This window comes from Biomphalaria glabrata, chromosome 6 (assembly GCF_947242115.1).
Source record: "Biomphalaria glabrata chromosome 6, xgBioGlab47.1, whole genome shotgun sequence".
Classification (NCBI taxonomy): domain Eukaryota; kingdom Metazoa; phylum Mollusca; class Gastropoda; family Planorbidae; genus Biomphalaria; species Biomphalaria glabrata.
In genome coordinates, this window is record NC_074716.1 from 48,445,738 (window position 1) to 49,022,453 (window position 576,716).

The 576,716-nt window shown below is 36.6% G+C and overlaps 17 protein-coding genes and 2 long non-coding RNA genes across 54 annotated transcripts; 8 read left to right on the top strand and 11 right to left on the bottom strand.

Annotated features, from left to right (window-relative positions):
* Positions 1–1,642: 1,642 nt before the first annotated feature.
* On the bottom strand, positions 1,643–39,115 carry LOC106067666 (F-box/WD repeat-containing protein 7-like). Of its 5 annotated transcripts, none has more exons than XM_056033853.1 (16): positions 39,088–39,115; positions 38,335–38,645; positions 28,115–28,285; positions 25,942–26,075; positions 22,646–22,784; positions 19,557–19,595; positions 15,869–15,950; positions 14,536–14,618; positions 13,432–13,530; positions 11,544–11,734; positions 9,701–9,887; positions 8,796–8,909; positions 8,076–8,198; positions 6,103–6,281; positions 4,592–4,693; positions 1,643–3,997 (listed from the first exon to the last, which is right to left on the bottom strand). In XM_056033853.1, the coding sequence occupies exons 2-16, from the start codon at positions 38,578–38,580 to the stop codon at positions 3,856–3,858; spliced, it is 2,031 nt and encodes a 676-aa protein (XP_055889828.1). In that variant the 5' UTR covers positions 38,581–38,645; positions 39,088–39,115; the 3' UTR covers positions 1,643–3,855. The 5 variants fall into 5 exon arrangements, with proteins under 5 accessions (XP_055889828.1, XP_055889830.1, XP_055889826.1 ...); XM_056033855.1 differs by having other exon boundaries at positions 38,335–38,567; positions 38,931–39,114; XM_056033851.1 differs by having other exon boundaries at positions 38,931–39,114.
* A 4,108-nt stretch (positions 39,116–43,223) lies between these two features.
* LOC106073568 (actin-related protein 6-like) lies at positions 43,224–57,094 on the top strand. The gene is made up of 12 exons (XM_013234174.2): positions 43,224–43,396; positions 49,052–49,169; positions 49,271–49,339; positions 49,523–49,646; positions 50,366–50,510; positions 50,907–50,963; positions 52,525–52,623; positions 53,446–53,563; positions 54,008–54,131; positions 55,379–55,454; positions 56,041–56,103; positions 56,961–57,094. The coding sequence occupies exons 1-12, from the start codon at positions 43,326–43,328 to the stop codon at positions 57,091–57,093; spliced, it is 1,197 nt and encodes a 398-aa protein (XP_013089628.2). The 5' UTR covers positions 43,224–43,325; the 3' UTR covers position 57,094.
* Positions 57,095–78,175: 21,081 nt separating this feature from the next.
* LOC106056430 (receptor-type tyrosine-protein phosphatase eta-like) lies at positions 78,176–153,662 on the top strand. 12 transcript variants are annotated; one of them, XM_056031529.1, is made up of 40 exons: positions 78,176–78,304; positions 78,984–79,167; positions 86,991–87,126; positions 87,260–87,388; positions 90,523–90,804; positions 90,938–91,087; positions 93,672–93,956; positions 94,091–94,240; positions 102,232–102,510; positions 102,630–102,782; positions 106,724–106,993; positions 108,182–108,319; positions 112,962–113,234; positions 113,388–113,519; positions 114,051–114,323; positions 114,479–114,610; positions 115,139–115,411; positions 117,199–117,474; positions 117,596–117,762; positions 119,941–120,055; positions 126,984–127,142; positions 127,451–127,618; positions 129,662–129,792; positions 130,187–130,291; positions 130,502–130,571; positions 132,229–132,402; positions 133,842–133,961; positions 134,503–134,605; positions 137,179–137,246; positions 139,615–139,735; positions 139,961–140,020; positions 140,560–140,641; positions 141,118–141,214; positions 142,252–142,331; positions 142,570–142,704; positions 143,115–143,240; positions 144,487–144,638; positions 145,754–145,898; positions 147,507–147,708; positions 148,558–153,662. In XM_056031529.1, the coding sequence occupies exons 2-40, from the start codon at positions 79,090–79,092 to the stop codon at positions 148,614–148,616; spliced, it is 6,048 nt and encodes a 2,015-aa protein (XP_055887504.1). In that variant the 5' UTR covers positions 78,176–78,304; positions 78,984–79,089; the 3' UTR covers positions 148,617–153,662. The 12 variants fall into 12 exon arrangements, with proteins under 12 accessions (XP_055887504.1, XP_055887502.1, XP_055887500.1 ...); XM_056031527.1 differs by having other exon boundaries at positions 78,212–78,304; positions 78,921–79,167; XM_056031525.1 differs by having other exon boundaries at positions 78,235–78,425; positions 78,921–79,167.
* On the top strand, positions 95,926–101,217 carry LOC129926601 (uncharacterized). Its single transcript, XR_008778304.1, has 2 exons — positions 95,926–97,080; positions 100,413–101,217. It is a non-coding gene; the product is annotated as an uncharacterized LOC129926601 (long non-coding RNA).
* Positions 153,663–160,211: 6,549 nt separating the features above from the next.
* Positions 160,212–180,142, top strand: LOC106056429 (mucin-2-like). 3 transcript variants are annotated; one of them, XM_056033615.1, is made up of 14 exons: positions 160,212–160,348; positions 163,114–163,207; positions 164,831–166,696; positions 166,935–167,064; positions 167,316–167,375; positions 169,443–169,524; positions 170,499–170,595; positions 171,694–171,773; positions 172,484–172,618; positions 173,678–173,803; positions 174,595–174,743; positions 176,391–176,535; positions 177,829–178,015; positions 178,463–180,142. In XM_056033615.1, exons 1-14 carry the CDS (start codon positions 160,301–160,303, stop codon positions 178,501–178,503), a joined length of 3,240 nt encoding a protein of 1,079 aa, XP_055889590.1. In that variant the 5' UTR covers positions 160,212–160,300; the 3' UTR covers positions 178,504–180,142. The 3 variants fall into 3 exon arrangements, 2 of the variants coding, with proteins under 2 accessions (XP_055889590.1, XP_055889591.1); XM_056033616.1 differs by having other exon boundaries at positions 166,938–167,064; XR_008778652.1 differs by lacking the exons at positions 177,829–178,015; positions 178,463–180,142 and having other exon boundaries at positions 174,653–174,743; positions 176,391–176,435.
* A 1,228-nt stretch (positions 180,143–181,370) lies between these two features.
* Positions 181,371–197,342, bottom strand: LOC106056418 (sphingomyelin phosphodiesterase 2-like). Of its 7 annotated transcripts, none has more exons than XM_056033226.1 (12): positions 197,227–197,309; positions 195,962–196,123; positions 194,493–194,530; positions 192,055–192,157; positions 190,960–191,036; positions 189,166–189,355; positions 188,989–189,071; positions 187,471–187,591; positions 186,398–186,533; positions 185,574–185,690; positions 185,241–185,362; positions 181,371–183,903 (listed from the first exon to the last, which is right to left on the bottom strand). In XM_056033226.1, exons 3-12 carry the CDS (start codon positions 194,528–194,530, stop codon positions 183,679–183,681), a joined length of 1,212 nt encoding a protein of 403 aa, XP_055889201.1. In that variant the 5' UTR covers positions 195,962–196,123; positions 197,227–197,309; the 3' UTR covers positions 181,371–183,678. The 7 variants fall into 7 exon arrangements, with proteins under 7 accessions (XP_055889201.1, XP_055889202.1, XP_055889203.1 ...); XM_056033227.1 differs by having other exon boundaries at positions 195,962–196,009; positions 197,227–197,267; XM_056033228.1 differs by lacking the exon at positions 195,962–196,123 and having other exon boundaries at positions 197,247–197,342.
* Positions 197,343–197,801: 459 nt separating this feature from the next.
* On the top strand, positions 197,802–223,145 carry LOC106056428 (DDB1- and CUL4-associated factor 6-like). Its single transcript, XM_056032356.1, has 17 exons — positions 197,802–197,959; positions 203,212–203,273; positions 203,800–203,892; positions 204,469–204,546; positions 205,407–205,511; positions 206,486–206,599; positions 207,176–207,314; positions 208,161–208,345; positions 209,445–209,640; positions 211,251–211,370; positions 212,670–214,922; positions 215,784–215,910; positions 217,794–217,950; positions 218,663–218,819; positions 220,671–220,759; positions 220,871–220,976; positions 221,604–223,145. Exons 1-17 carry the CDS (start codon positions 197,890–197,892, stop codon positions 221,648–221,650), a joined length of 4,098 nt encoding a protein of 1,365 aa, XP_055888331.1. The 5' UTR covers positions 197,802–197,889; the 3' UTR covers positions 221,651–223,145.
* An 804-nt stretch (positions 223,146–223,949) lies between these two features.
* On the bottom strand, positions 223,950–238,377 carry LOC106056425 (beta-1,4-galactosyltransferase 1-like). Of its 2 annotated transcripts, none has more exons than XM_013213163.2 (8): positions 238,128–238,377; positions 236,497–236,723; positions 235,791–236,023; positions 234,475–234,662; positions 233,802–233,924; positions 232,917–233,012; positions 230,222–230,413; positions 223,950–229,801 (listed from the first exon to the last, which is right to left on the bottom strand). In XM_013213163.2, exons 2-8 carry the CDS (start codon positions 236,699–236,701, stop codon positions 229,777–229,779), a joined length of 1,062 nt encoding a protein of 353 aa, XP_013068617.1. In that variant the 5' UTR covers positions 236,702–236,723; positions 238,128–238,377; the 3' UTR covers positions 223,950–229,776. The 2 variants fall into 2 exon arrangements, with proteins under 2 accessions (XP_013068617.1, XP_055888332.1); XM_056032357.1 differs by having other exon boundaries at positions 238,097–238,377.
* Positions 238,378–241,499: 3,122 nt separating this feature from the next.
* Positions 241,500–254,803, bottom strand: LOC106056427 (uncharacterized). Of its 2 annotated transcripts, none has more exons than XR_008778284.1 (6): positions 254,750–254,803; positions 252,178–252,377; positions 250,913–251,034; positions 247,656–247,826; positions 244,570–244,656; positions 241,500–241,664 (listed from the first exon to the last, which is right to left on the bottom strand). It is a non-coding gene; the product is annotated as an uncharacterized LOC106056427 (long non-coding RNA). The 2 variants fall into 2 exon arrangements; XR_008778285.1 differs by having other exon boundaries at positions 247,656–247,859.
* Positions 254,804–254,891: 88 nt separating this feature from the next.
* LOC106056426 (uncharacterized) lies at positions 254,892–261,932 on the top strand. Its single transcript, XM_013213164.2, has 4 exons — positions 254,892–255,029; positions 257,092–257,262; positions 259,783–259,869; positions 261,774–261,932. The coding sequence occupies exons 1-4, from the start codon at positions 254,981–254,983 to the stop codon at positions 261,869–261,871; spliced, it is 405 nt and encodes a 134-aa protein (XP_013068618.2). The 5' UTR covers positions 254,892–254,980; the 3' UTR covers positions 261,872–261,932.
* A 5,467-nt stretch (positions 261,933–267,399) lies between these two features.
* Positions 267,400–303,113, bottom strand: LOC129926944 (uncharacterized). 2 transcript variants are annotated; one of them, XM_056033686.1, is made up of 5 exons: positions 302,935–303,113; positions 290,400–290,542; positions 278,582–278,752; positions 270,663–270,749; positions 267,400–267,553 (listed from the first exon to the last, which is right to left on the bottom strand). In XM_056033686.1, the coding sequence occupies exons 2-5, from the start codon at positions 290,440–290,442 to the stop codon at positions 267,453–267,455; spliced, it is 402 nt and encodes a 133-aa protein (XP_055889661.1). In that variant the 5' UTR covers positions 290,443–290,542; positions 302,935–303,113; the 3' UTR covers positions 267,400–267,452. The 2 variants fall into 2 exon arrangements, with proteins under 2 accessions (XP_055889661.1, XP_055889660.1); XM_056033685.1 differs by lacking the exon at positions 302,935–303,113 and adding an exon at positions 291,581–291,733.
* Positions 292,631–299,620, bottom strand: LOC129926885 (uncharacterized). Its single transcript, XM_056033360.1, has 3 exons — positions 298,866–299,620; positions 294,090–298,140; positions 292,631–293,362 (listed from the first exon to the last, which is right to left on the bottom strand). Exon 2 carries the CDS (start codon positions 297,248–297,250, stop codon positions 294,908–294,910), a length of 2,343 nt encoding a protein of 780 aa, XP_055889335.1. The 5' UTR covers positions 297,251–298,140; positions 298,866–299,620; the 3' UTR covers positions 292,631–293,362; positions 294,090–294,907.
* A 6,543-nt stretch (positions 303,114–309,656) lies between the features above and the next one.
* Positions 309,657–335,673, bottom strand: LOC129926750 (39S ribosomal protein L23, mitochondrial-like). The gene is made up of 5 exons (XM_056032527.1): positions 335,516–335,673; positions 334,583–334,732; positions 334,152–334,234; positions 310,995–311,071; positions 309,657–310,002 (listed from the first exon to the last, which is right to left on the bottom strand). The coding sequence occupies exons 1-5, from the start codon at positions 335,551–335,553 to the stop codon at positions 309,844–309,846; spliced, it is 507 nt and encodes a 168-aa protein (XP_055888502.1). The 5' UTR covers positions 335,554–335,673; the 3' UTR covers positions 309,657–309,843.
* On the top strand, positions 312,129–331,643 carry LOC106056424 (uncharacterized). 5 transcript variants are annotated; one of them, XM_056032526.1, is made up of 8 exons: positions 312,129–312,258; positions 322,106–322,442; positions 323,245–323,443; positions 325,183–325,337; positions 325,969–326,125; positions 328,647–328,841; positions 329,726–329,836; positions 329,926–331,643. In XM_056032526.1, the coding sequence occupies exons 2-8, from the start codon at positions 322,138–322,140 to the stop codon at positions 330,907–330,909; spliced, it is 2,106 nt and encodes a 701-aa protein (XP_055888501.1). In that variant the 5' UTR covers positions 312,129–312,258; positions 322,106–322,137; the 3' UTR covers positions 330,910–331,643. The 5 variants fall into 5 exon arrangements, with proteins under 5 accessions (XP_055888501.1, XP_055888498.1, XP_055888499.1 ...); XM_056032523.1 differs by lacking the exon at positions 312,129–312,258 and adding an exon at positions 313,975–314,225; XM_056032524.1 differs by lacking the exon at positions 312,129–312,258 and adding an exon at positions 313,975–314,225 and having other exon boundaries at positions 322,109–322,442.
* A 259-nt stretch (positions 335,674–335,932) lies between the features above and the next one.
* Positions 335,933–359,566, top strand: LOC106056421 (uncharacterized). Of its 3 annotated transcripts, none has more exons than XM_013213158.2 (7): positions 335,933–336,085; positions 339,155–339,800; positions 343,208–343,756; positions 344,246–344,383; positions 344,987–345,057; positions 346,005–346,253; positions 349,614–359,566. In XM_013213158.2, exons 1-7 carry the CDS (start codon positions 336,047–336,049, stop codon positions 349,656–349,658), a joined length of 1,737 nt encoding a protein of 578 aa, XP_013068612.2. In that variant the 5' UTR covers positions 335,933–336,046; the 3' UTR covers positions 349,659–359,566. The 3 variants fall into 3 exon arrangements, with proteins under 3 accessions (XP_013068612.2, XP_055889169.1, XP_055889170.1); XM_056033194.1 differs by lacking the exon at positions 335,933–336,085 and adding an exon at positions 336,737–336,867; XM_056033195.1 differs by lacking the exon at positions 335,933–336,085 and adding an exon at positions 336,737–336,867 and having other exon boundaries at positions 343,250–343,756.
* A 708-nt stretch (positions 359,567–360,274) lies between these two features.
* Positions 360,275–381,233, bottom strand: LOC106056420 (uncharacterized). The gene is made up of 10 exons (XM_056033548.1): positions 381,046–381,233; positions 378,692–378,892; positions 377,591–377,764; positions 371,300–371,443; positions 369,569–369,684; positions 368,821–369,040; positions 367,455–367,730; positions 365,767–366,474; positions 365,107–365,181; positions 360,275–363,909 (listed from the first exon to the last, which is right to left on the bottom strand). Exons 2-9 carry the CDS (start codon positions 378,750–378,752, stop codon positions 365,153–365,155), a joined length of 1,728 nt encoding a protein of 575 aa, XP_055889523.1. The 5' UTR covers positions 378,753–378,892; positions 381,046–381,233; the 3' UTR covers positions 360,275–363,909; positions 365,107–365,152.
* Positions 381,234–382,586: 1,353 nt separating this feature from the next.
* Positions 382,587–401,663, bottom strand: LOC129926977 (uncharacterized). 2 transcript variants are annotated; one of them, XM_056033916.1, is made up of 3 exons: positions 401,539–401,663; positions 395,594–396,960; positions 382,587–384,191 (listed from the first exon to the last, which is right to left on the bottom strand). In XM_056033916.1, the coding sequence occupies exons 2-3, from the start codon at positions 396,823–396,825 to the stop codon at positions 383,999–384,001; spliced, it is 1,425 nt and encodes a 474-aa protein (XP_055889891.1). In that variant the 5' UTR covers positions 396,826–396,960; positions 401,539–401,663; the 3' UTR covers positions 382,587–383,998. The 2 variants fall into 2 exon arrangements, with proteins under 2 accessions (XP_055889891.1, XP_055889890.1); XM_056033915.1 differs by lacking the exon at positions 401,539–401,663 and adding an exon at positions 398,165–398,505.
* A 9,197-nt stretch (positions 401,664–410,860) lies between these two features.
* On the bottom strand, positions 410,861–434,947 carry LOC106056436 (uncharacterized). 3 transcript variants are annotated; one of them, XM_056032694.1, is made up of 11 exons: positions 434,605–434,947; positions 431,202–431,289; positions 429,853–429,971; positions 427,281–427,491; positions 422,323–422,590; positions 420,037–420,128; positions 419,390–419,482; positions 418,060–418,164; positions 416,346–416,460; positions 415,407–415,492; positions 410,861–414,387 (listed from the first exon to the last, which is right to left on the bottom strand). In XM_056032694.1, the coding sequence occupies exons 2-11, from the start codon at positions 431,263–431,265 to the stop codon at positions 414,197–414,199; spliced, it is 1,344 nt and encodes a 447-aa protein (XP_055888669.1). In that variant the 5' UTR covers positions 431,266–431,289; positions 434,605–434,947; the 3' UTR covers positions 410,861–414,196. The 3 variants fall into 3 exon arrangements, with proteins under 3 accessions (XP_055888669.1, XP_013068628.2, XP_013068631.2); XM_013213174.2 differs by having other exon boundaries at positions 434,507–434,947; XM_013213177.2 differs by having other exon boundaries at positions 434,494–434,947.
* A 14,107-nt stretch (positions 434,948–449,054) lies between these two features.
* LOC106056435 (uncharacterized) lies at positions 449,055–556,112 on the bottom strand. The gene is made up of 6 exons (XM_056033700.1): positions 555,663–556,112; positions 539,647–539,919; positions 490,332–490,373; positions 456,410–456,522; positions 452,405–452,554; positions 449,055–449,275 (listed from the first exon to the last, which is right to left on the bottom strand). The coding sequence occupies exons 2-6, from the start codon at positions 539,729–539,731 to the stop codon at positions 449,231–449,233; spliced, it is 435 nt and encodes a 144-aa protein (XP_055889675.1). The 5' UTR covers positions 539,732–539,919; positions 555,663–556,112; the 3' UTR covers positions 449,055–449,230.
* Between the last annotated feature and the right edge of the window lie 20,604 nt (positions 556,113–576,716).

Below are 576,716 nucleotides of genomic sequence, written 5' to 3' on the forward strand. Positions count from 1 at the left end.
TGTTTCTAAAACGTCTATAAACTTTTCATAATAATAGATGCACTTTCAGTTATGGGTTTTTTTTACACTTCAATTATATCAAGACATGTCGTTAATATGGTCACAAAGTGTCAATTATTCTGCTTTTAGTAAAACAATCTGTGCAATATATCCTTCCATCTTTTTACAGTCAACTTCTGACATTACATCATCGTCTTTAGTTATCTCGATTCAAACTTAGTTACGTTTCAAATCTGCGGAATTTACATTAATTGCATGTGAGATTCTTGTAACATATTATGCCTGAAGAATGTCGTCCTTTTTTCTTCTTCATCGTTCTCATTGTTATGTTGGAGTGTTCAGATGACTAGACCAATACACGAGATGAACTGCGCAGTGGTTTCCAAATCACGGAGCTCTCCATATAGTTTTCTTTCTATAGGGGTGTTTTGGGGCCAATGTCTTATACGGGCCTCTTGGTAAAGAGAGCAGTTTTGGAGGACGTGGTCGACATTTTCTGGTGATACTCCACATGGGCAGATTTCACTTGTGTAACTAAAGAGGCCAATTATTGATGCACAGCTGCGGTCACAGGTTGGACATCTGTAATCACCAGGCGCCGTTGCATTTTCACCCTTCTTTCCGCTGCTGTTGTGTATGGCACCTGCAATCCGAGACCCTTGCTTTATGATCTTTCTCTCCAAGTGGACTTATCCAGCGTTACCTTTTCCCACCTGCTAGTGTCGACGTGGTCGGCATTCTCTGGTGATACTCCACATGGGCAGATTTCACTGGCTCCAATTTTGAGCTTGCGGTACATGTGTTGTCGCATTTTGTTGTGTCCGGTCATTTGATAAACAGTAATTATTGGTAGGCATCTTGTATTCGGTTGCTAGCTAGCTACTTCCTTAATTTCTATAAAACAGATTCGATAAAAATATTTTCTATATCTATACAGCTGGTATACAGTTGAAAGTAAGCTTTCACCTTTTGTGTGTGATATAAAGTATGATGTAAAGTTTTGGCAATTTGATAGAATTTAATTTTTAAAAAATATGTTTAGGTGACACTTAAAAATAAAATGTACACAGCTGTATTTATTAATTATGAATAACATGTTCCAATGTTTACCCATTAATTGCTAGTTATTGCAAATTGCATTTTATTTTCACTTGGGTGTCACCCCCTAAAGGGTGTTACCCGGTGTTGACCGCACCCCCCTAGTGACGCCACTGGTAGCTAGCTATACCACCGACTCCTTTTCTTGTTTCTTTTTGGTAAATATTCCCATCGATCTTTATCGATATCTACCTATGTACCTTTTTTGTGACCATACAACTTACGACCTAATTTGAATCAACAATGGTTATCACGTGACAAGTTTTTTTTCAGTTGTTTTTGTTTTTTCAATGGTCACAACGTGGCCGATCGCTTTCGTGAATTCCCACCTAACATGCAGCAACATTCAGCTAATTCGTTAGTAGTTTCCTCTGTGGCGTAGCTAGGGTGGGGGAAAGAGGGTGGTACCCTAACAAAATAGCGCGGACAAAAAAGCGCCGACAAAATAGCGCGAACAAAATATCGCAGAAAAAAAAAATATTTTAGTCATTTTGCAAGAAATACTTTACATATCGTAAAATATGAACAGAGCCAATATTTTTGTTTCGTTTTATTGTTAACATTATTTCTTCGTCATTTTGCAGGAAACACTTTTAGATATCTTAAAACATAAATATGCAAACAGTAAGGAAAAAAATTATCATAAGTTAAATTGAATAATTTCAAAATATATCAATTATTTACATTCCAAAAGTGTACTTTGAAAACAGGCAAGGAGCAGCAGAAGGATCCATGTGTTGAACTATTGAAACCTTCTCCCGTCTCAAATCCTTTCACTTAAACACAAACAAACAACAAGCTAAATATAAAACAAACTTTAATTTAAAAAAAAAGTATTGCTTATATTGAGTGACATTGCATTCATTATTTTCAATCAATCATGCAATCACACATCTGGGAGAATGCTTCCGTCCTCTAAAAAAAAAAAAGTCCGATCGAGTCGTAAATCGAACTCTAGCCTCCAAGATGTCAGGCCAACGTGTTTTGCCACTGAGCTATCCAAGTACTTCTAAAAATTAATTTAAAATTTTTAACGAAGGGCCTAATTTTCTACATTATTTTGATTATTGTCACGAGTCGTCCGTCGCCGATTTAGTGCATTTTCCATATAAAACAAACTGATATAAGTACAACGTTTGGTTAATTTTTGTTGATTCGTGTGTTGTTATTGACACTGAATAATTGTGCAAAGTTTCAACTTCATCCGAGAATGAGAAGTAGGAGAAATAACGTGTTAATGATTTTGACCAGAAAGACGCAGTCACTTGATATAAAATTCGATTTAAAAAACAAAACAACTTAAAAAGCTGTTTTTCAATTAATTAACAAAAAACAACAACTTATGGTACAACGAAAAGTAATATTTGACAAAGATATAGAATTATAGACAGTCGCATACTGAAAACCGAGCTAGGTTAGGATGACCTAGCCCTGGCTTACGTAGTAATATCTATTATAAGCATGGTCAAGAGGCCAAGTGCGCTTGAACCTGGCTTGGCTTGGCTACCTAGAAGGGGGCTCGAGGTTCGACACACGACTCGGGAAGAGTTGTGTTTACTGAGCGCCTTGAGGCAGCACGGAAAGCCAACTCCTAGATACCCCCTCACCTCCCCCCCCCCCCCAACTGGTCCACAAATGAGATTGGACCAAAAGCGCTCTGAGCATGCTATAAGCATGAAAGTAGCGCTATATATTTTTTTAAAAAGCGGTGCCCGGCATTATCAACATTCTTGTCAGCCAAGTATTCCCGTCCTCAAAGTCCTGTATCCGAATATGGCTTACTAATGTTTGAAATGACGACCTCGCCTGTAGGTGTCGTCAGATCGGGGGTCGCCATTCCTGTTTGATGGTCGATGTGTTGATAAATGTAGATGTGGACGCGAGTTAGAAAATACAATCAACAACAGAACAGTTAGTAGATAAACTGAATAACTCCTGCTGGTAACTGCAAAACAATTTATTGAATAAAAAGGGCCACAGTCTACGTCATCTATTTACAGGGGCGGACTGGGTGTTAAATCGGCCCAGGCATTTCTATACATTCGGCCCACAAATTGTATATCATATGATGGACATCCATTTCTAGGTCCACCTGTCCTCAAAATCATTCTGTTAAGTTTGATAATGTATTGATAACTAAACGCATAATGCAATGGTATTTTCAAAAGAAATATAGTAGGCCTTATTCCTTAATTTGCTTTATAATCGCTTAAAGGGTGGGCCCTTAAAGGATGAAGCCTACTAGTAGCACTGTCTACGGATGTAGACTATTACATTATTTCGGAAAATGTGTTAGATTTAATTTAGCGTTACACTGTTGAGTCTGTAAAAGGTTTCTTTTTTAAACACGACGCTCAGAAGGCTTTTTATAAGAGAATTATATAAACTTTGTACAATTTAATGCGTTATATAGTGGCATTCATGAGACCCTTCAAGTGACCCTAACGGCACATTAAGGTATCGGCCCACCGGGCATTTGCCCGAATGCCCATATAGCCAGTTCGCCCCTGTCTATTTAGCTCGGTCGTCCTTGTCCGTTGATTCTATATTTCTGTTCTTATTTTTTTTTTATGATTCGTCACGTCACTACGGAGAAACCCAATTAAACCCAAACTTCTACGCGTCTTTCTATTGTGTCATTACAATACATACACTTCGATGAAATCGTTTAAATTGACAACACTTAACATGACTGAATACAAAGCAAGATAGATGGTACAACCATGGCATGGAACTATACTAAGAAAGACACTGTTGTCAACTTTGATAGTCAATGCCAACGTTAAAATTCCACACTCTGACAGTTTTATCGGATGAAGCAGAAGCGAGATACACTTCGTCTACGAAAATTGAATTGATGGCTTGTTGGTGGCCAGACAATGTCTGGAGACTTTGGTCCCTGGAAAACAAATACAAAGAATAAGTGATAATAAAAGTTATCAAGTTCAATTCGTCTTTCTGTACTATCTCCCAATAGACAGTCCTAACCCTAACTCATGCCATCACGTGCACAAACGTTTTACCAGACAGACTGACAGACATAGTGAGTTGATATAAGCGTTTGTGGTTTCATTGAGGAGCCACTAGCCTTATTTAAAGGCCACATTGTATACTAAAGAGGCAGACTATTATATATTAATCCAAGACAATTTTCAATTAGATCTTTGTTTTGAAACCTATCTATTAACTCTATTTAATCCAAAATTACTGCGTGCTTGTTTATCTAAAAGTATTGCTTCTAAAGTAGTTTCTCAACATTTTTTTAAGTCTAACGGTCTCTTCCATTTTCATCATTTCTTCGTCTTAATAAACCATAAGTTACTGCCAGACCTATTTAAGTTGCGCTATAGATTTAAATACGTTTGAGTGAAACTAGTGTAAAAGTATATTTTGTATCTATAGTTATATTGTATTTTTAGTACACAAATCGTGAGACAAATTTCCTCATGGATAATAAAGATTATTATTATTATTATTATACCATATCACTTACTCAGTTAAAGACCAGTATTTAATGAGTCCATCTTGACCAGCGCTGACCAAGTAACCTTCTCCATTGTCTGCATCAGTAATTATCAATTTCACACTTTCCACTCTAGAAAATGCCAACAGCGAGACTTTAATGAATTATGTAACATGCCTATAAAATATGTCAATATATTATGTTTATGTTAGTCACCTGTTAGTGTATTAAATTTATTCACGAGGTGGGCTTTGAGAAGAGATATTTTTAGTATCTGGAGCCCGAATTCAAATGGATCTAAATGTTAATGGTAACGCTGTGAAAAAAGAAATTAAATGTGTTTTGGCGGTGTCATAATTGTTCATTTTTAATTGTAGTGTTGTTTTACGCCTTCAGGCGAAAGCTTGGTGGAATAGGAATAAATTGCTCCGCCTGCCTACAAAAGTCAATGTCTACCAAGAAGTAATTCTCTTCTATGTGGATCTAAAACATTTTAAACGCTTTCACCAAAGATGCTTGCGCTCAATCATGAACATACGGTGGCAGACCGCACTACAGCGATGTTCTTTGCGAACGCCGGTATGCACAGTGTAGAGTACTATGGAGGGACTTGTTATGGCCTGATAGCTACGCTGGGTAGGGCACGTATGGATGAAGAACGTATGACAAAAAGCAGTTGTTGTTTTTTTGTGAGCTAAAAGGTGGTCGACGTAACAGAGGTGCCCCACGGAAACGCTTTAAAGATCAGCTTAGGCGCCAACTTGCTTTAACTGACATAGAAGAGAGCACCTGGCTGCAGAACGAGACAGCTGGAGGTTACTTACAAAAGATACGGTATACACATATAAGTCCAAAAGAAAATCCGCTGACAGACGTAAACGGCGAAAAGAAAATCTAAATCGACCACTGGTGAACAAAGGACGTTTTTGATTGTATGAAGTTTTAATGCAGAAAAAAAAACACTATAAAATTATTTTATTTGCTTACTTCAATAATATTTTTTTTTAAATACTCGTTACCACAATGCCAGAAAAGTTATTGCATAAATAACGGAATACTAAAATCACTCTAAGCAGAGACAGTGAATGGAAGACTACATAAAAGAATGGACGGGCTTGTCATTGATGGAGATTCTATCCAAGCCGAAATACAGAGGGGAACGGAGAAAGATGATTAACGGATCCTGTGTGGCGCCCCAACGGTCCAACAGACTAAAAGATAGGTGAAGATGAATGTGATAGTCGCTTTAATGTAATCCGCAAGGAAAAGACTAGGTTATACTAACCAACCATACGCCCGGAGTTTTGGAACTTTAGCTTACCTATTTATGACTGAACTGTTTTGATAACCTTTCAAAAAACATTTAATATTTCATGATTGGAAAATGAATAAACCAATTATCATAGAGAACAATAAAACATGGTTTGGAACTTTCGAAAAAAAAGATAAGTTTAGAGACACAAAGGGTTAACTTAAAAGGGATATTTGCGAAATGAATACAGTGAAGCAATTATTTACTTAGTGGTCCAAGGGGAACTCACCTCTGTCTGTGCTCATCAAATGTTCGGACAACCTTACTTCCCTTGTAGAGACAGATGGTCAAGTCATAGGCGCAGACGAAATAGCCCTGACTGTAACTGATGGTCATGATACTGTTGTTCGGACTCACCCAGACACATTTTATAGGCTGACCAGAGTTCTTGTCCCATAGTCGTACAGTCTATAAGAAAAACACAAAGAACATATTTTTCAAAAATATTTTTTTAATAATAAAAAAAAAGCTACTATAAAGAGTAATTGTATCAATTAATTTGGATCAATCATAGAATTAAATTTGTAATAGATGTAGACTAACAATATTAAATCTGTACGAATAGAAATATTTGTACCAATTATTTTCGTTTAGTGCAATAACATGCTTTTAGCTTTCTCAATGGGCTATTATCCTTTCATTTGTCTGGACCAGATGGGAAAGGGATGGGGAAGAAAGAAGAGTGCATAACAGCGCATCACAGTGCATCCCGTAGTATCACTATATTGAAAAGCTCATCACATTAACTTAACATATTCTGGACATTTCATTGCAATATGGACATTTGCTTGCAATATAATATACATTTCATTGCAAGATTATGGATATTTGTTTGCAATATAATATACATTTGAATACAAGATTATGGATATTTATGGCTACCATCTCCTGAAGAGCTTTTTCAAGAAAGATTTGATTTGATTTGATTTTGATTTTAGGCACATCGGCACAATTTAGGCCATGTCGTGCCTGCAGTCCCTTAAGGACTACTCTCTCTCTCTAAACAACAAGGGCCAGATTCATTAAAATCAAGGTCTATTCACAGTTAAAATAGTAAAGGTAGTAAAAATTTAATTATTTGGTAAAAATCTAATGTAAATAGTACATGTTCACAAATTCATAAATCAGATCTTCGTAGATAGCCCCACTTCCCGGATAAAGCCCAGTACCTTCCCAGGGATATGTGCAAATAGTGTTTTTAAATTAGGGGCTCTAAAATATTTCTCCCTGACATCCTGGTATTTGGGGCAATCAACGAGGATATGTTCCACGGTGAGGTGAGAGTCACAGTACTCACTAAGTGGGGGCTCCTCTCTCTTCAGCACAAGGGAGTGCGTGATGTAGGTGTGGCCAATCCTAAGTCTGGACATGGTCGTGCTACCACGCCTTGTCAGACCCTTAGATGTGGGCCGCCACCTGACATCCGCCACAATCTGCCTGCACCCATTAAACCACTGTTACATCAGATCAACGTGGTCGTCTCCTTTCCATTAGGGCTAAAACTCAAAGATTTTAAAACTCCTTTACCCCACTTTCGGTCAGAGTGTTACAAGATCATCTGTCGTCATCAAGAAGTACATAGAAGTCAAACTAATAAAGCGCTGGTTGTGAATGTGTGTGTGTTTCGTGAGTGAATGTTGTTCGAATTATTCATCCATACTGTTTTTGTAAAGTAGTTACGCTGAGGTTGTCAATTGTAGTCAATCTGAATTTACATTCCATTGGATCTATAAAATTATCTTATCTCTTATCAGATGTCTTATCTTATTTGTGTGCAAGATTCTGCACGTGTTGCATAGAAAAAAATTATTATTTTTTCATTGTTTCCTATGCCTTATGAACCCAATACGTAATGAGCTTCGTTTTAATATCCTACACGTTTTTAATAATTACTTCAGCAAACGACCATGATCTTTCCCGCAATTGTCTTCCCAAAAAAGTCATTCCACTTAAGAATAATTTCCATATATTTTAAGAATAAGATCACCATGGAATGTGGAAACCAGCACAACTGAGAAATAAATTAAGCATGGTAGGAGTCGGCAGGAATATTAACACATGATAGAATATAATACCTGCTAGACTTTTCGTAGTCGATCTGGTCTCAGAGCACCATCGATACCTTTGCGCATTAACATGGTTTAACATTTTTTGTCTTGAGTGAACTTATTTCTATCTAAATATATTGTAATAAAATGATACCTTATCACCGGCAGCAGTCACTATGACCTGGCAGTCCTCGGACATGTCCACACTGAAGACAGCAGCAGAGTGGCCACTTAGTGTATGAACGAGTAAAGTTCGACCTACATCCCACAACTTGGCCTGATAAAAAAAATCTTAATGTTATCATTTTTTATTGTATCAGATATTAATCTAATATATATTCCTAAAGCCCTAAGTTATATCGACACTTGCTTCTGGATAGATCAGCTGCGTTGAGAGGGGAACTGCTGTGTAGAAGAGACCAATCGTCATAGAAGGCCTAAGCACTGACATGCAACGTCACAACATGTGTGCATTTTAGACCAATAGCTTGTTCTTCGTCATAGGCCTGCACGACGCGGCAACGAGATAGTGGTCTCCACAGCCCACAGGTTGCAACGTCGCAGGTCAGTGGTGAGGCCTTCTATGACATAGGGTCTGGGTGTAGGTAACATCCATCCGACCATACCTAATTCCCAGGAATTCTTCTCATTTTCATGAAATTATCCATGGTTTATTCGCGACTGAAAGAGGTCATGCTGTGTTGCCAGCAATATTAGTCATCTTTCCCTAGATTATATTAGAAACGAATTTTAAACTGGTGAACTAAGGAATATAATATCTTCTTGTAAAATGTTTTGTTTTACATGTTTTGGATGTTCCTTCAGAGTTAAAAATAATTTACTTTCTAATCCAATTTACTGACATAGTCCTCACCATTTTGTCTTGGGATCCAGATACCATCACAGTCCCGCGTAATTTGAGACACAGGACTTGATTCTTATGTCCGAAGAACGTTCGAGTGGTCTGTCCAGTCCTGAGATTCCACATCTGAAAACATTCAGAATCACACCTATTGATAGTTTAGATACATGATTATACATTTTCATTACAATTCATCCTATTGAAATTACAAAGCCCATCATGGGTCAAAGTGGAAGCTAGAAAGTGGACGAGACACTTGGTGGACACGGATTTCGAAAACGGCTCTAACAATTAAAAGAAAAAAAAAGGTTGTGTACAAATCTTTGGAGAAAAAAATTACTTCATAATTTGCCGCACAGTGAAAACTCTGAATTAACCTTTATTTTTTTCAAAATATAATCTTTTAAAAATTAAATATGGCTTGCATGCGTTTTCAGCTGGTATAACCGCAACCAACTCAAATGTTTCTTTAAAGCCAAGAAAGAGTTTAATAAACATGAACTATCGGCGCACCGTATTAAGAGTGAATTACTAGCCGTAATTAGCTGGATTGTCAATGGAAAACCTTGATTGTGCAAAACTCACTGGAAAGACCTCGTAATAAATAGTAATTTCTAGCAGGACCGGACTTAGATAACTGGATGTCCTAGGAAAAGTGCAAGCGGAGGCCCTCGGCGGTTGCGTAGTTTGCCTATGACTAAGGCCGGCCCTGTTACAATACATAAATGGAATGAGAGAGTATGGAGAAGTATTACATTAAATAGAAGACATTGGTTTAAAAAAAAACAAACTAAAATGTGTTTTTTGATGTTTCTTTTTCCTCCTTGTATCATGCTCATAATTTAACAGTTTACACTGCAAGGCAAATTACGTAATTGTCTCCCTTTTCTATTGATCTATTTTGAGGAGTTGCTTACCCTGATTGTGGTATCAAACGAACCACTGAGGAGAAGATGTTTGGTGAAGAACTGGACACACCAGACTCCTTTGCTGTGGCCGGTCAACGTCTGCTCCATAACTCCGGTGTGGATGTCCCAAATAATGATGGTCTGGTCAGCGGAGCCGGTGGCGACTTTGTCTCCGTAACATGTCACACACTGGACACTACGCCAGAAGTAGAGGGATAAATTTATTAACGTATAATTTTCGTTCTCAATCTTATCTTATCTTATAATATAGATTGCAGACGTTACTTAAAAATGAATTACGTCAATGTCAATCTAGTCTTGCATGTCAATCAAGGATTTAAACTCTGCTAAGGCGTTTGTTTCCCTGGCTGATTCAGGCAACCCTCCCATTCTCTAACGACAATAGGGAAGAAGGTGCACTTGTACGAATTTGTGCGAAGTGTGCCTCTATCTTTGTGTCTTTCTGAATATTTTATTAGGTTTTGTTTTTCGTTGTAAATTATGGTTCAGTGTTTTATGTATTATAGCTACTTTACTTTTCATTCTGTTGTCTGTCTCTAATATTAGAGATTTTACTAAAGGTGTTACTCTAATCAAATCGAAATATTCGTTTGTTATGAATCTCACTGCTCTATTTAGTGTAAGTTCTAGAAATAATTCGGTTTACACCTGACTATTTCGGTACTTGAAGCCGAATATTTAAAAAAGGCAAACGCTTTGATTATTTAATTTAAAACATAATATTATCACTTTATTTTATAAGATGTAATAGCAGATGTTATTGAGGGAATTGGGAGAGGGCCATATGAGTCCCAGACACGCGTACACGGGACCGTATTTATCACTGCAACAACTCCAATGGAGCCAAGTCTCTGCCGCTACATTATGCAGCATGAAAGCAAGTTTCGAAAAGCCGGATAGCACCCCCCGACGGGCCGGATAGAGCCCGCGAGCGATGGTTTCAGTATCACCGCTTTAAATTTTAAATAGAAAGGAAACCTCTCGCAGTAACCCCCCCCCCTTACCCATTGTTATGGCATGAAAGGAATTAGTTATTAGTTTCATAGAAAGGAAATATTGTGTCTTAGAGACCAATGACGCGACTAGTAAAAACAAGACTCGGATTTTTAGAAAGAATAACGGAACATAAACGGAGTACTTTTTGACGGCTTTAGAGAGAGGCAGTTCTTATGAGCGTAGAGATTTCGCTTGACGACATTCGACGGTTCTCTTCTATATTGTTAAACTTATTCAACATTCACAACCAGCGTCGACTAACTTATATTATTAGCCTTTCGACTGTGTTATTGGATTTCGTTATTGGAGTGTTATCTCCGTTTGACTTATATGCAGCGCGGAAGCGCCTAATATCATACATAACAAACGAATATTCACATTTGACTAGAGTAACACCTTTAGTAAAATCACTAAATTTAGAAAGCCTTCAGGACAGAAGGCTCAAAAGTAAAGTAGCAATTATACATAAAACACTGAACCATAATCTTCAAATACAAAAACAAAATTTAATAAAATACTCTGAAAGACACAAAGATAAAGGTACATTCCTCGTTCCCTATGCTAGGACAAATATGTACAAATACTCCTTCTTCCCTAGTGCTATTAGAGCATGGAATGGGTTGCCTGAGCTAGCCAGGAAAACCAGTGACTTGGCAGAATTTAAGTTATAATATGCATGACTGAATGCATGACGCGTAGGACGTAATCATCTTCTTTTTTGAAGTAACGTCTGTATTGTATAAGATAAGATAAGATGTCGTAACAAGCAACAATAAGAGATAGGGCCGGAGCGTAGAACGGAGGGACAATAGACGCAACAAAAAGTTCCAACTACCTTTGTGTATGACCGACCAGTTCCAGAGATTGATAGCGAGCGTTGTTCCAGTTATATCTCAAGTGGCAGTTGTCTCTGTAGACTAGCTTCCAGTTCGGTTTGGAGGGGATAGGAACATGTATGGTCACTTCCTGGCATTTGGCCTTCCAGAGGGTGTTACTGCTAGCTAGGCTGTGCCAGCGTTTGCTTACCTGTGTCGATAGAAACGGACAATAAGAATTGAAACTTCTGAAAGATTGAGTTTTGAAATGAAATTTTAAAAAGTCCATCAAACCTTAGTTTTTGAAACGGGATTGAAAATCTGAGCAGGAGAAATTCGAAACTTTTTATTAATAGCTCCCTCTATGTTTCTATCTTTCTCTCTTTCTTTTTTCTCTCTCTCTCCCTTTCTCTCCATCTCTCTCCCTCTCTCCCCCACCCTCTATCTCTTCCTCTCTATCTCCATAGCTCTCCCTTTCTCTTCTTCTCTGCTCTATCTCCCCTCTCTTTCTCTCTCTCTCCCTCTTCGTCTCTCTCTCCCTTTCTCTCTTTCTCTCCCACTCTCTCCATCTCTCTCCCTCTCTCCCCCACCCTCTATCTCTTCCTCTCTATCTCCATAGCTCTCCCTTTCTCTTCTTCTCTGCTCTATCTCCCCTCTCTTTCTCTCTCTCTCCCTCTTCGTCTCTCTCTCCCTTTCTCTCTTTCTCTCCCACTCTCTCCATCTCTCTCCCTCTCTCCCCCACCCTCTATCTCTTCCTCTCTATCTCCATAGCTCTCCCTTTCTCTTCTTCTCTGCTCTATCTCCCCTCTCTTTCTCTCTCTCTCCCTCTTCGTCTCTCTCTCCCTTTCTCTCTTTCTCTCCCACTCTCTCCATCTCTCTCCCTCTTCTTCTCTCTCTCCCTCTCTCTTAATTTTACATCCATTTCTTCATCATTCTCTCAATGTCACTCTCTTTCAATACTTCTTTATTCCTTTCTGTCCTCTCCTTCTTTCCCTCATTCTCCTACTCTCTTCTCTCTCACTTTGTTTTTGTTTTGTTCTGTCTCTTTCCTTCTCTTAGTTTTCCTTCCCCTATTCATTACGTATTTCCTTTTGGACATTTTTTTCTCCACATTTTAGTTTGACTACTCTCACATTCTTTCTCTTCTTTAGGCGCCATTTTCCGGATTTGTGGTTCGAAAAGATTTTTTCCGACGACCTGATGTCTGACAGGTTGTGCGGTATGCGCGCTGGACTGTCGTTCGGACTCCTCGATGGTCCCGGGTTCATATCCTGCCCGCTCCATCACCCGTCGTCCTGCGGGAATTTTGGACTAGGAAGGAAATTATCTTCAACTCTAAAGGAACATCCGAAACATGTAAAACATTTTACAAGCATGTTTTACAAACCTGGCGTGGTCCGGCAGCCTTTTACCCCAAGTCCTGTCTGAATGTTCCACGACGGCAGCATCCATTACTACAATTAGGCCTACTACGATTACTACAATTGGCTCGTGCCATATACGTAGCGCGCAGCCTCTGTATCCAGACAGCTCCTTATCAGCAGCCTAAGACTATTCTGTAACTGTCACACAAAAACCGTGAAAGGGTCGCCAATCCCGCTGCCCAGTGCTTATGACAACGCCATGTGGAAGTTGCGGAACTGCATGGCGGACTTGTTGGTCTGGGTTGCAGGGTCTCTATTCCATCCTCACACGAGCGAGAGAAAAAAAAAAGCTCGCCCTGGATTGCCCACAGAGGTCTGGTTCACTACCCGTCATCGGCCTTTATAGTTCCAGTACTCGACGTTTACACGAGGGCGCTACATTGAAGCTACAGGAGTTGAAATCTTCCCGAGAAGTAGTAGTACCAGATATTACTATAAATGTGTATGTAATCTTCTATTCAGCTTATAATGTTTTGCATCTCACCTTGCAGGCAATAAGCAGTTGACGAACACTCAAGTGGGACAAAATTTTGAGAGCCAGTTTCCTTGGAAGTAGACCGACTAAGTCTTTTTGCTGCTTGAACTGTGAACAAAGAAGGGTGGGGGGGGGGGTAAAGGAAATAAAGCGTGTACATATTTTTATAAGAGAAGTGTTGAGACAATATGTTAAATGTGTATGGACCAAGTGTAAATAATAAATATAATTATCTTTATCATCAATTGCAAATGAGTGTACAAGAAGTGATGGTTCAGGGAGTGATGGATCAGAGAGTATAAAGGAAGTGATGGTTCAGAGAGTATAAAGGAAGTGATGGTTCAGAGAGTATTAAGGAAGTAATGGTCCAGAGAGTATTAAGGAAGTAATGGTTCAGAGAGTATTAGAATGTAAAGAAAGTGATGGTTCAGATAGTATAAAGGAAGTGAAGGATCAGAGAGTATAAAGGAAGTGATGGTTCAGAAAGTATAAAGGAAATGATGGTTCAGAGAGTATAAAGGAAGTGATGGTTTAGAAAATATAAAGGTAGTGATGGGTCAGAGAGTATACAAGAAATGATGGTTTAGAGTTTAGAGCGTATACGGGAAGTTATAGTTAAGAGACTATTTAGGGAGTAATCTAATGCATGCTTGTCTAAAACTCAACTGTTTGGCTAATACAACGAATCTGTCGATTACAGAGGTTTAAGTATAGGCCTACAGTTTTGTTTTGCAAGTTAGAAACATAGTCATGTATTTGGAATATTCAAGACAGACTATGTAATGTTAAGGACGCTAATTCAAAATGTACTGTTGCCAACTAAATGAAAAACAAATTAACTATAAAAGAACTTAGACAATTTGATTCAGTGGTGCTAAAATATGAATAATAAAATTATCATACAACTTTTAAAAAACAAAGCTTATCAACACCGAATAAATAAATTTAAAAAAAGCTAGCAGTATATAGTAATTTTTACGCCGTAGTTACAAATTTCTCACATTACTTCAGCAGTGTCTACGGTGGTTTACATGTTTTTTAGTTGCCCATAAGACTTAAGATTCAAGAAAGAAATAAAATGTCTAAAATATAAAAAAAACACGACAAACTTACAGACAGATATTTAGAGACAAAGTAAATTTGGCGTGGGTCTAGTGACAGAATCAGTTGCTCGAGAAATTCATTCCTTTTACTATCTGTGGATACAAGTCATTCATGTTACATTTCATTAACATCAAGAAATTACAAAGTGTAACTGAATGATACAATGAATGTAGACTAGATCTAGTCTTAATTAACATCTTGACCTTTATAAACTACATGGAAGATTGGATGAAAAAGATGCTCTTGTCTTGTATTTCAAAGACCAGTGTGTGGGGACGAACGTATGCCAAGGCTGAAGGTTGTCTGCCTTACACACACACACTCACACACACAATCTATTAGCCAGTAGCCACACAGCAAGTTAAACAATAAAGACAAGTGACCAACTGACAAATGAACAAGCAAAATTATACAAATACTTTTTTAAAAAAAACGTATCTTAGGGGAAGAACTCCACACTTACAATTTCATCTCTCAATAATATAGAAGTTATTTCCTTCATTCAATATCAAGGAAAATAATTAATTATTAATAACTACTTGACTAACAGGTCATTTTCTATGTATTAATTTCTTGTTAGGTTTAATTTTTTAAAAAAAGTTTACAGTTTTAACTTGAGCCGAGAATGGGTGATGGATAAATAGCGTGAATAATTACATAAGGAGACAAAACGCCACATATTTAGCCATATCTCTAAATACTGTATTATAATAAATAATTTTCAAGTTTCAACTTGATCCAAAATAGGAAACAAATTACTTAGCTGTAACTCTATTAAAGAACGAAACATTTGATTAAAATAGGATAAGCCCCTTTTTTCACAGTTGGGCTGCGCAGGCCACGGGAAATACTGCATTCCTCACTGATCTTCGGACTCGAAGACAAGCTTTATTATTAGTATTATTATATTGGATAGGAATACGTCAGCCGAACGGATAAACCCATTTTCATACTCTTCTTTTATTTTCGTGGCAAAATATTTTTAAAATGTGAAGGGGACATACTCCATGTTTGACATGGATCTAAATTCAATCCAGTAGAGCAGTAATACCGGCTAGTTTTAACATATAAGCAATTTTTAAAAACTATAGATCAGCGGTTCTCAACCTTTTATGCTCGGCGACCCCTTTTTACAATCCCCCATTCTGCCTCGACCCCCCACCCACCCACACACACACACACACACAGCAATAGAAGAATAGACAATAACAATCCATATTTTCGATGGTCTTAGGCGACCCCTGGCAAATCGTCAATCGACCCCCAAGGGGTTCGCGATCCACAGATTGAGAACCCCTGCTATAGATGCACCATTAAACAATGAGACCCTGTTATTACGTACCAGTCCATCTGTGCCTGTAACAGTTGAGTAGCTCTTTAGCTTCTGTGGGTAGATTTAATACCGACACGGTAACTGTATCACTCTGTTAATGGGACGTAGATTCATGTCATTACTTTTCTCCAATAGATACACATACATACTCTCAATATTCAACAAGTCTACTATCGTTGAAAAATCCATAAAGTTTGTTTCATAAGCTTTGCTTGCCTTAGTATTTACAACGTGCCAATGGTATATATCTTTATTGTGCTTAATTAAAAATTGTTTTTTTTCGTTAAGGGTTACCCGTGACCACTTGGGCCTCTGAGGGTTAATTAAACTCTATTAATGGCACGTAGATTCATGTAACTATTTTTTACCAATAGATACATATACATACTCTCAATATTCAACAAGTCTATTATTGTCGAAAAATCCATAACATTTGTTTTTAACAAAATGATTTATAAGTTTTGTTTGTCTTTGTATTTACAATGTCTGATTGGTATATGTCTTTATTGTGCTTAATTAAAAGTTGTTTTTTTCGTTAAGGGTTACCCGTGACCACTTGGGCCTCTGAGGGTTGATTAAATTTAAAATACGTGCCGGGCACAAATAAAGTTATTGCTATTTAGAATTGGACTAATGAAACTTGTTATTAGTATATTGCGTTAGTTTGCCTTTATGTCATGGCGGTGTGAGCGTGCGTGCGTGCTTGTGTGTGTTTATGAATTAGTAATTAATGTGCGTTTAATTGGTGTCTATCGAAGTGGTTGTGTTTCGTGGATGTGTAAAGATACAGTGGCTTAACAAACATGGCGCCAAGGGGTGCATTGCGCCCGAGCTCACAACCAATAGGGGCCCGATTGGCATCTGTAATTGGAAAAAATGTGTTGGCTTTAAGAGTTTAAATGTTTCAAATTATTGCATTACTCCAGTCATCGACATCTATTTTATTTAAATTATTTCGCTGGTGTCCGAGGATAATCTAATTACTATAGTATGAAATTTAAAGGAGTTAAATACCCCTTTCATACCTTATGGTCTTAAGGCAGATGATGTAACATACTATTAAAGGAAGGTAACTCTTTAATTGTCAGTACAAATTTTCATTACTTTATAATGTTATATTTTTTTTTAAACAACAATAATAATAATAACAATTTGTTAGCAATGTTAAAGTGCTATATTAGATAAAATTATGTATGTTTTTTGTATTAATTAATTGTTTTTACTTTCTTTAATTCCAAGGTATAAATTAACTTATTAAAATACACTAATTAATAGTATGAGTACAAAGTTTCATAAAATCATATTCACTTTTACTATATATCGAATTTAATTACAATGAATAATTATGCAATAGGAAACACTGACCCGATTATGACTGTGAGAAATAACATGAACTAAAATTGTACCAGACAGCCAGAGTGAGTTGATGAAAGCTTTGTAATAAATGTTTATGTTAAAACAATTGTTCTTATTATCTCCAGACATAAGTCCTTGGAGATCACAAACGACTTTCTACTGAGAAGGCTATACAACGATCTTACTAAAGGTGCTTCATAACCTTTTGTTTCCTATGACGTTGGTGTGAAACGTTCAGTCATAATAATTGCACTGTGGGAAGCCTGTAGGTTCCTACACACTGACGACTAATACACATTCAGAATATCAGAAGATGCATCTTGTGACTCGGAATCCTTGCAAGCTACATGCTTGGCCAAGGACCTTTCAAATGGCTCAAGGTTTGAGGACAAGTCACATGCTTGGCCAAGGACCTTTCAAATGACTCGAGTTAAGGACAAGTCACATGCTTGGCCAAGGACCATTCAAATGACTCGAGGTTTGAGGACGTAGTTCTCGTTTACACCATGAAGAAATTGTGAACTTTGTGTGTTGTCTTGTGTGCTGTTTTCTTGGAAATGTATTCTCAATTTAAATCCAACAAAGTTAATTTCTAGATCCACCCAGTTCAATAAGTGAATTTCTAGATCCACCAAGTTCACTAATTGAATTTCTAGATCCACCAAGTTCACTAAGTGAATTTCTAGATCCACCAAGTTCACTAAGTGAATTTCTAGATCCACCAAGTTCACTAATTGAATTTCTAGATCCACCAAGTTCACTAAGTGAATTTCTAGATCCACCCAGTTCAATACGTTAATTTCTAGATCCACCAAGTTCACTAATTGAATTTCTAGATCCCCCAAGTTCACTAATTGAATTTCTAGATTCCCAAGTTCAATAAGTGAATTTCTAGATCCACCCAGTTCAATAAGTGAATTTCTAGATCCACCCAGTTCAATAAGTGAGTTTCTAGATCCACCCAGTTCAATAAGTTAATTTCTAGATCCACCAAGTTCACTAATTGAATTTCTAGATCCCCAAGTTCAATAAGTGAATTTCTAGATCCACCAATTTTAATAAGTGAGTTTCTAGATCCCCAAGTTCACTAAGTGAGTTTCTAGATCCCCAAGTTCACTAAGTGAATTTCTAGATCCACCAAGTTCAATAAGTGAGTTTCTAGATCCACCCAGCTCAATAAGTGAATTTCTAGATCCACCAAGTTCAATAAGTGAGTTTCTAGATCCACCAAATTCAATAAGTGAGTTTCTAGATCCACCAAATTCACTAAGTGAATTTCTAGATCCACCAAGTTCCATAAGTGAGTTTCTAGATCCACCCAGTTCAATAAGTGAATTTCTATCTTCTTCGCGTTGTTAAAGTATTCCTTGACTTGGACCCACAGGTACCCTACTACGCCACTATATGGACATTGAAATGGACTAGACTTATGAGTGTGGAAACATACGGGTCTATGTGAATTATATCTGTATGGAAGCAAGTCTGGCTGTGTTTGAACCTTTTAAATCCTTGTTACAGAAAGTAATGACCAAACAAGAAAAACTTTTTAAAATAATTTTTAAAAATCACAAAGCTTCTACGAATTGTATTAATTAGTTTGGATAAGTCATGTAATTAAATTTGTAACAGATCTAAACCAACAACAACAATTTTGTGCCATTAATAATATTTTTACCAATTGATTTTGTTTAGTTCTATTTTAATGGTTTTAGCTTTCTCAGTATGGTATGATCCTATCACCTGGACCAGTTGGGAAAATGGGAGGTGGAGAGAAAGGTATACCTGGTGGATTTTACCGTAATTGGTTTAAAAAAACCTATACAAAAATGGGGGTGGGTGGGAACGCCCTGAATTCAAACATGTGGCTTACGTCTCCTCGGGCCGACGTGCTAACCACTCTTCTAGTGAGGTACTTATGACTAAAGAAGATTGTATAGTTATATATTTCTTTTCCTTGTTCGAGATACCAAACAAAATAATTACCGAATTGGCTTTTTTTTTTTAATGGATTCTTGTGTTGTCAGGTAAAAGAAATAATTGTGCAAAATTTCAGCTTGATTCGAGATTGGGTGTCGGGGAATTAACTTGTACAAGCTTTTTACCAGATAAAAAGAGTGAGTGGATATAAGCTTTCTAAAAATACTCAGAAATGGATTACAGCATTGATTTTCGAATGCTTTAGATACCTAGGCCTACCTGCAGTGCTAACATATCTATCTATTCACCATAGCTCCCTTTTTTTTTTATTTTGTAGTAATTTAAGGTGGCCTATGTTCCAATATCTAGTCTAGGTCTAATATTTAGAATAATATAATTTTAATTTTTAACATCATTTATTTACCATGGAAACATTTGTATCATTCATGCTGTCCGTTTTCTTCTGCAAGAAAAAATTAAAACATCCATTTGAGATTTTATTTTTTATAGACTAGATCTTACTCTAAATGTAGATCTTTTACAGCAGTGTTTCCAAAACTGTTTTCGGCGGAACAATCCGCGAAACCCGAGTGTTCTGCGAGGCCTGACAAGGTATTCCACAAAATACTTGAATAATTATCTAGTAGGCCTACTCATGAGTTGATAAATAAGTAAATACAGAAAAAAATTCAATTTGATTTTATTAGCTCTTCGCGGTAACGGAAATAGGCCTATTTTTATACCAATATAACTATGAACTTTGAACTGACCTATATTCTGACTACATTGAAACAAAGATCAACCATTAAATGATCTCTGGTCGAGTTTGTCTGAAGAGTTCCAGAATATTTATAAACAAGCCATCGTTGTTGTACTTCAGTTTCCTAGAGCCTATTTGAGTCACTCGCATGCCAGATGAAAGAAGCCCTAAAGACATCCTAGACGCTGAGCTCGCAGAGAGAGACTAACCTACAGAGATGTCTTCAAGCGAGACATGAGAGCCACGGGCATCGACCAAAGTATGTGGCAGGAGATAGTCCAAGACCGGACAGCATGGAGGCAGACTGTACGTGCTGGTGCGAACTTCGCCAAGTGCAAAAGAAACGAAGCTGCATCAGTCAAGAGGAGGAAGAAGAAAGCTGCCCTGTCAGCTAGCCCTAGGACAGATGCATTTACATGCACGAAAGTGGCAAACTCTGCCGCTCCAGAAATGGCTTTAATCAGTCGCTCCTGATTTTGCCCCGTCTCAAGACGAAACCAAAGCCAGTGACTCACCTGGGTGCACCCATTGTCTTCCGAGACAGAAGGAGCCATATATATATTTAAGTGCGTCAGGATTTTCTAATTAGGTTGCAGCAAAGTCAAAGTCTACAAACACCTCACCAGATTTTAGAATTTATCTTAACAATATCGCGCCTTCTAACAAAAAGTTATGATCTTAAAGTACACAATGTTATCAAAGTTAATCATCAACCTAATTTTTTCATACCATTTTTTGTATGTTTTTTCTTACATACCTATTAATTTACTTGAAAATACATAATAAAGTTAAATTTTAGAACCCTTTTTTTTAATATTAACTATACATACAAATATATGGGAATAAAATCCATTCTAATAAATAAGCAAAGAAAAGAGGCCTAACGCCCAAGGATTCCTAAGATGACAAAGCTAATATAGAATAATGCAAATTCTGAGGTTTCCTAAAAAAAGAAAAAAAAAAAGTGTTCAACTAAATTCTCCAATTATACGAAGTGTTCTGTTATAGAAAAAGTTTAGGAAACACTATGTTACAGTCCTTGACTAGAGTGCAAGACAATTGAGTTTTTAAATGGTAAACGATTTTAAATGGTAAATGTGCGTTTGACTTAAACGGACCCAATTTCTCTTTCCCAGCAAATCTCTTTTGAAAATAATGTGCGTTTCACTGTGTTTTATGGGAGCATGGTGACTGAGCGGCGAATCGCTTGGCTTCCGAGCCGAGAGGTCCTGGGTTCGAATCTCGGCGAAACTTGAATTTTTAATATTGGGATTCTTATGACGCCCTTGAGTCCACCCAACACAAATGGGATACCTTACTTAAGTAATTGGGGAAAAGTAAAGACGGTTGGGCGTTGTGCTGGCAACAAGACACCCTCTTTTACCTTCGACCATAGAAACATGACCGTCATCTTCCCTATATATCACAAACTCTGAAAGGGTTTTTTTTTTTTTTTTACTATGTTTTAGAGATGTACATAAGTTATCAGTTGTTACGACAATCGTCCGACACTACAACAACCAGTGTGTGTTTGACTTAAACGCCTCTCATAAAAGCTGACTTATTAGTTCAGAAGAAAACGACATGTTTGTTTGTTTGTTTCCAAATATTTCGGAAGGTCCTTAAAATTTGAAGATTTTTACATCCTAGCCATCGAATCACAGTCAAGAACGCTAAGCACGCATCTGGGCAGCCGTAGAAGGGTGAGCAATTGGATGGTTGAAAATAAGCTCAAGATGAACGAAGATAAGACAGAAATAATTAAGATTGGCACTCGGAACAACGTCTCGAAAGTTGAAAGCACAGATTCTCTTTTTATTACGAACTGCCAGCTTCCTTATGTCCATGTAGTGCGAAAACTTGGAGTTTTCTTCGACTCAACACTATCTTTCGACCCACACATAAGTCAGCTCTGCAAGGGTCTTTATCTGCAGCTGCGTAGATTAGGCCAGATCCGACCATATTTAACAACGGAATCAACAAAAACGCTAGCTGTGGCATTCATACTCTCCCGCCTTGACTACTGTAACGCCGTGCTAGCAGGTATACCTGATGACAAAATAGCCAAACTGCAACGTATACAGAAAAACGCCGCACGAATAGTACTTAGAAAAACAAGACAAGATTCTGCTACTACAATCTTGCGCATGCTCCATTGGCTTCCCGTGAAAGCGAGAATCGATTACAAGGTCGCCACACTTTGTCATCAGTGTATATATAACAATAAGATGCCCCTGTACATTAGAGAACTGATTACTCCATATGTCCCCCAGAGAGCCCTACGCTCAATGGACTCAACGCTTTTAGTGGTGCCACGTTTCTCCCTCAAAAGCTAAGGTCTGCGGGCTTTTTCAGTGCACGGACCAAAGGTTTGGAACTCACTCCCCATTGATCTCAGACAGACAACATGCTATACCACTTTTAAGAACATTAAGACCTATTTGTTTAAAACTTTTTTAGATTAGTTTTTTATTTTCACTGTCGTGTTTGTGTTAGTAATTTTATTACAGCGCCTTGAGCCTACATTTTGTTTGTTAACAGCGCTTTATAAATAAAATTATTATTATTATTATTAGAATCGAATTTATTTATGACGTAGATAGGCCTTATCCTGTACAACAATAAGGTCCGCATAAAATACATTTATGAAACATATTATTGTGAACATCTGTGGGGTACAAATAGAATCGAATGTATTTATGAAATAGATTATTCTGTTTAAAGATTAGCTTTTGAATTTGTGCATATCTTACGTTTCGTGGCGTTCGATCAAGAGAGAGAGTTGAAGAAAAGTTGGAAGACATTTTGTTTGAACTGAGTGAATCGTCTGTTTCCGTGTTGTGACCACGTGACTTTTTAGCTTCATGATTGAAATAATCAAAGCCTATGTACCTAGTCAAAACAAGAAAAAAAAAGTGATTTGGTTAACAATTAACTAAAATAATGTTGATAAGTTATAATGTCATAAGTTAGAATATGATTATAAAGCCTAAATGAATTTATATATTTTACTAGATCTTTAAGAGTCGTGACTATTTGTCGCAGTGGCATAGCTAGGAATTTGGCATCATTTTTGGGTCAGGGTGGGTTGATCTGTTTAGGGGCTCCTGCATTTTGCGTAATATTTAATATTTAATTTAAAAAACAATTTCGAACACTCATTTGGTGGCCTGGGGGGGGATTCTCAAATTGCCCCCCTCTTCCCCCACCCTAGCTGGGTTCTCCACGTTGGTGGCTTCCATAATTAAAAGTGCATTATGGGCTCAATGTTTGGCCATGATATGTAGATCAAGATCTTTAGATAGGAGGCTATAGCGCGTTTACAAGTCAACACTCTGGCTGGCGAAAAAAAAAGATGAGCTCTTCAACACTGTAAAGAGACGAAAGCTGATGTTAGAGACACATGTACAAAATCAAGGGTCATGCCTGCTATTTTTGAAATGGACACCCCAGAGACAGTCAATAATGGTCAAACCACACAGCCAGAGAACGTGAGCGATACAAATGTGCAACAGGAACAGACTAACACTACCAATCCGCCGCCAGTAATAACTCGATATGGTAGGCAAGTTCGGCCACCAGTACGTTACCCTGACGCAGATAATTAGATACATGTATATATTTTTATTATTATGCAATTTGTATATAATTAATGTCTATTTGTAAACCTAGACTCTTGTTTAATTTAATTTGGCAAAAGGCAGAGTTGGCATCTAATACCGTGAACACTTGACTGCCACTTAGTCGACTAGCTATTTCTTCTATAGTAGGTAATTGGTAGTGTTCTCTTTGAATGGTTTTGTTGAGGTCTCTAGGGTCTAGACAAATCCTTAATCCGCCTCCTTTCTTTTCAACAATAACAAGTGAGTTGACCCATGCAGTGGGATGATCTACTTTTTCAATGACACCCTCATCTTCCATTCTTCTCAATTCATTTTTTAATTCCTCACGTAGTGCCGCTGGGACTTTCCTTGCTGTGTGTACAACAGGTTTAGTGTTGGAATTGACCTTTATAGTATATTCCTCTTCCATGCAGCCTAAGCCAGTAAATACATCTGCGTAGCCTGAGAGTGTATCGTCCTCGATAAAGTCAACTCTTCTGATTAAATTCATTTGTTGGCAGCCTGGTAGACCCATAATTGGCTTTGAATGTGTCTCCACAATTTGAAATTCTATTATGGCTGTCTTACTTTTAACAGTACATTTAATGTGTGCTTTGCCAACAACCTTCAATCTTTCTCCACTGTAAGTAGTAAGTCTGGATGTTGATTTGAGAAGTTTCTTTCTTTTTAATTGTTTGAAGATTCTGTATGGGAGAATATTGAATATTGCTCCAGTATCCAACGTGAATGTGACTTGTTTGTTTTCAACAGTAATGAGTGAGTTCCATTCGTTGCTTAGACTATGGGAGTCAATACTGCCGATGAAAAATGTTTCCTCAACGGAGTCATCTCGACCTTCTGACTTCACTATACTTACAGGCTTTGATCTGACGAGAAATGACCTTTTTTATGACATTTGTGACAGGTTTCCCCATATGCTGGGCACTGACGTGGTCTGTGTTCCTTGTCACAATAGCTACAACTCACATTTCCTTTTGTTCTTTTAAAGCTATTGGTAGCTGAATTCACAACTTGTACCCCACTTTCTTCATTCATGAGCTTAAGCTGCCATTCAGTTGCCTCAGCTGCCCGACATATATTTTCTGCCTAGTTAAGGTCTAGATCTGGTTCTCTCAAAAGTCTTGCTCGTGTGTTCTCATTCCTTATGCCACCAACTATCCTATCCTTTATTAGGGAATCTTTAAGCAAATCAAACTCACATGTCTTTGCCTTGAGTTTGATGTCAGTGACAAAGTTGTCAAATGACTCTCCTTCATGTTGAGAACGCTGGAAAAAAAAACATGTCTTTCAATGGTAACATTATTTCTTGGTAGACAGTACTTCTCGAACTTATTAAGAATGCAGTGAAGTGTATGGAAGGACTTGCTAATCTCACATTCATTACATTCATTATCCGTCCATTGGAAAGTGTTATAGACTTGCACTGCTTCTTGGCCGATCCCATGCAATAATGTCATAGACTGTACTTCTCTGCTTTTTGTATCCAGTCCACTTGCTATCGAATATATCTGAAAGGATTGTTTGAACCTTTTCCAATTTTCTGCTACGTTGCCATTTAATTCCAGCGGTTGTGGCGGGTGGAGTGTCGGTCCATCTGTCACCATGTAATAGACTAAAACAACACGAGCTTCAATAAACACAATGATTTTATTAGTCTATCTTTTATGCTCTTTACTCCAGCCACTTGTTCTCTAAAACTGACTTCCTTTTACACACAGTCCTGACACGCTGCTGTTCACTCAAGCATGTACACTCAAGGTCCACTGGTCATTTCATACACAGGCACAAGCCATGCAAAACACATACACTTACTATCACAGAGCCCCTCACAGAGCCCGCTCACATCTCTCTCCCTTATCGTCCTCCCAAACAATTCTATATTTAGGGTCAACACATATTGGAGCCCGGGGTTTCTCCCAAAAGACAGACAGATACCCTAGTTAACAACAAGACGCCATTAATACGCATTAATATACAGAATAGATTCAGATGTGGTAGCAATGAAACTGTTAAACAACAAAAATGGAGTTTGAAGCTTTTCAATACTGAAACAAATTACGAATAAACATGACAAGTGACATGTAATAGCAGCACCGAGTAAGTAAAGTTATTGAGACAAATAGGACACGAAAATACGGCGAAACATAGATAAGGACTCGAACCACGGACCTCGACCCTGCCCCATCCCAGCGACCTGGTACCAATGCAACATCTACTTAGACCATCCGGATCTAAAAAAAAAAAAAAGATTTAGTAACTTACTAGCAACTAGTGTATGTCACATGTCATGTTTATTTCTTCTTCCAAACCTTTCTGGGTTTTTTTTTTTTTTTTTTTTTATTTCTGCCGTCTGCATCCCTGGCCTTCAAATGGTTTAACTCATTTTCTAAATGCGGGAACTTATAATTACAAAAAAATTAACTCACTTTTTCTTTGGCGGGAAGAAGTTATTGTGTAACAAGGGAGGGAACTTCACCCTGGCCACGTCTTCATCTTGTTGGATGTATGCGCTGTCCACGCGGTAAAATGACCGCAGTTTTTTCACTTCGCGTAGCCTTTTCTGTTGGACAAAAAGAAAAAAAAATCATTTACCTGACGTGTGGATAATCACTTATCAGCGGAAGAATCTTTGTGCTTAGGCTGAATAGTTAAAATATTTATTGAAAGAACTTAATGTAGGTCACAAAAGTATCATGCTCTAATTCGGGGAAATAAATCCGATGGATTTGGCAGACGACAAAGGCACAGGCCTAGACTTAACAGAATATGCAAGAAAATGTGAAATCTTTACATAAAGCAGGACAAAGAGTGGGCCTACAGAAAAAAAAAAAAAAACGAAAAACAAAAGTACTTGAAGTAAACAAACACAATGAAGACATAGAACTGGATTCTCAGACCATCCAGCGGTTCTCAACCTTTTAAGCTCGGCGACCCCTTTTTACTATCCCCCGCTCTGCCGCGAACTCCCCCCCCCCCCCAATACATACACAGCAATAGAAGAATACACAAAATATAATCCATATTTTCGATGGTCTTAGGCGACCCCTGACAAATCGTCAATCGACCCCTCAAGGAGTCGCGACCCACAGGTTGAGAGCCCCTGCCCGGCATAGACCAAGTAGATAGTTTTATATAGGCACTACCTTGAGAGAGTAGTCATCGTGTCAAGGGAAACAGATAAAGACATTAAACGTCGAATAAATCTAGACATTTACCCACCTAAAACAAAGCTGGATATCTCACACTTAAGAATACTAAAGTGAGGATCTTAAACTCTAATATCAAGGCAGTCAACTCAAATGTCAAGGCAGTCAACTCTAATATTAAGACAGTCAATTTTAATGTCAAGACATTCAACTCTAATATCAAGAAAGTCAACTTTAATGTCAAGACAGTCAACTCGAATGTCAAGACATTCAACTCTGACATTCAACTCTAATGTCAAGACAGTCAACTCTAATGTCAAGACAGTCAACTCTAATGTCAAGACAGTCAACTCGAATGTCAAGACATTCAACTCTGACATTCAACTCTAATGTCAAGACAGTCAACTCTAATGTCAAGACAGTCAACTCTAATGTCAAGACAGTCAACTCTAATGTCGAGACAGTCAACTCTAATGTCGAGACAGTCTGAAACATGGAGAACAACTAAAAACTACTTTTAACAATTAATAGAAAAAGAATACTTTTTAAATCCAAAGCTTATCTTAGAGAAAATAACCGCTAATTACAACCATTTATATTAAAATTACAGGTTTTAGCTCCCTTTCTGCTCTATAAAACAAAATTAATTAATTAGTACTAAATGATTAACTAATTGGTTAATTTTTAGATTGATTCGTGTATTGTTATCGAGTTATTATCGACTATGAATAATTATGTAAAATTTATCTTGATCCGAGAATGGGAAGTGGGAGAAAAAACATGTCAAAACACGGCAATGGGTAGTAAGTAGCATTTTTAACTAACTGTTTAATTTTTTTGGATTGATTCATGTCTTGTCAGGTTCAATAAATAATTATGCAAAGTTTTAACTTGGTTCGAGACAGGGAAATGGGAGAAAAAAAAACATGTTTAAATTTTTTACCTGACAGACAGCGTGAAATGATACAAGCCTTGTGAAAAGTATATGACTTTCACCAACAGATGTTTGAGAAATCTGTTGAAAATACAGTGGCAGAAAAAAAGAAGAAAACATCAAACTCACACAGATCGGTGGACAGAGAAATATTGTGGTGCATAAGTTAGAAACTAAAGATGGATTGGTTAAGTTCTAAGAAACAAAGATTGAAACCCACCCCCACCACCTACCGCACAAGAAGCAGAAGGAAAAAAAAAAAGAGGAAGCGGATAGTACAAGTAAGAAATGGGAAGCCATTAAAAGGCTAGCGAGTGACTTATTTTTACTGGGGCCCTATGTTCAATGAGGAACACAAAGGAATACAGCAGAAAATGAACTGTTAAAGGAACTGTCAATCCAATTTGTGTCACTATTCAAAGAAAAACAACCTGGAAAATGATTTAGAAACACGGCTTAAGTAGCAATACTTCAATAGTCTGTGGACCATGCTAATGGCGTAGATATCTAAGCTCAAACCTTGATGTGTCTAGTGATGTGTGTACTAATGGGAGAGAACTCGATCTCAGGGAACCGTGTACGCATTGTGTACATGAAGTCTCTGTGCACTGATGGCTGTAGAACTGTGTACAAAAACTGGATCTGTACAGTGGAGCTGTGACGAAGGAGTTCTTCCAGGAAACAACATTTCTGGGAAAAAACAAAAATGATTTTTTTTTAAATTCATTCCCACATACAGGGGCGGATTTAAGAGTGTGGAGGCCCCGGGGCAGGATTTTTTTTTTTGAGGCCTCTACAATTTCACGAAAGCTTGAATAAAGATCCACCTATAAATGAAAGCATGCAATATTTTAGAAGAAAGAAATAGAGTTATTGTAGATTTAAATTAATTTTTTAAAATTTAATACCCATAGTTTAGTTTTAAAAAGTGTATATTTTTGAATTTGTGGAGAGTAATGCCGATGTTAGATGCACTGTCGTGAATCTGGAGCTGTATTTATTTATTCCGAGCATGCTAAAAGCGTAGGCCTACACTTCTTAACCACCTTTTTTTTTTGCCAGGCAATAAATGCGAAAATAAATGTAAAAAAAATAAAATTTTCTGACTCGTCAAAATTACGAAAAACATGCATATATGTAACCCTGCCGGACCAAGAAAAACAAAGGACGTTTGGGCCACGGGGCCTTCATCAGCTACAAAACAAACAAAAAATAACAATTAACACAAAATAGTCTTAAGTTAACTTATCTGTCCGATGATGAGAGGCCCAAATTGATATTAACCTACCACCCTCCGCCAGCCCTCCCTTAAATCCGCCCCTGTCCACATACACCAGGAAAGCACCTTTATCTTGATACAAAAAAAAGCAACAAATAAAATTACATGTTGATATGTTTAAATAATGTTTCCTTCTCCCATTCCCCCCTCCCCTCGAAAAAAGAAAAAAAAATCCACCTGGCACCAGGTGCGCGCATAACGGCCCCTTCCCTTGTCTCTGTGACGCTATTGACGTTGTGACCTGATTGATCTCATTAGGATACAATCACGTGACAATATCTTGTATCCAGCCATGCGCAACTCACGGCACAAATATCACGTCACTGTGTTCTCCAGACAAGTTTAACTCATTACTTACAAAAGGACCTGCGAAACGTTGGCTAAACAAAGTCTTTACTTGTTTTGCGTGCGATAATTAGATTCGTTTTTTCTCTTTTATTCTCTTCAGCAAGCAATGCTGAAACCAAAAAGCCTTTGTCGTTTCTGAACTGTGCTAGTAGTTAGAGAAATAGTTCACGTGTTTGATACCAACAAGTAGCGTAATGACTTAAAGCCAACAAGTACTGGAGTGACTTAAAGCCAACAAGTACTAAAGTGACTTAAGAGTTAAAACCTACAAGTAGGCCCTATTTGAGTGACTTAAGAGTTAAAGCCTACAAGTACTGGAGTGACTTAAGAGTTAAATCCTACAAGTACTGGGGTGACTTAAGAGTTAAATCCTACATGTACTGGGGTGACTTAAGAGTTAAAGCCTACAAGTACTGGGGTGACTTAAGAGTTAAATCCTACAAGTACTGGGGTGACTTAAGAGTTAAATCCTACAAGTACTGGGGTGACTTAAGAGTTAAAGCCTACAAGTACTGGAGTGACTTAAGAGTTAAAGCCTACAAGTACTGGGGTGACTTAAGAGTTAAATCCTACATGTACTGGGGTGACTTAAGAGTTAAAGCCTACAAGTACTGGGGTGACTTAAGAGTTAAATCCTACAAGTACTGGGGTGACTTAAGAGTTAAATCCTACAAGTACTGGGGTGACTCAAGAGTTAAAGCCTACAAGTACTGGAGTGACTTAAGAGTTAAAGCCTACAAGTACTAAAGTGACTTAAGAGTTAAAGCCTACAAGTACTGGGGTGACTTAAGAGTTAAATCCTACATGTACTGGGGTGACTTAAGAGTTAAAGCCTACAAGTACTGGAGTGACTTAAGAGTTAAAGCCTACAAGTACTGGGGTGACTTAAGAGTTAAAGCCTACAAGTACTGGGGTGACTTAAGAGTTAAATCCTACAAGTACTGGGGTGACTTAAGAGTTAAAGCCTACAAGTACTGGAGTGACTTAAGAGTTAAAGCCTACAAGTACTGGAGTGACTTAAGAGTTAAAGCCTACAAGTACTGGGGTGACTTAAGAGTTAAATCCTACATGTACTGGAGTGACTTAAGAGTTAAAGCCTACAAGTACTGGAGTGACTTAAGAGTTAAAGCCTACAAGTACTGGAGTGACTTAAGAGTTAAAGCCTACAAATACTGGAGTGACTTAAGAGTTAAAGCATACAAGTACTGGGGAGACTTAAGAGTTAAAGCCTACAAGTACTGGGGTGACTTAAGAGTTAAAGCCTACAAATACTGGAGTGACTTAAGAATTAAAGCCTACAAGTACTGGAGTGACTTAAGAGTTAAAGCCTACAAATATTGGAGTGACTTAAGAGTTAAAGCCTACAAATACTGGAGTGACTTAAGAGTTAAAGCCTAACCGTTCTTAACATTTAATTTAGGACAAAGTTGTTAAGTTACTAGCCCCCGAATTCGACCTATTTAAGTCAATGCGTTATATATACCCATTGTTTGCTGAGATAGACCCCGATTAGAGATAAGATTGGACTAATGGTCCAGTAAAGTCTTGACATGAAACTACTTTATTTCTTATCGCGCCATGGAAGTCTGATCTAAGTTTTAAGTTTATGAGATGCATAACTGTTTCATCTGCAGAAAAATATGAGCGACATCCTATTAGTATATTGATACTAAACGACCACAAATACTCTTCTATAGTTTCAAACACAAATTTGACTTTCCCAGCCTCATTTGCGACCACGTGATTTTGTCTATCATATGTTATTTTATCTTATCTTATTATATCTTATCTTATAGATTACAGAAGCTACTTCGAAAGAGAAGATAAGGACTTCCAACACATTTTATGTGTCAATGTAGTCATGCATGTTGATCAGTGACTTAAACTCTGCCAAGTCGTTGGTTCTCCTGGCTGTTTCAGGCAACCCATTCCATTCTCTAATGGTACTAGGAAAAGAAGGAGCACTTGTACAAATTTGTCCTGAAATGATTGGTTTAAAAGTTGTGTGACACCTTGAGGGCCTTGACCCTTTTCCTTTTGATGTGCACATCCACATATGGAACGGTTGTGTCCCTTTGGGAAGTGGATAGACGCAAACTCATTTCTTGATATGTTTTCTGAAATTGATCTGTAATAAGGTGGGATATTTCTCCAGGCTGCACCGGCCGCCTCGATAGCCACATGACCTTTTCCCCTAGATGGAGTCGTATGCCCGCGCTTAGAAGGTAAAACAACGTGGACACTGTCCATACGACCTGCATCTCTTGTCACTGTAGTGGCTGTACGTTACTGGACCTACTTCTTCTCCACTCCCTTTTTGTGCCTGGTTCTACACCAGGTGTTGTCGTATGGCTGCAGGTCTTTAAGGTACAAGAAACGGATCTTAATCGGCCAACGAGTGGCCTTTGACATTTATTCCATTCTGTGCCAAAGTCACCACATATCAATAAACTATCATTAACTTTTTTTTTATAGAAATATTAAAATATAAAAAACAACATCAGTCTGAGTCTATTAACGTTTTTTTAAAAAACTTAACTCTTTCTTTCCGTAATTATTTACCACGTTCTGGTGGAATCAACGTTGGTATCGTCCGTTAGGAGAGAAAGAGTTAAACTTTTTTTGTTTCTGAAACTCATGACCGATTGATTAATTAATAAAATATATCCCATTTGAGAGATTATGTGCGTGATAGACATTGATAGTGCGTGTGTGCAAGTGGTGTCTTCGGATTTAGTATCCAAGCTTATGATTAATTATCATGTAAACACCTGGTAATCGGGCCTATACGAGTCGAACACCTGAACCAGCACAGAGTGGTTCGTTTCTCAGGATTTAGCATTTTATGTCTATTCAAATTATTAAGTGACTTGGCAGAGTTTAAGTCTGATTAACATGCATGACTAGATTGACCTAGGGACAAGCGTAGGACGTAATTATCTTCTTATTTTTGAAGTAACATCTGTATTTTATAAGATAAGATAAAGTGTGTTTTTTTATGCCATGATATTTTAGTCCATTGTTATTTGATCCTCAATAAGAATTTTGCCTAGCTTATTTAAAAGAAAATAAATGTTATGATACTACAGTTCAGTGACCACATCATTATGTCACGACTCTATACTAAGTAGATATTTAATTTGATTTACATGTTTCGGATGTTCTCTTCAGAGCTGAAGATAACCTTGACATTTTTCTCCAATAATTTTGCAAAAAAATATAGTAATAATAATAATAATTTGCTGTTAAGAAATATATGATTTAGATAAATAATGAGATTTGGCTTGCATTATTCACACAGAAAAATCTGGTCTTTTTTTAATAATACAAATGAAGATCGCATATAGTCTGATCGATATAATAAATAAGTCTATGGTCAGATCAATAAAATCTTCCTCTCATATAAGATTAAACTCTTTTCAATGTTTGCTTACTTAAAAATACGTTCATAACTGATATATCGATGCAAATGTTTTATAATATACTAGGAAGTGATTTACAATGAAAACATGGAATGAAAGATACGAAACAACTTTTTAAAATACTTTTCATTTAACTGCATTATGTCACTCAGCAATCGACCTGTTAATGTCTATGTCATTGTGGTCTAGTACAGTGGTTCCCAAAGTACGGACATCGGGCCATATCCTGCCCGTTTCGCGCTACTATCCATCTTGGTGGATCTAAAATGTGGAGATAGCTTGCTACTGCTAACATAGAAACATTACAAAAATTATCAAATGAAAAAAAAAAAAGAAATTGCTTGGCGTATCTAGGGTGGGGGAGGGAGGAGAAGAATTTGAAAATCCCCCAGGGCCCCCACTTGAGGGTGGGCACTAAATGAGTAGGGTTTTTCTTACATTAAATATTAAATATTACGCACAATGTAGGGGCCCCCAACGAGGCCAAGTCCCCCCCCCGGGCCCCCAAATGATGGCAAATTCCTAGCTACACCACTGCCCTGGATCAACTAATAAAAAAATATATACAGATTTGGCCCCCCTCATTCAATATTTTTAACCACCTAGCAACTAGGTATAAACCTAGTATAAAAAAAGCTAGAGTGTTAGCTGCTGAAACACTATGCAGTGTGAATCAACATCCTAAGGACTAAAAGGGGTACTTTTAGATACACTATGAAGCCATAGATACTCTTTTTCACTGAACATGATACTTTTTTTTTTGACGATGCGGCTGGCGACATGATGAGTGTTAATAAAAAAAAGGTGAACAACCTAAATTCAAACTCGAGGACTAAAGCCGCATCAGCCTCCTCAAGCGAACACACTAACCACTGTCCCATGGAAGTGCTTATGAAAATAGAAGGTTACTATAGTTACCTGTTGTTAGTTTCAAACTTTTCTCTTTACAAAGTATGAAGGGAACTAATTCAAACTTATAATGACGACATCAGTCAAGTACAATTTATTTCCCTTATTCGAGAAGCAAACAAATAATAAATTACCAATTGTTAATTAACTAATTGCTTTTTTTTTATATTCTTTTACTGTCAGGTAAAAGATAAAAGTGTGCAAAAGTTCAGCTTTATTTGAGATTGGGTGTCGGAGAAATAACGTGTACAAACTTTTACCCGACAGACAGACAGAGTGAGTTGATGTAAGCTTTGTAAACTTTTTAATGGCCCCAGACCAAAAAAAGGTTGGACACCTCTGCATAATGTCTTCATATCACGCGCGACTTACGTTTCTCAACATAGACTTTAAATCGAAACCTATTAAATATTGGAATATCGATTAGGTTGATATATATGTCACCTCTAAAGCCGCGCTTATTCACCTCTCGCCTTTTAAAAGCCGTATTTTGCTTGACACGAAAGATTCCAACTAATCAAAGCTGACAAAAAAAAGTGTCTGAAGTCTGAGCTAATGAAAACATTGGTAATGTTTGGGGTTTTCTATGGAATGTATTGGTTCAGGGATTAAGTTTCTTTGTCGTTGCTAATCTCCTAAATCCAGTGCACTTCATCGTTTGCGTAAGTGCTGATAGAAAACTGGGAGATAGGATACATATAGGTTTTATGAAGTGGTGACATAAATGTGTACGAGGAAAAGAAATAACATGTAAATGAAAAAAAAATGAAAGAAAAAAAAAAGAAAAGAGAAGAGAAGAAAAGAAAGAGAAAAAAAAAGAAAGAAAGAAAGTAAAAAAATTAAAAAGAAACGAAAATAAAGAAAAGAAAAGAAAGAAATAAAACAAAGAAAGAAGAAAGAGAAGAAAAGAAAGAGAGAAAGAAAGAAAAAAAAAAAAAGAGGGAAAGAAAGAAAGAAACGAAAAGAATAGAGAAGAAAGAGCGAATAAAAACAAATAAAGAAAGAAACAAAAAGAAAGAAAATAAAAGAAAAAAAGAAAGAAAAAAAGAAAGAAAGAAAGAAAAAAGAAAGAAAAGAAAAAAAAGAAAAGAAAAGAGAAGAGAAGAAAAGAAAGAGAAAAAAAAGAAAGAAAGTAAAAAAATTCAAAAGAAACGAAAATAAAGAAAAGAAAAGAAAGAAATAAAACAAAGAAAGAAGGAAGAGAAGAAAAGAAAGAGAGAAAGAAAAAAAAAAAAAAAAGAGGGAAAGAAAGAAAGAAACGAAAAGAATAGAGAAGAAAGAGCGAATAAAAACAAATAAAGAAAGAAACAAAAAGAAACAAAATAAAAGAAAAAAGAAAGAAAAAAAGAAAGAAAGAAAGAAAAAAGAAAGAAAAGAAAAAAAAGACAAGAAAGTAAGAATAAAAGAAAGAAAGAAGAAAAGAATGTAAGAATTAAAAAAAGAAAAGAAAGAAAAGAAAAGAAAGTAAGAATGAAAAAAAGAAAAGAAAGAAAGAACAAAAAAAGAAAAGTAAGAAATAAAGAAAGAATGAAAGTAAAAATGAAAGAAAGAAAGAAAAAAAAGTAAGAATGAAAGAAAGAAAGAAAAGAGAAGAAAGAAAGAAAAGAAAGTAAGAATGAAAGAAAGAAAGAAAAGAAAAGAGAAGAAAGAAAGAAAAGAAAGTAAAAATGAAAGAAAGAAAGAAAAGAGAAGAAAGAAAGAAAAGAAAGTAAAAATGAAAGAAAGAAAAGAAATTAAGAATGAAAGAAAGAAAAGAAAGAAAAGAAAAGAAAGAAAGTAAGAAGAGTGAAAAATGAAAGAAAGTCAAAGGAATTTAAAAACAAGAGAAGGGAACACTTGAAGTGAGAAAGTTTACGAAAGAAGGAAACACGCTAAGAAGAAATAAAGGAACACTTTAAAGGAATTGAAGAACGTAATGAGGAATAAAATAGGGAAAGAAAAAGGGAAAGAGTTTCAATGACAAATGAGTGAAAGACAGTAGTAAGGATACTAAGGAATGGGAGCAAGTCAGGAATGAAAGAATGAATAACATTTTTAAAAAAAGGAAAAGAATGAAAAATACATTTTAAAAATACAGAGAAAAGGTTTTCTTCAAAGCTTACATCAACTCACTCCGCTCATCCGGTACACATTTTAAACATGGTATTTCTCCCACTTCCCATTCTCGGATCAAGTTGGAAACTTTGCACAATTATTCATTGTCGATGACAACACAAGAATAAAAAATAAAATCCAGTTAGTTCATTGATAAGTGTTAATAAATTGATTTGTTTGGTATATAAAGGAAAAAGAAATGTTAACAGTATTATGATATTATGACTCTGAATGTATAATGTGTTCTTCTCTCTAGGTAAGCTACGTATTTTTATATTTAGCTAGTTAAAAATTGTTGGAGGCGCGGTGGCTGAGCGGTAAAGCGTTTGGCTTCCGAACCGGGCTCCCGGGTTCGAATCCTGGTGAAGACTGGGATTTTAATTTCGGGACCTTTGGGCGCCTCTGAGTCCACCCAGCTCTAATGGGTACCTGACATTAGTTGGGGAAAAGTTAAAGGCGGTTGGTCGTTGTACTGGCCACATGACACCCTCATTAACCGTAGGCCTTTGAAACAGATGACTTTTACATCATCTGCCCCATAGACCACAAGGTCTGAAAGGGGAACTTTTTTTGTTGTTAAAAATTGTAGTATTTCGACAAAATAATAGAATCAAAGTGAATAAGAGTCAAATGTGATTATTATATAATTATAACTGGTACTGCAATCAAGTAAAAAAACAACAACATAGGCCCTATCGGTCTACACATACAAAATACACACAGAGAGAAAAAATGGCATAATAAATAGAAAATCATTTAACAGCAGTGTTTTTGTGTTGAAACCTCTGGGTTCAAAATAAAAGATGCTCTATATTTTATTCCTTTTTTTCCCCGCAATAATTATGACGTAATATTTTTTGAGTTGTGTATCATTGGAGATTTTCACGATGACCTAAATAGTGTCAAAGACGCCAAACTGAACTTTTGTTTGTTTTTACATGTTTCGGATGTTCCTCCAGAGTTGAAGACACTCTACTTCCTAATCCAAACTTCCCGCAGGACGTCGGGGGGGGGGGGGGATGAACCGATTCGATATTGGACCGATATTAGAACCGAACGACACTCCTGCAGCCACCGTGTTCACTGGTTGCCAACTAAATCAAAAAGAATTGAGCAAAAATGTGAACACTATCTCAAAGTGTGGCAGTTGATCTTCGTATCAAATCTCTTTTGTTACCTCTAGTTAGCTGCCCATTTCTTTCTAAATAAATTTTGAGGTCAAAGTCTAACGCTTTCTTCATGTTGAAAAAAAAAATATTCTGTGCTTCAAACGTTTGATTCTGTGGTGTTAACAAAGTGGAAAAAAAAAGTCAAATACTTTAAATAGCTTTTCAATAGGCTTCCTTTATTTTGTACGCCGGATGCACCAAAAAGTTCTTTAATTATATTTTTTTTTCGCCATGTATAAAAATCTCCAATTGAATAGCTGTTGATTAGATATAATAACGCTCGGACTTTGAAACTAGACAGACACAGCAGGAACAGTAAAACTTTGTTTCATTTATAAACTATGCTCGGTGTTGTATTTTATGTAGGCCTATTTAAACTTGCTGTACAGCCCAACTAGCTTAGCAGTCCAGATATCTCTAGATAACAATATGGAAGAAATACGAAGTGGATCTGTGAAAATCTAAAACATAAGGATTTCCACATGAATCCCTTTCAACAGTACACTTTGTGAATTCGAGATAATGTATAAAACCCCTTAAATCGGAGAGAGTAAAATCTAGACTCTAGACAAAACTCTATTTTGGCTCGAACAGTTGGGCCTACTGGGAAAGCGCTGTGGAAAGCCCTTGTGACCAATTTTTGTAGAGAAAGCTTGCCGCCCTATGCGCCTTCTTGAGTGGTATGCTCTTCTAACTGTTGTCATTTCAAACCCTGCCCGCTGCCATTCAGGAACTTTAGGTTAAGACGTAAAAATATTTATTGTTGAAGAAACGTCCGAAACTTATAAACATGCAAAATATAATTTTAAAAAGGGCTTATCTAAGGGGAAGAGCTCCACATTTACAGCCTTATATCTCAATACAGTACCATAAGATTTTATTCCCCCTTTCGATATCAAACGAAATTAATTAATTAACAACAGTTTAATTAATTAACTGGTTAATTTTCATTGTATTGATTTATGTTTTGTTAGAAACAATAAATAAATGTGCAAAGTTTCAACTTGATCCGAGGTAGGGAAGTGGGAGAAATAAAGTGTTCGAAATTGGTACCAGACAGACAAACAGACAGAATGAGTTGATGTAAGCTTTGTAAACAAACAAACAAATGTTCACACATAGCCTACTTCTCATAAATATAAGCTTATACGTCTATTTACCGTGTTATTATAAACTTTAGCTTGGTAACCTGATAGCAAAGATTTTTTGGTTACAACTGTGTTAAACCATACTAACTACATGGAGATCCTTATGGCTGAGCTTGGTCTCAGACAAAAGGCCAAGACAATACCCTTCAAAAACACTGGTGGGGCCACTAAGGGATGGTTTAAAGACAAATGGGACCCGTTTAGGGGATGAATCAGTCCAAAATGGGGTGAGTCTGGGCGTAATAATGAAGCCCAGATAAACCCATCGTGGGGCCAGTAAAGACAAACCTTGAGGGGCTTAAAAGGGATGAACACATAGATTTCTATGGCCAGTGCCTAGCTCACATCTTCCTTTCATTATTTAACATACCTGTTGGTGTGACCATTGGCGGAGACAGTGGGAGAGGTGCTCCATTTGCCGTTTAAACTCCACCCCGCTGGATGACGGCTGCCCTCTCCCTGTCCTACTGTCTGCTACATCAAGACTGGACAATCTCGAGCTGAATTCATCCTTTGTTCTTTTGAAGGCGCTAGAGGTCAAGTGGGGAATGACTTCTCCCTTTAAATGTTTGCGCACCAAAGTGTGGTGACTCACAAGAAACTCTATCCCGTTCATTGTTTTTTAATAAACGAAACAGCTTAACTCAAAAAAAAGTGTCTGCTCACATGTGATAAAAATCACTAATATAAATTTAACAAAGATTTAATAGATCTATGATGTATTTTTTATGAGAATTTTCGATTCGGTGACATGCATAGACTACAGTTTAGTACAAAAATATATATAAATCTTATCTTATATAATACAGACGTTACTTCAAAAAAAAAAGATGATGATTATAATACATCCTACGCGTCATGCATAGACAACTAAAGTGACAATAATCTAAATTTGACTTATTTTAGTAGACTACTTTGTCTTATAGGAATTATAAATTGTTCGCTAAATTATATTATTAGACCTACTATTATAAGAAAACAGGAATCCAAAAAGAAGAAGAAATACACATCATAGCAAAACTTGTACAAAATAAAATGAATAAGTTCGTATTGGACTAGACTACTAATCTAGATCTATTGCTAAGTTAATCAACAGAGATTCATAAATCTAAAAGCATTTTACTTTTCTAAGCGGCTTATCTACAGATCCAGGTCTACAGCCTGTAATATATAGGCCTACGTCTAGAATAGAATAATAGGTATGTTTACGGTTGAATAGTTCGGGTCGATAACCAGGCAACAAAGCACTTACCCATAGAAATAGTTGATTTGTTGTTTTTTTAGTTCAGTGTATGTCGAAAAATTTAAAGATATTTAATTAATTTTTTTTTTTTTTTAATTTAGAATCTAGATCTAAAATGTGTGTAGATTTTATAATAAAAACTGTATTTTTCCAGGTAATCCTGTAGATGAGCGCCCTGCGTCATTTTCACGACATTCTTTGTTGTCAATGCTTGATCAGCAACTTAACTAGATTTGTTTTTTTGGCGGAAGGAGGCGTGTCATTTCGAGTATCGTTGTCGTTGGTGTCTACGAAGTTGTCTTGATGTTTTGAGTGTGTGTGTATATCGCTGTCGTTGGGGTCTACGAAGTTGTCTTGATGTTTTGAGTGTGTGTGTGTACATCGCTGTCGTTGGTGTCTACGAAGTTGTCTTGATGTTTTGAGTGTGTGTGTATATCGCTGTCGTTGGGGTCTACGAAGTTGTCTTGATGTTTTGTGTGTGTGTGTATCGCTGTCGTTGGGGTCTACGAAGTTGTCTTGATGTTTTGAGTGTGTGTGTGTATCGCTGTCGTTGGGGTCTACGAAGTTGTCTTGATGTTTTGAGTGTGTGTGTATCGCTGTCGTTGGGGTCTACGAAGTTGTCTTGATGTTTTGTGTGTGTGTGTGTATCGCTGTCGTTGGGGTCTACGAAGTTGTCTTGATGTTTTGAGTGTGTGTGTATCGCTGTCGTTGGGGTCTACGAAGTTGTCTTGATGTTTTGTGTGTGTGTGTATCGCTGTCGTTGGGGTCTACGAAGTTGTCTTGATGTTTTGAGTGTGTGTGTATCGCTGTCGTCTGGGGTCTACGAAGTTGTCTTGATGTTTTGTGTGTGTGTGTATTGCTGTCGTTGGGGTCTACGAAGTTGTCTTGATGTTTTGTGTGTGTGTATCGCTGTCGTTGGGGTCTACGAAGTTGTCTTGATGTTTTGAGTGTGTGTGTGTATCGCTGTCATTGGGGTCTACGAAATTGTCTTGATGTTTTGAGTGTGTGTGTATATCGCTGTCGTTGGGGTCTACGAAGTTGTCTTGATGTTTTGAGTGTGTGTGTATCGCTGTCGTTGGGGTCTACGAAGTTGTCTTGATGTTTTGTGTGTGTGTGTGTGTATCGCTGTCGTTGGGGTCTACGAAGTTGTCTTGATGTTTTGAGTGTGTGTGTATCGCTGTCGTCTGGGGTCTACGAAGTTGTCTTGATGTATTACTACAGAATGACTGTAAACCCCATTATTTATGTTTTCTATATTAGCATAAGCAGCCCATCCATCAGATACTATGTGCGTTCCAGGCAAAATGTGTTGTGTTATAGCTTGTGTTAATGTTTCTGCAGTGCGATCAGGCACTTCGACTAAAAAACATTTTTTAGATAAAGTCTTTCAACACCTCCAAACACCCAGTGGCCTTCTCTCCTCTGACCTCCTATGGTATTTACGATGAAAGTATTTTGTCTCATCAATCTCAACAACAATTGGATCTCCATTTTCGTCGATGCCACCAATTTCTGAAAGTCCGTGTCTTTCTATCTAGTTTTCACATTCGCCTCTGCAAAAATTGCACCAGTCTATAATAGTTTTGCAAGAAATATTTGTTTGTTTGTAAAAAAAATTTGTTTGTAAAATGTTTGACATGTTTCGGATGTTCCTTCGGAGTTGAAGATAGTTTACTTCCTAGTCCAAACCTCCCGCAGGACGACGGGGGATGGGAGAGAGCAGGGTTTGAACCCTCGACCGTCGATAAATCCGAACGACAGCCCAGCGCGCAAACCGCACGACCAGGCAGCCATCCTGTCTGCTTCATGGATAATGTTAAACTGAGGCATGTCATAACACCAACAGTAAATCAACTGTTCAAGTGCTATGTGACTACCACTGAAGAACGAATCGTCTCGAACTGATTTTCGAAAAGCACATCCTCGGCATGACCAACGGAAGCCGTCGATTCCTTGGGCATAGGCGACCAATTTTGCTGGCTGATGACAAATGATACAGTCGTATGTATTTCTAATCAATCGACGTTTGGCTAACCAGGCCAGGCAGTTTTCTTTTGTATTAATTGCTGCTGATAATCTTGTGAAAGTCCTTCTCTCCTCTTTTATCTGCTGATCAGTCATGATTTGATCTAAATTTACTATTTGAGTACGTCTTACAGCCATTTCTGTATTGTGCACTTATATAATGTGTTACCTTAAAACTTTTAACTTTTATGAGATCACAAGCACAAAGCAGATCGTAAAGAAGTACAAAATAACTATGCCAAACAACTGTTTAAAAAAAATGTTGTTTGAATTCTAGAGTGCCGTAGTATGTTAAGATGGTTGCGAGTCTCTCTTATATAGATTCGACTTTTTTTTTTTTGGGGGGGGGGGGAGGGGTTTGACTGGTGGGGGAAGAATGTTAATTTCAGAAAATTCATATTCACACATTTATCTAAATGCCGAAGGATATCAACCGTCAGTGTAGATTTAGTGTATAGAATTGTCCCCTATCGTATGACTACGTAACCAAACCAAGGTACAACTTTGTCCACTATTTTCGATTCTTTTCTTACGGGCTAGTGTTTCCTACCTGCAGGTTAGCGGTAGTAACGTTTCTATTTTGTTGCTCATCCTTAGGAGCGGTAAACAATTAAAACGTAACAATAGGGATGAACAAGGTAGCTTATTATGTGATACCCGTATGCCACGTTTACAACATTAGAGCCGGTGGAATATTTATTTGGGGCTGTGCGAGGGGAGATAAATAAACTTGGTCAAGTTAGGTGGACAAGTTTATAACTGACAATCTTGAATCAATAATGCATTACTTTCGGAAATTCCCGAACGCGATATATTAATATAGTAGAGTCACTATTGCGGAGCGCAGGCATGTTTGCGGATCAGCGCGTCAAAATTAGTTAAAATTTACTTTATTTTGACATTTTCTGCTAAACTACTGTAACGGTAACGCGCATAGTCAATTTCTCTACATTTCCAATATAAGGGTTTTCCTTTCACAGCAGAAAATTAATTTTGACTCCAGGTTAAAGTTGACAGGTGTGGAATCGTCCATTATTTGCACGTACCAGGAGAACCGCATAGGTCAGGGCTTAAGGCTTTTTAAAAATGATAATGACACATCACCTGCATGATACACATATTTTTAGGTTTATAAATGGATGTGGAAAAACTTCATGTCGTAGCCATCTACCATGAATTTAATTTTTAAAAAAATTGGGAGGTGTTAACCCAGTTTTTACCTTTTTAAAGATAGTCATAATTGTGGAACACTATAGATGTCATTTATTTGACCTGCGCATTTAGCTTAATATTTACATAGTGATTTATAGATTATCTGAATTTAAATATAAGTTTGTATTAGTAAACATAAATTTAAAAACATTTAGACAATAATATTACATATAATATATAATTTATGATTACCAGACGTCCAGCAAAAAGAGGACAAATCATAGGCTAATATCAAATAATATCATATAGGCCTATATAATATTAATATAACAAAAAAGAATTAAAGAATAGTGGAAAATAAAATCTTGTAAGGAAAATCAGGGTAGTGTGACGTCAATTAAATTAAAGAGGTAAAGAATAAAAAGTGGAATAAAAGTGACAATGTGTTGTCTTAAGCTTTAATAAAATAAGATTAATGTAAAGGATAAGGTGTTCAATTATTATATAAGACTAATAAATATATGCTTTATATAGGCTTTGTTCCGACATTTTTACCGTGTTCCGCAATTGTGACTTCTTAAAAAATCCTGTTCCGTAATTGTGACTGACCATACCTCAGTCGATTTGAATGTAAAATTTAAATATCTGTTGAAAAACTAAACAATACGTCTATTTTTATCGGAAAATGGAAGGGCAATGCCTAGAAACTTTTAGTTTTTCCATAGGTCTAACCATTACGGAGCAAAAAATTGAAAACTAAAAGTAGCTGCAAACTGTTCCGCAATAGTGACTCTACTCTAGGTTATTCCCCCTTTTGATAATCATTATGGTACTGAAAAACTAGGGTCCTTCGATGGGAAGTTTTACCACATAGATTACTATTTTTGTTTACTTCTTTTAGCAACATGCCGTAATTTAAACTGTTTCCTTTGACAACAAAGATGGCGACTCTCATACTAGACAATGGTGCGGGAACAGCCAAAGTAGGATTTTCAACTGATTCAGAACCTAAGTAAGCTTCTAGATCTATATGTTACTACTTTGAGTTAGCATAGATCGAAATCTAGTTCTATATTACTCCAGAACTTTCTAAATCTATAGCGTTATTTCGTTAATGATAATGTAAATGTTAAACTTAATGTCTAATGACTAATGTAATAAATGTACTATGAAGAGGAGCTAGAACTAGAACTTCAACTTTGAACTTATAAAATAATAGATCTATATTATTATTATCTTATTAAATTATTTAAATCTAGTCATACTCATAGTCTTAGTCATAGAATCCAATTTCTTCTTCTTCATCGTTCTCATTGTTATGTTGGAGTGTTCATATGACTAGACCAATACATGAGATGAACTGCGCAGTGGTTTCCAAATCAGGGAGCTCTCCATATAGTTTTCTTTCTATTGGGGTGATTTGGGGCCAATGTCTTATACGGGCCTCTTGGTAGAGAGAGCAGTTTTGGAGGACGTGGTCGGCATTTTCTGGTGATACTCCACATGGGCAGATTTCACTGGTTCCAATTTTGAGCTTCCGGAACATGTGTTGTCGCATTCTGTTGTGTCCGGTCCTGAGTCGAAAGATTAGACGCTGGTCTTGTCGGGATAGCTTATAGTAAGCATCATCTTTCTTGTGATTTGGATGGGAGCTCGTCCATTTCTCATTTATTTTATCTACAATTAATTTCTTCATTTCTTCTGGATAGAGAGCAGAGTTTACTTGTGAGTTTGTTCTCCCACTCTTGGCGAGTGTGTCAGCCTTCTCATTTCCTGCTAGTTGTATGTGAGCTGGTATCCATTGAATGACAGTTTTTTTGCTGTTGTGGTTGAGCTTTGTGAGTGCTGTTCTGAGGTTTTTAATATAAGGGGAATCAGAGTTTTGCAGGCTTTGGAGGGTTGTTTTTGCGTCTGTTAGAAAGACAATCTGACTGTGAGGGGAACTTGGATGATTTGCTAGCATGGTAGCAGCTAGTGCTAGTGCTTCCCTTTCTGCTCTGTGACTGTCAGAGAGCTCTCCAGTTGCAAAGGATTTTTCTAGTTTTCCTCCATCTGGCCATTCGATAAGTATTCCAGCTCCTCCATTTGTGGTGGCTTTATGGGATGAGCCATCCGTGTAAACTCTGATCCACTGATTGCTAGGGTAATTGGTATGTAGAAAACAGTTCACTATTTCCTTGAGCTCTGTTGGTCTGTAATCAGATTTTCTTTTTATGTTTTCAATATGGTCCCTTATAGTAGGAAGAGGGCTTTCGTCCCAGGGTGGAGATTCATTATAGTGTATCGAGGATTCCAGAGTAATTTTTTCAAGTTGGTGTTTCTTTTTTAGGTTTAGAGATTCCTGTATGAAATTGGTCCTTTTGAGACGGTTTTTTGTGCCAGTTTTGTGGATTTTTGTTCTGAGTGGGTGCCTCTCCAAGGTTTCCAATTTTGTGAATTGGGAAAGGATTTTTATTTCTCTTCTTTCATCCAGAGAGATCAGGGCAGCGGTTTCCTCCATAGCTCTTATGGGTGTTGTTTTGATTGCTCCTGTCATTATCCTTAGACCAATATTTTGAACCTTGTCTATTTTTCTAAGGTTGGTTTGGGCTGCTGAGCCCCATGCTGTGGCACCATATTCTAGTACAGGTCTTACATAACTGGTATAGGTCTTTTTCAGGATGTTGTGATTTGCTCCCCAATCTGTGCCAGCTAATTTTTTCAAGAGGGATAGTCTCTGGATGCCTTTACTCTGTGTTTTATCTATTTGGTTTTTCCAGGTTAGTCTCGGGTCATAGGTGACTCCAAGATAAGTAGGGCTGTCATTTTTTTCTAAAGCTTCCTTATCTAATGTTAATTTTATTGTTTGTTGTTTTGTTGACAGTGAGAATATGGTATATGTTGTCTTTTTTGTGTTAATGGACATGCCCCAGTCTTTGGACCAATTATTGAGTTTATCAAGAGCATCTTGTAATCGAAATTTCGATGTTCCTACATATTCTTCTGTGCTAATTAAGGCAAGGTCATCTGCATACATGCTGCTCTTAACTTTTTTGGGTAGGTTTTGATTTAGATCGTTTATGAATATTAGGAAAAGTGTTGGGGATAGGACTCCTCCTTGGGGGACACCATTTTTTATACCCACTGTGTGGCTTCTTTGTCCTTGCATGCAAACTAAGGCTTTTCTATTATTTAGGTATTCCTTTATCCAGTTGTACATTCTGTGGGATATGTGATGCTGGATTAGCTTGAGCAAGAGACCTTGTTCCCAGACTTTGTCAAATGCTTTTTCTAAGTCAACCCACACAATTGTTGTTGGTTTCTTTTCTTGAAAGCCGTCTTCTATTTCTTGTGTGATGAAGGCAATTTGATCTTCTGTTGATCTGCCTTTTCTAAAGCCAGCCTGGGCTTCAGTGAGTAGGTTATTTGACTCAAGGATCCATGTCAGCCTTCTGTTTATCACTCTTTCCATCAGTTTGCAGGTACAGCTAGTGAGGCTGATGGGACGGTAGCTATCCAGTTTATTTCTTGGCTTGCCGTGCTTTAGTATAGGGATCATAATGGCTTTTTTCCAGATGTTTGGAATTCTGCCAGATTTCCAGCTAGCATTGAATAATTGTAGCAGTTTTCTTTTGGCTTGAGGACCCAAGTGAAGAAGCATGTCATTTGATATTTTGTCTGGGCCCGGGGCTTGTTTTGGTTTGAGGGCTTTTAGGGATTCATCTAGTTCCTTCATTTTAAGATTAGTGGTCATTCCCAAGGAGTAAGCTGGATTGTTTTCTTTAAATTTATCCTGGATTTCTGAGTTTACATCTTTATTTCTACTTTCATTAATTTGTATTTGTCCTACGCTTTGGAAAAACTTAATGAATTCATTTGCTGCTTCTTGGCCTTTCAGGGGTTTGTTGTCCTTTTCTATTACTATAGGAGTTGTTCTGTTTTCTTCCTGGTTGAGACATTTGGCTATACGCCAGAGTTTGTGGCCATCTCTATCTACGTTTAGTTGTTCTGTTTTTTCATGCCAACTTTTCCTCATGGCGGAAAGGTAATTTTTCCTGAAAACTGCGTTAGCTGCTTTTAGATTTATGTTATTTTCTATACAAGGGTTATTTTCTACTGTGTTTCTGGCTTCAATAGTGGCATTGTGGAGTTGTTGAAGGTGATCAGACCAGTTGGGGATATAATATTTTCTTGCTCCTCTAGGAATTGATTCCTTAGCTGCTAGGAGTATTGCTTTGGAGAAAGCTGAGAATGACTTATTAACCTGATTTGTTTTGCAGTTTATTGAAGTTGTATATAGGTCTGTGAGCTTTGAGAATAGGTGCCAGTTGGCTTTTTTGTAGTTCCATCTGGGGATGGTGGAGTTTTCTGATATTTTGAAGGAGGTATCGATACTGATCAATATGGGTCTGTGGTCGCTGGTGGCTAGCTGGTCTGCAACTTCTCTAGTGCACTTTTTGGATAAGTTGTCTGTTGCAAAGGCTAGATCTGGAGTGGTTGATGTTAGCCAGGCTCTTGAAAAAAAGGTTGGTTTGTCCTCAGGTTTATTTAGCAAGATAAGTCTGTTCTCTGCTTGCCATTCTTCAATTTCTTCTCCCCTGGCATTTAGGTCTGGGTATCCCCAGCTCTGAGAGTGACTATTCATATCTCCTAAGATTAGACAGTCTTCTTGGTCAGGTATTTGAATGTGGTCAATCTCTATTTCCTTGTCTGGTGGGAAGTAGCAGTTAAATAGATTAATATTTCCATCTGGGAGAATTAGCTTAGTTCCCATTATTTCTGATTCTGAGGAGTTGGGCATAATTATGTCTGTGGTAGGGATATCATTTTTAATGAGGGTGAGGATTCCTCCTTTGGGTCTGATTTCTCTATCTTGTCTGATGCAGGTGTAGCCTCTAATGGAGAAACGAAGATTACTGTTCAAATGAGTTTCTTGGATGCAAGCTACATCAATTTCTTTCTCATGCAGAAATATTTTTAGAGCTTCTTTTTTCTTTTGGATGCCCTCTGCGTTCCATTGTAAGATTTTTAGACTTTTGGTCTTGGAGTGTTGGCCAGTAGTATTTACTTTCTTGTCCCTGCTCCTGGCTCCACAGGCAGAGATAGAAGAACCACCAGCTCGCTTGTGTGGGCTCCTTCGAGGCGGAGAGCCCGGCCCCCTACCTGCGCGGCGGGATTCCACAGGCAGGACGCCACATCTATTAGAATCGTTACTGAACTCCAACATAGATGAGGTTGCGTGTCAATGTGTTATGCGCCAGGAGGCCCATTGACTCCGACTTCAGCCTGCTTTTCTTTCTGGGTGTGCTCCCATAGCCTTTGATCAACCAAGATCATCTGCAAGGCAGCAGGTGTTTATTTTCGGAGTTTTCTCTCCTAGATGAACTGCTATCCCTAGCTAACGGGTTTCATCTACCCGGGTTTAGAGTTAGAGCGCCCTATACTCGCTTTTTGCAATCATTTCCCTGGATTTCTGAGATGTTTTTAGTAAATATTCTAACCACTGGAATACTTCACCTCATCCTCCATGACTGCAAACCAGTTGGTCCGCGGCTGTTTATTTGCTATTCACAGCTAACCCTTATATCTAAGGGTCTTTCCCCTATCCGCCACCTGGGGACGCGCTTGGTAGAAGGTGGTAGCTCCCCCAAGATAGAATCCAATAAATACAGACGTTACTTCAAAAAAGAAGATATTACTGTTGATTACGTCCTACACGTCATGACCGATGCATTCAGTCATGGATATTAACCAATGACAATGACTTAAATGTCTTAAATTCTGCCAAGGGCCAAGTCACTGGTTTTCCTGGCTAGCTCAGGCAACCCATTCCTAGACTAGATGCTAAATCGTTGGTTTTCAAATTTTCATGCCTGATTCAAGCAACACATTCCATTCTCTAGTAATGATATGGCAAGAGGGAAGAAGGAGCACTTAAGAATTTGTTCTTAGTGTATGGAATAAGAAATGTGCCTCTAAACTAAACCTCTATCTTTGTGACCATAATACGGATCATCATAATATCATCAGACATTATTTATATCTAGATTCTAGATCTATATTCTATATATATTAGACTATATCTAGATTTAGTAGTCATCATCTAGATTTAGATCCACTACACCTATTTTTTTTCTTTTTTATTATTTATTAGCATTAATAATGGAAAAGTAAATAGAGAGCTTATTAATAATCTCAATTCTTAAATACTCTAAATATTACAATTAATTACCATATTTTAATGTCATATATGCTCAGAAGTTCTGAGAATACATACATAGCTATTGCTCTATTACTTTATTCTTTAAAAAAAAAAAAAGTAAAGTTCAGACTTTGTGATCTGTGGGTAGATGATGTAGGTCATCTGTTTCGGTGGCCCACAGTTAATAAGGGTGTCTTGCAGCCAGAACATTGACTAATCGTCTTTTCTTTTTTTCAAACTAATGCTAGGTACCCATTAGAGCTGGGTAGAGTCAAAGGCACCATAAAGATCCCGAAAGTAAAAATCCCAGTCTTCATCAGGTTTTGAACCTGGGACACCCGTTTAGAAGACAAACGCTTAACCACTCTCCTCTATTCTACTTAGAAGATATTTTTGTAGGTCTTGAAATGCAATTCTTTTATCAAAGAAAAATTATTTTAATATTGTGAATATATACGAGTCTTAAGTTATTAAGTTTTGTTTCAGAATTATACCCAACTGTGTGACAAAAGCCAAAAATGTCAGAACACGAATATTCATTGGAGACCAAATTGAAGAATGCAAAGACCTGTCAAGCCTATATTATTTGCTGCCATTTCAGAAGGTCAACACACAATTATCAGTTGTTAGTCTTAGTTTCAAAAAGCCTAAATATATATAATAAGGTTGTACTTTTTTTTTATTATCTTGTTATTTATTTTGCAGGGTTTCCTTGTTAACTGGGAAATAGAAAAACAAGTTTGGGATCATATGTTTAGCAAAGATGTCTGTCAGGTGAGATGATTACAATTTTTATTTATTTCTACACTATTAGTTTAATAAATACATTTTCACACTTTTTCTTTATTTGTGCAGAATATTAAATAAGAAAAATTTATGTGAATTTTTTTTCTATAAAGTTTCAAAAATGCTGTATGTAATAAAATCTTAAGTATTTTCAACCCTCTTGTTTTCCAGGTTGATTTCAATGAGACGGCGCTGCTAGTGACGGAACCTTTCTTTAATTTTCCTTCCATTGGTGAATCCATTAACGAAGTCATCTTTGAAGAATACCAGTTCCAGGCCTTACACAGAACTCAAGGTAAAGTCCAGGAGTGTTAATTAATTTTATTCACATTAATAAATTTTTTTTAAATTTTATATTATATATATATTATATATATAGCATTTTTCAAGACATGTTATGCTCAAATGAAATACAAAATAATTGTAACAGTATATTTGTAAGAGCAAAATCAGTTATTCTATAGATTAACTCTAGAAAAATATGTTAATGTGCAGGAAATTGTTTCATTTTTCACATTACTTACATAATGTGCAAATTACCTAGATAAATTGTAGCTCATTAAAGTTTTAAAAAAATCATACACTTGTTACTGCTAAAGTACAGAAATCAGTTTTTCTAGGATTTCAGCAAAGCTTACATTGGGTTACTTTGAACATTAATAAAGATATTATGATCTTACTGAATATGTCCCATTAATTTTGATATAACAAGGTTTGTCTATATTTAATTAGCAGTTATAAACTAATACTTCCATATTCTTATTTCATAACATAGCTAATGGAAGACTTTAAACCTAATGTAGAGTTTCCCTTTTTTTTTTTAAATTCACTTATTTACTCAACTTCAGGTTTATCGTGAACAATTAAAAGTGTAATTGAAATTACTTCAAGAAAAAAAAATTCTCTGTATTATATTTTAGTAACTCCAGAATATTCTATATATCATCAATTATGTTATGTGTTTTTAGATAATGTTTCATAAAACATTGCTTTGTTTTCTTCTTTTTTTTTTAGCACCCACACTTTCATGTTACAAACATCAAACAGATAAAGTCACAAGTGGCAGTCTCTTTGGGACCTTGGTTGTTGACTCTGGCTATTCCTTCTCACATATTGTTCCATTTTATAAAAACAAACCTCTCAAAGAAGCCATTATACGGTGAGTTAACTGTCTGATGTGCACAAACCCTAAAGTAGTAAGTTCTTTCTTAACAGCACAGAGAAATTTTCTTTGATTAAACTTTTTTTTTTCATTGCTGGTGAACTTGACATCACAGGTAGTTTACTGACAATTGCTACAGCCTACTTTAAGCTCTTAAAGTAAAAGAGTGCACAAGATAATGTCTAGATAAACTGAATTTATTGGTGGAGCTTGAAGACTTTAAATTACTGCATTGCAAGTCAAAGTCCAGGCTTACAGTTTCTTTTCAAGTAGCTTTCAGTATATAAAAATGTATTTATAACAGGTTCAAGATAAAATTCTTTGAAAAAATGACATATTGAAGAAATTTGCCTCTTTTTAAGTCTCTTATAGATATTATTTTTGTTTCCTCAGTGTAAATGTTGGGGGCAAAGTTTTAACAAATCATCTCAAAGAAGTTATATCATACAGGTAAATTCAGCTTTCATTCTCTTGTCTAGATAAAATATACAAAGGTTATAGATTACTCACCACTGCAGATAGGGATTTCTAATTAGTTTTAATAAAACAGAAGCTTGACCTTCTCACTGCCCAGAATTATGTGTGGAAAAACATGCTTTGAAATCTCTTTTGTATTTTGCATTGCACTATTAAATGGGACTCTTGGAGACGTCTGCCAGGTCATGGGATATGTGATCTAGACTGTCATCAATGGTCATGGATTTGAACCCTGCCTGCAGCCATCGCCCACCATCCTGTGGGAGGGTTTGAGTTAGGGTGTAAAAATGTTCAATTTTAAAGGAACATTGGAAACATGTCAAACAAAACAAGTCAAATTTAGTGTCCTGTGCCATTTTTTGTGGATATCATAAAATCATCTTAATCTATCCCTTAGTCCATTGGGGCATCACACAAGATCTGTATACCGTCTTTCTCCATTCCTCTCTGTCCTTTGCCTTGGATAGAATTTCATTCAATGACAGGCCATCATAAAATAAATTAGTTAGAATATAAAGGTTGTGATTGATATGATTCTATTTACAAATCATTGCACTCATCTTATCTTAAACTATAAAATATTGACGTTACTTCAAAAAAGATTATTACTTCCTACCCGTGTTCCTAGCTCAATCTAGTCATGCATGATAACCACTGATTTAAATTCTGCCAAGTCATTGGTTTTCCTGGCTGGCTCAGGCAAATTGTCCTAGCTTATGGAATGAGAAATGTGCCTTTATCTTTGTGTCTTTCTGAGTATTTTATTAAATTTTGTATTTGTTTTATGTATAATTGCTACTTTACTTATAAGTCTTCTATTCTGAAGGCTTTCTAAATTTAGTGATTTTACTAAAGGTGTTATTCTAGTCAAATGTGAATATTCATTTGTTATTTCACTGCTCTATTTTGTGTCTGTTCCAGTTTCTTAATGTTTTCTTGAGTTGAGGGGTGTGATAGTAAGTGTATGTGTTTTGCGTGGCTGGTAGTGCAGTGTGTGTGTGCCTGTGTATGAAATGACCAGTGGACCTTGAGTGTACATGCTTGAGTGAACAGCAGTGTGTCAGGGACTGTGTATAAAAGGAAGTCAGAGTATAGAGAACAAGTGGCTGGAGTAAAGAGCATAAATGACGAATAAAATCATTGTGTTTATTGAAGCTCGTGTTGTTTTAGTGGGTCTTTTACAAGGGATCCCAAACAGAGGATGCATATTCTATAAATGGCCTAGCCAAGGTTATCAGTGATATCACTAAGTGATAGGGCTAGTAAAAAGACATGCAATCTTCATATACTGCCACAAACATTGTCTATTGAACTTTATATAGTTTGTTTTTGTAAAATGTTTGACATGTTTCGGATGTTCCTTCAGAGTTGAAGATAATTACTTCCTAGTCCAAACCTCCCGCAGGACGACGGGGGATGGGAGCGGGTTCGGGACCATCGATAAATCTGAACGACAGTCCAGCGTGCAAACCGCACGACCAGGCAGCCATCCTATGTTTATGTAGTTTTTCTCTCGGAATGCTTTTCTTCTCAGACAGCTGATGGTTATGGATGAGACCTATGTCATCAACCAAATGAAGGAAGATGTTTGCTATGTATCCACACAGTTTAAAAAAGATATTAGTATAGCCAGGTAAGACATTTTCATTAAGAAAGAAAGACACAAAAAGATTTACTCCTGCAAGGGTGAACAACTATATAGAAAATATAATGAACATGCTTTAAGGTAATCCTGTCGGTCCAAATTTAAAACAAGATATCCATAAGCTTCTTTAGTATTAATTATTTGTCTTTTTCCTTTTTGTTTTGTAGCTGATGAAGGCCTAATAGCCCAAATGTCCTAGTTTTTGCTTGGTCCATTGGGGTTACCTATATCTATGTTTATTGTATTGTCATTAACAAGGGAATACAAAATGAGACCAATCACTCCAAAGATTTTGAAGCCACTATATTATTGTATAACTTATTGGGCAGAATGACTTTATTTACCACTAATGAAAATGTTTAAAAACAAGTTTGACAAATCTCCATTTTATCACTTGCTAAATTTCCATTTATGAGCATTTTGATCAGGAGAAAGTGTTTATGAAATTAAATGTATGAGAGAGAAAGGAGGTTTTCTGTAATTATAGCAGGAGACTGATAGAAAATAAGCAAGGTGAGAGAGGAAAAGTAGAAGGAGAAAGATTCTTCTTCTTTTAGCCAGCTTTTCGCTGCTGAGCTGTAAGCTTTTTGGCAGACTGTACCAAGGAAAAATAGCAAGCTGTTATTTCTCAGTGGTTCATCACTCCCATACAGAGTGTTGGTTATGAGAAAGGTTCAGAGAGAGAGAGGGAGAATTAATGTTCACTATATTAATTGTCAACTTCAATTATTTCTTTAAGCTGATTTGCTGAGGTGGCACATATAAAAAAAAAAGAATAAAAGTCAAATCTGTCCTTTCAATCCCCTGTAGGTTAAAGTACCCAGAAAATACAATCAGTCGCGACTACATACTTCCAGACTATACACATATTAAAAGAGGTTATGTGCGCGCGCCAGAAGACTCAGGCAAGGCAAAGGGAGATGAGCAGGTTAGCTAAACAAATTTTATCTCTTTAAATGGAATTTTACCCTCTATAATGTGTGGTAATGGCCCTTGAAATGGTATCTATGCTTTCTAAAGCATATAAAAGGAGACTCTGGTTTCTGAACAAAAAAAGAAATCACATAAATATTATTAGTTGATTTTAATCAAATGTCTAACATTACTTTCAATTAACCCTGTGGACATTTTTAAAACATTAGCTGGAAATGAATACTTAAGTTCAGGTTTAATTTTTAAAAAAGGAAATATATAATCATACATTTTGAGAACAAACAGATAGTAAGATAAATAGTGTGATCTAACTTATGTGAAATTTAACATTGACTGATATGCTCTTTTTGTTTTCATCAAATCAATTATAATGTTATAAATATTCATGTTGAGTTTCTTTTGAGATCGAAACATTTTATTTACCTTTCAATTTTTGCAGATGATCAGAATGAACAATGAAAGATTTGCCATCCCAGAACTGTTGTTTTATCCATCTGATGTTGGCATTCAGGAGATGGGACTCTCAGAGAGTATCATGCATTGTATGACGCTAGTCGACAAAGGTTGGTCTTGAATTGAGTAAAGGGGTTGGGAATATTTCATCCACAGGCTTCATCTGAGGTGCCTTGAATGGCATTGAGAAATAGTTCTTAAATCTTTCAAGGCTTCTTTAAAAAGATGAAAATGATAGCTTGCTAGAGAAAATCTTTACAGTTGTATTACTGAATTTATCTTCATCTCATATTGATTAGACACTGCCTTTCAGCCCTACGGTTTTTAAACTAAAAACATTTTCATTACATCATGACTTCTGCTATTATTGTTTGAAAACTTGGTTAGAGGAGAGGTCTGATCTAGATATAAAATTTTTTCTAGACATTAAATTTTTTTTTCTAGATATTTAATTTTATCTAGATATTTAATTTTATCTAGATAATTAATTTTATCTAGTTGTTTAGTTTTATATATACTGAAAGTAAAACTTGTTGTTGACTTAATTATGTAGCTTTATTATTACTTTTCTTTTGCTCATCTTTCACTGTGATCTCCTGTGTGGGGAGGGGGTATCTAGGAGATAGTTTCTGTACAACTTTTAAGTAATCAACAGACCCAACTAAGCTCAAGATTTAAACTCCTCCCACCTGAAAGTTAGCCATTTGGCTTATGTATCTTTAGCCATACATTGTTCAATGTTTTTAATGATCTATTATTTATTTCTTCTTTCTGTGATCTGTTATTTATATCTACCTTCAGTGATCTGTTACATTGTTTTACAAAGTTTATATCAACTCACTCTGTCTGGTAAAAAGTTTGTATATATTATTTCTCCCACACCCAATCTTGGATTAAGCTGAAATTGTGCACAATTATTTCTTTTACCTTACAACACAAGAGTCAATAAAAACATTAACCAATTAGTTAACTATTGGTAATTAGTTATTTTGTTTGGTATCTTGAACAAGGGAAGAAATTGTACTTGACAGATATGTTGGTATAAGTTGAATCAGTCCCCTTGAGGACTCTTGAGCCCTGAGTGAACATTTTTTTATGCATTTAAAAAAAACGATCATGTAAATCTTCTTCCTTCCCCCTTTCACAACTGGTCCAGACAGGTGATAGACCATAGTGCATTTAGAAAGCTAAACAAAAACAATTGGTAAAAATATTGCTAATTGCACAGATTTATTATGTCTAAGTCGATTTTTACATATAATTACATGATTGATCCAAACTAATTTATACAATTACACTTAATATAAGATTTTTTTAATTTTTTAATTTTAATTTGTTTTTCTTGTGTTATCTTCAGAACTAGTCCCACACCTACTGAATAACATTGTACTCACTGGGGGCAATGCTCTTTTACCAGGATTCCAAGACAGAGTGTAAGTTTCTCTCTTAGTCATAAACAATACCATTAATAATCTTTTATCCGTGAGGATTTTTTTTTTTTATTGTGCATTACATATAACATTATAGGACCAAACAATTCATATTATATCACACAAAATATATGTTAATACCACAGTCTCTCTGAAACATTACATGAGAAATTTACTACAATTAGTTACATTTTGTATAATGATTTTATTGCCAAAGGAACAAAAGAGTGCTTGTTATTGTGATTGGTTGAATTCCTGAGTCAGAGAGTGTTTTTAATGCTTTAAAGAATTATAGCTTTCTTAGCATGGCATCATTAGGAAACCTTTTTCAATCAGATTCACATTTGTATGCATCTACTTTGAACTTGTGTCTTCAGCATTGTGTGTAATTGTGGAGTACAAACTACTGAATGTAGACCTATAGTATCAGAATACAGAATAAAATAATTTTCAAAGAATGAATGATTCCTTTCCTGCTCAGTTTTCTAAGCAAAGGTTACATGGCTGTTCTAATTACTTTGTATTTTTAACAGTTATTAAAAATAATAAAAAACACTTTCACACAATGTATCTATTCTACTGTTGATAGATTCCAAGATGTCAGAAGTATGGCAAGTGATGATTATGATGTTGGCATTTCAACACCTTCAAAGTAAGTTTAATATATAAACTACAGCAATTATGGCATTAGCTAAATCTAGCTTAACCATTTCCTTTTGACTAGGGTTGCACCGCATAGTAGCCCCAGCTCTGGTCGAATATCCGGCCATTTTTCACTATTTGACCATATTCTGCTCCAGCAGGATAGTTGTCCTGATAGTTAAATGTACACTTTAGTATCAACCTGTCTAAATGTGCTTGTCTTTCTCCCCCCTCACCCCTATTTGTTTAGTCCATCACATTGAGTTTATAGATAGGTGAACACATTAAGACAACATATTGATTCGGTCTTGAAGTCACATCTTATGAGGAAACTTGAGTTTTTTAATGGAAATAAATCTCAATTAGGGGGCTGGATTACACGACACACCCCTACTTGCATGACCTTTTTTACACAAACTACGAGTACATAACCATATTTCATTAATGATGGTAATTGAACTAAATATTACTAATTGAACTGATATAACTAGTTGAAATAAGTTAAAACTAAAAATAAAGTAGTAGATAATCACCAAGTTAAAAAAAAAAGGTTAACTAGTAGGCCACCATGTGAATTAAAAAAAAAAAAAAAAGCAAAGTGTTCACTAAATACTCAGAATTTGTTCTGTTAAGTAAAAAATTTGGGAAAACATTAGGTTGAAGATTCACATCCCCCCCAAAAAAGTTGAGTTTGTGATATAATTAAAGAGATAGAGGTGCTAATTGAAAAAGTGATTTGTTACACTTAACATGGGCTTGGGTACACAGTAAAGGACTGTTGTTAAAAATCTATTTTAAAATTTTAATTGATATTAAATATTTTAAAGTCTGCCTCCTACTAATTTGAACATGTATTTTTATTTCCAGTCCACTGACCTATGCCTGGCAGAGTGGATGTGATCTGGCCCTGGATCCAATTTTCCCATCAATGTGTGTTTCAAGGCATGACTATGAAGAACACGGCCATGTAGCTTGTATCAATAAATTTAATGTGTCTTGAATGAGTTGCTTTGCTTGTTAATTCATACACACTTTAGCCCAAAAGAAAATCCATTGCTGATAACAGACGCAGACGGCAAAAAGATTATCTTATCTAAATCGACCACCGATGTTCAATCATAGGTCTGCGCTGGATGTTGCTTAATATGTAGGTCCTAGCTGGGGCTTGGATTGCCACTTGGAATACTGTACTCTTCAATAATCTTCAGATTTGAAGAAAAGCCTTATTATTTATTATTAAAATGTCTAAAACATATGTGTAAATATCAGCCCTGATATTGTGATTGTGGTTTAATGTAATTATGGCGAGGTTGGGGTAAAATGCCTCAATGTGGTTATAGCCCAGGAATCAACGCAATTAAGTAAACCTGCCCCAGTGAATCATGCTGTATGTGTATAAAGGCCCAGGATTTGATTCTTTTGTGTGATAATAGATGCTATTTTGTGTTTATCTCATTTTGAGATGACAGGTCTGTACAACGTGGCAACTAGCTATTGGTCTAAACAATGCCCACAGGTTGTGACATTGCAGGTCAGTGTTGAGGCCTTCTATAATGAATGGTCTTGCCCCACCGGTTCATTCTGAGCCCACCCACATGGCATTTGTCCAAATACCTATATAGCCATTCCACACCTGAGCCTAGATGTAATCAGCTAAATTACTAATTACTAGAAGTTGGTGTATTCAAATACATCATAAGGTCTCATTTAACAAGAGATGAAAGATCACTAAAAGATATTTTTAAAAGCCTAGTTTGTAACTAGCATCCTCTGATTACATTTTGGAAAATCTGGAAGAGTAGCATTCTTTTTTAAGTAAAATTCAAAACTGTACTCTACACTCCTATCACCTTCACATTTCCCTTAGTCTGTTGGAGGACCACACAAGATCTGTCGACCGTTTATATATATATATATACATACATACAAGAATTGCTCGCTTAAGAGTACAAGATTATTATTCATACCAGCGAGTCTTCCTCATAACCGACTTGTGTTAATGTTTTCATTCTTAAACAAAAGGTTACATTGTGCTATTCGAATTAGCGCTTTTCTTTAATTAGCATTTACATATTAAACTAATATATTAACATAAGTAAATAAAAGTATAATCTAAAAAAGCGTATTACGTATAGTTTGTAAAATCATAAACGTTTACACGTGCAAAAACTAAAGACGATAGCTACCCTCCGATTACATCAGCAGGGTAAAAATGTAAACATAGAAAAAGGGTATTCTCGAACACGAAAAATATAGGCATGGTGCGCACAGTTGGCAGTCCTGTATTTATATAGTCTATGACCTAGATATGTGAAGTGGTCTACCACATTAAGGGGCTGTCCGTTTACAGTGATCCTTGGGGCTGAGTATGTTTCATTCTGGAACATGACTTCTGTTTTCACGAGGTTTAGAGATAGACCGAAAGAGGCGGCAGCGTATGCAAATTCGTTGACCGCGTTCTGGAGGTCATGTTTATTGTGAGCTAGCAGGGCGCAATCATCGGCGTAGAGAAGCTCCGTTATGACCATCTCCTTTGTTCTTGTATGGGATAGTAGACGCCTGAGATTGATCACATTGCTGTCAGAACGAAACCGGATGTAGATGCCTTCATGCAATCGCTGCCTCATTTGATCCAGCATTACGCCAAAGAAGACAGCGAATAGAGTAGGGGCAAGTACACAGCCCTGCTTCACGCCATTTTCTATTGGGAAGGGATAGAAAGGGCACCATTGTGTCTGATCTGGCCTCTTTGTCCCACGTGAAACTGCTTGAGAATGGATAAGAACGTAGGTGGGCATCCCAGCCTACCCAAAATCCTCCACAAACCATCGCGACTGACCGTGTCGAAAACCTTGGTGAGGTCCACAAAAGCAGCGTATAGGTTTAGGTTCTGCTCTTTGCATTTTTCTTGTAGTTGTCGCAGAACAAATATCATGTCAGATGTACCTTTATCGGCTCTGAAGCCACATTGGCTTTCAGATAAGACCTCGTCCACTAAAGACTAGTTTAGTCGGTCGAGTAACACTCGAGCAAAGATCTTTCCTACTACTGACAAAAGTGTAATGCCTCGATAGTTGGAGCAGTTAGACTTGTCACCCTTTTTGTATAGGAATATGATTACGGAATCTCGAAGTTCAGGTGGGACCACCCACTTCTACCAGCATAGAGCGAACAAGTCTGTTAGTCTCTCTGTCAAGGCGACACCACCCATTTTAAATATTTCAGCGGGAAGTCTATCAGAGCCAGGTGCCTTGTGTTTTTTGAGTTTAGATATTGCTACTTCTTCCGTAATAAGCTTTTAATATTAGTGTGTTTAAAAAAACAGGCCTTGGAACTCCAGTGTGTTGTCCCTTTAATTTTCTTTGAACGACCATGTCTTCGTGCTCTCCTTAAGAGCAGCTCTAAAGATAATCTAAGAATTAGGCTAATGCTGTTTAACAGCGAGTCTTAACCGACCCTCCACAGTCGTTATCTCATGATATGAGTTATCTCGCATTGCCTGCCAAAGTGTTTGTTGCACTTATGCGAGCTGATTATTCATTGGCATGAAATTAAATTATTTTCAAAAATAGATGTAAGATGGTATTATTATTAGTTAGACCTGCGCCAAGCAGAATCTGGGGCAACGCTAAGGACGTCGGTGTTCACTATTGCTGAAATACGACTAACTATGTAAGTCTTTTCGCAATTATGCAGTGATTCGTGCACTTTCGGATCCAGGGGAGGGGAAGCTAGGGGCGATAGCCCCCCCCCCCCCCCACACACACACACTCGCCGACCCCCCCCCCCGGTACAAATTTTAGTAAAGAAATCACACAATTTGTATACGAATTTATTAGTTATGTTAATAATATTTTTAATTATTTATATTTCAACCAGTTTTTAGATTACTTCGCCCCCCCCCCCCTTTATATGTTGGCCGATTTGATGGGGTGGGGAGGTGGCAATGGCATCAATCCCGCCCGATTGGGTGGGGGGGGGCGAATACATCTACTGCCCTTCCCATCTAAACCCTCTGACGAAGGGCGGGCGGTCCTACTTTAATGGAGTAATCATAGTTTGTGAACAAAATTAGTTGAATTACTATATCATTTTTATAATATGTCGCTACCCTTCTGATATCTTGGCCGATTTGGTGAGGTGTGTGGGGTGATTGCTTCCACTGCCCTCCCCGCTCTAGCCCTCTGAGTGGGGTGGGGGCGGTCCTACTTTTATGGAGAAATCATAGTTTGTGAACAAAATTTGTTGAATATCTATATAATATAAGCTACATATTGATATTTGAACCCAATTGTATATTATTTCGTACCTCTAATCTCAAATCATTAGTAAATATAAAATGAAAAAGGGTTGTACCAGGTGGGAGGGGCGATACATGCAATCGCCTTCCCCCCATAGGACAAACCAATAGGCCTACTTTTTCTTTTGTATATTATTAGGAAATTACAAAATTAAAAAAAAAAGTCACTTTTATAATTTATATATGCTATAAATTAAATTCTCATATCGAGTCGCCCCATCCCTATTCTTTAATGCCAAATGCAATAATTAGCAGAAATTATAAAAAGTAGCGAGGCTTAATCGTTTTCACTTAACTGCCCCCTCCCCTTTCCAGACGAAAACATGACGTTTTAAAACAGAATAGTCAAATATGGCGCCAGAGTTTATCTAATTTCACATGACTTTATCATATTTAAGAAAGACTTTGAGAAAAAAAAGATTTAGACCCGTACCCGTACGGCGTACCGGTACTTTTTCAAAGTGGGGAAAAAAGATTATTACTTTTCTTGAAACGGAAGGAGATTGGAGAGATACGAATAGGCAGGAATGGGGGGATGTTTGTTACAATATTGATTTCGTTGTTGTAGTCATAGACATAGTAGATGTCGCTTTGTCATTGAACTCAGGTCTTTTGCTTCTAAAGTTTGAGTGGAACACTTGAAGCGGCGTTATCCTTTCCTTTCACTAAGGTACATAGGCTTACTAAATTTGTGAATGAGTGAGACAGACAGAGAGAGACAGAAAGAGAGGCAGAGAGAGAGAGAGAGAGAAAGCGTAAGATGGCTGAATTAATAGGTAGATATTTTATTACCTATTAAGTGATATCTCAGGGGGGTGTCTAGGAATTTTCCATAATTTGGGGGCCATGGGGCTTGACCTCTTTGGAAGCTCCAGCATTTTGCGTAATATTTAATGTAAAAAAACCCACTAATTTGGGGGCCCCCCTTAAGTGAGGGCCCGGAAGGGATTTTCAAATTTTCCCCCCACCCTAGCTACGCCACTGAAGTATATCATAAAATGTGTATTATAATCTTAAAAGCTAAATAACTTACGTATGCCATAACCGATTAGAGAAATGGATTTCTTGACAACCCCAAGCAATCTTTTTATTAAAAATTTAGGGATTTCCACAAAAATCCTGACTCGAGAACTCCACTTACTTAAATCCGACCCTCCATATATTTCATTTTTGTTGTTTAAGGAACAAAAAAATTTAAAAAAGCGGCTAAGAGAGACACTGCCTGAGTTTATAGTTACTACAATCTTGACAGCACGACCACGATGACACGATCATATAGCCGTGATAAAGGCACATTCCTCGTTCCATATGCTAAGACAAATTTGTACAAGTGCTCCTTCTTCCCAAGTAGGCCTACTATTAAAGCATGGAATGGATTGCCTGAGTTAGCCAGGAAAACTATAGTGACTTGGCAGAATTTAGGTCATTGGTTAATATGCATGACTAAAGGCATGACGCGTAGGAAGTATGCATATTCTTTTTTTGAAGTGACGTCTGTATTTTAAGATAAGATCACTCTTAATAGTATCTGCTAAGTGTTTGCTAGACTTTTTAATAAGTAGCCTATTTGTCCCAGCACGGCATGAGAAAAACAGTGGATAGAGACTACTATGAAATTTAAGTAAACAGCGAAAATAAAAACAATATTTTAAAAGAAGGAAAGCTTCAAGTTTACAGTCATTTATCTCAATACTTAAGAGCTATTTTCATTTTTCGATATCAAGCAAAATTAATTAATTTTTTTAAAAAGCTTTTGTTCGGGACATTAAGTAATTGTGAAAAAGTTCAACTTGATCAGAGAATGGGAAGTGGGAGATATAACGTGAGTTGATTGAAGCTTTGTAAAAAAAAAAAAGTGCCTGTGACTTCTGCTCTAGAATAAAAGCGAAGGAGTGGAGAATGACCCAATCTTTTGCGCCATCCGATCATTGAAAGTTCCAACACGCGTGTCACAACCGCATCAACGCAAAACAACAAAATAAATCTATGGGAAATTAATTTTGGAGGGACCGCATAGCACGTGTTGAGTTTGGCCCACAGGTCATTGGTTGGGCATCGCTTAAATAAATAAAGCATATAATTGTAAAAGTACTTAGGTTTATTTGGAAACGTTTAAGTGGGTTAACTTTCATTATTTATTTTAAAAGTGAATTGCGTCAACCTACAACAGCTGAATGTCCACGCGTCATCGTGAGCTGACACTTGTAAGGCATATTTTTAAAAAAGCATGATTTCTAGATGTGCTCCGTTGAAGCTAAGTGTGTCTGTCATAACAAATGTTTTCAAGTGGATTGGGTAATGAAATAAATTGTTCATTTACCAGAGGAGTTGTAGTATACAGATAAGAGTAAAAGTAAAGTGCCCCTTTCAGAAGCTTTGTAAAAAAAAGTGCCTGTGACATCTATAGTGCTTGCGATCTATAGGGCAGATGATGCAAAGGTCACCTGTTTCTGTGGCCCACGGTTAACGAAAGTGTCATGCCGCCAGCACAATGACCAACCGCCTTTTCTTTTCCTCAACTAATGTCAGGTACCCATCAGAACTGGGTGGACTCAGAGGCGTTCAAAAAATCCTTAAATAAAAAATCCGTCTTCATCAGGATTTGAATCCGGGACCCCCGTTTGAAAGTCAAGCGCTTTACCCCTCAGCCACCACGCCTCCAAGTATAGATAGATGGCTGTACGAAAAAGATCAACTATGGTAACACAGGGTATAGCTTAGGGCCTCTACTTGCTTGGGGCCCCTCTCTAAATGGTTTCATGAAGATTTTCAATCATTTAAAAAAAAAAGGAAAATGTCTTAATAATGTTGATTACGGCATTTCTCAAATAGCTCAGCGCCTTAATACGTCTAAATCCGGTTCTGAATGCACTGGTTTAGCATAGACAGTGGCGTCTGAGCCATATTCAGCACCAGATGGATCGGTTACACCAGGTGATGGATCGAATACACCACATGATTGGTCGGATACACAAAGTGATGGTCGGATACACCAAGGGTCGGATACACCACTGTAACACCACGTGATAGTCGGATACACAAAGTCATGTGCCGAACTTTTTTCAAATATGGTCTACAGAACCACGAAGGTCACTGCAAGGCGCGGATTTCATTGTTACATTTCAGCCACATTATCACACTTTATAATCATCCCAATGCCCATCTCGTTGTCAAATCAATAAGATAGACTATTGATAGAAGGTACAGAAGACGATTCTTTGATTCGTATTGCTGTACATCATTTGTAATTTCTTGGCCTGTGTTGCGTATTTCTTGAAATCAGCGTTTATTAGACTAAATAAAACGTTATAACAGAGTTTGAAATGACACGCTCATATTTAAGAAAGAACCATTGACAAATAAAGTGAAAGATGGCGGCCAGGAGATAAGTTATCAGCGGCAAGATCATAAGTATTCTAGTCGTTCTCATCTCTCAATAGATTTCCACTACTTCCACCCCACCTTGGACTTTGATGATAAGTTATGAGCGCAGAGTGGCATAATCATAACTATTCAAATCGTTCTTCTATCTCTAAAACAATTTCCCTACTTCCACCCCACTTTGCCTTTGCTTTGATCATTACATCACGCAATATGCGCAGGATACTATTGACATCTCTACAACAAACAGAAATAATGTAACTAAATACAAACTCCGCATTTAAACGTGTCTACATATTGAAATATATTCTCAACAAGTATGAAGAGAGTAATGGGAACACTATAAACACTATTAGAACATGTCAAAAATATATAAAAATATTCTAAATAAACATATTTATATATTAGATGAAATGAAGGCTTAAAAGCAAAGTCTTAACATCACAATTAAACAATGACTAAGAAAACATTTTTAATTGGGGATGAAGTGACCAAGGATGAAATGACCGGGGATAAAATGACAGGTCACCATTTGGCGCCTCTGAGTCCACCCAGCTCTAACGAGTACCTGGCATTAGTTGGGGAAAAGTAAAGGCGGGTGGTCGTCGTGGTTGACCATATGACACCCTCCTTAACCGTAGGCCACAGAAACAGATGATCTTATATATAGCACTACTTTCATGCTTATAGCATGCTCAGAGCGCTTTGGTCCAATCTCATTTGTAGACCAGTGGGGGGAGGGGGTATCTAGGAGTTGGTTTTCCGTGCTGCCTTTAGAATCACAAGTTGCCAAAGCTTTAAAACAAATCCAGCCAGTAAGATCATTTGTTTATTAAGTTGTCTTGACACTATCATGATGCCACACTTGATTTAGTCTGGTAACCAATCTACATTTCCGACTAAAAAATGCCTTTTCCATTGGGGCTTAGCATCTGCGGCTTTTCTATTCACTGTGTGCAGGAATTTCGAGGAACCGGATGTCACCGAGTCACGTGTCGGATGTCCCCGAGATGACCCACAGGGCGTAGTTTGGACAGTAATTGACTTAAATTAAGAAATGATAACAATTCTTTTAAAATAAATGGTAAGATATCAGTACATTCAGTCAAGTTAAAAAAAAACATTACAAAAAACACTTCACATTTACAGCCGTATTTCTCAATGCTGTAAGATGTGTTTCCCTTTTCGCTTTCAAACAAAATTTTATATATATATATATATATATAAAGCTTTTTTGTTTTTTTTACATCATCCCATATGCTTAATCATATATAGACTAATATCCAATCAAAAACGTTCTTTGATCGTAATCAGGAACAAGAAAAACATTTAAAAAAAAATAACACAGCTTTTACGAAATAATTAATTTATATGCCAAATTGAATGCTCTAGTGGTACTACATGACAATCACCTTTACCATTGTCCCCAGGGTAAGGAAAGGGTCATTGGTTATTGAGTTAGACCCACATATCAAAAGTGTGTGGGGACCTGGTTGCAGGCCTACTACTATTTGGAAATAAAAATTACTTCACTAAAAGATAGCAAAATAAGTGAACAACACACGAATAAAGTTTCATTATAATAGTTATCACTAAATCAGTAAGAAACACATTTTAGATAGTAACTCTGTGACTCGTAGTTTGTTTCTTGAACAGAATCACAGCTTGAGCATCACGCCTAACTGCTTGCACGTCTGCACTATACAGTCGCCCTACCAGGGACTAGAGAAACCTGTTCAGATCTCAAGTCTCTTGTATCGTTGAAATTCTATGACATTTGTACTTCTACTATCGACGAACTAGGCCCTGGAAACGTTGCAGAAGTATTTCAACTTATCCAGGAAGTAATTTAACTAAATTAAAAGCAAATACTTTAAAAAAAACAACAAGCGCACACAGATACACACATCTACAAATACATGCACACTTTAAAAAAAAACACCCTAAGCTTATCTAAAAATCCACATTTACAGACATTTATCTCAATACTGTAACATTTATTTCCCTTTCACATATCAATCAAAATTAATTAATTACCATTATTTAATTAACAGATCTTTTTTTTTATAAATATAGCTTAATGTTTTGTTATTAATAATAATAATTGTGCAAAGTTTCAACTTGATCTGATAATGGGACGAGGGAGAAGCAACGTGTTCAAAGTGTGTCCCAGGCAAACAGACAGAGTGAGTTGATATAAGCATTGTCAAACAAAAAAAAGACACTTTAATACTATTTAAATATAGTTTACATATAACTGAATCAAGTTTTAAGCACGAACCGTTTACTTTTTTTAAAAAATAAGGTTATTGTTTAGACGCTTTAATTGTTTCTTCTTCCCTAGAGCTTCAGCGTGGAATGGGTTGCCTGGAAAACCAATAAAGTAAATTTCCCCTTTTAGACCTATGAGGCTGATGAGGTCTAGGTCATCTTTTTGTGGGATGTCGGGTGGCCAGTAAAACGACTAACCGCCTTTGCCTTTCCACAACTAATGTCAGTTACCTTTTACATTTGGGTGAACTCAGAGGCGCCCTAAAGATCGCGAAATTTTAAATATCAGTCCCCCAGGCTTCGAACTCGGGGCACCTCGGTTCAGAATCCAAGCGCTTTTCAACTCAGCCACCGCGCTTCTCTTACGACATAGTAGTGTTGTCTGTAATTAATATGCACAACTACAAAACGTAGGTTGTAATTCTCTTCCCTTAAGTAGGGAATTTTTTTTTTAATTCAGTAGAAGAGATTATATTGCCAACAACACATAAGACAATTGCGCAAGTTCTCGGTTTACACAGCAATCAAGGCTAAACTTGTTCAGAAACTGTCCAAACTTGATGATCACTTGGTTGTCCAATGTCCTCTGCTCTAATAAATTATTCACTAGTAGAGATTGCACTGCCAATTAGTGAGAATATAAGGATAACATATTTCAAAATATCCAAGTAAGTAGAGGAATGGGCTGATCGTGAATAAATTCATTAATTTGAAAATAATAAAATGTTTTCTGTACTTCTGCATGAAGGAATCATGTTGAAACTAAATTAGGGGCCTACCTGTTGTTAGTAGGCTACAAAGTCGCGGCAGAAAGAGTAAAAAGTTAATTTGAAATTGAATATACAGTTTCATTACATGCAAAAAAAAAACAACAACAACAAAACCCGATCATTTCTTTTCTCAGAAAATGGGGAATATAGTGAAAAAGAAAAACTTCCTGCACGTTTTAAAGTAAAGTAAATCACTTAAGTAAAAACTACTTACACTTTCATTTTACCACTTTATGCGATCAACATTTTGACGACAGCAAGTATTTTTATTTCTCAGTGCGGCCATAACTTCAAACTCCCAGGCAGAAGGAAACGCGGAATGAAAAGTTTCGCGAGTTGCGGAACAAATAATTTTTAAAAAGCCTTTCCCCTGTTTCTGCTTGACCCTAAAAAAACGTAAATATTTTCGAAAGCATTGAATTGAAATAAATTATCTAATTCTTAATTTCAGCCAACTGCAGTTTTGAAAGAGATTCGTTTAGATGCACAAATCTGTAGCATGACGATTTTGATTAGACTCTATATTAAGGATTTACTTGTAAGACAAACTATTCATTTTGATGTTTATGTACATTTTAAATTTTCAAACTTAAGGAGTAAAGAGTTCACATATTTAAAAGTAAAAGTTGTTGATTGAGGCATGTGTTGTCATCAAACTATCTATATATATATATATATAATTCTCTTCTTCGCTCAAGAGTTTGGGCGAGAAGAAGAAGTAAAGGAAAGATCACTCTCTTATTTCTGGTTTAATTTAATAATTTAAACACCTTGAATTAGCGAGGGTTCTATGAAAGTGCGGGGCCCACTGCGGTCACATAGGTTGCAGTGGCCTAAGGCCGCCCCCTCAAAATAGCTGCGTATGCTACGCCGTCGGTTGACTAGTAATGAATATGTGTGCAACGTTTCAACTTGATCTGAGAATGGCAAGCATGAGAAACAACGTGTACAAGATTCCACCAAGAAAGAAAGACAGACGGAGTGAGATAACTCTGTGTGGCATTTTACGTCTCGGAGGCGCAGTGGCTGGGCGGTAAAGCGCTTGACTTTCGAACCGGAGTCCAGGTTCGAATCCTGGTGAAGACTGTCGTGCGCGCGTGAAGTTTTCTTTGAATTTAATAGTTGTGCTTGAGCGTACAGGAAGTAGTGTAGTGGGTGTGTTTTGTTGTCGAGAATAGTGTGTATGTGTGTGGTTACGTCATTCTTAGTTCCCGCAAGAGAGAGAGAGAGAGCTTCTTTTGTGAGCTGGGTAGCTGGTTTTGTTGGTTCCCCGTTATAAGTGTACGTAAGTACATAGTTGTATTAAGTAGGCTAATCTGTCGGTACGGGTGTCGATATTGAAAAGTTCTTTGTTGTAGCGGCATCGCTAGATCTAGGTTTTCTTCTCGTTTCAGGGTGCTAGGCTTTGGGCTATGGGAAAGTGTGTCGCCTTTCCGCCCTAGGAGTCGTGACGTAACTATTGTTGTTGAGGTGTAGAGAGTTGAGGTTCTGTAGGGCGCCGAGATGGAGTGTGAGCGTGAAAGGTGTGTTATTGAACTTATTAGTATGTTACTGGACTAATTATTACCAAATGCTAACATCAATGATAGTGATGTAGGCCTACATGTGTAAATATGTTGTTAACTTACAATTAAGTATTATTAAATATTGTTCATGTTGACAACTGTTGTTATTCACTAAATGTTCAGTTGAATAGTTTTACTCAATGTTCGTAGTTCACATGCTATTACCTTTAGGTTCTTACGTAACACTGTTCAGGCAGGGGATACGGGACCATAATATTATACCCTAACTAAACTATTATTCCACCCTGACAAAGACTGGAATTTTTAATTTCGGGATCTTCGGGCTCCTGAGTCCACCCAGATCTTGATACGCACTGTTTTTATCCCCTATATCAATGATTCTCAAAATGTGGTCCGGGGTCATTCTCTAAAAGTCATTTTATTCAATAAAATAATTTTAATAATAATCAACTCGCCCCTCATTACATTTTTATTTGTCCATTACGTACAATTCTCTCGATCGCTCCACGTGGCGTGAAGCTGTGTGTGTCGGAGTCACGAGTTATGAAGCAAGAGGAGTGGCCAGCGTGAAAGAGCGCCAAACCAACAAAAAGCTGAGAGAAGAATTAGGCCTATCTGCAACTGACCAAACTTATCCATGCCACGTATGCGGCCGGCTTTTTAAAGCGAGGATTGGACTTTGCAGTCATCTTTGAGTCCATAGGATAGGAGAAATGTGCTCATCTCCGAGTCCACAAGATAGGAGAAATGTGCTCATCTTTGAGTCCATAAGATAGGAGAAATATGCTCATCTTTGAGTCCACAGGATAAGAGAAATGTGCTCATCTTTGAGTCCACAGGATAGGAGAAATGTGCTCATCTTTGAGTCCACAAGATAGGAGAAATGTGCTCATCTTTGAGTCCACAGGATAGGAGAAATGTGCTCATCTCCGAGTCCACAAGATAGGAGAAATGTGCTCATCTTTGAGTCCATAAGATAGGAGAAATATGCTCATCTTTGAGTCCACAGGATAAGAGAAATGTGCTCATCTTTGAGTCGACAGGATAGGAGAAATGTGCTCATCTCCGAGTCCATAGGATAGGAGAAATGTGCTCATCTTTGAGTCCACAAGATAGGAGAAATGTGCTCATCTTTGAGTCCACAGGATAGGAGAAATGTGCTCATCTCCGAGTCCACAAGATAGGAGAAATGTGCTCATCTTTGAGTCCACAGGATAAGAGAAATGTGCTCATCTTTGAGTCCACAGGATAGGAGAAATGTGCTCATCTCCGAGTCCATAGGATAGGAGAAATGTGCTCATCTTTGAGTCCACAAGATAGGAGAAATGTGCTCATCTTTGAGTCCACAGGATAGGAGAAATGTGCTCATCTCCGAGTCCACAGGATAGGAGAAATGTGCTCATCTTTGAGTCCACAGGATAGGAGAAATGTGCTCATCTCCGAGTCCACAGGATAGGAGAAATGTGCTCATCTTTGAGTCCACAGGATAGGAGAAATGTGCTCATCTTCGAGTCCATAGAATATGTGAAAAGAGCTCATCTTCGACTTCGGAGACCACTGCTACAATGCTACAATGCTATGTTGATGCAAACGGAAAAATGTGAGACATTCTTCATTTGGATATTCCCGACTATGTGCTGAAACCATTTGCGTGTGGATAAACTCAGATCCGCAATCACACATGAATACTTACTAATACAGAAAGAACTAATTGAAAGATGCACAAACGAGGAACGTAAACCAAGGATTGTTCAAGGGTACTACACATTCGGGTTACGAAAATATATTCTAATTTTATATCCTGCATCATGAGCCATTGTACCGAAGTTGTTGACAGCTTTCAAATCTTCTTATTTGGTACAACGTGGATTCATTGCCGAATGGAAATATGAACCTCATCACAAATAAAAAGAAACCGTCTAGAAATGTTTGCTCGTGGAGATTTGCGGTTGCTATTTATACAAATTAAGCCGGACTGAAATATTTTCATAAAATTTCATAAACATCGTCCAAGTTTTTTTTTTTTTTTTTTTTTACAATTTTTTTGTTAAACAAAATTATAATCACAATAAACACTCCTTCAACAAATTGTTTTTCTCTGTTTATTTTACATTTGTATCTGATCTACATTTATGTAGTTTTTATTGTCACATAGGAGTCTGTCGGCAATAGATAAGGCTCACCGGGTAAAAAAAAAAAAGTTTGATGATTTCTGCTTTACATGGTCACTCCGTTGAAATTTGAATCGCCTTCGTGATGAAAGAAAAAGATTTTTTTTGTAAATTAAATCTCATTTTCTTTGTATGTTGTAAAAAAAAAAATATTTAATATGCTATTTTATTTTGAAATAGTGTATTTGTGGTAGACGTACTGTCGTAAACCTGGAGCTGCTACACGCGTACACTTCTTAATCACGACATTTTTGCCAGCTGTAAAATAATACGAAAACAAATGTTAGACACACAAACAAAAAGCTAATACGTTTCTGACTTGTCGAAATTCGGATATATTGTTATCTCTTTTGTGGAGGCCCCTTTCTTGTGGAAACCCCTGGGCTGTCACCCCGCTTTGCTTTTCCTTAAACCCGGCATTGCCTTTACTACTACCTTACATTTGCTGTAAGACTTATTATTTTCACATCCTCTTGAATTACCTTTCGAACCAGTGTGATTTTTAGTGTTCGGTTCAAAGATTTTATTGTCAACATGTGTCAAGTTGCCAGAAATGTTGCAGAGATGTTGCAAGCATTATAACTGTCAATTGTTAGACAAGGTTTGAGCATATAGCAAGCATTATAACTGTCAATTGTAAGACAAGGTTTTGAGTATATAGCAAGCATTATAACTGTCAATTGTAAGACAAGGTTTGAGTATATAGCAAGCATTATAACTGTCAATTGTAAGACAAGGTTTTGAGTATATAGCAAGCATTATAACTGTCAATTGTAAGACAAGGTTTGAGTATATAGCAAGCATTATAACTGTCAATTGTAAGACAAGGTTTGAGCATATAGCAAGCATTATAACTGTCAATTGTAAGACAAGGTTTGAGTATATAGCAAGCATTATAACTGTCAATTGTAAGACAAGGTTTGAGCATATAGCAAGCATTATAACTGTCAATTGTAAGACAAGGTTTGAGTATATAACAAGCATTATAACTGTCAATTGTAAGACAAGGTTTGAGTATATAGACTTCACCTCGTTGTTTTTCACAGGATACAATACCTCGGGTGTGTGTTGTAGTGGGAGGGGAGGGGGAGATGAAAGCTACCCATTAGAATGTATTTTGTAACACCATGCTTTGATTGTCACTTCCTTGTCACTCCCAACATTGTTCGTCTGCTAAAAGGTGTGACCTGGCCAGTAAGAAGGTGTGACTTTTGATTAACTTTAGAGCGTCTTTAGTGTTTTGTACTTGCATGCCTACCTAGTACAAAGCTTATATGAACACACTCCGTCTCTCTGTCTGGACGGATTCTTTTACATTTTTTTTCTCCCACTTCCCATTCTCTGATGAAGTTGAAATTTTTCCACAGTTATTTATTGTTAATGACAACACATGGATCAATAAAAAGAATGAACTAATTAGTTAATCCATCAGTGGTAATTAATTGATTTTGTTTAACGCAGAAAGTGGGAGATAAACGTCGTAACATTGAGAGGTGTGGCATTGATTGAACGGTGCTCTCCCTTCACTCAATATAAGATGTTTTAAATTTTGTTTATGTACATTTCGCTATTTTTACTTTCCTTGTTTTGTATATATTGTAATTGCATTACTCGACGTGGGTATAAAGCAATACTTAGCAGTGAAAAAAATTCAACACCCCAAATAAAACTGTTATTAAAACATATCACTTGAATGAAAAACCATAGACTATATGGTAGTACTATTAGCTTCTTACGGAGAATACACTAACTCATTCTGTCTGTTTGTCTGGTAAAAAGTTTTAAACGATATTACTTCCACACCCACTCTTGGATCAAGATGAATTTTTTCTCAATTATTTCTTTTACCTGACAGCAAAAAGAAAAAAATTAACCAAGTATTTAACTACTTAATTGATAATTAATTATTTTGTTTGGTATCTTGAAAAGGGGAAAGATATCGTACCTGGCAGATGTGGTAGAATAAGTTGAATTTTTTAATGCGTTTAAAAATCGATAGATACCCCCTTCTTTCCTCCATTTTCACAATAGGTCTAGACAAGTGATAGGATTATAGCACATTGACAAAAGCTAAACGCTAAACAAAAAAAAAATAAAAAAAATTGGTAAAATATTTATATAAAAGATTTATTTATATGTCTAGGTCAATCATACATTTAATTACATGACCAATCCAACCTAATTGATACAATTACACTTAATATAAGCTTTATCTTTTAAATATTTTTTTGTTTTTGTTTTTCTTGTTGTTTTGTTTAAATATAATACAAAGCTTCATGTTTGGCCCGGCTCTGTTAAGATTGTTAATGGAAGTAAGAGGAAGTGAGTCTGGCGTCGCATGGGCATGGTTGGGTGAGTCGCGTGACCGCTTGAAGTCAGAATGTCAAGTGCATGACTAGTGCAAACTACTGATCAAAAAGTTGTTGGTTTTTTTTTTATTGGGGGGGGGGGGGAAGGGGGAAGAAAAATCTCGATGGTCGTGTACTGTGTTCACCACTTCCTGCATTGCTGCTAGGTGGAGCTGTTGTGGGGAAGTCTAAGAGATGTGCCCTCGTCGGGACTTTCCGTTACTTTGCTAAATTGAATTCTCCATTCTCTCTCAAAAATAATTGTGTACCTAGTGGATAGCGCAACCACTATTATAGAACCGTATGAACAATTTACGAACCACTAAAAATAAGCCTCTTTACAGATCTGCTAAGCAAATGTATTTAATGTTTAAATATTAGCCCCTGCTCCCCCTCCCCACATACGCACCGAGACCACACAACTCGTGACGTCAGATCTGTGACGTGGCAACAAGCTATTGGTCTAAGCTGCCCACAAGTTGTGACGTCGCAGGTCAGTGTTGAGGCCTTCGATTAGTTTCGCCCCCCCACACACACACACACAAACACACCGCCTAGTAAAAAAAATAATTAAAGTTACCCTTTTCAGATCTTGCAATCTATAGAGCAGATTTAGTTAAGGTCATCTGTTTCTTTGGCCAACGATTAGCGAGCAGTGTGTCACGTGGGCAGCACAACGACCAACCGCCTCTACTTTCCCCAACTAAAGTCAGGTACCCATTTTCACCGAGATTCGAACCCAGGACTCCAGGCTTGGAAGCCAAGCGCAGTCACCGCGTCCCCTACACGCAGCCTCGCTGTATTAGATTTTAGCATGGTGACCATGTTACGACATTAACGATTGGCTGATGTTTTAGTTCGTTAAATGTTACAATGTTTTAGTTTTACATTTTGAAATTAAAATGTAAAGTTTCCGGTGCTTTTTCTTTGTTTTTTTGTTTACTAATTTGTAATATTGAACATTTTCCGTAATGCCTGTTAATTGTTTCTACAATAATGCTTTTTTAAAAATACATTTATTATTAGTATTATTATAGCTTTTAAATAGCGCTACTTTCATGCTTATAGCATGCTCAGAGCGCTTTTGGTCCAAGCTCATTTGTGGACCGGTGGGGGGGAGGGGGTACCTAGGAGTTGGTTTTCCGTGCTGCCTTTAGGCGCTCAGTAAACGCAACTCTGCCCGAGTCGGGTGTCGAACCTCGAGCCCCCTTCTAGGTAGCCAAGCGCACTTGGCCTCTCGACCACGCTTCCCACATTTTCAAAAATATCGTTAAGCAGATTTTTTTCCTCTTTTTTTTTTCATTCTCACTATCTTCTTAACCATAAAGTATCAAATCGCTATTCCAGTGACACCTGATTTTTAATTCAGGACATTAAGGTTTTTACGAATCCACCCCTCTTTACATACTCTAATGGATATTCGCCATTAGTTTAGAGTATAAAATTTCTTTCTTTATTGTCCTGGCCACAATACATCATCCTAAACAATTAGCGTAAACAAAAAATTAGATTGCATTGTCAGGCCCATTGAGCGCTTGTCTTAAAAAGAATCTTACAGTTAAGACCTAATCAATTTGAAATAATAAAATTTAAAAAAAAATACAGTTAAGAGCTAATCAGTTTTAAATAATATAATCTTAATAAATGTAATATTTAAAGCTCTAGCGTCAATCTGGCAAGTACAAACCGACTATTCCAGCTCCTGTAGCATCAAATTGGCACATCGGTGGAAACGTCTAATAGAGAATATTAGAGAAACCTAGATATGCCAATAAGGGGTAGCGAACAAGGCCTCCATGGGGCTATCCTGAGCGATTTTCTTTTTATTCTCGCTCGAGGTGAGGATGGAACAGGGAACCAAGTCCAACATGTTTACCAAGCCGTTCCACAAGTTGCCGTCATCAATATTCCGCAGCTGGAGTGGCGGTCCTTGAACGGCATTGTCACGGTTACAAAACATGAATATGAAGAAATTCCCACGGTTCCCACAGGGGAGCGACATAATATAAAATTTATATATTAATTCAATTAATTTTGTTCACAAACTATGATTTCTCCATAAAAGTAGGACCGCCCCAGCCCCACTCAAAGGTTTTAAGTGGGAACGGCTGTAGAGGTATTCGCTCCTTCCCCACAATCGGCCAACAGAAGAACGACATAACATAAAGATCGGTTAAAATACCAATAACAAGTTTTAATCATATAGATATTCAATTGATTCTGTTAGCAAGCTGTGATTTCTACATATAAATTGGACCGCCTCCCCAAGTTTAAGGGAGGGGGGCGAGATTAATACCATCGCCCCCTCCCGACCCCACCATATCGGCCAACATACTAGAGAGGGGACGAAATACTAAAAATAGGTTGAAATATAAATAATTAGTATATATTATTAACATAAGTAATTAATTCGTATACAAATTGTGTGATTTCTTTACTTAAATTCGTCCCTGGGGGGGGGGGGGGGGTCGGCCGAGAAGGGGGGGGGCGATCGCCACTACAGCCCCCCCCCCCCCCTGGATCCGCCAGTGTGGTAGGCCTAACACAAATTTAAAATCGGTCCCCGTTGTGATCCACTTAAGCAGGTAAAAAGGCAGATTTCAATATTTTTAGAAAGAATATCAGAAACTATGGACTACAAACTACTTTTACCAATGTCAATACAAAAAGAAAAGACATGCGTGTGTAGAAAGTGTATTGTTAGTCCGACCGGCGCCTTCGACATAGGTCACGGTCCGACTAGCTTCATGACACCGCATGATAAGGCGATTTATTAAAGTTATTATAATTACATTTTAATACGTATTCAATGAGCTGATAGTTATGAAGATCATGGGCGTAGCCCCCCAAAAAAATGAAAATCCCCCCCCCCCCCGGCAGTGGGGGTGTCGGAGTTTAGTGACTGATTGCTTTAATGTTAATGTGAAACGGATTGCGCTGGGCCTATTCTGGGTAGGGATAAGGATAATAAGTGAAAATTAAGATTTTGTATATAAAAAATAAATTCGTCTTTGCATTTTATACATTCTTAACTAAGTAGGCCTACAAAATCACGATCAAATTAACATTACTTTACGTGTAGCGAAGTCATACTAGATCATCAAAATTCTGTTTCCTACATAGATCACGCTCAATAGCAAGAATCGCCACATTATTCAATCTCTCTTCTTGAATTGTTGACCTTAAGTAATTATTGATTAGTTTAAGACGCGAGAAACTTCTTTCACAAGATGCCACAGTTACAGTTCAAATCTCAGCTGCAATGAGTAAATTGCAGTGTTCACAATTCTGTTGAAACATTTTATCCTGTAGCCATCTTCAGCTTTTCGATGTGTGAAGTTTTCCACCGATTTATCACACTGCCTTTTGCTTTGACTTTTGGCTGGAAAGATTGCAACAACATCCATGTTTCCAGCCAACTTCTTTTGGCTGTCACAAGAAGAAACAACAGGAAGAAACTTAAAACGTTCATACACAACCACAAGCTATTTCATATTAACCCTTATCTGAGAGATAACATCTGCTCATTGTGACTTATGTCTGGAGTAGGCCTAAAATCCAATATCACTTCATTTTTTGATATCTCGAATGATAGAATTCACAACAGCATCAGCTACTACAGTAATAAGTTCGTTTTGAATCTTCTTTCCCAGGTAACGATCATGAATTTCTGCATAGGTAACACGTTGAAGTTGTTCCCCCATTAAGGGATCAAACTTTGCGAGTAATTCTACTAGACCAGAAAATTCCCATTACTTAATGGCTCTTTAAGTCTTTCAATGGTCCCTCTAAAAGCTAAATTGCGCTTCGCTAGAAATTGTACAATTGCAACTAGTCCAACGTATAGTTTCAGACTAAAGCATCTCCTGCTGTACTTTGACAATGCCTGTTTTTTTTTTTTACTTAGTCTTGCTCCAGCTTCACAGCAACTGGTCATGGCGTCTAAATGTTCTTGTGATTTTTCATGCTATGCTAGCCTTGTTGTACAGCTTTGCCACTGGTCAAATCCTTCCTTTAGGCCTCAAAAGGAACTTTTTTGTTTTTCCAGTAGATGACAGTAGAAGCAATAGATCTTGTCTGCTGACACAGAATATATCAGCCAAGGACGCAAAACACTTTCACCATTATTCAGGTTTGGTTAGCAATGCACTTAAGAGAAATGTCTACCATCCTTATTTTTCGGAAAACTCTCCAAAGTAGGCTAATCTCAGATGGACCTTTTTGTAATAAATAGTTAATACAAGATCTTTCCTTTTTTTCTAGACACATGGCAGCTAGGATAATCCAGATTTCTCAATGAATCGACCACATTTAGCTCATTATCTTAAACTACATGTTGTCAGTTATTACATTATTGCCTTCAGTTCTTACGACACGTTGATCAGTTGTTAGTGCTACATCATTTTCTTCACCACTGCAGTTTTTGCATTCTTCATAGAATCTGTTTCAGCTGTCTCACTAGAATGTTCTCATTTTCGGGTTTTGATCGTTTTAAAAACGTATTCTAGTTATAGTTCTATTGGAACTTCCTTTCGATTAAAATTCGTACTATTATTATATTTTTATTTAAATATGAAAGCTGACAATGCTTTTTTTTTTTATTCGCGTAAGATTTGTTTTTTCCATGTAACAACTTTGTCTAATTTTCAGATTTTAAAAATAATTTCCACGACTTTTTCGTATATATTGCATCATTGTGCAATTACAGATATAGCCTACTTAGCGCGGGGCCTATGAAAGCGCGGGGCCCACTGGCCTTATATATTAGCACAAGTAAAACTACTACATCCCGCCCACTCCTTTATGTTTCCTGGAGCTATTGCTTGCAGATTTACTTTATGAATGGAGATCAGCCAAGCGGCTTGCAGGAAAACAGCTAGATCAGTGTAGAAAATATTTCAAAAAAAAAAAAATGGTATTCAGGACCCGAATTTCCCTTAGTTGCTGGCATATTTTATGTCTTGGCAACTTATTGTTTATGTGACATTATTATTTTGATTTTTTTTTTAATTTAAATATTTTGTAGCCTTCTGCCTATTTAAGTTTGGTCAAGAACTCGCTGTAATCTTGCATGCAATGTAGATCCAGACCCTAAATTTAATGTTGATAATGGGGATTTATAGAAGTTGGGTCACATTTGATTGTGAATTAATAAATGGATTTTTAAAGTTATTTGATTATTTTTAATCTTCTGAGCTATTATCATGTGAACATTTTGCTGTTTAGAACAGATAATAATTATTAAGTCACAATGTAATTATATATATATTTAGTGTTAAGATGGTAGAGGACACGCCCAAAGTGTGACCCATTAAAGATTTAGAAATTAGATCTATCTTTTTTGTCGCAGTCTACCTGACTAACCAGGAAGGGAGTCTACTCTGAACTACACACAACAAATGTCTTTAACAAGGAAGCTAAAACTAGATCAAGACTAGATAATAGTAATATGTCTAGAATAGATCGAAGTGAAATGTGTACCAAACATTCGTAACTGTGCCCTTTATTAGCTCATATACTGTTTCTAATATGGATTTAAGCTGTTTATTTTCGCATCTAGATCAAGTACAGATAATATGAATAATATTTTTACAATGTTCCAATTCCATAAAATCTTTTTTTTTTTACTGTGACCTAGTGACTTACTAGACTGTAGTCACCTATTGTCTAGTCTTAATAAGAAGTTAACTAGTTAAGTCTAGCTAGAGTGACTAATGTAGTCAGTCAGTCTAATGTATTGTGATTATGACATTACAATAACATAACAACTAGAGTCTACTAGATGTTTCAAGCTAGATCTAGAGATCTATCACTATCAAATCTATCTATTAAAGTTGTAGTTGTAGTCTTACTTAGCTAAATTAAAGATTGAGATCTAGACAATATTGAATGTAGACACTAAGACAGATCTAGTCAATTTAGACTAGATATACATAGATCTATATATAGTTAATTATAATTTTGAGTATATTAGAATTAGATGATTATACTTGTAGACCTATCTAGCTAGACCCAATAAAATAATAAATATAATTTACATTCTATCCCTAAACTGTGAAGTTGTTGAAGGCTGGTCAGTTATAAAGTAAAGCTTTTAGTCTCTTCTAAAAACTCTAAACCTAGGTTAGTAGAGCAGAGAGGTAGATTCTTGTAAAAGGACCATGCCAAAAAGTTAAAGACCTCATCGCAAACTGTGAAGTGGATTTATTCTAGATATTATATATCTAGCATGGCTTTGACTTCAGCTGCATTGACAACTTTGTCAGTGTTCATCTTGTTGACAGTTTTGTCGTTGAATCAGATTCAGGTAAATCAAGACTATTAAATTATAATTATATCTAAAAATTATATGTTTTATTTATTTAATTTGCATTTAAATAGTCTTTAGAATAGATTTCATTTTAAGCATTGATTTTGTAATAAAAAAAACTTGAGGCTAGATGGACCAGTCTAGATTTGGCTTAGATAAGAATAAGGGTAAACATAGATATGTGATTGACATGAAATTGAAAGCTAGACAAAAAGACCAGTGTAGATATCATGTCTGTATAAACTGTATTATAACAAATATAAATTTAGATCTACACTTAATTATTTTAACTAAATTAAAATTATTCTATATAATGATATATTTCTTAATAACTTTAAATATTTAGTGGCGTCACTAGGATGGGTTTCAACTGTTGTGGTTTATAATCTTTTTTCATCACTGTTTTTTATGTGTAATCTTCATCTTTTTTCATTATTGTTGATTTAGAAATCTTCATCTTTTTACAAAGCTTAATATCAACTCACTTTTGTCTGTCTGTCTGGTAAAAAATTGTACACATTATTTCTACGACGCCCAATCTTGAATCAAGCTGAAATTTTGAACAATTATTTCTTTAACCTGACAACGCAAGAATCATTAAAATAATTAACCAATTAGTTAATTAACTACTGGTAATTAATTATTATGTTTGGTATAAGGGAGTGCTGTGGCTGAGTTGTTAAGCCCCTTTCTTCCATACCTTGGGACCTAGGTTCAAATTTTGCTGAAGACTTTGGATATTTAGGGTGCCCCTGAGTCCACTCAATGGGTTTAGTTGACTTAAGTTGGAGAAACTAAAGGCAGTTGGTCATTTTATTGGCCACATGACACCCTGCTCATTAACTCTTGGCCAAAAGAAACAGATGACCTTAACATCATCTGCCCTATAGATCACAAGGTCTGAAAGGGGATTTTTAACTTTTTAAAAAAAAAATCTGCCTTAGCTATTTTTGTTGAGCCACATTTAGGCTTTTCTCAATTTTGCAGTATGACTTCCATGTCTCACACGCATATGTTGCTGTTGGATATGATGATTGTGTTATCAATACATAACAATAATAAACAGAACATAACCATACCATCTTCTACATTTATAAGCACCTCACTAGTAGAGATGGATTAGAATGTCTGCTTGAGGAGATGAAAGCTATAACAGTCAAAATTCAGGTCATTCCTCCCTTTTTTTTGTTTGTTTTTGTAAATGCTTTTAAAAACCAATTACTGTAACATTCTCCCAGATACCCCTTTCTTTTTACCCCTCCCAATTTTCCCAACTGGTCCAGATAAGTGATAGGATTATACAGTGGCGTAGCTAGGTATTTGGGGGCCTGGGGTGATAGACTTTTTTGGGGGCCCTAGCATTGTGAAATTCAACATCATGACATGAGATAATGTACTGAAAAATATATAACCCTACATTCAAATAGGTTCAGTATATGAGTAAAATTAACAAGAAATAATCATAGACTCCTTTAATGAATAATACTGTTGTTTATTGGCGAAATAATGCACAAGTGACAAATCTCAATTCACATCGCTTTAAGTCGTGCTTTCTGTGCATCTATAACATCATCTACTTTGATAGTATTTGATATTGTTTAGTATTTGTGGCTCCACTGACATTAAACCCATGCTGAGCCTTTCTTGCGTCATTTTGCTCCTGAGATAGTTTTTGATTAGCTTGACCTTTGGCAATGATCTCTCACGTTACGCAATGGAAGTGGCCTGAGTTGGCAGTATTTGAATGGATGTTGCAAGGTTTTAGCACAAATCATTACCATGTGAAGCCAGCTTCCTCAATATGTCTATTGGTGATTGTGGCACTGGTTTGTTGATAAAAATGCTCGTGCATCAATGACACCATTGAACAGGCCTATAGATATTTCATCAAACAGGAAAAAGTAACAAAGTTTTTCATCAGTGTATCATCATCCTTAGACTCCAAAAAGTGTCATGGTTCAAGAAGAAACCCAAAGGTGTCCACATGGTTTTCCAGCCTTTGGAATCTGTCCTTCATCTCCATATGAAGTCTGTCGAGCACTTCTGTCGCAACACGTTTTAATTGCAGTTCTATTGACAGTACTATATCAAAACTCAACTCCCCATCAAGTCTTTTCTTTCTTCTGGTTGTTTTTGATTACAGAAACTTCATAGCATTCACTACCTTCTTTTGCTCTTTCGATGGATTGGGTGATCAGTTTTGTCAGTTTCTCATCATAAAGTAAAAAGCATGAAAGGGTTTTAATTTCTTCAGCAGCTTCCCGTATGTGTTGTCCAGACTTTTGTATTTTTTTCTGAACTATATTCATTTTGCGCAGGAGATTTGATCAGAATTCTAGATAAGCAAACAAATTCATAATTTTCCTCTGCATGAAGAAGATTCTGTGCAGTGCTTCTAGTATCCATTCTTTTAGTTGTTGATTCAGAAAGTTTCTCCAAAAGATTGATGATTTTGTTGAGCTGCAAGGAAACTGCCAACGTAGCTTCTTCTCTTGCGGACCACCTTATATTGCTCCCCTTTTTTAAACTCCCGGCTCCAGCTTCTTTCAGTTTTGCCCATCTCTGGGGTGAATACGAGAACAATTCATGCACAGTTCCCAAAAAAAGGAAAAGAGAATTGCTGGATCTATTTCAGCAGAATGAAGAGAATGAGAGAGTGATTATCACAATTCAGAAATGTTGCCTTTGGATTGATGTCTAAGAGATAGGGTGCCACTCATTGTGGCTGTATTATCATAGGTTTGACCTCTGCACAGATCAAAGTCCACTCCAATGTCTTTAAGAGTTTTCAGAGCAAGTTCTTCATAATGTTGTCCATCAGGTTTTAAAATTTCAAAGTAACCAATGAATGACTCTTTTATTTTGAAATTATCAACATCCAAGTAACGAACTATTAGGGATACTTGTTCTTGGTGAGAAACATCTGGGGGGAATCAAGCATCAGAGATAAGTAACACACTTGCTTGACTTTCCTAACAATTGATTCCCTAACTTTATTGCCCATCAAGTTTATGAACTCATTTTGAATTTCTGGTGACAAATAATGTGTATTCCCATATTCGATTCTATGTAAGTTGCGTTTCGTAACTTCATCAAATTCTGCAAGAAATTTCAAAGATGCTAGGAAGTTGGGTGAATTCAGTTTTTCGTTGTGACAATGTAAACTTGAGTTTGTTTTTGCTAAGTAATAAATAGCTGCTGCTACATGCTTCAGAATATCTCTCCAAGACTGCTGATTTTTCAAAATTTGTGCATGAAACATATGTGACAGCTCATCTTGTCAGTCTTAAGTTTATCTTCTTGTAGCTTCAACTTCAAAAAAGCGTGTCTGTAGTGGACTCCTTCTTCATGTTCTTTCAGTCTCTCTGGTTTCTTCTATTTGGTAACCAACTCCTGGTTTGTTCAATGCACTAGATGTCTTTTCTGATGCCTCAGAAAACAGTACACATGCAAAACAAAATAGACATCCCAAGTGTGGAGAGAAGAGGAGCCAAAATCGATTGCAAATTTCTCCTGTTAGAAGCTTTCTAGTGAACCATGATGTCAAACTTCATGATTTATTTTGGGTAAACTCTACTGGAAACAATACCATTCATCTTTGTTTTGGAAAAATAAGCTACCCTTTAACAGAATTTTGTTCGCAGTTCCTCAGGTAAAATTCGAGGCTGGATATATCCAAAGTCTTAATACTTAATTACAACTTCTTCCACTTCTGGAGAAAGTGATTTTGGAAGACCTTCACTTAACTCATCATCTGCATCACTTACTTCAGATGCTTTCTCTGACTGTGGTAAAAGGGTATTTCCCTGGAGTTTCTTCAACACTGCTTCTCTCTTCAAGAGACTTCTTCGACTGCTGTATCTTTGTATGAATCATCTGAATAGTGATACTTTTCTTCAACACATTCTCTTTTGTTTTCAGTGCTCTTATCAGGTTTCTTGTTTAGTGATAAGGATGATGAAATAAATTACCCCATATATACCAAGTTACTTCCTGAGAGTAAGATGGCACTAATAATATTTAATTTATTTAAAAACAAATTTTGGACACTCATTTGGGGGACCCCTCTCAAGTTGGGGCCCGGGGGATCTTCAAATTCTCCCCCCTCCTCCCCCACCGTAGCTACACCACTGGGATTATAGTGTGTTGAGAAAGCTACAAGCATGAAATAGCACTAAACAAAAAAATTGGTAACAATATTTCTAATCACACAGATATATTGTTGTTGGTCTAGATCAGTGGTCTTCTACCTTTTTTGGCCTTCTGCCTCGTTTTCATATTTTTTCTTTTAAACAATCTGCTAGCGCGTCTCAGAAAATTTCTAATAAAGAAGTGTGAGAAGGCAAATTTGAATAAAATGCTAATCAATAACAGATTGTTAATTTTATAACTGTAATACAAAAACTATGTCAAATAACCTGCATTGCTTACACGTAAAAATTAATATCATTTTCATGATTTTGTTTCAAATTCTTTGCATAGTCCATTTTTAATTTTTTGAAAATTAGGGCCAACTATTTTTAGGTTAAATTGTAAATTTAGTTGTTTTTTTTTATATAAATATTATTATTCTTGCTAAAATGAAATTAAGCTAATGTGAACCTTGTGTCTCCAGCAGTCTGACAATATTAGAAAGGTCAAGCTTTAAATTAGCGAAAGTTAGGCGAAGTTGTTTTCTAGTGACAACATCCAGTCTATTTCTTTGCTTACTCAGTTTGTTACGCACTAAATCCAGTTTAACCATGTATGTTGATGGAAAAGCAAAAGATAATTCCATTTTCGATGACAATTTTACAGGAACTTTTAGCTGCAGCCTATCTCTGTTGTGCCTCCCATTCCTTTTTACAGTAAACTTTTTTTTTTCCCTGCAACTCAATCTGAACATCAGTAACAGGTGTTTAAAAATTGTCATTTATATTTAAATTTATTGCATCCTAGAAGCAAATCGCCATTTCTTCATAGAGCATTGTTATGTGAATCGCATATACCTCGATGTCATTAGGCAGTACTTTACTTGTCAAAAATAAGTTATGTTAGATTGTAAAGCCCTTTAAAATAGATTTAATATCTCAATAAAAGAGAAAATGATTTAATCAAAGAAAGTCAATTTCTTTCCTTGCAGTCAGAGCTTGGTTTCATTCATTAGCATTAGATGCCTACCATGTCAAACAAATATTTTTTTTTTAGCCTGCTTTAAGTCATTGCCAACTGATGACTGTTCCTGTTTCTCAAAAAAATTCCAAAATTGTATGAGAGATCTTAACAAAATGAGCAATACAACTCCCTTTCGAAATCCAACGAACTTCAGTTCACAATAAGAGTTTAACATGTTGTCATAATAAGACTCAAATAGGAATGAAATTGTGGGCTAAAATTTTTAACAAGTTGTTGCCTGTGTATCACAATTCACAAGGTTAATAGTGGGTAGATCTGGATTTTCTTTATTCTATATTTCTAATGAAGCCTTTGTAGCAGCCAACCACTGATGGTGCCCCAAATGTCGCAATAACTACACAATTTTGAAATAATAATTCGTCAATAACCAAAAAAAGTTCTATTTGTGTCACAGATTAGTTCTTAACAATTTTAATTTTTTGTTTTAATCAACTTTGAAACAACATCATATGACTTAATTAACAAAATTTTTTTTTAGCAAAAAAAAAAGAAGCTATGCAATTTTCGAAGGGGCCACTACAGCTTTGCCGTTATTTAGCATTTACATATACAGATATCTAGATAAAATAAATTACAATGCTTTGTGATTCTTTAGATCAACAGCCCCTAAATTCTTGAAGTGTTAGTTGGTTTACTGAAGTGTTTTTTTTTCCCCATTGTCTCTTTCATCAATTGTGTTTAGAATCTGCCTAAACTATTCAGTCCGATTTTTAAGTAATATACTGTTTTTACAACGCTTATATTACCAAATCACTCAGTATCTTTCTTGTATGGTTGCATCTTTTTTTTATTTTTCCTGTATGTTTATATTATTGCAATCAATTTTCCCTAAGTTACTGTTCTCATATACATATTATGACAGCTGGAATCCCATTCTTTTCTTGTTTGTCATCTATTATTCTTGGAAACATGGCAATTGTTTCAGTTATTATCAAATTTATTATTTGTGTTGGCGAATCTTGAAAACTCTTGTGAACAATCTGACAGTAAAGCCTATTTGGGAAAGTAGGATCAAGAGTGTTAAATCTGTTTGTCTTCAAATAGCAACAGGGTACCATGCATCACTACAAGGCATTTGTGGAAGGGGCAGAAAATGCCAATGATCCAAAGGCAACTGGAATGGTGAACAAAGTCTATAAAAAAATTCAATTTAGTTACTTTACTTATCTGATGTGGTACATTTTATTGCAGATGAATACTGTCAGCAAATTGATGCATTCGAAAGAGATGCATTTCGACACTGCACTGGAATGTATATCAAGTGTAACTGAGTTAATGAAAAAATACAAAGAAAATGTAATTAAATCCGCTCAAATTTTAGCCAGAAAATTGGCACAAAAATTAGAAATTGAACCAGAAAAAAATAAATTTCCAGCTGCCACAACCTTTGGATGATGGAAAGTGTATGTAGCTCAATGCTGAAAGCATAGATGAATAAGGGATGAATGATGACAGCTCCAAAAAAAAAATATTGGATGGATATGCAGCAGTTTTGTCATTGAATGCACGTTTTGAGCAAAGGGAACATAACTTAATCTTTAATATTTATGGATTTCTGTACAAGAAAAAATATTGCAGTATTTGACCAAAACTTTGATGAAATTTTGTGCGGATTTTAATATTGTGCTAGTTGATGTAAATATTGCAAATATTTTTCAACATTTTTCAAGACACAGTTTCATCTTCTCTTGATATTTTATGTTTTATTAATAATCATGGTTTAAATAATGCTGTTTCAAATGTTTGTATAGCCCTTTGTATACCATAGACTATTCTGATCACTGTTGCATTGGGTGAAAGTAGTTTTTCCAAGTTGAAATTAATTTTAAAATATTTGAGAACAACTGTGATACAGGAACACCTGAACAGTCTGACATTGATATCTATCAAATGAGATATCATTTAATCTTGGGATAGTTCTTAATTAAACTTGTGACTTTTCTGCTATCAAAAGACGTTGAGTTGATATTTGTTGAAGGTTTAAGTTATGCTTGAAGATGTTAGCCCTGTGCACAACCATCTGGGGAGGGGGGAACTCTGTCAAGCTTTTTGGATAATTAACTTTACTTTCAGGTAAGGGGCCCTACCCTTTGTTGACCTCTGAACTTTTTGTGAGCCAGCAGGTATTGATTGTGATTCACTTTGGGTATAATTTCCCTGGTACCCATCATATCAAGAGGATTTTCCAATATTTTCCATTGGTGATGGGAGATCACCAATACCACACAAAAAGTTAATGTTTCAGATAAAAATAAGAAGACATAAAAAATATGTAGGCTTGTTGTAATACAATTGTATGCACACCTTTTCATTTTAACAAATGTAGGAGAAAATTGTTTAGAGCAAATTTACAAAAAACTTTTCCTCTTCTTCTTCTTCTTTATGTTGCTGAGTTCTTTTGCAGTCCTTGCCAAGTAACGAAACATTTTTTTTTTTTTTTTTTTTTTTTTTTCAGCACTGTCAACAGAGTTGGTTATGTTGGGCTGTAGTGGTAATAGGGTCATTTTAAGAGGATATGATTCACAGTTTTTTAAGGGCGGTTGGCCACTGTCTACTGAGGGATAGGTGTGTGTGGGATTTATTCCGTTAAGGCGTCACATAACTTTAAATTCTCTGCTCAAATAGACTTTTTTTTTTAAAATTAGGTTTGTAATGCTTCATCACTGTCAGACTCAAGCTGTACTACTGCAGCAAATTGTGGCAGTGGGACTAATTTAGCATGTGTTAATAACACATGTTCTTGTGAAAGTGGTTTTAAGGAAGATAATTTAACTTGTAAAAGTAAGTATGTACATACTTTTTCTGTTGTTTAATTATCTCACAATTGCTTTTTTTTTGTTTTAATTTGAAGACTCAATTATTAACATTTTCAATTTGTTTTTTTTTAATAAAGACTTTTTTTTTTTGGCAACAGAGTTCCCATATGGTGATCATTGTAATCAAAGTACAATTTGTGAAGATAAACTTATATGCAATGGTAGTCCATCAAAATGTCTTTGCAACGTGACGTCAGAATTTTTTTGGCAAAATGGATGCCAGCCACGTATGTACATTTTACTAATTTTTCTCCTCGTTTTATAGGCATATATTTTATTAAAAAAAAAATGTTATTTAAATTTAAAATCTAAATTAAAAACATGTTCAATATTAATTATACTTTATAGCAAAATTGATTTATTTTCTATCAGAATAACAAAGATTTAAAATAAAGAGATAAAATGAAATATACAAGAACATTGAAAATTAAACATTTTTATTTTTTTTTTATTTATTGCATTGCAGTTTTAATGCTTACAGGTTAATTTTAATAGGAAAATTATTTTCTTAAAGATATCAATGTTACATTTATGCAAATTAGTACACATGTAAAAAAATAATTATATAAATTTTTTAGATGTTTATTGTGTGCTGTTAGTTAGAGCAGCTTTCTATGGTTTATCATTTCCTTTTTTTTTTTTTTTGTTGAGATAAGTTTTTCGCAGCTTTGCCTTGCTATGCAATAATCTCAATTGTTAGTATTTGTATTTTTCTCATGTGGGGAGACTTAAAAAAAAAGCCCCCTTTTCATTTTTTGTTTGTTTGCTAAATTATGTAGTTTATAGGAGAACTAAATTGGCACATAAGGATATTGTATGGCCAATTTAGAGACCAAATAACTTAATCCATTTGGTGCCTGAGAGACCTACACATCGAAAGTTGACTGAAATTTTCATTAGGTCTAGTTTAGTTAAAAAAAAATAATATAACATACTTTTATAGTAAAATTTAAAATTATGAAGTATAATTTTATTATAGTTGAAATTCATGGTTTGTGAATTTCTTTTTTATTCTCTATAATGCTTCATTTCTCTGTATTTGCTACTAACCTTAACACATGAATACTAAATAAATACATTAGTCATGTATTAATTAACTTCTATTTTCTTTTAAATGATGATACATATATCATAAATAAAGTCATTGAAAACATCATTGAAAAATCTAAGACTTTGATCATTCAATATAGTGAATTAGAACAGTTCAGTACTGTATTAATTATGATATTATTATTACGATTAGATATTAATTATATCTCTCAGTTTATCAAGTATACATTTTTTCATTTCTTCTCATTGACTGTCAAATACAAGATCTCATTTTTTTCAAATAGAACTTGTTGATACTGTTTTGACACCAAAGTTATTTTACTTCCAACAAAAGTTATTATAGCTGTTACATTAAAATTTGATATGGAAAATTAAGGAATAGACCTTGAGATTGTTTAACTTTTACATAATTTACATAGTACCCACTAATTATATAAAGTCATTCTATTTATTTATTAATATATTAATTAATATAATATTAACTCATTAATGATTCATATGAGATCATGACACATGATTCACGCCAACTGATTTAATAATTGGTTCATCGGACTAATGGTTCATGACAAATGAATCACAGGACATTAAAATATTGTTATTATCTTGCTCACAGATAAAATTTGTTTGCATTGCAAGTATTTAACAGCAACCAGCAGGGAAAATGTCAACTTCTTTTTCTTTGTATTATTATTATTTTGTATGCACCCATATTAGTTGATATTGTTGTAAACGCAGGCTATGTAATCAATATCTGACTTATAAGTGGGCTATAAACAAGGGGTATTGATGGATACCGTCACCACTTTCTTCATCGATCCATTAGTCTGTTGGACTGTTGAAATACCATACTGCCAACTGTCTTTCTCTATTCCTTTTTTTTTTTTGTCCTGGACTAGAATCTCTTTCAGTGACTGTTCCATCCATTCTTTGATGTCTTCCCATCACTTTTTCTAACTACCTCTTCTTCTGTTCCCTGTAAGTCTTTGCAAGCTCTGAGGAGTTCATAATATGGCCACACAGTTTTAGTTTGTGATTTATTTTTTTTTTTACAGTTGTCAGCAGGACACTGTGGGGACCATTGTGATCCTAATTCAGATATCCCCACTTGTAGTAATAGTTACACATAAAGTCGAAACTTTGGAGTAAAAATTTAAAAAAAGTTTCTAAAAGTAATTACATCAGTAAAAATAATTTGAAATTGAAAACTGGTTTGATAATCTTAAGCTGTATGTGAATATTAGTAAGCTTGATTACTTAGCTCATTGTACACACACACATAGAATCCCACTCACAGCACAGTTATATTTACAAGTAAATTTGTTACTGTATTATTTCTATCATTCTATTTTATACCCATTATCCCTAAGCCTCTTGATTTTTTTTTTTTACTCCCAGTGCTATTGAATCCCTCCATTCCTCTAATTTTTTCCTTGTTTACTTTTTTTAATCTCTTATACTTTAAAGTGAGTAAAATTGTGTAATTCATGCTCTATCCTTTGTGATGCTTAAAGCTCATGCTGGGAGTTACCATTCTCTATCCAAATTTATCCAATTTTATTTTCCAACTGCTACAATAGGATTATGCTTCACTGTGATATTTGTACTCATTCACCAATTTGGTGCAGAGGAATTATTCTGAATATAAAGTTTGGTAAAACTACATTAGTCATGGCTGTGTTCCTTATTGTCTGATGCTGTACAAGTTATGTTAAACTGTTGCACAGCTGGTTGGATTGAACCTTTACCCCACCAAAAAAATATGATGTATAGTTATAACTTAGAGATAACCATTAACCATTGCTTCTGCTATAAATAAAACCCCATAAATTTAAGAAAAAAAATTCAGTATTAACAAAGGCTACCAACATTTACCTTCTATGTCATCACTCTGTTTGTATCTTAACATCTGTAAAAAGCAATAGCACTGTGCTACACAATTTTTTAACCATAATAATTAAAGATATGCAACTTGGGGTGGGACTGAAACTCAAACAATGCCTCATAAACAAATTAGTACCTAACTTTAATTTTTTTAATCTACCTTGCCTTAAAACCATTTGCTAGAAAGAATGATTGTGATTGTCTCTGTTATGAATCATAATTCGTTAAGTTATTTACAACTATATGAAATACAATATATGAAGAACTAAGACAGTGGTATTTAGTCCTAAAGAAACTTCTTGAATGTTAATGTAAACTTTACTTTGCTTTATTTACAATTGATTCAGTGATGGTGTTGAGAAGTAAAAAGAGCAATGGTACAGTCTAATATGTGTATCATAATGTAAAGAGATTTCTTAATGAATTTCAGTTGTCAAAATAGCTGTACCAATTCAGGACATCTCAGTTTCTACAAGCACCAGCATTACTTTAAATTGGAAGCTTTTGCAAGACTATGATGGTGTCACTTTTTTTATTCAAACTGACAATGGTGTTAACATACCAGCTCTTAGCACAGGAGGTAGTTCAGGAGCTACCATATCAAACCTCATACCTGGATCAAAGTACAATTTTACAATACTCTCTGTACCTCCAGTAGACAATTATACTACTTACAATAATGCTTCTGTTGCATATGATGGTATTTGGACAAGTAAGTCTTTTTAGGAAAACTTAATAAGATCAAAGTACTTTAAATAACCAACTTCTGGATTTACAATCAGTAAAAGTTGTGTATTTGAGGAATACATAGTTATGTCATCAGAAAAACAACAATTACCTTCCAGGTGCTGTTTATGGAAATGTCTGCAAAGCAGAAAATAATTTACCTGAATGTGTTGCTGGACTGACTTGTGGAGTATCTTCTCTTTCAAATAATTTAAACGCATTATGTTTGTGTAATGAGAGTCAATTTTGGTCATCTGGTTGTATAGAAAGTGAGTAACTTGACATATATGATACAAATATTAATAACGTAGAAGATATTTAAAGAAATGGACAGCTTTCTTTCCAAATCGAAAGTCATATTATCTTTAAAAAAAATTACTGCAATAGCGTTGGCTTTAATTTTAAAATTACAGTAAAAAAGAAAAGGCTTTACAAATTCTAAAATTAAAAATGGAAAATAGTAAATAAATCATTAACTTTTTTGCATATAGTTTTTTTTTTTTTTTTAAGTCCCCATCGTCAACAACATATTAGAAATGTGAAAGGAAATTTCAAATAAGATCTTTTAGCACATCTTGATGTGTCCTGACATCCATAACATCATTTGCAAAAACTTCACTACACTTTTGAGCCATAGTACTTATTAAAGTGGTGCAACTTGGGCTTAGACTAACTCTCACAGAAGAATTAAGACTGGTTTTTAGTCCTAAAGAAACTTTTTGAATGTTGATGTAAACCAGTGGTTCCCAGAGTGGTCTGTACAGACTCCCAGGTGTCTGTTGCATCATTCAGAGGTGTTTGTAATTTTTTAAATTTATTTGGGGAACCTTGAACAATGTCAGAGGGTCCGAGCAAAGGTTAATATAGAATAATAAGATTGTTATCCGTGGTGCTGTTTATGGCTAGTTAACACAATTATGTATTTCTAAACAGTAGTTCAAGTGTCAAAGTGAGATGACGATGAGTGGCATGCTTCTTATAACATTGATTTTATTGATTGCAAAGTTCGGGAAGTCATACACTAACTTATTTTACCAGCTGTAAGTGAGATGATATGCACAGTGCTGCTCAAATCAGCTTTCGACATTATAAAAATTATTCTACTGAACATTACAAAGAAGGATTAATGAAATGGCATAGTGGATTGAAAAATCTTTATGTACTTATAAACATCTGAAGTTATTTCTATACAGCTTGACATGTCTACTTTACCAGGAAACGGTGCTTTACTTTTAACTTAAGTAAGGTTTGTACAAGAAGACGAATTTTGCCAAGAATCATTATATGCTAAGTGTTTGGAAATCGATACGAATGGTGAAATGTTATTAACTGAACTGAAAAGATTTTCTTCGTAAAAGCTACACCCTTAAAGATGTTGAAGCTTTCTCGCAAATTTATAATAAGCTGAATGTATATTCAATATATTTAGTAAAAAAAAAGTCTTAGGTGAATGTTTGCAAGGATCTCTAAACAATATCATTAGGGCAGGCTAATAAAAATCAATATAAATGCCTTCAAAAAGAGATTAAACATTGTTTGAAGAATGATGAGCACTATAATCTTTTCCTACTTCACTCAAAATTATGTTGGCCATGTAAGGGCATGTTTTAATCTGTTTTATGCCTTCTTTCATTCAGTGTTAAATATCTGGATAGCCAAGACATTTATTTGCATCACAACTCAAATAATAATGTAACCTATCTTACAGATTTATTTGCCAAATGTAAAATTAAACAAATTTAAAATTACAAGGTGACCAGTTCAATGTTAATCAAAAGATATCTGCATTTGTTGCAAAACTTTGTCTGTACAAGCAAAACATGGGAAGAAGTAAATGCTTTAAGTTTCCAGATCTTTAAAAATTGCAGAATAGCGATGAAGATTTACTTGCTTACTCAATACTGTCAACACATAACGATACCTCATGCAGACCTGAACCAAAGATTTCAAGACCTGAAAGGCTGTTGAACTCTTGGGTGGACAAAATCAGATCACAGACAAAATTTAGTTCTTACTAATACAGCCTATTGAAATATCTGCAAATAAGGAACTTAAAACCAATGTTTGAACAAGAATATCACAAATTATGGTTACAAAGTCATCCCCATTTTATATACTTCATTATGGTATATTGTACAAAAGTTGTTGGCTGATTTCCCATCTTTTTGTTTAGTAGAAAATGGATTCAGTACCATAGGGATAGCCAGTTGTTGCTTACTGTTGTGGCTCTTCCGCTGTGTCGAATACAACCAATGAAATAAACAGGAGGTAACCTTCAAACTAAATCAGTAACACCGGCGAAATACCAAACAATCAATGTAGGTAGTCAACGCTTGTGTTGAAATAACAAACACTTTTAATACTCAAACCGGAACTGTCGGATGTCCTCTATTACTAGCCGTCTATATTATTCTTCTTATTCTCACTGTCGTAATGAAGATCGTCTTGTTGATAGCGTACAAATATCTATCACGTCATTTTGTCACTTTCCCCTTATTCCCGAAACAAATACCTAATTCCTAATCATGTCATAACACTTACAAACTTTGAGCTGAATGTAAAAAATAATTAAATCTCATCACTTCATCTTATTTACATTTTACTTTCGGCAATACTTCTTTAAGAAAAAGTGTTTTTTTTATTGTTACCCATTTAGGTAAAAAAAAATTTTACTTGGAGGCCCATGGGCAAGTTTGACTATAAAATGTGTCCATGTGTTTAAAAAATTTGGGAACCACTGATGTTAACTGACATTCAATTGTTTTGATTGGATTCAGTGATGGTGTTGAGAAGTAAAAAGAGCAATGGTACAGTCTAATATGTGTATCATAATGATTTCTCAATGAATTTCAGTTGTGAAAATAGCTGTACTCATTCAGAACATCTTAGTTTCTACAACAACCACCAGCATTACTTTAAATTGGAAGCTTTTGCAAGACTATGATGGTGTCACTTTTTTTATTCAAACTGACCATGGTGTGAACATACCAGCTCTTAGCACAGGAGGTAGTTCAGGAGCTACCATATCAAACCTCATACCTGGATCAAAGTACAATTTTACAATACTCTCTGTACCTCCAGTAGACAATTATACTACTTACAATAATGCTTCTGTTGCATATGATGGTATTTGGACAAGTAAGTTTTTTTTAGGAAAACTTAATAAGATCAAAGTACTTTAAATAACTAACTTCTGGATTTACAATCAGTAAAAGTTATGTATTTGAGGAATACATAGTTATGTCATCAGAAAAACAACAATTACCTTCCAGGTGCTGTTTATGGAAATGTCTGCAAAGCAGAAAATATTTTACCTGAATGTGTTGCTGGACTGACTTGCCGAGTAACTTCTCTTTCAAATAATTTAAAGGCATTATGTTTGTGTAATGAGAGTCAATTTTGGTCATCTGGTTGTATACAAAGTGAGTAATTTGACATGAATTGTACAGTAATTATATGTCCAATACATTTGTAACTGAAATGCAGCAGCGTATTTATTGCTGGATTAATATTGTATGCATGGGCTTCAATTTCAAAATTAATATATCCAAAAATAAACATTTTGCAAATACTGAAAAACAAAACAAAAATTGCATCAACATATGTTTATATATATGTGTGTGTGTGTGTGTTTATTATCCCAGAGAAAATTAGTCTTACAATTTTGCATTATACATAACCTTAAAAGCAAGCGAATCAAAACTTATCACAACAAATGTTCCATTGAAACCACTGTATCTCAAACATTACAAGTGAAGTTTACATCAGAAAGTCCAATTCTTTTTTTATTGATTTTAGTTACCAAAGGAACACAAATCTTTTGTTTTTTGTGATCATTGTCTTGTAACTCCATTGTGTTGGTAAATGTTAAAACCCTGACCCAAAGAATTTTTTTTTATGTAGAAAATATTTTTTCTTAACAATGTTTTTCTGAAATAGGTGTCTAAAGGATGGTTTGTTAAGTTGGCTATGACCTTTCTAGAAGCATTTAGGATTTATGAAGTTTATTTTTGATATTCAGATTGCCATACTGTGATGTTGAAACTTAAAAATATTAGATGTGAGCATGGTAAAACAGCGACAGGGGTGCATCTTATCTCCCTTCCTTTTCCTCCTAGCCATCGACTACATAATGAGGAGAGCAGTGAACCAGACTGCCTTTAATATTTCATGGCATGAACAACTCTGATTGACAGACTTGGACTTTGCTGATGATGTTGCACTACTCGGGGCTACAAATAAATGCATTCAAGAAATGACGGAGAGCCTAGACAAGAGAGGTACCCAAAATTGGCCTCTGCATAAACTTGGATAAGACTAAAATTATGCGAGTGGGATATAAGGCAAAGGGTGTCCCCGTCAGACTTGGCGAGTCAAAGCTTGAAGAGCTGGACAAGTTTATGTACCTTGGCAGCATCATAACAAATGATGGAGATGCTTACCATGATGTAGCGTGCCGAATAGGAAAGGCAGGGAGCATTTTCCAAAGGCTGCAGCCTATTTGGACTAGCCAAGCCATTGGACTTGAGACAAAAATACACCTTCTCAACACAATCGTCATTCTAACTGCTACATATGCATGTGAGACGTGGAAGTCATCTGTCAAAATTGAGAAAAGACTAAATGTGGCTCAACAGAGATGGCTGAGACGGATTTTGGGAGTCAGTTACACAGATCGGGTTTCAAACAAGGAAATCCTATGCCGAACTGGGAGTCGAACACTTAGTAAGGTTGTGACTGAGCGTCGCATGAGGTTTGCGGGACATGTTCTACGTCAAAATGAATTACGCACACCAAGAGTTGCGATAACATGGAAGCCAAAATGAGGAAAGCGCAAACAGGGACATCCTCGTATTACTTGGCGACATACCTTCATGGAGGACCTCAGAACAGTGGACACCAGGTGGGAGGAGGCTTCAGACGTTGCCAGTGACAGATCTTTATGGAGACAGCTTGCCGCCCAATGCGCCGAACGACGCGGGAGGACCTAAGTCAAGTCTAAGAACTATTTCAATGCTCTCCCCAGCTACTGAAACTAATTTTCTTTCTTCTACTTTCGGAAATTATGATTTCTGTCTTTGTTTTTTTTTTTTTTTTTTTTTTTTTATATATATTTTTGTATTTGAATAAGGAACTGGACTTAACTGACTTAAATTTCATTTCTGTGATTCAAATCATCTTGATTTCAGTATTCAATCTGGCTAGCTTCAATTTATCGGTGTTCACACATTCATGAATTATAAATTGCTTGCTTGTAATATCTGGTTTCTTTAGTGTTTTTGGAATATCTGTTGTTGTTTTTTTTGTATTATTGGAATATCTGGTTTATTTAGTGTTTTTGGAATATCTGTTGTTTTTTTTTTTGTATTATTGGAATATCTGGTTTATTTAGTGTTTTTGGAATATCTGGTTTCTTTAGTGTTTTGGAATATCTGGTTTCTTTAGTGTTTTTGGAATATCTGGTTTCTCTATTGCTTTTGGAATATCTGGTTTTTCTATTGCTTTTGGAATATCAGGTTTCTTTAGTGATTCTGGAATATCAGGTTTTTAAAGTATTTTTTAATTGTCTAGTTTCTTCTTTGTTTTTTTTTTGAATATCTGGTTTCCTGAGTGTTTTTGGCTTTTGGCATATCTGGTTTCTTGAGTTTTTTTGTTTGTTTGTTTGGAATATCTGTTTTCTTGGTTTTCTTTTCTTGAGTTGTTTTTTTCTTGAGTGGTATTTAGTATATCTTATTTCTTACGTGTTTATTTTTTTTACCGGTATCTGGTTTCTTTGTTGTAAAGTAATCTACAGTAAAGAAAAAAATTATCCCTTTATTAATTATTCTTAAATAATGTGTGTATGCAACAAGAATATAGACTCTGCATGTTTAGTTATAATGATAAACATGAAGACAATTCATCATTCATTGAACACTTTGAGTTAAACTTAATGAAAAAACAGGTTACCTTCAAACTCATCGGTGGACTTTCTATTTAGTGCTTACACATTGTGTTGTTTTGAAACTGTTTCTTTGTATATGTATACAATATGCATGCACAATTTACACACACTGCACTACACACTTATTTCTAAAAACTTAAGTGGTTAAGTAGTTGCACCTTAAGTATTCATTTATTTATTTTTTTAAATTTTAAATTACATTTGTCCAATATGAAAGCTTTATATTTATTATTATTAAGTATATATTTGACAAAAGATAAAACTTTTTTTTATTATGCCTTCTGGTACAGTATTTTTTTATATTATTAAATAGTAAAGGTCATCTGTCTCGTGTGGAGTTTTTGATCTCCCATTGAGCGCCTCCCCAGGTGGCGGATAGGGGAATGCCCTCCAGATATGGTGGGTACCGGGGAAATAAAATACCCGGGGTGGACCAAAATCAAACCTGCTGCCTTGCAGGAAGTGGAGGGATCCACAAAGGCTAGGGCACCTTACCCGAAAATAAAGGCAGCTATCCAGAGAGCTGAAAGGGGCAGCCCCCCAGATGGTTATGCACAGGGCTAACAACTCTGTCATATAAAAAATACTGTTACGAAAGCTAATACACACAAGAAAACCCGGACAGATCTCAACGGAAAACGACCTAGGCCTGGAAAAGGACATGATTTTTGTTTTGCGACATGGAACGTGCTAAGCCTTTATAGAGCAGGTGCGCTAGCCCAACTTACTGAAATGTTAAAGAAATATAGGATACCCCTTGCAGCCCTACAGGAAATCAGGTGGAAAGACTCGGACATTCTCAGAACCAAGGAGTATACTATATTTTATAGTGGTGGAAGCACTAACAACTTAGGTACAGGTTTTGCTGTTAAAAAGGAAATGGTAGGCAATGTCATTGGATTTAAACCTGTAAGTGATAGACTCTGCTCACTACGTTTGAAAGGAAAATTCTTCAACATATCATTTATCAATGTTCATGCCCCTACTGAAGATGCAGATGATAACACAAAAGAAGCCTTCTATGATGGACTGGAAAGAATTTATGATGAAGCGCCAAAGCATGACATCAAAATAGTCCTAGGAGATTTCAATGCAAAAATTGGAAAGGAACCAGCATTCAGACCAATAATTGGCAAAGAAAGTTTACATGAAGAGACCAACAATAATGGCATAAGATTAGTGGATTTTGCATCAGGAAAAGGAATGTCTATCAGCAGCACAAAATTCCAACATAAGAATATTCACAAGGTAACCTGGATCTCACCTGATGGCAACACCCAGAATCAAATAGATCATATACTCATAGATAAGAGACATGGATCAGACATACTAGATGTAAGAAGTTTCAGAGGAGCTAATGCTGACTCAGACCACCTACTAGTAAAAGCTAAACTTAGACAAAGAATAAGTACCATACACAATTACCAAAGAAAGAGAGCACAGCAATATGATAGTCAAAAACTCACAAAGGATCCACTTGTTGCAGAAACTTATAGAATGGCACTCCAAACACAACTGACAACATTAGAAAAGGACTGCGAAAATAACATAAATGAGCATTGGGAAATAATAAAGCATGCTATCAAAAGAACAGCAGAAGAGGTAGTTGGATTTAAACAAAAGAACGAGAAAATAGGGTGGTATGATGATGAATGCAGACAAACTATAGAAGAGAAGAACAATGCCCGAATGATAATGCTACAGAGAGAAACCAGGAACACTAGACAGCAATACAATGAAGCAAGAAGAAGGGCCACAAAAGTTGTAAGAAAGAAAAAACGGGAATGGGAAAAGTCCAAGATCACTAAAATTGAGGAACTAGCAAAGGAGGGAGACATGAGAGGAATGTATATGAAAATTAAAGATGAAAAGAACGGATTTCAAGCTAGATCACACATGTGTGAGAACAAAGATGGTCAGCTTATTACAGAAAACAGCAGGGTCATTGAGAGATGGGCTGAATACTTTGAGGAGATCCTAAATACCACTGAAGATGGAGACAATGGAGAATATGAACTGCCGCATGGGGGACAAGATCCCTTAGTGAACCCTCCAACACTCATTGAAACATCAGAAATAATTAGGACCATGAAGAATCACAAAGCACCAGGAGAGGACCAAATCACAGCAGAACTAATTAAATATGGAGGGAAAGACTTACATTCCCAAATACACAGACTAATATCAAGAATTTGGGAAGAAGAAGTAATACCAACAGAATGGGAAACGGCTCTTATAACCCCAATACACAAAAAAGGATCCAAGTTAAAGTGCTGTAATTACAGAGGAATCTCTCTACTAAATGTGACTTATAAGATACTGTCTAGGCTTATAACTAAGAGACTTGGAAAATATTCAGAAGAAATCTTAGGTGACTACCAATGTGGTTTCAGACCCAACAAATCCACAACCGACCACATCTTCACACTAAGATGTATACTAGAAAAATGCCATGAATACAACATACCAATCCACCAACTCTTTATAGACTATAAAATGGCTTATGACAGTATCAGAAGGAAATACCTATATGACACACTACAGGATTTTGGAATACCCAATAAGCTGACAAGACTTATACATATGACATTAAACAACTCAAAAAGCAAAGTCATAATACAAGGAGAACACTCACGGGAATTTAGGATTAAACGAGGATTAAGACAAGGAGACGCACTTTCCTGCATGCTTTTCAACTTAACACTGGAGAGGGTTATAAGAAATATACACATAAACACAAGGGGAACTATTACTAACTACTTCAGGAGTGAAAACATGGGTCCACAACCAACAGGGACGATATACAGCCAACCTCTACAATACCTTGCTTATGCCGATGACATTGCCTTATTGGGTAAAGAAACCTCTGACATCGCTAGAGCCTTCATACAACTAGAAGAAGCATCTCGACCAGCAGGACTTGAGGTCAATGACAGTAAAACCAAGTACATCACAATGACAAGAGACAATCAAACAGAGGGACAAAATATCAAAATCAAAGACCACGAATTTGAAAACGTCCAAACTTTCAAATATCTAGGAAGTACTATTAATTTCAAAAATGACCTAGTAACAGAAATAAAGGAAAGAATAGCAGCAGGCAACAGGGCATTTTATAGCACCCACCATCTACTTAAGAGCAAAATGATTTCAAGTAAAACCAAGAAAATAATATACAAAACTATAATAAGACCAGCAGCAATGTATGGAAGTGAGACCTGGACACTGACAAAGACATCTGAAAATTTACTTAACACTTGGGAAAGAAAAATCCTTAGGAAAATCTATGGTGCCATACAGGATGAAACAGGGTGGAGGACACGCACTAACCATGAGTTATATCAATTATATGAAGACCCACCAATAGTGAACGAAATAAAAAAGAACAGACTACATTGGGCAGGTCACCTTGAAAGAATGTCAGACAACAGAGGGGCGAAAATCGTATACAGGCAAAAACCAAAAGGCAGGCGACTCAAAGGCAGACCCCGAATGCGATGGATAGATGACGTGGAAGCAGATCTGAAGCAGCTTGGGGTTAGGGCGTGGAGACGAAAGGCCCAGGAGAGATCTGAATGGAAGGATGTGTTAATGCAGGCCAGAGCCCTCCATGGGCTGTAGCGCCACTGGGATGGATGGATGGATGAAAGGTCATCTGTTTCTGCTAAGGAAAGAATCATGTGGCCAGCACAACAACTAACCGCCTTTACTTTTCCCCAAATAATGTCAGGTACTCATTAGAGCTTGGAGGACTCATAGGCACCCCAAGATCCAGAAATTTAAAATCCCAGTTTTCTTCAGAATTCAAATCTTGGAACCCCAGTATGGAAGCAAAGTGCTTTACCGCTGAGCCACCTTGCCTTCCATACTATTTAATACTGGTGCCTTAAAATCTAGTTTTTAAAATACTTTGTGCATAAAAAATATTTTGAATATTTATTTTAAAAAAATAATGCTATGCTTTTTGGTCAATGTTAAAAATAGATTTTTAATAGCTTTTCCCTAAGGATATTTAGATGTACCAGTATTTGATTTAATTAAAAGAACTACTGGTACCCAAAGCAATTTTTCTCCCTTGGACCACAGCAACCAAAATTATAGTTTTCAATGCCTATGCAGTGCATTCAATGCTTAATGACAATGTGAGTTGGTCAACATACATTATCATAAGCATAGACTAGGTCAACTAGGAAGTTTAGGAAATTGACTATACACTACTGGCATTAAGAACATAAAGAAGACTAGACTGCCTCAGACATTAGACATTTCAGATGCATAATAGGTGGAAGAATTTCAAAGGAAATCCTTTCTGCTGAACTTTCGGACAGAAACTTACGCAAGGCATATCCAACACTATCTGTGGAACCTACACATATCAAAATATATGTTAGAAAATTTACTATTATCAGACTGCACAGAGACAGATTCTTCAAGTGGGCATGATCTTTGCAGAAATTTAAAAGTATAAAAGCAGCCTATGGAGAAACCAAGCTGCCCTGTCAGATAACCTTAGGATTGAACTATTCTCATGTATAAAATACCAGTATCTTCCTCTCAAGAATTAACCTGTTTAGTCACAGCTTATTCTGGCCCTAATTAAGAAACAGTAAAACAAGGGATTACTTTGGGGGCATCCATTGTTTTTCGGACATAGAATAAAAATTGGCACATTTGATTAGTGTTGTTAATTAGGTATAAAAGAGCACACACACACAAACACACATTTTTTGGTCACAGAGAGCTTACAAATATACTACTTAGAGTACTTCTGCACAAAATATTTTAATACTTAATTACAAGCATTCTTTAATTTTTCCTGTTTTTTTTGTCACAAATATATTTTGAACTTAAAGAAAACTTACCTCTTAATAAAAACTTCCTTATATCTTCATTATCTGTTTATCACTTGTGAATTCTTTTATATTATACATCAGTTAGTTGAATTATGTAGCACCAACCTGTTTCTAAAATTTTACATTTCTTTTCTTCTCATCTTGTAGCACCTTATAATATTCAAAGTCTAGAACTTCTTGATAGATGTCTTCCTTGCATTCTGATTTTTTTAGTGTGAAAAAATCTGTCTTTACATTATATAATACTTTCATTTCTATATTCTATTATGCATTCTAATTAGGTTAATGTTTGCAATGTTCTTATATTATTTATTTATTCATGGAACCTTTAAAGACATTTTAAGTGTAATGTAGTTTTTATAAGTCATCTTTTAATCTTCAATGCTAAAATACAACTGTTTTAACAACTTATAGTCTTATTGATACACATTTCAATGCATCTTAACAATCTTTGTTTTTTTTTTACACTTAAGTTGACAAATAATGATTTTACCGAAAAAAACACACTTGAAAACATGATGTAAGCAGTATTTCTTTTTCCCACCTGCCAGCATAACTGTGTCCATTTGTAAACTCATTGAATGTTTCAGCTAAACAATTTCTTTTTACATTGCAGTTGACAAATTAGCTGTGTCTATTCAGAAACAATTAGTCAAAATGGAAACAAACAAAATTATCTTAAAGTGGAATGTTGATACCAATTATAGCAGTAATGTGAAGTATAAAATCTTAAGTGTGGAAGGCACTGTAGACTCGCCTGTAAATAGTACTGGAGGTTCCATATCAGGACTTACACCCGGAAAAAAGTACAACTTCACTGTTGTCTCGACACCTCCAGATGATTCATATACTACATACAACAATTGGATGGTTCAAACAGACAATTTTTGGACTTGTAAGTCTGTCTAAAGAAATTGATAAAATATTATTTATCCTACTATTGGACTTAAAAAAAAACATTCATTAAAAGTTCTGAGCATAAAGGCAATACTAATGTTTCAAGAATTTCTCCAGATGCTGTTTATGGAAATGAGTGCCTATCAGATAGTTTTTCACCACAATGTGCTCTTGATTTGAATTGTACCTTGTCCAACTCAGTTCCTGCTAGAAAATTGTGTTTGTGTAATGATACTCAGTTTCGTTCATCTGATTCTCATTGTCTGGAGAGTGAGTAGTTTGGTTTTGTTTTGTATATTCATTTACACTGGACTGCACATGGCAACTTTTTGTTTTGGTTTACTATATATTTGAACCATTTGTATTTTTTTTTTGTTTGTAAAAACAGCCTTGAATCTTTGAAATAAACAGCTCAAAAGATTTAAGGTATAAAAATAAAACCTTTATTTTCAATATGACCCACTGTTAAGTTAAAGTTTGCTGGTTATCATTTGCTTTCAGATGATTATTAATTTTTTTTTTTTTTTAGTTTTGTGGCAAATCTCTGCATTTAGATAAAAAAAAATGCCTGATTAGTACAAAAATTTTTCAAAGTGTACAAGTAAAGAGAATGCACTACATAAACACTATATCATAGCGTAACTCCATTACCAGTACAAGTAAAGGTTAAACTAGAGGAATGAAAGAACAAAAGTATGGCATTAGACCAAACTCTGTACTTTTGTGTCTAGCAATTGTCTGCTTTGTAACTTGAATTATATTATTGGTCTTCACAAAAAAACCTGATCATCCTTCTCAATTTTAGTTTTTACAAAGGGAAAACTTATGCTAATTTTTTACATGCTTTTGCTTTTGATTGGGTGAGGGGGTGGGGATTACGTATATTGTAACGAATCTCACTATCCAGGCTCTCTGCAAACTGCACTACACACCACCAACTTAAAGAACTTGACAACTCAGGGCTTCAGAGTAACGTAACACTTTCATAGTCAAATAAATCTGAGCCAATACTGTACAATTGGCTATGCGTAACACTGGCTGTACAAATATTTCTACTTATCAACCGTACTGACGTATCAACTCTTGCACTGGCCTCTTCGTCTCATTCCGGGCTTGCACTGGGTTCAACAGTTCAGGACTGACTTCACACACTGGGTTCGTCATGTCGGACTCGGACCAAGATCAAGAAGCCGTTCCTCTTGACTGTACTTGACAGTAATTCGCACTGAACCATCATAATGCTCCGTACAGAACCACGCCGCTGAACCACACTGAACTGTGCTGTAGTCGACCGGACTGTATTGAACTGGGCTGTAGGGAACCGTGTTCTGAACTGTCTTGACTGCAACACCTCCGCTCTTTATATAGGGTCCCTAATGGCCTTCTAGAACTGGACAGAACGTCGCTCGACCATTCTGGGTGGTCAGATGACTACATCCCTCGTGATGCTCCTGAGCTCTGTTCACGACGCCGATCCTTCCTGAACCGGTATGTTGACACTTGTCTCAGCTGACCATCGTAACTCATCATGGTTGACTGCTCGTCTAGCGCTGGCCTGGGGCGATTTGCGTTGACTGACTACACACACACCACTACCCCCATCTGTGCCACCACCAGGTTTATTACAATATATTTATATATATATAATATATATTTGTTTGCATACAATTTGTATTGCTATATAACAGTTGTTGATCTAAATATTTTGTTCTATTCAGCTATAAAACGTTTAAGATGACTATAAACTTGATTTTTCAATCTAGATTTTTTTTTATTAAGCTTTGCTACCTGGTGCATGGCAAAAGCCCCAAATTTATTTTTAAACAATATTTTTGGGTTTACATTATTTTGCTTTAGATCAGTAATTTATCTAGAATTTATTTCTTTCATTTTTATTTGGTTATCTTTTTATTTTGGTTAAAACTAGATACGATTTTTTAAAACTTAGAGTGTTCATACTACTAAATATACTTACATAATTGTAATATAAATTTACTTCAGAATAAACTTTACATATTATTTAAACATTCTACTTTGGGCTAAGGTATAAATATGTCAACATGTTATGTTCTATTTGATCTAGTTAAATATTCAGTCTTTATCATTAAACCATCTGAGAGTTTTTACAATATGTCTATTCAGATCGTACATTCATGGAAACTTGGTGGACATGGTTCTCAAAAAAAGTCTCTAACGATTTTCAAGAAATTTGACAGTTGATGTATATCATTATAAAAGAAATAATACTAGCTTATTGGCCATGCTGTTAAAACTTTAGTACGACGGTTATTATTTTTCGAAATATAAAATAAAGGTCTAGACCTAAACGCCTATCATTAGAATATTATAAAGTCTAGTAGATTTATAAATTCCCATTGTTTTTGTTTTTTTTTCTTGGGAGGGCGTGGTGAAAAAAAGTTCCTTTTTTTTAAAATAAAATTCTTATTAATTCATTAGTTAATTAAGACCAAATTAATTGTTCTATTAGTTATTTAAAGTAGGTAATTTCTTTAAAAAAAGAAATATTTTAAAAATATTTTTCTTGTTAAGCTATTAACTCAGCATCTTAAGCAGGCAATATTTATGAGTGTGATAAAAATATATTTTTTCTAAATGTTGGTAAATATTACTTGAGAATTCTATAAAACTGGTCAACCTTCTTGTTTAGCTGAAGTCAAAATCAAAAATGTTTTTTTTAAACCTTTTTCAAATCAATAAAAAAAGAACTTCGAACAACACTTTGGTCAACTTTACTTAGTTATTATATTTTTCAAACACATTCACATTTTTGTTTTGAAATCCAAAAAATCCAGTTAGTAAATCAGATACATGTATTATGTTAAATTAGGCAGTTAGCATTCTGTGCCTCATGTTTCTAAGCATAAATTTATGTACAATGCTCATATTGCTTTGATATTATTTTTAGTCTCCAGTAAGAATTTGATTTTTTCATTTTTTATGCTCATAACCCTCAAAAGTTGTCTAAAAAGTGTGTTCTGTTGGTTATAGTGAATATGAAAATAAAAGGCAAGTCGTAATATAAAAGAAGATTGCAGCTGGCTGTGCAGACCCAGCTTTGCTTACATACTTTGTCATATTATATAGAGAACTGCTGGGGTCAATTTTTATTAACGGGAAGTTTAGTTAATGGTAGCTAATCTTTGGGTTTACAGTAACACAGAATAAAAACGCAAAATACCTAGGTGTTATAATAAATGAAAAACTGTCATGGAATCCACATATTGATGAAACTATAAAAAAATCAAACAAAGCATTAGGGTTTATTAAAAGAAATTTCCATAAATCAAATAAGAACATAAAACTAAAATGTTATTTAACCTTGGTTAGGCCAATAATATAATATGCATCCTCCGTTTGGGACCCCTCAACTCAAGAAAACATTAAGAAACTGGAACAGACACAAAATAGAGCAGTGAGATTCATAAAAAACGAATATTCACATTTGACTAGAGTAACACCTTTAGTAAAATCACTAAATTTAGAAAGCCTTCAGGACAGAAGACTCAAAAGTAAAGTAGTAATTATACATAAAACACTGAACCATAATCTTCAAATACAAAAACAAAATTTAATAAAATACTCTGAAAGACACAAAGATAAAGGCACATTCTTTGTCCTATATGCTAGGACAAATTTGTACAAATACTCCTTCATCCCTAGTGCTATTAGAGCATGGAATGGGTTGCCTGAGCTAGCCAGGAAAACCAGTGACTTGGCAGAGTTTAAGTCATTGGTTAATATGCATGACTAAATGCATGACACGTAGGACATAATCATCTTTTTTTTTGAAGTAACATCTGTATTATATAAGATAAGATATAGATAAGGTTTCAAAACAAATGTGCAGAAGATGCAACAGTTCTTTAGCAGTTTTGTGCAAAATTAATTGCTGGATTCCTTGTTTTGCTTTAATTTTTTTAAAACAGATTAGAGTTGTATGATTTTTTATTTAGAATTTATTTACAATCTCATTGAATGTTTAAAGCTAAACATTTTTTTAAATACTTTAATTGACAAATAAGCTGTTATTTTGCTATTCAAAACATCTTTTAGAACAATGTATCAAAATTTTAACTTAAAAACCTAAGATTATTCATTTCTATTTAATATATTTGATATACTTTTAAAATTTATGTTTATCTCTCTCTGAAATAAAATTAACAAAAATTTTGGATTATCTACATTTTCAGTTGATGGCATAAAAGTGTCAAATATAACCTACAAGGTAACAAGCAGTTCAATTGTATTGAATTGGAAAGCTAATGCTTCATATACAACTGTCACTTTTGAAATACATGATTCCAGTGGCCCTGTAAACCAATCAGCTACTATCAATGGAGGCTCTATATCTAGTCTTTCACCTGGAACAAAGTACAGCTTTACTGTAGTCTCTATACCTCCAAAAGATAGCTATACAACCTATTCAAATGCATTAGTAAAAAGTGAAAATATTTGGACAAGTAAGTTATTAGTTTATTAAATAAATATTCATAACCAAAAAGTATTATGTTTTAACCACTTTTAATATTTTTCTTCTGCTAGCTTAATGCTTGTTTTTCTATTTAAGTAAATAGACATACTCTTGAAACTAGTAGACCCTAATGCCACTAAGCTAAGTCGTTCATCTAACGACCTTCCAATCATAGCTCTGGAGACCATTAATACCTTCAAGCCCAGTGCTATTTTTGCATACACTGATGGGTCGGCATCAATAGATTTTGGAAGAGCAGGCTATGGAGCCTACATCGACTTTCTTGGCTCTTACTCAGTCAAAATCTTTGGACGATGTGGTAGTGTTTGCAGTTTTGATGCGGAGACCATGGCAGTCTATGAAGCCTTAAAAGTCATTGACTCTCAACTCGGCGAGGGACATTTGAGGGCAACACAGATTGTTGTGGTCATTGACTCAAAATCTGTACTACAGGTTTTGTAAAGCCCCGGACCATGGCCCCCCAATATCAACACTATCATCATGGCCTCACATAACATTAAACAACGCTATGGCATCCCTGTAATAATGCAGTGGGTACCGAGTCACATAGGTGTGACTGGCAACACTATTGAGACTCTTTGGCCCACCAGGGAGGGCAAATTCCACCCACTGAACAGGTTGTAAGCTTTCATCAAGCCCTAGCTATAATTCAAAAAACAGAAATGGAAAAGAGGTTTGAGTGCTGGGACAAGTCCCAAAAAGCCAGTGGAGTCTGGGAGCGCATGAGGCGCCCAGACCGCACTTCCCCGTGGTGGAGGCTGTCCAGGCCAGAGCAAGCTATTATAGCACAGTGCAGGACTGGTCATTGTCCTGTTGGCTCATATTTCTCGCGGCTATGGCAAAATTTTGATTCACAGTGCCCCCGCTGCTAGGAAGAAGAGGAAACCGTGCCTCATATTCTGTTTGACTGCCCCAGACTTGCTGATCTCCATCTCGACAGGTCTGGGAAACCCAAAATTCTCGACCTGTATGGCGACATTTATGCACTACGCAAGACAGCAGGGTTTCTGTCCATGGCTTTTGCAAGAGAGGATTTGAGCCTCTCAAGCCCTTACTCATATGTAGTCTGATAAAGATGATGATGATTTAAGTAAAATATCACTCATTTGTTAAATTTTTCTAATATACTTTAAAAATAAAATGCTTGTAATTTTAGGTGCTATTTATGGCCAGATCTGTACAGAAAATGCAACACAACCTTGTGATACTGGTCTAACATGTAGAAATAATAGCAGTGGAGCATTAAAATGCTTGTGTAACTCATCTCAATATTGGTCAGCTAGCTGTCAACCACGTAAGTATATTTTTTTGACAAAGTAATCTTACACAAGCAAGTATGTATGTGAGAAATAACTCACCGCTAATTAGCCACACTGCTAAATATTTGGTTTGATTAACAGACCTGGTCACCTCGCTGTCTCTGGTCCATGAAGGCTTTCGATCACATCCATACCACGGCTCATATTTGCAAGTACTAGTACTGTCCCTTGTCTACTGACACAGTTCACTGCTATGCAGCATGTGAAATTGCTTTTGTTACATGTGTCAGTTGGTCACAAAAAAATTAACTTTGTCACTCTGCCAATACAGTTACAATACTATTTATTTCTCTGACAGAGCAATTTTACTAGTTTGTTCATTGCATGTTAATTTTTCATTTATTATTGCATCTAGATATTTTGACTTTTTAGTCCGTGTAACTGGTTTACCAGGAATAAAATAAGTATTTTATAAGTTTTTCTTTTAGTTATTTTGTTACTCTTAATCACTAGCATTTTTCCAGGTGGAAAGACATGCTTTAATTAGATTCCCATTTCTGTAACCCTACTAATTTTTTTTGTAAAATTTCAGTATCTTGTGTTGTTTTTATAGTTCTATATATTAAGCAATCCTTGGCAAATTATCTGAATTTTGTTCCTGAAATAAAAGCAATTTGGTAGGCGTTTTTGTAAATTAGAAACAGTAGTGGACCTAAACCTGTTCCTTGATGTATATCTGAGTTAACTGTTATTGGGAGGATTTTGGAGCCATGTATTATTATAGTTGAGGTAATGAACTATTAATTAAAGTATTTTAAATTTTTTAAGTAAGCTATGGTGGTGAACTTTGTCAAATGTCTTAGAAAAGTCTAATAAAATAGCAGCTATTTGCTCATTATTGTCTTATCCCTTTGAAAAATCATCAATTAGTCATATTAGTTGAGGTTCACAAGACCTATATTTTCTAAAGCCAGTTTGGTATGGATTGAGGACATTATGTTATCTAAGCAAACCTCTACATGAACTGCTCTGCAAATGTTGGCAAGAAGGTGCTGTGCCACAGGATCTGCAGGATGCAAAGATCATCACCCTGTATAAGAACAAAGGTGAAAGAAGCAGCTGCAACAATTACAAGGGAATCTCCCTCCTAAGTATTGTAGGCAAAGTCTTTACTCGAGGGATACTTCCCAGGTTACAAAAACTTGCTGATCGAGTCTATTCAGAATCACAGTGCGGCTTTTGCTCAGGGAGATCCACAATTGACATGATTTTCTCCATCTGTCAACTTCAGGAAAAGTGCAGAGAGCAAAGAATGCCTTTGTACATTGCATTTATCGACCTGACAAAGGCCTTTGATCTAGTCAGCATAGAAGGCCTCTTTAAAATCTTACAGTTAATAGGCTGTCCACCCAACCTGCTAAATATTATTGTCTCTTTCCACCAAAATATGATGGGTACAGTGCAGTTCAACTGGCCTGCTCCAAAAGTTGGAATAAACAGCGGAGTCAAACAAGAATGTGTCCTGGCCCCAACCCTCTTTGGAATACTCTTTTCAATGCTAATTCACCACGGGTTTGACAAGGCATATATCTACATTCTAGATTCTATGGCAAACTTCTAAATATTGCTAGACTGAGGGCCAAAACTAAAACCAGAACCATCAACCTTCGCTAGACTCTGACCAAGAGTTTGGGAAAACCAGAAGCTCACCACAGTGACCAAAATTGAGGTCTACGAGGCATGCATTCTTAGCACGCTACTGCCTGGCATCAAGTCGTGGACAACCTACACAAAACAAGAGAGAAAACTAAACTCATTCCACCTACGCTGCCTTCAAAGGATCTTATAAATAACATGTAAAGAAAGAGTGTGCAATACTGAGATCCCCGCCTGATGGAGGACTATCTTATCTTGAAAATCATTCTGTATGGGCAACTTGCGTCTGGCTCAAGAAAAACTGGTCGCCCTCACCTCCGTTACGTTGATGTGATAAAAAGGGATTTAAAATAAGTAAACATTGATACTAACCATTGGGAAGAGATAGCCTTAGACCGCACTAGTTGGAGAGAGACGGTTACCAAGAAAGCTATGGACAGCGAGAAAACATGGGCCTCGACTCTTGAAAAAAAGTGTGCCACACAGAAAATGGCCAGCTCCTCTATTACCAAAGCGAAAGCAACCTTGACAAGCAGTATATTTGGATGGAAGTGTCTCTCCAAAATAGGGCTTCACAGCCATGTGAAAAAGTGTTCGAGATGAACCATAGTCGTTTCACAACTGAAGGAGGCCAATGATATCATGTTGCTACTTATTAGTATATAATTTTACATGTGACGCTGGTTAGTGATACTGGTCTGTAGTTTCCCAGATCAAATTATTCTCCTTTTTTAAAAAGGGGAGTGACATTAACTTCTTTAGTCTCTCTGTACCTTGCCCTGAATAAGTGATGCCTGAGAAAGTGTTTTGAACGCTATTGTTATCTTGTGGCTTAGTTATTTGGAATACCTTCAGGTCCAGATGCTACATTTGGTTTTATACTGATAGTATAAATAGTTAAATAAATAATAGTTTTTGGATCCTTATTTTTGTGTACTTTTATATCCCCTATGGTTTTGACTTGGTTTAAATTAAACAATATGTCTTTGACTCCTGAGGCTCAGAAAGCTGTTGCAAAGTATTTATTTAGAACATTACCTTTAATTTGCTTATCATTGTGTTAAGTTATCTTCTCCTTCTAATATTGCTACTACTGATGTTTTAACATTTAATATATGACCATAGAGTTTTATTGTTATCCTTAGATATTACATTGTTTATGTATTCACTTTGCAGCTGTCTCCTTACCTTCTGGGTTGGCTGCTCAGTTTTAATATATGTTTTATAAACTCTTTCTGCCTTAGGTTTTCCTTCTGTTTGCAAAGTTTCTTTAATTTATCATTAAACCAGTATTTATTTATTTTGTTTGGTATTTATTTTTTTTTTGTTGAACTTTCTATAGTGTTTTTAAGTTGGCTTTTAATAAAGTTCCTCAGGTCATAAACTGGTTGTTAATGTCTTTTTTAAATAGAAATGATTTTTGAAAGTTAAATGCAGCTTTGTATAATTGGGTTATGTTACATATATCCCTGAGTATCTAGCTTATTATCTTCAATGAGAATGGATGGTGGTGCTGTAGCAGGTAGTCCCTTAGAATTAATTTTCTTTGTGCTAATGGTTAGGCCATACTCTTTTGCAAGCCTTAGAGAAGCAGGACATTAGTAACTGAAGCTCCTCTTGTGAGTTTGCCACTACAGCTGCATCGTCTGGGAAGAGCATATCTCTCACGAGAGTGGTTCTGATTTTAGTTTTGGCCCTCAGTCTAGCCGTAAACTAATTCTGCTACCTTGGATCTACAATTCAAGATGACCTCTCGTTAGAAGAGGGAAAAAAATGCATAGGGAAGGCTGCATCAACCTTCGCTAGACTCGAAGAAGAGTTTGGCAAAACCAGAAGCTCGTGGATGTGATAAAGCAGGATTTAAAATCAGTGATACTGACCATTGGGAAGACATAGCCTTAGACTGCATTAGTTGGAGAGAGACGGTTACCAAGAAAGTTCCTGGACAGTGAGAAAACATGGGCCTCAGCTCTTGAAGAAAAGTGTAGAACACGAAAAATGGCCAGCTCCTCTGCCACCAAAGCGAAAGCCACCATGACCTGCAGTATATGTGGATGGGAGTGTCTCTCCAAAATAGGGCTCCACAGACATGTAAAAAGTGTTTGCGATGTATCATAGTCATTCTAACGACTGAAGAAGGCCAATATATAATATATATTCCTGAGTAAGATTTTTGTTTTTAGAATGGTTACTGCTTTTATTAGACTATTTAATTTAATGATATATTATGGTCGGATAGTGTAAGGATAATATCATAATCTACAACTGATCCAGGTCTGTTGATTAAGAAGAGATCTAATGTGTTGCTTAATCTAGTTGGTTTTTTAATAATGTGATCTAAACTTAAGTTGTGTCAATTTTCTATAAATAGCTCATTAGGTTTTAGTGTTGGTATTTGGATATAATTTTCCAATTTATATCAAGTAGTTTGAAGTCAACCATTATCCAAAAAAACTGCATTTTTATTTTTTTCTTCAAGTGTAGTTAACTGATTACATAGTTCTTGCATGTACTCAAAACTAGAATTTGGTGGTCTGTAAATACTGCCTATTATTAGGGATGTTGAGGTGGTGTTAATTTTACAAAATGTTGATTCTATATTTTTTTATTTTGGTAAAGTAATTTCTTCAGCTACTAGTTTGTTTTTTATTTCTAAAAGAAATCCTTCATGATTATCTGTCCGATCTTTTCTAAAAATTTCATTATCACTATTGAAAATTTCTGAGTTATAAATTTCAGAATGTAGCCAAGTTTCTGATCCTGCAATTATGTCTGGCTTCTCATTTTCCAATAAGATTTCTAAGACTGCTGATTTGTTTCTAATACTTAGCAAGTTCATTACTAGGGTTTAGAGTTACTCAAACTAGATTTAAAGGCCTAGATCTATAACATTGGAGTTACTCAATAAAAAAAACATGGCGTAAAAAAATTATTAAAATAAAATTTTCAATATTTTTATATCTCAAGCTTAGCTTACAAAAATGTTTTTCTGATCTCATGGGATTTATTTTAACATTTCAGTGGATGGCATAAAAGCATTGTTTCGGAATTCTTCAGTAACCACAGACACAGTCACATTGTTTTGGAATGTTGCTGCTACAAATGTAACAGGTGTTGGATTTGAAATTCGTACTGCTACTAGCACTGTGAACTCATCAGCAACTAGTACTGGAGGCTCTGTATCAGGACTGACTCCTGGAACAAAGTACAACTTTTTTGTAGTCTCTATTCCTCCATCTGATGCAAACTTTCATTATAGTGAAGTTAATGCTACAATGCAGGATTTTTGGACAAGTAAGTTTTCTTCAATGATTTTTTTATTGCTTTTTTTTTTTATTAAATAATCAACCGAGTACTAACTTATCTCAATATTTCTTAAATGCAGAAGTTAAAATTTTTAAAACTTGGTTTTTATTCTAACATTTACTTTTACATCCTTAAATTTAGATGCTATTTATGGTCAGCCATGCACTGCAGATGAAAGACCTAAGTGTGATGGTAGTTTTTTATGCAATTCCTCATCTAATAAATGTCTCTGTAATACATCAAGCCAGTATTGGTCTAATGGTTGTCAAGACAGTAAGTATATTACATGATATTATCTAGCTTTAAAGTGTTTGTTGCAACAATGTATTACTAATGACATTCTTAATTACATTTGTTTAGTTTTTTCTGTCTGTAATTTATTTGTATTATATACAAAGCTTATATCAACTCTGGATGGATTCTTTTACACATTTTTTCTCCCACTTCCCATTCTTGGATCAAGTTGAAATTTTACACAATTATTAATTGTTGATGACAACACGCTATTCAATTAAAAAGACTAAATTATTACTTAATCAATCAGTGGTAATTAGTATGTTTTGTTTTATTTAGAAAAGGCCGATTAAATCTTAACATTATTGAGATATGACAGCAATTGGATGGTTCTCTCCCCTCACGCAATATGAGCTTTTTAAAAGTATTTTTTATAGTAAATTGGTGGTTTTTTATGCTTGGTTTGTTTTAAAATATAAAACTAAGCTAGGGTAGAAAATACTATTTATTGCTGAATAAGAGGTGTTTATAAGGTTTGTTATGATCTGTTGTTATATTTTTAATTTTCAGGCAAAGGAATAGAAGCATTATTTCAGAAATCTTCAGTAACCACAGACACAGTCACATTGTTTTGGAATGTTGTTGCTACAAATGTAACAGGTGTTAGATTTGAAATTCGTACTGCTACTAGCACTGTGAACTCATCAGCAACTAGTACTGGAGGCTCTGTATCAGGACTGACTCCTGGAACAAAGTACAACTTTTATGTAGTCTCTATTCCTCCATCTGATGCAAACTTTCATTATAGTGAAGTTAATGCTACAATGCAGGTTGTTTGGACAAGTAAGTTTTCTTCAATGATTTTTTTTATTGCTTTTTTTTTTTATTAAATAATGAAATGAGTACTAACTTATCTCAATATTTCTTAAATGCAGAAGTTAAAATTTTTAAAACTTGGTTTTTATTCTAATATTTTACTTTTACATCCTTAAATTTAGATGCTATTTATGGTCAGGCATGCACATCAGATGAAAAACCTAAGTGTGATGGTAGTTTTTTATGCAATTCCTCATCTAATAAATGTCTCTGTAATACATCAAGCCAGTATTGGTCTAATGGTTGTCAAGACAGTAAGTATATTACATGATATTATCTAGCTTTAAAGTGTTTGTTGCAACAATGTATTACTAATGACATTCTTAATTACATTTGTTTAGTTTTTTGTGTCTGTAATTTATTTGTATTATATACAAAGTTTATATCAACTCTGGATGGATTCTTTTACACATTTTTTCTCCCACTTCCCATTCTTGGATCAAGTTGAAATTTTACACAATTATTAATTGTTGATGACAACACGCTATTCAATTAAAAAGACTAAATTATTACTTAATCAATCAGTGGTAATTAGTATGTTTTGTTTTATTTAGAAAAGGCCGATTAAATCTTAACATTATTGAGATATGACAGCAATTGGATGGTTCTCTCCCCTCACGCAATATGAGCTTTTTAAAAGTATTTTTTATAGTTAATTGGTGGTTTTTTTATGCTTGGTTTTAAAATATAAAACTAAGCTAGGGTAGAAAATACTATTTATTGCTGAATAAGAGGTGTTTATAAGGTTTGTAATAATCTGTTGTTATATTTTTAATTTTCAGGCAAAGGGATAGAAGCATTATTTCAGAATTCTTCAGTAACCACAGACACAGTCACATTGTTTTGGAATGTTGTTGCTACAAATGTAACAGGTGTTAGATTTGAAATTCGTACTGCTACTAGCACTGTGAACTCATCAGCAACTAGTACTGGAGGCTCTGTATCAGGACTGACTCCTGGAACAATGTACAACTTTTTTGTAGTCTCTATTCCTCCATCTGATGCAAACTTTCATTATAGTGAAGTTAATGCTACAATGCAGGTTGTTTGGACAAGTAAGTCTTTTTTTTTTGTTTTGTTTTGTCCTTATTTACATTAAATCTTTCAGATAGTTATTACAAGTATGTCAGGGAGAGCTATGGCGAGAATGTATGTGTCGCTACCTGGTTTTTCGTGTAGGTGTAGCGGCGTGGGTGCGTCCGTGTGTTGTAGGTACCTCTTCTGGTACGGCTATGATACTCCTCTTAATGATGTACTTTATTAGACGCACTAGATTTGCGAGTGCGCAACATTACTAGTATATTAAAGTCTACAATGACACATATAGAATTACTGGTGAACACAGTGGTAGCAGACGTGGAATTTATTATGTATATAGATAAATTACAGAAAATACTGGCGACTTCAGCCGTCACAAAATATACACCAATAAATACTGGCTGTTCATGCCATGTGGAATAAGTAGTCACATCTATGAAATGTTCAAAATACAAGTCCAAAGAAAACTCTCAAGTTAACATTAAATCAAATTCACTAATATTCATTCATATTACAGACAGAGAAAATCGTACATCCACTCTCTGCTGGAGTTCTTCACTAACTAACTTTGACCCTTATTTCAGAGTCCTTTAACTTATTTACATAACTTCGTGCTTGCCCGCACGGAATGTTACAATAGGTGACTGAGTGTCACTTCATGTCACAGAGGTTCTAAAACTGGACTGTGACAGTATGTTACTTTGATATTTTGGTATGATTGTTATATCCCCTTGTTATGAATGCAAAGTGTTGCACGTGTTGTGAACTGAGTGATTAAGACTTCGTTGAATGTGCGAGAGAATATGTTAGTCAGTAAGGTCTTGCTCCCGGTCCAGGAAGGTTTGACGTTTACTTCCTGGACTGGTGTTTTGTGTATTACTATTTCATAAGAGTGATATAATTGTGCGCTTTATTAAGTATTAAAGTATTATCGATATTCATGAATATAAGGAGTTAGAGTTGATGTATATTAAGTGTTCGTATTTGAGTAATAATTGAGTAACCAAGAAAGTATCAAGCAAGTATTATTTATTAAAAAAAAACCTAGTGAGCCATAGGAACCAAGTCAAGAAACACAACAAGACAAGAGACAAGCATAGCAGTATATGTATAAATAGAACCCTGACATCTGGGGGCTCGTCCGGGCAGGTACCTCATCTTTTGTACCTGTTATTCGTCACTAAGCAAAGAAAAGGATACCGAAATATTTGGAGCTTTGTCTGGTCAGGTGTCTATTATACCTGCCAGTTGTCTACTACTTAAAGTTGGATGCAAAGCAAACTATATTTTTATGTCACCTAATAATCGTTGACATTTTTGGGCTTCATCCGGTCCAGGTACTGTATCTATAGTACTTGTCACTGTCTGCAAAACAGTCTACAGTCTACTATACCAAGTCTGGTCTAAGTCTGACCTATTCCACATAGTAATAGTACAACTGATTACCATTTTGTATAACTAGATGTACTAGACGAAGTACAACCAACTGATTTGTTGTTTTTTCTTCGCCCTCTTGTGGGCCAGATAAACTACATTTAAGCGAAAACTGTAAATCTGACGTCACTGAAAAAAATGTGTATATTTCTTTTTTTTTTAATGAAAAAACAAATTTCAATGGGTTATTTTTTCATTCCTTATCCCTTTTTTTTCTTATGTTGTGTCTTTTTTTATCTATGCTCTTTTTTTTTCATTTTCAATTGGACCCGGCTTGTTTACTTACTGCCCTTTCAATTTTATATCAATCTAATATACTTGATTTAATTTTAATTTGTTAGTTTCTTACATAGAATATTTTTCTTTTTAGATCCAGCGCCACCTGGAAATATTACAGAAATAAAAGAAATAAAAAATAATGCATACACAATTAACTTCATAGCTTCTCCTGGAAATGTTTTAAAATATCATGTTACTGTGAAAGCAGCCAATGGTAATATCATCAATGAGAGTGAATCCTCAAATAACAATATAATTATTAGCGGACTAACACCTGGAGAAATTTACAATTATACCCTATATGCTGTAAATGGAAATAATGTTGCTAGTGAATCAACTTATGTAACTCTAAAAACTCCTGAAAAAGGTAATTTAAAATGTAATTGTATTCATTCTATTTGTTGCCTATTAATTACTAGTATCAGAACATTAATTAATGTTATAAAAATCAAATTTTGTATACATTAACCTTTTCTGGTAAATTTCAGTCAGTGGTGCTGTACAAATTGATCCACTTGCAAATCTGACATCAACAAGTGTGACAATAACATGGCAAAAACCAAATGAACCAAATGGAAATATTTTAGGCTACATTGTTGAACTGTTCTCTAATAAAAGTTTGATACTTGATTATAACCTAACCTGCAGTAACTGTGTAAGTTGAACTAGATAAATCAGTTTCAAAATATGTACATTTTTTTATCAATGTATGGTGCAGTTGCAGAGAGCCTGGATAGTGAGATTCGTAACAACTGGTGTCAGAAGTGGGATTGGATCGGAACGGATTGGATTGGATCTACTATGGCTCGTCTGAAACTGCTGTACGAACTTAATTTATAGAACTGAGGCGAGAACTGCGTGAACGAGGGCTGAAGAATGGCGGATAGAAGGAAACCTTACAAGCACGCCTCCGAGAAGACATTGTGGAAGAAGGGGAAGATCCGGACACCTATCTGTTTGAAATTAAACCAACTTTAGGAGAGCTCTTGAAATCTGTGAAGCAAGAGCAGATGGCCACAGTACGAGAAGAGATTCGTGCAATGAGTACGTCGTGGAACATGGCGAACGAACAGATCTGTTCTAGACTTGAACAGATGTATTCTTCGGTGAAGGAAGTGAGGAGCCCCATGGTGAAAACAATGGACGTGGTGGATGAATTCCTGTGCAACCAAAGAGAATCGAAAGAAAAGAAAGTTGAACCATCATTGAATATCGAACGTTTGCTCACCCAAGGTTGTGATAAAACATGCAGCTTTAACGGCAATGATGGTGATGAAGGTGGTGCAGCCTGTGAATCCGAAAACAAGGAGTACAGACCTGTGGAGCCGAAAGAGAAAGATGAAGAGACAATGGAAGCTGCCCATAGTTCGAACGAATCTTGTGCTGAAGCTTTACCTGATATGAGCACCTCAAACAGCAAGACAGATCAAGAGAACGCTGATTCTGCCTACAAGCCTGTTGCTGAGGGACGTTTACATGATGAAAGCTACCAGGGAGGCATGGACCCTACAAACGTTCGTCCAGATGCTAAGCTCAGTGAGAGAAGCCCTGGTGGTGATGATGAGAACCCATTGAAACCTGATGAAGTCTTTAAGAGACCTTTGCAAGTCGAGAGATACCTGCCAGTTCGGCACCCAACAGACGTTGGTCAGGCTGCACAGACTGGAGAGGAAAGTCCTGATGGTGGTCAAGAGAATCCAAGGAAGACTGACGTTGGTCCAGCTGCCAAGACTGGAGAGGAAAGTCCTGATGGTGGTCAAGAGAATCCAAGGCAGCCTGACGTTGACGGACACTTGAAAGACGAAAGTCATCGACAAGGTCTGAAACCAACAAGCGATTGGCCCGATAACTGAGACGAGAGAGAGAGGCCCTGATGATGGTGAAGAAAGCCGAATGGAGCCTGAGGCCGAAGATGAAGTGGAGATGAACCTGCCCCACAAGCATGCCCTCCAGACACGGCTGAAGATGATGACTTGTCCCACCATTCCCAGTCCTGTAGATTTGAAACCCATCCTTCTCCGCAAAGCCCTATGAAGTCACCTTTTTGGTCAACGATCTTGGTATCCCCAGCACTTACATTCTATACCTTTCGATGTGCCAAGCGGCTGCCCTCAATACCGAAGGATAAGAGAGCGATGCGACCACAACATCACTGCAGCCACATGAAGACCAACTGGCGGAGAAGAAGAAGGCGACTATTGCTGAGTGCAATATGGATGACGATGCGATCACGACGTCGATACAACCAGGTCAAGGCGAACTGGAGGAGAAGAAGGAAGCTACCATTGCTGACTGCAACATGGATGGCTCCATCAAGCTCAAGAGGCAAGCCAACTGCCACTGATCGACCCTCGCCTGCAGCGATGAAACTTTACAGCCAATGTCATAATGTTGATTCTGTCCGGGACGGACAGATCTTAGGAGGAGACAGTGTTATAAACCTCTTGGTGGCACAGATGGGGGTAGTGGTGTGAGTGTAGTCAGTCGACGCAAATTGCCCCAGGCCAGTGCTAGACGAGCGGTCAACCGTGACGTGTTACGACGATCAGCCGAGTCGAGTGTCATTTTGGACGGTTCGGGAAGGATCGCCGTCGTGAACAGAGCTCAGGGGCGTCACGAGGGATGTAGTCATGTGACGAAGCTAGAAACATTTATATATATTTGATTTTATTTGCAATTAGGTTAATTGAACATTATAGTTCCTTGAAAACTAATTTAGATTATCAACTTGACTACATTTCATTATGAATAGCTTTTCCATAACCCCAGGATTATGTATAACTAAAATGAAATCAAAAGTATTCTTTGATGTATTTTTTATATATTTTTTTAGTCACATATGATACCTAACCTGAAGCCTTACAGAAACTACACAATCAATGTAGCTGCTATCAATGGAGCTGGTAAAGGTCTTTCTTCATCTGTGGATTTTCAAACACATATAGGAAGTAAGTAAATGTACTTTATATTTCAGTTAGGTTCCAATGTTGTTGTTTTTTTTACTAGTAATATGGCAATGGAAAACAAATTTTGAATTAAACCCAATATTTTGAAATTAATAAAAAGAACCTATCTTCAAATCTTATCTTATAAATTCAAAAAAGATGATAATTATGTCCTACCCATTACCGTGTGTTACCCGTAATCTAATCCTGCTTGGTCAAGACGTCCGGGGACGAGTTTGGGTGCAGTGGATGACCAGAGACTTTCTGTGTGTCTTGTCCTGCTCTAGAGTGCTCCACAGCACTTTACTGGTAGTTGCCTTTCTGTCCGATTTGTCTAGTTTTGTAATGTTACGCACAGGCCACCATGTCCAGACTTCACATGCTAGGGTTTGACAGAACCTCAGTGTACTGAGTGCCATGGACACATGGCAAAGACAAAATACCAGATACTGAAGTCCTTCGAAGAGCGGGTCTGCAAAGCATCCACACAATCCTGATGCAGTCCCAGCTGCGATGGCCAGGACACATCAGCAGAATGGAAGACCGTTGCATCCCTAAACGACTCTTGTATGGCCAACTAAGTGAAGGAAAGGGCTTCAGACATAGGTCTCACCAGACACATGAGGAGGCAAAAAAAAACCTGTGCAAAGTCCTCAGCACCCTGGATGACAAAATGATCATCATCGAACCACGATGGACGAACTATAATCCTGCTTAGATTAGACACTTTTGTTTTCCTTGCTTATTCAGGCAGCCTGTTCCATGCTCTAATGACACTAGGGAAGAAGAAGCACTTGTATGAATTTGTCCAAGAATATGGAAAAAGAAATGTGCTTTTATCTTTCTGTCTTTATATTCATTACTGAAAAAACAGACAAAAAAGCAATGCTATCAAATAACCCAGTAATGCTTAGTACTAAAAGGTTGTTTGCAGTTCTGAACAATTGCAATGTATCTTGTATCTGTGCATTATAGAATATGACAAATTAAATAAAGCCATTGTTTTACCATCAGATATCATAGGAATAGATAGTTTAGATCCTTAACTCTTTCTCTCTGTCACAGATGAATGTGTATATATGTATAATCTATTTTTACTATTGCGCGAATGACCGGAACCAGGGACATCTAGACGTATCAAGACTTAAGGTAGTTTCTAGCCAGTTATAAGTATAAATATAATAGGAAAGCTGTAACATATTTGGGGGCTCGTCCGGGATTTGAACCCGGGACTCTCGTTTATGTAGTTACTTGACTTAGTCTTGGAAGACATTAGGCAGAACTGTGGTTCGCCATTGTGGAAAGGTCAAGGACGGAGAAGGCCGTGAAGTGTGTGCTCATGTGCAATGGTGGGAAAACTAGGTCAAACATGGCGATAAAGCAATTTGTATTGTTTATATTTAATGCTACACACATAAACAAGAATGGCAGACAAATTATCACAGATAATAGCCGCTGGAAAAGAGATGGGATTGACTGGAACCGCTTTACAAGAGTGGGTAAAAGAAAGAGAAGACACAGATCAAGATGAAAGAGCTAAAGAGAGGGAAGTGAGAGCTAAAGAGACAGAAGCAAGAACTAAAGAGAAAGAAGCTGATGTAGAAATACATAAATTGAGAGTTAGAGAGCTGGAGTTTAGGGAGACGAAAGGAGAACTCAAAGAGCATATAAAACCTGTATGGAAACCAAAGTTGCCACCTTTTAATGAGAACGTGGATCAAATGGATGCATATTTGGCCAGATTTGAAGTACATGCTCAAGCTACAGAAATACTCAGTGGGGAAGTCATCTATACACATTGTCACAGGGAAAGGCACTGCAAGCTTGTATCAACTTTTCTAAGAAAGACTTAACAGAATATGACAAGGTGAAGGAAGTATTGATGATACTAATAATAATAATAATAATAATCTTTATTATCCGTAAGGAAATTTGTCTTACAATTTGTGCATTACACCAAACAAAAAACATTATAACTATAAGAAATCAAAGTGTACATTCACACCAGACTCACTCATAATTTACATGTGACAAAGTTTATACCAGATTGTTCTTATTTAATGATTTGATTGCCAGGGGAACAAAAGAGTGTTTGTGTCTGTTTGTCTTTGCTATCGGTGTCTTGTATCTCTTTTGTGATGGTAAAATCACAAAATCCTGACACAAAGGGTGATTCTTTATTTCGAGGATCTTGTTAGCTTTTTTAGAGATGTTTGTCTCAAACAACTGCCCAAATGGGGTTTGTTTTTTGCCAATGATTTTGCCAGCAGCATTTAGGATTCTATTAAGTTTATTTTTATTTTTAATGCTCAGATTGCCATACCAGGCAGTGATATTGAAACTTAAAATATTGCAGATGTGAGCGTGATAAAACATAGCCAAAGCCTTTTCGCTAACATTAAACGAGGACAGTTTTCTTAGTAGTCGTAATCTTTGCTGCCCTTTTTTGCTGATATAATCAGTATTTGCAGTAAAATTTAGTTTATTGTCTAGGATAGTACCAAGGTATTTAAAGGTTTGCACAATTTCAATAGTCTCTCCAGCTACAGAAACAATATCATTTTCCCTCTTGTCCCTACGAAAATTGATTATCATTTCTTTGGGTTTTTTTACATTTAATAATAAAAAATTATCTTTACAGTATTCTTCAATGTGTTCTAATTCTTTGAAATACTCATTTACGTCTGAGCTCTCTGAGAGCAGGGCAAGAAGAGCCGCATCATCAGCGAATTTTGTGAAGGAGCAACAAGAACTATCGGATTGAAAATCATTGGTGTACAAAATGAACCACAATGGCGATGTCACAGCCCCCTGGGGCGCCCCTGTGTTAACTATGCGTTCATTAGATATAACATTGTTTACCCTAACCCTCTGAGCTCTCTGGGTCAAAAATTCATTAGCCCATAGTATTATGTATGGACTAATCTGCAACGCTTTCATCTTTTCAATGAGTAAATGAAGTTGTATAGTGTTAAAAGCTGATGAGAAATCCATAAAGAGCAATCTTACATAAGTGTTCGGTAAGTCCAGATGTTTGTAGACACAGTTTAAAATATTTAGGATGGCATCGTCTACACCTTTACCCTTTTGGTAAGCAAATTGTAAAGGGTCTAACTTATTACAAAGATCATTCAGAAGAAACATTTTAACCAATTTTTCTAAACATTTAGACACAATGGAAGTAAGTGAAACAGGTCTATAGTCATTCATTTCCTTCGGTTTGGAAACCTTTGGCACAGGTACAATTATAGATGACTTCCACACAGGTGGTATCTCATGGTTTAGTAATGAAGTAGAAAAAATATCTTGGAAAGGTTCAGCTAGTTGTTCAGCACATTCTTTTAAGATTCGCCCTTTTATTCCATCAGGCCCACCAGCTTTCATTGGGTTGACGTTTTTGAAAATGTTACAAACTTGCTCTTTAGTAATCGCTAATTCTAAGCAGTTGTTAACATTGACATCCTCAAGGGCTTTGAGTCTTAGATAATTAAAATCTTTCGTGTCGAAGCGACAATAGAAATCATTTAACTCGTTGGCCAATGTTTTTTCGTCTCTTGTAGCAAGATTATTTTTAAATTTGACTTGTGCTCCTGCCATTTTGTTCATGATGCCCCATGCCTGTCTCATGTCACTTGTATTAATTGAGTCTTCCAGCTTGGTGCGGTAGTTTCTCCTCCCTTCCTCAAGAACGACGTTGAGATTTCGTTGAGCAATTTTCCTTGTCTGTCCATCGCCACTCATAAATGCTCTTTTCTTTTTGATTATTTCCCGTTTTATTTGAGATACAACTTAACAGATGATGGGTATAGAGAGAAGTTCCATAAAGCTAAACCACAGAGAAACTAGCCATTCCATGAATTTGTTGAGGATATTACAAGATACCTTATGCGTTGGGTCGAATTGTCAAATACTGAAAAGACATTTGAAGGTCTCATTGATCTTTTCATCAGAGACACCATCCTCACAACATGCAATCCTCAGTTAGTGGCTTTTCTACATGAAAGGAAACCGAAAGATGTGCCAACAGCAGTCAAGTAGTGTCAGCAATATATTACTGCACATCTAGAGCAGATAATTCAAAGGGATGAAGACTTGATAACTAGGACCGTCTGCAGAAAAGAAGTGTTGGTGAAAAAAGAAAATGTTTTAAGTGTTTCAAAACGGGACATTTAGCGGCCCAATGTAGAAACAAAAGCCTACTAAGGCGAAATGAGACTATGGGCTCAAGCAGAAGTCAGGAGTTTAAAACCAGCAACAGGGAAAGACCAACAGAATATCCAACAGGATATCCATACAATGCGTCAGTTTGCATAGACTATCAACATGGTGAACAACTGTCTCATAAATCTGATTAGATCCAGATGGATGGCTGGAGCAGTCACTTGTGGTTGAACTGTTGTATTTAGTTAACTACAGCTGAATCAGGGACACCTAGACGTATCAAGACTTAAGGTAGTTTCTAGCCAGTTATAAGTATAAATATAATAGGAAAGCTGTAACACTCTCCATAATTATTGTTCTATGTTCCAATGGAATTATTCATTTTGCTCATTTGCATTTCTCTATCCTGTTATAATTTAACTTCAATAACTTTTGTGTTTGTCATCAGAAAATGTTATATTTGGTATAGAATTAAAGAGGATTGTAGTCATTTTACACAATACAAATTAAAGCTCATAAACCTAAAATTTAATTAAAATCAAATTGAAATAAGATACAAGTTTCCTCATATTGGATTTCATGCCATCACAACTCTTGGTATGTGTAATTCATTTTATTGGAGAACATGTCCCACAAAGCTCATGTGATGCTATGTTACAACCTCACTAAGTGTTCAACTCCCAGTTGGGCATAGGATTTCCTTGTTTTAGACCCAATCTCTATAACTACCATCTGGGAAATTAATCTAAAGAAAAAAGAGCCCTTTTTAGCCCCACTCTTTAAAAACATTGCCTCTGATAAAAACCATTTTGAAAATGAACAAAGGTAAACTATTCGAGATTAAATTTTAAGTGCTTGAAAAAAACATTTGGGAGGAAAGGAAATTAAATATTTTGATTTTTTTAAGCATTGATTTGTCTGAAAGAATGGGGTCTAATCAATGATGTTATCGACGATTAGGAGAGAAAGAGTTAAATGAAAGTTGGATTCAAAGGTTTTTTTTACAGTTATAAGGTTGAAGGTAAAATTTACTTTGTTGCAAGAGAGTAGCTGATATGAATATATGAAAAAAGTGATGTCACAGCCTACTTAAAAAGTATTGTCTCTGAAGTCTTTAATTGCACAAAAGAGTTTCTTTAGCAAAAAATGTGTTTAGATTGTCACTAGTTCTACCAAATCCACGAAGAAATACGTATCAGTTATGGTGAACAAAATTTGTCATATAAACTTAGGCATTCAGCGATCTTGTTCTCTCTTCACAATCACACGAAATCATCTTCTTTTTTGAAGTAACGCCTGTATTATATAAGATGAGATAAAAGACAAGTAGAACTAAGAGATAATTTTTGTCATCAGCTCAAGGAGAAAGCAAAAGGTTTCATATACTTTTTTTCTGTCTCTAAAAGACATGCAACTTGAGTTAATAAATTGTACTGCTTATAAGAAGCTGTTACAAGAAAGTTTCTGAAATCTAGTGGCATATTTCGGGAAGCAGTACAAGTATTTTAAAACAATTCTTTTTTGAAGACTAATGCTTTTGAAGCTCTTAAATGGTTATTTCAGAATCTTTTTCTGTTAACAACCAGAATATTAATAATAGTCCTCAAATGGAGATCATCGATCTGCAGGCAAATGATAAAGAAATATATTCAAATAAACAAAACTTTAGAAATTTAATGGAGAACAGTGAAGAAATGTATATCCAGTGTTGAAGTCTGGAGCTCAAATGACTGTTCCATTAGCCAGCTCTTACTTTTTAAGCACACTGACCAATGAGCATATGTGTCAACAAATAGCAATTTTAATATGGGACTTTGCAGCTGACATTAAGCACAATGAAAATAAAATAAATCAGTAGAAATCACGCTCACATTAAACAATATTAGTTTTTATTAAAATGATTTGTATCCAAAAAATCTATTAAAAAAAAAAAAGACATTTTACTTTATGGTAAATAATATTTCAAATGTTACTATACAAATAATTGTTCTTTCTTACATGTATGTCGAGTATAGTCACTATAGAGTGGCTATGTGGTAGCCTGGTCATGCGGTATGTGTGCTGGAATGTTGTTCGGTTGTCTCGGTTCATACCTTGCCTGCTGCCATCTCCCATCTTCCTGCAGGAGGTCTGGACTAGAAAGTAGATTATCTTCAACTCCGAAGGAAAATTAAAGACGTAAAACATTTTATAGAGAAATCATGTGTCATCATATCAAACTTTGTATAAAAGTTTTGTGCAACCCACCATGCAGTTTTTTTAGGCTTTTCAAATAAAAAAAGATTGTTGCCTTTCCTGGGTCTAATCAATAAGTATTCTAAGTTTTTGTTTCAATTTGTGTCTGCTAATAAAACTCTAGAGCTTTGTTGGATTTTTAAATAATTCATCAATATGAGGGTTTAATGATAATTTTTCATTTATTATATCATCTAAGTATTTGAGTTTTTATTCTATGTAATTATTTTATTTAGCTTTTCTATTACTCTTAATAATTAGCATTTTTCTAAGGTGAGAAAAGGCACACTCCTATTTGATTCCCATTTCTGTAGTGCATCTAATTCTCTTTAAAATACATGTGCCTCAGGTTGAAATGCCACAAAAAAGTGTGGAATCTTTAGCTTCATTGTGCACTGTGATTAGAAGTTTTGAAGGGCTTGACAGCACGGGGCAGATATAGCTTGCTGATTGTGGTTTGAGCATCATTGTCTTAACTTATGAGATTTTTTAAAAATTTGTATTCAAACATTTTTTTCCTTTGATTTCTCCTTAGAACCTAATCCTGTGAAAAAATTGGAACCAAACCCATTTAGAATCACTGAAGGGGCTGGTTTGATTATAACAATTACATCTGGAGAATACACAGGGCCAACACATTTTAATGTATGTTTGTCTGCTGACAAAGTTGCTGACAATTGTACAACTGTTTTTGGTAAGACAAATCTATTATGGTAAAATTAGATATGTGACATAAAAAAATAGGTGCATAATTTGGAATAGGGTCACAACCTTTACCTTCTGTGCAAGATATGATAGATTTTACTTTTTGTAAATGGAATGTCAAGGATTGTTTTTTTCTTTTTTTTTTTGTAAAACATACTTGTTTCTTTTTTATGTACACATTTTTTTCTGTTGTCTAATCCCAAACAGTAATTCTTTCCCTAATTCTTGAGGGTTAGTTTTGTGGTTTAATTATTAATTTTTTTTTTTTTACATTTAAATTGTTTTTTGTTTTTTTAGTCAAAGACTCTGATGACTATCATTTTCATTCGTTCAACGGGAGCATTCCTGTGAATGCAACTTTTGATAATCTATTGGCTTTCTGGAACTACACTGTTAGGGTACTAGCAAGTACAGGAGCTGAAGACTCGACATGGACTGAAACAAAGGTGGAAACTTTAACAAACAGTGAGTTGTTGTTTTATTTATCATTTATCACAGTGCTTCAAAAATAGCATTAATAGTAACATGTATTACTACTTTCATCATGCCTTTTTTACATGTATAAAAGTGACTTTATGGTAAGTTATACATTTTATTAATTTTTTTTAAATGGTATTTTCTTAAAAAATGATTAAATTTAAAATATAAACATCTTTGAAAGTTATTTTTTTGTTGTTTTTTTTGTAAAAAAAAAAAATATACATTTAACAAGATAAGATAATTTTATTGGTAACATAAAAAAAATGGAAATTGAGTTACCAAATAATTACACTTTTGGAAGACCCCATTGTTTACCCTCGATATAATTTTTGTTCTAATGTTTTGTAACAAGAACATGTAAACAGTTATAGGTTATGTGGCTTATGTTTCAGCAGGCTAAAGATTAATGCCATTTCATGGGTATGCTGGTATGGTACCTTTTTTTTATGTAATTGCATAGCAGATCAGGATTCGTGGTAGCTGAGCGGTTAAGCGCTTCGAAAACCGGGGGTCCCAGGTTCAAATCCTGGTGAAGACTGGTATTTTTAATTTTGGGATCTTTTGGTGCCTTAGTCCAGCCAGCTCTAATGGGTACCTGACATTAGTTGGGGAAATGTAAAGGCGGTTGGTCGTTGTGCTGGCCACATGACACCCTCATTAACCATAGGCCTCAGAAACAGATGACCTTTGCTTCTTCTGCCCTATAGACCACAAGGTCTGAAAGGTGAACTTTTTTTTAAGGCAGATCAGGATTTAAAATTTTAATTAAGCCCCTAATAAAGCATACAATAACTTTGTCAATCATAGCATTTTGTTTAATTGCTAATTCACAAAATATGATTTTGTGTAAATTTTAGGTATAAAATGCCATTGTTAATTCAGGGGGCATGGTTGTCATGACATTTCTAATTCATTCTCACAGTAAGTTCAAGGCTAGTTGAATACCTTCCTTGTGTGGAGTTAAGTAAAAAAAAAACTACAAATCATGTGTTAGAAAAATAAGAAGTTCCTAATCCAAGTTGACCATGAATATTTTCCAATGTCCAGTACCTGAAGAGTATTTATTTGCTTCTACTTTCTTCCTAGGTCAAGCATTAATAAAATAGAGGGAAATCAATTTTTAAGTCCACATCATATGGCACTATTAGAGTTAGTTTCATAAAAAGGGAAAGTTTTGACTTGGAGAAAATGACGCAAATAGTAAAAACAATACTAGGGTTTTAGGAAGAATAATGAAATGTTAGCAGAATACTTTTGACAGCTGTAGAGAAAGGCAGGTTTCATGAACAAGAGATTTAGCTTGATGACATTCGACGGTTCCTTTCGTTATTATTAAACTTCTTGTTCAACATTCACTATTAGCATTGACTAACTTATACTGTTGGCCTTTCACCTATGTTATTTGATCTCGCTATTTGAGAGTTACCTCCGTTTGACTTTGCTGCATAAGACACAGTTTTGTAAGTGACTAACAAAGCGCACTGTTAAAGTGCTACCAATGGCATGTGTCTCACAGGCTGATGATGGGGGAAATGCTGTGTGGGTGACATTGTTCCTTTTATAGCTTAATCTTTAGGCTTTCATCTAGTTGTGCTCTACAATATAAACCAATGTCGTTTTACGGACGGGGCCTACAAAATATAAATTTAAAATAATATAATAAAATCCTAAACTTGTATTTCATATAAAATTATAAATACATTATTTGTAGTAAAAAGTTTTAACTAGTTCTTTAAAGTATTACATGCCACAAAACCCATGCTCATTTTCAGACTAATGCTGATAATGACAGACCATTTTAGAGCACTATTTACCAACTATTGACTATTTAAAGTTTTAACAGAATTTCTTTTTGACATGAGCTCTATCAAAAATGTTGCTTATGTTGCAATAGTATGTTCATGATTTTAAATAGAAAAATAATTTAATAATTTTAACTAGGCTATTATAATATATATTTAATAATTGGTTAAGATAAATTATAACATTTCAACCAAGATGAAGCAAATATTTTCAAAAATATTTCAGCTCCAGGCTTTGCAGCAGCAACAGTGAAACAAGACTTAAACATTGCCACTTTATTTACCATAGACATTCAGTGTCCCCCAGAGCAAGAGCGCAGAGGAAAAATTCTAAATTATATAATCAATATTAGTAATGTGAGTCCTAGTTCAAATGCTTGATTTGTACATTTTTAGATCTTAATGGAAATTTATTATCTGGTGATTCAAATTTGCATGAGTTAAAGTTTAACTTTTTTTTTTGCTGTGATCATCTCTTTCTAATTTACTGTTCCTTCATAGACAGTTATGTAACCAGCACTTTTGATGTTGTTTTTGTTTAAATGCTTAAATTGTAATATTAGGCATATTAAAGGTCATTCATTATTTACATTTAGAAGACAGTTTAACAGAATTCATGCTGTTCCATGCCTGATTTCACTTATATCTGTTTGACACAATTCCCTTTATAAACTTTTTATGAGATAATGTTAGCAAAAAAATTTGTTATAATATTATATCATCATGAATTTACTTATTTTATATTTTCAAGAATTCTAGTTCATTCAACCAGACAATTAAAACATTGAATGAATGCAGTAACAATACCACTGAAACTCTCAAGGATATTAAAGTAGAACAGAGCTACATGATCAAAGTATGTCTCTAGTCACTAATGTAGAAAGTTAGGCCTATATATATATATATATATATATATATATATATATATATATGCAATAAACTGTTTGAAGGAATATTTTTTTTTAATGTCATTTTATTAATTAGTAATACATAATGATGTTAAACACACTATTATAAAATGAATGGCCTTCAGGTAATAATGCTTATTATTATTATTATCTAACAGATATTGGTACAAAACAATGACTTCAATGGCACATTCTATTCACTAGGATCCTATTATGTTTTTCCTAAAGGTAAAAGCATATGTCAATTAAAGATTACTTAGCTGTCTTCTCATTTGCTTTTTTGTTTCACTAACTGAAATATTTTTGTTTACATAAGTTGTTTTTTTTTAATTTAATGATATTTTAGCACTTACTTGTATGAATTTTTCAAGGTTTTTCAGTTTGACCATTATATTGTCTCTGAAAAGCAAGCATAGTTCCATTCTTTTTTCCCCAATAATTTACTATTTTAATTTCTTGTTTTGTTTTTGAAACCCATTTTTGAACTCCCCTTGTTATTTTCAATATAATCTGTTCTTATCTAACTAAAGAGAAGAATTATTTTACCAAATAAATCAGATTTTTCTGCTACAAGATTTATTTTTTTAAACTTAACCATAAAGCTGTAAAGTAAAGAATATAGTGTTATATCTTAAAATAATAAGTGACCATGAGCAAAGTACTGGATACACCTAAAAAAAAATTAAAATGAAACAGTTTTAAAATGGTACTAAAAATGTTATATGCAGTATGTGATTCTCTTGTATGAAAAATATTTTATTTAAAAGTCAGAGATGCATTTTTTTAATTTTAATTTTTACTTTTTTATTTTATTTCCGTAATTTTATTTTTTTTAAATATTTGATTTAACAGGTAAATATCTCTAATTTTACTTTTCATGCCTAATATACTTTTGTGAATAACAATATATGAATATTCCTACTAATAATCTAGTTTTAAAAAGAAATTTAAAAAAATAAAATTGAGTAACATATATTAAAGCATACAAAAAGCTTATGAAACTCCAGAGGCTTTAAATAAAGGTGTAAGCATTAATTTCCTTTGGCTTCTAAGTCTTTCTATATATAATTCAAGTAGTTGAATTAAGAAAAAGATTTATAAAAGGGACAAAAAAATAAAGATTGATTTATTTTTTTTCAGTATTCTCAGAATGAATTAATGTATTCGATTTATTGTGTCATTATATTCAAATAATTTATTTTACCTGTTTGTTCTTCAAATCAAGTTTGTTTTATTAAATTACTGTGGAATCCAGTTAATCTGCTTACATTGGGACAAGATCAGTCTTGGTCATATTAACAGACTGGGTCCAATTAACTTAACTAAAAAATCACCCTCTGGGTCAGGATTTTGTGATTTTACCATCACTAAAGAGATACAAGACACCGATAGCAAAGACAAACAGACACAAAAACTATTTTGTCCCCCCTGGCAATCAAATCACTAAATAAAATTTAACGATCTGATATAAACTTTTTGCTTTTAAATTATGAGTGAGTCTGGTGTGAATGTAAATTTTGGTTTTCTGTAGTTATCATGTTTTGTTTGGTGTAATGGACAAATTGTAAGACAAATTTCCATATGGATTATAAAGATTATTTTTATTTTAGGATTTGTTTTGGTACTTAAGAAATTCGGTCTCGATAAGTGGCTGGTCCACTAACCGGTGCTCCCATTAACCGGATTTGACTGTATTCAAATTTCATTATCTGTTATGTGCATTAGTCTTTCTAACCCACATCACATGAGTGTGTAGGTCAGCAGATAAGATCATAACATTGTGCAAGACCACACTTACTAAAAATGAATTAAAGTAGTGTAATTATCATCTATTTGTTGTTGACGAAAATTCTTATCCTTGATGTTGCTCTTTTTATTGTTTCAGCTCCAACACGTATTAAAAATGAAACAAGCATTGTACAAAAAGGGTCAGACTTCACCACTTCCCAAGCCAAAGTCACTATAATGCTTCCAATCATTTTGGATGATACTCAAGGAAAACTGGCCAATGCCAGTCTTCTTGTTTGTGCTGATGTTTCTAAAAGCTCCTGCTACCAAGGTAAGAAATTACATCGTCTTCATCTTTCATTTCATTACAATATTGTGATATTTATTATTGAACAGGGGTGAATGGTATAATAGACTTGTTCTTTACACAATTTTTGTTTGCTCAGAGGCATACTAGGTTTCATTAGCTGTTATAGATGCTAATTCACATTTTGTTTTTATGTTACATCTCTTGTGCTCTTAAGCTACAGGCTCACCAAACTACTGCCAAATGGCTGAAGTGGTTCTTATCATGAAGCAACGTACAAACATTCTACCATTCATTATTTCTGTTACCTGTGCTGTTCTTTCTTTTCACCAAACCAAAAGTTTTTATAGTTGAATTTGCATAATTTGCATACTTCAAAAGATGCTTCAAAAAAATGAAAACAAAGCGATAACTTTTTTATGGCCCATTCCAGCCAGCATGTTAAAGAAACATGTTATTGTTTATCTTTCATCATCATATATCCATAAAATTACCCTCCTCCTTAGCCATAAAATTACCCTCCTCTATAGGTATAAAATTACCCTCCTCCATAGCTATAAAATTACCCTCCTCTATAGCTATACAATTACTTTCCTCTATAGCTATAAAATTACCTTCCTCTATAGCTATAAATTACCCTTTTTTCTTGGTAATGCTTCGAATATATTAAATATTGATTAAACACACGCCGAAGATTATATGAATAATTTGATAATGCACTAAAGAAACATCTGTGTTCTATTTTAACTTCTTTAATAAACTTCTTCAGATTACATATACACTTAATTTCTCAATTCAATAACAACTTGACTTAAATATCTTCATAAAATAAAAACTTAAAAGATACAACAACTTCAACTAGTATAACTTTAACTAATGAACTCCCAAGTGTTTAAGCATAAGACCCTTACTATCAAGAATCGTTACAATGCGAGGACCTATTACTCTACAAAAACCGTTACTATGCGAGGACCCTGACTAACTAACACCCCTTAGTTTATACTTTTCTCAATCGTACTTTCCAGAACCATAGAAACTTCTTCCCTAATTATTTTATTAACTGTGACCTTCTAGAAGCTGATTTATGCTTTTTTTTCCACTTAACCTCTTTCTCTGATTGGATGACTAAAATTAACTTTTTTACTCTGGTCATCACTGACTTGACCTGAGCTTCTAGAAACTGGTCAAAATAGGTCACAGTCTTGACTTGTGACACCTCCTCCATAGCTATAAAATTACCCACCTCTATAGCTATAAAATTACCCTCCTCCATAGCTATAAAATTACCCTACTCTTCTGAGAAACATAACCTTGTGTCTTTCTTTTATGAGCTCTTGTATTTTACATAGTGATTTCACATATGTTAATGTTTTGACAGTGAAGAAATTTTAAATTATTAAAAGTTATAGAAAATTCAAGAATTGTATCATTTTTTTTCTTTTTTTTTCTGGTATTTTATTTAGATCGTCGGAAACGGTCTTCTGTTTTACCTGGAACCAATATTACTTGGTTTCAGGCACAAAAACAGGGATTTGCTGTACAATACAGAACTACCCCAGATGATTGGCTGAGTCAGCTTCAAAGTATGTAGCCTATAATAAACAAATTATTAGCATTTATTTGATATAAGAAACCTGTCAAAACTATGTAAATATTTAGAAAAAACTAATAAATACATTACTTGTGCTTTGAGCACTGAACACACATGATTACATTGTAAAAAGTAGCACTAAACTTAGCTTGATGCAAATAAAATTATGCACAAACAATATCAATAACTTGTAATAATAGCAGAACTTAATGCAAATGACACATTATATTTACCATTAACAAATCAGAGAGAAAGAACAACTACACTGAAACAGGTACATTTTAATTTTGGGTTTAAATGTTTTGAGATTGAAATAATTTTTAAAATAAATTGTTGTAAAACATTCTACTCTAGCTAACCTGACACTACTATATCTGTTTTTCACTATCCTAAATCATATACATATTAGTAAACCAAATGCATGGTCAGATAGTCATTAGCTTGTTTAATTACTTGTCATATTTCTAATGGCTGTTTGTTCTTTTAAGTAAATTGCTTTCTTAAATACCTTAAATATTGTTAATATATTCCAGAAGCTACATCACCTAATTATGATTACACCATTGGCGCTGATCAGTGTGACAATAGAGAGACTAATTACTGCAATGGTCCTTTACCTCCTGGTACCAAATTTAGGTAGGAAATTTCATTTTTTAACATAAGTTTTTTTGTTTTTTTTTTATTGAAGCACTTCAGAAAAATAGATATGGCTATGGAAATTATTGAAAGTTGTAAAGAAATACAATAGGAATACATTTGTAGTATAAGTACACTTTTTTTCTCTCATAGTAATGACACACTTTTATTTGAAGACACTATAAAGTTGAATTCACCTAGGTAAAATTGTACTTAAAAAAAATATCAGATTATTGTTCAAAAGAATATTTAACTCTTTAAAAAAGTTTTTTTTTTCTCATTCTGCCAGAATTTTTTTTTACACAATTTGTATCACATATGCCTATTTATAAATTTTCATACTGTTTTTTGTTTGTTTGTTAAAACATAGACATGTTATAAAATTTTGTTGGAAATTGAATGTACTACAACTTAATTTATACATCAGTGTAATAAATAGTCACTGGAAAAACCATAGACTATATATATATAGGACTGCCAACTGTGCACACCACGCCTATATTTTTCAATTAAATAAGTCCCGTACACCGAAGCGTCCTTGGTTGCCATGTAGTGTTAGAAGAATGACTTCTGGTGAATTAGTTTACAATATAAAGAGACCATATAAAGATAAACACTACGTTCAAAATATTTCTTAGTCATAATTTTGGTAACAGTGCGATAGACATAGCCAGATTTTTATAACAACAAAATCTTTTACCAACTTAAAAAGAGAGCATTTACATAGATAATGTTCTAACTAGTTTATATATATAATTAAAAACCCATTAAGCACTTTTGTTCAAAAACAAATTATAGTAGTGTGTATGGTCGTATATGTAGATATAGTTTATAGCTATAGGTCACTAAGTCTGGGTCAAAGTTTACATGTTTACTACGTGTAAAATTACTTTTATTGAAGTAGGAACAATGATTCTAGAATTCTATTAGGTGAAGAAAAATTTGGAACAATCAATTTTTTTATGGCTTTAAGAATAATTGGATGTTATTTAGGATTTAATTAGTTTAAAAAATTAATAACTTGCAGAGCTGAAAGTTTTATGCATATTTTTCAATTAGCCATAAATACACGATTACTTGTAATTTTTAATGGCTTAATTTTCTATTAATATATATATATATAATACATACTGCATGCTATCTTAAAAAAAACTACAAATAAATTTAAAAAAATAGGTATAGAATCTAGATGTAAATAAAAGTTGGTAAAGATGTCAGTGTGTAGGCTCAGGGACTCACTATTGTTATTTTTTTTTTAGACTGACTCACTCACAGACTTAACTTCTATCACCCATTATAGGCCTATAGGCTACCTAAGTAATAAATGACACTCTCAAAACTGTATTGACTCTTTCATTAATCGCTTATTTAACTCATATTAAAGTATACAATGTAAAAAGAAATTGTCAAATGTGATGAAAAGAGAAAAAATATATATTATCCAAGCTGGCATTATCATTCAGACATCATGAATGTCATAAAATAAGTTTATACCGGAAGTACCTCGTCTCACATTTTGGAGTTGAACGAAACTTATGCTTAGTTACCCTTAGTGTTAGCTGTCCTGTATATATATAGTCTATGGGAAAAACAAATTAGGTAATATCAGAGATGAAAAAAAAAATTTGATTTCTTATAAAAATGGACTCAACTAAGAAAAAAAGAATATCACAGCAGTCCTTATTCATTATTAGTGTAAAAAAAAATTAAACTATATCAAAGTATCTACAGAAAAAACATAACACTGTTAAACTTGATCAATATTTAGACTTTGAGACTTTATCATTCCAACTTGGGCAATGTATAAGATAAGATAATGTCCCAATTTGATTACTAGATCTAAGGATATTTAATTATAGATCTAATTCATTATCAGACGCGCTTGAATCTGAAGGCTGAAAATTGCTTTCAGAGCTTGCAGGACAACTTTCTAAGTCACTTATGTCACTATTTTTCATATCTAAAAAGATATTTAGGCCTAATCAGTAGTAAAACAGCAAGGAGGCCTAGAGCTAGACGAAGAACAAGAAGGCTTCACAGCCATGATGTAAACAAATGAAAAAATCATGTCACTTACGCTAAAAAATATTTAGAATTATAAAAATAGCTTAGATCCACAATGTTACAGAAGGAAAATGGACGCTCTAGCGTTCCCATAAACCATTCAAATGATTAAAAACATGGATTAGAAAAGAAAAAGTAGTAAACAAGAAAAAGGTAATCAGACACTTGTTGCTTCATTTCAGCTTTGCGGCTCAAGGGACTGGACGCTGACAGCGTCGTTGTGGTCTTGAAGAGTTAATATAATTCTTTTTATGTTTGCATTGTACACAGTGTTCATTTTAAATTGTATCAAATGATTTATTTACAAGTGACTGGTTTGGTAAGAATGTATAATCTGAAGACCTTATTATTGTGTATCATTTTTCATTTTGATATATCTAATTTTAAAAATTTTTACATTTATTTTTAAGCATATCATCAACAGCTGACCATGTAGATAGATGAAGAAATACTTTTACTATCCATTGTTATCTTAATCTCCTGAAAACTGGATTTTATATCTCTTTCAGTTTTGTAGTGATAGTCTGCACTGCTGGAGATTGTAGTAATAGTATTACACTAAGTCTTCATACTAATGGTAAGAAATTCTTGATCTACCCACTATGGTATTAATTTGATATCATCACAAGCATCTCATTTTAATTTTTTTATGGCAAGGCTACATGGATGGATTGTTTACTCAAAAGAAGTTTGTAAAATAAAGTGTAGAACCACCTTATATCTAAAGTAATTTGTATTTTATACTGACAATACTGAATATTGTATGATCAAACATATAAAAAATCTGCTTTTATATGCAAAGTGCTGTGGGATAATTTTTTTCAACAGTTGCTCTGTTGCTAAGTAAAAACATTCTTGTATAATTTGTATAAACCTTCCTCTTACCTGTATCTTGAGTGTCTAGCATGTTTACAGGGAAAATAGATTGGCTGGGGTTCTTGCTAAGTGCAAAAACAGTTTTATTCCTCTATTAGTAAAGCTGCAACTATCTTTCATATTTTTAAGTTATCCTACCTTTTTCTGGTTCTGTTTTGCCACTGTTGTTTTTTTTTTTTTATTTCAAGCAGTTTTTGTATGATCTGGTGTTTTATCCAAGTTGAACATTGGTATTCCATTGTTGGTGGCACAAATTAGTTTTGAGAATTGTTTTGTTCATGCTATGAATTAAACTTTTTGTCTCTCAAAATAACATAACATATGGAGGTTGGGAGGTGCCTCAGCAAGCCTTCTTTTTCTTTTAGAGTCTCTCCAAAAGACTTTTCTAGATAGTTACATTATTCTTGACCTTTTTCTCTAAGTTTCTATATTTTTCTGTCCTCACCTACTTGTTTACCAAAAAAATCTTTTCTAGGGGTTCTGCAAGAATCTGGTCATCTACACAAACACAAATTTTGATCCTCATTAGTTACCTGGTTACATGATGTGACCTCTTGACCTGGTCAGTTTTCACACAATTGGTTAACCGTGATGTGCAGTTCAGCATAACAGTTGGACTAAATTTGGATTTTACAAGTCTTACCTTTGTTTCAGTTCTAATTATCAGATTACTTATATACTTAAGAACATGTTTACAGGGCCGGTCCTACAGGTTGCGGGGCCCTATGCGAAATGGATTGCGCGGGGCCTAATTTTAGTCGTGATAAGGATAATAAGTGAAAATTAAGATTTGTATTAGAAAATAAATTCGTATTTGCATTTTATTCATACTTTAGAGAGTATAAAATCACTGTCAAATTAACTTTACGACCCATCTACAGTAGATAGTAGTTTTCCAACAAAAAGCCGATAAACATTCAGATCTGCCTTTTAGATTTACTATCGACTCGCAAATATATCGCTTTTGTTTTAGATTTAGATCAATATTTGTATGCTAGTGACTATTGAAGTAAATTAAGTTCTTGTTGTGGTTAAAATTCGGCTTATTACATTTTTATTAACTGAAAGTTGACAATCCCTTTTTTTTTTAATCGCGGGTAGGATTGGCGTTTTCCATATATTGAAATGACAATTTTGTCTGTTTTAAGATTTGCATCAGTTTTTTAGAAGATTTTAATAATCTCAGGACATTTTCATGACTTTTTCTTATATTTTATAATTTCAGGAGAATTCCAGGAACCCTTTAATAATAAGTTAAATGTTTTAATTTAAAAATTTACACCTAGAATTCGCATCGCGCGGGGCCTATGTAAGTGCGGGGCCCACTGCAGCCGCATAGGTTGCAATGGCCTAAGACCAGCCCTGCATGTTTATATAGCTTGTTCATTGTGGTTCAATGATGACCACTTTTGTCATCCAGGGTGTCTGAAGGCTTTGAACTGGGGTTCTGTGCCTCTTTCATGTGGCTGGTGAAGCCATTTGAGCTCCAAATTATCGTCTGCACTCTGGTCAATGCTTTAGCTCTCTTTATTGTGATTTCCATCTCTGTCCAGAGTTCCATTATTTAACTTAAAGTCTCGAACTGATCAGGTTTTTGCTTTTAATCAAGATACTGTACTAGCATTTATTCACACTCTTTACAACATGCCACACCCAGCTCATATTCCAGTATTTTAAGACATTCCCAGTTATGACTGACTCATGTACATTGTTTTTCTGCATTTTCATGGTAGAAATATTTGTTTTGTGCACTTGTATGCTCAATACTTTCTCTTGACCACAAGTGCATAGGTTTTTCTCACAAAAGTGACTGCAAAAAAACAACATCTTCTTAACATAGTCTAGTTGCATCAGTATTAATGTACTTATTAGTCTAGAATTGATCACCTCTTTCCTGGTTCTTTTACTCCTAGTAAGAATATACTGAAAACATACTAAAGCTAAACTACTACTGATGTAAATATTTCAGTAATACATTTCAAATATACATTGTAATTTCTCCCAAGCCCCCATAGAAGTTGCAATAGCTGTGGTAATCACTAATCTCTTAATCTTTAATTTCTTAACAGCTGAAGAAAATAATACACCAGCAATAGTCGGTGGTGTTGTTGGAGGTATCCTGGGATTGGCTCTTATCATTGCAGTAGTATTTCTAATCATATACTTCAAACGACGTCCTCATTCTGCAAGGTGATGTTTTTATGTAGTTAGCGTAGATAGAAATATTAACAAATAAGGTTAAGATGTGCCTCAAATAGAATGCTCTGAAAAGGTACAAAATTTTGTTTGGATCCTAACAATTTAGTTTTATTAACGTTCACATTAATATTTCTGTTTGGGATATTAAAAAAAAAGTAGGTATTCCTTTAACATTTAGACATTTAATAATCTTCAAACTCTTTATTCTTGCTACAGGCCATCCTCTAGTTCATATGTGGATTTAATCAAAAGGGATGAAAATATAAAGGAACACAGGTAAATCACTGAATAATATCCTGTTGTTTTTACCATCATTGTAGACTTTAATAGTGTTCTTTTTTTTTTTCTTCTAGTGGTGATGATGGTGGTAACAGGAAAAAATATGTACTAAAATAATAAAAATGTTGGCATCTGCATACAACAAATATATTAAGGAAAAGCTAAGCTTATTTATTTACTTATTGCTGTACAAAAAATAATAATAATCTTTGTTATCTATGTTTGTGCATTACACCAAACAAAAGATTGCTGTAATATTACTTTAAAGTGAGCGTTCCTACCATATCCTTTTCTAAACTTATTTGAAAAGAAAAACAGGTTTTTAAGAAGGTAGATTAAAGTTTGTGGAATGTTGAACAACAACAAAACAATTGAGTCGATAAATCATTCATTTCATAAAGAGTTCTGATGAATGTTCTTTGACATTAGCATTTATTTAAATAGTAAATAAAAATTTTTACTTTACTAATCAGAAACATAATTTTTTTTACATCAAAATGCAAAAATTTAAGAAAGCTTTTTTTTGTTTTATTTAGACCAGTAAGGATTACAGAATTTAAAGATCATGTCAAGAAATTACATAAAGACTCCAACCTATTGTTTCAAGATGAATTTGAGGTAAACTTAACCATTTTGAATAATGGTAACCTATTTAATGAGATCAACTAACTTTACTTTACCTTAACATATGCAAAATATGTTTGGTGAACTTTGAGAGAGCTTCATTCCCAAATTTTAGGAAATTAAAAAGTGTGACTAATAATGCATCATCCCAAAAAAAACTATTTACGTACTCTGGAATATACTAGAACTTAAGGTATTATGTTTGCTCTCGATATAATCATGGGTAGTCATCGTCTGATTTTGATTTTATAAGTTAGCAGTGTTGACAACCTATGTATTTTATTTTACAAAGATCTTTCATGATATGTAATATGGGTATAGAAAATTTATATTCAACACCCTTTATTTTTAATTTTTTTTTTTTTTGAAGAATTAAACAGTAACTACTAACAACTTCACTATCATTCAAAGAGCCATTATTAAATTTGTTTAGTTTTATCAGGCCTTTTATGTTTCCATTTTACTTCCAGGACATTAAGAAACTGAGCAGCAGATTGCCCAACATCTGTGATGAAGCCAAGAAAGAAAACAACAGGGTGAAAAACAGATATGTGGATATTTTACCTTGTAAGTAGAACAAATGTTTTGTGTCTGTTTTTTTTTAGGAGAAAACTTGAGGAAAGAAGTTTCAGTAAGTCTGAACTAGGCACCACAGCTATTTGAGCACAATAATGCTTGCTCTGAAATTAGATTTACCACAGTGCATTTAGTTTTTGTAATAGAAACAGCCCTTTTCACCTTGTTTTAAAATGGTTCCACAGAAGTGCATATTGATGCAACTTTTTTTTGTTAGAAACTAAAGGACATGGTTTTGAAAGATCATGTAAGCAATAATGTTGAACATGACAAAGGACATGTTGATATAATTTAGAATACATTTTTAGTTTTTGAGCTCTGAACATAATGGAAAAAATAGTACAAACTAATAGTAGTTTACTTCTACAGTGGCCTCTAGAAAAGGTTAGAAATCTATTTTTTAAAACATACACCTTTGCCCAATTCTGATGTAAGAGAATAACATTACCACCATCATAGATGGAAAGATGGGGAAGTTGTCAATATTTGGCAAAACCAATTCTCAACACTTTTTGGTGACAACCTGTCTACTTGCCCATTGGCCATAATTACTATTAATTAATTTAGTTGTGTGGTTTTTGGATCGAGACAGCTGGAGATCACTTACAAAAGAAAATCCACTGCTGAGGACAAATGTAAATGGTGAAAAGAAAACCTAAATCAACCACTGGCGGAAAATAGTTGTTTGCACTGGATGTAGGTCGCAGCTGGAGCTGTGTAGCCATGGGAAATACTGCATTCCTCATTATTGGACTCAATTATTGCTACCATCTATCAAATAATTTTTAGTATTAGTTTTAAGCTTGTGTTTTTTTATGTTTTGAAGATTTTTGCACAAATTACATGATAGCTGATGATTCTAAGTTAATAAACTTAACCATTTGTTTTGTGCTGTAAGATTTAGAATTTCACTCAAGCTTTTCATCATTTTACTTTAATTGTAGTTAGATAATGTATAATTTATTTTTTTTGTAATTTAAGCTTTGCATGTTCTAATTATTAATTGTGATGACGTCCATCATTTTCAGATGACAGCAGCCGAGTGAAGCTTGAGGTCCAACCAGAAGATGATGAGACGATGGATTTTATAAATGCCAATTATATTCCTGTTAGTGTGATATATTAAATAGAATGATTAGGTTGATGTTGTTTTTTTATAGCTAACTTGTTTATTGCTTGTTTCAATAATATAAAGCCAAAATGTTGTGTAAATAAAGCTTTGAAAAAAATGTTGGTCTTAGATAAAATGAGCTATTTATTTATTTTTTAAATATCTCTTATTAATTTATACAAAGACACAGACCATGAAAGTGACTAGATAATATTCTTATGATGTTTGTCTACAGGGCTATAACTCTGTCAGAGAGTACATAGCAACACAAGGTCCAATGCACAGCACAGTTCCTGACTTCTGGAGAATGGTTTGGGAGCAGAAGTGTAGAGTTATTGTCATGCTATCAGACTTGACTGAACAAGGCAAAGTAAGGAATTTATTGTACATCTCAAGAACTAGAAGACAAAAAAATATACCAAGATGTATTAGAATAATTACTAAGAAATTTGTTTGAAACTTCCGCTGTGCTAAACAACAGTATTTTAATTGGATTAGCCAGCATATTTTGTAAAACTCATTATCATGTTTAAGATTCTCTTTCTAGATTTAAGATTATTTAAACTTCTCATTAAGTTTTTTTTTTTTTTTGGTATTGTATGTTTAAAATGTCTCATTAAATGTAAATAAAATCAAATCTGACAAATCTTCTGGAGAAAGGCTTACTTTATCAAGTTTGTTCCTATGAAGTTTTATTTTAATATATATTTCTGGATGTTGTGTATTGGACCATTTTCTAATATGGATAAGTAGTCTTTATATCTAAAATATTTTTTACAGCCAAAAGTCACCCTATACTGGCCAGAGAACTTAGGGGAACCAATCAATTATGGGAATGTAATAGTTGAGATGACCAACTTCTCACAGCTCAACAAATACATCATCAGGAATTTCAAAATTGCTAAAGTAAGTTGGATTCTAATAGAATTAATCATTATATATATAGCGCACCTTTCATGCTTATAGCAGGCTTAGAGCGCTAATGTCCATCCTCTTTTGTAAACCAGTGGGGGAATGGGGAGGGGTATTTGGGAGAAGGTTTCCTTGCTGCCTATAGGTGCTCAAGAAAATACTATTCTGATTCAAGCCTCCTCAATAGGTAGCCAAGCCAAAAATCAGATGTCCTTTTATGGTTAAAGACGAGCACATCCCTTTTATGAACCATATGACCTGGGAAAGGCGTTTATCCGGTGGCCAGGATGAGAAATTGGCTCTTCACCGATTCCTCTGTCAGGATGCCCCCGGCGACTAGGTGATCATCTAGTCACACCCGTCTTGTCATGTTGCACTGTCCTCCAGGCCTCGACATGAATTCCTCCTTTCATGCGGGACCGGAGGCCCAAGCCCCACGTGGGGGCTATTCTTATGCCTATACTGTCCCATCTCACCCGTGGGGGGACCATCACCACGTGTATGGGCTCCATTGGGAAACGGGTTGATGGGGGTTTCGGATTGGTTGCGAGCCTTTTTCACATCCCCACCACAAGCAGGTATACTCACTAGAGCATACAATGGTAGCTCACTGGGAGCCATGTTTGCTTTCTTACTTAGCCTATCCTCTTCCCCCCTGGTAGGACTTTTCCACGGAGGTGCCATGCTGAGGCGACAGGAGTTTTATGCTTAGCGAGAAAATCTCACAAATTTTACAATATTTCACAAATTCTAATAAATGACTAATTTCTATTAGTCATTGGCTTGTAATTTGTCTTCTGCAGACTATAAATAGGTAAGGAAATACTGTACAGATACAGACTATTTGTGTTTAAAAAGTATTCTAAATTATTCATTCTGTTTTGAAAAATAAGTGGATGTATTCTTCCTGCCCACACACATATCTGGCACACTGTTTTCTTCAGTAAAGTCAAAGCTTGTTAGCCAATATTATAAACAGTGAACAGATTAGTGAACACTCTTTTAGAGCTGTCATTATAGTTGTCATTATAAATTCTTGGCACGGTACTGTTTGGCTTTGATGCCAACTGTCATTATAATTTTAAAAATTCAAAACTAAACTACAAATGTGAAATCCTGAGATAGAATTATTATTTGCTTTTTCCTGGATACATGAAAAATAAAGCAGTGTTATACTGAGATGGTTTATAAGTAGTTTTTTTTTTTGTAACATCCAATTTTGACAAAACATTTTGTTTAGGGCTCTGAAACAAGGAAAGTGACACACTTCTTCCTCCCTGGCTGGTGGGACTTCAGTGCCAATTTAACAACTGGTGATGTGCTAGAGTTTGCCCAGTTGGTGCGCCAGGAGGCCACACCTGCAAACTCAGGTCCTATAATAGTTCATTGCAGGTAGGTGTCATTGTTTTCTACTCCCAAGTAACTGTTATTTTGTAAGTAATTGGTGATGAGAGCAATGATGATAAATTGGTATGTGGCATATAATCAGATTGAAATCTAAGACAACTTTGCAATGCTACTGATCACTCTTCTGTTTTGAAAAGTGAATAGAATATTTAAAAGCATAATTAAATAAATATATAGCTTTTATATAGTGCTACTTTCATGCTCATAGCATGCTCAGAGCGCTGTGGTCCAATCTCAGTTGTGGACCAGAGGAAGTATCTGGGAGAAGGTTTTCCGAGCCGCCTTTAGGCGCTCAGTAAACACAACTCTGCCAGAGTAGGGTCTCGAACCTCAAGCCCCCTTCATAGGTAGCCAAGCCAAGTTCAAGCGTACTTAGCCTCTTGACCATGCATCCCTCTTCTGCATAGTCGAAGATCAGAGTTGAACTAAAAATTCTGATACATGTTGAATCATGAAGCATAGTGGTGAAAACCGAAAGGAAGACACTATGCCAAATATCCCTCTAGTGACCAGGAAACCATTATGCATAGGAGCATGGAATGTGAGGACCATGTATGAAAGTGGAAAATCAATGCAGGTGACAGCTGAAATGCAGCAGTTATGGGCCTTAGTGAAACAAGATGAGCCCAAGCAGGACAGCTTAGAATGACGTATGGACCACTCTTATTATACTCTGGGCCTGGGGAGATTGATGCCCCACACACACAAGGAGTAAAGCTTATGTTATCAATCCAAGCACTTAAGTCACTAATTAGATGGGAGGCCCATGAACTCAGGTTAATTGCAGCAACTTTCAGAACTAATAAGCAGAGAATAAATGCTATGTCCCCACAAATGATGGTGAGGAGAAGAATATAGGTCAGTTCTACAGTAGATTGCAAAGGATCCTTGGTACATACCCAGACAAACTGTTTCTGTCCTAATGGGCGACTTTAAAGCAAAGTAGGATTTGATAACTCTGGATATGAGGAGATTATGGGCATCCCCCCCCCCTTCTCATGAAATTAACTCCTTATTTCCTAAAATGAGACTAATAATTAATTTTTTTATTGCTATGCTGTTGTACATTTGTAACTGATTCGTTTCTATTTTCTTTGTAGTGCTGGTGTTGGCAGGACTGGAACTTTCATTGCATTGGACTACTTCATGCAATATATTGAAAAACACAGTCTCTTGGACTCTGTGGATGTATTTAGTTATGTGATGAAAATGAGGGCAGCCAGACCTCGGATGGTTCAAGCAGAGGTAATTCAAAATCATGAGTTTACAATTTTGGAATTCTCTGTATAATTATATATAAGATAAGATAATTTTTATTGATCCAATCAAATGGAAATTCAGTTTGACTACAATTGATAACCTCAGGGTAACTACAGTAGATGCAAATGCGAACAACATTCACACACGAAACACACAGCACACATAACCAGCGCTTTATGAATTAGACTTCTATGAACTTCTCGATGATGACAGATGATCTTGTAACACTCTGACCGACAGTGGGATGAAGGAGTTTTTAAACCTTTCTGTTTTAGTTCTAATGGAAAGGAGACAACCACTTCGTTCAGATCTTATGTAACAGTGGTTTAATATGATTTTGCGCATGGACAATGACAAGTAGTTTAACCACTTTAGACTGTGTCATTGCATCCTGTCCTGAAGGATATGCAAAACATTCATATCCTTGACCTGGGTTGGATATGGCCCACAGGTCATAGATTGAGCAACATTGATTTACAACAAAGACTGTCATCATTTTTCTCATTAGCATTCAAGAGCTAATTTATTTCATGGGAATTCATTTCACAGTAAAATTTAGTGTTTATTGTAGTAAGCTAAGCTTGCTTTTTGACAGATATGCTTTCAAAATTATTTTTTTTTTTTTTAGATTAGGTTCTTTTACATTTTTTTAAATAGCTTTTCATCGAGCATCTATCACCTAGCATGCTCTGTGACCCAGAGTTCAAACTGTTTTGTGGACATGTGGGGTGAGTGTGTATCTGAAAGAAGGTTTCCATGTTAATTTTAGGCTCTCAGCAAACTCAACTCAAGTTAGGAATCTGATAATCAAAATCAAGCCCCCTTGATAAGTAGGCAAGTGGTTTCAGCCTAACATCCCACAATTCTTTCTGCTATCGGTCTACTCGCTTGGGACAATAAATGAAACCATAAAACTGTTACACACATTTGTCTAATTATTTTTATATTTAATTTTTTTTTATCCACCACACATGTCAGAAGTTTAAAATTATAAGGTCATCTTCTTCACCTTGTCACAAATTTGTTAGAATGTTAGGCACCACAAATTACTGCTGACCAGTCCCTTCTTGTTGTTTCTCAAAATTCTTTGTGTCTCAGCCACCAGAAAACTTGTCTTGTTGCTTTTTCTTTCTATTGACTTTCTTCGGATTCTGTTCTTTGTGATGAGTAAAGTGATTTCAGTTTTATAGACTCTTTAATCATTTCTAAGAAGCAATGAGTCATTTCTAAGAAACAGTGAGTCAATTCCAAGAAGCAATGAATCATTTTCAAGAAGCAATCAGTCATTTCTAAGAAGTAGTCAGTTTCTAAGAGGTAATGAATCATTTCCAAGAAGCAATGAATCATTTCCAAGAAGCAATGAATCATTTCCAAGAAGCAATGAATCATTTCCTAGAAGCAATGAATCATTTCCAAGAAGCAATGAATCATTTCCGCAATGAATCATTTCCTAGAAGCAATGAATCATTTCCAAGAAGCAATGAATCATTTCCAAGAAGCAATGAATCATTTCCAAGAAGCAATGAGTCATTTCCTAGAAGCAGTGAGTCATTTCTAAGAAGCTAAAGAATGTTTTTAATGTCTAAATTTCAGACCCAGTACATCTTTATATTTGATGCTCTTGATGAAGTGATAGACAGAAAGATTAAGATAGAACAAGAGAAGAATGAACATCTCTACAGCAATGGTGGTGGAAACGACGTCTATGCCAACATGGTCAAAGCTCCAGAAGAGAGCATCTACGCTAACACTCAGGTGATCAATGAGAAAAATGGAATCGATAACAAGGCTTTCGGTAAGCTCTATCTTAATGTCTGTTTTAGAAAATATTATCTTTTTCAGTTTTTCTTAATCCCTGGCCAACAGCATAAATTGTATCTCTACTCTGAAATTAACTAGTTTCTGAAAAAGTAAAGTCCCCCCCCCCCTTTTTTTTTTTCAGACCTTACTATCTATATGGCAGATGATGTAAATATATGTGTTTCATTGGCTGAAGGTTAACAAGGGTAACATGTCGCCAGCAGCACGAGGGCCAACCGCTTTAACTTTTCCCCCCACTAGAGTTGGGTTGACTCAGGGGCAACCAAAAAAGCTCTATATTCAAAACTCAAAATATCTTCACTAAGATTTAAACCTGAGATCCCTTGGTTCAGAAGCTATGCCCCTTTTCATGTTATTTCAAAATATTTTCTATTCTAGCTACTTCTTATTTTCATTCTCTAAAAACAAAGTCAATATTATGAAACCACTTCAGCTTTTGACAGAAATTCTACAATTTGCCTTGCAATCACCAGCAGGATTATAATCAAACTTTAAAAAAAAATCTTTTTAGTGACTATTATAAGCAATTTGCTACAAATAAATTATGGATTTACTTTCTAGTTATTTAAGTGGACTCCAAATAACAATATGTTTTAAAGGTTAGCGATATTGTGGCCAAAAGAGAAATTCCTTTATGCTTTCTATATATCTATATCTATGTTATCTTATGGTGACTTTATTTGGTCTTCAGACTACTATTGACTGTGTTACATGTAGACTTCTTTGCTGTATAATGTTTTTATTCTTTGATACTACTGACTAGATATTGTGTGCTGAAATTAGTAATGATATTTATATGTTTTGGTTTTACATTTTTCTGTAGAGTCTGATTATGAGAACCTGACCTTGAACAAGACAAACCAGCCTACCACAGTCTTGTGAGAGTTCCAGCTAATGTGATATACTGACAGTGTTTACTTGTGCTTTTTTTTTTCTTCTGACAAAAGAGAGACAAAATTCTGGCTTTGTTGTGTCCATACATTCTCATTTGTTGACTCGTAGCTTCATCCCAGTCTGTGCCCAATCGTTTTTGAGAACAAATGAATATTGTTTGATTTCGCTTAATTTTTTTTTATATTGTTAACATCGCCTTATAATGTGTGACAGCATAATTAAACTTTTATTATGCAAATATGTTACTCAAACATGAAGTACATTGACTGGACCCATCTGCTACACTTTAAATCTAAATATATGTATTCATATATATTTACACCTTTTTTATATCGCAAAGACTTACAAGCACAAAAGTAAAGTATATATTCTTTTTATATTTTCCTGACCATTTTATTTTAAGATGTGTAAATTATATTTACATAAGAAATTTTTAAAAGCTATTATTGTAATAAACATAAGAACATTTTATTGGACCAACAAATATTATTTTCTTTCTCGTTAAGTTAATCATCAAGCCAGCAAACATGTTTTCGCGTGTGTACATTATTTTTGCTGTGTTGTGTTGACATTGCAAATCCAAAGCATCTTCACTTATTTAAAATATTGTATATTGTTACAATATTTATCTTTCTCTACATAATATGAAGTTGTTACTGTAATACATTTGAATGCAACTTAATGTTGTGGTACCTGCCTATGGGTTATATTGTTTATATGCACCCTATTGTAAGCTGTTCCAACTTTTGCAATGTTTCATGCCTTTTAATTCTGTCTTCCATTCCCAATGTTTGGACCTAACATTCTGAAAATCTCGCTTGAGATTACTGTTTCAAAGACATTAACCAATAAGCCTGTACAAACCATAATTGTTACTCTTTAAGTCTAAAAGAAAAAAACATTCCAACTTCTGCAGTGTTGTTCTCTATTCCATTGAAAAAATATTTAGCATTTAAATAACATTCCCCCAATAATGCAACTATTTTGATATTGATATAACTACAGTATTGATCTAATCTTTTTTTTTTCATTTTGTTGTGTTCATGTAAAAGAAATGAAAATGAATTCTAAAAACTAGCTTTTGAACCTTTTTTGCTGTAGATTTATATGACTTGAATCATATAGCTGTTTGTTGAATTGATGTAAGTTTTAACATTGGAGACATTTGGGATGCTCATTTAGACTAAGTGTCCAATCAACGAGATTCTGTCTAGGACCAAATGTTCACCTAAGAGCTATTCAGATTATGCAGACAGACACCAGAACATGTTTTTTTTTGCTAAACTTTACACACTCCAGCTCTATTGATGTTTGTATTTTATTGTATTGAAGTGTTCTCTACTCTCTCTAAACTTGTGATTCTTTGAAAGAGCACTGTGTTCACTTGAATAGTTTTAAGCAGACATTTTGTAATTAGTTTGACATGGTGTAAAGGACAGATACAGCCTATCTTTAGATCTGAGTATATCCTCTTTTTTTTCCTTCTCTTTGTAAAAAAAAAACTGAAATTTATTTTTCATGCAACATTTAATTACAAATACTGCAAAGTATTGAGCACATTTTTCATGTGTACATCTTGGATTCTTAGCACTGCCAGGTACACCCCACAATCTAATTTAGCACTATCTGTTCACCTCTGTACACCAGTTTCGTAGCTTGGGTGGGGAGTCCGAATTTTAAAATCCCCCCTGGCCACCACTTGTGGGGGGCTCCCAAATGCATGTCCGAAATTTGTTTTTAATATTAAATATAGCGCCATTATCTCATGTCATGATGTCGAATGTGAACATGCAGGGGCTCCCTAAAAGAGGTCAAGCCCGCCAGACCCCCAAATCCATAGCTACACTACTGTTGCACAGTAAGGAATGACAAAAATCTCTGGTGTCTTTTTTTTTATCTCATCTTGAACCAGAAGTTGTAATTTACTTGAAGTAGAGCTACAGGAAACAGTTTTCTAACGGAAAAGGCCTAAAATTTCGTCCTTTCTGCACATAAACACTCCCAAATAGATTTCCATTGTTACATCTTATCCCCCCCCCCCCCCCCCCCCAGGCTGTATACTTCTCTCAGTGCTTGCCTTCTGTGTGTTGGCTGTAAACACCTTCAATGATAGCTGGTCTATCAGGTCAAAGTTCATCAATTTGCCTTAAGCTGTGAAAAGAACTTTGAAAAGTCTTTGACTTCTTGCAGAACATTTGCATAAATCATTTTTGTGTGTTATCTCGTTGCTGTGTCAACTTAGTTTATATTATTACATACAAGTAATGATGCTGATTTCATTTTGATTGGTGGATGATGTCATTGTTTTTTTTTTTATTTTTTTACTCTTACTTCTTCTTGATTGTCAAAATGTGTAGAAAGGGGGTAGTAGTTGTTTAGCAGCTATCATACAAGATCTGATTGTTGATCTTAATCTTGATCTGGCTATTTAGAGAGTTGTTGTTTTTAAACCCTAACTTGTAATCTATTATGTGTATGTTTTAGTAGCCATAGATATCTATAAAGTGTAAAGATTAATGTAAGTAAATAGACTCTTCTCTTATTAGTCCTTGGTAAGAATAAGAATATATACTTCCAAGTCATTAGCCCTAAGTACAATTTGGAAATTGAACCCTAATCAGCCTTATCCTATTATTTAATAGCTTCTACAATAAGACAGTATTTGTTTTACTAACAAATATTACCACTAACCATATTTTTTAAAACTGCTTTTTAAGTCATTTACAGCAGCTGAAATATAAATGATTCAATTTTGTTGATTTAAAATAAGTCTCACAAGTTTGCAGCAACTCTCTTTGTAACCACATCTAATTATGCACCATAATAAGAAAACATCACCCAGAAAAGAAACTCTCTTTTAGTGTGGTCCTTACTTTGCAAGTCATGATTTTCTCATTTCGTATTTTCTCCTAAGCATTATCTGTACCCTAGCTCTTGTCTGTACATACTAAAAGAATCTTTACAATGTTCAATCCTCATCACTGGTGTTTTGTTGAACATGTTTGATGAAGTGAAACGAATTGATCGATAAATGGCTGTGTTTTATAGTGAACATGTGAAACATGCACGCAATCAAAATGTTGTTGTTTTTTTTTTTTTCATTTTTATCTTAAGAATTTTTTTTTTGTTCATATATTGATGTCATGTAAATATTGTTGTATATTATATTATTATGTACCAAAATTGTATGTGAAATAACTGTGCAACTTTTTTTGTTAAGCTCGTGTATTATGTGTTAAGGATTTCTGCATCTAAGATGATTACACATGCACCTGGAGTTTTTTTTTTTTTTATAAAAGTTTCTTTCCTTGTGAGGACATTGGTGTAAAATTACTTGTTTGTTCTTTATAGGCCTATAGTCAATGAATCTACAGTGTATACTAAAGGAGCACTTTTATTATTGTAGCTATGAAAGATTTACCAGTGAATTAAAGTGAATGTAATGTTGGTTGCCCTCAACAAGCCCAAGTCTTTATAATAGTTGAGTATACATAATTTAGCAGATGGTTCTAATAGCACTGGGTTTGCTCTATTAAGACTACAGTAACAATACAATGTATACACAAGTGCTATAATTTGTATTTGACTGTTTATTGTTTTCAATCCAAGAAAAACAGTGGAAAACGATTATACAACAAAAAAAAAAGTTTTAAAAAGCATTCCATTTTTCTTTTGTGCTAAAGTAAAAAAAAAATATTTTACAACTCTATTGTTACCTCTTAAGAATCGAATAACAAGAAGCCTTGTATATTCATTTACAAAGTGTTTTAAAACTAAGGTGATGAGTGGTTATACCAAAATGTTTTCTGAATCATTTATTTGATGAAATATGAATCATTCTGTTGTTTAACTATTGATGCAATGAAAATGTTATCACAGTATCAGGATCTGAACTTTATATTTTTGTTTGATCAACTTATACACCTTGATGCTTATGAATCTTCATTATCACCCATTATTTTTTGTTTATAGTTTTGGTTTCAGAGACTTTAGGCTAAAGCTGCACAAAATAATTTTTTTTTTAGCTGGCCATCTATTTACACACTTTTTGTTTTCAATCATTGTAAAACCAAATCTCAATTTTACATAACATCATTATTTCATCTAATTCATTTAAATAACATTTTATATTACGTAGCAAGCTTTTCTTTTTCTTAAATCATTTTTTTGTTGATTCTGAAATGAATTGAAATTAGTTAATTACTTGTCAGTTTTATTTACTTAGTTTTAGCTTTTTAAATGCTTTTTTTTTTTTTTTATTTAACCTTAAATACGTTTTTGTTTCAATATTTTTTAGACTAGACTTCATTATTATTTCTGTTATAACTTATATATGTATCATGTACATACACATTATTGTCCATATGAATAAGTAAAAGAGGAAACAAAATACTTTGAAAACATATTTAACAAAAAAAATAATAAATTACATTCTTATTTAGCATCACTGGTATCATTAATCAGACATCATAATATTTTCTTTATAATTTTTTTAATTTGGACACCTGCCAGGTTTTTAGTTCATCTGTTACCTTTAAAAAAAAAAGCTGTTAATTAATCTGGAACTTAGTACATGATTTATCGATCAGAACAGCTTCCCAAGTACCTTCCTCCCCCAACTACGACTACCTAAGAGTTTATTACGTGATGTTCTCAAATCAAACTTTTATGTCAGCCCCCAGTATATAAATAATGTGAAAAGAAAAAAAATTAGAAATCAAAGTATCCGGGATTGAGACTAAAATAGAATAAAAGAGTCCATTTGTTGGCTATTTATAGACTTAGGTTCTTACAGGGATGCTTTAGATTGAAATACTTACATGGATGTGTTGTATAATACCAGTTTCTTCCAGTAACACTGTGATGGAGCCTTGTTGGAATTGTGAAGTATTCAAACTTACTTATTGTATAGCACATCTACTTATTGAAAATGTAATTGTATTCCTGATTTAGTGTCTGTCATTTTTTTCTATTTATTTAGATCATAATATTTACTAAGATAATAAACTATTTTTGTAAAAACATCTTATCAAAGTTTTGACTGTCTTTTATTTCTCCATGTACCTTTAAGTTTCCCTTTCAGACCTTGAGATCTATAGGGCAGGTGATGAAAAAAAGCATGTTTCTGTGGCTGACAGCTAGCGAGGGTGTCATGTGGCCAAGCACAACGACCAACTATCTTTACTTTTCCCCAACTAATGTCAGGTATCTATTAGATGCCTTAAAGATCCCCTTATTAAAAAAAATCCCAGGATTTGAACCAGGGACTTTGCAACTCAACCACCCTATCCCCTCAAGAATCTGCACTCTCAGAATCAAGCAATGGTGTTAATTTAAAGGAGCTAAATGTGAAGCGTTTGTTTGTTTTATTCTATAGTCTTCATTTGGCTTTATCCTCATTTTCCTTTTAAGGACAATGTGTAAAAAAAAAAAAAAAGTAACTAGATCTAGAAAAGAAGAAGCTTCAAAAGAGAATCAGTGTACATGTAAGTAATATAATCTAGACCTTTGGGACATAACAAAACATATTAATTTCTAAAAAGAATTTAGATTAGCATGAACAAGATAATAAATGGTGTTTGTTATTCACACCTTCACTTATATACACAGACAATTTGACATGTCACCTATACCTATTGTTATGGCCTAATATAAGCAGCTGAATGTAAAAACTTGTTTTAGAACACGACTTTATATCTATGTGCATACAATATGGATATAACAGTGGGAATAGGGTGGTCGAGAGGCTAAGTACGCTTGAACTTGGCTACCTATGAAAGGGGCTCGAATTTCGACACCCGACTCGAACAGAGTTGTGTTTACTAAGTGCCTAAAGGCAGCACTGAAAACCCTTCACCCAGATACCCACAAAAGAGGTTGTGCCATAGCACCCTGAGCATGCTATAAGCATGAAAGTAACGCTATACAAAAGCTGTAATTATTATTTATTTACAAAGTAAAGCGCAATATCTGAAGCTAGGAACATATAGGCCTATTTAACTTTTTTAAACAATGTTACAAGGCAAAAGACAGGGAGGAATGGAGAAAGACGGTCGACAAATCTTGCTTGGTGCCCCAACGGTGAAAAAGACTTAGAGATAGGTAAAGGTAAGTTAGAAAGACAGTTTGTGTGGAAATATAAACTCAAAATCTGCTCCCGAAGTGGTCTGCTCAGGCAGGTAAATAGGCAGGTTTCAATATTTTTAGAAAGAATATCAGAAAATATTAACCACAAACTATAAAAAAACTACAACATTATCTTGGTCGATACAAAAAGAACAGACGTGCTAGTGTTGAAAGTGTTGCTGATACTGTTGCAGGCCTATTGTTAGTTCGATTAACGACTTGATACCACAGGATATGGAGATTTATTTTATTATTATCGCATTGTTCATCATTATCATCACCAAACTCCATTTGAGTGAGGGCTTGAGAGGCTGAAATCCTGTCTTGCAAAAGCCCTGGACAGAAACCCTGCTTGTCTAGCGTAGTGCATAAATGTCGCCATACTGGTCGAGAATTTTTGGTTTCCCAGACCTGTCGAGACGGAGATCTGCAAGTCTGGGGCAGTCAAACAGAATATGAGGCACGGTTTCCTCTTCTTACCCGCAGCAGGGGCACCGTGAATCGAAATTTGGCCATAGCCGTGAGAAATATGAACCAACAGGACACTTGGCCTGTCCTGCACTGTGCTATAATAGCTTGCTCAGGCCTGGACAGCCTCCACCACGGGAAAGTGCGGTCAGGGCGCCTCGTGAGCTCCCAGACTCCACGGGCTTTTTGGTACATTTGTTTTTTGTTTTTTTTTTTAATTGTTAATATTCATATGTATTCGATGAACTGATACTTATGAAGAAATACTTAAATCCTATGTGTCACCTACAAAGACCGCATCACGAATGAAGAGATTAGAAACAGGGTTAATACAGCAATCGGACCCCACGATGACCTGCTAACCACTGTCAAAAAACGTAAACTCGGGAGTTTGAGTTTTTGGCACATCAGCACACTTTATGCCATGTCGTGCCCAAAAACGTAAGCTCAAACTCTGGCCACATCACAAGGTCCTCAAGGCATGTAAAGACCTTCCTTCAGGGAACAGTACCAGGAAAAAGATGAAGGGGAAGACAGAGAAAGCGATGTGAAGACAACATCAAAGAATTGACAGGCATGTCCGTGAATACAATTCTATGAAAGGAAAGGACAGAGAGGAATGAAAAAAGACGGCTGGTGGATCTTGTGTGGTGACCCAACGGTCCAAGAGACTAATGGATAGGAGAAAGTGAAAGTGAAGTTGAATGTGGCCCTGTCCTAAGTGATACTATTGAATGATTATCTAATTGATCTAATTGTTTTGTAATGAACGAGAAACGAGAAAGCTGGAGGTCACTTACAAAGACAGCGGGATGCACATTTTAGACCAATCGAAATCCGCTGCCAAGGACAGGCGTAGACGGCAAAAAGAAAATCGAAATCGACCACCGGCCGACAATGATTATGCCTGCACTAGATGTGACAAAATATATAGGTCTCAGCTGGGGCTGCGTAACCACGGAAATACTGCATTCTGTAATTATTTTCGGACTCGAAGTCAAGCCTTATTATTAATGGGAAATTGTTTGTTAACTTCTCATAGATAGTATATAACTGAGGAAATTGATTTCACTTTTTTTTTGTTTTGATACTTTTAGAAAATGGCCTCAAGAGTTTGTATTCGAATTGTTTCGATAGATCTAGACTAGAGTGTTTTTCTTTTTTTCGAGAGAAAGAGAGAAAGGGAGAGAACAAGTAATTTACTTTGTACCACAGTAAAAACGAATCCTAATAGCATTGAAAATTTAGATTCTGTAAGGCGCTTATTTCCCTTTTTCTATTTCAAACAAAATTGATTAAATTCCACTACATAATTGTTTAATATTCTAAATGACTTTTAAGGGACTATGAATAATTGTGCAAAGTTTCATTTTGATCTGGGAATGGGAAGTGGGAGAACTAACGTGTTCAAAATTAGTACCAGACAGAGCAGTGGCGTAACTAAGGGGGGGGGGGGGGAGGGGGGGAGAATTTTAAAATCCCCCCGGGCCCCCACCTAGGGGGGCCCCCCAAATGGGTGTCCGAAATTTATTTGTAAATACATAAATTAATATATTTGATTGACAAATAGTGTCAACGGGTGTCTTTTTTTTTTCAACATTTATGGATTAAATTTATCACAAAGACTAAACCTAAATCTATCAGTATGTTGACTTTGTCGACATTTTAAAAATATTTTTTTCCCACAGAGATCAAAGTCTTTTTTAAAGTTTGTTTTACATTTTAAACTTTGTTACCACGAATAAAACTGCATGATATACAGCGAATTCCAGGTATCTTGTTACCTTTAATAATAATAGATCTAAATGGCTAGTATTTTATGGCTACACTAATTAACCTTGAAGCAAAATTTACAGAATCGAGTATAACATATCCAAAAGTTATTCTTAATAATGCTAGAATAGTGCATTATTCGGGTTTGGCGTCTATAATTTCAGAATTAAACTTCACACTCGAGTTATTACCCCTCTATTCATCTTTCCTCAATCCAATGGAAACTCTCTTTTTATTTCCATCTAATCCATTTGCTTTCGCACAAAACATAAACAACAAACAATGACGTAATATCATATAATATTAGCACATCCTTCCTTTTGAAGTTATTATCACACCCTTCCTTTTAAAGTTCTTAAGAGTGATATCTACTAGCATTTGCGGGGCCCTATGCGAAACGGATCGCGTGGGGCCTAGTCTGTGTAGGGATGAGCATAATGTCAAAATTATTTTTTTTGAATTAGAAAATAGGCCTACTTTCGTCTTTGCAATAAATTTTTATCAAATGAAAGCTCGCAATGCCACTTTTTATTTATAGGCACCCCAAAATGTCGATTTCGTCTTTTCTTCAGGAGATTTGAATAAATTCAAAAAAAATTTCAGGACTTTATCGTATATTTTGCCTTTTCATGAGATTTCCTGGAGGCCCTGGAAAATCAGGAGGTCGCGAAAACAGTGTTATTTTATATACGTTACAATGGTTTAATTTAATAATGTACACTTAGAATTAGTTCGGTTCATATGAAAGCGCGGGGCCCACTGCGACCGCAGAGGCCCAAGGCCGGCCCTGTCTACTAGGAACTTTAACAATTCTTCGACTTCTGGTTGTCTTGACTGGCACAACAAGTTCTCTAGACGTTGGTCTATAACTGTCTGTTTTGTTTGTTCCAACAGTTTGCAGTTCATTGTCTCCATCGGAATCATAGTACCCAGAGATGTCTTCATCGAATCTCTTATTCAAAAAGCGTTGATTTCTTCTGTATGTTTTTCCGTTTGTCTTTATGATGTAAGATCTGGGTGCTGAATGTTTTTTTTTATGACAACTGCTTTCTGCCATGTTTGACCTAGACGAACTCTCCAACAGAATAATCTTTAGGTAGTCTTGCTTTTGCATCGTATTTCACTTTCCTTTTCATCTGTCGTTCGTTGAATAATGTCTCTGCATTTTCAGCTACCGATGGTTTCAATAGTTCGGGATCAGTTCGAATGATTCCCTGAGTCTTCTACTCGTCAGCAGTTGTGATGGTGAATACGGCATTCCACTTATCGGAGTATTTCTATACTCGAGCATAGCGAGATATGGATCTTTTCCACTTTTGTATGCTCTGAATACTTTTGCTTGCGCACAAAACATAAACAACCAACAATGACATAATACCATATAATATTAGCACAGAATCTTCTTCATGAAGTGGAAAATTAAGAATTTTTTGCCTATCTTGAATTCTGGTCAAAGCTCTTGCGCCCAATTAATATAGTTCAGAAGAAACTACAAAAGTCTGGACTGCATATACGGGCAGCTGCTAAAGAAATTAGTACCCTTCTTTCATGCTTTCTGCAAAATGATGAAAAACTGACTAATACCCAATCCATCGAAAAAGGAAAAGAAGGTATTGAATACTATGGATTCCCTGTAATCAAAACAACTAGAAGAAAGAAAAGACTTGATGGGAAGTTGAGTTCTAATGTAGGACTGTCAATAGAACTGCAATTCAAACTTGTTGCGACAGAAGTGCTGGACAGATTTCATATGGAGATGAAGGGCAGATTTCAAAGGCTGGAAAGAAAATGGATACCTTTGGGTTTCTTCTTGAACCAAGACACTTGTTAGACGAAGACCCGCTTATGACTAACTGTGCTACTTTTCCTGTTTGTATGATGAAATAAATAGCAAATCGCTTTTTCAATGATGTCATTGATGCACGATCACTTGTCATCAACAAACCAGTAATACAATCACCAATAGACATATTTAGGTAAAAAGGCTTCATATGGTAATTACGTGTGCTCAAACTTTGCAACCTCTTCCGAATACCGCTAACTCAGGCCACTTCCATTACGTCATGTGAGCGATCATTCTCAAAGCTCAAGCTCATCAAAAACTATCTCAGGAGCACAATGACACAAGAAAGACTTATCATGGCTTTAATGTCAGTGAAGTCACAAATACTAGAAAGTATCGATGTAGTTGATGTTATAGATGTCTTTGCTGCACAGAATGCACGACGTGAAGCGATATCAATTTAGATTTGTCACTTGTGCATTATTTAACTAATAAACAACGGTATTATTCATTAAAAGAGTCTTGATTACTTTTTGATAAGTTTACTAATATACTGAACCAATTTGATTTGGGGCTTATATATTTTTGCGTACATTATCCCATGTCAAATGTCGAATGTCAAAATACAAGGGGCCCCCAAAGAGGTCAATCCCCCCGGGCCCCCAAATCCCTAGTTACGCCCCTGAGACAGAGTGAGTTGATAGAAGCTTTGTAAAACAAGCAATAGAAAAAAGAAAACATTTTTAAAACAAAGCTTATTTAAGGGAAGGAACGGTAAGTACTGACATTTATCTGAAAATTACGGGGTTTATCTCCCTTTCAAAATTAATTAATTAGTATTAAATGATTAACTATATATAGGCCTATATAATACACACTACTCATTAAGTAGCCTTTTCCCCTTACTATGAAATCAAATCAAACAAAATAATCAATCAACAACTAATTCACTAACTGTTTATTTTTTTTAATTGATTCATGTCTTGTCAAATTTATTGAATAGGTTGTGCAAAGTTTTAACTTATCCGAGAATGGAAAATGGGAGGAAAAAACATGTTCAAACTTTTTACCAGACAGACAGACGGACAGACAGATAGATTGAGTTGATATAAGATTAAAAAAAAAAAAAAGGTGTGTGTTCGTAGCAAAAGCTTAAATGCGAGGGTTGAATGGGTCAAATACAGTAGTAGCTGTTTATAACGGGCCTTACCACAAATGTAAGGTCTAGGTCCTAAAGAAACGGACCAGTAGAAAGCAAAAGCTAGAGTTTAATGAGCTAAGCCATCAGGGAAGTATTTCAATCATTATAATAAGAAACAACCAAACCGTACTTGGTGCTTTTTTTTTCTTTCAAAGATTGAGTTGATAAACTTACTATCAGATAACGTTTAAACAGTCCAATAACGAACTAGTGACACGGATGTAAGTATCTTTGTATCGTGTGTGTAATGTTTGGGTTCATATCTTTGAAGTTATGTGGCCAGATCTTGTTTAATGGAGTATAACACTTGTTACTTTGGAAATGTGGACGACATCTTCTACTAGGATACTAATCAGCCTCTTTACTTTTGTAAGTCACCTCTTAAGGCAAAAAAAACAAGGAAAACTAGGATTCGAGTAAATTATTAATCTAGTTAATTGGTCTAATTTAGTGTTCGGCGACTTCCTAGAAAGTTATCTTAAAATCTAGACTAGTTTATGATACAGTGTGTGTGTTTATTAAATTAAAAAAAAAAAATAAGAGCATTATTTCTAAACGTTACACCGGTAGCATTTCTCAAGACCTTTTATGGTTCGTCTTGAATTGTACAAAAATTGCCAATTCCGTTTCTCACAACCGTCTTGTTTCTTAACTCTTTCTCTCCGTAATTATTTACCACATTCTGGTGGAATCAACGTTGGTATCGTCTGTCAGGAGAGAAAGAGTTAAAGTAGCAACAAGAAAAACATTTGAAAAAAAATATTAAAAAAAAAATCATTTAAAAAAAAAACATTGAAAAAAAAAACATTGAAAAAAAAATCATAAAAAAAAAAAAAAAGCTTATATACAGTGTATTTGTATCAATAAGTTTGGATCAATCATGCGACTAATAGATTCAGACTAAGAATAATAAATCTTTGCGATTAGAAATAGTTTTATCAATAAATCTGTGCGATTAGAAATAGTTTTATCAACTAGTCGACCGGCGGCGTAGCATACGCCGCTATTTTGCAGGGCCGGCCTTAGGTGACCGCAGTGGGCTCCGCACTTACGCGACCGCAGTTTGCCCCGCACTTTCATAGGACCCGCGCTAATTCTAGGTGTATAAATTATTGAATTGAACCATTGTATAATTTCTGAAATTGCAAAATATACGAAAAAGTCCTGGAAATATCCGGAAATTATTAAAATTTATATACTGTATGACTTTGCTACACGCAAGGCTCGTAAAGTAATTCTGTACGTAGCAAAGAATGAATAAAATGCATAGACGAATTTATTTTCTAATACAAACTCTTAAATTTCACTTATTATCCGCTTCTCTACCCAAACTTGGCCCCGCGAAATCCGTTTCCCATAGGGCCCCACGATGGTTAAGTCCAGCCCTGCTTTTTAGTGACGGGTGAATATACATAGTAGATTAGGCCTACTTGTTCTCTTTCCATGACTTCTTGGTCACAATGGTTAAGTCCGGCGCTGCTATTTAGTGTTTGTAAAATGTTGGTTTGTAAAATGTTTTACATGTTTCGGATGTTCCTTCAGAGTTGCAGAACAAAGGGGGATGGGAGCGGGCACGGTTTCATAAATCCAAACGACAGTCCAGCGCGCAAACCGCACGACCAGGCAGCCATCCGTAGTGACCGGTGAATACTTGTTCTCCCCCCCCCCTCTTGTTTTTTCGTGGGGTGACTATCCGCAGAAATAAGAGAGTGATCTTTCCTTTACTTCTTCTTCTCGTCCAAACTCTTGAGCGACGAAGAGAATTATATATATATAGATTGTTTTTGTTTAGCGCTATGATCCTATCACTTGCGTTAAACAGTTGGGAAAGTGGGTTTAGGGGGAGAAGATGGGCTATCTGTGCAAATGTTGCCGTGATCTCTTCTTCAACGCTGAAAAAAACGTGTTCACTTAGGCAGGGAAGCCTTTTCAATGGGACTAATTCAACTTTAACTATCTGTCAAGTACGATTTTTTCCCTTTGTTCGATCCCAAACAAAATAACTAATAACCAATTAATTACTTAATTTTTAAAAAATATTATTGATTATTGTTTTGTAGGTACAAGAAATAATTCTGCGAAATTTCAGCTTGATCCAAGATTGGGTGTGGGAGAAATAACGTGTACAAACTTTTTATCAGACAGAGTGAGTTGATATAAGCTTTTGTCAAACATAGATTATATCGAAGATGTTGATAGGCCTAAATCTGAAAAATTATTGACTATAAAAAGGACAGTCATTCACATTCTTTCTCATTCAGAAATCAGCAGACCAAAAAAAAAAAAAAGAACTTAGAAAAATGAGATCCCATATCTAGTTTTTGGTGATTTGGGTTATAAAAAAAGCAGGAGAGGTTTTTCACTTAATTTCACACTGAAATGTAATGGTAGTTGGCAGCAGCAGTTCACTCAAGTGTTTCTTTGTGTATTGTTGATGTGATGAGCTCTCATCTCAATTAGTCTACTATGAACAGTTTTTAGATTCCCCAACTCATGTCTGGACTCAGTGACATACAAACACCCCACACGTACAGACCTGGGTGCGTTATTGACATTTTCGTCTTTAAATTCATAACATAATATGCGGCCTTCTTCATCTTAAACTGTCAGGTAGAGTTGAGCCTTCGGCTCTTGGAACTCTAGGCCAGCAAAAAATGAACAAGAGCTCCTTCTCACCGGCCTGAATGAGAACAGTGTATACTGTTCTGTCTGACGGGTGGGTCAGACTCGCGGCAAGAGACCGCGTACACTAAGACCCCCGCCATTTTCCTTTTCTATACCAGGCTAACTGTGCGGGACAAGCCATTTATGTAACGGCCCCTTGAGGAACAGCGCCTGGATTGTGACAAGGTTGTGGGAGCTTTTTTTACAACTCCGCACAGTGCAATGAGGATGCTCTTGCACCCCCTTAGGCACCCCTACGGAAGTCTTGTTTTGCTACCCTTTAGCCTAATCGTTTCCTCTTACGATCGTTTCCACCCGGGCGCCACTATGAGGCAGGGTAGCATGCCCGGGTTGTGGTCTTATATTACTACCAATTATTAAAAAATATTCATTTCATAAAATTTTGTTAGTTTTCAAATAAGTAAAATATTTTAATATGTTTTCTTATTTTATAAAATATTATATTTTAGGTGTGTTTTATTTCCTTTGATGTTGCTGCGAATGGGTCAGCCTCAAACAATGATCCGGATACCATTGCTAATTATTCTAATGGCAATTTTATAGGTAATAAGAGTTAACTTATTGACTTAGTTCAGGCCGAACCCATTTTGCAGAGTTAATTAGCCTATATATGTATCTATTAAATATTTTTAAACAAATTTATTGATCTTAATATAGTGGAGTGTTTGGGCAACACCGATCACCCCGATAATCACGTGACTTTTCCCTCTAGAAAGGCAGAACAACGTAGACACTGCCCATTCGACCGGCATCTCTTGTCACTGTAGTGTCCATACGTTACTGCACCTACTTCGTCTCCACTCCCTTTTTGTGCCTGGTCCTACACCACCTGTTTTCGCATGGCTGCAGGTCTTTAGTGTGTAATAAACAGATTGACATCGGCCTACGAGTTGCCTTCGTCATTTATTTAGTTCTTCTGTGCCAAACCCAAAACATTAATATTATTAAATTTATTAAACAAATGTGTATCAAATACACAGGAGTTGCTCCGAGCGGGTGCAAGAAATAGAAGGGCGCAATCGTCTGCCTTAGGAAGGAACGAAACATTTTTTTAATGTTAGTATGGGAGAGTTATCGTCGTAAGTTAAATACCATTCTGGCGATGCGTAACTTGGTGAACATGTCTCCGCGCAGACGTCGCATCATTTTATTCATGCTTACTCAAAGTTTTGGAGCAAGGAATCCGCCCCCCCCCCCCGTTTTGTATAATTCTTTACAAGAAAAATTAGCTGATAGCTCGTGATTGTACCTGATTTGACCTTTTGGACCGTCATGCATCAGCCAGGTATAAAATCCTGCACACGCCATCGCGACTCACTCCTTCTCTCCGTAATTATTTACCACATTCTGGTGGAGTCAACGCTGGCATCGTCAGTTAGGAGAGAAAGAGTTCATTAAATAATTTACCCCAGTTCACTTGAAAGCAAAAGTAAATCCAACATTCATCCCATTTGGTTCTGTTTCTCGTGTCTGCCTTGTTTACCCCCCCCCCCTTTTTTATCTCATGTTTTTTTTTTTTGCCTTTTGTATCTATTTATCTAATCTATCTAAGTTCCCCTTTCAGAACTTGCGATCTATAGGGCAGAACTGTTTCAGTGGCCCACGGTTTTAGGAGGGTGTCATGTGGCCAGCACAACGACCAACCGCCTTTACTTTTACCCAACTAATGTCAGGTACCCATTAGAGCTGGGTGGGCTCAGAGGCGCCAAAGATCCCGGAATTAAAAATACCAGCCTGCACCAGGATTCGAACCCGGGAAGCCAAATGCTTTACCACTCAGCCACCACGCCTCACCTATCTATCCATCTATCTATCTATCTATCTATCTGTCTGTCTGTCTGTCTCTAACATGAAAACTATCATGAGCGCCCCCATGGCAGACAAGTGAATGATATCTACTGTTATTCTACTAACTACAGAAAGAATCTACACCGGGGTAGAAAAAAAAACAACTAGTTGTAACACTCATTAAGAGTATTTATCTAACCATCCATCCATCCAGAGAGAGAGAGAGAGAGAGAGAGAGAGAGAGAGAGAGAGAACGGAAAAAAATCTGCTATCAAAACACTTCCACCTCCAGCTACGCCCATGGATAGGTCTACTTTATTAGGTACTTAATTTTATAGTCTACAGCTAAATAGACATTAAAAAAAAAACCCATTTCAGATAACAAACCTTCCTCAAAAAACCAAGACAATGGGTCGAGTAGCCACATCGGCACAACAACCAACGAGGAAGTGACAGATAGGCCTAAAAAGCAAGATGTTACTAGTGTCTTGAAGACAGCTTACCAAGAACTCGATGCATCAAAGTTGATTAAGGAATCTAGTACCAGTGTCAAAACACCGACTACAATTAGTGCTACATCGACACCAATTTCCTCTACAAGTGCTACATCTATACCTACTGCTAATACTAGTGCTACATTTACACCACCTGTTACAACCAGTGCTACATCTGCATCACCTTCTACTAGTGATACATCTACATCAGCTTCTTCTACTAGTGCTACATCTACATCACTTTCTTCTACTAGTGCTACATCTACTTCTTCTACTAGTGCTACATCTACATCACTTTCTTCTACTAGTGCTACATCTACATCAGCTTCTTCTACTAGTGCTACATCTACATCAGCTTCTTCTACTAGTGCTACATCTACATCACCTTCTTCTACTAGTGCTACATCTACATCACTTTCTTCTACTAGTGCTACATCTACATCTCCTTCTTCTACTAGTGCTACATCTACATCACCTTCTTCTACTAGTGCTACATCTACATCACCTTCTTCTACTAGTGCTACATCTACATCACCTTCTTCTACTAGTGCTACATCTACATCACCTTCTTCTAATAGTGCTACATCTACATCACTTTCTTCTACTAGTGCTACATCTGCATCACCTTCTTCTACTAGTGCTACATCTACATCACCTTCTTCTACTAGTGCTACATCTACATCACCTTCTTCTACTAGTGCTACATCTACATCACCTTCTTCTACTAGTGCTACATCTACATCTCATTCTTCTACTAGTGCTACATCTACATCTCCTTCTTCTACTAGTGCTACATCTACACCACCTTCTTCTACTAGTGCTACATCTACATCTCCTTCTTCTACTAGTGCTACATCTACACCACCTTCTTCTACTAGTGCTACATCTACATCACTTTCTTCTACTAGTGCTACATCTACATCTCCTTCTTCTACTAGTGCTACATCTACACCACCTTCTTCTACTAGTGCTACATCTACATCACTTTCTTCTACTAGTGCTACATCTACATCTCCTTCTTCTACTAGTGCTACATCTACACCACCTTCTTCTACTAGTGCTACATCTACATCACCTTCTTCTACTAGTGCTACATCTACATCACCTTCTTCTACTAGTGCTACATCTACATCACCTTCTTCTACTAGTGCTACATCTACATCAGCTTCTTCTACTAGTGCTACATCTACACCACCTTCTTCTACTAGTGCTACATCTACATCACCTTCTTCTACTAGTGCTACATCTACACCACCTTCTTCTACTAGTGCTACATCTACATCACCTTCTTCTACTAGTGCTACATCTACATCACCTTCTTCTACTAGTGCTACATCTACATCACTTTTTTCTACTAGTGCTACAACTACATCACCTTCCTCTACTAGTGCTACATCTACATCACCTTCTTCTACTAGTGCTACATCTACATCACCTTCTTCTACTAGTGCTACATCTACATCAGCTTCTTCTACTAGTGCTACATCTACATCAGCTTCTTCTACTAGTGCTACATCTACACCACCTGCTATTAATACCAAATCACCTTCTTCTACTAGTGCTACATCTATACCACCTACTACTTCTATTGCTACAACTGAATCACCTACTATAACGAGCGCTACAACTGGATCATCTTTTACCAGTGCTACAACTCCACTACCTATTATTACAACAACTGAACAGCTTATTACCACAAATGAATCTACAAGTAGAACTACGGAAGTTTTCACTCGTGCAATTCAAGCAGGTGAGGTCATTAATTAATATTTCGCCTTTTTTTTGATTTTCTTAGTCATAACTACTGACACATATCAGGTAAAACTGTGGATTAACTACTTGCTGCATAATATAGATGGTCTAGATTCAATGACTATCTTTGCCAGTTGTATGATAGCCTTAAGGGCTGAGGCAGAGACTGAGCTTGTTGTGGCGTAGGCCTACTAAAAAAATAATAACAAGATTTATTATTTTTTTTTATCCCACAGCAGAAACAGCTAATAATACATCGGCAATAGTAGGTGGAGTTATTGGATGTATCTTAGGACTCGCTGCTATAGCTGCTTCTGTAGTCTTCATCTTTTACTTCAAAAGGCGATCAAGTCAGCCTAGATCTAGGTATTGTTCAAAAAATGGTCAGTTTTCTACATTCTTATTATTATACACATGACAGACAAAATATGGCAGCAATTTAAACAAAATCTGGCAGCAAATTAAATGTTTTATTGTTATAAAAGTATCATACATGTTATGTGTAGTGTGATGTTTTATTGGCTTAAACATGGTTTAAATTTAAGACTTAAGTGATAATTAGTTAATCACATCGATTGTATTATTTTAGCACTTTAACAGAATTACTATTATTTCAGGCTATCAAGTCCACTTGTTGAATTAGACAAAAAGGCTCAGGATTATATTCTTGAGCATAGGTAATTTCTTTTTCAATTTTTTAAATAAAAAACAACTGGTATCTTTAGAATATTACACTTACACTTACACTACTGCAGTGTCTACAGTAACAATGATGTAACAATGTAGATATCTATCTAGATTTAGATATAGATCTATGATGATGTCAGCCTGCCATATATAATCTAGATCTAAATTGTTGTTATTGTATAGAGTCAATTAAATTAGGCCTACTTAGTTACAATTACATATATCATATAGGCCTATAAAGCTAGATTTTACTCTCAGGCTTCAATCAGTATTATCATTGTGCTAATATTATATGATATTGTTTGTTGTTTATGTTTTGTGCGAAAGCAAAGGATCGGAGGGAAATAAAAGATAGTTACATATGTCTACCTTGATAGACAGTCTCGTTATTATCATTATTATTTAATAACGTCTAACGTAATTTATTATTAATCTGTGACAACAGAACATAATGTGAACGAAAAATTGCTACCTCATGCTGTACCAGACAGACCATGGAAAAAGGTTGCGACAGATTTGTTTGAATGGCGAAACAATGACTATTTGCTAGTTGTGGACTATTTCTCCAAATATCCTGAAATAAAACGACTGGAGAAAAAAACAGCAGAATGTGTTATCAGGGCAATGAAAGGTATTTTTGCTAGACATGGCATACCAGAAAAAATAGTGAGCGACAATATAATGCCATTCAATATCTTTATATCTATCAATATAGAGAGTTTGCTTTTGAATGGGGTTTCAAGATAACAACATCAAGCCCCAGGTACCCTCAATCAAATGGACAAAGTGAGGTGTATGTTGGTATCGTAAAGCAGATATTCAACAAAGCATACAAAAGTGGGAAAGATCCATATCTCGCTATGCTCAAGTATAGAAATACTACGATAAGCAGACTGCTTTATTTGCCATCACAACTGCTGATGAGTAGAAGACTCAGGGACATTATTCCCAAACTATTGAAACCATTAGTAGCTGAAAATGCAGAGACATTACTCATTGAACGACAGATGAAAAGCAAAGTGAAATACAATGCAAAAGCAAGGTTACCTAAAGACTACTCTGTCGGGGAGAAGGTGAGAGTTTGTCTTAGACAAACATGGCAGAAAGCAATTGTCATTATGAAACATCTGTCACCCAGATCTTACATCATAAAGACAAATGATGAAAAAACATACAGACGAAATCAACGGTTTTTAAACAAGAGCTACGAAGAAGACATCTCTGGATACTATGATACCGACGAAGACAATGAACAGCAAACTGTTAGAACAAACGAAACAGACAATTATAAACTTTATCTAACATCTAGAGAACTTGTTGTGCCGGTCAAGACAACCAGAAGTGGTCGAGTTGTCAAAATTCCTTGTAATTATAAGTCTTAAGAACTTTAAAAGGAAGGATGTGATAATAGCTTCAAAAGGAAGGATGTGCTAATATTATATGATATTACGTCATTGTTGTTTATGTTTTGTGTGAAAGCAAAGGATCGGACAGAAATAAAAGATAGTTATATATATGTCTACCTTGATAAAAACAGTCCCGTTATTATCATTATTAATTAGTAACGTCTACAGTAATTTATTATTAATCTGTGACAACAGAACAATCATTGTCATTATGGTCCTACATTATTAATGAATTCAATATTCCAAAATGTTGAAACTATTTTTAGATTCAAACCTTAAGCTATATTTAATAAATAGGCCTAAAGTACCACAATGCAAACATCTGCCGTTTATGAATATTGTATACAAAGGAGAGGCTTTCCATGGCTTTGTTGCCTACATGGTTGTCTCTTTGTCACACTTTGTGGTTTTCACCACATGCTGTACCTTGAACAAAAACCTCTGATCTTGTCTCATACTTTAAGATTTTTTTCTTTTGATTCTCACTAAAGTATCTGCATGTGTATTTGTTCTGTGTTTGTGTTTATCTATTTGTACAATTCAACATAACTGTATTGAATATTTGTTAGTAGGTTAAGTAAGATCGATTTTGGTACCAGATATAAGGGGAAAAAAATTGGCATTAATTCTTTTTTTTATTCCTCTTCTTAGACCAATTAAAATTTTGGAGTTCAAGGAGCAAGTGAAAAGGCTTCATAAAGATAGCAATCTTTTGTTTCAAGATGACTTTGAGGTAAGCCAACACATTGGCTTTAGAATAACCAACCTTTTAAGCTATATTTTTCCATGACAAAATAATTTATTGCACACAAATTATACAGCCTATAATTAAGTAGGTTATTTGATACATTCTTGGTAGAGTTAACATTGATATTTTATTAATTACTGAAGATGAAGAACAATAATATGTTTTGTTTTTTTTCATTTTGATTAGCAAATTTGCTGCATTTGTATAATTAGAGTGAAAAAAACAAATCAAGAAAAACAAAACAATAGTTAGCAACAAAAGACTTAACTTCTGTTGTCTGTATATAACAAAAGAGTCCTTGTAATGAGTCCTTGTAATCTTGTAATCACACTAAATTTCCATAAGGATAAATAAAGAGTCTTAGTCTGATGTGAATATTAATTTTAATGTATCTTGTAAAAAAATATAATAAGAAAAGAATGTGGAAGAGATATGCCAATGTACTTCATTCAGACCTTGCAATCTATATGTTTGTAAAATGTTTTACATATTTCGGATGTTCCTTCAGAGTTGAAGATAGTTTACTTCCTAGTCCAAACCTCCCGCAGGACAACGGGGATGGGAGCGGGCAGGGTTTGAACCCGGGACCATCGATTAATCCAAACGACAGTCCAGCGGGCAAACCGCACGACCAGGCAGCCATCCATATATAGGAGAGATGATGGAAACTTCATGTGTTTATATGGCAACAGATAACAAGGGTATCGAGTCACCAGGACAATGGCAAACTGCCTTGTCTGATTTTTTTTTTATCTGTTGTGTTTTTTTTTTTTATTTCATCAACTCTGGGTTTTGTGTGTGTGTCTTGCACCAGTTCTCAATACTGCACAAAGATCTTATGTCATTAGAAGTTTATTTTGTTACAAGTTTGAGAAATATAAAAGTTTGGTTATTCTTTGTTGTTGAAAGCTATTTAGTCTATGGTAAATAAACCATAAATATGATGTCTTTTATTTCAGGACATTAAGAAACTTAGCAGTAGACTCCCATACACATCCAATGATGCCAAGAAAGAGGGCAACAAAGCTAAAAACAGATATTCTAATATTTTACCATGTATGTTTTTATTAGACTTAATTTGTAATAATGTCTGTGTTTTAAAATGTTTGAATCGAAAAACAGGACTCATAAATGCCTAAACTTATCTTTACACTGGCCTGGCTTATGGATTGACATTCTCTTTACCTTGAAATATAAGAGTATACAATTAATCAGGAATCTTGTTAAAGTGTAACTGTTAATTTTTAATGTCTTTTGCCAATGATCTAAAATGGGTGTGGTGGCTGAGGGGTTAAGCACTTGGCTACCAAACTTGGGGTCCTCAGTTCAAATCTCAGTGAAGACTGGGATTTTGAATTCTGGGATTTGTAGGGCACCCTACTCTAATGGGTACCTACCTAACTTTGTTCGGGAAATGTATAGCAGTTGGTTGTTGTGCTGGCCAGATGACCGTTGGCCAAAGAAACGGATGACCTTAACATCATCTGCCCTATAGATGGCAAGATCTGAAAGGGGAAGCTTTACTTTACAATGATTCAAATGGTAGAAATGGAAAGATGTTTTGAGTGCTGGGACATGTCCCAAAACGCCAACAGTCTGAGTGCAGATCAGGTGCCCTGACTTGACCTGGATGTGGTGGAGACTGCCTGACCTGAACAAACTTATATCACAGTGAAGGATAGGCCATTGTCCCATTTGTTCATATTTTGCATGATTCAGGCCAAACTTGTTCCATCAGTGCCCCCACTGCAGGGAGAAAGTGAAAACCATCTCATATTCTTTTGCACTGTCCTAGACTTGCTAAATTACATTTTCACAGGTCTGGAAAGCCACATGCTCTTGACATATATTGTGACATATGTGCATTGCACACAATGGCAAGTCCTTTGTCCAGGGATTTAGTAAAAGAGGATTAGGCCATCATTCACATGATGATCTCTTTAATGATTCATAGTTGTTTTTTTTTTATGTCTTGGATGTAATAATCTTCAATTCTGAAGGAACATTTGAAACATGTAAAACAAATATATAACATTAAAGTATTAAATATTATAAGTTATGACCATTTATATATAACAAATTTCGACTAAAAGTACTTTTGTAATTCAGGTATAAATTTATTTCCATTGTGATGATGTATTTTTTACATTTCAGATGATCACAGCAGAGTGAAACTATTGTTCCAAATGGAAGATGATGAGACCATGGATTATATTAACGCCAATTATATTCCTGTCAGTGGGTCTTGATTATTGACTCTTACTTTTCACTAAAAATTTAATTTCTGAGAGGGACTGCGCTTTTATTACAAAGAGGGTTGTGGGGTAGTTTATTCTTTAGTTGTTCTGCTAATAGGGATAAAAGATATTAATGTTTCAAACTTTTGTTTAAATATGATTAAAGTTTTTAAATTTGTGAATTCAAAAAAGAATATTAAAAAGATTTCAATATAATGAAGTGAAAACGTGAAAGTATTTTCTTCCAATAAGTTTTGTTTACTTTTGTTTAAAAAAATTTTGTGTAAATATCAAAAGTTGTGAATGAACGAAATTTCTGATTCAATATTTGAAGAACAAAATTTCTCCTTATGAGTGGGTTGGTAAAATGTTTGTAAAATGTTTTACATGTTTTGGATGTTCCTTCAGAGTTGAGCCGCAGGATGATGGGGGATGGGAGCGGGCAGGGTTTGAACCAGGGACTATTGATATATTCAAACCACAGCCCAGCATGCAAACTTCACGACCAGGCAGATATAAATTTTAGGTGAGGAGGGCGTCAAGATGATAGGATGATGGGTAGTAATGTATAGTTTTATTGTTTGTATCGTAATATATGTACAATGGCTTCCAAAAATCAATAATTGATAATTTAGATCTCAAAATGTGACCAACTTTTCAGTTAATTATTTTATCATAAAATGTGTCTCTTCTGCATCATTTAATAGGGTTATAATTCTGTGAGAGAATACATAGCAACTCAAGGACCATTGAAGTCTACATTGTCAGACTTCTGGAGAATGCTGTGGGAACAAAATAGTCATGTGATTGTGATGCTCTCAGATTTGTATGAAAACCAAAAAGTAAGTTTAGTGACATTTCAAAGAAAAAGTCTTGGATGATTTTTAAAAGTTTTTCTAGATAAATTAGAATTAAAAACTATCATAATAATAAGAAATATATATATAACTAAAATAGATATATATGGATGTAATAAAACAGGACCTAAAATCAGTGAACATTAATACTGACCATTGGAAAGACATAGCTCTAGGCCGCACTAGATGGAGAAAGACAGTGGCCAAGAAAGCTATGGGCAGTGAAAAAACGTGGGCCTCAGCTCTGGAAGAAACGTGTACCATGTGTAAAAGGACCAGTTCCACTACCACCAATACGAAATCCACCTTAACCTGCAATATTTGTAGATGGGAGTGTCTCTACAAAATAAGGCTCCACAGTCACATGAAAAAGTGTTCGAGATGAACCATAGTCGCTCTACCACTGAAGGAAGCCAACAATACATATATATTAAATTTCTTGATCTATAGTGCATCTTTCATGCTTAAAAGAGTAAGAAAATATCTTGCATAAAAGTTTAGATGCTTTAACTTTCTACTCAAGCCAGCTTTTTGCTGCTGTGCTTTAGGCTCTATTGCAGTCTGTACCAAGTAAAGATTTTTTTTTTAAAGTTGTTCAGCTCTGACATACAGTGTTGGTTATGTTGGGTTGTAGTGGTAATAGGGTCTGCTTCAGGTCAATTAAATTGGGACATTCAAAGAAGTTATGGTTGAGAGTTTTGTAAGGGTACATGCAGTGTCTGCAGGGGGACACTGTTAAGGGGATACTGTCCTTATTTTAAAGATTGTAGATTGTGTTATGACATTTATAAGTTGAGCATCTCATAGAAAGGTTTAAAAAATTTAAAATGTGAATAGCTAGTCATAAAAGAGCTGGCCAGCTTTCAGCTTTCTATGCTAGTCCTAAACACTGAAGAGAAATGGCAGCATAAAAGAAATATTTATATCTTTTTGAGAATCTATACTTATTTGAATTTTTACATTAAATACTATTTTGTATGATTCCATGATTTATGTTTTTATGCTTAAATGAGTGTTGAATTTTTACATCTGCACTTTCCTCAGCCTAAAGTTGAACTTTACTGGCCAGAGAACTTGGGAGAGCCTACCAGATATGATAATTTCACTGTTGAGTTGACCAACTTCTCTCAGTTTAACAGTATTATCATTAGGACTTTCAGAATCTCAAAAGTAAGTTTTTTTTTTCCTTTTTAAAGTTTCCATTTATTCTATTTTAAAACAAAATAAATCTAGTTTTTATTACAAAGCCTTTATCTACTATCAACTCACTCTGTCTGTCTGGTAAAAAGTGTCAATAGAACACATTCTTTATGAATGCAGAGTTCTGCATGAAAGGCGATTGGGACAAGGATTTGATAGAGAGATAACTGGTACATGTCCGACACAAAGGCTGTCCTGTACGGGGACAAGGCAACCTTAAAACTCACTGCTCGCTTCCTCTCATGAGCTCTAAGGGAGTAATTCCCAGCATGTTTTTTGCTGCCAATGGGGTTTCTGAATTGGTAAAAAGTGTTTATATGTTGTTTCTCGGATCAAGCTGAAACTTTGTTGCACAGACAAAACAAGAATCAATATAAAAAAAAGGAGATGATTTGATCAATAATTACTGGTAATTAATCATTTTGTTTAATAGCAACAAGGGAAACTAATACTTCAGTATTCACATCTGTGGCTAAATTTGTTGGGTCAGTCCCCTTTAATTAATTGTTAACGCTATTTCTCCCTCACACATTCTCCAATCAAGTTGATACTTTAAACAATTATTTATTGTACCTAACAAAACATGAATCAATAAACAAAAATAATCAATAAGTCAATTAAGTATTATAATTATTATACTATTAATTATATTGTATGATATGAAATAAAGGAAATAACTTGTAGATTATTGGTAGCTATAGTTTTAAGTTAAAAGGCTTTTTTTTTATTTTGCTTGTTTTTTTTTCGTGCACTGTTGTTAGGGAACTGAAGTAAGGAAAGTTGTTCATTTTTTTATTGTTTGGTCGGACTTTGATGCAGATCTAGAGGTGAGAGACTTTCTAGACCTTGTCCAAGTGGTGCGTATGGAAGCAGCTACAAAAAAGTCTGGACCTATCATTGTGCATTGCAGGTAGTAAAATGTTTGATCTTCTTGGTATAAGTTAGCCAGTGATAAAGTGAAACATTTCCCTCTTAGAATTGTGTGAAGTGACTTTGAGAAAGGATATTATTTCACATTCTAGTTGTAAACAATTTGACTGAAGTGAGTGTAATAAGAAATATGTGATAATGTGTCTGAGAAACACAATACAATTTTTTTATTGAACTAGAAACAACATAAAGACTGAAATACAAATTCAGAAAACAACACACTGTATCAATGTTGTAAACACATTGTTACACAAACAAAAATGTATCAATAAAAATTCAAATTAACGTTTTCTGGTAAATTCTATAGAATAGTATCTAAGATTGTTGATCATGCATTACGATCTTCTTCATTTCTATATATATATATATAGTTACTGGTAGTTTAGGTATGATGCTAATCTATTTCCTGAATTTAGAGAGCTGCAGTTGCACATCACTAAAGTTCATGGGCATTGAAGTATTTAGTGAATTACATTTGATGTTTTATGAATTACATTTGATGTTTTTATGACTTGTGTCTTGAGGGTGTTGTAGCTGTGTGCTCAAACATATTTCTTCACTCCTTCCAGTCTTAAAGCCAACTGCATTAGTGAACTAGAGATCCTCCTCTCCACACACTTTATCTATCATTTCTTCTAGTTAAATTGTCAGCTTATTAGTTCTACAGCATCTTAAAGAATGGCTGCTGGGCCTTCTGGTATGCTTTTTGGACTGTCATCACAATGGTTCCATGATTAAACCTTGTCCACTTCTATCCCTTGCCATCCTTCAGTGGGTTTAGTTTGGACAAAAAAATCTTCATTACTGATGTAACTCTTAAAGTTTTAAAAACAAAAAAAAAATTTTGACCAAAGAATTGTATCTACAAGTGAGTCTAAGCCAAGACTAATCATTATAGAAGGCCTGAACTTTAACACTGACCTGTGACCTCACAACCTGTGGGCAGTTTAGACAAATAGCTCATTGCCACGTCACAGGTCTGATATCAGCTATTGTCAGTCTTGAGGGCTTGTATAACACTAGGTCTCCTCTAAACCCGCCCAACTTTTATCATTTCCCAGAATATAGGTGCTCCTCTTCTTTGCATGTCAAAGTTTAACTTATAGCATCACAAGTGTTCAGTTTCATGGTGTCATACACCCATCAAGCTTTTGTACTATTCTCTCAAAGGACTGGATGGTAAGGGCTGAAAAATGTGTCATGTACTCAAGCAACATGTGTTGTTGAGAGGCTAAGTACACTTGAACTTGGCTTGTCTTGGCAACCTATGAAAGAGGCTGGAGGTTCAACACCCAACTCGAGCAGAGTTGTGTTTACTGAGAGCCTAAAGGCAGCACAAAAAAAACTTCTCTCAGATACCCCCTCCCCCAACTGGTCTACAAATAAGATTGGACCATAGCACTTTGAGCATGCTATAAGCATAAAAGTAGCGCTATATAATTATTATTATTAAATGATAATCTCGCAAAACTACCTCTACTTATGAGTTGAATAATTCAAAATGCAAGGTTCCAATTATTTTATTCACATAGAAAAAAATGTACACACCAGAGTGAAAAGAAATTGAATTATGAGTCAGAATTTATAACTCTTAGATCTATTTATAAATGTATATCTCTTCCTACAGTGCTGGTGTTGGCAGAACAGGGACTTTTATAGCATTGGATTACTTCATGCAGTACATTGAGAAGCACAGCCTCCAAGAAAGCATAGATGTGTTTAGTTATGTGATGAAAATGAGAAACAATCGTGTTTCTATGGTTCAAGCTGAGGTAATGTGAAAACCTTGCTAGTAAAGTAAAGTAAACTACCCATTTTTAGACTTCCAATCAATAGAGCAGATGATGTACAGGTTATCTGTTTCTGTGGCAGATTGGCACAATGACCATCTAGCTTTACTTTCCCTCATTTATGTCAGGTACCTATTAGAGTTGTATGGACTCAGGGGCATCTTTAAAATTCTAAAATTAACAAATTCCCAGTCTTCATAAAAAAAAAAGCTTAAAAACTGAAAGAAGCTTATTTGCCTCAAAGTGTCTTTAAGATGGTAAAACTTTGGTTGTGGAAGAATGAGCAGAAATTAAATATTGCTGAGAAGAATGTACTTTAAGCTCTGCACCAGCTATTCAAGACTACATTGGCACAGCAACTAAACAACATTTTTTTATGTAGAACTGTGTCTCCTTTGGTAAATGGCTTTTTTTTTAGCCTTTTATAATATTGTAAAAATATTCCAATATTGCAGGTGGCTGAGTGGTAAAGCACTTGGCTTCCGATCCGAGTGTTCCTGTTTTAAATCCCGATGAAGACTAGGATTTTGTATTTCAGGATTTTAGGGTGTCTCTGAGTCCGCCCAGCTCTAATGGGGTCTGACATTAGTTGGGGAAAAGTAAAGGTGGTTGGTTGTGCTGGCCACAAGACACCCTCATTAACTATTGGCCACGGAATCAGATGAACTTTACTCCCTCTGCCCCATAGATTGCAAGGTCTGAAAGGGGAACTTTACTTTATCAATATTGCAGAAAAATCTATAGCTTGGATTATGTTTTTTTTTAAATGAAATTTTCTTATTTTATGAAATACAGATGTTACTTCAACAAAAAAAAATGATTATGTCCTACCCATATTCCTAGGTCAATCTAATGCATTTTAATCAGTGGCTTAAATTTTGCCAAGACATTGGTTTTCCGAGCTGACTCAGGCAACCCATTTTATGCTCTAATAGCACTAAGAAAGAAGGAGCATTAGTACAAATTTGTCCTAGCATATGGAACAAAGAATTTGCTTTTACCTTTGTGTCTTTCTGAGTATTTCATTAGGCTTTGTTTTTGTATTTGAAGATTTTGGTTTTATGTTTTCTGTACATGTAAAAGATATCACTGAAAATTTTTTCTGAAAACTTTCTTTTGTTTCCTAATTTTCATGCTTTCAATAATTTTTCGAACCATACTACATTTTTATTTTAAATTTTATTGCACACTTTTTTTTACATACTTTGAAATGCACTTATCAATACAATACAATATAATTTAAACTTGTTGAATGTAACTTATTCTTTTAAATAGGTCCAATACATTTTTATACATGACGTCCTAGTTGAAGTTATAGACAAAAAAATCAAGCTTGAGGAAGGCCAAATGAATCAACATATATACTACAATGAAGATGATCATGCCAAGAATGATGAGACGGTGTATGTAAATATGAATGAGCTAACCAACATGAAAACTGGTCAAGAGAACAAAGCTTATGGTAAGTAAAAATAAAATGTGTGCAGAAGTGAATTAGGTCTGTAGACATCAAGTTCCAAGTAATCAAATCCAGAAGTGATTAAGGTCTGTAGACATCAAGTCCCATGTAATCAAATCCAGAAGTGATTGAGGTCTGTAAATATCAAGTCCCATAGTGCCAAAAACTCAAAACTCAAACTCAAATCCAGAAGTGATTAAGGTCTATAGACATCAAGTCCCATGTAATCAAATCCAGAAGTGATTTATGTTTGTAGACATCAAGTCACATGTAATTAAATCCAGAATTGATTTAGGCCTGTAAACATCATGCCTCGTGTGATTGATTCTAGAAGTGATTTATGTTTGTAGACATCAAGTCACATGTAATTAAATCCAGAAGTGATTTAGGTCTGTAGACATCATGTCCCATGTATTTTAGTTTATCAAATCTCTTTTTTTTTTCTTCCAGAGCATGATAATGACAAAGATGAAGAATCCATAAATGTATGATAGAAGATATATCTCCCTTTAATGAGAACCCTTTTAGAAAGAAAATTATGGAACAAACACTTGATTGTGTGTATTGCACAGAATAAAAATTGATATTTAAAAAAACATTGTACATTCACATTTACTGTTATAATTATATGTTTCTTTATGCACAATGTCTTTGACAATAATAGTAGTTAGTTCCCTTTCAGACTTTGTCATCTATGGGGCAGATGATGAAAAGCTTCTCGCTTTCCATGGCCCACAGTTAATGAGGATGTTATGTAGCCCAGTACAATAACCTGCTGTCCTTACTTTTCTCAACTGATTTCAGGTACCCTTTAGAATTGGGTGGACTCAAATGCCCCCCTTAAAATTCCTCAATTTTGAAAATCCAGTCTTCAAAGGAATTGAATTCATATCATAAATATTAGTTCAATGTATTTGCATGTGTTTCAATTTAAGTGTTACAGCTAATTTATAATAATAAATCTTCAAGCCCAGTGTAATTCTCTAGCTGTGCCCTATGTTGTTGGTTGGTTGGTTATTGGCTTGTAGCTCTAAACAGCTGGTACAACTGAACCCATGTAGGCATATTATATTTTAATAAATAAATTTAAAATACCTTGAACAAAGTTCTCTTGGAAGTGTTTCTAAATGGCATGGGCTGCAGTCTTTGTAAGATTTTTGCAGATCTACTTTAGAATGCCATTTAATGCTACTTTAAAAAATATATAATTGTATATTGTTTTAATTTCTTTTCAAATCGATGATATTGAAAGATATTTATTGTTTTATTTTTGTTTTCAAATTAAAGATATTTAAAGACTACCATGATTTGTTCACTATTATAGTGTACATGCTTTTTACTCAGTTGATGTAGTTTTTTTATGCTACAAGAACAATTTCTGGGTTTAACCTAAGTATATGAAAAAAAATTTTGACACCATTTTGTTTAATAGTATATTTTGTTTTTTCAAATAAAATTATCAGCTTTAAGATTTTTTGTTTTTTTTCTCTGATGTATTCAATTTAAAAAGTTCAACTGTTTTCTTATTTAATTAAATGACATTCAACTTGTGGAGTAAATAAAATAAAATTATCCTTTCAGACCTTGTGATCTATAGGGCAGATGATATAAAGGTCTTCTGTTTCTGTAACCCACGGTTAACGAGGGTGTCATTTGGCCAGCACAATAACCAACCACCTTTAATTTTCCCCAACTAGTGTCAGGTACCCTTTAGAGCTGGGTTAACTCAGAGGTGCCCAAAAATCCCAGGACCCGGGACCCCTGGTTGGGAAACCAAGTGCTTTATCAGCTATGGCAACTCCAATAGTAAAGATCCCTCTTCTTACCAATAGGGCAGATGATGTTGAGGTCAAAGGTCATCTGTTTCTTTGGCCAGCACAACGACCAACTGCCTTTTTTCCCCCAACCAAAGTCAGGTATCCATTTGAGTTGGGTGGACTCAGTGACGCCCTAAAAATCCCAAAACACAAAATCCCAGTCTTCACCGAGATTGAAACCCAGGACCCCAGGTTCAGAATCCAAATGCTTAATCACTCAGCCACCATGCCTCCTGTGAAGTAAATAATGTAGAAATATTTGTTTTCATAGAAAATTATAAGAAGTGAATTTAAATTTCGATGAATTAAAACTTTCGATACATCACAACTCTTTATTGCTTTCTTCTGTTGTGAAAATGAGATGAAGTCCAGGTATTAGCTATGGTTAGAATGATCTCAACCACTTAGCAGTTCCCCCCTCTCCAAGCAGCTGTGTTCAATGGTGACAATACAGTTTAGGATCATCAGCATTGCAGGTTCTGCCAGCCTCAGCATTGTGCTCTGAAAACTAAGAAATTTTCCTCAGGGTTGACTCCCAAAGCCTTTCCAATGTTAGGGTATAGCTGCAAGATAGCAGAGGTTTAAATTGGCTTTAGTTTTCCTTGGTGGCTATCCAACCAGGCTAATGAACCCTTCTGCTTAAGTTTACTGGTTTAGGCACCAATAACGTGCTTAAGCTTACTGGTTTAGGCACCAATAACTTGCTTAAGCTTACTGGTTTAGGCACCAATAACTTGCCTTTGTCCTGTCTCCTGTCAGTGATAACCTGAGATGAACTCCATTTGGTAGCAAGGCTGGAAGGATTAGTCTTCCTGTAGAGCCTTGGCAAGAAACTCTGCTGTTAGGGGTAGTGCCTTTAAGCTCCCATGCAGGCCAAGTGACTCTGCAGACAAACTATCCCGCAGCTCTCGGAGCTGAGGACACTCTTGCAAGATATGCGCCACTGTTTCCACAGACTCCACAGTATCTGCAACAGGCATCAAAATTTGGCCGGAACTGGGCAAAGTAAGCACCTACAGGGCAGTGCCCCGTTCGGTGAGTGATAACAGTTCCCCGGACCCAATATCTGAGCCACAAGTGAAGGCCAAACGTTGGACTGCTTGTCAGTGGCTATAATGTTGTTATATAAAATGCTTCCAAAGGCATGTGGCTCTGACATCACATCTGCATTTTTGTTATTGTAATTCTAGTTAATTATTAGTACTCTTATTTTAATCTAAATGACTATTGGTGTATAAACAATTAAGTAGGTCATTTTTTTTTATGTTAACATACTGCCACCGCAACCATTTTAAAATTGACTCTTAAGCCTTGGGTAGATTTGGAATCCAAATTTTGGTGAAGATATTAGGGTAATTTATGTACTATAATCTGAAGGTCTATCCAGATGACAGTCAATAGTGCATACCAAACAACCAGTAAGTATCAATGCTTAAAGTATCATCTCTCAAGTCAGTACCTTCTAATATAAATTCTAATGTTTAGAAAATTAAAATTAACATTACATAAAGAATAAAATTAAAACAGAAAAATCAAACACATTTTAAGAATTTTAAACTTTTCAAAAGCTTAAATTTATTCTTCATTGATATTTTCAGATAAAATAACAAATATAAACTCAGGAGAAATGTATTGTTAGCTTAGACATACATACATTGCACACAGAAATGTGCACAAGAGTAACACAATATATAAGTGCACAAAATGGTGACAATTAGCAACAGTTTGAATGAATGTGAGTTGAAAACAACATCTAAATAGTACAAAACCAAGAAGCTAGTTGAATGTTTTGTCTTAGTTAGGAATGTTCTGAGTGCTGCATGGACAATAAAATCGCACCCCTTTAAGTCAATAAATATTAAAATTGCTAACTAGACCATGGAAATCACAAACATTGTTACTGACATCACAGTTGGTATTACAGCTGTAAATAAAATATGTGTAGTATATAAATGTGGAACAATTCTAAGTATTTAACTTGATTCTGAACCAGGCAAAAAAAAACAAATATCTAAAATAAAATATTGATAGAAAGCACACAGAAAAAAAAGGTATAATTTAAAACTACTGATATAAATATGTTTGGCTGGATTGGGTTAACTGCTTGGCTTCTAAAATGAGGGGCTTGAGTTTAAATCCTGATAAAACGTTTTTTTTCTAGATTTAACTCAAGCTGAGTATTGTTTATCCATAACCTTTTCATAGTATGGAAACCTGTCAAATCATCTTAACAGCCCATTGAGTATACTGCAGTTATATAGAGACACAAATAATAATATAAGTATCAATAGTATCAACTAAATAGTCTTGACATTTATGGCAATACGTTAAATAAATTAAAGCTTTGTTAAAAATGTAAAACAAATACGAGAGATAAACAATAATTACGAATTTCAATTTTCAAATACAATTAGTCGAAGATGAAATAAATTTGGTCATTAAATAAAATATAGAATTTTTAAACACAAAAATTTTGATTTTAACTAAGAAAACGTTAAGTAAAAAACAAATACACACAGATAGTCAGCGCTTTGAGATCTGTAAAGACTGAACACAGATAACATATCATGACTGCTTCAAAGCTATACAACAAGTAATATATAACAATTTAATTAACACGAGCACCCACCAACAAATAAAATTAGAAACTTATGTATACAAAAGTTGGTATACTTTTTTGGGCTTATTAATTATAACTATTCTATTAAAAAAAAGTTTATACAACTGATTAAATCGTTTGATTAATCAATGATTCCATCTACTGCTCAGCAACAATAATAGTTTTATTTTAAAATATTGCTATCTTACACTTTAACACTTTATAAATAAAACAATAGATACTGGCTGTATTTGTATTTATAATGTAATCAGACAGAGACTATGGGTGCTGGTACAAACCTTGCTGAGAGCAAAGAAACGAAGCTGCCTTAGTCAAGAGAAAGAAAAAGAAAGCTGCCCTATCAGCTAGCCCTAAAACAGATGCATATACATGCACAAACTGTAGCATGCTTGATTAGCAACACCAGATTCTGCCCTGTCTTAAGATGAAACCAAAACCAGTGACTTATCTGAGCACATCCATTGTCTTCAGAGACAGAAGGAGCCATATATAATGTAGTCTGATCTCAACTGTCTAAATAGTAAACATTCTATTATCCTCACAATATCTTTATTTTATATTCTCCCCAAGGTGATATCAACTGCCTTAAGTGAATGCATATTAGGCGCTTTTCTTCGCACTTGATTTGATAACAATAATGATTAATTTCAAACTGAATTTCTGGAGAAATAAAATGCAAATACTTGTCTACTTTACTGACCTTTTTAAATTTTTTTCAAAAAGAAAATAGCTCAAACTTAATCTTACAACACCTTTTCTATGTCTATCCAAGGTAGTATAATAAAGTTTTCAAAATATTTGCCAACCAGTTTTTTAATTAATTTCATTTCTAACTTTTTTTAAAGTTAAGAATTAATTTTAGCCGAAGAAATCCGAAAGTTTATCATAAGCAGAATAATGTGCTGTTGCGTGGAATATTAATGGATACATGAGTTGGAAAAACAAATTTTAATAATTAGCTGGCTAAATAAAAAGAAAAAAAAGTTTTTTCTTTAAATTCATGATTTTGTGGAGCAGAAAAAGTTTTGCGAAAAACAAAAAAAGACCTTTCTTTTCTTGGATAATTGGTTTAGGTCCAAAAATATATTTTATTATGATTCAGAATTCTGTATTGCCATATTAATAAAACCATCCTCTACTAAACTGTTTTCTTTTTGTTCTAATTAAAATAATTTTTAATTTAAATCTTTGACTACATTCTTGATTGTGCAATGAGTTTTCTTTTCGTTTTATAATGCCAACAATTTGAGAAGATCTTCTTTGCAAGCGGTGAGTCCGTGGTACTCTGAGCGCTTGAGGATCCAGGCAGTCCAAAAACAGAAGCCTATGGCCATGCCCACTAAAAGCTTGGTCATGGAAAACATGAAAACCAGAAGAATGTTGCTGCTGTAGTCACTGACATCCAGGTAATTGTTCAAGACGTATAGGATCAGAGACAGAATAAACACGACAATCTGGAATGAAAAACAAGCAAAATCTAAACAAAATACTTTTTTTTTTCCCTAAACAAAGACTATCAAATGGGAGGAACTGTACATTTATAGCCGCATCTGTAACATTTATTTCACTAAATCAAAATCAAAATAATTTAATAAAATAACACTAATTAATTGTTTAATTTTTTAAAATTGATTCATGTTTTGTTAGGAGCAATGAATAATTGTGCAAAGTTTCAGCTTGATCTGAGAATGGGAAGTGGATGAAATAGGCTGTAAAAAATTTTACCAGACAGACAGAGTGAGTAGAAATAAGCTTTGTAATAATTTTAATTACCACTAATTGATCAATTAATTGTTTAATTTTTTTGATTGATTCATGTTTTATTATGACAATGAACCATTGTGCAAAGTTTCAACGAGATCTGAGAATGGGAAGTGGGAGAAATAACGTGTTAAAAAAAATTGTACCAGACAGAGAGATAGTGAGTTGAAATAAGCTTTGTAAAAATTGTGCAATTACAATTACTTTGTTTTTAAATACAAAGAAATTCTGGTATTGGAAAGAAAAGATCAAAGACAATGTCGATGAAGCAGCTACACAGTGTCACTCAGATTATTCCCACAGTGAACAGACTGGAATATAATGGAGAGGGGAGTCCACTGGAAAGCAATCTTAATTGTTGTTCCCCTTTCAGACCTTGTGCTCTATAGGGCACAAGATGTAAAAGTCATCTGTTTCTGTGGCCCACGGTTAACAAGGGTGTCATGTTGCCAGCACAACGACCAACCGCCTTTACTTTTCCCCAACTAATGTCTGGTACCCATTACAGCTGGGCGCCCAAAGATCCCAATATTAAAAATCCCAGTCTTCACCAACCTGGATTCAAACCTGGGACCCCAGGTATGGAAGCCAAGTGCTTACCGCTCAGCCACCACGCCTCCTAACCTAATTGACAGCAACTTTATATATTCTAATAATGATAATTAATAATATTCATTGTAGTCCAGAAAATGATGGATCAAGAGTTTGAAAATTGTAGCACCATATTTTCAGGTAATCACACTATTTTTTCTTTTATTAAATTTAAAATTCAGGTAACTGCCTTTTTTCTGCTGCCTGGTCATCCCCTGTCATCCTGGGGGAAGTTTGGATTAGGAACAAGATTATCTACAACTCTGAAAGAATACCCAAAATGTAAAAATGTTCACAAACTCTTCTGTTTAAACAAAAATCCAGCCATTAGTTGTTCTAAGAACCTGATATGCTAATTTTCTAATTATGTAAGTAGGTCCGTAATATCAGTATGATGGGCTCTGTTAATATTAATTTTTTAGATATTTATTTTCTTCACCTGAAAAAATCTCTCCTCCCGCTGGCACTGAGCCAAACCATTATCAAGAACATTCAGCGATTGTTGAAAAACATCCCTCAAGTCTTTAGTCAAGGTTGAATTTCTGACTTCTTGCTGAGAGACTTTAAAATTTTTTTCCGTTATTAATATCACAAAAAATAATTTTAAAAAATTAAATACTTTGCTTATTTAAATTTTTAAGTATCATGCTTTGACAGTAACATACAGAAAGATATGTGTATTTAAAAACTAAAAAATGCGTAGAATATAGAAATTAAATAGTGAGATATCAAAAATTTGGTGTAAATTTGATATTGATTCTAAAAATCTTACCTGGATTTTTGGTCAAACTAATGCTTGTGAAGACAGCTTCATGGTCTGAGTAATCAATGTTTGTTTGTGGAACTTTCCCGATGCCAATACTACAGTCTGCTACAGTTGCTGACACATCTAAATAATATTTAAACAGAGACACATAGGCAAACCTTTAAAGTGAAGACATATAAAAATCTTTTTTTTTTCTTTTAAAAGAAATCCTTACTTCTGTGTGTGTGTGTGTTTTTTTCAGGATATAGAATGTTTTTAACTCCAAATGCAAAGCTTAGAGTCATTAAATATTTAAAAAAAAAAAAAAGTCTCATAAATTTAATTGGTACCAGTAAAGCAAACCAGAAACTTACCAAAACAACTTTTATACTCCACAATATTCCTTGCTTCTTTTTGAAAATTTTAGTTCATTTAATTTAACTATTAGTTGAAGTTGAAACTAATAAGCCCAATTTCAACATTGATATAACAGTAACTTTTAGTAGTACAAGTTGGGGGCATAATAACTGAGTGGTAAAGTGCTTGGCTACTTAAATGAGGGTCCCTGGTCCCTGAATTTCTACATTTTTAGGACACCCCTGAATCCACCCAACTCCAATGGGTTACTTAAATTAGTCAGGGTAAGTCAAAGTTTTAGCCTTTGTACTGGCCACATGATACCTTCATTAACCATAGACCAAAGAACTTTACATCATCTGCCCTATTGATTGCTAGTTCTGAAAGAGGTACTTTACTTTTAGAACAACCTACTAACTGGATGAAAGGGATGAACTTTACATCATCTGCCCTATAGACCTTAAGGTCTGAAAGAGGAAACATACTTTACTTACTGGCACTAGTTCTGTACATGATGTAGTCAATGCGTACACCAAATGGTGAGCTACTTTGTGCTACATCCCCTGTGTAGATGTTCCCTGGAACCATGCATGTTCCCCCTGATTCTTTACACTCAATCTCAGATAAATTCTGTTTAGATGATAGAAATTAAATGCATTTAAAACAGATAAGATATTCACAGACAGCATGGATCTAATAGCTCACATTTAAATTCCATATATCTTAAAGTCATTAATTTAATATGACACATAGAGAGAAGACTGGAAGTTTTTGAAAGTACAAAAATGTTTTAGTTTATAATCTTTTTTTAATGTATGGCACTAACTCATATCTTAAGAAATGATTTGATCTTTTTGAATGACTTTCGCATGAGTTTAATTCTGAAAGCATAGCTAAGGTCAATGTGTTCACAATACATGTACAACCCATGGCCACATACAAATCTAGATCTAACAACATCACTGGTTGATAGTGGAACCAGTCAAATCTGCCCATGTGAAGTATCTCCAGAGAATGCCGACCACGTCCTCCAAAACTGCTCTCTTTACCAAGAGGCCCGTATAAGACACTGGCCCCAAATCACCCCAATAGAAAGAAAACTATATGGAGAGCTCCCTGATTTGGAAACCACTGCGAAGTTCATTTCATGTATTGGTCTAGTCATCTGAACACTCCAACATAACAATGTGAATGAAGAAGAAGAAGAAAAAGAACTGGTTGCTAAGTCTGGAATGGGAAACTTTTTTTTCGCTACAATAAAAACAAAATAATGTATACAATAAATAATTTTTACTAATGGCCCTTTAAAATTCATCAACGTTTGAATAAAAAGAACCCAGGAAGATGCTATAAATAACTTCACCAAATACAGATGTTTTTTTCAACATATGTTTTGTCCAAAAAATATACTGTGTACATTTAAAAATTTCAATTATAAACATTTAGTCATGTTTAAAAATGTTTGAGAATGTTTATTACTATTTTTTTTAAAGCAACTAACATAAACACATAAACTTAGTTCAATAATAGTTTTGTTCATCCAACTCTATTTTATTTTAAATGTTACCTTTTCCGCCCAACAGTCTTTTAGAGAAGCATGCTGAGTTAATATTTTGTAGCCTAAGTGTGTTGGGCTTGTGTTCAAATCTCCAGCCAATATTGCTATATCACAATTATAGGCAGTGTTCCTGAAATTTGACATTTGAACAGAACTGAAGGTGCAGAGTTCTTAATACCTCAAATGGAATAACATTCATTAAATTGGCAAATATTTTGGTATGAAGTTTATTCAGATGAGATTTTAAAATATTAATTTGTTTAAATTACAAGTATAAAATGTTTTTTTTTTACATTGATCTTAATGATTTTTCTAGAAATGTAACTGTTGATGTATATTGCTGAGAACAGAATTACTAGCTCATAATGGCCACACAGGGAAAACTCTAGTTTGACTGTTATAATTATTATTATAATATAATAATGTAAATTTGGCTTGAGAACTATATGTAGAACTAGAGCCAACATTGGTTTTGTAAGGATTATCATATTCTTGAAAGGACTATTGTGTCCCGGAATTTTACGAATGTAAGGCATAAATGATTCAAGAGTTTAATAAATTAATGTACAGGAAAGTTTTGCGCATTGTCTTCTTAGTCTAAATTTAAAGGCCTATAATTGGAATTATTTAATAATAAAAAAAAAACATGAGGTAGTCAGCCATAGTGTACCGATAATATGTGAAAACTGAGTACATTTAAAGCTGCTTGGAGTTTATTGAAAGACTTTCTAAGCTTTACATATATTTTTTAAGTAAGTGTAATATAGATTACATCTAGATTCTAGTTCAAGAGCTAGACTAGATCTAGATGTTCATATAATGAAAATACCAATAAATAATTGCACAAGTATGCATTGGCCGCTGGCAGAAATTTAACATCATTCATTCAAGCAGCTGACGGTGTCAAAATCACGGGTTTCAATACCCGGTTTGAACCAAATATTTTTTTAAATTAAAAAAAATTATTCTATTATATTTTATGATGTATAATGGAGGTATTGTCTTTAAATTTTTTATTTTTTTAATGTTTTTCTTATTATCTATTTAAAGTAAAGTAAGTCTCCCTTTTATACTTGCATGTTGTCTGTGTGTCTGCTTCCCAACCTTGATTTTGTGCTGGCCTACAGTTTATTATTATACTTCCCTAGACCTAACAGCACCATCTCTAAATAATTAGTTAACTAATTAAATTAACTAAATTACACCAGTGTCATAATGGCCAATCAATAGCTCTCTTGATACTATAAATAGTCTGTCTTAATATAACTTACTTATTATTTGCACTACTAAAATAAAAATAAATTATTTAACATTAAATTTTTATGTAACTTAACCTTAGAGAGAGTTTGCGAGCAGGTATACTATAACTCTTTAGTAATTCTATAAGATGCTAATTATTTACATCCGTTATTAAAGATAAATGACTACACATTAAAGCATAAAAAAAAAATGCAAGAAGAAAAAAAAACATAGGACCTCAAAACATGCTCATTAAGTTTTTGACTTAGAAAATATTCAACATTTTACCTGACAAACTGGCAGAGTTCAAAGGTCTGTGCCAATCTGTGAGCCTCGTATTCATCACATTCGGGGTTGTATTCTGCATGGAGCTTAAAAAAAAAACAGCAACAACCAAATGACATAAAAGCACAGTTCAACTTTGACCTCTGACAAATTTCTAAAATGACAAAAAAGTCTACCTACATGTGTGCAGTAAAGATTTATATCCAACGCCCCTTCAAGTATATGAATCTTGCACAGGCCGACACCTTTTCCTCCGAACCAGTCTCCATGATGGATTTTGTGAGCATGGCCGTTTAAATGAAACTGGTGATAACTGGTTTCTATGATTTGGTGCTTTGAGAAAACGCAAAGTCCACTGCCGATAGTCCCACTGAAAAGAAACACGTTTAAATGGTTCAAAACACTATACAAAACATTATTTTTAAAAATAATTGTATTCAGTTATAATATTAAACATAATAACCAATTGCAAACTCCTTGTTGTGGACAGTCATTGACTTGTAGCACCATATTGCTGGTACAGAACTAAATGGCTGTAGGCATATTATATCTAACTTTTAAAACTTGAAATAACCTAGAATAATTTCTTTTGTGAACAATACTAATTATAATTTTTATTACAATATAAACAAAATCAACTTAGCATGAAAAGAATAGACTTTAATAATATAAAATGTTATTCTAAACAAAATTGCATCACAATAACATCTTTTCAGTCTGGTGTTGTGGAGTTGTCTCCCCTACCGAAAAAAAAAGAAGTCACTTATCTCGCATTAATTCACACTGCATAGCAAACCTTTTCTCCCCACACTCAATAGCACATCTAATGAGCTGTCTACAGAAATATGAAAAAGTTCTTCACTCCCAATAAGCTGTCTAAGGAAATATGTACATATTCTAAACTCCTAATGGGCTGATTACAGAAATATTAAGTTCCAAACTCCTTATGAGCTGCCTAAGAAATTATGAACAAATTGCAAACTCCAAATGAGATGTCTAGGAAATATGAACAAATTACAAACTTTATTGTGTACAGTTATTGACTTGTAGTACCAAATGATTTTTTTTTTTTTAAATACTTGTATTAAGTTATAGTATTAAAAATAAGAAATAATCACAAGGGAATAATGAATATGATTAAATTTGATAAAAGAAAAAAAAAGAATTGGTGCATAATAAAATACAATAACTTCAATAAAATAAAAAAGCAATGACATTGAAATGTAACCCTGACAGAATTTGTTTCTGTTACCTACTAACAAAAATTGTTTTCTTAATTCATTGAAAAACTACAACTCTTGTATAGTATCATTTAATGTTCCTGCTTGCATTCTATTTTGAACCTTAACCAAAGGGAAGAATTTTACCCAGAGGCCAGGAATGAGAGTGACATTTGACCCACACCTCTGTCTAGAGGTATTCTGTCATCCCATCAACTAGATCTGTGTTTCCCAAACAGTTCCACGGAACCTGAGTATTCAAGAGGCCTGAAGAGGTGTTCCATGAGCTACTGAAATAATTAACTAATAGGCCAACACATGAATTAATATCTCTAAAAAAAAATAAGCAAAGTGTTCCGCTAAATACTCAGAATGTAAAAAGTGTTCCATTAGAAAATAAGTTTGGGAAACACTAAACTAGATTATCATTTATTCACTATCTGTTTACTGTGAGATCATGGCTCTTTGAGCCACACCAGGAAGCTGGAGGCTGAGCCCATCAGAGGTTTTTTGTATTCCTACAATGTACCACAACTAACTTGATCAAATGATCATTTGCTTTACAGATTAATAGACATTCATAAACCAAACTGCATTCTGCAGCTCAGTCACAAGTCACAATACAGTTTGCAAATGTACAAATTAAAACTGATGTAATAAAAGTACTATTCTGACTGACCAATCAGCCCTTATACAACTAACAATTTGAAAAAATCAATACAAAATTAATTCTTTATTTTTCACATGAAAGTACCTGTAAAAATAGTGAGAAAATGGCAGCACTCTCACCAACTTTTGTTTCAATTCTTGAAAGTCAGATTTCACCCAAACCTTTGTTAATTAAGACAATGCATAAAAACACATTTAAAAATAGTTGTAAAAAAGTAAAGTAAAGAGCACATTTTCATGAAACAAAATATAATAAAGAAATCAGGAATAAAGAGGCTTTTAATATGCCAGGAGGAATTTACGTAAATCACAAAAAGTCGACAGATCTGTTGATATAGTCATGCATGTTAACCAATGACTTAGATTCTGCCAAGTCATTGGCTTTCCTGGCTGGCTCAGGCAACCAATTTCATGCTTTAATAGCACTAGGGAAGAAGGAGCATTTGAAAGAATAAGATGTGGAATCATATTGCAATTTTTGCTTTTTAGAATATAGTAAGTCCAAAAGACAGAGAGGAATGAAGAAAGATGGTTAAAAAAATCTTGTGTGGTGCCACAAGGGTCCAACAGACTAAGGGATATGTGAAGGTGAAGTCAATAAGTTACTAGGGCCTACTACGACCACCACCAGAGAGAGGTACATTAATGTAATAATTGTAAAATAAACATACACATAAGAAACCCTGCTGTCTCAAGTAAAAAACACATAAGGTTTAGGCCACAATGCCCAAAGGAACAGATTTTGAGGTTTTATGATTTTTTTTTTGCATCTGTTGATTGTCAGTGCTTTAAAGTATAATCATTAATCTTTTGTGATTGATATAACAAACTAGTGAACTTTATGTAATCTACCTAGTAACAAACATACTATTGGCTAAATTTACTTAGTTTCCTAGTAATTTAATGCTAGATAAATTTGTTATGTTCTTTAGTGCTAATAATAAGAAATCCACAATGCCATATATAGATAGATCTTAGCAGTTTGTGGCTGATGAAGGTCTTGTGATCCAAACTTCCTTTGCTTTTACTTTGGTCCAGCAGGGTTTCTTATGTGCATGTTTACTGTATTTTTCTTTACAGTTGTTCACATGTGCAGCAGTAAATCTTTTGAATTTCCAATACAATTAAAGTAGTTAAGTTAACCCTTCATATCACTATTTATGTCAAGTGTTAGACCTACTTCCTCCAAGACAACCATATCATAATCCTGTACTTTTAAATAGTCACCAATGGCAGCAATTCTTTCTTGGTGATGCTTACAAAGTAACGGAAGCGGGAGACCCCTGTAATAAAGTAGCACATGTGAAGAACATGCTGAAAGAAGTAAGCATGAAAAATAATAGCCTACAATTATTGTTAAATAATATTCTAGTCTTTTTACTTGTCATCAATAAAAATGACTTCTGATTTGGATACTACTTCATCTTAGAAGCAAAATATACAAAAGTAAAGTGAAATACTATTTTTTGACACATATATAATACACCATCTTTTAGCTACTGGCCAAACTGACAATCTTCTTCCTCTTCTTCTAGCCAGCTTTTTGCTGCTGAGCTGTTATAGCTCTTTTGCAGACTGTGCCAAGGAAAAATAGTGTGCTGTTCTCTTCATTTGTACAGCACTGACGGTCAGAGTGCTGGTTAGGTTTGGCTGTTGTGGTGGTAGAGTCTGCCTTAAGGTGGATTAGGAAGGAGCATTCAAAGAGGAGCCAAACTGAGAGATGAACACTGATTGGTAACACGACAGGAAAACTTAACTTTCTTTAGTGTCACAACTATCAATGAAGTGACATTGGCTTTACTAGTCATTCTGATGCTGGTTCATTACCTAACTATTGTTCCCCAACAGCTGTAAAATTTGAAACAGCTCTCGGCCCATCTGTTCCATCATGACAGGAGAGTCTGGCTGTCTGCTTAAGAGCTATGAGATATTCTTACTCAGACCAATATTATCTTTCTGCTTAAAAGCTATGAGATATTCTTACTCAGACCAACATTATCTTTCTGCTTAAGAGCTATGAGATATTATTTACTCAGACCAATATTATCTTTCTGCATTAAGAGCTATGAGATATTCTTACTCAGACCAATATTATCTTTCTGCATTAAGAGCTATGAGATATTCTTACTCAGACCAACATTATCTTTCTGCTTAAGAGCTATGAGATATTATTTACTCAGACCAATATTATTTTTCTGCTTAAGAGCTATGAGATATTCTTACTCAGACCAATATTATCTTTCTGCATTAAGAGCTATGAGATATTTTTACCCAGACCAATATTATCTTTCAGCTTTAAAAGCTATGAGATATTCTTACTCAGACCAATATTATCTTTCTGCTTAAAAGCTATGAGATATTCTTACTCAGACCAACATTATCTTTCTGCTTAAGAGCTATGAGATATTCTTACTCAGACCAATATTATCTTTCTGCATTAAGAGCTATGAGATATTTTTACCCAGACCAATATTATCTTTCAGCTTTAAAAGCTATGAGATATTCTTACTCAGACCAATATTATCTTTCTGCTTAAAAGCTATGAGATATTCTTACCCAGACCAACATTATCTTTCTGCATTAAGAGCTATGAGATATTATTTACTCAGACCACTATTATCTTTCTGCCCATGCAATCTGATTGTTGATAAATGGAGACATTTATGTAACTGTGTTTCTTGATCTTAAGCAATTCAGAAAAAAAAAATTATACAACATTTGGTGCAGTATAATTGCCCCAACTCTTTTCTTTGGAAAAACTAATAAATCAACTTGAAAATGCAATACTTTTCTAGTGATGATTTATACAATTGTAACATTCAGCTGAACCACAAACATGAAATAAATGAAATAACTAGTGTGGTTTATATTTAAAATAGTTATCACTTCTAAAGCAGAAATACATTAAAAACAATGGATAACATTTAAGCTGCTATCTCTCTGTTTTGTTTGATTTGTTATATAAGTTTCAGACCAAGACCTCCTACGGGTCAGCAGTGGCTGGCAGTGGAAAGGGTTCAAGTTAGGTATCCTGCAGCCATGACCAACCATCCTTTATTTAAGTGATCAAATTAAAGGAAATGAGGGACGATTAATGGTGAGCTTCGTATACACTAAGACATACCAAAATTATTTACATTAATAATACCAGCATTTTTATTGTATAGCTATATTATGTCATAAGAGTTTGAAATTCTAACTGTTCCAAGGATTCTAAATGATAGTTTTTGTAAGATTGTAAAGAAAAAGATTCAGATTGGTCAACTTTAAAACAAATGTATAGAGGTTATCCACTCATTTTCTCTTTGCCTGATACAATTAGGTACATTATTATCTATTTTTTAAGTTCTCTAAAGCAACTAAAATTGACTGCCAATGGGTATAAGAAAGACTGGCTGTGAAATGTCAACATTTGGACTAGGGAGTTCTGCTTAATTTGGTCTGAAATGGAACAGTTTACCATAAATAATGAAAAAATCTATATTTTAGAGTATTTTTATGAATGTGTCTAAATCTGACTTTATGAAAAATAGAGTTAAATGAAACAAATTTGCCAAATTATAGTAATAATGCATAGGAGAGATAGAAAAAATTGATATCTTAAAAAAAAAATCTTACCAGCAATTTAATGTAAAAACTTTTAGAGTTGACATCATCTTGTAAACACACATAGAATAAATAAAAAGTTCTATATCTAAATCTATATATATTCTATTTGTAAGATTGGCCTATACTTAATTAAGTTCTATAGCATGCAAAACAACACCTACATTAATTATATATAAACTGTTGTTTTTTTTAGTTGTCACTCTTTTTTAATATTAGATCTATATAATCTATGTAAATTTCAACCTGTTCTTGGCTTCGGAATGATTTAGACCAGCGGTTCTTAACCTTTTTAGAGCCGCGACCCCTAATTCAATTCCCCACAAGGCAGCGACCCCCAACCGTATTTTTTGTTGTTCATAGGCTTAGGTAAATGGAAATTTGCTAATGTTATAAGATCATTATCGGAATGTCTATATATCTGATTTATGATGTATTGCCATTGTTAGAATCTGAACATAGCAAAAGCATTATGCAATTGTAATTAGTGTAAAATAGATTTGTTTTATAATTAAATTTCTAACAAAAAAGTTTAGTTTAAAAAAGCATTTATAACTTTCTATTGCATTTTCACCATATTCATGTGTATACTTGTGTGACAATTCGAAAAGTATGGTGAAACATGGATGATAATATTAAATAAGGTCAACTACATTGCTACAAATATGTAAATATGCCAACGTTAGTGCAAAGGTTGGATTCTTGTGGGAGACTTTGTTAGAGCACAATGAATCTCATTTTCAGCATCAATTCTACTTCTTAATTGAGACTTGATAACTAACAGGCTGGAAAACCCTGCTCGGCAAAGATATATGTCTACTGTTAGAAATGGACGAAGAAGGCCCAACACAATCTCAAAATGGGATACGACTGCAGACACATGATCCAGAATTGTGTCAATGACATTAAAAAGCAATCATTTTTAGTTGCATTGCTTTGATGAGCTCAACAAGCTCTTTCTGTCTCTGGAACTTTGACTTCAAGAAAGTGTTAACAGGATGTCATGTAGATTTGGAAGCTAGGTGAAATTTCACTAGCACGCTATTGCAAATGTTCTTTTGACAGAAATTACCATTGTAGTCAGTCTGTCAGATTCACATATCCTAATAGAAATCAGGTAAAGTTGGCCAGTTCTATTTTCATCCAGTTTTGTTTGCCAAACTTGATGTTTTATTTGGTCGAACGGATCTTTTCAGATAAATTGATGCATTTGATCCTTGTATTGAAAAAATGTAATTGTTTGTTTGTTTGCAAAATGTTTTACATGTTTCAGATGTTCCTTCAGAGTTGAAGATAGTATATATATTCTGTATTTCTGCTTTCTGGTTTAAAAAAATTCTTCACGAAGATTAAAAAAAACAACACTTTTTAGAACTTTGCCTCTTTTCAACCGTGTTGCAACAGTGGGGAAATAGTAAAACATGTTGATTGCATCAAACTCATTACAAAAAAGTAACTATCAATGGAAAAAGCATGTTTACCTTCAAACAATGATGTTACACTCGCTAATTTAAAGTGCCATCTTTATTCTATAACAAAAATATCTGTCTTCTTAAATGTCAGACTCACTTATTATTTTATTAAATTTATATTTGACGGACGCTTCATAATTCATCAAACGAAAGTCAATCTAAGTAATGTCCCTTTGTTTTGTTATCAGAAATGAAAATGTATACCAACTATAGCACAAATATGCTTGTTAGAAATGACAACAAAAAATGTGATGATATATAAACTAAAAACACAAATTTTCGATGGTCTAAGGCGACCACACCAATTGGTGACAAATGGTCATTCAGCAACCAAAGGGGTCATGACCCACACTTGCCCACAGGTTAAGAACCCCTGATTTAGACACTTATTAGACCTAGATTAGATCTAGGCTAGTCAATAAAATGTAGGCCGTAAAGTAACGTCTAGATCTAAATTTTATGATAATAAATAAGATCTTATCTTATCTTATATAATACAGACGTTACTTCAAAAAAGAAGATGATTACGTCCTACGCGTCATGCATTTAGTCATGCATATTAACCAATGACTTAAATTCTGACAAGTCACTGGTTTTCCTGGCTAGCTCAGGCAACCCATTCCATGCTCTAATAGCACTAGGGAAGAAGGAGTATTTGTACAAATTTGTCCTAGCATATGGGACGAGGAATGTGCCTTTATCTTTGTGTCTTTCAGCGTATTTTATTAAATTTTGTTTAATAATCTAGATCTAGATTATAATTATATAGAATAATATAAATATAGATAAACCTAGAATATCTAGATCTAGAAGCTATATAATAATAATAATATAGATCTAGATATTTTATAGATCTAGATCTACCAGATTTTTTTGTTGAAGTTAAAATATTAGATCTCTAATTAGATTTTATTAGATTATTAGATCTAACTGAATCTAACTCTAGTCTTACTAGGATGATATGATACAATAGTACTAATACTAGATAGTAGATCTATAATTAATACTAGATGTGTAGATCTATATCTAGATCTACTGTCTCTACGACTCTACGACTAGTCTAGTCACTCTAGTCTCTATGATTATGACTATGATACTCTATCATAATCATTTAATTTGATAAAATTTGATTATCATTGTCAATCATTGACATTGAAAAATTGATGATTGAATTGATTATTTATTATTAATATTATGTCTATGATCTAGATCTATATGATATCTAAGGCCAGATGATCAGATCGCGAATTAAAAATAAAATGGGTGGAGCTAACTTCAACTTCTGAAGGTCTACCGTCTAGAACCAATGTAGATCTATAGATTAGAAAAAAAGAGATGATGAATCGATATTTTGTTTAGCTTAACAACTAAGAAAAGTAACTCTCATTAATCAGTCAGACGCAAGGATGATCTACCTTAGCCTTAAGCTTTATTGATGCAGAGAAAATGGCTGGATACACAATAACAATAGATAGGTCTACATTATGCTCGTATTAACTGATTCCTACATAGGTTTACATCAAATATAAAAGGGAATCTAGGTCTACGACTGTTTACTTGTATTTAGTCACTATGTTTAGTCTTTTAAGAGACAGAGAACACTATGGCAAAAATACTAGGCTGTTATACAATGCAGCTACAGGTCGGTATTCATACTCAGTAGTCAGTATCATAGTGTCACATAGTCATAGTCATCTCATAATAATAATTTTAAATAATGATAATAAATTAAATAATAAAAAAGGTATTAGTTTACGAGACTAGATGATAATTTCAGATAATTATTCAAATTCTATGATGCAGTGCACTATGAAGGGTGTGAGGAAAAAACTGTGTCCCCAGTTACTATTTGCTCGTATTAACTGATTCCTACATAGGTTTACATCAAATATAAAAGGGAATCTAGGTCTACGACTGTTTACTTGTATTTAGTCACTATGTTTAGTCTTTTAAGAGACAGAGAACACTATGGCAAAAATACTAGGCTGTTATACAATGCAGCTACAGGTCGGTATTCATACTCAGTAGTCAGTATCATAGTGTCACATAGTCATAGTCATCTCATAATAATAATTTTAAATAATGATAATAAATTAAATAATAAAAAAAGGTATTAGTTTACGAGACTAGATGATAATTTCAGATAATTATTCAAATTCTATGATGCAGTGCACTATGAAGGGTGTGAGGAAAAAACTGTGTCCCCAGTTAGTGAATGATGTCACAGAGGTCCTAGAGTAGAGTCAGTGACTAGTAGTAGTTACTAGTGTCATAAAGAACATTGTTAATGATTGTTGATGTGAGTAAGACAATGAATCTGGGGTTGGAGGAGGAGGATGTGACAGAGCTACTGATGGCATCTCATGGAGAGGAGTTATCTGCTGAGGACCTTATTCAATTCAACTGAAGAAGAAGAGGAAGACATACCAACTCCAGAACCCAAGAGATTTACAAGGCAGGGCTTTGGCAGGATGTTTTGCCCTGATAGAGGAAGGGTTCTCAAGGTTTGAGGCTGAGGATCCCAACATGGAGAGGTACACTAGGGTTGCCAGAAGAGTTATGGATTCCCTTAGGAGATGTTGGAGGAGAAGAAGATGGTCTCCTTCCAAAGTAACCTGCAGCAGTACTTTAAGAAGTACTTCAAGAAGGTAGTCAGGCCTCCAACAGATCCTGTACTTGTACCCTCTACCTCACCTGCCCCTCTTGACTCACCTGCCCCAGTATCTCCAGCAAGTTCTGTAGCTTCCTCCCAATAAGCTTGTTCTCTCTTTAGCATTGTTATTTTTGTTTATTACACTACACTGTTTATTACTGTTACAGCGCTTACAGTACTGTATAGTACAGTACAGTATTTCATTATTAAAATTACTCATCTGCACAATATTTTACTGTTTTTATTGATAATTATGTATTAGAATAGGTGTGTGGATAGGCTTTAGAAGTGTTTGCAGTACAGTACTGTACTGTTATTATGCAACAGTACTCTTTATGAATGTATGATCCGACTTGCGTCGAAATTCGGTTTATTAAAATATTTGCATTCTGGTATTAATATTGTGACTATGACTAGGCAGTGTTTCCCAAAGTGGTGTACACGTACCCCCAGGGCAGGGGTATGGGAAAAGTTTTAAGAATGGGGTATGAGCTGCTTTGGCAACATGTAGACTTTCTAGATCTAGATTCTAGAGTCCAGATAAAATATGCCCACTGTGACTGATTGATACTAAGAATACTATTATTCTATAGATAGTTAGATAGATAGATAGTTGCTTTGGCAACATGTAGATTCAGATATTTTAAAGATAAAATGTAGATACCCACTGTGACTGATCTATAAAGTATAATTCTATTGACTATATACTATATATAGACTATTTTATCCACACAACTCCCCCTTTGCAGACACTGCGCCCACCCCTTTGAAACCGTAAACCATATCCTCTTTGAATGCCCCTCCCTAAACCACCTTAGGCAGACCCTACTTCCACTACAGCCCAACATAACCAACACCCTGTACGGCAGTGCTGAACAACTGAAGAAAAAACAGCACACTTTTTTTCCTTGGCCCAGTCTGCAAAAGAGCTCACAGCTCAGCAGCAATAAAGCTGGCTAGAAGAAGAAGAAGAATAGAAAGATAGATATCTATAGAATGTTCTTGATGAAAAAAAAATGTCCTTTGAAATGAATGCAGGACATTTCTGTAAATATGTTAAAAATGTGAAGTTCAAGTAGTCATACCCAGCTTTTTTCTTTTATGTCCTACAGATGATCTATTGATTTTTTTAACTTTGACATTAAACTAAGATAAAGATAGATTTAGGTTTAGAAATAGTTTGCAAGACTAGAACAATGGCTTTGTAAACTAGCTTTATACTTCACTCTTGTTTTAAATTGAGAAGTTATGGTTACAAGCAAATAAAGTTCATTATTTCGACTGCAAGATAAAGAATGCAAAACTAAATTTATGTCAAAAAAAAAAAGTTGATGGAGAAGTAGACTCGTTTCCCTCACTTCATGAGTTGATAAAAAAGTTTGGTGACTAAAATTGATGCTGATAATCTTGGAATTCTCAACACAGCATTTGGAGTGTTTGCAGATGGGCTTGAAAAACTCCCTGATTTGAACAAAAATATTGAATGTAAAATATCTGTCTAATATTAACACAGGATCATTGCTAGAATGTTTGTTGCATGCAGAATAATAGAAAACAGTTGGAATTGGCTTCAGAGGATTCTTTAAAAATAAACAAAATTTAACATTCTGGTTAAAAATTGTGCGAGTGGGATATAAGACAAAGGGAGCCCCCGTCAGACTTGGTAAATCAGAGCTTGAAGAGATGGATAATTTCACATACCTAGACAGCTTCATAGCAAACAATGGGGATGCCTACCATGTTGAATAGGATAGGTTTGGACTATTTTCCAAAGGTTGCGGCCTATTAGACAAACCAAGCTATTGGACTTGTGACAAATATTCACCTATTAAACACAATCATCATCCCAACAACACAACATGTGAGACATAGAAGTCATCTGCTAAAATCGAGACAAGGCTAAATATGTCTCAGCAAAAATGGCTAAGTTGGATTTTGGAAGTCAGAGAGATCGGGCCTCAAGCAAAAACATGCCAAACTTGGACTTGACCACTTAATGAGTTTGTGACTGAGCATCGCACGAGGTTTGTGGAACATGACCTTCAACAGAATGAATTACCCATACCAAGAGTATGCCATGGAGGCCAATACAAGGAAAGCTCAAACAGGGACATCTGCATATAATTTGGCACCACACTTTCATGGAGGACGTCAGAGCATTGGACACCAGGTGGTAAGAGGCTGCCAGTGGAAGATCTTTATGGAGACAGCTTATCGCCCAATGCGCCGAACGACGCGGAAGCACCTAGTCTACCTAAGTAAGTCTGGTTATAAATAATAATAATAATAATAATAATTTTATTTATAAAGCGCTGTTAACAAACAAAATGTAGGCTCAAGGCGCTGTAACAACATTACAAACATAAACATGAGAGCTAAAATGACAGTTAATCTAAAAAAGTTTTAAACAGATAGGTCTTAATGTTCTTCTTAAAAGTGGTGTAGCATGTTGTCTGTCTGAGATCAATGGGGAGTGAGTTCCAAACCTTTGGTCCGTGAACTGAAAAAGCACGCAGACCGTAGCTTTTGAGGGAGAAACGTGGCACTACTAAAAGCGTTGAGTCCATTGAGCGCAGGGCTCTCTGTGGGACATATGGAGTAATCAGTTCGCTAAGGTAGAAGGGCATCTCATTGTTATATATACACTGATGACAAAGTGTGGCGACCTTGTAATCGATTCTCGCTTTCACGGGAAGCCAATGGAGCGTGCGCAAGAGCGTAGTAGCAGAATCTTGTCTAGTTTTTTTAAGGACTATTCGAGCGGCGTTGTTCTGTATACGTTGCAGCTTGGCTATTTTGTCATCAGGTATACCTGCTAGCACGGCCTTGCAGTAGTCAAGGCGGGAGAGTATGAATGCCACAGCTAGCGTTTTTGTTGACTCTGTTGTTAAATATGGTCGGATCTGGCCTAATCTGCGCAGCTGCAGATAAAGACCTTTGCAGAGCTGACTTATGTGTGGGTCGAAAGATAGTGTTGAGTCGAAGAAAACTCCAAGATTCCGCACTACATGGACAAAAGGAACATGGCAGTTCGTGATAAAGAGAGAATCTGTGCTTTCAACTTTTGAGACATTGTTCCTAGTGCCAATCTTAATTATTTCTGTCTTGTCTTCGTTCATCTTGAGTTTATTTTCAACCATCCAATCGCTCACCCTTACAACGGTACTACTGATTTTCTCTGCCAGATGCGACACCTCTGAGGGTACTGATGAATCGTATAACTGTGAGTCATCGACAAAGAAATGGTATAAGATGCCGGTTGGCCATATGACACCGCTGAGTGGATATGTGTACATAGTGAACAGTACTGGGCCTAGAACTGATCCTTGGGGTACTCCGTACTTCAAAAGTAAGCTTATTGATTCCGTCCCGCTAACAACGACACTTTGGGTGCGTTCCGTCAGGTAGGATCCAAGCCACTTTAGGACGACTCCTGCTAAATCAAAAGTTGCAGAGAATCTGGCCATCATAATTTCATGGTCTAGCGTATCAAAGGCTGCGGACAAGTCGAGCATGGAAAGAATTGATATGTGGCCTTTGTCGGAATTGTGAAGTAAGTCGTTTAGTACCCTGACCACTGCTGTCTCTGTGCTACGGCACTTCCTATATGCAGATTGAAATTCTTCCAAGAGACAGTACTGTTCAAGATGAGAAAGAATTTGCGCTAACACGATGCGCTCCAGAAGCTTTGACAGGAAGGGAAAATTTGATACCGGGCGATAGTTTTTTAGACATTCCGGGTCAAGACTGGATTTCTTTAATAAGGGCCTGACAAGTGCATGCTTAAATTGCTGTGGTATAATGCCTGAAGTCAGTGAAGAGTTCACAATGTTAGTAATTGTAGGTACAAGCTCATCTAAACATTCAAGGAGCAAGGAAGTTGGAATAGGATCAAGGTCACATGACTTATTTGGCATCTTTAAAATAGTACTTTTGACATAATCTTCAGATACACGCTGAAACTCGCAAAAAGGAGTATTTTGAAAAATTGGAGAGTGGTCAAGCTGTGATGAGAGGGACAACAAGTGTATTGGTTTTAACAGAAAATGTTCTGAAATACTTAGATATCTTGCCTTTTTCAGCTTCATATTTATTGTCAATTTACTTTTTCAGCATCTGTAGACATTAAGTAAAAAAAAAAAAAAAGAACTGACTATAGGACGAGGAACTGCATCTCAGATTAAATTTAAAAAACAAGGAACCAAATTATGATCTGTCATCTCAGCACAAATATTCTAATCCTTCTGACTGATCAAAATAAATATGTTACTTATATTGTAACTCATTTTATTTTTCATCTTTTTTTTAAAGTAACTTATTTTATATTTCATCTTTTTTTTTCTATGTATCAAGTATATATATATTTCTCTTTAGTGTATTTACATATTTCTAGTAAGTAAGAATCTACTGTCTGAAAAGTATCTGTTTAGTATTATGTGAACATTTTTTTTTCCTTTAGTGTTTGAATCTTAATAAAGTATTTTATAAATATTACTGTGTAAAGACTGGAATCTTAACTATGTAATAATTACAATTTCTACTGAGAATTTGTCTATTATGTGTTTAATAAAAAAACAACAACAATTTTCCATTTATTTTATTTCAGAGAGTGAACATTTTCTACAGAGGTTAAAGCTGGAGAAGAAATTAAAAGTTCATGATGGATGTGTGAGTCTTCCAAATTTAAGAACAGTGATAGAAATATTTTTAAGTCTAAGTTCCTCTTTCAGATCTTGCAATCTATAGGGCAGAGGATGTATAGGTCATCAGTTTCTGTGGCCTATGGTTAATGAGAGTGTCATGTGGCCAGCTTAATGACCAACTGCCTTTACTTTTCCCCAACTATTGTCAGGTATCCATTAGAGCTGGGTGGACCTAGAGGCACCCTAAAGATCTCAAATTGAAAAATCCCATTCTTCAACAGGATTCAAACCCTAGACCTCAGTTCAGAAGCCAAGCGCTTTAGCACTCAACCACCGCATGTCCATCTTTAATAATAAGACTTATAATGAAAGAAAAATTCCTAGTTTAGACTACATCCTAAATAATTATTGATTTTTTAAATTTTTTTTTTGTGGTAACATTATCTAAAATTAGTAATCTGTATGCTTGTTGTAAACTTAAAGTTAATGTTTTAAAACTCTTTCTAATGGCTAATTGATTTTGTCCCCCACTTTTATTTTTCTGCATTTAGGTAAACACTATCTGTTGGAATGATGCTTGTACACTCATTTTGTCAGGATCTGATGATCAACATCTAGCCATTACTGATCCTTTCTCTGGGAAGGTATTGCACATTTTCACCATTTTTTATCCCTGTTAAAAAGATATAACTTGATAAAATTTGATAATCTTCAATTCGCTATTAATTCATTTTTTTTAAAAAACAAAATTAGTATTGACTTTTAAATTTGTCTTTTTCAGGATTGAAATTTAAGAAGTAGAAAAAATTTTTTTTTATTATAAAATATTCTCCATGACAGTTTTCTATCATAGTTTCTTTTATCTAAGTTGTTGCCCTGCATATTTTGATAGTTTTGAATATATTTATTGCATCCATAATTCTAGTATTTGTCATGCTCGACAGCTCACATAGCAGCTGGCCAGGCATACAAGAACTGACCAGGTTATAGGGTCACAATGTGAATGTGGAAGAAAACAAATCTTTTCGATTTTTTTCTAGACCTTGAGTAGATACTTAGAGACATACTTAGGTAAAAAGAAAGGTTAGAAGCTTGAAGAAAAGACTAAACAATGATGTAAAGAATTAAAGAAAGTCTTTGTGACATATTATTATTGTAAAATATTGTTGTCAAAACTTTAGTATTTATATATTCTACTATGTCTTTTTTATTTTTTTCAGAGTGTGGTCAAATTTAGATCAGGTCATCGTTCTAATATTTTTAGTGCCAAGTTCTTGCCTGGTAGTGTTGATAGAGAGGTCAGTAAATAATTTTTGGGTTTGTTAAATGTGTAGAGCTTTGATTTGTTCTTGTGTCCAACAAGCTTTAATGGATAGTTTACTTGTTGAGAAAGTAGAGATTTGTTAAGTTGTATGCTTGTCAATTTTCTGGCCCCAAGACACCTTTGGGGTCCCAGGTTCGAATCCTGGTGAAGACTGGGGTTTTTATTTTCGGGAACCTTTGGCGGCTCTGAGTCCACCCAGCTCTAATGGGTACCTGACATTAGTTGGGGAAAAGTACAGGCAGTTGGACGTTGTGCTGGCCACATAGTACCCTCGTTAACCGTAGGCCACAGAATCAGATGACCTTTACATCACCTGCCCTATAGACCACAAGGTCTGAAAGGGGAACCTTATCTTAAGACACCTTTGTAAAATCTGCCTGGTCATTCAGTATGTGCACTGGATTGTCATTCGGTCATCTCGATAGTCCCGGAGGCATACCCTGCCCGCTGCCATCTCCTGCATCCTGCAATGGATTTGGACTAGGAAGTAGTCTTCAACTCTGAAGAAACATAAGAAACATTTAATTATTTTACAAACAAACAAAACATTATTCTATATATTTTGAACAAAAGAGAAGATAATTGCATATCCACATGCTAATCTAGTCATCCATTTTAATTAGAGATTTAAACTCTGCTAAGTCATTAGTTTTCTGGCTGATTCAGGCAACCCCTTCCATGCTCTAATGGATTTAGGGAAGAAGGAATATGAAACAAAAAATGTGTCTTTATCTGTCACTGTGTCTTTCTTATTATTTTACTAGGCTTTGTTCTTGTTTATTTATCTTTGTGTCTTTCTAAGTATTTTACTAGGCTGTGTTCTTGTGTATTTAGGTTGTTAGCTGTTCAGGCTCAGGTGAAATATTCTACACAGACGTGGACAGGGAGGATACTTATGGAGCCAACAGATTTGATTGCCACTTTGGAACAACATACAAGGTCAATATCATGACATCAATACCTTTTGAACAGCTTCTTAAATATTGAACTAGCGTTTGCCCACCAAATACATTATTGTTTATTCTCGATAGGATCTACTCCTCTTTAAAATTACAGTATATCAAACTCCAGCAAGATTTAAACCTACTTCCACTTTTCTGATAATTTTTTTAATCAAACTCCCCTCAACCCATTTTTTTATCACAAAAGTTTGCTTATTTGAACACAACAAACGAAAATCTGATTACTTTAATTCCTGATGCTGATTAGAATGATTCTTTTTTGTTTTTTTAATTGATGTTAATTTGAGCTGCAGTGTTAGGGGAATAATGAAAATCTCTTCTAAATAAAACACTTTAACAATTTGTATTACAATCTTTCAGAACATAGCTTCTTTGTATGTTAGGGAGCATCTGAACCTTTCAGGCCATGCCATTCTCATCCTTTCTGAGTCCACTTGGCGCCTCTGACTTCACAAGAATTATTGATTTATATAAAGTCTGTCCACTTTCAATATAGATGAGATATCAAATGCTTAAAATTTTTTTGTCATTTATATATATAAGATCTTGAAGTGATTCCCCAAAACTTTTCTTTGCTTCGTTGAACTATTTACCTTTGTCTGCTGTAAAATTTGAAAGTTAGTACTCCTTCCATTTATCCCATCATGCCAGGGGAGTTTGGCTGTCTGCTAAAGAGATAGAAGATATTGTTATTGCAGGGATCAGTATATTGTCTTCATCCTCCCTAAAAAAGCTGGATGTAATTTATTTAATTTTTAAACAAAACTTTATTGAATAAAGCTTATGAAGACACTGACAACAATATTTAATGTTTTTAATCCTACAAAAAATTTTGCTTGTTAAGCTTTTCAAACTAGCATCCACAATCTTTCAATCACAATTTTGCACATAAAAAAAATAAAATTTGTTAACATCAGTGTATAATATTCTTTTTTTTTTTGTTCTCTTCAGTTGCTTGTTGTCCCAAATGAGGCGGCTACGTTTCTCTCATGTGGGGATGATGGAACTGTCCGATTTTTTGACTTGCGAATGAAAACAAACTGCTCAAAATTTAATTGTGAAGAGGTAAGACTTTCCTTTTAAAAAAAAACAAAACATTTTAACTCTTTCTTTTTCCTTTCAGACCTTTCGATCTATAGGGCAGATGATGTCATCTGTTTCTTTGGCCAACCGTTAATGAGCATGGTGTTATGCGGCCAGCACAACGACCAACCACCTTTACTTTCCCCAACTTAAGTCAGATACCCGTTAGAGATGGGTGGACTCAGGGGCACCCTAAAAATCCAGAAGCTCAAAATCCCTGTCTCCCAGGACCCCAGGTTCAGAAGCCAAACACTTAACCACTCAGCCAAGGCGCAGTGCCTAAATAATAAACTTAGGGTTATGAGTTTAAATCTTAAGGTCACTTGTTTCCAAGTGGTACTTGACATTAGTAAAAAAAAAAAAAAATACCTGTTTGGTCATTGTGACAGATACATTAAACTATAGTTAGCCCTTTAATCAAACAAGCAGATCAACTTTATGTCATTTTTTACCTTTGTAATGTAACTTTATTCTTGTAATTATTTAGATCCAAAAATCTCTCATTATCAGCAATTAACAAATATTAAGGTGAATTCCAATGGTTTACTCTGCTCACAGGATATTATAATACACCTAAGAAATGCTGTCACTGCAATGGCTGTTGATCCCCTAATACCCTTCCAACTGGCTGTTGCTTCGTCGGATGGTATTGTTCGATTGTATGACAGAAGAATGCTCAAGGCCAGAGAATTAGGAGGTGAAAGTACTTTTTTTTTTCATTGTAGAAATAGCCATAACCATATGTAAAAAGCAAGACAACAGTACTTAATGTCTATGTTACTACTTAAAATGATTGTTCTTTGAATCACGTGTAAATAAAATGCATCATTTCATTAGCTGACAACCACTTGACTTGTAAGTTTTAGACATTCCTTCAGAAATGAAAATAATTACATTGCGAAACTCCTGCAGGACAGCATGGGATGACTTCAGGCAAGGTTCAAACTCGGGACCATTATGATGACATACAGCAGGCAGCCATCCAGATTGAACAGACTATGTTAATGAAATGTTTAGTTATTGTTTTAGAGTTAGGTCTTTTATTTTTCAATGCTGTAACTGGTCTCTAAAGCAATGCTTATGTTACTGTAGTATTCTTATCACTAGATTTATTTATGAACGTTTATTGTACTTTATTTTCATTGAAATATTCTGATGAGAAGTTTATTCAAATTTAGCTGACTAGATGTTTTGCTGCAATTTTATTTTTACACTTCACAAATGCAACAACACAGACATGGCTCCTTAAAACAAACAACAACTGAACATAGCAATGCCTCTGGTCAAAAGGATGTCTGGTTGTGTGATATGCTCTTCTATCATGTTGGTCCTGAGTTGAAACCTTGCCTGCCATCCTGCGGGAGGTTGGTTTGTAACGTAATTATTTTCATTTCTGATAGAATGACATAACTTGCAAATCAAACAAACAAATCAAGCATAACTAAATGTTTGCCTGATTGTCATGCAGTCAAGAAAATGTAATTTTTTTTTTCTTGTTGCTTTTTTTTTAAACTTCCTTTTTTACTTTTTTTTTCACCCACAGTTAGCACAGACAGTTTGATTTGCAAGTTCCCTCCGCCTATGACCACAGCAGAGAAGAGACACTACAGGATTACCTCCCTGAATTACAGACCAGGCTCTCACGATGTCCTAGTCAACTACTCATCAGAGAACATCTATCTCTTCAACACCTATGACATGAACAAAAAACAGTGTTTCTCTTCTCATGTAAATAATCTAAACCAGTTCTATGACAGAAAAGAATTATTATTGGCACATATTCTCAGCAAGAATTAGTTATATAACAACAAAAAACATTAAGATAAAGAATGTTATAGACTGAGCCAATTTTTTAAAATCTGAATTTGATTACAGCTGAAAAGATATTTTGAAAATATTACAAATTATATTTTTTAAATGAAATCCCTTCATTCCTTTTAACTTCTCCACCTCATATTAAACTTTTTAATTATTTTAAAGTGTATCTGAATGGCATCAAAAAATCTCTCCCCCCCCCCCTCCCAAAGTGCTATTTTGTCAAATTGAACAACTTTAGCACAATTGTATTTGTGTTGCTAACAAAATTATGAGGCGTGGTGGCTGAGAGGTAAAGCACTTGGCTTCCGAACCGGAGGTCCAGGGTTAGAATCCTGATGAAGACTGGGATTTTTAATTTTGGGATCTTTGGGCGCCTTTGAGTCCACCCAGCTCTAATGGGTAGCTGACATTAGTTGGGGAAAAGTAAAGGCGGTTGGTTGTTGTGCTGGCCACATGACACCCTCGTAAACCATGGGCCAAAGAGACAGATGACATCATCTGCCCTATACACTACAAGGTCTGAAAGGGAAACTTTACTACTTAGTGATACAAAAATGCTTGTTAACCATTGGCCAAAGAAACTGAAACCCTAACATCATCTGCCCTATAGATTGCAAGGTCTGAAAGGGAAACTATGAGTAATGAAGAAAGTAACCTTCTCAGCTGAAAGTTTACACTTTGTAGCTTTTGGCAGATAAAATTAGATACTGTATCAAGTAGGTGATGGCTGCTCGCAGTCGAGGTTGAGATTCATTATCATACTCTAATAGAGGGAAATATCCATGTCCAGATGTGAAATTCACCGCTTTTCTGCTAATTTATAGCATGTTTCATTGTTTTATTATTAGTTAATAATATTTGAATATTACGGAAAACTTAAATGGGGGAAAATTTTATTTCATTCAGAAATTTTGTTGTATCAATAGATCACTGTATTTGATATTCAATGTCAACCATTTCAGTCCTGCATAAATAATCCATATTCTGGTTTATACAATCAACTAATTAGGTGGATCCAAATGACGTGGCAGGGTGTAGTAAAGACAGCCAAGGAGGAACTTACCCAGACAGCCCTGAAAATGCAAGTGCTTCTCTAGATAATGGCTCTGACAATGAAAGTGCCTTCAAGCCCATCAAACGCTTGCGACTGCGAGGTGACTGGTCAGATACTGGACCGGATGCCAGACCTGAGAGCGAAGAGCCAGGTATGATAGCACATGGTGGTTTAACTGTTGAGTCAGCCAAACATCCTTGGATTTTAATTTTTTTTTTTCAAATAATGGACCTCATTCACCAATTGTAAACAAACAGCATTTAGCCACGTGATAATATTGATAAAACAATGAAAATTACGTATCACTTGACGGCTTTTATGGATTGCATAATTTGTATAGAAGATATAGAGAACCACGAGGCAAAATGTTTGTTTACGATTGGTGAATGAGGTCCATTATGTTAATTGGCATTCTTTTTATTAGAATTTTAGTATGTTTTAGGTAATCTAGAACCTTATTGATATAGTGTACCATTTTTTGCTTGTTAAATTTAACTTTCTTTCACAATGCAAAGAAAATAAACCATTGGCACATAGCACCCACATACATGTTTTGGGCATTGAAATTGTTGAACGTATCACCTTTATGGGCTTCTAGATTGGAAAGTGCTGTTTATCATACCTTTAGTGTGTGACGCTGGGATACAATCATTCTTTTGCTTTCAATAATATTTTTGCACCTGTTCAATTTAAAGTAAATCTTTGAACAGAAGTGTGGTAAAAGGATTCAACAGCTAATTCACTGGACCTGGTGTTTGTATTCAAGAGGCACGTACAATAATAAACATAGCCATCATTAAGAGTTCCCCTCCCCTTTTTCACCTTTCCATCTCCCTCTCTCTTACAGTGGTTCTCAAAGGCCAAGCCTCCTTAGTAATGCCATGTAAGCTAGTAGGTTTAATTGAGAATTTTTTTATAAAAGAAAAAAAAATGTTTTTTTTTAATCCTCCATTCTTTTCTTATAAAGTACAGACGTTACTTCAAAAAAAGATGATGATTGCGTCTTTTGCTGTCAGGGTTCTAAATATATGTTTTGGCTTGTCTTGGCTCCTTAGTGGTTTACTTGATTACTTACAATTAATTATTATTAATAAACTTCAACTCCATGAATAACAATAATACTTTCCATGAAATAACAATGATACTTTAATACTTTAATAATATCCTATAGAGCACAAACAATGAATCAACTTCAATAAATATTTAATACACAAAACACCAGTCCAGGAAGCGACAATCCAACCTTCCTGGACCGGGAACAAGACCTCACTTACTAACACACTCTCTCGAACATTCAAAGAAGACTTAATCACTCAGTTCACAACACTTGCAATACTATTCACATTCACTACAAGGGGATATAACAATCATACCAAAATATCAAAGTAACATTCATTCTTGCCATACCTCCTCCTGACATTAGTGTGTTCCTTGGTCTATCTAGTCATGCATGCTAAACAGTGACTTAAATTCTGCCATGACATTGGTTTTACTGGGCTGGCTCAGGCAACCCATTGCCTGCTTTAATAGCACTAGGGAAGAAGGAGCATATGTAGACATTTGTCCATTTTACGCTGTACTAAAGAGTAGAGGTTAAAACCTTGCTAACTGCTCAGATCTTAATGATGATGTTATGTGTCACTAATGATATTGAGAAGAAAGCTGAGTTTCCAATAGTAAAAGTCCAGAAAATACAAAGTTTTTTCAGGAATTAATATCAGTCTTGACAGTGCTTTAATTAGTGAATTTTTTTTGTTTCAGCACTGACCAATACAATCATGCAAAGAATGTCTGACCTTCTGACTCGAATGTTGAACAGCAGAAATGAAACCAATGAAAATCAGGAGGAAGCTCAAGTTGAAGGAGCCGCTGTTGATAATCGCAAGTGAAATTTAAACTCACATTTTTTATATTTTTCTGTTATCCCTATCATTGGAAAAGGGTTAAAATATATTCAATCAGTGGAGTACAAAGGAGACATATTCTATCAGTAGAATAGGATTAAGACATATTCTATGAGTTGAATACAATTAAGACATTCTATGAGAAGAATATCATTAAGACATATTCTATATTCTGTTAGTAGAATACCATGATTAGAATAGGATTAAGGCATGGTCTTTGGAAATTAAGGAGCACTGCAGAAATTTACTGGTGACACAGACTATGAGGTGACCTACATATTTTGTCATATTTGACCCAAATAAGCTGTCACCCCAGTGATTCAAATTTTTTTTGCTTGGGCTGCTTTCAGCAGTAGCTTTGGTTTGGGTAAAGATTATTGTAATAATGCAGCATATTTCTGCAAGTCAAAATATTTATGTCAGACTTCAATTTTGGACTAATTTCAAAAACTGGAAATTACTAAAGAATATTTTGCACACAAGCCTTGTATTTCTATGCATGAGATTATCTATAGCCACAAAAAGAGACCATAGGAGGCCTTAAATCTAGTAAAATCTAACTCTGTCATGTATTATGATAAAAACTTTATTAAGGCTTTCTCTCCTAACAGACGATACCAACTTTGATTCCACCAGAATGTGGTAAATAATTACGGAGAGAAAGAGTTAATACATTTAAAGCCAACAAACCTTATTTCATTATTTTCATTTATATTCATTAGAGAACAATGAGACAATATCGTTTCAAGATTGTAATCCTTCTAGTCTATAACTAAACCTAGATGAAGGTTTAGACAGCATTAATACATTTTTATAGGTCTGTGATCTGTGATTTAGTCGAAACTAGAACCGCCATGAATGGCTAAAGCAGAGAAATAATTGAGAAAGAATCAAAGTTTTTTTTTTTTTAAATCTAAAATAAAATTCATTTTTAAAAAAGTATCGACTATTCAGCTAAGCAGATTACCCAGTCTATGTGAACTCTATAAATACAGATCTAGTTGTAAATCTAAGAAATATTTTATATATGATAATGTAACTGTTAATTTTCATAAAAAAATAAATATATTAAAAGGGTGTCTACAAAGGGGTAGATGTGTGGGAAGTTGGAAGATTGTAGATTGCTCTTTTTGGGTTATGACAATATAGATATATAGAAATGTAACAATATTTGTTAGCTTTTAAAAAAATGTAGGATTTTAATAATTTGCACCAAAATATTATCGAGATGATTTTGAACACAAGTCAATGTCCCATAAAATATTTCATTTTCTAGATGAGACTGTTGTGAGACAGGAGACTGCAGAAATGGACACAGCAGAGCCATACATCATTGACTCTGAAGTTCAAGCATATCATTCTGTTCTGATAACCCCTGCATTAAGCTCTGACCAAGTCGTGGGGGCACATCCATCCGAGCGGCACTCCATATCCAGTGAAGGCCTTGTATCACCAGAGCTCCTGTGCCAAGAACTTGAAAGCCATTCTGAGCTCATGATCACAACAAGAGAAGAAAACAGTGGCTCTGGTCAGGGTGCTGACCTCCCTGATGACTCCTTGAGTGACTACGCAAGCTCACGTTTTGATCCCTCACAGGCTGCTCATGAGGGAGATGTCTCAAGCCTGAACAGTTCTGTGACGTTGGTGGACACAAAGGAAGATTTACATTCAGAGAAGACTTACATCGAAGAAAGAAACAGTTGCACCAGTCTAACCCATGACTCTGATAAAAAGCTTGCAGCTGGAAATCTAGATAGCAATGTTTCTGAACCACTTCCACGAGTAGACCATGATTCTTTGTTACAAAAAATGAGTCTGTCGACTACCAAGGCATCAGCAGACATAAATCTCTATGTATGTTGTGATAGTGCTGACTTCAAGTTAAATGATGATGTCAGAACATTAGAGGCTGCAAGCGATACTAACCTGGAGGCTGCAGGTGCTACCAACTCAACCCTGGAACTTCCTCACAGCTTAGGTGTAGATGTCTGTGCTCAGCATATACCAGTCAGACGGTCTTCTGCCTCAATCTACTTAAGTCACTACAACCTGGTTCCCAGCGTGGACATGAACTCAGAAAGCAATGACTCTATATCAGATCAAATGTCATCCAACCTTCACATTGTGCAAGGCCAACCATCTTGCCTATCTGCCCAACAGGGCACCTCATCCAAAGCCACCACTGAAGACTCCAGCTCTGAACTTGTACCATCTTCCTCTCTGTCCACACCACCAGCCAATGTTGTTTACCATGCTGAAACATCCTCTATCCAGCCACGTGTATTGAGCTCAAACATGAGTGGCCTAAGGAATAAAAGAAAAGAAATCCGGTCATGGACATCTCACACCATTGTCTCACCCACTGCTGGTGGCACATTCACCCCAAGAAGGACATCCTCAGAGAACTCAGTACATTCATATTCCCTATCCTCCTCCGACAGCCCCGTGGCCATAGCTGAAAGAGACTTGAGCGGCTATGAAGGCAACTTATCCCAACAGACATTAAATGATATCTCGGCCTTCTCCTCCATGCTCAACCTTACGAACAGTTTCACCACGCCTATAAGTGAGGTCACTCCAACTGTCTTGCACAGCCTTGACCCAGTAAAGGATTCGCCCAACATAGAATCATCAGCACCACGTGTTACTGTATCTTGGCTGGACCAAGTCAGTAGTCAGAAACAAGCTGAGTCCACCCATGCTATGGAATCTACAAACTCTGGTGAGTCACCTACCCCAAACATTGGCGCTAATGAAACCTGTCCCGCAACAAGCACTTGTGATGCACAAAGTGACACTCAAACTAATTTAATGATCTCAGGTGTATGTACTACTGCTCTGAAGCTCGAAATAAAGGATTCTTTCAGGTCAAGCACATGTACATCTTGTGGCATTGACATAGCCTTTAACAAAGAGACTGGCTTTTCAGAGTCTCATCCATCAAGCCTGTGTAAAAAGTGCTGCTTATTGTCACAGGCAAGCACATCCAAAAACATTGCTTTAAATAAAGATGCAGTAAGGGGCAAGCTAGAAACTCTTGCAGAACAATCAAATACAAGTTTAGAAGAGTTTTCAAAGAATGCTTCGATTCAGAATTCAAGTTCAGAATTTCCTGAGCCGTCCAGTAGTCATAATTCTGTCAAGAAGTCGTCTAAAGGCAAAGGAAAGGGCAAATCGTCTTTAAAAGCCCAAAAGTCAAGTTGTAAAGCAGAGAAGTTTGCCCCTTACAACAGTGGGAAGATGAGAATTTCCCCCATGCTCACTGACACTACACATTCTTATCCTTCTTTGTCTGACCCATCTGCAATATCACCATCCCTCTCACCAGAGAGTCCTCTCGTGTCTGTCCTAGGCCCTGAGCAGTATCAAGTCAAGGACTCCACTGGGACAGTCATTTCGAGAGATTCGGAGCTGTCGAGCAATGTTGAAGATAACGCCAGTGCTGCACCAGATGATGGAGATGAGGCTATCCAAGACCAGCCACCCAAGGCTCTGTACAGATTGCCTTGCTTGAAATCTTGCCCTCAGGGTAATATAGGAGTACTTTCAGACATTACTTAATTCTATGTTTTGTTTGTAACTTCTTCATAGCAAGTCTTGAAATACCAACAGAGCTTAATGTAAGATGAAATCTTTTTCTGTTCTTTCATTTCATTACTAATAGGAAAACATTTGCATAGTTAGGTTTTAATCAGATAGAGATCATTTGATCAACTGAATTGTTATCATTGACATTGTTTCTTTCTGTTATTTATATTTCATTTTGGCCATGTTTTTTTTTTTGACTTTACTTAATTTACTTAGACTTATAGATTTAAGTCTTTCCGCTACGTTTGGGGCATAGGGCAGCAATCTTCCCAGCAGGTATCCACAGCCTCTATGTCTTCTAAGACTTAAGTAATGTGTTTTGTCTTGTCTAAGGATATCTCCTATGATCTCAAATGACATTCGGTCACCATTTCACTCAGGGGGCGAGTACCATTGCGGGATGGGACTTCTTTATTGGTGACATGATCTCTGTATGTTTTTCCTCGATGATCCTTCCCAGCCATCCCTGCTGAGCCATGGTTAGTTTTTTTTTATCCATTTGGATAGGCCCTATATTAAGCGTAGTGTGTCTTTTTTGCTGTACCATATTCATTGTGCAGTGGTCTAAATTTTTCTGTAGACAACAAAATCTGGGAAATATTTTCTATGCTGCTTTTGGGCCCTTAGCTTAAGTTGTGTCAATAATAAATTCCTGGAAATAGAGCCTCTTATCAGGTATCCAAGAGCTTTGGATTACCCAACCAATATGTCATAATTTTTGTGTATTTAGCTAAAAACTTGCGGTTTCGGCTGTATTCAGTTTTAGTCTCATAGGAAAACAATTTTCCATTTGTTCTTTTAGGCTTTGAACGTCAAAGACGCATTGGTTACAGTTTACCACCCACTGGTAGCTTTCAGTTGCACAGTGATGATGATGTTGAGGGTCATGATGAGGATGAAGATGATGAAGAGTCTGGGATTAGAACCAGGTACATAAGAGAACGCTTGTGTCACAGAACTGCCTATATGTAGGGGTTGCCCTGGGAGGTGGTGAAGGTTGTTGTCTAAGGAGTTGGATCACTGGCAAGCAACTCCAAACCTTAGTTCTGTCTGTTGACCACAGGAACATCTTAATATTTACCAGTGGAACAATAACACACTATCCAAATAGAGTCAGCTCTGAATTGTAGTAAATGAACACTTTATTCAACTATTCAACATATCTACAATAGATGTTATGTAGATCATCAGATCAATTCAACAAGATTAGTACACCGTCCAACAGGTTATCTGTCTTCTCTCACAACTCTCGACTAACTCTCTCAATCTCCAACTCTCAAAAACCAGTACCGACTCTGACAAACTCTCTCCGAGCCAAGTCGCCAACTAAAATCTTACTTCATACACACATTCACATGGATTTGTTGACCAGAATCTCACCCCATGGTCAACCTTTCAACACCCGGGTTAGATTAAAACTCTAAATTTAGCCCTACCATGATTATAAAAAAAGTATGGTTTGTAATACTTGTACTCATTGCACAGGAATGGTGGGAGTTTTCAAAGAACCTTGCACATTGAAAATTATTTTTTTTTTCAACTTTAATTTACTGTCATGTTTTTTGCTTGGCTCAAGGGGATACTTAAACTCTCTGACTTAGACTTAAACAAAACAGGCTCCACAGAGATGTAATTAGAAACACTATAACTTGGATCACTGCGCAGATTGATAATACAAACTAATTAACATGTGTGCTATGGTCCAAGCTCTTTTCTAGACAACAAGTGAGGGACATCTTGGAAATATTTTCTATGCTGCCTTTGGGCGCTTAGCTTGAGTTGTGTCAATAATACATTCCTGGAAATAGAGTCTCTTATCGGGTAGCCAAGAGCTATGATACACTAAATGAACCTTAAAAACTCCAACCATCCAGGAAATACCAAGTTTAAAAAGGATAGAAACAAAAAACAACACTTGTGACAGCACACAAACACCAGCTCTCTTCTATTCCAACAAACACATGACTCACCTAACTTTCCCGTACAAGGAAAACTAAAAGCATCACTGTTCACATTCATACCTGGAATATAGACAAAGGGATATAACTATTTCATACCTAAATAGTAACACACAAATAACACATTCACCCTCGCCTTACCTGCCCCTGACATTTACTACGTTGATGTATGAGCTAAATGCAAGCCTTTTAAACTTAGAAACCGAAACCTCCCAGATATCCCCTCCCCGCACAGGTCCTAAAGATCTAGATCTAGCACCTAGAAGCGTGGAATTAGTGCTGTAAAAACAAGTTTAAAAAAATATTCAAGACTAATTTTTTCAAAGTTTTTCCTGAAGTTTGATCTAAGATCTATGTAGTAAATATTTTATAAATTTCTTTTCCTTTTTAATATTGGTAAGCAAAACATTTGCTTCTTTGAATAATTTTTTAGGCCTAAAATTTAGACTCTGTTTGCTTATATTGCCTTGTACTTAAGTGGTTGGAAGCATGAATAGCTGGGGGTCTCTTTAAACTGAGACTGGGAAAATTGGCTACCGTCCTTGAGCTTGAGAGGGCATAAAGCTATGTTAATGATAATGATACATTTAAGTTAACTTGATTTAAATGAATTTCCACAGTTCAACATTACTTAACTTTACTAGCTGAACCAAAAATAACTTTCACTAATATATATATATATACATATATATATATATATATTTAAGGGCTATTGTGTAACAGCAGAAATAATTGTCTAGAAATGTTCATCAGTAACAGAGTGACATTTTAAAATGATATTTCAAATTTCCTCAATATGAGATTGTTTCTTTCTATACAGCTTAGATTTTTTTTTTTTGCTTTTATTTTTACAGGTTAAAATCTGAAAATAAAGACATGAGTAAAGCTGCGCTGAAGATTCAAGAACTTTATCGCAAGAAAAGAGATGCCAGAGAAATGGCTAAAATGAGGGATGTTCCTCAGCCTCGTATGCTTATGAAGTATTCTGGCCATCGAAACTGTCGAACAATGGTTTGCTATCCCCCTTTTTTTCCCCATTTTTAAAAATATTTACTAACTCTTATCAGTTTGCAATTTTATTTTTTCTTATCTTATAAATTACAGACATTACTTCAAATACTTCAAATAAGAAGATAATTTGTTCCTACATGTTTCATGTGTCTATCTGGTAATGATAATTTAATTTATAGAGTGCTGTTAACGAAAAACATGATGCAGGCTCAAGGCCCTGTGATAACATTACTAACAAAAATCATGACAGTTAAATCTAAACAAGTTTTGAACAGATAGGTCTTAATGTTCTTCTTAAATGTAGTGAAGCATGTTGTCTGTCTACTGAAAAAGGCCGCAAGCCGTAATGTGTTGGTTTTCCTGGCTGATTGTTGTGTTGCTCTTTATTGCTGGCAATTATTTGTTGATATTCTTGGGCTTAATGCCGGCAATCACTGATCTATATATTTATAAAAATTATGACTTAATCCGAAAAAAAAAGAAAACTATTTCAAATGTATATTCTAAATTAACTTTGTAATAAAGTTACATTGTTTATCATTTTTTACAAAACTAGAAACAAAATGTACTTTCACTCGGTAATTTTGAATTTAGATTTACTACTATTGAGTAAAAGCATTATATATTTATAAATTGGGTTATTTGATTTTTTTTTTGTCAAATTTTTTCAAATCTCTAAATTATAATCTCAAATTGATCTCAATCAACACAGATTAAAGAGGCAAACTTCTATGGAGACAGGTATGTAATATCTGGCTCAGACTGTGGACGCCTGTTAGTCTGGGAGAGGGAGTCTGGGAGGATGGTTATGTACTTAGACGCAGACAGACACGTGGTCAACTGTGTCCAGCCTAACTTGTATTTACCAGGTATGTATATTGTAATAATTGCTGTTTAGCCACTTAAAATAAATCAATATCAATTTTTAGCAATCTATAGTAAATACTCCTCATCATCTGCCCCTTGACTTTTGTCATAGGAGTGCCCTGACAGTTCGTGTAACCAAATCCCTCCACTGGTCAGCAGGGTATCAGGAGAGAGGCTGGTCCATTTTTTTTACGTCGCCCAGCCAGCTTTTCCCTTGTACTGCCTCCACTGTACCTTGAAAGATGACTTTTGATAGTGAGTCATGTCTTACAAAATGATGAACCAGCTCATCTTTTGTCACTTCAAAGTATTGATGAGTTCTTCCTTTTTGCCTGGTTCAGATGTCCAAATGGTTCGAGGCAAGCATGCCCCTTTTATGACCCATGTGACCCGAGAAAGGCTTTTATCTCATGGCTAGGATGAGAAGTTGGCTCTTCACCGATCTCTCTGTCAGGAGGCTGACTAGGTGATCATTTATTCACACCCATCTTGGCATGTTGAACATTCTTCCTGGCCCCTGCATGAATTCCTCCTTTCATGTGTGGCTGGAAGCTCAAGCCCCACGTGGGGGCCATCCTTATGCCTATGCCTTTTTGCCAGCCAGGTTGTTGACTTGTAAAAGTACAAAATCATTTTGTCTGCTTTTCCTGGTATCTGATAGCCAACATTTTTCTGTAGCATTTACTCTCAAAGGTTTGAACTCTTCTTTCAGCCTCAGAACTCTGTGTCCAACTTTCACAACCATATTGGAGTAGAGAGAAAACTAACTGTAATAGGGCAATTATTTAAAAGAGTATTATTCTGAAATAATATGTCAAATGCCACTGAGCTATAAAAAAAATTAATTTAGAAAATTCCTTTTACACCGCCGAACCATTGTACTGATCTATCAGTAATTTTCAAAATGGTCCAATTCCGCTGTACCTATTTTTCAATATTTGACAATTATGTATGAAAAACACTTCGTCAAAAACTAATAACCAAGAAACCTTCAATGTAGAACCCCCTTCCCTTTTGTTAACATTGAATTGTTTCTACATGAAAAGTCTCTGAAAATGTGTACTAAATATACAAAGCAGGCACATCAATGTTTGTTCTATACTTTCAATAAGCCTAAAGTTGGTCACTGTTTTGGTTGATTTAGATTTGTTTCTACTTCAATAAAAGAGAGAGTGAGAGATGAATAGATGAAAGAGAGATAGTGAGAGATGAATAGATGAAAGAGAGATAGTGAGAGATGAATAGATGAAAGAGAGAGTGAGAGATGAATAGATGAAAGAGAGATAGTGAGAGATGAATAGATGAAAGAGAGTGAGAGATGAATAGATGAAAGAGAGAGTGAGAGATGAATAGATGAAAGAGAGAGTGAGAGATGAATAGATGAAAGAGAGAGTGAGAGATGAATAGATGAAAGAGAGAGTGAGAGATGAATAGATGAAAGAGAGAGTGAGAGATGAATAGTTGAATGAGAGAGTGAGAGATGAATAGATGAAAGAGAGAGAGTGAGAGATGAATAGTTGAAAGAGAGAGTGAGAGATGAATAGATGAAAGAGAGAGTGAGAGATGAATAGATGAAAGATAGTGAGAGATGAATAGAAAAAAAAATTTTTTTTTGCAAGAGTTAGTGCTTAAAAGATAGTAAGAAAATGGGAGCCTGGCCCTCAGGAGCTCAAGCATATAAATGAGTTAGTTTCAGGGGCAGAGGGTGGTTAGGGTTAAGCAGAAAATCTTTAAATATAAATAAAAATCAATTTTTTTTACAATTGTACATCTTTTGTTTATATTAAAGAGATTTTATTATATCATTGAAAGTCAAAAGCTAAATCTGTTGACACTTTTTTCTTTCAATGCAGTTATTGCCTCTAGTGGAATTGATTACGACATTAAAATTTGGTCTCCACTTGAGGAAGACGCTCAGTTTGACCTCAATAAGGCAGAGATGGTAATGTTATTGTTTGTACTTGTGTGTTATGTAATTAGGGCGCCAAGTTAGTTTTTTTTCCTGATATTTTAATTTGAATGTTACCCTCTAGCATAAAGTTTACATTTTCAGATTATACGACGCAATGAGTTAATGCTGGAAGAAACCCGAGACACAGTCACTGTACCGGCTGCTTTTATGTTGAGAATACTGGCCTCACTTTCACAGATTAGAACAGGTTAGTCTATCTTGACTTAGAAATGTAATAATTAATCTCTACACTATTTCAGCTGTATTTCTGAATGCAGACGACTAAAGACCAAAATCTTCCTTGAAGACTGGATTGAATCCTTTCAAATCATCGCACAATGACTAAGAATTTGATAAGTCAAAATATACTAACCTGTTGAAATCTTTTCACAATGACTAAGAATTTGATAAGTCAAAATATACTAACCTGTTGAAATAATTTCACACTGACTAAGAATTTGATAAGTCAAAATATACTAACCTGTTGAAATCATTGCACAATGACTAAGAATAAAAGTTGTGATAAACAAAAACCATTATAGTATCCTCAACTGCACAAGTTTATTATTGTTAGTCTAGATCTATTAAAAATTAATTACATGACTGTCTAGATCTATTAAAAATTAATTACATGACTAAATCCAAATAATTGATGCAATTTCATTCACTATAAGTGAGGTTGTTACAAAACTATTTTTCATATTAGCTTGTTATGTTTGGAAGATTGTATGCCAATTAAGTTCCATTGGAAGTTTCCTGGGGACTCAAGATTTTGATTTTTATGTTTTGCTACACAGGAAGTCTAAGTTTTTTTTTTCTCTGTTTTTTTTTTAAGGACGAAACTCAGCAAGACAAGGACAGCCAGCACCGCCAGATGTTTGAATGGATTGTAGTAGCAAGCACAAGCAAAGGATTTCATTCTGTCAGCCTTACGTTTCTTCAATTACAACTCCTGACCTGGTGGTGGCTTTAGAAGTTTTGGACTAGTGGCTAGAGTGTGGCTGTGAGCTTCATATTTCTGTGTAGTACTTATCATGAGCTCATTCAGTTGAGTAGATTTACTCAGGTCTGGGTTGAACTTGTCTGGTACTTTTAGTTTGCTCTTTACATCTTCAGGATTGTTTTCACTTGGCAGGCCTCCAGTTTTGATGTAAGGCGTCTGCTCTTAGTGACTTATTGCTTTTGTTATTTATTTAATATTATTTTTTTTAAAATAAAAAATTGAAGAGAAATAAATTAGGTAAAAACTACCAAATCTAATTGTGATATGCTGGTATCTTATTCATGAATATCTTCATAGCACTCTTATCTTATAAGTTACAGACTTTCCTTCTAAGCAGAAGATAAATACTTCCTAAGGGTCTTAAATGTTTAAGTCCTTGTGCTTATACTAACCAAGTAGTGAAAAACATCAGTTTCTTTAGAAAGAAGTCAGGCTAGAGTCTTAATGATAGTAAATAGAAGTTTCAGGGATAAGGATACTATCAGAGTAGGATAAGTATGAAAATTAGTCATACAGAATGTTATTTTTATTATATATATATAGTTGAATTCTCTTTATCAGACCACATTGGGACGCAATCATTTTGGTTCTTATAACCCACTGGTCCGATTGACTTGAGTCAACTGTAGAATAGAATTTCTTTTGGTACTTTTGGTTGGATTCTGTATGAATTAAGCAGCTGGTCGTATTAACCAGTGGTCCAATTAACCATATTCTACTGTATTAATATTGCTATAAATTTGCTGATAATTACGTGGCGTTGTATATTTATTCATATCTTACATGTAAGGAATAATTTAAAGCAGTTTCAACCAAAATCAACCAAAATAATTGCTTTCCTTTTTCTGTTTGCCACTGTCAATTATTCCCACATTTACAGCAATCTTGTTGATCAATATTTCCTTATAATTGTGGACAGTTTGGTAGTCATTGATTTTTTCGTCAAGCACAATACTTAGGAAAGGTACAGACAGGATATCCAAACAAAATACCAGTGTTGCTTTCTGTAGTTTTGCTGTGAATACTGAACAATGTGAGTTGGATGGACTATGTATGTATTGTTAGCAATAATATCTAAAGCACTTTGAAAGGACTATGTATGTATTATTAGCAATAATATCTAAAGCACTTTGACTAGAGTTGTTGTTGATGTTGTCTTTTAAAAAAACTATTGTAATGCAGTGAAAGTGTGTAGCTTAGAGCCAGCGTGTGCTGTAGATTTCTGCCTTGCCAAGTTGTGATGTAAACATTTACATGTCTTTCATATGTGTTTCGTGGTGTGACACCTATTTATAGAGCCATTGCCAACATTGCATTTATTCACTTCATGGCTGGCTTTTTGTTTTCAGACTAATAAAACACCTTTTGTTTGTACAGATTAGTTGCCTATTTACCTACAATGTGTGAATGAAGAGGAGAGGGATCTAGTTACTATCTGTCCTTTCAGATGAATGCAGAATGATCTTAAAATGTAACAGCGTGCCGACTCCACCACAACAATTAAATAATGGCTTTTATATAGCACTACTTTCATGCTTATAGCATGCTCAGAGCACTTTGGTCCAAGCTCATTTGTGGACCAGTGTGGGGAGGGGGTATCTAGGCGAAGGTTTATCCGTGCTGCCTTTAGGCGCTCATTAAACACAACTCTGCCCGAGTCGGGTGTCGAACCTCGATCCCCCTTCATAGGTAGCCAAGCTAAGTTCAAGCGCACTTAGCCTCTCGACCACAATTAGAGTGTCATGTTGGCCCCACCTTAAAATAAAGCAACATTGCTGGCTCTACCACTAAATGTAGCGCAGTTTTCCAAATAACAGAGCATAATGTTGGTCCACCACAAAATTTAACATCATGTAATTCCACCACAAAAGGAAGCATTCTGTTGGTTCGGACAACCAAATGGAGCAGCATTTTGTCTCTGCCACAAAATAGATTTGGATTTTACAATTTTGGCACATTTGAGGCCATTTCATAACCCGTTTTTTTCAAGGATTCTTCTATTCAACAAGTACTGTAGGAACGTTAAAAGATATACAAGTTACTAATTTATATTTCAATATAACTAGGTGTACAGGGCACCACATGGCCTAAATTGTACAGATGTGCCGAAATCTAAAAAAATATCAACTAGGTGTACTGCACAATTGTTATGTTTAAAAAATGTCAATCAAAACAGTCTTATGTGATATTATTTATTAAAAAATTAACAACAAAGTTATATACAACATTATGCTTCATTTATAAGAAAACAACAAAAACATGCAAGTAAAATACATCTATTACAAACACATTTCAAAAGTAACTACAAAACATTCCCCTAAAATCACACTGAGTTTTCCAAAAAAAAATTATCACAACCTATGGAAAAAAAAAGTAAGAAACCATTTCTACATCAGCAGAGTTGAAAGAAAGATAAATGTTGACCATCTAAACATTACCCAATTTGAGATGAAGAATTTAAACATATAAAGTTTCAAGGATGCATGGTGGATGATTGGTAGAATGTCTGAACTGGGCGTACCAGGTTTGAATCCTGGTGAAGACCGTGATTTTTCTGGATCTATAGTGCCCCTTCAAGTCCACCCAGCTCTAATGGGCACATGACAATTTAGGGAAAATTAAAGACAGTTGGTTACTGTGCTGGCCATATGACACCCTCGTTACCATGGGCCACATAAACAGTTGATCCTTACATATATGTCCTATAGACCACATGGTCTGAAAGGGGAACTTAACTTTTACCAAGTATCTAATTAGTTTGCCATGAGATTTACATTACTTCTTCATTTCACCTGATATACAATGTCTTCATAAAATAAAAAATTTATTTAAATTTTTCTTTAAGTACTGTCATTAATTATTTTGTTTTTAATTATAGACTAATAAAATATGGCAGTAAAGAGCATGCTGGGAAGGACTGACATAGACATAGGAGGTATTTTGAAAAGACTGATACTGAAAATAAACTAATTTTGAAGGTTCAGAGTGAATAGTGATAAGAGAAATATGAGGAGCTAATGAACAGAAAGGAACAGATCAGAAGTCCTACTGAAAAACATATAATAAAAATACAATGAGTGTTAAAAAAAGTAAATGCCTGTTTCATTAAGATGCATCAATTCTAGATTATTTATTTCGTTTCTCCTTTTCAATTCATATTTTAGATCTCCCTCATCTGCTGCACACATCATAAAGTTTTTGTTTAGATACTGGGCAAATTAGAGCTAATACCTCATTAGGAACTAACAAATTAGAGCTAATACCTCATAAGGAACTAACAAATTAGAGCCAATACCTCATAAGGAACTAACAAATTAGAGCTAATACTTCATTAGGAACTAACAAAAAGAGGAGGCCTAAGAGTAACAAAAACTATTTGTAGGAAACATTAACACAATCAAATACATTGAAGATCACACTTGCACATGTTCAAATTTGGCTGTGTATAAAAAGTTAAAATATATTAAATTAAAAAACAAATTCTAATTATGCAAATTTGTTGGCAGCCATCACAGTGACTCAATTTAGGATTTCTTATAATGAAGTCAGTAGTAAACAATACATCCCATAATTAAAGTACAGTTGACTCTTAATAGTCTAACAGTTACAGGAATGGGGAGGGTTGCATACAGAGAAAGATTATGAAAGGTTAGCTGTGCTTCTAAAAATGTAACATAAAGCACTGTTGCATTTAGTTTACTTTTAATAATAATAATATTCTTTATTGTCCGTATGGAAATTTGTCTTACAATTTGTGCATTACACCAAACAAAAAACATTATAACTATAAGAAACCAAAGTGTACATTCACACCAGACTCACTCATAATTTACATGTGACAAAGTTTATACCAGATTGTTCTCATTTAATGATTTGATTGCCAGGGGAACAAAAGAGTGTTTGTGTCTGTTTGTCTTTGCCATCAGTGTCTTGTATCTCTTTTGTGATGGTAAAATCACAAAATTCTGACCCAAAGGGTGATTTTTTTATTTCTAGAATCTTTTTAGTTTTTTTTTTTTTTGATGTTTGTCTCAAACAGCTGCCCAAATGGGGTTTGTTTTTTGCCAATAACTTTACCAGCAGCATTTAGGACTCTATGGAGTTGTTGTTTTTTTTATTTCTAATGCTCAGATTGCCATACCAGGATTTCTGCAGCACAAGGCCATGGTTGTAGGCTATTGACAAGTAAGGAAGGACATGTTTATTTAAAAACAATGATGGTTTTTCCATAAGCTCTAAAAATAGTTTGGACGTTACTAAGAATGAGGCAAAACAAAAGTAGTACTTGAAGGACAAATATATTCAGTTGACTTGAGTAAAAGAATTTAAATTGTATTGTACATTTATGTAGTGTGTATATTATTCAATCTATTCCTAGTTCAAGAATTAAAGCTTTGACGCTAAACAAGATTTCAGCTTTGAATTTATACTTTAAATTAATATCTCCGCCATCACAATATAGTTTAAGAATTCCGAAATGAACTCTTTATGTTGTGTCTGTTGTATTTATGTGTATTTTTCTGTTATGTTGTCTTTATATGAGAAAAGAGTCCTTGTAATCACATCAAATTTCCGTAAGGATCAATAAAGCAGTCTTAGTCTTAGATTGTCTAAAGGAGAGATGTATACAAAAATTATAACTTCAGAAATACATTGTCTGATCAACACAGTCTCATCGTAACATCAAGACATCGTTGTCATCTGGCACTCAAACTTATATTGCCATAGTAACCTTGTTTCAAGAAAATTCTATTTATGATGTATCAGATATTCTTCTAGACTTTTCAATATACAAATAACATAAAAAAAGAAAATGTACTGAAGGTGTCGGATTATGAAGTGTCAGATTATCAAGAGTCAAGTATACATGTTTTATAAATAATAATCAGCAGTGCTAATCCATACAGAGAAAGAGCAAAGTACTTTATTAGATAACATTATTGATCAAATCATTAGGATTAAAGTGCCTGTATAAAAACATCAGCAGAATGATGACCTTACATCAAAGTACTTGTATTATAAAATTAGTAGAATAATAAACCTTACCTCAAATGTTCAAAGTACTTGTATTATAAAATTAGTAGAATAATAAACTTTACATCAAATGATCTCAAAAGTACTTGTATTATAAAATTACTAGAATAGTAAACTTTACATCAAATGATCTCAAAAGTACTTGTATTATAAAATTAGTGGAATAATAAATCTTATATCATATGATGAACATATTTATATTATAACATTAGAACACACAAATCCTAAAAGCTGCATATAATAATAAAAGGGAATGTTGGCAAAAAATTATATTAATGTCATGTCAATGCTATAGATAATCATAAGCAGAATAATTTGCATAGTCATGGAGTATTAAACTTAACAAAAAACCAAAACAGCATGAAAGAATAGATCAGCCTATTTCTTGATATTCTGCTAAGGACAGCTGCTGACCAGGAAGTGGGAAGGGATTTGGTTCAGCACTTCTCTGATACAAGTTAAGGGACTAAAGATGATACTATGTGAACTGTTCGGGTAAAATTAATTCACTTTTTCAGTTAAGAAATATTTGGCAGAGGATACAGTTTGCACTAAGTACTTAGTAAATATGCACCTTTTTTTTTTTTCAATGAAAAAACAAACAAAACCCTTAATTAACCTAAAAAGATCAAAATACTAAATGGAGTTATAAATATAAAATGAATATATGAAGCAGTAAAAAGAGTTTGATTATTTAAATATATTTTTTATTATAATTATCATTGTTGAATACAAAAATATAAATGTAATTCAACGAATTGATAACAAACATTTTGTTTTTGTCTGGAGTTATTATTTAGCTTTAAATACCAATACAATCACTTTTTCTGAGAGAAATTTTGCTTAAAAAAAAACAAAAATTCAAATCAAGTAGAAAAATTAAAAATGAATACAAAAAAAAAAACAAAAAAAAAACAGGATTTTATAAGATTTTTGTATCATTTCAATTTCCATTAAAATTGCACAATAAAAAATTACTAAATAATAACAAATTTATAATACAATCACCTTTTAAAATTTTCCAATCAGAACAGAACAGAAATATATGCTTGCAAGATGCATAATAAAAAAAAAAAGATATATAAATTATGTGATTTTATAGACTTTAAACATGTCACAGATAGCAATACATCAGCAGTGTTAATATAGCTATCAAAGATTCAACAATATAAACAATCCTATCATGTTTATATACTACTACAGACCGTAACATGTTCCTGTATTGATATTTATTTTATATTCAATGATTATAAAAATTGATTGTCATTTAGCTTTAAAGTCTAAGTATGGACACAAATTAAAAAAAAAAAAAATTTCCATGAACACATTAAAGAAGATTAATTTGAATTTTTTCTAGACAAAAGTGATAACTTAGCCAGCATCGTGCCCTGCCCATTTGATTCTAATCAGTTCAGTACTCAGCTTGATTTGTACCCGTATTCTTTCATTTAGATTCATGACAATGTTTGAATAGATCCAATGATCTACAGATTAAGAATTCAAAATGTTCAATATCTACTATGATGCTGTGCAGTATACAAACATTAAGGAAATTTCGTTGCCCCCATTGTTGTCATGATTTCTCAAAATGATCAGACAATAAGAAATATTACAATAAACATTAGAATCTGGTAAACATTATTTATAATTTTGTTTTTACTGTACTACACTGAATATTGTGGCTAAGAAGTAGAGTGCATGTCTGTCAGCAGACCAATGGTTCAGTTCCCATTGTGAAATGAGACTTTTAACTCAATGGCATGTGAGAGAGGGAAAAGAAATGTTCTCATTTCAACTGTCTATTTAGCATTGGAATGGGACATTGAACTTTACAATTACCTCAAGAAGGAAATCTTTATTTAAAAATGGTGTCCTGTTCATTTATGTACTTTTACTTTATCCTTCTATAGCTGATGGGGACATGTGACTTTGAAGTAGCAGGCTTTCATCATCATCTTTCCTTTGAGTTCCTCATGGAACATAGGGCCTCAGTAAAAACACACCACGCTCCAGAGTCTCTTGCTAGTTTTTTAATGGCTTCCCAGCTCTTTCCTGTCCTTTCTGCTTCATCTAGTATACAGCGTCACCATGTTCTTTTTTTGGTCCCTCTACATCTTGTTCCCTAGGGGGGTTCCACTCTAAGGCCTGTCTAGCTCTGTTGTTGGTATCTTTTCTAAGGGTTATGAAACATGAACAAATCTTTTGAACCATACCACTACATCTTGCCTGCTTCTTTCATTTCTTTGGTGCATCTTTTTCTGAGTCCTACTCTCACATTGAAGCTGATGTATTTGGTTGATCAACATTTACTGGGTGCCTAAACCAGTTTCTATTTTGTCCAGCCATACATTCACTGAGCTGTATGGGGTGCTGTCCATGTTGTCATTTCTCTTAATTTGCTGCCGCCTTTCTGAGAATCTCATTTCACAGGTTGTGAGCTTCTTGCGTCTTGCTGAGGGCTCCAGGTCAGACTTTTGTTTGCATTGGCCTAAAGACCAAGTTGGCACAACTCACCATCACTGTTATGTTGAAGTGCTGATCGCTCATTAAAAAAACAATAAATAATGTACATAAAACAGGTGTACATGAACATGAAGTGTAAAATACAAAGGTTATTAAATCTGTCAGTTTCTGGGACATCTAACAATGTAAGTAATAAATAAAACAAGATATAAAACAAACTTGCCATAAAAATATATAACATTGATATGTTCTGTATGTCTTTACAATTAATGTAAATAAGACAAATTGGAAATCACATACAAAAAAAAATCCAGAATGGAATGAAGCAAAAAAAAAAAAAAAAAACAGGAATGGCAGCCAATGAACATCCAGTATCATAACCCAACAATTTTCATTGTATTAAAATTTTATGAGCATATGTTCAACTTTTCCATGAAATATAAATTAATACTCATCTAACTTCAAACACACTGCACTAACTTATTGTAGATCTCCAGCCTTTTAACAATCAAGGGTAATAAAAAGAGAGAAACCTGTTGAATAAGATAAAAACATAGACGCATTAATAAAAAGTGTGCCGCAATGGGGAGTTAACTATTTTTGAGCTATTGTAAAGACAGGGGTGATTCCCCTTAAGAAGTTTATGTAAGGGCATGTAGACCGTGTTTAGTTGCCACTTGCTCCTGAGTTACCAGCTTAACCCCTAACCTGTTTTGTGAACTGTATATATTTTTTCTGTTAGTTATTGGTCGTGTGTCTTGGGGTACTAGGGAGAAGAGTGCCCTGCTCTGGAGATCATTTGAGGCTATATCTACTAATTAATCACAATATATAAAATACAATAAGGATTAAAGATACACTTAGCCCGAAGATCTCCAGCCATCTGATAGTTCTTTCTGTTGTTACTATAAGCTCAGAGATACAATAGAAAATAACTATAAAAGAATACCAACCACCACAGAGAAATATCCTTGGAATGATCCTCCATATAGATGTTCATATCAGGAGGCGGATGACCAATATCTACCAGCACCTTCGTATACAGGGGAAGTTCTTCAACCTTTATCACTGTGTAGTTCATACCCTGAGGGTTGTTCAGTCCATCTGTCTGCCAGCGTCTTCGCCACCCAAAGAACATTCCATTGCTGATAAAACGAAAATAAGTGAAATTAGAAAAAAAGAATGCTTTAAAATTTTGTTATCATTACATAAAACAAACATTTTAAATTAATACAGCAATGTTGTTGTTTTTTTAATTATTTTTTTTTTACTTTATGAAAAAAGGAAAAAATAGAATTTCCCCATTCAGACCATGTGATCAATAGGGCAGATGATGATAAGGTCATTTGTTTTTTTGAGCCATGGTAAACTAGGGTGTCCTGTGGCCAGCATACTGACCAGGGGTCTATAAATTTATAAACAGTTAACCTGTTCATCATGAATATGTAAGAGACATCATGAATATGCAAGAGACATCATGAATATGTAAAAGACATCATGAATATGCAAGAGACATCATGAATATGTAAGAGACATCATGAATATGTAAGAGACATCATGAATATGCAAGAGACATCATGAATATGCAAGTGACATCATGAATATGTAAAAGACATCATGAATATGCAAGAGACATCATGAATATGCAAGTGACATCATGAATATGCAATAGACATCTTGAATATGCAAGAGACATCATGAATATCTAAAAGACATCATGAATATGCAATAGACATCATGAATATGTAAGAGACATCATGAATATGCAAGTGACATCATGAATATGCAAGTGACATCATGAATATGCAAGTGACATCATGACTATGTAAAAGACATCATGAATATGCAAGTGACATCATGAATATGTAAGTGACATTATGAATATGCAAGTGACATCATGAATATGTAAGAGACATCATGAATATGCAAGTGACTATATGAATATGTAAAAGACATCATGAATATGCAAGAGACATCATGAATATGCAAGTGACATCATGAATATGCAATAGACATCTTGAATATGCAAGAGACATCATGAATATGTAAAAGACATCATGAATATGCAAGAGACATCATGAATATGTAAGAGACATCATGAATATGCAAGTGACATCATGAATATGCAAGTGACATCATGAATATGCAAGTGACATCATGACTATGTAAAAGACATCATGAATATGCAAGTGACATCATGATTATGTAAGTGACATTATGAATATGCAAGTGACATCATGAATATGTAAGAGACATCATAAATATGCAAGTGACATCATGAATATGTAAGTGACATTATGAATATGCAAGTGACATCATAAATATGCTATGATTGGTGTTGAACTGAAAGACAAGCTCAAATACCAGACAATATTTAAAAATGCATTGATAACCCAAACCCAGAAATATTTTTGTTAAAATCCTATAAAAAAGAACAACCTACTTAACTACCAACCTACTATTTCAAAACCAAAAAAAAATATTCAAAGAATATTTTTAAAAAGAATGCACTAAGAAATTTTTGAAAAACATTTAGTCTCAATGTTACAACAGAAACAGAACAAAAAAATTAGGTATGATGCCGAACTTTGACTTACTTAATTTTACTATTACAATAGTATCAATAGTATCAAAAATTGTTTCAGACAACATATAGAACAAAGTGTCATACATTCAAGACTCAATATTGTTCCGTTTAGCAAAGTCTGAAAGGGAAACTTTTTTTTAACTTTAAAATTCTATGGCCATATTACAAGGTCTTTGGGGCTTGCAAAAACCTTCCTTCAGGGAACAGTACCAGGATAAAGAAGAAGAGGCAGACAGAGAAAGAGATGAAAAGACAACATAAAAGAATAGACAAGCCTGACATTGAAAGAGGTTCTATCCAAGGCAAAAGACAGAGAGAAAAGGAGAAAGACAGTCAACAAATCTTGTGTGGTGCCTCAATGGTCCAACAGATAGGTGCAGGAATCTTCCTAAAGCCATTTTTGCATATTTGGTTACTTATTAGAATATAATTGTATAGTGATTAGTCCAAAATAAATAAGGCTTGTCTTCAGGTCTGAAGATCAATGAGGAATGCAGTATTTCCCTACATATTTTGCCACATCCGAGGCAAGCATAACCATTGTACACCTGTGGTCGATTAAGATTTTCTTTTCACCATCTGAGTCTTTCCTCAGCAGTGGATTTTCTTTTGGTCTCAAATGTGCACCCCGCTGCCTTTGAGAGTGACCTCCAGCTGTCTCGTTCTGAAGCCGCATGCAACCAGGTGCTCTCTTCTATGTCAGCTAAAGCAAGTTGGTTCCTAAGCTGGTTTTTAAAGCATTTCTGTGAGGCACCTCTGTTACATCGACCACCTTATAGCTCGCCAAAAAAGACTGCTTTTGGCATAAGTTTGTTCGTCAGGGAATGTGTAGTTAGTTAACCTTAACATATATGAGTTTATCTCATTTTAAATATTCTACTGTATTTCAAGTTTGTAGTCTAACAAATAGTTTCAGTAAATAAAGTGTACCGGTATTTTTAAGTTATTATTGCTTTAAGAAAGGTCTTACTTTCCAAACTAATCAAACCCAGCAATTCTGATATAGACTTTTCATATACATACAACACTGACTGCATACATCAGTAAAATTATTTACTTACCCTGATGATGATCTGCTATTTTTTTTATGGGGCACCATTTGATACCTGCCAATAAGCTCTGGTGGACGAGTTAATAATAACCCAGATTCTGTTATTCTGCAAATCACATTCATACAACAGAATAAATCATTTAATAGAATCAATGAATGTAAAAAGAATGTTGTTTTTTTAAATATTTCTAAGGGGCGTGGAAGCTGAGAGGTAAAGTGTTTGGCTTTTAAAGTGAGGGGTCTTGGGTTCAAATCTCTGAGAAAGCAATTTCAGGATTTTTAGTATGCCTCAGAGTCCATACAACTCTAATGGGTACTTGACATTAGTTAAGAAAAATAAAGACAGTTGGTAGTTATAATGGCCACATGACATCCTTGTTAACCATCGGCCAAAGAAACAGATGACCTGCCATCTTGATTCCAAGGTCTTAAATTGGTACTTTACTTTCTCTTAACTCTCAAAACCACAGATGCATCGTTCGTTACTAATAACAGCTAAAGTTCTAAGGTATTATTTGAGAACTCATTTGTAAAGCTGAATATTGCTCAGAAAATTCTGATCTGCTTAATTCCCTTTGTACACATTAAAACATCTTCGAGAACATAAATATGAAGCAGGATACATACATATTCTCTGTGTGGATTCATTGTGTTATTATAATCAAAGAATTTATTATGCTTGTTTATTCTTCAATTCAAGTTATCTTATCTTATTTTATATAATACAGACGTTACTTCAAAAAAGAAGATGATAACGTCCTACGCGTCATATTTATTTTATTAAATCATATAATTATTCAAGTTTCAATTTGTCATTATATTCTGTAATCTATCCTTACAGAACACATCAAGTAATTCACTAGATTTACTGATAAATCAAGAGACCGTTACTTACCTAGCTGAAAAATCATCATCCTCATTGCCCCATCCCCAATAAGAATTGGCAAAACCATTTATTCTCTGAAAATTCTGAGAGCTTATCGCAAGTACACCACCGGCATAGTTATAGTACTTCAGGCTGAAAAGAAATAATAGAACTATTTAGATGTGTTATGCAGAGTATATTTAAGCCTTGTAGGAAACCTAGCAACATAGCATCCTACTTATAGATATATTTTTAAAAGTTTAGTTTCCAAGACAAATTTATTTACAATTTATGATTTCCTACAATATCTCAATTAATCGATCTCTGTAATCAACCACCTTTACCTTCAAGTTGAAGAATTTTATAAAAGCTTAATTAGAGTGGTGGCTATGTGGTAAAGCGCTTGGCTTCTGATTGGTTTTGAATCCCTACGAAAACTGGGATTTTGAATTTGGGGATTTTTAGGACGCCCAACCTGACATTAGCTGAGGAAAAGTAAAGGCGGTTGGTTGTTCTGATGGTCACATGACACCCTCGTTAACCGTGAGCCACAGAAACAGATGACCTCTACATCATCTGTCCCATAGATAACATGGGTTACTTACTTAATTCCAGTTAAAGTTGGGAAATTCAGTATTTCTAAACTCAGTACTTTTAGAACTGAAAAATACTAAATGTAAAATGACAATTTAAGACCACATACTGGTATCTCAAATCATCTGTTGCAGTCTCCAAGTGACGACCATGTTCATCACACAAGTACAGGTTCCTATCGTCTTCAGGAATCAGGTCAACATCATGGAAGATCATACAGTCAAAGTTTTGTTGCTTTAAGGCCTCCATGAACCCAATGTTGAATAACTTGCCTCTGTTAAACTGTCCAGTTCCTGCCTAGAAATGTTTGAAAAATATGCAAATCACAACGTTCCATTACAAATAACAAATTTGAGGAACAGAAAAAAAAAACTTTAAACATATCTCAACTGTGTCTGCACATGCATTTGATGACAGAACATGAAGAAAAAATGTGATTAAAATTGACATCTTTTTTTCTTCTAATTAGGAGGATTTGAAAATTTTCCACATTTTTTTAAACTGTGTTAGTTGCCATGAACTGTACTGATACTAAGACTTAAGATGTACACAGCTTTAATGATCCTCATGGAAACTTGTTGTGATTACAAGGACTCTTTTCTCAAATAAAAACAACAACAAAGACTTTCACATAAACAGACACAACAGTTGATTGTGTGACTAAACTCAAGACATCTTGATCCTTTTCCTTCTTAAAAGGATAGTTCATATCAACATAGACATTTAAGGGAGGCCGGAAACTAAAACATGTAGATCTTGATGACAAGATCATTCATATTTTACTTCAAGAAAATTTCTAAGCAATAAGCAAATTGTATTTCACTTGCAATGAATATTAATTTAAAAACATACAAGGGTAGTTTTAGAGAAATTCAGTCCAAACAATAAAAGGGTGTGTGCTCACATTTGAAGATGCTTGTAAAGGTTATTGTGTTAACTAAAGTTAAGTAAGTATCCATCAAAAAGCTACTCTTTTCACCTACGCTGTCTAAGTAAAATTCATCAGGTAAACTGGTTTGACCACATAACAGATGTTGAAATCCTATAGTTGTCACATATGAACAGTATCATGCAGCAGCAAAAAGGTCCCAATTTTGATGGGCGGACATGTAGTCCAAATGCCAGAAAATCACCTCCTTTCATGGGGATCTGTGTGCAGGAAAGTGCTCTAAAAGCGGTCAATGCAAGCATTACAAAGACACCCTTAAGAGCTCCCAAAAGGAGTGTGAGATTGACATTCATGGCTGGAAAACACTAGCTCTTGATAGTTCCTATGACGTGAAGCTGTGAGCGTGGGAGTATCAAGATACGAGGCAAGGAGCATCACCAGTATGAAAGAAAAACAACTATTTTTATAGTTTAAATAGTATTCAGCTTCTCCAAAACAAAATATTTTGAAAGCTATTATCTATCACCATTTCTTACTTGTTCAATTATAAAAATCTGATAGTCGATTTTCTGTGTCTGAAGCATGGGGTGGATTCGATTCAAAAAGATTCTCAAGGGATGCTGTCTATCTCTATAAGGCAAGATAATGGCCACTTTCTGCCAAGGGATACAATCTTTTGGCGACCACTTGCCTCCTTTTTGTAAATGAGGGTTTGCAGCAATAATACTCTCTTCAGATGGCTCATCAAACTTGTTGACTTCTTTGAGGCCTGACAGAGATGCAAAGTGAATTTACTGTCAGTGAAAGAAAAACATTCACAGCTATTAATATTGAAACTTATTATCAATCATTATACAAGTGGAAAATAACTGTTTTTGTAATAGTTTAGATTAATATAGGGGTGTGATGGCTGAATGGTAAAGCGCTAGGCTTCTTAATAGTTACCTGCCATGCTGGGGAAAGTTATCACAGTTATTTGGTAGTTGTGCTGGCCAAATAGTACAATAGTCCTTAACCATTAGCAATAGAAAGGGATGACCATTACATCATCTTTCCCATGGATGATAAGGTCTGTACATAAGGAGTACCTCACTTTTTATTACTTAAGATTAATACAGCTCAACTTAAAGAATGATTATAATATTTTAACAGGGTTATGAAATTATATATAATTTAAAAAACTTGCAAAAGCAGATCCCTAACCCTTAGGAGCCTTTAAAAAAACAATTATAAATAAAGTACCTAGTTTACTGAAGTCAAGTTTGCAGTGCTGATTATCTGAAGTTTCCACACCTGAATTAACCATCAAGCTTTCTGGTGAAGTCACAGCACAGTGATTGCAATAGTTGAACATAGCAAAGCCCACCAGAAATAAATAGATGGTCACTGCTAGCTGGATCAGAAAGAGTTTTATTCTGCTATAGCGGCACATGAGAAATTTCAGCATTCTTTGATTACAGCAAGGCTACCTGGGAAAATAATAAGTATTGAAGACTTTGGTCTCTAGTACTGCTGGAAAGTATTTTGTTTTGAAACACATTAGTTCCCATTTGCTAGATTGAGTAAATTTACACTATCTCAAACTAAATGAAAACTAGTGGCAGTATTAGACCACAATTCATTGAGTTGTTTGAGAAATATTGTAAAAATGTTTGACATGTTTTGGATGCTCCTTCAGAGTTGAATATAATTTACTTCCTAGAACAAACCTACAGCAGATGAAGGGGGATGGCAGCGGGCAGGGTATGAACTTGGGACCATCAAGAAATCCAAACGTAGTCAACATATGGCACAACCAGACAGCCATCCAATGAATTGGATCGCATTGAAATTCAAACAAATAAGGTGATCCTTAGTTACTGCATTAAAAAAAAAGCTGATTTTACATTTAACAAAAATGTTTTGAAAATTTCACAGTAATAACAAAAAGAATGGCTGCCTAATAGTATCAATGTAAATTATTGTCCACTGAGAGTGGGGTAACTGAAGTGCACCTGGCCAGGATATCATCTTAAACTTTGTTGGTAGACCATTATAGATAGCTCAAGACAAGGTAACTTTACTTTAAGACTTTTTGACAATTCTAAATCTATACCTTTTTACCACCTTTTTTTATAAGCATTATTTATCTTAAATAAAAGCAAAACTCGTCATTGGAAGAATTTTATCTAAAGGTAGATGAGTGCTAGGAAAACCCTTCTTCAACTACTTCAAGCTATAGAAACCTTACAAAATTGACAAACTAGTTTGGTATTCTAGAAATAGTACTGCATATCTAGTAGGAAGATAATTCAGAATTTAAACTAGATCTAGACTTAGAGACGACCTAAATTCAACTTAGTACTTGATAAACCCATAAAGTACATTCCCGAAACACATGTCACAAGCAGCATCCCTGTTATAATCTAGTCCCATGAAACAAGCCTCTCTGTAACTTCATTATAATTTATAATATATATCATTATATGCACTGCGATTATGTTTTGAGGCAATAGATATATGTCAGACATGTTTCACCAGCTGTATTTTGTGCATCACTATGACCTGGGCCAACTACTGAACTAGAATCTAGATTCTAGGGCTTACTTAATTTACTAAATCTAGAATCTAGCTAGGGGTAGAGTCTACTAGAGAGGTATTTTGCGTTTTACTAAAAGTTTTAGACACTTTAGTCTGTGTTACTTTTTAGTCATTACACATTAGTGACTCATTAGTCAGTAATCATTAGTGTTAGAACTTAGAAAGTCACCGTTCAAAGTCAGTAGTATAAGTTAAACTTACTTAATATTATAATAAGTTAAATAGACTAAGACTGACTAAGTGTTCAGTGTTATGAACTTACTTAATGATACTTAATCGTTACTGATTTTTACCGTGAATAACTTCACTAAGACAGTCGTCTTAGACAGTCACAGTGGACTCAAGACGAGTCAAGAGGATCTACTATCTAGACTCTAGATCTAGTCTAGATGTAGTAAAAACGTAAGGTTTAACCCTAACAATGACAACTGTGTCTCGACACTAGATTTTCACTCATAGATAGATTTAGAATTTAGATCTAGACTCTGGATTCTTAGACTTAAATTCTAGACCTGGAATCTAAACTAAATCTAGTCGTCAAGTAATGATCTTCTTTTAATGAAGTACATAAAATAGACAACACGAGCCTATATAAATTAAAAAATAATTAGTACAAGAAAATGTTATAACATCTATTGCTATACGAATATGTCTAAGAAGCTTACGGAATGCTAATTGAACGCTACGAAATTGCGCTATAATAATTTGAATTATTTGTTGTCTGTCTGGTAAAAGATGTGTAAACGACGTTATTTCTCCCACACCCAATCTCGGATCAAGCTGAAATTTAGCACAATTATAATCCCTAACAGAGATGTAAACAGTTTTTAGCTTCATATTGGATACCATAATAATTTACAATGCCAGGAAACAAGCATATCATTGCCTTAAAGTTCTAAACGTATAGGTCATTGTTGAGAGGGCTAGTAGCATCAACTAAAAGGTCTAAATCAAACATAAGTATTCTTTGTTCAAGCAGTTCGTCTTTATCTTTTAAATCTAGCCTATACTAATTAGTTACGATTTTTTACAAGTGGGTGGGGCCTGAAGATAAGTTACGCAACAAAAAATATTCAAATGAAGTTAACAAAACTTGTTTTTTAGATCCTTATGTCATTTTAACTCTCGAATATATGTTTGTTATGTCATCACAGCGCCCTCAGGATACATAATGTTTGTTAACGCGCTTTATAGATTTCATTAATTATCATTAATAGATGCAGTGGTCCCTTCGACTTTCGGGGGTTCGACTTTCACTTACCACGGTGTTGTGAAAGAATTTCAGTGTATCCTACGTGTGTTTGTCGTGAAGTACGAGTGTCCTGCTTTAAGTTACGCCCCTGTCCCGTGCCTGCCCAGTAGTCGAATGGGTCAGCCCAGCGGAAGTAACATGAGATCAGGACTGAAGAACGACAGCAGAAAGTCTAGGCCTGTTGATGAGGGTTGTGAGATAGAAACCTTGTGGTGAATTACGTGATGTAGATCGATATTAAGTGGCAGCTATACGAGTTTCTTACTTTCATTAAATGTTAATTGCTCAATAGCAATTTTAGAAAATCATCGCACAAGGGTTAAAAAAAAATAAATTGATAAAATACTCCTCGTTTTATTTTTAACACCACAGGTTTTCTGACGGGCCATTCGGCGACTGCTCTATGTATATGTAGGCATATATCATTAGGGGTAAAAAACAACAACAACAACTATATGTCATCGATGTCAGAGGTGGGGGTGAGAGATTACTTAAATTTCGATTTGTCATAAGGGGCCGGGGGGATTAAAAAAACGTGTTTATTTGTGTTACATAATATGCCTATCCAAACGTTCCATAAGAACTTGTCCTTTAGGTAGCCAACGCACTAAGCAATTAAGGATGAGATCAACCTATTTCATATCAAACACTTCACCATATTCTCATAATTCTCTTCAGTTCAATCCTCTTCGTCATATTGTATTCAAATATCTCACAACTCGTATTAAAACTTTAAAAATGTTTTCACAAACAAACTCTTCTTGCATATTTTGCAGTGACGCAGTAGGCTACACAAACATTATTTAAAAACCTTTCAAGCAATGTTACAATTTCAGCAACTCTACCAGTCATTAGCTGTGCACCATCAGTCACAAGTTTACTAAAATTTAATTGATGTTTTTTTTTTGTAGACATGACTTAACTTTCTTATGTCTGTCATAGTGTAACCCTCTGTTTTTCCCCCCTGGAGTGATCCGAGACCAATACGTTTTTAATGATGTTGAAATGTTCATCAATTTTTTTTTCTTTTACAAAGGCTTAACTCAGTAACATATAACAAATGTCAGCAGATTCTTCCAAAGCTAATGTAAAAAAAGAGCATGCATGGACACAGAAAAATCCGATACTAATAGTAAAATAAAACCATCATGTTCTGGGCGCTTTTGGGCTGATTAGTTTTATAACTATGTGGACGATTTGGGCGTCGAAATAACCACTGAAGTTTAATTGTTGTCCTTTTTTTTTGTTTCTCAAAATTAGTTATTATTTTTTACAAGCAGGCTTACTTTTTCTTGATTTTTTTTTTCTGCAGGATATAGTGTGCCACTTGGAATCATTCAATGCACCACTTTTGGCGAATTCGCCATGGGTTGGCCACCCCTGGCCTGATGTCTACATCACGTGACGTTGAGTTGAAAAGATTCCGAGCATCTGCTCCCCTCTCCAATTCAATCCAGTTAAAAAGACAGACATATTATAATTGCTCCAGTAGAATATAATATAAAAACATTTTAAAATAAAAATTTAAAAAAATCTGTTTTATATATACACACGCAAAAGCCTGATGCATTCATTTACCACTCATCGGCGACTCATCACTAATTCTCTCATGGGAGTGTGCTGGCTGAGCGGTAAAGCGCTTGGCTTCCGAACTGGGGGTCCTGGGCTCGAATCCTGGTGGAGACTGGAAATTTTAATCTGGGGATCTTTAGGCGCTTCTTGAGTCCACCCAGCTCTAATGGGTACCTGATATTAGTTGGGGAAAGGTAAAGGCGGTTGGTCGTTGTGCTGGCTACATGACACCCTCGTTAACCGTAGGCCACAGAAACTGATGGCCTTACATCGTCCGCTGTAGAGACCACCAGGAAAATTGAACCTGTTATGACATAGATTGTGTGTAAATAAAAAATGAGCACATTTCTTGATCAAAACGCCACAGTTTATTTTCCACTAAACGATTTCTGATTCGCAGTTTAAATAGCGAAAAAAAGATTTCTTTTTCTTTTTTTAAGCATTTGATTGATACTGGTGCATAACCTTTTTTTTTTTAAAACCAAGGTTTGATTTAACATCAACAACTACATCCTAGTGTTTTTATATAGTGTATTATGAGATGTGACCTCTACATCCCGTCAGCTGTTTTTATGACCAGGCCCATGATTTTTATTTGCATTTAAAATATTATTTAAATTAGACAGTGAATTATCTTCAGCTCAAGGAAAATCTGAAACATGTCAAACATTTTAACTCTTTCTCTCCGTTATTATTTAACACGTTCTGATGGAATCAACGTTGGTATCGTCGATACGCGAGAGAATACGGTAATTTGATCGTTTTTTCATAATTACACTCAAGTTAAAGACACTTCTAGAAACAAAGATGTGGTGTTAACAAAGCAACTTATCAACAAGAATCAAATTTTACAATCTTTCAGTTTATTTTCCATAGTATCGAAGACATTGTCTAGAGCTTTATACAATTATATTTCTCTGACAAAGATAGACTTTTAGAATCTTACGGCACATCTCTAAAGTAACAACAGGTTCGCAATACATGCAATAACATCTTGTTTCATCAGCTGAACATGAAAAATAAAAAATACTTTAGAAAAAAAAAAAAAAAAAAAACTTATTGTAGAAAATCTAATGCAAGCAATCAACGAAAAGAAGAACGTCATAATAGACGACGTATTTATTTATAGCTATAAACAAATAGTTAGAGATGGACTTCAGCTATCAAGTCATAGGGAGTAATGTCTTAAGCTCTACAAGTCCTACTTAACTCTAGAACAGACCACCGACACACTTCCCAGTGTCGCACCTTCAGTGTCGGCGCGGGAGCGGAGTTATAACATTGTATTAAGTGTAATTGTATTCATTAGTTTGAATCATTCATGTAATGTCATGCACGATTAACCTAGACATACATCTATGCGATAGAAATATCTTTATCAATTTTTTTTTTTGGCTTTTAGCTTTCTCAATGTGTTATGATCCTATCACTTGTCTGGACCAGTTGTGAAAGGGGGTGGAAGATGGTAGTATCTATGTGAATGTTAACATGATAGTTTTTTTAATGCATAAAAAATGTTCACTTAGGGCTCAAGAGTCCTCAGACGGACTAATTCAACTTATACTAGCACATCTGTCAAGTACAATTTCTTTCCCTTGTTCAAGATACCAAACAAAATAATTAATTACCAATAGTTCATTAACTAATTGTTTGTTTTTTTAAATTGATTTTTGTGTTGTAAAAGAAATAATTTCGACTTAATCCGGAATTGGGTGTGGGTTTATCAGACAGACGGACAAAGTTGATATTAGCTTTGTAAAAAAGAGTTTTATCTTAGAAAAAAAAAACAATATTCATTCTCAATTGTATTGTGTTTAAGTATTATTATTATGTTAGAAACGAACGTGTAGTCATTCTCTGGGACTGCCAGGGTCGAGTTTCGCTAAGGATAAACAAAATTCATCGTAGTCCCTTTAACAGTTTCCACTGAGGAATTTTCTGGTGATGTGGCAGGTCTGCAGAAGTACAGCCCTTTGACAGGCAAAGAGAATGTTCCTAGGAATGCCAAGGGCCTTGAAGATATCTTTGAAGTCAGTTGTTATTATTCCCTCGGTTGATATAACGATGGGGTATATTGTCGTTTTAGATAATTTCCATAAACGCTTAATCTCCAAGCCAAGGTTCCCATATTTTCGTTGTTCGCCACTACGAGACGAAGTCATCAAGTCCGATACAAGTCCAGCGTATGAGGTCAGTCCTGAACAGCTGAGCCCAGTGAAAGTCCGGGACGAGGCGGAGAGGACAGTACAGAGTTTGATACAGCTGTGCAAGAATGATACGGCGGTACAAGAGTGATACGGAGGTACAAGAGTGATACGGCGGTACAAGAGTGATACGGCGGTACAAGAGTGATACAGCGGAGTGATACGGCGGTACAAGAGTGATACGGCGGTACAAGAGTGATACGGCGGTACAAGAGTGATACGGCGATACAAGAGTGATACGGCGGCGCAAGAGTGATACGGCGGTACAAGAGTGATACGGCGGTACAAGAGTGATACGGCGATACAAGAGTGATACGGCGATACAAGAGTGATACGGCGATACAAGAGTGATACGGCGATAAAAGAGTGATTCAATGGTATAAAAGTGATACAGCAGTACAAGAGTGATACGGCGGTACAATAGTGATACGGCGGTACAAGAGTGATACGGCAGTACAAGAGTGACATGGTGGCACGGTTGTTAACGGTGAAACATTTATAGTATACAGTCAGTCTTACGTGTTTCCAATTGTACAGTATTGGCTGTGATTTATGGTGTTTTAAAGTGTTACATTATTTTTCAGCTCTGAGTTATCTTTGATTGGTAGTGTTATGTGGTGCAGTTTGCCGAGAGCATATATATATATTATATATATATATATATATATATATATATATATATATATATATATATATATATATATATATAAGGCTTGTCTTCGAGCCCGAAGATTAGTGAGGAATGCAGTATTTCCCGTGAATGCGAAGAACAGCTGTGACCTATATATTTTGCCACACCCAGGGCAAGCATAACCATTGTTCGCATGTGGTTGATTAAAATTATTTTTTTTCATCGCTCTCTGCGTCTGTCTCAAATGTGTATCCAACGGCCTTTGTGAGTGACCTCCAGCTGTCTCGTTCTGAGGCCGTATGCAACTAGGTGCTCTCTTCTATGTTAGCTAAGGCAAGTAGGCGCCTAGAGGCTGTTACGTCGACCACCTTTTAGCTCACCAAAAAAGACTGTCTTTGGCATACGTTCTTCTCCTATACTGGATACATGCCCTGCTTAACGTAAGAAGTCCCTCTATACTGTTGATAACGGCGTTCGCAAGGACATCACTGTTTGTAGTGGGGTCTTGCTACCGTATGTCCATGATGGAGCGCAAGCATCTTTGGTGAAAGCGCTCAAGTAGTCTTACTTGCTTTCTGTATGGTATTGGTACCCATGTCTCAGATCCATATAGAAGGGATGAGAGAACCACCGTCTGGTAGACATTGATTTTCGTAGGCAAGCGGAGCGATTTGTTCCGCCAAACTCTCGTCTGAAGGCGTCCAAAAGCGCTACTGACCCTGGCCAGACGGTTATCAACTTCCATTGAAAGTGAGGCGTCATTTGATACTATTCTATCCAGATATGTAAAGTGGTCTACCACGTTAAGGGGCTGTCCGTTTACTGTGATCTTTTGGGCTGAGTAGGTTTTATTGAATGACCTCTGGATCATGACTTCTGTTTTCCCGAGGTTTATAAATAAACCGAAAGAGGCGGCAGCGTATGCAAATTCGTTGTGAGCTACCAAATTGAGTTTATATAGGTATTTAAAAAAGAGCAACAAATAAACCAAAAAACTACGTAGGTAATATTTACTTTTTTTTCATAAGATGAGCGCTTTTTCTCCGAAAATAAAATAAAAAGCTCAACCTACATACCCAAAAATCTGATCCATGCATTTCTAAATGATGATAGCATCTGAATTTTAATCGGCTTATCCAGTAAAGCCAATCTAGAACCAAGGCCTTAAAAAAAATAATAAAAAAAATTCTACTTTAAAAAGAAAAAATAAATATTTAAGAATCTCAAATGATTTTTTATGCTATTTTACATCATTTTTATTAGATATTTTTTAAAATTTTATTTTAGATACTGTAATGACTCAATAGTAAGACGAGTAGAAGTTGGGTTTAATTGGGTTTTTCCTTAGTGACACTACGGTAGGCCTACATTTAAAAGTTAGAAAGGGTAATAGCCTAGACCAGCGGTTCTCAACCTTTTATGCTCGGCGACCCCTTTTTACAATCCCCCACTCTGCCGCGACCCCCCCCCCACACACATTAATAGAAGAAAAAACAAAACCAATCCATATTTTCGATGGTCTTAGGCGACCCCTGGCTAATCGCCAATCGACCCACAGGTTGAGAACCCCTGCCCTAGACGAATAACGAACAAAAAGACTGCTTGTAGTGAATCTTGACGTCGTCGACTGTGCCATTATTTCTGTAATAATGTTTTATGTTGTACACGCCGCGTTATCTTGTAATATTTATTCTGTGGTGAGCTGTACTTAAGAAACTTGAAGCTGTAATTAATAACAATCCAAGTGTCTACATCAGATCAACACGCATCGACTCAACTACTAACCACCAAGACTAACATTTCAACCAATACATCAGCGTTTAAAAAATTGATAACTACCTAAAAAATTTTAAGCATAGTGTACGATACAATAGAAGTTTTGAACCCTCCCCCCCCTCCGCGAAATTTGTTTTACTTAGTGGACTAAAAAATTAATTGTTATGATTATTTTAGTGCAAAATAACATCTGTTTGCCTAATTCAACTTTCTAGAGCAGTCCTTTTTTTCTCTAGGTACCAAAATTTTTTAAAGAAAATACGCATCATATTTAATATACATAAAAACTTTTAGGTAAAATACCGGTACACAATGGAACTTCCCAATGCTTTCAAAATGTTTCATACATAGACAATATTATATCTAGGCTGTGTCTTAGAGAAGTAATGAATTTTGGTTTTCAAAGTTTAGAAATAATGCAAACTCATTTCTCGGATTTGTTTTAGAATGAGCTATTAATCACAGAACTATATATTCACGCAAATATATGAAACAGAGCTATTTCCTGTTAGTTTCCATAGAGATAATGTTTCAAAAATCCTATCTTATATAATACAGACGTTACTTCAAAAAAGAAGATGATTACGTGACATTACGTCCTAGGCGTCATGCATTCAGTCATGCATATTAACCAATGACTTAAATTCTGACAAGTCACTGGTTTTCCTGGCTAGCTGAGGCAACCTATTCCATGCTCTAATAGCACTAGGGAAGAAGGAGTATTTATACAAATTTTGCCTAGCATAAAGAGCAAGGAATGTGCTTTTATCATTGTGTCTTTCTGAGTATTTTATTAAATTTTGTTTTTGTATTTGAAGATTATGGTTCAGTGTTTTATGTATAACTGCTACTTTACTTTTGAGTCTTCTATCCTGAAGGCTTTCTAAATTTAGTGATTTTACTAAAGGTGTTACTCTAGTCAAATGTAAATATTCGTTTGTTATGAATCTCACTGCTCTATTTTGTGTCTGTTCCAGTTTCTTAATGTTTTCTTGAGTTGATGGGTCCAAAACAGAGGATGCCTATTCAATATTGGTCTAACCAAGGTTAAATAACATTTTAGTTTTATGTTCTTATTTGATTTATAGAAACTTCTTAAAATAAACCCCAATACTTTGTTTGATTTTTTGATAGCTTCATCAATATGGGGATACCATGATAGTTTTTCATTTATTTTAACACCTAGGTATTTTGCGTTTTTAGTTTGTGTTACTGGTTTACCATGAATAAGATAAGTGGAATTAATAAAAAAATTTTTACTCTTTTAATAACTGACATTTTCCTGGGTGGAAAGACATGCTCCAATTTGATTCCCATCTCTGTAATTCATCTAATTCTCTTTGTAAAATGTCTGTGTCTTGTGTTGTTTTTATTGTTCTATATATTATGCAATCGTCTGCAAATAATCTGACTTTTGTTCCTGAAGTAATGTAATTTGGTAAATCGTTTATGTAAATTAAAAATAGTAGTGGACCTAAGACTGTTCCTTGAGGTACACCTGAGTTTACTGTTATAGGTGTTGATTTAGAGCCATTTATTATTACAGTTTGTTCTCTCCCTATCAGAAAATCTTTAATCCACTGATGCAATGTACCATCAATACCAAAATATTTTAATTTTTTAAGCAAACTATGGTGGTGAACTTTGTCAAATGCTTTGGAAAAATCTAGTAAGATAGCATCTATTTGTTGACTATTATCTAAACCTTTTGAAAAATCATTAATTAGTCCTATTAGTTGTGTTTCACGTGATCTATATTTCCTAAAGCCATGTTGGTATGGTGTGAGGACATTATATTTGTCTAAGTGGTTTATGATGTTGCTACATATTATGTGTTCTAGGATTTTACATGTGATGCTGGTAAATGATACTGGTCTGAAGTTTCCTGAGTCAGATTTTTCTCCTCTCTCCTAGATCGACATAATTCATGTCTATTAATTTTAATTATCTTATTTACGTTTAAATTGAATGATTACCTAGATCAGAGATTCTTAACCTGTGGGTCGCGACCCCCTTGGGGGTCGATTGACGATTTGCCAGGGGTCGCCTAAGACCATCAAAAATAAGGATTTTATTGTCTATTCTTCTATTGCTGTGTGTCTAGGGAGGGGGGGGGTCGCGGCAGAGTGGGAAATTGTAAAAAGGGGTCGCCGAGCTTAAAAGGTTGAGAACCGCTGACCTAGATTTTTCTAGATTATGTATCTAAAAATTGCAAAAAAATAATTATGAGACCAGAGTACTCTTATTTTTGATGTTCAACGCTTTGATCCAACTTAAATTTTTTATTATTACATTCATTTTAGCATTAAAAGATCTCCATGTCCTGTCTAGGTATAATATACTTAGGTCTATGGTTTTATTATTTTTCTTAAGGAGTAAAACTTACTTTTGCAATGATTGTCAGCATCGTAGTAGGTCTTTTTTATTCCACCGTAGTAGATACACATTCTCACGTCGCCTCGTTCATAAGCTCGAAATCCTGTAGTCCTTTGGCATTTTGCCGTAAAGACTGTAACAGTGTTTTGTCTTACCCGTATTTTGTTCTCCGATTCTCTCCCTTAGTTTAATGCCAAATATAGAAGGTAGTTATCTAGTATATAAAGCAGAAAGTAAGGTGTATGTATGCAGCCTATGTCCCGAATAAAAATCAAAACCGTGTGACCAATCTTGATTAAACTTAGCATAAAAGTTCCCTAGATCATGGCGAAGACCGTAATGTATGTCTAATGTCTCTCCACAACCGGAGAGCCCTAAAAATAGACAAAAATTACATAATTCGCCTAATTGTATCTCTTTTAAAGAGCTAAATGTATAACAGATCGGGTAAACACGATTAATGGATATGACTATGTCGGCTGAACCGTTAAACCTGTTTTCATACTCCACTTTTATTTTCCAGGCAAAATATTATTATCATTATTATGTGAAGTTTGCCAAGTTTGATATAGATTCAATCCAGTAGACCAGTAATACCCAAACTCAGGTCCGCAGGCCATATCCGGCTAGTTTATCATTAATAAAATAAAGCGAAAATGATTCTTAGAACATATTTTCCCCTTTCAAACATGGCGGAAAACCTATTAAAAAAAAAAGGAAATAATGATAATTAGCTATGTTTACATGAAACTGTCCAGCAATTAGTGCACTGCATAATCGAATTTCTGAAGCTCATCCGTTTGTAATTTTTATTAAGTTGGCAATTAGGAAGTTTAATTTTCATTGACATTGTTTAGTCTATAGTTATAATAGTCAAGCTGCAACGCATACACAACAACGCCGCTCAAATAGTCCTTAAAAAACTAGACAAGATTCTGCTACTAGGCTCTTGCGCACGCTCCATTGGCTTCCCGTGAAAGCGAGAATCGACTACAAGGTAGCCACACTTTGTCATCAGTGTATATATAACAATGAAAAGCCCTTATACCTAAGTAAACTGATCACTCCATATGTCCCACAGAGAGCCCTGCGCTCAATGGACGCTTTTAGTAGTGCCACGTTTCTCCCTCAAAAGCTACGGTCTGGGGGCTTTTTCAGTTCACGGACCAAAGGTTTGGAACTCACTCCCTATTGATCTCAGACAGACAACATGCTACACCACTTTTAAGAAGAACATTAAGACCTACTTGTTTAAAACTTTTTTTTAGATTAACTGTCATGTCAGCTGTCGTGTCTGTGTTTGTAATGTTATTACAGCGCCTTAAGCCTACATTTTGTTTGTTAACAGCGCTTTATAAATAAAATTATTATTATTGAAGTGATTATTATAATCTCTAATACTTGGCAGACGAATGACTACTTGTATCCGGTTTGCTGAAAAAAAGTCTTGATTAGCTCTGCAAAAATACTAGTTCGTTGATCTTCCGTACAAAAGATAGCCTACATAAGTGATTTTTTTTTACTCTGCTTGAAACTTCAAAAAAAGAATAAACATTTCTTAACTAGTGATACTTACTAAAGGAGATTTGATTCAAATAACTGATACCGGGTGGTTACCAAATTTTAGTGTTTGTTTATTTTTAAAGCTCATATCAACAAACTCTGCCTGCCTCCCAGTCTGTCTGGTAAAAGGTTTGTACACGCTATTTCTCCCGCACTCAATCTCGCCTCAAATTGAAATTTCGCACAATTATTTCTTGTAACTCACAAAAAGAATCAATTAAAAAACAAAACAACAAATGGTATATTAAATATTGGTAATTAATTATTTTGATTTGGTATCAAACAAGGGAAAGAAATTGTATTTGACAGAAGCGGAGATAAAGGCTGAATAGGTCCCATTTGTACTTCTTGAAGAGAATTAGTTTGAAAATATAAAACCTCATATTTTCATTAGCACTTCGCACTGGCTATTATGGATAAAGGAGGTTTGAGCCTTCGAATTCGAATTTAAAGCATACAACATTTTTTTAAAAAATCAAATGCTTAAAACTTAAAAGGCGATCACGTTAACATTTGCAGATTTCGTCCCCCCCCCCTTTCCCATTTTCCTACTAGTCCAGCGCGTTGGGACGCTAAAAGCATGAAGTTGCTAAACAAAAACAATAGGGAAAAATACATATCTAATCGCACAGATGTATTATTGTTAGTCTAGATGACTGTAGATCTATTACAAATTTAACTGCATGACTGATTCAAGCTAATTGATACTGTGGTCGATATTACTTATACCCGTCGTTTCGTTTCTTAAACATTAGTTACATTTAGTGTCATTAATTGTCGCGCTCTGTTTTTCAATGTTACAGCCATTTATATAAAGTCAAACATGTTTATGTGATATGGTCTTCGATATCATTCATTAATAATGTGACTTTTTATTTGTGTGTGTGTGTGTTTGAGTGTGTTTCTGCATATTTTCTCTAATTGGGATAATTTTGAAAAAAAATATATTAATAGTTTATTAATCATTTGAGATTTCAAAAAAGGGAATTAAGCAAGCTTAGAAAAAATATTTTTATTTGTAATCTTTTTAACATTGTTGCCCTTATTTTTTCGTAAAAAACAAAAGGGAAGTAATCTCAGAATTGCTGTAATTTAGCTAAAGCCGAATCAAAATACCTCAACGAGAGGGTTGTTTAATAATAATAGTTTAAAAATAAAAAGTCAAATGAACTTTAAAAAAATAGCAGCCAATTCCAGTATCTGGTTCACATTCATAGAATCGGCCATTTCTATTTTTCGCTATACTTTAACCAGTTCGTGTTAAATTTGTTGTGGTGAACTATCTGATGCCGAATAGTACTGCACAACACAGGGCCGCAACAGTATTAGTATTTATATTTTTTTTTTCGGTCTTGTTTTCTAAGACATTGACTGTTTGACGCTAAAAAAGCATGGTCGAAGCAATTACTTGCGCTTCGATCTCGCGATCGATAGTACAATTTGGTTTGACCATGTTATCAGAGACTAGTCGTTCTCAAATACGGCTTCCTATGCCACCACGGTACGTGATATAAAGGACAAAGTCATCTTCACAGAAGTCATGACGACCCAGAAGATTATTAACCTGTCTTTATTAGCCGACTTGCTTGTATGACCGTGGCAGTGTATTTACGGAATAATCAATTGAAAAGTAAATAAGTTTTAAGTAACACGTTGGGCTAATAATAAAACAATTTATATATATTCGATTTTAGCAAAACTTACCTAAACTGAAGCTTAACAACAACAGAATTAAAACACATCTCATGGTGTGGATTTCGTGTTGCCAATATATAGACTAGATCATACTGTGATGCGGCTGTGGCGTAGTTGTGCCGTGGCGACTCCTGTTAATAACATGACAAAGCATTCACTTAGAAATAACTCTTGATTGTTTTGTTTTTCTAATTCACAAAATAATTCAGTAGGGTATTACTAAATATATGTGTCTTCGTTTTATTCATGAGACAGGACGACTTGCTTATATCATTAGGGTAGGAACAAACAAAATACGCTAAATATATACATCACAGTTGTTGTTTCTTCCGGTAGAAATATTATTAATGAAAAAAAAAAAAACAACAGTTTATTAACTCTTTGTCTCCGTAATTATTTACCACATTCTGGTGGAATCAACGCTTTTTATCGTCAGTTAGAGAGAACGAGTTAACAGACTTAAATTTTCCTTACAACCTTTCCATCAGACATTTTGGATATTAAAATGAAACTTACATATGTGAATGACTTTCGTTCACTGGCGTAGACAGCGATGTTCATGTTAAACCCCCTCCCTCAAAATACCCCCCCCCCGCCTCCGTAAGGGGGTGGGTGATTTTTTTTATTGTAATTTTATGTTGTTGTTTTTTTTCTACTAAAGAAAAACTACAATCATCGACTAAGAGCAGCCAATGATGAAAAAGGGGGGAGGGGGAGAGGAACTAATTACAAACTACAGTTACCCCCTTTTCCATCAGCAGGGAAGGACATTCTCAGGTTAAAATCCCCTTAATAAAAAAACTAAAATAAGATGAAAAAAAAAACACAAAAAAAACACTGCTTATATTAATTAAGCGCTGTGGTATCTATTAGCTTGGATTAGTCATGTAATTAAATTTGTAATAGGTCTAGTCTAAAAATATAGCCTGTGGTGCGTTTACATATATTTGTACCAATTGTTTTTGTTTTGCGCAATTTTTATTAGAATGTGAGAAACCAGACATAATTGCAGGAACAGAAACTTGGCTACATCCTGAAATTTATAATGCAGAAATTTTCAATAGTAATTATGAAATTTTTAGAAAAGATAGGGCTGATAATCATGGAGGAGTTCTTTTAGCAATAAAAAAACACTCTCATAGCAGAAGAAATTACCTTACATAACTCAAAAAATATAGAATCAACATTTTGTAAAATTAATACCACCTCAACATCCCTAATAAAAATACTCATCTCTGATGTAAAAAAAATACGACAGAAAGACAGCCTCTTACGTGTTTCTTTCCCTTGCCGTCTTGGAATTAGAACCTATATCGATTTGGGTCCAAACTCTTTCGTATTTTTGTAGATGATTTTCTTTTCTTAATCAGTTACATTGAGATCTATAGCCCGACGTCTTCAATTTAAAGAGAGGTTTGAAAAATGCATAGAACATAAAAGGAAAAACGAATTTTCGACTCAAATTCTTCTTTGTCTGTAAAGAAAAGATAAGCGAATAGGAAAATAAATGTTCATTTATCGACTAGTATTCATACTACACCAAGCAACTTTTTATCACATAACTTTTGAACCACAATACTTTTAATATCGTATCTAGAAATAAAGCAATATCCATCTCAGGCCCATTTGTCCGTTTTTTTATCAGAAGCGTATGCATTGTATATTTACAACCAGGTGTTATTTCAATGATAAACAAGTAAACCCTTTAGACCTTTCAGTCTACAACTTACTTCCCCGAGGTTATGCCAGGTTGAGGGAACTCAGGGGCGTCGTAAAAATCTCAACATTCAAAATCCCAGTCTCAAATCGTAGACTCCTTGGTTCAAAAGCCGATCACTTTCACTTAATTATTGATACACTTATGTTCAATTAAAAAAGAATGGAAACCGTTTTATAGTAATAGGATTTATTAGAATTAAAGTGAATTTGTGTCCTTTTGGCATGATCTCTTCAGTACATATATATACATTTTCATATATACACCAGACAGACAGACAGACAGGCAGACAGACAGAGTTGATATAAGCTTTGTAAAAAGACAGCTTCTTTAAATGGACATTACCTTAACGAAGACATTATGATAAATCCTTATGTCTTAAGAACGACAGCTCAACTCACCAGACATAATGATAAATCCTTTTGTCTTAAGAACGACAGCTCAACTCACCTGTCATAATGATAAATCTTTTTATCTTAAGAACGACAGCTCAACTCACGTGTCATGTCTAAGTCAGTCAAGGATTCAATTCAGAGTTTTCCGTCTTCTAGGTGGGTAGTTATTCTGAGTCCTTCCAGTCTCATACCTATCAACTCATTCTGTCCGCTTGTATTCTGTCTGTCTGGTAAAAAGTTTGAACATCTTTTTTCTCCCAATTCCCATTCTCGGAAAAAGTTAAAACTTTGAACAATTATTTATTGAGCCTGACAAGACATGAATCAATCACAATTAGCAGTTAATTAGTTCATTAATTACTTCATTAATTAGTTCATTAATAACTTCATTAATTAAAAGAGAGATGAATTTATTACGTTTTGTGTTCGATACGTTTTTCTTCTACTTCCCATTTCTAGGATCAAGTTGAAATTTTTTTTTATAATTATTCATAGTTGATAACAATATACGTATCAATAAAAAAATTAACCAATTAGTTAATAATTAATTTTGTTTTATATTGCAGAAAGGGAGCTACACCCTGTAATGTTCAAATAGCAGTAATTAGCGGTTCTTTCCCCTCAGATAAGCTGTGTTTTTTTTTAAGTATTCTAGTTTCTAATGCTAACCCTAGAATTGGTTCTTTGTGGGTTAATGGAATGACAGTAAATACAATTTCTTGATAACTATGCTTTAGTTTCTTTTGAAGAAAGGTTACATCCCTTTTCTTGAATTCGTTGACAGTACCCATCTATAGATTCACTATATTAAAAGAATACAGTGACTTTGACTGGAGAAATTTGAATCCCTGGCTGCAATCATCAAATTTAGCAATTGTAATTTTCATTTTTTTAAATATGAGGGGAGTTTAAAGGAAAAAAAAAGAATGTTCCCATTTCAGACCTTTCGATCTATAGGGCAAATGATTTTAAGGTCATCTGTTTCTTTGGTCAACGGTTAACGAGCGTGGTTAACGGTTAACGGTGTGGCCAGCACAACGACCAATCGCCTTTACTTTCCCTAATTAAAGTCATGGACTAAAAATCGCGGGATTCAAAATCCAAGTCTTCACCGAGATACGAACCCAGGTCCCAAAGCTCGGTTGCCAAGCGCTTAACTACTCAGCCACCGCGCCCCCAAGAGGAGATTCACTAATCCCGTTGTAACGTTAATGACCTTCGTTGATGGCTCTGATTGCAGATCACTTTTAATCTTTTTCTTATTGGAGTAGAGAAATTAACCCTCCTCCACTGTCAACAGGTTAATGTGGTGTTTTTTTTTGTTGTTTTTTTTTTAATGGAAGGGGATTTTAAACTCAAAATTTCCCTTCTCTAGTCTGACTTAGTTTTTTTTAATTAAAAAGAAAATCCCATTGGCTTAAGTAAAATAGAAAAATTAACGTCAAATTATAATCATAAAACTCCCTTATCCCTTGCTGAAGAGTATGGAGAGGGAATTGAACCCGAAACACTTACAGTAAGCCAATAAACCAAAATCATTCAAATACTTAACTTTTATTTATTTTTTGGTTCAAAAGTATATATGCAAGATAAATTCAATCCTGTTAATAAACTTTAAAAAAAATTATATAAATTCGATGTTAATTATTTTAATTATTTACATAAAAGACAGGTGTTTCTACCGGGAGTAATCACAGACGTAAAGTCTATAATTGAGCTATCTACAGTCCTTACCCTAAACATAAACGTCAATAGCCCTGTGAGTTTGTCCTGTGAGTAATCCGAAGACACATACCAAGTAATACCCTACTAAATTTATAGCGTGAATCCCAAAGCAATCAATACATCAATTCTAAGTAAGTCCACCTGTCATGTACAGGGTTATCAAAGATAAACCAGTGACTTCCACGTCGCATCTACACCAGTAAGATCTAGTCTGCATCTGGGCTACACTAAGCATACACCATGAGAACTAAATTGGTTTTTATTCTTTTGTTTTTAAGCTTCAGTTTCGGTAAGTTTGCTGAAATAGAGTATACATCATTGTTTTATATGTCCGTCGTGTAAATGAACACTTACTAACTTACTGCAGTGACTTCATTGCAATGGTCATACAAGCAAGTAGGACCAGTTGGAAAAGAGAAGGGGAGAAAGAGGAAGTATCTGTGCGCATGTTGTCGGGATCGCTTTTTAAATGAGATTTTTAAAAAGTTTTACGACTAAACATTTCTTCTTCTTCATCATCGTTCTCATTGTTATGTTGGAGTGTTCATATGACTAGACCACTACATGAGATGAACTGCGCAGTGGTTTCCAAATCAGGGAGCTCCCCATATAGTTTCCTTTCTATTGGGGTGATTTGGGGCCAATGTCTTATACGGGCCTCTTGGTAAAGAGAGCAGTTTTGGAGTACATGGTCGGCATTTTCTGGTGATACTCCACATGGGCAGATTTCACTGGTTCTAATTTTGAGCTTCCGGTACATGTGTTACTTAACATTTGAACTTGAGTGATCAACCACTGTGCCAGTGAAGTGATTATGATAATAGAATGTTTTATAGTTATCTCTTGTGTATGTCAAACTTGGCGACAAACTATTTCTCTACACAAATTATAAAAGGAACTAATTCTAGTTATAACGCCGTATCTGTCAAGTACCATACCAAACAAAATAATTAATTACCAATACTTAATTAACTAATTGGTTAATTAAAAATAAAAAAAAAAAAAACAACTATTACTATTAAGGGTAATTAATTATTTTGCTTGAAACGGACAAGGGATATTTATCCTTAGATGACTGAACATGCTATTTCTGAAACACCAATTTTCCGATGAAGTTCAAACTTCAAACAATTATTTATTGTACCTAACAAAACACGAATCAATCATAATACTAACCAATTAGTCAATTAATTATTGGTAATTCATATTTTGTTCAATATCGAACAAGGGAAATACGATTTACATTATTGAGAGATATAGTTGTAAATGTGGGTCTCTTTCCATTAAAGAAGCTTTGTTTAAAAAAAACAACAACAACAACAAATATTGAAAGTCTTCGTCATCTTACATATCCAATTTTAAATGCTCCAAAACGAAAGAGCTGGGAACTATTAGTTTCGCAACTAATCTAAACTTTTAAGGCAAAAGACAGAGAGGAATGTGGAACGATGGTCAACAGATCTTGTGTGGTACCCCAACGGTCCAAAAGAGTGAGGGATATGTGAAGGTGAAGATGACTGATTTTTCACGATAAACTAAATAATTTTAAGGACGCTAAATGGAACTTCAAGATAGTGATGATGAGGATGATGATGATGAGGATGATGATGAGGATGATAATGAGGATGATGATGATGATTAGGAGGATGATGATGAGGATGATTAGGATGATGATAATGATGAGGATGATGAGGAGGAGGAGGAGGATGATGATGAGGATGATGATGATGATGAGGATGATGATGATGATTAGGAGGATGATGATGAGGATGATGATGATGAGGATGATGATGATGATGAGGATGATGATGATGATTAGGAGGATGATGATGAGGATGATTAGGATGATGATAATGATGAGGATGATGATGATGAGGAGGATGATGATGATGAGGATGATGATAATGATGAGGAGGATGATGATGATTAGGAGGAGGATGATGAGGATGATGATGATGAGGATGATAATGATGAGGATGATAATGATGATGAGGATGATGATGAGGATGATAATGATGATGAGGATGATGAGGATGATAATGATGAGGATGATAATGATGAGGATGATAATGATGAGGATAATAATGATAAGGATGCGGATGATGATGAGGATGATATTGAAATTTTGAATAGCCAACTAAGTAAACTTTGCAAACAAAAGAGCTCAAGAAATGTGATTTCAAACAAACATACATAGCTTATCAACACCGGATGCACCAATAAACTTGTTGTGTCTGGGTTTTCCTGTTTAAAAAAAAATCTTACTAGAAATCTATATATCTGTCTCTTCTTACCATCATTCTCTAAATCTGGTTTCATTGACTACGTTCTATATTTGGCATTTAACTAAGGGAGAGAACTGAAGAACAATAAAAGGATAAGACGAGCAGGTCTCTCAGCGTTTGCGATGAAATGCACAAGCTTCTTAAGTTATCGACCCTACGAAGTAGGCAAACTGAAATTGTGTATCTACCACAGTGGATTTAAAACAACATACTTCGAGGCTGTAAGTATTTGCAAAAGTAAGTTTTACTGTTTAAGAATTTCTTTTTCCCGCTTTCTCTCCTAATCGACGGTACCATCGTTGATTTTGACCTTATTAAATTAAATTTAATGTTTAAGTGTTTAAACTTGCCTTCGAATTACATAAAAAGAGCTTACATTTTCCTTTAATTATATACCAAACACAACATGTTCTGATAACAGACAACAAAGCTATTGAAGCCAAATCATATAACAGGGGTAGTGAAATAGTAATGAGCAAATGAAGAATTCTTTCGAAACGTGGAAAAGTAATTTCGAAGAGAAAGAGTTAAAATGTTGAAAGCATTTCAAAAAAAATAAAGCTCCGTTGTGTATTTCACTGAAGCGTTTGTGTGTAGATTGAATTCGAGGCTTATTTAGAGAAAACCCCTATCGTCTGCGGGGTGTTACTTTATCCCAACAATACTCTTGAAATTTAATAGGTCAATATACGTGTTCGAGGGATTAAGTACGCTTGAGCATAAGGCTTGACACCCGACTCGAGCTGAGTTGTGTTTACTAAGCGCCTAAAGGCAGCACGGAAAACCTTCTTCCAGATACCCCTCCCCCTACTGGTCCATAAATAAGATTGGCCCATAGCGCTCTGAGTATGCTATAAGCATGAAAGTAGTGCTCCTAAAAGGCGATATATTTATTATTTTCCTTGAAAAACTTTTACTACCCAAAGAAAAAAAAGAACACGCTCCAGAAAGTTGAATTAGGCAAACAGCTTCATTTTGCACTAAAATAATCATGCCAATTAAGTGTGTAACTAGTCCATTAATTAGTAGAAATTTTAGGGAGGAGTCAAAACATCTAATATGGTGAACACTATGCTTGAAAGTTATCAGATAATTTTTTTTTTATACATTCTGATGTATTTGTTGAAATAATATTGTTCTAATCATGCATTGCAACAGTGCTCGTTGTGCGTACGACTAGGACAGGAAGACTCAATGAAAATAAGTTTATCAAGTAATTAGAGCAAGTCTTAACTGTTGAGAACTTAGGAGCAGTCTTTTGTGCTGCCTAAAGACTGTAGTGGGGACCAGGAGTGAAGCGTGGATGGCTGTTGTTGGTCCGTATTCAGGTTACTGGGAGCGGATTGGTAGAATTAGGAACGATACTCTTTGAATGTAGATGGTTGTTATGTGTTTGTCCTGGTAAAGTAAAAAGTAATACAGATGAAGTTCTCGCTAAACTATAAAGATTCATAGGGTTCCACTTTCAGACCTTGTAGTCTATAGGGCAGACGATGTGAAGGTTATTTGTTTCGTTTTCATCAAGAAGCGTGCTTGTTTTTTTATTTACACACAATCTATGTAACAACAGTTTAAATTTTCCTACTTTTTTATATACACACAATCTATGTAACAACAGGCTCAATTTTCCTACTTTTTTATTTACACACAATCTATGTAACAACAGTTTCAATTTTCCTACTTTTTTATTTACACACAATCTATGTAACAACAGGCTCAATTTTCCTACTTTTTTATATACACACAATCTATGTAACAACAGTTTCAATTTTCCTACTTTTTTATATACACACAATCTATGTAACAACAGTTTCAATTTTCCTACTTTTCTATATACACACAATCTATGTAACAACAGGCTCAATTTTCCTACTTTTTTATATACACACAATCTATGTAACAACAGTTTCAATTTTCCTACTTTTTTATATACACACAAACTATGTAACAACAGGCTCAATTTTCCTACTTTTTTATATACACACAATCTATGTAACAACAGTTTCAATTTTCCTACTTTTTTATATACACACAATCTATGTAACAACAGGCTCAATTTTCCTACTTTTTTATATACACACAATCTATGTAACAACAGTTTCAATTTTCCTACTTTTTTATATACACACAATCTATGTAACAACAGGTTCAATTTTCCTACTTGTACGTTCAGTCCCATGAGAGAATTAGTAAAGTAAGTTAAGTTCCCATTTTCAGACCTTGTGGTCTATACAGCAGACATCAGTTTCTGTGGCCTACGGTTAACGAGGGTGCCATGTAGCCAGCACTACGAACAACCGCCTTTACTTTTCTTCAACTAATGTTAGCTGGGTGGACTCAGAAGCGTCCAAAGATTAAAAATTCAAGGTCTGTACCAGGATTCGATCCCGGGACCCCCTGATCGGAAGCCAAGCGCTTTACCGATCAGCCGCCGTGTCTTCAATTAAGTTTCATAGCCCCATCTATTTCATTAAGGACTTGAGAAGCATGGCATTCATTTTAACAGACACCTAAAAAAAAAAAACACTATATCATTACATAAGGTAGATCATAATGGAAAATTTGAAACAAAAGATACAAATAAATAAATAAAAATCAAATACTACTATTCTGACATCAAAAGCTGGTAGAAAATTCAATCTAAATAAACATGCAAGATATTCAAATCTTTTATTGTTCTTTTTAAATTTGATTATATTATTATTATTTATTATTTATTTTTATTATTATTATACATACATATATATTTTGTTAAAGAAGCTGGCTCCAGATTGGCTCTGCTAGATACGTCGCTCAAACGTAGAGTACTATCAAAAGCCGTTAATGTATGGGCAAACCTGCATGGTATGTTGTTGTTTTTTTTTAAATATTATTTTACAGGAAAGGCTTCTGTGGTTGTTTTCTTTTTCTTTGTAATCACTCATGTTTATCAGCTTGCAAACTTATAATTCATCTTATTGAGCGATTCTTTTACTCTTAATAAATAATGAATAATAGATTTAGAAAAAAAAGAACATTTTAATCCTGGCCCCTTCCACCCCGAGGAAGAATCTATTTTAGCTAATGTTTATGTCACAGCTTTCCTATTATATTTATAATAATAAATCTATAGAATCTACCTCAGGTCTCGATACGTCTAGGTGTCCCTGTTTCAGTTCTAGTTAACGAAATAAAACAATTAAACCACTAGATCAAACACATAAACTTTAATCAGCTTTACTTCATATCACTCACGCTGGTCTCTCTCTGACCAACCTCTGACAACAAAACACATTTCCGGTCATTCGCGCAGAGTGTAAAAATAGATTATACATACATACAAACATTCATCCGTGACAGTGTATATTTAGTAGATAATCAAATGCCGAGCCTCGCTCGTTGAATAATTTGTTGAGGAAATATATTGACTTATTTTGGATCGGGTCAAGACTTCCAATTCGAAAAGTAGCTGTTCTTTTAGTCCTATATGTCAATGTACATGGCGATTAGAAAAGAAAGTCTCTTAACTCTTTCTCTCCTAACTGACGATACCAACGTTGATTCCATCAGAACGTGTTAAATAATAACGGGGAGAAAGAGTTAAGTCTCCAATACAAAACACGCCGGTATGGACAGTATCAGTTAGAAACTCCTGCCCCTAACGATACCAAGACTATATTTACTTTAATGAGTAATGGATTTTAAATTTGATCGCCACAGCGGCCCATGACAATATGCATGAACTACACTTGCAAATGTAGTCAAGAAAAGGTTGTGTCTTAGAATAGAACATGCGATATGCAAAGACTGGAAACCAATAGAAGAACAAGAAAAATATACATTTGAGCAGGGTCTGCTCTATTCTGTGGTGACACTGTACAACATAGACCACAGCATAAAGCAAGAAACATGATTTCTGGACTGCGTGAATGCTAAGACGCAACCCTGCTTTACCCCATTTGATATTGCAAAATTCTGATGTTTCTGCGTAGTCTTTCGTACCTTGACATAATCTTTCAGTGTTCTTTTCTGCTAACAGCTTTTGTTAAATCCTCATTTATTGTGAAATAGATACCTTTTTGTTCCTTTTTTTTTTACTGAAGCTGCTTTGCCACATCATGTCGATGGTTCCACACTCCGTTCTGAGGCCGCATTGGCTTTCTGAAAGTAGTCCTTATCTGAGCCCGTATAGTTCATATGTGAGAGGATTTTCTCAGCAATAGATGGAAGAGATATTCCTCTGTGGTTGTCGCAGATTTGGCGGTTTGCTTCTTTTTGCCTCTATCTTTGAAGAATTGTCTCCCATTCCCATATAAGTAATAACAGATCCTGAATTCTTTCAATTAGGGGTTTTACCAGAAAATTTAGTTTTGGCGACCCAGAAATTCTTTTCCTCAACTAATTCATATTGTTATAAATCTTCTCCTGCGCCACGCTTATGATGTGCACTAGCGCACCGTTCATCAGGAGAAAGAAATTCCGCTGCCGAGGACAGACGTAGACGGCGAAAAGAAAATCTAAATTGACCACCTGCGGACAATGGCTATGCTTGCGCTAAGTGTGGCAAAATATGTAGGTCACAGCTGGGACTGCGTAGCCACGGGAAATATTCCTCAATAATCTTCTGACTCGAGGACAATAAAAGACAAGATATATCTATCTATCTATCTATCTATCTATCTATCTATATTCTATATATATATATATATATATATATATGACAATATGGCAATTAATTCATTGTGTAACAATTTGTCCGTTGTCAACAGATGATGAACGATGCCATTGCTTCCTATGCGAACCAGTCCTTACTTTTGAGATGTGTCGCACAGTGAATAAACTATTTCTTTGTGAGAAAGTCATTTAAAGCTTTTGACGATCTCTTTTGATACTGTGAACAAATAAACTAAAAGATTGTTAACATTTTACCTTTTTGTTGAGTTGTTTTTGTTAAGACCACAACTTTGTTGCTCAGTGTCTTTCAATGGAATGTAATAGTCCTCCCGACGTAGTACTTGTGAATGGTTGGTTGGTTTTCTTTCAGTTTGAGTGCGAAGACCCCCGAGTTAGCAATTCCTTGCTTTTTTGAAAATAGACTTGCGCGCCTTTTATTTCTGTTAATACAGAGTGCCGCACCTTGATATTTAGGCCAGTCTAAAGAATGTGACGTCACGTGATCATTCCACATAAAAGCGGGAAAAATGGGGGGGGGGGGTTGTTAACGTTTTATAGCGTTCTAGGTTCTACATTTATTTTTTTCGCGGGGGGGGGGGCAATTGGAAGAGGTAGTTTTAGTTTTTCAGTCAGTCAGAATGTGAATATACACATTACTAGGTAAGGTACAAAGTTGGCTAGTTTATTTGATCATCACTAGTTTATTTGATCATCACTTATATCATAGTATGGGGGCGCTGTGGGGGGGGGGGGGTCCTGGGATCGAATCTCGGTGAAGTCTTGAATTTCTACTTTCTTGTTCTGAAAACTCTTTAAGACATTGGACTGGAATTTAATCTGTGCAGAGGTCAAACCTGTGATAACGCAGCCACAATGAGAGGCCGTCTGTCTCTTAGACATAAATCCAAAGGCAACATTTCTGAACTGTGATAATCTCTCTCTGAACATGGCAGCTCTTCATTCTGCTGAGATAGATCCAGCGATTGTCACCTTTTTTTTTTGGTACTGTTCATGAATTGTTCAACTTTTTTTCCAATTCACTCCAGAGATGGGCTAAACTGAAAGAAACTGGAGCCGGGAGTTTTAAAAAGGAGAGTAATACAAGATGGTAGGCAAGAGAGGAAGCTAAGTCAGCAGTTTCCTTGCATCTCGACAAAATCATCAAGCTGTTGGAGAAACTTTCTAAATCAACAACTGATAGAATGGACACTGAAAGCAATGTACAGATTCTTCCTCATGCAGTGGAAAATTAAGAATTGTTTGCTTATCTAGAATTCTGGTCAAATCTACTGCTCCAAATCAATATAGTTTAGGAGAAACAATAAAAGTCTGGACTGCACATACGGGAAGATGCTGATGAAATTAAAACCCTTTCATGCTTTCTGCAAAATGATGAGAAACTGACGAAACGGATCACCCAATCCATCAAAAAAAACAAAAGAAGATAGTGAATGCTAAGGAGTTCCTGTAATAAAAACAACTAGAAGAAAGAAAAGACTTGAAGAGTTGAGTTCTTATGTAGGGCTGTCAATAGAACTGCAATTCAAACTTGTTTCGACAGAAGTGCTGGACAGACTTCATACGGAGATGAAGGGCACATTCCAAAGGCTGGAAAACTATGTGGACACCTTTAGGTTTCTTCTGAACCAAGACACTTCTTGGAGTCTATGGATGATGACACGCTGACGAAAAACTGTAGGATGAAAAACAGGCAAATCGCTTGTTCAATGACGTCATTGATGCACGAGCACTTTTCATCAACAAAACAGTGCCACAATCACCAATTGACATATTTAAGAAACTGGCTTCAAATGGTAATGATGTGTGCTCACACCTTCCAACATCCATTCGAATACTGCTAACTCTGGCCACTTCCATTGCATCATGTGAGAGATCATTCTTCAAGCTTAAGTTAATCCAAAACTATCTCAGGGGCACAATGCCGCAAGAAAAGCTTAGCAAGGCTTTAATGTCAGCGGAGTCACAAAAATTAGACACTATTGATGTAGATGTTATAAATGCTTTTGCTGTACAGAAAGCAGGCCCTGAATCAATACGAATTGAGATTTATCACTTGTGCATTATTTCGCCAATAAACAACGGTATCATTCATTAAAAGAGTCTTAAAGATTATTTACTGTTAATTTGACTTGATATACTGTACCAATGGGAATGTAGGGTTATATATTTATTAAGTACATTATCTTATGTCATGATGTCGAATGTTAAAATGCAAGGGGCCCCCAAAGAATTCAATCCCCCCGGGCCCCAAATCCCTAGCTACGCTTCTGTCACTAACTAGAGCGAGGACAGTGACATTAGTGAGACTGGCGATTTATTGCGGATGCGCACATATAGAACTAGAAGGAAATGAGAAGGCTGACACACTCGCCAAGAGAGGTAAAACAAACTCACAATTAAATTGCACTATATCCAGAAGAAATGAAGATACTAATAGTGAATAAAATAAATGAGAAATGGACAAGCTCTCATCCGAATCACAAGAAAGATGACGCCTATTATAAGCTATCCCGACAAGACCAACGTGTAATCTCTCGACTCAGGACCGGACATAACAGAATGAAACAACATATGTACCGGAAGCTCAAAATTGAAACCACTGAAATCTGCCCATGTGGAGTGTCACCAGAGAATGCTGACCATGTCCTTCAAAACTGCTCTCTTTACCAAGAGGCCCGAACAAGACACTGCCCCCAAAACACTCCAATAAAAAGAAAACTATATGGAGAGCTTCTTGATTTGGAAACCACTGCGCAGATCATCTCGTATATTGTTCTTGTCATCTGAACGCTCCAACATGAGAACGAGGAAGAAGAGGAAGAAGAAATGGCGGATGCATGGGCGCCCTCAGGGGGATGCAAGGGGGTGCACTTGCACCCCCCTAGATTCAGGACAGTCAAATTCTAGCCTTTTTTTTTTTGCACCGTCAGATTAATCAAAATCTAATTAACAACTGAACAAGTAGTGTTTCCACTGGTCACTAAAGTAGCCTACAGTTGTAGTAGACTAGACTAGGCTTATCAGGAATTGATGGATAACCATCTGCACCCCTCTGATTTCTGAATAACCAACTTTTAGCCAGTTTTATTTTTTTCACCTTCAAATCAATTAACTTCTGCTAGGATGCAACTTAACATGTAGTGCTTCCACTGTAATAATGTTAATTAGGGTAGCTATAATTGTAATAAACTAGAATAGACTAATCTGCAGTTCGTGTCCGACGGTGTGCGCTTTATTATAGGCTTACAATTAAATATTCAATACAATGTTCATCGTGACAATTTTTCACTTGCACACTATTATAGTTATATTTTTATATTTAATAAAGGCCTAGAATATGTTTGGGTTTTTTTTTTGGGTCTTGGAGGACAAATTCTTGCCAGCTGTCTTTCGATTTGATATATGTAAATGTTTCTTTGAACAAGATTGAGGAGTGCAGTTATCTTGGTAAATATATTTACGTCTTGCGGAGTTGCGGTCATTGATAGCGCTTAACTCTTTCTCTCCGTAATGATTTACCACATTCTGGTGAAATCAACGCTGGCATCGTCAGTTAGGAGAGAAATAGTTAATAAAATAGCAGATTAAACACGTCGACCGGTTGAGAAGAGATATGAGGAAGTTCTTCCCATGCCCAAAACGTTGATTTCTATCGACGGAGTACTGGCAACAGCATGAATTAACTGCATTTTCTTGGTATTTCGGTAATATATATAGTTCGTCCATCGTGGTTCGACGATGACCACTTTGTCATCCAGGGGGCTGAGGGCTTTGCACTGGGGGTTTTATGCCTCCTCATGTGGCTGGTGAGACCTATGTGAGCCCGGAATGTTCGGCCGCACACTGGGCAGGTTATTCCAGCTGGAGCTAGTGTCGTGGGCCTTGCTTTTCTTTTCTGGCGTTTTTCTTCTGCCAGCGTTGTTCTTTTTTTCCTCAGCAACCTGTGCGCCAGTTTTCGGTAATGAAACTGCTCTGAATTGATGTGTTTGGGCGTTGGATTTGTTGACGGCGATTGTATTTGAGAAGAATTCATAGGATTTGTCCCTGTTGGTAAGAGAGACGCACTGCCTGTATCTAACGTCATTGTCAGCGAAGACATTATGTAAAGTCATGGAAAAACTACTCGGCCAAGACTACGATGGCTGCCCCCGTGATGGGTTGCATTCAGAACTGTGTTCAGGCTAGGATTCATGAAAATTTCCAAAAACAGACCTTGTCCGTTGCGCGTCCTACAGACTTAAACTTGTTATCATTGGCCTGAATGACGTTTCAGATATGCGGGATGCTGTTGGTGTCATCAAGAAGATTATCTATTTCTTCCGTAACGGTCCCAAGCGAGAGCGTTGGTGCTAAATTTACCTCTTTTGCGTGAGTCACGATGGACAGAGAAACGCGAATTAATTCGCGCTTTAAGTCACAACTTTGAGAAGATCTTTGACTGTTTTAAAATAACGATTGTAAGTGAAACCAGACAATCTGCATATGTAAAATTAGTGCCTGCTTCTCGTGTGTTTCTGATTTGTCTTTTCATTGTCGTCCATTACTCACCCGTTCTTGAACCAGTTTCCCTGATGTTGCATTCTGTCCATCTTAACACAAGAGGCCGCTTAGCAGCACATCAGCTGTCACATTAATGACATAATCAAAAACCAACATGACCATGCTGAGGAACATGAGTTGATGCTGCCGAGACTTTGCAGTCGACAGATACACCTAGCAAAAACCACATGTTTGCATTTTGGGATTATTCCAGAACACGTGACTTTACATTCCGTGTCTTGATTTCTTCATTAACGTCTCGCTTTTCAAGCAATAATCATGTTCAGTTCAACCTGTTTTGTCTACATCCTAAATCGATTCAAGAATTGCAACGTGCAAAACAATACCAGAACTGCCAGATAAGCGTTCATTGCCGGCTTGTCCATCGCGACCAGAAGCAATACAATAATTAATGTATTGACAGTTATGGCAGAGTTGGCATTTTTTGTTTGATCGACCGTTCGGAAAATGCGGGCCGCACGGATAAACATTAAATAATTTTTTTCACGTTAGTTATTTTATTTTTTTTTATTTCATGAAACAAGTATTTACAGTGAACTTAATATCACATAGGTATGGGGGGGGGGCGAGGGGGCACCTTTTCTTTTCTTTAATATTCTCTGTATTAAAAAAAAAATGAAGCTACGACTTTGAGCCATAGGTGGCAACTTGCACACCCCTTTAAAAAAATCCTGCGGGCACCCATGGGCGGATGCACTGTGGTCTCTACGTTTCGACATGACCGGTACCTGCAAATTAATGTACTTACTTACTTGTCACAATGGATTACAGGTATACTAAATTGTGAATGCCACACCAATAGGCCTACTATTTGTTTTCTTGAGGTTTAGAATGAGATCGCTTCCCAACGTCAACTTTACAAGCAGAGAGCGAACTTTATTAAGACCCACTCCCCCCCCCCCACTGGTATGTGCATAGTTTCCGTTATGCTATTTATATGAGAAAAATACATTTTGTAAGCCCTGTACCTTTGTTAACTCCCGCAGAGTGTCCGTCCGTTTGTAAACATTTGTATAACACGCTGGTTATATGCGCGAGAATACGGTAATTTGATCGCTTCTTCATAATTACATTAAATTTAAAGACACTTTTAGAAACAAAATGTGGTGTTAACAAAGCAACTTATCAACAAAAATCAAATTTCAGAGTCTTTTAGTTTATTTTCCATAGTATCGAAGACATTGTCTAGAGCTTTATACAATATTTATCTGACAAAGATAGACTTTTGGATCCGTTATGCACATGTGGTAAGTAAGATTTATGCAACGCAAGCAGGAACACAAAGTTTCATCATCTAAACAAGAACAAAATAAAATAATACTTAAATAAAAAACAAAGCTTATTGTAGTAAATCTAATGCAAGCACTCAACGAAAGGCAGGAGGTCATCATCATCATCATCATCAAACTCCATTAGAGTGAGGGCTTGAGAGGCTCAAATCCTCTCTTGCAATAGCCCTCGACAGAAACCTTGCTGTCTTGCGTAGTGCATAAATGTCGCCATACAGATCGAGAACTTTTGGTTTCCCAGACCTGTCGAGACGGAGATCAGCAAGTCTGGGGCGGTCAAACAGAATATGAGGCACGGTTTCCTCTTCTTCCCCGCAGCGGGGGCACCGTGAATCAAAATTTGGCCATAGCCGCGAGAAAGGCAGGGGGTAACAATAGACGATGTATTTATTTACAGCTATAAACAAATACTTAGACATGGACTTCAGTTATCAAGTCACAGGGTGTAATGTCTTAAAAAGCAAATTACACACTCAAAATGCTATGAGAGTAGCCAAAGTGGGTTTTGAGTTTTAACTCAATTCAGCGGGGTTTGATGCTAAAAATTATCTCTTGAATAAAAAAAAAAGCAAATTACACACTAAATATTCTTGAGCGTAGCCAAGCTAATGGGGTTTAAATCCCCCTCCTCCAGATGGCTTTTTACAAATTTTAAAACCCATCCAGATGGTTTTGAGTTTCAAATCCCCCAACAGAGAGTTTTGAGGTTAAAAATCTCTTTCATCAATAGTATTCTAAAGCAAACTACAGTTACAAAATTCTAAATGGGTTTTGAGTTTAAAAACTCCAGAGATTTTTTTTTTAGTTTAAAACCCCTCAACGGATGATAAAACTTTCGATATGAAATCCAAAGCAAACTACAGTCACCTAATTCCAACAGCCGGTACGTGACGTTTTGGCTCCGCCGTTTTGGCCCCGCCATTTTGGCGCGAGACGTTTTGGCACGAGCTGTTTTGGCGCTGGGGACGTTTTGGCGCGAGATATAATTTGACGATAATTTAATAAGCATGTAGCGCTTATAACGTATTTATAGCGTATTTATTTCACTCTACCATAATACTGTATGTATGGTATGAATTCTAACACCGTCCAGCGAATTATTTTTTTTTAATATAAAGGTTTTGCTTATTTCATGAATATAGGCCTATAATAAGTCAGATTTCTGAATGGTAATGACATGCTATCCCCTCCCCCTTTATTTATTTATGAGTTCTGCTAATCGCACTGGATGACATTTTTCGATTTCTTTCCAAAAGACAATCTTTTTATTTTACAGTGTAATACTTTCATATAACAAAAACCATGTTAACATCTAAAGCTTTATTACGCTGAACACTAAGATACTTTGAAAAGATATATGTTGAGAAATCGGGTAGGGGTGATTTGGGTGACACATCTCGCATTGACGAATGAACAAATGAAGACAATACAAGGACCTAGCACTGGTCGTTGGAGTCATGCGTCTGGCGATCATCTGCTTGGGACTGGTCATTACCTGTATCACCTATCCCGTCCCCTCTCTTCTGCTCACATTTCACTCCTTGTATACACTCTGCGCCACCCCTTCCCTCTCTTACGCGTAAGACTATAATCTGGTTCTAGCACTCCTCTTGACATCACTAGGTGCGAATTTATAATCCTTTTTCTTAAATTCCGAGAGCGGCCCAAAGTCTATCCCTGTCTTTCAATCTCTTCGCCCCTACATCTTTATAAGCTCGCGTAGTTTGGACCATTCACTAGTCATTTTTTTTCCAGCACACTGACTGACTAGATAAAACTTTCGCCATTTCATTCTATTATATTTTAAACTGAAAACCTGGTGGCAGTCTATATATACAATGGAAAAAATCCAGTCGAAGCGAGGAAAAGACAACATTTCGCATGCAGGATATCTCTATGTTTTTGATAAGTTTAGTGCAGACCACTGTAAGTATGAAGTATGGATGGCAGCCTGGTGTTGTGTAATATTAGAGATTTAACACATAATTACATAACAAACTTAAATACCAAAAATAGCGGACAAAAATATTTCTTCTTCTGTACGTGAAAAATATGTCTTTACACAAACACTCATGCAGTTCTGTTTAAAGATATAATACAATGAACGTGCATAATGTATTTCGTGTCAAAACGTCCCTTGCGCCAAAAAGGGCGGCGCCAAAAACGACCTTCGCGACAAAACGGCGGTTCCAAAAAGGCGGCGCCAAAACGTCCTGCTTTGTCCAACAGCGTAGCCAATAGAGGTTACACATTTCGACCAATGGCTAGGCTCCATTAATAAAGTGCCGAAATTGAAAAACACTAAATGTAGCTCAACAAAGATGGCTAAACGGATTTTAGGAGTCAGTTATAGATTCGGGTCTAAATCAAGGAAATCTTATGCCGAACTGGGAGTCGACCCCTTAGTAAGGTTGTGACAGTGCGTCGCATGAGGTCTGCGGGTCATGTTCTCCGACAAAATGAATTACCGGTACGCATAATAAGAGGTACGATGACATCCTAGTACAACTTGGCGCCACACTTTCATGGAGGTCCACAGAGCAGGTGGCAAGAGGCTTCAGACATTGCCACTGGCAGATTGTTGTGGAAACAGCTTGCCGCCCAATGCGCCGAACGGCGCGGGAGGATCTAAGTCAGTAAGAATAGAAGATTAGGTTTTTGAAATACAATTTTTAATAGCAGGATAATGCACTGTAGATGTTTCAGAATAAGCATTTTGTAGGCTTTCAATACCGGAAATAGCGCTTGGTGTCGGGGCTCCGTTCCGCGCTTGGGGAGCTCCAGCCCTTGCTTGCAAGGGCGGGGAGTCTACAATTTTTCCACAAAACTCCAGGAGGAGCCTATTGTAGTGTACAATAAGCGTCTCTTCCGTATAAATGAAGGGTCAGAATGTAATAAAGATTAATTATGTACACACACATACATACAAATATATAAATATATATATAAATATCTATCTATATATTTATTTTTTGCCGGGGGGGGGGATAGAAAATATATATAAAAACAACAGCAACAACCAAACACAAAACTACTTAGGTAATATTTACTTTCTTAACGAGATAAGCTCTTTTTTTTTTCTCCAAAATACAGTAAAAAGCTCAACCTACATACCCTTGTATCTGACCCATGCATTTTTAATTGATGATACCATATGAAATTTAGTGTCCGTATCTAGTAAAGCCAATCTACCACCAAAGCCTTAAAAAAAAAGGAAGAAAACGCAATTTGATTAGAAACTTGAGGATGTAGCACTTACATTAATTAATGGGATATCTAAGAGTTATCATTTTTTTTAACGCGTCGGAAAAAAGCTTAATACTTTAAATGTAAGCAACAGCAGACGACTTTTTTTGGGGTCTCTTTTTGTTAAATTTTCCCATAAATCCTTCCATCTCTAAGCGTAACTTAACTTTTTTTCTATTCGCGGCTCAAACCAAGAATGCCTTCATATCTGTTTTATAAAGCTGCTTATATGTTGTTGTGTTTTAGCTACTTTCTTAACAAATCAAATATGTTGGCTTATTATCATGTTCCACAAAGTATAAGATCCGTTCAACTTTTCCTGGTAGATTCTACATTCAGAGTTCACTTGTATTTTCTTTCCATATCATAAACATACCATTGTTAAAGGTCATGGTACCGATCCATCAGAGAGAAAGTAATGATCCTAACGTAGATAAGATACTTTTTTCAACCTTTTTTTTTTTTTTTTTTTTGGAAAGGGGGAAGGGATTTTCTACACTTTGTGCCGAGGTTTCGGCGGGCCGGATAGAACCACGTCGCGGGCCTGGTCTGGCACGCGGGCCGTATTTTGGGCATCACTGGGTTAGACGAATAACGGACAAAAAGACTGCTTGTAGTGAATCTTGACGTCGTCGACTGTGCCTTTATTTCTGTAATAATGTTTTATGTTGTCCAGGCCGCGTTATCTTGTAATCTTTTATTCTCTGGTGAGCTGTACTTAAGAAACTCGAAGCTGTAATCAATAACATTCCATGTAATCAACATCATATGCATTATATCTACACCAGTGGCGTCACAAGGGGTGACAGACTCACTGGCGGATCCAGGGGGGGGGGGGGGGCGGTAGGGGCGATCGCCCCCCCCCCCCACTCGGCCGACCGACGAATTTTAGTATAGAATTTACACAATCTGTATACGAATTTATTACTTATGTTAATAATATATACTAATTATTTATATTTCAACCTATTTTTAGATTATTTCACCCCCCCTCTAGTATTTGGTGGGGTCGGAAGGGAGCGATAGTATCAATCGCGCCCCCCCCCCCTTACACTTTCGAGTGGGGGGGGGCGGTCCAATTTATTTCTAGAAATCACAGCTTGCTAACAGAATCAATTAAATATTTATATGATTAAAACTTGTTATTGATATTTTAACCGATCTTTATATTATGTCGTTCCCTGTTTGCCGATGGGGAGGGGGGGGGGGCGAATACCTCTACTGCCCTTTCCACCTAAACCCTTTGAGTGGGGGGACGCGGTCCTACTTTTATGGAGAAATCATAGTTTGTGAACAACATTAATTCAATTAATATATAAATTTTAAATTATGTCAATCCCTTTCTGGTATCTTGCCGATTCGGTGAGTTGGGGGGAGAGCGATTGCATGTACTGTCCTCCCCACACTAGTCCTCTGAGTGGGGGGGGGCGGTCCTATTTTTATGGAGAATCATAGTTTGTGAACAAAATTAGTTGAGTCGCCCCACCCCTATTCTTTAATGCCAAATGCAATCTTTACAGAAATTATTAAAGGAGCGAGGATTAATCGTTTTAACTCTACCGCCCCTCTCATTTCCAGACAGAGGTTATGTAATTTCACATTAATTTATAATAATTATTTTAAGAAAGTTAGAATTCAATCGAAATTTTTCAGTATAAGAGTCACGATTGAGATGAGTTCTAAACCTAAATAATTATATCATAGTCCCTTTCCCAACCTTTACACAATTTGATATTTTGCTAGTTAAATAAATTTGGGACTATAACTCACAATTTATACTTCAATTTTATTGAATATTATTTTTTCGGCGTTGATCCTCAAAGCCAAAATCTAAATATGTGGGTTATCTTATTTTTTCAAGGAAAAAATCGGTTTTATTTGCAATGTATTAAGGGCCTATAAATTCATATTAGAATACTTTTCAAGTACAACATTATTTGAAAAGTCCTTTTTTAATAGTATGAATAATGAGCCTTTGGTCAGGAGAGTGCTTTTCTTCTGTGAAGAATGCAAGAAATCTTTTTTGGCGTCGGAACCTCACTTATGAATAATGAGCTGTAGATGTCAGGAGAATACGTTTCTGCAGTAAAGAATGCAAAAAAAACGCTTTTGGCGTCGGGGCTTTGCCCAGAACTCCATTGATGAATAATGAGCAGTAGATGTCAGGAGAATGCGTTTCTGCATTGAAGAATGCGAAAAAACGCTTTTGGCGTCGGGGCCTCGCCCCGAACTCTATTGATGACTAATGAGCTGTAGATGTCTGGAGAATACGTTTCTGCAGTGAAGAATGCAAGAAAACGCTTTTGGCGTCGGGGCTTCGCCCCGAACTCTATCGATGACTAATGAGTAATAGATGTCAGGAGAATGCGTTTCTGCATTAAAGAATGCAAAAAAACGCTTTTGGCGTCGGGGCTTAGCCCCGAGCCCCACTAGGAAACCTTATAGCGCTGCCCCAGTTGTTTTGTTTTTCGCCGGAGGTTGAGAAATCCTGCTTTTTAATTCTCATATATATATATATATATATATATATATATATATATATATATATAAAATATATATGTGTGTGTGTGTGCTGTACGCACGTTTATGCATAGGGTTAGGGTTTACTGGGCGTTAGGGTTAGGGTTTGGAAAAAAATCGCCCCCCCACTCCAAAGTTTTGGATCCGCCAGTGATGTCCGTGACACTCAAGTAAAAAATGCACTTCGTTAAAAAACTGACAATTTAAAAAATAAACGACAGTGGTTAAATACAGGAACATGTTATTTATAACAAAGAAATAGATCTTAATACTTTTTTTTTTCATTTTGACTAAACATATAATTTTATTTTTTAATGAAATTCTAACAAAAGGTTTTAAATGCTATATCATACTTAATATATCAAGGGAAAAGTAAAACCATATACATACCAACTGCATGTATATAAATGAACACTGCTTTGATAAAAAATGTGTTAATCAAATCTATTAAATTAGTGGCTATCACGTTAAAATCAGGATGCCAACCAAGAGTCACTGTTTAATTAACACATGACGACATTCTTCCGGCATAAAATATTATTGAAATCTTACATGTAATTAATGTAAATTTCGTAGCATTGGAGAGTAAAAAAGTGGCCATTGAGATTACTGAAAAAAAGCTGATGTTATTTAATAATTATTTTTTTTGTAAAAGAAGTTCTAGCCAATATGAAGGAAATGTTACAATGTTGTAAAAAAATGTTTAACATGTTTCGGATGTTCCTTCAGAGTTGAAGTTAGTTTACGTCCTAGTCCAAACCTCCCCCAGGAAGACGGGGGATGGAAGCGGGCAGGATTTGAACCCCGGACCATCAATGAATTCAAACGACAGTCCAGAGCGCAAGCCGCACGACCAAGCAGCCATCCTGAATGTGTCTGTCGAATAATATTCTTGCATATTTTAGGGTATTTTTCTTCTTCGCTTGTGCCGAGAATGGTTCTGGTGCTTCCAAATGGGAACGATTTAGTTATTAAAAAGCAAACAAAACTGTATTCTTTTATTGCCGACTTTTTTCAACTAATTGTATTGAAATGAAATAAAAACTTTGTAACTTAGTGTGGTTGAAATTTAGTCCGATATTGGAATATTAAAAGACGTATGAAGAATTCATCTGGATTGGATAATTGAAAAACAAGTTCTAGCATCCGGCTACAAATACAATTGACAAGGAAGTCGTTGCCATGATTGATGTAAAGAAAAAAAAAACAACAATGGAAGGATATATTGCACGGACTGTTTCTATAAAAGTAGAATATTTAAAATATTGTGACCATATTAACAACAAGACTTTATTGATTGAAAAATTCCCATGAGATGACGGAAATGTTGTATACATAAAAACCATAGCTGAAAGTTCATCTGAAATGTTAAAAAGTTTATAAACGTTTTAGCAAACGACGAGAAGATATCAGAGTCAGAATGATTGTAAGCACCTTTGTATTTTGTTTGACGACACACCTGACATAGAACACTTGACATAGAACACTTGACATAGAACACCTGACATAGAACACTTGACATCATGGGCGTAGCCAGGATTTTTTTTCGGGGAGGGTTTTGGGGGGGGGGGGGCTACCAACCCCCCCCCCCCCCCCGCGGAAAAAATCTATATTTATATATATATGTGTGTGTGTGTGTGTGTGTACATAATTAATTTTTATTACATTCTGACCTTTTGTTTATTTTAGACTCCCCGCCCTTGCTAGCAAGGGGGTCGGGGGAGTTCGCAGCGCTCCCCCAGCGCGGGGCGAAGCCCCGCCGCCGAGCACTGTTTCTGGTATTGAAAGCCAACAAAATGCATATTCTGAGGTATCTACAGCGCATTATCTTGCTATTCAAAAGTTTTATTTCAAAAACCTAATGTGCTATTCTTACTGACTTAGACCCTCCCGCGCCGTTGGGCGCATTTTCCGGCAAGCTGTTTCCGCAACTCTTATTTTGCGTAATTCATTTTGTCGGAAAACATGTCCCGCAAAACCTCATGCGACGCTCTGTCACAACCTTACTAAGGATTCGACTCCCAGTTCGGCATATGATTTCTTTGATTTAGACCCGATCTCTATGACTGACTCCTAAAATCTGTCGTAGCCATCTTTGTTGAGACACATTTAATGATGTTCAATTTCGGCAGAAGACTATTCACACTTAATTAATGGAGCCCAAGCCACTGGTAGAAATGTGTAACCTTTCTTGACTACGCTCTTGGAATTAAATGCCTGTATTTCGCTTTAGATTTTATATCGAAAAGGAAAGTTTTTTCGTCAAATCATCTGTTGAGGGGTTTTAAACTAAAAAATCTCTGGGTTTTTTTTTGTTTTGATTTAATTCAAAACCCCATTTAGCTACGATCATAGAATTTGGTGACTGTAGTTTGCTTTAAAATAATATTGAAGAGAGAGGTTTTCAACTCTAAACGCTCTGTAGGGGAATTTTAATTAAACTCAAAACCATCTGGAGGGGTTTTAAACTTTAAAGAAAAAGCCATCTGGAGGAGGGAGATTTAAACTCAAAACCCCTTTGGCTACGCTCATAGATTTTATAGTGTGTAATTTGCTTTTTTTTTTTTTTATATCGAAGAGGTACTTTTTAGCTTCAAACCCCAACTGGAAGGGGGAGTGGGGTTAAACTCAAAACCCCTTTGGCTACGCTCATAGATTTTATAGTGTGTAATTTGCTTTTTTTTTATATTGAAGAGGTACTTTTTAGCTTCAAACCCCAACTGGAAGGGGGAGTGGGGTTAAACTCAAAACCCCTTTGGCTACGCTCATAGATTTTATAGTGTGTAATTTGCTTTTTTTTTATATTGAAGAGGTACTTTTTAGCTTCAAACCCCAACTGGAAGGGGGAGGGGGGTTAAACTCAAACCCCCTTTGGCTACGCTCATAGAATTTTTAGTGTGTAATTTGCTTTTTTTATATTGAAGAGGTACTTTTTAGCTTCAAACCCCAACTGGAAGGGGGAGTGGGGTTAAACTCAAAACCCCTTTGGCTACGCTCATAGATTTTATAGTGTGTAATTTGCTTTTTTTTTATATTGAAGAGGTACTTTTTAGCTTCAAACCCCAACTGGAAGGGGGAGGGGGGTTAAACTCAAACCCCCTTTGGCTACGCTCATAGAATTTTTAGTGTGTAATTTGCTTTTTGTATATTGAAGAGGTACTTTTTAGCTTCAAACCCCAACTGGAAGGGGGAGGGGGGTTAAACTCAAACCCCCTTTGGCTACGCTCATAGAATTTTTAGTGTGTAATTTGCTTTTTGTATATTGAAGAGGTACTTTTTAGCTTCAAACCCCAACTGGAAGGGGGAGGGGGGTTAAACTCAAACCCCCTTTGGCTACGCTCATAGAATTTTTAGTGTGTAATTTGCTTTTTGTATATTGAAGATGGGGTTATCGTAAATTTTGGATGGGTTTTTTAAATCAAAATCTTCCTCAACTGTGCTGTTGGAATTTCGGGATTGTTGTTTGCATTTTTGTGTTTTGTTTTATAGAAGAGGGGGATTTAACTGCAAAAACCTCTGGTAGGGGGTTTAAAATTCAAAACCCCCTGTAGGGGGTTTTAAACTCAAAGCCCCCTGGTAGAGGGATTTGTATCTCAAAACCCCCTGATAGTGGTTTTTAAAATCTCAAAACCCCCTGGTAGGGGGATTTAAACTCAAAACCCCCTGGTAGAGGGTTTTTAACTCAAAACTGCCTCGGCTGTGCTGTGGTAAGTGATGATTTAGTATTAAAATCTCACCTAAAATAAACAAAATGAAAGCAAAAATCAGTCACTTAATTCCGTCCCCCCCCCTGGGGGGGGGATTTCATTTCGGGGGGGGTTTGAACCCCAAGAACCCCCCCCTGGCTACGCCCATGCTTGACATAGAACACTTGACATAGAACACCTGACATAGAACACTTGACATAGAACACTTGACATAGAACACTTGACATAGAACACTTGACATAGAACACTTGACATAGAACACTTGACATAGAACACTTGACATAGAACACTTGACATAGAACACTGTTCAGATTTAAAAGTTATACGATTTTAAGGGGGACAAGAAAAGCTGATGAGATCAATTTAATATCTTAAAATGTCTAGAATAGGTTGAGCTTGAATTTATATGTGGAGCTCAAAGATATGAAAATGCAGCTCCAATGTCTGGAACCACGGAGCAGTAAAGGGAATTTATTAAGAACCAACAGAAGAGCTATTTAATAGATGTGTATAACATTCTAAAAAAAAAAGCACTGTGATTCAGAAATAAAAAGTATTAAAAACAAGAAGAAAATGACAGGCGAGCAATTACAAGATGCTGGACTCACTATTTAAGAAGAGAAAAAGAGTTTCATTTTTATGTGCAATGGTCCTTTTAAACTCTGAGCTTCAACTCCTACTGGAAGCAACTATTGATGTAGCAGGATTGCAGCAGATGAATTTGGAGTAATACAAATACAATTCTTTAGTTCAACAACCAACAAAGTATTGTAGATGACAGTTTCAAAATAGTGCCGTCTATGATGATTTTTATCAAAAGGCGACATTCATACCATGACTGAGAAGAGATATTACGGCAACAAAAGTTATTCGTAAAGAAAATAAAAGTTGACAGCCCATAATTCATATGCAACTAAGACGTTAAAAATATCCCTAAATCATTTAACAAAGCCTTCAGGCGTTTCTTGCTATCTGCTCATCTATGGCGTCATGTGAAGAAGAAATTTTTTAAAATTAAAATTAAGAACTTTTTGACACAAAGGAACAAAGGAACAAACGTCACTTTTTACACAGGGGAATTTTTATTAAAAATGAAATCGTCAAAGACATGAACTTTTAACAACTTTTATCAACTTTATGATAAGTTTTCAAGTTTGAAATCCGGGAGAAAAAAAACAAAACAGTGTAATTTACTTATGGTTGCACTGTTGTAAACTTAAACTATAGATTGATGGCAATGTCTTCGATTCCGAAGATTAAGGATGAGTGCAGAGTTTCACTTGACTACACAGACCAATTGCACGATACATAAATTGTAAAAACTGAATTTTAAAATGTAATAGACACTCATTTTATAGTTGTTCAACAATCAATAGTGCAAAATACAGCTGTTGGCCTAATTCAATTTTCTAGCGCCGTGACTTTTTTTCTCTAGGTATTGAGATGTTTTAGGACCTTAACGTTAATCTATACAAAAACTTTAAGGTAAAATACACAATGGAACTTTGTTTTCCAAATGCTTTTACAATGTTTTACTATTTTTCTTAAAGTAAAACTTACTTTTGCAATGAGCGTCAGCATGGTAGTAGGTCGTTTTCTTTTCACTGTAGTAAATACACATTTTAACGTTGCCTTGTTCATAAGCTCGAAATCCTGGTGTCTTACGGCATTTTACCGCAAAGACTGAGATAGTTTTTCGTCGCACCCGTCTTTTGTTCTCCGATTCTCTCCCTTAGTTTAATGCCAAAAATAGAATGTAGTTATCTTATACTATAAAGTAGAAAGTAAGGCGTATGTAAAATATATATATATAAGTATGTATGTATGTATGTCCTGCATAGAAATCAAAACCGTTTCACCAATCTTGATAAAACTTGGCAGAAATGTTCCTTTTGGTACAAACTGGGACCGTAACGTAGCCTATGTAGTGTGGTCCTAAAACAACTTTAAGACCCTAAAAAAAAAGTGATCAACTCTATTATGAAAGTATTTCATCGATCTATGTATCATCATATATCCATGTTTACCATGTATAAATCGAAAGGATCTAAATCTAATTTTTAAAACTACTCGTTGCACAGATAGTTTCTTTATTTTGACACATAAAAATACAAAATATAGCCTATATATTTCATTATTTAATAAGATTAACCTTCAAATTTGTGTTTCAAAAGCATTTTTACTTAAATTCGTTCCATATATCTGCAAATTCAGACGTCCTGGCGTACATTATAATCACTACCAATTGACAAATCGGGTAAACCCGTTTTAATTGTACTTTAGATCCTATTCATCTCGCGCTCCTTTCGTTTTTAATAGGTATTAATGAATCTGCTTAACGGGTAAACCCATTTTCGCAAAACTACTTTTAATTTCGTGTCGAAAGAGAAAAATTTGAAAGGATCTTTAGCTAAGTTTAACATACATCTAAATCCAATCCACTAGGCTAGTAAACACAAACTAAGGCCCGCAGTTGGCTGGTAAAGCAGAAAGTAAGGTGTATGCATGTAGGGTATGTCCCGAATAAAAATCAAAACCGTGTGACCAATCTTATTTACTAGATCTAAATTTTACTGGGCTTCAATGGCATACATACATTATAACTTTTTTCCTTTTATTTCCAGTGTCAGGTTCTCTTGACTACAATTAGAAGTAATGCCCTACCTAATGATAATCTGTTACAAGGATATAGACATAGATCTACACACATTGGGAATTGCTAGTAATAAAAAAAAAGCTTTGTCCATTAATTTTTTTCTATCATTCTTTTTAGTTGTAGATTATATATTGAATAAATAACACTAATGCAATATATATCGGTTGAATATTTTAATAGTGCTTAATTTATATTTTCTTTATATCAACAGATCAAAACAACACATGCAGTACACTGACCCTTTCTCTTATTAGAATTAGAAGAAAACATCACCACATACTAGTACCTCGTCAGCCATATTGGCCTACCCTGTCTGAAAGCTGCCTAAATACTGCAGTATGACATAGAAGTACTTCATAATAAAACACTACATCACATGTTGCTTATCACATATGTAGCGATTATGTCCACTTTATAGACCTTTGATCTATATCATGTTAACAACCTGGGATTCTTTTCTCGTTGGATGCTGTCGTTGACCACCACCTCCAAAGACTCTTACATCATTATAAAGTTCTACCTAGCTTATTTCATTACAAGACTCATCATCAAACACTGCATGGCTCCTGGTAAAAAAAAAAAGTTCCCCTTTCAGACCTTGTGGTCTATAGGGCAGATGATGTAAAGGTATCTGTGGCCTACGGTTAACAACGGTGCCCAGCACTACGACCAACCGCCTTTACTTTCCCCAACTAATGTCAGGTACCCATTAGAGCCGAAGATCCCGAAATTAAAAATCCCAGTCTTCACAAGGATTCGAACCCCGGTCCCCGGTTCGGAAGCCAAGCGCTGTACCGCTCAGCCACCGCGCCTCCGCATGGCTCCTGGTGAACCAATTTTATCATCCGCTACTGTTTCAACATAAATAAGGACCAGAGTTTTTCTGTCGTTGTAGCTGTACACGTGCAATGAGCTTCAGTCTGGCCATGTCACATTATATCAGCATTTCTTACCATCTATAACATTTATACTGCACAGCATACATATGTGCATTATCAGCCCAATGGCTATATATAAAAAGCCATATATCATATTACAATGAAGGGTGTAGCTGTACACATGCAATGAGCTTCAGTCTGGCCATGTCACATTATATCAGCATTTCTTACCATCTATAACATTTATACTGCACAGCATACATATGTGCATTATCAGCCCAATGGCTATATATAAAAAGCCATATATCATATTACAATGAAGGGTGTAGCTGTACACATGCAATGAGCTTCAGTCTGGCCATGTCACATTATATCAGCATTTCTTACCATCTATAACATTTATACTGCACAGCATACATATGTGCATTATCAGCCCAATGGCTATATATAAAAAGCCATATATCATATTACAATGAAGGGTGTAGCTGTACACATGCAATGAGCTTCAGTCTGGCCATGTCACATTATATCAGCATTTCTTACCATCTATAACATTTATACTGCACAGCATACATATGTGCATTATCAGCCCAATGGCTATATATAAAAAGCCATATATCATATTACAATGAAGGGTGTAGCTGTACACATGCAATGAGCTTCAGTCTGGCCATGTCACATTATATCAGCATTTCTTACCATCTATAACATTTATACTGCACAGCATACATATGTGCATTATCAGCCCAATGGCTATATATAAAAAGCCATATATCATATTACAATGAAGGGTGTAGCTGTACACATGCAATGAGCTTCAGTCTGGCCATGTCACATTATATCAGCATTTCTTACCATCTATAACATTTATACTGCACAGCATACATATGTGCATTATCAGCCCAATGGCTATATATAAAAAGCCATATATCATATTACAATGAAGGGTGTAGCTGTACACATGCAATGAGCTTCAGTCTGGCCATGTCACATTATATCAGCATTTCTTACCATCTATAACATTTATACTGCACAGCATACATATGTGCATTATCAGCCCAATGGCTATATATAAAAAGCCATATATCATATTACAATGAAGGGTGTAGCTGTACACATGCAATGAGCTTCAGTCTGGCCATGTCACATTATATCAGCATTTCTTACCATCTATAACATTTATACTGCACAGCATACATATGTGCATTATCAGCCCAATGGCTATATATAAAAAGCCATATATCATATTACAATGAAGGGTGTAGCTGTACACATGCAATGAGCTTCAGTCTGGCCATGTCACATTATATCAGCATTTCTTACCATCTATAACATTTATACTGCACAGCATACATATGTGCATTATCAGCCCAATGGCTATATATAAAAAGCCATATATCATATTACAATGAAGGGTGTAGCTGTACACATGCAATGAGCTTCAGTCTGGCCATGTCACATTATATCAGCATTTCTTACCATCTATAACATTTATACTGCACAGCATACATATGTGCATTATCAGCCCAATGGCTATATATAAAAAGCCATATATCATATTACAATGAAGGGTGTAGCTGTACACATGCAATGAGCTTCAGTCTGGCCATGTCACATTATATCAGCATTTCTTACCATCTATAACATTTATACTGCACAGCATACATATGTGCATTATCAGCCCAATGGCTATATATAAAAAGCCATATATCATATTACAATGAAGGGTGTAGCTGTACACATGCAATGAGCTTCAGTCTGGCCATGTCACATTATATCAGCATTTCTTACCATCTATAACATTTATACTGCACAGCATACATATGTGCATTATCAGCCCAATGGCTATATATAAAAAGCCATATATCATATTACAATGAAGGGTGTAGCTGTACACATGCAATGAGCTTCAGTCTGGCCATGTCACATTATATCAGCATTTCTTACCATCTATAACATTTATACTGCACAGCATACATATGTGCATTATCAGCCCAATGGCTATATATAAAAAGCCATATATCATATTACAATGAAGGGTGTAGCTGTACACATGCAATGAGCTTCAGTCTGGCCATGTCACATTATATCAGCATTTCTTACCATCTATAACATTTATACTGCACAGCATACATATGTGCATTATCAGCCCAATGGCTATATATAAAAAGCCATATATCATATTACAATGAAGGGTGTAGCTGTACACATGCAATGAGCTTCAGTCTGGCCATGTCACATTATATCAGCATTTCTTACCATCTATAACATTTATACTGCACAGCATACATATGTGCATTATCAGCCCAATGGCTATATATAAAAAGCCATATATCATATTACAATGAAGGGTGTAGCTGTACACATGCAATGAGCTTCAGTCTGGCCATGTCACATTATATCAGCATTTCTTACCATCTATAACATTTATACTGCACAGCATACATATGTGCATTATCAGCCCAATGGCTATATATAAAAAGCCATATATCATATTACAATGAAGGGTGTAGCTGTACACATGCAATGAGCTTCAGTCTGGCCATGTCACATTATATCAGCATTTCTTACCATCTATAACATTTATACTGCACAGCATACATATGTGCATTATCAGCCCAATGGCTATATATAAAAAGCCATATATCATATTACAATGAAGGGTGTAGCTGTACACATGCAATGAGCTTCAGTCTGGCCATGTCACATTATATCAGCATTTCTTACCATCTATAACATTTATACTGCACAGCATACATATGTGCATTATCAGCCCAATGGCTATATATAAAAAGCCATATATCATATTACAATGAAGGGTGTAGCTGTACACATGCAATGAGCTTCAGTCTGGCCATGTCACATTATATCAGCATTTCTTACCATCTATAACATTTATACTGCACAGCATACATATGTGCATTATCAGCCCAATGGCTATATATAAAAAGCCATATATCATATTACAATGAAGGGTGTAGCTGTACACATGCAATGAGCTTCAGTCTGGCCATGTCACATTATATCAGCATTTCTTACCATCTATAACATTTATACTGCACAGCATACATATGTGCATTATCAGCCCAATGGCTATATATAAAAAGCCATATATCATATTACAATGAAGGGTGTAGCTGTACACATGCAATGAGCTTCAGTCTGGCCATGTCACATTATATCAGCATTTCTTACCATCTATAACATTTATACTGCACAGCATACATATGTGCATTATCAGCCCAATGGCTATATATAAAAAGCCATATATCATATTACAATGAAGGGTGTAGCTGTACACATGCAATGAGCTTCAGTCTGGCCATGTCACATTATATCAGCATTTCTTACCATCTATAACATTTATACTGCACAGCATACATATGTGCATTATCAGCCCAATGGCTATATATAAAAAGCCATATATCATATTACAATGAAGGGTGTAGCTGTACACATGCAATGAGCTTCAGTCTGGCCATGTCACATTATATCAGCATTTCTTACCATCTATAACATTTATACTGCACAGCATACATATGTGCATTATCAGCCCAATGGCTATATATAAAAAGCCATATATCATATTACAATGAAGGGTGTAGCTGTACACATGCAATGAGCTTCAGTCTGGCCATGTCACATTATATCAGCATTTCTTACCATCTATAACATTTATACTGCACAGCATACATATGTGCATTATCAGCCCAATGGCTATATATAAAAAGCCATATATCATATTACAATGAAGGGTGTAGCTGTACACATGCAATGAGCTTCAGTCTGGCCATGTCACATTATATCAGCATTTCTTACCATCTATAACATTTATACTGCACAGCATACATATGTGCATTATCAGCCCAATGGCTATATATAAAAAGCCATATATCATATTACAATGAAGGGTGTAGCTGTACACATGCAATGAGCTTCAGTCTGGCCATGTCACATTATATCAGCATTTCTTACCATCTATAACATTTATACTGCACAGCATACATATGTGCATTATCAGCCCAATGGCTATATATAAAAAGCCATATATCATATTACAATGAAGGGTGTAGCTGTACACATGCAATGAGCTTCAGTCTGGCCATGTCACATTATATCAGCATTTCTTACCATCTATAACATTTATACTGCACAGCATACATATGTGCATTATCAGCCCAATGGCTATATATAAAAAGCCATATATCATATTACAATGAAGGGTGTAGCTGTACACATGCAATGAGCTTCAGTCTGGCCATGTCACATTATATCAGCATTTCTTACCATCTATAACATTTATACTGCACAGCATACATATGTGCATTATCAGCCCAATGGCTATATATAAAAAGCCATATATCATATTACAATGAAGGGTGTAGCTGTACACATGCAATGAGCTTCAGTCTGGCCATGTCACATTATATCAGCATTTCTTACCATCTATAACATTTATACTGCACAGCATACATATGTGCATTATCAGCCCAATGGCTATATATAAAAAGCCATATATCATATTACAATGAAGGGTGTAGCTGTACACATGCAATGAGCTTCAGTCTGGCCATGTCACATTATATCAGCATTTCTTACCATCTATAACATTTATACTGCACAGCATACATATGTGCATTATCAGCCCAATGGCTATATATAAAAAGCCATATATCATATTACAATGAAGGGTGTAGCTGTACACATGCAATGAGCTTCAGTCTGGCCATGTCACATTATATCAGCATTTCTTACCATCTATAACATTTATACTGCACAGCATACATATGTGCATTATCAGCCCAATGGCTATATATAAAAAGCCATATATCATATTACAATGAAGGGTGTAGCTGTACACATTCAATGAGCTTCAGTCTGGCCATGTCACATTATATCAGCATTTCTTACCATCTATAGCATTTATACTGCACAGCATACATATGTGCATTATCAGCCCAATGGCTATATATAAAAAGCCATATATCATATTACAATGAAGGGTGTAGCTGTACACATTCAATGAGCTTCAGTCTGGCCATGTCACATTATATCAGCATTTCTTACCATCTATAGCATTTATACTGCACAGCATACATATGTGCATTATCAGCCCAATGGCTATATATAAAAAGCCATATATCATATTACAATGAAGGGTGTAGCTGTACACATTCAATGAGCTTCAGTCTGGCCATGTCACATTATATCAGCATTTCTTACCATCTATAGCATTTATACTGCACAGCATACATATGTGCATTATCAGCCCAATGGCTATATATAAAAAGCCATATATCATATTACAATGAAGGGTGTAGCTGTACACATTCAATGAGCTTCAGTCTGGCCATGTCACATTATATCAGCATTTCTTACCATCTATAGCATTTATACTGCACAGCATACATATGTGCATTATCAGCCCAATGGCTATATATAAAAAGCCATATATCATATTACAATGAAGGGTGTAGCTGTACACATGCAATGAGCTTCAGTCTGGCCATGTCACATTATATCAGCATTTCTTACCATCTATAGCATTTATACTACACAGCATACATATGTGCATTATCAGCCCAATGGCTATATATAAAAAGCCATATATCATATTACAATGAAGGGTGTAGCTGTACACATGCAATGAGCTTCAGTCTGGCCATGTCACATTATATCAGCATTTCTTACCATCTATAGCATTTATACTACACAGCATACATATGTGCATTATCAGCCCAATGGCTATATATAAAAAGCCATATATCATATTACAATGAAGGGTGTAGCTGTACACATGCAATGAGCTTCAGTCTGGCCATGTCACATTATATCAGCATTTCTTACCATCTATAGCATTTATACTGCACAGCATACATATGTGCATTATCAGCCCAATGGCTATATATAAAAAGCCATATATCATATTACAATGAAGGGTGTAGCTGTACACATGCAATGAGCTTCAGTCTGGCCATGTCACATTATATCAGCATTTCTTACCATCTATAACATTTATACTGCACAGCATATACATATGTGCATTATCAGCCCAATGGCTATATATAAAAAGCCATATATCATATTACAATGAAGGGTGTAGCTGTACACATGCAATGAGCTTCAGTCTGGCCATGTCACATTATATCAGCATTTCTTACCATCTATAACATTTATACTGCACAGCATATACATATGTGCATTATCAGCCCAATGGCTATATATAAAAAGCCATATATCATATTACAATGAAGGGTGTAGCTGTACACATGCAATGAGCTTCAGTCTGGCCATGTCACATTATATCAGCATTTCTTACCATCTATAACATTTATACTGCACAGCATATACATATGTGCATTATCAGCCCAATGGCTATATATAAAAAGCCATATATCATATTACAATGAAGGGTGTAGCTGTACACATGCAATGAGCTTCAGTCTGGCCATGTCACATTATATCAGCATTTCTTACCATCTATAACATTTATACTGCACAGCATACATATGTGCATTATCAGCCCAATGGCTATATATAAAAAGCCATATATCATATTACAATGAAGGGTGTAGCTGTACACATGCAATGAGCTTCAGTCTGGCCATGTCACATTATATCAGCATTTCTTACCATCTATAACATTTATACTGCACAGCATACATATGTGCATTATCAGCCCAATGGCTATATATAAAAAGCCATATATCATATTACAATGAAGGGTGTAGCTGTACACATGCAATGAGCTTCAGTCTGGCCATGTCACATTATATCAGCATTTCTTACCATCTATAACATTTATACTGCACAGCATACATATGTGCATTATCAGCCCAATGGCTATATATAAAAAGCCATATATCATATTACAATGAAGGGTGTAGCTGTACACATGCAATGAGCTTCAGTCTGGCCATGTCACATTATATCAGCATTTCTTACCATCTATAACATTTATACTGCACAGCATACATATGTGCATTATCAGCCCAATGGCTATATATAAAAAGCCATATATCATATTACAATGAAGGGTGTAGCTGTACACATGCAATGAGCTTCAGTCTGGCCATGTCACATTATATCAGCATTTCTTACCATCTATAACATTTATACTGCACAGCATACATATGTGCATTATCAGCCCAATGGCTATATATAAAAAGCCATATATCATATTACAATGAAGGGTGTAGCTGTACACATGCAATGAGCTTCAGTCTGGCCATGTCACATTATATCAGCATTTCTTACCATCTATAACATTTATACTGCACAGCATACATATGTGCATTATCAGCCCAATGGCTATATATAAAAAGCCATATATCATATTACAATGAAGGGTGTAGCTGTACACATGCAATGAGCTTCAGTCTGGCCATGTCACATTATATCAGCATTTCTTACCATCTATAACACTTATACTGCACAGCATACATATGTGCATTATCAGCCCAATGGCTATATATAAAAAGCCATATATCATATTACAATGAAGGGTGTAGCTGTACACATGCAATGAGCTTCAGTCTGGCCATGTCACATTATATCAGCATTTCTTACCATCTATAACATTTATACTGCACAGCATACATATGTGCATTATCAGCCCAATGGCTATATATAAAAAGCCATATATCATATTACAATGAAGGGTGTAGCTGTACACATGCAATGAGCTTCAGTCTGGCCATGTCACATTATATCAGCATTTCTTACCATCTATAACATTTATACTGCACAGCATACATATGTGCATTATCAGCCCAATGGCTATATATAAAAAGCCATATATCATATTACAATGAAGGGTGTAGCTGTACACATGCAATGAGCTTCAGTCTGGCCATGTCACATTATATCAGCATTTCTTACCATCTATAACATTTATACTGCACAGCATACATATGTGCATTATCAGCCCAATGGCTATATATAAAAAGCCATATATCATATTACAATGAAGGGTGTAGCTGTACACATGCAATGAGCTTCAGTCTGGCCATGTCACATTATATCAGCATTTCTTACCATCTATAACATTTATACTGCACAGCATACATATGTGCATTATCAGCCCAATGGCTATATATAAAAAGCCATATATCATATTACAATGAAGGGTGTAGCTGTACACATGCAATGAGCTTCAGTCTGGCCATGTCACATTATATCAGCATTTCTTACCATCTATAACATTTATACTGCACAGCATACATATGTGCATTATCAGCCCAATGGCTATATATAAAAAGCCATATATCATATTACAATGAAGGGTGTAGCTGTACACATGCAATGAGCTTCAGTCTGGCCATGTCACATTATATCAGCATTTCTTACCATCTATAACATTTATACTGCACAGCATACATATGTGCATTATCAGCCCAATGGCTATATATAAAAAGCCATATATCATATTACAATGAAGGGTGTAGCTGTACACATGCAATGAGCTTCAGTCTGGCCATGTCACATTATATCAGCATTTCTTACCATCTATAACATTTATACTGCACAGCATACATATGTGCATTATCAGCCCAATGGCTATATATAAAAAGCCATATATCATATTACAATGAAGGGTGTAGCTGTACACATGCAATGAGCTTCAGTCTGGCCATGTCACATTATATCAGCATTTCTTACCATCTATAGCATTTATACTACACAGCATACATATGTGCATTATCAGCCCAATGGCTATATATAAAAAGCCATATATCATATTACAATGAAGGGTGTAGCTGTACACATGCAATGAGCTTCAGTCTGGCCATGTCACATTATATCAGCATTTCTTACCATCTATAACATTTATACTGCACAGCATACATATGTGCATTATCAGCCCAATGGCTATATATAAAAAGCCATATATCATATTACAATGAAGGGTGTAGCTGTACACATGCAATGAGCTTCAGTCTGGCCATGTCACATTATATCAGCATTTCTTACCATCTATAGCATTTATACTACACAGCATACATATGTGCATTATCAGCCCAATGGCTATATATAAAAAGCCATATATCATATTACAATGAAGGGCTATCTACTATAAAGGCACTGCACTCTCCAATTATTCAGCCACCTAAAACATACAAGTTGCATTTATTTTCAAATACTGGTGCCATTCTATTTACTGGATTTATATTTGTGTGTACTCTTAACAAACCACTAGTGTGAGTACAAATAACATTAGGTGCTTATGAAAAAAAATGCAGGTCTGAAAGCAGAGAAAGACTAGATTCCAAATTATTTGAACTGGTGTTGGTAATTTTTTTTTCTTTGAAAAACTTTTTTTGTGTATACCACATTTATATATATATTAATTATATTTTAACTGTTTATTTACTTATTATTTGCATGTATTTATAATTTAGGGATACTTTTATCTTCATTTTTAGTTGTTTTTGGGATTACATTAATGTCTGAAAAGTAAAAATTGGACTCCGGTCAATTTTCTTTTTCGCCAAGGGGGGGGGGGGTTGCGAATCGATAGTGCATTTCGGTTTATATAAGATCTGTATGAGGTTTGTAGCTAAGGAAATAAACGATGGGGGTGGGGGGGCGTCCTTCTGAAGTCAAAGAGTTAAAGTGACACGACTGGCATGCATAGACAGTTGGCCTTGTACGGAGAATTGGCCACTCTGAGAAGAACTGACGCCTATTTTGATTGACTGTGTTTTAACTCTTTCTCTCCTAACTAACGATACCAACGTTGATTCCAACAGAATGTGGTAAATAATTACGGAGAGAAAGAGTTAAGTAACCACGACGGAATATAATGAAATAATAATATATACTCGATTTCAGCAAAACTTACCGAAACTGAAGCTTAACAATAACAGAATTAAAACACATCTCATGGTGTGGACTTAGTGTTGCTAATATATAGACTAGATTAAGCTGTGATGCGGCTGTGGCGTAGTTGTGGCCGTGGTAGACACTTGACTCCTGTTAATGACTCTGTACATGACAAGTGCATTCACTTAGAAATAGTCTCTTGATCGTTTTGTGATTCACAAAGTAATTCAGTAGGGTATTACCAAATATCTGTCTTCGTTTTATACATAATACAGACTAACAGGACTAATTAATTATATCATTATGGTAATAATAATAATAATAATAATAATAAAATATGGAAACCTAGGCTTGGAGATTAAGCGTCTATGGAAATTGTCCAAAATAACAATATACCCCATTGTTATATCAACCGAGGGGATAATAACAACTGACCTCACAGACACCCTCAAGGCCCTTAACATTCCTAGGAACATCTTCGTTGCCTGTCAGAGGGCGGTACTGCTGCAGACCTGCCACATCACCAGAAAATTCCTCAGTGGAAACTGTTAAAGGGATTACAATGAATTTTGTTTCTCTTTAGCGAAACTCGACCCTGGCAGCGCCAGAGAATGACTACTCGTTCATTTCTAACATAATAATAATATTTCAATCGCCCGGATCTGCTGTTCATCGATAAAAAAGAAAAAACCGCTACCATTATCGATGTCGCCGTACCACTGTCTCATAATTTAAGAAAAACTGAGATAGAAAAACAAAGAAAATATGGGAACCTAGGCTTGGAGATTAAGCGTCTATGGAAATTGTCCAAATAACAATATATTCCATTGTTATATCAACCGAGGGGATAATAACAACTGACCTCACAGACACCTTCCAGGCCCTTAACATTCCTAGGAACATCTTCTTTGCTTGTCAGAGGGCGGTACTGCTGCAGACCTGCCACATCACCAGAAAATTCCTCAGTGGAAACTGTTAAAGGGACTACGATGAATTTTGTTTCTCTTTAGCGAAACTCGACCCTGGCAGCGCCAGAGAATGACTGCTCGTTCATTTCTAACATAATAATAATCTTTATTGTCCGTATGGTAATTTGTCTTACAATTTGTGCATTACACCAAACAAAAAACATTATAACTATAAGAAACCAAAGTGTACATTCACACCAGACTCATAATTTACATGTGACAAAGTTTATACCAGATTGTTCTTATTTAATTATTTGATTGCCAGGGGAACAAAAGAGTGTTTGTTTCTGTCTGTCTTTGCTATCGACGTCTTGTATCTTTTTTGTGATAGTAAAATCGCAAAATCCTGACTCAAAGGGTGATTCTTTATTTCGAGGATCTTGTTAGCTTTTTTATAGAAAAAAAAAAGACATTACCGTTTAGTATTACTTCCTGCACAAAATTCAATCTTTAATGTAAATAATTAAAATAGTTAATGTCGAATCAATATTATAAATGAAAAAAAGTTCATTAACAGACTTAAATTTATCTGACAACATTTCTATGAGACATTTAGGATATTAAAATGAAACTGAAATATGTGAATGATTTACGTTTATTGGCGTAGCCGGCAAGGTTCGTATAAAACCCCCTCCCTGAAAATAAACTTGCCCCCTGCAAATTACGATTTGCTTCAGGGATGAAAATAAATAAATAAAAAAAATAAATATAAATGACAAGTATTAAACATCTGTTACCGACTCTATTCTACCCACCACAATCTTAATGCAACAGTGGAGAGAGAGGAACCACATAAAAATGCGACCGTTCCTCCATATTGCGGTCAATTTGTCAAAATCAGCTGGGCTCTCCACTGAAAGAATTCCAATTAGAATAATTAGTACTTGCCCTCCGTGGAGGAGATAGCCGGCCCCACAAATAAACCTGTCCCTTATAGGGCAAGAGGGAGCCACCAAGAGGCGATTAACGCCTGCCATCCTTCAAAATGTTGACATCCGCAACAATTAAGTCCTACCCATCAGATGCCATTTTCTGCTATACCGATGGGTCGGTATTGAGGGACCCCGATAGATCTGGGTATGGGGCCCTTATAGTCTACCCAGACCGGACAGAACCAGATCGGCTCTCTAACAGGGATAACTCGGGCGTTCGAGGCTATTTGAGCCCGAATGACCCAATATGAAACTAGCGCCACTACTGTGGTACCAGTCACCGACTCTCGCTCCAGTCTCCTAGCTATGGATGGCGGCGGGGGAGGGTTGCCCGTAATAGTAGAGGCAGTCGGCGCCGCAGATAACATCCGCCGAGCCATTGGAGCTGTCGTTTTTATGCAGCGGGTGCCCTCACATTGCGGCGTGAGGGGTAACAAAACGGCAGACGCCCTCGCAAGGGAGGGTGCTTTGGCAGCCACACACGTCGAAGTACCAAGCACGTTTTACAAGCTGTGACAAGTCGGATTAAGATTTGGCCGTTTTGGGTGTCTAGGGGATTTTTATGTGTGAGAATCCTTACTTGCACATATAAACTACAAGCACAGCGTTATAATGCAGGCAACAAATACTATATTTAGATGTAAACTTATGTACAGTTTATTATACAACATAAGATAATGAAAGGTGAAATGCTGTACAGTTGCTAGTATGGAATCTAGCGTATTTACATATATAGGACTATCATCATCAGATATTAGAACCAAGTGGCCTGAGTGTCATTAGGCTGGTTGCTTAGCTTTTGGTCCTGTGCTGCACTGGTGAGACGGGTGTGGCTGGTACTGATGCTGTCTGCTGGTGGGCTGGCGTAGTGGATCCAGGCTCCGTGTGCAGTCCAACTTGTATGGTTGCAGAGCTAAGCTGCGTCTACCAATCAGTTAAGCCAGTGACGAGTCTGTGGCTAGCGTTGTTACTTGGACTCTTGAAGGATGAGTAGGTCTGATGTCTACAGATCTGGTGCCAGCAAATCTGCTATCAGCTTTAGGTTGCTAAGATTTCAGGCGGGTGTAGCCTATAGATAAAAGCTGCAACGATATGATGTATGCGTCGGTTTAGCCATAATGATAACACTGGGAGGTAGATGCCTTTCCGTGAAGGACATCTTCAGACTGATGTATAGAAACCATAAGCTAGTTTCATATTTATCAAAGGGACCTAACAAATGAATAGTGTCCCATCAAGGGAGATAACAATAATAATGGGGACTCCCATAAAGGGAAATAACAAACAGTAATAAGTGATATATGATACGTAATACAAGTGTCGTTCACCAATCACGGTGAGTAGCAAGTACCTATATCGCTTAGATAAATGAGATGAAAGGGGAAGGGGAGATCAACGTCTGATACTCGCCCATGCTCTCACATAAGTAAACATAGAGCATAAGTAAATACATACTCAGTAATAAGACATGTTTACATAAATGTTTGGATAATTCCCTGCCAAGGAATTAATGAATGATACTACGTTGAAGGCTCGTGCTGAGCGCTAATATATCAGAGTTAAAACAATAATAGTTAAAGAGCTAAATACATCTGGTAAGAATTGTTAATAAACTCTAGTCCAGCTGGTCTGAACATTTAGTCACAAAGTCATGATATAAAATAGGAGTATACAGTAATCTACTTACATTATCCATGATAAGAATGCACAAATATATACACAAATAATGTAGTAACAAATGCACATATATATATATATATATACATTACTAAGTAAAATGGTTCACAAGCACTTTACTAAGTTACATACCACCAATCCAAAGTGAAATAAGGGAATGAAAATAGTCTAGAGCTTAAGCAAGAGATAGATGTGCTCCCTCTGGGCTCTCCAGCGTGAATGAGATCGGACGATGAAGTTTGTCCATATACACGTGGATAGCCAAGGGGGGGGGGGTGAGTGGCGGGAGATAGGTGCAAAGGTGGTCTAGACTATTTGACGTCTTTGACAAAAGGGGTCCACGCTTGACCGTGACGAGAGTTTCCGGGAGATAGACATTGCGCGAGGGCGCGAGTTGAAAGCCCAGGAAATCAGCCCAGGTGGTCAGGTGGATTATGAAGGGGAGATTATCAGAGCTGGGTACATCAATGGAGATTATACCTTGATAAAGGCTAGTGCCAGACGAACAGCGTTGCCCGAGGCGTTGAGTTGAATGGGCACTTTGAAGTGACCAGCCGCTCCCAACAAGGGGGGGGGGGTCAACGGATGTTTGCCAAGATAGGAAAAGGGGAGCGTACTCTTGTCAAGAGTCTAGTGTGGCACGTCACGTGTCAAGGTGGGATAGTTAAATGTGACATCGCTGCCAAAGGGGGTGGGGTTGGATTGGAGGGGTGGTGGCTGTGTTTTTAGCGCTTGATTGGCTAAATTAATAAAATTGATGATTAATAGCGAGTAAATAAATTAATTAAATGCTTAGACCTGAGTGATATCTTGAGTGAGCTAAAACGGTTCGTCACAACCCTCCCTGCGTAAGATAGGTCTTGGTTAAAAGATCTATAAAGTGCTCACGCTGGTATCGCTCAAGTTTCGTCTACTGTCGGTCGTAGCATTTAAGAAAATTTTTCCCAGAGTTAAGAGGTTGCCAAGGTCCAGAGGGGTGTCCGTCCTAAGGGTCCGCTGTCGCCTATGTTCTGTCCGCAGGCGGATTGCCACGTGGAAGGGGCAATTCTGGAAACCTGGGGAAATAGGCCTGGTGGATAGGATTGGGTACATCTCCTTCTTGGGGCAGACCAGTAAGTGGGATGGAAGTTATGGCGGAGGGCCCAATGCGCGTATGTTGGACGGGGCTTATCTCTAAATCCATAGTGAGGCGTTTCTTCGTGAGTGCGATTTATCGGCTTACCTCTAATTTTCCAGACACGGTCAATGTCAGGGAAGAGTGGCCTTAAAGTGTGGGTGGAGCCGTGATGAGGTCCACTTTCACGAGAGTGAAAGTTTACTTTCCTCTGTGACTTCCTGGCAGGATCAGTGCCAGGGATGAGTGGTTTGATAGCTGAAGAGCGGGAGTTACAAGGACTCTCACGAGTGTAGGTATTTCGCTTACCTCGTGACTTCCTAGCAGTGCCAGTGCCAGGGATGAGCGGTTTGATTGCTGAGGAGCAGGAGTTAAACGGACCTTCACGAGTGTAGTTATTACGCTCACCTCGTGATTTCCCGGCAGTGCCAGTGCCAGGGTGGCGCGGCTTGAGCTTGGCTGAGGAGCCAGTAAAGGATTTGTTAGAGTGGCGACCAGGGCTTCCAACCGGCTGGTTGCTGCCACCTTTCTGCTTTGTCGTTCTACCAACGGGCAGAGAGAAGTATGGTTTATCGACAACTCCTAGAGGTATGTACCTGGAGCCTAGAACAAAGTCGTATACTGGCGAGTCCATGACTACTGCATCAATGGTGCCATGTACATACTTGCATTCTACGTGGACCCTAGCGATAGGATACACCTTCGGAGGAATGCCACGGTCTAGAGATTGAACCGTCACTGATCCACCAGTGAGATCCGATGGGTCGACCAGTGCTTTGCTGATGACAGAGCTTACCTCACATCCGGAATCGAATAGTGCCTGGACAGGAGATCCGTTAATCAGAATAATCTCTACCCCAGGGGGTGATACGATGGGGTGAGGCGGTATCGGTTGGGTAAGGCCACAAGCAGTGGGTTCAGGGGCCACGGTCAGCGCTGATATGACGTAATAGTCCTCCTCTTCCTCATCAAGAGGCGATGGCTGATTATGCAAAGAGGGTTCAGGGAGCTCAGTCACGGCTGACACAGTACGTGGGGCCTGATGCTGTCGATTGGGCCTGTGATCACTCGTGCTGTTCCGGTCACGGTGATGGTTATTGGTCTGGCCATGTCGAGGCGGGTGGCTTCGTCTGTCGTAGCTAGTAGGCGTGGCTGGTCGTTGGATTGGCGCTTTTTGGTGATGAGGTTTAGCAAAAGGAGAGGGTTGGCTAGAAGGAGCGTGTTTGTTAGAAGAAGTGGACTGGTCCTCTGGTTTGTCCGAGGCTGAGGTCTTGCTTTTGATGTCCTTAACGTCTTTGCGGGCAGTCGCGTACCGGTCTGCAGCTGAAGCTATGTCGGCTGGTGTAGCGGCTTGCTGCTCCCTAACAAAGATTTTGACATCGTTAGGCATGCACTCTAGCAACTGCTCTGCGAGTATGAGGCTCACTAGGCCGTCCAAAGTCTCTGGCAGTTCGCTAAGAGTGTGCCACCTCTTCAGGTATTTGTCCAACCTGTCGCAGAGATTACCGTAGGTCTCTCGGCGCTCTAGGCGGGATGTCCTGAATTTCTTTTGGTAAGCCTCGGCAGTCAGCTCGAATTGGACGAGTAGCGCCTGTTTGAGGGCTGCGTAGTCTTCTCGCTGGCCGGAGGGAAGTTTAGAGTAAACTTCGTAGGCTTTGCCTCGGAGGCATTGGGATAGCCGGAAGCACCATTTCTCCTCTGGCAGACCGTAGTAGCTCGCAACTTCTTCGAAACGGACAAGATAAACTTCGATGTTCTCTGTCTTGTCGTCGAAGTGCTCCATTGGCATGTGGGGTAGGCCGTTTGAGGAACTTTGCTGGGAGGCAGGGCTAGCCGGGCGAGATCCGGAGGAAGCTTGACTGGCGGTTCCGTTCTCTTTCTCCGCGGCTATCCTTTCTCTCTCAGTTATTTGTTTTTCTTTTTCCCTTTCTCGCTCCGTGATTTCCTTTTCTTTAGCTATAGCTATAGCTACTTCAGCTTCCCTTTTCTCTCTTTCCATAGCTATTTCATGTTCCCTTTCCTTCTCCTTTCTACTTTCTTCCCTCTCCTTCTCAAATTCTGCCCTCACATATTCTTTCTGCTTTGCCTCATCGTCATACATGACGGCCGCGAGTTCTCTGAGTTCAGCTATTTTTTGTTTCATGTCAGAGTCCGCTTTGGAGCGTGTGCCACTGGCCATGGTGGTGAGGGGTGCTAGGATGGTGGGGGGTGGGTGATGAAGGGGAAAGGCGGAAGGTAGAGTAAGAGGTGGAGACGATGATGGAGCTGCTGAAAGCAATTACTTAAGAGTTACAGGAAAGGTGGTATTAACCTTTGTTTGGTGCTTAAGAACCTGTAAAGGAAGTACAATTACAGCAATACAAATTTAGAAAAATAAAATAGCTCTGAATGACACTCTATAGTCTTGTGCTCTAACAATGATGATAGTTAGAATACTGGGGAGTTGCCTGCTGTGCTTGCAGTATTAGTTGGGTAAATCCCGGACGAGGCTCGCCATTGTGACAAGTCGGATTAAGATTTGGCCGTTTTGGGTGTCTAGGGGATTTTTATGGTTTGAGAATCCTTACTTGCACATATAAACTACAAGCACAGCGTTATAATGCAGGCAACAAATACTATATTTAGATGTAAACTTATGTACAGTTTATTATACAACATAAGATAATGAAAGGTGAAATGCTGTACAGTTGCTAGTATGGAATCTAGCGTATTTACATATATAGGACTATCATCATCAGATATTAGAACCAAGTGGCCTGAGTGTCATTAGGCTGGTTGCTTAGCTTTTGGTCCTGTGCTGCACTGGTGAGACGGGTGTGGCTGGTACTGATGCTGTCTGCTGGTGGGCTGGCGTAGTGGATCCAGGCTCCGTGTGCAGTCCAACTTGTATGGTTGCAGAGCTAAGCTGCGTCTACCAATCAGTTAAGCCAGTGACGAGTCTGTGGCTAGCGTTGTTACTTGGACTCTTGAAGGATGAGTAGGTCTGATGTCTACAGATCTGGTGCCAGCAAATCTGCTATCAGCTTTAGGTTGCTAAGATTTCAGGCGGGTGTAGCCTATAGATAAAAGCTGCAACGATATGATGTATGCGTCGGTTTAGCCATAATGATAACACTGGGAGGTAGATGCCTTTCCGTGAAGGACATCTTCAGACTGATGTATAGAAACCATAAGCTAGTTTCATATTTATCAAAGGGACCTAACAAATGAATAGTGTCCCATCAAGGGAGATAACAATAATAATGGGGACTCCCATAAAGGGAAATAACAAACAGTAATAAGTGATATATGATACGTAATACAAGTGTCGTTCACCAATCACGGTGAGTAGCAAGTACCTATATCGCTTAGATAAATGAGATGAAAGGGGAAGGGGAGATCAACGTCTGATACTCGCCCATGCTCTCACATAAGTAAACATAGAGCATAAGTAAATACATACTCAGTAATAAGACATGTTTACATAAATGTTTGGATAATTCCCTGCCAAGGAATTAATGAATGATACTACGTTGAAGGCTCGTGCTGAGCGCTAATATATCAGAGTTAAAACAATAATAGTTAAAGAGCTAAATACATCTGGTAAGAATTGTTAATAAACTCTAGTCCAGCTGGTCTGAACATTTAGTCACAAAGTCATGATATAAAATAGGAGTATACAGTAATCTACTTACATTATCCATGATAAGAATGCACAAATATATACACAAATAATGTAGTAACAAATGCACATATATATATATATATACATTACTAAGTAAAATGGTTCACAAGCACTTTACTAAGTTACATACCACCAATCCAAAGTGAAATAAGGGAATGAAAATAGTCTAGAGCTCAAGCAAGAGATAGATGTGCTCCCTCTGGGCTCTCCAGCGTGAATGAGATCGGACGATGAAGTTTGTCCATATACACGTGGATAGCCAAGGGGGGGGGTGAGTGGCGGGAGATAGGTGCAAAGGTGGTCTAGACTATTTGACGTCTTTGACAAAAGGGGTCCACGCTTGACCGTGACGAGAGTTTCCGGGAGATAGACATTGCGCGAGGGCGCGAGTTGAAAGCCCAGGAAATCAGCCCAGGTGGTCAGGTGGATTATGAAGGGGAGATTATCAGAGCTGGGTACATCAATGGAGATTATACCTTGATAAAGGCTAGTGCCAGACGAACAGCGTTGCCCGAGGCGTTGAGTTGAATGGGCACTTTGAAGTGACCAGCCGCTCCCAACAAGGGGGGGGGGGGGTCAACGGATGTTTGCCAAGATAGGAAAAGGGGAGCGTACTCTTGTCAAGAGTCTAGTGTGGCACGTCACGTGTCAAGGTGGGATAGTTAAATGTGACATCGCTGCCAAAGGGGGTGGGGTTGGATTGGAGGGGTGGTGGCTGTGTTTTTAGCGCTTGATTGGCTAAATTAATAAAATTGATGATTAATAGCGAGTAAATAAATTAATTAAATGCTTAGACCTGAGTGATATCTTGAGTGAGCTAAAACGGTTCGTCACACAAGCAACGGCAGAAATCCGAGCACTCATTCATGAGAAGTGGTTAAAGTCCTGGGGGGAATCCGATAGAGCACGTAGTGTCTTGCAGCATATGCGTCACCCAGATCGCGACGATCCGTGGTGGTTAAGGAGGTCTGAAGAAGCAATCATTGCGCAGTGTAGGACGGAACATTGTCCTGTTGGACATACTTTGCCCGGTTCCGACCGAACTATGACTCCCGATGTCGTCACTGTGGAAAGTGCGTCGAAACAGTGTCGCATGTCTTGTACGAATGTCCCCAGCTCCGAGAGCTAAGGGGGGACGTGTCTGAACAGTCACTCGACTTGTATGGTAGCTATGAGGCATTACGCCGAACGGCTAAGTTTCTTGCCGAGCACTACAGGAGGATGGAGTCCCTCCTGCTCTGTTTTTTCAATAGGAGTTCATCTCAGGTTACCGATGTTAAAATTGAGTTGCACTAAAAAATAGAATTACAAAATTATGTCTTCAGTAAAAAGAATGTTAACACAGGAGGCACAACAGAGATGTGGCTGCATTTGAATGTGTGAGTAAAATTCCAAAACTTTGGTCGAAAATGGAACTATGTTTTAGCTTTTCCATCAATATACATGGTTAATCTAGATTTAGTGGGTAACAAACTTAATGAATAAGCAAAGAAATAGACTGGATGTAGCCACTAGAGGAGATGTTCGCCTTGTTTTGACTAATTTAAAGCTTGACGTTTCTAATATTGTCAGACTGCAGGAGGCACAGGGTTCCCATTAGCTACATTTCATTTTGTAGTAAATTTATCAATAATAATGTTTATATTAAAAATAAAACTAAATTTACAATCAAACCTAAAAACAGTAGGCCCTAATATTCAATAATTTAAATGGGGACTATTCTTAGGATTTGAAAGAAAGTCATGACAGTGAGATTAATTTTTGTGTGTAATCACTGCAAATTATTTGACATAATTTTTTGTATAATGATAATAATGGCAATGTCTTCGATTCCGAAGATAATAATAATAATAATTTTATTTATAAAACGCTGTTAACAAACAAAGTGTTGGCTTAAGGCGCTGTAATAACATTACAAACACAGACACGACAGCTAAAATGACAGTTAATCTAAAAAAAAGTTTTAAACAAGTAGGTCTTAATGTTCTTCTTAAAAGTGGTGTAGCATGTTGTCTGTCTGAGATCAATGGGGAGTGAGTTCCAAACCTTTGGTCCGTGCACTGAAAAAGCCCGCAGACCGTAGCTTTTGAGGGAGAAACGTGGCACCACTAAAAGCGTTGAGTCCATTGAGCGTAGGGCTCTCTGGGGGACATATGGAGTAATCAGTTCTCTAAGGTATAGGGGCATCTCATTGTTATATATACACTGATGACAAAGTGTGGCGACCTTGTAATCGATTCTCGCTTTCACGGGAAGCCAATGGAGCATGCGCAGGAGCGTAGTAGCAGAATCTTGTCTTGTTTTTCTAAGTACTATTCGTGCGGCGTTGTTCTGCAGTTTGGCTATTTTGTCATCAGGTATTACCTGCTAGCACGGCGTTACAGTAGTCAAGGCAAAAGAGTATGAATGCCACAGCTAGCGTTTTTGTTGACTCCGTTGTTAAATATGGTCGGATCTGGCCTAATCTACGCAGCTGTAGATAAAGACCCTTGCAGAGCTGACTTATGTGTGGGTCGAAAGATAGTGTTGAGTCGAAGAAAACTCCAAGATTCCGCACTACATGGACATAAGGAAGCTGACAGTTCGTAATAAAAAAAGAATCTGTGCTTTCAACTTTCGAGACGTTGTTCCGAGTGCCGATCCTAATTATTTCTGTCTTATCTTCGTTCATCTTGAGCTTATTTTCAACCATCCAATTGCTCACCCTTGCAACGGTACTACTGATTTTCTCTGCCAGATGCGACACCTCTGATGGTACTGAGGAATCGTATAACTGTGAGTCATCGGCAAAGAAATTGTATAGGATGCCGGTTGGCCGTATGACACCGCTGAGTGGATATGTATACATAGTGAACAGTACTGGGCCTAGAACTGATCCCTGGGGTACTCCGTACTTCAAGAGTAAGCTTGTTGATTCTGTTCCGTTAACTACGACACTTTGGGTGCGTTCAGTCAGGTAGGATCCAAGCCATTTTAGGACGATTCCTGCTAAACCAAAAGTGGCAGAGAACCTGGCCATCATAATTTCGTGGTCTAGCGTATCAAAGGCTGCGGACAAGTCCAGCATTGAAAGAATTGAGATGTGGCCTATGTCGGAATTGTGAAGTAAGTCGTTTAGTACTCTGACCACTGCTGTCTCTGTGCTTCGGCACTTCCTATATGCAGATTGAAATTCTTCCAAGAGACAGTACTGTTCAAGATGAGAAAGAATTTGCGCTAACACGATGCGCTCCAGATTAAGGCTGAGCGCAGTGTTTCACATAACTGCGCAAACCCTGTTGTGAATTGCATATTTTCCCGAATTTTGAGCAGACAAAGCCGTTGTCTGCTGGCGGTCAATTTAATTTTTTTCCCGTCTCTTGCGCCTGTCTTCAATAATGGCTTTTCTTTGAGTCTCAAATGTTTATCCAACAGCTTTTGCGAGAGCTCTTCAACTTAATCTCTCAGAGGCCATCTGCTGCAAGAGAATGCTGCCAGGTACTTTCCTCTATGCTAGTGAGGGCGAAATGGCGCCTGAGTGGATCTTTATTGCACTTCCGGGGGGCAACTCAGTAACTCTGTCCTACTCTAAGCTCGCCAAAGAGGATCGCCTTCGGCATGCGGTCGTCTTCCATTCGGGATATTTGTTATTGACTGCATACTAATTAATAAATGGATAACATTTTGTTCATATTTGCCTTCTCACGATTCTTTGTAAGTGTTATTCTTAGAGGGGGGCGCAGGCGGTTTTTTTTTTATAGAAAAATACGATAAGAGGGCGGTAGGCCAAAAAAGGTTGAAGACTGCTGATCTGTTTTTCCTGTTTCAGATGTCCTTAAGGTCCGAGAACGTCCGGTTCCCTTTTATGGACCTCTTGACCAAGGAAAGGATTTTATACTGCTGATCTAGACCATGCGATTTACCGATTGTTTTTGTTTAGCGCAATTTCATGCTTTTTAACTTTCACAATACGCTGTCATCCTATCACTTGACTAATTCAGGTGGAAATGGGTTGGGGGAGAAAAAGAAGGGGGTATATGGATGATCGCTTTTTTGAATGTATTTACACAGCCTTAACTGGTTGTGGGACGCAAGAATACATTTTTTTTTCCATTGGCAAGAACTACTGTTTTAAATAATAATAAAATGGACGAGTACACCAGCTTGATAATTGTACAACTTTTTGTTATTTAAACTTTTAGAAAATGTATCATACATACCCGAATATCTGAATTTCGTTTGAGCACGTTCTAGACTGCTGGTTAACTTCAAAGAGTCATTCAATTGGTAGTATGATAGTGTACTTAAATAATCAGCTAAGCAGATGAATATATCAATACGTTGTATGAGTTATGTTCTGAGTTTACCGACATGTCTCTACACTATAATCTCTATTTACTTCCTACATTAAGAATTTAGTCTGATCCGAACCACATGTCACCTCCTCAATCCAAATTAAACTCAGATTTGTAGTAATAACTTTAAGGTGAGCGCATCTTAGTGCTAAGAAAGACATTTAAGACCTTTGAGCAAATATCTTTTCAAGAGAGCATGGAATGGGTTGCCTGAGCCAGCCAGGAAAACCTGTGAGTTGGCAGAATTTAAGCCATAAATTAACATGTATGACTAAATGCATGACGCGTAGGACGTAATCATCTTCTTTTTTGAAGTAACGTCTGTATAGTATAAGATAATATAATATATATATATAGATCTTAGCGTGTGATAAAGTCTAGACTAGAACCGCAGTAAATTGTTAAAAGTAGATAAATAATTGAGAATGAATCTAAAATAAAATGCATTTTTGAAATCTGTAAACTATTCAGCTATTCAGAATTTAGAAATTTCAATATCGTTTAATTTTCAATTGTAACTGTTAAATATATTAAAAGTATCAATTTTACATATTTATAAACTTAAATTTCTTTATGCAGCTATTCCCGGAAAAAAAAACGCCAGAAAAGAAAAGCAAGACAAATGACACTAGCTCCAGCTGGAATAACCTGCCCAGTGTGTGGCCGAAAATTCCGGGCTCACATAGATCTCACCAGCCACATGAGGAGGCATAAAACCTCAGTGCAAAGCCATCAGCCCCCTGGATGACAAGGTGGTCATCATCGAACCACGATGGACGAACTATATATATTCCCGGTAAAATCGGATACATAGGTTACTACAAGTTCAGACGCTAAAAAAATATGACATTGCGCCTCGTATGGATTTTTTTTTCGCTTGCCGTCTTGGAATTAAAACGTGTATCGAATTTCGGTCCAAACTCTAGTATTTTTGTAGATAATTTTTGTTCTTAATCAGTTATATTGTGATTTATAGTCCAACGTTGAGTCTTTAAATTAAAGATAGGTTTGGAACATGCAAAGAACATATAAGGAAAAACAAATTTTTGACTCAATTTCTTTTATTTCGGTCAAGAATAGATAATAGATAAGAAAAGATAAGTGAATATGACATTACATTTGTATTTATTGACAAGTAATCATACTACTTTAAGCGAAGTAGGAAAAAGAGTAGGTCTCAAAATAAACCACCAAAAAACAAAAGTACTTAGAGTAATCAACAAACAAATTGGAGACATAGAACTGGCTCTCAGACCATAGATCAAGAAGAAAATTGTATATACCTTGGGAGTGTAGGCAGTGTACCAGGTGGAACAGATGAAGACATTAAACGTCGTATAAGTCTAGCTCGTCAGACATTTACACATCTAAAACTAACATGGACATCTTCTCACATCTCAAACAAGACTAAACTAAGAATCTTTAACTCTAATGTCAAGGCTGTCCTACTGTATGGTTCTGAAACATGGAGAACAACTGAAGCAACAACAAAAACAAAAATACAGACCTTCATCAACAGATGTCTGAGAAATATCCTAAAAATACACTGGTACGACAAAGTAGAAAAAAAAACAAACTGTGGGAGATGAGTGGATAGAAAAATTTAGAAGTGCAGATCTTAGAGAGGAAGTGGAGATGGATTGGTCACACACTTAGAAAAGATACCAGCAACAGAGCTAGGCAGGCCTTAGAGTGGAACCCCCAGCGAAGAGACGCAGAGGATAACCAAAAAGAATATGGCGACACAATGGGAAGCAGAGAAGACCGGAAAGAGCTGGGAAGCCATAAAAAACTAGCAAGAGACCGTGGAGAGTGGCTTGTTTTTGTTGAGGCCCTATGTTCCATGAAGAACCCAAAAGGAATGATGATGATGATGATAATGAATCATACTAGACCAAGCAACTTCATATTATATCACGTTTTATAAAGACCTTTAACTGCAATGTTTTTAATATATTTAAACTTGTGCCATTTGATTTTTCGGGCCCATTTGTCCTTTTTTGATCAGAAGCGTATGCATAACATAAGTTATTGAAATGAAGGGTTCCAACCAGATGTTAATTTAATAATAATAATAATAATAATAATAATAATAATCTTTATTATCCGTAAGGAAATTTGTCTTACAATTTGTGCATTACACCAAACAAACAACATTATAACTATAAGAAACCAAAGTGTACATTCACACCAGACTCACTCATAATTTACATGTGACAAAGTTTATACCAGATTGTTCTTATTTAATGATTTGATTGCCAGGGGAACAAAAGAGTGTTTGTGTCTGTTTGTCTTTGCTATCGGTGTCTTGTATCTCTTTTGTGATGGTAAAATCACAAAATCCTGACACAAAGGGTGATTCTTTATTTCGAGGATCTTGTTAGCCTTTTTATAGATGTTTGTCTCAAACAACTGCCCAAATGGGGTTTGTTTTTTGCCAATGATTTTGCCAGCAGCATTTAGGATTCTATAAAGTTTATTTTTAATGCTCAGATTGCCATACCAGGCAGTGATATTGAAACTGAAAATATTGCAGATGTGAGCGTGATAAAACATAGCCAAGGCTTTTTCGCTTACATTAAACGAGGACAGTTTTCTTAGTAATCGTGATCTTTGCTGCCCTTTTTTGCTGAAAAATAATAATAAAGCTTGTCTTCGAGTCCGAAGAATAGTGAGGAATGCAGTATTTCCTGTGACTGCGCAGCCCCAGCTGTGACCTACTTATTTTGCCACATCCAGGGCAAGCAAAACCATTGTCCGCATGTGGTGGATTTAGATTATATATATATTTATATGGATTTCTTACGTTTTGATACGTTTTTCATCCACTTCCCGTTCTCGGATCAATTTGAAATTTTGAATAATTGTTATCAATAACAATACAGGAATCAATCAAATATCACAATATACGAATCAATCAAGAAAATAACCAGTTAGTTAATCATTTAGTACTAATTAATAATATTTGTTTTATATAGCAGAAAGGGGGCTACACCCTATAATGTTCAGAGGGCAGTAATTAGCGGTTCTTTCCCCTTAGTTAAGCTATGGTTTAAAAAAAAGTTGTTTTTTTTTTTCTAATGCTTGTTTAACCCGTGCATTGTTTTTTTTTTGTGGGTTAATGCAATGACAGCGAATACTATTTCTTGATGGTACGACCAAAAAAAATATGTAATAAATAATTCTTAAATTTAGGTAACATTTAGGTAACTATAGTTTTGCTTTGGTTTCTTTATAAGAAAGGTTGCATCCCTTTCCTTGAATTTGTTCACAGTATTTTGCTTTGGATTCACTGTATTAAAAGAATACAGTGACTTTGACTTGAGAAATGTGAAACCTTCTCAAATTTCCTTGGCTGCGATCATGAAATTCAGTAATTATAATTTCCATCTTTAAAGAAAAGAATAAGAAGGGATTTTAAAGGGAAAAAAAAAAGAAAGTTCCCATTTCAGACCATGCGCTCTATAGGGCAGATGATGTTAAGGTCATCTGTTTCTTTGGCCAATGGTTAACGAGCAGGGTGTCGTGTGGCCAGCACAATGACCAACTACATTTACTTTCCCCAACTAAAGTCAGGTACCCCTTGGGGTTGGTGGACTCAGGTGCACCGTGAAAAACCAGTCACACTGAGATACGAACCCAGAACTCCTGGTTTGGCAGCCTAGCGCTTAACCACTCAGCCACCGCGCCCACAAGAGGGGATTTTAACCTTAAACGAGCTTCGTTGATATCAGCTTGTTTTGGAATTAAATGTCAATCCCCATTTCCACTTAATGTAATTTTTCTATACTTTTTTTATATCGGAAGGGGATTTTTCCCTTCTCTAGGCTGACTGTGTTTTTTTTTTTAAATAAAAAAAAATCTCACAGGTTTTATTAACAAAAAAAAGAAAAATTAACGTCAAATTATAATCATAAAATTCCCTTATCCCTTAAATAGTTTTTATGTGGATTGAATTCGAGGCTTATTTAGAGAAAATCCTGTCGATGTTACTTAATCACAATAATACTCTTGAAATTTAATAGGCCAATATACGTGGTCGAGGGGCTAAGTACGCTTGAACTTGACTAGAGGTTTGACACCCGACTAGAGCTGAGTTGTGTTTACTGAGCGCCTAAAGGCAGCACGGAAAACCTTCTCCAATATACTCCCTTCCCCCACTGGTCCATAAATAAGATTGGCCCATAGCGCTCTGAGTATGCTATAAGCATGAAAATAGCACTCTTAAAAGGCGATATATTTATTATTTTCCTTGAAAAAACGTTTAATACCCAAAGAAAAAAAGAACACGCTCCACAAAGTTGAATTAGGCAAACAGCTTCATTTTGCACTAAAATAATCATGCCAATTAAGTGTGTAACTAGTCCACTAATTAGAAGCAATTTTGGGGAGGAGTCAAAACATCTAATATGGTGAACATTATGCTTAAATTATTTACATAAAAGACAGGTGTTTCTACCGGAAACAATTACAGACGTAATGTCTATAACTGAGGTATCTACAGTCCTTACCCTAAACATATGTGTAAATTGCGGTGCGAGTTTGTCCTGTGAGTAATCCGAAGACACATATCTAGTAATACCCTACAATCAACTTTTCAACTCAATACAAAGGCAATCAAACACAATCAACTTTCCAGCTCAATACAGAGACTAAGATACAATCCACTTTTCAGCTCAATACAGAGACTAAGATACAATCAACTTTCCATCTCAATACAGAGGCTAAGACACAATTACTTTTCAGCTCAATACAGAGACTAAGACACAATAACTTTTCAGCTCAATACAGAGACTAAGACACAATCAACTTTTCAGCTCAATACAGAGGCTAAGACACAATCTACTTTCCAGCTCAATACAGAGGCTAAGACACTATCAATTTTCAGCTCAATACAGAGACTAAGACACAATAACTTTTCAGCTCAATACAGAGACTAAGACAAATAACTTTTCAGCTCAATACAGAGACTAAGACACAATAACTTTTCAGCTCAATACAGAGACTAAGACACAATTACTTTTCAGCTCAATACAGAGACTAAGACACAATCTACTTTTTAGCTCAATATGCAGACTAAGACACAATAAACTTTTCAGCTCAATACAGAGACTTAGACACAATCAACTTTTCAGCTCAATACAGAGGCTAAGACATGATCTACTTTTAAGCTCAATATGCAGACTAAGACACAATCAACTTTTTAGCTCAATACAGAGATTAAGACACAATCAACTTTTCAGCTCAATACGAAGACTAAGACACAATCAACTTTCCAGCTCAATACGAAGACTAAGACACAATCAACTTTCCAGCTCAATACGAAGACTAAGACACAATCAACTTTCCAGCTCAATACGAAGACTAAGACACAATCAACTTTCCTGCTCAATACGAAGACTAAGACACAATCAACTTTCCTGCTCAATACGAAGACTAAGTCAGCAAGTAGGTGCTCCTCTCTATCGTTTGCTGCTGCAAGACTGTGTCCACATAAATCTCTGAACAAGCATTTTGTTTTGTATGAAAGTAAACACATGTAAGAACAGGTTGATGCTGATTAAATGCTGTCTTAAGGATAACATTTGTTAAGCTAATTCCACAGTTCTGGAACATTATGCACGAGTGTAAACAGTTAAATAGTCACATTAAGTCCAACTGTACATCTGTGGTGAAATGTTATGATGTAAAAGACAATAAATAGTGATATTCGTAAAATTAGTTTAGGAAATAGCTAACTCTTGTTGTAGTTCCTCCATTCAGAGTGTATAACAATAAAATGTACATTTAGAATACAATACAAAAGTGAATTATACATAGTTCGCTATTGTATTTTTTAAAATATGTTGCCCCTCATTTCCAATTTTTAAAAAAAATGCAGCACTTGGTAGAAAAAAAAGGTTGCCCACCCCTGGTCTACAGGTTTGAAACTGGCTTCCAAGTGAGGTAAGAATTAAAATTAAATGCTTCACCTACTAGTTCAAATCTTGAGAATAGTCTGCAATGTTCTCAAACATTGAACCCTATACTTTAATCCTAGCAATTCTTGTTTGTAGCAGAGCTATTCTTATTTGTAGCCCAGTATGTATTTTATGATTTTCTTTAAATTTTCACGGGTATATGCATATAAATAAGAAAAAAATAATCCTAAGTCATAAGTCACATTTGGAAAACTCGAGGTCGACCGTCATATACGTTCGACAATATTTCAATAACGAAAAATTTATTTTGGCTTTTAATTTCTTTAAAAACTGGGCACTTTTTTTTTTTTTGTCTTTCATGACTTCAGATTGAATTCTCTCTCTCGTCTAAATAAACTGTAAATAAACACAGGAACATTTCCAAATAAAGTTCAGGAACATAATCATTCAACCCAGAGAGGCTCGCCCACCTGCTACTGTTTGTGAACTGGACAGCCTAAACGAGCTTATGGTAATGTCATCTATAGACAAAGTGTAACATAATACGGACTCACTCTTCCTTCTCTACCTACTCATTCAAGTTTGAGGTCTTTCAAGGACCGGGGGCGTTTAAGTTTCCGGTAAACATTTGATCACAAAACAAAAACAAAACGCAGTAAAAGAGAAAACGTTATATTATAGCATTTATTTTCACATCAACAATTTAAAAAGAAAGAATGCTAACTCCGTATATAATGAACACATTTCATTCACGCTCAGTTCTCTCCCTTCGTTCCTCCTAAACACGTTCATTCATCAGGTCACTATTTCACAAGGCTACTTATTTACAGATGTGTGTGCGGTGTGTGCCGAGTTAAAACCTAAACCACGGAGGCACTGCGCCTCTCTCCCACGTCTGCTGCTGTTCCAATTGGCCTTCCCGTTGCACTTTCTGGAACTCTTTCATCTGTTGCTTTGACGGGGGTGGTTTCTTTTCAAATATGTTGGGAAACGTAAACTTTTGGCCATCCGCCTGTGTGAATGAGAAAGTGAAACACTTCAGTGTCAATAAATAGACAGAGGAATGAACTGTACACAGGGATGATACATCATTCATGAAATGTATACTATACAGGGATGATACATTATTCATGAAATGTATACTATACAGGGATGATACATCTTTCGTGAAATGTATACTATATAGGGATGATACATCTTTCATGAAAAGTATACTATACAGGGATGATACTTTATTCATGAAATGTATACTATACAGGGATGATACATCTTTCGTGAAATGTATACTATATAGGGATGATACATCTTTCATGAAATGTATACTATACAGGGATGAAACTTCATTCATGAAATGTATACTATACAGGGATGATACTTCATTCATGAAATGTATACTATACAGGGATGATACTTCATTCATGAAATGTATACCGGTACTATACACTATACAGGGATGATACATCATTCACGAACTTTACACAGAGATGATATATGATTCATAAATTTTACACAGAGATGGTACATGATTCATGCATTTTACACGGAGATAATACATGATTCATGAATTGTGTACAGTTATGAAACAACAATGGGCTGTACCCAATGAAGAGGTGTTTGTTCGTTTGCTGACAAAATTAATGTTCGTTAGGCCGTACAAATGTCGCCCCCAACTATCTACACAGAATTAGCTTGGGAACGTTGGACATTGTGCTGACCACCCTACACTCTTACAGACATTCGTCACAGAAATCGTTTTTCAATCAGACTGACAACACTTTTTTTTTGTATTGTCAGAATGCAAGCCTAAGGATCTACACGCATTACTTGATAACTTCCCAATGCCAAGGCCAGATATCAGATCTGAATGGACTGGAGGAAATCGCTATAAAGAAACAGCTCAAGAAGCTCGACCAGGATTCAAACCTCCCTCTGCCAACCTAGAGTTTTTACACATTCAACTGTACGTCTAATTGTACAACAAATGAAAGAACGAGAAGGACTTACCAACACAAGGTAGGCCATCTTTTTGTCAGGCTCTCTGGATTGGATGAAACCTTTAGTCTTATGTTTTATATCAGCACCTGGAACAGAACCGAGAGGAAAGTTTAGAAAAAAACAACATTTCTCTCCAAATATGTTCACGAATAGGGCTACAAACAAGCTAAATACAGAAACTCTTTTAATAATACAAAAAAAAAAAAAAAAAAGCTTATCTCTCAATAATGTAGAAATTATATCCATTATTCAACATCAAACAAAATAATTACCAAAAATTAATTGACTATTTTGGTTAATATTTTAATTGATTCATGCTATGTTAGGCACAATAAATAATTGTTTCAAGTTCCAACTTGATCCGACAATGGGCGTGGGAGAAATAACGTGTTCAATTATTCTAAACCCTACATATTTAGCCGCATCTGGAATACAGAAGGATGACTTTCCCTTGACATAAAAAAAATCATCAATTGGTTATTGTTTTTTAATTTATTAATGTCTTGTCTATGCCTAGAAATAATTGTGCAGAGTTACAAATTGATACCAGAGAGACAGAGTGGCTTGATATAAGCTTTGTAAAAAACACGGAGCATGTATAAAAACCTCGGCGGGGGAGCCCTATTCACACACAAAGTCATACACAAGCTCACATCAAGTAATATGAGAACTTTGTTTGAATAACAGAATTTGCGGGATAAGTAAGCGCACCTTAATCTGTTCCATGTTGAAACTATACTGGAATAACGGATGAGTACGACTAGATCCCATAAGGCCCTTGGATAACACGCACTGCCTCCTAAAACTTGCTTTAAAAATGGTTTATACGTATATGCATACCAAATGCATAATCTATTAAAAAAAAAAACAACCTAAAGCGAGCTTTGGAAAGAAATCAAATATTTGCCATACATATTTTAAACACAGAAGACAATAATGAAAAGGGAATTAAACAAGAGATACGACAGTGCGCAACATGAGCTGTTAGCCGTTAATTACATCTAGCTTTAAAAAAAAAATAAATCTAGTTTCTGCTGTCTCCAGTCCGTCCTACATTTCAGACTACACACACAGCGCACGAAAGCGAAAAAGCGCCCTAGGCTACTAGATGTTTTAGCTTGATAGTTTGATTTCTTATGTGTAGATTGGGAAAGAGCGCACCGTGTGGACTTGAAAGACACTTTATAACTACCAGCGTAAGGGGAAACCTTATCAGACACCAATTGTGGAATTTTAAGGGCGCAAACAGGGAAATGTTCCGTCTATCTTTACGGTGAAGTGTTTTTCGTGTTTTTTTTATTAGTGCATTTGTAATGATTGTACGTTTTATTGACAATGAGGAACTGTGATGGCTGAGTGGTAAAGCCCTTGACTTACGAACCGAAAAGGCCTGGGGTTCGAATCTAGGTGAAGACGGGGATTTTGAGTTTTGGGATTTTCAGAACGTCCCTGACTCCAGCCAACTCTGTTGGGTACCTGACGTTAGTTAGGGAAATGTGCTGGCCACATGACACCCTCGTTAACAGTCGGCCTTAGAAACAGATGACCATTACATCGTCTGCCCTATAAATCGCAAGGTCTGAAAGGGTTACTTTACTTTTTTGAGAGTGTTTTGTGCTATTGATAATCATGTCTTTTAATCCTGGTCAAGGGTTAACTAAACACAGCTTGTGACATTAAGTTAAAATTCTTATCTTATAAAATACAGACAATAGCTTCGAAAAAGAAGGTGATTAATAATAATAATTAAAGCTTTTATATAGCGCTACTTTCATGCTTACAGCATGCTCAGAGCGCTATGGTCAAATCTTATTTGTGGATCAATGGGGGGGGGGAGAGGTGGTATCTGGGAGGTTTTCTGTGCCGCCTTTTGATTACCTCCTAATTATATGATAATGGAGCCTAAAAAAGGTAATAGGGAAACATAAAAAAATGTGACATTTCAATCCTGGACAAAAAAAGAGCTCACCAATGTAGATTTTCGAGAGACAGTCTAAAAAAGTTGTCCAAAAATAAAAGATTAGAGCTTTTTATCTCCCCGCTCTGGGAAAAAAAAAACACACCACATTTCAGGTACAGTTTCGCATCCACCCGAAACCAATCGTTATAGCAGGCTGATCTGAAACGTCGAAACGCTGTGGGCAAATTAGACCAATAGCTCGTCGCCACGTCACCTCAGTCCTGAGACGTGGCAAAGGGATGTAGGTCTTCACTGCCCACAGCTACGACGTCGCAGATCGGTTATCAGGCCTGCTATAACGATTGGTTTCGATCCAACCCCCACCCTACCATAACACGCAAGTACAAAATTCGTCTCTGTATCATAATTAGTCGTTTCTTTAAAAAACAAAAAAACAAAACATTAGCACCTGACTTTATTTAACGGCAACCAAATCTTTCTCCTCAACATTACAACTGACAGACAAAACACAAACAGTTTTTGTCAAGTCCTAAATATGCAAGAGAAGAAAATACATTAAAATGCAGTTGAGGTGGAAGCGAACAGGAAACTAAAATGTTAACAATAAAGAAATTCCTCCCCCCCCCCTTTTTTTTTCCTGCCCGGCAAAAAAAAAAAAAAAAAAAAATAGGCACACAAATTCTTAACGTTAAATGCTCAACACAGGTGAAGCGGCAAGGTAGAAAAGCGGTTCTCAACCTTTTAAGCTTGGCGACCCCTTTTTACAATCCCCCACTCTGACGCCACCCCCCTTCACACACACATACAGCAATAGAAGAATAGACAATAACAATCCATATTTTCGTGGTCTTAGGCGACCCCTGGCAAATCGTCAATCGACCCCCAAGGGGGTCGCGACCCACAGGTTGAGAACCCCTGAGGTAGAACAACTTCAACCGACAAGTCGTAACCACATCGGCCGACACAGGTGTCTCGTCTGTATCTATCCTCTCTCTCTCCTTTTACTTTGGTAAGCAAAAACTAATAGTGAGAGAGGAGAGAAAAAGGGGAGAGGGGGGGGGGGGAGTTGACACTGACCCAACACATCAACAATAATGGCGGTCCATTTTTTTTTTTCCGGATAAGCCAAGTAAATAATTTGTAGCTTTGTTATGATATAAAACGGAGGGGAGGGGGACGACTGTGTTTTTTTTATTTGGATGCGCAGGAAGGAGAAGGAGATATGAATGCAACTCAACATGTAACTCGGATGTAATAACGCAGTTGGTGTCTTGTATCATTCAGCTTGGTCAATGAGTCACTGGGCTCGTTGACATAAGGTAAGGAACACGTGAGCCAGCCGAGCTGGACTAGTACTACTTTTCATTCAACATTTTTAAAACATATGATAATCTTTTTTTTTTTTGAATACAAGGCAATCGTCCAATGAAGGTTTCCTTTTGACAAAGGAAGGCGCCGATTTACCACATAGTCGTGCACTAACTAGATCATACAACTAGAAGACGTATTTTTTAAAAATTCTTTCGTCTCCCATACAACTTGTTTGACACCCGAGGAAGTTGATTAGAACGCAGTGGCGTCACTAGGGAGGAGCGATCCGCACCGTGTGACACCGATGCCAGCGACTCCTCTGTTGGTTCACAATGGTAGCGTTTCGAGAGACGAATTCCCCATTCCCTTGCAGCTTCTCGTGTGACTAGAAAGGCCAATCCTTGACACATTTTATCAGTTAAGCGTTTATCACAGATGACTACCGTGTAATTCCGAGACATTTATGTCAGACTTAAGAGTTACCTGGGGGGGGGGGGGGAATAAGCCTGGGCGGTAAATTTGCGAGTACTGGACAGCCCAAAATTCAAAACCTGGCTCCATGCTGAACGGATCCAAAAGGATCGAGAACCTTCGAAATATGGGGTTAGGAGGCTGCAGGAGTTTGCCAGAAAGCAGTGGTCCCTCCAAAACCCATTTTCTGTTAGGGTCTCCTTCCTTAGCATTAAACCTTACTGGGACACACACAGGGTAGTGCAGCTGATAGCCTAAAGCGAAATGGTCTAATTTGTGGGCAAAAAGTCGTGCCTGCACAGCGACGGTCCGTGACTGTCTCACTTATGGGGCTCCACCTCCTCCGAGCGAGACCAATAGTTATAGCAGGCCTGAACACTGACCTACAACGTCACAAACTGTGGGTAGTTTAGACCAATAGCTCGTCGCCACGTCGTACCATAACCTATTTTCAAATTCTAACTAGCAGCCAAAGTTGATAAAGACCTCCTCTAAGGTGTTTGAAAATACAAAGTCGATTGTATTAGGCACTCACACATTTCTAGGCTCTTATTTTCGTATGGTACAATTTAGTTACAATTGCAGCTTTCAATTAGAGATGAAAAAAAAAAGTTTTATTTATTTAAACAGGACCTAGAAAATTCCTACAATGTGGAAAATAACTAGAGCTCAGATCACTGGCAGGTGCAGTACTAATAATCTGGTTATATACTTCCCGGGTACGCTATTCTGTCTAAAGGTGGCACCCTGGTGGAAAAGATTACTTGAGGAAGTAATTAGGCTAAATGAATAGCAAAACAAAGCTCTCGTGGGAGTGTCCAAGGGAATGCGAGAGTTGAAAGAGAGCTTCCACGTCCATGTCGATAATCCATGCGCCGTTCCTCGAGGGACCGTTACACTAATGGCGAGTCCTGCACAGTTAGCTTGGTACAACATAGGGAAAGGGAGGGGGTTCCCGGTGTGCTCGGGCTTCGGCCACGTATTCTAGTCCATGCCCCTGAGTGCCGGATACGTCGGAAATAGCAATGTCCTACATAGAAAAATGACTTGGACCTCTTCGAGACACAACGGTTGGTTCAAGCAGGCTTACATGCCTAAAGTTCGAAGAGCCTTCGGCTAAACTCTTTTGACAATCAAACTGTTATATACTATACTATTTTTGTATAGTAAGTTGGTTTTTAATATTTCATTGTAAAATTAAAAGTGGATTCTTTTAAATGTGTATTCGGGCGCGTGAGGTGGTTACAAAATCACAATTTGGCGCCCAGATTCGACAAGACATTAAAACGTGACACAAGGTCGTTAAAATGTATAAATAGATCCTGGTTTGGACTTAATACGCACTCCCACCGCCCCATCTCTGCACATACCAGCATCGGTTGAGATTCCTGTCAATCGTCACAAGTATAAAACAAAACAAAAGTTTGACTCGAACTTGATTGTTTCATTTAGACATACGCATGCAGTCCACCTGTGGATCAATCTGCGAGCTTTTCAACATTATCCTGTAAGAAGCACTCTTTGCTGAACGAAAAGCCGCAATCTATTTTTCACTTGCCAACACTGTTTCTTTTCAAAAACCTGAGCTTCGTCGCAGCCTTTGAGACGATATAAACAGATTATCTTGTTGTGTTTTTTTTTAAATCCGATAATGCCATCTTTTTCTTTCTTCTATTCTGTGTCAGTGGGGAGGGAGTCGATCTTATGTTTTTGTTGACATTGAGCTTGCTGTCCGTTACGTAAGAACCCGCCAATGAAGCAAATCAATCAATAGTTTACATGCCCAAGAGATTTTGTTTTGTTCAATTGAATCCATGTTGTTTATTTTTTTAAATTGCTTTTAGCATGCTCAGACCGCAATGGTCCAATGTCATTACTGGACCAGTGGGGAAAGGGATTATCTAGATCAGCGGTTCTCAACCTTTTTAGTGCCACGACCCCCCTAATACGATTCCCCACTAAGCAGCTGCCCCCCAACTGCAATTGTTTTTTTTTCGATCATAGGCCTAGGCGGTGCGTTTTTTTTTTTTGTGACGGTATGCACCGGTACGGCGTACCGGCACCTTTTTCAATGCGGGGAAAAATATTACTTTTCTTGTATTTTAACGCTCATTATTAATTTATTAGTAGTTAAAAGTTAGGCAATCCATGACTGAGTACCGGCACCTATTTTTTTTTATTTACAAAAAAAAAAATGGAAATTTGCTAAGGGTATACAATCGTTATTGCAATGTCTATATCTGATTTATGATCTATTTTTAATGTTAGAATTTGAACGCAGCAAATTAGTTTAAAAAATGTTTTAGAATTAAATTGCTAACAAAAAGTTTATCTTTATGATTTGCATTTATTAACTTTTCTTGTGCATATTCACCATATTTATGTATGTGCATACCTACCTGTGTGACAGTTTGAAAAATATGGCGAAACATGAATGGATGATATTAAATAAGGTCAACCACGTTGCTACAAATTTGTAAAATACGCCAACGCTTCTCATGGGAGTCTTTGTAAAAGCTCAATGAATGTCATCTTCAGCATCAAGTCTTTACATAGACTTGATAACTAACAGGCTGAAAAACCCTGCTTCGCAAAGATATACGCCTTCTGTTAGAAATGGACGAAGAAGGCGCAACACAATCTCAAAATGGGATACGACTACAAGCACGTGTTCCAAAGTTGTGTAACTGGCATTGATAAGCAATCATTTTTAGCTGCAACGCTTTTGATGAGCTCAATAAATTCCTATTGAGATATTTCCGGAACATCTTCAACTTGGACTTCTAGAAAGTCGTGTAGGGTGTCATGTAGATTTGGAAGTTTGCACGCTGGTGCCAAAATTATTTAAGAAAAATTACAATCGTAGTCGGTATGTCAAGAGTCAAGCCCTTTTTTCCCCCTCATAAAATGCAGGTAACGTTGGCAAATTGTTTCATCCAGTTTTGTTTGCCAAAGCTAAAGTTTCATTCGGACGAACGGAGCTTTCCGGAGATATCGACGCAAAATCTACTTGAAAAAAAAAATTATTCAAGGTAACATAGATGTCTAACAGGTCAGCTATTTTTTCTGTATTTTTGCTTTCTGATAAAAAAAAAAAAACAACCTCTTCACGAAGATTTAAAAACAACTTTTGAGAACTTTGCCTGTCAACAACCACGTCACATAAGTGTGAAATAGCAGAACGCGCGTTGAACCCACCAAACTCATTGGAAAGTTGAAACTATCAAGGGAAAAAACAACAACATGTGTACCTTCAAACAGTGATGTTACACTCACTAACTCTAAGTGCCACCTGTAGCCACTAACAAAACATCCGTCTTCTTCAATATGTCTGCTTCAGTTTTTAGTTTTAATAAATTTACATTTGACGATCTTTCTTAATTTATAGTAAGGATACTCTGAGTAGTGTCCCTTTGTTTCGTTATCACAAATGTAGACAGTTACCAACTATGGTACAAATATGCTTGTTAACAAAAAAAGACAACAAATCCAATGGTAAAACCCCGAATTTCTGATGGTTTTAGGCGACCTCTGACAAATGGTCAATCGACACCCAAAGGCGTCGCAACCTACAGGCTGAGAACCCCTGATCAAGGCCTTTAGGTGCTCAGTAAACCCAACTCTGTTCGAGTAAAGTGTCGATCCTCGAGCCTCCTTGATAGGTAGCCACGCCAAGTTCAAGCCTTGATAGGTAGCCACGCCAAGTTCAAGCCTTGATAGGTAGCCACGCCAAGTTCAAGCATACTAAGCCTCTTGGCCACATATCCCACACTTTTGCTAGAATCTTTTGAACTAATAATGCTCGACCAACAAAGATGCCACTTTGTACTGACATTGTTATAACCTTTGACCCCTAATACATCTCAAGACTTTGTACTGACATTGTTATAACCTTTGACCCCTAATACATCTCAAGACTTTGTGCTGACATTGTTATAACCTCCGACCCCTAATACATCTCAAGACTTTGTGCTGACATTGTTATAACCTCCGACCCCTAATACATCTCAAGACTTTGTACTGACATTGTTATAACCTTTGACCCCTAATACATCTCAAGACTTTGTACTGACATTGTTATAACCTTTGACCCCTAATACATCTCAAGACTTTGTACTGACATTGTTATAACTTCCGACCCCTAATACATTTCAAGACTTTGTACTGACATTGTTATAACCTTTGACCCCTAATACATCTCAAGACTTTTTCTAAGAACTCATTCGCCCTCAGTGTTCTTGCACCATTTGCCTTAACATTAAGTGTAATTATTTACATGAAATGTAATCATTTACAAGTAAACCACAGTGTCAAATAGCATGCATATTTCAAACAGTTATGCTTCTTTTTAGTGCGTTTTGTTGTCTAGAATATTGTGTGTGTGTGTGTTTACATCATCCTTAGTTCCCGCAAGAGAGAGAGAGCTTCGTTTGTTGGCTGGGTAGCTGGTTTTGTGTTTCCCCCTTGTAAGGGTACGGTGTTAGGCTTTGGGCTATGGGAAAGTGTGTCGCCTTTCCACCTTTGGAGTTTTGCAGTAACTCTTGTTGTTGAGGTGTAGGGAGTTGAGGTTACGTTGGGCGCCGAGATGGAGTGTGAGCGTGAAGGTGTGTTATGGAAACTTATTGGCGTTATATTAGACTAATTATTAATTCAATGATGACTTCAATGATAGTGATGTATATGTAAATATGTTGATAACTTATAATTAATTATTATTAAATATTGTTCATATTGATAACTGTTGTTATTCACTAACTGTTCAGTTGAATATCTGTTATTCGATGTTCGTATTTTACATGCCATTATCTTTAGGTTCTTGTGTTACTCTGTTCAGGCTGGGGATACGGGACCATCATATCATACCCTACTTAAGCGACTAAACCCCACCTGACAGAAATGGACTACTAAGAAAACTGTCCTCGTTTAATGTTAGCGAAAAGGCCTTGGCTATGTTTTATCACGCTCACATCTGCAATATTTTCAGTTTCAATATCACTGCCTGGTATGGCAATCTGAGCATTAAAAATAGGAATAAACTTTATAGAATCCTCAATGCTGCTGGCAAAATCATTGGCAAAAAACAAACCCCATTTGGGCAGTTGTTTTAGACAAACATCTATAAAAAAGCTAACAAGATCCTCGAAATGAGGAATCACCCTTTGTGTCAGGATTTTGTGATTTTACCATCACAAAAGAGATACAAGACACCGATAGCAAAGACAAACAGACACAAACACTCTTTTGTTCCCCTGGCAATCAAATCATTAAATAAGAACAATCTGGTATAAACTTTGTCACATGTAAATTATGAGTGAGTCTAGTGTGAATGTACACTTTGGTTTCTTATAGTTATGATGTTTTTTGTTTGGTGTAATGCACAAATTGTAAGACAAATTTCCTTACGGATAATAAAGATTATTATTATTATTATTATATATACTTATTTGATACTATTTTGTCATTTGACTGGCGTCCCACAATACACCCCACCACAACTGATTTTCTGATTACATACCAGAAGATCTACAACAAATTACACTTCATGGGCTCAACAGTTCTACCAAACTAATGTGTTGGTTAAAAAATGTTACCCCCTCACAAAAAAAAAAAAACACTATTAAATGAAACGCGAGTTGGGAAAACGTAAGCACAACATCTCAATTTAATATAATTCACATTACCAAAAATAAAACGAATAAAGAAGTAAATATAAAGAAGAAGATTATACACATTCCCAGCCGTAATAAAGTGTAAGGAGTATCAAGAGTCCGCCAATGTGTGAGTCACCTCGCAATGTTCCTCGACATTCGCACTGTATCATTACTTCCATTCCATACAATATACAGAGCGGCGATTTATGAGTAAATTATAGACAAACCTCCCTGACATCCAATCCACCAGCCACAGTAATTGAATGTTGGTGGGCGCCCACCGGTGTACCGCTACGTTTACTCCCATAGTCTAGTAACCAAATGACAGTAATAGATATAGAAAGGAGATAATATAACAATATGTGTACATACACTATTCATTGCGTAGAGCCACACACGCATGCCCTTGCTAGGATGTCGCCTTTATTCTTTACAATCTTCCTGAGAAAATGAGTCGGGTGACACTACAGATCCGCTAAAAAAAAGTATAGTTGGTTGCTCCATAGGTAAGTACCCGACTAAATGACTTTTGAGTGAACATTTTACTAGTTCTCTACCTTAATGCCTTTCTGCTTGTTCTTAACTCATTCAAGCGACGATTTTGTTTATTTTACTAAAGCTTATTACTTTTTTTTGTACAAAAAATCTTCCTTTTAAAAGCTAAACTTGTCTAGCTTAACAAAATATATTTCTATTAGGACACTTTTCAATCAAGACACTTCCTTGGGACTGTAAAAGAATATGCCAAGATTAAAGCCATAACTATTTATAGACGATGATTTGCGTACAAACAGGGCCGGCCCCTGCGTACTAACACTAACTTAACTCTTTCTCTCCGTAATTATTTACCACATTCTGGTGGAATCAACGCTGGTATCGCCAGTTAGGAGAGAAAGAGTTAAATTAGCATGAGCCCACAGTGTATAACACAAATCTTATGAGTACAGTATGTGGCAAGCCAAGTAAACCACGTTAGGAGCAGGGCCGGCCTTAGCCATTGCCAAACCAGGCATACGCCCAGTACTTCCGTGGGATGCGTGGTCGAGAGGCCACTGAGCGCCTAAAGGCAGCACGGAAAAACCTTCTCCCAGATACACACCTCCCCAAAGCGGTACACAAATGAGATTGGACCCTAGCGCTCTGAGCATGCTATAAGCATTCAAGTAGTGCTATATTATATATAAAAGCTATAATTTAATTTAATTTAATTTTAATCCGCCTAGGGCCTCCGATTGGTTGGCGGCCATGAGTCGGACTAAAAAAAAAAACCAGCGTAACTTGAATCAAATCTCTAACATAGCAAAGTTCAATGGTCTGATAGGCTCGGTCTACGTTGTTACCATTCCTCAAGGTTTATTAAGAAAATTATTCATTTACTTGTTAGACTACCAACGTTAAAAGAACCTTTGGTAAAAGTTTCAAGACGTCATTTCGAGCCTGGTGCATCAAACGCAGATGCAGGTTCAAGCGATGCAGAGAAGAGAAGAGTCGGCATATCGGCTTTGATTGGAAAGACCTAGGTCATCTTCAATTAGCAAAAAAAATGTCGTCATTGATTTCGACATAGATATAGATATGTATTTAATACATTGCTTGATTTTGTTTTTTCGTTGTTCATCTTTAATTTTCATTTGGGGCCTCCAGTTATCTTAAGTCCGGCACTGTTAGGATCTTTATGCACTTATCTGTATGTACGTGTCTCAAACAGTCAGAAGATGTTGTAGTCACGTGTCTACTTTATAACAAGTAGCGTTCTTCACTTTCAGAAGATTACTTTCAGTCTTGTCGAGGAACAATTATGTCGATATGCGGACTCTGTCTTATGATGGTAGTGGCCAGGGCGGGCGCCGTCGCCTACGATTGGCACCCGCCATTAAGCATTTGCGCTAACCCTTCGAGCTTCGACAGGACGACAGGCATTGGTCCCAGCTTTCCACGCCTGCCAGACCAGTACAGCATGAAGGTCGAGGCCAACATACTGCAGAAGCGGTGGACGACGGAAGTGGAAGAGCACTACGACAAGGTCAACCAGAGAGCGTCTCGGAAAATGACCTTCAACGGCCAGACAACCTTGACTATATTTGACCTTCGGAATGGCATAAGGTAAGTACTTTAACTCAGAGAACAGCGTGGTTCAGAGGGCGTAAAGCCTTTGACTATAAACTCAGCCTAAACACTGAGGGTCAGGATTGCCAATTTAACTTGTGGACAACTTTGCTCTCGGTAACACGCAACTGGGAAATCCTCGTTTTTTTTTTTTTTTTTTTTTTTTTGGCATTTCAACATCACTAACATATATATATATATATCCTAAAACTGTGAGACTATGTCACTTCATTTACACATTCTAATAAGGAACAAAAAAATCAAACAGAAATGGCACACAGCTGTCCGCTCTAGGTACCATGTATGCCACCCAAACAATATTCCACTAAAATGTTTAGCTATCTTTAAATGCTTTCTCTCTTTCATTTCACTGTTCACAAAGCTTACATCAACTCTGGTACAATTTTTGTACACGTCATTTCTACCCACTTTCAATTCTCGGGTCAAATTGAAACTAAGCAATAAAAGGGCCTTATACCACCACTTCAGTCAAGTACAATTTCTTTCGAGATACCAAACAAAAATTTAATTACCAATAGTTAATTAACTAATAAGTAAACTGTTTAAATGGATTTTTTTTTTTTGCGTTGTCAGGTAAAAGAAATAATTGTGCAAAATTTCAGATTCACTTGAGATTGGGTGTCGGAGAATTAATGTGGACAACTTTTAACCAGACAGACAGAGTGAGTTGATATAAGCTTTGTAAAAAAAAAACACTTCCATTAGCGTTGTTTCTCTCATTTTAAATCAACTCACGGATACGCCAGTTCTCTATCAGGCTCATATTTTCTGGGTGTAGATTCACAGTCCTGCAAAACGGTTCCTGTACTACAGAGTCCACCAAGAATGACACCAGCTCATCAAGGCTGGACATGGTCAGCCGACTGGCGATCGACATGTTCAACGATGACCTACGCGTGGGCAGCTCGCTGACGAGGATATACGTGGGGTCGGAGTTTGTCCGTGGCATCCCGGTCAACCACTGGACCGAGTGCGAGGTGAGTGACCACACATGGATGGCTAAATTATACAATTATACCTTAAGATATACGTGCAAATCCCTCAGCCCCCTGGATGACAAAAGTGGTCATCATCGAACCACGATGGACGAACTATATATAACATGATATAGGTACTTTATAAGAAAGAGTGGCAGGTCCTGAACAAGGCTTTTTAAGGGCGCTCTTGTAATTATAGTGTAATAGGCTTGTCTTGTTGTTGTAAATGGCTGTATGGCTTCGACAGATTACTCAGAAAATGTTAAAGTGTCTTGTTGTTGTAAATGGCTGTATGGCTTCGACAGATTACTCAGAAAATGTTAAAGTGTCTTGTTGTTGTAAATGGCTGTATGGCTTCGACAGATTACTCAGAAAATGTTAAAGTGTCTTGTACGGGCGTGTTTCTTGCAATACCGATGCATTAGACAAACATGATCACAAGTAAAGAACCGAGTTCCGACCGTTAAACACAATCCGAGACCATTCGTGATAGACTTTAGATGTGGCAACGAGCTATTGGTCTAAACTGCCCCAAGGTTGTGACGTTGCAGGTCAGTGTTCAGGCCTTCCAAAAACAATTGGCCTCGCATAGGCACACCAAATCCTACTGTATGTCATGTCACTTAATATCGCGTCCGTCAACTATAGTGCGTCGCTATGCTAACTAAATACCTAACAATAGTTGTCAGACGGAGCCAAATATCTGTTAGGGATTTTAAAGTTGAGCTGGCCGCACCAGACCTTCGGGAATAGGCCAGCCTCATTTAATATCAGCTATACATTAAAAGGCCTTGAACGGAAACCTAGCGCGTAATTACAACGAGTAACAAGTAAGAAGGTCAAAAACATTACGCAGCTTTTTCAACCCACAGTTAATCAAGAAGCTGTGACCAAGCCTACTGACCTAAGTAGTGGCTCGCGGACAAACAATCATTATAGAGATATAGGACAAGATAAAGAAACAATACCGCAGTGTAAGGGCGCAATCTCTTGTGTTGGAAATCAGACTCTACTTACATTCTAAGTATTCAATCCAACTTCTACATTTGTATTTTTACTGGGCACATTACAGGGCATAGCCTAAATATAGAGAGAAGTAAAGTATCCCTTTCAGACCCTGCGATCTATAGGGCAGATCATGTAAAGGTCATCTGTTGCTGTGTAACGAGGGTGTCATGTGGCCAGCACAAAGACCAACCTCCTTAACGTCAGGCACCGTTAGAGCTGGGTGGACTCAGAGGCACCCTAATGATCCCCCGAAATTAAAAATCCAAGTCTTCACCAGGATTTGAACTCGGGACCCTCAGTTCGGAAGCCAAGCACTTTAATTCTCAGCCTCTTATAGCCTAATTATGATATCGCATAAAGAAAAGGTAAATGCCCTCCTTTCAGACTTAGCGATCTATTGGGAAAAAAAAGGGGGGGGGGAGCTGAGAAAGGAAAGCTCATTTGTTTCTATGGCCCACAATTAACGGGGGGGGGGGGGGGGGGGGGGGGTCATGTGACTAGCACAACGACCAACCGACTTTACTTCCCAAATGTATGCCAGGGAATCCCGTTAAGAGTTGGGTGTACCCAGGGGCGTCCTAAAAAAATCCCCTAAATTCAAAATCTCAGCTTTCATTGGGATTCAAACTCGGTACAGAAACCAAGCGCTCTACCACTGAGCCACCACGAAGTTAAGTAGAGAAAATATACCCGAAAGACCAAACTGACCGTTGTCCATTCACTCTCCACAGACATGGCCGGACCTGCAAGCCCAGTTTCAAGTGGACTACTACTTCTCGGACCCGGACTACAACACGGCCAGTGGCGATTCGCAGATTCCTGTGCGTGTGGTGTTGAACGGGTCAGCCCACAACGTGGACAGCACCCACAAGTCGTTGCCAGGCCTGTGAGTCCATGCTCTTAGTGCTTGGGAAAAAAGTTTTCTAAATATTCAAGAGTCACATGGGGCTGATCACGTGACGTACCGATGTTTCACTAGTTTCATAGACTTTTATTTTATTTTAACCACGCAATTTTTTTTTTTTTTTTTTTTTTTTACAAAGCTTATATCAGCTCTGTCTATCAAATAATTCGCTTTGTTTAAAAAAAAAAAAAAGATTTTAAAAAATATTTCGCTTTTTGTCTTTTGCTTTCCCCTAATGTTAAATCTATCCTTTAAACAGAAACAGAACAAGTGTTGTGAACTTTACCTAACACAGTGCAGTTCGGTGGCGGTATATATAAGGGAATAACGAGTAAAATATATATTAAAAAACTTAAAAAAAAAAAAAAAGTTTTAACTTGTTCGGAGAAGGGTAGTTGAGATTAACAGGAATACAAGATTTGTACCAGAAAGACAGAGTGAGTCAAGTTAACTATATGCCCCAATACTTAGGATGTTCTATGTCTACAATTTCGATCTTCTTTTTTTTTTTTTTTTTTGTCTAAAGTACCAGTTAAGAAAAAAAAAAAAAAAAAGATGTAAGGTCAAGGTGATGCTTCTTTCTGAAAGGTTCTCATGTTGTTTTGGTTGACAGGCACACGTTCTACCACATCTACGACTTTACGGCTTTCAGAGCAGGCCCGGCCCAAGACGCAAACGTCTTCAGGATCCCTCTTGGTGTGATATGTTACAACAGGGGCGACAGAAAGCCACTGCCGGCATTGCCGGACTACTTCGAGGTGGACGTCGAGGTACAGTACACAGCTCATGGCCACCTTAAGAGTGTAAAGGTCATCTGTTTCTGTGGCCTGCGGTTTACGAGGGAGTAATGTGGCCAGCACAAAAGACCAACCGTCTTTACTTTTTCCCAAAATAATGTCAGGTACCCATTAGAGCTGGGTGGACTCAAGAGGCGCCCAAAGATCCCAAAATTAAAAATCCCAGTCTTCACCAGGATTCGAACCCTGGACCACCTCAGGTTAGGAAGCCAAGCGCTTTACCGTTCAGGCACCGCGCCTCCATCTTATTATGTGGTTTGAGCCTAAAGTGTTATGTTCCGACAGTTACGCTGAGAGGGCACTAATCCCGTATGGACGAACATATTCCAAAAGTTGACTTTTTGTTTTGGTGAGTTGAAAGGTGGTCGACGTTACAGAGGTGCCCCCACAGTAACGCTTTAAAGACCAGCTTAGGAGCCACCTTTGGGGTGCAGTGGCTGAGTGGTTAAGCACTTGGCTTACAAACTGGGGTCCTGGGTTCGAACCTCGGTAAAGACTGAGGTTTGATTTTCGGGATTAACCAGTCTCCTTTACCTTCCCAATTATAGTCAAGTACCATTTGCATTGGGTGGACTAGGAGCACCCTAAGAATCCCGAAATTCAAAATCCCAGTCGTCACAAAGATTCGAACCCGGGACCCCAGTTCAGAAACCAAGTGCTTTACCGCTCAGCCACAGAGCCTCCACTTAGGTCAGATGCATATACATGCACGAACTGTAGCTCAACCACTCCAGATTCTGCCCCCCGTCTCAAGACGACACCAAAGCCATTGACTCTTACGAGTGTATCTATCGAAGTAGCCAAATATTTTATTGCTTTATTAATCCTTATTTGAAATGTGTTGTGATTAAAAAGTTTTTTTTCTTCTATTTTTGGTTATTAAAATCAAAAACAATAATAATAAACTCACTCAGTGCTACAAGACATTTGATTCCACAGGCAGTGGTGCACGCAATCATTAGAATCTCTAACGGCTTGTTAAAATTTTGCTTATCACTACTTCAGAAGCTTTGCTAGTGATGTCTCTACCTCCATGCCTGAAGTGAACGCTTTCCTGCCAACTCAAAAGACAAAATAATCAACACCATGCCAAACTCAACATATCCGTGAAAGACTAGGGCGTAAAAGGAGCTCGTCTGTAGGCTTTCATGGGAAGACCACCTTGGAACTCCGGCAAACAGCCCAGCGATTCTTTTTTTCTATACAAACTCAATAGCTTTAAACTAAACAAGAAGATCCTTGAGACTTTTTAAGGCGCGACTATACAAAATCTGCTAACATGCGGAATAACTTGTTGGCAAGGCAACGCCTCATCTAAACTGTTGCGACGTCTACAAAACATCATTAAAAAAGCATAAAAAAAAATTACACTCACAACATTACCACATTTAAAGGAACTTTTTGAACAAACGTGCCTAAGAAAAATCGAAAAAATCTTGGAAGACAACGGCCACCCGCTCCATCAGAACTACGTCAGGTCGTCGCGAAGTGGGCGACTGCTGTCAATCAAAATAAGAACGGAGCGGTACAAAAACTCGTTCGTACCTCACTCGGTCAGACTCTATCACCGCCACTCATTGATCAGGGAACATGAAATGCACCAAGATACCTGTGTGTAGTCGCTGAATGAACTCTTTTATGTTGTCTGTTGTATTGATGTGAATGTTTCTGTTGTGTTGTCTTTATATGAGAAACGAGTCCTTGTGATCACAACAAATTTCCGTAAGGATCAATAAAGCAGTCTTAGTCTTAGTCTTAATGTATAGAATAGAAACAAGCAAAATAAAAATACTTGAAGTGTGGTTGTATCATATAGTTTGGAGAAGATCTAGAATAAAACTAATAATTCTGTACGATTAGAAATATTTTTACCTATTGTTTTTTTTTTTGTTTAGCGCAATTTCATGCTTTTAGCTTTGTCAGCACGTCATGATCCTATCACTGGTCTGGACCAGGTGGGTGGGGTGTGGGGGGAGAGAGAGAAAGAACGGGGTATCTGGGTGATCGCTTTTTAAATGTATTTTTTTTTCTTTTAATAAGTGAGCGACCTGAAATCGAATTCGTTAGCTAAAGTCTTCGCTGGGTTCTCGCGCAAACACGGTAACCACTCTACTAGTGAACAGCTTATGAACAGGGAAGATATATTGAAGTATAGTCATCTATTGTCCTATTTCATGTTTGCGTTCGCTAAATCTCCGACGACGACCTATAAAGGGGGCTAATTAATCGTAAAACACCGCTTCGGACAAGTACCATTTCTTTCCCTTGTTCGAGATACATAAGAACATAATTAATTACCAATAGTTAATTAACTAACTGGTTATATTTTTTTTTTTATTCTTATGTTGTCAGGTAAAAGAAATAATTTCAGCTTCATCCGAGATTGACAGAAGTATCGTGTACACACTTTGTGCTAGACAGAGTGAGTTGATATAAGCGCTGAGGGAAAAAAAAAAGCTTCTCCCCAAAACTCACTTTTTCTATTTCTCTTTAGGTTATAATCGCAGGGTCGGTGCCTCATCCTGCGCAGGAGAAGATCACTTATGACAAAGAGCACCAAATTGTCGAGACCAAGAGGAGTTGGCTCTACCCGCTACACCAGCAGGGCGACAACACCACTGCATTCACCTCGTACTCCGTCACCACAGTGGAAGACTTTGGCACCACGATTGTCTTCGTCAACAACGAGGTAGCAAAGCAAGATAATATTTCTTCTTCTTCTAGCCAGCTTTATTGCTGCTGAGCTGTGAGCTCTTTTGCAGACTGTGCCAAGGAAAAAAAGTGTGCTGTTTTCTTCAGTTGTTCAGCACTGCCGTACAATGTGCTGGTTATGTTGGGCTGTAGTGGAAGTAGGGTCTGCCTAAGGTGGATTAGGGAGGGGCATTCAAAGAGGATATGGTTTACGGTCTCAAAGGGGTGGGCGCAGTGTCTGCAAAGGGGGAGTTGTGTGGAGTTTATTTTGTTCAGGTGGTAATTTAATAGTGGTGTGTGTCCTGTTCTTAGTTGGAAGATTGTAGATTGTTCTTTGCCGGGGAGGAAGTTAGTACTGTCCAGTTTGTTAGGCGTAGTCATTTCTTTGTACATGGCTCTGCCTGTGTTTCCTGATGCCCATTGGTTGAGCCACTCCTCTTTGTGATTGTTGACTAACATGGACCTTAGGGTGAGGTAGTTAACAGGTCTATCTGGTAGTTCCATAGATGAACCTGCCTTTGATAGCTTATCTGCCTTTTCATTTCCCATGTTGCCAATGTGCCCAGGGATCCACTGTAGTGTGATATTGATATTTAATTTTGATATCATCTGATGGATTATCACAATGAGATAATATAGACCACCGATATTATTATAATAATTCAGTACATTGCAGCCAAATTCCTTCCCTCCGAGGCTGCGGCCAGGGTTCGAACCCGGTCCATCGAGAAGACACCCCTGAGCACACACCACACGACCAGGCAATCGTCCATATTTTTCAATATGCATTCATATGTCGTAACACTAGATTAATCTGTTATGTTCTAACTCTAGCTTGTTCTATATTATGTTCTAACTCTAGTTTGTTCTATATCCCCTCAGGAAAATGGAAGCTGCAAGGCACACATGATGGACACGATTATAACCACCAAAATGTCTCATAGTTTCAACTTGTTATTCGCATCAAACTATTTATATCCAATGGCATATCAGGTATTCATATATTTAAATTTATGTAATGTATATACTAGCTTTGTTAGCCCTTGCTAGAACTCAAGTGTTATTACTTCGTCTCTTACCAGGGCAAGAAAGAAGTGAGAGGTCTTTTAGTGGATGCCTGGGGGAGACATTACCAAAGTATCGCCACTGAGATGTACTTCCTAGCCAGCGAGTCAGATGTGTTGAATCGCCAAGAGCAAGGCACCAGCGCCTGGGTCGCTCCAGTGGGCATGCTCTTGAGGAACGGCCCCGGCGCGAACGCGAGTGAGCTCCCCATGATCTGGGAGGAGATCCTGTCCCTGGAAGGGGAGAGCAAGACGGGAAACCACGATGCCCAGCAGCCTCAGGCGAGGCCGGCAGACGATCAAATTGTCTGGGGGCTTCAAACGTTTGACTCAAGACTCGGGGAGAAGCTCGTCCATTTCACTCACTTCAAGCCCGGGTTCAATGCAGGCCGGAACTACGACGTAGGAAGCTGCTTCTCATCCCAAGAGAAAGCCTTTATTTTCATCACCGTCAATGCCAGCGAATATGACTTGTACGAAAACAGGTCTCACGATGAGGACACCACGACAACCCCAATACCCTTAATCAAAAATGCCTTAGTAAAATACACCAAAATCCCTTATATACAGTTTAGATATATGGACTTTTTTGATTATTTTGAAAACACCTCTTCGTACTTCCTCTTTGGTCTTTTAGGAGAAATACCGGACGTTCGCTTAGCCAGAAAATTGCTACCTTTGAAAGAAATACAAGAAAGACTGCAAAAACATGTTCAACAGGGCATCTACTTCTACAAGCAACACGAGGACGGGTCTAAAACCTACGCCATAGGCACTGCGAAGGCCATCATGGACTTGTCAGCGAAATCCCTCCTGCCAGAAGATAAAAAAAGTCTCTCCCCGAAGCCCGTCAATCCGGCCACGTACTCTCCGCAGGCTGTCGCTGGCATCTCCATGGCCATGCTGGTCTTGGGGGCGTGTATATGTCTTCTGATCGTCTTCATCTTGTACAGGCGACGCCATCCAGGGCAAGCCTTCATGTTCTCTAAGATGACTGACTAAATAACAGCTTTATCACGTAGTTCTTTGCAAGAAATAATACACATATGACTAGAATAGACTAAAGTAGAACACATATCGACCTTTTACTTGTAAATGTCTTAAGCAGTGGTGTCCTAAGTTATTATTATAGACGACGGTGGTCTAAAAAGATGTCCACCCTCTAAAAAGATTTGGGCTTTACAATGAAATGATTAGTTTAATTCGTTATTTCTCTACATAATCTCCTAGTAGACCTATGCCCTCCCCCAAGCATTGCTCTCACCATGTCCCCATCAAGTAGTTGTTGACAACAGTGATAGGAGAAGTACACACAGGTTAAAGGAAATCAGTTACAGAAACAAAATTACATAAATTACATAACAATATATATAACTTACTACAGGGGTTGGGGGATTCTATCATTCTACAAATAAGAATTGACAAGAACTTTATGTCCCGGAGATAATAATTTGATGTAGAAAGCACTACGCCAGCGAAAAACAAATCCATTCAACTCACATAATCTGGCTGGTCAACCAAAAGCATGCCCATTTAAAACACAAACCCCTTCCCCCAATACCCCGAAGGGAACTTGCTGTTGCTGAATGGGGCACCAAAGATCTCCGGGGATAATAGTGTGGGCAGAATGATAATATAGTATTATTAATGTCTGTCCGTTAACCGTTTACCCAGCCATCTTTGGTTTGTGAGGGACATAGCCACTGGGCAGTTAAAGATTAAAGGATCTTACCCTACCTCTTACAGAATTTGTCTTTTTTTTTTTTTTTAATCTATTTCTTTACTGTTTTTTTTTTTTTTTAATTAGAAGAAGGTAATTGTGTGAGAAAGTAAAAAAAAAAGTCATCTATTCAAAACCAATGGAAAGAAGAAACATTTGAGAGAATGATCAGTAAATTCTGGAGAATGAGAGGAGGCATTCGATGATTTCTTGAAACAAAAACTGACTAGTATTAGATGGAGGATTATTGCTGTAGTTTATTATTGTCAATGAAATCAAAGGATTTATTTTCAAGTACAAATTTTTTAAAAAAGGTGTCTCATGTATTCATTGATGTAAAGGTCATCTGATTCTGTGGCCTGCGGTTAACGAGGGTGTCACGTGGCCAGCACAACGCCCAACCGCCTTTATTTTTTTCCCCAACTAATGTCAGGTACCCATTAATGCTGGGTGGACTCAGAGGTGCACGAAGATCTTGAGAAAAATTCCCAGTTTTCACCAGGATTCGAAACCAGGACCCTGGTTCAGAAGCCAAGCGCTCTACCGCTCAGCCACAGCACCACAAGGCCTTAATATGTTGTTATTTAATTAATGCAGTATTTCGTGTCACAATACAAATCACCTGACACACAGAAATGCACACAAGGCAATTCTTTAGACATTGCCACCATCACAAAGAAGCTGGAGTCAGTATGAAGTTAGAGTAAGTATGACGCTGGAGTCAGTATATTCCTATTAGTCGATGGTGGAGGGGGAGATAGAGAGCTAATATGAAACCTTTGTGACATATTTCTAAAATAATGAAGCTGGAGTCAGTGTGAAGTTAGAGTAAGTATGATGCTGGAGTCAGTGTGAAGCTGGAGTCAGTATATTCCTATTAGTCGATGGTGGAGGGGGAGATAGAGAGCTAATATGAAACCTTTGTGACATATTTCTAAAATAATGAAGCTGGAGTCAGTGTGAAGTTAGAGTCAGTATGATGTTAGAGTAAGTATGACGCTGGAGTCAGTGTGAAGCTGGAGTCAGTATATTCCTATTAGTCGATGGTGGAGGGGGAGATAGAGAGCTAATATGAAACCTTTGTGACATATTTCTAAAATAATGAAGCTGGAGTCAGTGTGAAGTTAGAGTCAGTATGATGTTAGAGTAAGTATGACGCTGGAGTCAGTGTGAAGCTGGAGTCAGTATATTCCTATTAGTCGATGGTGGAGGGGGGGATAGAGAGCTAATATGAAACCTTTGTGACATAGTACTAAAATAATGAAGTTGGAGTCAGTATACACTGGAGTCAGTGTATTCCTATTAGTCGATGGTGCGGTGGAGGGAGGAATAGAAAGCTAATAAGAAACTTTTATGACATTGCACTAAAAAAAAAAATTCCTCTCATCTTATTTTGAATAACCCACCTGGTAGGTTCAACATTATGAATTGTACTTATCACTGTCACATACCAATCAGAGTCTAACAAATTATTTTCGTATACATTTCATTGAGTCAATATTTTTGTGCCTCTCTAGATCAATAAGCTCTTTAAAATGTCCTCCCCCCCCCCTCCCCTTTATATTTTCAAAAGATCCATGTATTACCTACCACACTGTTTTAACAGATCCATTTGAGATTGAGATTTTAGGTAGATGATAGCAGAGATATTAGGTAGATGATAACTGAGAAATCAGTAGATGATAACAGAGAAATTAGTAGATGATAGCTGAGAAATTAGTAGATGATAACTGAGAAATTAGTAGATGATAACAGAGAAATTAGTAGATGATAGCTGAGAAATTAGTAGATGATAGCTGAGAAATTAGTAGATGATAACAGAGAAATTAGTAGATGATAACAGAGAAATTAGTAGATGATAGCTGAGAAATTAGTAGATGATAACAGAGATATTAGGTACATGATAACTGAGAAATTAGTAGATGATAACAGAGAAATTAGTAGATGATAACTGAGAAATTAGTAGATGATAACAGAGAAATTAGTAGATGATAGCTGAGAAATTAGTAGATGATACCTGAGAAATTAGTAGATGATAACAGAGAAATTAGTAGATGATAGCTGAGATTTTAGGTGGATGATAACAGAGAAATTAGTAGATGATAGCTGAGATTTTAGGTGGATGATAGCTGAGAAATTAGTAGAGATGATAGCTGAGATTTTAGGTGGATGATAGCAGAGAAATTAGAAAATAGCAAAGATGAAGGGGAGAACTTGCACCAGAATTTTTCTTCAAGAGTGGCTTGTCAGTTTTGTAATTATTTATGACAGTTGATTAAATAAAAAACAAAAAAATACCAAAACCACAAAAAAAAAATAAAAAAAATCTATTTTTTTAAAATACCAACTGGAGTTTTAGTTCAAGTACTATTGTGTTTCTTTAAAAAGTGTGTGCATTTTTTAGCTAGAATTGAATGTATGTGGCTTTTAAAAAAATAATAACCTGAATAGTATACTCCAGATAGAGTGTACTGTGTATAATTGTGGAACAGTCCAACACATAGAACTTGTTGACTAGACTTACCTCGAATAATTTCAGTTTGGACAGACAATACTGGCACTTTGTAGATTTTTTCAAGATAATTTTTAATATCTAAGTCACTCATTCTGAAAAAAAAATTAAAAAAATACATAGATATGTGATTTTAAAATTCATTATGTAGGTCGCACACATATTAACACTATCAGTCAACCACTGGAGTTACAACATTATTAACAAATGATTTTAACTACAAATAAGTACTGTCTAACCTTTGGCCTGCTGGCCATATCAGATTCATGATGGCAATTTAGCCTTCAGTACAAAATACTGGACACTGGTACGAGAGAAGGAAAGAAAAAGTGTTGGATCGGCCAGGGATAAGCATGTTGAAAATGTATATGGTGTCTCTGGCTGGTTAGGCTTCACAGCTACAGATTGTTAGATAAGAGCTACAGTTAAACATAAATACTTACTGAATATGTACTTCAAAATGAACTTGGTTTGAAGGAATATCATAGTCAGGTTTAATTAGCCTCATCCAAAATTGGGGTAAGAAAACTCTGATCTGAGGATCACCTTTCCAAAAAATTGGGTACTTTGGGATTCTACGTCGATACAATGGTCTGAAATATAATTTAATAAGTTTAATAAGCATTCCATTTTCCTTGGCTATTAATCAATTAATGATAATACCTTTCATTGCACAAAACATTGCCTCATGGAATAGATTTTAAATTTTTCTTAAAATCACAATTGACAGTTGAGCACTTGCAACACTTTTTAAAATGCGCACTATTTTAGTATTTAACTTCTAAAAATTTGTAACTTTTAAAAACTTTTTTGTAATACTAGATAAGTTCCTTTTACACTTCATGACTACAGATCCAGTAGCCTTACTTTACTAAGACTCTAAGACTAAGTAAGACTAGATTCAACTGGCTAGATTGACTAGATTACTTACTAGTAACTAGAGTCTAGAAGTCTAGACTAGATCTAATGGACTAATCATGATTATATAAATCTAATCTAATCTTAATCTAACTTCTAACATGTCTAAGTCTCTAACTCAGTACTAACTGTACTACTGACTAACTTCTAACTCTAGTCACTAGTCTAAGACTAAGACTAAGATTTAGATTACTAACTAGACTAGATCTAAGTAAACTAAGTAATCTAATTCTAAGTCAGAAGAAGATTTAGAATTAGATCTAAGTCGACTAAGTCATTTAATCATTTAAGACTAAGATCAGATTTATTGATTTTTATTAAACAAGATCTAGAATCTAGATATAGATCTATAATTCTAGATCTAGACCTAAGATCTATATATTTCCCTTTAAAAATGAATTATAATGCTAGATATGTTGTTAAAGTTTGTGAATTAATTACAAAATCAATGCACTTACAAAAGTTGTGCCCCACGGAGTGTTAAGGAGGACGACATTTTGTTCCAATGATACACGCCAGTTGCAATCAAGTAACAGTATGTTGACGTTATTTTCCATTTTTATATTTGTGATATACTGTAGTATTATACAGATAATCTAGATCTAGTTAAACAATTAATCTTTGAAACGTTTTGTTTTTTTAATATGTATAAAATAGCTACAGATACTAGATTATATTTTATTATTATGATAATTTCTCTTTCTTTCCCTCCGATTTGTTTAATACAACCTGGTATATTTACAAAATTGTATATGCTCTCTTACAAAAGAAGTTATAATTAGTTTATAGTTGTTTTTTTTTACCCAATGTAGATCTATGTCAGTGCTACATTTTGGTAACATTTTCATTAATTAATATAGGCTAGTGGTATTTAATCAGGTAGGTTATGCTGGAAATCTGTAGTGTATGTTTACTTCCTAGATTACGTTATTATTGGCATTCATTACCTTTGTATCATCATCTTTGAACTGACATCAGTTGCGAAAATAATGTCAGTGACTCACACGACACCGGAAAATCAATCAGTTGTAGGTCTAGTAAAAAGTCTAGTTAGTAGGCAATAGAGTATTTATTGTAGTACAGTGTCACTCAGTGTGTATTTACTACTAATAATTATAATAAATAATAAAACAAGTAATAGTCGACTAAGTCGAGTTACGAGTAATAGTTTAGTTAAATAGTAATTAGACTATAATAATTAGATATCTATAATCTATATTATTTAACCTAAAAAAGGCTAATACTAGACTAGATCTAATAATAATACTAAGACTAAGTAATAGATGTCTAGATCTAGATCTTAATTTTAAATTTAATAGATCTAGATCTAATTATTTTTAAAATATCACTAGATTCTAGATCTACATCTAGAATCTAGAATAATCTAGATCTAGATAGATCTAATTCACTAGACTAGTATTAATTAAATAATTTTATTATTTTAATATTACTAATAAAAGTAATAGATCTCTATAGTAATAATAGTATTACTATTACTTATTACTACTATTAGTAATATTAGAATTTTTATACTTTATTAATTTTATACCATCATGTGTGGCATATCCGAAAAATCATATAATAGATTCTAGATTTTCTAGATCTAGGTCTAGATCTAATTAATAATAATAATAATAATTACAAACTATAATATAATCTACTTTTAACTTTAGCTAGGGCTCTAGACTAAGACTCTAGACTTTAGATCAGTAGATGAGGAATGCAGTATTTCTGTGGCTGCGCAGCCCCAACTGTGACCTACATATTTTGCCACACTCAGACTCAGGGCAAGCATAACCATTGTCCACAGGTGGTCGATTTACTTAAGATTTTCTTTTTGCTGTCTGACAGCGAAATCTATTATATAAAATAATATTATTACTCACTGAATGTGATGTCATAGATCAAGTCGAGAGTGGCGAGTCATATTTATTAAGATTCTATTGTATGGTTCTAATCTAGATCTAGAATAATTATAATCTAGATCTATGTATAGATAGAATCTATTAGATCTACTCTCAGCTCTCTTTACTCTGGTAGAAAATTTGGTAATAATTTAACTAGACTCTTGCCTTTTGAATTTGTAATTTCTTAAAATTCTACATTTTTGCTTGATGTAGATTTTAGATTATTTTTATTTAGATTTCTAACATTTAATATATATTAAAGTAATTAATATTAATCTGAAATGATAAAAATTCAGATTAAATCTTACCTTCCTAAATTTGGTTTCCTGATCAGGCAGTTCTCCATTGCATTTCTTCTATATTATAGGTTTTTGGGGTCTTGTTCTGGCATATTGATAGAGTATTCAGCTTTAAGGGACGTTGCCAACATTTTCTGGTGATGCTCCACTAGTAGAGAGGTTTTGCTAGTCCCAATTTTTAGCTTCCAGAACATACGTTATGACTCATTCTGTTGTGTCTGGTTGTGAGACAAAAAATTATTTGTTGGTCATGTTGGAACTGTTTGTAATTTAAGCATCAATTTTCTTGACATTGGGTTGAAAGCTGGTCCACTTCTTAGTTATTCTACTCTCTACTGTTTTCTTTATTCTTCCAAGTAGGGAGGAAATTTCATTAGTATTTCAGTCTTCCATAGATCTTTGGACAGTATGTCTGCTTTTTGATTGCCTTCTATTTCAGTGTGCATGCTGGCATCCATTGAATTGAAGAACAGTTTCCTTGCTGTTGTTGTTGAGGTTTACAAGAGCTGTCTTGAGCTGCTTTGTTTTTACATATAAGAAGCATATATATCAGAGTCTTTCAGGCATTTTGTTCAATAATTATAATTTTTACAATTTAAACAATGTAGAATGTAGAGATTTTCATTCGTGAGTTAATAATACACTCAATTATGTCACTGATTAGGTTAGCCTGACAGAAGCCTTGACTAAAGGTCAAGAAGTTTAAGACAAATAATTCTCTGTCTTCTAGATCTAAAATTTTTGGATTTTTATGAGGCTGCAGATGCTTATAATATTAAAAATAGATCTGTATGTAGATATTATATACATAGAGTCAGTTATTTGTTGCCAACTGGAATAAAAACTAAATTGTCAGACTACTGAGTTGTCTCTCTGTCAAACATGGTCCGGATGTTCCATCTGGTGGTCCTGGTAGAGGTGATGGTTGGCTTTCAGATGACTCTGGCTTTCACCGACATTTGCCATAAACCTTCCAGGTGGAGGTCCATCTTCTCCCAGGACCATGACTTCTGTTGATTTGCTTATTGATGTTTCTCTAGCTAGCGGTTTTTCTACAGGGTAGGGTAGCTAGCCCTACACCCAAATGTCCTCCATTCTCAGCCGGGCTTGGAACCCTACTATGGCAGAATTCTTTTTAGTTAAGTGTATGAGTTTCATATTATCTCTGTGAATTTCAGTTCAACATCAGATCTATACAGTATGTCATTAATTTCTTTTTACTTTCATTTTCAGTGGCAAAGTCTCAAATTATTTGTTTAGTATTGATTAATATTAGAATATATTTTTAAAAATATTGTATATCCACACAGGATCTTATATAATTATAAAGATTGTCAAATGTTTTTTGTTAGTATTTTTTTTAAGCATAATATTTCAATTAAATTATGCTTAATTAGTTAAATATAATTTAGCCATACAGTTGCTACATTTTATATCTAATTTGGTAGCTCTGTTTTGGGTATAGCGTCCATTTATTTTACCAGAAAGGCAGAAGAATTAGCCAGGGTCAATCAAAATATATCTTCGATTAATATCCTGTGAGCCATACATATATGTATAAAAGGCAGTGTCTTCTTTTCTGAGATTAAGGATGACTACAGTTTTTCAAATGACTATGCACACAGTTGCTACCTGCATATTTTTTCAAATCTGATGCAGACAAAACAATATATATATAAATATAGCCATTTTAAATTTTTAAAAAATTAGTTGCTGTAATAAACATTTTGTTAACTAATATAGGCTAGTGACATTTTGTCAGGTATGCTAGGTTGGAAATATGAATGTTTACTAGATCTCACTATTATCAGCAGTATTCTAATTAATTATTCTATTAATATTTTTACCTTTATAGTCATCCTGAATTTTTGAACATAATTTTTTTTTTCAGGTTGATACAGAAATGTCTAAAAGTGATTCTGAACATAACTCTGTTAGATCTACTTCAAATCAAGAATTAAAAAATGAAATTAAAATTATTCTTGAAGAATTTTTGCTTAAAGATCTTGAGGTTCGACAAAAAAAGCCAGGCACAACACCAAGGCGCAACAAAAGTGATCCTTTCACTGAAAGAATAAGGCTCCCGCCAAATTCTGTTAAAAATGGAGTTCCCAAAAGCAAATCAATGTCTCCACAGATACTTGGGTCGAGCCTTAAAAGCAGAAAAGAACTTGAGAAGGTTCACTCAGATACCATCGACAGCTCGCACAAAGAGAATGGATTCCTATCATCAGCAGAATCAGACGGGGATCAGCATGTGAGCTCTCTGACTAAAAAAAAGAAGAAGAGTCGCTTCAAGAGAGCGTCTGTTATTATCAATCATTTCTTAAACAGAAAGGAGAAGAAAACTAAAGAGACTGACAGCAGTTCAACTCTCTCAGCTGGTAATCAAACAAGAAAAACCTCAGAGACATTAAGTACAAGCAGTGCCTACAGAGTATCTGATTTGGATACACCAGGATACAATGCTAGCCCCAAGACAAAAAAGCCCTCAATATTTATGTCATTCCGCAAGAACAAAAAGTCCACCAAGAAAGGTATGAGAAGTTTTTTATAAAATCAGAAAATTAATATTTTTTTTTATGTTTCATGCTAACTGTAGTATGACTCTATTTTAACTTTTCTGGTATGCTATGCATAGTGTCAAGATGAGTACTAATGTTAAGTTGCAGTAACTTTGATTGAGTGTATCTATTGCAGTTGTAATAATACATTCCAATAGTTCTTAGTCCCCGTAAAATATAATTTGACTTCAAAATGAATAAATCACTATCAAGCAAAGCCAGAAATACAAATTCAAAAGATTTTAATCCAATAAGAAAACTTTACTAACCCACATTATGATGAAGACTCACAAAATCATGTTATTTAATCCAATTCATGTATATTACTTAAACAAGCCAACAGTATTACAACTGCTAGAGGGGGTTTTCATTTTATATATATAACAAGCCTTAAAACTTTTGGCCAAGTAGATAGACCTAGAATGGAAATTTCCTAATTGTCTGTTCATATTTGATACTTATAACGCAATCACTCTCTCCATTGGGTTCATATTATAATGTTCTATGTAGGCATTATCAGGATGCATCCTTTTACGTTCATAATTCTCTCGTAAATGAGGAAATAACTCTCGATGTAGCAGACACAAATAATAATGTTTAATATATATATAACAATAATAACACCACCTAGGAAATATGATGCACAATCCGAGAATAATCAGTAATAATCCTTTATAGAAATACTTGACAATGGTACTAACTTATGGACTGGTACAAATCTCATAACTTTCTTAAGTGTCTACATTCAATGACTGTCCTGTGACTCTCGCCTCACCGTGGAACATATCCTCGCTGATTGCCCCAGATACCAGGATGTCAGGGAGAAATATTTTAGAGCCACTAACTTAAAAACACTATTCGACAATGTCGACCCTGGCAAGGTACTGGGCTTTATCCGGGAAGTGGGGTTGTCTACGAAGATCTGATTTATGAATTTGTGAACATGTACTATTTACATTAGATTTTTACCAAATTATTAAATTTTTTACTACCTTTACTATTTTAACTGTGAATAGACCTTGATTTTAACGATTTAACTGTATAGAATTTAGCCCTTGTTATGTAGAGAGAGAGTAGTCCTTAAGGGAATGCAGACACGACATGGCCTAAATTGTGCCAATGTGTCTAAAATCAAAATCAAATCAAATCAATGACTGTCTTTTACTTACTGACTGCTATCAAGTAACTTCTTAGCTCAAGGTTAAAAGTGTTCACCTTTAGATACATGAGTTGGGAATAACACTCATAATATCAAAATAGGGTGTCTACTGTATGGCACCAACTTTGAGGTGGTGACAGATTCTTTCAGCCTCAGCATTCAGCATCAACTGTTATGAGTGCAATTATAGTTTTACTGGATAGCTGATGTTGCTCCCCTGGACTCTCCATACTTTGTTCATGGTGTGCTTTATCTCTTTAAATGACATATTTATATACCCTTCTTCTCTTATTGTGTTGAACCCTAAATGTTTGTAGGTGTCCACTTCCCACAGTATGTAACTGTCACACTTTTCACAGCTTCTTTTGTTATCTCTGCCACAAATGAGTTTTTTAATGTCACGTCCCTAGTGACGCCTCATGGTTCACAAAATGAGGACAGTGTACCTATCTCAAATTAGGTCACGTGTACCCACACTTGCTTAGATGCCAGAGAGACGCAGATTTAAACTTAGTTCAAGGCTACAGCAGGGAAACATAATTAATGTAGGTTAAACATAGATTAAATTAAAAACAATTAAAAGGAAAATAAATGTAAAATGTCAGGATGGGTATTGAGATGTCACTGAACAGGCTGTAAGTTTTCATCATGCTCTGGCTATAATTCAAAAAACAGATATGGAAAAGTGGTTTGAGTGCTGGGACTAGTCCCAAAAAGCCAGTGGAGTCTGGGAGCGCATGAGGCGCCTTGACCGCACTTCCCCGTGGTGGAGGCTGTCCAGGCCTGAGCAAGCTATTATAGCACAGTGCACGACAGGTCATTGTCCTGTTGGCTCATATTTCTCACGGCTATGGCCAAATTTCGATTCACGGTGCCCCCGCTGCGGGAAAGAAGAGGAAACCGTGCCTCATATTCTGTTTGACTTCCCCAGACTTGCTGATCTCCACCTCGACAAGTCTGGGAAACCAAAAATTCTCGACCTGTAAGGCGACATTTATGCACTACGCAAGACAGCAGGGTTTCTGTCCAGGGCTTTTGCAAGTTATGATTTAAGCCTCTCAAGCCCTCACTCAAATGGAGTTTGATGATGATGATGATTGAGATGTCATGGTTCTTTATTCTAAGGAAAGATATCAAAGGAGAAGTAGTAGCTTGGGACCAGGGAGAGAGAGAGAGGGAAAGAGAGAGAGGGAGCTAGAAAGTTAGACTTTAGTTTTTAAAAGTAAATAGTTACTTATTTCATTGATCATTTTTACTGAATCCTGTATCAACTTTATAGATCGTTTGTACATATATTTATTGTTTCAAGTCTAAAACAATTAAAACTCTAGAAAAGCATATATATCAACACTTTGTTACTTCATTGATTATTAAAGTGTTTGAACCAGAGTTACGGCACCTCCGAACCTGCACATGTCACAAGTTAATATCATCAAGATCATCAAATCAAAAAAAAAAACAATAAACATGTGACATTTATGTTGTGCACAGATTTTCCAAACTTAGCACAAATTCTTTTTATTCATCATTTCTATCATTTACTTTCTTAAAAAGCACAAAGTTCTCTCTTCCTGGTATGCTCTAACACTCCCCCCCCCCCCATTGGTATTTTTATTTATTACACTGTTTCCTTTATCATTCATAGAGGCCATTCAAAATTTCATATTATAAATCAATGCTCAATTCTTGCCTAACAAATAACCATGCTGAATCCCATTTCATCCAACATTCTTTTATAAAGTACCTAAATATGAAACATTGCTTCTGCTTGGTTTTAGCAGGCTGGTTCTGAACCACACTTTCTCTGAATGACTGAACCTTTATTGTTCTTCAGTTAGAACCACTCTGGTTTCCAAGCCTGTGCAGTATATTTCTTAGTATATATGCATAATAACTTTTGAATACAAGCTTTTTTTTTTTAAGGGCTCAAAGTTTAGGTGCACCTTACACTTCCAGCCTGAAATTCAAAGAATCTTAAAATATGATGAACATGTCACATCTGCTAACTTTACTGCAACATTTCATTTCTTTTACATCAAATATTTTGTTTCGTTTTAATAGGGTTTTGTAAATCATAGTTTTTGCAAATACAGAGGCATTGCACTTGCCTGTCATTGATTTTCATTGCTCATTGAAATTCATTAAATTTATAACGATTTTAAAATGACTTTTTTTTTCTTATCCTGTTTTTTTTTTTTTTTTTTTTTTTTTTTTTGTTTAGGATCTTTTGTGCCAGAAGCTGATTTCCAAGTGAATATTTCAGATGATGAAAACACTCCAGCTTTGAAACTTCCACCTGCACAGCCGATTAATATTACTGACAATAAAGCTGATAGAGCAAATGAAACTTCAGGATCTCTACTGTTTATCAATGCTGAACCGCCTCCGCCCCCACCATCACACTCTTCCAGGTCCAATTCATCCAGTCCGCCAGCATCCAACCTGGCCTCTAGCTCCTCAACTAACTACCCCGCCAGTGACGTGACATTGAATACTATAGGATCTAGCGCCCACAGTAATGCTTTGGATGACCCAGGAGAAGATATTGACTATATGGACATTGAGCCATATGAATTAACCAGTCCAGTCAGTGATGTCAGAAACAACTTTGGTCTAGTGCCGAGGAAGATGTCCGCTTCTAAATTTTTGGACTCTGGGGGTATAAAACATTTACAGTTGCTGGCCCAAGCCCACCAAGAAAGCAGGTCCAAACTTGATAGAATCTCAGGATCAAAAATGAATGCTGATGCTGTAGATGGAGCTAACAAAGGTAATACAGAAGAGATTACAAAAAGTTTACAAGTACTAATTAATTAAGTGTTTTTGTAGAGAAAAAAAAGTGTATAAGTCCTGGTATTGATCTTATTTAAGATGTAAATTTGTGGTTTATGTTTTGTGACCTTGTCCTGTATATCTTATTTCAGTATAATATGTATATAAGCAAGCATAGTCTGTAAGAAAGGTGGCATGGTAGCTGAGTGGTTAAGTGCTTGGCTTCCAAACCTGGGTTCAAATCTGTTGAAGACTGGGATTTTGGGCTTTGTAGGGTGCTCCTGAGTCCTCCCAACTCTAATGGGTGCTAGACTTTAGTTGGAGAAAGTAAAGGCAGTTGGTCATTGTGCTGGCCACATGACACCCTGTTAGTTTACCTTAGGCCAAAGAAACAGATGACCCAGAAAGTGGGACTACTATTACGTAGTTTGAAAAAACTACATTTTATTCATCTGTCAACTCACAGTTTTACCATTTCATTTCTTAGAGCATGACAACAAGCAAGAAGCACCTCAGAGACAGAAGAGCAAGGAGGAGCTATATGGGAAAATTGCCAAGAAGCTGGCGGAAATGGCTGACCAGTACTCATCGGAATCAGCAGAAGCAAATGGTGCAGCAGCTTCAGGTATTTATCATTCGCTTAGTAATACTATCTATCTACTCCTGCAGTATGAATGATATATGGCTTAGTTTTATAAGTATTAAATAAGATTATTGAAACTGTAGTTTGAAATCTAACCACCTCATGTCAGATCCTTGTAGGGCTTTACATTTACAACATAATTGCATAGTCATAACAGGTGACAGACTCCTAGAGATGTACATTTTCTTCTTTTAATACTCGGACAATTTAGGACTGATTTGGGGGAAGTTCATATGTGTCTATTTATTTGTTTATAAAGAAATTACTCAATAAGTTATGCTGTTTCTAATGATATAGTATAATATTAAAAATGTGTCTTTCTATATATATATTTTTTATTTCAGAAACATTAGCTTTCTTTTGAGATAGAATGTAAAGTAACTTAATGTTAAATCAAATTACTAATCTAAAAAAAAATGCTTTAAATAATGTGAAGATAATGTCAAGAAATCGCTTAAATTTACTTTCTTAATTTTGTGATTATTTTTGGAGGTTTTTTTTAATTTTTGTTCTATTAGATTTAGAAAATAGAAATTAATTTTATTCGCTATGGAGGGTATAAATCAGAATTTTTAAAAATTTCAGCACCTCTCTCAGATTTAGAGAGAGAAATCATATCTTGCCTTAGGTCAGAAGGAGATCGCAACTCTGCTATTGTAAGTATTTTTTTGTCTCCTTGAGAAAGTCTTAGTTAGACTAAAATTTTAGTGAACAATATTTTATTGTATATTTGATATTCACAGCCCTCGAAGGGTTAAAAGGCATGACTTGGCCTAATGTGTGCCAAATAATCACATATGTTAATAAAACTAAATTTGTTTAATTAAAGTTGACAAAATAAATATATAAATAATAAAGTAACACTGTTCTCTTTGCAGACATTTAATAAAGAATAAATACTTGTTTTTACTGGAATAAAGTAAAATAAAAACAGTTTTAAAATATTTAAAGGCTTATTCTTTGAGATTAATGAGGAGTGCAGTATTTCACATGGCTACGCAGTCTTAGCTGTGACCTGCATTTTCTAGCTCAAACAAATTATCTGTTTGTTTGTTATATCATTATATGTAAAATGCTACAAGGCCTCCAGCCTGTGTCACATAATTTTAAAGTCATAATTAGCTTGTGCAGGTTAATATTCTTGAGACTAAATGTAGTCAGCAGTGGCATAGAAGTCTGAAACAACTCGAGATGACAACTCGAGATAACATAGTTTTTATCTCTTAGACTGGCTGCTGCTATGATCTGACAGAGACTTCAAGATCGGGCGATTTCTCTAAGAACTGCTTGAACATTCATGCAATAAAATATTTGATAAAACTTCTTTTAAACCTAAAGCTTTTATTCGCATAGTGAAAGTTGTTGTAGTGTTGTTCATTTGTTAGCATCTGTAGCATAACTACACTATAATCTCTAACCTAACTTTATTGTAATTTACTATCTAACCTTAGCAACTCTCAAAGATTACTACCCCCAAAAATAAAACTATTTTCTAATTCTATTTGCTATGTGCCCTAACAGTGCCAAAAAAAGGTAAAGGCCCAGCCTGTTCATTAGAAAGCTGTTTTAACGAAGCTTCGTTGTGCCATTTTTTGTTTCCCAGATTGAAGAGAAGTTTGAAGCTATGGCTGCCCAGACAGCAGATGAAGCTTACCAGAGATTCAAAAGCACCATCAAAAGTTCCGTCAACAATGAGCTAAGTTGGGATCACCTAGCCTTTGTATTCTACACGACCAAAGCTGTGATCTCTGCAGTGGGTAAAGGAACGAAGGCAGCCAGTAAAGCTAAAGAATATTCTTTAGAATATATTAGCGACACTTTTGCAACATGGATAATGGATCAAGGTGGATTTGTAAGTTTTTTTTAACTTGAATAGTTACATAATTGGTAAACTAAAACAAGAAAAAAAAAAAACACCTCAAGTTTGTGTATATTGATAAGGTCTGTTAGGTTTAAGAACCCAGGAATTGATTTTTTTTTTCCTATGATAAACATATGGGATTTGAGGCTGGGATGCAAGTCCACTTGCCTGCCTATTAAGGGGGACTGAGTTCGAATCTCATCTTAAGCGTAGCTCTGTTTGCGGAGCGCCTAAAGGCAGCATGGAAACCTACTCCCAGTTACCCCCTTCCCTCACTGGTCCACAAAAGAGATTGGACCAGAGTGCTTATAGCATGGAAACCTACTCCCAGTTACCCCCTTCCCTCACTGGTCCACAAAAGAGATTGGACCAGAGTGCTTATAGCATGGAAACCTACTCCCAGTTACCCCCTTCCCTCACTGGTCCACAAAAGAGATTGGACCAGAGTGCTTATAGCATGGAAACCTACTCCCAGTTACCCCCTTCCCTCACTGGTCCACAAAAGAGATTGGACCAGAGTGCTTATAGCATGGAAACCTACTCCCAGTTACCCCCTTCCCTCACTGGTCCACAAAAGAGATTGGACCAGAGTGCTTATAGCATGGAAACCTACTCCCAGTTACCCCCTTCCCTCACTGGTCCACAAAAGAGATTGGACCAGAGTGCTTATAGCATGGAAACCTACTCCCAGTTACCCCCTTCCCTCACTGGTCCACAAAAGAGATTGGACCAGAGTGCTTATAGCATGGAAATCTACTCCCAGTTACCCCCTTCCCTCACTGGTCCACAAAAGAGATTGGACCAGAGTGCTTATAGCATGGAAATCTACTCCCAGTTACCCCCTTCCCTCACTGGTCCACAAAAGAGATTGGACCAGAGTGCTTATAGCATGGAAACCTACTCCCAGTTACCCCCTTCCCTCACTGGTCCACAAAAGAGATTGGACCAGAGTGCTTATAGCATGGAAACCTACTCCCAGTTACCCCCTTCCCTCACTGGTCCACAAAAGAGATTGGACCAGAGTGCTTATAGCATGGAAACCTACTCCCAGTTACCCCCTTCCCTCACTGGTCCACAAAAGAGATTGGACCAGAGTGCTTATAGCATGGAAACCTACTCCCAGTTACCCCCTTCCCTCACTGGTCCACAAAAGAGATTGGACCAGAGTGCTTATAGCATGGAAACCTACTCCCAGTTACCCCCTTCCCTCACTGGTCCACAAAAGAGATTGGACCAGAGTGCTTATAGCATGGAAACCTACTCCCAGTTACCCCCTTCCCTCACTGGTCCACAAAAGAGATTGGACCAGAGTGCTTATAGCATGGAAACCTACTCCCAGTTACCCCCTTCCCTCACTGGTCCACAAAAGAGATTGGACCAGAGTGCTTATAGCATGGAAACCTACTCCCAGTTACCCCCTTCCCTCACTGGTCCACAAAAGAGATTGGACCAGAGTGCTTATAGCATGGAAACCTACTCCCAGTTACCCCCTTCCCTCACTGGTCCACAAAAGAGATTGGACCAGTGTGCTTATAGCATGGAAACCTACTCCCAGTTACCCCCTTCCCTCACTGGTCCACAAAAGAGATTGGACCAGAGTGCTTATAGCATGGAAATCGTGCAATACAAAAGCAATTTAAAAAAAAACAAAACAAACATCAATGTCCCAATAATTAGATGTTAGATCCCCAAGGCTCTTCTGTTTAAAAAATAAAAGAATGATTTTGAATAATGGAATATTGGATTACCAAAAGTTTCATAACATAAAACAAAAATCCATACAGAATATCTTTCTCGTTGAATTGTGTAACTTTAGCATATTTAGTGACCTGTGAACACTTCCTGAAAGACACAGTTGTACAAATGGTGTCTGTTTGGGAAAACAACTGTGTGCCCATGCCTGGAGAGTGAGGAAGGTGCAGGCAGGAGGGGTGGGAGGAGGGTTAGAGAGTCGCTGTGCGTGCTTGGTATTCAACATTGTTGAACGACATAGAGAATTATATATACAGACAGAGATTACTGGTTCTCCCCCCCCCCCCTCTTTTTTTTTCTGAGCAGCGCTCTCTGTCACAGACTAAAGTTGTGTGGGGTGACTCTACTCAGACTTGCAGAAATAAAGTAAAATGAATTCCATGAATTTTTCAGCGTTGGCGTGCATGCGTGGTGTCCCGCATGATTGGGCATCGTAGAGAATTATATTCTGTATTGTTAGCCTAGAGACCTCTATTGTAACATTTAACTTAATCTGGTCCTGCTTATTTTATGTTGAGGACATTTCGTAAATCATCTTCTTGAAATGGGACAATGGAACTGAAATTGAAGTTTAAAAAAAAAAAAAATAGATGCTATTGTTAAAGTTTTTCGGAGGAAGCTAGCTAGGTAATTCTCAGTTTTGCTGCTCATTAGTTTTAGCCTGGAACTGATTAATGTACATCATGACTTGAAAGTAGTGTGAGTTATAAAAGACCAATATTCACATTTCATTAGGGTAACACTGGTAGTAAAATCACTAAATTCAGAGACTGATCAGGACAGAAGACTCAAAATTAAAGAATCAATACTACATAAAAGCTGAACCATAACATAAAAATACACAACACAGTCTGACAAACTACAAAATAAAGACACATTTCTTATTCCTTTGCTAGGACCAGTTCATACAAGTACTTCTTGCCTGGTATTATTAGAGCATGGATCTGGTTGTCTGAACCATTCCACACGGGGGGACGTCATAGCATTGACTTCTGGATTGGCCATTTCCTCATGGATATTGTGGTGGTTACAGAATGGGAATGTGAGGAAATTCTCCTGTAGCCAACGTACTTTTGGGCCTCTAATAGTGAGCAGGTCCTTTTCTGTTGGCTGTGCGCTGTGGCCCAGATAGCTTTATGGTAGATGGTATGGTTGAACCCTCAGACAAGGCAGGGAATGAAGATCTCTTTGTCCATACCTGACTGTCAGAAGAAATCCTTTTCAATCACAAATTTGGATAATGGCACCCACAGTGCAGTGTTTATATTTCTTATTAGTATGCATACCTGGAGTAACACATGGGCAAGCATAGAACATTATAATCTTCTGTTATGAAGAAATGCCTGCAATTTATAAGGAAAATGATCATTTAGAATGGCTGGCTGCCTGGTCGTGCGGTTAACGCGCTGGACTGTTGTTTGGATTTATCAATAGTCCCGGGTTCAAACACTGCCCGCTCCCATCCCCCGTCGTCCTGCGGGAGGTTTGGACTAGGAAGTAAACTATCTTCAACTCTGAAGGAACATCCGAAACATGAAAAACATTTTACAAACAAACATGATGATTGTGTCAAAAGTCTTTATTTAAATTTCTTTACAGGACACTATCATGAGTAGCAGTGATTCAGATTTTGATGTGGACTGATGGGAAGGTTGTGCGACTACTGTGTGTCAAGTTACTTTGAAATATAAATGGAGGAGATTGAGGGCCGGCTCTCCATCTCTGAAACATGCCTCAAGATAAACGTGACGGCATATATGTAAAGATCAAGTTTACTGATCAAGAAACTAATCACTTGATTAAATCTGGTGTGAACCTCTGATGCAATCATTGAATGAATTATATATACATATATTATGTATTAAAGGACTTTTTGAAACGCCAATTGCTTTGGAGAAGTGTAAAGCTAAAATTTCATTCAAAACGTTTTCGTCCAAAATTGTATCTGTTTTTTTTTTTTAAACAAAATTACATTTAAATTTAAGAACATTCTTTTACATCTGTATAAATTCAACTTTTTCGTTAAAATATTTTTAATGTGTTTAATGTTTTGCAATTTCTAACAAATGCTAATTATTAAACAGCAATATGAATTTTTATTTTCTGCTTGACTCTCTCATTCATTTAATATTTTGATATTAGACACCACATAGGCAGATTGATCTTGTAACACCTTCCATTGATATTTAAATGCTCATGAGTAAAGTACTTTTTAGAATATAAACTTCAAGAGTTTAGACAAGATAAAAGAAAAGATAAGAGCTAACTTTGATTCATTTTTTTAAAAAAGTCTCAATTCTTTTTAAGGGTAGCCCAGTTTTTGAGTGAAACCAATGTTATGTATTTAGCTTTACTAACATAAAATCTAGACTTGATTCTATTTCTAGGCATGGTTTGAAAACATAGCACAACTTGAAAAACTTTTTTTTGTTGAATACCTTAGTAAATTGCTTATTTACTGTAGACTTACTTCAATCAGTAAATGACTTACTTCATTCATATGTTAATGCTGTAATATCAAGACCTCAATATTTTGTGCTGTGCAAAAAAGGAGGGGGGGTAGAGAGCTTTTAGTAATAATAATTTAACTTTTTTTATCTTTTGTACATCTTTTAAACTGCAACTCAAAGTGTTGCGTCACAATGATAATTTTTATTAGACTGGAAGTTAATATCAACACTCATCACCTTAGATACAGCTTCATTACATAAAAGTAATTTTCCTAATAAATATGATGTATCAAAAATGTATTAGGCTAATTAGCCTAATTGGAGGAAAAAGTAATAATACTTCATACAAGGTACACATTTCTACCTGTGCTCCTTCTTCCCTAGTACCATTAGATTGGGTTGCCTAAATCAGCCAGGAAAATCGATGACTTAGCAGATCTCAAGTCTAATTAACATATGTGACTAGATTAACGCATGGATAAGCGTAGGTTGTAATTATCTTCTCTTTTTAAGGAACACTCTTAATAAATGAGATAAAATTTAAGCTTTCTTTGAAATCTAAGTAAAATTCCTTTAACCTTATGTTCAAAAGAATATCTTTGCCCTAACCGTTATAATATTGTTTTATGTAACACTTAATGTATAACTCGGCCACTAATAAAGACCTTTTCTGAAACGTTATATCTTGGATGTAAATACGCCTTGGGCCAGAGAAATGACATAGAAATATAACCGGAGTGTGGTGCCCGGGCATTGTGCCCCCTTTGTCCTTCCTCACTACACCTCTGCCTTGGGCTACTATTTTAAGATTATACAGGAGAGAAGGAATAAATATCTTATGAAGATAACACAAATAATCAGTGACAGTGACCTTTATTCCAATTAGATTGTATGTCTTGGATTTCATTGATTTACATCTGACAGTGATAGGAAGATGAAGTGGATTTTTTTTCTATTGAAGAATGATATATGTAAGTTATAGTAAAAGTTTCCATTTCAGATGGTGTAAAGGTCATCTGTTTCTGTGGTCTACGGTTAATGTGGGTGTCATGTGGCCAGCATAACTACCAACCACCTTTACTTTTCCCCAACAAATGTCAGATAACCATTAGAGCTGGGTGGACTCAGAGGTGCTTATAGTTTCCGAAATTAAAAATCCCAGCCCTCACCAGGATTCAAACACGGGACCCCCAGTCTGGAAGCCAAGCACTTTACTGCTCAGCGACCTTGCCCCTGAATGATATATGCCTTCATATTTATTGATATTATTGAATTAAAAGAGTAAAAAAATAAATTTTCTTTAAGTAGATTTTTTCCTTAAATATTTTCACTATTGTAAATTAAAGTAATTTGTTACTAAGAGCTACTCAGTATATTAGGCTACTCAGTATATTTTTTCTAGTCTGTCATTCAATTTTCAAGTTAATATATTATGTGTGTGTCATTTCTCAAGCCAAGTTGATATCAACTGCTTTTGCCATCTGTGGGGCTCAGGTTAGGTTTTATATTTCTGTGCCACATTATGTGTCTGCAGATACCTATATGAGCTCATTATGTTTGACTGTAAACTAGACATGCTAATTGCGGCTGGTCACTATGTCTGATGAGACAATCACAGTTAAGATAGTATATGTTAAAGTATTTAGATAGTGAATATGTTAGTATTGATAGTATAAATAGCCAGTGCACTAGTTTATATGTCATTGTATAATTTAAATGTATGCATTGTTTTTCTTGTATGGATTATAATTAGGTTAATGTTAAGGATCTATGCATCGGACATTGACCAATTAAAACAAAACAAAAAATAGTAATATTAAGCTTTCAGTCTTAGACATTTTAACCACTCTACTGGAAGAAATAATGTTTGAAGTATTCTAAATTATAATCAAAGTAGAACTGCCCAGGTATTTCTTTTGGACACTATGCATCGGACATTGACCAATTAAAACAAAACAAAAAATAGTAATATTAAGCTTTCAGTCTTAGACATTTTAACCGTTCTACTTGAAATAGGGTTTGACGTATTCTAAATTATAATCAAAGTAGAACTGGCCAGGTATTTCTTTTGGACACTATGTTGCCTCTCATGAGAAAACCTTTTGATAGTTTCCATCCCGTATCATTATGTTAAATATTGAAACTTAAATGATGTATCAAATGTTTTTTTACATAGTACACAGTATGTTTAGTTGGAGAAGATAATGTATTCATCCTGTTGAATAGCTTGTAGAAATTGTAATTTTCTGTGTTAATAGCAAAGCTTATAACATCACCATCCATTCCATTCAAAGCAAAATACACATTCTGCTAATTCCACAACTCATTGAAGGTTTGAAAGCTAATGTCTACTGATGTATATTCCAAGAGAATCATGAAAAAAGCAAATACTTTTCTTTTTGAAAGTCAAAGGTTAAAGGGTAATATAAACTTTGATCTCAATTTTTTTTTTATTAGAATGATTTATTGAGATTTCTTTTCAACCTATTAATTAGCAATGTTTGTGTTCATTTCTCAGCAAATGTTTTCTACAAGATTAAAAAGAAAACTTTCTTTGTTTATAAAATGTTGCTATTTTCCTGTATTTTATATTTCATGTAACATAGAGATGTTAGTTAGTAAAATGTATTTGTTATTGTTTTTAAATTGTACAATGAAAAGAAATTAACTGTTTAGTTCATTCCATATTTGTGTGTTTTTGTCAACAGTCTTGAAATGTTTCCCTCTTGACCACAAAATGTAAATATATTCTAGACTTTCTATTTTCTGCAATCAAAAGTACAATCATTTCCAGTTGAAAATTGATGGAAAGCGAATAAAACATACACGTGAGATTCTTTTTAATATTTCACAAAAAAAAACACATTATGTACATGCATAGACTATGTTAACTCTAAATTGAAAAAAAAAAAAATTATTGCGAAATATGGAAAATAATACTTCTAGTGTAATTAAGGTTAATTTTGTATATAATCAATTTCAGCATCAGCTTTTTTTTGGACATAATTCCTATCTCTATATTACATAATACAACAGAGTACATCCAATTTTTAAATCATGAAAACACTCTAACCTCCACACATGCTACTTTCCAATTACATTTGAGAATGTTTCCATTGAAAAGTGTTTGTCATTGATGTTTCGAGATTATTTACAATTTAAATTGTTAGATTTCCAATCAAATGAAGCGAAAAAAGTTATGAAAAAAATGTATATTTTACATCGTTCATTTGATTTATATCTTTATCATTTCATTCATTTGATTTATATCTTTATAATTTCATGCATTGATCTGAATTGTTAAACATACATTGAACTAATTATTTTTATTATTATCAACACTCAATATGCAGTATTTAACATTATCTGAAGTTTTTGTTTTTGACCCATAAAATTTTAATTAGAAATTTAAAATTGTATTGGTCATGTGGTATGCACTTTGGTCTGTCGTTTTGATAGACCTGGGTTCGACCCTGCTCACCACCATCCCTCACTGTCCACAGGGAGGTTTTGGCTAAGATGTTATAATCTTCAACTCTGAATGTCAAAACTGCTCCTTAAATGTTGGCCAAAGAAACAGATGGCCTTAGCATCCTCTGCCCTATAGGTCACAAGGTCTGAAAGGGAACTTTACTTTTACCTTACTGAATGTCAGAAACATGTCAAACAAACAAAATATTTTGTTATTCTTCTGTTCATGTTTCTTAAAAGTGTAAATATATATTTTAAAGATCATAGTATTCAATACTGCTGCTCATACCTTGATCCAGACACTACGCTCTTTGTTTTTTTTTCTCCTATTTTTTTAAGTGAGTGATCTACTGGTTTATAGATTGAAACTACTAGTTTTGAGTTTATGGCTTGGAACTGCTAGTTTTGAAGATTAAATAACCAAATGTATAAGTTTGTTTAGTTTTCACTTGAAAATTATTTGATTCTTGTTGCATTGTTTTTCTTGGTCATTGATTCTGTTCAACTGCTCTGTATAAAAATCTTTTACATTTCAAGCAACTTTTTAATTAACTTTTGTTTGTTTTCAGCTTTATAATTTGGATTTAGTCAGAACATGAACATCCGAGATTCAGTCAATGCAAAGAACTAGAAGGAAATGTGAAAGCTGACACATTTGCCATGTCTGGGAGAACAAACACACAATTAAACATTGCACTCTATCCAGAAGAAAGGAAGAAACTAATAGTGAATAAAATAAATGAGAAACGGACAAGCTGTCATCTGAATCACAAGAAAGATGATGCCAAAATAAGCTATCCCGAAAAGACGAACGCCTAATCTTTCGACTCAGGACTGGACACAACAGAATGAGACAACATATGTACTGGAAGCTCAAAATTGGAACCAGTGAAATCTGCCCATGTGGAGTGTCACCAGAGAATGCTGACCATGTATTTCAGGACTGCACTCTCTACCAAGAGACCCGAATAAGACACTGGCCCCTAAACACCCCAATAGAAAGAAAACTATATGGAGAGCTCTCTGATTTGGAAACCACTTTGCAGTTCATCTCATACATTGGTCTAGTCATATGAACGCTTTAACACAAAAATGAGAACGAGGAAGGTGAAGAAGAAGTCAATGCAAACCAAAATCTGCAAACTTTATGAAATGACTTGTGTGTTGTAGGGGTAGGACTTGTTTCACGTCTACCACAAGGACACATTAGGTAAAAACTACATTAAGTATTGGGTGGCCCAAAAGTAGGTTTACAGTTATCACGTAAATAAATAAAATCATAAAGAATTTAATCTCTGAGATTCTCAATATCTCCTCCTTCACCATGGTAACATTCCTCTGTTAGATATTGGTGTGACTAATCAAGTAGCTTCAACCATATACAAGGTAGCTTAATAACTGTAAACCTACATTTGTGATCTACCAATTGTGTGTAGTTCTGCATTAGTTACAGTTCAAGATAGTATTTTTCAACAGTTGTCATGGTGGCTATAAAAGTTTTGTGTTTGAATCTTTTTCAGTTTAAGAAGTGAGGTACTTGACATTTTTTAGTTTTTTTTACAAAAAAATTCTCTACCAAGTTTTGAAAATACATTTATTAACAAAATAATTTTTTTTAGTGCTATACTGAAATATAACAGGTGGTTGTGATTGAGTTGTAAAACCTTGAGTTTCTGAATTAGTTGGCCCAAGTTCAGATCCCGGTGAGCTGTGATATTTAATTTACGTTCATATTTGAGGGTTTCCTTGATTTCATTATGCATTAACTGACTAGTTAGATAGAGAAAGTAAAAGCCATAGGTTGTTGTGCTGGCCACAGAATATCCTTGTGGCTTTTGTCTTTATCACAGATGTGTTTTATAACACTTCTCCTTAACTGTTGAACCTTAAAGGAAAAGTGTTGTTGTTTTTTTTTTATTTATCTTTTATATTACAGCGCCTTGAGCCTACATTTTGTTTGTTAACAGCGCTTTATAAATAAAATTATTATTATTATTATATATTTAAAAAAAAAACATTTTGTAGAAAATCAAAGTAAATGATTAAACTAAGATGTTTTTTAAAGAAGCCGTGAGGTCGCCATTCTAGCATAATCTCATTAGATAACAATGTATCTCACTCCTCACTATGATCATTCCTAATGTGTAATTTAAAAAAAAACAAACACATCTTATTCAATATTTAACCCAGTGATCAAGTCTATGATGACTTTTCCATTCTCACCCATCTTCTCTAATTGTGAATCCTTCATACTTTGTTATCACTGATGATCTGTTGTTATTTGTTTTGTGTATCTTAAGTTTCTTTTGTATTATATTATTTTCTTATTTCTGTTGAGTTTCCTGTGGAACAAGGGAAAAAAACTGGGGGGGAGGGGGGGGGCAGAATAGAGCATATATTGAGGATGGCATGAAATTCTATTTGATAAATTTCAGCGAAATAAATTTCCTTAAAGGAAAAGAAAAATATGAGACATTTAAGAAACAGTTAAAGGAGTAAAAGAAATATTGCCTTAGAAAACTGACAATAAGCCTTTCAGTATTTCCCGTGGCTACGCAGCCCCAGCTGTGATCTACACATTTTTGCCACATCCAGGGCAAGCATAACCATTGTCCGCCGGTGGTAAATTAAGAAAACTGACAATAAAGTAGTCAAGACTAAGACAGGAAGTGTTTGCACTCTGTCATTGACAGGAAGTGGTTAAAAGAGTGGGAACTCTGGGCTTAGACTCACAAGGGGATATCCCATTCCCATGAGTTCAAGCTAAATTTTTTTTAGCTCGCTCCTATTTACTCAGCCTCAGCTGATGTTCTTAATATCTTTTAGGTTGAGCTCAGATCTAGTTATAATTGGACATTGTCACTTCTGACACCAATTCTAAAAGCTTTCCTATTCATGTAGGTCATTATTTTATCGTTTCAAAATCTTTTCTTTTAACTTCCTGATGAGTGTCGTTGACCCTAATTTTAATAAGTGCAGGCCCGGGGCATTAAAGAACTTTCGAAAAAACATTTTACTAATTGCATAGTGTCAGTTCCTGAAAACTCTTTCACTTTGGTAGTCTCTGAAATAAGATTAAGACAGCATATTGTTTGTATAAATTCTATTGCTCTTCTCTAGATATTCCCCCCCCCCACCCCCCAAATCATGTTTTCCCAGAATTATGGGCATCATTTTAGGTAATTTAAGTAGAAATAATAAATACTCGTGTGTGTTCTAAATATCACGTCTGTGAGTAAAATTAATCACAAAACTAGATCTACGTAGAATAATTATTTACATAGCTACTACCTCCTTCGGCCATTTTATTTTTATTTTTTAACCAAGAACTGCATTTTTATTTTCGCTCTCATTACTTTTAACCCGCGTTCAGAAGCACCCCCCACCCATCTTATCAGACATTTTTGTACATCCATTACATATAACAGAAGAGTCCATGAGTTGCCACCATGTCAGTTTAATATTTATGTATAATGTAAAATATTTAGAATATCTGCTTTTTATTGTTTATTGGCTGTAGTTATATGTTCTGTTTCCTGTTGCACTTATTTGATGGAAATATATCAAGTGTTTCTGAATGTAACATTTTTTCTTTATATAACAGTTTTAAACTTTATATTTTTATTTCAATATTCAAGTATCTGTAAATAATAAATAGATTTACAAGTTCAACTCGTGTAAATCCTGTATTTTATTTTTATTTTATCTTTGGCCAAAATTGTACCGATGTACCCTAAATAAAATATCAAATATCATATCAGAAAGTTAATTAGTATATTTCTTTAATTTAAATCCATTTTATGCAAAGTCTTTGAAACCATCTTTTATTTTTGTTTTTGCTCAAGCTATTTTTTTTTTTAATTAAAAAAAAACTTTTTTCTATTTCAAACCAAAACCTGTTGAAATTGTATTGTGGCAATATTGTTTCCTTTATATTGGCCTTATTTTTGAAATACCAAGTTATTTTTTTTTTTCTATCTTGCAATGTTATATACATTCTTAATATTTTACTTTTTTTTAATTACTTAATGTTTGTACAGCTCAATAGGATCAAAGGTGCCATTATGTCAATGTTGAACTTTTTCACAGCTGACTTATTTGTGTCAAGTCCATGACCCCCCTTGTGTTTATAAATATTGACTTTCTGTTCGACATGGTCATATCACAGTCCATATGATTGTTGTTTTTTTTTTGTAGATTTATAAGATTGTTAGTTGAACTAATGATTGCTGCTAGACTGTCATAGTGATGGTCCTGAGCTCAAACCCCATCTACTATCATCCCGTAATGTCCTGCTGGAAGTTTATAGGCTAGGGCAGCGGTTCTCAACCTTTTATGCTCGGCGGCCCCTTTTTACAATCCCACAGTCTGCCGCGACCCCCCACACACACACACACACACATACATCAATAGAGGAATAGACAATAACAGTCCATATTTTCAATGGTCTTAGGCAACCCTTGGCAAATCGTCAATCGACCCCCAAAGGGGTCACGACTCACAGGTTGAGAACCCCTGGGCTAGGGCATGTGAATCTTTTCTGAAAGAATATACTTTTAACTTTTGATCAATAATCTTATGATAGAGTGTGTATACTTTTAATTTTGAGTTTTTGTATTAGCATGTCTCTTTTTAAATTATTACCTCTACCTATCCCTTAGTGTGTTAGACCATTGGGACACCGTGCAAGATTTGTTGACCGTCTTTCTCCATTCTTCTCTGTCTTTAGAACCTTTCCATTCTTTTATGTTGTCCTCCCATTGCTTTCTCTGTCTGCCTCTTCTTCTTTTTCCTGGTTCTGTTCCCTGAATGAAGGATTTTGAGAGCCCCGAAGTCTTTGTAATAGGGCCATAGATTTTTAGCTTGTGTTTTTAGAAACATTTTAAGTTCTAAATCAATTAAAAATCAATCAAATAACAAATTTTAGAACCATTGCTTTTTAAATATTCCTTTAAAAAAAGTTTAATTGAGAAGTTTAATTTTTCATATCAATCTTTTCACTTCAATAAAAGCAAAATTAAAATATTTTTTTCTAATTGAGCTGAGCATGACCAAGTGTCCTCATTACAAACTTGTTCTTTCTGTCTTTCCATTCCGTATACTCAATACTCATTCCTGAGATATTCTTTACTGAGCTGCTTTTTATATTGTCTTGATATAATATATGTGTGATTTTAATGACTACTTTAATCCATAGCAGTGTTTACAAGCAGTATAAACATTGTTAAATACTAGAGTTCAACAACATTTTTTTTTAAAGTTTTCTCTTTAAACTTTACCACTCAGTGTCTTTGAATATTGTTGCAATGTATTCAATCATGTCCATCAATAATTCAGTGAAAGTATTTATAGTATAGCAAGATAATTGATATTGTGTATTCATCTACTTGTATACCACATTGGCTTCATATATTGTCTAAACATTAGTCGTTGTACAATGCCAGTGTTTGCTCAGAGGATTATGCTAAATGTATGCAGTTAGTGATATTTGTTTCTTGGACTTACCTTCTGTACGAAGCTCAAGGGGAGCTCTTGCAGGGGAACATCTGTCAGGATGTGAAGCCTTATTTCTATGTTCACTCACTTTAGTAATATGACATTTAGGCAATAAATTCACTTTTATGTCAATAAAATATATTTGTGTCAGAATTATATTTTGCCTCTCACTACTATTCTCTTTTAAGACACAATTGTGTTGGTCCATGGAAATCTCTGGGATACATTGAAATCAAGTGCTGTTTTTTTTCCCTTTTCCTACAGCGTCTGTGAAATATTTATACACAATAAATGTTTGCAAAAGGCTGTGATATCTGCTTACTTCTGGAGAAACGGAAAAAGAGGAGGGGGGAGTGATTTGACCTTGCAGTGGCGTTGCTAGGGATTTGGGGGACCCGGGGGCCTTGACCTCTTTATGGGCTCCTGCACATTGACTTCATGACATGAGATAATGGCGTAATATTTAATGTAAAAATAAATTTCAGACACATTTGGGGGCCCGGGGGGGATTTTTAAATTTGGACACCCCGCTACCTCCACCCTAGCTATGCCACTGAGACCTTGCGATCTATAGGGCAGATGAGGTTAAGGTCAAGGGTTAGCGAGCAGGGTGGATCAGATTGTTTCAGGTTAAACCTAAAAGAAATTTCAGTAATTGTTCGCACAGCTTCTCTAGAAAAAAATGCACTATTAATTTTCGAAAATATTGTAAGGCAGAATTTAAAAAAATTAAAAGTTGACCTCTTAGAGTTACTTAAACGAAATAATATTGAGAATTTTTCTTGTGCATGCTTAAATATAAGAAGGGTTATAAATATATCAAGACTTTTAAGAACATATCTTTATTATTTATATTTATACAATTTTAGTAACGAAGAACAAAAGGTATTCACCAGTGTTGCAGTAACAAATGTAACATTTTAAATAAGAACATAATACTGAATTTAAGTCAATAGCTTATACATAGTTTTACAAATATTTTCACAATCGGCATGCACAGTAACAGTATGCTATGGATGCTATTAAACTGTTGGGACAGAGTGTAACTAAGTCCGCGAATCTAAAAGCGTACGAGCGAGGCCATTCGTTACAGAAGGCCTCAACACCGACCTGCAACGTCACAACCTGTGGGCAGTTTAGACCAATAGCTCGTTACCATGTCGTTTCAGACCTGTGTCACACGTGCAATAAGGGTTCCTGTTCTGTTGTGTTGGGAGACATCTAAACCTCTCATTATAACCTCCCTCTTACTTAGTTTGTGGATGATAATAATTATAGCATTTTATACAGCGCTACTTTCATGCTTATAGCATGCTCTGAGCGCTAGGGTCCAATCTCATTTGTGGACCAGTTTGCAAGCTAATCAAATAATCGAGCCTACGACTCTATTATACCATTTTGTTTTGTTAGAGACGAGTAAACATTTTTAGAAACCCAAGCCTAGAGAGGAAAATAGGCACGATTATAGAAAGCACTGATAGTAGCTCGCAGACGAGTGTCATTATTTCCTTTACATAGCTGCGCGCCGAAATACATTTCAATCAATTCAACGAAAAAACGCACCAATTTAACAATTTGTATTTGTTTGCAACAAAGCACAATTGCTACAAAGGCAGTCATTACAAATAATAACACTATATAAATCATGGGCGTAGCCAGGATTTTCTTTCGAAAGGGGTGGGGGAGTTTCGGGAGATTTTTTTCTCTCCCCCCCCCCCGGGCCATATACATAACCCCAGAATATGTTCTTTATTGAGTAAGTGGAAAAACTGTAAACACCCAATCCTTGCCAGCAAGGGGTTCTGGGGGAGCGCTGTGAGGTATAGACGACAAATAGATTCTAGAGCAGGGGTCGGCAACCTTCTGAGTCGGAAGAGCCAAAATATACAATTTACAAAATTTCAAATTTTTAAAGAGCCACAAAAGTTGTTTCTCGCCTGCCAAATATAAATAGTACTCACACTATTTATTCTTCACTAACAAACGATGGAGCAAACAAATGCAATGTGAGAGATGGCTTTGCAAAGGTTTTAGAAAGTTTGGATAAATTTGGCTCATAGCATGTTTCTAGTTTGAAACACGACTTTAAATTTTCATTTATTAGTTGGCTTCATACTTTTCATTATATTCCTGCAAGAGAACCCTTGCTCGCACGAATATGTCAATCCAAAGATAGTCAGCATTCCAAATGCCAACTTCTTCACCACACTTTATTGAAATCTGGAAGATTGTTCCATGCGTAGAATCAACTCGCAGCATTTCTTCTAAATCTGTCCATTTTTGTTGCGTTACAAACACACATTTCTGTACCTCCAACACTTCCAACTTGCTTTTTAACTCTGTAAATTTTCTAACCCACAAAGCTTTACTTTTTAAATCGAGCTATTGCATTTGATCCAGCATCATTCAATTCCATACACCTTTGTGTAGATTTCGTGACTATGTGTGTTGAGATGGTGTACCAGGAATGCTAGAATGGTTTCGCTGGTTTGGAACTGCTCAAAGTTGTCAAGAAATTCATCATGGATTTTTTCTTATAACTGTGCTAAAGTAATTCGTGTCAGAAGTTTCACTGATTTTATAACGATACTGCTTTAGACATTGAAAATGAAGTAACTTACCGCTCTGAATATCTTCTGTAAAAAGAATTAATTTTTCTTCAAAACAAACCAATTCTTCTACCAAAACATAGGCTATGTTTCCCTTTCCTTGCAGTTTTAGATTCAGCTTATTTAACTTTTCTGTTTTATCCACCATAAAGTAAACTTTTTGCAACTATTTGTCGTTCTCTAATTCGGTGTGATAAATGTCTTTTTCCTTTACGAATGTATTTATTTCATTCAAGCACAAAGCAAAACGTTTCAACCTTTGGAAAGCGTCGCACTTTATTGTGAAGTAGGAGGTCTGAATACCGAGTCTCCATTTCCTTTAAGAGGACTTTAAACTGACGATGGTAGAATGCTTTTGACAAGATGCTGCTAACAATCTTGATTACCAAATTTATGACCCTAACTATTTTAGATTGAATTGTTTTGGACACAATGCGCTACTTTGTGTACTATGTAGTGAAATGTAAGAATTCCAAGGTTTAGTTTGCTTCGAAGAATCATTGTTGTCCCTTTATTTTTCCTGTCATATTTCTGGCTCCATCAGTTGCTTTTGAAATGATTTTATTGAAATCGATCTTATTGTCTTCAATGTATTCTTGTACGGCATTCCCTTTAGCTTCCCCTTTAGTTTGTCATGAGAGCGGTAGGAATCCTAGAAGTTCTTCCTTTGGAACTTAGGAAGACATATTCCTGACAAAAAGGGCAACATGTACCCTGTGTATATGTCGCATGACTCATCTACAGCAAGTGATAAGACAGAAGAAAGCTGAATATCATCCACTTGCAAATATGTTACATTTGAAGACATTTTAGCTATTCTATCTTGCACTGTTTTAGCGAATAGTGGCAAATCTTTCTTTTTTCAAGATTTATGGTGTGTTTTTGAAATCACGGAACATTTCTTCAGATGCACATAGGAAGCAGTCTTGATATACTCACCTGTAAATGGGTTGCCTTTTTGTCAATTTCTAGTGGTACCGCAAAGTCTACCAGATTAGCGTTACTCACAGATTGCTTCTAACTTAGAGAATGTAATCGCTTCTAATTCATTTACTTAAAACAACACACTATACGTCACAGCCAAAGCGAGTGGTGAAAATGCCCATTTGTCTTACGTCGAAAGAGAATTAAAACCTACATAAAAACATCCGACGACTGAGTCATTCGAGAGCTTCCGACGGACTGACGACAGTGACGACGCGTGTCACGGGGAAGGGGTGTGATGAAAAGCGAGTACAAGTGGCTGAGAAATAGAATCGATGCGTAATGTTAGTTAAACATTTCAGAACTATTTAAAAAAATGTTTCGATAAAATAATTAATATATGCGTATGGAACTAAAGAGCCGCAGCTTCACAACCAAAGAGCCGCATGTGGCTCGCGAGCCGCAGGTTGCCGACCCCGGTTCTAGAGGAAGGACTGTTTGAGATCCGGCGGAAGTGATCTGCAGGTTATGGGAGTCTGAGCTGTCTGGGACTAAGAGCCAGCCTTCCTGCTACCAGTGAATTGTATTGAGGACCTGGAGCGACACTGGGAAGTGTGTCGGTGGTCTGTACTAGTGTTTAGGTAGAAAAGGACTTGTAAAGCTTAAGACAAGACCCCCTGTGACTTGATAGCTTAAGGCCATAGCTCACTTAGTATTTTATAACTAAATTAATACAGCTTCTATTGTTACCTTCTTGCTTGCCATAAATTTACTACAATACTATAATAGCTCTCTCTCTCTCTCTCTCTCTCTCGCTTCCTTTCACTAAGACTAAACACTTTTATTAAGACTTCTGCTTATTCATGATAGCATGCTCAGTCTTCCAAATCTTTGCAGTGCATCTACCATTTGACAGTGACAGTATTGATGTGACAGACATGACATCTAAGGAAAAAAATTGAGAGTTATATTTTTAATAAAAGATAGTTTATATCATGGAAATTATAACAAGGTTTGTCTTAGAGCCCGAAGATTAAGGAGGAATGCAATATTTCACGTGAATAGGCAACCCTAGCTGTGACCTACATATTTTGCCACTCAATAGTAGACCTAACCGTTGTCTGCCGCTGGTCGGTTTAGGTTCTATTTTCACCGTCTACGTCTGTCCTCGTCAGTAGATTTCTTTTTGGTCTCAAATGAGTGGCCTTTGAGATCTCCAGCTGTCTCGCTCGGAAGCCGCTTGCTGTCAATAGCTTTCTTCTATACACTTGAAAAGTTGGCGACAAAGGCTTATCCCCCTTATATCTATATCTACCCCCAGCCCCCAGAGTTTCAAAAGATCAAATTATTAGATTAGGTTAATGTTTTTTATTTAAAGAACAAAGACCAATCGATTCTTAAAGTTAAGCAGTTTGGCAGAGCGTATTCCAACTTTTGAACCTTTTTCAGTATGCTTTCCTTACAACGCTTTTAATATTACTCACGGCTGTATACCTTATTATGTGTGCAAGCTAGTGATCTATTCTGATTGGCTGCTTTGGCGGGTGGTATGCGCTCTGGACTGTTGTCTCAGGAGGTTTGGATATAATAATCTTCAAATTTGAACGAACATCCGAAACATGTAAAACAAAGACAAATTATCTTAGTATCGCGAAGAATCCAATGATAGCCAGATATATTTATAGCTCAACAAAGTGTTTGACAGATAGCCTATATTTTTAGCTTGACAAAATGTTTGCCAGATAAATTTTTAGCTTGACAAAATGTTTGCCAGATAAATTTATAGCTTGACAAAATGTTTGCCAGATAAATTTATAGCTTGACAAAATGTTTGCCAGATAAATTTATAGCTTGACAAAATGTTTGCCAGATAAATTTATAGCTTGACAAAATGTTTGCCAGATAAATTTATAGCTTGACAAAATGTTTGCCAGATAAATTTATAGCTTGACAAAATGTTTGCCAAATAAATTTATAGCTTGACAAAATGTTTGCCAAATAAATTTATAGCTTGACAAAATGTTTGCCAAATAAATTTATAGCTTGACAAAATGTTTGCCAGATAAATTTATAGCTTGACAAAATATTTACCTGATTAATATACCTGCATTTTTAGACACGGCATTAAGCTATGCAACTTACCATTCACATTTGATACGCACAAGACATGACATTGATAAACATGGGATTAAAATCTAGTGTCGATAATATTTTGATCTGCAATATGAAAAAAAAAAGAGAGAGAAATAACATAGAATCATTTAGTAAATGATTATTACATAAACATCTACACGTGTTCAAAATTATTCTAGACTAGACGTATTACATAGACCTAACATAGACCTAAATCTCTTAGGGGCCAGGTGACTCAGACATCAGCTGCCGAGCTTAAGGTCGAGAAGATTTTATTCCGTGAAAAGTAACGATAGTTGGTCTCCGTGCTGACAACACAACACCATGTCGTGGCTCTGCCTTGCATGGGTGCTTGTGTACGACCGGACTATTGGACAAGAACAGGAAGACGCTGGGAGAGAGGAAAGAACAGTGTATCACATGATTGTGGAGAGTCTGAATTGTTGGAACTAAGGAGCCGACTTTAGTGCTGCCTGAAGTCTGTAATAGGGACCTGGAGTGAAGCAGGGAAGGCTGTCGTTGGTATTCAGGTTTGGTGGAGAAAGGATTGGTAGAATTAGGAACAGGACTTTTTGAATGTAGAAGGTTATGTGTTTGTCCTGGTGAATAAATACATGTATTTATTTACTGTATAACTTAGTCGAGCTGCCTTAGATTTACAATACTTACTGTTAACTGAAGACTGTTTTGGTCGAGTGCTCGTATTCGTTGTGGAGAGATTTGCGAGATTGTTTAGCATTACCGAAGAGTACGAGGGCGGCAGTGGCAATTGTTCTAACATATCTGATGCCGTTGTGGCGTCTGGGGCGCCGTGTTGGTTCTGAAACAGCATGCTGTAGTTGGGTGGGTCGGCCACGAAGCTGATGTTGTCATAGCCGTCATCAATGTCGTCATAGTCGTCCCCAGTGAGAGGGTGTGGCGTCGGGCTGCTGCGGTTGGAATGCACGGGAGTGGCGTGGTGCGAATGAAAAGGGCTAACGTGTCGGGAATGAACGGGGGTGTTTCTCCTGGAGCTAGCAGGGCTGTTGTGGGGAGAATGGAGCGGGGTGCTTCGAGGAGAATGAACAGGGGTGACGCGGGTCGACTGGGCTGGGGGTGTCCGACGCGAGATCAGGGGGCTGTTATGACGTGAGTGGTTGGGCGTGTTGAGCTGAGACCCATCGCCACGAGCCATAGACTCGGTCAAAGCGCCGGTCATCACCACAGAGTCCAGGTTGGCTGCGTCGTGAGATTCCGTGTTTCTTCGTTGCCTGTGCTTCCTCTTGATATAGCGGACACAGAATACGACGTGCACCAGTATGATGATTGTTAATATCGGCACGGCTACAGAGGAGACAATCACATACGGAAGTGAAGAGTCTTCATTGTCTGTAGAGCCTGCAACACAGTTCACAGCGTTAGTTTAACATGTAGAATGAAACCCATAGCCCATAGACAATACACCATGAGATGGTACATCATGTCAGCAGGCTTATGCGTCAAGGTCCCAAAAGAAAAGTAAAATTTAAAAAAATACCCCCTCTCTCAGACCATACGAACTATGAGGGAGATCATTTCTCTGAAAGCCAGATAATGCGATATGATCAATTGAATCATATTCATCTCGCCCCTCACTACAGTTAAATATATGTCTATAAAGAACTATTCTATGGCGACCTAAGCAGAATATTTGAAGACATTCTTCACTTGGATATTTCCGACTGGATATTGAGCACGAGGCCAAACCCAGATCCCAATCGCAGAAGAGTCCGTACTAGTACAGAAGCAGCTTGTCGAAACTTCCACAAACAAGGAACTTCCATAAACAAGGAACATACACAAACACGGAACTTACACCAAGGAGACCACAAATTCTGGTAACATAAACAGATTCCAGTTCTACGTCCTACATTATGGGTCATTGTAAAGTTTCGACTTTATAAAAGGGTCCCAGGGTCAAAAATGCTTGAGAACCACTGGTCAATGGTAAAGATAATCCACAAAAAAAAATCAAATGAACATTCTATGACATGAACTAATTGCTTTCTACATGAACGAAGCTACAAAAAGAAGACATATGTCTTTACTACAAGGACAGCAGTGTCCTACATGCACACACTCGATTCGTTTCGTTTTACAAATCTTTCTATTTAAGGTGACAAATGTTAAGCTAGAAACGCTACACTTAATAACTAAAAACAACGCCAACACTATAACGCCAGATTCATGAGTCCATTTATTTACACACTCTCACAGTACGAGGTTACACACAACACTCTGATATGAACTTTCTTACCAAGGGGAATAACTCTACATATTAATAACAAACACATACACATAAACACAATGTCAACAACAAATGGCATGACAGTACTCACAAGGCCTGATAGTGACATTAAGCTTCTGCTCCAGCCGGACCACGTGATCAGACCGGCACGTGTAGGTGGCCGTGTCGTCACAGTCCGTGGACTCGATGACGAAGTGAAGACGGTCAGAGTGGAGGGGGGTGTGCAGAGCGATGACGGTGGAGCCCTTGAACAGGCGGAGAAGGACCCCAGGGGCGTTGCTGATGTAGCAGACGAAGGAGAGCTCAGCCCCCATGGCCACTTTTAGGTCCATTGACTGCGAATTGGCCGTGAATGTCATAACTTTATCTGAAAAAAATAATGCAGTGCATAAATATTTAAACATTCTTTACCTTACCTTTCCTGTGACAGAAACTAATGTATTACATTTCTGAATTGGAAACATTTTTCCAATGCAGAGATAGAGATGCGCATACTTCATTAAAAAAAAAAAAGCCCACAAAAGAGGCAAAGAAAAGAGGCCTAAGGCCCAAGGATTCCTATGATGATAAAGCTAAAGCTGAATAGCGCAAATTCTGAGGTTTCCTTAAAAAAAAAAAAAAAGAATATGTCACGTAGCAGAAAACAGCTGTTAAGTATTTATTATTAGTTTTCCGCAAGCGTCTATAGAGCAAGGTCAAGGTTAATTGTCGACGCGCTCATGAAACAAGCATGTTTTCTTGGAACAGAAGCTAGCAAGTTAATTCTAAAAAGGAGCGATTTTAATAATATAAATTTTCTGAAAGAACCGGGAAAGTCCGTTGTAGTTATGAGATGGAACGAAGAGAGTTAACTTGTTTCATTGTATTGTACAGTGTGTATATTTGATTAAAGTGATTCCTAGTTCCAGGATTAAAGCTTTATATTTATTGTTAAAGGATCTTCATGGTTTGAATTAATAGTTTGCATTTGAATCTCCGCGATAACGATATATTGTTAGAATGTTCAATAATTGTTTTTAAAAAATCAGAACATCAGAAACGGATTGTCTGATCAACCCAATCTTATAGTAACATCAAGACATCTTCACATCAAGCACTTCAATACAGATGATCGTTAGAGTAAGCGAATGATAGATTCCGTTTACCTTGCAATCATACAGTATTACGATTGTTACCATATGCATATTAACGATGAAGCCAAATAATTATTTTATAATTAGTTATAATTGATATTTCTGATCAAGAGTAAAGGTCAGTGGTGCCCGAATTCTCCAGCCTGGAATATCACGTAAATATACCACTTGCGTAGTGATTTAGGACCAATTGTCTGAGACTCTTTATTTGGGAGCAAGTTTCGAGGGTTGGATAGCAATGCGTTGCGGGCTGGGCTTGACCCGCGGGTCGTAATTTGGGCATCACTGGTCTAGCATTACTGATTATCAAGAAAGGTCATTTACCTGTGGATTCTAGCGACAGCAAGTGGCTGGTAACCGAGAGATTCGGGCGCTGGACAAACTGGTCCAAGTCGGGTTCCGCAATCACCTGGAACATGGAAACGTTGTGGTAGGTGCTGAGGTCAAGGACGGCCTGGATGGTGCAGGTGGTGGAGTAGAGGTTGTGAACCCAACTGATTCGGTGCCAGTACTCGGTATTGATGGTATGCATAACCAGGGGAGGCTACCGACGTAAATAGACATTTGAGAAAAGTTAGAGAGCTTGGTATTTCTGGTCCACTACACATTACTATAACAATACCATAACATAACTTTTAGAACCAGACAATACTAAAGTATAGAGCTATACAATGTTTATATTATTTCACTCCGTCTGTCTGTCTGTCAGGATTCTTGTACACTCCCCCCCCCCCCACTTCCCATTCTCGGATCAAGTTGAAACTTTGCACAATTAAAATTGTAGATGACAAACACATTGATCATTTAAAAAATTAACCAGTTAGTTGATTAGTGGTCATTAATTAATTTGCTTTACATAGCAAAGGGGGAAATAAATATTGCAGCATTGAGAGAACTGCAAGTATTTGCCTTCCCCCCCCCCCCTTATAACAAGATTTATTTTAAAATAGTATTTTTAAAATATTTTTCCTTGTTTTTTTTTCTTTTTATTCCTATTTTTGTTCTGTCCAACCTCCCCCCCCCCCATCGCCCCCCCCCCCCAAAAAAAAAACAAACAAAAAAAACAACTTACGGTTGTACTCAGCGTACACTTCCCCCTGGGGAGCACCAAGAATCTACACGTGATGTTGTACACATCCCCAGCAGACGATTTGATCGGTGCGTCACACTCCAGCTCGCGAGGTTTCACTAAGATGACATCAAGTTTGGGGGTTAACATGTTGAACTAGAAACTCAGAGGCGTAGTAAGAGAAACGTGCGCCCCCTCACCCACCCAATTTTTTTTCCATGAACATCACATAGAAATGTAGGCTTATAAATAAATAAGATTCCATATATATATATATATATATATATATATATATATATATATATATATATAATTCTATTATTCGCTCAAGAGTTTGGACGAGAAGAAGAAGTAAAGGAAAGATCACTCTTTTATTTCTGCGGAAGAACTTTACGAGCCTTGCGTGTAGCGAAGTCATACAGTATATCATATAAATTCTATTTCCTACATAGATCACGCCCAACAGCAAGAATCAACAAATGTTTCAATTTATCTACGAGAATTGTTGAACTTATGTAATTCTTCATTAGTTTGAGGCGTGAGAAGCTTCCTTCATTAGATTACAAAATTTTTTTAATAGCGTGTAGGATTGGCATTTTCCATATTGAATGACACCCCAAAATGACAATTTGTGTCTATATATTTCAGGAGATTCGTATGTATTTTCTAAAGATTTTAATACTTTCCGGATATTTCCAGGACTTTTTCGTATATTTTGCATTTTCAGGAGATTTCCAGGAGCTCCTGGTAAATTGACAGGAGGCCGCATGAAATCTGTTTTAAGTTATACAATGTTTTAATTTAATAATTTATACATCTAGATTTAACGTGGGTCCTATGAAAGTGCGGGGCCAACTGCAGTCGTATAAGTGCGAAGCCCACTGCGGTCACCTAAGGCCGGCCCTGCAAAATAGCGGGGTATGCTACGCCGCCGGTCGACTAGTAATAATATAATAAAAATAATCTTAGATTGTATTGCCTAACTATTTTTTTAGTCGCCTCTCTGCGTGTGGCGCCCCTTCCTTGTCTCCCCTCACTACGCCTCTGTATGAACTACTTTGATCTAACAGCATGCACATCAGATAAATAGACAGCGATTATTAATGATTAAAGATTCTCAGCTACCAAAATTGAATGTAAATATATTATTTTTAAATCCAATGTATGTTTATAGACTATAAATAAATAAAAGTATGGTCTTAAATAAATGTGTCTATAGGATTTTATCATTTTATTATATGCCTAGGAGTACCTTAAAATATATATGTATATAAATAAAACAATATCAATTTTTGCACACACACACACACACAAGCACAAAATAGGATGGAAATAGTAAATATGTATTAAAGCCTTGATTATATTACCAGTATATTTTAATAGGTATTTTTTTCGGGGAAACATTTTTGACAGATAGACATATAGTATTGTTACTTTCATTAATACTAAAGACTGACTTTCTGATTTTCTTTCTCTCTCTCTCTCTCTTTTTCTCTGACTTTCTGATTTTCTTTCTCTCTCTCTCTCTCTTTTTCTCTGACATTCTGTTTTTCTTTCTCTCTCTCACTTTCTCCCTTTCTTTATCTCTTTCTCTCTTAGTTTCTCTCTCTCTTATTCTGACAACTTTAACCAATGGTGTTTCTCTCAATAGATTATGGCTGTTATTAATGACTTTAGTAATAGTTAAATGCAGTATGGGACCTCTGTCTTTCATAGTAACAGTCTACAGTTTACCTGCAACAGTGACATTAGTTACATTCAGGTCGGCACCTTGTTGACAGATGACCTGACTCAATGACTGGTTCACATTGAAAACTGTCAACGATGACCAATGAACGACAGACCCTGGGGAGGGGTGCCTGTCCTGTACCAAATATACTGAAACAGGGGGAGAAACTCAAGATTAGAAAACTCCGAACTATGAGTTATAATTTAATTCTCATTTTGTTATCTGAACGTCTTTAAATAGTAAAAATACTAAATATTACTCTACATCAGTGGTTCCCAAACTTTTTCCTTAACGGAACACTTCGCACATTCTAAGTATTTAGCGGAACATCTTGCTTATTTTTTTTAGAGAGAATTAATTGTTTGTAAAATGTTTGACATGTTTCGGATGTTCCTTCAGAGTTGAAGATAATTTATTTCCTAGTCCAAACCTACCGCAGGACGACGGGGGATAGGAGCGAGCAAGGTTTGAACCCGGGATCATTGACAGTCCAGCGCAAACCGCACGACCAGACAGCCATTGACGTTGGGGGGGTGGGGCTTCTAGTTTATTATTCCAGTTGTTCATGGAACACCTATTCAGGCCTCTTGAAACACTAGGGTTCCGCGGAACACAGTTTGGGAAACACTGCTCTACATATATCTATTTAAAAACTGAGAAGCGAAATAGAAATAATAATAACAACAAACCGATCACGTGACAGGGACATAAAACGTGGTCATTAGATACACTGTGATAGTCATACAGTTCCTGTACCGTACACAACTTTATCTCTTTCTCTCCTAATCGACGATACCATCGTTGATTTGACCATCATTAAATTAAATTAATATTTAATTTTAAAAACGTTTCTTTATGTTATATAGTAGGAGCATGCATTCCCTTTTAACCCTATACCAACTAAAACATTTTCTGATCACAACGAGACAAGGCTATTGAAGCTTAATCGTAATATGGTAGTGAAATACTCATGAGCAAAATGAAGAATTCCGTCTGAATGTGAAACAATAATTATGGAGGGAAAGAGTTAAATTAGCAATAAAGAGATACAGGTATTAGACATGAGATTGTAGATAAGACTACTACATAGGTTTAACTATATGTTGCTAAGTTCATAGCAACGCAATAGATAGATTCCTAATGTAAGGAACTTTTTTTTTCTCTTGACAATAGAATGGATCACTCAGATGGGCCACTCAGATGGGTCACTCAGATGGGTCACTCAGATGGGCCACTCAGATGGATCACTCAGATGGGTCACTCAGATGGGCCACTCAGATGGGCCACTCAGATGGATCACTCAGATGGATCACTCATATGGGCCACTCAGATGGGCCACTCAGATGGATCACTCAGATGGGCCACTCAGATGGGCCACTCAGATGGATCACTCAGATGGGCCACTCAGATGGGTCACTCAGATGGGCCACTCAGATGGGTCACTCAGATGGGTCACTCAAATGGGTCACTCAGATGGGCCACTCAGATGGGCCACTCAGATGGGCCACTCAGATGGGCCACTTAGATCGAGACCATTCGTCGTAGAAGACCTCAACACTAACCTGCAACGTCACAACATGTGGACAATTTAGACCTATAGATCGTTGCTACAACACAGTTCTGATTTAGAACTCGTTAAGATCTAGTCTAGATCTACATCTACGTAAAAATATAACCAACGCTTATAAAAACTTCAATAAAATTGAAGCAACTTTAAATTTACTGTTATTACATAATTACGGTAATACGACTGACTTCACCGTGTTGGCTCTAGACCTAAATGTAGTCTGCAGCCAAATTTACATTTATTATTTTTTTACTTTGAAAAATTATAAAGGTCAAATAAGAGTTTTCCCCGTGTGAACAACGAGCATGTAACTCTTTTCTCAGCGATGTACATCAACTGTTCATTTCCTAGGAAAATCGTTAGAGCCTTTTTTGAGATCAGCTGTCCAGGTTCCTGGATGCAGGTTTCTGCTGGATCCAAATTTCTGCTGCATCCAGGTTTCTGGGTCCAGGTTCCATGAACTTCTGACTTGAATAGAGGCATTGTAAAAAATAAAGAAACGGAGAGAGTAATAGAAAGAGGAAGAGAGAGAGACAAAAGAGAGAGAGAGAAAAAAAAAGAGAGAAAGAGAGAAAGAGAGAAAGAGAGAGAGAAAAGAGAGAAAGAGAGAGAGAGAGAAAAAAGAAAGAAAGAGAGAGAGAAACGAGAGAAAGAGAGAGAGAAAAGAGAGAGAGAGAGGGCAAAGAGAGAAAGAGAGAGAGAAAAGAGAGAAAGAGAGAGAGAGAGAAAAGAGAGAAAGAGAGAGAGAAAAGAGAGAAAGAGAGAGAGAAAAGAGAGAAAGAGAGAGAGAGAGAGAAAAAAGAAAGAAAGAGAGAGAGAAACGAGAGAAAGAGAGAGAGAAAAGAGAGAGAGAGAGGGCAAAGAGAGAAAGAGAGAGCGAAAAGTGAGATAGAGAGAGAGAGAGAGAGAAAAAAGAAAGAAAGAGAGAGAGAAAAGAGAGAAAGAGAGAGAGAAAAGAGAGAGAGAGAGCAAAGAGAGAAAGAGAGAGAGAGAGCAAAGAGAGAAAGAGAGAAAGAGAGAGCGAAAAAAAAAAGAAACAGAGAGAGAAAAAAGAGAGAAAGAGATAGAGAAAAAAGAAAGAAAGAGAGAGAGAAAAGAGAGAAAGAGAGAGAGAGAGAAAGAGAAAAGAAAGATAGAGAGAGAGAGAAAAGAGAGAGAGAGAAAAGAAAGAGAGAGAGAGAAAAGAGAGAAAGAGAGAGAGAGAGAGAAAGAAAAGAGAGAAAGAAAGAGAGAGAGAGAGAAAAGAGAGAGCGAAAAGAGTGAGAGAGTTAAAAGAGAGAGAGAAAATTGAGAGAGAAAAGAGAGGGAGAGAAAAGATTGAGAGAGAGAGAAAAGAGAGAGAGAAAAGAAAGAAATAGAGAGAGAGAGAGAAAAGAGAGAGAGAGAAAAAGAGAGCGAAAAGAGTGATAGAGTTAAAAGAGAGAGAGAGAAAAAATTGAGAGAGAGAGAAAAAAATGAGAGAGAAAAGAAAGGGAGAGAAAAGATTGAGAGAGAGAGAGAGAGAGAGAGAGAGAAAAGAGAGAGAGAGAGAAGAGTGTGTGTATATCTTAATACCAGCAACTCCTCACTTTAGACTCAGTTCACATGTAGATTTCATGTTGTTTTTCCCCTTCCTTCCCCAGGCATGTCAACAAGAGACTAAGAAGTATGCACTCAAAGACACTCATGACATTATTTTTAATCTTTCAATTTATCTTCAGACCAAGTAGCCCAAGATTACCCAAGCTCTGTACAAGATGTACCAAGGTACAAGTTTTATGCAATGCTAGTGTTATGCAGCTTCTGCTCAAATAAGCACTCGTTTTTCCTGTCCATAAATAAAGGCTATCAGCAAGACAATGAGGTCAACAAGTTTGAAGATTCTACGCCTGTGACGTCAAGGGAGATAAAAATATAAAGGACTGACAATTTCTTTTAGATAAGTGAGAATAACTTCACGCGTGAAGATGGTACACGGGTAGCTAACCAAGACCAGTCATTATTGTAGGCCTCAACACTGACCAGAGAGGTCGCAACTTCTGGTCAGTGGAGACCAACAGCTCGGCTCAGCGTCGTGCAACCTACGACCTGGTAACGAGCTATTGGTCTCCAGTCTCCACTACCCACAGGTTGCGACTGCGCAGATCAGTGTTGAGGCCTACTATAACAAATGGTATGGGATCTGTCTATAACATGCATTGTACCTATTTATCTTATATCTACAGACGTTACTTCAAACAAGAAGATGATTACGTCCTACGCGTGTTCCTAGGTCAATCTATTCATGAATGTTCACCAATGACCTAAATTCTGCCAAGTCACTGGTTTTCCTGGCTAGCTCAGGCAACCCATTCCATGCTCTAATAGTGTTCCTATGTCAATCTATTCATGAATGTTCACCAATGACTTAAATTCTGCCAAGTCACTGGTTTTCCTGGCTAGCTCAGGCAACCCATTCCATGCTCTAATAGTGTTCCTATGTCAATCTATTCATGAATGTTCACCAATGACTTAAATTCTGCCAAGTCACTGGTTTTCCTGGCTGGCTCAGGCAACCCATTCCATGCTCTAATAGTGTTCCTATGTCAATCTATTCATGAATGTTCACCAATGACTTAAATTCTGCCAAGTCACTGGTTTTCCTGGCTAGCTCAGGCAACCCATTCCATGCTCTAATAGTGTTCCTATGTCAATCTATTCATGAATGTTCACCAATGACTTAAATTCTGCCAAGTCACTGGTTTTCCTGGCTAGCTCAGGCAACCCATTCCATGCTCTAATAGTGTTCCTATGTCAATCTATTCATGAATGTTCACCAATGACTTAAATTCTGCCAAGTCACTGGTTTTCCTGGCTGGCTCAGGCAACCCATTCCATGCTCTAATAGTGTTCCTATGTCAATCTATTCATGAATGTTCCCCAATGACTTAAATTCTGCCAAGTCTCTGTTTTTTTCTGGCTAGCTCAGGCAACCCATTCCATGCTCTAATAGCACTAAGGAAGAAGGAGCATTTGTACAAATTGTGCCAAATGTAATTTGATATAGGAATTACTATTGGACTGTTTATTACATAACTAGGTCGCTAGAGCAATAAACCATTGAATATCTGTGCGCGTAGAGATTTCTCTAAAACACTATTGAATATTACGTTCGGGTTTGGTGTGCGCAGATCAGGAATGAATGTTGATTGACTATAGTAAATATTTTCTAGCCGTGGGCCTTCAGTTTTAAAAATGTCTATCTTATCTTATCTTATATAATACAGACGTTACTTCAAAAAAGAAGATGATTACGTCCTACTCGTCATGCATTTAGTCATGCATATTAACCAATGACTTAAATTCTGCCAAGTCACTGGTTTTCCTGGCTAGCTCAGGCAACCCATTCCATGCTCTAATAGCACTAGGGAAGAAGGAGTATTTGTACAAATTTGTCCTAGCATATGGGACGAGGAATGTGCCTTTATCTTTGTGTCTTTCAGAGTATTTTATTAAATTTTGTTTTTGTATTTGAAGATTATGGTTCAGTGTTTTATGTATGATTGCTACTTTACTTTTGAGCCTTCTGTCCTGAAGGCTTTCTAAATTTAGTGATTTTTAGTTAATATAGGCCTATAAGTCAGAAGGTTAATTCGATGTCTCTTTATGCGCATGCCCAGCATCGTAATTGAAAAACAAACTTCCTGTAAACTATTTACCCAAGACTTTTATCGTGTTTTTTTTTATTATGATAATCATCGAAATACATTATTTTTACAAATCAACAGCCTATTATATGTTATTTATCGAATAAAAATACACAATTTATTTCCTAATTGCTTAAACTCTTAAAATTTCTGAATTCAATTTTCTTTTCTGATTGAGAAAGTATTTCAAGTTAATTGATACATTATTTTTTTTCCAGCCAAAAACACAAGTGGACCTAATATCTTTTTAATCACTTATTATGAGTTACCCAAAAAATTTTTCATAACTCCAATTTACATTTCATTGTAAAGGTTACAGTATGAACAGAAAAGTTCCCTTTCAGACCATGTGATCTATAGGGCAGATGATGTAAAGGTCATCTGCTTCTGTGGCCTACGGTTAACGAGGGCGTCATGTGGCCAGCACAACGACCAACCTCCTTTACTTTTCCTCAACTAATGTCAGGCACCCATCAGAGCTTGGTGGACTCAGAGGCGACAGAAGATTCCGAAATTAAAAATCCCAGGATTCGAACCCCAGGCCCTGGTTCGGAAGTCAAGCGCCTTACCGCTCAGCCACCGCACCCCCCATAATAATTCATAGGGTACAAATATTGTACACATTATTTCTCCCAATTTCCATTCTCGAATTACCTTATAATTAATATTTTTTATTTAAAAAGGGAAGTAAATCTTGCAGCCTTGAGATATACAGTAGTTATGCGGTTCTTTCACTCAGACAAGCTTAGATTTTCAAAAATTATTTTTTTTAAATTATAGTTTGCATGTTGCTGTTTTTTTTGTTTTTTTGTTTACCATTTCTCTAATCAAGTCAGAACTTCATGGAGGTCTGAGGAACCTGGACGCTGATCTCAAAAACGGCTCTAACAATTTTTCTAGAAATTTATCAGTTGATGTGTATCGCTGAGAAAAGAATTACCAGCTCGTTGGCCACACGAGTAGTGTACCTGACACCAGTTGGGGAAAAGCAAAAGCGGTTGGTCGTTGTGCTGCCCTATAGATCGCAAGGTCTTAGAGGAGAAATTTGAAATAAACGGACTCACATTTCTCAAAGTCTTCAGAGGTCAAGGAGCATTGAACTACATTCCATTCCGGGAGACAGGTGGCGACACTCTGCGTGACATTCTTAGCGGCGATGCTCCAAACGAGGCTGTCTCTTTCAACCTCGCATTCAAATGTGTATGGCCTGTGCTCTTCAACGACTATGCTGTAATTACCTGTAGAGTAACATTATGGTTTGTAAATCAGAGAAACAAAAACGTCACCAAATGATCGCTTCTAGTGCAGTAAATCTCTGGCGGAAAGACGCATTACGAAATTACCAGCGGATGTTACTGGAAAAGAAACAATACTCAATTCACAGAAAACGCTTTCTTCTATAATCTGCAGTAAAAAAAAAAAAAGAAGTTTGCCTAGATGCAATGCTTCTTTTCAAAACGTTTTGCTAAGAGGAAATGCTTTCTTCTAGAAAATTGTGACAGAGGAAATATACATATAACATCTATCAAATTCCTCACAAATTCATAATGCGATTCTTATTATATCTACCAAACTAGTCTCATTTTTATTATGCAATTTCATGCTCCGATACAAATAAAATCTAACAAACTTCCAAATGCATAATGCAATACATATAACATCTATTAAACTCCCTAATTCATAATCCGATGCATATAACATCTATCAAAACCAGACCAGTCGTTGTAGAAGGCCTATACACTTGCGACGTCACAACCTGAGGAAAATGGAGACCAATAGCTCGTTGCGATACAGACCCTTGACGTGGCACGATCTATTGGTCTCCACTGCCCAAAGGCTGCTACGTTGCAGGTCAGTGTTCCGGCCTTCTGTGACGATTGGTCTTAATCAAACTCCACCAAATTTGATCATGTGATCTATGTATCTATCTAATTATATCTCAATCAATCAATCAATCAATCAATCAATTAATCAATCTATCTATCTATCTATCTATCTATCTATCTAATTATCAATCAATCAATCAATCTATCTATCTATCTATCTATCTATCTATCTATCTATCTATCTATCTATCTATCTATCTATCTATCTATCTATCTGGAAAGATCAAAACAATAAAACAATTCTTAATAACGGATATTTCTACAATTAGAATAACTCACCGTAAACAATGATCATTAGACAGGAGACTGTGTAGTAGGTCAGGAGGTAACCGATTCTCATCTCTCTATCTCAGGATGTTTTCACACAGCTTCTTGTTAGACAGCGTATTGATCCTACGGCTTCTAAGATTGAGATCCGTTGGTGTGTTCATAGTTTGTCTAGACTCAAAATCCCGAGGTGAACAACATTGATTTTTAGATCTGGTTGTCGAGAAGTGTGCGTTTTATTTAGAGAAATAGAAGCTTGATAAGTGTTGACAAGTCATAAATACTAATGCTAGATATTGTAGGCTTACGCCTTGACGTTACAAAGTGAGACATGAACTAGATTTGCAGTTAGCTGCCTAATATTACAGACGTATCTTGGGTGGGTATTTCCTATTTAAAACAACTTTTATGATGTTTAGTTCTGAATAAAATTTAAACAATCATACTTAATAAAGTAACTATATTAATATGTTTTACACATTTAAAATGACTTCTTAATATTTTATTCATATTGGTACTTTTTGGATCCTATTTGTTCCGTCGTTTGATTGGCTATTCTTGTAGAAGTCCATCTTATTCTATCAATCTTAGCATTCAGCTTCCCGCTTCAGCAATTAAATCCAATTTTCCGATTTACGGAAGTTAATCAGCGATGAAAGCACCCTACCATATAATTACCATACAGATAACTTGCTTTTTATATCAATAATAATCAATAGCAATGATATTTAGTCTACTTTGTACAGCAACTTTAATTTGAACGATTCTATTTGTAAGCTTATAACAGAAATGATGTGCATTTGTGCAGTTTTGATGAAACTTGGCCTGAATATTCCCTATCCTTTAAAGAAAAGGAGGCGCGGTGGCTGAGCGGTAAAGCGCTTGGCTTCTGAACCGGGAGTCAAGTCTCGAATCCTTGGATTTGTATGTCGGGATCTTTGGGCGCATATATCTGCATTCCAGATTTGATGGCAAACTACTAAATATTGCTAGACTGAGGGCCAAAACTAAAATCAGAACCACCCTCTTAAGAGATATGCTCTTTGCGGACGACGCAGCAGTAGTGGCACTTTCACAAGTGGAGCTTCAGTCACTAATGTCCCGCTTCTCTAAGGCTTGCAAAGAGTATGGCCTAACCATTAGCACAAAGAAAACTAATGTTATGGGACCACCTGCTACAGCACCACCATCCATCCTCATTGACGATAACAAGCTAGATGCAGTAAACGAATTCTGCTACCTTGGATCTACAATTCAAGGTGACCTGTCACTAGAAGAGGAGATAAAAAAAAAAAACTCATAAAGAAGGCCGCATCAACCTTCGCTAGACTTCGACCAATAGTTTGGGAAAACCAAAAGCTCACCATAGCGACCAAAATAGCTACTGTACGTCAGTGAGTCGTGGACTACCTACACAAAGCAAGAGAGAAAACTAAACTCATTCCACTTGCGCAGCCTTCGAAAGATCTTGAAAATAACATGGAAACAAAGAGTGTGTAATAGCGAGATCCTCGCGAGAACGGGCATTCCCAGCATCTTTACGGTCCTCAGGCAACGCCGCCTGCGCTGGCTCGGACATGTTCGCCGGATGGAGGACAATCGCATCCCAAAAATCATTCTGTACGGGCAACTTGCGTCTGGCTCAAGAAAAACTGGTCGCCTCCACCCCCGTTACGTGGATGTGATAAAGCGGGATTTAAAATAAGTGAACATTGATACTGACCATTGGGAAGACATAGCCTTAGACCGCATTAGTTGGAGAGAGACGGTGACCAAGAAAGCTATGGGCAGCGAGAAAACATGGGCCTCAGCTCTTGAAGAAAAGCGTGCTATACGGAAAAAGGCTAGCTCCTCTACCACCAAAGCGAAAGCCACCTTGACATACAATATATGTGGACGGGAATGTCTCTCCAAAAATAGGGCTCCACAGCCACATGAAAAAAGTGTTCGAGATGAACCATAGTCGTTCTACGACTGAAGGAAGCCAATGATGATTTGATAGTTTTAGAGGATGTATGGTACATTGGAATTCGCCACCTTACAAGAAAGCATACATATTTTGTTTTTAAAGTTTCATTTCCAATAACCAATGATTACAGACAACGCAGTTTTCTTGTAGCGTTATGCAGACTAAATCAAATTCAAATGACTAAATTAAATAAAGCTTGACTTCGAGTCCGAAGGTTAATGATTAATAAATGATTAATTAAGAAAAATTATTAAACGCTATTGAGTTGAACATTTTTTGAAAAAATGTGATTAAATGATCTAAAAACAATAGGCAGGCCAGTGACTCACAAAATTCACAGGAAAACAAAATCACATTTAAATTAATTATTTCTACTTCAACAGAAATCACAGCGCACCATTTGATCTGATCCAGGAATGAAATAAATAAATATCATTCCAAAAATAGGCGTAAATAAAAAAAATAAGAAATAATGCTCCGAAACAATATCTAGATCTATGGACTGGTGTGAGCTGAACAGTAGTACCAGCTCCTGGATTTAAGGACAATGTGATATGCACCCAGTGATATGCACCCAGTGATAACACTTTTTTTTTCTTTCTCACGTGTAGTTCATAAATAAAGTCGTTACAGCAATCATTATGTCCGGACTTTGGTTTTCTTTTTCTTATCAGTTTGCAGGGAGTCTCAAATGTGTGGAACTGTTGTCTCTTTATATTTTACACTCATAACATTGTGTGATAGGCCTTGATCTTGTAGTTGTTGATGGCTTTCTGACTTCGACAGACTTACTCTGGAGATGTCTGGGTTTCTTGTACGAGTGTATTAGATGCGCTTAAACTACGAAGTAACAAGACCTACACATGTAACAACTAGAAAGACTAAGTCCAGACCTTTATGTACTTGAATGAAGTTTAAATACTGAAAAGGCCACAGTCGAATCTCTGTCCGTAATACGAAGTTATCCCCCCTAAAGTCCTAACACCAACTGACTGGTGACTAATAATAATATCAAGAGCCTATAACCCTCTAAGCATTGACGTTACTCAATGTCGCGTTCAAAGTCCGACAACTGTGGTGCTTAGCCCAGGGCCTTCACTTACTTAGATCCGGCACTAACAAATACTATTTATAACTTTAGATGAAACAAACAATTAGGAATAGTTAGGAAGCTAGGGAAAGAATTGGGGCCGTTGAAAGGTTATGGTTATCAAAAATAGATGTCAATAATGAAAACGAATAGCATTAACATTTATATGTAGGCCTAGCTGATTAACTTTATTATGAGTGGGTGTCCTATCGAAAATATAGTACACTCTAGGTAGAAATTGAGAGAGGGCGAAAAATGTCAACAGCACAAATTTTTTTCTATCTTTTTTTTTTTATTTCTTTAAAGGAATTTTGTAGCTATACAAGAAATTATATATATTTTAAGTACTTTTAGTAGATACACAAGGACTTTTAAATTTTAAATTATGTTTGTAGATATCCAAGGTCATATCTAGTTTTAGGTGATGTTTTTAGATATACTAGGAATTATCATCTAGTTTTGAGTTATTTTTCCAGGTATACAAGGACTTATGTATTTTTGAGTTATGTTTTGCAGATATACAAGCACTTATCATGTATTCTTGAGTGATGTTTGCAGATATGCAAGGACTTATCATGTATTTTTTGAGTGACGTTTGCATATATACAATGACTCATCATGTATTTTTGAGTGATGTTTGCAGATAAACAATGACTTATCATGTATTTTTTGAGTGATGTTTGCAGATATACAAAAACTTATCTGGTTGATGAACAGGTTCAGTGTGTTAAAAAGTTGAATTCTGAATTTTTTTTTTTGGGAAAAGAAAATACTGAGACTTTAAACTTTGAGTTCAGGCAATATTTCAGTAATCAACGAAACCAACACCATCAACGAAACACACAGCATCACCATGGAAACTCACGTTTATTTTTAACTACCTATACTAATCATATTTCATACATACAATATTATCTTCTTTTTTTTACATTTAAAAATACATTTATCATTATATCAGTAGATACAGATAAAGATACAGATTAAGATATAATCACAGTCTATACATGAGCTGTTTGTGTAAGCGTATGCGTGTCTGAGAATGTTTGGAGAATGGGCAGCGCACAACTAGTAAAGGCTTGTAGGGCGCACTAATAACCAGGGCGCCTGTCAACATAATACCTGTTTCATACGACTGTCTGAGCCAGTGTAGTTAAACTTCTTTGCGATGTCACACCAAAACACTTTCAACCAATACAGTTCTACGAGTGGGTCAGTAGATTACAAAGTCAACACACCTTAGCAATTGTTCATTCTTTAATGACTTGATCCAAAACGTAGGCCTACGTCAATAACTGAATGTATCGGGATAGTGCAAGTGTTTTGAAACAAGAAAAACAGAATATACTTTAAAAAAACAACAAAAACTTAAACGAAATGTAATTTTGCTTATACCACCATAAATTAAAATATTATTAATGGCACAGATTTATTGCTGTTGGTCTAGATCTAATAATAAGGCTAGTCTTCGAGTCCGAAGATTAGTGAGGAATACAGTATTTCCCGTGGCTGCGTAGTCCCAGCTGTGACCTACATATTTTGCCACGTCCAGGGCAAGCATAGCCATTGTCCGCAGGCGGTCGATTTAGCTTTTCTTTTCGCCGTCTGCGTTTGTCCTCGGTAGCAGATTTTCTTTTGGTCTCAAATGTGTATCCCAAGCCTTGCCCGTCGCCATCAAACGCCGTTGTACGGGAGGTTTGGGCTTGGATGTAATAAGCTTCAACTCTAAAGGAACACACTATACATGCGAGACAAAAAAAAATAATTGTGTAATGCCTTATGTCTGTGTAATTTCTTACATATCTGTAATATCCCAGCTCCGAACAATTTAATCACCATCACATAAGCATGTGTAATGATTTATGTATGTGTAATATCCTATGTCTGTGTAATATCCAACTCCAGTGTAATATTCTAAGTCTGTATAATATCGTATGTCTATGTCTGTGGTAAGTGTGGTCAAGAGGCTAAGTACGCTTGCCTTGGCTTGGTTACCTATGAAGGGGGCTCGAGGTTCGACACCCGACTCGAGCAGAGTTATGTTTACTGAGCGTCTAAAGGCAGCATGGAAAACCAACTTCTAGATACCCCCTCCCTGGTCCACAAATGAGATTGGACCAAAGCGCTCTGAGCATGCTATAAGCACGAAAGTAGCGCTATATAAAAGCCATAAATTGATGTCATTTCCTATGCCTGCGTTATTTCTCAGCCTGTGACTTATGTTGTGTATAGTTCCTAATGCCTGTTTGATGTCCCTTCCATTCTAAAAGCATGGGGTGATCGTTAAGCAAGCACTGTTGGCAGAGCGGGATGATCTTCTCGACTGTTTGCAGATCTTCGTACTTGACCTTGCACTTTGTCTGCCAGTTACGTCTGCCTCGTGTTGGCGGGAACCAGCCTGTGCGCTTTTGGCTTGAGTTGGGCTCTTTGTTGGCGGGTAATTGAGCAGATCTAGCCTGTTATAAAAACAAATAATGTATTTTAACAAAGGTTATATTAACTCACACCGTCTGTCTGTCTGTCTGGGTGGATTCTTTTACCTTTTTGTTTCTCCCTCTTCCCATTCTCGCATGAAGTTGAAACTTTTCACAGTTATTCAATATCGATGACAGCACAGGAATTTATCAAACAATACATAAAATAGTTAATTAATTAATGGTAATAAATTGATTTTGTGTTTTATATAGAAAATAGAGAAGATAAACTAGCAATATTGAGTGCGTTTCAAGGTGGTCTTCTTTCATTCAATATAAGCGTTAACAAATATTTTTATGTGATGCGTGTTTTTTAAATCAATTCCGACTTTATTTTCAAATAATAAAGTAAACTAAAAATTAATATTTTATTCTTTATAATTTTCTACAAATCTAATTATAATACATATATGATAAATATTAAAAACGTGGGCGCTGTGGCTGAGTGCTTAAGCACTTGGCTTCCAAACCTGGGGTCCTGGGTTCGAATGTTGGTGAAGACTGGGTTTTTTAGGGCGCCCCTGAGTCCACCCAACTCTAATGAGTACCTGACTTAAGTTGGGGAAAAGTAAAGGCGGTTGGTTGTTTTGTTGACCACATGACATCCTCCTCGTTAAGTGATGGCCAAAGAAACAGATGACCTTAACATCGTCTGCCCAATAGACCGCAAGGGGAAATAGACCAAAAAAAAAATATTTATAGAATGTAGTCGAGTCTTATTACACATTTAATTACATGGCAGATCCAAACACTTAATATAAGCTTTCTTTTTTTAAACTAGTAATTTTTAAAAATTTTGTTTTGTTTATATTTCTTAGTCCTTATGCTAGGACGAATTTTAACAAGTTCTCCTTCTTTCTTCCCAAGTGTCATTAAAGTAAAGAATGAGCTGCTTGAATCAGCCAGGAAAACCAAAAGCTTAGCAAAGTTAGACCTATATTTTATATTTAACATGCAAAACAAGATTAACGCATAGGCTCCATGAGAAGAGTATTATTTTCTTCTTTAGAAGTTACGTCTGTCATTGATAAGATAAGATAATATTTGTAAAATCTTATCTTATAAATAAAGCAACTTTATGAACTGCAATAAATTTGAATACTAAATATTTGTAAAATCTTATCTTATAAATAAAGCAACTTTATGATCTGCAATTAATTTGGATCCTAAATATTTGTAAAATCTTATCTTATAAATAAAGCAACTTTATGAACTGCAATAAATTTGAATACTAAATATTTGTAAAATCTTATCTTATAAATAAAGCAACTTTATGAACTGCAATAAATTTGGATCCTAAATTAACTGTGTGAAATGTTCAAATGTGATTAGCTGTAAGATGTACTAGCTTTAGTTTTCTTATAAATTTCAACTAGATCAAGTAGTTGAGGTAATGTATAGTCACTATACGTTGAGCTTAAAATACTGCGGTGTTTCAGATCAAGTTCGTCGATTCTTTAAGTTTTTACTCTATATATCATTGACGTTAAAGTTTCTTACACAAGACCTTTTTTTTTTTTTTGAAGTCATCTTATTGTTTAAGAACAGTATGGTTGCTTGGCCATGTAGTATGTGATGAGGACAGTAGGTGTCGATGGTGTCGGGTTCGGGATTTGAACGCAGCGTTCCACATCCTTATTGTGAGAGGATTATGAGAGCTAGATTGTGATAATCTTCAATTTAAAAATAACATGTTTTACGCAACTGAGAAACTTGCGTACCTGGGCCTAGGACAGAGGTTCTCAAACCTTTTTTTTTAACCCGGGTACCCTTTTACATGGAGGCCCAGTTGCTGAGTGTTAAAGCGCTTGGCTTTCAAACCGGGGGTCCAGGATTCGAATCCTGGTGAATCCTGGGATCTTTAATTTCGGGATCTTTGGGCGCCTCTGAGTGCATCCAGCTCTAATGGGTACCTGACATTATTTGGGGAAAAGTAAAGGCGGTTGGTCGTTGTACCGGTCACATGACACCCTCGTTAACCGTATGCCACAGAAACACACGACCATTACATCATTTCCCTATAGACCACACGGTCTGAAAGGGGAACTTTAATTTTACTTTATTATCCTTTTACATAGTCAAGGACCCCTTCGTGAAAAAGCTAAATAAATGCAAAGCATATCAGTTACAAATGTAGAAAAAAATCATTTTGTTGAAGAAGATTTTATTGAAATTATAACTTTTATTTTAAATAATTTTTTAAAAAAGTTAATAATCTGGATAAGATGGATGAGATTTTAGGAATCTATTTATGTTCAATGTTTTCTTGTAGCAACCGCCAAACACAAATCTCCACAAGCATAGATTTCTAGTTGGTTTCTTTTATTTGTGGTGGGGGCTCGTAACCAGCTGAATCCATATTCTACCAAACAGGAAGATGGAAAAGCAGTCAAACAATTTTTGTAAAATAATCCACAATTCAAGATATAAAATTGTAATCTGTTTGTATTACCAGCATTGGTGCAATCTTTATTCAAACATTGGTCAATATGTTCGTCATTTTGTAGATATTTCAATCAGCAGCTCTTGCGTGTGGATTCATCTGTATTTGAAATCTTTGTCCACGCACAAAACGAGTTCAACACACAATCAGGAATATTCAAGTCAGTACTACTATCAGTACTATTAACTGTACTACTATCAGTACTAAATATATATATATGTATGTTTTTCATATTTTCTATACAGTCGTTTACCCCTGCAGCAGTAAATCTTTACTATCAGTACTACTATCACTACTACTATCACTGCTATCACTGTACTATCACTGTACTATCACTACTACTATCACTACCATCACTGTACTATCACTATCAGTGCTTTCTATAATCGTGCCTCTTTTCTTCTGTAGGATTGGGTTTCTCAAAATTTACTCGTCTCTAACAAAACAAAATGGTATACAGAGCCGCAGTTTGCGACCACATCTTCTCTTTTATAAAATACTACAAAAAAGAGGATGATTACGTCCTACATGTCATGCATTTAGTAATACATATTAACCAATGACCTAAGTCACTAGTTTTCCTGGCTAGCTCAGACAACCCATTCCATGCACTAGGGAAGAAGGAGCTTTTGTACAAATTTGTCCTAGCATATGGAATGAGGAACGTGACTTTATCTTTGTGTCTTTCTGAGTATTTTATTAGATTTTGTTTTTGTATTTAAAGATTATGGTTCAGTGTTTTATGTATAATTGCTACTTTACTTTTAAGTCTTCTATCCTGAAGGCTTTCTAAATTTAGTGATTTTACTAAAGGTGTTACGCAAGGTGTCAAATGTGAATATTCGTTAGTGATGAATCTCACAGCTCTATTTTGTGTTTGTTCCAGTTTCTTAATGTTTTCTTGAGTTGGGGGGTCCCAAACAGAGGATGCATATTCTATTATTGGCCTAACCAAGGTTAAATAAAATTTTAGTTGTAGTTTTATGTTCTTATTTGATTTTTAGAATTTTTTTTTAATAAACCCTACCTAAATGTCCCTAATGCTTTGTTTGATTTTTTGATAGTTTCATTAATATGGGGATTCCATGACAGTTTTTCATTTATTTAGTATTAATTAATTGTTCTTGAGTAACCCTAGTAGGCCAATCTTGTAAAGAATCTGACACTTAGAACTTTGCGTTTTTAGTCTATGTTACTGGTTTACGATGAATAAGATAAGTGGAATTTATTTGTTTTAGTTTATTTGTTACTCTTAACATTCACATTTTTCTGGGTGGAAAGACATGCTCCAATTTGATTCCCATTTCTGTAATTCATCTAATTCTCTTTGTAAACTTTCTGTATCTTGTGTTTTTCTATATATTATGCAATCGTCTGCAAATAATCTGACTTTTGTTCCTGAACTAATGCAATTTGGTAAATCATTTATGTAAATTAAAAATAGTAGTGGATCTAAGACTGTTGCTTGAGGTACAATTCAATTTACTGTTATTGGTGTTGATTTAGAGCCATTTATTATTACAGTTTTTTCTCTCCCTATCAGAAAATTCTCAATCCACTGATGCAATGGAACATCAATGCCAACATATTTTTATTTTTTATGGTGGTGAACTTTGTCAAAAGCCTTAGAAAAATCTAGTAAGATAGCATCTAGGCCTATTTGCTCACTATTATCTAAACCTTTTGAAAAATCATCAATTAGTTCTATTAGTTGTGTTTCACATGATCTATATTTCCTAAAGCCATATTTGTATGGAGTAAGGACATGATGATGGTTAGTGATACTGGTCTATAGTTTCCTGGGTCAGATTTTTCTCCTTTTTTAAATAGGGGGGGGGGTGACATTAGCTTCTTTCCCAGTCCCTTGGTACTCTGCCCTGGTTAAGAGATGCCTGAAAAAGTAATTTGAACACTGGTGCTAGCTGATTGCTTTATTCTTTGAGTATTTTAGCTGGAATACCAACAGGTCCAGATTCTCTAGACCACAGGCCTAGAATACTCTAGAATCATTTGTTAAAGTAGGCTCACTTGGCTCAATTTAGGTCGGATATATGTAATTAGATAGCTTCTCTTAATCGTGAACAGATTTTTAATTAAATCCACCCTTGTGCAAACTGGAACTACAGAGAATTTGTAATTAGGAATATATATAATAAAATACATATGTCTTCATCTTAGTTTTAAATGTATGCAAGAAAATGTATAATTTACAATCATTAAATTCTTAAAATAAAGAAGGTAAGCAATAAAAAAGGGTAAACCTATTTATTTAAACAATATTATATACAGTTAAAATTAAAAAGATATGCAAATTAAAGAGATACTTATTATTTTTTTTTTTCATTGAAAAGGATAATGTAATATTGATCTCCCTTTTAATTGACAGCTTAAAATATTTTTTATCGAAATAAACTCAATTTTTATCGGCCCCCCGAAAGGTGAATAGGCGCTATTAGTTTTGTATGGACTGTAAATTCTATAGTCAAGATTAAAAGTTGGGTTTAACACAAACGAGTCTGCAGAAACTGCAGGGTACAACCATCTAGCCAGTGGCGGAGCTATGGTGGGGGGAGATGGGAAAGAATTCGAAAATCCCTCAGCTCCCACTTGAGGGGGACCCCAAATGAGTGTTGGAATTTTTTTACATTAATTATTAAATATTACGCCATTATCTCATGTCATGATGTCTAATGTCAAAATGCAGGGGGCCCCTTAAAGAGATCGAGCCCCCCCCCCCCGGGCCTCCAAATGCTGACAAATACCCAGCTACGCCCCTGGCTATATCCATGAAACTGGGAAGACTTCGAGCTTACAAACCTATTTCATCGCATAGAAAATATATTTCACAAGTAGAGGTCAAAGGATGAAGACATATTTTTTGCTATTGACATGCATCAATGTAATACTGTCCATAACACAAATGATTACTATTGACATGATTCATGATAATATTGGTGATTTGATTGTAAATGCGGTAACTATAGATAGGCTATTAGTTCTAGTCTTACTGGTCACAAAGTGGTTATATGTTATTTATATACACTGTACAGAGATGTACGATTATTATTGTCTTATTGTCTTATGAAATATAGACGTTACTTTAAAAAAAAAAGAAGAAGAAGAAAAGAAGATGATTACGTCATATCCGTGTTCTTAGATCAACCTAGTCATGCATGTTAATCAATGACTTAAATTCTGCCAAGTCATTGGTTTTCCTGGCTGACTCAGGCAACCCACTTTTTGGCCTTGTAAATGACCGATCGACTTTACTTTTCCCCCAACTAATGTCAGGTATCCATTAGAGATGGGAGGACTCATAGGCGCTAAAGATCCCGAAATTAAAAATCCAGTCTTCCCCAGGATTCGAACCAGGAACCCTCGGTTCAGAAGCCAAGCGCTTTACCGATCAGCCTCCTGGATAATAAAGTCTAATATTATTACTTTGCATATTTCTTAATTTCATACAATGCATAGGTCAACGTGACTCTGGATTCGACACCACCGCCTAGCCTAGCGATAACGCACCAAGCGAACTTAACCTCTAGACCATCGGAAAGTCCAAAAAAACATTCTTCTGATCCAGAGTCATTTCGCTCTGTGTCGGCTCTATTGAAGTTGTTAGTGAATGGATGCTGCAAGGTGGGGGAGGGGCTAGCTAGGGCTTGTGACCTTTGACCACTGGGGTGGTAATTTGCATACGGGCGAAATGCTAGTTCAAATAACAACAATATACCTGTTGAGACAAACGCTTATTCATAATTCGACCAGCTAGTTCGCGATATGGCCAGAGATGGTCGGCCAAAGTCGGCATGAAATGGTGTTGTGAACATTTAAAAAAGAAATGCCTGAAGTATAATCTTATCTTATCTTCTTAATTACATGCTATACTAACACATGTGTCCACTTCCTTTATTTTAGAAAATTAAAAGCTTCTATTATTCTTATGTTCCAACAACTTGAGCATTTATGACATTGGAAAGTGCACAGCAGATGTTACTTTGTAAATCCTCATCGATTTCTTGGACTTCAACAACAACTTGAACAACATTGGAGGACTGGTTTAAGTTGCTATGAGACAAGGCCGCCTACTCTCACCAACTCTTTTCAATATCTTCCTTTGAAAGGATAATGGAAGATTCTCTCGAGGGCTACGAAGCTATAGTAAGCATTGGAAGAAGAACTATTGCTAGTTTGTGCTATGCTGATGACATAGATCAGTGTTTCCCAAAGTCGGCTACTGGTACCCCCCAGGGGTACGGGAAGAGTTTGTAGGGGATGCGCGTTGATCAGAGTTAACTCTGCTGATTTTTTTTGTTGACATACCCATTTAGTTTATACAGTAAAATAAAATATCATAAGTTTCAAATCCTTTTTATTATTTATTTACGCGTTTACAAACTCAAATACGGCGCAAGTTTACATTTGAAGATCAAGTTCTACAAAGATCATGAAATGGATAGAGATGTTAAAACCTCCACGACACGCCCACTTGTTCAATGTAAGAACTATGTTCCCATTTTTTTAAAGAATCTATTTTATGTGAGGCATGCAAAAAAAACGTACTAATTGAAGACTTAATTGTGATAGAGTAATTATTATTTTGTGTATGTAGGCCTACCAAAAAAAAAAAAATTAAAAATTCAATGTTATTAAAAAAGATATAAAACCTTTTTTTTTTGGGGGGGGGGGGAGGGGATGCTTGGGGGTTGTGGTACTCAGCGTTACCAAATTTCTAAAAGGGGTACGCGTAAGTCAAAAGTTTGGGAACTACTAACATAGATGGTTTGGCAGGGCAAGAAGAAGAGTGGAGTTAGCTGACGTGGTCATGCACATAGATAAAATTTCCGCAGCGTAAAACATGCGAATCAAAGCCAAAAAAAAACACAAATTTTGAGCAAAAGCCAACCCGGCTTTCTAAGGGACAGTCTTGGAGGCGACAATTCTCAGTAGTTTTAAATATCTCACTTTGTCGTTTCAGCACTAAACCCGAACTTCTGGCCAGATTTGCACAGTCCACAGCAGCACATGCCAAACTCAAAACAACCCGTAAAAATAAAGACATAGCCCTCGACACTAAAATCAGACTGATGCGCTCCTTGGTAATGGCCACATTCTTATATGCTTGCAAATCTTGAACGCTGGACTGCAACGTAAATTAAAACAAAAAATACTTTGCTTAAAATAAAAGCATGAGCTTGGACTTGTATGCGTGTGAATCATGGACGCTAACTTTAGGTCGATCTAGAGAGGAGGATCCTGGTAAAGGAATTGAGATGCTACAGAAAGATCCTAGGTATCACATACAAGGGCGGCACCACAAACGAAGAGATTAGAAACAGGATTACACAAGCTATTGGGCCCAATGTCGATCGGCTAACAACTGTAGAAAAACGCAAACTAAAGCTTAAGGGCTAAATCACAAGGTCGTCAAGGCTCGCAGAGATCTTACTTGAGGGAACAGTACCAGGTTAAAGAATAGGGAAAGGCGACATGGGAACAACATTAAAGAATAGACGGGCCTGTCATTGAAGGAGATTCTATCCAAGGCAAAGGGCAGAGAGGAATAGAGACAGACGGTCAACAGATCTTGTGGAAAGGTTAAATAAGCTAGGGGATGGGCGAAGGTGAAATCTGTATTAGCCACACATTTTTTGTGACATGTATATATATATATATATATATATATATATATATATATATATATATATATAATGTATACACGATGCGCGGTGGCTGAGAAGTAAGGCCCTTGGCTTCCGAACCAGGGTTCGAATCCTGGTGAAGACAGGGATTTTTAATTTCGGGATCTTCGGGCGCCTTTGAGTCCACCCAGCACTAATGGGTACCTGACATTAGTTAGGGAAAAGTAAAGGCAGTTGCTAATTGTGCTGGCCACATGACACCCTCGTTAACCGTAGGCCACAGAAACAGATGACCTTAACATCATCTGCCCTATAGACCAAAAGGTCCTAAAGGGGAACTTTACTTAATTAATTACTATATATTACTTAATATATGGGCCTATATATACAATTTCAGTTAATAAGTACATGTTATTTGAACTTCATAAGCCAAGCAACTAACTACTTTAAATGGTACAAAATATAGTACTACTTCGGCCTTAGCATTGGAGTACGTCCTGAATGTACAGTAATTATACATAAGTTTGTACATCTTCAAGTTGGTTTGTCATACAAGTGCAAAGCATTTACATATTAAACAATAATAAAATTTCAAATGAATAAAAACGCTACGAAAATTAAATAATAATAATAATAATAATTAATAATTATTAGGACACTAAAAAAAATATGGCTATATCATAGAAGACAAAATATTTCGTGGCATCAAAACGATAATGTCAGATTAACTTATTTCATAAGTTGCATGCAAGTTTACATTTTTTTAAAGAGATAATGTAAATAACACTGGAATCTAAGAGTCTTTAGGGTTCAGACAAAAATTCATAATTTCACATCATACTGAAAATACCCAACGCTTTGAGTTTTCATTTCCGAAATTGGGAACTAAATGTGTAGTAAGGCCTAGCCTGGCGTATTATCTCATTTTTTTAAAGCGTTTTAATAAAAGTGATTAAGCATTTTTTTAAAATAATTTCTTTCAGATCTATCGAGCAATGATGAAGGTCATCTGTTTCTGTGGTCCACGGTTAACGAGGGTGTCATGTGGCCAGCACTACGACCAACCGCCTTTACTTTTCCTCAAGTAATGTCTGGTAGCCATAAGAGATGGGTGGACTCAGAGGCGCTCTAAAAAAAAATCCAGTCTTCATTAGGATTCGAACTTGGAACCTTTCGGTTTGGAAGTCCAGCGTTTTACCACTAAGCACCATGCTTTTATTTTTTTAAATAAACAGTCGGTTGTTTTATTGAACAAGTTAAAAAGAGATTTATGTTTCACTGAAGAGACGGAAGAGAACAATCAATGCGAAATATTTTGACTTGCAACTGGGCAAAGACGCTGCAGAAAAGATCACATTCAAATATCACATTCAAAAATCACATTCAAACATCACATTCAAACATCACATTCAAACATCACATTCAAACATCACATTCAAACATCACATTCAAACATCACAGTCAAACATCACAGTCAAACATCACATTCAAAGATCACAGTCAAACATCACAGTCAAACATCACATTCAAACATCACATTCAAACATCACTTACAAACTTCATATTCAAACTTCATATTCAAGCATCATAGTCAAACATCACATTTAAACATCACATTCAAACATCACATTAAAACATCACATTTAAACATCACATTCAAACACCACAATCAAACATCACATTTAAACATCACATTTAAACATCACATTCAAACATCACATTTAAACATCACATTTAAACATCACATTCAAACATCACATTTAAACATCACATTTAAACATCACATTCAAACATCACATTCAAACATCACATTCAAACATCACATTTAAACATCACATTTAAACATCACATTCAAACATCACATTCAAACATCACATTTAAACATCACATTCGAACATCACATTCAAACATCCCAATCAAACATCACATTCAAACATCACATTCAAACATCACTTACAAACTTCATATTCAAACTTCATATTCAAGCATCATAGTCAAACATCACATTTAAACATCACATTCAAACATCACATTTAAACATCACATTTAAACATCACATTTAAACATCACATTTAAACATCACATTAAAACATCACAGTCAAACATCACTTACAAACTTCATATTCAAACATCACAGTCAAACATCACATTCAAACATCACATTTAAACATCACATTAAAACATCACAGTCAAACATCACTTACAAACTTCATATTCAAACATCACATTCAAACATCACATTCAAACATCACATTCAAACATCACATTTAAACATCACAATCAAACAAACATCACATTCAAACATCACAGTCAAACATCACATTCAAACATCACATTAAAACATCACAGTCAAACATCACTTACAAACTTCATATTCAAACATCACAGTCAAACATCACATTCAAACATCACAATCAAACATCACATTCAAACATCACATTTAAACATCACATTAAAACATCACAGTCAAACATCACTTACAAACTTTATATTCAAACATCACAGTCAAACATCACATTCAAACATCACAATCAAACATCACATTCAAACATCACATTCAAACATCACATTCAAACATCACAGTCAAACATCACTTACAAACTTCATATTCAAACTTCATATTCAAGCATCACATTCAAACTTCATATTCAAACATCATAGTCAAACATCACATTCAAACTTCATATTCAAAAATCATAGTCAAACATCATAGTCAAACATCACATTCAAACTTCATATTCAAACATCACAGTCAAACATCACATTCAAACTTCATTTTTAAACATCACAGTCAAACATCACATTCAAACTTCATATTCAAAAATCATATTCAAACATCACATTGAAACATCACAGTCAAACATCACATTCAAACTACACACTGAACCAACCATCTCATTAAATGCACTTCAGAAAACAAAATATTCATACAAGACACTGGACCACCTCATTAAAAACATGTGCTATCGAAACAAACATAATCTCCTGCACCATACATCTGATTAAAAACATGTACCTCTGAGAACTACATATGTATGTACGCCACAGGGCCAAGCGTCTTATTGAACACAATCACAAGCACTGTAGAAAACATCACATTCATACAAGCCACTAGACCAGCCATTTCATTAAACACATGCACTACACTACAGAAAACACATTTATATTAGATACGGGACCAATGATCTTGATGAACGATTCACCCAGAGCAAAGTATCTTTGAGATTTGACATTAACTTATAACACAGATTTTTACTTTGAATCTCATAACAATATAAACTATATATAAGATGACTTACTTGTAGCCTGGGATTTCCTCGGTGGAGCTATACTTTGTTCTTGAGCTGTTCCTCTGTCTGTTTCTTTCATTAAATACCTCTAAATGAACTGGTCTTATGGAAGTCTGCGAGTTTTTACCGCCTGACAATTTAGCAGACGTGGACGATCGTTTCATTGAGTCTTCTTTTAATTTGTTTTCGGTATAAACATTTTCCGTCTCAACAAAAGATCCATTCTCCTTCCTACCCTCATCATCATAATCCTTAGATCTATATTCTTCTACAGTGTTAGCTATTAATTTCTCATTACGTTTGACACTTTGGTTCTGGATGTCCAAGTTTGAGTTATCGGACTTCGCGGGGTTGTGCTCATCACTATGACAACCAGAAAGGGCGTCTCCATCAACGCTTGGATGTTGTAAACAGTTGGGTTTGAGATTATTACTGAAATTTGTAAGACCAAGCTTGACGCTTATTACAGAAGGTCTGACCATTTCCTTTCTGCTTTTGGTGGTGTGAGTAGACCTATGAGATCGACCTGTTACACAGTTCTCGATGTAACTCGGCTTTCTGTTTTCATTTGAAGCATCCAAGTCGATGCGTTGCGCATCATCTGATGCACTATTGCAGCTGCTTGTGTCATTGCCAACATCGTTTGTCGGCAGTTTATTGTCTTTCGGTTTTGTTCTTTTCCCTCTATCTGTGTCATCAGATAGTACAGTTCTTTCATCTGACGTCTTAAAACTGTCCACACAGGTCTTTCTAATCGGGGTGGCTTGGATCTCAAGCAGTTGCCCTGTAGATTCACTTTTCGCACTCCCAGAATTTCTTACAACAGTTTCAAGAACTCTCTCCGCTGATGCTGGAGCCTTCTTCTTGCGCAACTTGCGTGTCACGGGGAAGAACAAGAGATCACCGGCTTTGCCTCGCCAATTTCTGAAAGGCTCCTGGAGCAGTGTTCTGTCAAAGGTGGTCAGCTTCAGGGAGGTAGCTTGCTGTAGTCTGTAAAGGTCCCTGTCTATTGACTCGCGGTCCATATCCTCTGGTTGACTGACCGACTCGGACCTAAGCTTCCAGTATAGGTCCGGGTAGCTCTCATAGTCTCTTGTGTCGAAGATTTTGGATTTGGGGGACAGTCCATTTGGTAAGACAGCAGCAGAGATGTTACGTAGAAATGGATTTTTGTCACCGAGTTGAGTATTGAGGAATATACACTCCGGGCGCATGCCGAAAATAAAATCTTCGTTTTTCATGATTCTGGCATAATGCTGTTTACTCTTGCAGGAATCAGATTTAGAGTTTTGTCGCTAAGTCTTGCTGCATTCTCAATCTCTCCCAAAATAAGCTACCTGTTTTTCATTGAAGATTTTGATTGAATTGTATGAATTCTGTAAGAAAAGGGGAAATAAAAGATATCAAAGTAAAAATATTTTAGGATTGGAGGTACAAAGAATAATCTCTATCTCTATCGTCTTGAAAATTCTCCATACTATCTGTTATGACATGATTAGGAATTAGTTATTTGTTTCGGGAATAGGGAAAAGTTTTACTTAGCGACGATGACGTAAAGTTGGTTAAAAAACAAGAACGCTCTAAGCGACGCTAAAAGGAAGACGCTTCTTGTAGAGTAGTAGACTTGAGTACAATAGAATAGATACAGATTTACGGACATAGCTGACAACAGACGATTCCCTTCTTCATTATTAAATATCGTTATAGAACAACATCAGCGTCGACTACATATTTGATTGTTTCGGCCTTTCGCCGGTGTTACTGAATTAGTTAAGTTCAGCGTTACTTCCAGTCAGATCTACACTAGACATATTGTCAAGAATCAACACCGCTCGGAGGCCTTTAACATCTGCTATATTTATCATCATGTATCTAGCTAGCTAAAATGACGACAACGTTACGCAGGCTCTCAGATCTCGGGGAAACTTTTCAATGACTAACAAGGGCGTCAGTTAACATCATAAGCCAATAGAAAACAGCTGGACAGTAGTGGCTTTGGAACGAGACAAATGAGATATGTATCTAAAGCCCAAATGAAAACGACCTCAAAACACGGGCCCAATCCGGTGCAGACAACAAAATGGACATTAAACCATCGGATAGCCACCGGTTTAGTCTGCGTTAGATGTATTAAAATATGTAAGTCATAGATGGGTCTTGGGGGTAACCAAGGAAAATACTGCAGTACTGCTTCCAAAGCTAAGCGTTTTACCTCTCAGCGACCAGGCCCCATTTTATCATATTTATATATATATATATACTGTATACAATAGACGAGTAGAAGACTCAAAGTGAAAATAGTTACAATAATTCCACTTTGAGAAGTGTTGCAATTCTTTTTAGACTTCCCTTTTGGAAATGTGTTAATACGTTAAAATCAGTCATCTTGACTTATTTATTTATTTATATAACTTTAAGACTCCCTAGAATTACAGAAATACAAGAGTGTGTGTTGCACTGGCTTTCTCAAAAGAATTAATCGGGGTAGATTCACGGATGAAAACAACAAAGAAACTATACATTTATTGATATAGAAAAGAAAAGTAACATAAAAAAGGTTTCTGACATTTCTTTACTTACTGAGTCATTACAAACTCTTGACATTGTTCGATTTTTTAAAATTGTTCATATTTGAGATCCTTAATCTAGAAACTCTACTATTGAGAAGATGAAACAAGAGCCTGTGGTTACATATATCCAATCCAATACACAGTAATGTTAGCACAAATGGTGAAACAATGTAAATTCTAACTAAACCTTCGCCTATTTAAACTCCAGTAATAGCTACTGGTCTAGCCACGCACCGCTCACTAAGCCAAACTTATATTTTCTAAAATTGTTTCTGGTTTACAAAACGGCTTTCACTATATTGACCTATTGATACAAATTCCTGAATGGGAGTATCCAATGAATACGCCTCCCTGGCCACCCCTCTGAGGTCTCGTCGCCTTTGAGAATTGAATTTGTTTCGCACAAGTGCCGATAACTGTGTTAAAAGGAAATGTCACTGCTACATGACACCAGGCTTCAATGTTATGAAAGGATCAGGAAGACCGCTGTAGGTGTACAAACTTAACGGCTGTCAGTCCGCCCAGAGTCATTGATCTCAACCCGTTCAAAGGCTTTTGTTTGACTCGTTAAAAAGAGTTTTTAAGTTTTTAAGAATCTCTGCCGCCAACGTCTGAGAGTAGCTCTCGAAATAATGTCAAAACTTGCAATATTTAATAGAAGAAAACAAAATTAAAAAAAAAATATTTGTTATTGTGAAAGGTAAACATTAAAATAAGAAAAGGAGTATTTGAAGGAATCGAAATTCAGTCAAAATAAATTATTTGGAAATGGATGGACCTAACCCTGACCCACATTGTTGTAGACGGTCGAAGACTTGTAGCACCAACTAAACGGCTGAAACTTGAAACAACTTAAATGACTTCTTTGTGGATAAAACAAAATATTACTTTTATTAAATTATAGACAAAGTCAACTTGATATGAAATGAAAATATATGCAGTAAACTTAAGAGCTAATATAAAATGGTAATTTTAACTAGATCTAGCTCACTACAATATCGCGTCTTTTCAGTCATATGTTCTGGAGTCGTCTCCTTACCTAAAAAAAAAAGACCGCTGATAACAATGCCACCTTTCTTGCACCATTCAGAACCAATCACAAACTTCTTACCACCGTCACCATAGAAACACACAATGAAACACACACACACACACGCCATAGCACTATTGCTGGGACAAGTCCCAAAAATCCTATTGAGTCTGGGAGCGCATGAGGTGCCTTGACCGCACTTCACCCTTGGTAGAGGCTGTCCAGGCCTGAGCAAGCTATCATAGCACAGTGCATGACAGGCCACTGTCCTGTTATCTCATATTTCTCACGGCTATGACTAAATTTTGATTCACGGTGCCCCCGCTGCGGGGAAGAAGAGGAAACCATGTCTCATATTCTTTTTGACTGCCCCTGACTTGCTGATCTCCGTCTCGACAGGTCTGGGAAACCAAAAATTCTCGACCTGTATGGTGGCATGCATGCACTACCTAAAACAGCTGGGTTTTTGTCCAGGGCTTTTAAAAGAGAGGATTTGAACCTCTCAAGCCTTCACCCAAATGGAGTTTGATGATGATAGCACTAATGCAGACAAAGCCGTTGTCCGCCGATGGTCTATTTAAATTTTTTTTTCGACTGCGCCTGTCTTTAGCAAGGGTCCTTCTTTTGATTTCGTGTGGCCCGCGAGGTTTCGCGAGAGATATCCGACTATCTCTTTTACAGACATTACCTACTGCCATCTGTTTTCCTATATGCCAGTGAGGATAAAATAATCCCTGATTGAAATATTTGGATCTTCAAAGCACTTCCTGGGGGGGGGGGGGGATGAATGCACCGTGTTTCATACAGCTCGCTTAAAAGATCGCCTTTGTATGAGGCCATCCCACATTCAACATAGATGTCCGACCAAGTCCAGTTGTATTTTTATTTTGTCCACACCGGCTACTACATATATATGTATGTAAATGCTTTGATTACGGACAAATTCACCCAGATATCTCTTTCTTTCTCTCCCCCCCCCCTCCCTTTTTCTCAAGTGATAGGATCATAGCGTATTGAGAAAGCTCAAAGCATGCAATAGCGCTAAATAAAAACAATTGTTAAAAATATTTCTAATCAAACAGAATTATTGTTGTTGGTCTAGTTCTATTACACATTTAATTATATGACCAACCCAAACAAATGGATGCAACTACACTTTGTGTACGCTTTTTTTTTTTCGTGTAATCGAAAGTATTTCTTAAGACTTATGTTGTCTTTTTGTAAGTTTACACTGCTTACCTGAAGAAGTGATAGCATTCTTTATTATAAGATAATTTTTGAAGAAAAATATAACCGAATGGCGTGTTGGAATTTAAATATGAGAACAAAAATAATTTAGAACCTCTGTAATACAGGGGGCAATTTTCGTACAGATACAACGGGCACAATTGAATCAGTGTGTACACACTTCAACTCTGCTAGTTCACGCTTCCACTGTCCATTATTCAAATGTTTACATATTCTTGGCGGTGGTCTCCCCTTGGGGGAAAAAAACCCATACAATGACAAGTGTCTACCTAGTCGTTGATGGTGAACAGCCTACAGATGCCAAAAGAGATTGAAACAAGATTAAAAAGTCTGAAGTCTTGGACCCTATCTCCTATTAATCAAACAACTTTGATACTAAATACTTTCTTGTTTGACTTTTAGACATTTCACTAATCTACTCTTTATAGTGAGACTTAGACTTTTTTTTTTTTTTTTTGCATTTTTTTAAGCAATAAAATGCATTGAGAGAGAAGAAAGGAAGATAAAGAGATATGAAGAAATGTCGTGGTGATTTAATGGAAGCTAAAGAAAAACATAAATAAAAAGTGGAAGATTGAGTGACATGAAAAAAAAATACTCATAAACAAAAAATGTTAAGGAAGCCATATTGAAATATCTCTGTAGCCAACTAAAAACTTTTTTTTTTTTTTGCGCTATAACCGAAAGTGCTTTGGGGATTAATTCTACAGTTCGAAAAGAGCAAAAAACTATTTATTTTTTTTAAATAGGGACCTAATTCGCCTATCAATATTTCCATATACTATAATAATAATAATATTAATTTAATTTATAGAGCGCTGTTAACAAACAAAATGTAGGCTCAGGGCGATGTGATAACAAAACAAACATAAAACAAGAGAGCTAAAATGACAAACTAATCGGAAAAGTTTTAAACAGATAGTTCTTTATGTTCTTCTTGAATGTAGTGTACCTTGTTGTCTGTCTGATATCAATTCACCGGATACACCAAAGAGCTATTTTTGGATTTGCCTGGCGTGTATGCAAATCACCAATAAAAGGACCCAACTGTATTTTATTGATTGATATTGCTACAACGTGGGATTGAACGAAAGTAAATAACTCACCGTGCTCTCAGGATCGCTGGTATCTCTCCGATTGCAGAAGCACAATCCAACTATGATCAATTAATATCCCCGATAAAACGAAATAATGTCACAATCTCCAAATCGAATTTACATATCCCGATTCACTAACACAATAAAAAAAACAATCCTCAATCAAGAAATCCAAACTCATATCTCTTCTGTTAACACATCAACACAGCCCTCAGGTCAGTTTCCCTTCAAGCACAAACACAACTCAAAAAGTTTTTCATGTGGGAAAACAAAAGGTCAGTCGGGGGGGGGGGACAAGTTTACAACAATATATATATATTATATTATATTATATATATATATACTATTGAGTTTGGTGTCTCCCAACACTAAATGGACCATGAATATTCCAGCCATAGTCTAGTTTTGATCGATTTTTTTCATTTTCTTTTCAAGTTTCTGGGATTAAAACGGGAACGGACGGACGGACGGACAGACAAAACAAAATGTATATCTCGAGTGGCCGCTAAAAAACCCCAGTAAAACACAAAGAAGAGTGACGTGATTTCATAACTATGACCTCTATCTGTGTTGACCTTATTGATCTGTCGAACCCCTAAGTAGGTATTGATTTCACTAGATTTTTTTTTCTTTTGAATTGGTACATTGTCGGAATTAAATGTCGAGATTTGGAGATTATCTCCCCTCTGAACAAAAGAACTTTTCATGCAAGAAGGCGTGAAATACACGCGAGCGTCAAAAGTTACCACTAGGTGTCGCTGCATTAATTATTCTCATTGAAAGTCACCACTAGGTGTCGTTGAATTAATTATTCTCATTGTAATCAGAAGAGTGTCAAACATATAAGCAATTGAAAAATAGTAAAGTGGATTTATCTACACAAGAATGCGTGGTGGTTGAGTGGTAGAGCGATTGGCTTTGTGACTTTGTGACTTTGTAACTCTGTTACTTTGTAACTATGTGACTTTGTGACTATGTGACTATTTGACTTGTGACTATGTGACTTTGTGGCTATGTGATTTTATGACTATGTGACTTTGTCTGCTATGCTGTAAGAGATGCGGAAAAATATGTAGATCTAGATACTAAAATTATTGAACAAAATAGATCTAGATCTACTTACTACTTATACTGACGACTTTATTAAACAATCAAACAAAGTGCTATCAGAGCATGGAATGGGTTGCCTGAGCCAGCCAAGTAAACCAGTGACTTGGCAGAATTTAAATCATTGGTTAACATGCATGAATAGATGCACAACGCGTAATCACATTTTTTTTTTGAAGTAACGTCTGTATTATATAAGATAAGATAAGTATATAAAAGAAATAAGAACAAACAAGTAAACTGAATCTTATTTCTCTTATCTTATTATAAATGACAGAAGTTAATTCAAAAGAGAAAGTAATTACGTCCCACGCGTTTCGATTGTTAATCTGATCATCGGTGACTTAAGCTCTGCTAAGTCGTTGATTTTCTGGCTGATTCAGGCAACCCATTCCATGCACACTACAATGCTATTTCAACTTGGTTAGACCAATGTGCATCACCTGTTTGGGAGCTGTCAACTAAAGAATAGAATACGAAACTGGAGCAGACGGAAACTAGAGCCGTGAGGTTTATTACAAATAAATATTTACGATTGACTAAAGTAAAATGGCTAAATTAGAGACACTTCAGGACAGGAGAAAAAAAAATAAAGTAGCAATAATAATAATAATATTTGCACCATAATTTACAAACACAAACCTAATCGTTTGTTTTTAAATTCAGATTATACTTTCACTTACAAATACTGAAAAAGATTGTTATTTCTCTGTGCCACTTTCTGGGACAAAATTGCACAAGTACTTATTCTTCCCTGGTGTTATTAGGGCATGGGACAAATTGCCTGAATAGCCAGGATAAGTAAACACTTTTCTTATAACGTCTATTATCAGATAAGATAATCTTACTTGTACTTATTAAACATTTTACTTGATTATTTAATTATAAATTAGGAAATAAATGGAAAGAAAATATTACCTTAAGTTTTCCTTCAAATATTTGAATCATTTTCTCCCATTTTTTTGTATCACGCTTACAGTCTCAGACTAAAAATATTTGAAAAACAAAAAACTTAAGTGGTTGCGTGCCGGCCCAGGACAATAGACCGTTGATTCGTCCTCGTGGTCAGGTTGTCGTCAGGTTGGTTTTTATGTGGTAGTGTCGTGAACATATTCACCCGGTGATTTGAATATTGACTTGAGGTGTTGGGCGAAGCCAGCAAGGAAATGCGAAGAAATTTTTTGAACTATAGGGTTATGGTTATAACTCAATGACCACGCGTGAGTTGTGACGTCTAGATAAGAATGGATAGTATGATCTATACACTTATCCACTGGGATATTCCTTATTCCTTATCCCAATATTTGATTCACTTACTCTCTAAACAGGGGGCGCGGTGGTTGAATGGTTAAGCGCTTGGCTTCCGAACCTGAGGTCCTGGGTTCGAATTCCGGTGAAGACTGGGATTTTGAATTTCGAGATTTTTAGGGCGCCCCTTAGTGCACCCAGCTCTAATGGGTACCTGACTTTAGTTGGGGAAAGTAAAGGTGGTTGGTCGTTGTGCTGGCCACATAAAACCCTGCTCGTTAACCGTTGGCCAAAGAAACAGATGACCTTAACATCATCTGCCCCATAGATCGCAAGGTCTGAGAGAGGGAAACTTTATTTTACTCTCTAAACACCCACGTTCGGCCACAAACAATGCTCGAAATTCTTCAGTGCCATCATACTAGATCAGTGGTTCCAAATCTTTTGTTTTGTAGACCCCTTGCCATGTTTTTCAGTTTTGGGTAGACCCCCTGCTTAAGTAATATTTTATTTTGAAAAAATTGATTAACAATAAAACATTACATTTTAAGCTATAAGCTTTTACTGTTCCACCTTATCACGGCCCTTTACCTTTGAAATGAAAAGTTCTATGAACGATACCATATGTCGGTTTCTGTATGAGTTTGCAAAACTTCTTTAATGGCTAGTAAAATCAATGTTTTACCTATAGTATGAGGTTTTTCATCAAAAAATAAGATTACTCTCGTCTCATAATTATTATTTTGCAATTTTAAGATACATAATCTAGAAAGCTCTAGGTACCGTAATCAATCTATTTAAATGCTACTTCTTTATCAATAGACTGAATGCAACACTAAATTGTGATTTTGGTTGTGTATTTTTGATGTTCAATTAGGGAAAAAAAATGCTTTAAAAAAAACAACGAAATGTGTGACACATTTTATTCATGCCTTCTATATAAGCTACGGCCTTATGGGGAAATACCGAAAGTAAGATGCTAAGATTTGATAGAAAGATTGATAGAAAGATTGCGGTTTTCACGACTAGCGTTCCTCAGGCTGCTAAATCTGTCAATTCTTAGTGAGCGTCTAGGACAGCGGTTCTCTACCTTTTTAAGCTCGGCGACCCCTTTTTACAATCCCCCACTCTGCCGCGACCCCCTTCCCCCGCACACACACACAGCAATAAAAGAATAGACAGAAGCAATTCATTTTTTCGATGGTCTGGCAAATCGTCAATCGACCCCACAGGTTGAGAACCCCTGGTCTAGGAGGTCAAAGGAAACTTCATGCGGATCTGTACGATGTGATAACAACGGGGAGGAGTGCCAGATAGTCTAACTAAACATCAGACGTTATTATGAAATTTAATTTAATATATTTTTTAAAATTTTCTTAACTCTTAAATTTACTCGCCATTTATATTTTTCAGTCGATAAATTATTACTAAATTGTAGTCTAACTAGAGTCCATTACATCAGAAGAAATTTTGTTCAGGACACTTTTTTTTTACCTTTTTTTACCTATCCCTTAGTCTGTTGGACCGTTGAGGCACCAGGCAAGATGTCGACCGTCTTTCTCCATTCCTCGCTTTTTTTTGCCTTGTTCAGAACCTCTCTCAATGGCAGGCCTGTCCATTCTTTAATGTTGTCCTCTCATCTCTTTTTCTGTCTGCCTCTTCTTCTTTTCCCTGGCACTGTTCCCTGAAGAAAGGTCTTTGCGAGCCCGTAGATCTTGTAATGTGGCCAAAGGTTTTAAGCTTTCGTTTTTTCACAATAGTAAGCAAGTCGTCATGGGCTCCGATCGCTACAGTAACCCTGTCTCTGATTTCTTGGTTTGTGATGCGGTCTTTGAATGTGATGCCTAGGATCCTTCTGTAGCATCTCAATTCCATTGCTAGGATCCTCCTCTCAAGCTCTGCATTCAACGTCCACGACTCACAAGCATATAAAAATGTGGCCATGACCAGAGAGCGCATCAGTCTAATTTTGGTGCCGAGGGCTAAGCCCTTATCTTTCCATATTATTTTAAGTTTTGAAAGGGCTGCTGTGGACTGTGCTATTCGGGCCAATAATTCGGGTTTTGTTCCCTCATCTGAGACAATAGCTCCGAGGTATTTGAAGCTGTTAACACTAGTTAGCTTTTCACCTCCAATACTGATGCCTCTTTTAAAGCCCTGATGGCTATTGGTCATAATTTGAGTTTTTTCGGCATTTATTTGCATGCCATATGCTGCGGAAGTCTTGTCAATGCGCATCACCAGGTCAGCTAGTTCTTCTTCTGTCCCTGCTAGGCCGTCAATGTCATCTGCGAAGCGCAAGTTAGTAATTCTTCTTCCTCCAATGCTAACAGTACCTTCATAGCCCTCGAGGGCATCTTCTATTATCCTTTCAAGGAAGATATTGAAGAGTGTTGGTGACAGTAGGCAGCCTTGTCTTACTCCAACTGTGGTTTTGAACCAGTCCCCAATATTATTGTTGAAGTACACCGCACTGGTGGCCTCCTTGTAGAGGTTCTGGATAACTTTGATTATGTTTTTATTAATGTTGTACTTTTCCATTGGACACTATGAAGCGCTTATTAAAAAAAATGTTTAATGAAATTTACCTAATAATAATCAAACATAATAACTAATTGGTTGATTACCTGCTGAATAAAACTAATATTGTTTATTCCAAAAGTTTTTTTTTTTTTTTTTTTTTTTGCTAACAAGGATAAAGTATTAAGTATAATTAATTGATGAAGTACCCACCAATCTTGTATATTTTTTATCTATAAAATAGATCTATAACATTATTATAAAATAAAAACAAGGCTTGTCTTCGAATCCGAAGATTAATGGGGAATGCAGTATTTCCAGTGGCACCGCAGCCCCCATTGTGACCTTCATATTTTGCCACATCCAACGCAGACATAACCATTGTCCGCTACTTTTCGATTTTATTTTCACAGTCTACGTCTGTCCACGGCAGCGGATTTTCTTTTGGTCTCAAAATGTGTACCACGCGGCCTTAGTTAAGTAACTTCCGGTTGTCTCGTTCTGAAGCCGCATGCAACCAGGTGCTCTCTTCTATGTCAGCTGCAGCAGTTCTCAACCTTTTAAGCTCGGCGACCTCTTTTTACAATTCCTCACTTTGCCGCGACCAACCCCCCCCCCCCCCCACCATCACACACACAACAATAGAAGAATAGACAAAAGCAATCCATATTTTCGATGGTCTTAGGCGACCCCTGGCAAATCGTCAATCGACCCCCAAAGGGTTCGCGACCCACAGGTTGAGAACCCGTGGGCTAAAGCAAATTGGCGCCTAAGCTGGTCTTTGAAGCGTTTCAGTGAGGCACTGGCTGCTTTTGGCATACGTTCATCCCCCATACGGGATACGTGCCCAACCCAGCGTAACTGTCGGACTATAAGAAGTCCCCCGGTACTGTCCATACCTTCGTCCCCAAGGACATCGCTGTTTGTACTGCGGTCTTGACGCCGCCTAACGAGGGTGTCACGTAGCCAGCACAACTAGCTTTACAACCGCCTTTACTTTTCCAATCTAATGACAGGTACCCAAAAAGGTTGGATGGATTCAGAGGCGCCCCGCCCTACAGATCTCGAAATAAAAAAATCCGTCTTCACCAGGATTCGAATCCGGACCCCTGGTTCATAAGCCAAGCGCTTCCCCTCTCAGCCACCGTGCCTTCTAGAATGGAACAAGCCAAATGTCAAAATAGTTAACAAAAACATAATAAACAAAGTTTATCTAAGGGGAAGAAATCCACATGAACAACTATATCTACATAACAACTATATAATGTACAAAGCATTTCCCTTTTCGATATCAAACAGAATAATTAGTTATGAATAAATAATTCACTAACTGGTTAATTAAAAAAAAATATTTTTTACTAGTTAGCTATAGTAAACAACTGTCTCAAGTTTCAACTTGATCCAAGAATGGTTGTGCTAGAAATAAATATCACTTAATACTGAAGGATTAAATTTCCTTTTTGATATAAAACAAATAATTAATTAATGGCCAGTAATTAATGAACTAATAGGTTAAACATTTTTTTATATGTGTTTTGTTTGGTGCAATAAATAATTGAGTAAAGTTTAACTTCATACAAGAATTGGTGTGGAAGAAATAAAGATCTCTTAATACTGAAGGATTGAATTCCCTTTTTTGATATCAAACAAAATAATTAATGACCAGTAAATAATGGAATAATAGGTTACATATTTTTTTTTTTTTATAATTCGTGTTCTATTATGTACAATAAACGATTGTGTAAAGTTTTCATTTGATGCCAGAAAGGGTGTGGGAGAAATAACGTTTTTAAAAATTTTTACCAGACAGTCAAAGTGAGTAGATGGATATACGTTTTTTTGTTGTTTTTTTTAATACTGGCTTCTTTAAAAACTCAGGTGATATTTTCTCATTTGATGTGAGCGGGCGTAAATACTTGTGCAACCCAGCACTCTATAAGAACTAGAACAGGGGTTCTCAACCTGTGGGTCGCGACCCCCTTGGGGGTCGATTGACCATTTGCCAGGGGTCGCTTAAGACCATCGAAAATATGGATTGTTATTGTCTACTCTTCTATTGCTGTATGTGTGTGTCGGGTGTGGGGGTCGCGGCAGAGTGGGTGATTGTAAAAAGGGGTCGCCGAGCTTAAAAGGTTGAGAACCGCTGCACTAGAAGACATCCTCTACCAGATAGATCATAGTCACATTACGACTGAAGGGAGGCCTCGTTAGAGTAGGCATTAGCAATCGAAGAAATTTGAAACATTATTAATACAGCGATTGGAACTCACGGTGACTAAATCTCTATAGCCAAGTCCCCAGTGCTCAAAAAGACCTTCTTTCAGGGAACAGTACCAGGAAAAAGTAGAAGAGGCAGACAGAGAAAACGATGGAAAGGTGTTCTAGTCAAGGCAAAAGACAGAGAGGAATGGAGAAAGTCGGTCAACAGATCTTGCGTGGTGCCTCAATGTTGATGGTGAAGGCATGAACACATACCTGACAACACGTGGTCAGTTTAGACCAATAGCTCGTTGCCACGTCACGTGTAGACCTGCCAGAGTATGCTCGATATGAAGCCTAGGCATCTTTGATTGAATGGTATTAAATAAACCTTCTTAAAACCACATAAAAACATTATTATACAGCGAAAATATAAAACTTCATTTACTCAATTGCTGTACTTTAGTATTTGTATTTCATCACTATTTAAAAAAAATAAATTGCTGTAGACTGTCGACAATTGTTAATGACAATGTCACTAAGCACAATCACTGTTTACCGAGCAACAAGTCCCGTATACACGTTACACGCCGAGACTTGTCCCAGACATCTTGTTTGACGTCACCGGAGTCACCAGTGTTCGTGATGGAGTCTAATCAATTCGGCCCTGGGCATAATTAGTTAAGTAGTTTTTGGACCACGCCAGGAAGCTGCGAATGACCATAAAGAAACTGCGCATTCTTAATTGGTCTTTTTTTTTTTATTTTCGAGCCCCCTTGGGGTAATGTTATTGTGTGTTCACTAGCCTGGGGGGGGGGGGGAGGTTTCTTGCAGTTTTTTTCTCGAGCAAGCTTTTATCTAGGTCAGTGTTTCCCAAACTGTATTCTGCGGAACCCTGGTGTTCCTCGAGGCCTGAATGGGTGTTCCTCGAGGCCTGAATGGGTGTTCCGCGAGGCCTGAATGGGTGTTCCTCGAGGCCTGAATGGGTGTTCCTCGAGGCCTGAATGGGTGTTCCGCGAGGCCTGAATGGGTGTTCCTCGAGGCCTGAATGGGTGTTCCATGAGGCCTGAATGGGTGTTCCGCGAGGCCTGAATGGGTGTTCCTCGAGGCCTGAATGGGTGTTCCTCGAGGCCTGAATGGGTGTTCCGCGAGGCCTGAATGGGTGTCCCTCGAGGCCTGAATGGGTGTTCCATGAGGCCTGAATGGGTGTTCCACGAGGCCTGAATGAGTGTTCCTCGAGGCCTGAATGGGTGTTCCGCGAGGCCTTAATGGGTGTTCCTCGAGGCCTGAATGGGTGTTCCATGAGGCCTGAATGGGTGTTCCGCGAGGCCTGAATGGGTGTTCCTCGAGGCCTGAATGGGTGTTCCGCGAGGCCTGAATGGGTGTTCCATGAGGCCTGAATGAGTGTTCCTCGAGGCCTGAATGAGTGTTCCGCGAGGCCTGAATGGGTGTTCCTTGAACTACTGGAATATTTGACTGGTAGGCCACAGCGTGAATTAATCTCTCTAAAAAAAAAAAGAAAACTGTTCTGAAATACTCTGAACAAGCGAAGTGTTCCGTTAAGGAAAAGGTCTGGGAAATCCTGATCTAGGTCATCTGTTTCCCCAAATCTATTCCCAGCCCTAACTAGAAGAATTATTTTCTTTATTATGTCATTGCTTTTTAAGGGGGCGTAACTTTTATAGTATGCGTAAGAATGAATGTTTTAATGTGAGTTACATCCCTTTTTCCTTTTTGTACGCTTCTCTACATAGATCTCATTTTGTAGAGTCCTTCTCATGACATGTAACTTAGCCTTGTATGATTTTAACTTTCGTTAATTGTAAATAGTTTAGAGTTCCGCTTCCATTATTACATGTTTAGCATTTTTAAAAACAAATACATATGTTCCGCAAGGTTGTCAAGTCTGCCGAGTTGCCCTTTTTTGGAAGCTTTACAATCACTCCCTTTTTGCCAGTCCTCAGGGACTTTAGAAGTTCGCCAACAGAGGTTTAGGAGATCAGTCATTCTGTTAACAATGCACTGTCCCCCATGTTTTAAATTAAAGTGATCTACCCATCTTGCATCATGTTCTTCTTTCGTTAGCAAAGTTTTGCCTTGCTTGTCTTATATATATATATATATATATATATATATATATATATATATATATATATATATATATATCTTTTTAAGACTTTATAAGAAAGGTTTATTATCGTAAAATGTCGGATTGTCTGTCAACAATGAAAATTTAAAAATTACACGAAAATTATAATAAAATATAAATCCAATTTTATTTTTTATGCTTTGTGAAGAAATACAAATCAACAAGCGGCTAATTATCCTATATATTAGCATAAGACTTATCATAAATGATAAGTCCATTTTGTTCAAAATACAAACAGTTTTATCCAGCTGCCGTAGGAGAGAAACAAATAATACTGATAATACAAGTAAAAAAGGTAAACAGTCAACACTAAAAGTACAGAAACGTAAATACGAAATTTTTTTTTTTTTTTTTTTACATTCCATTAACATTTAGGCTACATCTAATGTGTATGGGTTTATGTAGTAACCCAAGTTTTAAAATCTCGGTCACATGCCACCCGCACTAGTGTATAAAAATGGTCGGTCAAGCCCCCTGACGTTTTTTCTAACATTTTTTTCACTCCAGTTTTCGTGAAGTATATTAAAAAAAAGGATTCAAGTGAAAGAGTTTAACAGAAACTTTGCAATTTTGGGTTTTAAAAGAGGCCGACAAAATTTCAAAATGAATATAAAGTTATAGTATCCTAATCTCACACTTTAGAAAATACAATGTACAGTCATAAAAAACAAAATAGTTGAAACTTTGCAGATACTTCAGAACCCAAACTCTCTAGGATATCTGGACCACTTTCTTAAAATTTCTGGCCAACTTTCTTGAAATTTCTGGCTAACTTTCTCGAAATTTCTGGTTAACTTACTTGAAATTTTTGGACAACTTATCTTGAGATCTCAGGCCAACTTTCTTTAACTATTTGGCCATAATTATTGTTGAGATCTCTGATTACGTTTCTTGAGATCTTTGGACACATTTCTTGAGATTTGTCGCCACCTTTCTTGAGATCTTTGGACACATTTCTTGAGATTTGTGGCCACCTTTCTTGAGATCTTTAGACACATTTCTTGAGATCTTTGGACACATTTCTTGAGATCTTTGGACACATTTCTTGAGATCTTGGACACATTTCTTGAGATTTGTGGCCACCTTACTTGAGATCTTTGGACACATTTCTTGAGATTTGTGGCCACCTTACTTGAGATTTGTGGCCATCTTTCTTAAGATTTGTGGCCACCTATCTTGAGATCTTTGGACACATTTCTTGAGATCTTTGGACACCTTTCTTGAGATCTGTGGCCAACTTTCTTGAGATTTGTGGTCAACTTTCTTGAATTTGTGGTAAACTTTCTTGAGATTTGTGATTTGTGGTCAACTTTCTTGAGATAAAAAATAACGTGGCGTTCCTTTAAAACTAGAGCTTAGTTTTCAACCAAAGGTAGTGCTGGACAGTATGGGATGTCCAAAGCCAGGACTCATACTCATAACTATCTTGACGACAGTCCGTAGCACATGCCACGTGACCAAATAGTAAGCCATCATTGACCTTATACACGTTAACATCACATTAACAAATAAAAATAATATAAATTTGTTTCAGTTGTAACAACTTGATAAAAATAAGCGCATTTTTTGACTTCACAATTTAAAAAAATGGTAGGGAATTAGTAAGGAAACAAATAATTATAAATATACAACAATGCATTGCAACAAAAAAAGTCAAGTTGAACGTTGAATAACAAAAATACAATGTGTTGTTTTCACATTTATTGTTGGGAGATTTTATAATTCTATCAACAACATTTGTTATAAACAGTTTTTAGTGAAAAGAGTTGCAAAAGTTGGTATTGGATAGAAAACACACAAAGCTGAGGTCTGTGTGAAGAGACTGTATACCAACATTTAGGAATCGTTCATAATAAAGTAGTGTGAGCTGGAGCGGCTGAATTTCACATTCAACACTTTTGATAGTCGACCTGGCAATGAAGATTTCAGCTCACAAGCTTCAAAATTATAATTCCAAACTAAGGCTGCACCACAATTTTTCATGGCTAACCTAACAAGTGGCCAAAGAAACATTTTTTCCATTGCTAAACTTTGAAGCAGTGAAAAAAGCTTGCCGATTTCTCTATAGAAAAAAAGTAAATTTCTCCTTTCAGACCTTGCGATCTATAAGGCAGATGATATAAAGGTCATCTGTTTCTATGGCCAGCGGTTAACGAGGGTGTCATGTGGCCAGCACAATGACCAACCGCCTTTACTTTTCCCCAACTAATGTCAGGTACCCATTAGAGGCTGGGTGAACTCAGAGGAGCCCTAAAGATCCCGCAATTCGAAATTTTTCCAAGCATGCTAAATTTTAGTATTAATTAGTTTATTACCACAATCTTGATCTATATTTCATTCATTCGTTATATGTATAAGTCGTCCCAGTCAAGTCAAGCGATATGCTGTGCAGACACATACAAACATCCCACAGAAAGCCAAATGCTTTTGACTAGCTAGTCCATTATTTTATTTTATCCATCGAGCGTACAAAGTCGCTAATGAGATTGGCCTCTTCCATTAAAATAGGTCATATATATGGTATGTATTCTTTACTTTTACAATATAATAATTTTACCCACCCGGATGCTACTTTAACTTGAGAGGGAGAGTACTTTTGTTCAGTAAGTATTGACAGCAGGCGTGTGAAGTGTTATTGATTTACTCCATTCATTGTAATTACATCTCGAATAAAGGGTATTTTGCATTCTTTTTAAGCGTCTTGGATTATATCTCCAGTGCAGTGCACAAGAGACTTGTCTTTCGATGTGTCAGAATGTATATGCTAAAAGTTGGTCTTTGATTCACATGAAAAGTACAATCTTTCTGAATTTTCGGACTCAAAGTTTGTCTCTTTGCAATATATTTTCTGGAATGAAAACAGCAAACTTTTTTTCATTCAAAGAATTGAAGCCAGTGATTACTGGGAAAAGTAAAGTAAAGTTTCGATCTATGGGCCATATGATGTAAATGCCATCCCTTTTAGTGGTTTACAGGGTGTCATGTGGCCAGCACAACGAACAACCGCCTTCAATTTTACCAAACTAAGGTAAGGTATCCATGAGAGCTGGGTGGACTCATGGGGCTATAGATTCCGAAATTAAAAATCAGTCTTCACCAAGATTCGAACCTAGGACTTCCCCACCCGGTTCGGAAAGCCAAGCGCTTTACCCCTCAGCCACCACACCTCTGATTACTGGAATGGCTAGTTTGAATTCTCTTCGATGGACTGGAGAGTGAGCAAGAAGTGTCCTGCAGTTGCATGTCCGTCAACTCAAAGCGTTTCCTGGACATCTGTTAATTAATGTCACGGAGTCGAACGAGTGATGATGCTTTAGTTATCATTGGTTCCCCAAGGTTCAAACCCTGGTGCTCCACATTGTTAGTAGTGGGCGTTATCTGTCACACGGTGTAACGGTTGGCCACTGTCACGTGGTAGTCCTTGCCATCTCGTTACTACCATGTCTAGTAATCGGCATTGTCTGTCACAGATTGAAGCGAGTTGTTATGATCCAGTGACCATTGTCCTGAAGTAAGAGGCCTGTGACCAGCGTCCTGCGGTATGTTGTATTCCTTGTGTTCGACATCCAGATACTCCGTGGTGTAATAGTCTTTTATTTCCAGATATTCTTCACCATTGCGGGCAGGCGTTGGGGCTGAGGACACAAAGAGAGAGATAATCGAATCCTTTATTTGAAGATCAAAAGAGAACAATTTATCATTGCTTCTTTAAAAAAAGTGTCATGAGAGGATAAGAGGCTACCTAAGACACGACTTTGCAAGCAATTAGGTCTAGCTAGTTAGAAGAGGTCTCAAAGTTTGAGTACTTAAGACATGTATTTTTAATTAGAGGCCTCAATATGTAAGTAACTTGAAGTCTTATATTTTTTTGGTAATTAAGTAATTTAGTAATCTAAGCAATTAAGAAGAAGCCTCATATTTTTATGTACTTAAGACATGACTTAGAAAGTAAATAGAAGCCTCATATTTTATGCAGTAAGGAATCAAATAGAGGCCTCAAATAGAGGCCTCAACACTTATGTTCTTGGTCAAGTATGTATATAGCTAATGGTCGTCGCGAAGTGGGCGAATGCTGTCAATCAAAACAAGAACGGAGCGGTACAAAAACTCGTTCGTACCTCACTCGGTCAGACTCTATCACCGCCACTCATTGATCAGGGAACATGAAATGCACCAAGATACCTGTGTGTAGTCGCTGAATGAACTCTTTATGCTGTCTGTTGTATTTATTTGTATGTTTCTGTTGTGTTGTCTTTATATGAGAAAAGAGTCGTTGTAATTTCTACAAATTTCCGTAAGGATCAATAAAGCAGTCTTAGTCTTAGTCTTTAAGACTAGGCTTGGCGAGTCAGTGGAGGCCTCATAACCAAAGTACTTCAGCCTTAGCTAACCAGCAGAGGACGAATAAATAATGTACTTTATCCTCTATTTCACTACAGACATGACTTAGCTAGTAAGGAGAAGCCTCATATTGTATGCACTGGAGACATGGCTTAGCAATATAATAGAGGCCTCAGCATTTATATACTTGGTCACGACGTAGCAAGTAAATATATTACCATATAACTAATGCATTTAAGACTAGGCTTGGCGAGCCAAGTGGCGACATCATATCCAGAATAGTTTAGACTTAGCTAAAGGCCGTATAACTTACGGGCTTCGTCGTCTAATCCACTGTATGTGTAGGAGCCGCAGCCTCGTTGTTCCGGGTAGCTGTACATGTTCTCATTAGCTAAGACTCTGTAGATATACATACAAAGTGGTCAAAACAATATTCATAACTCGTTCACAGAAATAGGTGACTGTAGTTGGCTTTTGGTTTTATATCGAAGAGGGGGTTTTAGCCTGAAGAGTCACTGGAGTGAGGAATTCAAGTAAATACCTCTGGATAGAGTTTAACCATAAAACTTTCTGGAGGGTTTTTTAAAAGTATAGTTTTATATTGGACAGGGAAGTATTTAAACGTAAAAAACCCCTCTGAAGTGGAAGTTTAATCTCAACGCCCTCCTTGGCCACGCTGGGACAGGCGATGGTTTAACATTAAAATCTCACTTAAAATAAACAGAATAATTGAAAAAAAAAAAAAAACAGTCACGGAATGTCCTCCTCCCCCCATTTCACCTAGATACGCCTATGATGTGCGGTGGAGCTACGCCCATGCTGTGCGGTGGATACACTTTTTAACCGCACTAACCATGAGATATATCAATTGTAGGAAGACAAACCAATAGTGACCGAAATTTAAAAAAAGAACAGACTACGTTGGGCAGGTCACCTTGAAAGAATGTCCGATAACAGAGGAGCGAAAATCGTATACAGGCAAAAACCAAAAGGCAGGCGACGCAGAGTCAGACCACGAATACGATGGATTGATGATGTGGAAGCAGATCTGCAACAGCTTGGGGTTAGGGCGTGGAGACGAAAGGCCCAGGAGAGATCTGAATGGAAGGATGTGTTGAAGCAGGCCAGAGCCCTCCATGGGCTGTAGCGCCACTGTGATGGATGGATTGATGGATACACTTTTTAAAAAGAAACAATACACGTAATGTAACGTCAGCACTGCGTATCACTAACAGATCAAATGTCTCCTTACCTGAGTCTACGAGATTTCCGTACGTAGAAAATATTGAATCCCAGTGATATGAAGAGTCCAGCAGCAATGACAGTAACCAGAATAATCAATGTCAGAACACTTGGATGTAGCCCATCTGTTGGACACAATACACAACACATTTATAGTGACTTAATGAATTAATGGCTCTAACAGTCTTTTAATTTATATAATTAAAATAAAAACAACACAAAAAAAATTAAAATAAAATAAAATATACAACTTAAAAACAATATGAAGCAGGGGCGGACTGATAGTCTAAATTGACCCGGGCATCTATATGCAAATCGGCCCCTTTTGGTCTTTTTATGGATTCATCCGAATATATTCACACCAACGTGAAATTTATAAGAAATATAGGCCTTATGTTGCTTGTAAATCGAACATGATGTAGGCCTCATTACTATAAAGGATAAAGCCTATACGGATTTAGGCTATTACATTATTTCGGAAAATGCGTTAGATTAGAATCCCTAATGCAGTGTAGTACATGTAAATTGAGACGATCTAAGTGCTCCTTTTAGTCTTTGTGGTTTCCATGCGGCCCTTTCACTGGCCCTACCGGCCAAAGGGATACGGCCCACCGGACATTTGCCCGAATGGCCATATAGCCAGTTCGCCTCTGATAGGAAGTAGTAAAGACAAAAAAAAGGACATTTTTATATGGCTAATTGACCACGACAAGAAAAAGCCTGTCTGCAACGGCTAGAACTGTTTTACGCTATATATTATAGGGAGCTCGGGTCAATATACATCTATCAAGAGTATAGATCGAACAGTTTTTTTTCACACCCTGCTTGCGACGCATAACTTGTATCTTCTGGTGTCATCTTTTCTTAACTCTAGAAGTTTTGAACTTGGGCCAATAAGCACAGCACCTCTGCTCTATTTACAAAGAGAAGACTGCGTTGGCTTGGACATGTCACCCGCATGCCAATGGAAGAATCACCATGGACTTTTATTGACGAAGAAGTAAGAACCATAACTCCCATCATCATCATCATCAGACTCTATAGGAGTAAAGGTTTGAGAGGCTTAAATCCTTTTTTGCAATTGCCCCAGACGGAAACTGTCTTGCGTAGTGCATACACGTCACCATACAGGTCGAGAATTTTGGGTTTCCCAGACCTGTCGAGACGGAGATCAGCAAGTCTGGGGCAGTCAAAAAGAATATGAGGCACGCTTTCCTCTTCTTCCCGCAGCGGGGTCACCGTGAATCAAAATTCGGCCATAGCCGTGAGAGATATGGGCCAACAGGACAGTGGCCTGTCCTACCCTCTGCTATAATAGTTTGCTCAGGTCTGGACAGCTTCAAAATATTTCATCCCCACTTCCAGTTATCTTATCTTATATGATACAGACGTTAATTCAAAAAAGAAGATGATTACGTCCTACGCGTCATGCATTTAGTCATGCATATTAATCAATGACCAGGCTTACTCTCCCAAATATAGAATGTAATGATACTGAGAAAATATTTACAATATCAGAAGTATCCACGTATTTTTAATAATTAATAATTGTGAAAGGGAAGGTAGAAATTACAAAATTAGTACAGCATTTATTTCTGTACTGCTCTCCCTTTATCAATCTTCAACCAGTAGAGGGGTGAATGTGCAACGATTTATAAATAAACAATGGGAGATAACTTGCGCAGGAAACGTAGCAGAAGTTTAAAATAAAAAAAACTACTCACCCCAGGGTTTTATCATTGTTGCATTTGAGGTCGTTGTTGTGGGTGTGGTAATGTCACTTAACGGTGTGTTGGTGGTCACCACTGGAGTGGTAGGTGTTGTCGTGGCTAAGACATTGACAATATTTGATGACATTTTTTTTTATAAAAATGGCAGGACAATAAGGAACAGAGAGAGAGAGAGAGACAGACAGAGAGAGACAGAGAGAGACAGGGAGACAGAGAAAGACAAAGAGAGACAGAGAGAGACAGAGAGAGAGACAGAAAGATACAGAGAGAGAAATACAGAGAAAGAGACAGAGAGAGAGGCAGAGAGAGAGACAGACTGAGAAAGAGACAGAGAGAGAGACAGAGAAAGACAGAAAAAGACAGAGACAGAAAAAGACAGAGAAAGACAGAGAGACAGAGAGAGAGACAGAGAGAGAGACAGAGAGAGAGACAGAGAGACAGAGAGAGACACAGAAAGAGACAGAGAAAGACAAAGACAGAGACAGACAGAGACAGAGAAACAAAACAATGCAAGTGTAAATGGCAGTGCGAGAGAAAAAACTAATAGAGACATTCGAGAGGGAATGAAAGAGCAAAAGATAAAAATAAAGGATGATGATGAAAGGCACAGAGTGAGAGGCATAGAGAGGCATAGAGAGGTATAGAGAGGCATAGAGAGGTATAGAGAGGCATAGAGAGGTATAGAGAGGCACAGAGAGGTATAGAGAGGCACAGAGAGGTATAGAGAGGCATAGAGAGGTATAGAGAGGCACAGAGAGGTATAGAGAGGCACAGAGAGGTATAGAAACAGAAAAAGAGAACGATTAATTTGGTCTTAATAACTAATGAATGCTACGTTTTTTAAAAAGGAACATTTTTACCCCGCCCCATCACCCCTCCTTAGAAAAATTCCTGGCTAAGCGAATATATAAATCTACTAAACTTTGTATTATTCTAATGATAGGCCTTTTGATCTGGACTTAGAAAACGGTGCGCTAAATGTTCCTGGACCTTCATTTATTCAAATCTTTAAATGAATTAGGCCTACATGCGGAAATACCCGATGACGTGTCTGTTCATGCTAAATATTTTCAAGACCAAATTTAATTTTAAAAGATATAATATCAAAGAATTACAACGGTTAAACTAGAGTTTCCACAGTGTGGCCAGTTAGATAGTATTCTTTTTCCAAAGATATACATCAGCTTTCAAATTTCTAGGAAAATCGATATGAGCCGTTTTCGAGAACCGTGCCCTCCTAGACTGCAAGTTACACTCATGACTTTGCAAGCTGAATTTGTAAATTACAAAAGCGGGCATATATAAGTGACATTTATACACTTACTTGGTGTTGTTGTGGTGGTGGTGGCGGTGGCCGTGGTCGTCGATTCCTCTCTGCTGGCCCCTTCGCAGGTCAGAAGCACTGAGCTCTGGATTCCTTAATGTACACAAGCATACATTGATATAAAACTATATCAGGCTAAAGATGGGCCATGAACAAGTCAACTTAGGAAAGATCAGTTTATAAAAATATCGATATCGAGAGAGAAGGGAAAGTAAGAGAGAGAGAAAAGAGAGAGAAGAGAGAAAGGAGAGAAAAAAGTGAGAGGAAAGAGAGAAAGGAGAGCAAGAAAAGAAAGTAAGAAAAAAAGCTACAGCAAAAAAAGTGAAAGATATAATTAAGAGCTTTAGAGAGAACAAGAGAAAGAGAGAGAGAGAAAGAGAGAGAGAGAGAGAGAGAGCTCTAGAATGAAAGCAAGAGAAAGAGAAAAAAAAGCGAGCGAAGGTCGAGAGAAAAAGCTTGAACGAGAGAGATAAAGAGAAACCAAGAGAGAAAGAGAGAGAGAATGAGAGAGAAAGAGAGAGTAAAAAGGAAAAAAAAGCTGACAGAAAGATATCAGCAGAGAATGGTGTTAAGTTGGTAAAATGTCGACATTTGTCCCCACATGCATTTTGTTTTGTTCTCCATAGTAAAGAAGACAAATACCTCACCTGTCAGCTCTATCCACAGCAACCCAGGACCACTCGTAACATGCAAGTTGACAGTTTCATTGACTTTATAAGATTGCAGTACTTCCGGCTGGCTGTGACAACAAAAAAACATTAAATCAACTATCAACCTAAGTCATCATCGTATTCATAGCACAAGTTTTCAGAATATAGTGGGTAATTTTTGTGTTTTAAAATAGTGTTTTTTTTTCTTAAATTCTTCATTTTGTATTGTAAGCCAACTGCCCAATGCCATTCAAAAAATAGCACAGAATTATATATATATTAAAGAAAAAGAAAGCTGCAGCATTTTACTTATTCTTTGAAACTTATTGTGTGTTTGAGGTGGACATCCTTAATACACACCCAGGGTCACTTCAGGAGTATTCATAGTCGTTAAACTCTTACAGCGTTTTGAGCCTTTTTCCCGGCTTCACCCACTGCGATACAGGGCCTCCCCCTCTGCGATACAGGGCCTCCTCCTCTGCGATACAGGGCCTCCCCCTCTGCGATACAGGGCCTCCCCCTCTGCGATACAGGGCCTCCCCCTCCGTGATACAGGGCCTCCCCCTCTGCGATACATGGCCTCCCCCTCCGTGATACAGGGCCTCCCCCTCCGTGATACAGGGCCTCGCCCTCCGTGATACAGGGCCTCGCCCTCCTTCACGGCTGCCCTCCATGTGTGTTTAAATTAAGCTTTTTTTTTCTCCCAGTGGTCAAGGTCTATTTTCTTATCTTATCTTATATATTACATACGTTACTTCAAAAAAGAAGATAATTGCGTCCTATGCATTTAATGAGTCGATCTAGTCAGGCATGTTAATCAATGATTTAAACTCTGCTAAGTCGTTAGTTTTCCTGGCTGATTCGGGCAGCCCATTCCATACTCTAATGGCACTAGGAAAGAAGGAGCACTTGTACGAATTTGTTCTAGCGTATGGAATAAGAAATGAGCCTTTATCTTTGTGTCTATCTGAGTATTTCATTAGGTTTTGTTTTTCTATTTGTAAGTTATGGGTCAGAGTTTTTATGTAAAATAGCTACTTTACTTTTTATTCTTCTGTCCTGAAGTGTCTCTAAGTTTAGTGATTTTACAAATGATGTTACTCAGTGTGGCCAATGAGCTAAAAACTCATTTTTCCAACGATAGACACCAACTGTCAAATTCCTAAGTCAATCAAGAATCGCGTTTACCCACCAATGTGTTAGGTTTTTTGAAGTTACCTCGAAGCTACGAATTGAATAGAGGGTATTGTAATAACAAATAAGAAAAGTTGAAGGCAGCAAACATAACCATTAGATAATAACAAAATTACAACGTAAAAGATAATACTGTGATTAACATTAATCGTCGGAATCTCCAATACAATGGAGCTTTTGATAGACAACTGTCTATTTAAAGAATACTGACTTTAAAGCAATAAACTTTAATTAACTCCAATTTGTAAGGATCAATCAGGACCAGACTTAAGCTATTAGGGATGTAAGGAAATGTGTGCAAATGTGAACAAAGCGTGTTTCAGCTGTTAAGGCTCTTCCGTGGTGTCAAATACAAACAACGAACAGGAGGTAACACTCCAAACTAACTCAGTAACACCGGCGAAAGGCCGAAACAATCAATATAGATAGTCGATGAAGGGAACCATCGAATGTCAGCTATGTTCGTAAAAGATACTTATTCCTACAAAGACGAAGAGAGCGTCTTTTTTTTTTATCGACTTCTATATCCTTCTGTATTTTTATAAAAACCTCACGTCATCGTCGCTAAGTAAAAAACTTTCCTTATTCCCGAAACAAATAATGAATTCCTAATGGTGCCATACCAAGCTCACATATATAATGGAAGGTCTTATAGACAATCTTAGAGGCATTGGGTGTCTGTGTCTGGTACAAACTTGGGACACGCCATTTCTCCCACTTTTCTTCTTGGATCAAATTGAAACTTTGCCCAAGTATTCATTGTTCCAAACATTTCATGAATCAGTCCAACAATTAACAAATCAATTAATTAAATAGTGGTATTAAATTATTTATTTTCGATATCGAAAAAAAAAGAAATAAATCGTACAGTATTGAGAGGGATGTGGATGCAAAAAGTGTTTTTATATATAGATTGCTTCCCTTGCTCTTCAAAATGAGTCAAAATAGCTTTGTAACCATTTTATGGAACCCTCAAAGAAGCGTGAACCGTAATCTATAGCTTATGTTGCCTTTAGGTAAATTTAGCACTCGATCCGACCAATATATAAAAGTCTATCTTATCTTATCTTATCTTATAAAATGTCTTACGTTTTATGAGTATACGTTACAAGTCTTTTCCCATCGCCGACAATAGACAAAATTTCTGAACACGAGCGGCCATTTTGAAATCTGCAGTAGCTGGGTGTTTCCATGTCCACGTGCAGTAACAGAAAATTGAAACCGGTCCGGTCACCTCTGATAATGCAAGTCCGGTTTGTATCCATTGAAGGAGAGTCCAGTACCAGATAGAATGTTTGGTCTTTGACGTTAAGATTTTGGTTCGATCCCATGTCATAGACTGCCGTATGGTTGAGTCCTATAAGACAGAAAATAAAGAAATAAGACAATTATGCGAAGGTCCGGAGGGGCCAAAAATCTTTTGTGGAGGTCGCTACACTTTTTCGAAAGCTTTAACTCTTTCTCTCCGCAATCATTTTTCCATGTTCTGACTGAATTGTTCATTTTTCACATTTGTACATTCTACCCTGTTATGCTTAAACTTCAATAACATTTTTGTTTGAAATCAGAAAACATTACTTTTGGCATAGAATTAAATGAGAATGCATGCTCTATTTATATATATAACAAAAATTCAAGTTTCTAAAACCAAAAATTAATTTAATTTAATGGGGTCAAATCAACGATGGTATCGTTAATTAGGAGGTAACACATTGATCAATATCCGTATAACCTCCCCTTATAAATAATACTTATACTTATATCTAATAGCATGTTTATATTTTATGAGTATTAAAACTAAAAAAAAAGGGTATATTTTTTAGTTTTGTGGAGGGTAAGGCCCCTTGGTAGACGCATACTGTAATTCCTTGGCTGGATTTACATATTCCGAGCATGTTACTAGCGGACACTTCTTAATGTTGCAAGCCGTAACATAGTAACATTTAAAGGGATGGTAGTAAAAATGGGGAAAAAAAATGGAAGAATTTTTTTAAAGTTTCTGACCCGTTGAAATATTTTTTATCTCTTCTGTGGAGGCCACTTTCTTGCGGGGTTCCCAAAGCCTGCCCTCCCTTAAATCCGGCCCTGTATAGGTGTACTATATCAGTACAATACCGGTATTGCACTAACTACCAATTTAAACGAAATTTCAAATATTACTCCAATTTTGTACCGCAAAGCTATGTGCATATTGACGAGCTTCGCTTTGTTAACTTTAAACATTATTACAAATACTGACAATCATGACCTTTCGTATCTCAATAGGTCTTATAAGAGCATGAACGTCCAAGCCTCAGTCTCAACACTAGTAGACGTACACGTCCTAATGACCTAGTCCTAGCATGTAGAACACACGGCTCGGCAGGTCTTTTAAAATTTTTAAAAAGTGCACCTGTCACCACCCAAACACACACATTACCTCCCTGAGCGGGGACGAATAATAGATTAGTATGCACAATTATAGATTAGTATGCACAATTATACACACCTGTTTTGCGATAACGCAAAGTTCAGATTAATGCATTCAACACGTATCTGTTTGTTGTGTACGTGCATTGTCAAAAATTGTGGATTTTGACCTCGAACAGATTCATCTCGCCCATTACATTGTGGTCTTCGTACGACTACACAAAATAAGACCCGGCATTCTAGTGAAGCGTTGTTGTTTGTCCTGTAGTTAGTTATAAGTCCTATAATGTTATATGTTCAGTCTTGTTATGAGTTAAGTTGTTACATGTGTTATTTCTTGTTAGGTGTCCTGTCTGTAGTGTGTTCTGTCTTGTTATGTGTCCTGTCTATGGTGTGTCCTGTCAATGATGTGTCAGGTCTTGTTATGTGTCCTGTCTATAGTGTGTCCTGTCTTGTTCATTGTCTTGTATGTGGTGTGTTCTGTCTTATTATGTGTCTAGCCTTTTTATTAGTCCAGCCTTGTTAAATTTTCTCTCTATGGTGTGCTCATTCTTGTTGTGTCCTGTCTACGGTGTGTCCTATCTATGGCGTGTCCTGTCTTCTCGTCTGTTTTGTCTACTTCATCCATTTCAAACTTGCAACGATGTTTCCTCCGGCTAGTTTAGTGACTCACAGTTGTAGTCTAGATCTATATTTAGAACCGAAACTTTCATTGGGATTTCCCGCTCTCCCCCGTTCCCAGATAAATGTTTAGTACTGATAAAATAAAATCTACATGAGGGTGTCAAGCGGCCAGCACAAAGACTAACCACTTTATCCTTTTCCTAACTTATGTACCTGAATTGGATTGGGGAAATGTTGAGGCGCATGGTCGTTTTGCTAGCCACACGACACCCTCGTTAACCGTGGGCCAAATAAACAGACGACCTTTACATCATCTGCCCTATAGGACGCAAGGTCTGAGAGGGGGACATTAACATTTATATATATATTTGTTTTAATTAAATTACAAGCAAATGAAATCTTTTAGTTACAATTATTTTATTTACTTTTCAATTGTGTATTCACTAGATGAGAATTTGAAAAGCATGCAGGAGACAGGATAGTGTTGTAGACAATAATTAACAATATTACTAAAAAAAAAGTGCTTCAACATGCCAACGTCAATGGGAAGGTGAAGCTTATTTCTTTTTCATCATAATTGGGGACTCTTAGGGCAATCTTAGCATGAATATCATCTTCTGCATCAAGTTTTTTTTTTTCTTTAGACATGAAAACTAAAAGGCTGAAAAACCCTGCGTTACTAAAATGTATTATTGGAAATGGAAAACAAAAAGGTGCAACAAAGACTACTCGGGATGTGGCTGCAAACACTTGGTCCAGAACTGTGTAACTGAGGTTTTTAAATAGAACTTATTTTAACTTTTTTAATAAACCCTAACCCTAAACGTTTTTAATAAATACAGTCATCCTGTGATGTCTCCGGAACATCTTCAACTTTGACTGTGCGCCTGGCCAGTGCGAACGGTATCTCAGGTAGATTTAAATAGCATGATGCAGTGTCGTCTGCCAGCAAGCGCAAATATTCTTTCATATTTTCCTCATAAACAGTAACATAAAGTTGGCAGCATTTAGATTTAATTTTCGTAGAATTTTGCGCGCCAAAGCTGAAGTTTCATTCAGAAGTATGGGATTTTTTTTTCACTATTTCTTGTCATTCTTGTCATAGTGTCTTCGTTACTAATACTCGAGATGAATCCTACAGTGAGTTCCAAATACTTTTAGTGACTCATTCAGTTCCAAACGTCGATATCCAGACAGACACTCGAGTAGAATTAAAGCACCATCTGTACAGGCACCACTATAATTTTTCAAAAAAATCGAATACTTCACTTTTCCAAAAAAAAATAAAAAAATGAACCAACACCTGTACAAGTTGTTTCAAGAGGTTTGAAACGGGTAAACTAGTTTTTAAATAGTCATTATTTATACACCAAACCTTCTCTAAAATACTAAATGCTCTTGCCTGCAAAATCCAACCTCGGCTGTCTGCTTTCAAAATGACGCTACAGTTGGTTGTTTTTATTTTTAGCGGCCCCCGAAAGGGAAAAAGACGCTATTAGTTATGTGCGAAAGTCTGTCCGTCTGTCCGTCCGTCCCGTTTAGATCTCGTAAACTGCCGATTTTAAGTTTGTGTTTCCACACAAACTGTCTTTGTAACCTTGTTATTTTTTTTTGTTTGGCATCATAGATTCTGATTCCAGAACCTCGTTACCAATGACGTACTAGGGATATTCGATTTCTTCTTCAACTATTGAAGCATCGATACGTAATTAAAAACAACAACAACACATTCTTAAACGTTCTTTCGTGTGAAATATATTTTCGTGGGTTGTTCCATAGTGAAAAAGATGAACCTCAGTAACAGTTATTACTAAAACTTCATTAATTATAAACGAAATAGCTTTTCAGTTAGGTCGCGACGTTCTAGGGTCTTCCTCCTGTTTTCACCAAAGAAATCATACTTAGGATTGCGGGAGAGAGTAAAGTTGCGCTGTTGCATTAACCGACATAAACTTTAACTGCAAAAAAAAGTATTGATGACTTGTGAAATGATTCTATTAAGTTGTCAGCTACATCTGTACTCGAAGAATAATCATATGGATTGCCAAGGGACAAAAAAAATTTGCACAATGTCAAGTATTACTTAGATTTAGACTTAGGTCCTCCCGCGCCGTTCGGCGCATTGGGCGGCAAGCTGTCTCCATAATGATCTGTCACTGGCAATGTCTGAAGCCTCCTCCCACCTGGTGTCCACTGTTCTGAGGTCCTCCATGAAGGTGTGTCGCCAGGTAATACGAGGACGTCCCTGTTTGCGCTTTCCTCGTTTTGGCTTCCATGTTATCGCAACTCTTGGTGTGCGTACTTCATTTTGACGTAGAACATGTCCCGCAAACCTCATGCGACGCTCAGTCATGTCAAGTATTACACGTTAAAAAAAACAAATCCATATTTCCGATGGTTTTAGGCAGGGCCGGATTAGTGGACAGGGCTGGTGTGGGCTACTGTCCCGAGGCCTCCACAAAAGTGATTATATAAATGCAGTTCCGGATCTAAGAAAGTGGGTCAACCCACAAACTCAAAACTTTACAAAATATATATGTTGTTTTACTAAAAAAAAATAGTAATTGAAAGGTAGGTTCCCCTTTCAGACCTTCAGGCAGATGATGTAAATGTCATCTGTTTTTGTGGCCTACGGTTAACGAGGATGTCATGTGGCTAGCACAACGACCAACCGCCTTTACTTTTCCACAAACTAATGTCATGAACGCATTAGCACTGGGTGGACTCAGACGCGCCCTAAGGATCCTGAAATCAAAAGTCCCAGTCTTCACCGAGATTCAAACCCAGAACCCCTGGTTTCAAAGCCAAGCGCTTTACCACTCAGCCACCGCGCCTCTAAAATGAAAAACTGTATATAAGTTTATTTGTTACAAAAAAAAAATTTAGTTGTCGAGCTATATTCAAGATTTCTGAAAAAGTAAAAATAAATTCCCGAAGGGTAAGTTAGACCAGCTGTCTGGGGATATTACCCAATAGAAATACCAATCAACACATGTATCTTAGTATCTACTTACCAAAGGGTCTACAGTAATGCCGAATGTCTATCGCATCAGCCTCGAAAGATTTTGGCCTATCACAGCTTACTGTAAACCTGTTCTTTAATGACTCCTGCAGGTCACAGGTCCTCTTTCCGTTGCATTCCCGCCGGATGGTGCTGACGAGGACCTTGTCCAGGTCGATATCGGAAGAGGCTGTTCTTATGTAGCCATTTGGAGCACACTCTGTCTGCGCAAAGAGTTAGCAGAATGCATGCTAAGGAATAGGGTGTATGATAACAACAGAGATGAACGAGAGTGCCTGACCTTTACATAATATGCCCCGTAGATCTCAATGTCTCTATTGGGTACTTTACTTTCAGTTTCTTAAGCTGAATGGACCTCATTCACCAATCGTAAACAAACAACATTTAGCCACGTGGTGCTCTATCTCTTCTATATAATTTACGATCTCATGTGTAATTCATGATGGTTGTCACGTGACAGTTTTTTTTCCCGTTGTTTTATCAATAAGATCACGTGACTAAATGTTGTTTGTTTACGATTGGTGAATGAGGCCCGTTCGTTGAACAGCTTAAGGAGTTGGTGTTACTCTAAGCAAAACTAACGTTGAGATACACGGGATAATCTTCAATAATACACGTCACTCTATACACACACTAAACACGCTCCAATAATATTTATCCTGACATACAATACACTCTTCAAACACATGACACTTTGAAACACACACAGGAAGCTCCTCAGACACATGACCCTTTCAGACTAACAAGGCGCTCTTCAGACACAGAAGAAACTCTTCAGGTACACAAGGCACTCTTCAGACACACAAGGCACTCTTCAGACACACAGGGCACTCTTCAGATACACAAGGCACTCCTCAGACACACAAGGCACTCTTCAGATACACAAGGCACTCCTCAGACACACAAGGCACTCCTCAGACACACAGGGCACTCTTCAGACACACAGGGCACTCTTCAGACACACAGGGCACTCTTCAGACACACAGGGCACTCTTCAGACACACAGGGCACTCTTCAGACACACAAGGCACTCTTCAGACACACAAGACACTCTTCAGACACACAAGTCACTCTTCAGACAAAGTATAAAATCTGACACACACGTCACTCTTCAGAGACACAAGACACTTATACACAAAAGACACTCTTCAGACACAGAAGAAACTCTTCAGATACACAGCGCACTCTTCAGATAGATGACACTTTCATGCTCACAGGGCACTCTTCAGACACACAAGGCACTCTTCAGACACACAGGGCACTCTTCAGAAACACAGGGCACTCTTCAGACACACAAGGCACTCTTCAGACACACAAGGCACTCTTCAGACACACAGGGCACTCTTCAGACACACAAGGCACTCTTCAGACACACAAGGCACTCTTCAGACACACAAGGCACTCTTCAGACACACAAGGCACTCTTCAGACAAAGTATAAAATCTGACACACAAGTCACTCTTCAGAGACAGGAGACACTTATACACTAAAGGCACTCTTCAGACACAGAAAACACTTTTCAGTATAACAGTAAACGCTTCAGAAATAAATGACACTTATGACACGCTTGGTGGCTATTAGTTGTGGGTGTCAAAATGGCTTTAGAAACGAAGATGGACAGACCAGACCATTTTAATAGAAATTTCAAATATAGATTATTCCTTTTAATAGAATTAATCGTGAGTGAAGATCACAAAGAATATTTATATTCTGATGACTATAGAAAGCAATTGTCGATATTGAACGCTCAAGTGAAATGTCAACAAGACTGAAAGCTGGTCATAGAAAACACAGGAGACAGAAAACTAGAACTACGTTGGACGTGTCTCTGAGCGCGAAATGTGAAACTAACGAAATACGAAACGTATGCAGTAAAACATCTAGCACTCCTTTCCAGTTAGTTCTCAGACTTCTATCTCTCTTCTGAATCGTAGTTTAGTGACAAGCTAAACCTAACCATGATCCTGAGTGTAGAGTAGGAATATGCCTGTCTGTTAGAGTTAACGTCTAATTTTAGTCCCTTTGCAACTATTTGTGTGACAAAAGAGGCGAATCTTTGATACTGCGATAGGCCTTGAGGCGATTTCTTGAAACTGCGATAGGCCTTGAGGCGAATCCTTGATATTGTGATTGGCCTTGAGGCGATTCCTTGAAACTGCGACAGGCCTTGAGGCGAATCCTTGAAACTGCGATAGGCCTTGAGGCGAATCCTTGAAACTGCGATAGGTCTTGATGCGAATCCTTGATATTGTGATTGGCTTCGAGGCGAATCCTTGATACTTTGATACGCCTTGTCCTTGTAGTTGTTGATGGCTGTCTGACTTAGATTACTCTGGAGATGTCTTGGTTCTATCACGGGTGTATTAGATGCACTTAAAATAAATATACTATACTTAAGTAAAAATATTTTTTTTTAACAAAATCTAACTCACTTCATTAACACAACATTTCTCTAGCTTTGGGGGAACATCCGACACATATAAAATATTTTACAAACATTTTAGACTAGAAGTCCCAACACACAATGCTCAGGAAACTTAATAAGTTCAAATAATCCTACTCACCATTTCGCTGACCACCACGTGGTCAACCATCACCGCCATTCCATCCTCTGGGCACATAGTCTTCTGCAGACACGGTGACTCCTTGTCATACTGCACCACACACCTGGCCGGCTCAGACTCTGTTACATCAAGACAGAAAGAAGACATTCAACACGAGGAAGACAATGTCTGTCTGGCGTAACCGTTTGTTAGCTGGTGTCAGAGCCGGCCTTAGGCCGATTTGACCGATTGCTCCGAATTGGGTACCACGTCTGGCAGGGACCCGCAATTCATTTAGCATAGGCCTATCACTATCAGTCATAGCTCTTGTCACGTGCTTTTAAAGACGTAGGATTTCAAAGTTTAACATATTTAGAGTATTGTATGATAGACTTAATTTTATTTAACCCACTGGGGCCTATTGCGTTTAAGTTTCTTTCTATGCATGTTGTATAACAAATGTTGATAAAGTCGTCTAATCAATAGTTGTTAAAAAAAAAAAAAAGAGGGGATCCCCAAGCCTCTATTAAATTGGGGCCCCGCAATTTGTAAGGCCGGCCCTGGCTCTTGGATGTCAGAGGATTAAGCTGTTTCAGCAGAAGATATGTAGGTTGGCACAGCTTGACGTGTCTGGGACCGTAAAAGAGGAGGGCGTTGAAGAGGTACCCTCTGGAAACGCTTTAAAGACCAGCTCAGGTGCCAGCATATCTTTCAAGTTAATACTTTCTTTCAAAATAAGATAAGATGATAAGATCATTTTATTGGTCCAAACAGAATGATTTTCAATTCGACTACAGTTGTCCGAATCAACATTACTACTATAAGAATACAATATAGATTTAAACGCAAAAAAAAATAATAATTTAAAAAAATAAGATGATAAGATAATTATTTTATTGATCCAAACAAAATGATTTTCAATTCGACTACAGTTGTCCGAATCAACATTACTACTATAAGAATACAATATAGATTCAAACACAAATTAAGAAAAAATTCACACACTAAGATAGCAAAGTCCTACATGGACCTCTGTTTTAATCTAGTCCTGCTTGCAAATTAAGACTTTAAATCTGCTATGTTATTTTTTTTTCCTGGCTGATTCAGGCAACCAGTTTCGTGTCCTAGTGGCCTAGTGGCACCAGGCAAGAAGGAGCATTTGTAAAATTTTGTCTTAGCAAATGGAAAAAGAAATTTAACTTGCATCGAGAGCTGACTGTTGATATGGCTTATAAATAGAGAGATCCCGAGAACTCGTGCAAAGGTTCAGGGTAGGTTTATCAAGCAACCTTATTCATGTTCATTGAATTTTGGAAGTGCTGTTTTTATTTCACCATTTTATCAATAAAGTGAAATACACAAACTGTTACCTGCCAGAATGACTGCAGACGACCACAACAATGTGGCCAGGTAAATGATGAAAGTAGATGCCATGGTTTCGGTGATTGAGTGTAGCGTCTGTCAAATAATATGTTAAGATAAAGATAAATAAAACAAATATATATATATATATATATATATATAATATTTACATTTATACCTATGATAATAGTGGTAGCATATAAACTTAGTGCAACCAATAAGATGTAGAGGTGTATTAATTTGGGCCTATACTCAGCAGTAAGCTTAGTCCATAACGTATTGAAGTTAAAATTTAATATAGTTATGGCCAGTGGCGTCACTAGGGGGGTGCGGGCCGATAGGGGGTGCCACCCGATAGGGGGTGACACCCGAGTGGAAAAAATGCTTCCCCCCCCCCCAAAAAAAAAAACACTAAAAAATGTGACAGAAGCTGGATCATAAAGCATAGGAATGGTTGAATAAATTTATTCTTAATTGGGAAAACATCAACAGGAAGATTTTATGGTTTGATAGGTAGTGGACATGGCCAGAATGAGAAACTCGCCAGAAGACTGAAGAATATTTATCAGGCTTTCAAAATTTTGAACAGGGAAGTCATTGCTATGACTGACGTGTAGATGGGAAGAACAGAGGAACATCTTGCACTTATTGATAGCTTGATATCGCGTTTGTTTTCCTAGCAAAGCAAAAGTTCTTATTTGGTGGCGAATTGAAGAAGACTTTTCATTGTATAATGGAGTTTTTTTTCTTGGGTTTGTGAAAATGTTATCCAACTATGAGCCAGTGCTGATATAATAACTTATAAGTTTGCAAGGGAGAGGTTAAAAAAAAATTGACTTTCAAAAACAAAAACAATGTATAAATGTTTTAGCAAACCACTTAAGGCAGGGGTTCTCAACCTGTGGGTCGCGACCCCTTTGGGGGTCGATTGACGATTTGCCAGGGGGTCGCCTAAGACCATCGAAAATATGGATTGTTTTGTCTATTCTTCCCATTGCTGTGTGTGTGTGTGAGGGTTGGGGGGGGTCTAGGCAAAGTGAGGGATTGTAAGAAGGGGTCGCCGAGCTTAAAAGGTTGAGAACCGCTGACTTAAGGGATATACATAAACGCTGCAAAGGTACTCTGGTATCTTGTATTACAGCAAACATAGGATAGATCTTTGAAGTTGTAAGATATATTTAACAGTAGCAATGGTACGGGAAGACTTTGGAGAGGGGGGTACGCCTTGTACCTCATTAACTAAGCTGATTCTTTTTAATACCCATTTACTATGTTCTGTTAAATACATTAAAAGTGTGAGGGGTGGGGGGCGAGGGGTACTCAGCATTACGAAAAATTATAAAAGGCCTACACGTAGGTCAAACGTTTGAGAAACCTGTCGTAGAGTGAAAGTTGAATGCTTCTTCTATATCAGGGGTTCTCAGCCTGTGGGTCGCGACCCTCTTGGGGATCGAATGACGATTTGCCAGGGGTCGCCTAAGACCATCGAAAATATGGATTGTCATTGTCTATTCTTCTATTGCTGTATGTGTGTGTGGGGAGGGGGGTCGCGGCAGAGTGGGGATTTGTAAAAAAAGGGGGTCGCCGAGTTTAAAAGGTTGAGAACTGCTGTTCTACATTGATGTTATTTTCGTGCTACTGTTGTTGGCATGTTTGGTCATCTTGTTGAGTGGAGATGTGGTTGGACAGACTGTTTACTTGAACTGATATCCGCGAGCCCTTGAATGTTCAAACCAAACAACTGAACAAATAGCATAGAACAGGGGTTCTCAACCTGTGGGTCGCGACCTTTTTGGGGGTCGATTGACCATTTGCCAGGGGTCGCTTATGACCATCGAAACTGGATTGTTATTCTCTACTCTTCTATTGCTTAATGTGTGTGTGGGGGGGGGGGCGGTCGCGGCAGAGTGGGGGATCGTAAAAAGGGGGTCGCCGAGCTTAAAAGGTCGAGAACCGCTGGCATAGAATAAGATAATCCGGCCTTTTTAGAAGACAAAACTTTATCACAGAAAGCAGGGCACGGTCCTCGTCGCCAAAGTTCACTACAAGCGGTCTCTTCGTCCTTCTTTCGTCTCTAGCCCTTTTCCGTTCTTAGTTTTTGGAAGGAAGTGTCGCGTCACTAAGGAAATACCCAATTAAACCCAACGTCTACGCGTCTTGCTATTGAGTCATTGCACTACAAACGGATAGTTTAAAAACAATTGTTCTGCAGGGCTTAACAGTGAGGAAAAAAAAACTTAAAAAAAAACATAGCTTAGTAACATTCTCTTTATTTTGTACACACCGTATACACCAAAAAGGTAGGTATTTATAGTTTTTTCCCGCCATGTATGAAAATGTCCAATAAACACTGAAACAATATCGAAAGTTAGGTTTTGGGGGGGGGGGGAGGTTTTCCAAATGTGAGAATCCCCTGGCCCCCCCCCCCTTGAGGGAGCCACCCCAAAATCAGAGTCCGAAATTTGTTTTTACATATTATTATTATTATTATATTACATATTGCGCCATTATCTCATGTCATATTGTCGAATGTCAAAATGAAGGGACACTTAGAAAAGACAACCCCCCCCGCCCCCCACGAACATCAAACCCCTAGCTACGCCACTGCAATAGCTACAGAAGCTGTAATATATTCTCTTATTTTCAACGCATCCTCAGTGCGCTTAGGCTATTCGTGGAGCAGGGGCGTATCTATAAAAGGTTCAGTCACGCTGGAGAAACATGGATTACCTCAGGTTTGATCTACAAGTTTCCTGAAAGATTTTTTTACATTCTCGCCTCGTGCAAAACGACTGGAGGATGGCAGCGAGCACGGTTCGAGCTCGGACGCATTGTGACGACACCCCGAAGCGCCAGACGCCAGGCAGCCACAGGAATAGCTTTTTTTTTTTTTTTTTACAAAGCATTAATCAGCTCACTCTGTCCGTCCGGTACAGATCCTGTAGATGTTATATCACCCACTTCTCATTCCTAGATCAAGCTGAAACTTCACACAATTATTTATTGTCTTATTGTCGATGACAACACAAGAATATTTTTTTTTTAATTTTGTTAATTCATTAGCGGTATTTCTTATATATATAGAGAGAAAAGGGAGATAAATCTTGCAGTATTTAAAAACATGTCCGTAATTGTTCATTTCTCTTTCTTGTATAACCTTTGTTGTCTTTTTTTTTTTTTTGCCAAGTATTTTTAAATTATTTATAATACTCAGGTTTTATTGCAAAGAAATACTTTAAAAAGAAAAAACAACAAAAAACAAAAAAAAAAAACTCTCGACCTATGTGACATAAGACCTACCTTAGTGGCTTACCATTAAATGTTCAGCTTAGGTGTGTTTTTTTACCTTCTTATTTACAGTCCATTGTAACGAAACTCTCTGAAATCACAGTAGTCCGTCTTTAGATTTACCTGTGAGACCAAGGCGACACAAGCTTCGCCTAATTTTCCCTAAAAATACGTCCGGCTAATTTCCCAAACTATTGATCCGCTGTCAACTTGACATGAATCTGTCCAAAAGGTTGCATAAGATTAGCTCCTGTACGGTGACGGGTTTCCCCCCGCCCCTGCAATTAAGAACAAATGAAAACAGCAACAATTCCACTGCATTTCATTGTGGACTCTGTGCCTGTGTTGGCTTTGACTTAACATTAAAGCTCGTTTTATTTTTTTTTTAAAAGAACACGTTTCGAATCCTTGTTGCGTGACCGCAGATCTACATCTTAAGTCTGGACTCTGGTGTGCTCCACACAGCCCCCCCCCCCACCACCCTATCTCCAGTTGCGATTTTGTTTTCCCTAAAATTTTAAAAATAGATTTCCAGTGAAGTGACCTGACCTACTTTTACACGAAGTTGTCGGAAAGAAAAAAAAGAAGAAAATTATACAACATAGAGCCGTCTCGTCATTGTAGGGGCCTACCCGGCGGGTGTACTTTGGCCCCCTTTTCTTTGGAAGCCCCCTCCCTTCCGTTACATTATTTGTGTGGAAAGGTAAAGGCGGTTGGTCGTTGGGCTGGCCACATGACACCCTCAGAAACAGACGACCTTTACATCGTCTGCTCTAAAGATCCCGCCTCCAAAGTAAGCTAATGAAAAAAAAAAACCCAACAAAATATAAAAAAAAAAAACAATAAAAAAAAAAAAATTATATAAGGAGAAGAACTCCACATTTTCAGCGACACTCTCAATGCTGTAAGATGTGTTGCATTTTTCGATATCAAATAAATTGAACTAATCATTTCTTAATTAACTAATTGGTATATTTTTTATATTAATTCATGTTTTGTTAGGGGCGAAGAATAATTTTGCAAAGTTTCAACTTGATACGAGAATGGGACGTGGGAGAAATAACGTGGACAAAATTTGTACCAGACAGACAGACAGACAAACAGAATGAGTAAAGCTTTGTAAAGAATAGTGAAGAAAAAGAAACAAAGTCATGAAGCTACATTTCAAGAAACAGAAAAATATTAGGAATTAGAAATTCGAAGGACCGTAAATCTGTGTGTGTTTCTCTCTCTCTCTCTCTCTGTTTGTGCTAGCATTTGTGGCTGTGCATGTGTGTGTGTGTGTGTGTGTGTGAGGAGAGAAGAAAGGCGGGAGAAAAGACGTGAAGTTTTCCTGGAGATAAAACTGAGCCGTGCAGAGGGGTGGGTAGGGGACAGGGGAGGTAGAAGATAGCTGTTGAAAAGGAGAACATTTATCACTGCAAAATAACAAGAAAATCAAATATCATGGAAAAAATAACAGACGCCCGGAGCATGATTGATCCACCCCCCACCCCTTTTTCCCATTTATTGTAATATTAAAGTTGAACAAAAAAATTTTTTCTTTTAAATTTGTTTATCAGTATTTAAATTTGCTTAACATTTCTTTTTTTTTTTAAATTCAGCATGGTATAGACCAAGTTTAAGTTTGAGTTACTGGAATTATACTTTATTGCCATTTACCGCCGACTATGATTGAGAAAGAAACGCTCTGGCGTGCTCATTAGTTTCATAGTATGTTTTTCTTGTATTTTCCTCTGCCATACTTTAGTCTTTCTTTCCTGTTGCTGTACCTTGTAGGAAGTGTTTTGCGAGTTCCGAAGATTTTGCAAACATGGCAGTCTCTTTCGAATTATTATTTTCTTTTTTTTTTGTGAATGCATGTTTGGAGATGCAAAACAGGATTACAATAGAAAGCTAAACTCACGATGACCTGTTGATCACTGTCAAAAAAACATAATCTTACACTTTATGCCCATATCATAAGATCCTTGGGACTTGCAAAAGACTTTCTTCCAGGGAACAGTACCGGGTAAAAAAGTAATAGGCAGACAGAAAAAGCGACGGGAAGGCATCAAATGAACGGGCCTGGCATTAAAAAGAGATTTTATTCAAGCCAAACGAAAGAGCCAAATGGAAAAAAAAAACGGTCGAAAAAAACTAAGAGTCAAAATAATTTAGTTCTCACTTTTAATAGAAAGCCAAGTTCTGGACATCCCTTCTGGCTGTCATATGAAGTACACATACTGATGGACAGCCCTTTTGGCTGCCATATGAAGTACACATACTGAAGAACATCCCTTCTGGCTGCCATATTAAGGACACTTACAGATGGACATCCCTTTTGGCTGTCGTAAAAAGGACACATACTGAAGGCATCCCTTATGGCTACATATGAAGGACACATACTGAAGGCATCCCTTATGGCTACATATGAAGGACACATACTGGTGGACATCCCTTTAGGCTGTCGTAAAAAGGACACATACTGATGGATATCCCTTCTGGCTGCCATATAAAGGACACATACTGAAGGACATTCCTTTTGGCTGCCATATCAATGACACAGATTGTTTTTACTTTCTATATTATAGTAAATCTGTCATATAAAACAGGAACTGTGCATTGGCTGTCTTATTTTTCCCGGATGTGCTCTGCGTGGGCTGTATATACAATAGCTAAATAGTGTTTTTTTCCCCCCAGTATAATATATACTGTTCACATACTTTAGCGTCCATCAAGAAAACAACAGGATTACTTTTTGACTGCAGTTCCTTTACGTTTAAGCCAACTATAATACAGCATAAAGCACACATACAAACAGTCTCGAACAGAACACATATGAAACACTCTTACACACACACACACATATATTTGCAAACATTTACATATAGACTATAACACACACTTACACTTATACGTATAAACACCCAACACACATTCTCTAACCAATGCCAGGTACCTTTCAGAGTTGGGTGGACTCAGGGGCGTCTTAAAAATGTTGCGTTAATCTAGCCAAGCTAATAAATGTGCTTAATTCTGCTTAGTCATTAGTTGAATGCTCTATCGAGAGGCCCCAACAAGACACTGGCCCCAACTCCCCCCCCCCCTTTTGTAGAACAAATAGCAACCTTATATGGAGAGCTGCCAGATCTGGAAACCACTGCGCATTTCAATACACACATAGGACTACTCGTCTAAAATCTTGTTATGGAGTTTCTCTCGACAAAGCATCCGATGGAGACATTGCTTTGTAATCTATCCTACACTTTAATTTATTAAAAAGTTACCTTGTCAATTGTGTGATAGAGAAAGATACTAGCAGCGTTATTTTGTTTTTATTTCATGTAATAACATTGTAATAGATTACCACTGCAAGCCGTGCCTCCGACCCGAGCAGATCTTATGAACGTAATATATACATATGTGTGTAAACATTGAGAAACATTGTTTTGTGTTGTTTCGGTATTTTGTATTACGTATATTTGTTTGGTGGCTGTGGGGTGAAAGGGAAGCAAATCTTGATTATTTATAAGTCTATTAATCTAATAATAATAGCTATTGCCCTCTCGAGAAGGTCATAAATATGTTTCTATAATTTTAAGACATAAGCAATACGTTTTGCTAGCTAACACTCTGGTAAGCTACAGATTAAATAAAAATTTGCTAATCCAATCAGGTACCGTCAGATTCAAGAAAAAATGTGCATGAAGTCTAAAATTAGTCCCAACAGGTAATTCGCTTCATAATGAGCATTAGTAGCCACTTTTAAGTCAATTTTAATGCGATAGTCCATCATTTTGACTAAAAACCCGTACTCGATACGTCGGGATACGTTTCCAGCTCGTCTCAGGATGCCTTACTTGACATCTCTTAGTCTGAGGTGTAAATACTGATCAATAAATAAACGTCGCAGCCTTTTTTTTTTCACGACATTAAACAGAAAAATAAAATCTCTCTCCAAACGCTGACAATTGCCCCTGTCCAAACTCTAACAGCAGTCCCTGTCCAAACGCTGACTATTGCCCCTGTCCAAACTCTAACAGCAGTCCCTGTCCAAACGCTGACTATTGCCCCTGTCCAAACTCTAACAGCAGTCCCTGTCCAAACGCTGACTATTGCCCCTGTCCAAACTCTAACAGCAGGCCTGTCCAAACGCGAACAGCTGTTCCTGTCCAAACGCTGACTATTGCCCCTGTCCAAACTCTAACAGCAGTCCCTGTCCAAACGCTGACTATTGCCCCTGTCCAAACTCTAACAGCAGGCCTGTCCAAACGCTAACAGCAGTCCCTGTCCAAACGCTGACTATTGCCCCTGTCCAAACGCTAACAGCTGTTCCTGTCCAAACGCTGACTATTGCCCATGTCCAAACGCTAACAACAGTCCCTGTCCAAACGCGAACAGCTGTTCCTGTCCAAACGCTGACAGCTGTCCCTGTCCAAACGCTAACAGCTGTTCCTGTCCAAACGCTGACAATTGCCCCTGTCCAAACGCTAACAGCTGTCCCTGTCCAAACGCTGACAATTGCCCCTGTCCAAACGCGAACAGCTGTCCCTGTCCAAACGCTGACAATTGCCCCTGTCCAAACACTAACAGCTGTCCGAATAGTTGTTTCTGTTCTAACACCATGTCCATATTTGAGGCCAGGCGTGTGTGCCTCTGGAACTTCACAAAAAAAAAGGGTCTCCACAAAAGAGATAAAAATATATCCCAAATCTTGACGGGTCAGAAACGTTTAAGCTTGTTCTTTGTAAAACATTTTTTTCGCATTTTACGATTGGCAAACTGTTGTAATTAACAAATGTACGCTCGGGATAAGTAAATAAAAACTTGGCTCCATTAATAAAGTGCAGTAGATAGCCATCTGCCTAAATTGAAAAACACTATATGTGGCTTAACAAAGATGGCTAAGACGGATTTTAGGAGTCAGTTATAGAGATCGGTTCTCAATCAAGGAAATGCTCTGCTGAACTGGGAGTCGACCCCTTGGTAAGGTTGTGGTAGAGCGTCGCAAGAAGTTTGCTGGATATGTATTCCGACCAAATTACGCATAATAAGAGTTGCAATGACAGGGAGGCCATTACGAGGAAATCGCAAACAGGAACATCCTACTACAACTTCACGCCACACTTTCATAGAGGTCCTCAGAGCAGGTGGGAAGAGGCTTCAGGCATTGCCATCGACAGAACGGTGCGGGACGATCTAAGTCAGTAAGAATAGCACAGGTTTTGAGTAATGCACCGTAGATACCTCAGACTATGCATTTTTGAGGCTTTCAATACCGGAAATAGTGCTTGGCGGCGGGGCTCCCCCAGACCCCATTACTGGTAAGGACGGGGAGTCTACAAATTTTCCACTAACTCTAAGAAAAAAAATATCATAGGGTATAATAAACGTCTTCCGAAAGAATGAAGAGTCAGAATGTAATAAAGATTAATTATATATACACACACATAAACACACACACACACACACACATATATATATATATATATATATATATATATATATATAGCGCGGGGGGGGGGAGAAAATATCCCCCCCCCAAACCCCCCCGAACAAAAATCCTGGCTACGCCCATGGCTGTGCGTATTGCAATGTGTTTCGTACGTGTCTTAGTAAGTGTCACTTGCTTGCCTTATCACTTACGATTTTGAAACACGCCTGAGAAGTGGCTTAGTTTTACGTCCACCCACTGATGTGTTCTTAAGTCATCTCAAGCACACTGTCTTACACACACACAGTCTCACACACTGTGTCCCTCTTACAATCACCCGGATACACCACTTACACACTAGGGTGCCATGCTAAAACAATACAAACAAAAACAATGCAGTTTTAAGTGCTCTTAATTAATCTCATTTGGCCTATTTTTGGGGGGATTTATTTCAATGGCCCAATTTCTATCTATCTATCTATCTATCTATCTATCTATCTATCTATCTATCTATCTATCTATCTATCTATCTATCTATGCTATCTATCTATCTATCTATCTATGCTATCTATCTATCTATCTATCTATGCTATCTATCTATCTATCTATCTATCTATGCTATCTATCTATCTATCTATCTATCTATCTATCTATCTATCTATCTATCTATCTATCTATGCTATCTATCTATCTATCTATCTATGCTATCTATCTATCTATCTATCTATCTATGCTATCTATCTATCTATCTATCTATGCTATCTATCTATCTATCATCTATCTATCTATCTATCTATCTATCTATCTATCTATCTATCTATCTATCTATCTATCTTTCTGTCTATCTATCTATCTATCTATCTATCTATCTATCTATCTATCTATCTATCTATCTATGCTATCTATCTATCTATCTATCTATCTATGCTATCTATCTATCTATATATCTATCATCTATCTATCTATCTATCTATCTATCTATCTATCTATCTATCTATCTTTCTGTCTATCTATCTATCTATCTATCTATCTATCTATCTATCTATCTATCTACCTCTTTCTCTCTCTCTCTTTCTCTCTCTCTCTTTCTCTCTCTATCTCTGTCTCTGTCTCTCTCTCTCTCTCTCTCTCTCTCTCTGTATATATAATAGTTCTACATGTTTCAGATGTTCTCTTGAGAGTTAAAGATAATCCACACCCCAACCCAAACCCAAACTTCTCGCAGGACGACAAGAGATGGCAGAGAGCAGGGTATATACTTGTACCACAGAGACGACAGTCCAGCGCACAGACCAGGCAGCATATATATAGGCTTAGTGATAATCGATATATATATATATATGTATTAAAACTAATGTAAGAGTAATTACTGAAACCGAATGAATGGGAGATAGTTGCTACAGTAGTTACGAATGATGTAGTTAGATAAGCTAGTCTCACTATTTTTTTTTTGTAAACACACACAGACACACACACACAAAAGAAAAGAAAAAACAGAGTTTTAAGGAGAATAGCTTAGGCCCCCGGCCCCCCCTGCTTTGCGTTACGTGTAAACTGAAGAATGAAAGTGAAACTGTGAGACGAGAAGGCGGGGAGAAGTATTCTTTTTTAAAACGATTTTTTTTATACAAGGATTAAATGGTTGCTATCAGGGCCGGTCCTACAGATTGCGGGGCCCTATGCGAAATTGATTGCGCGGGGCCCAATTTGGGTTGTGATAAGGATAATAAGTAAAAATTATGATTTTGTATTAGAAAATAAATTCGTCTTTACATTTTTTTTTATACTTTACTAAGTACAAAATCACTGTCAAATTAACTTTACTAACTTTACGAGCCATCTACAGTAGATAGTAGTTTTTCAACAAAAAGCCGATAAACATTCAGATCTGCCTTTTAGACTTACTATCGACTAGCAAAATATCGCTTTTGGTGTTTTTTAAGAAGTCGAGAAAGATTTAGATATTTGCATTCCAGTGACTATTACAGTAAATTAAGTATTCAAACTTCTTGTTTTGGTTAAAATTCGGCTTATTATTACATTTGTATTCAATGAAAGCTGACAATATGGTCTTGTTTTAATCGCAGGTTGGATTGGCGTTGTCCATATTGAATGACACCCCGAAATGACAATTTTATCTGTTTTAAGGAGATTTGCATCAGTTTTCGGAAGATTTTAATCATTTCTGGAGATTTTCATGACTTTTTCTTATATTTTATAATTTCAGGACAATTCTAGGAACCCTTTAATAATCAGTTAAAATGGTTTATTTTAATAATTTACACCTAGAATTTGCATCGCGCGGGGCCTATAAAAGTGCGGGGCCCACTGCAGCCGCATAGGTTGCAGTGGCTTAAGACCGGCCCTGGTTGCTGTCTAGGTTAGGGTCCTGGGTTCGAATCTCGGTGAAGACTGGGATTTTTAGTATTCTTAGGGCGCCCCTGAGTCCACCCAGGTCTAGTGGCTTAATTTGGGAAAGTAAATGCGGTTGGTCGTTGTGCTGGCCAAATGGCACCCTGTTCATTAACCCTTTGACCAACGAAACAGATGACCTTAACATAATTTGCCTTCTAGATCGCAAGGTCTGAAAGGGGAACTTTAGTTTACTTTAACTAGTTGTAAAGCTTATATCAGCTTTACAATAACTATATAACACCTAACCAAAGAAAAAAAATATTTTTTTTGTTTTAAATGTTTTATTCTTGAGGAATAAGAAATTGTCCCTTTTCAAAACAATTAGATCAATTATGTATTCATTATAAGACATCAGTTAGGCAAGGTTCATATCTAACTTCACATTCGCTTTCAGCCGTCCTTAGGTCTGTGGACCGCTGGGGCATCACACACAAGATTTGTTAACCTTTTTTCTCCATTATTTTCTCTCATTTGTCTCTGATAGATATTAATTCTGATAATATTGAAACCTGACTTTTTACCTGCCTGGGTGGACCACTTCGGGGGCCGATTTTCAGTTTGTGTTTGCACACAAACTCTCTTTGTAACCTTGTTTTTACATATCGCATCTGTTTTCGTTATTGAAATAAGAATGTGTGTGTCTGAAATGTATATGTATTACTAAGACACGTGTCTCTCAATATATGTTTGTGGCTCATAATGTGCATGTGTGTCTCACTGGAAGTGTATGTTTGTCTCTGAATGTGTATCTCTAAATGTGTATCCCTGAAAGTGTACGTGTGTCTCTGAATGTGCATCTCTGAATGTGCATCTCTGAAATTGTATCTCTGAATTTGTATCTCTGAATGTGCATCTCTGAAAGTGTATGTGTCTCTTAATCAGTTGCGTAGCATCCATGGCGCGAAGGGGTTCAATGAACCCGGGGCCCACGACCATTAGGGACCCACAGCCTGTGGAGTAGCAACAATGGCGCAAAGGGTTTCATTGCACTTGAGCCCATGACTCTTGACTGGTTGGGGCCCACGCGATAACTTACGGATGATGCTAATTCACGAATAAAAATTTGTAAACAGCTGTTAATTATTCAATTTTCTCAAAGCTCAATCGATTTCTTTTTTTTCCTGTATTTATAATGTGTTTCAACAACTTTCTGTTTAACCCCAAAGAAATATATGATGCCAACAGATAATCTGTGTGTCAAATGAGGTAGTAAGTAACTATCTCAACATTCGCAAATGTAAGATTCCCTTATCGGATACATTGAAATAGTGTCAAACACTCATTTAGAATGACAGCGTCCTCGTAAGTCCTCATCACACTGTTTTGTTGTCCTTGTACAGTGTAAAAAAAAAAAATTCAAGAAATAATTAGAACAGAATTTAAAAAAAAAAGGAGATCTGAAAAAAAAAATTTTAGCAACAAACGAAAGACCAGAGTATGTTATATATGTATCGTAAAAATTGAATATGTTTGTTCTGTTACAATGAATGGCGAAACCGAATTGGGGAGCAGGTTTATACAAAAGACAAGAAGATAGAGAGATGTGTCTTTCGGAGATAAATGCCTGTGTATTACCTGTGGTCGGAACGATGTCGCCCACACAGCAGTCCCCCCCCCCTCTCCACACAGCTGATCTATCCAAAGGTATATAGATATATTTATATGGAACTCTGACCAATGCTTAGTATTTGGTTTATAGTTGTTAAAGAAATTTAACACCATTATATTTATACAAAAACCTCTGACTAGACTGTATTTAAAATTGCTATGAATATTTAAATTGGACCGGAAAACAAAAGCCCCACAGATTCAAAACGAGATAATAGAGCTGTTGGGCAATACAGTTCTGGATCCGCACCATTTTTCACTTACTTTCATTGTTGAGAGCACTCAAGACATATTAAATAAAAGTTGATCAAATTAGCATGATTTTTGTAAAAAACTTAGTGATCACCAATGACGGAATACCCCAAAATAGCAATTAGAGAATCATTTCTAGGTTTTCGCTTTTGTGAGTACCAGACGCCTTCAGAATTGGCTGAACAAATGCTCCAACTCATGAATAATCCCCATTTATCTTTAAATAAACCGCGAGGCTAAAGCTATGATGGTGCTTCCAATATAGGCACCAGTGGATAGTAGGACCAGCAATGGTCTTCGGGTTTTGCTTCATCAAAAGAAGCCGCTCGAGCATTATGTTCACTGTGCTAACCACGACTTGAACTTGGTCTTCAATGATTCCGTCAGCTGAGTTCAAGACGTGCCAGATTTCTAGGACTTGGTATGTGTTTTTTGCTCACAGCATCTCAAGATGGGTGCGTCTTGAATCCAATAGGAAGAGCAAAGAATAGTGTTATAACCCTAGTGGGAAGCGTGGTCGAGGGTTAGGTCGAGGGGCCAACCTAGAAGAGGGCTCGAGGTTCGAGTTGTGTTTACTGAGCGCCTAAAGGCAGCACGGAAAACCAACTCCTAGATACCCCCTCCCCCCACTGGTCCACAAATGAGCTTGGACCAAAAACGCTCTGGGCATGCTGTAAGCATGAAAGTAGCGCTATATAAAAGCTATAATAATAATATAATAATATTGGCTGCGCAAACGTGTTAATGTGTGTGCGGCCTACTGACACACACGACTCAGGCCTATCACACAGGTCAAGGGCTGTCGATAGACAAAGGACAGTACTGGTATGAACTTTGCACGCAAATATGACGAGTGTTATGGTCATCTGATCATAGGCCTGCGCAGTCCAGAGACACAGTGTGTAAGAAAGCGGCAGTATAAGACAGGAGAGCGTTGAGACCGGGGCTGTTAGTCAGCCATGAAATCAGTCCTGGTGCAGTCCTTCAGTGAAATGTACGAGTCCAGGAAGAGACAGTAGAGTTTATGAGTTTAGTACAGTGATATACAGTCTAACCTTGTAGCAGTTGATTGTGTTGCCAATTGTGTCATATTGGCTGTTTGATTTGACCATTATTAAAGTACCAGATTATTTGGAGCCTTGTTGTCAAGTTCTTGATGTGTTGTGTTGTGTTTAGCAGTGTTTGCAGAGGGCCTGATTAGGAAAGAAGACCTTAACAATATAATGCACTCAAATACTTTTGCCCACAATGTGGTCATCAAGGGATAATGCCCTTACAACAAAGAGATTAAGATAGTTTGATGTAGCAAAGCAGTTTGTGTTTCTCAAAGAAAAAAAAACGCATGGAAGCTGCAACACTTAGAGGAAAATTAGAATTATTCGATCACAATGTCCTGCTTATCGTCGAATACAAAATTGTAAACGCAGTCAGCGTTGCGTTGTGAGTGTTGAAAAATGAGAAGCAAGATCTACATAAAGCAGAAAGTATTGGAAAGTATTTTGGTCAATATACCCATACACTCAGATGACTCAATTGTTTTGTCACACTGTACATTCGTCTTACTTGGGGTGGGGGGGGGCCCACCAAGATATTATTGAACCCAGGCCCCACGGATACCTTGCTACGCCACTGCTCTTAATGTGTATCATTGAAAATGTATTACTGAATGTGTAACTCTGAAAGTGTAGTTCTATGAATGCGTATGTGTGTCTCTCAATGTGTATATCTGAACGTGTATGTCTGAATGTGTATCTCTGAAAGTGTATGTGTGTCTCTGAAATGTATGTCTGTAAATGTGTATAGGTGTGTCTCTGAATGTGTATATCTCTCATGGGCGTAGCCAGGGGGGGGGGTTCTTGGGGTTCAACCCCCCCCCCGAAATGAAATCCCCCCTGGGGGGGGGGGATCGGAATTTGCTGACTGATTTTTAGCTTTGATTTTGTTTTTTTTTAGGTGATATTTTAATACTAAACCATCACTTGCCCCAGCACAACTAAGGCCTACCATGGGGTTCGAGTTTAAAACCCCCTACCAGGGGGGTTCGAGTTTAAAACCCCCTACAAAGGTTTTTTTTACAGTTAAATCCCCCTCTTGTATAAAACGAAACAAAAAAAATGCAAACGACAATCCCCAAATTCCAAAAGCACAGTTAAGGAAGATTTTGATTTTAAAACCCCTCCAAAATTTACGATAAACCCCTTCTTCAATATAATAAAACCAAATTATTCACTCAAAATTCTATGATCGTAGCCAAAGGGGTTTTGAGTTTACTTCAATTTTACTCCAATTACTTTTGAAGTTTACTTCAGTAAGGTTTGAAGCTAAAAAATACCTCTTCAATATAAAAAAAGCAAATTACGCACTCAAAATGTTATGAGGGTAGTCAAAGGGGTTTTGAGTTTAAACTCCCCTCCAGAGAAGATTGAAGCTAAAAAATACCTCTTCAATATATAAAAAAAGCAAATTACTCACTCCAAAATCTATGAGCGTAGCGAAAGGGGTTTTGAGTTTAATCCCCCCGCCAGCTGGGTTTGAAGCTAAAAAATATATCTTAAGTGTAAGAAAAAAAGCAAATTACGCACTCAAAATGCGATGAGCGTTGCCAAAAAGGGTTTTGAGTTTAAACCCCCCTTCAGAGGGGTTTGATGCTAAAAATACCTCTTCAATATAAAAAAAGAAAATTACATACTAAACTTATTTGAGCGTAGCCAATCCGATTGGGGGTTTTGAGTTTAAACCCGTCTCCTACAGATGGTTTTTTTTTTTAAGTTTAAAACCCCTCCAGATGGTTCTGAGTTTAAGATCCCCCTACAGAGCATTTTCAGGTGGAAAACCTCTATCTTCAATATTATTCTAAAGCAAACTACAGTTACTTAATTCTATTATTGTAGCTAAATGGGGTTTTGTATTCCAGAGATTTTTTAGTTTAAAAGCCCCAACAGATTTTTTTGACTATAAAAGTTCCCTTTTCGATATAAAATCTAAACCAAACTACAGTCACTTAATTCCAAGAGCGTATTCAAGAGAGGTTACACATTTCTACCAGTGGCGGGGCTCCATTAATAAAGTGCAGTGAAGTCATCTGCAGAAATTGAAAAACACTAAATGTGGCTTAACAAAGATGGCTAAGACATATTTTAGGAGTCAGTTATAGAGATCGGGTTTAAATCAAGGAAATCCTTTGCCGAACTGGGAGTCGACCCCTTAGTAAGATTGTAAAAGAGCGTCGCATGAGGTTTGTGGGACATGTTCTCCAAAAAAATGAATTAGGCATAAGAAGAGTTGCGATGACTTCCTAGTACAATTTGACGCCACACATTCATGGAGGTCCTCAGAGCAGGTGGGAAGAGGCTTCAGACATTACCAGTGACAGATTTTTATGGAAACAGCTTGACGGCAAATGCGCCGAACGGCGCGGGAGGGTCTAAGTCAGTAAGAAAAGCACATTAGGTTTTTGAAATACAAATTTTAATAGCAGGAAAATGCACTGCAGATACGTCAGAATATGCATTTTGTTGGCTTTCAATACCAGAAATAGTGCTTGGCGGCGGGCCCCCTTGCTAGTAATGGCGGGGAATCTACACTTTTTCCACAACTCCAGGAAAAACCTATTCTAGGGCACAGTTAACGTCTTCCGAAAGAATGAAGGGTCAGAATGTAATAAAGATTATGTACACACACACATATAAATACATATAAAAAAAATTCGCAAGGGGGGGGGGGGGGTCGGGGGATAGGGGAAAAAAATCCACCCCCCAAAACCCTCCCCGAAAAAAAATCCTGGCTACGCCCATGATATCTCTAAATATGTATTCGAGTCTCTGGATGTGTAGTTGTATTTGTTCATACTATTTTGAAATGCATCTTTTAATACACAATAAAATTATTTTTGTAAACTTTATAATAAAGACGAATTTATGCAACATATATTACAAACAAACTTTCTAATCAAACCAATAAAACCAAATAATAATAATAATTAGATCTCAAAATTCGCATACAGAATGCATTATGTTGCTATTTTTTAAAAAGTTATAAATTCAGGGTTGCCTTAAAGACGTTTACAGGTATTAGGCCTACGTAGACTATTTTGTTTGTTGTTGAAAATTCGACACTAGAATAGCGGGAAATTCGTCTTACATGTTAGCGAACAATTTAATCTCTCAGATGCTCAAAACGACCTCCTTAAAAATTGCAAAATTTTTCAAGTCTCTCCAGTAAATTCTTATCTTATCTTATATAATACAGACGTTACTTCAAAAAAGAAGATGATTACGTCCTACGCGTCATGCATTTAGTCATGCATATTAACCAATGACTTAAATTCTGCCAAGTCACTGGTTTTCCTGGCTAGCTCAGGCAACCCATTCCATGCTCTAATAGCACTAGGAAAGAAGGAGCATTTGTAGAAATTTGTCCTAGCATATGGGACGAGGAATGTGCCTTTATCTTTGTGTCTTTAAGAGTATTTTATTAAATTTTGTTTTTGTATTTGAAGATTATGGTTCAGTGTTTTATGTATAATTGCTAGTTTACTTTTGAGTCTTCTGTCCTGAAGGCTTTTTAAATCTAGTGATTTTACTAAAGGTGTTACTCTAGTCAAATGTGAATATCTGTTTGCCATGAATCTCACCGCTCTATTTTGTGTCTGTTCCAGTTTCTTAATGTTTTCTTGAGTTGATGGGTCCCAAACGGAGGATGCATATTCTATTAACGGCCTAACCAAGATTAAATAACATTTTAGTTATTTGATCCATATATAACATAGTTTTATAGCTAATAAACTACTTTTGTATAACATCACTGTACACATATTTCTATATTGTGTACAGACCAAAAACAACAACAAAAACAACAACAACAAAAAACAACAACTCTAAAATAGTTTCATGAAGAAAAAAAAAAGTTTATTTGTTTGACAGTGGAATAGGGTCACGTGACTTCATTGGGCCAATACGAATTCCTCAGTACTCCCTTGCCCGAGGAATGAACAAGAAAACAAAGAACAGTAACTGCGAATGGCGCTCCTGAAATGACCTCCCCCTTGGCCACCTGAGATCACTGGAAGTCTTCGCTGCTCTCGCGAATGGCGCGTTGAAGTCTCTGAGGAAGAGAGAAAAAAGAATGTATAAGATTATTATTATTATAGCTTTTATATAGCGCTACTTTCATGCTTATAGCATGCTCAGAGCGCTTTCGTCGGGTCAATCTCATTTGTGGACCGGTGGAGGGGAGGGGGTATCTAGGAGTTGGTTTTCCGTGCTACCTTTAGGGTGTCGAACCTCGAGCCCCCTTCTAGGTAGCCAAGACAAGCCAAGTTCAAACTCACTTAGCCTCTCGACCACGCTTCCCACTAAAGATTGGCAAAAATGAAACAATAATGATATCTATGATAAAGTCAGAGTTTCCTAACCTGTTATGCGCACCCGGGTGTTACGGAGTGTGTGTGTGTGTGTTTCTAAGGTGACGGTGTCACAGTAGAAAGAAGGTTAGCGATTTGTTCTGAATGATGTAAGATAAACGGCGATGTCGTCATCGGTCTTAAATAGGACAGACGACTCTAGAATGCCAGACTGCAAAGACGTGTTATTGTAGTGAGTTTATTCAGAATACCATTATATATTATGACTCGAGTCTACTATATTTATTGCATTTAATCTCTAGTGGAAATTTACATTTGGTAATAAAAGCTATATTTAATACTGTTGATAAATTAGTTATTTAATTTTTTTTTAAAGTTTTATAAGTTAAGATAAAATACGCCTACAGCGGTTTTAGTTGTCTACCAGCTGTTTGGTGATACAAGTCAACGGCCGTCAACAACATTGGGTTGGAGGGGTTGGAGGGGCGTGACCTTTTGACAAGGTGGGAAGAAGGGGGTAAAATTGTTTTGTAAGCGGCAAAATACAATGACTTGTATTCGCAATATAGATGTAGTCATAATTTAATATTGAATAATTGGATAAGTTTATATTGATCAAGTTTAAAAAATAATGCTAAAAAGAAACGTCTATTTTCCTAGGTATCAACTTTCATTTTTTGCTAATACCGTCTGAAACAAGATCGACTGAATTTTTAAATATTTTTTTTTGAAAACGGAATCATCATACGTCTCCGACTACGCCATTCTATTCGTCTTTTTACCTCGCTTATATTTTGCTCACCTCGTGTGTCAACATCTTGTCCACGTTATTTCTCCCATTGTCGGGTCAAGTTGAAACTTTGCACAATTATTCATTGAGGATGACAACACATAAAACAATTAAAATAAAAAACCTTAAACAATGAGTTATGTAATTAATTAATTATATTTTATAAGGAAAATGTACTAAGCTAAGGGGAAATAAGCCTAGATATAATGAGATATATGGAAGTGATTGAACGTTGCGAATAGGACTCTTTGTCAACATGCTAGATAGCAGAGGCACAAAAGTCGCATTTTAGGAGAGTATCTCACGCAATTGTGTATAGTAACGATAGATTCTGAGTAACTAATGTAATATCACCCAAGATAAGCACCGTTTTTAAAACAGGTTTTAAAAATTGATATGAAATTGTTCACTCCTAAACAATACCATACAAATAGGTACTACCATAAGAACCTGTGGATCTAGTACTTACATTAGGGCTAAGGGAATGGGATATTAAAGCTTATCTTTTTTTTTACGGGTCAAAAAATGACTCAAATTAAGAGCAACATTTTCGCTAGCTTTATCACCGACTCATTTTCCTGTCTCTTTTTGGTGAATTTTTCCATAGATCCTCCAATCTCTAGACGTAGTTTAACAATCTTTAATTTGAGGCTCAAATAAAATATGCCGTCTCATTTGTGTTATAATGCCGTTTATATATTGTTTTTGAAGCCACACGATCATTAAATAACAAACATATTGGCTTATTATCATGTTCCGAAAAAAAGATAAAGATCCGTTCACTTTTACAGGCAGATTCTATATTTCCAATTTCATAAACACACAATTATTAAACGTCATAGTACCAACACACCAGAGAAAAAGTGAGGGCCCCAACGTAGGTGAAAATAGATTTTTCAAACCTTTTTTTTGGGGGGAGGGGGATTTTCTACACTTTGTACCGACGTTTCGGCGGGACGGATCTGGCCTGGAGGCCTTATTTTGTGTATCACTGATCTAGAGTACAACTGCAGCTTCTTTAGTGGCAGACAGCGTATGACACATTGGGGGTGACCCGACAAAATAGCGCGAAATTTCCCTTCAAAATAGCATCGGAGGTTAAATACTGGTAAGGGAGAGAATGATCCAAACTTGTTTTAAAATTCTAAATTTCTGGTTACTCCCCTTTGGTTACAAATACCAGTGTAATCGACTTACATGTTTGATACTGATGTGTTCAGATTTGAGATGATAAGGAAGAAGGAGGGTAGATGATACTATACTAGGTGCCACTAATTGATAGTATACGCTTCACAACAAGACAATGAAGGGTGTAAGTATGTGGACTCCCTGGGAGAGGATTCTTGTGGAGGTTCCTACCTTTTTTTTTTCGAAAGCTTTAATAATTCAATTATATGTTACAGGATTATCCGTTTAAAAAATCAAACGAGGAAACGAAATGGATTATCTCCCCTGACACTCCTGTGCAAAGCAGGCTGGTCAGACATTAGTATTTAGGTATCATTACCATTTGGCGCTATTGTTTTGGTAATACACCTTAAGCCAGTTCTGATAAGTATATATTCAAAGTGCATGCATTGTCAAGCATACTTTGTGGCTCACATATAGCTCTGATGTTATCTAGAAGCCCTCAACTCTTAAACATTATGTCCAGGTACGTACAGAAGCCTCAATAGGAGTATATTTTTTTTTATCAGGGAGACCAAAGTCATCACTAAATTAGTCTTAGACTCTACTCACAAAATCTTTCATTATTAATAATAGCTTTTATATAGCGCTACTTTCATGCTCAGATCTCATTTGTGAACAGGGGGGGGGGGAGAGGGGGTATCTGAGAGAAGGCTTTCCGTGCTGCCTTTAGGCGCTCAGTAAACACAACTCTGCTCGAGTCGAGTGTCGAACCTCGAGCCTCCTTCATAGTTAGCCAAGTCAAGCCAAGTTCAAGAATACTTAGCCTATCGACCACGCATCCCACATTACCTAGAAGCCTCAAGTTCTCTTAGACCAAATTGAAATTACAAAAGCCTTTATTTATCTAGAAGACCAAAGTTCTCAACACTAAATTAGCAAAAGTACTTACAAAAGCCTCAAGGTACCGTCTCATCGTTTCAAGGTCAACTTTATTCCCGTTCGGCGATTGGCTGATCTCGCCTTCTGCCACACTTCTGTAACTCGGCTCTTCCAATGACGTCAGCTGGTTCTCTTCGTAGAGCTCCGGTCTGCTCCGCTCCTGTTAGAAACACAAGCAGAGACTTAAAACCAGGAACATTGACCATTCAACAGATTAACTTCCTGTGTTCTAATTAAATTACGTAATTACTCTTTTGTTGACTCGACTCTTGTCAATCTTTCAATTAATTAACTCTGCTCGTTGTTGGAATAATGCAATCTTTCGCAAACACAATTTTTCGATTTTAGTTGCCAGTTTGTCATTTTATTTCTACTATTTTTAGTTGATCCATTTAAAGCAATATCGAGTCTTTTAATAAATTTGGTTATCGATTTGATGCAATTAGATTCTGAAACAAAAGTACGATTTTATAATATCTAGAAAAATTAATGAATTCAAATCAATAGATTTAAAATCCCTGTCTCTCAGGGTTACTGCAGCGATTGGACCCCATGAGGACCTGCTAAATATCGTAAAACAAAAAAACGCAAGCTAAAAATCTATGTATATTAAATAAAGCATTGGTTGCAAGTCTTTTGATTTCAGGCGCCATTTTTTTCCTTCTATTTCAGATGCGCCACTAAAAATTTTACAATTTTCAGTCCTTTAAAGTATTTTAATTTGTACATATCTGTATATAGCTCCTCCTTCGAGATCGAAGATGAACACATTTCTCATTTCCTATGGACTCGAAGATTACTGTAAAGTCCAATGTTCGCTTTAAAAAGCCGGCCGCATACGTGGCATGGGTGGGTTTGGTCAGTTGCAGATAGGCCTGCTTCTTCTCTCAGCTTTTTGTTGGTTCGGCGCTCTTTCACCCTGGCCACTCTTCTTGCCTCAAATCTTGTGACTCCGAGACTCACAGCTTCACGCCATGAGGAGCGATCGAGAGCTAGTGCTTCCGTGAATGTCGATATCGCATTTCTTGAAGGAGCTCTAGAGGGTGTCTTTGTAGCGCTTGTTTTGACCTCCCTGGGAGCGCCTTCCTGTACACAACTCCCGGTACAGAAGTCGTTTGGGAAAGCGATTGTCTGGCATGCGGACTACAGGTCCCGCCCATCAATGTCGGGACCTTTTTACTGTCGCATATCCCTCCTATGCATTGCTGGCAGGATTCTGGGTAGGGTACTATTAAACAGACTACAACACTATCTAGATACTGGCCTACTTCCGGAAAGTCAATGCGGCTTCAGGCAGGGTAGAGGCACGACTGACATGATCTTTGCAGTCTGCCAACTCCAAGAGAAATGTAAAGAACAAAATTCAAATCTTCTATACTGCATTCATAGATTTGACAAAAGCTTTTGATAATGTCAGTCGTGAAGGCCTGTGGCAAATCATGTCCAAATTCGGCTGCCCGGATCAATTCATAAAAATGGTGCGCCTATTCCATGATGACATGCAAGCAAGAGTCCAAGACAACAGAGACTACTCCAAGCTTTTTCCTGCCTCGGCGTGAAGCAGGGCTGTGTGCTGACTCCAACGCTTTCAGCATAATGTTCACATCTATGCTGAAAGATGCCTTTCGCACAGAAAGCATTGGAGTTGGTTTACGATTTCGCACTGATGCAAGTTTATTTAACGCTCAAAGACTCAAGGCAAGGACTAAAGCAAACTACGACTGCATCAAAGACCTGCTATTCGCAGATGACGTTGCCCTAAATGCCTCAAACGAAGAAGACCTTCAAAAGAGACCGTCTCTCTTCGCTAACGCCTGCAAAATTTTGGTGTCACCATAAATGTAAAAATGACAGAAGTGCTGCACCAATTTCCTTCAAATAAATCTGTCACAGAACCAGACATTCTTATAGATGACCAGAAATTAGCAAATGTCAAAAAGTTTGTCTATCTGGGAAGCACAATATCAGCAAGCGCCAACCTAGATGATGCTCGTGCCAGTGCTGCTTTTGGCAGACTTCACGGACAAGTGTGGCAACGGAGAGGACTCAGCATATCCACAAAACTGAAAGTCTACAGTGCTGTAGTTCTCCAGTCACTTATATGCATCAGAGTCCTGGACCCTATATTCCCGCCACACCAAAAAAGTTAAACTCCTTTCTGTCTAAGGAGTATCCATAAGGTGCGTTGGTCCGACCACATACCAGACACAGAAATCTTAAAGCTGTCTAACATGAACAGTATATCTGTATATATTGGTGCACTCACCGGTATCTGAAAGGCATAACAAAGGGCGAATTTTCTTAATTCTGGAAAATATGAACATGGCTATGATCCTCGAAAATTAATACATTCATTTGCGTTTGCTATTAGGGACAGTTTATTGAATTCTAATTTTAGAACTAAATTTATTTTAAGATTAATAAGTTTAGTTTAAAAGGAATCTTCAAAATATTTCGTTCAGTAATTGGAAATGTGATTTATAAATGTGCGCATGCAGTCTTCCTCTTCAAAATTATTTAGACGACTCTGGTTTATTTTTTATAGAATTGACCTCTTCAGGTTCAATATTGTTGTTTTAAAACGTGGGAATCAACTCATATCCATTCCTTTGTTTTCTTTAATTGAAAGATAAACAGTTTTAGCTTTAGTTTGAATCACTGATATCATTTACAGAGCTAGAAAGCAACGTTTCCTTGCTCATTGCCATGGAGTGTTAGGTTTAGGCCATTAAGATGTCTAGTACCATCAACTAAAAATGCTAAATTCATCCATTTTCCATGACACATGCGACCTATTTCTCTCGGACTGCACATCTTTCTGTTCTAGGTAATCAAGTACAATATTTTTTCAGTTTCAGAAAACTTTCAGAGATCCTTTTCTCTAACGCACTTCAGAATAAAACAAAAATCACAATTTTCTCATAATTCTCTCCTCTTTTTCTTTCTAGAAATCAGTTATTATTAATTAATTTATTTATTAATTTTTGCGATCATGCATTCTTATTCTTGTTTTTTTCCTCGGGGTGAAATGCGCCACTTTTGGCGCTTGTGTCATAGGTTGGCTACCCCTGGTCTAAAGCTGTAATAGAATAGCCTTTATTTCCCTTGTGGATGAAATAGCTGATCAAAGCCTAGATGAGTCTTCTCACCAATTCAGGCATAAGTTACTTGGCAGTTCTAGCAACAATTCCCAGCGAGGACAAATCTTTATTTTGAAAAACGTCACAAACACAGAGCATAGCCGCGTGAGTCTCGCCGCACCGTGTTGAGAACTCTTTTCTCTAATACCACGGACAAGAAAAGCAGCAGTTCGTTGTCGAGTTTCCCTTTCCCCGTACAAAGCTAACTCGCCATCCATACCAGTTTCTTTTTCACTCTAAGGGCCATTTTTTTGAGGGTGTAGTATCGCGCACTCTAAAAACAAATGGTTACTTCGTCCAGCTGGCAGTGTCGACAACGTTCGCCTTGAACTTTGCAAAATAAGCTCCGGCTGGGCATTGCCCCGTTCTGAGCTCAGCGATCGTATCCTGTTCTATCCTGTTTAACTGCCACCTTTCCTCAGATTTCCTGTGTCCCATTAAAAATCTTCCATAACCAAACAGTGTCTCTAGCGCAGCTTCTTCTCAAGTCCCTCAACTTAGAGGGAATTCCGTTGTCTCTGTCTCTATAATCTCAACATTCAACTCCAGCTCCTAACAGTGCACAACTTCTGCAGAAACGAGTCAGTGCGCATCACGCAGTTACAAATCAGAGTTCCAACACAAAGTTGACCTACTTTTTACCCGCTCAAAATGGCGACTCTTGGCTTTTTTTTTTCGCCCTTTTTTTTTTTGATCCAATTAAATGAAATTTCTGCCCGAATAAGCGAATGATATAACATGTATATAATAAAAAAAAACTTATTTCGGTTCTTAAAGGAATCAATAGGAAAAAGCGGCTGGTCCTATTGACCTTTGGTCAAATTATCCTGATCCGACTGTACCTAGGCCTAAAATCCTCCAAAAGGAATACTTACCCCTAATAGCTGATTGATTTGCTGTGGATCTGATTCCAGAACTCTACGAAGGAGAAGACTTGTGGGAATGTTGTTTTCTGTGTTCAGGCTGGGATCTGACCTTTTACCGTTTCCTGCGATCAAAAAAAAAAAAGATACTAAAAAAAACGGTTAAAAGTAATAGCTAACGATGCAGACAGCACATCCCAAGCATTCTTCCCGCACAGGTCCAGAAAAGAGACTGGACCTTAGGGCTAACGGGGGGATCCGTCACAAAAAAAAAGCACTGCATATATATATATATATAAGAGGAATAACACGATATTTACACATGTATCTCAATACTGTAAGATGTATTTCCTTTTGTGGTGATGCAAGTACAAGTTCCTTTAAGTCTTTATTTGCAAAGAATTTAATAACAATAGATGTACAGAAGGTTCACATTCAACCCAAACGAGTCCACTAGATGGTTTCTTTCTCACTGTTGACGACACACACACACTTGACCGTGTGTCACGGTTGGCCACCCATGCCGTAACTGTAGTAACTGTGTCGCAACACCGTTTTACATAAAATATTTACCTTAATTTTTTTTTTTTTTTTTTTTTCATTTTTTTGTAAGGAAATCCTATGCCAAACTGGGAGTCGAACACTTAGTAAGGTTGTGACAGAGCGTCGCATGAGGTTTGCGGGACATGTTCTACGTCAAAATGAAATACGCACGCCAAGAGTTGCGATGACATGGAGGCCAATACGAGGAAAGCGCAAACAGGGACGTCCTCGTAATACTTTGCGACATACCTTCATGGAGGACCTCAGAACAGTGGACACCAGGTGGGAGGAGGCTTCAGACATTGCCAGTGACAGATCTTTATGGAGACAGCTAGCCGCCCATTGCGCCGAACGGCGCGGGAGGACCTAAGTCTAAGTAGGTAAGTTGTAAGGAACATTGAAAATTGTGGCGAATTTTCAACTTGATGCTAGAACGGGAAGCTGGAGTAATAACGTGTTCAAAATTTGTACCAGACAGACAGAGTTAATATAAGCTTTTTATTTGTTGTTATGATTACAGTGTAGGTATTTCGTTACCACCTAAACATACGCTCCTATTTTTATCATTTAATTCCCTTATTTATTTTTTTAACCCTTTTACCATTAACCCCCCCCCCCCCCCGGCCACACCCATTAGGGCCTATGTCACTTTTTTTAGAACCCATTTTTTTTAGGAATTGGCATATAAAAGCTCCATTTACTATTGCACTGTCTTTCTCCCTAACCAAACCTTATGTTGTCTTTTGTTGTCACTTTTTCTTGAAATTCTGTTAGTGACATTTTAAAATCTTTTGCTCATCTCGATCCACTAGAAGTAAATAAGTAGATTTATAAAAAAATTCAGATTTAGGAACTTATCCATCTATGTGACCCTCCCAAAGGCCGAAAAAAAAGCATACTCAGTGATTACAAAAGTACCGCCCACTTTCCATATTCAGGTCAGTGGGGCGAAGACGCTTCTAGATCAAGATTTCTGCACACAATTAGAAGCGAACGTCCCCCCCTCCCCCAAATGATGCAGATCGTAAAATTTATATGAAATTTTCAAAGACCGTTGGGCCGAAAAAAAAGTTGTGCACTACTGAACTGCAATATTTAAAAATAAACTTTATAGTATTTAAAGTAAATACAATGTTTTTGCGAGCAAAGATTTTTAAACTTTGTCTTGGTAGGAAAAAAAAAAGAGAGATAATAATTGCTACAATACAGAGTTTTAGTGGCAGAACTAGTGTGTAAAAGGTTGTTTTTTTTTGAGCTACATTCAATAAAAAATGAGAGATCTAAGAGCATACAAACTAAATCCCCAACAATGGTTATAAATTGACTAAAGTGGCGGAAACTCGGCTTAATCAACCCGTTAATGCGGGAAGAATGTCGTACGGTGTAAAATTGTCGTTTGTCCTTCTTTCCCTTTACCGCAGTTCGTTGGACGTCTATAAGGTTTTAAATAATTCATTTATCTCCGCCCGTGGGAGCCCTAAATAGACAAGATAGCCTCTTGACCTTCGGGGGGGGGGCACCATTGTTTTGGACTTTGGATTGACCTGCTGTCTCAGCGGTGGCGTTCAAGGAAAAGTGAAGGGTGGGGGGTAAAGACCGCGGGACGGGGATTGCGCCGCGCTCCGAAAAAATACCAAAAACGGAATGAGAAATAGTATCGGCGGAAAGCCTTTGTGTCGTCACCGGAAACTGCTTTAGCCAAGACTAATGGGAGGAGAGATTGGAATAGAGAGGGTGGGGGGGGGGGGAGGGAATGGATTGAGAAGTGATAGAAGTGGAAGATTAGATGCTTCGCAACTCTACTCATCGATCCAAACAAATTATGGGATGAATACAGTGTAGATAGGAATAAGGACCACAAACAATAAAACATTCCATAAAGAGAGAGAAAAAATAACCAACAAATCACCAGTTACGAAAAACAAGTCAAGAAACACGCAAAATAAAAAAATAATAATAATAAAAAAAAATAACATAGCTTATCTAAGGAGAAGAACTCCACACTTACAACTATATTTCTCAATAACGTAGAGGTTATTGTTCTTATTGTGAAGCGCGGTGGCTGAGTTGTAAAGCGCTTGGCTTCCGAAAAGGAGGTCCCGTGTTCAAATCCTGGTGATGACTTGGATTTTATATTCTGGTTTCGTTAGGGCGCCTCTAGTCCACCCAAGGGGAACAATCGGATATTACGTAATGGCTTAAGGGGGAGGGGATATACACATTTCATACGATTTGTTACAAAGGGGGGTCTGAAAATTTATTACGTAACAAAAAGTATTCAAATGAAATTTTACAAATTTTAGGTCGTGCTGTCATAGAATTGAGACAAATCCAAAACTGACAAGCATGTTTGGGGCCGCTGGGGAAACATTAAGTATATAGTCTTTCGTTATCAATAAGTTAAACATGTATGTAACAATCAAACAGGCTGGCTGCCTGGTCGTTTGGTATGTACTCCCGTTCCGGTGGAGGCGCGGTGGTTGAGCGGTAAAGCGCTTGGCTTCCGAACCAGGGACCGGGGTTCGAATCCTGGTGAAGACTGGGATTTTTAATTTCGGGATCTTTGGGAGCCTCTGAGTCTACCCAGCTCTAATGGGTACCTGGCATTAGTTGGGAAAAAGTAAAGGCGATTGGTCGTTGCGTTGTGCTGGCCACATGACACCCTCGTTAACCGTAGGCCACAGAAACAGATGACCTTTACATCATCTGCCCTATAGACCACAAGGTCTGAAAGGGGAACATTACTTTACTACCCGTTCCGGTGGTCCCTGCCTGCCGCCATCCTGCGCCCTTCTACGGGACGTTTGTGCCAAGATGTAATCATCTTTAAATCTGGAACACAAAATCTCAACCTTTAAGCGATAATTGTCTACAGAATGTTCATCTGTTTCAAGGTGGAGTCGACTATAAAATTTTGTGACATGGTGATGATTAAAAAAATGCTTGTGGGGGGGGGGAGGACCCTTTTTATTTCTATAAACCTGTTTTTACATTCTCTCCCTGGGCCCGAAAGTCTAGCTGAAATGAAAAGGAAACAAATCAGTTCCCTTGTTCCGAGCTCCGACTCCCAGCTGTTCGAAACATTTTGATGTCTTCATTGTTTTTACAAGTCTTTGGCCAGCGGGTCACTGGAACTCTTTTGAATCAAGGGTTTGATTGAACTAAAGAGGCAAGGGAGACAGGATAAGCCTGTTATACTCTGCCCTCTATCCCCCCCCCTTTTTTTTAAAAACCTTTTTTTCATTGGAAAATGGGGGGGGGGGGGGATTAGGTTTACACTTTTGTATCTTTTTTTAATAGTTTTTTTTTTTTTATTTTGTAGGAAGGGTTTTATAAATAAGATTTCATTCAAATGAAAAGAATCTTCGAGGAAGGCGTATCCCCCAGAAAAGTGTAGATTGGATTCAAAATGAAAAGAATCTTTGACAGAGAAGGCGTGGCCTCTACAATAATGTAGGTTGAATTGAAATGAAAAGAATCTCATAAACTCCTATCTATGTCTGCCTGTATTCTTTTTTTTTTCCTGGTAATGTTCTTTGAAGGAATGTTTTTGCTAGCCTTGATGATCTTGTGATATGTGGCTATAGAGGTTTAGTTTGCTTTGTTTAACAGTAGTTAGCAGATCACTTTGGGTCCGATCGCTGCACTGATCCTGTAATCTCTTGTTTGTGGTTACATTGTTTATGGTTCGGAAAGTTTTAAAATGTGGATGATATCCACCAGGTGTCAGTGCTTTAAACAGTCCCCTGAATTAACTCGCACATAATGGCTGATTGGCAGTTCATTAGGCTTTGTGATCTACCCTTATGTATACTTAATGGATGTTTGGTAGAGTGACCTAAACATACTTAATGGATGTTTGGAAGAGTGACCTAAACATACTTAATGGATGTTTGGTAGATTGACCTAAACATACTAAATGGATGTTTGGTATAGTGACCTAAACATACTTAATGAATGTTTGGCAGAGTGACCTAAACATACTAAATGGATATTTGGTAGAATGACCTAAACATACTTAATGAATGTTAGGCAGAGTGACCTAAACATACTAAATGGATGTTTGGTAGAGTGACCTAAACATACTAAATGGATGTTTGGTAGAGTGACCTAAACGCTTAGCTAACTGCTATAGAGAAGGTTTTCCATGCTGCCTTTAGGCGCTCAGTAAACACAACTCTGCTAGAGTCGGGTTTCGAACCGCCTTCATAAGTATCCTAGCCAAGTTCCAGCGTACTTAGCCTCTCGACCACGCTTCCCGCCATTGCTATGAAGAAATTCAAAAACCTTCTTTCGAACACAGTTATATAAAAACTGGACAAGTCTATTGTCACAGGCTCAACTGTTAACTTATTAGCAAGCTTATATCATCTCACTGTGCCTGTCTGTCTAGTTAAAAGTTACTACAGTTGGTCCCTTCCACACCCAATCTCGGATCAAGCTGAAATTTTGCACAATTATTTCTTTTACCAGACAACACAAGAATTAATAAAGAAATTAGCCAATTGGTTAAATTTTTTTTTTTGGTATCTCGAACAAGGGAAATAAATCGTAATTGACCGAAGTTGAATTAGTCCCTTTTATATGTCGTCTTCTGAGTGTTAGCGAACACAAACCTGAAAAAAGGGTCGAGACTATAGAAACAATAGATAACTCTACAATCTTCCATGTTCGTAAGCACTTCAATAGCAGAGTGGTTACCGTGTTGGCTTGAGAAGCCTTAGAAGTCTTGAGCCATGAGTTCGAATTCAGGTCATTCCCCCCCCCCTTTTGTTTTTATAAATGCTTTTTTATTGTTAGTTTAGAGAGATTGAGAGTTTGGTCAGTTAGTGGTAGCAAGTAGTTGTAGGAAGATGAGTTAATTCTCAAAGAACAGTTGGTGAAATGACTTGATAAACTGTAGTTTATATAGAGAGTTTAGTTAATTCTCAAAGAACAGTTGGTGAAATGACTTGATAAGGTAAACCTGTTGTAGCAAGTCACTTTTCTGATCAAGCTGGAAGTCACATAACAATTACGTTAGTCTTTAGCAAGTTAAGGAAGTGAGTTTTGTGAAGTCGAGTAGTTCACTTAATGATGTGACCATATTGCAAGAGAAGTTGCAAAGTTAATAAAGTATATAGATATATATATATATAGTTGTGATCAAGGGAGGACTGGCTATATGGGCAAACGGGCAAATGCCCGGTGGGCCGGTTCCAAATGGGCCGGTCTGGTCGTGACCAAAGAAAAATTATTTTTTTTATGCAGACAACTTTAAAGAAATTGATTGACAGCAGCAAGACACAGATAGGCATATATATATATATATATATATATTGCAGAAGGGGGGGGTAAAAAATTCCACTACCGAAAAAATCCTGGCTACGCCCATGATATGACATGCCATTTGTAGGGCGGTTTATATGGTAATGCCCGGGCCGATTTTGATACCCAGTCCGCCCCTGGTTGTGATCTGTGTACATTACGTTCACCAATTATCTTCATGATTGATTCATGTCATGTAAATAAACATCCTATTTTCTTACGTTCGCAAGTAGTTCCCACTTCCGGTAACTGTTGTAACTCCAGGTTCCGGACTGTAATGCTGCTTACGAGTTAATTGCCTTATGCCTATAAGCATCTTACAATGTCCAGATTACCAACATATCATTAGACATCTTTGCGATGGAAATAATGTATTTCCCTTTATATTCACGTTTTGTTTCTAAGGGAGGTTGCTAATGGAAATTAAATATTCTCTTTTTCGGATAATAAATTTAAAAAGAGTTTTTCTTTTGTTAACACGGGATAAAAACGGACATTAAACGAATACATCTGTTAAATAAATGTAGATTTTTGTTTTCTGAGCTTCACACCACTCGGTCAGGAACCATCACTCGCCTAATTTAAATATTTCTTGTTCTTATCCTACTTCCAATGTTTCAAATGGAGCTATTCCAATCTAAAACCCGTGATCCCGTTTCTCACGGCCGATGACCTTTAATGTAATCCTACTCCGTAAACATACACCAATTTTGATTCGGATATCCTATATGCGTCTGACGGCATGGGCAGATAACTAATTTAATACATTGCACAATTACCTCCTCTGCATATTGTTACGTATTTCTGATTTTCTGGCTAAATGTACTAGGCACACAAATAAAAGAAACACTGCAAAGAACTTGACGACTCAACTTTCAGCTTTAAATAACTTTATTGAATTATAACTATAACAATTCGTCACTGTAACATGTAGCGTATACGTCTTACATCGACTGTATCGACTGTAACGGCTCAAGTCCACTCTCTTCTACTGTCTCGCACAGTAGAGAACAGTATCGACGACTGTACTGACCCTTTTCACATGAACATCTCTGGTTTATAAAGAGTCCCTAATCGCTTGTCTATTGTTGCAAAAACACTGCTAGTACCCTCTGGAACAACATGGGAGGAAACATCACATCCTGTTGTTGTTTATACATGTCGATTCCAGAGTATGCCTGCTGCAGTGTCATCTCGCCGAGGTCACACGTAGTGACCTCTAACTGTCACTGTTCATTTGTCACAATGCCCCCCTTCGTAAATCTGTTCGTCCTCTGGAACAACACGTGAGGCACGTCCCATCCTGTCTTTGTTTACATGCATAGATTTCAGATAACACTCGGTGCTGTGTCATCTCGCCGGGGTCACACATAGTGACCTCTACCTGTCACTGTTCATTCGTAACACTGCCCCCTTCTTAGATCTGTTCGTCCCGAACAGATTCTATTTCACCACGGTACTGATGGAGTCGGTCAACGTGGACAACCTTCAGCTTGGACCGTGGACTTTTCTGTATCCGGTAGACCACGTCGTTTATTCTTTTTACGACACGGTATGGACCTTCCCAGTCTCTTTGGAGTTTCGGGGATCTGCCTTTTCGTCTCTGTGGGTTATAGAGCCACACTAGATCATTCTCATGGAACCCCGACGTATTGGCCCGTTTGTCATACCTCGTTTTCATCAGGTCACTGTTGGTCTTGATGTTTCTGCGGGCCAATACATGAGCATTCTCCAATCGTCTTCGGAGATTGGTGACATATTCAGTTGAAGACACTGGCGTATCTCTCGGAATCCCAAATAACAGGTCACATGGTAGACGAAGCTCACGACCAAATAACATCTTCGCTGGGGTATATCCTGTGGTGCTATGAACGGATCCTCTGTATGACATGAGGAACATGGGGATATGGCTGTCCCAGTCGTCTTGTCGGTCATCAGTAACCTTAGACAGATGTTGTTCTAGGGTTCTGTTGAATCGCTCCACCATCCCATCAGATTGCGGATGGAGAGCTGTCGTGTGAGTCTTTTCGATGCCAAGTGTCTTGCACATCTCCTGGAAAACTTTGGACTCGAAGTTCCTGCCCTGGTCAGAGTGCAACTCATTAGGTACACCAAAGCGACTGATCCAGTTATCCACGAGTGTTTCGGCCACTGTGATAGCTTCTTGATTTGGTATGGCATAAGCTTCTGGCCATTTGCTGAAATAGTCCATGACTACCAAGATGTATTTGTTTCCTTTCTTGGTTTCAGGAAATGGGCCTGCTACATCTATTGCGATCCTCTCGAATGGAACACCAACATTATACTGTTGCAAAAGACCCCTAGTTTTGCGTCGAGGGCCTTTTGCTGCCGCACATATGTCGCACCTTCGACACCATTCCTCTACATCCTCTCTATATCTGAACCAGTAGAACCGCTGACGAACCTTTTCCAGAGTCTTATTGACACCAAGATGAGATCCGCTAGCGCCATTATGCATCTCTTTCAGTACTTCAGCAACTCTCACCTTCGGTAACATCAGCTGAAGGCGATTGGATGTTCCATCAGCAGATTCCCAAACTCTTTTGATGACACCATTGACTAACGTCAGCGAGTCCCACTGAGCCCAGTACGCCTTGGTGGCTACCCCCTTCTCAGAGATGTCTTTCCAATCTGGCCGTTGTCCATCTTCTTTCCATAGAAGAATGGGAGCCAGATCTTCATCTTGCATTTGGTCCTCTCGAATCCTTTTATCACACCAGGGTCCGGAAACATCTACTCCGAGCCGAAGACAATTGACAGCTACCTCCTTTTCTTCAGCCCTCTTGCAGTGCTTACATTCTGCTTTGCAGGGTCGTCGAGACAGTGCATCAGCATTTTGGTGAATTTGCCCTTTTCGGTGCTTAGTTTCAAATTCATAGGTTTGAAGACGTTCGATCCACCTTGCCACCTGACCTTCAGGGCTCTTAAACGAAAGCAACCATTGCAGAGCTGCGTGATCTGACCTTAAGATAAATTTCTGCCCGTATAGGTACTTGTGGAAATGTTTTATTGCATCCACAGCAGCCAGCAATTCACGTCTCGTCACACAATAGTTCCTTTCAGCTCTCGATAGGCTTCGACTGAAGTATGCGATGACTCGTTCAGTTTCATCCACCTTTTGGGACAAGACTGCGCCTATTCCAGTGTTGCTTGCATCTGTGTCGAGTATGAATGTCTTCCCTGGAATGGGGTAGGCCAATACTGGTGATGAGGATAGTGTGTTTTTCAGCCTCTCGAAAGCTTCTTGACATTCAGATGTCCAAATAAATGGCCTCTTTTGCTCTGTCAGTTGATGAAGGACCTTACAGATGTTTGAGAAATTTGGCACGAAACGTCGGTAGTATGTACAGAGTCCCAAGAAACTTCTCAGCTCATGGATATTACTTGGCGTAGGCCATCGTTTCACTGCCTCAACTTTGTCAGGGTCAGTGCTGACTCCGTCATTTGACACAATGTGACCAAGGTACTTAACGTTTTTCCTGAATAAGGAACACTTCTTTGGGCTGAGTCTCATTCCCGCACTTCTTATCCGTTGAAATACTTCCTTCAGATTTGCAAGGTGCTCTTCAAACGTTTTGCCAATGACAATAATGTCATCAAGGTAAACAAGGCATGTAGTCCAATGAAGTCCTCGTAAAACCCTCTCCATCAATCGTTCAAAGGTGGCTGGTGCGTTGCAGAGACCGAATGGCATCACAGTAAATTGCCAGAGGCCATTGCCAGCAGAGAAGGCGGTTTTCTCTCTATCATTGGGATGCATTTCAACTTGCCAATACCCACTCTTTAGGTCGAGAGTAGAAAATACCTGGGACCCTGCAAGCGTGTTCAAAGTATCGTCGATTCTAGGAAGTGGATAACTATCTTTATGTGTGACTTCATTCAGAGCTCTGTAATCTACACAAAATCGCATAGATCCATCCTTCTTCTTTACTAAGACAATAGGCGAACACCAAGGACTATTTGAGGGCTCAATGATTCCTTGCTGCGTCATGCCCTCTATCATGTCCATAGCTTCTTGTTGCTTTGCTAGCGGCAAGCGACGTGGTGGCTGTCGAATCGGTCTGGTGTTTCCAGTGTCTATTCGATGTTGTACCATGTTTGTCCGTCCGCAGTCTGTTTCATCAGATGGCAGAATATCTTCAAACTCAATGATCAACTGTTCCGCTTTGCTGAACTGCTCATCTGATAAATTCACTTTCATTTCTGTCAGGAGCTTGGTAATTTGTGGATTGAAAGGTTTGGTGGAATTAACGATCGTGATATCATTATTACAGTTTCTTATCAGGTCAAGAGTATTACATATTGCGATGGGGCTGTCTTTCTCTAGATGTCTCTCCTGTAGGCCGAGGTTCATGATTCTGACGGGCACCTTTTGATCTTTTCCGACAAGGACCAATGTTTTTCCTACTGCCATTCCGCTGTTGTCATTTTCAATGCCTTCCACTATCGCCGTCATCGTTGCAGTTTGACCATGCTCTAACTTTCCCCAGATAATTGCTTCAGACTGAGCTGGCAAACTTGTATCTTCTGTTAAAAGGATTCTTCTTATTTGACCATTCTCTTCATCTTCATCCCCGAGCAAGGGAATCTCAACATCACCACATTTCAAAGTACCACCTCCGATGTTCAGAGAGAATTCACATTTCTGCATAAAATCGAGCCCAATAATACAGTCATCCGTAATGTTAGCGATCAGAAATTCATGTATAAATGACTGATGCCCGAGCTCAAAGTTTATATTTGTCAGTCCATGTATAGGCATCATCTCTCCACTGGCCGTCTTCAAGGAGTAAGAGTTCACTCTCTTGATTTCGTTCTTTTTGACAATGTCTGGACGAATGACTGAACGTGAGGCACCAGTATCTAGAAGAAAACGGTAATTTCGAGATCCAATTCTACCATTGATGTACAGACTTTTATTCTTCCCTAACACAGCGACTGGAATTATAGTTGCAGGGGCTGTCATGTTCTTGATCGCCGATTTTTGCCCCATAAAACCGGCGAAAGTTAGTTTCCCTGGTAGACATGAGCACCTGACCTTGCATCTGTCTCCGGTCTGTGCTGATACTCTGTTTGTCGGGGAAATCTTCTCGTGCAGTTCCTTTGTAGATGGCCAGGTTCTCCACAATTCCAACAACGTACACTGGTTCTATTCTGTCCTTCTTGCTTCTTATTTGGTCTGCGTTCTTCTAGCACTTCAGTTACCCTTCTGAGAAGTTGTGTAAGATCTTCTTCTTGGACTTCCAGCATACGCCCATGATGGATATTCTTAGAGGCGTCTTTGGCGGCTTCATAGGAGAGGGCGTAGACCAGAGCTTCGCTGGATTTGCGCTTACCACTGATTCTTATTGCCTTCTTCAGTTCTGGATCTCGAATAGCATCAATGAATGCATCAGTGATAATGACGTCCAGAAAGTCTTGTGCTGCTGTTGGATATGCCAAATGAGCAAGACGTTCTATGTCCGCCTCTAGCTCTTGCAAGGTTTCACCGGAGCGTTGTTGTCGGGTTTTCAACTGAACTCTATAAACTTCTTGTAAATGTTCGTCTCCGTAACGGAGCTCCATAGCCTTAACAATGGCAGCGTAATCTTGTTGATTTGTTATTGACTGAAGCAGTTCTGCTGCCTTCCCTCTTAAAGCTAACACCAGAGCAGTCGCTTTCTCTTCTTCAGTGTTCCAGTTATTAACCTTGGCCGCTGCCTCAAACTGTCTTTTGTAAACAGTCCATGAGATGGATCCATCAAACACAGGCGGCTTTATCTTCCCAGAGATTTCGGGCACTAATGTTTTTGTTCTAGTACCCCGTTCCTTACTCAGTTGTTCTTGGACATGAGTCCTTATCTCTTCCATTTCTTTTTCCACAGTGTTGACTCTCTGGTCAATCTTCTCGTTCATAAAGCTCATCTGTTCATTTACGTTTTCATTCATGGCGTTTATTTTCTTGAGGCTCTCCTTCATTAAGTCCATCTGGCCCTGCATGTTACTCAGGATCTCTGTCATATCTGGGTTTAATTCAAATATGTATTCATCTGGATCTTGATCTTCCTCAATAAGGGCCTGTCTTAGGCGTTCTGTTAGTGTTTCTTTGTTACCATTGAGCTGCAGACCTCTCTCACGAAGTTCTTGCCTTAATTCTTTGACCAACAGCTGGTTAAGTAGTTTCCTCGAAGACATTTCAGCCAGAAAACATCCCACTTCTGACACCAATTGTTACGTATTTCTGATTTTCTGGCTAAATGTACTAGGCACACAAATAAAAGAAACACTGCAAAGAACTTGACGACTCAACTTTCAGCTTTAAATAACTTTATTGAATTATAACTATAACAATTCGTCACTGTAACATGTAGCGTATACGTCTTACATCGACTGTATCGACTGTAACGGCTCAAGTCCACTCTCTTCTACTGTCTCGCACAGTAGAGAACAGTATCGACGACTGTACTGACCCTTTTCACATGAACATCTCTGGTTTATAAAGAGTCCCTAATCGCTTGTCTATTGTTGCAAAAACACTGCTAGTACCCTCTGGAACAACATGGGAGGAAACATCACATCCTGTTGTTGTTTATACATGTCGATTCCAGAGTATGCCTGCTGCAGTGTCATCTCGCCGAGGTCACACGTAGTGACCTCTAACTGTCACTGTTCATTTGTCACAATGCCCCCCTTCGTAAATCTGTTCGTCCTCTGGAACAACACGTGAGGCACGTCCCATCCTGTCTTTGTTTACATGCATAGATTTCAGATAACACTCGGTGCTGTGTCATCTCGCCGGGGTCACACATAGTGACCTCTACCTGTCACTGTTCATTCGTAACAATATATATAGATTGCATCTATAAATAGAGACATTGCTAAATATAAAATATTGTCATGGAAATAAAAAAAAAAAAAAGGCGCCTCCCAGTTCTACCCCTACACGCACCAGCAGAATTACATGATTGATTCCAGCATTACCGTTATTAGGACCCTTGACAGTTTGCTTTTCTGCCCGGATTGAGATAACAAATGCTGTTCATCTATCTACCACCGTTGAATTGGTACCGAGAAGAGACGGTGTCAGAGATAAAATAAAAGAAAAACAAAAAAAAAACTATCCAAACGAACTTTTTTTTTTCTTCATGGCTGATAGTTGGACAAAGTGCAAACAGTTTGGACTAGGGAAAAAAAAATATAAGTGCATTTCTGTTTGCGTATTTCCTCTACGTGTGAAGTCTTGTTATTGTTAACATAACCGTAAACAGAAAGTCAATCTCGGGCATTGCCAAAATTGATGTTTAATTTTTGAAAATAACTTTCGAAATTAATTTACGAGATGTTTCAATAACATCGATCTTCTGGATATGCCCCTAGTACTTTCTAGACCTGACAGTTTCGTTTTGCGGTGACCGAACCCGTGGTGTTGTTTTTATTTGATCATATTGGAATACTGTTAAGAATGCAGTCTTAAGTCAGTGTAAGAGTGGGTGAGCAAAAGGAGTTTGTTAAAAAGCTTGGTCTTGTCATTCTCTGGCACTGCCAGGATCAAGACTCGTGTGTAAAGAGAATCAAATTTTCAATAAAGTCTTTCAAACAGAGCTGTGACAACTTAGCTGAAAATTTGACAGATTCAGAATCCAAAAATCATATTAAATCATGTTGTAGTTGTATGTGCTTATTTTACATTTAGCTACATTGGAAAAGTTGTTTTTTAATACCCCCCCCCCTAAAAAAAAAACAACTTCATATTTCAGTTTTAATTTGTAAGTAATAACATTTAATATTAACCAAATAAAAACAAAACACAGCCGAGGATATCAAAAAGCGAAAGTGGAGCTGGATAGGACACACCCTGCGCAAACCAGCTAATAATGTTACAAGGCAGGAATGTGATTAGAATTCGCAAGGAAAGATGGAACTCGGCAGACCCAAGCAAACCTGGAAGAGGTCACAGTCATCACAGAAGCTGAAGATACTGGAATGACTGGGAAGCAGATGAAGAAAGCTGCTCAGAACCGAGTTATGTGGAGAGGTGTTATTGCCGCCCTATGCTCCCCTCGGGGCTCACCGGAATAAGTAAGAAACAACTGACCAGCGTTTCATTACATAACTTCAGATCGGAGTAAAGCAATAGATGTGAGCACAGCATGCATGTCAGTGACAGGCTAAGTCTTCACCTTGCTTGCGAATGGAAGACGTCATAAAGACGTCATGGCTTTTTCAAAAGCCGTTGCTTAGGATTTTCCTACGCGTTCTCAGCTTTGGACTTAAAAACACACCTTTAAAATTACCAAATACCAGTGGACACACATATACATTGCCCTACGTTATGGAGCGTGTGTGTGTTTCCTAGTTGAAATGGAAAGGGAGTATGTATTCTTAGTTTTGGACACAAACCCTTAAAATTACCAAATACCACTGGTGAACACATAGACATATCCCTGTGTTATTGAATGTATGTGTGTTTCCTAGTTGGCATGGAACTGGACTTAGTTAGGGAGTTTGTTAGTTAGAGCATTTATTTAATGTTAGTCTTGTAGAATGATGCAAGATAAGCGGCGCTGTCGTAAGCTGTGTTAAGTAGGTCAGCAGACGACTCCAGGATGCCAGAGTTTACGGACGTGTTTTATCGAGTTAGATTCGTTAAAAAACTATACGTCTGTTTCATCTCTAGTTGAGTTTGTTTCTATATTGTCATAAAAGTTATATTTAGTTTTGTCCATAAAGAAGTTGTTCAAGTAATTTCAAGTTTTTATAAATAAAAACATAATACGCATAGAGCGGTGTAGTTGTCTACCAGCAGTTTGGTGTTACAAGTCAACGAACGTCAACAGCACCGCGTCACGGGCCGCCTCAAGTAACGGCATCATAAAGCTCAAAGAAATGAAACCTATGAGCCGTCTTTGGCACTGTGGGAGAAGTATGGAGAGGCAGGACAGCACACTTTCACAGACCGACTTTGGCCCGCATGCCGTAGTCTGAGCATCACTGCAATGATCAGTATAAGCATGAGCTGTGGTCACGCTGGTGTAGGCCGCTGTGCGTAGGGCGTAATCTTTAACTCACAAGCTGCCACAGCTATTAAGCATTATTGTTATCCGACTTGAGATGCGTATCGATGCATAATTAATATTCAATAACATTAATTGCAAGCTGTTTACGTGATCGAGTAATTAAACAGGCAAGAGATACACAAGGTCATCCAGAACGAAGCGTAGATTTTGATTTCCAATTGTTCCATCCCCCAGCGAATTCTTTTCTCATTTGTATTAGACTTTTAGCAGAGGGAAAACTTGACACTGGATATTAGGAAGGGCATCAACACGTTAATGCATCTTCCTAGATCACTTATGGGGCACAGAAGTGGTCTAGAACAGTAACAGTAACTCCGGTTTGAAATATGTACAGAAAAAAAAATATCCTTGTTATGTCCCTTTTTTTATCTCACCATAATAACATATTTGAAAATGTTGTTTTTTTTTCTCGTTTTCTCGATTTTATTTTAAATCGTAGATTGGCCTATTTTGATCTGCTATTTTAATAGCGTGGGAAGCGCGGTGGCTGAGTGGCAAAGCGCTTTGCGTCCGAACCGAAGGCCCTGGGTTTGAATCCTAGGGAAGACTAAGAATTTTACTTTCGGGTTCACCCAGCTCTAATGGGTACTCGATCTTAGTTTGGGAAAAGAAAACTTATATACAGTTTTTCATTTTGGAGGCGCGGTGGCTGAGTGGTAAAGCACTTAGCTTTGAAACCAGGGGTCCTGGGTTTGAATCTCGGTGAAGACTGGGACATTTGATTTCAGGATCCTTAGGTCGCCTCTGAGTCCACCTAGCTCTAATAGGTACATTGGGGAAAAGTAAAGGCGGCTGGGCGTTGTGCTAGCCACATGACACCCTCGTTAACCATGGGCCAAGGAAACAGATGACCTTCACACCACCTGCGCCCTTAAGGCCTGGAAGGAAAACTTTACTTTAATAACGCGAGCAGCAAGAATCAGAATTAGGACTCGTAGGACTCGTAAACTGTTATAATTTGTATAGACTGTAAATAGTGGTGAATTAAATTTAGCGGTGAATCGAAAATAGTGGTAAATTGAAAATAGTAGTGAATTGAAAATATTAGGAATAGAAAATAGTGGTTAATGAAATTTGGTTGTTAATTTAAATAAAGTTGAATTTTAAGTTGTGGTGAAATGAAAGTAGTGGTGAATTGAATTTAGTAAAGAATTGAGTATAGTTGTAAGTTAAAAATAGTAGTGAATTGAAAATAGTGGTGAATCGAACGTAGAAAGGTATTACAAGTGTGTGTGTGTGTGTGTGTTCGATTGTGTGTGTTGTTAAAGGAAATCTATTTGAAAATAAAAATATATCTGTGCTTATGAGTGTTTGTGTATTTAAAGGCACATTCCTCGTTCCATATGCTAGGACATATACTCCTTCTTCCTTAGTGCTTTTAGAGCATGGAATGGGTTGCTTTAGCCAGCCGGGAAAACCAACGACTTGGCAGAATTTATGTCATTATTTAACATGCATGACAAGATTGACCTAGGAACACGCGTAAGACGTAATCGTCATCTTTTTTTTTCAAGTAACGTCTGTATTTTATAAAATAAGATAAGAGAATATAAGAAAAGTTTGCGTTTGTGTCTGCATGGAATCGGTTATTTTAAAACAAAATATCAACTAATTATTTTTTCTAAAACCACACCCCAATTTTTTGTCCACAAAATCATGGATCATTGGGCCACATTTTAGACAAAATATTTATACATACCAATAACCTATGTTTTTAATGGTCAGTTTATCCTGGTCAAGCATGTATGAAATATTCTCTATCATTCGATGATCTACGTCCGAGCCTGTTCTAGATTTGATTAAACGTGCTTCGTGTGACCCCCGGGGCTCCATCCAGTGACCCAGCAACAAGACTGTTATGCTAATTATCTGGGCCCTTTGGCTCAAGTGGTCAACCTTAGTTACTCATTAGGTACGCTTCAGCTCCAGGGCAGTGGTTCTCATAACGATGACGCAGCGTCCCTTTCGCCATAGGTCCATAGTCCCCCCCCCCTCCCCATTTCTCTACTTAGTCGAACTGTTAAGAGAATAGATCAACAATATTGAAACTTTGTTGCTCTCAATCTATTAAAGAGATCAGCCGCACAGAATATGGGATGAAGAAAATGCTGATTGTTGACTGAAGCTCTTGGGTCTGGGGTTCTACTGCTGATAACAAGGGAACCGCCGAGGTTCTGACTTGGCTGGAAGTATCGCGACATCACCAATAAACTTCAATCGAATAAATCCTTAATTGGGAAATACGATGTGGCGATAAGAGAGGGGAGTGAATGGAAGGGCGCTGGCTGAGAGGAACGGGCATACTGATTGATTCGCGCCGTGCTAGGCTATCATTAGGCGCTGTAGAAATGGCTGCAGCATACACACTCGCACGCGCAAACATATACACAAACATACTGCTAGCACGTGCATATTGCTCATAAACACACACACACACTTACACACACACACACAAAATATAACCCATTGTTCTTATGCTTGTTGCCCATCAAGCGATTCCATTCTCCAGAGTTCTTTGATTTCAAGAATGGTGCGCTTGTCAAATCTTCGAGACACAATTCGAGAATAAATAAAATTAAAAAGTTAACACGTTAAAGCGTCAAAAGGTATCCCCCTAGGGGCGCCTTGGCCACGTGTGCTATGGATAGCCTGTGCGTTTTTCTGATGTAACCGCGAGTAAGTCCATCGGAATTGAGGTCATAAATATCGGAGTGAAAGTTGAATTGCGACAACAAGCTGGATACGAGAGACAGAAAGCTCTTTTCGAGTCACAACTTCATAGAAGTTGATTAGATGGTGGAAGGTGGAACTTGGCACCTGACAAGGATCTCAAAATTGGCTCTAACGATTTTCCTTTAAATTTAATAGTTGACGTATATCGTTGAGAAAAGAATTACTAGCTCGTTGGCCGCATGGGGAACTACTAATCACTGTTAAATCGCGACCTTTAAATCTACGGCCATATCACAAGGTCCCCAGGGCTTGCGAAATCTTTCCTTCAGGGAACACTACCAGGTAAAAAAAAAAAGAAGAGGCAGAAAACGATGAAAAGACAACATAAAAGAATGGAACCGACTGTCATTGACAAAAAACTATATCCTAGGCAAAACACAGATCTTGAGTGGTGCCCCAATAGTTTCACAGACAGTGAAGGTGAAAGACGTCCAATACGTATGATGTCTCCTAATAGTCAGTGGCAAGGCGCAACGAACACCATCACTTTGTATCACTAGTGTAGGCCTATTCTATTAAATTGTTTTATTCTGTGTTATAATATAAAGAAAAGAATTTCTTAAAAAAACATCCAGACATATTTCTTGTTTATAATGCTAGGACAAATTCTTTCTTCACTAGTGCTATCAGAGCATAGAATGGGTTGCCTGAGTCAGCAAGGAAAACCAACGATTTAGCAGAATTTATTCACTAGTGCTATTAGAGCAGATTTAGCAGAATTTAATCATTAGGGGTGCGCCACACGCCGCCTATATTTCTATGCGATATTCATGGAAAATCGGGGGTGCCAATAAAGTACCTTGCCCCGGGCGCATGTTTTTGCTCAGTACGCCTCTGCAGGAATGCCAACGCCTTAGCAGAATTTAAATCACTGATGCATTACTAGGTTGACTAATGAAAATCTTAGGACGTAACTATTTTCTACGTTGAAGACCTGGCTAACTACGGGGTAGGCGATGTAAAGGCCATCTGTTGAAGTAACGTCGAAGTAACGTCTTTAATTTATAAGATTAAAAAATCTGATAAATAGAATATGACTAGACCTAGATCTAGGTTTAATAAAATTGGGTATTATTAAGCTTCGAAGTCTTGTAGCAATGGGAAATCTCTGTGACGTTTAAACTTGGGTTTAATAAGTTTATGTTTATTCAAGTCTTGGATTTTTTTTTTTTTCGTATTTTTTTATGACGTGTTCTGTGGAGGGCCTGTAAAAAAGAGCTTTAAATGGAAAAACGAAGACACTGAAAGCCAAGCTTAATGGATGAAATGAAATAGTTAATGAAAAGAATTTTATCAAATTAAAATGTCTGACTGTAATAAATTAAGTAGAGATCTGGGTTAATGAAAGGATAATACTCTAGGTTGATAATGTCAATGTATTATAATGCCCCGAAACAGTGGTTAGGAATCGTATAAATTAGGAGTTAAAACACTAGAATCTCAAGATACTTCTTTAACCATTAAATAAGGAAAGTATGGTCGACTTTCAATCTTATCTATCTGTATGTCTGTCTGTCTGTCTGTCTGTCTGTCTGTCTGTCTGTCTGTCTGTCTGTCTATCTATCTATCTATCTATCTATCTGTCTGTCTGTCTGTCTGTCTGTCTGTCTGTCTGTCTGTCTGTCTGTCTGTCTGTCTGTCTATCTATCTATCTATCTATCTATCTATCTGTCTGTCTGTCTGTCTGTCTGTCTGTCTGTCTGCTTAGCTTTCTTTATGTTAAAAGTATGACCTTGTTACATTATTATGTTATCATGGACCCAAACTATATGGGCTATTCTTATACGATCAAGAGCCAGAAAGTTAAATATATGTATAGTGAAAATTATTACACATGAAGCTTTTGTCTTTAGCGTTATTTGGTGTGACCTATATCGAGTTTCTATTAATTAAAACTTTTCTCAATAAAACAAAGTTACAGTTGTGTTAGTGTGAGTAAAATCACCCCAAATCGTTTGAATTTCCAGATCTAAATGGCTATATTTTGTTGATTTGTTTTCTTTATAGAAAACAGCTATGGACGACTTTCTCCTGTATTCCCGTTCTGATGCCGCCCTAAAGTTAGTCAGCAGCAATGTTGGACCTGGGTGTTGATGTTATGCTGTTTAATCAGAGTGAAAGACCATTAACCATCCCGTTCATCCATTAAGCGAAAAAAGAAAAAAAAAAAAAACACTAGCAAGGGCATGCATCCATTAGACAAACACTGGCAGAGTTTGCTTCCCATTTATTCTCCCAATCTTCAACAGATAGACCAGCGAAGATAGCTGTTTTAAATTGGTTTTTGCTGGGTAACTAAGAGAGTATTAGAGCAGCCATTATGAAACGAAATTACTGTAACAGCGTCTCTTTTTTATTGGTTGAAAATGGGTCACGTGGGAGGAAACCTTTCAACTTTAATATATATATATATTAGATAGATAGACAGATATATAGATAGATAGATAGATAGATAGATTTATCATGCCTGTTAAAAAACATAGATTATCTTTATTTGGTACACTGTTTGGCGTATACCAAAGCTTGTAGCGGTGGCTGAGTGGTTAAGCAGGGGGTCCTGGGTTCAAATCTCGGTGAAGACTGGGATTTTGAATTTCAGGATTTGTAGGGCACCCATGAGTCTACCCAACTCTAATGGGTACCTGACCTTGGTTTGGAAAAGTAAAGGCGGTTGGTCATTTTGCTGGCCACATGACGCCCTGTTCGTTAACCGTTGACCTAAGAAACAGACGAGCTTAACATCATCTGCCCTATAGATCGCAAGGTCTGAATTGGGAACTATACTTTACTTTTACGCCGAACGCTATCTATTCAGAGTTTCTCCACATTGTGCGAAACTCCCCAATAACAATTAGGAATCGAATCAAAGAAATATTTATGCCATGGTATTGCTTTTTTAGCGGCCCCCCGAAAGGGGAAAAGACACTATTAGTTTTGTATGGAATGTCTGTCTGTCCGTCCGTCCGTCCCATTTAGATGTCGTAAACAAGAAAAGATAATGAAAATACAACATCATAATATTTTAGACCATTCAAAGTTCTGATGCAACGGCTACTTTTTTCTTTTCTGAAAGAAAAAAATCAAATTTTTTAAATCACTTATGGAAGCAGTTGTTTTTTTTCATAAAAACACACCACTTTTACAGCTATTCACTATTAACAGTCACAAACACGGTAGGCTCTTAAGTATGGGAGATGACTACTTGCCATAATTTTAACAAATTTATGCAAACGGTTTTAGATTTTATGTCAAAAAAAAACTTTTTTTTTCTTGAGGAATAAGAGATTGACCCTTTACAAAACAATTAGATCAATTGGTTATTCATTATAAGACATCACCAGGCCAGGTTCACACCTAACTTCATCTTTACTTTCACCTATCCTTTGGTCTGCTGGACTGCTGGGGCACCACATAAAATCTGTCAACATTCTTTCTCCATTCTTCTGTCATTTGTCTTTGATAGAATTTCATTCTGATGTTCTTTCTTAAAAATATTGAAACCTGCCTTTTAACTTGCCTGCCACACAAACTTTCTTTGTAACCTTGTTTTTTTATAAGAGAAATATTATGATCCAAGTAAATGAATCTAGTGAATGATACTAGATGTAGACTAAAGTATCTAGATCCGGATTTAGTCCAGATTTAAAACTCTTTGTACTACAAGGCACCTGCAAGTCCAAAAGGAGTACAGTAAAGAGGAACAATGCTTTATAAAGGAGTAGGAAAAAAAGAGGAAATTCGATTAGATTTGATTAGATCTTTAGACCATGAGAACTTTAAGCAAGCCTCACTTTCGATTTTTTTCGATCTGATTTTTTCTACCTTGACTTTCTACTTTCCGACGTGAGATATGACGTCATAGCAGCAAGGAGGGGGGATTGTGGCGGGAGGGTTTCGACCCCGGGACCATCGTGATGATCAACAGTCTGAGCGTAAGTTTTCACGACCAGTGAGGTGTGTGTGTGTGTGTGTGTGTTTAAGGTAACACTGTGGAAAGGGAACATTCGCTGGTGTAGTCTAATGAAAGAACGACAGGGTCTGTCATAATTTATGTTAAAATGTCACTTGGGGGGGGGGGGGATAGTTGATCTAGAGAGGAGATACAAGACATTAAACAGATGAATCTTTTATGATCTAGACTTTTGGTTCAAAAACCCTTTCTATGCATTGCTATTAGATTTCTAGTTCATCTCAAGTTGAATCTGTATATTGTTGATAAAAGTTATATTGAGTTTTCGTTCACAAAAAAAAAAGAGTTTGTTCTAACCATGTGGCCCTTAATAGATGGTCCGGAAGTTTATAAGGCCCGCAAGCTGAAATAGGCTTTGCATTCGGAAATATTTGTGCGTAAATGATTTGTATTAGCATGTGGGGGGGGGGGGGGGGGAAATCGACAAAAGTAGATAATACATTTCTGTTTATGCCATTACAGTTTCATTAAAATCATAAAACAAGCACACACACACACACACACACACAAATTTATTAAATAAATAAATCTGTTATAAAGGAAAGAAAGGCACAACCAGTCATCTCAATACAGCAAGATTTATCCCCATTTATATATAGATTTGATGTCATCTCCTTCACACTCTTTCTCTCTCACACTCTTTCTCCCTAACACTCTTTCTCCCTCACTCGCTTTCTCCATCAAACTCTTTCTCCCTCACTCTCTTTCACCCTCACACTCTTTCTCCATCAAACTCTTTCTCCCTCACTCTCTTTCACCCTCACACTCTTTCTCCCTCACTCTCTTTCTCACTCTCTTTCTCCCTCACTCTCTTTCTCCCTCACTCTCTTTCTCCCTCACACTCTTTCTCCCTCACTCTCTTTCTCCCTCACACTCTTTCTCCCTCACACTATTTCTCCAGACTCTTTCTCACTCACTCTCTTTCTCCCTCACACTCTTTCTCACTCACTCTCTTTCTCACTCACTCTCATTCTCCCTCACTCTCTTTCTCCCTCACTCTCTTTCTCCGTCACTCTCTTTCTCCCTCACTCTATTTCTCTCTCACTCTCTTTCTCCCTCATTCTCTTTCTCCCTCACTCTCATTCTCCCTCACTCTCTTTCTTCCTCACTCTCTTTCTCCCTCACTTTCTTTCTCCGTCACTCTCTTTCTCCCTCACACTATTTCTCCCTCACACTATTTCTCCAGACTCTTTCTCACTCACTCTCTTTCTCCCTCACACTCTTTCTCACTCACTCTCTTTCTCACTCACTCTCATTCTCCCTCACTCTCTTTCTCCCTCACTCTCTTTCTCCGTCACTCTCTTTCTCCCTCACTCTATTTCTCCCTCACTCTCTTTCTCCCTCATTCTCTTTCTCCCTCACTCTCTTTCTCCCTCACTCTCTTTCTCCCTCACTCTCTTTCTCCCTCACTCTCTTTATCCGTCACTCTCTTTCTCCCTCACACTCTTTCTCCCTCACTCTCTTTTATTTAACTCAACAGAGTCCCAGATTGAGTTGCAAACATAAATGTGCACAGTCCCCGGGGTCAGTTAACACAGTTTCTGAGCCACACGCTGCAACATCGTAACAAATTTGTTCAGAAAAGGAAGCAGGTGACAATTCCACCGAGACATTAATCAAGTCGTAATTAACTGCTCTGCAAGTTATTTTCAAGCGTTCAAATCTTATAACTGTGGCCTTTTGAGAGTCAACTATAATGATTTTAGAAAATATATTTTAGTGACAAACAAATTGGATAAAATAGTTATTTCTCAACAAAAAAAGAGTATAATGCTTTTTTTTTTAAATAAATAAAATTAAATAAAAAAACTATATTTAGACTAACCGAAATGTACAGAGCCATCCTTTATAGGTACTACTTCCAATGACCGCGGATGGTACTTCTTACGTAATACTAACAATTAAAATAGTTTGGCACACAACAGAAATGTGATTAATGATGCCTGTCTTTTGAGTTCTAATTAGTCCAAAAAGAGACATAAAGGCAGGGCGGTAAAGCGTCCGGGGTTCGAATCCTGGTGAAGACAGGGATTTTTTAAATTTCAGGATCTTTTAGGCGCCTCTGAATCCCCCCAACTCTAATGGGTACATTACATTAGTTAGGGACAAGTAAAGTTGGTAGGTCATTGTGCTGGCCACATGACACCCTCGTTAACCGTAGGCCACAGAAACGATGACTTTTACATCATATGCCTTATAGATCACAAGGTATGAAAGGAGAGCCTTACTTTATTTTGGCCCTAAGACTATGACATCTGTCAATCAGATTCAAACCTGTTTATACGGAAGTGGAGAATCGCTGGGTAATTAAGACCCCACAAAAGCCGCTGGTCGCGCCATGACGACAATCTCAGACAAGGAAATTAAGTCTCCAGAAAAGTGACACTTCAGAAGTTTACCGATTTCTCTCAATTCAAGCTGCAGCTATTATCGCACTTCAAGTAACCAATCAGTGATTTCGACACAGTTACTTTCGGGTCAAGTATTTCTGTATTGACTTCCGCCAAGCACAGCTACGGAGTTAAATATAAAACTAATTCCTACATCAATTTTATTTTTTCTTTCGCAGCCGATTTTTTAAAATCATTTTCTTAACGTTGTCGATTCTTCTTGTCAATAAAAATGTATTATTATTTATGATATATTCTTATCAATATCTGATCCGACAAAATGAATTACCAATACAAAGAGTTGTGATGACATGGAGGCCAATACGAGAAAAGCTCAAACATGGACGTCCTCGTATAACTTGGCGCTACACCTTCATGGAGGACCTCAGAAAAGTGGACACCAGGTGGGAGGAGGTTTCAGACATTGCCAATGACAGATATTTGTGGAGACAGCTCGCGGCCCAGAGCGCTGAAAGGCGCGGAAGGATCTAAGTAACTAAGTAAAACTAATCAAGTAATTACAGACATTCCTTCAAGAATAATAATAAGATTTTAGTAAGGTCCTAATTATCTAGCCGTTGGTGTTAATTTAAACTGTAAAAAATATTTTTCTAAAGCAAAACTGGCAACCTGTTCCTGCTTTGAAAGACGCTAAGAAGGAGACTTTGTTAGTACTATTACTAGGAGAGACTTCCATCTATTGTGGGGAAAATTTAAATAGCTTTTTGTGTGGTGTATCCGGTGTAAGTGAAGGTTTTTGAGTTGTAGCATCAAACTGCAAACAGACTAAAAACGCAAAATACCTAGGTGTTATAATAAATGAAAAACTGTCATGGAATCCACATATTGATGAAACTACAAAAAAATCAAACAAAGCATTAGGATTTATGAAAAGAAATTTCTATAAATCAAATAAGAAAATAAAACTAAAATGTTATTTAACCTTGGTTAGGCCAATAATAGAATATGCATCCTCTGTTTGGGACACCTCAACTCAAGAAAACATTAAGAAACTAGAACAGACACAAAATAGAGCAGTGCGATTCATAACAAACGAATATTCACATTTGACTAGAGTAACACCTTTAGTAAAATCACTAAATTTACAAAGCCTTCAGGACAGAAGGCTCAAAAGTAAAGTAGCAATCATACATAAAACACTGAACCATAATCTTCAAATACAAAAACAAAATTTAATAAAATACTCGGAAAGACACAAAGATAAAGGCACATTCCTCGTCCCATATGCTAGGACAAATTTGTACAAATACTCCTTCTTCCCTAGTGCTATTAGAGCATGGAATGGGTTGCCTGAGCTAGTCAGGAAAACCAGTGACTTGGCAGAATTTAAGTCATTGGTTAATATGCATGACTAAATGCATGACGCGTAGGACGTAATCATCTTCTTTTTTGAAGTAACGTCTGTATTATATAAGATAAGATAAGACAACTAAAACCACTGTAAGCGTATTATATCTTCACTTATTAAAATTGAAGGAACTTGAATAACTTCTTTGTAAAAAGACGAAAGCTTAAAACCTTTGGCCACATTACAAGATCTACGGGGCTCGCAAAGACCTTCCTTCAGGGAACAGTGCCAGGTAAAAGAAGAAGAGGCAGACAGAAAAAGCGATGGGAGGACAGCATTAAAGAATGGACGGGCCTGCCATTGAGAGAGGTTCTAAACAAGGCAAATAAAAAAGGGAGGAATGGAGAAAGACGGTCGACAAATCTTGCCTGGTGCCCCAACGGTCCAACAGACTAAGGGATAGGTAAGGTAAGGTAAGGAACAGTACTATGAAACTATTATTACAATACTAGCCGGATATGACCCGCGGCCTGCGGGCCATAGTTTAGCTATTACAGATATACTGGATTGAATCTACGTTATACATGGAGAATGTTCCCTTCAGATTTTTTCAGACGAAAATAAAAATAGAGTGAAAATGGGTTTACCCGTTCAGCCGACATATTTATATCAAATATAAAAATACTGTGAAAATGGGTTTACCCAATTTGTTAAAAAGTTTCGTTATTTAATAGCGATACAATTAGGTTCTTTTTGTCTATTTTTAAGTCCCTCCGGTTGTGGGAGGGACATTAAACATACACTACGGTCTCCGCCATGATCTAAGGAACATTTATGCCACGTTTTATCTAGATTGATTAAACAGTTTTGATTTTTATGCTGGGCATACATTAATACATACACACGCCTTGCTTTACATATTAGATAAAGAAATTCTACTAGAGATGAAATGCAATAAATAAAAATGACGTTATTTTTTAAAGGGAAACTCCGATGGTTTTTCAAATGTGAGTTATTGACATATTTAAATTCTGATTGAAAAGTTATAATAGTAAACATTTACCATTTTGTACTTAAATGCTTAGAAACATTTATATTTAATAAATTATTCAGTAAATTCTTGACATCTAAAAAAAAAAAAAGGGGTTCTTTGAGATTTTGTTTTAAACCATGTCAAACGTCACTTCCCTCAACAATACTGAAAGAGAAACTAGATTTAACCAATCGTATGGCTTCATTCTTACAGTAGCTGTTAGGCTTAGTGAGGGTCTAGCCCAGATCTATGATACAGTTATATACAGTTATACAGTTAGTTAGATCTAAAAGCATTGGATAACCGACTCGAGAAAAAAAGTAACATGTTCATCTAAGCCTTTTCCTGTCCCAAGAAGTTAATAGATCGTGACTGATTCGAACAAACTGGTCAGTGTAAGGCTAGTCGAGACTACGTGTAGTCGGTCATGACAAGACAACCAAGCGATAGTGTTTGTTGTGTGCTGAGTGGTCAGGCGAGAAAATACACACTGCCGTGGTTAGTCAAGCATGTAAATCTACTTTAACACGAATTTTTTCTTTGCTTACAAGATCCTAGATCTAACTGCATAGACGAAGATATATTTCTTTGACGAGAATGTAAACTTTGCTGTATGGTCTCCTGTTATACAATAAGTCAATAGATTTAATTAAACGTATTTGTGACGTCACATAAAAACCCGGTGAATGTCTGACCGTTTTGGATGCGCGGGAAAATTACGTTGGAAAAGCATCAATTGCTAAGTTATTATTGCAAATAAAAAAAAAAAGAATGACATATTCATTATCTGTAAATCAAAACATATATTATATCAAAAATTGTCAAAACCATCGGAGTTTCCCTTTAAAGCTATGCAGTTTGTAGTTATTATTTTTATTTTGCTTGACATGTTTCGGATGTTCCTTCAGAGTTAAAGATAGTTTCCATCCTAGTCCAAACCTCCCGCATGACGACGGGGGATGGGAGCGGGCAGGGTTTGAACCCAAGACCATCGACTATGTCCGAACAGTAGTCCACCGCGTTCTTTCATCCAAATGATTGGGTAACATTACTGCAACTTTTTTTAGGGGCTTTCATGGAACTGGGGAACTGGGGAACTGGGGGACCTAGACCTTTTTCTTGTCTCTAGCCTAGGTGTAATCCAACATTGTTCCTGGTATTTTATTAGACTCAGTCAAACGAAAGGGACGGTTCAGCTTTTCACCTGGCCCCTCCAGCGCCACAGAGAAATGTGAACCCTACTTTACATTCCCTAGATATGGAACATCTTTAACTCTTTCTCTCCTAATCGACGATATCGTCGTTGATTTGACCTATTAAAATAAAATTAATATTTAATTTTATAAACTTGACTTTGAATTATATAAAAAGAGCATGCATTTCCCTTTAATTCTAGACCAAATATAACATTTTTCTGATAACAAACAACAAAGCTATTGAAGCCCCAATCATAACAGGGGTAGTGAAATAGTAATGAGCAAAATGAGGAATTCCTTTTAAATGTGGAAAAATAATTACGGAGAGAAAGAGTTAAATGTTCGCACATTAGAGGCGTAGTGAGCGAAACGTGCGCCCGGGAGCAAGAAACTTTATTGGCGCCCCCCCCCCCCTCATTTTGCATGAACACCAGATAGACATATAGGCTTATAAATAAAAAAAATACATAATAATTATATATTACAAATAGCCATAAAGTGTATTACTTAACTCAAATATCTACAATAATTTAACTTTTTTTTTGGCGCCTCTCTGCGTGTGGCGCCCGTAGGATAATGTCCCCCTTTCCCTTCCCCCCCCCCTCGCACTACGCCTCTGTCGCATATTGTTTCATTAAAATGTCATTAAGGCGTACTTTATAATGTCATTAAGCGAACTTTAAAATGTCATTAAGCGAACTTTATAATGTCATTAAGCGAACTTTATAATGTCATTAAAGCGAACTTTATAATGTCATTAAGCGAACTTTATATTGTCATTAAGCGAACTTTATAATGTCATTAAGCGAACTTTATATTGTCATTAAAGCGAACTTTATAATGTCATTAAGCGAACTTTATAAAGTCATTAAGCGAACTTTATATTGTCATTAAGCGAACTTTATAATGTCATTAAGCGAACTTTATATTGTCATTAAGCGAACTTTATATTGTCATTAAGCGAAGTTGTTTTTTAAATGACAAAAGAGGATCGTACGTTTTTTTTTTTTGTGTGTTTTTAGGTCGTATGTCTACATCACAGTGCGGCTATGACGTCAGGCCATGTGACAAGCTTGCGTGACGTACCTTGGTGAGTGACACCGTTAATGCAAGACAAATATCCTCGCCTTGTTATGATGAGACCTTATTGCGATGAGTTGTCGTCTGCTCGGGGGGGGGGGGGGATCTGTTCAGTTATTGATCTATAGTCGATTCCCTTAACTAACACAACGTGTTTTGTTGTTTTTGTTTTTTTTTGTTTTAAAAAGGTTGTCGTCGATGTAAGGTTTGACGCGGGTGGCCTGAGAGGAGAGGTTGGGGGAGGGGGGGTTTGGCTAGCTCTAGAGCAGATAGAGGGTGACAGGGGGGGGAGGTCATGCACATCGTGATGTTGCCCAACTCAAGAACCTCTGGCCAGAAATACTTTCTCGGGCTAATCAGGTCAAGGTTGATGAGCAAATGTCGTTGACGCAGGGCCGCCAACTCTGAAGGGAGGTAATCAGACTAGGCGGAAGTGGTGGGGCTTGGGGGGGGGGACAGAAAGCTTCAGTTTATTTCCAAATAGGTCTGATCCTCATGACTGTAGCACCTGGTTCCAATTCAATCACCAAAACGCGCATATTTTCCTTCTCCCAGTGTTTGGTCCTCTAGTAGAAGCTGGACACGTCTACATCCGGGCATTGCTTCTCACAGCCTCACCGCGGCGCTCTGTCGTTAGAGGAGACGGTTAGGATAAAAGGGAAGCAAAAAAAAAAAAAAGAACCTCCGTTGGGTTGACTAAAGACCGAGTCCATTGCACTGACGGGGATGAAAGAAAGCTCCAACAAACATGTCACTATCCACACACCGTTCCACAAAGGACTGTTTTTATGGCCGACACCTGCACGGCTGATGTGGTACACAGAAGGAATACGGAGGAATTTCCCCGTTGCGCTCGGCTTTCGGACTCGCTTCTTACCCAAACGCCTTCGGATAGTAACCATCGGTAATAGGGATGTAATAATTTACATCTGCTTGGAACTTTCCCGGACAGAAGTTTGTTCCGACAAGCGGATGGAGGCAAGCTTTCCTGTTCCTGTTCTAATAATTAGAAAGGGCACGTATACAGTACGTGGGATTTCGTGTTAATAAGTTGATGGTTTATGGATCTGGGACTTAGCCTTGGCGCCAAGACTAAACTTGACGTATGAGAGATAGTCGAGGCAGTAGAGCAGGTGCAGTAGAGCAAGTATATTATTATAGCTTTTATACAGCGCTACGTTCATGCTTATAGCATGCCCAGAGCGCTTTGGTCCAATCTCATTAGTGGACCAGTGGGGGGAGGGGGTATCTAGGAGTTGGTTCTCCGTGCTGCTTTAGGCGCTCAGTAAACGCAACTCTGCCCGAGTCGGGTGTCGAACCTCGAGCCACCTTCTAGGTAGTCAAGACAAGCCAAGTTCAAGCGCACTTAGCCTCTCGACCACGCTTCCCACGTATAGTGGAGCAGGTACTTTTGAAATGGTTTACATCTTTGTTCAATGATGCATGTCATTGAGGGCCTGATTTGTTTTTCAAACCAAAGACGTCAACATGACGTTGGTTCATCACCCACGTGACCTCACTTTAAGATTTTTAGGACGAGAAACCCTGACAGTTTGTTAACTTGTCCTTCTATCAAGTGACTCACTGTTCCGAAGACATTCTGGCCTTCTATCAAGGGACTCACTGTTCCGAAGACATTCTGGCCTTCTATCAAGGGACTCACTGTTCCGAAGACATTCTGGCCTTCTATCAAGGGACTCACTGTTCCGAAGACATTCTGGCCTTCTATCAAGTGACTCACTGTTCCGAAGACATTCTGGCCTTCTATCAAGGGACTCACTGTTCCGAAGACATTCTGGCCTTCTATCAAGTGACTCACTGTTCCGAAGACATTCTGGCCTTCTATTAAGTGACTTACTGTTCCGAAGACATTCTGGCCTTGTTAGAATGTCTATAAGAGAGTGACGTCTACTGGCAAAACTATCCACAAATGGAACTATCCACGGCATTATCAGTACTGAGGCAACGGGGGCTTATAAATAGTAGAAATAAAATACAACGCTCTGATTTAGGAATGTTTATCCCACAAGGAAGTCTATTTTTTTTTCTAGCCTCGCTTTAAGGGATTATTAATTGGTCATCATAGAGTTAAAAAAAAGAACAAGAAAGCCATATTTATTTTTTCATCAATGAATCGATATCGATTACTCACTCGTATCCACACCCAATCCTAATCGATCACAATAAGTTCACTATTAGTACTGCAAACAGTTTTTTAAAAAAACTTAAAAGGCAGCCATAAAGTAAACAATAGATTTTTATAATTTTACACCACCATTAATTGCCGACATAGTCACTCCTAAATTATAGTAGGTATTACACTTAACACATACATATAATCTTATACTGACACCTCATTAGCACATAATTTTACATCACCAAATAATTTTAAAATGCTGACACCAATTAAACATATAAAAACATAGCCATGTAGTTTCAAAGTGACACCAATTTAAGACATATAAGTACATAAGCAAAAACTTTCAAGGAAAGCTGCCCATGTGAAGTGTCACCAGAGAATGCTGACCATATCCTTCAAAACTGCGTTCTTTAACACGAGGCCCGAACAAAGCGCTGGCCCTGAAACACCACAATAGAAATCTAACTCTATATAGAGCTCCCTGATTTGGAAACCAATGCGCAGTTAATCAGGGCCGGTCCTACAGATTGCAGGGCCCTATGCGAAACAGCTAGCGCGGGGCCTAGTCTGGGTAGGGATAAGGATAATAAGTGAAAATTAACAATTTTTGTAATAAAATAAATTCGGCATTGCATTTTATTCATATTTTAGTAAGTGTAAAATCACGGTCAAATTAAATTACGAGCCATCTACAATAGAAGGTAGCATGGGCGTAGCCAGGATTTTGTTTCGGGGAGGGTTTTGGGGGGGGGGGTGGAATCCCCCCGACCCCCCCCCCCCCCGCGGAAAAAAATTATATGTATATATATATATGTGTGTGTGTGTGTGTGTACATATTTAATCTTTATTTCATTCTGACCCTTTCGGAAGACGTTTATTGTTTATTGTAGACTCCCCGCCCTTGCTAGCAAGGGGATCTGGGGGAATTCGCAGCGCTCCCCCAGCGCGGGGCGAAGCCCCGCAGCCGAACACTATTTCTGGTATTGAAAGCCAACAAAATGCATATTCTGAGGTATCTACAGTGCATTATCTTGCTATTAAAAAGTTTTATTTCAAAAACCTAATGTGAATGTGCTATTCTTACTGACTTAGACCCTCTCGCGCCGTTCGGCGTATTTTCCGGCAAGCTGTTTCCGCAACTCTTATTTTGCGTAATTTTGCGTGAGAACGTCCCGCAAAACCTCATGCGACGCTCTGTCACAACCTTACTAAGGATTCGCCTCCCAGTTCGGCATATGATTTCTTTGATTTAGACCCGATCTCTATGACTGACTCCTAAAATCTGTCTTAGCCATCTTTGTTGAGACACATTTAATGATAATCATTTTCGGCAGAAGACTAGTCACAATTTATTAATGGAGCCCAAGCCACTGGTAGAAATTTGTAACCTTTCTTGAATACGCTCTTGGAATTACATGCCTGTATTTCGCTTTAGATTTTATATCGAAAAAGAAAGTTTTTTTCGTCAAATCATCTGTTGAGGGGTTTTAAACTAAGAAATCTCTGGAGTTTTTTTGTTTTGTTTTTAATTCAAAACCCCATTTAGCTACGATCTTAGAATTTGGTGACTGTAGTTTGCTTTAAAATAATATTGAAGAGAGAGGTTTTCAACTCTAAACGCTCTGTATGGGAATTTTAAACTCAAAACCATCTGGAGGGGTTTTAAACTTTAAAGAAAAAGCCATCTGGAGGAGGGGAATTTAAACTCAAAACCCCTTTGGCTACGCTCATAGATTTTATAGTGTGTAATTTGCTTTTTTTTTATATTGAAGAGGTACTTTTTAGCTTCAAATCCCAACTGATGTGGGAGGGGGGGGGGGGTAAAACTCAAAACCCCTTTGGCTACGCTCATAGAATTTTGAGTGTGTAATTTGCTTTTTTTATATTGAAGATGGGGTTAATTGTAAATTTTGGAGGGGGTTTTAAAATCAAAATCTTCCTCAACTGTGCTGTTGAAATTTGGGGATTGTTGTTTGCATTTTTTTTTGTTTTGTTTTAAGAAGAGGGGGATTTAACTGCAAAAACCTCTGGTAGGGGGTTTAAAATTCAAAACCCCCTGTAGGGGGTTTTAAACTCAAAGCCCCCTGGTAGAGGGATTTGTATCTCAAAATCCCCTAATAGGGGTTATTTAAATCTCAAAACCCCCTGGTAGGGGGATTTAAACTCAAAACCCCCTGGTAGAGGGTTTTTAACTCAAAACTGCCTCGTCTGTGCTGTGGTAAGTGATGATTTAGTATTAAAATCTCACCTAAAATAAAGAAAATGAAAAGCAAAAATCAGTCACTTAATTCCGTTCCCCCCCCCCCTGTGGGGGGGGATTTCATTTCGGGGGGGGGGTTGAACTCCCAAGAACCCCCCCTCCTGGCTACGCTCATGGAAGGTAGTTTTCCAACAAAAAGCCGATAAACATTCACATCTGCCTTTTAGATTTACTTTTTTTAAGAGACCAAGACAGATTTAGATCTAGAATCTATATTTACATATTAACTATTGGAACTTCCACTTTTGGTTTTAAATTCGCCTTATTTTTTTGTTTAAATGAAAGTTGACAAGGCCGGTTTGTTTCTTTTTTTTAACGCGATTAGGATTGGCGTTTCCCATATTTAATGACACCCGAAAATGACAATTTTGTCTATTTTTAAGGACATTTTTTATGAGTTTTCAGGATAATTTAATAATTTCAGGAGATTTTCATGACTTTTCTCGTATACTTTGTAATTTCTTCTTCTTCTTCTTATATAATACAGACGTTACTTCAAGTTACTGGTTTTCCTGGCTAGCTCAGACAACCCATTCCATGCTCTAATAGCACTAGGCAAGAAGGAGCACTTGTATACATTTGTCCTAGCATATGGAACGAGGAGGCCATGGAAACACTGTTATAAATTATAATGGTTTAATTTAATAATTTACAACTAGTGTTAGCGCGGGGCCTCTGAAAGTGCGGGGCCCACTGCGGCCGCATAGGTTGCAGTGCCTTAAGACCGGCCCTGCAGTTAATCATATATTGGTCTAGTCATCACTCCAATGTAATAATGAGAAGAAGGAAGAAGAAGAAATACTCTCAAAATGACACCAAAATGAACACATAACAGCGCTGAAGAAAATGGTTTTAAAATGACACCAAAATGAACACGACGCACTACAAAGACTTACCTCCTAAGCAAGCGTGTATAAACCATTTTCCTTTACACTTCCCTGGAACAGAAAGAAATAAAAAAAAATTATACCACCATGTATATTATTTCTGGACATGTCTAGAGATCTTATGGGAGATGATTGATGTAAAGCTTAACATTTGAAACCTTTGTAAAATGTTGTATATGTCTCGGATGTTCCTTCAGAGTTGAAGATAGTTTACTTCCTAGTCCAAACCTCCCGCAGGACGACGGGGGATGGGAGCGGGCAGGGTTTGAACCCTCGACCGTCGATAAATCCGAACGACAGTCCAGCGCGCAAACCGCACGACCAGGTAGCCATGTCTATGGCAGCCTATGAGGCAGGTGATGTAAATAAAATTGAGCTCTTTACATCGGGGTGTTTCTGTGTTGAAGCCAAGTATTCTTCTTGTGTCTGATTGGACGAGTGATTTCTAAACTTAAAGTTAAAACAGTAGGATATTTGGATGAGTGTTTACCTAGCAAGAGAGCGCGAGTTCGAGTCCTGATGAATTTTATTTTTTTTGACTATAGCTGGTAGCACGTATGCTTTCCCTCACCTTATTGTTCTCTCAAAAACGATTATGCCATAGCGCACTGCACCAAAGTATGATAGAAGCTCGAGTTATTATTGATACTGATACCGATATGGCAGTATTAGCTGCAAGTGGGTTTAAATGTATAAATAGAAAAGTCACAAACTCGTGACAGCTACATATCTTAGTTTGACACAGATACATAGAATTCTTGTTATCTTATAAATATTTAACATTCCGAAAATAAAATAATTATATTTAGACATAGGATGTCAATGTACATTAATCCTCGCACTTACTTCTTTCCAGTTTATTTTTTAATAACACCGGACTCAATCTGAATAAATTTTAAGAATCCGTTTCTAGAACTTTGGTTTATTAGCTCCCTTTACTGGGAAAAAAAAAAGCTAAAAGCTCGCAAGAAAAAAGGTAGGTAGAAGAAAAAAAAAATGAGCTCCGTTGGCAAACGTTTACAGGAGGCAACATTTGACAATGAATAGAAGTAAGGATACATTGAAGCTGCACAGACAAATGAGAGAATAATTTAAGACTGTCTGATCAGACAGAGAGAGGAACGTCCTGCAATCACACCGATCCACAGACAGTCACACACTCACAATGCCATACAATAACACACACACACACAATATCACTTTGACACACATAGTCAAACGCTCACATAAGCCACACACGTAAACTCACAAACAATGTTAGTTATTGAAAAGGGCTGACAGTTCTCGTTATATAGAAGGTTTTGATACGAATCAACAAACCTCTAGACACAAGTGAACATTATGTGGAATGTGAGGCTGTGGAATAAACCACTTGGCAACCTATCAAAGGGGCTAAAAGTTCAAATCCCGCCTCGAGCTGGGTTTTTTTTTTTGCTGAGCGCCCAAAGTCAGCATGAAAACCTTCTCCCATTGGGCACGCCCCTCCCCTACAACGCCCACAAAAGAGATTAGACCTAAACCACACTGGGCTATTTAAATCATGAAAGATGCTCTACTACTCTAGACAGTAAGCAGTTTAAAAAAACAAAACAACGAAAAACAACAAAAAAAAAAAACGCGATAGAAAAAATGGATTACTTTTAAAACAAAGCTTATCTGTGGAACGAACGTAAAAAGGGGATTAAATCCATCTATACATCCACATCTCTCATTTAGTGGCATTTATTCCTCTTAGTTCGATATCAAACAAAATAATTAATCACTAGAAATTAATTAATTGTTTTGTTTTTTTTTTATTCATGTCTTGTCAGGTACAAGGAATAATTATGCAATGTTTCAACTTCATCCGAGAATGAAAAATAAAAAAAAACAACACGCGTTCAAATTTTTTACCAGACAGACAGAGAGTCTCTAAATCAGAATGTATAAATACGATTTAAAATTTATAGACAAAATTTATTATCAGATTTAGCTAAACACCACATTGAGAAAATCTACTTACAGGACCAGAAAACAGAAAGCCCGGTGTCGCATGTTTTCATCTTTTGGTTGGACATATGTAAAATCGTAAAACCTGATTAATATTTAAAGTAAGGCCCTAACCCTTATCGATTGAGGCACGGTGGCTGAGTGGTAAAGCTTCGAACCGGAATGTTCCAGGTTCGAGTCCCGGTGACGACAGGGATTTTCTTTATTTCGAGACTTTAAGGGTGAGTCCAACCAACCCTAATGAGTACATGACATTAAAGTAAGTAGAAGTTCCCCTTTCAGACCTTCCGATCTATGGGGGCAGATGATGTAAAGGTCATCTGTTTTTTTGTGGCCCGCGGTTAGCTAGGGTGTCATGTGGACAGCACAACGATCAACCGCCTTTACTTTTCCACAACTTATGTCAGGTACCCATCAGAGCTGGGTGGACTCAGAGGCGCACGAAGATCCCGAAATTAAAAATCCCAGTCTTCACTAAGATTTGAACCCCGGACCACGGTTCGGAAGTCAAGCGCTTTACCGCTCAGCCACCGGAAAATTGTGGTAAATTTAAGTGATCGTGGGCCACAGAAACAGATGCCATTTACATCATCTACCCTATAGACGGCATGGTCTGAAAGAAGAACTGATGAGGATAGGCCGCGACGAAGAATATATTCATAATCGAGATTGAACTGTATAAGACATTGGCCCCAAATCACCCCAATAGAAAGAAAACTATATGGAGAGCTCCCTGATTTGGAAACCACTGCGCAGTTCATCTCATGTATTGGTCTAGTCATATGAACACTCCAACATAACAATGAGAACGATGAAGAAGAAGAAGAAGAGATTGAACTCTTGCTGCCCGAGAATCGTCGTCAATATATGCAAATACTGGTTCACAAAAAGAATTGGACCACAGAGCATTCGAACAATAAAAATAACAATTAATCCTTAAATTGGAAAAAAAAAAAATCAGTTTCGGTAACATTATCTTGAGATAAGCTCCCAATTATCGATAAAATGTATTGATTTTTACGTTGAAATAATCAATCAGAAAAATCAACTTCGTAAATAAATATCTTGATCGGGGAAATCTTTATCGATTATTATTATTTCTGGAGTAAAAAAAGATTTTTAAAGGATTTCTTTTTTTTTGCGTCACTTCAATATTTGGTCAATAGACCGGAACCGGAAGCTGTTAAGGACGAATGTATTGTGGGTCATACTGTCGAGTTTTGTTAACATCATGCTGGACGATGATTTGGTTAATGATTTTTATTTTAAATGCGAATTAAGGACGAGAAGGAGTGGGCCGTAAATGAAGAAATCTTTTTTTTTTAATTTTGTGTTGAGAGGATTCGGGAAGAAATAAGAAAAGAAAAAAGTTATTTCTGAAGTTCGGATCTGATTCAATTTCATCACATTTAATGGCGTTGGGGAAGGGAAAAAAATGACGCTTTGTCGAATTGCAGTGAATGAAAGAAATATATTGAGAGAGAGAGAGAGAGAGAGAGAGAGAGAGAGAGAGGAATAGTGAGAGACAGATAGACAGAGAGGGAGACAGAGAGAGACAGTTAGAAAGATACTAATTATATTCTAAATTAGTAGAATACATTTCTGTTTATTTTTTGCTATTTCTCTCTTTCTTCCTCTCTTTCTCTCTTTTTTATTTTCTCTCTTTTTTTTCTTTCTCTTTGTTTTTAAAACTTTTTATCTGTTCCTCTCTCTGTCACTCTTCCAATCTATTTTAAACTTCCCCTTTTATTTTTCTCTCTCTTCCTTTCGATTTTTGTTTAAGACTATCTCTTTCTCTTTTTCACTATTTTTCTGTATTTTAATCTTTCTGTTTCTCTTCTTTTCCCTTTCTTTTTTTCCTCTTTTTCTCTTTTTCCCCCTTTTTTTCCTCTTCGTTTTCTATCTTTAACTTTTACTATCTTTCTTTCTTCTATCCTAACTCTCTAAGTCTCACTTTTGGTTTTCTCGGTATCTCTCAATCTCTCATTCCCCCCCTCCCCTTCTCTCGATCTGTCTCTCTTTCTCTTTTTCTCCCACGCACACACACACATACATCACCAACATTTGAAACTTTGTGGTTTCCATTTATTTGTGAATTAGCGAAAAATTTAAACTCGCCTTATACTTTTTGTTGTTGTTTGACTTTAATAATTTGTGCATGAACATATAAAATTGACATAATAAACAAAAAAATTCAAATATTTGTTGTTATATTCACTCTTAATGAAGCTGATTATAAAGCTCAATATCTCATTATATTGTTTGTCTGTTATACTTCAATATTGCCAAGAGACTTTCCAATAGTTTCCAATTAGCTTACAAAATAAGTTTCTTCTATAATGTTCATGTAGTGTTTTTTTTCTTCATTTCTTTACTGAGTACAAAGAAACACTGGAGTCGACTGCGGAAATAAATGTTAAATTGTGTTCAAAAGAGCCTAATCTAATTCTATGATGATTATATTTAAAAAAAATTATAACGGTCAAACCAGAGTTTTCACTGTGGCCAATTAGCTAGTATTATGATTTTTTTTTCCTCAAATATATACATCGACAGTTAAAGTTAGAGCCATTTTCGAAATCCTTGTCCTCCCTGACTCCAATGTTCGTACTACCATTTGCAAGCTTTGCAAGTTTGCAAGCTAATAAGAGGAATGTAAAATGTATAGCCTATTCATCAACATATCACCCACCCAAAGGCAATGACATTGTACTGCATTAGCATGTTTCAATATCTGCACTGAAAGCCGCTGTTTAATAAATGCTACTGAAAAATAGCCTTAAGGCTAAACCTGAGAAAAAGGAAAACAGGAGTCCACCCAGTGACCCTTGGAAAGTTTACAACACAAATGGATACACCTTGTAAGACGCTGTGTTAGTTATCCTCTGGATCCAACAGAGGCGTGGAGAGAGTTGAACTAAGGTTGGGCTGATATGTTGAATACGTTATTTTCGTTGCTAAAATTCCCTTTCAGACCTTGCGATCTATAGGGCAGATGATGTTAAGGTCATCTGTTTCTTTGGCCATCAGTTAACGAGCAGAGTGTCGTGTGGTCAGCCTTTGCTTTCCAACAAAAGTCAGGATCCCATTCGAGTTTGGTGGACTTGGGGCGCCCTAAAAATCCAGAATCTCAAAATCCCAGTCTTCACAGAGATTTCAACCCAGGGCCTCGGGATCGGAAGACAAGCGCTTAACCACTCAGCCACCGTGCTTAGCTAATGCCCAGTCTTTCATCCAATGGAAATCACTTTAAGCAGTAAAATACTGTACGAGTGAAACACGAGATATGGAAAAATGTGGTGTGACTTCATTGCAGTGAAACATATTCGTTGCACGAATAAAAGCGGCTGACCATGTTCGTTGTACGAATAAATGCAGCTTACTGTGTTCGTTGTACGAATAAAGACGTCGTAGCATGTTCGTTGTACGAATAAATGCTGCTTACCATGTTCGTTGTACGAATAAAGACGTCGTAGCATGTTCGTTGTACGAATAAATGCTGCTTACCATGTTCGTTGTACGAATAAAGGCGTCGTATCATGTTCGTTGTACGAATAAATGCTGCTTACCATGTTCGTTGTACGAATAAAGGCGTCGTAGCATGTTCGTTGTACGAATAAATGCTGCTTACCAAGTTCGTTGTACGAATAAAGGCGGCTTACCATGTTCGTTGTACGAATAAAGGCGGCTTACCATGTTCGTTGTACGAATAAAGGCGTCGTAACATGTTCGTTGTATGAATAAATGCTGCTTACCATGTTCGTTGTACGAATAAAGGCGGCTTACAACAGTGTTTATTTCGACAATCACTAACCACCATTCACCCACCTTCTTCTTTAACCACCTTCTCCAAAACCCACAAAGACACCCCAAAGACTTATCACATTTTGTTCTACTTCCCAGTATGGAGTCTATCGCAGTGCCGACAATCAACAATCATACGTTCGCGCCACCGGAAGATATAGATAGGTGGCTCTCTGCGGTCCAGTGAGCATGTCACAAGGGCTCGGCCTGGTTAGACAGAGGAGTAACAGAGCGTGGCGCCTGCTCGATGGTCAATACTCATCAGGGGCGACACCCAGAAATACGTAACTTATAGCGGTCCTCGTTTAATTGCAACGTGCAATAGGCTCGTGTTCGTTTTATTGCATCTTTTGTTTTATTGACATTTCTTTGGAATAATTGGCATTTTACTATTTCACGTTGGCTTATTTAGGATGTTCATAATACATAGAGGCAAATCCTTAAATAGCCAGCTTCTTTAGTGTATCCTATGTATGTACTATATATCTAATATATAAAGCAGAAAGCAAGTTGTATGTATGTATGTATGTATGTGTGTATGTATGTGTGTATGTCCCGCATAGGAATCAAAACTGTTTGACAAATCTTGAAAAAACTTGGCGCAAATGTTCCTAAGATCATGGCGGACACCGTAGTGTATATTTAATGTCCCTACCGATACCGGAGGGTCCTAAAAATAGACAAAAGTACCTAGTTGTATCTCTATTAATCTCTATTTTAAAAAAAAACACGAAATTTTTAACAAATCGGGTAAACCCGTTTTGACAGTATTTTATATTTTGTAATAAATATTTCAGCTGAACGGGTAAACCCATTTTCACGCTCTACTTTTTGTTTCCGTGGCAAATTAAAAAAAAAAATGAAAGGAACATTCTCCGTGTTTAACAGCAGTAAAATCCAACGAGTAGGTCAGTAGTACCAAAAAACTAACATGCATGACTAGATTGACACATGACTAGCTCGTAATTATCTTCTTTTTTTGAAGTAAGGTCTGTGATATATAAGAAGAAGAAGCTTATTATCATTTAGTTGGCCACAGTGATCTTATTGTATAGCTTTCATTTTGTCGAAAGTAAAATCTATATCAATCTTGCTGTGTTTATTTTCTTAAGCTTTTGTCAGGTTCAATGATATATCACCTCCACACTCTCCCTTAGCTAGTGTTTCTCTCGTACAGTAATTTACTGCTTTAAGAGATTTCCATTGAAAGTAAAACGGATCTTTTAACTTCAATAATAAACAAGGAAAATACACTAAAGAAAAATATTTTAAAAAATTCACTTTAAAATTATTTTAGGGGAAGAACTCCGCACTTAATGCTATATATCTCAGAAATGTAAATTTTATTTCCCTTATTCGATATAAAACAAAATAGTTAAATATAAGTAATTAATTAGGGGCTGAGTGGTTAAGCGCCTGGGTTCCGAACCTTGGGTGTACTGGGGTCGAATTTCGGTGAAGTCTGGGATTTTGAATTTCAGGTTTTTTAGCGCGCTCCTGAGTCAACCCAACTCTCAAATAGGTACCTGACATAAAGTGTGGAAAATTGAGCCAGTTGGTCGTTGTGCTGGCCAAATGACACCCTGCTTATTAACCCTTGACATGAGAAACACATGAATTTAAGATTATCTGCCCTATAAATCGCAAAGCCGATAATATCAGATTGCCGTTTTCATTAATTAACCAATTGTTGCTGTTGTTTTAAATTGATTCATGTTTAACTAGGTACAAAAGTATATACATATTTAATTTATATTCGAGCCGAGTAAAGTTTTTTTTGGGAGAAATGAACTGTATAATTATTTAAGGGGACAAAACCCTATTTATTTAGCCATATCTGTGAACATTGAAGGATTAATGTCCCTTGTTAGTATCAAAAATAATTAATTACCATTAATTATTGAAAAATGGATTTATTTATTTAATTGATATCTTGTGCTAATGAATGAATTTGAAAAGTTTCAACTTGCTCCGAGAATGAGTCTAGGAGAAATAACTTGCTCAATGTTTTTACAGACAGAGATACAAACAGACTGAAATACAAACAGAGATACAAACAGACCGAGATACAAACAGACTGAAATACAAACAGAGATACAAACAGACCGAGATACAAACAGACTGAAATACAAACAGAGATACAAACATACCGAGATACAAACAGACTGAAATACAAACAGAGATACAAACAGACCGAGATACAAACAGACAGAGATGCAAACAGACAGAGAAACAAACAGACAGAGATATAAACAGACTAACAAACAAACAAACAGAGATAAAAACAGACAGAGATATAAACAGACAGAGATACAAACAGACAGAGATACAAACAGGGATACAAACAGTCAGAGATACAAACAGAGAGATACAAACAGGGATACAAACAGACAGAGATACAAACAGTCAGAGATACAAACAGACAGAGATACAAACAGACAGAGATACAAACAGACAGAGATACAAACATACAGAGATACAAACAGACAGAGATAGAAACAGACAGAGAGAGTGAGTGGATATAAGTTTTGTAAAAATAAAGAATTAAAAAACAAAAGCCTACATTGATTGACATCAATTATTTTGAACAGACAGACAGAGTGAGTTCATGTAAGCTTTGCAAAAAGTAGGCTACTCTGTTTAACTGGATTTTTACAACTACCTACAGTTGAGATTGCAAAACATAAGGAAAGTCTGCAAGAGATTTCATCATTTTGAAACAGCGTCCCAGGCAGTATAACTTGGAAAACAGCAAACATGAATATTTATTTCCAATTTAGTTTTACTAATACACCGCACCATAATTGCTGTTCTTCAATTAATGAAATGGGTAGAATTATCGGAGATGAGCACCCCGGGTCAACAATTGATTTCACGATGTTACTGGTCAGTTTTCCAGCTTTCTTATCGAACCGTCTGCAATAACAACTGAACGGGATGAAATAGGATGGACCTAGAGATGTTCATTTCTTTTTCTTTTTTATCTATCAGGGGCGTTGATTGAAGTACGAACAATTGACGTACGGTCCAGGCCAAGGTGATGTAGGGTACTTAACATGACCGCGGATGGATCTAAACTCACAAAGTAGTCCTGCGAGAAAACAAATAGTTCCAGAAGAACTGTGTAGAAAATAAAACATATTTGACGTCAATAGAAACAAGTAGATCTAGGTTTTTCTGTGTAGAAATAGTTTCAATAATGTTTCACGTGGAAATGTGTTTAGCTAAAGATGTTAAGAGTTGTTTAGTTTCTAAAGAATAATGTCTAGATTCAATGCTACAGTTAGGACTACATTAGACCTAGTTTGGTGCTAAATAAAGACTAGTTTAGAGCTTGATTTAGATTAAGGACTACATCTAGACTCTGTTACATCGCTCTCCTTTAAGCTCGACATAGAAGATCGCATGCATCGTCACCCGTGTAAGATAAGCGTGAGATAAGTGTCCGACCCAGCGCAGCTGTCGAATGGTAATCATTGCTTCTATACTGTCCACACCAGCCTCCAGCAGAACAGAGTTACTTGTAATGTAGTCTTGTCAGTCTAGACAGATCCACATGGAGAGAGAGCATAAAGGAAGGGTCACAGATTGCAGATGTCATACACAACAGAAGCAGAAAGAAGGGTGGAAATGCAACGGCGCCTGGTGATTACATATGCCCAACCTGCGATCGCAGCTGTGTATCAAGGATTGGCCTCTTTAGTCACACAAGAAGTTGCAAAGGGAAAAGATCGTCTCTCGAGACGTAAAATGCCACAGACAGACAGTCTTGCCAGCGTGTGCCCATCATGAAGCGAAGGTATCTTTGATGGAAGCATTCGAGAAGCCTTAGATGCCTTCTATAGGGCACCCAGGTACTACAGGAATTGATGATGTGTTATTTTTATATGTAAAAGCAAATGTTTACAGATGTTGACAATCAAATTTAAGAAAGACAAAACAAAGAGAGGAAATTAAAAACAAAGAGTTAGAGATTAAAAAGAGAGAAAAAGAGAAAAGAAAAAGAAGGTTAAATGAAGAGAGGGTGAAAGAAAGAGAGGGTCAAAGAATGGGTCAAAGAAAGAGTGGGTGAAAGAAAAAGGGGTCGAAGAAAGAGGGTGTCAAAGAAAGAGAGAGTGAAAGAAAAGGTGGTCAAAGAGAGAGGGGGTCAAACAAAGAGGGGGTCAAAGAAAAAAAAGGGGGGGGGGGGAGCTCGGAGAAAGAGTGGTTTAAAGAAAGAGGGGGTCAAAGAAGGAGAGCAAGAGCAAGAGAGAATTAGAGAGAGAGAGGGAAAGAGAGAGATTTAGAGAGAGAGAAAAATGTTTGACATGTTTTCGGATGTTCCTTCAGAGTTGAAGATAGTTTACTTCCTAGTCCAAGCCTCCCGCAGGACGACGGGGGATGGGAGCAGGCAGGGTTTAAACCCTCGACCGTCGATAAATCCGAACGACAGTCCAGCGCGCAAACCGCACGACCAGGCAGCCATCCAAGAGAGAGAAAAAGAGAGAAATGAGAGAGAGAGAAAGAAAGAAAGAAAAAAAAGAAAGAAAGACAAAATGAAAGATCGCTTCAAGCAAATATAAAGAAAGGATAAAGAGCTATCTCATAAACACACACACTTGACTTGATTTGACTCTTTTTTTTTTTATTTTCACTTTACCAATTTTTAAATAAAATTAAATATGAAGCGATTTTAATTCTTAAATCCGTTTTTTTCCGTCTATGAAATCCGTATTTGCAAACAAAAAATACGACAATGAAGGTCTACGCAAAAAACCACATCACATTAAAAAAGACAAATAAAATATTTTAACTTGTAAAAAAAAACAAAAACATGTGTAATATTACGATTGTGGTTTAGCATGCAAAATTGACATCTTTCTTTGTGTGGTTATAGAATTCCTGCGCTATTCTTATGTACTGTTTTTTTAGTTGCTTTTTTTTTTCTAACTTCATGATATTAAAAAAAAAATAAAAATAGAAATTTATTCACAAATTGAACAAGACAAAGATTTTTGAATGAAGCTGAGAAACTCTCTGCTCCATTGATTCCATCAGATTTCCTGCTTTGATTCTGAATGCTGTAGCAGCATTTCTACGGGTCGTAATTTTTTTTCGAAGTTGTGCAGCTTTCAGTTAAAAAAAAAAATTGACATTGAGGTTTTTGTGTTTTGCATAAGTTTCAATGTTCACTGAAATCTGTTTGATTCGTTATTTTCAAATATTTGTTTTTAATGTAACCTATAATTAAATTAAATGCATATGAAATATTTAAATGAAAAAAAAAAAGATAAGTAGGTTAATGTCCTTACAGTATAGTAAAGCTCCCCTTTCAGACCTTGCGTCAGTTTCTTTGGCCAACGGTTAACGAGCAGGGTTTCACGTGGCCAGCACAACGACCAACCTAAGACTAAGACTAAGACTGCTTTATTGATCCTTACGGAAATTTGTTGTGATTACAAGGACTCGTTTCTCATATAAAGACAACACAACAGAAAAATACACATAAATACAACAGACAACATAAAGAGTTCATTCAGCGACTACACACAGGTATCTTGGTGCATTTCATGTTCCCTGATCAATGAGTGGCGGTGATAGAGTCTGACGAGTGAGGTACGAACGAGTTTTTGTACCGCTCCGTTCTTGTTTTGATTGACAGCAGTCGCCCACTTCGTGACGACCTGGCGTAGTTCTGATGGAGCGGGTGGCCGTTGTCTTCCAAGATTTTTTCGATTTTTCTTAGGCACGTTTGTTCAAAAAGTTCCTTTAAATGTGGTAATGCTTAGCTTTCCCCAACTAAAGTCAGGTACCCATTAGAGTCGGGTTGACTCAGGGGCGCACTAAGAATAGTGAAATTATATATTCGAGTCTTCACCTAGATTCCAACCCAGGACCACAAGTTCGGAATCCAAGCGCTTAACCACTCAGCCACCCCATCCCCCCCCAATGTTTTATAAAATGCTTAAAAAATCTACTTAATATATAGAATGCATCGAGACATGTGCATAAAACTCTCTCATACGATTGAAGTGAATGTGTTGTTGTTGTATTTACGTTACTAAATGAATGACTGTGTAATCTGTGTTAATTGGAAAATGCAAAAAAAAACAAAAAAAAAAAACATCAATAAAAGAAAAACCTTTTTTTTTTTTCCTTTTTAAGTTTGGTCCACCCCCCCCCCCCCCGGTCACGATCTAAAATCTAAGGAATATCTATGTAAAGTTTCGTGTAGAAACCGGACGTAGGCCTAGTACCTGGTCTAGAAGAGCTCTTGAGAAAGATAGAACTAGGTGAAACAGAGTCTGATTCTGTGGAGAAAGAGACCATAAGGAACACAACAGTAAGAGCTCGAACTAAGGACCTCTAGTTTAGAAAACACATGCGGTATACCCTAACTTACATTTGGCTTATATATTCATGCCCTCCTATTTCAACTCCCCCCCCCCTCCCCAAAACAACAACAACACAAAACAGTGACCCCCATTGTTGCAGAGAACGCCTAAATCCTGATCACATTCTGTTACGTTCAGAAACAATTAGATATGCTGGTTCACATTTACTGGAGCTCAAGGCTTCTTCTGAAGACAAAGAAAAACCCTGTTTTAAACTGCATCTCTCTCTCTCTCTGTCTGTCTGTCTGTCTGTCTGTCTCTCTCTCTCTCTCAGTCTCTCTCTAGCAGTACAAGAAGACGGCATACATATAATTTTTTCCATATAGATTGCTTCAGAAGTGGCAGTAATGGAACAAATCTATGACATCTAATGAGCCTTCAGATAGCTGAAGAAAACCTTACAATGTTTCTAGGCCAATGGACCTCATTCACCAATCGTAAACAAACATTTAGCTACGTGATACTATTGATAAACCAATGAAAATTACGTATCACGTGACAGCCTTTATGGATTGCGTAATTTGTATAGAAGAGATAGAGAACCACGTGGCAAAATGTTGTTTGTTTACGATTGGTGAATGAGGCCCATTCTTCACGAGAGTGTTGGGCTGGTAACACAAAGAACCACTGTCACTTTCTCCAGTTAAGTGGCAGGAGGTCAAGGACGTCTGTATGGACGTCAAATCGTGAAGAAATTAAAAAACAAAAATGTCAGTATTAGACTTGAACTCATGATCTTCGATTCCGTAGACGAGCGCTTAGCCTCTCGACCAACCAGATCTTGAAAAGTAAATCAATTATGAACATGTTTAAGATAATGAGGTATCCGCCACGTTAAGCAGTATAGAAGCATTAAGCAAAAAAAAAATCTCAAATTTAAAACTATTACTTGAAAGGAGTGAGAACCTTTTGTTACAGTTTCAGTTACATACATAATCTATCTAAGTAAAACATTTTACCGAGGGAACTCTTTAAGTACACGAATACTGATCAGCAAGTTTTGTGATGTCACATCATAAACACAGGAGAGTGTACTTTAAAATCTTACTCTCCTTAATTAGAAACAACAACGTGACCATGAGATCTACTATATAAATGTCAAAGTCATGTCCACTTCCGGCGTATTGAGAAAAGAGAAGAACACCCTAGAGAGAGAGAGAGAGAGAGAGAGAGAGAGAGAGAGAGAGAGAGAGAGAGAGAGGAGGAGGAAGAGAGGGGAGAGAAGCGGAGAGAGATAAGGAGAGATGGAGAGAGAATGAGAAAATGAGGGAGAAAGTTGGAGAGAGAGGATAAGGAAAAAGAGAGGGAGAGATGAAGAGAGGGAAAGGAAAGAGGCAAGAGGTGGAGAGTTGGATAGGAAGGGAGAAGGTAAGGAGAGAGGAAAGGAAGGAGGAAGAAAGTAAGAGGTACTTGGTAAAGAGGTGGGAGAGGTAGGGAAAGAGCGAGACAGAGAGAAAAGAGAGAATTAGAGAGAGGGAGAAAGAGTCACAGAGAGATATTGAGGAATAATCTTGAAACTAGCATGTTTGTCATTCACTAATCTCTATGGTCCTAAAGTAGGTTTACAGATATCAAGTAAATTATTTATTTAAAAATTCGACACTAGAACAGCGGAAAAGTCATTGTACCTGTTAACATAAACATAAACATTTTAATCTCTCAGATGCTCGAAATATCATCCTTCGACATTGCAACATTTTCCAAATCTCTCCAGGCCACTCCGACACACAGTCCGGCACTGTAAACCTACTTTTAGGCCACCCCTGTATACGCCCACATCCTTCTTATGTTTTCCTATGTTTTAGTTTTTTTAAATAAATATTTTTGTTTGTCCAAAATATCTTAGTTGTTGGGTAAAAGTGTATGTCTATGAAAATCAAACAAATCTACATCTAACAGTTCAAGGAGTACGCTGTATAAGAATAGTGTGCACAAACAAGGCGTGTACTTTCTGTCAGAGAAACATCTTTCAATTACTAAAGTATTAGACACAGTCTATTTGGTCGATTGAAAATAATCCTTTTTTTTTTTTTTAATGTTAAGGCGGTAACATTGAGAAATAAAAGTTGAAAACAAAATTAAAAGCAATTAAAAATGAAAGTGGATACTTGGAAATATCAGTACGTTAGTTCAAGGGGTCTCAAACTGATTCATTTTTATGACATCTAAACAAAATGTTCAGGGGTAACTATTTAAAAAATAAACCTTAAAAGAACAACGTAAATTAAGCGGTTAGTTGTTATCATTACACGATGCTGGATTTCCTACAACCAACATAATTTATACATTAGGGCCTCTGAGAGATTGGAGGCCCCCAAAATATTTTCCAAAAAGATCAATTTTATAGTCTCATTTATTCTGAAATAAGAGTCTGATATTTTATTAAAACAAATGGCAGTTATTTCGGAAATTAAAAAAAAAACAAAAAACTATCTCTATAAATCTGAATTGTAAATAAGTAAAAGTCTCTATATATCCAAAATCACATTTAACAATGATAAAAATATGCAGTAATATAAAAGGCCACATATCTCAAAATAGATTAGGGCCTTTTCAAGTCTAAAACCGGTCCTGTCACTACACATGCGTGTTTCCTGTATGTCTATCTGTTTCTGTATACTCAGCTGTTTCCTGTATGTTTAGGTGTTGCCTATATGTTTAGCTGTTCCTATATGTTCAGCTGTTTCCTATATGCTCAGCTATTCCTGTATGACCAGCTGTTTCCTATATGTTTAGCTATTCCTGTATGTCAGTTTCTGTATGTCCTGTTTTTTTTTCTATGTCCAGCTGTTTCTGTATGTCCAAATGTTTCTGTATGTCCAGCTGGTTCCTGTATGTCCAGATGTTTCTGTATATCCAGCTGTTTTTTGTATGGCCAGCTGATTCTGTATGTCCAGCTGTTTCTGTATGTTCAGATGTTTCTGCATGTCCAGCTGTTTTCTAAGTGAAGAAATAAAGAGACAGCTACTCGATGTTTAGTACCTACAGGTTGCACCGTGTTGACCTAGACTAGACTACCACTGTAGTATTTTTGCCCTCTAGCCCTTAGGGCGATGGATGGACAGACCACCATTGGTCAATAAGTAGCTGACAGTTTCGTACCATCGCCGATAGAGTCAGATCCAGGCCTAGATCAAACAAATTATTCCAGCAGTTAGTTTGTTGTTTGATGTAAAGGAAGATAACTCAATCTCGTACAAAAGAAAAATTAACTCCCTTGGTTTCTATCACTAAACAACAAGAACACTTTGTTGGAAATTTTCATTTATGGTGGGAAACATATATAAAAAGGTCATCTGTCTCTGTATCCCACTGTTCCCCAAACTAATGTCAGGTACCCATTGGAGCTGGGTGGACTCAGAGGCGCCATAAAGATCCTGAAATTAAAACTCCCCAGTCTTCACCAGGATTCGAACCTGGGAACCCCAGTTCAGAAGACAAGTGCCTTACAACTCAGCCAACGCGCCTCCTATTTCCGTCTATGGAACCGCCTAAAAGAGACGCCCCCCCCCCCCCTCTACCAAAAACGCACACAGAATCTCCTATTTTTAACTCATCTGCTGTAGCCAATAAAAGAATCAAAACGCCCCTGATCGCATCCTTCATACACACAGACATTGCGGTTTCTAGGTTCTAGTCGCTAAATATAAAAAAGACTCAATGCTTTTTTTCTATTTTTGTGTCTGAATCCATTGGAACAGTTCCAGAGGAAACGTCCTACAAACAAAATGTTATCCCATCCACCATTTACAATTAATTTGGTTCGTCGCTTGTAGATTTAGACTTTGGTCTCTCTTCTCCAACGGAGCAGTCCAAGAGGGAACATCCTCAATGTATTTAGTGCTGAGCGTGTGAACCAGTGATGTCTTTGGGTTTTATGTGTACACACATTTCAAGGGGTAAAGAGGTCACAGTAAGAAAAAGTCCTAGGGTATATAGAACAGAATGATGATGGATCTATAGAACAAAATATGATTGATCTATGGAACAAAATATAATGGATGTATAGAACAGAATGATGATGGCTCTGTAGAACAAAATATGATGGATCTATAGAACAAAATGATGATGGATCTATTGAACAAAATGATGATGGATCTATTGAACAAAATGATGATGGATCTATTGAACAAAATATGATGGATCTATTGAACAAAATGATGATGGATCTATAGAACAAAATGATGATGGATCTATAGAACAAAATGATGATGGATCTATTGAACAAAATGATGATGGATCTATTGAACAAAATGATGATGGATCTATTGAACAAAATGATGATGGATCTATAGAACAAAAATATGATGGATCTAAAGAATAAATAGGATGGATCTATAGAATAAATAGGATGGATCTATAGAATAAATAGGATGGATCTATAGAATAAATAGGATGGATCTATAGCAAGTTTTTTTTTCAAACTTAGGGCTCGAAGAGCCTTCGGCTCAGCCCTGCGACATTAACATTGGATGGATCTATAGAACAAAATATGATGGCTCTATAGAACAAAATGATGACGGCTCTATAGAACAACAACAAAATGATGACGGCTCTATAGAACAACAACAAAATGATGACGGCTCTATAGAACAACAACAAAATGATGACGGCTCTATAGAACAACAACAAAATGATGACGGCTCTATAGAACAACAACAAAATGATGACGGCTCTATAGAACAACAACAAAATGATGACGGCTCTATAGAACAACAACAAAATGATGATGGATCTATAGAACAACAACAAAATGATGATGGATCTATAGAACAAAATGATGATGGATCTGTAGAACCACAACAAAATGATGACGGCTCTATAGAACAACAACAAAATGATGACGGCTCTATAGAACAACAACAAAATGATGACGGCTCTATAGAACAACAACAAAATGATGACAGCTCTATAGAACAACAACAAAATAATGACGGCTCTATAGAACAACAACAAAATGATGATTGATCTATAAAACAACAACAAAATGATGATGGATCTATAGAAGAAAAAGATGATGGCTCAAAAGAACAAAAAAAAAACAACAACTATATATATAATTCTCTTCTTCGCTCAAGAGTTTGGATGAGAAGAAGAAGTAAAGGAAAGATCACTCTTTTATTTCTGCCGATAGAGATATCCCAAGATCTTTTTGAAGGAAGCGGGAAATCTGAAAGTGCGGGGCCTACTGTGGTCGCATAAGTGCGGAGCCCACTGCTGTCACCTAAGGCCGGCCCTGCAAAATAGCGGCGTATGCTACGCCGCCGGTTGACTAGTCGTATATATTGGATTAAATCCCCTGACATATAAAAAAATCTTTACTATCTACATCCACGTTTTCTAATCACCATGAGAAATATGCAGTGCAAACTGCTTCGTGATTTAGTCTTGTCAATTAGGGCCCAATCCAACGTTAGCGTTCTTAATGAATAATCTCTCAAAGTTGACCTACTTTATAAATAAGCTAAAGGAAATTCCGAGAATCAGGTACAATAAGTATAAGGAACAGTCTCCATTAACAAGTTCCCCAAGTGTAAGACACTGTCTTCATGTCACGTACTCTATAACAGTGTTTCTCAAACCTTTTTCATTAACGGAACACCTCGTACATTCTGAGTATTTAGCGGAACACTTTGCTTATTTTTTTGTGAGAGATTAATTCACGTGGCGGCCTTCTAATTAATTATTCCTGTAGTTCGCGGAACACCCTATTCAGGCTTCACGGAACACTAGGTTTTTCCGCGGAGCACAGTTTGGGAAACACTGCTGTATAGTGCTAGAGACCAATAAATAACTTGGCGTATTGCCATCGATTATGCATGCCAATTAATGTCCACAAGGTCCTACCCTCCCCCCCTCCCAGGGCGGTTTTTACTTTTCGTCTGCTTTAACCTCCTCCCGCCCTCCCCCTTCTTTCCCATAATCCAGCTGGAATCTTATCGGCGTTCACAACAACACAAGCCGAGGCATTGTTTGGCGAGTGACTTCCCCCGTCCCTCCTCATTGTATTCTCCCCCTCCCCCCCCTAACTCCTTCTTGGCGCGAAGCTAAATTCCAAAAGTGTTCACGTCTGCCCGTGGCGGAAATCGTTACCGGAATTATGGGTAATTTGGGGGTAAAGCGATGCAGACGAAGAGATTTCGCCGTACTTGTTTCAGCCTTGACAATTTAGCCTTGTGGTTAAGGCAATAAGCTTTAGCGCTGACGTCTCTTGGGAATTTTTTTTTTTTTGCTCTCTCCCTTTGGCTTCACTTTAACCCTTTCCCACTCTGTCAACAGCATAGTTATACTACGAAACAACCCTTACATTACGATAAGGGGAATTGATGGTTAAAGACGATTACATGAGCATGTTAATTTTTGTCTTTATCTTATATTAGGATTTCAAAACTGAAATTCAACCCTAGTAGTTTGTTGGGTGACCGGTCATTTCATCTCTGGTCACTTCTTCCCCGATCACTTCATGATCAACTAATTTTTTTTTTCATAGTCATTTTGTAATTGTGCAATTGGGATAAAGTGAACGGGGAGGAAGTGGTCGGTCCAGGTGTCTGACAGTATTTTGTAGTGTTTGTATGTCTCCGTACATAGCAAGACCCCAGCATGCACCAGTGCTATCGTTAACAAGACTAATCGTATCTTCGAGATGGCTTCTAAGCACCATGAAGTCTTTGAAGATGTGTCCTGCTGTCTGTCGCATGCACCAGTACTATCGTTAACAAGACTATTCGTATCTTCGAGATGGCTTCTAAGCACCCTGCAGTCTTTCAAAATGTTTGCTGTCTGTCGCATGCACCAGTACTATCGTTAACAAGACTATTCGTATCTTCGAGATGGCTTCTAAGCACCCTGCAGTCTTTCAAAATGTTTGCTGTCTGTCGCATGCACCAGTACTATCGTTAACAAGACTAGTCGTATCTTCGAGATGGCTTCTAAGCACCATGAAGTCTTTGAAGATGTGTCCTGCTGTCTGTCGCATGCACCAGTACTATCGTTAACAAGACTAGTCGTATCTTCGAGATGGCTTCTAAGCACCATGAAGTCTTTGAAGATGTGTCCTGCTGTCTGTCGCATGCACCAGTACTATCGTTAACAAGACTATTCGTATCTTCGAGATGGCTTCTAAGCACCCTGCAGTCTTTCAAAATGTTTGCTGTCTGTCGCATGCACCAGTACTATCGTTAACAAGACTATTCGTATCTTCGAGATGGCTTCTAAGCACCCTGCAGTCTTTCAAAATGTTTGCTGTCTGTCGCATGCACCAGTACTATCGTTAACAAGACTAGTCGTATCTTCGAGATGGCTTCTAAGCACCATGAAGTCTTTGAAGATGTGTCCTGCTGTCTGTCGCATGCACCAGTACTATCGTTAACAAGACTAGTCGTATCTTCGAGATGGCTTCTAAGCACCATGAAGTCTTTGAAGATGTGTCCTGCTGTCTGTCGCATGCACCAGTACTATCGTTAACAAGACTATTCGTATCTTCGAGATGGCTTCTAAGCACCCTGCAGTCTTTCAAAATGTTTGCTGTCTGTCGCATGCACCAGTACTATCGTTAACAAGACTATTCGTATCTTCGAGATGGCTTCTAAGCACCCTGCAGTCTTTCAAAATGTTTGCTGTCTGTCGCATGCACCAGTACTATCGTTAACAAGACTAGTCGTATCTTCGAGATGGCTTCTAAGCACCATGAAGTCTTTGAAGATGTGTCCTGCTGTCTGTCGCATGCACCAGTACTATCGTTAACAAGACTAGTCGTATCTTCGAGATGGCTTCTAAGCACCATGAAGTCTTTGAAGATGTGTCCTGCTGTCTGTCGCATGCATCAGTACTATCGTTAACAAGACGTCGTATCTTTGAAATCGCTTCTAAGCACCCTGCAGTTTTTGAAGATGTGTTCTGCTATCTGTCGCATGCACCAGTACTATCGTTAACAAGACTAGTCGTATCTTTGAGATTGATTCTAAGCACCCTGCAGTTTTTGAAGATGTGTTCTGCTATCTGTCGCATGCACCAGTACTATCGTTAACAAGACTAGTCGTATCTTTGAGATTGATTCTAAGCACCCTTGCAGTCTTTGAAGATGTGTTCTGCTGTCTGTCGCATGCACCAGTACTATCGTTAACAAGACTAGTCGTATCTTTGAGATGGCTTCTAAGCACCCTTGCAGTCTTTGAAGATGTGTTCTGCTGTCTGTCGCATGCACCAGTACTATCGTTAACAAGACTAGTCGTATCTTTGAGATTGATTCTAAGCACCCTGCAGTTTTTGAAGATGTCGCACTATGAGAAGTCAACTGTAGTTTTTAAATAAAGCAAAACCATCAATGTTCGTGAATGTCTGCGCAGGACAGACCCTAACGATTGCGGGGCCCTATGCGAGGCGGATTGCGCGAGCCCAGTTTGGACAGGGATAAGGGCAATGAGTGAAAATTAAGATTTTGTATAAGAAAATAAATTCGTCTTTAAATTTTAATGATTCTTTACTAAATACAAAGTCATGATTAAACTTTCTTTACGAGCCTTGCATGTAGCGAAGTCATACAGTATCATATCATGAAAAGTCTGTTTCCTACATAGATCACGCTAAATAACAAGAATTGCCAAATTGTTCAATCTATATTCAAGTAATTCTTGAATTCTAGTTTAAATCGCATAAAGCTTCTTTCACCCGATGCCACAGTTATGGTTAGGACAATTATTAAAAATATTCTGACTGTAACAAAGTGGGCACATCAGATAAAATTTCTACCTGGATTTTGGAGGTATTTGGTAGAATATGCTTTAAAGAGGACAATTTGGTCTTTTTCAGGAGTTTTCAATAATTTCGGGACATTATAATGATTTAATTTAATAATTTACTCCTAGATTTAGCGTAGGGCGTATAAAAGTGCTGGGTCCATTGCGGGCGCATAGGCTGCAGTGGCTTAAGAACAGCCCTGTGTCTGCGTAGAGTTAATGTCGTGATCAGTATAAAAAAAATCAGTGTCCCGTTGATGTCTGCATAGAGTTTATGTCGTGATAAGTGCAAAGCCTTGAATGTCACGATGATGTCTGCATAGAGTTAATATCGCGATAATGTTTGCGTAGAGCTTTGTCGATAGATGATATCATCACAAAAAAATGCAAAAGCGACCATAACTCTTGACAAACAGAGCGAGACAACGGCAGGAAGTAAGAAAACAAAGCGAAAGTGAAAGTAGTGCATCTCCCAGCCGGCTAAGATGTCTTTGTCAAAATCATGTATATTTAAAAACTCTATTGATTTAACTAATTGAATTTATGTGCTGAAACAAAAGACATCCGTTCCTTACGCTGCACTGTCCAAACACGTGGACTAATTCACTTTCGCTTCAACCGCACTGACCCCTATTGTCTCAGCAACGTCTCGTGTACGGGAGAAAAAAAACAAAACATTTTCGGTTTGCATTATCTTCCTATAACAGTGACGTGCATTTTAATTGAGAGATGTCAGATTTGAAAAGGGAAGTAATTAACAATAAATATTGACCTGGACTAATGCCAACAGAGGGAGTTAGATGGGTGATGAAAAAAAAATGAAATGGAAGTTATCTTAAGTTCGATCTTAACTTAATGGGCGAGCGTGTCTCGCGTGGACAGGTTAAAGAGAAAAAAAATCGTGTGGGCGATACTGAAGAAGCCTGACCTAGCATAGAAATCTTTCCTTTAGGTAGCCTTTTTTTTTTTCTACCCAGGGGCATTGTCAATGATTTTGGATACTGGGGTTTAAACGAATGTTCTTTAATTCTCGCTAATTTTGTAGAACTAATCAACTAGAACAAAATCTTCGCGGCGATTGTACAAATCAGACCATCATTATCACACCGATGTTAACTGTGCATTATTTTATATAGCCGGAGTTCTTGGTTTTAAAAAGTAAATATAAGTATTAAAAGAGGTGTATATCCCATTGTTTAGCAGTGTTTACAGAAGTTGACAAGAGCATTTCTTTCGACTTAACAATGAAAGCCTGAAGTTCATTGCTGACTTGTTTGTTTTGCTGTTATCCAAAAGTTGAACCAGACTATCGTTCTAGCATTGTTGCTATTTGAATGTGATGGATTCCCTCTCACGGAAACATAATGGAGCCGCCTTTGGTTTCAACGAGGCCAAAATGGCACCAGTCAGGTATATATCGCACGAATGATTCCAATCACTTTACACTTAATTGTCTCTTTCTCTTTCTCTCAGTTTCTTTCCCTTTACCCCCCTCCCCTCCTTCTGTTCTTTTTTGACTTCTTTTTTTCTTGAAGAAAACAAGCTTGCTGATGAATGGGCAGCTTTGACCTCCTCTCTCTTTCTCTCTCTCTCTCTTTCTCTCATCTTTATTTCTGACTCTCTTTCTCTCTCTCTTTTCTTATCTCTCTCTCTTTTTTCTCTCTCTTTTTTTTCTCTCTCTCTCTTCTTTTCTTTCTCTCACTCTTCTTTTCTCTCTCTCTCCTTTTCTCTCTCTCTCTCTCTTCTTTTCTCTCTCTCACTCTCTCAGTTTCTCTCTCTTCCTCTCTCATTTTCTCTCTCTCTTCTTTTCTCTCCCTCCCTCTCTCATTTTCTCTCTCTCTTCTTTTCTCTCTCTCCCTCTCTCATTTTCTCTCTCTCTTCTTTTCTCTCTCCCCCTCTCATTTTCTCTCTCTCCCTCTCTCTCTTTATTGTTCTTCCTCTCTCTCTCTCTTTTATGTTTTTCTATCTTCTTTCTCTCTTTTCTCTCTCTTCTCTCTCTCTTTCCCTCTCTCTCTCTTTTCCCTCTCTGTCTCTTTATGTCACTCTCTTTCTCTTTTCTTTTCTTTCTACTTTTCCATATCTCCTTCTCCCCCCTCTCTCTCCTTCCCTCTCTCTCTCTCTTGTTATCTCCCTCTACTTCTCTCTTTCTCTCTTTCACTCTCTCTCTCTTCTCTCTCCCTCCAGTCTTTTTTCCGTACTGATGAAGAACAACAATGGAATTGACAGGCTTTTAAAGGTTCCAAACGCTGGGCGTTTTCCTGAATGTCTTGGAGTCTTTATCTACGCACCTCCCTCCTCCCTTTCTCAGTCTCTACCGACGTTTTACATTCAAATCTTCATTTCTGCTTCGCTAGCTCTTAGGAGGAGACCTGCACCCAGTGCGAATCACTTGCCCTTTCCTCTTGTCACCGTTTGGCCTTATAGTCAATAGTAGAACGATGGTGGCGGCGGCGGGGGGGGGGGGTTAGGTCCGAGAAAAAAAAGGGGGGGGGAGATGTAGTGACCAAAACTTGATGTCTCTGGGGGGGGGGGCGGGATACGAGGTTCTGTTTCCTAGTTCAGCTCTTAAAATTAAGTGCATGGAAGCTTAAATAGTTTATTTATATCGGGACTCCTTTCTTATTGCTAAGTTTGGTGTTGTTGTTGTTTTGTTTCTCTGAGAGGCGTTTTTTTTTTAACCATCTGTGCTGTAATTTAATACTTAAGGGGACAGAAGCCTCAGCAAGGGCTGGTAAGCATGTAAAGTAATGATTTTTTATTTAAGAAATGAGTTTCGCACTATTCATTAATTGAATATGACAGAATGATACATGCATGCAATAAGTTTCATTACAGAATAACTACAATTGGTCCCAAATATTTTACAAATGTTATGTTTGTGAAAAGAAAGTGGCGATGATATACAACACAAATTAAGACAAAACTTGATCATTTAATTACAAATATACACTGCCACCACAGTAAGAAGAACAAACATACAGGAAGGGTCCCGGAATGCAGAAGCCGTACACACAACAGCAGCAGAAAGAAGGTTGAAAATGCAACGGCGCCTGGTGATTACATATGCCCAACCTGTCACCGCAGCTGTGTATCAAAGATTGGCCTCCTTACTCACACAAGAGGTTACAAAGGGAAGAGATACCATCTCGAAACTTAAAATGCCACAGAAATGTATCACACAGACTATATTGTGTTCTGAAGCTGTTTGATGGTATTTAATTACAAGTAAAATATAAAGTAATATGGAAAGACAAAGGCTTAGCCCTCGGCACCAAAATCAGACTGGTCATGGCCAGCATTTTTATATGCTTGTGAGTCTTGTGAGTCTTGGACGCTGACTGCAGAGCAGGAGAGGAGGAGCCTAGCAATGGAATAGAGATGCTACAGAAGGATCCTAGGTATCACATTTAAAGACCGCATCACAAACCAAGAGATTAGAGACAGGGTTACTGCAGCGATCGGACCCCATGATGACCTGCTAACTATCGTAAAAACAACGCAAGTTTAAAATATATGGCCATATTACAAGATCTTCGGGGCTCGCAAAGTCCTTCCTTCATGGAACAGTACCAGGAAAAAAAAGAAGAAGAGGCAGACAGAATGGACGGGCCTGCCATTGAAATAGCTTCTTAACAAGGCAAAAGACAGGGAGGAATTGAGAAAGACGGTCGACGAGTCTTGCCTGGTGCCCCAACGGTCCAACAGACTAAGAAATACGTAAAGGTAAAGGTAATAATATATATATATATAAAAAAAACATTTAAAAAACAGAAAATTTCTTATCTATACAGCTGAAAAACCTTTGTAAAAGAGATTATGAACGATTTAAAAAATGGAAACTTTTTTTTTACACTGCCCTAATTTTCTCCCTCCCACTGGGGAAAAAAAAAGTTATGATTATGTGAATGTATATATCCTCTCAGAGTATAGACAATTCTACTTGTAGGCCTATAGAGTTAAACCAAAGACATAAATAAATATAGACTGGAAGTAGGAAGTTATTTTTATTTGAGGGAAGTCAAATATGTTTTATGTACTATATCTATGTGAAAAAAAAATGGCGGCAATTGAGATATAAATTCTAGGACTAACATTTCAGCCAATATATAATTATGATCTTTAGTTTTGAAAAGTACAAAACTGCCATATTCCCAATATTTTGCCTTTGTTTCATAATCATAGACATAGGCAAATATATATAGGTTTGTGATGTGGATCTATCTTTGTTGACATGGCTTCTTTATTAATGTATGGCGCTCGTCTTATCGATTCAAATTGTTAGAATTAGTTTTTAGTCAAAAAAGTCAAAGAGAATGAGCAGAACGTGCTCTAATGTTCGTAGTACGATAGGCCAAGGATAAATTCTAAAGGTTGAAAAAAAAATTGAATATTATACACAGTAACTTTCAGTTTCAGTAAGTCAGAATAATTCAGTATCAGTATCAATGTGACTGTGACTGTCACTAATTTAATATTGATAGATCTAAATCTAATAAATATGACTAATATTTGTAATAACTAGGTCTAATACTTTTCATACTTTTTTACTCCTAACTATTAAACTAGTCAGTCTATCATCTATGCATGCAGACTATAGACTAGATCTAGTATAAGTATAGATTATAGATCTAGTGACAATCTAGTCCTAGACTATTTATATAAAGGCCTACTAACTATAGACTATAGACTAGACTATACTGATTACAAATATAGTTTATAGTGTAGTAGTATAGTACTAGTAGTAAGTAGTATTTTTTTTTACTATAGTATTTATATAGACTAGATCTAAATCTAGTATTTAAAACTATTTATAATTATTTTAATTATGTAAATTTAATAGATTTGGTAGGCACGATTAGAGATATAATAATACAGTAGGGGTTCTATCAATTGTATAGGTTATGGCTGAAAAAAACAACTATAAATACTTTTAATTTTACACTGCTCATAACTGCTGTATAACTCATACAAACTTATCTTTTCCCAAATGTTTCCCATAATAATTTTTACTTTATCGTCCAGTCTATATATATATGTCTATGAGTTAAACTTTGAAGACGGTGCGCAACATCTTCCTGAACGTCAATTTATCAAAATAGTAAGGACTACAAGCGGGAAAACCCGCTGACCGTATATCTGTTCAATTTAAAGCCAATCGTTTTTTTTTAGCGGTCCCCGAAAGGGGAAAGGACGCTATTAGTTTTGTGTGGCCTGTCTGTCCGTCTGTTCGTCTGTCCGTCCGTCCTTCCCGTTTAGATCTCGTAAACTAGAAATGATATTGATAATCCGACATCACAATATGTTAGACTATTCAATGTTCTAATGCAAGGGCTACTTTTGTTTTTCTAAAAGCGAAAAATCTAATTTTTAAAATCACTTATGCAAGCAGTTTTTTTTCCATAAAAATAAACCACTTTTACGACTATTCATTTTTAATAGTAACCAACATCTGAGGCTCTTTATTAGTGGAAATGACCCTACACCATATTTCTAACGCTTTTATGCAAACGGTTATAGATTTTTTGTCAAATTTTAAAATATTTTCATTGTTAAGTTATGTAAGTTCTGTTATACCAAGTACTATATTTTCACACAAAAAATGTTTCTTATTTTTGTAAAGAGAAAAAGTCTATTTAGTATGCATAATAGTTAAGACATAATTTAAAACAACAATTTATAAGTTGTTTTTCATATTATCGCGTGAACTGCAGGGTCGCCATCATTGTAAAAGTTATAAAACACCTAACCAAAGATTTTTTTTTTTATTTTTTTTTTTACAACATGTTTTATTTTTGAGGAATAAGAGAATGACCCTTTACAAAACAATTAGATCAATTAGATATTCATTATAAGACATCAGATAGGCCAGGTTCACATCTAGCTTCACATCCACTTTCACCTATCCTTTAATCTGCTTATAATTATTTTCTCAAAGATATACATCAACTGTCAAATTTCTAAGTTAATCGTTAAAGCCGTTTTCGAGAACCGTGTCCACCCAGGTTCCGCACTTGAATTGGCGAGAATGCAATAAAACGATTGCCATTGAAAGAATGCAATAGCTTTAATGTACCATACAGTTCCAAGAGTCTTAGACTCTTTAGGCAATGACAAAAAAAAGCTCTGCAGATTTCGTTACAATTCTGGGACCTTCATTCGGATAAGCACTGTATATATTGTGGTGACGCTAATGGTATCAGGCTCTAGAGAATTACATGCACATAGAAGCTGAACACAACGCAAAAAAAGTCTTTAAAAACATGTTCCAATTAAATGTGTACTATTTATTATAAGTTCTACAAACTAAACCGCTATCGATCGATAAGTTTAGGGTTTCCAGAGTTATTTCCCCCAAGGCTACAAAAGCTGTATGTGAAGTGGTGAATAAGTCTATGAATAAGATCTCCATCATTGGTTTCAACGCTATTCAGGCGTGTCACAAAATTATCTTTATTTCTGTCTCCGGGGAATTAAACATGAGAGAGAGAAAAAAAAAAGGAGGAAAGCGTGTGTGTGTGTTTATGTGCGTGTGTGGAACAATTTTTTTTTTTAATTTACAGATATACAAAATTGATCTTACCCTACGAGTTGTATTAGTGCACTCTATGACCCACTTGATTGATCTAGCGATGACCTACTAGCATTACTCAGATGAACCCCACAAATGGACCACTCAGAAGGTCCACAAAGATGAACCCACTCAGACTGACCACACAGATGAACCACTCTGATGAAACCAAATGAACTACTAAGATGGACTCGAGACATACATAGTCAACTTGGGGTCCTTTCTTACCAATGGTCATCGGCAGTGTACAACCGAACGTGAGAGTTTTAAGATTTGTGAATTTTGTTTCTAATGATATGTTGGGGTTACGGCAAGCGAGAGAGACAAAGACAGAGATATGAGAGTTTTAAGAAATAGCAGTTCTACAAAGATTAATTGATATGTCTTTTTCTGAGCTTGAAGTAAATAGTTTATATGTTGAGGATTAATATTATGCTTAAGCATCTAAACCATATTTTAAACGTTAACAATACACAGGGTATAAATATAACCCATAATATACACATGTAGACTCCATTAAAGGTATGAGTCACATAAAATATGTTTTTTAAAGGAATACTCTATAGTCCATACCCCGCATTACACTACATCAATACCAGAATCAATAAGTAACGGCAGACTTTGTACAAATGAGTCACTTACTTTACGGTTAATGACAATACAAATCACAATGCTCACGTATTGGGGCAGAAGTTGGTTACGTTTGCACGACCTTTTTTTTTTTTACTAATCACGACTTCAATAGTAACTACAGCATGTTACGTTTTGTGTGACTTATCAAGCGCACCTTCATTTTTTAAACATAAAAAGATACATTTCAGGGGGCTCCCTTAGGACGCCCCAGGTCCTGCTCTTGTGGGGTCCCCCTAGATAGGAGATTCACTTATCAGCTTCAAAAAACCAGACAAGCTCTCATTAAACCAGGATTGTTTCTCAATATCTTGGGATCCTTTTCCAGCATCTATATAATACCAGCTGGAGGTCACTCACAAAGGCCGCTGGGATACACATTTGACACCAAAAGAAAATCCGCTGCCGAGGACAGACGCAGACGGCGAAAAGAAAATCTGAATCGACCACCTGCGGACAATGGTTATGCTTGACTTTGGGTGTGGCAAAATATGTAGGTCACAGCTGGGGTTGCGCAGCCACGGGAAATACTGCATTCCTCACTAATCTTTGGACTCGCAAGACAAGCCTTAGTATTATTATAATAGCAATGGACCTCATTCACCAATCGTAAACAAACAACATTTAGTCACGTGATTATTTTGCTAAAAGAACGGAAAAAACTGTCACGTGACAGCCATCATGAATTAAACATTAGATCGTAAATTATATAGAAGAGATAGAGCACCACGTGGCTAAATGTTATTTGTTTACGGTTGATGAATGAGGTCCATTACCATAAAAGCTCTTAGTTAACATAATTATGGTATGTTACAATATACCTTATTACCAATACCATACATATGGAAATATGTTTTGCAACAATAAAAAAATAATAAGGCCTTCAGCATTTGACACGGAGGATCATATTAGTGTAATGTTTTACCCTCTATATAGTAGACTATCGCCCAGGGGCCCCGCGTACTGCTAAGGCCGCCACTGTGCATTTACAATATGAGAACCACTCATGCTGTAGCGTCATTCGTTCTGATTATCCTTGTCTACATTCTACCAGATTTTTGAGAACCTTTTTCTTCATCATCTGAAACGGAGAAGTTGGCCTAATTGAAGGTTATGGACCACCATCAATCTGACATAGAAAGAATAAGCCGGGTTCAGCTACTAATGAACTATAAAATCAAGTACAACCTCTTGTTGGTTAAGAAAAGGTTTGGCCTGGTAGGATTTCTAATGAACCATTAATGTTAGAAATGAAAAAGGGGGGGGGGGAAAGCCTAGTGTGATTTTGCGCGGCTTTTTTTTTTCCTCACGATAAACTAATCGCACTTCAGTCTTTTGAGAAAGCCTTGCCTACAAATGAGTAGATACCTTGGCATAAGCTGGCTTGAGTAGGGCAGCTTGTAGGACTCATAATGCCCTGGTGAATCGTTGCCATAGGAACGGAGCATCGTTCTTGAAAAGCGTAGTGTCGAGCAGAAAGTTTGAAATTAAGACACAAGCGCACAAGAAGCCGAAGAGAACTATTTTGTTCTCAAACAGAATTCGATGACGTCTTCAAGGTTCATTTCTCTAATTCACATTGACTCATAGTAGCAGCAGTCGCATTTTGAGTCTGCAGAGTTATTGGACCTTAATCTTTTAAACAAGCGGCTCAAAAAATGAACCCCCCCCCCCCCAACCCCGGTAAAAGGTATATTTTTTTTCCCGCCGGTGGTCGATTTAGAGTTTATTTTCGCCGTCTACGTCTGTCCTGATTCTTTTGGTCTCAAAGTTGTATCCCGCGGCCTTTGTAGGTGACCTCCAGATTCACACCTATCTAATCTAGACTAGTCAGATACACGGCTCTCAATAAACCCAGATCCACAAGTATCAAAAAGAAGAAGATATAATTCTATAAAAAAAAAGAACCAGATAGGCCTACACAGCTTAGAACAAGTCGTTTGTTCACAAGTCTCTGTAGAAATACGTTGGAGAAACTAGTTTTGAACTCAAAGTAGAGAGACAGACTGCGTGCGCTGTTTCAGGAGTAGAGTCAGCAGAGGTACTGAGATAACCCTTGAAAGTATAAAGAACAAAAATAGGTCGCCCCTAAACAGACAGTAAAAAAAAGGTTCCCCTTTCAGACCTTGTGGTCTATAGGGCAGATGATGTAAAGATCTTCTGTTTCTGTGGCCTACGGTTTACGAGGGTGTCATGTGGCCAGCACAACGACCAACCGCCTTTACTTTTCCCCAACTAATGTCAGGTACCCATCACAGCTGGGTGGACTCAGAGGCGCCCAAAGATCCCGAAATAAAAAAAAAAAAAACAAGTCTTCACCAGGATTTAAACCCGGGACCCTCGGTTCGGAAGTCAAGTGCTTTACCGCTCAGCCACCGCGCCTCCAATCAGATAGTAACAGGCTTGAAATATTTACGAGCACGAGTTTTTGTCAAAGTTTGTTACAACGGAGATAACAAGTCGAGTCATAGTATTTGAGGCCGCGGTTCAACGTTCATCTACATCAGTAATGCCCAACATAATGCCACACCGCGGGCCTGATTTGGCCCGAGGGCCATATTTTTGGGCACCACTGATCTAGATCAAGTCAATCATCTTAGCACATACACTGTCTCTCGAGACAGAACACCCACAGACATAAACATTACATCCTTTTCTAGCCCGATAACTCTACATGTAAACCTAATAGATTATATGTAAAGTACAAATTACTTCAATAATATATAATATCATACAACTTTATTCCATTAATAGTTTTAAAAAAAGGTATAGCACAGCTCTAGATATAAATAAAAAGATAAAACTATTCTAGATATAAATAAAAAGATAAAGCTCTATTCTAGATATAAATAAAAAGATAAAGCTCCATTCTAGACATAAATAAAAAGATAAAGCTCTATCCTAGATATAAATAAAAAGATAAAGCTCCATTCTAGACATAAATAAAAAGATAAAGCTCTATCCTAGATATAAATAAAAAGATAAAGCTCTATTCTAGATTTAAATAAAAAGATAAAGCTCCATTCTAGATTTAAATAAAAAGATAAAGCTCTATCCTAGATATAAATAAAAAGATAAAGCTCTATTCTAAATATAAATAAAAAGATAAAGCTCTATCCTAGATATAAATAAAAAGATAAAGCTCCATTCTAGATATAAACAAAAAAGATAAAGCTCTATCCTAGATATAAATAAAAAGATAAAGCTCTATCATAACGCTCTATCCTAGATATAAAGAAAAAGATAAAGCTCTATCCTAGATATAAATAAAAAGATAAAGCTCTATCATAACGCTCTATCCTAGATATAAACAAAAAGATAAAGCTCTATCCTAGATATAAATAAAAAGATAAAGCTCTATCATAACGCTCTATCCTAGATATAAACAAAAAGATAAAGCTCTATCCTAGATATAAATAAAAAGATAAAGCTCTATCCTAGATATAAATAAAAAGATAAAGCTCCATTCTAGACATAAATAAAAAGATAAAGCTCTATCCTAGATTTAAATAAAAAGATAAAGCTCTATTCTAGATATAAATAAAAAGATAAAGCTCTATCCTAGATATAAATAAAAAGATAAAGCTCCATTCTAGATTTAAATAAAAAGATAAAGCTCTATTCTAGATATAAACAAAAAGATAAAGCTCTATTCTAAATATAAATAAAAAGATAAAGCTCTATCCTAGATATAAATAAAAAGATAAAGCTCTATCATAACGCTCTATCCTAGATATAAACAAAAAGATAAAGCTATATCCTAGATATAAATAAAAAGATAAAGCTCTATCATAACGCTCTATCCTAGATATAAACAAAAAGATAAAGCTCTATCCTAGATATAAATAAAAAGATAAAGCTCTATTCTAGATATAAATAAAAAGATAAAGCTCTATCCTAGATATAAATAAAAAGATAAAGCTCTATTCTAGATATAAATAAAAAGATAAAGCTCTATTCTAGATAAAAATAAAAAGATAAAGCTCTATCCTAGATATAAATAAAAAGATAAAGCTCTATCCTAGATATAAATAAAAATATAAAGCTCTATTCTAGATATAAATAAAAGATAAAGCGCCATTCTAAATATAAATAAAAATATAAAGCTCTATTCTAGATAAAATAAAAGATAAAGCTCTATCCTAGATATAAATAAAAGATAAAGCGCCATTCTAGATATAAATATAAAGATAAAGCGCCATTCTAGATATAAATAAAAAGATAAAGCTCTATTCATGGGCTAACATATTAAGCATAGTATGCACTCCTTGTAAACGTTACGTATAGAAACAAACCTAAATTGAGGTGAAAAAAAACCCAGTTTCGCCAAAAGTTGTATAATTCTAAAATCAATGCCTTAAGTCTATGAACGAAGACGTCTTTGATACAACGCTCGGCAGAAATAATAATACACATTACAAGAAAAGAAAAACCGTTGTAAAAAAACCGCTCAGGGTTAACCTTGAGCCTTAAAAGCTCAGACCATATTCGACAATTGTGTGTGTGTGTGTGTCTGTATGTTTGTGCGAGAGTGCGTTAAAGTGTTTGCGTCTGCGTGTATTCAGTCTGAGTACAGTAACTAACAATGACCATGTAATATTTCTGCAACTTAAAAAATAGGAGTCTGTGTTTCATTATTTCATTAACGACTCAATCTTAACATTTCATAACTCCTAAGAAATTAGAAAACGAAAGCGCTGAAAAAAAAAAAAGTTGTCATGAATGAATGGCTAGATAGACGAGTTAATGGTGCTTTCTGCGTTCAATGGAATCTCGGATGTTGGCGTTTGTAATTAATAACATTGCTAACACAAGAAAAAAAAGAGAAGATCTTGTTTTTGGAAAGCGCAGTTATTGCAAAAACTATAAAAAAAAAAAGTGTCCTTTACATTGTGTCACACGTTGCAACATCTCTAGAGTTCCCATAATTTTTTTTTTTTTTGAAATAGAATAATCAGACATCATGATGGCAACAGGCTTTATAAATAGTGAGATGCATATTGTTGTAACCACGCTCCCACGCTACACTAATGGTGCGCATCTGAGCACTACTGAACACGACTAGTGAAAGACATATTGAGACAGGAAGAAGGACTGTTGTGTGCCGGCTAGAAGTCATGGGAGTCTGAACAGTCTGGTGCTGAGTGCTGTCCTGTGCGATACTAGGAAACTGTGTGGGAGACCTGGAGCGACACTGGGAAGTGTGTCGGTGGTCTGTTCTGTGTTCTGGTATGAAGTAGGACTCTTAGAACTTAAGACATATTACTCCCTGTGACTTTATAGCAGACGTCCAAGTCTAACTAGTAACTATTACTATGTGTTGATGCTTATACTAGTTATATTAAATAAATACATCATTTACTCTTGTCAACCTGTCTTTCGTTGAGTGCCTGCCTTAAAGAGTTACAACAGTATGCTTCCCTGCGCGATTGCTAACACTTAAGTTATATCCGTGTCTAGTGGTGTAGTATTAAATGTCGGGGTATTGTTGGGTTCGAACCTTGCCCTCCCCCGCTTTTTTGTTTTTCAGCAGGCCTGCAGGAGTTTTGACTTATGACGTAAATATATTCTAGAAGTGTTTCTAGTCAGTTCAGTTCAGGAAAAAAAATTATTTAGACTAAACTATTTAGAGAATCAAAAAGCAAACCATTATGTAAATGATTGACTATTCGTTAGGAGCGGTGGCTGAGTGGTAAAGCGCTTAGCTTCTGAAAGGATCCCGGGTTCGAATCCTTGTGGAGACTAGGATTTTTTAATTTCGGGATCTTTAGCGTGCCTCTGAGTCCACTTGTTATGTCACTTCAGTCACTTGTTATGTCACTTCAGTCACTTGTTATGTCACTTCAGTCACTTGTTATGTCACTTCAGTCACTTGTTATGTCACGTCAGTCACTTGTTATGTCACTTCAGTCACTTGTTATGTCACTTCAGTCACTTGTTATGTCACTTCAGTCACTTGTTATGTCACTTCAGTCACTTGTTATGTCACTTCAGTCACTTGTTATGTCACTTCAGTCACTTGTTATGTCACGTCAGTCACTTGTTATGTCACGTCAGTCACTTGTTATGTCACTTCAGTCACTTGTTATGTCACTTCAGTCACTTGTTATGTCACTTCAGTCACTTGTTATTTCACGTCAGTCACTTGTTATGTCACTTCAGTCACTTGTTATGTCACTTCAGTCACTTGTTATGTCACTTCCGTCACTTGTTATGTCACTTCAGTCACTTGTTATGTCACTTCAGTCACTTGTTATGTCACTTCAGTCACTTGTTATGTCACGTCAGTCACTTGTTATGTCACTTCAGTCACTTGTTATGTCACTTCAGTCACTTGTTATGTCACTTCAGTCACTTGTTATGTCACTTCAGTCACTTGTTATGTCACTTCAGTCACTTGTTATGTCACTTCAGTCACTTGTTATGTCACTTCCGTCACTTGTTATGTCACTTCAGTCACTTGTTATGTCACTTCAGTCACTTGTTATGGAGGTATAGTAAACATTGAAGTGACCGTGGGTGACCGAAAAGGACAAAACATGTCATGTTGACACTCTTCTCGGCTGACCGTCGTAACTCGTCACGGTTGACCGCTCGTCTTGCACTGGCCTCGGGCGATTTGCGTCGGCCGACTACACACACACCATTACCCCCCACCTGTGCCACCACCAGGTTTATAACACTATTTTCTAGTTTCCAATTAAATATGTTTGTCTTTATTTCCTGTTCTATTTTCCATGTTTTTTTTCCACTTTTACTTTCCAGTGTTTTTTTTTTTAATTATTTTCCAGAGTTTTTCCACTTTTACTTTTGAAAGTTTTTCAAGTGACCTTTTCCATTTTTTTTCTTTTTGGGTTTATATTTCATATTTCTTTTTCAACTATATATGAATAAGTAATAGGTCAATGTGTTTTTCTTTAAAATTGTGACTTGAAACTGAAGCAATAAAGTAGTGGGTGGTAATATTGTATTACACCCAAAGCGACAAAAAAAAAAAAGCATTCTACGCCTCTGAAAGACTAAGGTTGGGTAGTAAATAGTGATGCTTTATTTCGTTTCACTTTTGGAGAGTGAAGATTTTAAATATTCATCCGAAGAAACTTGAAATCCAATACTTTTGGTTATTTGAGAATGCTCTGTTTGGTCCTGTTCTGGGCATTCTTCTCACCTGGGTTTTTTTTTTCTTGTGTTATTTGGAATTCGTAATCAATTATCTGACATAACATTGTGTTGTTAATCAGCATTCCTTTCATCCATTATATTTTTATTATAAAGTCGTAGGAGTCGCGTTCTTAATTAAACCAATATTGCAATGTAGCTTTCCGGCGGCCATTTTACTGCTTGAAATCACGTGATATCCTGTCGTTGGCCATGTCGTATGCCAGTTAGCCTGATAGTTTATAAAAATTATTATTGTGATTTTTTTTGGTCAAGCCAAAATTGAATAAAAAAAATAATAGTAGGGAGCTTTGATTAAGCAGTTCGATTTACAGAGAGTTTCTCGTAGTCTCTTATTCTTTTAGAAGGAACACAAAGGAGTCATGGCTGTCCCTTCCCTCCCGGCTTTCAGCGACACCGCATCCTAGATGAAAGAAGACGGAGCTCTGTTTGCTGACCGCGTTGAGCTCCTATTGTTTCAGCGTCACTACGGCGCCATATTCAACGACAGCATGTCCGAAGAATAGAATAATGTTTGTTTAATGTTTTGGACGTTAGGCGGATACAAACACGAAAGGGGGGAGGGGGGTCGAGAGGAGGGCTTGTTCGTATGACTGGAGGGGCGACCAACGAGAACGATGTAGTAACAGAGAGACTTTGAACATCAATGAACATTTACACACACACTCACGCACAACGCACGCACGAACATACCCAAAACTATTAGTACAATTATGAGCATTATACGATCATTGTGTTTTGCAGCGGTGGAGCCTGTAGCATAGACAATACAATCCCTAACGAAAGAACACTTTAAAGAATTGAGAAAAAAAATAGTACAAGTGCCATATCAACATGGGCATAACATAACAAGCAAATAGCAAGCTATGTTTCCGTGGTAACAGCGTAACAAACAAAACGAAACCTGAAATACTAGGCCAGAATTGCAGAGTCCACATCAAGGATTTGCGAAGCTGAAGGCAATCTGGAAAAACAAAGGCATAGTCCTTGGGCATTACAGCTCTTGATCATGACGACATGCTATAGAATGACTCTATTGAATGACTCTATGTATAGAATGACTCTATAGAATGACTCTATGGAATGACACTATGTATAGAATGACTCTATAGAATGACTCTATGGAATGACACTATGTATAGAATGACTCTATAGAATGACTCTATAGAATGACTCTATTGAATGACTCTATGTATAGAATGACTCTATAGAATGACTCTATGGAATGACGCTATGTATTCTCTACGAATAGCGCACAACAATGGAGGAAGTCCAAAACAGGAACTCAATGGCGATTGGTTCTCACGATCACCTGCTGACCACTATAACAAAAATCAAGGTAAATATTTATTGCCATGTGAATAGTTCTTTTGATATCGCAAAGACCTTCCTATGAGGAACAGTACCAGGAAAAAAAAAGAAGAAGCAGACAGAGAGCGATGGGAAGACAACACCATAGAATGAACGTTCGTATCATTGTAAAAGATTAAAAAAAAGAGAGGAATGGAGATAAGACAGTCGACAGATCATGTGTGGTGCCCAAATATGCACTACAAAGTGTTTTTTTTATTATTAAGTAAGGGATATGTGAGAGCTCTGACAACTGACCCATCATCTCCATGCCTGCTTCGGAATTTATTTTTTAGGTGTCTTCAACGCGACGCCTGTAATAAATAGAGGATAAAGGCTAGGTTACAAAGACTGTGTGTGTGGAAACACAAACTCAAAATCGCCCCCCGAAGTGGTCCACTCCGACAGTTAAAATGGCAAGTTTTAATATTTTTCAGCATGGATATCAGAAGTTATCAAATATCTGAGCCACTCGTGAAGGTCAGGAGATGGACTGGTTGTCAGAAGCTATTTGAGACGCATGCCATTAGGAAGCATTTTATAGGTAGTGGAGTGCTTATATCCATTTATCACTCAGAAGTAAAATAAATGTTAGGACCAGATTAGGTCGAGATGGATTCGCCTTAGTGGACAAGTACTAAAGTGCCTTAGTAAAAAAAAAAAAAACGCCTCTCGCGAAAGCTGTATACATTTTGATGTTTCTTACTACTTATAGTTCAATCATTCTAATATTTCAAACATTGGTAGTAATTTGATATTTGGAAAGGTGAATTTAAGACTACAAGGCCAATATAACTATTTCAATGTACATTGAAAATTGATTAGATTACTTATGCTGGTGTTTTGGACTGATTGCGTTAAGATATATTTGAACATTCTGACAACTGTTTTATACGATTGATCATATATAGTACTTTTGTCTATTATTTTTATTATTATTATTATTATTTATTATGTCTGTAAATATTTAACTACTTTTCGTTAATGTTAATGTGCATAAAAGTTACATATTAATGTTTTTTACTTTCTTATCACTTAATGTTTCTAAAAATACACTTGTGTAGTCTCCCATTATTGCCGTGTCACACTTATAGACGAGCGCATGTGTCTGCAAAAGCTTATACAATGATGTCCCACGGTCCCAGCTGACCAACGTCTGCTGGACTGTCCAGACCCCGAACTTGAGTGCCCACTTAACAGTCGCAACTAATAGCCGCTTTGCTCAGCCTTGTTTGGGTTAGGAGGTGTGAAAAGGGGGAAGGGAATGAGAAGGAGAAACTTCGGTTCCAGATTTCAACAGATCAGTATCAAGGGGAGATAATAACCGAGTTTTCCATGATCCTGCAATAGACATACTTTGAGTAGAGGTAAAAAAAATTCCCCCATTTTAGATTTTAGATGCTAGTCTGTTTTCTTAGATAGGCATTTGTTTTACTCATATTCTTAAATATTTAAAATATATTGCTATTAGTTTCCAGTTTCTATGCAAATTTAAAAGACTAATATTTAAACTTTTAATACCATTTTTCTCTGATAATATATAAATTACAAGGGCTAGTATGCAGATTACAACATCATCTGGCTACTACTGCATATAGTATATATATACAATATATACAAGTTATTTGCTACATATTTTTTAATGTGAAATAATTAATACTTCGCAATGAAATTAACTTTAATTAAAATTATAGTACAAGGCATGTTTGTATCGCGTAAATAAAATGTTTGAACCAATGGGTCAGAAATAGTGACTCTGTAATCATTTTTGATGCACCTTTTAACACTGCAAAATCATTTCTCTAAACTCTTTATTATTAAGTTGATAACAATAATCTATCACAACGGCTCAGATTTAAATAGATATATTATTTCTCGGAATAATTTCCGATCTCTTTTTTATTTTCTTGCAAATTTCTTCAGGTGGTCTTTTATTCCTGCCCCCCCCCCCCTCCCATTTCTTCATATCACTACAGCAAAAAAACTGTTATTCAATGGATACCAGCTCACATACAACTAGCAGGAAATGAGAAGGCTGACACACTCGCCAAGAGTGGGAGAACAAACTCACAAGTAAACTCTGCACTCTATCCAGAAGAAATGAAGAAATTAATTGTAGATAAAATAAATGAGAAATGGACGAGCTCCCATCCAAATCACAAGAAAGATGATGCTTACTATAAGCTATCTCGACAAGACCAACGTCTAATCTTTCGACTCAGGACCGGACACAACAGAATGCGACAACACATGTTCCGGAAGCTCAAAATTGGAACCAGTGAAATCTGCCCATGTGGAGTATCACCAGAAAATGCCGACCACGTCCTCCAAAACTGCTCTCTCTACCAAGAGGCCCGTATAAGACATTGACCCCAAATCACCCCAATAGAAAGAAAACTATATGGAGAGCTCCCTGATTTGGAAACCACTGCGCAGTTCATCTCATGTATTGGTCTAGTCATATGAACACTCCAACATAACAATGAGAACGATGAAGAAGAAGAAGAAGAAATATCACTACTTTTTCTCTGCTACTGTTTTTTTTTTTTTTTTTTTAGTTCTTGAAGAATGCAAACGGGATTTTTAAAATAGGAAACTCTAACAAAGGGGAGATCACTGAGTTTAAAATGTATCACAGCTATCTCCAATGAAGATGGATTTCATTAAAACTACTTCTAATAAGCAATTACAGAAGGATCCTAGGTATCAAATTCAAAGACCGCCTCACAAACCAAGAGATTAGAGACAGGGCTACTGCAGCGATTGGACCACAGGATGACCTCTTAACTAGCGTAAAAAAAAAACGAAAGCTAAAAATCTATGGTCATATTACAAGATCTTCGAGGCTCGCAAAGACCTTCCTTCAAGGAACAATACCAGGAAAAAGAAGAAGCAGACAGAGAAAGCGATGGGAGGCCAACATAAAAGAATGGACGGGCCTGCCATTGAAAGAGGCTCTAAACAAGGCAAAAGACAGAGAGGAATGGAGAAAGACGGTCGACGAGTCTTGCTTGGTGCCCCAACGGTCCAACAGACTAAGGGATAGGTAAAGGTAAAGGTAAAAAAAAAATACATTTAGAAAAAAAAAAGACTGGAATGGAGAAAGACGGTCGACGAGTCTTGCATGGTGCCCTAACGGTCCAATAGACTAAGGGATAGGTAAAGGTAATAAAAAGGTATTGCATTTTTGAGGGTGGGGGGTAGGGACGTTTTTAAATGTTGATGTATTGAGCAACAACATTAGATAATTGCAACCTGATAGAGGATTCAAACAAAGTCCTTTGGACATGTCGTCCAGTAACTATCTGTTCTATATCTTTTTTTTAAAAATATGACATCGTATAGTGCCAAGTCGGTAAAAGGACAACGGTGTCGACTTTCTCTCAGTTTCTTCAATACTCGCTTGCCAACTAATTTTGTTGTAAGGTCTTATTTCTATGCTATTCAAATCTGGATCGTTGTTTATTTTGAGAACGACTAAAGGTCAAATTACCGTAAAACCTGTATTTTTTGGATTGTCACGAAAAGATCATATAACACATTATAGTTATGGTGTGCACTTGTCAGGATTTATATCGTAATGCGAGAAGACATTCTGAGATATAATGATCACTTTTAACTGACTTTTCAAAGGAGGCACTTTTAAAATATCTACATTGCTATAAATATAGGTTTAAATATTTATTTATACATTTATAAAAAAAGTATGTGAATAAGACTTTTTTTTTCATTGCCTAATTATGTCTTTTAAAAATGGTATTCCGTTTTTTTTTTTTTGCAAGATTCACGTATAGCGAGATAGATTGAAAACATCTTGAAGAATTGATTTCACAACGCAATACTTCTTGGAATTTGTTGAGTCAGAGCGGTCCAGTGTCTTTCTATAGTTGTACTTAGTTATGACATTGTATTTCGCGTAACAATTGTAATACAAAACACTTTAAAATTTATCGTCGAAACTCGTTAAACTCTCTGACCAGACTGACTTTAATGAACATTAATAACGTGAACTGAATTCTTTACTTCCATCATTCCTGAATCAGATGTCGTTAAGGTCCGAGAACGTCCAGTTCCCTATTGTAGGACCTCTTGACCAAGGAAAGGTTTTTATCCATGGCCAGGATGAGGCATCGGCTCTTCACCAATCCCTCTGTCCGAAGTCCCGCCTTATCCGAAGTGATCATGTATTCACACCCGGTGTGTCGCTAGTCACGACCCCTTTGAGCCCCGCACGAGTTCCCTCTCCCGTGCGAGGCCGGAGCCCGAGCCACGTGAGGGCCCTTCGTATGCCTAATAATGTCCCACCGAACCCTTGCGAGGGTCCATCACAGCGCGTATGGCCCCCGTTAGGGAATGAATCGATGGGGGGGTTGGACGGGTTAGCGAGCCTTTGTTACATCCCTACCACGTGCAGTGTACAGTCTCTCGACCGTACGTGTGGTAACCCACTGAGAGCTATGTGTGCTACCGTACTTGGCCTATCCGTTTCCCTTGGCGGATGTTTCCACAGGAGGGTCACGCTGAGGCGACGGGAGCATACCTCCATCACTCCAGACCACAGCAAACAAATTTTTTTTTTGTTTTTTGTGAAAACGAGGGGGGGGGGGAGGGAGGTCGCCACATTTAAAGCTTGAGAGACAGTGGGGCTCAGACCGAGACCAGTTGTTATAGCAGGCCTCAACACTGACTGGCGACATCACAACCTGTGGGCAGTGGAGATCAGTAGCTCGTTTGTCGCGTCGTGCAGACCTTTGTGACCTTTGCAGGTCTGCGTTTAGGTCTTCTATAACGATCAATTCTTATTCTTATGCATGTAATATTTTATCACATATATATATAGAGGCACCGCTAGGCACCAAGAAACAAATTGGTCCCTTGTTCTACTTAATATACAATTCTCTACGTCACTAAACCATGCGGGACACCACGCACGCACACCGACTCTTTAATCCTCGATGAGCAAGTCATGGATAACTAGACTAGAGTTGCCCAACGTAACTTTCGTGGCGACAGAGAGCGCGGATAAAAAATAAAAGAGGTGGGGGGGGGGGGGAGGAACCAGAAATCTTCTCTGTATATAAATTCACTACGTCGCCCAACCATGCGGGACACCATGCACGCACACAGACTCTTTACCCCTCCTCCCGCCCGCACCCGCGCCTACCTCGCTTTCCAGGCCTGCGCAAACAGTTGTTTGCACAAATCCACCCCTTTTGGACAACTGTGTCTTTCAGGAAGTGTTCACCCGTCACTAAATAGCGGCGTATGCTGCGCCGCGGTTCGGCTAGTATGTCATATGTATATTTTCATTCATTGTTTTGGCACACGGCTTGACATTTGAATTCATTTTTGTTTCAAATCACATAACGTCTACCCCCTATCAACTTTCTTTGTTACAACCCAATGTCTACACCCTATCAACCTTCTTTGAGTTGATACAATCCAATGTCTACACCCTATCAACTTTCTTTGAGTTGTTACAATCCAATGTCTACACCCTATCAACTTTCTTTGAGTTGTTACAATCCAATGTCTACACCCTATCAACTTTCTTTTAGTTGTTACAATCCAATATCTACACCCTGTTGATACAATCCGATGTCTACCGCCTATCAACCTTCATTAAGTTGTTCATCTCGCCTGGCACGTCACTGCTCAACTGAACACAGTGAATGTGACAACTTTAAGTGAAGGGTTAGCCCGCCTCCAGATAATTTAATATTCAACGTTTATACTTTTTGAAAAGTGTTTTTTCAATATCAGATTTCACTTTCAGACTTCTAATTAAAAAGTCTCCCAATATTTTTTTAAACTCTCAAGTAACGACCGAAAGTTAAACTATTTTTATTAAGCTTCAATATAGGAATCTCATTTCTACCAAAGTTCATTTAAACAAAAACATAAATAAATAAAAATAAAATATACCTAATTTAGTTAACACTCCATTTGAATAGTTTTACAACTTATAATTAGATCACTACAAAATTGTTTGAAAACAAAAATTTGAGTCTTGAAATTGTAGTCAAATCTTAGTAAATTTATTGAGATTAAAAATGAAATTGATGCAAAAAGTTTTTATAAAAATGTATATGAATACATTTATGAATTATAAAAAAAAAACTATAATACATTTAAAAGAGAGAAAGAGAGAGAGAGAGAGAGAGATAGTAAGAGATAAAGGAATAGAGAGAGAGGGGGGTTGGAGGAAAAAGAAAGAGATAGATTTATTAATGTGATATGCTGTGGAATCTTTTCCTTTTTTTCTAAAACTGAAATTGAAGTCTTACGAGTATTGTATTTGGTGTGATATACAGAGGATGTCTCCCACTTCCTAGTTGGAAATAAATTCGAACATATAATTTTTTATACGTTACTTAGATAGGTGAAAGTGATATGGAATATAATACTAATTTATACTCGTTTCTAACCTAATAGTACTATGTCTGTCAGAGATGGAGTGACCTCTCCATTGCTGGGGGAAAGCCTGGGAGGTAAATTTGCGGGTGCTGGGCTGCCCACACGTCAGCACACGCCTCTCTTCCATACTGACCGGGTCCAAAGGGATGGCAAGCCATCACAGTTTGGGGTCAGGTGGCTGAAGGAGTTAGCCAGAGAGCAGTAGTCTTACTACTGTCACCCCCCCCCCCAACCCGCCTACGGGGCTCCAAGACCGGATTTTCTGTTAGGGTTTACTCCCTTAGCCTTAGATCTTGCAGGGACACACACAAGGCAGTGCGGCTATTGACCTATAGCTAGGCGTTTGGTTTGTGGGCAGCAGGGCGTGTCCGCACGCCGACGGGTCATGCCTGCCTCACATCTTGGGGCCAAAACTCCTCCGAGACCCTTGCAGATTAGTCTGATTAATACTAAACTATAAAGAAGAAGCATTAGGCTATCGATAGAAAACTATAAAATAATATCGACTATTTTGCGTGAAAAATCACAAATTTTAATGTATTTTTTTTTTCTAAATTCTTTTGTTCCTGCATTCGATCATTTCAAGCCCCCTCCATTATCTACCTTTCAAAGGCCACAATTATCTATTAACATCATCTTCCTACTTTCTTACTCCCAGTTCTTCAATCTCTTTAAAATAGTTTCTCTCCCCCACTAACACTTGGGTCTCGGGCATGTACATGGTCAAAAATGAGATAAAATTAACATGACATTAATTAATCCAACCCCATCTCTGGCAAGAGGTGAAGGCCATCCCCTGAGCACTGACATATATACTTACTCCTAGTAGCAAAAGACCAAAAAAAATTAATATCGCGAAATATTATCCCGACGTGGTAAACAGATATATCATCTTACCTTAACAGAACTATCTCGCTCTCTCTCTAAATATATATATATATACTCGACCCGAGTTGTGTTTACTGAGAGCCTAAAGCTAAAGGCAGTACGGAATAACCTTCTCCCAGATACCCCCTCGGCCCCTCCCCCCCACTGATCCACAAATGAGATTGGACCAAAGCGCTCTGAGCATGCTATAAGCAAGAAAGTAGCGCTATATAAAAGCCATACATTTATATATACTAGCCGAATGTGACCTGCGGGCCGGGTTTACCCGATTGGTCTAAACGTTTCGCTCTTTAACTCTTTCTCTCCGTAATTATATTTCTACGTTCCGGCGGAACTATTCATTATACTCATTTGTGTTTCACTACCCTGTTATGATTAAAATTCAGTAACGTTTGTGTATATAACATAGAAATTTTATATTAAATATATAATTATATAAGAATGCAAGCTCTTTTGATATAACAAAAATTAAAGTTTATAAACAAGAAATTAATTTAATTCAATGGGTCAAATGAACGTTGGTATCGTCAGTTAGGAGAGAAAGAGTTAATAGAGATCAATTTAGGTATCTGCTTTTATTTTAGCCCCCCCCCCACACACACACACACGTTGTGAGAGGACATTCTTCTTCTTGAAACTGTCAGGTAGAGTTGAGCCTGCGGCTCTTGGAACTCCAGGCCAGCAAAAGTGAACAAGAGCTCCCTCTCACCTGCCTGAATGAGAAACAGTGTACAGTCTGGCGGAGGACACAAAAGACACACTACGGTCTCTGCCATGGCCTAAGGAACATTTATGCCAAGCTTTATCAAGATTGCTTAAACGGTTTTGATTTCTATGCCAGGCATGCACACATACATACATTACCACATACATATAGTGTGCCTGTGTGTGCCAGTGAAGATTGTGTTCTATATCAGAGTCACGTGATGTATGCTAGGCTGACAGATACTCTCCCAATTGTCAGTCTTGTCGCTTGGTTACTCATTGGATTGCTAACTGCCAAGAGATTTGTGCGCTGCTAAAATGCTAAGAGTCGGAATACGAAACAGAATCAATTAGCGCGAGAGTCACGTGCCTAGAGAAGTCCCGCGATACTGTAAACATTTTTTTAATGAACAACAGGAATCTGAACAAAAACCTTTTTGTATAAAAACTCAGTTGGGATTTGAAGTAAAAGATTAATATTTTTTTTTCCCCAAGTAACAGTTTTATGCACACAGTAAAAATCTAATTCTTGTATTTCAAAGATTGTATTAGATTAAGATAGGTATTATAGCAATAGATCTGGCAATTGTTGCTAGATGGTTATGTACAGAGCCGGCCTTAGGCCACTGCAACCTATGCGGCATCAGTGGGCCCCGCACTTTCATAGGCCCTGGGCTAATTCTAGGTGTAAATGATTAAATTAAACCATTATAATTTATATATAATAACTGGGTTTCATTGGCCTTCTGATTTTCCAGGGCCTCATGGAAATCTCCTGAAATTCCAAAATATATGTAGTTCGGGTTTCGTTCCCTCATCCAAATACCTTGGAGCGGCTTATGCCACTAGGTAAAACAATGTAAACTTCAAGTCATGAATAGCTAATAACAACTATTTCAACATTGTATTGCAAAGTTTAAAGAAAGCTGAGCTGGTTTGGTAAGACATAACCTACTTTCAAAAGTCATTCTTCAAGTTAAAGTCACTGGAACACGAAGACAGGTTCGTCCAAACGAAAGCTTACAGGACAATGTGAACAATCAACCGTTTCTGCTGATATTTTGCAATGAACATAAGCTGTCTGGAAAAGAGGAGAGATTTTGTTACGCTGTCACCGCAACCTCTTCGACAAAACTCAAGGGACAGATGTGGCCTAAATATTTTTGGCTAAAACAAATAGCTAGATAAGAGCTTTAAAAAAAAAAGCTAAGCAAAGAGCTGAACTTGCAAACGAAAAATGAATCGACCTGAAAGTTAATCAATTTTTTAGCCAACGTTAAATTTTATTGTGAACTATTTCTTGCTATCTCTGCGTGGATCTATTTCTAGTCTAAGTTTCTATATTTAAACTGTACAAATTGTGTACAGATCAGTCGTAATGAGAACAAAGAGCTTGATTGATCTCTGGCCAATACTTACATCTGCGGATGCGGCAGCCATTGAAAGTCAACCTTTGTCAACGAGGAGTGAATTATCTCTGTAATACTCATTGCAAAGTGCGGGAGATTTGATGACATTTCAGAGAAAAACAGTTGTTTGCAGAGAGAGGAACAAAAGAACCGCTGTTTGGAATGATCCAGAGGGAAAGAAAAAATAATTTAAAATAAAGATGTATTTACACTTTAGCTCAAGCAACGGGTTGGACAAAGAATGCTCTGTGTCAGAAGGAGGCTGCTGTGTTCTCAAACAAGTTTAGCTTAATCATCAAGAAACATTCTGTGGTTTAGAAAATACAGTTGCTCTTTTGTTTTAAGCATTTTAATGACTCAATTGTGAACAGTCTTCGTTACTTTGTCAACATGATACCAACGCAACATAGACTCTCAACATGATACCAACTTAACATAGACTCTCAACATGATACCAACGTAACTTAGGCTCTCAGATACCAACGTAACATAGACTCTCAACTTGATACCGATGTAACTTGGGCTCATTTCGTTTACATTGAGTCCTAGAGATGGAAGAACTACCAAACTAATGAACTAAATTATCTCCTAACACACAGAGGTATTGTTTCTTCAGGTGCTTCTCACTTCCATGTTTTTAGAGATTAATATATTTTAGAACCAACCCTCGATCTAATGTCGGATAGCCTCTTGCTTTAAACTTGTTTAAACCTTAGGCCTCGATTTGCATTGAGGCATACATACATCGGATAGCCTCTTGCTTTAAACCTTAGGCCTCGATTTGCATTGAGGCATACATACATCAGATAACCTCTTGCTATAAACCTTAAGCCTTGATTTGCATTGAGGCATACATCAATCTGATAGCCTCTTGCTTTAAACCTTTTCTTCTCTCACGTGATATACTAGTTAAGGCAGGGGTTCTCAACCTGTGGTTCACGACCCCCTTGGGGGTCGATTGACGATTTGCCAGGGGTCGCCAAAGACCATCGAAAAAATGGATTGTGTTTGTCCATTCTTCTATTGCTGTACGTCGGGGGAGGGGGGTCGCGGTAGAGTGGGGGATTGTAAAATGGGGTCACCGAGCTTAAAAGGTTGAGAACCGCTGAGTTAAGGTCATAAAAGGAGTGTAAACTTTAAATGTTTTTTATATTCTAAGAATAGATTAAATATGTAGGGAATGTAATTGGTTTCCAGTACCGTAAAGTCGTAGAAATGTCTACCTCTAAATTGAGCTTGTTAATGTATACAAAAGAAAAGGGAGACAAACTTATGTCAGATTCTATTAATTAATTAGTTTTAAGCTTCATGTTAAGTCTACTTTTTCAAATGTATTATTGAACTTAGATCACAATGTGTACATAGCTTGTGCAAACATTTTTCATTATTTCAATTGAGGATTCAAAATATTTTTTTTTATTTTTAAAGAGGAATTTAGTCCCTTCACCTAAACAAGTATATACAGCACACTTTAGTCCTTTGCCCTTTGTTGCTACCATCGCAGAGACATTGTACAGTAGCAAAGTTCAATAACATTGTTCTGGCTTTGAGTTAAATATAAATGTCATAGCCTCTTACATTTTCAAAGCTTGCTATGGCGGAGACAAAATACTAACTTATTCAAATTTAATATGTTAACAACTCTAGCCTCGTTATGATATCGTGGCACACATAAATACCATTGTCCCTCATTCACCACTACAGCCTCTTTCTGACATCGAGGCATACATAAATCTGATAGCTTCTAGCTATTTTTAGGTCACTTTGGCGTAGACTAAACATAATATGTTCTTACAATTTAATATGTTTTGAGCTACAGCCTCGATCTGATATCGAGGCACACATATATCTGATACCCACGTCCTTATCAATATTTTACATCATTATAGCGTAAGCGCGGATCATGCAAATGAAATATCAATTATCAGACACGTGAACAAAAATGTTCGAAATGTCAACATCTCAAGTTAAAGTTGGATCACATTACACTCAAAACAAGACTAGGTTCTTTAGTTCACAAATTAGCAGTCCAGGGAAAAAAAAAAATTCAGCAAAAAAAAACAATACTAGGCAGACATTTTAATGGCGTGCTTGACAACAAAGAAGTATTCGAATCGACACTATCAATCCTGATAGCCAACAAAAAATGAAAAGTGACATATGGAAAGGCAAGTGTCATCGTGGACAAAGGATTACAATATTCGTGTTAAAGGATTAGAAGAAGTCAAAATGATTAGAACAATGATTTAGTTTTTATCACATTGATAAGCTTGGAAGGTAAAAATGTAAATAAAAAAAAACTATCATGATAATCATCACACAGATACTCGCTTCCTTCTTTCTTCCCCCTTTTCAATTGGTCCAGATAAGTGATAGAATCATAGCGAATTGAGAACGCTAAAAGCATGAAATTGTGCTAAACGAAAATAATTAGTAAAAAATATTTCAAATTGCACAGATTTATTATTGTTAGTCTAGATTCTATAGCACATTCTGTCACATCCAAACTAATTGATACAATTACACTTAATATGAATATGTTTTTATATGTTTCAAAAGCTTATATCAACTGACTCTTTGTGTCTGTCTGTCTGTCCGATAAAACATTTACACGTTATTTCTTCTATCCACAGGATACGGAGATATATTAATGTTATTATTATTACATTGTTAATGTTCATATGTATTCAATGAATTGAAAATTACGAAGATATGACTCAATATGAACCTAGATTTACTGATATATGCTGTACGCGCGGTTATGCTTAGGGTTAGGGTTTACTGGGTGTTAGGTTTTGGAAAAAAAACGCCCAACCCCCCCCCCCCCACACACACACACTCAAAAGTTCTGGATCCGCTAGTGGATGCCACACACATATATCTCACAAAGAGGTCGCACGAACAGATGTCATATACATATTTCACACATACTGATTTTACACACAAAATATATGTCATAAAAAGATGTCACAATGAAGATGTCACACAAAGATCAGGCAGATGCCACACAGAGTATGTCTGCCTGGTCGTGAGGTATGCTCGGTGGATTGTCGTTCGGACTTCTCGTTGTCCTGGATTCATAAACTGCCCGCTGCCATCCCACGTCGTCCTGTAGTAGGTTTGAACTAGGAAGTAAATTATCTTCTACTCTGAAGGGACATCCGAACCATTTTGCAAAGATATCACACACAGAGATGTCAAACACAGAGATGTCACACACACATGCCAAACACAGATCTCAAACACAGATGTTAAAAGACCATAAATACTCACATGTGTATCCGGAGGCTGGGCTTGTGATAAGTGTCAAATAGATACAAGAAACAAGGGCTAAGTTGGCAGCAATAGTAAGTTCCATTGTAATCGTGGGCTGAATAGTCTCTAAAGAATAATGTATTCTGCTAGACAAAAGGCTTTTGCTTCTCTTAAATGCTCGTCTTCCAAATTTGTAACAAGTTTCTAATTCATAATCAGCATTTGCTTCTAACTTAATAAACTTGGGACCACTGTTGTTCTAGAAGTTTCTTTAGTAAATTTCTTTAATTTCTGTAAATAAAAAAAAAGACACCAATTTATTAGGTTTAATTCTTTGTTAAATAGCTTGATAGATTTTAGTCTTAACAGACAGGGCCGTAAAACATTGACACTTTTTAAGATGATACAAAGTTCCACCTTGACGATGTTAAGTTCATGTGTTTCTTTGGCCAATGGTTATCGAGTAGGGTGTCACGTGGCCAGCACAACGACCAACCGCCTTTACTTTGCCCCAACTAAAGTCAGGTACCCATAAGAGTTGTGCGAAATCGGGGGAAGCCTTAAAAATCCCGAAATTTCAAATCCCAGTCTTCATCGTGGTTCGAGCACAGGATCCCCAGGAAGCCAAGCACTTAACCACTCAGCCAGTATAATAGCATTTATATGTTCTGTTTTCTTTTGTGTGTGTGTGCGCGCGCGCGTGTGTGTGTGTGTGTTTTTAACGTGATTTAGATATTCCTTCATATTGAAATATAATTTCTTCTTATCCCAAACCTCATCAGAAAGGCGAGGAAGGGCGGTGGGCAGGGTTTTGACCCAGAACCATAAAACGACAGCCCAGAACGCATGCCACACCATCAGGCAGCCATACTCATAAGCAAGGACGCCTGGGCCGAATCCTGTTAGTGCTCCGATGCTATCCCTGGACCCTCAAAAACTTCTGACCACGTGACTAATGACGCCACATCTGATCGGTTCCATTGGTTTCCGAGATAAATTTTGTACGGCCATTAGGCCCGTAAGGTATGTGCCAGAAAAGTTCGTGGCCCCTAAAGCAAAAAGAAGATCATCACCACTGCTTCTAAGGAATTAAGTCACGTGACCCTCCAGAAAAAAAAAGGGAGAAAGTATCATACTTAATGGTAGCAGGGGCGGCCTTTGGGTGGGCTGCGAGTGGGACAACTGCCCCTTGTCCCGCGCCTGAGGGAGTGAAAACAACAATATAAATGCTCGGTGGTTGAAGCTTCAAACAACTGGTACAACTAAAACCTTGTAGGCGTATTCTATTTTTTTTAGTACCGAACTCTTATAAAAATAAATTTTAACTTTTATATAACATAAACTTGAACAGACTTCTTTTGATTCAACGAAACTGTACGTAAAATACAAAACTTTGACCATCGACACTAAAAGCGAATCAACATTTATAATTTGTTAATTTACAAAAAACAACAACAACTGGATATTACAAACTGAGGAGAAATAACATTAATTCTAAATGGAAACCAAATGTATTAATTATCAGAGCAATAGGCACATCCCCAGGGGCGTAGCTAGGAATTTTTCATCGTTTGGGGGCCCGGTGGCTCGACCTGTCTGAGGACCCAAACGATGGAGTAATATTTAATTATTAATGTAAAAAACACTCATTTGTGGGCCCCCTTCAAGTGAGATCCCTGGGGGATTTTCAAATTCTCCCCCTCCTTCCACACCCTAGCTACGCCACTGCTCATCCCTCCCAAAAAAAAAACTTGTACTTTTTATTTGGTGGTTTGATTTTGCTTGGTTTTCATCTGAGAAGCATATGGCCATATAGAACACGCAGCTTTTGATTTATTAATCTTCAACACTTTACTGTTAAAACTCAGTCAACAAAAACACTTATGACATCGGATGATGACGAAAATGCGAAAGATCTATTAGCTAACCAGGAGGTCCACCACATAAAACACAAACATGGCTACATGTCTACAGTGGCGTAGCTAGGAATTCGCCATCACTTGGGGGCCCGGGCGCTTGACCTCATGGGGGGGCCCCTTCATTTTGCGTAATATTTAAATTTAATGTAGAAAAAAAAACACATTTTGGCCCCCCCCCCTCAAGTGGCGGCTCGGAGAGATTTTCTAATTCTCCCCCCCCTCCCTCTCCCACCCTAGCTACGCCTCTGCATGTCTACATGTCTAGAAGTCAAAATAAAGTTTGTGAACCACTGCTCTAACTTAACAGTTGTAGTAATTTCACTGGCACTATAATACCGATGTTTTTTCTACCCGAAACGAAGCGCTTCGTATTTTATGTGTTCCCATCCTAACACGTCATCATTCTCTGCGCGTCATGTGACTATTTCCACTGTCACAAACAAAAGTACGCAATTCTATATTTCAATCACTGTAATCTGCTTCTATTACTAAACCTTTACAACTAATCCTCGGGAATTGAAAAGTTTCGTAAATGCAGATGTAGAATTAGTATTACAAGCTCTACACAACGGTTGGACGAGATATTGTTAAAAGATCTGTATAGACTAATATAGAGGTTTCAAAGCTGATGTTTTACACTTGATGGATCGATATTCGAGTGAGGACCATTAAGTGGCCCTAATTGATTGAATGGACACCGCGGCGTGTTCTTTGCATCGACTGCCAACTGTGTTTTATTTCCCTTGATTGTTCAAGTTGTAGGTTTGATGAAATGTTCTGGGTAGAGGACTATGTGAATAAATTTTATGTGTAGAGAAATAGGCTTGTAGAAGAGTTAAAAAAAAAACATTTTAAACAAAGGGCAATGTGGATTATAATTGCAGGTGATACCAATAATGTACGTAGGACCAGTGCTCGATTTACCTACAAACAGAATTGGCTATAAATTATTCCACCCCCCCCCCCAACACTCACACTTATTCAAAGCCCCCCCCCCCCCAATGGTTCTAAGAATATTTTCAATCCTTTTGAATAAAGAGCAAAGAAAAAAAAACATGTTGATTACAAGGGGGCCCCACATCTCATATAGTTAATAATCTTCTCAAATCTAAATATGGTCAATGGTAGGGCTATGAAAATGTGAGATTGCGCAAATTAGTGGAAAGCATGACTCTGGAATTAAGGTAGCGGAACTCTTCTACGCTTGAATGAATTATGAATTATTTTGTTTTGTCATTGTTTCTTTTACATGTTTCGGGTGTTCCTTCAGATTTAAAGATAATTATATCATAGCCCATAGACTCACTCATAATTGACATGTGAAAAGTTTATATCAAACTGTTTCTATTTAATGATTTGATTGCCGAAAGAGTGTTAGTGTCTGTTTGTCTTTGCTATCGGTGTCTTGTATCTTTTGCTATAGACCCCAGTGCTGCCATTAGTTTGTAAAAAAAAAACTTGTATAACCCGCTGATTATATGCGCGAAAAATACGGCAAACTATTTTAGGCTCGTATGGAAGGTTCTGATGTCGTCTTAAGTTTTAATTAATCTATCTTCTAGAAATACACCATCACACAAAAAAAGTTTTTATTTTACAACGTATGCCTTGACTCACATTACGCGACCCTTCTTAAATATTTGCTTTCTCAACTCTTCAAAGCTGAAAGTTATTGGTGCGTACCAAACCCCCCGCCCCCTCTCTCTGCTTCGCGTCTTACTTCTATTGTTTACTAGTCACTATTTATTTATTTACATATTTATTTCCTAAGCCATGAGTTAGACCAGACAGGGTTGAATGTATCACAAAAAATTGCCCCAGATTACGTCCAGTAATCTTCCAGCCATATAAACAAGGTCCTCAGAGCTCGCAAAGACCTTCCTTCAGGGAACAATACCAGGAATAAGTAGAAGTGGCAGACAGAGATAGCGATCGGAACAACATAAAAGAATGAATGCGCCAGTCATTGAATGAGATTAAATCTAAGGTAAAAGAGAGAGAGAGAGACAGTGAAACAATGAAATGGAGAAAGACGGTCGAAGAATCATGTGTGGTGCCCCAAGGGCTAAACAACCTAAGGGATAGTTTAATGGTGAAGGTGAATAGCTTCTGCGGTTGGGGTCAAAAATTCCCAAAAAAAAACATGGAGATGATCAGATTTTCAAATTTTAATCCACACAACGCTGGATGGCTGCCTGGGCGTGCGGTCTGCGTCCTCGACTGTTATTCGGTCCCCTCCATTATCCCGGGATAATATCCTACCCGCTTCCATCCCCCGGTCTTCCTGAGGGATGTTTAAACTAGCTAGGATGTAATAGCCTTTGAACTCTGAATATCCCTGACAAATAAGACAACCTTTTAAAAAACTGTAATGGATGCCTGACAATAGTTTTTTTTGAAAATATGGTTGGTCATTGTGCTGGCCACATGACGCTTTTATTTGCCATCAGTCATAAAAACACATGAACTTGCATCCTCTGCCCCCCCCCCTCCCCAGACAGCAAGGTCTGAAAAGGAATACTTAGGTTATTCTTAATTTACACAAGCTACTTATCATCTAATGACAATAAAGTGCTTTTTTAAAAGAATAAGTCGCTCTGAAAGTTACCCTATACCAAGCAAACAGGCAACGTGAAAAAATGTGCGGATTGAGTGACATCTTGTTAGGAACTCGGAAATCATGCTCGGGAAGACATATGTCTACATCAGATCGTCTGCCAAACCATGGGACACAGCTCTTGTCATTCCACACAAGTGTTGTGTTCTTTTGTAAGGCGCAAGAGGCTGTTTATACGAGTCCATTTCAGTTTCAATCATGCTTCGCTTTTAGAATACGTTAAGATTGCAAATTAAATAAGAAATATATGTTAAAAAAGTGTCAGTCATTTTTAATCAATTAATTTCCTAAAAAAAAAAATGTTTAATTTAAATTTCATTAAGTAGTACAATTTTAATAACAGTACTTCTACTATGATAGCACCCACAATGCTGTCACATGACATATCACTCTATCACTCGTTAATATCCTACAATCCTACCCTATATACTTTTTAAAAAAGTGTAATGTAGGAAAATAAACATAGACATTAAGAAGTTTTGATTACTGCCCAGTAACTTTTACTATTCATTGATTCGGAGACCCTGCTCTTGGGAGTGCTGATGGAGAGCTACTGTTTATCAGCTGTTTTGCTTTATTGGTTTCTGGTTTATTTAGTAAAAAAAAAAACAAGATATTGATTCATACACAAACTAAACTCTTTATGTACATATTTCCGTCTATAGGCTGCCTGGTCGTGAGGTATGCGCTCTGGACTGTCTCGATAAGCCCGTGTATCGAACCTTGCCACCCCAGTCATCCTGTGGGAGGCTGGTGTGAATGTATATTTTTTTTTTTCTAATTACAATGTTTTGTTTGGTGTAATGCACAAAATTTAAGACAAATTTACTTACGGATAATACAGATTATTATTATTTATTATTATTATTAATTAATATTATTATTATTACTGAATACAATACAACATTTGAACCGAGTCCGGTAATTCCCGCTGATGATGTGTTAAAAAAATGAAAGCCAAATTTAATTTTAAGATGATTATGTTATGAAATAATATTACAACCAAAACAGAGTTTTCATGGTGTGGCCAATTAGGTAATTTATTTTCCCAAAAAAAATATACATAAACAGTGAGATTTTTTTGTGAAAATCTTTAAAGCCGTTGTCTAAATACAGGTCGTCCACATAGGAAGAGATTGAAAGCTTATAGTAAAAATTTTAAAACACAAATTATAAGATTGATTACATTTGGGGCTGTGTTATGGAGTGTGTTTATGTGTGTGTGTTTCTATGGTGACGGTGAGAAGAAGTTAGCTATTGGTTGGTGGCTATGCAGAGTGAATGATGCAAGATAAGCGAAACTGTCGTAAACTGTCTTGGATACGCCAGACGAGTCCCAGAATGCCTGAGTGTAAAGACGTGTTCGTGTAGTGAGCTAGCTTTTATTTAAACTACTATTTTATATTATGACTAGGATCTACATTTATTTCATTTCTTCTCGAGTTGACTTTTTGTATGTTGTAATAGAAGTCATATATTATTTTGTTTACAAAGAAGATATTCCAGTTAATTTTAAGTTTTGTAAGTTAAGATATAATAGCCTACAGCAGCATAGTTGTCTACCAGCAGTTCGGCGTTACAAGCCAACGACTGTCAATAACATATGGTGTCAGAAATCAGGCTGAAATTCTTTGACTTTGTCTATAGTTAATGTTATTTCATCAGCAAACTTACTTTACACAGATTTAGATATATACACACACACACAGGGGCGTAGCTAGGAATGTTTCATCCTTTGGGGGCCCCTCCATTTTTGCGTAATTTTTAAATTTTAATGTAAAAAAACACTCATTTGGGGGCTTCCTTCATGTGGGGCCCAGGGGGATTTTCAATTTCTTCCCCTCTCCCCCCACCCCCATCCTAGCTACGCCACTGCACACACACGCACAAAACTGAAAAACACAGAACAGCGTCTTTAAAACACTTGCATCGATATGAACATAACCTTGACACTACCTTCTTCGTTCCCTTCCCTTGAAGAATGTGCATGTATTAAATCCATATTATAAGAGCCGCCTCCCCCCGCCCCACACACACACACTCTCTCTCACACACACACACACATGTCATCCGGACCACATGCTCGTCAGATCAGGTTTACGTATTGTCCTGACAATGTCCTGTAAGCACGCAAGAGACCTGTCTCCGAGTCTGGTCCCGAGAGTCTCCGAGTCTGGTCCCGAGAGTCTCCGAGTCTGGTCCCGAGAGTCTCCGAGTCTGGTCCCGAGAGTCTCCGAGTCTGGTCCCGAGAGTCTTCGAGCTGCACCCCCGTTGATTTCTCTCATATGACCGTGATGCCAGTAACACTTTTTCAAACGGACACGGAATTGTGTTTCCAGACAAAGGACGACAACACTAAAGGAGGACCCAAATAAAATGTAAACTTTAAAAGCTACTAAAAATAAAGTCCATGATCTATTGCAATACAATATAAGCTGTAAAGCTTCTACATAAAAAAAAAATATTCTATAATTCCTCTTATCAGCTTGCAAACTCTTCATGGGGCCAAAAACCAAGAAAAAAAAAAAAAAAAAGCAAAACCCTGGAACCTGGACACGGAACTCGAAAACGGCTTGAACGATTTTCCTTTGGGGGAAACAAAGCTAATAGGCCACAAGGGGAAAACTCTGGTTTTACCGTAAAAATTAGAAAAAAAAATTCTTCTTAAAATCAGATTTATTCTTGAGCATTAGACAATCTTTATCGTGAACACCCATTCGTCAGCTCCCATTCAAGCGTTAAGACTTAAACCAGGGGTTCTTAACCTGTGGGTCGCGACCCCTTTGGGGGTCGATTGTACCATTTGCCAGGGGTGGCCTAAGACCATCGAAAATATGGATTGTTATTGTCTACCCTACAATTCTGTATTTGTTTATGGGGGGGGGGGGTCGCGGCAGAGTGGGGGATTGTAAAGAAGGGGTCGCCGAGCTTAAAAGGTTGAGAACAGCTGACTTAGACGTTCGGGAAATATCTGCACACCGTCTTCGAAAGTCTGTACACACAGACAGACAGACAGACAGACAGACTGACTTGATAGAAGCTTTGTAAAACAAATAAACTACGTAGTTTGACTCTACGCACAAAGTTCAAATGCTAAGTTATTGATATCAACATCCGGTGTCATGCTGTAATAGCAGGTCTGACGGCTAAACAGCGGAAGTATTCGATACCCGAGTTCGCAGCAGACGACTAGAAATTACAAATGCGCGTTTAAACAAAAAAGGAAAACTCTAACAAAAATAGCTGCTATTATTACTTTTTAGCCTGGCATTAAGTAGTATAAACTAAAAGCTGAATAGTACTAAAAGATATGTTGAACTCAAAGAGTGGACGATGGCGCGATAGTAAAAGCTTTGCGTCGATTGCACTGTGCAGCAGAAGAGTCAATAGTTGCAGACCTGTGTACGCGATACCGGCAGGCGGAGATATTACAAGAAATGTTCACTTCTGATAGATAGTCAGATTCCAATTTTTATGAATTATAGCAACTTACGAGTTTCGTGATAAACTTCTCTTTTTTTTTTTGTTTCATTTTGCAAAGATTATATCGACTCGCACCGTCTGTCTGTCTGTCTGTCAGTCTGTCTGGTACAAAATTTTTTACACGTTTTTTCTCTCACTTCTCATTCTCGGAATAAGTTGAACCTTTACAGAATTCTTCATTGTCCATTATAAAACACGAATCAATAAAAATATTGAGCAATTAATCAATAACTTGTGTTAAATAATTTTGTTTGATCTAGAAAAAGATAATTAAATGTAAAAGTATTAAGATACATGTCAGTAAATGTGCAGATCTTTCCCTTATAAAATCATTTGCTCTTAAGGGGAAAAATGCTTTTTAGATTATGCTTGCTTTAACATCCGGTCTAGAATTTTTAAGCAATAATATACGGTAACTTAGAAAAAGAAGAGAAATCAATTTGGAGAAATGTTTGGAAGGGGGAGGGGGTAGTATAACATAGCCAAATGATAAAAAAGCATGTAAGGCACAATACGTAGAGGAAGACCAAGAAGAACGTGGCGCGCAGTGTACTAGATGTAGCCGAGAGAACAGGAAAGAGCCATTAAAAAACTAGCAAGAGACCGTGCGGAGTGAGGGTGTTTTTACTGAGGCCCTATGTTCCATGAGGAACGTGTTTTGACTGAGGCCCTATGTTCCACGAGGAACGTGTTTTGACTGAGGCCCTATGTTCCACGAGGAACGTGTTTTGACTGAGGCCCTATGTTCCATGAGGAACGTCTTTTCACTGAGGCCCTATGATCCATGAGGAACGTGTTTTGACTGAGGCCCTATGTTCCATGAGGAACGCAAAGGAAAGATGATGCAACAGATAAAATGATCTTAAAATCGGTCAACTAAACGTCATGTAGGTTATAATCGAAATCCACATTTGCCAGCTAATTAATTCAAATTACTAAAACTAATTAGTTCAAATGACTATGTGCTACAAATGAAAGATCTTAACAATGTGTACAATGCCGCATAGTGTATACACATTCTCAAACACCTTTTTAAAATTCACAACTTATCAAACACTTCCTGCCGCCAGAATAAATCACAAACATAGATACTATATTTGTAGTTATCAGTTAGAGACTAAAAAGTAAAGTAGCAATTAAACATAAAACTGAACCATTGCATATACAAAAACAAAACCAACTAAAAATACTCAGAAAAACACAAAGATAAAGGCACATTTCTTGTTCAATATGCTAGGGCAAATTCCTACAAATTCTTCCCAAGTGCCATAATGGGCAGAGTCTTCCCGAAAAACAAAGACTTAGCCGAGTATAAACCACTGATTAACATGCATGACTAGATTGACTCGTGAAACGCGCGGAACGTAATTATCTTTTGAAGTAACGAATGTAATTGATAAGACAAGAAGATAAGTTCTACACATTTCCAATGTATAAACATTTGTATAATCTCTTCCCTGGCTCTAGTACATACATCTATATATATATATATATATATATATATATATATATATATATATATATATATATATATATATAATTCTCTTCGTGGCTCATCAATGCAGGACACTACGATGAAAACGTCATGGAAAGATAACTTTTATTTCTGCAAGTCGGACTAGAGTTACCCGACGTAACTTTCGCGGTGACAGAGAGCGAGGCTCAGAAGAAAAGAACAGAGGGTGGGGGCGTATGCTACGCCGCGGGTCGGATCGTACTCCTTATTCCCATTTCATGCTTTCATGTATTCATAACACTGTTATATTGTTGAGTTCATCTTAAACTCGCCAGAAATAATTCCCTCATGATTATAAAACATTAAAACACGTTTGAGTCAGTTTCAGCACAAACATGACTTTTTAACAAATTTTTAAAAAAGTTTAATTGATTAAAAGGTCTTTCAAAACTCGTTAAATTCCCACGCGGCCTGTAATTCCCAAGGAAAGAGGACATGGACTATTTTATTTGTGTTTTACACTGTGTTTCAATATTTTAATCAGAGCAATCAATGTAGAAACCTCTTCAATCTTGATAGTTAACATTTCTGCACATGCCTCTGACCTAGATAAATTCCCTCCAACGTGTAGGACACGTTTGGTTTGGTAAAGCAATAACGATTGGGGGTTGAGCTAGCCACACGATGCAATCCAATCGTTAGCCATTCGCAAAGACAACATCAACAGCAAAAAACAAAACATTAATTTTACAGAAATTGAGCGGGGGGAAAAAGGCCATTATTAATTAAAATTTCACCACACTTGCCAATTAATAATGCACATTTAATAATACCCTTAACAGAATTAGGAAAACTCAGATCTAGAAGAAAAAAAAACAATAAAGGCAGCTCCGCCAAAAGCAGCATACTCCCATTATACAGTTGTATATTGCTTCAGCCTTTGACCATCGGAACGTCGTGTGAATGTCACTTTGATTAGGAAGTGCTTTAAGGCCAGTATATTGACTTTTAAGAATAATGACAATGTCTTCGATTTGAAAGATTAAGGATGCTATGCAGTGTTTCACATGACTACGAAGAATTAGCTGCGACCTGCATATTTTCTCGCATCTGGAGCAAAGCCGTTGACTTTTTATGTTTGGGTAAGATTTGTGAAAATCGAAAAAACACCAAAAAAAAAAAAAAAAAAAATAGTAGACCATAGAATTGGGGAAAAGGGGGGGGGGGGCACAGCTTGACAAAATATTTGCAAACAAAAAAAAAATGTTCTTTCGGTAGATTGAAAGATTTTCTCTGCCGACCGAAATGGTCGAGTTGACTTAAGTAGAAAAGAGACAATTCGATTATCGATAGATCTCCCACCCTCCCCCCTTTCTACTTTTCTACCTCTCCCAAAACAAGATTTAACGATGGTCTCCCCCCCCCCCCCCCGTTATTTACAAGCACGAACTTTTTTCAGAGATGAAACGCGCGAAACCAATATTACGTCATCGCTTCACGGACGAGAGTCTAGATTTAGTGCTCCGGCTAGTTGGCACATCGATGTATCAGGATATTCAGATGTATTTTATTTTCGATTAAACTACTAACATACCATTACAAAGTGTGGAACTATATAAATATGATTTCAAGTCAATTTATCATTACAAGTTGAGGGGGGGGATCTTTTCGGTGGTGTGGCCCGCGACAATAGTGTCGGAAATTAAAATGGCCCGCAAACCGAGTTAGGTGGTCATCACTGGTATAGGTCTGAACGAAGTATACAAATAACTTCGATATTGTGGTGCCCCCCCCCCCCCCCCCGCCCTTTATTCTTGATGGTGCTGTTATCAAAGACTGCGTTGCAGTGATCATCTGCTTAAAAGGTTAAGACCAAAAAACAAACTGTTTTATTTTACAGAGTAAAATACAATGCGGCCCACAAATTGTATGCCACGAGATGGGCGTCCAATCATACTTAACCTCAAAAGCATGGTGTAAATTTTAATAATGTACCGAAAGTGGTTAGTAAATAAATAGTTTATTAGATGATTTTGAAACTATCTGATAAGCGCTATTACTAAATGAATAAAGTATAACTCTTGGAATGGAAATCTCTTATTGTGAAAAATTCACATTTACATTCAAGACATCTGAAGCTCATTCATTAACGAACTCATTTATTATTAGTCACTTTCACTCCTCGCCATGTCCTCAGACATATGGACTTCAATTTACAAATACAAATCTTTATCCTTCATTATTTAACTGCCCATCCCACACGGTCGTGGTGGAGCGGTGGCCGAGAAGTTAAGCGCTTCCGAAACTAGGGTCCTGGGTTAATATCTCGCTGAAAAATAAGATTTTTAATTTCGTGATATTTAGGGCTCCCCTGAGTCCACCCAACTCTAACGGGTACCTGACTTTAGTTGAGGGAAAGTCCAGGCGGTTGGTCGTTGTGCTGGCCACGTGATTCCCTGTTCGTAAACCATTGGCTAAGAAAGATCGTAAGGAATATTTTTACTACATTTTTTTGTTTTCATTTTGAAATAAACGCATTTCTACACTTCCCAAGATAACAGTTAGTGTGCAGGACTTTGTTGCGGGGCCAATTCGAGATCAAGCGACAACTCCACCAAACTAATAAGAATTCGAATGTCGAATGTATGGACATCTCATCTCTAGGACTTGGACCGTTGTTGTTGGTCCCTTTATAGGTTCATCCGAATATATTCACACTTACGTCGATCTCTATAAGAAATAACGGCCTTAAGTTTCTCTTATTATCGTTTCGTGACGTCTACTAGAAGCACTATAGACGGATGAAGAATATTTACGGCAATGCTTTAGATTAGTTTTCAACTTACAAGTGTCAAAACTATGTATGACTATGTACCACGCTCAAAGTGTTGCTTTTAAAGTATAATATAAATCTTGAAGCTATTTACTGGCTTTCATGCGGCCCTTTCGGTGGGTCTACCAGCCCAATGGAGTACCGGTCCGCCGGGCATTTGCCCGAGTGCCCATATAGCCAGTCCGCCCCTGCCAACCAAACAGTGATTATTTCACCTATTTCCAACGTTCCTTAATATTTGAACATTTTTACTGGCTAACACGAATCTCTTGTGGGTCGAGAGGGGAGAGCGCCGGACAGGGTTTGATCTCGGGCTTTCATGAAAACAGTCCGAAGAATATACCACACCCATTGACAGTAAAGTGTTACAGATGTAATAGTCTAAGTCCCCTCTTCAGCATACGAAATGATACACAAATGTATAACGCTTCGATCCTAGCTCCTTTTGGTGTTACCTAGATCATTCCATAGATGGCCTGAACACTGACCTACATCGTCACAACCTGTGGGCAGTTTAGATCATTAGCTCGTTGCCTCGTCGTACAGACCTGTGATTGCCACGAGCTTTTTTTTTATAATTACCCACAGGTTGTGACGTTGCAGGTCAGTGTTGAGGCCTTCTAAAACGACTGGTCTCGGTATAACTCCAGCTTGCTACATATAATCGAAACATTGTTTCATACAATTTTAAGGACACATTTTTCAAGTAAAATCATTTCGAAGATAAGCTTAAAAGAAATGTGAACAATTAAAGAAAAAAAATCTAAAAACGAATAACTGGAGAGATAATGGACGACGAGTTTTCTAAGACGATGATAGCAAGGCTCTGCGATATGGCTATTACATCTTTAGCTCTGCCAATTAGGAGGGGAAAAAAAGCAGCACAAAAAAAAAAACGATAGACGTGACATTTTGAAAGCCACACTGGCAAACATGTCCTACAACAAGTCCTAAAGCAAGTCTTACAAAAAGTCCTGCACCTAGAGCCAACAGAGAGGACTTTTTGTGTGTGTGTGTGAGGATAATTCAATTTACAAGAAGAAAACTTTAGCCACGGGGAAAAAGAAAAAAAAAAACAGTAACAATTTTTTTCCCACTCTTTCTCGTGTTCAAACTTGGCCAGATTTTTTGTTCTCTTACCCATTTCAAGCCAAATTCGATTTGTAGGAATTTTTAATTCTATTACGTTTTCGCTCGACTAATCTCAACACTTTTGTCTTTTTTTTTTTTCTATCACACATGGTTTGTCTACAGAAACATATGTTCACATGTAGCTTAACTAAGACACACACTAAAACACTTACACACTGGCAATACGGCTCGCGATCTGGATTCATTATAGAATTTAATGCAGATACGAAACGAAACTATGAGAATATCTTTAAATATCTTATTTGTTTAGAGACTATTAAAAAAAAAAAAGAAGATAATTACGTATATCCGTATGTTAATCTAATCGTGTATGTTAATTAAATAATAAACTTTAATAAGTCACTGGGTTTATTTACTAATTCAAGCAGCCCATTCCATGCTCTAATGACGCCAAGAAATACTTATATACATCCGTCTCGCAATATTGAATTAGAAATGCGCCTTTATCTTTGTGTCTTTTTGGGTATTTTATTAGGTTGCGCATTTTTATTTGTAATGATAATATAGTATTTTATGTATTATTGTTACTTTATTTACTTAATATTCTTCTGACCGGAAGTTCCTCTAAGTTCGACTAAATCCGTTACCGGTGTGCCCGGTTTCTGGATCAAAGTTACAGAATCGCACACGAGCAGCTCCACCGTGTGGTGTGATTAAATTAGTTTAAATAACAAAATGATTCTAACTATTTATGACTTAACAATGGTTTTAACCATCTTGCATTAGAATATCAGAAGCACAAAATGCGTCTAATACCAATGTTCACTCCAAATAAAACCTGTCAAGAAAGTTAAATTGTGCCTCCATGTTGTCAACTAAATAACAACAAATACAACTAAAACTCCAAGTGTTATTTTGTTATTGAATGCACTAGCGTATACTTTCAAAAGGAGCAAATATATTCTGTAGCTTCCCATTTGTTCTTTAGTAGTTTGTAAGTTGCGCCAATGTCATAAAGTAAAAATCTAATGCTTCTTTCATATAGAGATAATTGTGTGCTTTTACCGGAAGCGCTCAGAAAATTAACAAGGATAGTGTAAGGATATATCAACGAAAGAAAAAGGTAGTGAGGTTAAAACCGGATAAGGTTAGGATATAGCCAGGATGTTGCTAGGATGTAGTCGGGATAGAGTGAGGACATAGCCAGTATATAGATCTGGCATGAATATAGCTAAGATATAGCCAGATTATGGCTATGTAGATAGCTGCCTGGTCGTGCGTTAGGCGCGCTACCTGTCGTTTTGGTCGTCTCAACGGTCCCGAGTTCATACCCTGCCCTCTGGCATTCCCGGTCGTCCTGCGAGAGGTTATGGCTAGGAAGTATATTAACTTCAACACTGAAGGAACATCCGAAACATGTCAAGCATTTTACAATATAGTGATAATATAGGAAATAGCCAGAATATAGGGAAAGTCGAGTGATCGAAGTAGCTTTAAAATAAAAAATCCATGAATGCAATATTTTTATATTTATTAATGAATCTAATTCCTTCAGTAATCAGACCTAAGCCACGATATTAGAAACTATAATAAAATTCTGTCGTTAGAAAAAAACTAACATAAGATAGACTTAACAGTAAAAATAATGTATAAAACAGTGAAACTTATCTTACAAATACAAAAAAAAAAAATTAACAAGGGTAAGACAATTACTAAAATCACTGAATTTAGAGGCACTTCAGGACAGTAGACTAAACCATGTATCAATAAAACATTAAACACTGAACCATAACTGAATACAAAACCACAACATAATACTAGTAATAGAATTCCCAGAAAGACAACACCTATTTTAAAACTTGAACAGATTGGTATAACTGAAATTTGTTCTATACAACAATAAATACCGCCGTCTGTTACAAATGACTTTACAGAGTTTAAATCTCTATTAAACGTTGACGTCCAGGCTAACACACGGATATACTTAGGACGTAATTATCTTCCCTTTCTTAGGAGCGTCAGTTATTCATAAGATAAGATAAACAGAAAACATTTCTTTACACATAGATCACTTCAGAAATTTAACTCCGTATCAATTTATAACCGAGCACATATTTTACCTATCGCCTAGGTTCATATGAATAATCAAATTAAGTACTAAAAATATCGCGCCATATGGATAAATCACGCACACAGTTATTACGATCTGATACTATATCTATACAAATATCAATTTTTTTTTCTTTAGTAAAATAAAACAAAGATATACAATTCACAATACACTTTCAAATAATGCGACCGTCTATAATAAATGATGATGAAACATGACGTTTTGGGTCAATATCCAAAAGACTCGCTAAGAAATACCTCGATTTGTATAAGCTGGGTCACTAAACTTTTTTTTTTCTTAAGTGTAACATGAAAACTCAAATGCCAATAGAAGCATGTTCAATTAAACCTGATTTCATCCTTTTAAGTCCCATCAAGCTAATTTAATACCGGCCGCTGTGGATCAGCGTCAAAGACAGCTAACTTATTAACAAGAGATAACTCAGATAGCAGACCAAGTGACAAGCTGACGACACAAACTCACATTACTGAACTGAAATGCACTAATGGCTAAGGCATACTCACGTTGTCCAGCTCTATCTCCCAGGCACTAGATGGTCTGTGCATTCGCTGTAACACCTACTCCTAATTTGGTCCACTGCCACCTATGGCGGGCTTTATTTATTAAGCCGCCGCCCCCAGGAAAAAAAAGAAATAAAAAGTAGGGGGGGGGGAGCTAAAATAAAAAGAGGGGGGGGGGGAAGGGGGGAGAAACAATAATTTGTTCAACTGTTATTCCACCACGTGAAAGATCGCTCGCCCCTGCGCCCCCCGTCGACCGACCCGTTAGTTGTGCTTCGTTCGGACAATCGTAGCTTTTGCTTTTACGCTGAAAAATCTACTACGTTAAATGTGCTTATCAATCGTTACATCAACTCAAAGAACTGTGTGGAAAAAAAAACAAACACCAACTTTCTAGATCTAGTAACAACATCTAAATATACTAGTTTGGGTGGTACATCTATTGCGCGTGTGACAAGTCGAAATAAAACAATGTACGTAAATGTATTAAGGTGTGACTGTTGTTACATGGGGGGGGGGGGGGATAATCGATCCCCCGCGTGGGTTGTGGTCGACGCCATGCTTAGTCACGTGAAACACGCATCATCCAATCGCAGTGGTCGTCAAGTAGCGTGGCTCGCTTCCCATTCCGTCAAGATTTCATGAGCAAACACATTTTTAAAAAAATGGAGAGAAAGAGAGAGAGAAAGAGAAAAGGAGGGGGAGTTGACAAAAAGGTTTTGGGAGGAAGAGAGGGAGAGAGGGTAAGATGGAGATAAAGAAAGAAACCTGAAGTACTTAAAGATGTCCATGAATTTCCTTACCATCTTTCTTTCTGCAGATGCCCAGGTAATACACCAAATTTGAAGGGCCAGCGAACGAGATATCTATAGAAAGAGTGCGTTATGTCCTTAAAAGATTTAGCATTGTGTTTGTCTGTTGTCAGTGTTGTTGACTTTCGCTGGGTTGTCCCGACAGTTTGGTGTCTATGAAACTCTGTCTATGTTGAGTCTATGTTGAGTCAGGTTATTTGTGTTTATTTTTTTTAGCTGACGCGTTCAACTGTAATTGCAAAATATAGGAAAAAAAACCTGGAAATCTGAAATTATTAAAATCTCCTGAATACTCATAAAAATATCCTGAAAAATAGACAAAATTGTCATTTTAGGGCGCCAATTCTATGCGAGATAAAAAAAAAGGGCATTTCAGCTTTCATTTAATAAAAATTTATTGGAAAGACGAATGTATTTTCTAATACAAAATCTTAATTTTGACATTATGCTTATCCCTACCTAGACTGGACCCCGCGCAATCCGTTTCGCATAGGGCCCAGCTATTGTTAGGGCCGGCCCTGGGCTACAATGGGGATTTTCAAACTAAATTTTCATCTCAGTAATCTGCGCTAAACAAAAACAGTTAGTTAAAATATTTCCAATCGCACACGTTTATTATTGTTAGTCTAGAATCTAGATCTATTTCAAATTAATTACACTTTTGATTCAAAATAGTTAAAATAATTACACTTAGGCCTAATTTTTAAAAATCCCTTTTCAGACTTTATGTTCTAATTGGGCCTACGGTTAACGAGGGTGTCATGTGGCCAGCACAACGACCTTTGCTTTTCCCAAACTAATGTCAGGTACCCATTTGAGCGGGGTGGACTCAGAGGCGCCTGAAGATTCCGAAATTAAAAATGCCAGTCTTCACCAGGATTCGAACCCCGGACTCCGGTTCGGAACCCAATAACTTTACCGCTCAGCCACCAAGACTCCACTTAATACACGTTTTTTTTAATTTAAATAATTTTTTAAATTTATGGGTTCACCTCCATGAATGGAGATCTCAAACTGCTCACAAGGCTAGGATATTACGTATTTTGTAATCAAGAATTAGTTTCGACAAACACTGATGAAACTGTAGGGTAGAGATTTAGGTGTATGACTAGGGTTAGCGTTAAGGTTATGGGAGCTATAGGGCTTGGGTTAGAAGACACAATGCTGTGCCCGTGCAAATAAAACTTATTTTGAAAAGTCCTTTTTTACCTGTAATTTAAAAGATGTTGACATCTGTGAGGACTCGCTTGTAGAGTAGAACTTGAATTGCATGTTGACACTGAATAATTATACATTTCGCAATGAAAATTATTTGTTTTAATGTATTGTTACCTGTATTTATTTTAGAAATTTCATATTCAACACGCTAATAAAAATCTACAGGACTGCGTTAATTGCAAATCTAAATAAGTAAATAGATCAGTTTCCTATCTTGCTTTAATAAGTTCATGGTTTAAAATTCGCTAGGCACGATTTTGCTATCAATTCTGTATTTTTAAATGACACTGTGAAATCTATGCTAAGTTATCTGTAGATATGTTTCAATCTAAGTGCGAAAAGCAACACTATAACTTCGTATTTTATAACGTTGACTAATCCGTGTTATTCAAACAATAACACTATTACTTTCATCGTGTTTACCTTGTCCATAAAACATGAGTTCATTTCTCATTCAAGGATAATAATTAAAGAAATCACAATTTTAAATTTAAACCAGAGATGAGAAAAAAAATATACATAAAGAAACGTATTATATTAAGTGTAATTGTATCAGTTTTGATCAGTCATGTAATTATATATTTTATAAATAGAATTAGACTAAACAATAATAAATGTTTGCGATTAGAAAAATTTTTACTAATTGTTTCTTTTTGTGTGTGTGTGTGTAGAGCAATTTTCTACTATTAGCTTTCTCAATTCAATATGGTCATATCACTTGTCTGGACCAGTTGAGAAAGTGGTAGAGGAGATAGAATGTTTGAACGCTAACATGATCTCACTTTAAAGTCATTTTTATAGAACAAAATGTAGGATTAACTCTTTCTCTCCCTAATATTTTACCACATTCTGGCGGAATTCTTCATTTTGCTCATTACTATTTCATTCCCCTGTTATAATTGGGCTTCAATAGCTTTGTTGTTTGTTTTCTGAAAATGTATTTAGTCTAGAATTAAAGGGAAATGCATGCTCTTTTTAAATAACACAAAGAATAGTTTATGTAATTAAACATTAATTTAATTTAATGTGATCAAATCAACGATGGTATCGTCAATTAGGAGAGAAAGAGTTAACATTGTGTAGATGATATGCAATAATGATATTTATTATTATACTGGGATAGGCCTATTTTGACTGACAAAAAGGTAGATTTTAATCGCCCTGATCTGCTCTTTATGGATAAAAAAGAAAAAAAAATGCTACCATTATTGACATCGCCGTACCACTGTCTTATAATTAAAGAAAAGTTGAAATGAGCACCTAGGCTTGGAGATTAAGCGTTCATGGAAGTTATCTAAAATAACAATGTACCACATTTATATATCAACCGCGGGGATAATGACCTCACAGATACCTTCAGGGCCCTTAACATTCCTTAGAAGACTCTCGTTGGCTGTCAGTGGGCGGTACTGCTGCAGACCTGCCAGAAAATTCGTCAGTGGATAAAGGAAGACTACAGTGAATTTTCTTTCTCTCTAACGAAGCTCGACCCTAGCAGTGCCAGAGAATAAATACTTATTCGTTTCTAACATAATAATAATAACCAAAGATGATACACGATTTTTCCACGCCAGGACTAATCCTACAACAGTTCACACGTTTTAGCTTGATCTTCGCATCTTTCATTCTATAAATAATGCGTCGAATGTTTTGGGGCCATGTTTTCTTACACAACATCTAAACCCAGGGGCTAGGGTTTGACACACTCTGTCCGAGGAGAAAGTTATTTCAGAATTAAGCTCCCCCACTTAGCTTTAGCTCGCCCACGGCACGTAGACAAGCAGAGAAGGACGTCACGCCTAGACTGGACGCCGGATGCTATGTTTATAAAGGCCTGTGTTTTGTTGGCCAAGGTGTAAGACAACTTTGGCCAGCTCGTCTCTTCGGAGTGTTTCTTGCTTTTTTTTTTTTTTTTCTTTTTATCATAAATGTGAGGGCATGATCATTGTTCTAATTGAATTGTAAGGTAGCCGCTTTGAGCGTGAGCTAAGCGATGGTAAAGCCGAAATGGTGAGACTGTAGAAATGTAGACCATAAATAGATCTTTCCAACACAATTCTGCTAAGCACAGTCACCAGCGTGTCATTTAGACAAAAAAAAAAGGAATGACTAAATATAGAAATATAAAAAAAAAATAATTGAAAGTTGGCATGTACTAGGTCTAGTGTACCGGATTTATGTGAAGTTTTAGATTTAAAAAAAATGGAAAGTTGGCATGTACTAGGTCTAGTGTACCGGATTTATGTGAAGTTTTAGATTAAAAAAAATGGAAAGTTGGCATGTACTAGGTCTAGTGTACCGGATTTATGTGAAGTTTTAGATTTAAAAAAAAAAGGAAAGTTGGCATACCAGATTAATGTGGAGTTTAAGATAAAAAAAAGATTCGAGATGATTGTCATAATTTTGTGGAAGCCTCAGCCAGTGGCGACATTATGGGATGGCGAGTGACATGCATACATGCATACATACATACATACATACATACCTACCTACATACATACATACATACATACATACATACATACATTTCTGCTATATATATTAGATGGTGCATGTTTATTCCAGCAAGCAGACTCATTCTTAAAACCTATCATCTGTGTTAGTAGATCATTTTCAGACACAGAAAAGAAATATTCAGTAATAGATAAAGAACTCTAAGCTATTGTGTGGTCTGTCGTTAAACTCAAAAACTATTTATTAGGCAGATTTTTTTTACAATAAAGTGTGACCATAAACCTTTATTACCTCTAATGAGAAAGGAACTAAAAATGACAGAATTAATAGATGGTCATAGATTCTATCTGATTACAAATTTGATATCCAGAGTATTCCTAGACATGAGAAGGTTTTTGCTGATTTTGTTGTTAAGATCATCTTGTTGACTGTATACACAGTACACATGAATGTAAACAAACTTGTAAACCGCAGTAAATTTTTAAAAAATTTTGACCTGATTTTATTTTGATAACTTACTAAGGTAAAAATTAGTATTTTTTTATATACTAGTACTACAATTGATCTTGAATATTTCAGAACTTGCATTTGCAAGCATGAGATTTTTTTTTCATATTACTCTATTGAAATAATTTTTATTATTGAGCTATGAATAACTTCATCATATGTAATGTCAACTTAGATATCTTTTATCTTATCTTATATGATACAGATGTTACTTCAAAAAAAGAAGATGATTACGTCCTACGCGTCATGCATTCAGTCATGCATATTAACCAATGACCTAAATTCTGCCAAGTCACTGGTTTTCCTGGCTAGCTCAGGCAACCCATTCCATGCTCTAATAGCGCTAGGGAAGAAGGAGTATTTGTACAAATTTGTCCTAGCATATGGGACGAGGAATATACCTTTATCTTTGTGTCTTTCTGAGTATTTTATTAAATTTTGTTTTTTGTATTTGAAGATTATGGTTCAGTGTTTTATGTATAATTGCTACTTTACTTTTGAGTCTTCTATCCTGAAGGCTTTCTAAATTTAGTGATTTTACTAAAGGTGTTACTCTAGTCAAATGTGACTATTCGTTTGTTATGAATCTCACGGCTCTATTTTGTGTCTGTTCCAGTTTCTTTTGTTGTTGACATGTCAGTTATCATGCTGATGATTACACTTTAATCAATCTTGTGATTACCAGTTAGTACAAAGACACATAATCATTAGTATTAACAAGAAGATTCAAGATACACTTGTTAATTATTGTTGGATTTTTTTGTGAAGAGATCAGAATATTGTTTCTTTGATTGAATTTACTGATTGTGTCATATGATTGCAATTTTTCTACAATCCATATTTTTTCATATGTTTTCAAACATGTAATTTTTTGTTCTAAAACTATTATTACTTATGTTAATGGATGTTAATGATTGTGATTTCTAGTAATGTTAGGACGAACGATCCATATTGTTTAGTGAATTTGTTAGACATAATTGTTGAATATGTTGGATGTAATATTTTACAAGTGATTCTGATTGTTCATCAACATTTATGACTCTAATGCTGGATTGTGTATTTTATTCTATGTTAATAAATGTGAATCGGCTGCTAATCAATGTGTTAAATTGTGAAATTCAATGTCTGTTTTGCTACTCTAGTTATAGTAGACATCCGCGACAATAAAAGTGCAACAATTCAAGAGAAAAGACTTGTTTAGTTAGTACACAGCAGATACTGTAATAGGCACTAGAATAGGTTTTACAATAAGCTTTGTAAAAAAAATCCAACGGCTGTTTAAGTCTGTTATGGATTCTTTGTGTTTTCTTGATTTGATGTGTCCCCAAGAGAGGAAGCATATTCTAAAGTTGGTCTAAATTTTCTAGCATTTAAGTTGTATGTTCTTGCTTTTTTTCTATCGTACAGGTGTTTATAAAGGTTTCTCAGATGGTTCTTACAAAGCCTCCTTAGCCTCAAAGAAAAGTGTCACATTCCCGATGTGACGGCCACTCATTTAAAGGACTCATCAATTTTTTCCAGACCCACCGGAAGTTGTCCGAAAATCACCCTCTTGATTATCAAACGCAGCACATGCCAACTTCCAGTCAGTTCCGGAAACTGATTCTCGCCTGCTGCTCCCAAGGGGATTTTCAGAGCGTGCAGGGCCAAAGCCCGAAGACTTTTTTTTATTCGTGAAATCTAGAGGGGAGCGAAACTTCGACCAGTTACATAAAAGATGATCACTCACCTCAATGGACCCACGCAGTAACTGAACCTGCGTGGGAACAGCTAGACGGGAAGGGAATGGTGGGGATGGGGCGAGGGCAGGGTAAGATCACTCACTATAATAGTTGACCATCAAAACCAGTTACGACGTCTCCAGTCAATCCTGTAAGGAGGGATAACTCAAGCAATACTATCGTAAATGATTTTAAAAACAGGACAAAATCTTAAAATAGGTGTGACTGATTTATTTCAGTTTTATTATCAGACATTTTTGAAATACTATTGCCGACAAGTTTGCTTTTTTTTTTTGGCGGAGGGGGGGGGGGGTATTTATGCTACCTACACAAAAGTCACGCAAGCAAACTATATTTATCGATACTGCAAAAGTTATTTCCCTTATTCGTTATCAAACAAAATGATTAATTACCAATAATTAATTGACTTATTGAATATTTTGTTTATTGATTCATGTTTTGTTAAGCACACTAAATAATTGTTTAAAGTATCAAATTGAGCTGATAATGCGTGAGGGAGAAATAGCGTTAACAATTATTGAAGGGGACTAAACCCAACAAATTTAGTCATATCTGTGAATACTGAAGTATTAGTTTCTCTTGCTGATATAAAAAGAAAATAATTAATTGCCAGTAATTAATTATGTAATTGGTTAATTTTTTTATTGATTCATATTTTGTGTATGCCAATTAATAATTATGCGAAGTTTCAACTTGATCCGAGAATGGGTGTGGGAGAAATTATGTGTACACCCTTTTTACCATACAGACAGAGAGATAGACTGAGTTGATATAAGCTTTGTAAAAATAATTAGATATTATCAAGGACTGTTCAATTCATGCATATTTTATTCAAATGTATCCTATATGCATTATTTGAAAACATTTCATCCATATATGGAATGGAATTCTATCCTACGTATGTAGTAGAACCTTCATTGCAGTGTTTCTCAACCTGTGTTAGGCGTAATCGTGGTGTTCCGCGAGGCCCCTAAATACTTGTTCTACGAACTACTGGAATAATTGACTAGTAGGCCTCCAGGAGGTCAGGATTGAGTTCTGGTCAGCCTGGGTCTCCTGTTAACTGTAGTGGAGATGGGGGCCAATTCAGATGGTTGATTTCAAAACTGTTTTTGATTTGGGATTCTTTTTACTTTGTGAGATGTTGTTTTGAATACTCAAACAGTGTGGTCTTGTTTCTAGTCCAGGACAGTTGGACTTTTGGTTATAGATAGAGTTGAAGTATAGACTCTAATTATTTTCTGTGTAGTCATTATTCAGTCTATGGGATATTGAGCTGTTATATTTTAATTGATACTGGATATTTCATTTGTCAGAACTGGGGCTGTATTATATTGAAATAGATGTAATAAACGTGTTATATGTCCGTGAATTGGCATTCTGAATCTTTATTCTGTCGTTATATGTGTCGTTACGGTATTGCCCAGGACTTGGCTACATTTTGTAATCAGCATTGAAGTACACATACGTATATTAGAGAAGAAACCAACCTTGACACTCCAGGTGAATTAAGCTATCAAAACAAAAAAAAACAAAATAAGCAAACTGTTCCGTTAAATACTCAGAATGCGCGAAGTGTTCCGTAAAAAAAAATAATTTGGGAACCACTGCTGTATTTGGAATGAATCGAATTGCGGCAATAGCAAACTATATTATTCACATATGAAAGACTATCTGGGACTGGCTTGCATATCATGTTATCGTCAATTAGTTCTACAGATGTAAAAGGTCATGAGGTTAAAGTGCAACCAACATTTGCTCCAATGATAGAGATCACGATTCTACCGACATAGATAGCAAAGGGAGATAATTACATGTTTCATGTAATACATCGTAGAATGTAGAAGTTTAAAAGATTTGAAACAGAGGCTGCCTTAGATGCATCCGGGGCACAGGGCAGGCGTATCAGGCAGTGCCGGCCTTAGGCCACTGCAACTTATGCGGCCACAGTGGGCCCCGCACTTTCATAGGCCTCGAGCTAATTCTAGGTGTAAATTATTAAATTAAACCATTTTAACTTATTATTAGAAGATTACCGCGGCCTCCTGATTTTCCAGGAGTTCCTCGTTTAATGTTAGCGAAAAGGCCTTGGCTATGTTTTATCACACTCACATCTGCAATATTTTAAGTTTCAATATCACTGCCTGGTATGGCAATCTGATCATTAAAAATAAAAATAAACTTTATAGAATCTTAAATGCTGCTGGTAAAATCATTGGCAAAAAAAAACAAACCCCATTTGGGCAGTTGTTTGAGACAAACATCTATAAAAAAGCTAAAAAGATCCTTGAAATAAAGAATCACCCTTTTTGTCAGGATTTTGTGATTTTATCATCACAAAAGAGGTACAAGACACCGACAGCAATGACAAACAGACACAAACACTCTTTTGTTCCCCTGGCAATCAAATCATTAAATAAGAACAATCTGGTATAAACTTTGTCACATGTAAATTATGAGTGAGTCTGGTGTGAATGTACACTTTGGTTTCTTATAGTTATAATGTTTTTTGTTTGGTGTAATGCACAAATTGTAAGACAAATTTCCATACGGACAATAAAGATTGTTATTATTATTATTATTATTATTATTATTATTATATATGGATTTATTTCCCTTATTACGTCTTGTCACGTTTTTTCTCCCACTTCCCATTCTTGGATCAAGTTGAAATTTTGCATAAATACTCTTAGTCGATGACATTACACGAATAAATTCAAAAATTAATCAATAGGATAACCAATTAATACTAATTAATTATTTTTTTAATATAACAGAAAGGGAGCTAAACCCTGATATCTTAAGATAAATTGCAGAAATTAGCAATTTTTTTTCTCCATTATATACGCTTTGTTTTTAGAAGTATGCTTTTTTTTTCCTTTTGCTTGTTGAAGGGAAACTCCGATAGTTTTGACAATTTTTGATATAATATGTGTTTTAATTTACAGATAATTAATATATTATTATTTTTTTTTATTTGCAATAATAACTTAGCAATTGATGTTTTTCTGACGTAATTTTCCTGCGCATCCAAAACAGACAGACTTTCACCGGGTTTCTATGTGACGTCACAAATGTGTTTTAATCTATTGACTTATTGTATAACAGGAGACCATACAGCAAAGTTTACATTCTCGTAAAAGAAATATATCTTGGTCTATGCAGTTAGATCTAGGATCTTGTAAGCAAAGAAAAAATGCGTATTAAAAGTAGATTTACATGCTTGACTAACCACGTCAGTGTGTATTTTCTCGCATGACCACTCAACACACAACAAACACTATCGCTTGGTTGTCTTGTCATGACCGACTACACGTAGTCTCGACTAGCCTTACACTGACCAGTTTGTTCAAATCAGTCAGACACACGATCTAATTACTTCTTGGGAAAAGGAGAGGCTTAGATGAAAATGTTACCTTTTTTTCTGGAGTTGGTTATCCTAATGCTTTTAGATCTACCTATACATGTATTTATAACTGTACCATAGCTCTGGAATAGGCCGTCACTAAGTCCAAGAGCCTGTAAGAATGAAGCGATACGATTGGTTAAATCTAGTTTCCTTTTCAGTATTGTTGATGGAAGTGACGTATGCCTAACCTAAAAACAAAATCTCAAAGCTACCCTTTTTTTTTTTGAGATGTCAAGAATTTACTGTACAATTTATTAAATATAAATGTTTCTAAGCATTTAAATAAAACATGGTAAAATGATAACTAGTAAAATTTTTACGCAGAAATTAAATAGGTCAATAACTCAAATTTGAAAAACCATCGGAGTTTCCCTTTACTAGCCAGGGTCAGTCGCTATTCCTTTAGATGAAACAAATAACTTTACGAGCCAAATTCCTAATCATATCCTAACAAAATCTACCGCTGGTTGCTTGATTGAAATTGACTTTTTCTTATATTGATATGGTGACTTTCAGCATCATTATCGTCGTCATCGTTCTCAACCTCAACATCCTAATCATCATTATCATCATCGCCATTATCGTGATGATGATGATGATGATCAAAATCATTCCGTCGTTATCATTGTCACCCTCAACATCATCATCGTCGTCAGCTTCGTCGTCATCATTAACATGATCGTCATCAACACTGTCATCAACCGTGTCATCTACATCGTCATCAATAGTGTCATCAACACCGTCATCAACCGTGTCATCAACACCGTCATCAATAGTGTCATCTACACGGTCATCAAATTGTCATCAACATCGTCATCAATCGTGACCTCTACGTCGTCATCAATCGTGCCATCTACATCGTCATCAATAGTGTCTTCTACATCGTCATCAATCGTGACCTCTACGTCGTCATCAATCGTGCCATCTACATAGTCATCAATAGTGTCTTCTACATCGTCATCAATAGTGTCATCTACATCGTCATCAATCGTGTCATCTACATCGTCATCAACCGTGTCATCTACATCGTTATCAAACGTGTCATCTACATCGTCATCAATCGTGTCATCTACATCGTCATCAACCGTGTCATCTACATCGTCATCAACAGTGTCATCTACATCGTTATCAAACGTGTCATCTACATCGTCATCAACCGTGTCATCTACATCGTTATCAAACGTGTCATCTACATCGTCATCAATAGTGTCATCTACATCGTCATCAATCGTGTCATGTACATCGTCATCAATAGTGTCATGTACATCGTCATCAATAGTGTCATCTACACCGTCATCAATAGTGTCATCTACATCGTCATCAATCGTGTCATCTACACCGTCATCAATAGTGTCATCTACACCGTCATCAATAGTGTCATCTACATCGTCATCAATCGTGTCATCTATATCGTCATCAATAGTGTCATCAACACCGTCATCAATCGTGTCATTTTCATTGTCATCAATATTGTCATCAACACCGTCATCAATCGTGTCATCAACACCGTCATCAATCGTGTCATTTTCATTGTCATCAATAGTGTCATCTTCATTGTCATCAATAGTGTCATCTACATCGTCATCAATAGTGTCATCTACATCGTCATCAATAGTGTCATCTACACCGTCATCAATCGTGTCATCAACACCGTCATCAATCGTGTCATCAACACCGTCATCAATCGTGTCATCTTCATTGTCATCAATCGTGTCATTTTCAATGTCATCAATAGTGTCATCTACATTGTCATCAATAGTGTCATCTTCATCGTCATCAATCGTGCCATCTACATCGTCATCAATCGTGTCATCTACATTGTCATCAATCGTGTCATCTACATCGTCATCAATCGTGTCATCTACACCGTAATTAATAGTGTCATCAACATTGTCAAAGACATGGTCATCATCATTATCATCATCACTATCACAATCTTAGTCGTCAGCATCAGCACACCTCTCCGCCTTAGTTTAAGAACAGGATACATTTTTTCGACTAGAAGAAGATGAAGTTAAGACTTAAGTCCAGACGTTTCACGATAAGTTTTTTAAAAATAATCTTTTGTGTTTTCAGTCGTTCCCATTACAGACTTAATTTGTTTTAAATCAATAATGACCATTAGATGAATGGACTGGTACCATCCTTCCTAAGTCAGACACCACCCATTCGAAATCCCTCCTTTCCTACCCCATCACAACATGAAGCTTTAAATTCTATACCAGCTTACCTCCCCCCCTCCCTTTCCCAATTGTCAGCTAATGATGATGGAAGGGTGCCGTGAAGGGACCGCCTCATCCCTCTTGTCTATCGGCGCCCACACTGAATGCCTGTTATAGTCACATCCATAAAGCAGGTGGCACAGTGGCAAAACCAATTAGCGCCACGTTTCAAAAGCAGAGGCAGCCGCATAGTCCCTTGGTGAATCAGCGGCAGGGAGAATCTAAATATTTCCTACTCAATTTGTGCGTGATTTGATCATTAAGAGAAACTTCGTTCTTGAAAAAAACACAACATTTTAAATAATTATTTAACATCGCAGAACATGGACGTCTTATATACTCAGGAGAGATTAATTAAAACTGAAATACAAAGTGAACACAAAAATAAAAATGACATCCGTCACGAGCTTTCTAAACGAGGGCAGAACGAAATGTTTTGAAATGTGTTTGACATGTTTCGGATGTTTCTTCAGAGGAAGACAATCAACATCGTAGCCAAAAAAAAAACAAACTCCCGCAGGACGATGGTGAATGGCAGCGGATAGGGTATGGAGTTATGAAACTAGGACGGTCGAGACGACACCAAACGAGATTCCAGCCGAGACTATCCGTTACAGAAGGCCGAAACACTGACCTGCTACGTCACAATCTGTGGGCAGTGGAGAACAATAGTTCGTTGCCACCTCGTACAGACCTTTGAATCAGCCAGGAAAACCAACGACTTAACAGAGTCATTGATTAACACGAATGTTATGTCTACGACTTAATTATATTCTTTTTTGAAGTAATTTATGTAATCTATATGATAAGATAAGATGAAATGAGATAAGATAAGATAAATTGCTTAACAGCATCGCAACACACTATTTACAAACACTATAAAAACACTATTTACAAACACTATAAAAACACTATTTACAAACACTATAAAAACACTATTTACAAACACTATTTACAAACACTATAAAAACACCATTTACAAACACTATAAAAACACCATTTACAAACACTATAAAAACACCATTTACAAACACTATAAAAACACCATTTACAAACACTATAAAAACACCATTTACAAACACTATAAAAACACTATTTACAAACACTATAAAAACACTATTTATAAACACTATAAAAACACTATTTATAAACACTATAAAAACACTATTTACAAACACTATAAATACACACTATAAACACACACTATAAATTCAATGTCTGTAGTAGAGTCATAAAAGTAGACAAACTACACTCATTTTGATCAACCAACTGATCCTTCATATCGTTTGCAGACATCTCTGTAAATTAGTCTTGGGCGCCCTTGGGTCGGGCTCACTATGCAAGCTCAGCCTATGTCTTTAGGGATTCTTCCATTTGGCGTTCGGGTGCATTGTCCGAGACAGCGTCCTCTTCTCTGTGTCAAAAGAGCATAGAAGCTGTGCATATCTTCCCGTTTCAAAACGTCCTGGTTGGAGACTGCATACAATTTTATAAATTGCTCAAAAGGCAAGATTTTAAAATACGTTTATTTCAGGGCTCTGGACAATGTCCAGTTTCTGTTCTGGACAAATATGACTCTTTCGTTAGCTCAACACTTGCCAACAATACTCAATATGTAAATTGTCCCACACGGCACGATAAAACCTTGGACATGTATTATAGCAACATAAAAATGGCCTACACATCTCGATCATTATTTCCCCTCGGAGAATCGGACCACACAATAATCCATCTTACACCCACGTACAAACCGGTTTTAAAAAACAACAAAACCCGAAGTACAGTCCATCCAGTCATGGTCTGACGACGCTGTTTTACAGCCACAAAGTTGTCTGGAGCAAACAGATTGGAACATGTTTGTAAACAACTGCCCAGACAAATGAACTTACCACGACTGTTAATTCGTACATCCAGTTCTGTGAAAACATGATTGTACCAAAGAAGAAAATTAAAACATTCAGTAATAATAGACCCTGGATGACCAACATTAAAAATTAACATTCTGTCGTCATCGAGAAGTACATAGAAGTCTATTTATAAAGCGTTATGAGTGTGTATGTGTTTTTTTGTGAGTGAATGTCGTTCGTATGTGCATCTATATTGTGCATCAATATTGTTATTGTACAGTAGTTACGCTGAGGTTGTCAATTGTAGTCAAACCGAATTTCCATTTGATTTGACCGATAAAAGTTATCTTATCTTATTTTCTCTAAAACCACTACCATGAACCTAAATAAGTAGACAGAGACCAAGACAATCACCAATGTAAATACCAAAGTTCTGCATGGAAAATGTCCATCCTCGTAATGTGGTGACAAGCTGAACATAAAGCTTCATACTTACCAGATTATTAATAGCATGAACATATATACACCGAGGGAGGGGTGGTGACTGGCTTCCGGTTTCGAATCTCGGTGAATACTGGAATGTTTATTTTCGGGGGCTTTTGAGACGCTCTTTAGTTCACCCATTTCTAATGGGTAACTGACATTAGTTGGTGAATGGCTGCCTGGTCGTGCGGTTTGCGCGCTGGACTGTTGTTTGGATTTATCGATGGTCCCGGGTTCAAACCCTGCCCGGTCCCATGTCGTCCTTCGGGAGATTTGGACTAGGAAGTAAACTATCTTCAACTCTGAAGGAACATCCGAAACATGTCAAACATTTTACAAAGTAAATGCGATCGTTCGTTGTGCTGGCCACATGACACCCTAGATAACCGGAGGCCATAGAAACTGATGATCTTTGCATGATCAGCCCTATAGATCGCAAGGTCTGAGGTTGGTACTTAACTATACCCGGAACAAGCAAAATAAAAATTGTACCGAACAGACAGAGACAATTGATATAAATTTTGTTAAAGGATCACAAGAACGACGTATAAGAAGAAAAATCTAGAAAAAAAGAATTTTCCTACACTTCGATAGAGTTTTCAAATGTCAAATTCGGAGTTTACACTTGTCAAGCGTTGGCATAGAATCATATGAACTGAACACCATTGAGTCCCGAACTACTGAAAGTGATGGTAGCAATGTGTTTATAATGTTATCTTATTATCTCTGCACACTGATTGATATATATATATATATATATATATATATATCCACGGTTCAATGTGACCTAACACTTCAGTATTTCCAGATCAAGATAATTTCTTTCTTGGCTTTAGAGAGCATCGAAATGTCAAATACAGTAAATGGTTCTTTCCCCCCTTTTTTTCCCATTTTATCGTCTGCTGCGACAGAGAATATTCAGACAGAAAAAGCAGATGTTTCTATGTTTCTTTACTGACAATGATTAAACACTTTTGTTTTTCAAAAGTTTACATTGTCAAAAAAAAAACCAAAAAAAAAAAAAAAAAAAAAACAACAACCAAAAAAAAAACAAAAAAAAAACAAAAAAAAAAAAAAACACAACCAAAAAAAAAAAAAAAAAAAACAACCAAAAAAAAAAACAACCAAAAAAAACAAAAAACAAAAAAAACAACCAAAAAAAAAAACCAAAAAAAAAAAAAAAACAACCAAAAAAAAAAAAAAAAACAAACAAAACAAAAAAAAACAAAAAAAAAACCAACAAGAAAAACATGGTTTCATGGTTTTAAAACAAGAAATGTTTAAACTTATTCAGAAAGTGTTCATAGTTCATGCGTTCATTTGGTTGTTCTATTTTCCGGCTGTAGGCAAGGTGAAGGTCGTCTTACATTACATTGATGAAGAATTGTAGAGGATGTTATGGATGACCTTTGCTGCACAGAAAGCATGACGTGAGGCGATATGAATTGACCATTGTTATTTGTGAATTCTCTCGCCAATAAACAACGCTATTAATCATTAAAAGAGTCTTAATGATTATTTTTTGTTGATTCTACTTATAAACTGTATTGGAATGTAGACATATATTCATCAAGTACATTATCTCGTGTCATAATGTTGAAGGTCAAAATGCAGGAGTTCCTAAATAGGTCAATCCCCCCCCCCCGGCCCCAAGTCCCTATCTATGCCAAAGCTAGTGTCTGAGAGTGGATATTCACGATTTCTTTTACATGTATAAATGTATAAAAGTTTGGGTTTCCTATTTTGGGTGACATCCTGGGGGATTATGGGAATGCCTTGTTTCTCTTCTTAAACGCCGTTCGTATGTGAATACAAGTCCCTGTTTGCCAAGTGGGGATTGTTGATGGTCTATTTTGTTGATGAGTATATATATGTTAATGGTGCATGCGAGTCCATATGACACAACAACAGAATGAATCAAGAATATACTTAATAACGCAGGCTGGTAACTTCAACAATTTAATAAACAATAAAAAGGGCACAGTCCTCTGTCGTCGCTAGCCTAGCGTCGTCCTCTTAGGCGTCTTGTCCGTTATTCTTCTTGTTCATAATCCTACTCTGTTCTTACTCGTCACATTACTTAGGAAAAACCCGATTCACATCAACTTCTACGCATCTTGTGTCATTACATATTTCCTCCCCCCTTTATCAAAAAAAAAAAATTTTGTCAATTTTTTTTTCAGTCTAAAACACTATCCCTACTGTCATGTCTGTACAATATACATGGCCAAAATTTTGGGGAAAGACAAAACAAACATATATCTTGATCTTGATGGACATCATCATGTTTCCCATCTTCATCAGTTCCTGGTAAAATTGTCCATGTTCCTATGTCACAAAGTTCACACTGTAGTTGAATGTTGACACCAAGAAAACAATATGTACAGTTCCAATACAGTTATTGGTAAGAAAACATCTGGTATACGGTGTTCTAATCATCACTCATGTCATTGACGATAAAATAGTATAGTCCAGTGTAATAGTTTCACCAACCAATAGTACTAAGTCCATCAAGACATGTATACAGTACCCATACGACGATGCCTTTGTCGATTCCACAGACATAAAACAGAGTTTTTCAGAATAAATACACATGTATATAGTCCACATACGAAGATGCCTTTGCTGACTCCATAGGCATAAAACAGAGTTTTTCAGAGTAAATACTGTCATTGGCTATATGTCCGTGGTTGATTGCCTCACATCACACCAAACCTTTCCTGTCAGACAAAATGTAATATTTGTGTCAAAACAGCTTTCCAAATTATTCTACCTAACTTTTTTGTTGGGTACCAATAAGTATATTTTCTCTCCACTTACCATTTCCAAACTGACCTAGCCTTTTACTAATGGATGATAATGATTATATAAAAAAAATAATGACTGTAGATGATCATACTTACTTTAATTTACACCTTTGACTTTAATTATTGAATTTTTTTTTATATATATAATTATCTCCCTTGATTTAATAAAATTTCCAATTTATATTTTACTGAGTTATCTTCCTTTAAAGGAAATAAAATATAGTATTCATATATAAACAACTTATTCATACCCATTGACTAGAACATATACATATATATATACATGCATAAACAAATCAAAATGAATAATCATTATTTACAATAGTTTATCTCACTGTAACTCTTCAAAGTATTTCCCTTTCTCATTAACATTGTCTTATGAGTGCCATACTATAGCATACAAATAAATATCATAACATATACAACTTATTTACAATCTAAAAGAACTCAACATGTTCATGCACTATACAATTAAACCATTGCTAGTATATATATCTATATATACTTATAAGTAAACCATCAAGAATTTACTTTCTCCAACTATATTCTGCTTCTCCATTTCTTCTTTGGTAAGGTCCATATGACCTACAATTGTCATCAGAGTTACATCTTCTCTGAGGGTTCCCTCTATGATACTGTCTATCATAGGCATTGCTATCAAAATTTCTGCCATACTCATAATGGTCAGATCTTCTATCTGAATAGTCACAACTTCTGCATTGCCTGGCAATATGTCCCTTTCTTTGACATTTAAAACAAATAATATTTCTTCTCATTTTACCATAAGAATTTCTTTGTCTCATTTTGTATTCATGTCTTCTATTCCAGTTATCTATTTCTCTTTGAGTCATTTCCTTTAGTCCATGTATATTGCCTAAAAGCAAATCATGAGACAATCCTGGTATTGCTAAACCTTTACAATAACCAGTATAAAATGGTGTTTCTAAGAAAACTTTACAGGCTTGATAGCGCTTTATACTGCCATCTATCAACCTTACTTTTTTCTCATAGCCTAATAAACAATCTGGTTTAACTAAGTTACTCCTAATTCCAACTGTACTGCATCCCGAATCTTTGACAAACCTCATAGGTTTCCCATTGATAAAACCAGAGTGTACTCTCACTCTGTTGGTTTCATCTTCTGCAAAATTTATTTCTTCTACACCCCAACAATAGTTCATCTCTTCTACTTCTTCATTATCACTACTTTCTCTACTGTCCCTATCATTGGTGAAATACACTCTACTTTTGTTATTTCTGTTTCTGTTCTCTTTAAACTCAACTTTCCTACTATGCTTTCTGTAATTATCCCTATTTTCTGATCTATTGTACTTCACTTTTTTACAGTGTGCTGCAATATGTCCTCTACCTTGACAATTAAAACAGATTATCTCTCTATAGTCAGTACTATCTCTATTTCTATCATTTCTGCTTTCATGTCTATCTTTACTCTTAGTTTCTTTACTATATCCTACAAAATCAATGTGTTTCTTGTCTTTATTTGAAAATGAATTATTAGGATAAGCACTGCTGTAAGTTCTCATAATAATAACTATGTCCTCTACATTTTTTGGTTTTCTCTCTTTTATAAATGACTGTAACTGAGATTCACATTTGTTTGTAAAGTTATCTATCAAAATAAAGTTTTTAAGTCCCTCATAGCTTTGATCTATTTGCTCAAATGACATCCATTTACTGAAATAATCTTTTTCAAGATTTACTGTTGTTTGAGGATCTATCTGACTACTAGGAAAATTTTCAAAATATTTTTTCCTAAATGTACTGGCATTATGACCATAGGCATTAAGAAGCTCTTTCTTTAATATATCATAACTATTCTGAATGGTATGATCATGGTTCTGACAAATAGTTAATGCTTGACCTTGAACAAAATCAAGTAAGATTTGAGACCATTCATTTTCTCTTATGTTACAACTGCTCATTTTGATCTCAAAACGCTTTAAATAGTCTGAAATACTGTCTTTATCTTCTTGAAAGGGCTGCAGTTTCTTTTTCAGCCAATGATTAGTACTTTGATTATCCCTATTTTCATTCATGTTATTACCATTACTTGTATTATTACTATTGTTTATGTTTTCACTCTGAACAGTAGGCCTATCATTTGTGTTTTGTTTTTTCAATTCAGCATCTAACCTCAATTTCTCTAAATCATATTGTAATTTCCTATCTGCTTCTTCTTTTATTAATTGTGCTTCCCTATCTTTTTCTTTCTCCCTTATCTGATCAATTGTATCTCTCTCTATTGTCACCATTTGCTGTACATAGCCAGTTAGGTCCTTCCCTTTAAGTTCTAGCTGTTTAGCCTCAGCAATAATTTGCTGGCGAAAAGTCTCCATATAATCAAAGTTTGGAGCGGTTGCCATTATGCTTATTTTATTTTAAACAATGTCTCAATATAGTTTTGATATGGCCTCCCTATTGGCCTAAATATCACAATTTAGTTTTCACAAAAACTCACTTTCAAATACTTCTTGTAATATATATATATATATTTATATATTTAAATACCTTTGCTCAATGTTATATCAAGAAATATTACCTCAGTGGACTTACTCACAGCCACAATACTTGAATACAACTCAAAATTTTATATCACCTTAATTCAGTGAACTTACTTTAGGCCACATAAACAAATATCATATACCTTTATCAATACCTCAATACTTAATTCAATGGACTTACTTCTTGCCAATAAATACCCCTAGGACTATTCTAGTCACTAGTCTAGATTCAATACAACTTCAATACAACTTCAAATAGATAAATCAATATTATACCTCCAACAGTAAATCACAATCCAGTGATACTGACAAAAATTTTATTCTGACCAATTAGACTGTGTTTAAACACATCTATAAAATAATGTCAACCGATTAATCGGGACAAAAGATCTATTTATAAATAATTACTCCTTAGACTCAGTTGTCCTCAGGATAAAATAGATCTAAGGCTCTCATAGGTATAACAATTTAGTTAATACCTGGAAACAATCTAGAATTTATAATCTAGATTAAACGTGGCTTACCTTATCTACTTAAGATAAAATTACTAATATATAATAAGAATAGTGTAAAATAAACATAAGACACAAAAAAATAAATCTATTCTAATGAGATGAGACTTTTTAGAGGAAGTATACACTGAAAGAGACAAACAAAGATGACTTCACCTGACTTCTAAAAAAAATAAAATGTACGTGGATACGAACAAAACAAGACAATCTAAACAATCATCGAGACTTTATTAAATGGAGCAGGTCCACTTTCTAATGTGTCCTATAATGACGCCCTTATCAGGCAACCTGCTCTTAACAAAGATCTACTGTCCCTAAAATAGACTTAATTTAATAATAATGGAGAGAAAAAATAAACTTATCTTTAGTTAGATCCCCTTTGTTCAGTCCACGGAGCTACAACGGTCAGTTCCACACAAGTTCCCCACTGTCTTAGTCTTAGGCAAGGCAAGGTGTGCTCCCACAGGCTACTCGACAGGCAGTACTGAGTTAGGCCAATCTCTCCTGGTGCTGCTACGGTAT

What these genes read in the sequence shown, in the direction of transcription:
- LOC106056430 (XM_056031529.1), top strand. Translation starts at nt 79,090, where the DNA reads ATGGCTTTGACTTCAGCTGCATTGACAACTTTGTCAGTGTTCATCTTG. An exon ending in ATATGATGGTATTTGGACAA is followed by an intron (nt 93,957 to 94,090) that starts GTAAGTTTTTTT and finishes ATTACCTTCCAG; the next exon opens with GTGCTGTTTATGGAAATGTC. An exon ending in GAAAATATAAAGGAACACAG is followed by an intron (nt 140,021 to 140,559) that starts GTAAATCACTGA and finishes TGTTTTATTTAG; the next exon opens with ACCAGTAAGGATTACAGAAT.
- LOC106056429 (XM_056033615.1), top strand. Translation starts at nt 160,301, where the DNA reads ATGTGGACGACATCTTCTACTAGGATACTAATCAGCCTCTTTACTTTT. An exon ending in ATATTCTAATATTTTACCAT is followed by an intron (nt 170,596 to 171,693) that starts GTATGTTTTTAT and finishes TTTACATTTCAG; the next exon opens with ATGATCACAGCAGAGTGAAA. An exon ending in TTTCTATGGTTCAAGCTGAG is followed by an intron (nt 176,536 to 177,828) that starts GTAATGTGAAAA and finishes TCTTTTAAATAG; the next exon opens with GTCCAATACATTTTTATACA.
- LOC106056428 (XM_056032356.1), top strand. Translation starts at nt 197,890, where the DNA reads ATGTTTAGTCTTTTAAGAGACAGAGAACACTATGGCAAAAATACTAGG. An exon ending in ACTTTGGAACAACATACAAG is followed by an intron (nt 205,512 to 206,485) that starts GTCAATATCATG and finishes TGTTCTCTTCAG; the next exon opens with TTGCTTGTTGTCCCAAATGA. An exon ending in AGGAGCCGCTGTTGATAATC is followed by an intron (nt 211,371 to 212,669) that starts GCAAGTGAAATT and finishes TTCATTTTCTAG; the next exon opens with ATGAGACTGTTGTGAGACAG.
- LOC129926977 (XM_056033916.1), bottom strand. Translation starts at nt 396,825, where the DNA reads ATGAAAAACGAAGATTTTATTTTCGGCATGCGCCCGGAGTGTATATTC. An exon ending in GAGGAAATCCCAGGCTACAA is followed by an intron (nt 384,192 to 395,593) that starts GTAAGTCATCTT and finishes TTTTTATAACAG; the next exon opens with GCTAGATCTGCTCAATTACC.
- LOC129926944 (XM_056033686.1), bottom strand. Translation starts at nt 290,442, where the DNA reads ATGAGATGTGTTTTAATTCTGTTATTGTTAAGCTTCAGTTTCG. An exon ending in TGCTGACGCTCATTGCAAAA is followed by an intron (nt 270,750 to 278,581) that starts GTAAGTTTTACT and finishes TTTTTTTTTAAG; the next exon opens with GCTTTGGTGGTAGATTGGCT. An exon ending in TGCATGGGTCAGATACAAGG is followed by an intron (nt 267,554 to 270,662) that starts GTATGTAGGTTG and finishes GTTCTTGTTTAG; the next exon opens with ATGATGAAACTTTGTGTTCC.
- LOC106056425 (XM_013213163.2), bottom strand. Translation starts at nt 236,701, where the DNA reads ATGCTGAAATTTCTCATGTGCCGCTATAGCAGAATAAAACTCTTTCTG. An exon ending in ACTTGACTTCAGTAAACTAG is followed by an intron (nt 236,024 to 236,496) that starts GTACTTTATTTA and finishes CATCTCTGTCAG; the next exon opens with GCCTCAAAGAAGTCAACAAG. An exon ending in ACAGATGATTTGAGATACCA is followed by an intron (nt 233,925 to 234,474) that starts GTATGTGGTCTT and finishes ATTTCTTTTCAG; the next exon opens with CCTGAAGTACTATAACTATG.
- LOC106056424 (XM_056032522.1), top strand. An exon ending in GACCTTCGGAATGGCATAAG is followed by an intron (nt 322,443 to 323,244) that starts GTAAGTACTTTA and finishes TTCTGGGTGTAG; the next exon opens with ATTCACAGTCCTGCAAAACG. An exon ending in TTGTCTTCGTCAACAACGAG is followed by an intron (nt 328,842 to 329,725) that starts GTAGCAAAGCAA and finishes ATATCCCCTCAG; the next exon opens with GAAAATGGAAGCTGCAAGGC.
- LOC106056418 (XM_056033223.1), bottom strand. An exon ending in TTTTCTCACTATTTTTACAG is followed by an intron (nt 189,356 to 190,959) that starts GTACTTTCATGT and finishes GTTTCTTTTCAG; the next exon opens with TGGGACTATCGGCAGTGGAC. An exon ending in CATGTACAGAACTAGTGCCA is followed by an intron (nt 185,691 to 186,397) that starts GTAAGTAAAGTA and finishes AATATTATTTAG; the next exon opens with ATGTGTCAGCAACTGTAGCA.
- LOC129926750 (XM_056032527.1), bottom strand. Translation starts at nt 335,553, where the DNA reads ATGTCGTCCTCCTTAACACTCCGTGGGGCACAACTTTT. An exon ending in CATTTTGAAGTACATATTCA is followed by an intron (nt 334,235 to 334,582) that starts GTAAGTATTTAT and finishes TTTTTTTTTCAG; the next exon opens with AATGAGTGACTTAGATATTA. An exon ending in AGATGGCCTACCTTGTGTTG is followed by an intron (nt 310,003 to 310,994) that starts GTAAGTCCTTCT and finishes TCATTCACACAG; the next exon opens with GCGGATGGCCAAAAGTTTAC.
- LOC106056436 (XM_013213174.2), bottom strand. An exon ending in GCATTACTGTAGACCCTTTG is followed by an intron (nt 422,591 to 427,280) that starts GTAAGTAGATAC and finishes TCTGTCTTATAG; the next exon opens with GACTCAACCATACGGCAGTC. An exon ending in CACCACCACAACAACACCAA is followed by an intron (nt 418,165 to 419,389) that starts GTAAGTGTATAA and finishes TCAATGTCTTAG; the next exon opens with CCACGACAACACCTACCACT.
- LOC106056426 (XM_013213164.2), top strand. Translation starts at nt 254,981, where the DNA reads ATGAGAACTAAATTGGTTTTTATTCTTTTGTTTTTAAGCTTCAGTTTC. An exon ending in GGCTGTAAGTATTTGCAAAA is followed by an intron (nt 257,263 to 259,782) that starts GTAAGTTTTACT and finishes ATTTTGTTAAAG; the next exon opens with AAGCTGGCTCCAGATTGGCT. An exon ending in TGTATGGGCAAACCTGCATG is followed by an intron (nt 259,870 to 261,773) that starts GTATGTTGTTGT and finishes CGTTGTCAACAG; the next exon opens with ATGATGAACGATGCCATTGC.
- LOC129926885 (XM_056033360.1), bottom strand. Translation starts at nt 297,250, where the DNA reads ATGGCCAGTGGCACACGCTCCAAAGCGGACTCTGACATGAAACAAAAA.
- LOC106056435 (XM_056033700.1), bottom strand. Translation starts at nt 539,731, where the DNA reads ATGGAACTTACTATTGCTGCCAACTTAGCCCTTGTTTCTTGTATCTAT. An exon ending in CCCAGCCTCCGGATACACAT is followed by an intron (nt 490,374 to 539,646) that starts GTGAGTATTTAT and finishes TTTCTGTTCCAG; the next exon opens with GGAAGTGTAAAGGAAAATGG. An exon ending in GACGGTACCTTGAGGCTTTT is followed by an intron (nt 449,276 to 452,404) that starts GTAAGTACTTTT and finishes TCTCTTCCTCAG; the next exon opens with AGACTTCAACGCGCCATTCG.
- LOC106056420 (XM_056033548.1), bottom strand. Translation starts at nt 378,752, where the DNA reads ATGAGAATCGGTTACCTCCTGACCTACTACACAGTCTCCTGTCTAATG. An exon ending in CTCTGAAGACTTTGAGAAAT is followed by an intron (nt 371,444 to 377,590) that starts GTGAGTCCGTTT and finishes CCCCTGTTTCAG; the next exon opens with TATATTTGGTACAGGACAGG. An exon ending in AGTGTACGCTGAGTACAACC is followed by an intron (nt 369,041 to 369,568) that starts GTAAGTTGTTTT and finishes TTACGTCGGTAG; the next exon opens with CCTCCCCTGGTTATGCATAC.
- LOC106056421 (XM_056033194.1), top strand. Translation starts at nt 336,778, where the DNA reads ATGCAGTATTTCTGTGGCTGCGCAGCCCCAACTGTGACCTACATATTT. An exon ending in GAGATCGCAACTCTGCTATT is followed by an intron (nt 345,058 to 346,004) that starts GTAAGTATTTTT and finishes TTTGTTTCCCAG; the next exon opens with ATTGAAGAGAAGTTTGAAGC. An exon ending in TAATGGATCAAGGTGGATTT is followed by an intron (nt 346,254 to 349,613) that starts GTAAGTTTTTTT and finishes ATTTCTTTACAG; the next exon opens with GACACTATCATGAGTAGCAG.
- LOC106067666 (XM_056033853.1), bottom strand. Translation starts at nt 38,580, where the DNA reads ATGAACGGGATAGAGTTTCTTGTGAGTCACCACACTTTGGTGCGCAAA. An exon ending in ACATCACTAGACACATCAAG is followed by an intron (nt 26,076 to 28,114) that starts GTTTGAGCTTAG and finishes TTTGTCCAACAG; the next exon opens with AAAAGGCTACGCGAAGTGAA. An exon ending in TTGTCTCTAAATATCTGTCT is followed by an intron (nt 13,531 to 14,535) that starts GTAAGTTTGTCG and finishes CTTTGTTCACAG; the next exon opens with TTCAAGCAGCAAAAAGACTT.
- LOC106073568 (XM_013234174.2), top strand. Translation starts at nt 43,326, where the DNA reads ATGGCGACTCTCATACTAGACAATGGTGCGGGAACAGCCAAAGTAGGA. An exon ending in ATTTGCTGCCATTTCAGAAG is followed by an intron (nt 49,170 to 49,270) that starts GTCAACACACAA and finishes TTTATTTTGCAG; the next exon opens with GGTTTCCTTGTTAACTGGGA. An exon ending in GGCCTTACACAGAACTCAAG is followed by an intron (nt 49,647 to 50,365) that starts GTAAAGTCCAGG and finishes TTTTTTTTTTAG; the next exon opens with CACCCACACTTTCATGTTAC.